This window comes from Brienomyrus brachyistius, chromosome 20 (assembly GCF_023856365.1).
Source record: "Brienomyrus brachyistius isolate T26 chromosome 20, BBRACH_0.4, whole genome shotgun sequence".
NCBI classification, from domain to species: Eukaryota; Metazoa; Chordata; class Actinopteri; order Osteoglossiformes; family Mormyridae; genus Brienomyrus; species Brienomyrus brachyistius.
Window position 1 is genome coordinate 11,450,741 of NC_064552.1, and position 576,716 is coordinate 12,027,456.

At 45.3% G+C, this 576,716-nt stretch overlaps 13 protein-coding genes across 28 annotated transcripts in view; 3 read left to right on the plus strand and 10 right to left on the minus strand.

Annotated features, from left to right (window-relative positions):
- Nucleotides 1-629: 629 nt before the first annotated feature.
- LOC125715598 (cytochrome P450 26B1-like) lies at nucleotides 630-4,714 on the minus strand. Of its 2 annotated transcripts, none has more exons than XM_048987351.1 (7): nucleotides 4,450-4,714; nucleotides 3,780-3,876; nucleotides 3,231-3,455; nucleotides 2,733-3,008; nucleotides 2,352-2,507; nucleotides 1,715-2,173; nucleotides 630-1,036 (listed from the first exon to the last, which is right to left on the minus strand). In XM_048987351.1, exons 2-7 carry the CDS (start codon nucleotides 3,822-3,824, stop codon nucleotides 680-682), a joined length of 1,518 nt encoding a protein of 505 aa, XP_048843308.1. In that variant the 5' UTR covers nucleotides 3,825-3,876; nucleotides 4,450-4,714; the 3' UTR covers nucleotides 630-679. The 2 variants fall into 2 exon arrangements, with proteins under 2 accessions (XP_048843308.1, XP_048843307.1); XM_048987350.1 differs by having other exon boundaries at nucleotides 3,780-4,082.
- Nucleotides 4,715-6,173: 1,459 nt separating this feature from the next.
- On the minus strand, nucleotides 6,174-49,876 carry exoc6 (exocyst complex component 6). Of its 4 annotated transcripts, none has more exons than XM_048987346.1 (23): nucleotides 49,728-49,876; nucleotides 39,448-39,619; nucleotides 37,807-37,854; nucleotides 37,575-37,665; nucleotides 36,702-36,747; nucleotides 33,270-33,474; nucleotides 32,614-32,769; nucleotides 32,328-32,396; nucleotides 27,590-27,673; nucleotides 27,456-27,502; nucleotides 27,172-27,292; nucleotides 25,521-25,592; nucleotides 24,696-24,793; nucleotides 24,080-24,185; nucleotides 23,687-23,796; nucleotides 20,461-20,572; nucleotides 19,831-19,965; nucleotides 19,251-19,430; nucleotides 18,379-18,408; nucleotides 15,542-15,683; nucleotides 12,948-13,021; nucleotides 8,475-8,587; nucleotides 6,174-7,759 (listed from the first exon to the last, which is right to left on the minus strand). In XM_048987346.1, the coding sequence occupies exons 1-23, from the start codon at nucleotides 49,853-49,855 to the stop codon at nucleotides 7,627-7,629; spliced, it is 2,472 nt and encodes an 823-aa protein (XP_048843303.1). In that variant the 5' UTR covers nucleotides 49,856-49,876; the 3' UTR covers nucleotides 6,174-7,626. The 4 variants fall into 4 exon arrangements, with proteins under 4 accessions (XP_048843303.1, XP_048843305.1, XP_048843304.1 ...); XM_048987348.1 differs by lacking the exon at nucleotides 49,728-49,876 and adding an exon at nucleotides 48,827-49,021; XM_048987347.1 differs by lacking the exon at nucleotides 18,379-18,408 and having other exon boundaries at nucleotides 49,728-49,875.
- A 12,571-nt stretch (nucleotides 49,877-62,447) lies between these two features.
- Nucleotides 62,448-66,960, minus strand: hhex (hematopoietically expressed homeobox). The gene is made up of 4 exons (XM_048988063.1): nucleotides 66,447-66,960; nucleotides 64,327-64,505; nucleotides 63,880-63,930; nucleotides 62,448-63,232 (listed from the first exon to the last, which is right to left on the minus strand). The coding sequence occupies exons 1-4, from the start codon at nucleotides 66,802-66,804 to the stop codon at nucleotides 62,999-63,001; spliced, it is 822 nt and encodes a 273-aa protein (XP_048844020.1). The 5' UTR covers nucleotides 66,805-66,960; the 3' UTR covers nucleotides 62,448-62,998.
- Nucleotides 66,961-69,426: 2,466 nt separating this feature from the next.
- kif11 (kinesin family member 11) lies at nucleotides 69,427-78,146 on the minus strand. The gene is made up of 23 exons (XM_048987969.1): nucleotides 77,970-78,146; nucleotides 77,604-77,695; nucleotides 77,373-77,502; nucleotides 77,116-77,213; nucleotides 76,894-76,972; nucleotides 76,478-76,663; nucleotides 75,151-75,275; nucleotides 74,979-75,069; nucleotides 74,648-74,890; nucleotides 74,330-74,425; nucleotides 74,146-74,234; nucleotides 73,941-74,028; nucleotides 73,617-73,805; nucleotides 73,308-73,515; nucleotides 73,059-73,231; nucleotides 72,840-72,965; nucleotides 71,898-72,056; nucleotides 71,670-71,809; nucleotides 71,245-71,524; nucleotides 70,439-70,661; nucleotides 70,029-70,192; nucleotides 69,835-69,945; nucleotides 69,427-69,738 (listed from the first exon to the last, which is right to left on the minus strand). The coding sequence occupies exons 2-23, from the start codon at nucleotides 77,675-77,677 to the stop codon at nucleotides 69,625-69,627; spliced, it is 3,186 nt and encodes a 1,061-aa protein (XP_048843926.1). The 5' UTR covers nucleotides 77,678-77,695; nucleotides 77,970-78,146; the 3' UTR covers nucleotides 69,427-69,624.
- Nucleotides 78,147-78,307: 161 nt separating this feature from the next.
- fh (fumarate hydratase) lies at nucleotides 78,308-89,295 on the plus strand. The gene is made up of 11 exons (XM_048987911.1): nucleotides 78,308-78,346; nucleotides 81,060-81,326; nucleotides 81,656-81,790; nucleotides 81,991-82,101; nucleotides 82,417-82,593; nucleotides 82,777-82,959; nucleotides 83,655-83,820; nucleotides 84,248-84,451; nucleotides 86,396-86,523; nucleotides 88,017-88,170; nucleotides 89,080-89,295. The coding sequence occupies exons 1-11, from the start codon at nucleotides 78,323-78,325 to the stop codon at nucleotides 89,220-89,222; spliced, it is 1,692 nt and encodes a 563-aa protein (XP_048843868.1). The 5' UTR covers nucleotides 78,308-78,322; the 3' UTR covers nucleotides 89,223-89,295.
- A 7,456-nt stretch (nucleotides 89,296-96,751) lies between these two features.
- Nucleotides 96,752-168,220, plus strand: LOC125715920 (regulator of G-protein signaling 7). 2 transcript variants are annotated; one of them, XM_048987993.1, is made up of 18 exons: nucleotides 96,752-96,899; nucleotides 97,772-97,871; nucleotides 127,732-127,828; nucleotides 135,772-135,822; nucleotides 145,536-145,642; nucleotides 146,935-146,986; nucleotides 149,817-149,881; nucleotides 150,093-150,169; nucleotides 150,381-150,462; nucleotides 156,728-156,802; nucleotides 156,957-157,055; nucleotides 157,428-157,489; nucleotides 158,897-159,007; nucleotides 159,791-159,916; nucleotides 161,257-161,443; nucleotides 161,725-161,814; nucleotides 162,898-162,934; nucleotides 163,641-168,220. In XM_048987993.1, exons 2-17 carry the CDS (start codon nucleotides 97,794-97,796, stop codon nucleotides 162,916-162,918), a joined length of 1,380 nt encoding a protein of 459 aa, XP_048843950.1. In that variant the 5' UTR covers nucleotides 96,752-96,899; nucleotides 97,772-97,793; the 3' UTR covers nucleotides 162,919-162,934; nucleotides 163,641-168,220. The 2 variants fall into 2 exon arrangements, with proteins under 2 accessions (XP_048843950.1, XP_048843951.1); XM_048987994.1 differs by lacking the exon at nucleotides 96,752-96,899 and adding an exon at nucleotides 97,313-97,424.
- Nucleotides 168,221-168,535: 315 nt separating this feature from the next.
- Nucleotides 168,536-175,102, plus strand: LOC125715908 (gremlin-2-like). The gene is made up of 2 exons (XM_048987963.1): nucleotides 168,536-168,752; nucleotides 173,787-175,102. Exon 2 carries the CDS (start codon nucleotides 173,788-173,790, stop codon nucleotides 174,286-174,288), a length of 501 nt encoding a protein of 166 aa, XP_048843920.1. The 5' UTR covers nucleotides 168,536-168,752; nucleotide 173,787; the 3' UTR covers nucleotides 174,289-175,102.
- Nucleotides 175,103-175,209: 107 nt separating this feature from the next.
- Nucleotides 175,210-230,425, minus strand: fmn2b (formin 2b). Of its 3 annotated transcripts, none has more exons than XM_048987962.1 (19): nucleotides 230,264-230,425; nucleotides 226,466-228,462; nucleotides 220,796-220,962; nucleotides 216,081-216,231; nucleotides 213,685-213,746; nucleotides 211,778-212,967; nucleotides 211,119-211,263; nucleotides 205,453-205,540; nucleotides 200,917-200,978; nucleotides 197,774-197,865; nucleotides 197,255-197,384; nucleotides 196,818-196,964; nucleotides 196,535-196,594; nucleotides 195,058-195,178; nucleotides 190,246-190,338; nucleotides 186,768-186,819; nucleotides 184,852-185,001; nucleotides 176,900-176,981; nucleotides 175,210-176,732 (listed from the first exon to the last, which is right to left on the minus strand). In XM_048987962.1, exons 2-19 carry the CDS (start codon nucleotides 228,432-228,434, stop codon nucleotides 176,706-176,708), a joined length of 4,788 nt encoding a protein of 1,595 aa, XP_048843919.1. In that variant the 5' UTR covers nucleotides 228,435-228,462; nucleotides 230,264-230,425; the 3' UTR covers nucleotides 175,210-176,705. The 3 variants fall into 3 exon arrangements, with proteins under 3 accessions (XP_048843919.1, XP_048843918.1, XP_048843917.1); XM_048987961.1 differs by having other exon boundaries at nucleotides 226,466-228,465; XM_048987960.1 differs by lacking the exon at nucleotides 230,264-230,425 and having other exon boundaries at nucleotides 211,778-212,351; nucleotides 212,388-212,967; nucleotides 226,466-228,465.
- Nucleotides 230,426-241,064: 10,639 nt separating this feature from the next.
- LOC125716029 (muscarinic acetylcholine receptor M3-like) lies at nucleotides 241,065-318,477 on the minus strand. 6 transcript variants are annotated; one of them, XR_007384245.1, is made up of 4 exons: nucleotides 318,276-318,477; nucleotides 297,254-297,356; nucleotides 294,822-294,894; nucleotides 284,192-284,308 (listed from the first exon to the last, which is right to left on the minus strand). XR_007384245.1 is itself a non-coding variant. In XM_048988245.1 (3 exons), exon 3 carries the CDS (start codon nucleotides 245,091-245,093, stop codon nucleotides 243,318-243,320), a length of 1,776 nt encoding a protein of 591 aa, XP_048844202.1. In that variant the 5' UTR covers nucleotides 245,094-245,112; nucleotides 297,254-297,356; nucleotides 318,276-318,477; the 3' UTR covers nucleotides 241,065-243,317. The 6 variants fall into 6 exon arrangements, 3 of the variants coding, with proteins under 3 accessions (XP_048844202.1, XP_048844204.1, XP_048844203.1); XM_048988245.1 differs by lacking the exons at nucleotides 284,192-284,308; nucleotides 294,822-294,894 and adding an exon at nucleotides 241,065-245,112; XR_007384244.1 differs by lacking the exon at nucleotides 294,822-294,894 and having other exon boundaries at nucleotides 284,170-284,308.
- A 12,715-nt stretch (nucleotides 318,478-331,192) lies between these two features.
- On the minus strand, nucleotides 331,193-369,857 carry LOC125715928 (uncharacterized). The gene is made up of 7 exons (XM_048988011.1): nucleotides 369,765-369,857; nucleotides 344,062-344,251; nucleotides 341,574-341,693; nucleotides 341,138-341,323; nucleotides 340,648-340,727; nucleotides 340,456-340,552; nucleotides 331,193-331,525 (listed from the first exon to the last, which is right to left on the minus strand). Exons 2-7 carry the CDS (start codon nucleotides 344,208-344,210, stop codon nucleotides 331,438-331,440), a joined length of 720 nt encoding a protein of 239 aa, XP_048843968.1. The 5' UTR covers nucleotides 344,211-344,251; nucleotides 369,765-369,857; the 3' UTR covers nucleotides 331,193-331,437.
- A 17,242-nt stretch (nucleotides 369,858-387,099) lies between these two features.
- On the minus strand, nucleotides 387,100-535,827 carry LOC125715355 (ryanodine receptor 2). Of its 4 annotated transcripts, XM_048986730.1 has the most exons (105): nucleotides 535,681-535,827; nucleotides 489,827-489,946; nucleotides 484,891-484,995; nucleotides 478,615-478,629; nucleotides 474,845-474,919; nucleotides 474,307-474,385; nucleotides 473,582-473,694; nucleotides 472,830-472,929; nucleotides 470,574-470,670; nucleotides 466,897-466,971; nucleotides 465,936-466,092; nucleotides 464,728-464,892; nucleotides 464,207-464,328; nucleotides 463,894-464,077; nucleotides 462,332-462,467; nucleotides 461,298-461,393; nucleotides 459,927-460,045; nucleotides 457,589-457,722; nucleotides 457,256-457,497; nucleotides 455,130-455,322; nucleotides 453,566-453,782; nucleotides 453,371-453,475; nucleotides 450,062-450,165; nucleotides 448,854-448,937; nucleotides 448,216-448,375; nucleotides 447,538-447,685; nucleotides 446,368-446,576; nucleotides 445,722-445,896; nucleotides 444,679-444,887; nucleotides 444,188-444,531; nucleotides 443,892-444,009; nucleotides 443,235-443,395; nucleotides 442,918-443,077; nucleotides 442,508-442,594; nucleotides 440,976-441,202; nucleotides 440,016-440,820; nucleotides 438,761-438,961; nucleotides 438,563-438,668; nucleotides 438,307-438,450; nucleotides 437,908-438,181; nucleotides 436,979-437,093; nucleotides 436,599-436,731; nucleotides 436,166-436,269; nucleotides 434,544-434,679; nucleotides 433,832-434,018; nucleotides 432,416-432,527; nucleotides 431,884-432,004; nucleotides 431,299-431,468; nucleotides 430,099-430,319; nucleotides 429,508-429,598; nucleotides 429,044-429,184; nucleotides 428,419-428,582; nucleotides 428,189-428,267; nucleotides 427,756-427,845; nucleotides 427,069-427,206; nucleotides 426,807-426,884; nucleotides 425,363-425,438; nucleotides 424,851-424,877; nucleotides 423,658-423,781; nucleotides 423,455-423,570; nucleotides 423,185-423,246; nucleotides 421,882-422,003; nucleotides 421,205-421,254; nucleotides 420,285-420,345; nucleotides 419,744-419,982; nucleotides 419,509-419,590; nucleotides 418,914-419,044; nucleotides 418,049-418,369; nucleotides 417,185-417,425; nucleotides 416,392-416,479; nucleotides 415,747-415,839; nucleotides 415,438-415,608; nucleotides 414,863-414,922; nucleotides 413,670-413,804; nucleotides 413,337-413,449; nucleotides 411,966-412,062; nucleotides 411,186-411,292; nucleotides 410,894-410,945; nucleotides 410,614-410,664; nucleotides 408,265-408,364; nucleotides 407,597-407,676; nucleotides 406,999-407,075; nucleotides 406,832-406,905; nucleotides 405,292-405,309; nucleotides 402,959-403,039; nucleotides 402,667-402,755; nucleotides 402,448-402,576; nucleotides 402,260-402,364; nucleotides 401,878-401,959; nucleotides 400,068-401,371; nucleotides 399,582-399,649; nucleotides 399,293-399,440; nucleotides 399,097-399,183; nucleotides 398,792-399,016; nucleotides 397,877-398,007; nucleotides 397,573-397,615; nucleotides 397,329-397,462; nucleotides 396,904-396,964; nucleotides 396,652-396,798; nucleotides 396,356-396,490; nucleotides 394,571-394,727; nucleotides 394,269-394,333; nucleotides 390,859-390,959; nucleotides 389,148-389,199; nucleotides 387,100-388,746 (listed from the first exon to the last, which is right to left on the minus strand). In XM_048986730.1, exons 1-105 carry the CDS (start codon nucleotides 535,726-535,728, stop codon nucleotides 388,651-388,653), a joined length of 14,901 nt encoding a protein of 4,966 aa, XP_048842687.1. In that variant the 5' UTR covers nucleotides 535,729-535,827; the 3' UTR covers nucleotides 387,100-388,650. The 4 variants fall into 4 exon arrangements, with proteins under 4 accessions (XP_048842687.1, XP_048842689.1, XP_048842688.1 ...); XM_048986732.1 differs by lacking the exon at nucleotides 424,851-424,877; XM_048986731.1 differs by lacking the exon at nucleotides 405,292-405,309.
- Nucleotides 535,828-536,535: 708 nt separating this feature from the next.
- Nucleotides 536,536-555,388, minus strand: mtr (5-methyltetrahydrofolate-homocysteine methyltransferase). Its single transcript, XM_048986734.1, has 33 exons — nucleotides 555,191-555,388; nucleotides 554,337-554,539; nucleotides 553,803-553,892; nucleotides 552,942-553,011; nucleotides 552,449-552,541; nucleotides 552,117-552,223; nucleotides 551,635-551,694; nucleotides 551,127-551,221; nucleotides 550,480-550,580; nucleotides 550,257-550,318; nucleotides 549,946-550,013; nucleotides 549,291-549,370; nucleotides 548,757-548,869; nucleotides 548,534-548,674; nucleotides 548,216-548,401; nucleotides 547,708-547,887; nucleotides 547,299-547,415; nucleotides 547,071-547,211; nucleotides 546,434-546,523; nucleotides 546,184-546,336; nucleotides 545,797-545,904; nucleotides 545,418-545,518; nucleotides 544,869-544,936; nucleotides 542,676-542,796; nucleotides 542,454-542,535; nucleotides 541,683-541,781; nucleotides 541,494-541,569; nucleotides 541,099-541,254; nucleotides 539,945-540,141; nucleotides 539,199-539,399; nucleotides 538,358-538,550; nucleotides 538,129-538,241; nucleotides 536,536-537,767 (listed from the first exon to the last, which is right to left on the minus strand). Exons 1-33 carry the CDS (start codon nucleotides 555,225-555,227, stop codon nucleotides 537,681-537,683), a joined length of 3,789 nt encoding a protein of 1,262 aa, XP_048842691.1. The 5' UTR covers nucleotides 555,228-555,388; the 3' UTR covers nucleotides 536,536-537,680.
- A 424-nt stretch (nucleotides 555,389-555,812) lies between these two features.
- The window catches only part of LOC125715358 (alpha-actinin-2-like), a 24,082-nt gene continuing 3,178 nt past the window's right edge, over nucleotides 555,813-576,716 (minus strand). Inside the window, exons 2-21 of the mRNA XM_048986735.1 lie at nucleotides 573,781-573,895; nucleotides 573,381-573,500; nucleotides 572,947-573,033; nucleotides 572,508-572,595; nucleotides 571,599-571,677; nucleotides 569,685-569,766; nucleotides 568,508-568,593; nucleotides 567,966-568,058; nucleotides 567,605-567,835; nucleotides 567,051-567,198; nucleotides 565,854-566,004; nucleotides 563,661-563,769; nucleotides 562,699-562,839; nucleotides 562,300-562,482; nucleotides 561,025-561,159; nucleotides 559,870-560,049; nucleotides 559,283-559,429; nucleotides 557,729-557,794; nucleotides 557,119-557,277; nucleotides 555,813-556,567 (exon numbers count right to left, since the gene is read on the minus strand). Coding sequence (XP_048842692.1) covers nucleotides 556,409-556,567; nucleotides 557,119-557,277; nucleotides 557,729-557,794; nucleotides 559,283-559,429; nucleotides 559,870-560,049; nucleotides 561,025-561,159; nucleotides 562,300-562,482; nucleotides 562,699-562,839; nucleotides 563,661-563,769; nucleotides 565,854-566,004; nucleotides 567,051-567,198; nucleotides 567,605-567,835; nucleotides 567,966-568,058; nucleotides 568,508-568,593; nucleotides 569,685-569,766; nucleotides 571,599-571,677; nucleotides 572,508-572,595; nucleotides 572,947-573,033; nucleotides 573,381-573,500; nucleotides 573,781-573,895 — 2,559 coding nt within the window. The 3' untranslated portion in view covers nucleotides 555,813-556,408. The remainder of the gene's footprint in view (nucleotides 556,568-557,118; nucleotides 557,278-557,728; nucleotides 557,795-559,282; nucleotides 559,430-559,869; nucleotides 560,050-561,024; nucleotides 561,160-562,299; nucleotides 562,483-562,698; nucleotides 562,840-563,660; nucleotides 563,770-565,853; nucleotides 566,005-567,050; nucleotides 567,199-567,604; nucleotides 567,836-567,965; nucleotides 568,059-568,507; nucleotides 568,594-569,684; nucleotides 569,767-571,598; nucleotides 571,678-572,507; nucleotides 572,596-572,946; nucleotides 573,034-573,380; nucleotides 573,501-573,780; nucleotides 573,896-576,716) is intronic.

The window sequence follows — 576,716 nt, forward strand, 5'->3', positions numbered from 1 at the left end:
TTTTTGACCATAGAAATGCCACTGGCTGGCTGGTTTTCGTTAATCACCTCATTCTCTATAAACTGGAGACACTGCAGCGCGTTAAAATTCCCAGGAGAGTGACTGCATGCATGCGTCTGAGATTCAGCAGCAACCATGTCTGGCGTCAACAATCACAACACGTGGTTTCTAATACAGTATGTCAACCTTTTGATCCCTGTTGCATGCTGAACATATTTAGTTTCGCATTTGGAGGAACCGGCTGCTTCCATAAGTAAGCAGGTCTACCAATTAAACTTGCCACTGTGTGTATTTATTTATTATTATTATTATTATTATTATTATTATTATTATGAAACAGCACATATTCGTCGGATGCCAACTTTGAGGAAGATTAAGTCACTGAATAAAAAACATGCAATTTGAGCGAGCCTAAGTATCCCATAGATTTCCCATAAAGCTGACGTAATTGATGTACATTGAACATTGAATGTTTTTAGGAGGCCGGCTATTGAACCCGCAGCTACTTATCCGGCAAGAAAATTCATCTGTTGGGTCCCCGAAGCCGCAACTCCGATTAACCAAACACGTGCTTGCCTCTGCTCCAGAAGTCTACAACTCCAATACATATAAATAATTTAGAACGATACTTCGGTTTTTATATTTAATATGTACAAATAATATACAGCACACAGTTTCTCTAGAGGTGGCTCTCTTGGCAGTTTCTGTAATTAAAATAAACATGAAGTCCGTTCACGGGATGAACGACCGGCACAGTTTGCATCTTGGGAAACGTTTCCGTCGCGAGTCTCCAGTCTGCAGTGCGCAGTAGCTCCACCGCCAGGATCTTCAGTATGATTTGAGCCAGTTCCTTTCCGATGCAGCTCCTAATGCCTCCGCCGAAGGGCACGTAATGGAAGCGACCCAACTTGCCCTCGTCCCTCTCCAGTCCAAAGCGGTCTGGGTCAAACAGCTCTGGGTTCTGGTAAACAGCCGCTGTCTCGTGCGTGTCCCGGATGCTGTACATGACACTCCAGCCTTTCGGAATCTGATACCCCTTTAAACAAACCAGTCAATCAATGACGTCATGCGAAGTGAGAACAATACATAAAACTCATAACAATGCTTTTATACATTTAAAACACGAAATTTATTTATGATACCGTTATATTTCTGATTCAATTACATCTAAACCATCTCCAGTACTATTATTTCCTTCAACAGGGGGCGCGTCTAGTGTGATTATAACCTACTACTGACAAACTATATAGAACCGAAAATTATGAGTCAGATTATAACAGGGTGTATTGTTTATAATATGCTTAAACATGGATCATTTAAGAATGGTCATTTAAGCTAAAATTGAACATTTTAAGTGAGATACTGTTCAATTATTAAATGTGTACGTTATTGTAACTATTAATGAATCTAAATTTACTAGCAGCTTATCCTGTCATAGTGATCCGGGGCAGAGTACAGCGTGAACAGCGAACCTGTATATCAAGGGAGGTTTACATAAGGTGCACATTAACACACAGCGACACTCTATCGGCAATATAACATCTGATCTGAAGAGCCAATCTCTGAATTGTGGAGGGAGACTGGGATGCTCATGCAAAGTCACAGTACGCATGTATGCTGAGGCTAAATTTGAACCCACGACCCTGCACGTGCCAGGTGACCAATGCTACCAGTTAAATTTTAAAAACTTAGAAACTTCCAAGGTCAAACTTACGTCTAATTCGAAGGTCTGCAGCGCTGTTCTGTACCCCCCTGACACCGGGGGTAGAAACCGAAGCACCTCCTTGATGACACAGTCCAGGTAACGCAGCCGAGCAAGTTTCTCCATGCTCATGTAAGGCGGCTGGACGGCGGGACTGGGCCAGACCTGCCCAGCTGGCAGCGTGCGATCGCATCCCTCGATTACAGAGTTCGGATGTGAGGACGCGCCCGCATCTCCGCTTTCGCGTTTTCCCGGCGTCTCAGTCTCTGCCGCTGCGTTCTGCTTATCAACGTGCTCATTTTTACCGGGAGGCCGACGGACACAGTTTTGGCAGCAGAAACATCCGTGAGTCTTTATCTCCGATCTGAGTCTTTCCACGACGTTTGGATGTCGTAAGAGCTGAAGGATGAGCGAAGTGGCTGCGCTGGCCGTGGTTGAATGTGCGGCAAATATTAGCTCTACTGCGGTCTCCTGCAGGTTGAAGGTGCGATACAATGAGTGCTTAGAAATTTATCTGCCAGAATAAAATAGAATGATTCGTTAAAACTAAAATAGGTCATTTTATGCACACATATGCTTAGTTTCTCGTTATCTTAGGCCATGCAATTTAAATATCGCCTTACAAACTAACGTGCCCCTTAAGTTTTACCTGAAGCTCTTGAATAGTGATGTTATGGTTGTTCTCGTTGGCACTGCTCAGAATGTAATCAAAGGCATCTTCGTAACCTTCAGATTGTGGGGTCTGAAGTTTGTCCTCGATAATTCTCTTCATATAGGTGTGAAGTATTTCTCGAGCATTAATGCCCTATAAAAAATTAAATATTTGTGAACTCTGCCTTAGGCATCTTCACCTGAGTTAACACAAGAGCTATTATAGTATTACGTCACTTTGTACAGTTTTTTTTTTTTACAAACTGAAAGGCAGCTTATTTATATTTACTAAAAATATCACTTCGTGCACCGTTCAGTGACAATGATTAGGTATAATGTTTTCAGAAAGTAGTGAAATAGTATTTCACCAAACACTTACTTTGCGAAGGCCACTGAATGACACGTCAATCGGGAGAGAAAATAAGTTGTTAATCAATTGTTCGAATATTTTGGAGAGGTAAGTGACTTGGGTCTCCTCCAGGTTGAGACCCAGCAGTACTCGGACGGCGATGCGGAAGGTGAGAGATCGAGCCCCCGCATACACATTCACCGGGCCGGCACCTGAACACCACTTCGCAATTTCACACTTGATGATGTCTTGCAGGCGTGGGATATAAGTCTCCAAAGCTCCGTGGCTGAATACTTTCGCTAAAATCTTAAAAGAAAAATGAATTGTAACATTTTAACGGATGACCTTTTATACAAGCTTTAATAAGTTACTTGTTTGGACCTGGTAAACTCGATTTAAGTTGTGCCTTATGTTTCAAAATTCTGTACAGTATTACCGATTTCGCAGTAGTATTTAGTTTTACCTGTGAGTCAAACTGCAAACAAACAGCAGAGCATGTCGTGTGTCACGTTACACCACCATTCTTACTTTTCTTTTCAGTTTGTGAAGATCTCCAATGGAGTTCACCAGGGTATTGGGTCCAAGGATGATGCGTGTGCTTTGAGGCCACTGTGTACACACTAAGTAATGCTCCCCAAGGAGAATTTTGCGGATATTTTCTGCTCCCGTGACCCGGATAACAGGTTTTCCCAACAGGTGGGTTTTAAATACATTTCCATACTTCTCTCTTCTGGAGATGTGAAAGGTAGACCCCTGTTGTACAAACAAAATGCATGAATGATTTATTCCCGCCTTAAATAGTGACGTCGACAGTCTATTTTTAACTACGTATATAGGTTACCGTGGGATTAAAACCACGTTTCCGCACTGACCACATTTTGTTTAGGAAGATGACATTCCATGAAAAATGCACCAATGACAAAATATGTACGAACTGGAACGGAGAAAATGACTTATGTTGTTATGCCTATACTAGAAACACTAAATGTGAAACATGAGTGATAAGTGAGTGTTTAGCATCCTCGTTTGCAGAGCTACATTATATGGAGCTGTAGGAAATTAGCCCTAAAATTGCACCTGAAATAGCCAGTGGAAAGTTTCTCCCACGAGAGGCCACCCCATGGAGCCCTTGGGCAGGGGCAGTTTGCAGTCTTTGTCCCGCGTGCTGGTCCATCTGATGTTCCATATTTGCCGGGAAAAAGCAAGAAGCAACAGCACAGATAACAGAGATGTGATGGCAGTGCCCAGCACCTGGAAATTAAGCTCCAGCATCTTCAAGATCCAAGAGCGCCTCTAATTCAAAAACGTTCTTCTGGGAACACTTAGTCCACCGACAAAACGTGATTTGGAAGGATTTGTGCCAACTCTTGTTTCAGATGCCTAGAAATATAGTGCACTTTTGAAACAGAATACAGTTCATATTCATTTGAATCGCAAAAAAATCTACTTAAATATAACGATTTCGTATGAAATCTAATTGTAAAAGCAGATTAAACGTAAGGATATTTTTTCCTAATAAAAATTACGAAACATCCCAACATTTCTTCTATGTCGTTTCGCAGGGTATAGTTTACGACTTTGCTCAGGCTACGCCGTTTGCTTCATTACCAAATGTGAACAGACATCCAGTTTCATTAGAAGACAGCACAGCAGTCATTAAAAATCGAGCCATGAAATAAGACAAATCGTCCGATGTGAACACTGAAAAATTACTTCCCTCTAAACGTGAAACTTAGATTAATCTTACCTTGATGCACTTTTAGGCGTACGAAATAAAATGTTCTGCAAAGAGCGCAAATCGTTGCCTGAAAGTATTTCCCCCCCCAAGTGCAATCTTCTTTATGTTTTCTGCTCGCATGGTGCTTTATAGATATTGGCGCACCATACGATCCACCTTCGCAGATGACGTACTTTGTTTTGAATATTTGGAGGTTGATAAATCGACAAGAGTAAAGCCAAGTTTCCCAAAATACACCCTCGGATATGGGGCAGCCAGATGAGCGGCTTTGGGACCTTGTGGTGAAAAAAAAGGTTTGAGAGTTGAATGGCAGCTCACTGAGAAAACAGGTAACCTACCGCAAATCCACATCCGGCCCTGCAGTGGAAATACGATAATGCAATCTTCTGCCACCGTCATCTCCCCCACTTTCATGCTTTTGTCGCCGTTTAGAATCCGCATTTTTATGGACGGTATCACCGTTGTAGAACATTGTAATAATTCCGTCGATAGTGACTATATGAAACCGAAATTGCGACTGAAGTATGATTTACTTTTTTTTTTTAAATAACACGTTTAAGTCTTACCACGACCATTTACTTTATGAGCGACTGAATTGTGAATGGTTCTGCAGTCATGGTAATTTAATAAAGAACAAATACTACATGTGGAAATTAAAAGTTCTAAAACAAATGCACACCTAATAACATCATTGTCTACAATTACTTGAATATATTCATGTAATCGAGGATGGTTCACGGATGTTGATTTATTTTGCTGTATGATGTAAAGTGAACAAGCCCGTTATAGTAATTTTCGATGTGTGATTTGAGGTGCTTGTCTTACCGACACCCAGCATAATGCAGTTAATTCTTAAATGATTTAAACGAGATTATTACCAGTTGATGTAGGTTTCTAATCAGAATGGCCAAGCGTTATACACACAAAGCACACGTTCTGTTTTGGTTGGTTTTAATAACACTTTTAAAAAATGTTCATCAGGCAACCTTCCCTAAAATATATCATCTGAACATTTAGGCCAATATGCTTTTACTTCAAATATTAGCCATGCAAGTTTAAAGTTTAGTGCTTAGTGTTTAATATGGTGGTGTCCATGTTGTCCCCTTATACAGAAGCTGCTAGATCTTGTGCCACCTGGTTGTAATACATTGAAATAAAAAAAAATTATGTTTACAGAAGCAACTTGTCTGATTTTATCGCTTTCCAAAAGGATGCTTTCTGTTCAATCACAAATATAACAATTAAATGAGTTTTTTTTTAGTAAATTGCTATGAAATACAGCGACGACATGCAGGGGATGTGGCACACACTCTTCACTCAGTGGGCTGACCCTATGTGCCTGTGAAGAGGGCTGCCGGTTTCAGCCCAGCCTTGGCGTAAGTCACGTGTCTGCCGGCTCCATGGGTATCGCTGCAGGCGGCTGCCCTTCGCTGCCAGACTTGCTCTCACCCACATATTTATCTGCGTGTCATGCAGTGCAAGATGGGGTAGGCGAAAAGAGAATTTCCCCATGGCGATCAATAAAGTATTATCATTATTAATTATTATTATGCAATGCCCTGTTGAATATGAAATACCTATTATAGATATTTTTGATGTTAACACCACAAGTTCAAACAACCTGTTATATACTGTACAATATTAATCAATATAATCTTACATAGAAAAGCATTTTTACTTTTTTCAATTTGTCTCACCAATATATTCCTAAAAATACTGCATACGTGAAGATATATAATCAGCATCAATTTTTATTTACATTGAATTTCATTTCTTACATTTAAATAACATCTACGTAAAGCAAAAGAGCTATGTATTTATTGCAAACACTCAAATAAGAAAGCGATGTACAGTAGGAAAGCTGCGGCGAGCCGACTCAAGGGAGCACGCGGAAGGTCGTTAGCGCGTGCTTACGCTCGTCCTCTCAGGGCTTGAAATGATTATCACAGTCACCATATTATAACTGCGCATAGGAGGGTTGAAGGGAACACTTAAGTAAAAGGGTATGAGTAACAGGTCGGCTACAGTGAGTTTCAGAGAACTGTGACAGGCTGCCATAGGAAACTACCAGGGCGAAGTTTGCTGCAGGTCTTTCTTCAGGTTCCCTATATTACATTGTTACATCAAACAGGCTCACGTGTTCCTTCCATGCACAAAGGCATCAAGTAATTATGTTGAAAGGACAATTTAGTTTTCCCTTCATCAAACAACTTAGTTATCGATAAACTGAAATGCAGGTACTTTCGGGGGTCAAGAAAACTTCCCATATTATATATATATATATATATATATATATATTTTTTAAGCAACAGAGTAAACATGAGTTCTATTGCATTACATTTTTAAAAACAAATGTGCTGTCTGTACATTTCCCAATACATTATCATCTGTAAAAAGAAAAATGCAAACAATCTTCAGTGCAAAATGCCTATTATAGTAGTACGGACCGAGAAAGACTTAGAGCCCAATTAAGAAATGTTACATCCTCACACCGTTAGCAGGTCTGTGTATGAGACTGAAATGAACCAATTATTGCTTGTTTTTATACTTTAGCACAGCACTCTAAAGCATCTGAACCTAAGAGCTGACAGTTCACCCTGAGACAAAACAAAGTATAAATCAAAGTAGTGTTTTGGGTGCAAGTAATTACCTCAGAATTACTTAAAACCTTTAATTCCACTTCTTAAAAAGCACGTACACGTTTCCTTCGATGAAAGGAAAAGTATGCATAAGGGTATGGGTATACAAGAAGGTCTCTCCATTTTAAATAATAAATCACCAGCATTATGCAAGGTCCCTTGTTGAAAATGTTGACCATTCAGTCGTCATCCTGTTTCCATCCAGTCTAAGGGGAGCGCTGCACACTCGTAAATGTATTTACAGTATATTGCATTATAGAGCATTTTGCAGATACCTTTGAAGATCAGCCCCGCTTTGGGACTTCATGGTCCAGTCACAGGTCTCTGGGCGGTACATTCTCACTGACCCAGAACACCAGCCGCTTGCGGTGTTACAATCATAGCACATTCACGATATACAAAACGTAGTTATCAGCCATTAAAAATACATTAAAAAAAAAAAAAAAAAAAATCACTGCTCATATGTGTAAGGGTCCGTGAAACTGTTCTCGTTTTTTGCCCTGTTCACACGCGGTGTCGATCCAGTCTGGTCTGAAGGAATCTGCCTCTAGGGATGCTGGGACATTCCATTCACCAGGCTTCTCAGCTGCTTCACCACCGTCTCTATCAGCTTCTGCTTGTCACGGTCGTTCTTTCTGAACTGGGAGAAGATGTTGTTCTTTTTGCTTGTGTCCTTCATTCTGTAAGAGCAGGTGACAGAAGGTTCGAGTTGTCGAACTGCGAATCAGCCAGCAGTAATCCCTAACTCCTTTTACAGCTGACAGTAACTGGTTGGCAGTAGTCTTAAGTTCTTAGCAGCATATGCAATAGCCAGAATAGTGCAAAGATTTTCCCTGAAACTCTGCCTTCCCATATGCCTGCTTATTGAGTTAATACTGTCTATAATTTCTTATACACAATTTCACAGAATTACCACATAATTTCACCGAATGCTAAATATGTCATACAAATGAATTTGCTATATGAAAGCAACTTAATGAATATTATCATGATTAACTGAGGGACCAAGTAAGCAATGCACTTTAAAAAAAAAATACGTACCCCCTGTACACTCTGAGAAGCATGTGTGAACAGACAGAAAGGGCAAATACTTTTAAGTGCAAGTATATTTTACCTACATTCATGATTATACAACTGAGACATCAACATACAAGCAATTGGGAACGACGTGAGGAATAAGTCTGTATGCAGAGGGATTGCTGTGTGCTTACATAGGTAACCACACACACACACACACACACACACGCGCGCGCGCACACACACACACACACACACACGCGCGCGCGCACACACACACACACACACACACACACACACACACACACACGCACACGCACACGCACACGCACACGCACACACCAAGACATGCAACAGGATGGGCGTGCAAAGACTCACTTCTCCAGAAGTGCAAGTGCAGTAGAGGGATTGACGCGCAGATACTTCGAGGTTGGCTGTCCGTAGTCCGCTAGATAGGTGGACCAATCCCACACCATGAACAAGTCCAGAAGCTTTCGGGACAGAAGCCGAGATGTCAAATCAGCAGTGGAAACACTTCAGATCTACAGCACACAGAAAGCCGTTTTAATACTCATGGATTACATTTGTCATTTCAGACACTTCAATTCATTTTGTAAAGAGAAAAAGAGTCTATTTTTAGTTCTGCCTCATTATTTGTTGCTAAGTTACTCATCGCCTGCTATTATACAGCTGTGGAATAAGGGAGACCACTCATTATTTTTTAAAAATCTGAATTTTTAAATCCTGGATTTATCCTGGCTCTGCTGGCAAAAGGCTACACACAGCGTGGCAGGCTGCTTCCAGGCTCAAAGTTTCTAAGACAGTGGTACACAAACAAAAGTAAACAAGGTGAAGCAGGAGACATTGGCAATGACCAAACACCAGCCAGGTAGAGGGCAGAAGTAGCTTTCTAATGCCAGAGATGACTGTCAACTTATCTGGCAGTGCCTCATAAATCAGAGGATGACCTCAAGTGACCTTCAAAAAGAACGGGAGACATTAAGTGCTGTGAAGTGCATTGCTAGAGCAGTTCATAACAGGCTCCTAGAGGCAGGACTGAAGACCCATAAAGCGATGAAGAAGCTCTTCATCAGTGAGATGCACGGAAAATCTAGGATGGAGTTTCTTACAGAGGTACATACCCATGAATTGAGAAATGGGCAAAACTGACATTTTTGCTGCGGTCTCAATTTTTTCCGGAGCTATATATTGGTGAGAAACTAATAATAATTCATGACAGACAGAAACACTCAGGCTCCTTGCATGCTCCTGGCCGGCGCCCCACACACACACACACACACGGTCCACGGGCTCCTATTTAAACACAGTGCTGTGTCGCAGGTATTATTAACCGTGGGCCGAGACGGTGGAGGCGCAGGAGAGATAATCCGCTGCGGAGAAAGGGAGGAATGCCCGGCTGACCCCTGGATAACCCACGGCAGAGATTAGCTCAGGTCCCCGTCGGCCAATGGAGACTCTGCTGCCGCGAGTGGCTCTCCTGGCGCTCTGCAGGAAGGTCCCACAGCTCTGACCTTTGGCACCTTTGCCCATTTAAACCCTGGCCTCTGGCTCGACTCTGTTTTCCTTTCAATCCTAAATTGACTGGCGTGGGACTTTGTGATAAATAAACTGTAAAGTGACAAGTGAAATGAGTTCACATGTTTGTGTATGTTAATATGAATTGATAGCGGGAGAGCGGTAAGTAGCTTATGTACTGTACAAACAGCTCAGAGATGGCCGGTTCGTGCCCCAAGTCCTCGTGCCCCAAGCCGGTTGCCCCTAGCAGGTTAGATGGCGTTGAGTGTTTGCGATTCCTGCTGAGCTAAGCAGACCCCTTATCATCTCGCCAATCATCACTGCCGCAGGGAGTGGGATGGATGGGGCTTCTCATGCCAGCACCCCCCCCCCCCCACCCCCGAATTAGAAACGATGCAGTAAACCACCCCCTCTCCGCTACATACCAGCTATCCAGGCTGAAGGACTTTGAAGCATCTGGTTAATGAATTTTTAATGCACCATGGTTTGCTTATTTACTGTTTTTATCTACTCCATTATGGACGCAGTACTGTTACATTATATGTGTCACCGGTTATTGATGAGAGATCCGGAGAAAAATGCAAATGCAAAATGACAGCTGATATTACCGCTTCCCGAAAGGCCTTTCAGACACATTACTGGCGCAGAGGACTTGGTTTCAAAGACCCTCCAACACTGGACGCTCTGTACGCGACAGACAGCGACGCCATGGACGTGTTCCCACGTAAACAGAAAAGGCCAAACCTTAAACACACAGAGCCGACCCGGCTCTGTGGCAAACGTGTAGCGGGGCCCAGTGACCCGGAGAAGGGGAACACGTGGAAGAGAACAAACAGCGAGTTCACCGGGAGTTCTCTCCCTCTGCCGGGAGGCTGTTCCCAGCCTTGGCTCTAATCCTTTCCACCCTGTACTACCCCACAGGAGCACAAGCACCCAGGAGGCGCAGCTACAGAAGCAGCATCGGAACCCAAACTGCAGTCCCTTACCGCTCCCCCTAACTTCCCGAGCTTCTCCGTCAGTCCAGCTTAGAAGCGCCAAAGGCACCATTTAGACACGCTTAACTGGAATCCGGGAAGCAGTTTTTTTTTTTCGTTTTTTTTTTTCCTTGAGCTCAATTATAAATTCTTCCTCAAAGATACGCGTGCAAAAGGAGAATGTATCAGGGACAGGCTCAAAGGGCAAGCGGCAGCTTGCAGGAGATTAGAAGATACGGGATGAACACGGAGGTCCCCTTTTCTTCTCTGCTAACACATAATTTAATTGTGATGAAGGTATCAGCTGTGCCCTGCAAACACACTTGAAGGTAGAGAATGAATTACAATGAACATTCCAAATACCATTAATATATCTGTCACACTGGCATATAATATATATTTAATATCAGATATATCTGGCATTTGGTTTGCACTACCAGCATCCAAACAATTTTTTTTTTCTATGACATATGAATATTGGGGGCTGTAAATCTCAGCGGGACGCAACGGCTCCATGCAGATCCGCAGTAAAACAGCTTGTAGCAGACGCTCGTTTCCATGGTGTCAAAGCAGCTCGACAGACTGGAGGCTACACTTTGCCTTTTGTTTTGCAGGAACCTTGCACATCCCAGCCAAAGTTTTGCAAGAAATAGATGGACGAGACAACAGAGATGAAATGGGAAACTGAGGAAAGGCCACAGAATCCCACTGGGTTTTGAGTACTGAGTGGCAGCTGAGAGTAACAGACTCGCTTAACTAAATGACGCAAAAAAAATAGTAAGACAGAGGATGTGAGCAGAATTCCTCTTCAGAATGGCACCGATCAAACTCTGCCTTCGCTATTAAAACCCAAAATCTCCAGATTACCAAGGAGCGCCGGACAGTCGGCAGCAGGTGTAAACCTGCGGAGCAAAGCATCCCGAGTGTGAGATAATGAGGGTAAGGAAAGCAGGGCTTGCTGACAAAAGGCGAATGGGCGGAAGGGGAAGGGGAACCATTGAGAGGGAAGGCCGGGCCTCCATTAGCGATTCCAACAAGGGCCCGAGAGATTCCCATCTTTCAATTCTGGGTCAGTTCCATCTCAAAGGGAGGCCATTTCCACTGATGTGTCTATTAGCTGCAGACTTTCACCAGGTCACATCCACTTTCATTCTTTGCGAAGCCCCCCCCCGCCCCACCCACACACATTTTGAATGGTACCGCGGCCACCCCGAGTTGCCCCGTGACTGCGGGGGGTGCTGATGTGAGGCCGTCCAAGTGGGGGGTTCCTGGCCCAGGAAAGGGTCATTTATCTCGAAGCAAATTTAAAAACGTCACCCACTCCATTTGAGAAATAACGTGACAAAAAGTGTTGAAAGATAAAGGTTTTATGGAGAGAAAGTGTAGACATAACCTGAACTGTGTAGCATGTACAGAAACCTGCAGGAGGGGCAGAGTCATGTGACAGAGTCATGTGATCAGGAGCTGAGGCTCCTGAACAAGGTGGACAGCTTCTCCCGGGAAGAACGTGAAGGCCATGGATTTGTGGAGAGTTGCATCTGTCATCCGATCTCCTAGACCAAACTAATAACAACAGAACGTTCGTGTTTCGCACCTTTGAAGATGAAGTCGGACGCTGTGAGACTGTCAGGAAGCTAAAACACAGTGTCTTCATACCCACACTGACGCGGAAACATACATAAGCACCTTCAGAGTGAATAGCGATCAGGCTACCAGGCACGATGTCAGTGCGCAGGTTTGGAACAGTGTTGTCTACACACAACTTCAGGAAGCGTCTCGAATTACATGAAGATTGATGGGACACGAATGTGTGGAATCAACACGTCTCAGACTGAAATGTGACGGGTTCGGTGCCTCGCATTAAGCGGGAGGATTAAGGCATTAGAAATGTTAATAAAGTCACATTACTTGGAAACAGGCCACCAATATTTATAGATAAGTTTTTTTTAAATCTTTGTTGGACGGAGTGCAAGCAGCAGCAGAGCTTTTCTCAGGCCATTAGATGAATCTCCTGTGAGCTCCGATGAAGGATTCTAGCTCCCTCCCACCTGTGAAAGCCAGTCACTTGAGGTCGCAATTAGAAGGTGACCAAAAATGTTCGGTTTACGTTTAGGGGACGAAGAGAGACAGAATGTCTGGAAGCAGCGACTGCAAAAGCGTGAGCAAGCCTGGGCTTTTCAGAGAGCCCCGGCGTTAGAGCTGCAGTCCATTAGCCCCCCCCCCAGTCCCAGGGACACAAAGAGCACAGGGATTCTGGGGGCCATGAGCACTTCCCAAACCCACAGAGGACCAACACCCCCGCCTCCCTCAACCGCTGGGGTCGGCCAGCTCAAAGGCTTACCTGTCGGAGGTCAATAAACGCCAGCTGCAGTGTGTCTCCTTGGAATCCCGGCACTGGTTCTGAGCTGGCAAACACTGCAGGGAGAGGCGCACACACACACACACACATACAGTCAGACTGCAGCTGCAATTGCTCTATTCAGGCTGTTGCATATAATACTCATCAGCACTGATCTGGATGCTCCGAGCTTTTCTTGGACGCATCTGCAGGATATCCAATCTTTTTAAAAGCTCATACATTTAATGAGTACAGTCACTCACTGCAAAGCCGGCCAAGATCTCCTTCACTAATGAAGAACTGAGGAATAATAAGCATCAGAAGCAGAGAACAGACAGCCAAAAGAACCAAAAAAAAACATGATGGCTGGATCCTACTTAATGTCAAACAAGCCACACAACTGTGATTTTAAAAGGAAAATTTGATTTGGATAAATATATATATATATATGGACACCCCAGCACTTCCGTTAATGTTTACGACCCCAGCTCAGGCCTGAAAAACAATTATTCATACACAATCTGCACATTTTGATACGGCTAAAATAAAACCGTCACACTTTTAGCCGCTAAAGCAAGTCCCGCACCGTACGTTCGGCAGCTACGATGAAATTCCGCACAGAAGTCGTTAAACCGCGCGTGGGGCTTAGCCCTCCTGCACGTGAGATAAAACGCGGCACGCCAAACCCCCCGGGAAGGGTGAGGTGTGAAAGGTCGCGGGATAACTACACCGCGGCACACACAAATCACTCACCGCGGACAGACACGCATAATCCTTAAAGAAAACACGCTTGGCGCGCCTCCTATCCTGACTCACTGACAGAAATGCAGCTTAAGTTACCTCCAGCGATGAGTGCTACGCGGCGGCATTGTGGAGAGTAACCGTCGGGCTCGCGCTGGGCGGGGGGCGGGCGGGGGTGGGACGCCTCTCATTCAGAGCCGGCCCTGGCTCTTACCTAGCATCCCCCTGAAGGCAGGCAGCCCGCATGACCCATCTTTCACTTACAGTAGGAAGCTGCACGCCAAGTTTGTGTGCAAAGCTAATGGGAAGTGACCCCTCCCAAAACCATATATCCTGGGGAGGGTCAGCAAGAAAAATCAGGGAGGCTGACAGGGTGCTGCGTAAATCAAGACTTAAAGCAGGTTGGTGTCTGAAACACACCCCTGACTGATTTTGTTAATGACAACCCACCCCCCGGCCCACCTCGACACCACCCACCCTTGCAAACTGCAACTTCGGCACAGCACAGTGGAGGTGGGGGGCTTCTCCCTCAGGGAAAACGGGGCTGTGGACGATCTCGTCAACACAGGAGAGCCCTGGGGCCTGGTATGTTCTGAGACAGCGTGGCTCCAGCAACGGAGATCCAAAGCTTGTGGATTACGTTAAACACCCGGTCAATTTCACGCCGGGGCTTATACACATCTCATTAAAGGGTCCTAAGACAGCGGGTTTGGAACTTCACCTTTGTCAAACAGATCTTTTCAAGAATACAAAGCCGATAAGCTTTGAACAGTGACAGCTGGGTTGTAACTGGGATCGCAGATAATCTCCCTCAACACAACGGTGGGATGAAGGAGTAGCGGAAGAAAGCGTCCCGATGAATGGCTGCGGACATGTAACCGCAAGCTCGGGGGTTCGAGTCCGCAGGAAAGCACTACTGTAGTGCCCTTTGAGGAAGGTATATACATGATGGAGAAAAAAAAACTCATAAACTTTAAGTAAAAAATAATAAATAACAATCAGATAAATGATAACAAACGACAAAATGATAGCGGAGGCGAACTTCAGCAAAGCAGTGGGGCGATGTGGCCGGGATGTGGCAACAAGCGGGAGCCGGTCGCCGGCAGCACAGAGACTAATTACAGAAGGCGAAATGCGGCGTTTCCAGGACAAATGCAAGAAAGGGTGCTCAAGTTCACCCCACGGGAACTTCAACACCATCAGATCCCACTCCTCCACCGGCATTTCCAGAAGAACTTCTGACTGCACCGTCTGCCTTAGATCTGTATCAATTTGTTTCATAAAGCTGAAAGCTGTAATTACTTCGTCTAGTGGAAACCCTCTAACAGCCATGCCAGTATTTTTAAATTAAACATGAGTAAGTAGAAATCACTGGGTTCTCTAAGGAAGTGGGTCAGACTCCCCCCCCCCTTCTGAATTAATCCCAGACTGGTAAACCGCAGTCGATAATAATGGTCCAGGTTTTTCATCCAGCACTACTGAACTTTATATAGTCACAAGAAATTCATATATACCACTGTAAATAATGTATAAAATAGTCATATTACCATAGAAATGAATGATGAGCACACCGACGCAGGTCAGCTGACACGGGGGCTCATTGAGATCCTCGTTCCCCATCATTATATCGCAGTATGTTGCGTTTTCTCTCACGCACCCTGATCAGAGGCCTCACAACCGGGCGTAACCCGACACCCCCTCTTGTGAATTATTTAGCCGTGTTTTCCTCTTCACCAACACATAAACACCTTATTGCTCCCGGAATCTAGTCCCTTCTGCCGCTTCCCTCCCCGGTGTCACTGGGCCTGCCCGGCGGGCTGCCCGCAGAGGTTCCCACGCCAGGAACAGGGACTTACGCTCGCACTGTATGACGTCCAGGTTGAACTGCTGGATGGCGCCCATGCTGATCTGCTTCAGCTCGCTGTCCAGCAGCATCTGCATCATGGAGGTGGACAGGTGCTTGCAGGCTGACATGCAGGCTGTCTGCGCCACCTTACCCTGTAGCGACAGAAGGAAACACGCCGAAGCCGCCGACCTGTGAGAGGCGTCGGGCCCCGATCCGCATGATACGCAGACGTCGCACGATAACAGACGATAACCACAGACGGGGGGGAGGGGAGATGGCAGGCCCCACTGCTACTGTGCTCGAGGGGCTGGTGTGCCTTTGTGTTATTAGCACCCAGGTCACATGACATCCACACGGACAGGCAGACGCAAAGCTGAATAGCTTTGCCTGAACACGCCGCTGTGAAATGAGAGGAAGCACTCACACGCACACACACAGACATGCGTTCTTACAGCTAAGGACATGCCAATGGACAGCGGCTGCTGAAATGACACATGCGTTGGTAGTGGATGTGGCTCATCCACTCTGTCCAAGACACATCAGACGGTCACATCCAGTAGTATGCGGTGAGAGACGTGGATGGGTCCATGCGGCATCCCACAAGCCTGCTCAGCTCCCCAGCAAAACAGCAGGCGGGCGCTTAGAAAACGCCTTTGTCCGTGGGCCAAATTAACAGTTTTTAATATATATTTCTTAGATTTTAAAGAAGCTTTTGTGTTGTATAGTGATTTTAATCAGAAATAACCTACATAATGAGCACAGACAGCGACTTTTACGAACTGCCATCTTGAGGTTCTGTAGATGTCATGAGTAACCCCATCCACAAACACCTCCATTCCATGTGCCGGAGGAGAATCTACCCCGTTACTGGTTACATCTGAGGCAGCTAAAGAAAGATAATCAGCAGTCCTGGCCTGAAATGAATGCAGTGACGCATGCATGGATTAGCGAGAGTGAGCGACGCAGCCTGTGCCCAGAACCCACGCGTGTCGAACCGATGGCAGAATGAAGGCCGCCAGTCGGCTCCTAGGTTAATTCCATCACAACAGGCTCTATTCGTCAAGCACAATGAGACAAATATGGGGGGGGGGGGGGGATGGAATGAACGATGACAAGGGGAAACCATCCCGTTACTAATTTCTGCCTCCTAAAAGGGGTTTTCTAACATCTAGGTGATGGTCGGGATAAATGTCAGCCGAAACGAAGGTCAGAAGCCATGAAGGTGAAGGTGAACTCTAGTGTTGCAGATGGGGAGGGGGGTGGGGGGCACAGACAAGCTCCACTATTACAGCCCACATGAGGTGGGCTGAGTCTATAAGGAACCAGACACAGACTTAGTAAGAATCTCCACACGCGTCTCGAGTAAAACTACTCGCCATCTAACGCACACATTCCTGGGCTTCATTCCGTGTAATTAAAGACTCCAGAATTATTGTGTACAATCCGTTCATGAAGAACGCCTTCATGCTAAGCACAACCATTAACCCAATACTTTGAAGGCTTGATGTTCTGTAAATGAAAAGGCTGAGCGTGATTTCAGGAGACCAGTCTAGTCCCAGCCCTAAACCCAACAGTGTAAGTCGCAGTCCACCGTCAACTGCTAACATGTTCCTCCGACTTTACCAAATTCACCAAACAAGAGCCAAAATTATTGTTGTTATCTTAGCGAAACGCTGGTTCACAGGAGAGTGTGGAAACACACGTACTCTACAGTTAAGAATTCACAGGGGGGATATTCCAAAGAAAATCATAATTTATGGATGGAGAGAGAGAGAGAGAGTTCCCTTAAGTCGTTAACTGCTGTGAGGGTTGGCGGAGGGGTGAGATCACATATCAAAAGATTACTGATAGAGAAAATAATAATAATAATCGTGTTTAAAAAAATGGACTGTCAAGAATGACACACTGATTTCATCGGGAATTCCCAAAGGGTCACCCACAGACACTGCTGTCTCCCATCCCCTTTAATGAGTGACAGTGGGCTGGGCACTGGGATTATGGAATTAACACGCAGGTGTCTTAATCGTCATGGGCTGCCTGTTAAGGAGCCTTCATCTTTCACTCAAACGCCTACCAATATGATTTATCACCATAACTGCACTGGGTGGATGAAACGAACCCCTCGAGCTACAAGCTTAGCCGAAGGAGGAGGGACCAAGACACCGTAAAGGCGAATCGACACTGGCTTTTAATGGGAGTGATGGTGGCACATTCCCTGATAAAAAAAAAAAAGGTCATTCTGGGTCGATCCCCCACCAAGAAAGAGGATCGATCTGCTGAGTGACACATTAGCATGCGACTAGCGGTCAGACAAACAATCACTCTGTATCTAGACGAAAACGAATATAGCCAACGTACTCTGACAGAATAACGTGTGGTTACACTTCACAGTCTGGAATGCTTACTTGACAATTAAGCAGTACATCTCTCGCAATTGCCTTTAAGGGTGTTGATTACTCCAAAAGAGTGGATCCGAACGTGGCCCTCTGGGACCCACAGAAGGTCCACATTTTTGCTCCCTCCCAGCTCCCTGCACAAATGTGGACCTTCTGTGGATCCCCGAGGACCGGCTTGGGAAACACAGCCCTAAGAGATAAACACTACAGACTCTCCCTCCCCTAGAAACAGACAGCATCGTCACATTTTCGTGTGGATGATACATTCTGGAGTATCGGAGTTTCACGGCACAAAGACAAGGTGGGGGTGGGGGGGGGGGGGGGGGGACATAAACCTCTCGCCTCCAACCGAATCTGTGGTTACATGTGGAAGAAGCGACAAGCTTGGAGGCGGCTCCACGGGACTGACATGAGCATGCGTTTCCACCTCCGTTCACAGGCGGTTACTCACCGACATCGCGGCATGATCATTGTTGTTATTCTGAGCGGAACCCAAAATTCAAGTATGAACAGGGAAAGAAAGTATAGCAAAAATAAATGGACAGGAAAGGAGGTAGAGACCCAGACATGTCTGGCAAAGAGGTAGAATAAACAGATACATGTAGCACAGGTCACGGAGCGGGCAACACGCAATAGCTAATAACAGGCAAGCCTGACACCCGATTTCACAGCCGGGCAGGAATGGAAGGTTGAGGAAAAGCGGAGGGACTGGGAGATTGGTCAGTGTAGGGGAGACATAGCGGGACATTACTGAAATGCACTGAGATGAGGGTCTAACTGCTGCGATATTAACCTGGCTTCTGGACTGACATTACTGTACCTGGTTTGTCACACGCTGACATTTTGATTATTAAAATTACACTCTGGACAAAAGAAAAAAATTGTCTACAGGAAAAATTGCAAAATGCAGAGTGCTGGCAGCTTTCTGGATGAGTAAATCCATAGATGAGGGTAGATGTGGAACAGGTCTGTTGATCGATCAAGTCTGGTGCTGAATACATCTCATCCACTGTTTCCCAGGATGCTTTATGGGACACGACTTTATACCCCAAAATGAATGGAAAGCACCAGTAATGGGATTTTTCGCGCCATGGCCCCCTTTTACGAGGGAACACTATCAGCTACTGCAATTAGAAAAGACCCCCCCCGACACAGACAGGCAGGCAGGCAGGCAGACAGACAGACAGACGGCGTTTCCTGGACACCCCCTGAGTGCGACAGCCGCCCCGCTCCCTCTCCCACCCTCAGACCCTCAACAGCACGTTCAGGAGCCACAATGCAGACAAGGCTGCATTCTCGCCGCCAATTTGGGCCTGGGCTCACCGGCAGGTGGGTGAAAACTTGGAAGGTGCTGCGGAGGAAGTTGATAAGGTCCATGAGGTATCCACTGGCTCGGCCGTCAGACTCCGCCATGCTCCACTCGTAGTCGGCCAGCTGGATGAACTCGTCTATCTTTTGGTTGAGTTTGGTGTAGATCTCGCCCTCTGCCGAATGCCTGGCATCCTGAAGACCACCACATGGATGAGTCAGCATTCCTGCTGAAACTCAGTCGACTTCCATACATTCATTGAAAGTCACATCAATGTCTGTCATCTTGGCTCTATGACCCATTGATCACACACGGAGAACAAATTTCTTTTATTCTTTAAATGTCTTTAAATCGTTTACGATGTTCTGAGACAGAAAACGAGAGCCGACGGGCAAGAAGCGCAGAAGGTGGCATTTCTGGTCCACCTCCAAAGTCCCATTAATTTGATGGAACACATTTCCTTTGACCAAACTGCCCCCAGTGTAAATTTTCTCAGCAGGTCTTAAGTAAACCGAAATGTGGAAAATATCCGTATGTGCCAAGAGCATATAATTGCAAGGAGGGATTTTATACATCCCTGACCGGCATACATACCTTAAACGTTGAAAGCCCATAAAGTCTTGTGGTGTGGACGGTTTCTGGGGAGACGTTAGTGATGTTTGTGATAAAGTCTTCCAGGTACTTGCATGCTTGTTCCAGGTGGGTGGTGTTTATGATGATCTGAACTAGCTGAAAAGCAATAACAGCTTGTTGGGTCCAACCACTATCCTCTCTGCCACTGAAAAGACACCACCCAGTTCATTCTTACTAGAGTTTAATCAAAGAGCTCATGGTTACACAAGTAAATACTCGAATATACTCCAGCTGTAATAATGATTTGCTGATCTTCTCACCTCTGAAAGGCTTTATAGAGAAATTTTCTTGATATGAAATCATTCCACAAAAAAAGACAAAAATCCCACCAAAAACAGGTATAATATGCTTATATGGATCACGCATGCATCTTACTCCAGAAGGGAGTAAAGGATTTTACATTAGAAAAAGTCAGAGGTGGAGATTTCGGGTCCAGAGCGTACAAATCCAGACCAACATTTTGTTTCAACCAACCAGCTGAGTATGAAGAGTCACAGTCACAGACGACTCAACTGGTTGATTGTAACAAAATCTTGGTCTGGATTTGTAGTCTCTGGACCTGAGATCTCCACCCCTGAAAAGAGTACATACCTCGGTGAGCCCTATGTGGGGCTTCCGGATAAGACTCTGCAGGCCACTGCTCAGAGTTCGTGTCAGGAGGAGGTTGGTGGACTTCCGGAGCATGTCATCAATTTCAGTCGAGCTGAAATGTATTTAACAAATAGCAGAAGCTACCACAACCGTCTCTTCAAAGAAAACCGAGAGGATACTTTACATTTTTAGCGAACGATTAGCCTGCAAACACACTTTCTGAGGCTGAATACAGTTAGGAAATATCATGCGCAACTAAATCAGTCTGAAAACATTTTCTGAGCAGCCACATTCACATTGCGTCACCTACAAAGCCAGCGCCACAACATTTTCCATCATTTCCGTTTCGTTTCAATAAATTAGATTTTATTTTTTCTTTCTCTATGCTGCCACTTTAAACACAGCCCAGAATTTTGCCAAATAATTTACAGCCAAATATTTGTTTTGCTCCACTTACTACCTCCAGGAAAACAAAACAAAACTCAAAATTAACCAACAGAGACCTGAAAAGCAAATTTAAAGATGTTTAAAACATACAGTACAGTGCAACGTTTTTCTGTGAGTGCCAAAAGGCAAATAAGCAAAAACACTTTTTGTAGAAAGTGTGTGTATACTAGAGGATGGGGGAATACAAGAGCTCATTGATGTTTGGGTTTACTTCAGTACAGAAAGGGCCTTGCACTTATGACCACTGTTTGTTAATACAACCCATTTAGGTTTCAATCCCTATGAAAGTGCGATCCTTTGAGGTTTAAAAACGGCAATTCAATTACATAGAAAATGCATGTGGTACAGCTCTGAAACAATTTCAGTGTGAAGAATTTATAACCAAAAGTCTAACTAAAAATAGTATGAATGTATTATATATCTTGCAAAACTCAATGGACTGCATGTATACTTTAAAAGAATTTTACTACCTCCAGTAGAAGGTATCTGTTTATTGAAGCACAGTTTGGGTATATAGATAAAATGCAAAGAAACACATTCAGGACATCTGTTGATGCCCACGGCTCAACTGAGGTCCAGTGTGGCCCATCAGGCAAATCCCTTTATATATATGAAGCTATGCTTAGGTCAGATTCAGTTCTGCTTGTCTTTGCACAGAGCTGCTGGTGATCGTTGATTTAGTAGATAGGAGCTGTGTGTGAGCAATTTATAGGGAGGGAAGGGAGTAGGTAAGTAAACATTCATATGACTGCTCAATAGGCAAGTCGTTACCAAGTGTTTAACCTCACAAAGAAACAATTAGCAAGGTGTGAAGGCAGAACCATTAGCATTCATTAAGGGGGAATGAAGACAAAAAAGTGTCAGACAATCATGAGGATTTAACAAGGCCACAATACCAATCATCCCCTGTGCACACCGCTAAAGGTTTTACCAGCATGCGCACAAAAATATAACTTATAAGCCGAAGAGACTTGACATGCCAGTACACTATCAGCAGAATTCAGACAGTGTCAGTGCTCTAGGACAAGTCAGTGTCTAGAGTAAGACCTAAATACAGTGTCAGTGATTCCAAAGGAGTCGTCTTCTATGGTAAGACCTTCCAAATATGGTGCCGATGATTTCGATTGAGTCGGATTCTATGGTAAGACCTTCCAAATATGGTGCCGATGATTCAGAATGAGTCATCTTCTATGGTACGACTTTTCAAATATGGTGCCGTTGATTCAGAATGAATCGTCTTCTATGGTAGGACCTTCCAAATATGGTGCAGATGATTCCGATTGAGTCGGTTTCTATGGGCACTTTTCCACTGCACCAGGTACAGTACTTTAGGTACTACAAACAAACAAACAAAAAAAAAAAAAAGCACCAAAAGTGCGGTACTTCTTGTGTTGATTTTCCACTGGCATAAAAATTGGTACCAGTGCTAAATGGGAGGATTCAATTTTGCCAAAACATTTTTTTTCTGTCATTGGAAGTTTTGTAATTTTAATGATTGTCCCTTGTCAAGATTAGCTAGCGTATATTTAAAAATTCAGTTTAAAGTTCACTGTCTCCGCTTTTGCGCGAGTTCTGCATTCGCTCTCTGAGCGAATCATAATCATTTTCTTCCACACTGTTTAAATCATTCGCAAACGGGTTTGGGAGAAATTTATTTTGAACTGCTTCTTTTGTTAAGGTTGTCTTTGGGGTTTGTAATTACACCCTTTTCAACGTGGCAGATGAATGTTTTGTTTTTGCAAGGTAGGTCATTTTCATAACCAAATCGACAATGAACACATCTGCAAGTGCCGCCCCAAAGTACGGAAGTACTGAAAGTACCCCAGCTGGTGTGGCAATCGGAAATTCGTGAAAAGGGAAAAGTACTGAGTTTTTAGTACCAAAACTACGGTCCCAAAACCTTGCAGCTAAATATAGAAACAGTCATAAGGCAAATTTATTACAAACATAATATTTATGTTTTTCTTAAAAATGTTACTATGACCATTAGTCTGCACGTCTATTGCACACATATCTGCCGGGAATGCTACATTTAGCGAGACGAAGCTTGCTGAGGGTGTCTGAGTGCTGTTAACTTCGATCTCTATCCTCGAGGACCTGCTCCAGGAAATGTGTATTATGGCAGCAAAAAAAATTTTTGGAAGGAGCTTTCAAAAGTAGTGAAATCATTCACACTGTATTGCTTCGGGAACTCGGCCAAAGCTGACAGGCGTGTTTGCAAACAGATCTTGTCTGGAAAAGTTAGTTCATCCCTGCAACTTTCACAGCTGTGTCTTGACCAAGAGTGTCAAGCCCGTAGAAGGAAAACAGGCCTGATGTGAAAGATGCCGGCTGGAGCAACTGTGTGTTATTACGGACCGCAGCAGTGGGCCCCCCACCAACCTGGAGCTCCCTCCAACCTGGGGGCCCCCACAAACGTGCAGCAACTCAGCTGGACTGACAAGGTCATGTCGACATGTTTCCCGATACCATGTTATGGATGATTTATCTTACTCCAAAAGTCAAACACAAAAATGTTCTCCTCTAAAAGACTTATTTTACACAGAATCACCTTAACACAACAGAAATACACTGTAGGAAAGTAGGTTCAACACATACTTCAACCACAAAGGTATTAAGGGCAGTTAAAGTAAAGAGGTAAAATTTAAATATAAGCAGCACAGGGACACAGGACGAAATTTACACGAAAAATAAAGCAGGTTTACAACAACAACAAACAAACAAACAAATTTATGTTTGTATAGCGCAGTTTCACATTACATCGTGAAATGAAGTTTACCTGCGATGGAGAGACTCTGAGAACTTAAGGCTGGCGTAGATGAATTCCTTCACCTGAGTATAGATCTGAGGCACTGACTGGGACATGGGAAGCTTCTTTGGAAACGGTTGCTAATGGGGGGGGGGGGGTGTGGGGGGGTGGAGAGAGACCCAAATTACATTTAAGGAACCAGAGTGACACAAGTCCTCCAAAATATTAACAGTCCAGAACTGATATACACCCTCATTCATAGCTGCTGCCAACTGCACATCATTTCTGTTCATAGGTTCAACTGAATATCGAATGTGATCCGTCCAGCCTGCTAGCCTTTTACGAAGCCTGAACGGACTCTGGGTTCTACGCTGAAAGAGTGACATCAGCATCCGGCAAAGGCTGAATCTAAGCTCGACGAACCTTTTCAAACTCTGCATCTTGGAAGGGAAACCTACAGACGACAGACTTGTATTCTTCTTCATTTTCCACTGGGATGGGGCTGTAGTTGTCCTGCTCAAATATATCCCTGTCAAAAAGGAAACACTGTCGTGAATTTCTCAACAGCTGGGCAGCTTGTACTTAACGGCTGGCTGACAGGGGATGCACGTTCACGACTGCTGAGGGGAAAAAACGAAAGTGGCTCGAGAAGTTAAAAGCCACTAAATCGAAAATGTGGTGCCATGTTAAAAAAAATGACAGAAGTACTGTATACTTCCAAGAAGCCTCAGCTCCAACCATGGCGAGTGTGTCTCTGTTGAACGTTCTCCAGCAGTTAACTTTCGCCTTGACTTAAAGTGGCCAGACACTGGTTTGCAGACTACAGGAAGAACACTTCAGGGATGGTCGGTGTGAGACCATAATGCACCAGTGATCACACCTCCTGCTGTATGCCGGCTTCTCACTACAATCCCAGCCTTGAGCCTAAAGTGAAGATCGACTTCAAGACAAGCTTCCTGTATTTAGTGGAAGAGGTATGGTTCCTGGAGATGGGGGGGGGGGGGGGGGTGCGATGTAACAGACTCAGAGGTAGAGTAACCTGAACACCAAGGCCCATTTCTTCAGCAACGTTTCGTTGTACTGATCCCTTATTTCAAACAGCAGATCGAAGAGCCTGTTCACGGGAAACCCATAGCCCTAGAGAGAAACCACATGAAAACGGTATTAAACACTATTCAATGACTAACATTTAATCTCTCTTTGGATGCATTACATAAGTCACCTTAATCACCTCACTTATTAGTGGGTTTATAATCAACAAAGAAAGTCAGAAGGGCACAAAGGAGTAGATCTGAGAGCTATGCTGCTGAAGCAGGTCAGGTCAGCAGAGCTAAGCTGACCCCGCCAAATCTGCTACATGGTTTTTAGAAGCCGGCCAGCAGATAAAGGCCGCTGTGAACCAACGCTGGCCTCCACTGAGGGATAAGGAGGACAGCCACTCTTAAACCCCCCCCCCCCCAGTGACGACTCGGCACATGGAAGGTGGACCCGTATTAATTAGACCTTTACACTGAGTGGGGGGTGGGGGTGGGATGTGGACAGTGGAGAGAGGGAAGAGAAAGCGGAAAACCACCGAAGAAGAGAGCAGAGTATCAGGATTCTGCCGAGACGCCGTCTTTCAGCAGATCCCCGGGCTCTATTCTGGCAGCCCACAACAAGCAGTGCATTCAGACACGTAACACCACTGGGGTCTGTGTGGACTTGGCCTCTCGGGTCTGCCTGAACCGCTCAAGGGGCCCCCGACTGTCAGCTATGGGACAACTATCTGAAGGCCGTGGTCATAGGACCACTAGACTATTAGACCCTGATCATTTAAAAGAAAAAAAAAAAAACAGAAATGGTACATTAAATGCTCCATTCTCACCTGCAAAGTGTCCGCAAATATGACTATGAGGTTCTTCAGCTCCAAGACGAGGTCAGGGTCACTGCAGTAGGACTGTTGGAATGAGAGAGAAGACATGCGGCACATTACTGACGATTACATGCACACTGCTGAGATCTCAGAATTCAAGCAAAGTGGCAAGAAGAGAGAGTTCCAAGTGTGATAAATCAGTGTTTCCCAATCCGGTCCTTGGAGACCCACAGACAGTTCACGTTTTTGCTTTGAAGTTTGAGTTGGGAGGTAGCAAAAATGTGGACTGTCTGGCATGGAGCTCAGAGGGAGCAAAAACGTGGACTGGTTGTGGGACTCAGAGGGCTGGATTGGGAAATACTGCTGTAAATACATCTACACACAGGTCAACTAATGAGATGCTCCCTCCCCCTCTCCCTCGCTAACCACTGCCCCCACCCTTCCAATACCCCACACTTGTAAAACAACAATTAGGCTGCTACAGAGGGAGGCCTGGCTCGGGGGTTAGGAGGAGGAGGAGGAGGGTCGACCCTCAGTTATCCAGTCCTTAAAGCGTCGACAGGTCGGCTTTGAGTGGGGGGGCGGGGGGCTCTCACGGCGGTAAGGACAAACACCCCCCTCCGGGACTGTCTAACCAAACCAGCACTGCCCCCGTTCTTGCTGGTGGGCTCACAGTGTATATGGTCACAAAGCATGGCGTTGCTACCAGACCATCCATTAAAAATCCGAACAAAACAGAGGCTGTCCCACCACCCGATTAACCAGGTCCACACGACCCAATTAAGCCTGGCTTGCCACGCCCCTTATTAGTACTGTCCACCTACTTAACGCTATCAGGAACCCCCCTCGCTACCCGTCTGCTGATTTATGGCTGAGGACCTGACCTGAATCAGTGGCTGAGTGCTTGTTGGAGCGGCACGCTCCTGCCCCTCTGTCTCACCCGTGTCTCAGGCAGCGGGTTGGGGTGCGTAAATCACGCAGCCGCCGGCCGTTTGCGGATTCGGGACAAAGGGCAGCGCTGTGCTTTACGAGCGCGGCCCGCAGACAGGAAGCTGACCCGCTCCGTCACCTGGCTTCCTGTCTACAGGCTCTGTCGCTCCCACCCAACCCCGGAGATTCACAGAGACTGTCGTGACCTCGATTGCACCGTTTCCCAGAATCCCAGGCTTTCAGGGCCGAGCTCACATCGATGAAAGGCACGCCCGTCGACCCAGCCATATCGACACGCCGATCCAGAGCTGGAACCTCTCCTGGCGGACCTTTCCGAAGCCGAGTGACTCAAGCCCACTCTAATAGGGGGGTCAGCTGGGCTTAATGAAGACAGACTGCAGCAACAACAGCACATTAACTGCGAATATTCTGAAGTGCTGGACTGAGGGTGCGTTTAGAAGATCCAGTCAGTTGTAAATTGGAGGGGATTATGCGGATGGCCCAGAGTGGGGGCCCACAGCCAGAGACCCCTGGGGGAAACAAAGGGGCTCACTGTCCCTCCCACACTACTAACTTTTCATCACAAAAAGTTACGGCTATGGAGGTGGATCTTTTCCGGGGTTCGCATGAAAAACCCCACTCTGGGAGAAACGGCCGCCTCCGTGCCCCCACCCTGTGCACGGCCTGGCTCCCCCAGGTGTGTGTGTGTGTGTGTGTGGGGAGACGGACTCACAGAATGGGTGCGCAACACGGCGATGATCTTGGACAGGGCCATGTTCCACAGCTCGTCCGTAAAAGCCCGGCTCACCAGCCCCTGTGTGGCGTGCAGGATGTGATCCTCCACCACGAAAAACCTGCGGCGGTCAGAACGAGGGATCAGGACTGGAAACCTATATGGCATCAGTAGAGGTTATATACACACCAGGATGAGGACGCTTTATCAAGAAAATGGGGGCGAAATGCCAATGTTAACCAGCAAACGTCGTCAGATAAATGATGTGATGGAGCACACGTTACCCAACGATCTGATTGAAGTACTTCGTGTAGCCTTCCACGGTCTCGTGCTGGAGGACACACGAGACGCAGGGTTAAGGTAAAGCTCTGAAGGCCCTTCAGATGGCCAACGCAGGGTCTCCCACCTCTTCACTCACCATGTTGGACTGTGGCTGAAGCACCAGTCTTGCCTGTTTCTTCCTTTGTTTCCTGTAGTAGTTTTCAAATGTTTCTCTGTCACCCTATAACGCCCAAAGACAGAGAACATATTAAATGTTGCAAAACCGTAAACAGACAATAATCAAATGAATGACAGATAAACCTGCTCTCCTGGCCCTATTTTAATAACACAAAGGTAAGAATCTATGTGTGTGTGTATTTCTCGTTGCGAGTTTGGCGAATTCTTTCGACTGATCTAAGAACCGGCAAACGTTCTGTGAAATCCACCACGGCCAACTCAAAACGGAGCTAAATCACCTCTGGCTTGTTTCATAACTGAGCAGATCAGCATTGAAATGCCTGGAGGTGAAAAGGTCTGTGGGTTTGTTTGACTTGGAACGAGGCCGCCTGACGTGCAGGGGGAATTTCAACGGGTTCGAGCAAGAATGCGAGAGGACAAGTTCAATTTTTGGACAAGAGGGACAGAACCTGGCAACTGTCAAACATGCCTGATAGGTGGAAGTCTCACACTTAGCGTACAGTGGGCATGGAAAACGGTCAAAGACTTTCAGGAAACGTTCAGTATGTTTACAGCAGAAGATCAGACTGATCTTCAAAACTCCTGAAAGAAGCAGTAACCTTTAGACACAAACTAAGCAAGGTGATACAGTAAGAACTGGGGAAGGCATGATCTTAGTGGGATTTTTCACCTCTCTCAACATGCCGATATGCAGTGACAGAAGTTCAACCAGAAGGAATCGCACCCGGATCCAAGAATAACACGACTCTGAGGCAACAGCAACCTATTATTTGAAACAAAAACCCTCAACTCTTCTAATTAAAGTCACATCGCGCTCCATTGATCACCAAAGAAAAACAGCAGCACCTGAAAGTGAAGGAGTGAGAAGGAGAGGCCCACACTGAAACCACCGAGGTCACTAAGGGGCATACAGATCTACAGCGCGCCCCCATCTGAGTTGCAAATGAGCCAACCTAGCCCAAGTTGACTGACACTTATGGGATTGGTATGTCCCTCAGCAGGGGGGGACCAAAGCTGGTCAGCCTCAGAGAGCATTTCAAACCACAGATGTAGACTGTCATAGAAATCTGTAGAAGACAAGCACAGGCAAGGACTCTGACAGGCACGTTGCTGAGGGCGACGGTTCAGGCTAGTGCCTGGAGGACGTGGGGTTCATCCGCAAGGGTCACGGGGGGGGGTGCCAGAGTGGAGTCTGTCTATAGGGATCGGCTGCAGCAGACATGCCAGCGCAGTCATTTGGGGAGAATGGTTCATCGACCCCACCCAGCAAACATGCCGCAATTTGTGAACGAGATGAATGCGTCAGGCTGGTGTTTTTCTAAATGCTCGGCTTTTACAGAGGTTACAGCCTGGTCAAACGTTTTACGGGCTATATCGCTCATGAGCCTTTCAAAACGCAACACTAACCTGGCACTTAGGATTCCGAACACACGTCACACACAAATGTTTAATTTACAGGAACGCAAAGTAATAATAATAATTTAAATGCCTTTAGAAGCGACGAATATGCCAGGCTTATATAACCCTATGACCTTATATGAACTATGCAGAGAAGCAGATCACGTTTTTAGTAAATTACCATATGTAAACTTAGAGGAAGGACACACCCTCCGAGCTTGAACAGGCGATGTTGCAACAGTTTACCCCAAGACAGGGCCCCGTAGCGAACAGCGTAAATACGAAATGCTAGGCTACGGGTAGAAAAGGAACTAATTCAGGCTGAAATTATTTCTTATAGGACAAATTACTGTATTACTGACATGAAATAATGATTTATTTGCCACAGGTCAGCCACATTTTAGTAGATATGACTATCCTGCTGAGGGCGGGATTCAAACCAGCGACCTTCTGGTCATAGGCACAGAGGTCTAACCCACTGAGCCTCGCACAACCTCTGCAAAGCTGCTCATCATAGTTATGGTGATAATTATTTTGTTGTCATTCATTGGCACATTAACACCATGTAACCATACTACATTAACTTGCAGGCTTTATGCTACTTATCGTTACTGCGATTCCATGGAGTGCAATGCAGAGGCAAAGGACCCCACCAATCGGGCACGCCCGTGTGGGCATGTGCGTGACATGCATGTGGAGAATGTAAACACTGGCCTCTTTAACACTCACCTGCAGTGCTCTAAAAATGTCTACTCATCATGTCATTTTTCTGCCCACTTGCCAAAAATCGCGAGGCAGGAACGGGTGCCATGGGGCACATGGCAGCGGGTGGTTTGGGACTTTCCCTCCCAAAACAGCTAGATGACGACACCAGTTGGCACGACCGAGACGGCGGACATTAATTCGAATGCCGTGTCAATAACACGAACGCGGTATTCTTCTGCCAGACTAAGCAAGCACGCTTGCTTCCCGCAAGTCTTTAAAATACCTAAATGGGAGCAAGGGAATAGTTTGCTTTGACAGCCATCACAATTAGCTGCAGTGAAGTGATAATACAAATATTTTACAGTAAGATCAAGCAGATAATCTACCAGATTAAACAAATTCAGGCCAAGAATAAACTGCACTAATATGGCCCAAAGATATCTGACAAATGTTAAATACATAAACAGGCGATTATTGTGAGAGAACACATATTATTTCTACCATGATCTCCATCACAGTCAAAATCTGCAAGATGGGCAACAGAGAGTTTTATATTTTAAATCAGGAATTGAATCCTGCAAGAGTCCTGCAAGATCTGTAGTATGATGCATTCGTAGGACATTCAATGCACCTTTATAATGCATTCATAGGACATTCAATGCATCTTTATAATGCAATCATAGAACATTCATAAGCAGGATGTAAGCATACCGTAACATTCTAAAATACTTTAACAGCTTTAATATGCATTAATAACAAACACGCTATGATAAATAATAGTATTTTAGGGTGTCACGGTATGGTTCTATACTGCTTAAGAATGTTCTGTGAATGCGGATGAATGCATTATAAAGATGCAGTTAATATACAGCATCATCTTTTATGTTTTATTTCTCTTTTGATTATTCTTAACTTATTACTTTACTACTGGGAGCAATGTAAGAGCCAGATTTCCAAACGTCCTTTTGGATTACAAGGTAAGATTCATTGCTAAATGGATGAATCAGATATGAGTGATCATTCTGTTTTCAGTGCACAATGCTAAATCTAATAGCGTTGCACATGCACAGCCAGGGATGGGCAGTAAATCAGATACATGTCTTTAAAATGTATATTTCAAATAAAATTGAAAATTTTGCAATTTGTATTTTTCTTCATAAAAATGATTATTTAATTTATACCACAATACTTTAAGATTACCATATGTTCAGTGTTTTTCTATTTTGAAAATACAAGATATACTTTCCCCATAATGTATGTTTGACGTAAGACATTTTTTTTGCATAGATAAGGACAAAGTCTAGTTTTTTCCCAGACATTTTAATGAAAGTTCATTGGAGCCAATAGTTGATCACTCGTGTTGAACCAAAAGCTTACAATTGTTAAGATGTTGTTCATTAAAGTGCATATATCGTGTCTGTCATTTTTCATTTTAAATTTCGTCGTGTTGAGAGACTCACATCTGCGAAGCAAGTTTTGTCAATTAAAAATAAGTAACAGATCCAGAGATTTATTATTAGCCTGATCATTACCTGAGTGTCACATAGCTGGGATATATTTAAGACACTTCAGAATATTTGATCTTTTGTTTGGTTTCACACTTGTATTGTCTCTCGTTAAGCAGCAAAAAATGTTGTTCATGCTAAGTCATTTCAGTCAGTATGCATGTGAAGGAACAGGCTGATATAGGAGTATGTGAAATGTATTTTTGGTATTTTTAAAATACAAAATATTGTAATTTATTTTGATACTTTGCTTGGTGTATTTTGATACACTTATAAATAGAGTACTTTGTATTTTGTATCAAAATACATTTCCATGTATCTCTGCCCATGGCTATGAGCTGCCAGCACGTTTATCCTCCAACATTTGTTTCTTTGAGGTCAAGGGGCATCGGAACCACATGAGCCGCACAAAGGCCAATCGAGCTAAGTTTCGGCTAATCCTGGGAGGGTCAGGGGCTCACCGAACAGAAGTATGAGCTGAAAGGTGACCGGCACACCAGGTTCAAGCACAGATACAGGGAAAGCTAAGTGTCATCTTACAGGCCTCTGCGTCCAGTGTCATTCGCCTCGACTTGACCGTCTGCATTTTCCAGTGTTAAAATAGCGTCCTTTGTAACACACATCACAATCACATATTGATACTCCGCAGGAGTTATAGATCGTGACATTTCTGCGGCCTTATTATCCAAGACTAACAAATAAAGATTAGAGCGAAAACAAAAACGGTATGTGCGAGTGCTTGGAGGCTGCATTTAATGGAAATGACTCTCTGTTACACTTCCCCGTACACTATATCCCATTTCAAGCAAATATTTCACAGAGAATTTCAAACTGCTGCTGTACCTCAAGCCAAGACAAGCATGCCTTTGTGCGAAAAGTTCATTCACAGCGAAAAAACGTCGAAAGCCAGCTCGCAAAATTCAACAGACCCCCATTGTGCGACCACGGTCGAAAAACATGAAAAGGCTTCATGGTTAATTATAAGCTTATGCTTATAATTACAATCACCAGGACAGAAGAAAGGCTGAATTTCACTGCGTTTCAGATTTAAACAAAACAAAACAAAACAGAACAAACAAAAAAACTTACCAAGACGGAGTAGATGTGAAGACAGCGGTAAACGGGTGAGAAATCCACTAGGTCGGGAGCTGTTAAAACCTGCAAACATAAAAGGGCATCGGTTCAACCGGAGTAGAAAGTCACGAAAACAAACTAAGTGCACAGCTTTAAGGGCGACTTCAGCGAGGAATGTGTGAGGAAATTCAATCTGACAGCGCAGGAAACAAACGACCCCAGATCTCATCTACTCAGTCTGTAACGACGCGAAGCTGACTGGTCATATGGTTCGGTGACGACGCGGCCGTCGTCGGTGCACCTCGTCGTCGGTGTCTTCCTCTTCGTCGGCCCGCTCCTCGGAGCCGGGTACGCCGGGCCGGATCACCGTCCTGCCGTTGAGCGCGTACAGTGGCTTGGCGAAGCATGCGCTGGCCTGCTTCTGCAGGGCGCTGTTGAAGGTGCGGTGCTGCTGGGCCTGGTGTAGAGCAGGGGGCAGACAGTGAGGCGCGATGCTACTCTTTAATGCCCCCCCAATAGGAACTCCATCACCACAAAATGCTGGAAAACTACAGCAACTTGGAAACCGCCTATATATCCGACCTGCTAAAATGTCTATGGGATAAATTATACTGCTCTTCACTTAGTAGATCTTAGTCATGCTTCATAGGAGTACTGGACCACAAAAGCAGCGGGGATCTTCCAGAAATTAGAAGGAAATTCACCAGCCCACACCAAAGACGCCTCGAACACCACAGGAAGCACTTGATTAATTATTCAAAATAAAGACATTTTATTGGAAGCAAATGTGTCAGAAGTTTTCTGGCAGATTAATGTATTTAATATAAGCTCTTCTCCGGAGACCTGCAATCTCAGCATGGGAACTGGAAGCCATAACATCCCTGTAAAATTAAGCAGATGAGGACTCGAGCTCAATCAGGTTCTCAGTGGTTCGATTTAAATTAGAGCCCCTTTCACCTGTTTCATGGCCGTCTCGCCAATCTTATCCGAGTGTTTCCTGATGCTCTCCAGGAAGTCTTTCAGGTCAGACATGGAAATCTCCTTAATTTCCTCTCGGAGCTTGGGAAGGTTCTCTGCCATGATTTCACAGAAGCGGTACTGGCCAACTCGCGGAATGTAAATGTTTTCAAGCTGCTCCATCGTCTTCAGGGCGGCGTAGTACCTGTGTGGGGAAAGGACAAAAAAAAAAAAAAAAAAAAAGCACAGAGGCAGTGAAGACGAAGGTCGCGTTGCAGCATAATTAATCACAGTCTAATATTTGGGAAGATATGCATCAATATTTGGACTAGGCCGAAGCCTGATGAAACCTCAGCAAAACCACACTCCTCTCGTAACCCTATCCTGCTGAGGAACACACATATAGACGACTTCAGCCCACTGGCCACATCCTCCGATTCGCTCCAGTGAGGGAAACGCCTGCCCTTCCCTGTGCCTCGATCCAACGCGACCCTGGCGCCTCCCCAGACAGTCCTTGGGGCTGCGTTCAGACACCGTCTTGCTAGAGATTTCTCTTGGGTTGCGAATTAAAGGGAGTCGGTTCCTCCTCAGATGAGCCAAGGAGCAGTAAACCCTGAAACACTCTTGATCTCCTCCTCACAAGCTGGGGGATTCAATTCCAGTACTAATGAAAGCCCTTTTCATTCTCGTGAAGACAAACGCGGCAGATTCCAGCTTACCGCCACCGCCGCGCTCGAGTAATAAAAGCGCTGCATGGCTGCACAGGCAGATTGCGGCCTTATCGCTTAGCAAAGTGCATCGCTACGTAAATCTGACACGCAGCCTAAATCCGTAACAGCGCTGCACTGATATGAAAGGTCTCATTCAAATCACCGCAATGAGCTTATCACTGCAGCTGGCCCAACCGAACAAGACGACGGCATTTTCTGGTCTCAGAATTATGATAATCCAGCTCAGATCCTTTCAACTGAACCCTCCTAATTATTAGCTAACCGGAGCACAAGGTTCTGCCCTACGAACATCTATTTCAGTTACATATTCAAGCCTTTGATTGTGAAAGTCACTCAGAGGTCAGGATTTAAACTGCAGAAACTTTGTACGGCATTCCACATTCAATATGTATTCTTTTATTTCGAAATTTGACACAATGGGATAATTCCAAAAAAACATCATTATTAAAAACTCATAAGCATAACTATAGGCATTTGAAACCCAAGCAGTTAGAAACGGGATTGTTCTGGGAACTGGAGTTCAGGTGGCCATTAGGATTTAGGAATTACATAAAGATCTGCACAAGGTGTCAGTGGATTTAATGATTAGACGCGAGACTAAAAGAAAACAGGGGTTCCGATTCCAGTTAAAGCATTATTTTCAAATTTCAAATATTGACTAAATGCATCAGTTTCCTAGGAATGTTAAGTCTGATGCTATATATTTTTTTTTGGTTCAGTAAGAAGTCATTGTAGAACTGTAAGGGGAGAAACACCGGCTTCCCTGAGCATTCCAACATAAAATTCACATACTGACTTTGTCTGTCCCTGCAGCACTCAGAGTACATGACAACACTCAGAGTATATGACAACACTCAGAGTATATGACAACACTCAGAGTATATGACAACACTCAGAGTATATGACAGCAGTCAGAGTATATGACAGCAGTCAGAGTATATGACAGCAGTCAGAGTATATGACAGCAGTCAGAGTATATGACAGCAGTCAGCACTGCTCTCAGCTGACACTCACACATTCCAAGGGAGGCTCAGCCTCCCTGCACTCATATTATTAGTATTATCAGCAGTACTACCATTATCGGTATGGTTGGTAGTGGCTTAATGGTTAGGGAAGTGCACTCGTAATTGAAAGATTGCAGGTTTGAATCCCCGACCAGCAAGGCACCACTGAGGTACCCTGAGGTACTGAGGTACTACGTCACATATGGGTTAAATGCAGAGGACACATTTCGCAGTGGTGTGTCAACGCTGCCAACTAAATTCGAATTATTATAAGCATTACTACTGTTATGAGACACGTCTCCTCACTCTGAACCGCCCAACTTCCTGGACTAGGTCAACATATTCCGGCACTTGTCAGTCTCGGCTCTGAAACTTAGGCTTCCGTGTGTTCGCTTGTATTTGTACATTGTTTACACACATATATATGCATATACACATATACATACATAAATACTAAATATATATACGTACATCTCCTTTCATCATTGTGCTATTATGTTGTGTGATTGTCTGATTCCGTTTATAATTTGCTGCTGTAGCGCTGAAACTTCCCTTTGTGGGATTAATAAAGTTTATCTTAAATATTATACAATCTAACAGGTACCGAGATACATTAAGAGGTTCCCTAGAGTACAACTGCACACAATCCCCGTCATCCGAAAGCCAAGCGATCACCACACTGGGTACAGGAGAGGTCAGAAGCCACCACAAGCTGGTGCAGATTCCCTTCTCTTTATCTATCGACCTCCTTCCTGAACTGGCTGCCTCTCACGGCGGGACCGTAATGAAAAACACAGTCGAATTTCTGTCTGCGATATATATTTCATCTCTTCTACTCCTTCCAGATGCTCTGAGGTATCTTGTATGGGCAGAGAAAGCTGCGTACCGTTTCAAAAACTGACACTTAACGCCGTCTGCGATACGTGTGCAGACGTGTCACGAAATTAAAAAGAGACGATAAAACCTCAACCGCAGTTACACAACGAGGAAGATGAAAGGAGAGTCTGAAAAACAAGCAGCATCCTCTTTAACCAACAGAACCAGCAGGATCTACCCAAGCGAAGAAATAAAGGAGATTCTTATTAATATTAGTAAACAGACCATATAACACATGTACCGCACATTTATGAACACCAGCTCAACACTGGGAAGTTAGTTGGGGTCACCCCATGTGACTCGAGAAAGAATCTGGGCCTGATTAAACCATGTCCGAGCGCAGTCATTAATGTGCAGCGCAGAGCAGGCCAGCAAAGACACACAGATTAATGGAGGAGGGCATTGCGCTGATTGCCTCAATTTGGGTTTGGCCTGTGACAGGTCTCTGGCGTACACTCGTGCTGTGAAGAAGGGCACACACAAGGTCAATTGTCTCGCGTTTGAATAGTAGACTCATTTATAATGCGTTACGATTGATTAAGGAGACATTAATGGACAAGGAAGGGTCATTATTTTCAGGTTCGGTGTACAGTTCATAGGGGTAGCAACCCTGCACAGCTATTCACAGCTATGAAGTTATTCACTTATATCTTTTTATGAATGACTTTAGGCCAACCGGTTTGTACTGTGCAAAATCACAGTGAGCATTCTGTATACAATTATTATAAGCCAGGAAAGGTAAAAACAACAGAATTTAGCATCAATATGCAAATAAACCAAGATCTTTCTAAAAATACTGACGATTATATACAGCAATTTACCTTTTAGACTCCAGCTGCTCCTTCAATTTACTGTACATTTCAAGAACTGCAAATAAAAGGAGACAGTGAATAACATGACTCAATTCACTGCTGGTCAGATGTTCAAAGGTTATTGACATTTTAGTTAAATACTTCCTCATCTGAAAAACCGAGGATCGTGCCTGACAGACATGGCAAACATCAGAAAAACGTGTTTTCCTTTGCCTCCAAAATGATTGCTTAATAACACCCATTTACTAATCATTTCCTAGAGAATATAAGACTTTCCCTTGTGGTAAATGTGGATAAACAAAACTTGAAGGAACTTCACCCTGAAATGATTCATTCCGCTCAGCCGAAGACCTCCTACGTATCCAAATGAAATTAACACACGCGCCCTGAAGCGATATGATGCGCTTTCCATACTGACAGATTCTACCCTCTGACCTTATCCACCACTGTACGCATTCCTGATCATCAGCTCTGCATTGACACGTTAGGGAGGTTTTACTACATCTACCAGGATTGTAGATGAGTCTTGGTTAAACAATGGTACCCCCGTAGCTTCAGTCCAAATCAACAGAATATAGAGTTTACTTTGCGTCACCGAGACAAGCTCTGACGTATACATTTACCACCTTGTATAAGAACTGCATGCTTTCCTATCATTTACTGCTTATGTGTCGCTAAAATACCCTTTAAGTTACGCTAAGCTTTACGTTACGCTAACAGGCTTATGAGAAATTTACATCGGGAAATTGATTATGGGCGAAAGATGAAAACCGAGAAGATCAAAACATCGGTCAGTCCAGGTTACGTGCACAGCAATGAGCCAGCAGTTACACTGGGGGGGCTGCTGGTTTTTGTGCCCGAGGGGGTACACGGCATCCTCACCAGGCATGCACAGCTGCAGCTTCTCCACGGTGGTGACCATGTTCCTCTGCTGAACCCTGCAGCGGATGACCTCCTCCGTTTGGGACGTCACCTGACATGGGGAGAATGAAGGCAGAGGGGTCAAAGTTCAAATCGTTGCAATTAGCGGGCCCACGGGCCCATGCTAAGCAATGCTCCCGTCAAGATCCTTACCAGAGGGAAACGGAGGGAAAATTTCAGTTTCATTTCTTACCTCTTTTCCAGCATCTTGAAGTCGCCGATTGGTGTCGGTCACTTGGCCCTGGAAAAAAAGAAAAAAGGGAAGGTCACGCTGGTTAATGAGCGTAGAGCGCCGTGTTGGGGCTGCTCACCCTTGTGATCAGATCATGCCTCATGAGCAGACAGGGACAGAAAGACGCAAATTCAAATTAAATCTGCAGCGGGAACTTGAACTTTTCCAGCGCGGGGCCTTCCATGCACCGTAATCGCTTCTGACAGCTTTCTCCAACAGATTCTGTGACAAACTTCTCAAATCCGCGCGGGATTTTTGAACCTTGCCCGTCCCTCCGGCTCTGTCAAACAATTCAAATCGACGACCCAATTGACCACTGGCCCTTTTTTGATAACCTCAATGGGCTCTATATGTCTCCCTTTGTGTGGCACAGAACGCCGGCAGCAATTCCTGGTAATTAAACGTTCTCTCTGGCAGAATACGAGCGCCGGGTGGCTGATTAACGGCGAATGCGACGGCCTCTGCCATCTTGGGGCTGCAGGTGCGGGGGGCAGCGTGACCTCGGACTTTCCCACATACTGAGCGACTCATTAGGTCATCGCAATAAGGAAGCGCATTTCGGGTTTATTAAAAATCTCATTCATTTCCAGACAAAAGGCGCCCGGCGACCTCACTGACGCCGAATCTGCTCCCTTGTTATCTGAATATCCTTTATGTAATCCCCGTCTAATTACAACCCCGGGTGAACTAGACCCCGGCACAGTTTAGGGCGAGTATCTCACTCTTGGGAGTGTAAAGGGAGCTAAAGAGGACTGGCAAGGGGGCGCAAACTCCCCTAATTAAGTTCAAAGTCCCTTTTTAATCTTATATTCATGGCTGGCGAGAGAAACAGCTTTTTTTCTGCATTTTTTTGCTGTTTATTTCCACAATGCTTACAAAATAACTCCAGAATGCAATTTCAAACAGGAAAAAGAAATGACAGTGGCCAAAGGACGTTTTTAAAAACTGGACCGAAAAGCCCTGTGGCCCTCAGGAGGGTCCCGGCTAGAGCCACTGTTGCAGAATGGCCTCGCGGCGCGCTGAGGGACGGCGGCACGGACCCCCGTCTGCAAGGCCCTGTAATATAAATGCTAATGGGCAGTAGGTTGCAGCAGGCGCTGAGGTCACGGGGGTGAGGGGTGGGACCCAACGGGGGGCCTGGCGGCCGGAAGAACATGACAGGCCTTCTGCAGAGGGGATTTTTCGCGCCGGGCTTTAAGCTGGGGGGGGGGGGGGGGGAATTAAGAGGCTGGCCTGAGGACAGAGGAATAATGTATACTCCCCAAGAATGATAGGTATGCGGAGCTTTTGGTGGGGGGGGGGGTGGGGTGGGCATGCCGTGCTCCGTCTATGCTGCCATGCCAAATCCCTTGCTGCTCTTCGCCACCTCTTCCCATAACCGGGAATCATCCAGCACCAGGTCGAGCGAATTCGCAGACACCCAGCATGACCCGGAACCATCACGCACACATACCGAGGGCGTCATCACAACCACAACAGCAGCCCAGAGTTGTTTTACTCAATGACAATACCGTGAAGAATCACGTGAATGAAGCTTGTACGGAATGGACACGCCCCCGCCCCCACCCCCCAATGCCCCTCGGCCAATCGCGTAACCCTTACCATCAGCTTCTCGGCATCCGCCCTGACCTTCAGCAGCTCTGTGATGGCGTCGACAAACCCCTGGTGGTGGAAGTTGCACATTTTCTCGATCTCTCGGTCGTGGTTCCGTATGCGAGCATCGAGTTTCTCCATAAACCTCTTGTGTGCATTAGGCTGGTCATCGTACACAGATCTAAAAGACAAGGGGGAGAAACATTATCCGCTGAGAAAAGCTCCTTACCATCTGCGTTCATGCTTTCGAATTGAAACCCTTCCTGGGTTTACGAGGAGGTTTACTTTCAGCTGACAGCAGCTCCGAAGGCGATAAACACGTGTGACGAGTCACGCCACAGGCCAAGGACAGGACACTCCCGGACGCACCGTCATATCATGGAATGTTTTTACAAAATTAAGCTGCTAGTCTCAAGCAGAATGTAGGAGCTGAAAACTGGGTATGTAAAACTGGGGGGGGGGGTGTAGTGGATAGCAGTGTCACCTCACATCTCTGAGATCTGGGTTCGAGTCTCCGTGGCATATTAAAATACTCCTAAGCACAGGCTGAGCAGGGTCCCGTGTAGGGTTCAAAACTTTTATTGGTCACATGCAAGGCATACAGTCAGGATACAACCTGTAGGGAATGTCATAATAAAAATGACGAAAGCAACAAAGACGAGAAGTGCGACAATGTCATAATTTTGTACTAAATAAGGAACAGGAAGTTATAATGAGAATAAAGCACAGAAATGCGCCTGTGTCCTGTGTTCAGGTCATGCTCATTTGACACATTAGCAGGACCTGCAGGTACCCAAACGGTAAAAGCTGAGGGTGATAATCAGGGATTCAGGGGACGGGCCAACAAGCCCCCCCCCCCCCGCCGCAGATGACCTGGCCAAGCCATTACTGCGCTGTTTCTCTGTGGGATATGACTCATCATTGGACCTCTGACTCCAGCCTAACAAAACCACCCACCCAGGCCACTCTCTCCAGGGCAAAAAAAAAAAAAAAGCACTAAAACTTCACCTTTTACCCCGGTACAGCGCACTTACCCCCGAACAAATACGCACGTACATGGAACCACAGGTAATTAGCGCATTCCAGACAACCGTGATGGCATCTGGTACATCTTGTCTTCAGGGATTTTGCTAAATGAGGGCTTGGAACAGCCGACCGCACTAGAAAGATGAGAGCACATCTAAACAGGTAAAGGGGAGAAAAAAAACCCGGCCTCTCCCTTTTGGCTGCCCTGAGCGCTTCCAGCTTGCAGTGAACCAGCTCTGCTCCCTCTTACTTCAGAAAGGGAGCCGTTTTATTAATGACGCGGGATGACCCCAGGGTACCATTTGCGGTCCCCTCCGCAGAACTGGCCTCGTTTCAAGATCCCCAGACAAAAACGCAGACAAACGCTGTCGTTTGAACGTAGGAAAGATGGAATGTAGATCTTAATTCGCCTCCTCCAGGGGATGTAATTTTATGGAACGAAGAAAACTGAGACCTGAGCATCATATAAGATTACATATAGCTCTGCCTTCTTTACTGATTTAAATCGCTTACTGATATTTTTCTTGCAGACTATTCAAAACACATCCTACCTCCAATTATTACTTTTTTTCTGTAAGCATAATAATGCTAAAGACTCAATTACCTAAAATTAAGAAGAAATCCTCAAGCAAAGAAAATGAGCCAAATGCTCAGTGAATGTGTGACAAGTTTAGTCTGCCTCATGTCAAAAATCTAACCCCAGAAGAAATGTGTTCACTACCACAGGGCAGATGCTGGTTTGCCAAAAGAATACTCTAGAAGGAATGTTTAATAGTCCAAAAAAAGGTTTAGTAGTTTAAAAAGAAAACCTAACAGGCCTCAGCCGGCAAAGGGATTTTTTAACCTTAGCATTAAATTCTGCCCTTGGCAGAATCTCTTTTATGGTACAGTGCTTTGATGACCCCACAGAGTCAGTTTTTAAGGGCACAGAACCATCCCTTTCAAAGATTAAGCATAAGAGATAGGAACTAAGATGTTCTTTTACGATTGTGGGTGGGAAAAAAAAAAACATACGAACCCTGTGAACTGTTCTGCGTTTTGACTATATGTTGACTATGACTAAGTTGAAAAACATGTCATTTAATACAGGAGTAACAACGTATTTCAAGAAGTGGTCCACGGTCTCTGTATTACTCAATTAGGACAATTTTTGGCTTCAAAAATTAATCACCAAATATAAAATGACTACACCATCAATAGACATACTGCTAACTCACCCCTTATAAACTGCTACAAACACGACCACATCCTGCTGTGAAACCGTGACCTCAGGGTGCCGTTTCAAGCTATGAAGGTAACCAACTAGAGTCTTAAACATTGACTTTAACTCCCCCTGCTGGCTGATAACAAAAATGCTTCCTAGCGCCTAGGTAGGCAGAAAAGGGATAACACTTAAAGTATAAATTAATTTATACCAGTATCGTTTATGATTTGTTTGTAAACATGCATGTATGTTTTAAGTGTAATACCTAAAACTTTATCCTAAGCAGAACACAGGTGTGCAAACAAGAATTCACACAAAAAGATTAAACATCCATAAATAAATTCAAACATTTTATCTGAAAGTTATTACACTAATTTCTTCATTGCATAGAGCAAAATTTGAGTGAAACATTTTCTAAATCACAACTGCACACAAGGGGGCAGTATACACTGTTAAACTGTAACTCACGAGGTCGCTGTGTGGCCATATGTCGCCATCTAGTGGCCAAACAACAAAATGGCGCTGCAGAAAACCCCTTTTTACAAACTCAATTTCAAAACAAATTTCGACACCAAAAACGTCCCCATTGCTGTAACATAACTAAACCTAGTATCTCATTACTCGATGCAGGCAAAAAAGTGAGATGATGCAATAAGACACGTTCGCCAGAAGAGCCTTAGACACGCAGTGAACCCACAACTCCACCGACCACTGGCCTTGCGACATCACACACAGCCCCAACATTCTCACTCATCGAACAAACGCTATCATTTGCCAACATGTCATTTCAGTTTCCCAATGAACTGCTTATTACGGAAAGTCTACATGACAGCTAGTCAATTAGCAGCCCTCCAGCTGATTTTTATTGCCCCTTTAAATAGTTCTCGCTCGCTAATTAGCAGAAAAATAAGTTTACATTGTCATTATTGCAATGTTTTACTGAGGCGATATGAGAGATGTTACCTCTTATCAGCACTAACTGCAAATCATAATTAACCATCCAAAACATATCAATGTACTCAAGCTGATGTTAGCCTTATCTCCAGCAACCTCCATACTTAAGATCTCTCAGATATCATCCTCTTCAGAACTTGGCGCTATCTTGCAGCTAATCGGGCAGTGCTTGCCTACACAAACATGAATGAAGGCTGCTGTTTGCTTCCATCATTTTCAAACATCCAACAAACTGACACAAAAAAACAGACAAAACACCTAACAGTATCTGAACATAAGAATTAACTAATACCTACTCTACGTATATGAAGTACAACTGACCAAGTATTACATTTCTGGCAAATCCATCAAAGTATCACAAAGTTATCAAACAGAATACATACTGTAAAAGCTATGAAAAAATGTGTTATGTATGCTTCCATGTGATCTTCACAGAAAGATAAAAATCAGCTTGGTCTGTCACCAACTGTGGAAGCTATAAAAAGGCAAACCCACTGGGATGTGTAAGGTCACAGTTTCGTGTTAGCAAGCGACTGCACGGCTGTTGGTCGCCCTGTCCGATAATGAGGCGCTTTCTGTTGGTCTCCTCTGATTCCAGAAAAGAAGGGATGTGGAGCAGCAAAACCTACCACTGTACACACAAACAAGACGCCGAACGCCAGGCCTTCCCTTTGATATAGCCATCTGATGTGCACTATCCTATCACTCTAAGGCTCATCAAACAGAACCTCAAGTAAAGTGGCTTGGAGAGGGTCTTTGAAAAGAAGAACACAGCTACTTCAAATGCAGGTCGAGTACTTTTTGGTGTCATGAAATAAAAGCGCAAACACATCAATGAGAACCAAGAAACTTTGCTGTCAGACCCCACAGACTGCCTGATTGGCCCTTGCACTTGAGTGATTATCATCCACTAGATGCTGTAATTGTACTAATTAGTGGCTTTTTTTCCTCTCTCAAAAATATGTCACCCGGCCGCTTCCGTTGTCACCAGCACTGACCCGCCAGGCCTACTGAGGCCTCCGAACTTGGTTTCACAGATTTTCGAACTCGATAAACCACACAATGTCTCAATTGTGAAGGTGAAAGCAACGTTTGGTATACTATCTTCAGGCCTTACCAACAGGCTGAATCATATCTATAACTGTGCGGTGAGCTTTCCCATGGCAATCGTATTTCAAAACCGTTACACGAAGCAAAACCCATAGGCAGTTTGTGGTGAAGGGGAGTGCGAAGGGGGAGGGACTTCAAAAGCTAAATTTAAAAGCCGACACAAAGTAGGAAAGTAAGCATTAGGGGAAAAAATTAAAATTAATGTGACGTAAAAACAAATGTTTATGGCAGTTCCACTGAGTTGCGCATGGCCTGCTCACAGGCCCAAACGTGTGGCTGTAAGGGAGGTCAGCAGCGTGGGGATCCGCTCCTGAGAGTGACAACGACTGTGGGGAAACTGACACCATTAGGCAAGACAATGACCACTGGAATGTGCCACCTCTCATGCACACAAACCTCAGGGCCACCGCTAGACCTCTGTGATGACAATTTGGGAGGCAGCGGGCCCCGTTTGGAGCAAAGCAAGACCTCAGCTCTCCTCGGCATCCCTCTGACAGTCCGCCGTCACTTTCTCCCTCTCTGCCCCGTGGGAGGTGCCCTGATGGATTTATGTGGAATCAGATAAGGGATGAAGGTACAGGAAGTGGGGTGCGGCCGAAACGCTGAGAAGCAGTTACCCCAGGAGAATGAGGCAATTCTGTTACGGCGACATTAGAGCGCAAAGCCATGCTGTGCAACTCCTGATTATTAATATTTCTACTTGCAAATATCATCTCGAATCAGCTGCCCCCAAACGAGGAAAATTTGTGGCAGGCGGTAAAATGTGAACAGGCCTCTGGGGCACCAGATGTTTTCCTCCCGCTGCGCTGCGGGGCAGCGGATTCGCCCGGGCCCTTACACCAAGGCCGCTCGCACAATGGGGAGGGAGTGGGGTCTAGGGCCACAGGTGCATCCTGTGCATGCTCCAGCATTTCCACCCTGTCACCAAGTCCACAGTGACCAGAGGACCAGCCCCTTGCATGTAACGACAAAGCCGATGGGCTTGTACGGCATCTCCTGGCAGCAGAGTGCTGTCCAACCTCCTGACTGAAGAAGCAGGCTTTAAAAATCAGCCGTGGTCTTTCAACACAACGGAAAATTCAAGCCTAAGACAAACTGAAGACACGCAAAACTCAGGTGTGACCATAATACCAAAGGAATGATAAAATCTAGTAATTTCCACAGTAACATTTTCTGAGTGTCTTCACCACTTTTAAAAATAGGACTAAGACACTTTGCCCTCCCCCCGAGGCAACATAACAAAGGATGTTGAGCTCGCTAACTGTAATCACTGTTAAGAGCAGGCAGGTGACACGTACTGAAACTGTCACTGAAAGGCATCTACTCAAATGATCTACAGCAGAAGGTCATACAATCAGCAAGGGAAATCTGTTTGGCGGGTAAACCGATGTTTCCATTTCAGTCCCCAATCGAGAAAACAAACTGTACCTGTAGGCTCACAGAAAGCTTGCTGCGGTTTTCACACTGGCGCTCATTTAGCTTAATTACCGTGAGCAAATCAATCGGAAACGCCGCTTTGTTAATGCTTGAGAGCACAGGGATTGACACGCATGACCAAAACTGCCCCGTCTGCCTTCATCAACTGAAACGACAAAATCTGCAGTACAGTTTTAAGCTAATGCTTTAAGATTTCAGAGAAGTATTTTTTTTTTTGCTGTTGCCTTGTCACAAGCATGCCCCCCACCCTTCCCCAGGCACCCCCCCCCCCACTCCACTTTGTTTTGCTGAATTCCCGAATCCTGTAAATTGTTCTCAATAATCATATCCTGTTTCCATAAGGAGGGAAGGTCTGGGACCCACGTTTCAGTTAACATTGCTTCCTATAACCAGGGTCAACACACCCTTGTAATGACACCACCGCCGCGACACACGAGGCTGAGCGACATGCATCGTCCCGGCAGCCCTACTGGACATCCTCCGCACACGGGCCCCCGCCTGCTAATCAGCAGTCCAATGTTCGCAATAAGCTTCCTCCTTCCTGTTTTTTTTTCAGACCACGCACCAAAAAGGATGTACCTTCCTGCCAGGCCACTGGGGTTGCCGGGGGGGGTTAGATAAAGGGGAACTGCCCCAAGACCACAGAACAATACACCCCCCCCCCCCCCCCCGCAATCTCCTCACTTAACCTGGACAAGGAGATAGAAGCCTGACTGAAAAACTTACGGGCATGTTCTTAAAGCCAAAAATTATGATCCTACAAGCTACTTGGTTTGCACAAACCTGCAGAGAGGAGCGAGTCCAAAATGAAAAGTCTCATCGTCTAAACATTCCCTGAAACCATTCGAGTCATGTGATCAAAAAAAAAAACAAGCTGCGTTCAACCAAGTAAGTGAAACTGTCAGGGACCCACACCAGTAACTTAAGTTTTTATTTGTTTTTAAAAAGCCACATGGCACATCAGTCATTCTGCCAAATGTGAAATGTGTCACATACCTAAAAAAAATATACTAGCAGCCAAATACGAATAACCATTTGTCAAAACCAAAATTACCCTGCAATTAAAACTAAACGGCTGTCGTTCTGAATTGCACTTTAACTCCCCATATCAGTATTTAACTACATAATAAAAAGATCTTATTTGACACAGCCCTTCACAAGCTACAATTAATATAAAATATGTAGCAATAATAGACTAGTAATTAAATACAAACATCATATTCAAACAACTGAAAAAGTAAATCACGTTTCACAGATAAAAACCAACAAGACTTTGACAGAGTTAAACACAGCAGGTTTAGTAATAATGTTATTTCACAGTGTTATTTTATCTTATCCAAGAGAGAGACAATACTCAGGGAGCCTGGCTTTTCTGTGCAGTTGTCAGCTTGATAAAAACTTCAAAGCATGGAGGTCACAGCAGCCAGTCTGTCCGTTTATTGTTTTCAACATGTGGTTTCCTTGAGCTCCCTGAGAACTTCTGATGCAGCATGAATGATAACAACCTACTGCAACCTACCATTAGCCCGACTAAAACGCGGACGATATTTCTGAAACTGATGCATTGCATGTTTTTCTCTTTGGTGATTTTCAGTAAAACTGCACTGGTCCTTTCCCTTTGACCAGTGTACCGTTTGTAAGATATCTGACCTCAGAAGACAGAATATTCCATCCTATTGGCCAACAGGACAGCATATTTTTAGGATACACATCTTTGACTCATGTTCAAAGGGAAGATGCTCTAGGAAACTTCTGAACAAACCTGCAAGAGAACCTAACTTCAAGGTCAGCGGTTCAATGTTAACCTTCACCTCCAGGACAAAGTTGTGGTCAGGTTTTTAAAAAACCAGCTTTTCCTGACATGCCTCCTGCGAAATGCACATCAACAGAGACCTCACTCTGAAAGTGTGAATCGAACAACCATTTCCCTTTTTTTATTATTATTTCTTGACGTCATTCTGCGTGCAAAGTTTGGTCACTAAAGGCAGGCACCCCAGTAATAAACCTGTTCAGATGCATTACGTACTTCCTCAAAAGCACTTCCATCAAAGAGCCCAGATGCGGCAAGCGGACCAGCCACACTGCATCAATGAGAAGTTAATGTGGGACAAAGGGTGGGTATGCTATTAAAGCACCAGGACATTCATGTTCATAGGCCAACAAAAGCAGTACAAAGAGTCAGCATTTAGTTAAGAACTGGTCGTACTGTTATATAGGTTAATGTTCACTATAACTGTTTTACAGAGGACAAGGTCCCACCGAAATGCATTTAGATGTTGTGTGACCTTAAAACGCCGTCTTTTGAAGGAGGTGTAAAGCCTCAAGCTTTCAGCTAGGGCAAGGTCAGAGCGATGAGGAGCAAAGGAGACAGAGGCAGGCTCCAGTTTGTCCAACTGTGGCGTCTGCAGTTTGCAAAGCCTAATGGATGCCCATCATCGGCCTAATTAAGCACGGCAGTCTTCTGATTGCCATTACAACCAAGGCATACAACATGCGTTCTGTGTGGCACATAGTCTACACGTCTGCTAAGGCTAAATGTTATGTTTGGTACATATCTGAGCCAGTAAAAAAACTTAAAAAACAACAAACAAATTTATTTTTGTATAGCGCATTAAAAAAGACAGCAAGACAGAAATATGTATGTAATTTATCACTTTCTTCTGTTTATGTGGTCATATTTTGACAAGCTAACATAAAAGAGGTATGAACTGTCTACTAACGATGCACAGGACAGCGCCATGCTGCCGAGTATAAGGTGTCAATCACGGCCAGACACTCCAGAGCCTCGGGCGCGGACCCCCCAGATTCACAGAAACAATAAGAGGGCGGCCAGTGTTAAATAATAAACGCCACACGCCTGTCCAAGGGCTCGGCCTGCCTATGTTTCATCCAAAGCACCATCCGGCTCACCCTTGACGCACGCCTGTCTCTCTTCCTTTCGTGTGAAATACAAACAATGGAGAGCCGGGCACGTTAACACGCTAACGGGCGCTAACTGCAGCCTCTCCGCCGGACGGACGCAGCGCCGGCTTCCCCTCCCCGCCACACCCACCGGCCCTTCTGCTCTCCGAAGCCCAGTTACTAGGGGCGATATGTCGCTAAAGCTTAGACTATTTTCACAAGAAAGGCGACAGGATGACAACAATAATAATAACTGCAATAATAATATTATTTAGTGGTCTTTTAAAGGGCTTGTGTAAAGGAGCCAGCGAGGCGCCTGAGGGCATCCCGGGTGACAGCGCGCTGAGGGAGTCGCGCTTCATCATGACCTGTAAATAAAGTCGCGCCGCCCGCAGACTTTAAAACAGCCGCCTTCTCCTGTCGAATAAAACGTCGCGTCAAAGCTGTGAACCCGTTACACGACTGGCGGCATTAAGCGCCGCACTTTACTGTGCGAAACTTGAGGGTATCGTTATTAAATTGGTACACAGGACGCGTATAAGTCAGACAGCTTGCTGGGAAAAAAACACAAGCGATGCTGCGGCAGCCGGACACCCGGCGTCCGTCACTACGCCGCTAGCTTAGCCTAGCCTAGCCTAGCTTAGCTTAGCCTAGCCTAGCCAGCGAACAAAGGCCTAATTGCGGGACCACCCCGAGTCACGACAGGCGACGCGAGCGGCGCAGTACGACCGCTAAATCAGAGCCAGTTTTCCCTACCGAAGCGTGGGGCCGACGCAGGCAGTGTCTGTGCTTTCGATTTCCTGCAAGATGCGTTCGTGCTCCGTGATATACTCCAAGGTTTCGTTCTCCGCCATGTTGATTGTATTATCGGCGGCGACGGAGTGACTGCGGAGATGGGCGCCGTTGCCCTGAGCGGCCGCTAGGGGGCGAGCGCGCGGCGCACGGGAACGACGGCGGAGCGGAGTGCAGGTGCACAGCTGGGGGTTTTGCGGTACCTATTTGAGCTGGAGATGAGCGACAAAGCGGTGCACTTCGCAAAGGTCGGATACGCTAGGATGCGTCTCTGTTTGGGGATCCTCTTTATTGTTCTTTTCCTCCAATATACTAACTTCAGTATAAAGTCAACTGCACATACATTTATCTGTGAAGCAGTTTGTAATGTGAATGTTTTTCTCTGTAATCGCTTAGGGAGAATGTAGAGAAGGATGCAACTTTGAAATAAATTTATATTCCATACATCTACCTAATTCACCTGCAGGTACGAATTAATATTTTCGTTAACAACATAAAGAAATCCCCTGTGTCTTTAAAAACACATTTTTTTAGAGTTTTGTATGATATACATTAAATGAATTCAGTGCAATTCAAATGCGATCCATCCCTGTTGAAACAGCCTACAAATTCATAGGTTTTTTTTTTTTTTTAATCAAGCACTTAAAATAGAAACTTGACTGTCTTTCTTCTGTAAGTTACCAGGAAACGCCTGTAGGTATTGTAGTTTAAATATTAGCCTGTTCGGAAAGATCACAGTCCTTTCATGCCACTTGTCTCATACAGAGAAATAAGTAGTAACCTACTGTCTAGGGCCACTAAATCGAAGGACATTATCGCAGTGTAGACGCCATTGTGGTTAGTTTGAGGTGCCCACTAGCCCTACCTTAATGTCGTTCCTAAAGGCAAATCCACTGATTCAAGTTCAGCAAAGTCATTTCCATAGACTCTCTCCTCAGTGCCTTCCTTGTCAGGGCTGTTCGGTGACAGAGCCTTGGTTCTGTCGCTTGCCATTTCTGCACTGCTGAGTTTGAGGCGTATGACAGGGACCCCACTGACCCACTGAAATCCGGACAACACACCTTCCAGGGTCAGCAGAAAAGGAGCAGCAAAGGCATAAATCCGGCCTTGTGATCTGTGGAACTTTGAATCCAGGGAGACAGACTTTATTGCTTTTTCGTTAAATATTTTCATGAAGCCTGGGGTATTTGCACATATTTGCGTATTTCATTAATGAACGTGCACTTCATAAGTCGGATACTATGATTTAATTCCCTTCTGTGTAGACTATGTTTTTTTCTTTTCAAGATTTGATTTTTATTTTTTTAACAATACGATGTTGGTACGTTGTTATGTTGGATTATAGAAAGATAATGAAAGCCTGCTTGTAGGTCCAAAACATGTTTATACCTCATTTTATTGATTGCCCTGTTTTAAAAAATGACTGTAGCGTACATTCTTCATTAAACAAATCGTCGTTTGATTTCTAACAAAATCTCTAACAATAGCTTTCCTTATTGCTTTGGCAAAAACAAAGAGTCGGCTATGATTGCACACATCAGTAACGGAAATGTGTCTGAAGTACAGGAACAGCAGGCGGGTGGATGGCATTGTAAAGCTGCAGTATTTTCCTGACATTTCTCCCAGAGGTCATTTATCAGGCGGATGCAGTGTCAGCTTGAGGGCTGCATCACAGCAGAAATACTCGGATAACGAAACGCTACAGGAATCGCCTCGACCGTCCCGGAGGGACACCCTCAGTTCCTTTTCACCACCTTTTCATTCTTCCTTCTCTTTAACTGTTTTCTCGCCCTCCACCAGTAGCTTTCCATAATTTATTTTAACCATCAACACCAACATTTTTTTGACCTCATCCTCTGGATAGTGTGTCATTTGGTAAAGTAATATTATACTTAAATATTGTATTATTATTGGTGCAACTGTGTTAAAAAAATGTTTTTGTTTAATATTGATTTTTGCACATTCACTGTTCCGTAACTAAGTTGCGTTTATCTAGGTAGGGTAGTACTTTGTTTGTTTATGTTGAACATTACAAGAATGATAAACTTAATAATGTTTATTTCCTACTGTACCAACCTTGTCTGTAATAACAGAGAAAAGGCACAACCGAGTTTCCCTTCCGTACATCTAGGTGGAATTTTTAAATCCCGATTTATAGATTGTTTATGTTTGAATTTACTTCAGTTGTTTTATCACGCTCCTCGTTTTTCCCGATATTACCCGGTTTCTGTGAGGATTCGCCAAAAGGAATCGACACGGCAAAGTATCACAAGAATATTTCTGATAACTCCGTTTGGCTTCAAAGTCAACCAAGTAAGTACTGGTGGTATTTTCGTTCACATGTGGTTTAGTTGTTTTCCACCAGAGAAAAAAAAACTCAAGTTGTGGTTCGGAATATTGCGGTTCTCCAGCAGAGGGCACGAGCGGGAAACTAGGACAGGCTAAAGGCCTCAGTAATATAATACGAAAATAATCATTTGTTGGCATAAGCGTGTTTCATGCACACCCACGCGCCCAGCTTCGTCTGACTCAGTGATATGCAAAACGGTTCTGTGAAACTGCCTAATTACAAGTATTTGATGCAAATGATCCAGTGTCATGCAAGTCTTTTTTTAAAGCGGTCGACATGTCTACTAAGTGTTCAATTTTGCAAATGGAATTTGCTATTTTTTTTTGTGTGGAAAATCTCCGAATAACTGTGAAATCGGTCATGCTGGGATTGTGTGCATCACTTTCCTACAGTCCACTAATGGTATGATAATTATGTGCTGGTTTGCCTCTACAACAATACATGCAAGACTTCCAACTCCACACATGCTTTTGGATACGTCCCCCCCCCCCCCCCCCCCCCCCCCGCCCCCCCTCCACTTAGAGTCTGAAGGACAGCAAAGCTTCTGAAAGCTCTTTGTGTCACACGGCAGGATCGTCAAGGGACCCAACCCACCCGCCCGATGGATCTTGACTCAGGAAGGACCCTTCATGGGACACACGACGATGGGGCCATGGTGAAGTGGCCCTTTTTCAAGTGGGGGGGGGGGGGGGGGGGGGGCTTGACACTTCAGAACCAGCGTCCAATCTGATAGGAATCCGTAACATTTCACTCTGGCACTAATCACCCAGGATCTAATACAAATATTTGTCCCTAAAAACATTCCCGGCAATCAGGCAAGTGCATGAGCCTCCCCCCCTGCAGAGGCCCTCATCCAGGTAAGGACGCTTTGAAGGATTGCCTCACCTTGGTTCTTCACTATCTACCCAGTCTTTCTCTGCAAATTCATTCTCTTCAGGAAGCATATTTAATATAATATTACTACACCTACTTGTATTCCATCTTAAATTGGTGTGGGAAAGAATTACAAGGCCTAGCTCGACTGCAGGGGTGCGGAACCTGTTCTATGGAGGGCTGCCATGGGATGACCTCTCAGTCAGCCAATAATAAGGCAGTGGGTCTCAATCCGCTGTTATTGGCTAACTGCGAGGTCATCCTGAAAACCCCTACCCACACCGGCCCTCCACGGGACAGGTTCCCCACCCCTGATTTATATGGTAACACTTCACCTGACGGGGCACAAATACTTAGTAATAACTAAATTATTACTAAATTACATATCATGAACAAATTATGAACAAATATAGTCATTACTGGAGATGAAATGCATCAAGATTCATTAATGATGAACAAACATGTGATCAGTATTTAACTTGCGTTGTTCATTACTTGTTCCTTCAGTAGTTCAGAAAGGTTTACAGAATTGACAGATATAGTAACAAATATAGTAACTGCTTGAAATAAAACATGCGTCATTCATTAATGATGAATTCATGTGAGATTAGAATGTAACTCAGACTTAGCTTGTGGTTAATTAATACCATAATATATTATTTGTGTCGCGTCAAGTAAAGTATCACCCTTTAAGGAAGCAAATCTGAATTTTTGTGGACCCAAAGAGAGGCGCTAAGAACCGCTTTTGGTATGTGGCTGCAGTTATTATAGGGCAACACCAGCGTAATACAGAGAGTGAAAAGGGAGACTGATCTCCTAATCTGGCTCATTGTCTGCCCCCCGAAGCTAATGCCATTTCCTCTTTGACCCTCCTTGTTGTGTCAGCTCACGCTCGCCGGCTGCCGCGTTGTGAAACGGCACCGCGATGTTTCTGTGTCATCGTGCTCTTTCAGAAAGGAGAAGTGAAACCCCGCTTTCTGAAATAATGCCAGGCGCCCCCATGGCCGGGGCCCCGAGAAGGCCGACCGAGAGATCTGTCACCTCCCGATAGACTTTGTTTTCATACACGAGAACATATGCAATACTTGATAGTGAATCCCGCGTGCCTATACTGCTGATGAGCGCAAGGCACAAAGACCAGGCCTCGATGCAATCTGAGCGCATGGCTAAGCCCTAAACAAACTACAACTGTGAGGAAGTGATAAACACGGCTTCCTGTAGCAAGCCACCCAAGATAACACTTTCCATGGACAGCAAAATAAGTCAAAGTTCTTACACAGATGAGAGGGTGTGCAGTGACCATGACTACTGTGTGTGGCCAGTCCACTCTCAACCAGCATGGGTAAGTTGCCAACGTTGCCTTAAATGAGGCAAAGCTTGTAACTGAAATCCGGCCATTCACAAAAAAAATCAGACATGGAGCCGACATGAATTATTAATATTTTTTGTGTTTTTGATGCCGATGGCCGCTGATATGTGTTTATTTGCATCAGCTGCTGAAGCGCACAGACAATGAGTGAAAATTAACATTTACTGTAAGTAGCAGACAAAACAGCACCGGTCCAAAACATGTAAGACGGTAAAATCAGCGCATCACTTTCGGCCGATCTTTGCTCTGCTCTCACGTTGCACTTTCGTTACCAGTCACTTCTAGTAGGAGAATGCCCCTCTCCCCCTCCCACCAGTGCCTTTACTGAAACTGCACAGCCTCATGCTGAACTGATTCATTCTGGCAGGAAACTCGTCTACCTGGAGGAAACAGGTGGCATGGCTGGCCCGTGCAAAGTATTACAGTGTTTTTAAGCCTATTACCTCATACTGAAATCTTTGGAGTCCTCATCAGATACGAAGACAGCATGTCAGTGAATAAGACTAAGGTCTGAGTCATCTGAATTCTAATTTACCATCCTAAATATCTACTATCCTTGTCATGACTTGTAGGGCACGGACCGGGGAAGCAGGCAAAAGAGATATAGACGGGGGGGTGGGGGGTTAAAATAAAGGGATTTAATGGGCATACGAAGAGGTATGAGGAACAAAGAGCGTAACGATACAATGACAGAATTAGGGAAACAAACTCACGTGGACTTAAATGCACAAGACTAATGAAAACAAGTCGATGACATGGGTTTATCATACAAGTTAACGAGGGGGGCGTGGCACACGTAAGGATCCGACGAGTAGGTCTTGACAATCCTTTTGTTACCGGACAGACTCCAGCTGACAGATGGATTATGGACGCAATAAGGGAGATGTTTATTTTGCTGTTATAATTGAAAAAATTTATTCATTCATCCTGTAATGTTCTAACTGTTTTTTGGTGCCATTACCAAATAATTTGGATTTTCCCTTCTGTTTAACTGGTAAAAGTTGCGGTGGCAATGGCTTCGATATCAGATTATCGAAGATCAGACAAACTATATCCTGTAACAGACTGTGGTGGTTGAAGCTGCTTTGTCAAGCATGTACATGGGTCCGTGTGATTATTCGGGTGGGCCCAGAATACCCAGTGTACACCGCTGGTGTAACCAAAAACAATTCTGTTTGACCTGAACTGATCTGACTTTGGTCTCTCGGTGCCATTCATTCATAGTTTACCCACAGCGTGACCTTCCACATCTTCTGCCAACACACCAAAAGTCCACTTAGGTTTTGATGACAGCTGTTTTCTTTATTACTGGTTGAAAATGTCGATATTTTTTGTAAAACTTCCACAGTTGTGTAAGACTGAGAAGTGCATGACTTAATTCCCTGTCCCTGGCTATTAATGGACGGCTACATTTCTTGAAGAATCTTTGATATTCCTCATGAAAATGAAGTATTTTTTTGAAAGATGTGGGTAAGTTGCTTATGTTGTCTTATGTAAAACACAGTTAACCTTTTTGTTCCACGTAGGCGGGTGGACACTCAGTTCAGCTTCCATTGCAAGTATGAAGGTTCATGCTTTTCTGCCCGATGGAGTCCAAGCATTAGCAAGTGCCGCCGTTGAGCGCCGCAAAGACGACAGCCAACAGCAGATGTGCAAGAAGTCCACCATGCATGCAAGAGTCAACATTGAAGTAAACCCTCCTGAGTGTATGACGATAAAACAGGCCGCAATAACAGTGCAAACTGTGCTAGAATGATAATGATAACATTAATAACAAGTGAGAAGAAGGAACTGTCAACTGTTGCACAATCATCCCACCATAGATATCTTAGATTACAATCTGGCTAAAACCGAATCCTTGAAGCAAGCCAAGGTGGTGATAGGAAGACCTTCACCATCAGATCCACCTCTTGTCCGTGTCTAAATGGGGATGCTATTGAGTTCCTGCAGGTCTTCCTCTAGAATGTGACACATTTCCTTTACGATTCCTCACGGCTGGCTCATCTTCTACTTCGGGGTCCATCTCGGCTGCCAGGCGGCCCCGCCAAAACGAAATGGAGTGCGGCGCCGCCCACCTCAGTCCTTCGGTTCTCAATTAAGGGTGTTTCCTCGCATTTTCTGCTTTGTTTTCGCAGTCTTTGGCGAGGCAGAAAGGAAGAAAAACAAATTAGCGGCCATTGTTTGCTAGCTCCAGCTCTCCCAATAACATTATTTGTGGAAACATACATGCAAGAATAACTTCCTGAAGAAAAGAGATTAATTGTCTGTCCCATACAAATGTGAGTGAACTGAACTTCTCCAGCCCTGAAGTGGCTGCTAGAAAAAAGCGCTTCCACCTCTCGCCTCATTTTCTCTGACAGTGGTGAAATGCGGGAAACAGGATATGTTCTTGGCATTGGGTTCTTTCTCTTTTGTTCCCCTTCACGGAGTTCTAGGTGTTCCTTATGTGTCCTGTTGGCCCGGCATTGGTCGTTGGAAGATGAGCTTTCCGGCGAGTCCATTTGGCTTCCAGTAGAGGTTGAAATTTTGGATCAGTGAACATGTGTTTGTTTCAGAAGAAAATTGTGTTATTTCCTGAACTTTATGGCCCTTGGTGAATCATAGGGAAATAATGTCACTCATAGATTTATACTAATAAGCATAATTTTTTTGCAGAATTTTTAATGAAACCAAAAGATATCGCAAACTAGATCAAGATCCCAATAGCACAATTATCCACTTAAAGCAAATTAACATGCACAGAAGTATCATATTATGGTCTGTCATTTGTTCAGTGATTTTAACTGCTCTGAAATGCTTCTTGATAACACGTTACATTAACTATACCTTCATAATGCATTCATAATATATTCATACAGCATTCATAAGCAGCATGTTAGTACACCTTAACATGCTGCAAAGCATTATTTTCATACTTTCATTGAACAAGACATGACAGCTGTAATATATACTAATAAGAAACATTATAATCCTATAATCATATAATATTGTATTTAGTTATTCATGTATATTTAAAGCTGTTAAAGTATGTTAGGATGTTAATACATGCTGCTTATGAATGTTCTATGAATGCATCATGAATGCATTATTAAGGTTCAGTTAATGTAAAGCCTTACCAAATAAATTGTTGCTTTTTGTAAAAAAAAGATTGAAAAGTAGATTAAAACCATTAAATGGACCATTAAAAGGTTTACGCTGCAATAAACTCCCAGGATGAGACTTCAGCGATGGCCCCTTGATTGAGAACCTTTCATGTGTCACGCAAATCAGCTTGCAAGTGCTCAGTGTCCCCAAAACCATTATCTCCCACTCTCCTAATAAGTGCCGTTTTATTTGTTTAACCTTGTTGGTGGGGGGGGGGGGGGGGGGGGGGCTTGATTTTTTTTCCTGGTTACTGGGGCATCACTCTTGTTTCAGGTTCTCTGTTTTAGTTTATCCGCCTCCCACAAAACAGGCACCAAAAAAATATGCCTGTATAACCTGAGCGCGTCGAACGCTCTTCAGCACGACAACCGTGCACAGCAGTGTCTCTGTCACTCGCTGCTGTCGCCTGGCTTTTTTTAACACATGGCTGCTTTTTAACGCAAGGCGTCTTGCTGCTTCAGTAATCACACAAACACCGATTTGAATCTGTCTGCACTTGTGTGCATCTTTCGTATCTAAAGGGGAACCTTCACACCAGCTACCCAAATCGATGGACCTGCCATAATTATGATGTCACCTGCCATAAAACTGTGCGAAATCGATAAGGTTCACGCTGGCCAATGGGAGCTGCCGGCTCTGGCCGATGATAACGCTGGCTGTACATTACCGCCGCGTTGGGTATTCACTTTATGATCCGAACACATGGGCCTACAGATAAGACCTTTTCGCTATTTTCATCCAGTTGTTTAGAATTCCACTGCTTCGTTCATCAGATGAGTTCCGTATCACATAAGAATTCCATCTTTGTTTTTATAAAATTATATAATAATTCACAAATCATCCACCTCATCCCCATTGTGTTTTACGCTCATTCTTTTTCCCAACCAAACATCGATTCTATTTATATAGGTCTGTAACTCTTTTGCATGAGTAAGATTATTGGATAACATTTTATATTGACTGCACCATCATGTCTTTGTAACGCATTCATAGAACATTAACTACACCTTCATAATGCATTCATGATGCATTCATAGGACATTCTTAAGTAACATGTAAGTATGCCTTAACATCCTAACATACCTTAACAGCTGTGATATACGTTAATACCAAACATCATATGATCATACGAGTATAATGTTTATTATAATATCTTCTTTGTGATGTTCTACGAATGCATTATAAAGGCATTATGAAGGTGCATTTAATGTGAAACGTTACTGATTATTGTATTGCATATATAAAGATTATGATACATTATCATTCCATGCAAGGCCAGTTTGTGCCTTTCCAGATCTCCCTTTGCCTGTAGCGACAGTGTCTGAGACTAAAGATTAGATATGCTGTCCTTTGTTGATCATTTCCCTCTCTCTGACTTGTTTGCAGCCATTTTTTTTATTTTATTAGTATTAAAAATCTAAATCTGTAACAGTGTTTGGATGTGCAGGGACAAAAAGAACAAAAAAACTACCAGGGTCGAATCAAATAAAATGAAAATGACACAACTGGTGGAGATATCGATTTCTTCCTGCGTGGAGGACTTCTGTATCAGCTTGGGACTTGATCTACTGTTTGTGCAAGGCTTGTTGTCACTAGCCGACGTGCAGGTGTAGGCATCGATTGCATCTGGTCAGAGATGAACCTGCTTCTTCTCAAGGCTGGCAAAGTGCTGCGCAGCCCAGGGACGAGCGCGTCGACTGAATAAGCAACAGCCGACGTCCTCAAAGCTGCTCATTTTTCACCCTCAGCCCACAAAAAAAGTCAAACGTGGAAGGTGAGGTCTAAATGCGGCACTGGCCTGCCTGTTGTACTTTAAAACCACTCAGACCTCAATAGCCTTTGTTCTTAGGTCTGGAGCGAAGAGCCACACAAGTACAGCAGAGTTCCGGAACGATTCTGTAGCAATTAATCAGAGGGGACTTGAAAGACATTAGTTAATGTGTTGTTATAATTGAACGACTGAGGAATGTACCTGCCGTGCTTGTTGACCTTGGATAAACTAGCACCATTATCTCTGTGGCCGGTGATAAATTAATGAAAAGACTGTGTTTGTATTGATACTGTATCTCTTGGCTGTTTTTTGAAACTCCTGTCATTGACTGGAGTGACACAGATGAACCGAACAGCCAAATAAATGAACACAAGTACGTGGACGGCCCCATTACCGCGTACGGCTGAAGCTAGGGGTGGGGCGGGTGCTATAAATCTGTAGCCTGCAGTAACACATTGTTCACTGCACTCATTTTATTAGCTTAAGGGGAACAAAATGTTAAATTATCCGTGGAGCAATTAGTTTGGAACGATGGCAAAGAGTGGTTCATCTGTTCTCTGTTCTGCGTTAAGTTGCTATCTGCCAATAACTGGTCTTCTGTATTGTTCGATGTTGGTGGAAAAAAAAACAATTAAAAGGTTAAGTTCTTTACTTGGTATGTGCACAAGATGTACATTGGAGTGCTTCTCGTCATCTGCCCTTCATAGCTTTGGGGGGGGGGGGGGGGTCACAGTGCAGCACCCCTAGAACTGGGGGTTAAGGGCTTTCTCAAGGGCCCTCAGACATGTGACTATTGTGCCAAGGCTTAGACTCAAACCAGTAATTTTCCAATAACAGGCACAGAGCCTGTCAGTGCCCCTGAATTAGTGACCAAAAAAATGTGGGTACCCCCCAGCCGTGGCTGCCAGTGGTTGGAAAGATTCCCCATGAACAGCAATGTCTCTGCAGTACTGCCCATAGTATATGATGCATCCTGCAATGGAGAGTATGCCATGCAGGCTGATTCTCTGCCCGGTGGTGTCCTACCTTAGTTGGCACAGACTTACCATAACCCTGCCCCGGGGAAGCAGGTGAAAGATCAAGGGATGGATATATCTTGTCAAGGCATATCACTTGTTTTGGAATTCTATACTGAGCAACTAACTATTGAGTGTTTGATCACGTTCTATCAAAAACATCACAGAGCATTTTCATGACTAACTTGTGAAAGTCCCCCAGTTGCCCATAATCTCCGCTCTTTAGCTGCAGCTATTGCTGAGATTAATGGCTGATGCAAACCTTTTTCATGTATGCAATTTTCGCAAACTGGTGCAAACCTTGAGCGTAGTGTGCAGTAACCACAGGCAATATGAAACTGGACCTGCACACAACTAAACCGACTGAACGATTCACTCAATACGACAATCACCATTATTAAGCTCCTTGGCACACATTACTTTTGCTGAAGATTAGTGCGCTTTTTAATACATATATCTTCGGAATAATTTTCTTCCATGGCGCCTGATGCTGTGTATGATTTGCATTGTGGGTAATGAGGCGGATAAAATAGTCGCAGCCAATTTGCACCTTTAAGGCCGTGACAATGTCAACATTTTACCTTTCAATTATAAGGACACATTGAATTCTGACATCATCTCTCCTTTGTTATTTTACTTAGACTGGTAGGAACTAACAGCCAATCCATTAGAGCTGGACTGTTGTCATGGAGACATCTGATTGATATTTACATACATACATTTAGAGCACGCAGAGTGTAATGTACCCCCCCCCCCCCCCCAGAGATCACTTAATGACAGTTGACTGGTTTAAAACAGCGTAACCAAGGCCCAGTGATTGACTGATGGAGCAAAGCTTTTGTTTTCAATTAAACAATTTAGACGACGGTCAACCGGTGGCAACCAGGCCTCGTCCTTACGGCTGAATCAATATTTGCTTAGAAGTTGTCACAGAGACCGCTTCCTCTCTGCAGGCGGAGAGCGAGATTAAAAGCATAATTTCTGAAGCATTAATTCATTAAGGGCAGCATTGTGGAAAGTAGTGGAAATTCTAATGATCTGAGGATTCCATTCGCGACCAAGGAACGAGGGGCCACTGTTTTATTATGCAGTCAGCTGTGCTATTTGCTTTTCAATTAGGCTCAATCCAAACTGAGATACGGCATTTTAAAAGTATTCATCCACTACTTTAAATGATAACGGCCTTTTCTGCTTGAGGATGCAGTTTAGATAACATCACAATAATGATGACTTGTTCAAACACAATAAAAAAAAAGAGATGCATTTTGTCATCTAAAATGTGCCAATCTCTGTCATGATGCTGTACATTTAGATACATAGGACAGAATGTAATGACCAATAAGTGCATGTGGTTTATCCATCCCGAAGCCGTGCTGTAGGACTACATGCGTACCAGTATGATTCACTTAGCTACCTCTTAACTGAAGAAATATGGAGAATATCAAGTTTGAGAAACTGTGGAAATAGACATTACAATCAAATGTATCACATCATTCATTCCCTGGGATTCTTTGTTGAATAAACAATTGAAGGATGGATGTTTAATGAACAAATGAATGAATTGCAAGGGCCTAACTTTGGCTGAAACATTGTGGGGGTTGAGGTCTCCAGCCATTTCGGGGGAAACATGATTATTGGGGGGGGGTTATATTAGCTGGTTTCGAACTATTGGGGGGGGGGGGGGGCTACAACCCACCCCCCTGTAATTTACACCCACGATGAAGATCATTTGTTCATATATTTGGCACTTTCTGTAAATCCCACTGTAGTATTTTTAAAAAGAAGAATCTCATTGCTGAGGTTTTCATTCATATGACAGACTGACATCAGCTGAATTTAAATGTACAGCCTTGTATATCCGTCTATTCCTCTGTGCGGGTTTCCCATTAGAGACCCCAGTTTGAATAGAAAAGGTGTAAACTATTGCCTATATTACATATTATATTACTTGGCGAAACTATAGATAAACTTCAAGACAGGGTGTATAGGTGCTACACGACATTTCTATTCACTGTTTAATTGTGACCGTTTGTGAAAAACCGTCAGCGAATAATACAAATGTATCCACTTCCTGGAACTAACACAAAAATAAAGGCCAAATCGCAAAATTGGAGCAGTGAAAACATGTGATATTGCTTAATACGTCCCATCGAAAACCCCTTCAATCAACTGTGACCCATCAAAAGCCGACGTAACCCAGGTTCTTAAAAAACGAAGTTTCATTTATGTCCGAGGGTGACTGCAGTTGCGGTTCCTGAATGTCCGCAACAGTACGGGTTTCTCCAACAGTGGAAAGCGAGGCATAGCTTCGCTCAGAGCTGGCAGATAGGTCCATATAATAAGCAAACGTTTCATCAAAGCTCCAGTGCAATACTTGTGTGCTTTCTTGCCAGTGTTGGTTTTGCGTTTGCATGACTTGTGAACCATTACACAATACAGGGAAAATCGATACGTGTCCTATTGGTTTTGGAATGGTTTTGCATAATTTAAGGCCGTTGAACTGCATGAGTGAACAGGCAGGTGCATACAACTGAAGGATTAATCACAATGTCAAGCTCCAATCATTACCATTAACTTTTCCAATCATTAACGATGTGCTCGCTGAAAACTTCTCTGTTTGTCTTTCTGCTAAATGATAACCTTTTTGAAGTTGAAACTCCTGATACGAGTCAAAGACAGTTGCGGACTGGGTTCTGTCTAACGCCGATTTAACGGAAATCGCGTGCCTGCAGTAGGATGTCCATAATGAACGCGCGCTGCAAGTGTAACATCACATTATGCTGGAATTCCAAAAACTTCCCATAGAAAAACATTCCAAGCTAAACTACATTACCACCATGTACGATTACGAGCACAGAAAACGAATTCAAATAAAACATCTATACAAATAAATCATGTCATTCCTTTTATTTCGCTAAAATCAATCAATGCTGAAGTGACGGTCGAAAACCATATCGACTATCATTCTTATTAATTTTACCACCAATGCGCATCCGAAAACATACCCAGTGAGATTTATCTAAAACGGTTGCTGGGCGTTAAACGGACAAATACCAAGCATATTCAGTGTGAAACAGTTTAATTTCGCAATTGAGTGAGGGCCCATAGCACTTCTTTATCTTGAAAGAAAAAGGCAATTTCACAATATTACAGGAAGCCTTGCAGCTCCAAAGCGCTCTAAAATGTTCCGCTACCATAACATAAGTTATTAAACGGGAACATTAAACGCACCATTTAAGAGGATGGACATTTGAGTGTCTTTATTTACGGAAAAAAGATATATAGAATTTGACGGAATTTTCAGCAGAGTTTTTCACAAGTTCCTGAAATTTTCACAGAATATGAATTATATAAACACTGCAAGCACAATTCGTGTGGCGAAATAAAAAAAAATTACAGACTTTATGATTCGATTCATTTATTTCTTGCATAAATCCGCGCTGAAAGTTAACTATACAACCCACAGTTTCTTAAACGCTGCGCTAAAGGTATTAATTAATTTATCATCAGAAAAGCATTTTTTCATACAATATGTACAAGCATATATATATATATATATATAAACTCCAGAAACTCAAACGTTCACTGCGGACTGGATGTTTAAGTGTACGGTTCATATTGGGTCGTTTAGGGAGCAGTTTTCTTCAATGTCCAGCTCCTGGTCCGAATCGTCCGACACCTCCGATTCGAGTTCTCCCTGCGATACTGGGGAGGAGGAGCCGTGCGAGCGGCTGCGCGGACCGTCGCCGCTCTTCTGATCCGAAGCCATCGCCAGCTTCGGCCGCGGCTCGCAGCTCCTTTCGCAATTGTCGCACTCTGCCTCCCGTTTACTGCTCTGCGGATTCTCCTGAATAAAAATAAACTAAAAGTCACCGTCGGCGCAAATTTCTGGGAGCGGAATGAAAACCTTTGCGTCAAATTGCACGGGAAGAATTCCCATCGTTAATTTGATACCATTATATATACATATGAATATTAATATTTAATATTATATTAATCTGAGGATATATACGCATATGATAAAAGCAATTTGCACCTAGTGCCCAGCTAACGGGTGGGTCTACACAGCAATAAACAACCTGCAGACTGAACGTGTTCATTTCTGACCAGTGATTCAATTATTACAATGTGCGTTTTTAACAGTAAGACATTTTAACAGGTGCATGAGAATCCATTCACTGGTCTAAGTATGCATTTTAAAATGGTTACACAAACATGGAATTTTCACGGTTTAAACCATTTTAATGTTGAGCATTATGCCATAATTAAATTAGCAGAATTTTGCAAGAGAATATACGAACTTCAAATCATCTAAATTATGTCAATTGTTATAGCTAATACCTTAATATGTGATGTATAAGGACAGTGGCTGTTTATTCATAGGCTACTGAAAATCACAGCCTCGGCAACTGCATGGTATTTGACGTTTGATTTGATGTCGCATGTACGTTAATCACACTTTACACAACATATTTAATTGCAATCTAATCACACCTGTTTGAGACGTCGCCATTTTGCTCTTCGATTCTGGAACCACGTCTTTACCTGTGAGTATCATAAGAAAATATATGTTAAGATATGCCAACGTGCTAATTGGTTTGGAAACGATAGGTATAAAATACTGAAAACCGAATAATAAATTTTTATTTCAGGCATTTCGTTTTATTTTTATGTTCATATTTACAAACTGGCGCCTTTCTTACTCAAACAATTCCCGGAAAACATGAAAAGGTGCTTTCTAATGATAAAACTTTTCAATTGGTATTATTATAAGTATTATTATAATTAAACAATAAGTAAAAATTAAGTATAATAGGCCGAATTCTAAAGTTACAATTTATCTCGCACCGTGAATATAGGTCTAAGACTCAGTTGAACACCAGTTTGTTTATTTGTTTATTTAAGTACAACAAGATGCGTCTTAAAGCTTTTTATTTTTACCTGCCGCTCACTGAGCTGGAGCATCTTGGCCAGTCTTTTTCGTTCTGGCGGCGACAGGTATTTCTGTGTCTCAAACTTCTTTTCCAGTTCAATTGTCTGGTCATTGGAGAATCTTACTTGACCCCCCTTTCGTTTGTGTAGCGGTCGTTGTATGAATGGAGTCCATAAAAGTGGTTTCCCTGAAAGATGAAACGATAAAGAAACGGAGGGAACTGAGAGAAGCATTTTGGTTACACAAAAAGGCTTCAATAGGCTTATTGCAAATATAATTTCATCAAGCAACAATTCCCACAGATGGCAACAGTTGTTAGTAATCAAACTGGATTCTCGCTTTTGTGCTTAGTACGTCCTAAGTGCAAACAGTTAGCCTAAGGGAGTTTTAAAAACTATTTGTTAGACTGAGGCTAACATCCGTTTAGCCTAGGCATGCGAGGAAGGCTGTCAGAGCCAAAAAAACTATGGCAAAATTTCCGTCAATGTGTTTCCTGTTGGTTTATCTTGTAAGTGACTTTAACATCCGTCCTATCCATCATTAAAAATATCCTATCTGAAGGAAACTGCGATTTATTAATTGTTCATACATGCGTCGTGGAAAAACTTTGTCCTTAAGCAAACTGTTACATACGTATAAAAAAAACACTAAAGATACGTCGCTCGGCAGCCAGCTTACAGTTCATGAATACAAATATTTGATGCCCAAAAACACTCTTTTTCCATTTAATATTTTGTCATTTAAACGGAGAGAAATATAAAAATCAGCTAGTCATCTCGGCTTATTTCTGAATTACTTTAAATTTCTTTCGTTAAAAAAATATAACGTAACTTACGCTTGCATCAACCGCTTTAACTCTGTAATTGTACATTTTGTTAGTAGACCTATATAATACCGTGTTTTTTGCATTAAAACAAAATGTCTCTAGCTTATCTAAATTGCTACAAATACCGTGTGTTTCTGTGTATTTTATTTTAAAAGTAATACATTTACTTGTCAGTTGAAATTTCGTTTACTGTGCGGTTTGAAAAATAGGAAGCAACTGGTTATTTTTGCTGCCATAAAGTCACATCCCACTCAGAGGAAATGAACAATATCAGAAAAACGGATCCCGGCTATCAGAAGTCGAGTGTTTCCTGAATATGTCTGTATTGAGGATGTCGATAAAATAATCAGCACCGTGCACGACTCCCGGGGAAGAGTCTGCTTGAGGTAGCCAGGAAAACATTTAACAGCTTCTGAAACCAGATTTACTCCTATCGAGAGCTCAAGATTTCCTGTATGAACGGAAAAGGGTCAGACTTTCTGAATACCGGCCGGTAACCCTAGACCAAGCACGTTACCACTAACATAAGTGAGCGAGTGTACATCCCGTTGGCGGACCTCTGTTGTTTGCACGACAAATAAAGTTTTAAAAGCTCAAGGTCGGCTTAAATTGTCCCATGGGGATAAATAGACCTTTTATATAGAATTGATCACCGAATTATACATGTTTCAATTTTTAATCACACTGACAGTTATTTGCGGGGGATGTAATGTTTGCAGTTCAACGTAAAAGAAATTTCCATTGTTTTTGCCAGCTTGCATTCGTTAAACATGGGGTGATCAAGAATTATGATTAAATACATTTAGGCCTACATGAGATGAAAAGATTGCACGATTTCGTTTTTAAAGTTATCACTCCTTAAAATAATGGGGCCATATGAAATCCCATTTGAAACTTTTTTAATGTAGGCCAATATCGCTTAATTCAAGTTAACCAGTCGATTAGAAGAATTATTTAGGATTATAAGCATACAGTAAATAGCTACATTCAAATGACCGTATCTCGAGGCGAACAATTCAATCGGCTATGGACTATACCTGCACATCAAAAGTAATGTTTTAATGTATATCATGAAGAATTATCACGATAATAATGTGAAATATTAATCGTATAATAAATGCAGTATATGATACATTAGAGTTAATTACTATACTCCTGTTGTAATCGAGGCGCTGGAATTCAGAAAATGCAAATATGTAGGCTACATGTATATGTATTATAGTGATTACATTTTTCATAAAAAATACTCTACAGATTTTTCTTCTTTGACAGTAAATACGGTATGATATGGCTCGTACTTACCTAAAGGGTCGTGTCTAATCAGTGCGTGGGGGTAATCTCCGCGGTGAAAGGGGTAGAGAGAGTTTGCAAGGGCTCCGGAGGGGTACGCAGCCGTCAGCGCCGCGGGGTGCGAGAAGGCTGGATGTATCGGTGTTGGCTCATAGATGGGAGCTCTGTACGGCGACACTAAACTCGTAAACGACGAATTTGGAGACGGCATAGTAGGAGCTGAAACTGCTGCATTTGGCGTCGGAGTCACGCTTCTTCCCAGGATATCGTCAATGTAAAAGGGAGTCGGGTGCACGGGCTGAATTGGAGTCGGCGCGTAAAGAGGAACATTTGCGTTCATCGCCGAAGAGACGGGATGCTGGTATTGCATGGTGTTCCTGCAGTTACAAAGCAACAGCGTAACAGCACGCTATAATCCAGTTGCCCATAAAGTTCTAAGCACCAGAGTAATTAGGGCAAGTAGCTCTCCTCATCGGACAGGACCCGTTTGGTAACGCTTACAGCCTACAAGTGTAGTCGATACGTGAGCAATGAGAGGGAGGAGACCGCCGAATGGTCCGCTTCCTGCAGGAACGCTTGCATTCTGATAGGCTCCCAGGCTAATATGCGGTTTACAAATAGCTCAAGTACAGCAGATCTGTAAATGAATCCTATTCACAATCTGGAGTGTACATGCGTCATTTATACCTCTGAATAAAAACTACAATAGGAAATATGCTTAATTAAAATAAAGTTTAAGATGCCTAAAGCTTACTTTTATTTACAATTCATTTGTTGCTGCCTGACGTGTTATGTGCGGGCAAACATAAAAAAGTGCAACGTGACTTTTACTATGACTTGAGTGTGTGGTAAATTGGGGCAAATTCGAAGATGATCTTTGAATTGAGTATGACAGTTATGCGTAATTTCTTAAGCCATTCTGGTCTAAATTATTAATATTAGTAACAACAACAATAATAAATTGGTAAAATATGGCAATATTAAGATAAATAGGCCTATGTATTTTTTTTGCTATAGCAAATTATTTAAAAAAACACTAGTTTACTACCTTGGTCACAAATAACTATATTAGATGTTTTGCGATAAACACAAAATATTGGCGTAATAATCCTACTTTTAGAAAATACAGCGGACACCGCAAAAACTGCTCAACAATAGAAAATAAACTTTACGGATATGCATACCATACTGCGCCGTCTTCTCCCTTCTGACGTTAATGTTAATTGTTGATTTGTAAAATGGATATTATCTGTAAGGCTAACAGCTAATTAAATATAGACTAATTGGCGCAAATGCGGCAATATAGGTCTATGATTAAATCACTTATCGTCCGAAGAGTATATTGGACTATTGTTCTAAACAGGGTGCTAATTAATTGAATTTGACGTGTTTTTTTTTTCTTTTTTGCTCTTTAGACTAAGTGATATCCAAAGCATAAACAACTACATCGTTAGTATTTTAGCAAAATTCGATAGAAGAAAAAAAAAGACATGTTCGGTTTAATTAGACAAACACGGACTTTTATTAGTGGAAATACATTCGCAAGCATAACGATTTTAAGAATAAACAAGCGCTCCATGCTCGTCTTCAAATGCAAGTTACTAGACTCGTTATCTGCATTGGCTTCGCTTCGACTTTTCATTCTAGTTTTGATAAACCCCACTTTCTAACCCTTTTAAGAAAGATAGACCCGCTGGGACCGATGAAACAATAAATATAGGCGTCAAAGGCTAAATAACTTCATCCGAAAGTGCGCGGCCTAGATTGCTAATATTTAAAGTTCTTCAATCATTACGGTTCATTGATCGGACTGGCCTCCATTGGCGTCTAGACTCTTGCGCACAAAAGGTTGTTAAATATAGAAAGCAAGTTGGTTATCTAGGAGTCTACTACGTTTCAGATAGGTAACCATTGGCGCCATAGCCGGGTATGTCACGGGTCATCCACCTAATCCAAGTCCATGTCACTTACCCAGTTCATAGTATTACCCTTCATTAAACTGAACCCTTCGGAACTAAAACATGTATTTGTGAGAGCTTTATGTTATCACCAACAAACGAGCGGTTTCGTGCATTTCCCAACATTACACTTTTAATAACACATTTTACGTCGATGAAATCCAAGCTCAACTGCTACGGCTGATACTCAGGAAAAAAAACAGCACTTTTGAGAAATACGTTTTTATTCCAATAAAATATGACCTAGACAGTTTATTATGCTCCCTGGTTTTTACCATCCTTATAATTAGTGTAAAAAAATCGAATTGACTCGTTTATCAGCAGACATATCAAAAACGTACATATAAAAAATGCATTTAAAGTTTAAGTTCTCCACGCATTCGCCCTACTGTATACGGTGTTGTACGCTAGAGTGAATACGGCAGTTAATGAGAATATTTAATGAGCATAAATAGAAATTATTCAACTATAGGATATATTATCTTTTCGAATGATTAAAGTGGCAATAAATAATTAGCTAGGTAAACAAAATACGGAAGCGATTAAGTGATTAAACTGAAGTTTGTATAACAAGTCGAACAGAATACACATCAGCGAAGACGTATTTTCCTATGTACAACGGCATTAACGAAGCGGATTGATTTCTCCTCGCAGGCAGGACTTTTAACTCAGAAATTAATTTGCCCAAAACTTAGAATTAAACCTATGTTCCCGTATTAGTCTCCATTTGATAAAACACTGGTTTCCCATGAAACTGATCATTTTTGGTAGACATTTCCACCGCCGTATGCATGCCTATTTAATAAACACAGCGTCGCTCGTCAGTAGTATCGGACGACTGCGAATTTAAGATCCCCATGGGTGTGTTTGAGGGGGACGTACGCCCTCTAGTGGTAGATCTGCTCTGCTCGCATCGTCTTAACCTATATTAAAACTGAAGTCGCAGGTAATGCACCATTTTCCACACTCCAATATTCTCGTGCATATAACGATGCCATGACCGAAAGCAATAACATACAAGAACAGATTTTTTTGTAAAAAAATTTAATGTTTAAATATTCGATTAAAATTCTTTTTTGGAAAGACAAATGACAATTGTTACAAAATGCACCCCCCAACATCAACATAGAGCCCAAGAAAGTGAAATACCATTCAGAACAAGGAAATTAGTATAAACTTAGTGACAGGAAAATCAGACATACAAATCATAAACAAGATTAGTCATACAGCTATTAGTTCTGAACTCTGAGAGGCAGCCTGGATCGCACAGGGGTCAAATTCTTCTCATTTTCTACCTTAGAATGATCAAGGGAGGACTTGTTTTCCTTCTTTCCACCTTTCTTGTGCTTTAATGGGAAAAACAGTTTTAAATCCATGGATTCAAATGATGCAGATTTTACGACATCTAGTACATGACCAATTTCTACAGGCATTCCTCTCACCTTGAAGAAGGGAGCTCTTCCATTTTCATTGCACATGATGTTATCCTCATAATAGGAATGTTCAGTGATGACACTGTCATTACTGACGCAAACCTCTTCTTCCAGGGAGTCCTAAGTCACAAAATGAATTATAAAATTTCTCTTTGGATGACGGCACATAAAACGACGCACGTGAAGATCGAGGCCTTCCATACCTGGTCGACTTGTTCCTCTTTTTCTTCATTGACAGTCTCGCATGTCGAAAGGGCTTCTTGCAGCTCCTGCTGCTCTTTCCGGAAGTGTTCCAGTAGCTCGTGCCGGTTCTTGGTTTTAGCGAGGACTCTGGGGTAATCGTAGTCTCTGCGCTGAGGAGTCCGGCCTGAAAGGCGGCGGGACATTAAACCCGTCGGAGATGGATTCAGGTTCAGACACTGCAGATCCACGCCAACATTTTGTTCCATCCAAATCAGTTGAGTACTCCGTGAATGTGACTCGTTATACTCAACTGGATGAAACAACTTCTTGGACTGGATTTGTATTTTCCTGCACATTCCGCCCCTGAGACCCACCAGCACACCACTGTCCACCTCGGAACCATGGCTTGGGCCATGTAGGGGCAGCCTACCTGTGGGGAAGTCCCTCCTAAGTTCCTCCTTCAGGAAAGTGTTGACTTTGGAGAGTGCCTCCTCTGCGTGGGCGGCCAGCTCAGCCCCGTCACGTTGTAGCACGCCCTCGTCTGAGCCGATCTGCTTTTCCAGATTCGTCAGGGTCTCCTCCACGTTGGCCTGCTGCAGTTGGAGCTGCCCGTTCGCTTGCTGGAGGGCTTGTTGACAGCTGGCCTCAATACTCTTAAAAGGGAGAAGAGGATCAGAGACAGTTTAGCAAGTGAACTTTGACTCTTATGACCAAGTTCCACATGGTTGAATCAAAGCGAGCAAAAACAATGGCGCAGAACATTCCCCTTATATATATATATATACACACACACACATTTCCCAGCTGATAACTTAAGTTGGATCTAAATGCCTAAGCATTTATCTTTCCTGAATTGCTTAACCCATTGCCTTCTTGGTAGAATTCATTAGCTGTCTATAACAATGGGGAAATCTTTGCTTATGGGAGTTACACATAAACAGTCTGAGGGCAGAAGATGAGTGGTTCCCTCTGAACCAATCAGATTGTGGAGGTGGGTCCAAACATCTACAGGTGTTGGGAACAAGACTGATTGGTCCTGCCTCCTCTAGTCACTTGATTCCAGATGGATTCATTACAATGGGTCCAGAGAGAACCAATCATCGTTTTCATTTTCCCTTCAGAACATTTTTGTTCTTGACAGCCTTGCTGTCAACTACTACAACTCCAAATGAGCAAAATCATCACGTCAGCTCAGGATGCACTAGAAAGACCCAGATCCAGTAAAGCGACTCCAACCTCCAGCATGGTTTCAGCGGAGGCTTTGCGAGTTCTGATCATGGACAGCTGGTCCTCAGCATAGGACACCACGCCGTCCATCGCGGCCCCGCACTGCACCGCGGCCGTCTCAGCCAGCCGGCTGACTGAGGTCTTCAGGTAGGAACACTGGCCGGAGCACTCCTCGGTCACCCGACCTCCCTCCTCGGCTGTACGCCGGGCTTCAGAGATCAGCATGTCGGCTGAGGACTCCAGGAGCCCTCGGCAAGAAGTGACAGTCTGCTCCGACTTGGTGCAGCGCCTGCCAGGGATTTCGGGGATATATTTAATAGCTAGGTGACTGGTGATCAAGTGACAACTCTGTCTGAATCTGCATGACCTAAAATACTTCGATAAGTCTATTGATTCGACGACATTTGGGCTCCTTGCCCTCCAAAATTACTTACAGCTGTATGTCTTGCTGCAGGTTACCCATTGGGACCTGCACCGCATCGGACTGTCTCAACAGGGCCTCAAAGTCATTCTGGGTTTCCATTGTCAGCAGGTTTAGCTGATTCTGCAGGCAGGAGATGACCTGGGACATTCCCTGTGGAAAAATGGGCACAAGCTGGTAAAAGGCACGGATCTGCGAAATGCTCGCATTTCAGAGCGTGCATATAAAAGGGAGAACGGACCGTTGAGTGCTTCTCGTTTGCCTTGATGATCTGCTGTTTCAGGCAGTCCTGCTCCGCCTGCAGGGAGCGAAGGCCGTCCGTCGCAGATTCACGCATCTTAGCCAGAGCTGAGGTGTGCTCAGTGAAGAACGAGGCCATGTCATGCTTCATGCTCTCCATCTGAGGACCACCAAGTTACCAAATTGAGATGTTCTTGAATAAGGATTCTCATAATACACAAGATTGGATCTAGGGTTGAACAATACTTGAAAGTTCACATTCCAATGGAGATTTCTGCAATAAATACGGCAATATACTTTAAGACTAGACCTGTTTACATAAAAAAAAAGATAGATGCTCCTCAACTCATGATGGGTCTACATTCCGATTAATTCATCACAAGTTGAAAATATCGTGAGCCAAATATGAGTGGTCAATATCTCATAACAATGTGTTGCATGTTTACACTTACAATTGCTACAGAGACTGGCAGCATCTATGCCACCACGCTTCCATCACATGGCATCAGAACAATTCGCGCGACACGTTGTCGACCCGGACACAGTTCAAAAGTCAAAGTTGGGTCTGATGACTACCGAGTGTGGATCACTACCGCGCCATTATAGAGTCGAGATATCCCAAATCAAACCATCGTAAAGTGAGGAGCATCTGTTTAGCCAACTACGTCGGTGGTGTTGCCACAAGTTTAATTAAGTGCTAACAGACACAAAGCAGTGCTGACAAATCATTTGCTTTTGCTCAATCTCTATAGAATCCAAAATATTTCCAAACAGCAGAAGACCACTGTCTTTTAATGACTGGTTCTCGTTTGCTTTTCTTCTCCTCAACCCAACTGACCGTTGCAGTCCTCACGATGACATAACTACATGTACATACTACATGATTATTTGCGCAGGGCTAATCAGATCTGAAGTGCATTAGTAAATGAATGCTTAGACATACTTTTTCTGCCAAGATGGAATGGCTCTGCAGGGCTTCCTTCAGCGTTTCATTCATCTCCATCACAGCGTTTATTCCAGGTAGGATTATCGCCAAGAGACCTTCTTCCATGTCAGTCTTGTGCTCCTCCTACAGAGAATCACACGATTCAGTCGTAGGGCTATAGGAGTATGTGCACAGGCAGGGATTAGCAGGAGTTAACTCTGATTCAGATGATCGTACCAGAACATGGTGAAGACGATCCTTTGTGTTCTGGCACAGCGACTCTTGCTGTGCCATATCAGCTTGGCACTTGGTCACGCTTTGGCTGACAAGATCCTTGATGCTCTTAAAAGATGAAGCTACGACGGACGAGGCTTCGCCGAAAGCGGTGCGATTCAGGGTCAGCAGGTCCGCTGGCGGGAGGGGAGAGGAGGAGATTTAGCACAATTTCCTCAGCCACCGCGAGTTCAAACGGAAGCGCAAACTCACCGACTGATCCAGAATAGAAGCTCAGCATTCCCTGATGCTTGGCGCTCTGCTCTTCGATGGATTTCTGCATCTGGTTAAAGTCGGCCTGCATCCGGCTGCCGAAGTCTTGCTGCGCATCCACGTTGTGTCGCTCGATGGCTTTCTTGCGGTCCAGTTTCTCGTGCAGACCAGAGACGTCGCTGGTACTGGTTTCAACGGTGGCCAGCAGCTGAAACAAAGGGTTGGGAAGGTGTCCCAGTTCGTTAGACCGTCCCCCCCTATCACACCGAAGTGTCGAGTCGGCCCAAAGCAGAGGCCGTGGTACCTCACCTCGCCCGCAGTGCTGTACAGTTTGCTCTCCGTGTTTTCCAGCTGGGAGACGATGAACTCCTCTTCGCCAAGTTTCATCCTGGTGAGCTGGAGGTCACGGTTTGCTTCATCCAGCTGACTCCTGACCTCTCTCAGGTCCTCTGTGCACTGCTCCAGCTCACGCTTGCCGTCAGAGAACAAGTCTACCACCTGCGATAGTTCAGCATTGTAAGATCATAAGAAACGAATTGGCTCCCTAGAACTTGACACTGATCACAGGCTTAGGGCCCTAGTGGCCTTTTCGGGCATTTGTCGGTTTCCTTTTTCCAGATTGTCGGTACATACCCTTTTCATTTCTTCCTCCAGTGCCAGCATTTTCTCTGTGAACTCTGCGATCAGTTCTTCCTGTTTCAGTATCTTACTGTTCATTGTACTGTAATGAAAAGTGACGTCAGTAATGTTAAGACATTAGCGCAGCATTTAAAGAAGTTTCCCCTTGCCCTCGATTTCGCAAGAGTTCAAAAAAACCACCAAGTATGTTCAGACGTACTCGAAGTTTTCTGCGGACAAATAGACACCGTTCTTCTCCCGAGAAGCAGCCAAGTCTCGTTTCAGACGCTCAATCTCTTCCGTGTACTCCTGTTAAGCCAGTCAACACAAACCGATTAGAACTGCATAGGAATCAATGACCAGGGAAGTCCAGCATCCAGGTACAGCAGGACCACGAGTTCTACCTTGATGAGAGCTCTCTTAGTCAACTTCTGGTTCACTTCGGGCTTGTTCATGATGTTCTTTGCTCTGTTGGCGTACTCCAGCGTACTCAAAGTTTCCTGTGGGGGTATTTAGAAAGAACAGTGTTACACATTTCATTTAGAAAAAAGTACCACTCCATCACTGGCACAAGAAACTAGTTTCAACATTTCCCTCAAAATTTTTCTGCAACTTTAAAAGGTGATGACCAGAGCGAAAGTCCCTTCATGAGAATAAATAAAGCATCTACTTGAGCTGAATTTCAGTTCGCATTTGACGAAAAGTTCCCCCCGTGAACAGACCTCCAAGTTGATGGAAGCTGGAGAAACCGTGGCGATGATTGAGGTCTTTGTTCGACCACCCAGAGAATCCTGGAGGATGCGCGTAAGCTTCGACTCCCTGTACGGCACATGGGGGGTTCTCTCCACCAGTGCCGTGATCACACGGCCCAGCGTCAGCAGGGATTGGTTGATGTTGCCCGCCTCTCGGGCACGCTTGTCCACAGCCCCCGAACGGCCAATGTTCTCGCTGCCAGCGAGGTCGACCTACGCAAGGACGACCCGGAAGGGTTTTGTGGAGCCAAAACATTGAGCCGTCATTAAGCAGACCTGAGGGGGGGAATACGAATCTTACCAAATTCAGCTTGCCGATCTTGACAAGCTCCTCCCCATCAAGAGTGGTCTCCTTCATGTGAATTGTGACGGAGAACACGGAATGAGAGCGGCTGAAAAGAGAGAGGAAACCGTCGTAAGGCTTTCCACAGCGGGTCGAGCGATGAAGGTGGGACGTGGTCTGCGATTCACACCTGGAGTAGGCATTCATCAGAGTAGACGCAGTCTTCCTTTTGGCAGCACCACGCTCCAGGATCTGATAAACCTCATCTTTGTTGTGCACTGTGACTTCCTCAAGGCCCTTTATGATGACCCCTCGCTGAAAAAGGGAAGATAAAGTGTGTCACTGAGGACGACACGCTCCCGTGGCCAACAGGGTGATATGGCACATAAAAAATTAAAATTTCAGGCAGGATCACAATTCATGACCTTAATTCTTTTTCATGCTAGCCTTCAGACTATCTTGCAAGTTACTGAATAATACAGCCAGTTCCCCTATTTTTAAATAAATAGCCCTAAAAGGCAAGCTAACCTAACCTAAGAGAAACACACTCTGCATTCCGACATGCAAACAATTGTTGTTTGCACTGTGTCAGTTTTCCATACATTACTAATGTGGAATTCTATCTAGGGGCCCAACTCTTCCATGTTGACCGCGCCACTACGTTGTTAAATATGGAAGGCGTCACGTGATGCAAATTGCATGCTGGGATGAGGTCATGAAGAGCGAGAGGAAGAAATGCAAGGCACTACCTACTGATTTGCCATGACTGGTTCTATTGGGGTGTCAAAATGGATTTGGCTGACAAAACTGCAGATGTGTGTAAAGAACTGCAACTGATAGAATGTGCGCTATACATAACAATCTCTCCATAAAGGCAGATCGTGGAGACAACAAACCATTCACTAAGATCATCAACATCGCACAGCCATACGAAAAGGTTATAATTTAGTTATCGAACTACTCCAGTAGTGTTAGAAAGTCTTCAAACAGAGACCAAATCTCTACACAAAATTCCAGTATTTTCACCCCCCCCCCCCCCCCATCTGTCTCTCACACACAGGTTTGCATTTATATCTTTGTGCGGACCGGCAATTAATTTCTATGGGGAAAATCCTAATCCCAGCAATTGTAATCTTAACCCCTACCCAGCCCTAATCATAACCATAAGTAAACAAACAAAATACAAGACTTCTGGCATTTTAAGTTTTTTGATTGCAATCACGGATTTTTTTAAATAAAAATTTAATTCCCCTTGTGGGGACTGAAAAAAAAAAAAAAGTTATCCTCACATAAAAAAAGGTTTTTTTTTAAATACATTTCATACCCACAGTGCAATGCACACACACTCCGAATGGCATCTCAAACATACAATATGGACATAATGGGTATTGTCAACAGTGTGGCCCATGATAAACCAAGCATACAGCAGAGCAAGAAATCACTGAGGTTCCACAAGATCTAAAAAAGGGAAAGGCAGGTTAATTTACTACATAAATGAACAAGGATATGGCCCATACCTTATTACGAGGGTCATCAAACATCTGAAGCCTTTCTGTAACATCAGCAGAAGGGCTGAGAAGATCAAAGAGCTCCTCATTATAGATCTCCAGTAAGGACACCTTCACGGAGAACTCCGTTCCGTTATCGGACAGCTTCTCAAAAATCTGATGAAGGGTTCGTGGGATGACGCCTGCCAGTGGATCCTAGGAGGGAATTTTACCAGGATAAATATATAAAAACTAAAAATTACAGTTACAATGTAGTGACAGATAAGACCACAGCAAACAAGAAAAGATTTTGTGGTGACCTAATAACATCTGCAAACAAACCATAAGCTGACCTTAAAGCGCCAAGGTCAATGCACTATTTATTGCTATCAGAGGGAACATTTTGGCAATTTAATGCAAGATTATCTGTGTGGTTCCTCATATACCTCTTCCCATGTAAATTCCTCATTTGGAGACCTTTCACCCTCCATTGTGAAAGTTTTCCCTGTTCCAGTCTGTCCATATCTGCAAATTTAAAAAGGCAAAATAAAATTTCACCGAGACAGTTCAGTACAGTTGCTTAGGTAGTTCTGCTGTTCGGTTAACCGATTGACAACTCCTATAACTTCCCGCCTGGGACCGATAGACTTCTCGACGCTAATACTCACGCAAAAACTGTGCAGTTGTAACCCATAATGACTTCATCCAAAATCGGGCAGACGACACTTCTGTACACCTCGATTTGCTTTGCTGAAGGCCCAAACACCTGCATTACAGTAAAGAACAGAAGTAAACTAATATGACAACCACAAAATAACTGATCCCCTTTTCCAAGCACATTGGGACAAAGTCACTCTTCATCCTCGCTTGACAGAACTCTGGTCTAAACCCTTCGGATACAAGAGGATTTGTGGGCAGAGCTCACCATGTCAAACGTGTAGGTCTTTCTGGCAGACTTGTCGCCTGCCCCTCCAGTGCGCACATTCACTTCCCTCCGGACTTGGTCGCACTCGATCACGGAGTGCGAGGACTTGCGCTCCGCCGTGTTGAACGGTCTGCGAGGCGGTGGCGATGGAGAGATGGAGGAGGTCAGGATGCGCTCAGAGTGAACATAAGGTGCCAAAAGACCCCGAGGTTAAAGTGACCATGCTCTTACCTGCATCTCACGACAACCTGGATGTTTTTCGCCTTTTCCTCCTTTTTGCTAAGGACCGAAGAGTTTGCCGACATTCTGGCCCGTTTTAAGGTCTAGGGGAACGTTAGAAGCAATATAGATCACTACAGAACCAGCAACAATAAAACGCATTCAAACTCGCAGTATAACTATCCAGCAATCAATGAATGATGTCTAAATTATTACCCAAAATAACCACATATAAGGATGACAATATTAGGTGTAAATAGCGATTAATCTGTCAACTAAATAACGGGGAAACCATCGGAAAGTGCCGAGAAGACAGACGGATTAGCTTGGCGCTAACTTTTTTTACGAACTACTCACGAAGCAATTTTAGCGCTTTACCTGTTACCCCTGTTATTCCTCTGTCAGTCGCTGTCTCCTCCGAGTAATACAAGAATATTTTCTGACCAAAAAAAAGCTATTTTTCTAAAGCAAGTGCACCGCAAACACCCTCCAACACGGACACTACACTTATCGGATTGCTTTTCCCTGCTGGACTGCCTCTGGTATTTTGAATGTTGCGATGATGTTTTCTTAGACCAATCAGAGAAGACAACGACCCAACTGCGTGCTTTCATTGGTGAAGACGTAAGAGTCCCTCGAAGGGCACCATGGGAAATCTCGCGAATTTAAATTAGAATAGAAAGAGGAACTGCTGGTGGATGTTGATGTTTCTCGCCTTAGTAACGGATCCAATGGGGCGTATTTATTGTTATGTGGTTAGTTTTTCTTTAACTTTCTACAACTAAAACGCGATTCGTCCCCCGAAAGCTTGGTTCGCCACGGGAATACGTCGTGCTCAATGACACTGAACAATTTCTGAGTTTGTCTTAATATGATATTATTCCGTCCTTTCACAACATAAGAATTTCATATGCTCCAGGCGACTTTATCCAGCATAACTTTATATAATGGCATGTATTTTTTTTCCAATTGCGTATTAGTTTATTTGATTAAAATTTAATCCATGTTACTTAAATATAGAGGCTACATCAAAGGCAGTCGTGGAGGTGAAAGCTGCAGTACTGGAGGAGTTTGGAGAGTTCATTGAGAGACACTTGGATTGGCTCCAAAGATTTCGAATGTTTTGGTAAACCATTCAATGCTGTAGGAGGGGTCAGGAACATTGGTCAGGGTGGGGATGTCTTGATTATCTCTGGGCATACTGAGTGGTGGAAGGAACAGTTTGAGAGCCCCCTCAAGTGAGTGAAGATGTCCTCTCACCGAAAAGCAGTGCTTGAAAGTTTTAGTGGATTAGAGAAGTGTTTCTCAGCCTGGTCTTTGGAGACCCCAAGACAGTCTACATTTTTGCTTCCTCCCGTAGACAGATGACGTTGTTATGGTGGTCAAAACCTCCATGGCAGCAGGGGGGGATGAGTTCCGTAGAGGGATATTGAAAATATTGTTTCAGTGATATGGCTCGCATGCCTCTTTGATATTGCATGGAAGATGGGTAGAGTATATCTGGACTGGCAAACAGGGGTGGTGGTTCCCCTTCTCTGTCTCCCCGGGCTGCAGACCCTGCATGACGCCCTGGCGGCGAAGGTGGCGCAGTTCCAGGACATCATCAAGATTCTGGGAGACTCTGCCCAATGGTTGAACCATAGAAATCAGAACAGCAAGACACCTTTTGTAAATGCAGCATTGGAGAAAGCATTTAACTGTATGCTCCAGCACATACTATGGGAGGCATTGCGGGACTGTGGGTGCCAGAGCTGCTACTGCCTGCTCTTGGGGGGGGGGGGGGGGATTGTGTGGCTCAGTGGGTTAAGCTGCTGTGCCTGTGATCGGAAGCCTAGCAGTTCGAGCCTGTAAAATAGTCACATGTCAGTGGGACCTCAAGCATGGCCCTCAACCCATAGCTCATGCTTGCCGACTATGCACTGTGACCCCCAAGCTTGCTCTCATCCATATATGTGTCTGTATGTCTCAGGGAGAGCAAGATTAGGTAGGCAAAAAGAGAATTTCCCCATGGGGGAACTATTGTATTCTTTGTGCCTGTATGAATGTAAGGTACTTGGAACCAAATCAAAGTTATCTAGAGTGAGTGTTGGTCTCCAATGTTTGTGAATTTCAAAAAACAGGATATGTAGGTTGCAAGGATATTTGGTATGTAGACCTAGAGGTGATGCAAATGATGTTGTGCTTCTGGCTTCATGCTACCTGGACCTCTAGTACGCATTGGAATCGTTCAGTGCTGGGTGTAAATCGGCAAAGATGAGAATAAGCACCACCATATCCTAGGCCATGGTGCTGTCACAGAATGGAGTCTCTATCCTCACCTATGATCCTGAACTGTAGATAATAACCAAAACAATAAGGTTGTGAGGCCACAAGAGCGCTGCTCTGTGCACATACCACTGAGTGGAGGCCCCAGCGCAGACTCGGGACATGTTGGGACACCAGGAAAAGATGATCAACATGAGAAATATTATACATACATACTTTATTTACCTTTACAGTATGTCAGATCATCAATATTTTTTATATTCAGATATTATAGTGATAATGAGGCTGAACGCTGTGGACTGACATATAACATCCATCCATCCACTGTCCAAACCGCTTATCCTACTGGGTCGCAGGGGGTCCAGAGCCTATCCCAGAAGCAATGGGCACGAGGCAGGGAACAACCCAGGATGGGGGGCCAGCCCATCGCAGGGCACACTCACACACCATTCACGCACACATGCACACCTATGGGCAATTTAGTAATTCCAATTAGCCTCAGCATGTTTTTGGACTGTGGAGGGAAACCGGAGTACCCGGAGGAAACCCCACGACGACATGGGGAGAACATGCAAACTCCGCCCACATGTAACCCAGGCGGGGACTCGAACCCGGGACCCAAAGGTGTGAGGCAACAGTGTTAACCACTGCACCCTGACATATAACATATTTGATTTAATAGCATAAAGCGTCTTGGAGGTGGGTATGACATGCTTGATTTAATTTTCTTTTGTAAGCTGCATTTTACACAAGACCATTCAGGGGCACTTCTGGAGGGAGAGGCAGTGCTCCCGTGACATGCATGGTCCCTCTAAATACGAATGCCACTTCAGTACTTGGGTCTGAAACAAATGCATTATTATTTTTACTATTATTATTCATATTTGAAATCAAAAATTTAACAGACGCTTAACGTGGGTGCGCCAGGTGATCGAGTCGCTTCAGTTGGTGGAAAAAAAAGCTTGTGGAAGCAAGACAGTCCAAACAAGAAATTAGATTGAGACTCATATTTGTAAAAACTTATCAGCTTTCAAAATTGTGTTTTGTTTCCTAATGCAGGCAATCTAGTGTAAAAGTAAAACTTGGAGGACATTAAGGTCTAATGTATCCGCCACTCCAACAGAACAACTTGCCCCAGTCTGCTCCCCAGCTGAAATGGTCTAGTAGCGTCACTGACCGGTCCGCCGTATCCTTCTCTTTCAGGACTCAGCACAGAGCAGAGCACCCGGAATCTCTGAAAGGACGTACCGGTCCGCCCGATACGCGTCCCGCCCCCCAACAAGGTTCTTTGGTTGGCTCGCTATAGTTCCGCCCTTCATCGTCGGGTGTTTGACACTGCTAAACAGCGCCATGTATCGCTCTCTCCGAAACCTTCAGCGATTAAATAGCAGCCTCTTAGTATTGCAAAAGAGCGCCAGTATCAGAAAAGGCAGGCCCTGCCTCTCTGCAGCCTTTATTTCGTCTAGAATGGTGAGCTTAATGCAATTTTACTGCGCATTTTCTCCTGCATGGTCATTATAGGCCCTCGGATGACCTTTTCTACTTCTATATACGACTAGTAAGCAGCTGCTACTAAGGCATCGTGTAATTGATGAATCATCGAATGTATATTCTGTCCTGCCAAAGCTGACATGTTTTTATTTGGGACGTGATGTAGCGATAAATGTATATTTTAAGTAACGTTACTCGCCTGTGAGCAAGCGTCGTTGAAATACCATTATAAAATATCGCACTGGCTGTTTAGGTCAAAGTCAATATTATGAGATTAATAATTGCTGTATATCCCGGCCACTTCATAGGCCAGTTCGGAATCATATCGGATCGAGCGGGACACTTTCGGTGAACTGAAAGTTCCCAACGACAAGTACTACGGCGCGCAGACTGTCAGGTCTACGATGAACTTCAAAATCGGCGGTGTTACTGAAAGGATGCCGGTAAGCGTTTGCAATGCATTTTATTTTTTAGGTTTTTCAAATGACAGGTTCCCTATCTTTCAGGATATATGTGCAGCTATAAAACCCAGTGTGGCAACAGGATTTGTTATGCAATTCTATGCATCTCTTCAGTCGCAGTAGTTGTTCTGCACAGAGATGGCACCGACCGTACGCGTGAATTGTTTCCGTGCATCTCTCAGGTTCAGGTTATTAAAGCCTTTGGGATTTTGAAAAGAGCTGCTGCAGAGGTGAACAAGGACTACGGCTTGGACCCAAAGATTGCAGATGCCATTGCGAAGGCTGCAGACGAGGTGCTAGATCTTGATACCAGACTTTGAGATGTTATAGCGACTTCGGGCAGGAAAATGCTGACTGATATTCTGATAGTACCATTAAAACTGTATTGTAGTGAGACCTCTGTAAATGTTGTTGTTTCATAATACATACTGTGTGCGCTACATATATATTCTATATTGTATTACAAATACAGCCGTAAGTTGTCATGGAAAATCATAATTAGAAAAGTGAAATTGGAAAAAATCATTTCAAGGTGAATTTTCCCAGCACATTTTATTTCACTGAATGTACTGTGATATAATACTTCCTTGTATGTTTATCATTCTCAGGTCATAGCTGGGAAACTGGATGAACACTTCCCCCTGGTGGTCTGGCAGACCGGATCAGGCACTCAGACTAACATGAATGTGAATGAAGTCATCAGCAACAGGGCCATTGAGATTCTGGGAGGGAAGCTGGGTAGCAAGGATCCAGTGCACCCTAACGACCATGTCAACAAAAGCCAGGTAAGTCGTGTTAACTCTTATGCCTTCAACCAGAACCTGTACTGGTTTGAGCAGGACACCTTTATCATTACACAGTAGTGGCACGACCGTTTCAGTTTGCTTGTGTCAGGATCGGCAATGCCTTAAATTCAGAGACGCCCTCTCTCGGCAGAACCTGTGATTCAGCAGTGTGTTTCCTCGCAGAGCTCCAACGACACGTTTCCCACAGCCATGCACATTGCGGCTGCCAAGGAGGTCCACGAGGTTCTCCTCCCCGGGCTGCAGACCCTGCACGACGCCCTGGCGCTGAAGGCGGCGCAGTTCCAGGACATCATCAAGATCGGGCGCACCCACACGCAGGACGCCGTACCGCTCTCCCTGGGACAGGTGCTGAGCGCCGTCTTCGGCGTGGTCTAAACAAAACGTAGGGACACGCCTTACTGTGATTTGAGCGGGTTGGCACATCAAGGCAGGCTGCATATGTTCAGTGTTCTGTGTTCAGTGTTCTGTGTTCAGTGTTCAGTGTTCTGTTCTGTGTTAGCTCTGATTTATTCCACATTATTTGGGGTACCGGCAAATGCCACACGGCTAATTTAAGCAGCTGACTGTTAATCTGCATCACATGCACTGCAGATGCATGTGATTAATTACATATAAGCTTCAGTTTCTAGCTAAAACTAAACATACATATTATTATGGAATAAATAGTATAGTGATACTTTGTTCATCGCAACCTTGCTCTCCATGAGACACGCAGGAAGGTTTATAGGTGAGACCAAGCTTGGGGCTCACAGCACAGGATCTGCCAGCGTGTAGCTCCCTTGGAGTTCGGGATTCAAACCAACGACCTTCTGATCAGGGGCACTGAGTCTTAATCTGCTGAGCCATACACTGCCCCCCAAAAATGAATGATTTAAAAAAAAAAAAAAAAAAAAAAAAGATACCAGTAAAAAAAATCTATAGAATGTGGTTTGTTTGAATGAGAAACGTTTAAGAAGATCAAATGTTTGGTTTTTGAAATATTTTGCTTGCAGCTTGTTTCGTTACAATGACTGACAGCTTTCTGTGCCTGTACCATCCAGGAGTTTGGGGGCTATGTCCAGCAGGTGAAGTACAGCATTGAGCGCGTGAAGGCGGCCATGCCAAGGGTGTATGAGCTAGCAGCCGGGGGCACTGCCGTAGGCACCGGCCTGAACACGCGCATCGGCTTCGCTGAGAAAGTCGCAGAGAGGGTCTCTGTTCTCACAGGTACCTCGAGTTCTCTCTATACGGAAAATGTCAAAGCTGGCATCTTCTGTAATGTTTGATGTATGATGTCCAGGTCCGGTTCTCCAGGAATTATAGAAGATATTAATGGATATTAATTAAGTTTTATGGAAAAAAAGAAGCTAAATACACTCCAATCCAAAGCTACTTAAAATTTTCCATCTAGTTACAGAGCTGGATATTTTATTGGTGCAAATTCCTGTTAAGGATACTGGGGCAGGGCCTGTTCTTGGATTTGAAACAGGAACAGGCAGCCTGGTGCAGCGGAATTTATCTTTTTAATCTTTCAGGTGTTTCTAATACTGGTGTTCTGAAGATTTTTGAAATGTTAATCCTTGGCTGGGATAGGATGTGTCCCAGGTTCAGTCCAATCCGGGAACCGCTGACTCCTCCGCGCTCGGTCGTGCAGGTCTGCCTTTCGTGACGGCGGGCAACAAGTTCGAGGCGCTGGCGGCCCACGACGCCCTGGTGGAGCTGAGCGGGGCGCTGAATACAGTGGCCTGCAGCATGATGAAGATCGCCAACGACATCCGCTTCCTGGGCTCGGGACCCCGCTGCGGCCTGGGCGAGCTCATCCTGCCGGAGAATGAGCCGGGCAGCAGCATCATGCCCGGTGGGTGGCCCTCTCATCAGTCGCTCTCCCCCCCCATACCCACACGTCCGGGTAGCGTCACGCTAACTCCGAGCCACACGATGAGATATTTACAGCCGCTCCTCCTTTAGTGACTACCTCAGTTAGCAATCTCCAAATACGACGGATATAAGAACTTTATTTTCTGACCGACGCGCATATTTACAACTTTTCATATGCCTGACAGCATGCACCAGAGTGAGAGAAATGTCGTTAAAAAAATGTTTCATGAAGGCTGTCAAGTGGTCATTTTGCTTTAAGGACCTGGTGGTTGGAATGGAGGAGTGTTTGTCCTCACGTGTGGGGACAATTTGAAGTCCTGGGTTTAGCTGTAAAACTTGGACAGTGAGAGTCAACAGAAGAGGTAATGTGAAGAATGAGAACTACACACGGGGAAGATGGTAGCTGGACGGGAGACCTTCTCAGACCAGAGCCTTGTTTGACCTGCTCCCGCCTCCTCTGCACCTGTCTGTCTCTGGCCAGCATCCCCATTGGCCATCGCTGTCACCTGACAGCCTCATTAAAAACAGAAAAAAAACCGACGATCTTATTTTTGGCCGCGCAGTGAAGGATACCTGATTAAAATAGAAATGGCCTGTTTTTTAAAAAAAACATGCAGATTCAGTCCTGCTGTCTGAGCTCAGAGTGGCTGAAGGCCATTCACAAAACAGAATCTCAGCTTCCAGCCAGATTTAAAGGAACTTTACCTTCTGCTGAGCTGCATCGTGGGTTGAATGGAGTGAATGGAGGTCTTTTTGGTTATAGGGGTCGCTTTGGGTGGCTGTTCATCCACAGCTGTCACTGCCATTTTTGGGGTAGGGTTAGGTTTCACGCAGTGTTTGGTTTTTCCCTTGGCATCTCTCTGAATACACCTTCGAAGTTAGAGGAGGGATATGAATTAATAAAAACTGCGTGAAGGTTTCTTACGCACGTTGTTATTGGCTGTGCTAGTTGATCTTCAAGATTTGCACACCAATGAAATATTTTTTATTATTCTAAGTCACTGTAAGAGAAAGCTGTTACAAATTCTTCAGTGGTTTGTGTTTCAAGCTTCGAAATGCTTCCAGTGTTTGTAAAAGGCCTCGACCTCATCTTGGACAAAAATAGAAGGCGGTGGTGGTGGGGGGGGGTATTTGACGTTTGTCCAAGAGCAAGTTGCTGTGCACGTCCTTTGATCGTGTCCTATGCAGTCACGGTCTGCCATCTATCACAGGCGATTTTAAAGGGATTTACTTAACACTGTGTGGTTATTACACACGGCACCTGAAACCAGGGATTTGGGGGATCGAGCATTCCTCAACTGTTTGGGGTGGGGGGGTGGTACAAAAAGAAAATATTTGTCAAAGAAGAGAGGGAGTAGAGCAAAGTGCATGAGGATGGTATTGCTGTTATATAACCACTGTTGCTCAATCTGTCTGCTACAGGGGCGATTTTTGGATTTCTAAGGTGGGGGACATAAGAGGGTCCATAATTTATACAGGGGGACTAACCTTATCAGTAGCCAATCACATGTTTTGAAATGGTGAGTAACGGAGGAGGGGCACTCCAGGGACCAATCACCTTTCAGCTGAGGCCAGTGTCCCTGGGGCCCTGCCTCTATATACTCCCTTGGTCATGTACTCTGTTAGTTTTCTCTGGTTAATTTATTCTTGGTTGGTGATATTTCAAAGTCTGCCAGTCGCAGTGATTGTAAATGGGTGAAAGGAAGGCCGAGCGTTTAATGCAAACCTTGTGGTTGTGCCCCCTAACTGGCCGTCTCCTGTTTTAAGCGGCCCATTCGTGCATCTTCCAAAGGCTTATCCAGTAGAGGGTCACGGAGAGCCTGGAGCACATCCCAGGAAAAACAGGACACGTGGCTGGGGACTCCCCACGTGGGATGCCGGTGGCCCAGAACACATGAGGCTTTATTCTGCTTGTCGTTTCCAGGGAAGGTGAACCCCACGCAGTGTGAAGCCATGACCATGGTGGCCGCCCAGGTAATGGGCAATCATGTCGCCGTGACGATCGGAGGCAGCAACGGACACTTTGAGCTGAATGTCTTCAAGCCCATGATGGTGAGAATGCATTTTTTTATGATATTGTTAAAGGCGATTTTAACGGGAATCATCTACTTTGGTGTTTCCCAACCCAATCCTTGGGGAACCCCAGACAGTCCACATTTTTGCTTCCTCTCAGCACACCTGTACCAAGTATTCAGTGTTCCTGATTGGCTGGGAGCTGGGAGGGAGCAAAAACGTGGACTGTCCGGGGTTCCCCGAGGACTGGGTTGGGGGAAACACTGATCTACATTACAACTAATACGCATTGACTTTTGTTACATCATTTCTTCATCTACTAATCTGAATGCAGACTCTGCTTTCAGCAATACAGGATCGTTATTTTAACGCCATGCTATCCTAGCAGAATCGCAGATCAGTGTTAAAATGTTTGAGCCCCGTTTTACCTCTGGGTGATTCAAAAATCACACATACATAGTAATGAATATATTAATCTGTATGCATGTAATAATATATTTAATAAATAGCTTATTTTGTGGTTAAATGAACAATTAAATGTTCTGCGCGGCTCAGAATTGCCAGCATGAGAGGTTTATACTCCTGGACCCGTTCGCTTACGCGGTAACCTTACAATATCGTGGCATCTGGGTCCTAATGTCCATAGAAAGAAGAAGAAGGTCAGGCCTTCCAGATCTTCTGCAACGTTTCTTGGGTGTGTGCTGGCTACTCTAGCACCATCCTTTACACAGACAGCCAGGGATTTGTTCCGTTCATTTTCATTATTTGCTTAAATCTAGATATTCGATTTGAGAGAAAGTCACACACACAAGCCGAGCAGTAGAACCGATCACTCTCACGTAGGGTTTATGTGGGAAGTAGAGTTACTTTCCCAAGTTGATTTGTGCTGTTGGACTTCTCATGTATTTTCACACATTTACTTTGAAAGTAAAGGAGCCCATCTCAAAGTTCTCAGTGTAGTGAGGCACGCACCCAAAACCGAATTGCGTAACGTGGTTTTATGCTTTGAGGGCTGATTTCTCTTCAGACTAGTTACTTCTTGGTAACATTTGTGGCCAAAAACCACGGAAAGACACACGCTTCTGTGCTTTCTGAATGTTCTTATTCATTTGTTTAAGATGCAGTAACATTTAACAGATAGTAAGTTAGGAGTAAGGTAAGGATACACGTAGTTTAGTAAATTCCGACTGATGCTCTGTGTGTAATGTAGTTGGTTCCATTTTTTCCCCGTGGTGTTGACAGGTTTTGTTTACCTTGTGTCTGCAGTTTTGCTCTTACATGCAGATTTATTCTCTTATGTAAGAGCTTCCTGCGTTCCACAGTATCGTACACAACAGCTGAATTCAGACCAGCGTGGATGTATTTTTAATACGGCTGCATTTGTGCGTCGTAATTGGCGAGCGGTAAAGATGGAGTCCTGCCAAGGCCTCCAGTTTTGTAAGACCGGTTTTTGCTGCATTGCGGTGGAGGACGGACAGCCCGTCGTGAAGCAATCTGCTGTCCGGGACTCAGTCTGCACTGTGTCCTCTCAGATTAAAAACGTGCTGAACTCCGCCCGTCTGCTGGGTGACGCCTCCGTCTCCTTCACCAAGAACTGCATGGAGGGCATCGAGGCCAACAGAGAGAGAATCAACAAGCTGATGAACGAGTCACTCATGCTGGTCACGGCGCTCAACCCACACATCGGTAAGCCATGCGCGGCCACTAGAGGGCAGGCACGTACAGCTTTCCTCCACCGGCGGCAGGGTGAAATCCACCCAAGGTCAGACTGAACGGAACGGGGAGAGTTTGTGTATTTTAACCATCGTCCTCCATAGGGACAGATTATGCTATTATTTTTTTTAAAAATGGGCACCAGAACGTTTAATTCTTCCTTTGTTTCAAATGTTGCTCCTAATATAGACGTCAAAGGTGATTGGATTCGGAGTGGAGTGTCAACCAAGAGAGCAGAATGGTAGCAGATGTTGTCGGTCAGACTTAATTAGACCTGCAGACCGACATGTACCTGGGACACGTGAACCAGCTGACCTCAGACAGCGTTTCTCCGCGCCCGTGACTGTCGGTTCAAGCCGTGTCAATAATGCAATCAAGCTCGTAGAATAACGAGGGGGGAAAAAAGTTATGGTGTTTCAGCCAATGCAGAAAGGCTGAACCTGAGGCTAAATGATTTCTTAATGCTCGTTTTAATCTCCCCTGATGAAACCCCGTCTGTTTAGTTTAATGGATTACCGTATTCTCTGTAATACAATCAAGGGCTTTTTAATGAGCATTTGAGGGCCCCTTTGCTGTGTCTGTCGATGCAGAGCTATTCTGTGATGGTACTAAACAAATAGAATGTCAGCATATTTCCTGGATGCAATGCTAAGGGTCTTATTTAAAAACAAGCTAGATATCAGACTTTAGGAGCCTCTTTAAATGGATATGCCGTACCCAGGGCCGCTGAGATGAGCCCTCTATCCTTGTACCCTCATCGACTTAAGAATTCCCGTATGTCATAATCAGGCCTGTATTCTGAATCGCATGCAGTCTCGTCGCTGGATGTCTAGACTCTGCAAAGCTAACTGATTACTTTGCCCCGGCAACGTTGCTTCCTAGGTTACGACAAAGCAGCCACGATCGCCAAGACCGCACACAAGGAGGGCTCGACGCTGAAGGCCACGGCCGTCAAGCTTGGGTACCTGACAGAAGAGCAGTTCGACCAGTGGGTCAAGCCTCACGAAATGCTGGGTCCCAAGTAGGGCGCTGCAGTGCACTGGGCTTGGGAAATGCTCACTTCATCTTTGTACAATAAAAGAAACTCTCGGTGCAGAACACTGTGATTCTTTCCCCTCTTCATTAAAGCGATGTGCACATACCGGAAGCTTGAGAAGGTTACGGAAGGTTCCGCCGCTACTTTTTATAAATTTGGCTTTTCGGAAAGGGTTTGTCTCTGATGTACTATAATTTCCACGCTGATATCAAAGTACTGTTAAAAAAAGAGGTGCTTGCAGATTTTTCTGCCCCCGGTACGTTTGCTCAAGAATCCGAAGCTTCTATTTCCAGTGTTTTTTAGGCTAGACATTTTCTTATTGCCTCGCTGTGATGGAGGCCAATTTTGCCTGAATGGGTCTTTCTTCCAAAGTCCTTATATTACCTAGAAGTCCCTACTACCTACGTAATCCGGGACTTCACCTGGGGGTGGAAACCAAGTAATGAGGTTTTAAGATGCCTACTTCAGCCAAAATATCCAGTCCTCTTAACCATTATTTCATACTGCAGTTTTTTTTTTTTTTCCCCACGGATTGCAAAATGGTTTCACAGACAATGCTGTCCATACAACATCTCAGTCCGTGTGTTAAAGTGTGGAAGGGTTAGGGCATTGATTATGGCACTATGTGCTGAGAAAATGCAGTTGCTGGGAGTCTGGCACGAGATGAATAGCATCTTATTTTGACCCAGGCAGATGGAAAGGTGATACACTCCTTCCTCGATGATACCGATGCTGACTTTAAGTAAGTGCTGGTAAGGACTTCGGTGGTGTTACCATGGATACAGATGTCCTTTCAGAATTGAACTGGGCTGTCTAAATAACAAAATTGTACCACTAAGATGACATTCATCTGTTCAAAAATCATATTGGGATGTACGATCGCCCGGAGAATAAAGTTTATATCTGGAAATCGTTTGTCGCAGGGCAGTAATTGAATGACTCTGAACGGCGGTGGTTATAATGCAATTTCTCTAACGAAATGCGTAATTAAAATGAAACCCGTCAAACATGTAGGTTATTATGGTTTAAAAATGTGTGATAATCTGGTGACAAAATTAACTAAAAGCCAATTGGTTACGAATGCAAATTTGGATGTTAGTGGAAAGCCAGCCATTTGGATGCCACGTTTATTATGTTGTATAGAATAAATTAGCTGATTATTGAATCCAATTTCACTAATTTCTTGTAGGTTTAGAGCTGGGCAGCTGCCGTTAAAGGAAAAGCAGTTTGAAACAAATTCATTATTTGAAAGAAAAAAAAGGTATTAGTCACAAATTTTCAGGTTTTACAACATAAAACGTCGGTGTCATTAGCTTCAACTTCGAAGAAACCTGAAATAAAAGGTTGAACCAGTAAGCTTGAAAAATAAAATAAAAACCTGTAAATTCTGAATTTTCCTTTAAAGTTGCGCACACGAGCACATCGCTTCCGCCGAGCGGCATCGGGAACTTTTTTGCCGCAATTGTGTCCGTATTTTGCCTGGTTTCACGGTTGTTGCCGCATCACAAAACCAAACTGCGATTTTAAACACGCCAGTAATTTGTATTTCTCCTTTTAAACCCGCCCCCGACTCCTCTGGATCACACAGCACATATTTATTATCAGGTTTTGCGTGCCCGCGGCTTCAGTGCCATATGGTCCCCCCAGCATCTCCTCGGGCCGCCGTGGGTGTGGCTGACCTTTCGAGGCTTATACTTGTCAATACCGAAGACTGAGCTGGGGATCGGGGCGCAGAGGGGGGCGGATACGGCCTCCGAGGTGACGGGAATCCCTGGAAGGACAAACGCGCGTCCTCGCCAGCGCCGCCGTCTCCGCTTACACCTGTCGCGCCAACCGTACGAGCGCTCAATGTTTCCCGACAAGCTAATGATTTGTCTTTTAATGACTGCCTATTAGGACAGACTTTCTCATTTAGCACGCGTCCCATTCCGGATATATATCAGGGTTAAACGGAAGAGTAAACTGCGGCTCCGCTGAATGTTTTTACATATAAACCCAGCGTGATCTGCATCAAAATATAAACGTAGAAATCAGTACTGGTCCTTGTCGATGTGGCGCCCTGGGCCAGCATCTCCGCCGGTGCCCCCCCATTACGATGGAAAGTGAAATTGGCTCGCAAGTCGACGCCTCCTTAGACAACCACACATGTCGCATATAGGATTGACCGGCCGTGTTAGAAACTGCCGTCGGAAATGAATATTAAATATTATTTTCTCGTTTTTAGAGCAGAAACTATTTGAATAGTGTGCACTGCTTGTTTTTGCCCTCACAATGTACACAAGACAGTGGACTTAAAGTAGATTGCAACAGATATTCAAATATCAAAGAATAGAGATATTGACAGCCAATTAGCTAAGCATATCTGTATTCTATTTCAAAAATCTGATCCTCTAACTGATTATTTATGCGACACGTTTATTACCATAAGACATCTGTTTTATAGGCCTATGTAATATGTCAACACTTGTTAAAGGGAGCGATGAAAATTGGCTTTTAAAAGTCAGGGTTCTGAGTTTTAAGTGCGGATGCACCTGTTGATGTCCAGCTAGAGCCAAGTGAGTTTACTGCCTCCCAGAGTGGATGGAAATCATTAAATATTAAATTGTGGCTCAGCAGCGACAGGAACCCTTACAGATCAAAGCAGGATTTGGGGTTATATTCGTAGAGCCCATTGGTTTGTGTGTGTGTTTTTTGAGTGAGTACACACTGTTTACTGAGAGAACTCAGAGTACCCTGGTGTCGATGAGTGGGATGAGATTTCAAACCCACGGTTGGTGCGATTACCATGCGCCGTCAACCAATCATCGCCTCCCGAAGTCTGGTTTTCCAAATAAACACAGGAGAATGTCGCAGGTTCCACACATGAACTGCATTTAAACCCTCCACTCTAGTGGCGGGATGCAATGACATCGCACAACAAACCTTGCTGTCATGTAAATAATTTCCCCACAAATTATTTTGTTCTTAACAAAAGAACCCGAGTCAACTGCTTTTTGGCTGAATAATCACAGAACTCACTCTCTCAATGAAAGAACCTATAAAGTATGTCAGTAGAGTGCAATATTACATTAAAATGGGCGAGGAATGTTTCATATTGATATTTTATACTGTGTAGCATTTTTAATATTGGAAACTACGTAACATTAAAATGTTACATTGCATAGTATTTGCTATGCTGCGACACGCACGGCTAGATCTATTGTTCCAGTGTTGCCTTTGTTTATCATGCCTGAGGACCTCGTTCCCCATTATAATGCAGACTGATGAAACATAATGTGACAGCCTGTTGTTTTTTTTTTGAGTTTTGTTTGTTTTCTTGTGTTACATTAGTTTAGTAAATTGATTTACATTTATTTACACAATTTTGTCCAAAACAACATAAAAGTGAAAAGAGATTGGGGTCAGTGAACAGAACTAGTCAACATCATGGAACACATGGGGCCTTGTCGAAGTTCTGGTTATTACTCAACTAACCAGGAGATTTGAACCCACAACCATCTGGGTATGGAAACAGATCTCTAAGCTACTTTTCAGCACACCGTGTAATACTGTAATAATATGGAGGGTGAACATTTAAATTTTTAGAATTTCATTGAGGCCGTTGCATGAAATTTCCGCAATGTCCTCCTGACGCATTCATGACCCTCAGAGTTCCACATGTGCCTCCAAGACATTCCCCTGGCTGGAGAAAGACTTTGAGACCCTGCGCATTTTCTACACAGCCACTGTGAGAACATAAATTCCTGCATCAAATGAGAGCCGAACAGGGCTGGGTGGGACGAAGACCAGCTCAGGGAGGGTGACAGCGGGGAAAATGTGTGAGAAATAAATCAAAAACAGTTCAGAACCAGACTGCAAAACTTAGGGGGCTGCCAGAAATGCGATGGCAGAAACAAATTGTTAATGCCCTCCCCTGAAACAAAACAAAGACAAATTTCTGAGTCCTTTTTGGTGGGGAAATATGGGCCAGAGAATGTCATCCCCGCTGTGGGCTGTGGTTTGGACCCACTGTTTCAGAAACCACTGAGGCTTGATAGCAAAACAGAGAATAAGCCACAGAATCCTGAGAAATAATGGGGCTTGTATTACTATGAGTACTGACAATTACTAACATTGTGTAAGATTATGCATTTTGTCCTACTGACGTCTAAAATAATATTGTTCTACAATGTAGGCATTATGGTACGAAGTAGAGCATGTAGATATAGAATCTCCAAATCTCTTATGGACTAATAAATAGCTAAATATATCGTATAACTAATGCTATCTTCAGATGAATCAACATAGTTCTCTGTATTTAATATTTTTTTCTCTCTAACCTTTGCAAGAAGGCAGATGCGACGTCAAATTTTAGTGCAACTTGAATGCTGCCCTGATGAATCACCAGGACTTAAAATCATTTAAATTTGTCACTGGAAGGTATAATTGCTCAGTGTGAGTGTGTGTGTGTGTGTGTGTGTGTGTGGCATCTTTTTACCGGTTATTCATTACGGAATTTCTCCATATCGGAGTTCATTCGGTGTGTGGTGGTATCAAATTTGACTGTGACAGCAACCGCCAGCTCGCTAGCCATATCTGTGCATTGATCCGCCTCAGCGTTCAAGTCCGTCCCTCTGCGTACGCCTGCTTCATCCCTCCCAGCTCTTTCCCTGTCTCTGCCATCCCAGCCAGGAAGTAGAGATATCTAGTTTCTCCTCAAGAGGCCTGGGGATGAGCATCAATGGTCCTTATCTTAAAACAACCCCGAACGGCAGTGCTGACTTAGTGACCCGTTTTTCTTAATCACAGCTCCATCAAATCCCATCTTGTCAACCGAGGATTGATTTTGCGCCTGTTGTATTATTCACACGGCAGAATGAAATTTTCCTTCCTCTGATGAAGGCAAGGACTTCTGAGGTACAGAGGGCCCGTGAAGGGCTTTTCTCACAGTGAGCACTGGAAAAAAAAGCAATCTAGCATGTGTGGCATAATCAAGTAACAGTAAAAGCATCTGACCCTTTTGTCTACTCCCTGGTCTGTACATAAGCTCTCTGAGAGGACACAGAGCGCGATGCTGTAGTTGAAGGAGTCAGAGCAATAAGAGAGAATTTCAATTACAGATTGAGGGCTGCGGATTGTTACCTCAGGCACAGAGGAGATGGAAACTGATGCAGCAGTTTGATACTTCTGTTCACATCGCACCCAAATGCACTAAAAATTTCCACCATGAATCAGTGGCACCGACTGTGTTAGCTGATTAGCTAAGCGTAAGCGTACAGTTAAAAGCAAACCAGGATGCAAACGGCGGCGATGTTAACTGATAACTGATAACATCATATGCTCTCACTAATAATTGTTATGGCGCTCACATTGCCTTTGAATCGATATGTGCTCAGCCATTCTTCCATCTAATCTAATTCTCCATCCAAAATACTCAAGTTGACACTCATGTGGACTGCAAAAATAGTTGTTTTAAAAAACAGCATCAGTTGTTCTTGTAAGGCATCCATCACCGCAAGCTAGACTTTACCCACCGCCAGTACCTGCTCTTCTTAAGCTGGGTTGGGGGATCCAGAGCCCGTCCAAGTAGCTAGGCAGGGAATAACCCAGTAAAAGGCACCAACATCATTCACACACACAGACCCAGGGCAAAGACTCGAACCCAGGTCCCAGAGGTACGATGTAACAATGCTAACTATTGCACAACCGGCCCACCCTACTAGATGTCATAGTTATTAAAATCGATTACCTTTTAGTAAGAATTCTAGTTATAAAATCACATACACAAAGAGTAAGAAGAGATTATTTTATAAAGTTTAAGTGGCTGACTATCATAAAAAAACCCCACCCATCCAATCTATTATAACATTTTAATATAGAATGTTGAATCGCATGTTTCTGTGTGACACAGAATATATTAATCTGAACTCAAACAAAGAATTGCATAAATATGTATAAGACATTAATTATTCCCTTTCTCCGAGACAGCCCATTTTCACAGATTTCATATTAAACTGAAATAAACTGTTATGTGAAATAACATCACGCTGGGTTACAAGTGAAAAACATTCCATAATTATGCTCTGGAAATATCGTAATGAAGTTGATTTTTAGTATATTGGAAATATATGACCCAATTCAAGATCCCAAGTAGCACTGGCCTCTAAAGGCTCCATTTTCCTGTTAAGTTTACGGTTAGATTGTTCCTACATCTGTAGCTAAGTAGATTATAGGCAAAGACTTCAGTAGGTGGTCTTTTAAAAGGACTGTAGTTTTCTGCATGGTAAGCAATCAAGCCGTTGATAATTGTTAATTTATGGCATTCAAAAAGGGGATCAACACAAAATTCGGAAATAGGTTCAAGATGACCAAAGACTTGCCAGGGACACAAGGCAATGGGACACAAGGCAATGGGACACAAGGCAAGAGAACACGCAGAAAGTCCTATCGGCAAGAAACATGGACATGGTCAGGCTATTGGAAGCCTTGGAGACACAAGCAAACACAAAGTCTTTGGTCCGAGGATTGAGCTTGGAGGAACGCCCACTGTTTAAAGCTGCTTGGTTGTGGTGGTGTGACATTTAAAACAGAGAAATGTGTTAGGAAAGTGTTAGCTAGGAGCCAAAAATATCTGCCGAGAAATCCTGTAGAATAATTAAGGGTCTACTGTGCTCCCGATATGTGAAGGGAATCTGTTACTAAAATGACGGCCATTTAATTTTACGTGAAGGGGAAACGGACCTCGTGAGCGCTTGAGTTTAATACTGATTTCAAATAATCATTGTTTTATTATCTGAAAAATCATTGAGAAATTGAGAATAGGTTAACGAAAGTTTTTAAATTTAGGCTGCGATATGGCTGCCCTATCCAGTTGCCAGGATATCGTGATAATTGCTTATCCAGTACAGTGATACAGGAGGGCCTGCAGCCTATTCCAAGCATCGTAGGGCACAAGGCAGGGCGACGCCACACACAAGATGCCAATCCATCACTGGGCATCTACAATATAGACAATTTTGAGATGCCAACTCACCTAATTGCACATCTATGGACTGTGGGAGGAAACAGACACTGCACAAGAACATGTATACTTTCGCGACCCCAAGGTATGGGTGGGGTTCAACCCCCCAGCCCGCAAGGTTTCCTGCAACAGTGCCAATATACCATGTACCTGCCAAAAATACTAATTGAGCAACAGGGTGTGTGTGTGTGTGTGTGTGTGTGTGTGTGAGCAGGAGGGCAACAGGATCAGGTAATAAAGGTTGTGCTTCCTAAGTCAGTTATACGCATGCATAATATATTCTTAGTGGATAAAATAAGGCTAATATATGCCAAACAATTTATACAGATACGCGTTGGCATAATAATATCAATTTACAGAGAGACATCACTCAAAAACCACCGCTGATGCACAGCGCCCAGTTGCCTAGGCACTTACAACCTTTCAATTCCTTGCACGTGATTGGTCAGAGGTCGAGGCGCGCTCACGTGTAAGTTGTGGGTGCCGCGCGTTCCTGCTGCCTAGGCTGGATTTGAAAGAGGGAAGCGGTAGCGGGATAACGCCGAGCGTCAGCTTCTCATCATTTCCAATGAATTATCATCGCATTCCAGCGCCTGCCAGCTGACGACTGCGCCGCATATTTCCCCGTGAAAACAGGATTTTGTTTCCAGGCTGCGTTTCCTTGAGGTAAACCACGATTTGCCCGTTTATTGCATCTATTTGTTTTTTTTTCCCTCTTCCAAAATGTAATGGATTGATCGGGCGCTGCAGAGCTCTCGTACTAGGCTGCCTCCGGTACCGAAACGGCTCTTGTTTCGCTGTGGAAATAGCTACCTGACAGGCGTTTGTTTTTTGCATGCAAAAAAACAACAGTAAAATAAATGCATAAATATACATTTACATCTTACGTCAAGCACGACGTGCATGTTGATCATGAACAAGACCGCGCACCTTAAGCTGAACGCCGGAGATGGGCTGATTTAGGATCGCATTCGGATGCAGGATACCTTCATTACTGTAGGCTCGACGTCAAATATTTGATTGAATCGGCTGACAGTTATAATAAAGCCGCCTGCCATCAGCCGCACGTTTTACACCAGTCCGTCACGGTGATGCTTACATGGAAGCGTGTATTGTGGCTCATTACCTTGCAGGACGAATAGACGGGTGTCTTGCTTTCTCTTTGCATTTCAGAACATTGGTGATCATAACGTAAGCCTTATAGACGCAGATTTTTGTTGTTATTTTTGGTAGCATCCATGCCAATAAGGAATGTTACTGTTGGGTATTTAACGTAATCGTCGCTATTGTAAAACGAGTATGTGTGCAGATATGTTAACCCTGAATAATTATTGTCGTTATCATCATTATTATTCTTGATATGGTTCCAATTAGCCAACGGTTCCCTTTTCCTGAAGTACCAGGCTGCACAGTGCATTGGATGAAAATGTCGGTATTGCCTATTCCGAGACGGCAGCTCGTCTGCGGCTGGGTCCAGCCTGGCTGGCTTTTTGCTAGGGACCGTGCATAAAGACACCGGCTTCACTCATGTCTTTCAGCGGCACTTGATCACCTTGGGTTATGGCGCAGACAAACAATTATGGGCAAAGCAGCAACGGAGTGGCTGACGAGTCTCCCAACATGCTGGTTTACAGGAAGGTAAGTTGCTATGCGTCGCCTTAATGATACGGAGATGCTGGCAAGTCTGACGACAGCCTTCTCTGACCTTTTGCGAAGTCTTTATTTCCATAAAACTGAAATGCATTGGTGAGAGATTGGATTGCATTCTTGTACGAGTGTCGCCACTTGCAATGCACTTGTGGTTGTGGTTTTCTTTTTGTGAATGCATGAAATAGGGCAATAATAAGTCAATAGTTCAGTTTTTTTCCTTAGGTCATGTGGTACACCTTACTGCTGCCTCCAATGCTAAACTTGGGGGAATCATCTTCTAACCATCCAGGAAACCAAATTTTCATCCTGTTTTTTTTTCCGATCAACGGGTGTTCCACATTTTCGTTAATTCCCTTGAAATGGGTTAATTTGCCATTTGAGTTTTTGTAAACTGGGCCATTTCTTTATATTATTGGGACAGGATAATATTGAGTTTGATTTAATCACTTGCTGCTTTTAACCTGCTATTTTATCCTGGTGTTTTAAAGTGGGACTTTCGGTTGTTTTTGGTCTTCACGTGTTCGCCTGTTACTAAGAATAGGACTCCAGAACATTCTGATCACTTTTTTTTTTTTTTTTTTTTTTTGTGGGTTGGGGGGTGCATATGCAGTACTCATGAATCCCCTGGCCTGGGTTCTGCTTTGAGTCCAGCCACGTGAGCATCGTGGCCCGGGTGTGGCCGTCGGACATGCAGAACTCCTTTTGAATAGTGTTAGTTCTTAGCTACATGTGTTTGGAGGAAGGTTTTATCTCACCTGGGAGCCGCACGCTGTGAACTGTGTTCCAAAGTGCAAAGGTAATGATATATTGCTCGGCAAGGACCAGAACTGTTGCCATTTTGACTCGGGAGGTACATTACCTGCGCTGCCTCGTGGTTATATTTCCATGAAAATTAGCTATTAGCTGATAAGCTGTTAAATGAGATCATCAGCCCTGCTTGTGAGTCTTCCATAGCAGGGACACTCAACTACCATGCTGTGCATAATAATTGTATCAACTGGATGAGGAACGCTTAAGAAGTTGTTGCGCTTATCACAAGCAGCCGTTGGCGCAACCGTTCAAAATATCTCCGCAGAGAAAAGGCCAGCAAGCTAACTTAATGCAGTGGTGTTACATGAGCGTATGTCATTGATATGTGACGATGCTATTGGATGATAACGCAAAATACTACTTTTTTTTTAAGACTGGGAAACGTATGGATTGAAGTTGAGATGTTCTGATGTTCTTTAATATTCCTAGATGCCGCAGCTTAAAACAGGTAGCTTGCCTCGTGAATTGATAACCTGTTATTACATTCCCTCCGCAAAATGCTTTGACTCATTGCACATGCTTCATCCAATCTTCTTTCAAAAAGCTATTAATTTAATAAAGTGAATCGCTTGAACCGGGAGAAAATTATGTAATCGATGCCAAATGGAATTGCTGAATTCAGTAAAATTCTTCCTTTTAATTATAAAAGATATACCGGCTCTATCAGAGCATTCAACGCTGTGGATTTTAAAACGTAACATGGAAATAAAATGAGTCGGTACACTCCCTTCCGAATCACACGTCATCCACAAAAATCATGCAACACTCATGAGTCATTCGGGTGAATCCAAGGATCTCTGATGACGGGGCTCACTGTAGAGAGGGAGGGGGACGCACAAGCGCACAGATCTGCCTGAAACGGTGTAACGACTACCGCCCGCCTGCGAGTGGCCGCAGGTTCCCGTCAGCTCCCGCGTCTGCCGTAAGAGCCTCAATCCCTGCCCTATCCATCCCCACCGCAGCTGTACTGTGACCCCGTCCCGCGATTCTCCCCTGGCATGGATGCCACCACACTACCAGGGTGATGTAACAGGCTCTCCCCTCCCAGGCTGAAAATAATTTCTCGATTAGATTTAGAAAAGGACATGAAGGAGGTGAAACATGCTAATCAGCTGAGACTCGAAGCAAACTATCGTTGTATTAAAAGTGCTCGCTGGATGTTCATGGTGCTGTAGAACGAACAGGCGCCATTTCTGTACTTGGATGAACAAAAGCCATCGTGCAGCATGTCCATGAACCAAGCGAAATGTGCTGAATTCTGTGGCTTGCACGTCTCCTCTGACGGTGCTATCGCCACTCTGCCCTGCCTGGCACATCTGTCGTCCAAGCTCTGGCTAATTATGGTCCGTGTGTCACGTTACATGCGTGTATCATATTTGATGTCTTAATGACGGCACTGGCCGTGCGGCTCTGTCACGCGGGCAGTGTGGTTGGCGAGCATGAACCACGCGTGTAAACAATCTTTAGCGTGATCTAATACTGAGAAGAGCTGCTGTTTTCACTTTTGGAGAATTCCCCGGTGGTTAAATGTTTTGCATTTGGTATTTTTAAGTTTTCTCTCTCTCTCTCTCTCTCTCTCTCTCTCTTTCTCTTTTTTTTTTAACAAACCCAAAAGGCATTTGCTGCCTTTTTGAATTAAAAGCTTTGCATGTAACCAGACTTGTGCATAATTTGTCAAAGCCTTAAGTAAGACAGTAAAGGGATATCTGCATCAATAAATATGCTGTGTAAAGGAATCCATTGCTGTCGTCACTGGAGGTACCTGAGTTCTGCAGACAGCACAGACACAGAGTATCGGCCCAGATTGGAATCTCAGTACTTATGCAACAGATGCAAACTCCATCCCCAGGTAGAATATGATGTACAGTCACCTGTTTGTTGTTCGCCTCTCTGCCCCGCCCACTCCCGAGGTCAGAGTAGGGCCTGCAGCCTATCCCAGGGACTATAGGTCTACCTTGGATGGGATGTCAGTGTATATAAGTCATTTATGGAAATCAGGTAATGGATGGGATTGGATAGGAAATGTGTGAATTAATTGGAATACAGTGACATAGTAACAAACACGCAGATGGCTGTAATCTGTAATCTGTGACAGATAGCGGTCCGTATTCTGTGTGAATGAACGTACTATATTGTTTTGTGTGCTACGTTAATCTGATGAGTTTGCACTTCGACCGGGGAATTATCACACACCGTTTTGCATCTCTCAGATTTCCAGGGCCTGTACGTATATCCTGTTACCACACTGCTATTGCTGAACGATGACGTTAGTAAAGAGTAATTAGTCTGTTGTTTATCCATGGGGGATATTTGAGGGAGCATGGTGTGTTAGGGTGTCTCTGAGTTAAACATTATGTGTCGGCTTCAGAATTCACCTTTGCAGCTACTGACTTATGACAGACGCAGTGTCTTCAGATTTTTACTTGATTTATTTTTTTGGAGCAGGATTTTGGATGTTGGTGTAAAAATGCCCAAAGGTGCTTCTGACAGTCTTGATCGATGTCTACTGATGGAGCTTTGGACATGATTGTTGACATGCCTCTTAGCCTAAGTAGCTTTGACTGAAGAAACTAATTACAGTCAAAAGTAGTGAATGAAGTTGTAGGCGGGGCTAACCCTAACAGCCACCTTATAGGGTTGACTAGGGAGTGATTGACAGCACTCTATAGCCCCGCCCCCTCAGTGATTCTATGCTATATTTTTTCCTAGGTAGTATTCATTGTTGCATCATGGATTCTGATGGGCTGCCATCTCCTCCCGGGTGTCCCTGGGCACCTGACATAGGCCCTGGGCTCGTCGCAGTACTTCCCTGGCTGTGCCATTCGGGAGAATAGATGATGTAGACAGTTCCGGAGCATAAGGAGTCTAGAAATTTAGAATGTAGCAGAAGGGCCCTGTCAGTCCTGGAGACAGAGTTGTGCTGTGTCGTTTCATATCTATCAATGATATGCCTGGGAACGGGACAACAAAGCAATCTTTAGTTAGAAGGACAGTGGGCCTGCGGAGCGGCCTGACCTGCCACTGGATTGCACAGGTCTCCTAAGGGAATGCGGTCCGATCGCCAGCTGCAGCCAGTGAATGATCACCTCTGGGCAGTGTGTTGCTCTGGTCGGTCCTGAAACCGGTTTGGTTTTGATGTCGCCTTGCATCTTGACCAGAACGCACACCGTCGGGGCTCCAGCCTTCCGGCTGGGATCTGGACTCAGAAGTACACAGACGCCTATATAAACCGTGCTTGTAAACACGCAGGGATTCTGCAGGAAACATTGCCGTTGATTTTTATTTTTTTTTTGCCTTTTTCTGACTGAACTAATTTGGTCTCGGTGTGGATTCCGTGCTTTCGCCGAGCGCTGATTAGTCATACGTGCGTTTCAGATTGAAATGTGCCAACGGACGCATCTGCACTCCATGTTTAATCTGAAAAAGAGCAGAAGCAGCCTTGTTTTAAGAGGCAAAATATGCGGGGAAACACAATAGGATGTTTTAAAGGGAGGTGTAGCTGTGAAAGACCCGGACGGATATTGTAGTGTGTAATTACGCGGGGTGACCAGGGTTCAGGTTGTCTAAACGTTGTCTTTATGTCTGCAGTTTCATCTAGATATCAGCATCGTTACATTTGTAAATATCAGCAGCGATTCTTGCATTATATAATTCAGCCGTTTGATGATATACTCTCAGAGGATGGTACTCTGTAACAATTACGCCCCTGACCACTTCCCCTTAGTACTGTCAACAAGAAGCATTAACCTCGTTTCACTGACTGCTGACCAGCATCAATGCTGCGTGCCCACCACAGTGGAGGTGTGTGTATAGGGTTTGTTCCTGGTCGGCTCTCCTGCTTGGAATCCTGGAATTTCTGTATGTCTCATTCCCAAAGGGTTTGGCCACATGAAAGTGGGGCAGGCTTATGATTTTTCAAAGATGAAAAATGTAGATATCAAATTTGTCATATTTACAGGGTGACATTCGCTCTGAGAGGATTTGATGGCAAACTCATAACCTGTTCCATTGGTCGCTTTCGACTGGCGTACCCTCGGTGACCTTTGACCTCATGGCGTGTTCCCGCTATCCAGTCCCTGTCATGGTCTTTCATTTACTGGACACTTTTTTTTCCCTTTTGACCTTCCCTCCATGACATGGCTGGTAATGCCGCGTATGTAGGTCAGATGTTGAATTTTTCATGCGAGCCAAAAGCAGCTTCAGCTCCGAGTGGGGCGAGAGGCGAGGCGAGGCGAGGCCGGGCCGGGCAGCAAGCGCCCTCAGTCGGGGTGTCCCGTGGCCCCTCCCCCCAAATGCTTTGATCATGGGGTCCCATCCGCTCGCCGCCGCCCACTCAGAGCCACCCCTGTGATCTTCTGTACCCTGTCTGAGCGATGACGCAGCTCTGTTCCAGAGCGCATAGTGCCGGGAGCCGCAGCCGAGTGGAGTAGTGATTGGGGAGTGGCGACGCCATTGGTCAGACACGCCATTGGTCAGACACGCCATTGGTCAGACACGCCATTGGTCAGACACGCCATTGGTCAGACACGCCATTGGTCAGACACGCCATTGGTCAGACACGCCATTGGTCAGAGACAACTGCTGAGATTAATCTTCCCCAGATGCCTATTAATCTACATCACCTTGGCTCCTTCACTCTCTGCCTCAGTCTAGCCGTCTGACTCCGTCTCTCAGACAGCTCCTCTATCTTTTTCTGGATCTAGTCCCCTTGTCTCTCCTCACCGCTGTCCCAGCTGGGAAAATGTCCTCTTTATTTTCTTCTCCTCGTCAGTGGATAGTGGCTTGTTTTCCGGGTCACTGTAACCATTGAGATATTTGCTCCTCTCATCAGAGATGGTAATATAGATTAATAGGATGGTCTTCCAGTTGACGTGAAACACAAGCTAGCCGAAGTCTATGCAGGCAGCTAATTAAAAGGCTCTGTAGTGGCCTGGATGTCGCGTGGGTCGTTGGCACGGGGAGGGGGGGGGCGGAGTGCCATCACGCCAAACCGCTGGCTGCCATTGGCTGCGTCCTCCCTGTCCCACATGCCGGACTGAACGGCAGTGGCTGATGAACGGCGTGTCAGAAAATGCCGACGTCGGGGAGTTTTACCGGTGGAGATCAGCACGTTTCACTCAGAACCCTGACAAGTTCTAAATTGTAGGTAACGATTGTCACGTCTAAAAACGTCAAGCCCGCTATTTGTAGACGTCCCTCTCGGAGACGTTTTCGCTGTCGGAGCGACCGGCGCTTCTTCCCGAGGTCCATCGCCAACGTCGTGATCTGCAGGTAACTTGGAGGCTCGCTGCCCAGCCGACGCCTCGTGTCGCTACGCGTCACACGGACGGATGTGCATCGCGAGGTGCCCGGGGTTTGTGTTGTGTTTTTCCCCCTTTTGTGACCCATTTCTGCAGGTGCCATCGGTAGCGCCGGTGATTTTTTTGCTCGATGCAGGACCTGGGAGGGAGTACGGACCCAGCAGGGCGGCTGTGTGTCTGCAGGTCTGCACAGACCACAAGCAGACGACACGATTCCTCTTCTCTCCCGCCAGCAGTATGTCAGGGATGCTTATGTGAAGCTGATCAAGGCAAAGGCCTCTAACACATGCACAATAATAGATACCCCAGTCCGAATGTGGGTGGCATGGTGGTTGGGTGGGTAGAGCTGTTCACTCACACCTCCAGGGTTGGGGGCTTGAATCTGCCATCCAAAGACATGCAGTTACGCTAATTGGTGACTTGAAGTTGCCTATTGGGTCTCATTGTGTTTGTCTACCCATTCAGGGGGCACCGGCAGCTGAAAGAGGCTCCGCCCCCCTCCTCCCCCCCCCCCAAGCTCCTGACCAGAATAAGCAATTGGAAGTTAGATGGGTGGGTAATTTCAAATCTTTACAGCTGTATTTTTTCTCAGCTAAGTCTGAAAACATTTTTATTGTGTAGCACGCCTCCTTTTAAGTGTAATGCCACAGCGCTTTATTATAATGACAGGATGTTAATTGTTAAAAGTGACGATTATGTTAAATTACCAGCCAAAATGTGTCACGGCGCTGAATTGTATTGTACACACAGAATAGGGTGATGTGGCGAAAACATTCGCCTTCCGAACGGAAGGAAAACAAAACCGGTGAAATGTCACCCAGTGGGTTTCTGGGACGGCGTGTGCAGGCAGGACGGCGTGGCCGCGATGTGTGACGGAGGCGACCGGGGTCTGCAGGAGTCTGCTGTCGCTCTCCCACGAGGAGCCCCTCCCGCCTGGGCCAGCGAGAACGGCAGCTCTGTCACGGGGAAAACCCTCCGCCCGGATCTCCATCTAGGGCGTCACGTGACGTGGATGAGCGTTGCTCCATTGGACGTCGTCTAACCCCGTGACCTCCAGACGATTTTTAGCCGTTCGTCTGCTTTTATCCAAAGCAATTCACAGTAAAAACGAAGCATTACGATTTACATGGGCTGCCTGGGATTTGAACCCGCGACCTTTGCGTCGTTAGCGCGACGCTCCGCTCGTTGAGCTACGGGGGGCTGTGGCATAGGCTCGCTGAATGAAGCCCCTCTGATTGAAGGAGGAGGAGAGGCTACTTCATGGGAAGTGGGCAGTAGCTGTAGCGGGTAATGGCCTCGCGGGGTAATGACGGACAGCCCCGCCCTTATGGAAAGTGGTGGAGCCCGGCGGTTCCGTGGCAGATGGCTGTCGCCAGCGGCTCTCGCGGTCGGAGCAAACAGCTGCCCGGCTCCCTTGCGCCGCCTCACGTTCACCTCCGACACCAAACGCTTAGTCGGCTTCCCTTCCATTTCCGACTCTTGACAGGACCATTTCAGACATTCTGCCCCATTACAGCTCTTCCACCACAGTGCATTTCCTGTTTTTATTTTTCCTCCCCCTCAGGGGTACCGTAACCTCTGGCACCGGTTCTTTAGAAAGCACGTCAGCCCCCCCGTCCTGCTTTCAGGAAGCGCGTGACTAACGCCTTGGACGCGTAGCTCCTTGGGAGGAAGTTGGCCCGTTTTAAGAGGCATCCACGTAAATCGAAGCGTCTGCCGTTTAATGGACTCAATGCTGGGAATTTGGCTGCGATGATGCCCTCAGATTCGAGGGTTGCTGCTTTCCTGGTGTCACCCAGGCCTGAACTTTCTGACGGCACCCGACTTCAAATCTGAGGCCCGTCTGCTCCGTCCAAACAGCCACCCCTTAGCTCTGTCTTGCCCGCTTGCCTGTTTGATACTCCAGTAATAATCTCCCGAATAATTAATCCCTCTATTGTGGCCACAATACATCTCTTCAAATTAATCCTCCCTTTGAAGTCTCTTGCTGCCTCGGCGCCAATGCCTATTGAGCCGTCTATTGGACCAATTGGGCTTCGCGAAAGATATCGATACGAATGGGCCATTAGCATGTGCTAATAAATCAGCGATGCGCAAAATCATCGGTAAAATGCCGAAACGATCCGACGTCCGTCCCGCGTGAGTTTCCTCGTTCTTTAACGGCCCTCCTTTTTATTATTAATCATGCCGATTCATCTAACGTTCTTTTGTGTTCTCTCTGCTACTCAAGTCGTACCCGAGGGTCACGCTATGTGCTAATTTGCCGCTGCTTATGACACACAGGGAACATTTCCTGTTTGCGTAAGTATTTGCTGTGCCTTTCCAAAAATATCCCACGCAGGGTGATTAGAAAGATTTTTCAATATTTTATATTTGGATTTAGAAGAATCCGGGCCATTTTTGGATAAGAGTCCTTTAGAATTTAGCGATTAATTTTCATTGTTGACACACCACAGCACACAGTGTGCAACAACGAAATGTGTGCTCTGCATTTAACCCACATGTGACGATGTGACATAGCAGGGGGCAGCTAATTCAGTGCCTGGGGAGCAGTACCTTGCTCAGGGTACCTCAGTGGCGTCTTGCTCATCAGGGATTCGAACCTGCAATCTTTCAATTACGTGAGCGCTTCCCTAACCATTAAGCCACCACTGCCCAAGAAGGTATTTATATTGCGGAATGTTGGAGACAGTGTTAATAGGGGAGCCTTTAATCCATGTAAAGAAACGTCGCCTTTCAGTTATATGCAGCAACACATACATTTAAAAATAATCTAATCCATTCGTTCACTGCACAGTTTTTATTTCTTGAATTTTGCTGTTTTATTTTTTTTTTTAATCGCTTAGCAAAAAGCTCTTTTGTGACTTGATCTCGGGTGGCATGGTGGTGCAGTGGTTAGCACTGTTGCCTCACGCCGCTGGGACGTGGGTTCGAGTCTCCGCCTGGGTCACATGTGTGCGCAGTTTGCATGTTCTCCCCATGTCGTCATGGGGTTTCCTCCAGGTGCTCTAGTTTGGAATTTGGGAAATGGATGGACGATTCAATCATTTCAGTGACTGGACCCTTTCTTGGACTCAAACCAATAACCTGTTAGGTTCAAAGCCTGGTCCTTGATTTATATGCGAGCAGATTGGTGGTTTAATTATATTATTGTTGGAAAATGGAATTGGAGGGTATTCTTGATGCTAGTTTGATAATTTGAGTCTAGTTGGTCTATATGGACATACCCCTGACCTGTTAACTGTTCAGAGGTGGCATTAGATGGAGTGGAAAAGATGTCCGAAAAGTACCTCCAAGTCGTCCGAAGACCTCTTTGTGAAAAGGGCAATTTTTGTCCTACTTTCTTTGCATTGGTAAAAGCCCAGAGGAATTAGAGCCTGGTATTGATTTATGTAATAAAGTGTCTCCTAATCTCTTTGGGAGCAGACGTATAATCAATAAGCACTCAGCAAAGGCTGGGAATAATACATAAAGATTGATGTTTGACCAGCAGATCCAGACCAGCTTCTAGTTATGAATGCATCTATAGATTGGATGAATAATTTGATTAAATTTCCGATTTGCACAACTCTGTGTTTGTATTATTCAAATTAAAAACATGCTTATGGGGAAATAAAAAAAAATAATGCATGCAGATGTTCAGAATTGATGAATGCAGAATTCTGCCTGGCGATTTCCATATTAAAGCAGCGAATAGACAATACCGGCTTCCAAAGCCTTGGCACAGCCCGGGGTGTGTATTCATCACGGGGGGGGGGGGGGGCAGCAGCCATATCGTGGCTGGGGTGTTCCAGGCAGGCTTAGCCAAGAACGAGGAGTGCCATGGCCGCGTTTCAGGGGTTCACGTAGGAGGGGAGTGCGGCCCCCGCCCCCCCCCCCCCAAGCAGGTTTTGGAAATGGAGGTGAAAGAGAACGATGCCCTAGGGTATAGGAGTGATTTTGATATTGGGGGGGGGGAGGGGGGAACAACTTTATTATGTAAATTTGAAGGTCTGTTTTTTTTGAGGGGGGATAAAAGTCAAATTAAATTGGGGGGGGGGGGGTACAGGTCCTCCTCCACTCCCCTGGTTCTGTGGCCTGATTTTTTTAAGATATGGATTCCATTGAGGCGGATAGACATGTTAAAAAATGTAAGATTGGCAGAGCATATATATTTATATATATATATATATATATATATAAAACAACAAACTTACGCTGAATTTTTCAGCGCGACGGCATGGCGCGATACTCACCGAATCTGAAGGTCTGCAGCCTGATCTTTTTATTTTTAACTTGCCGCTGCCTTCCCCAGGGCTGTGACTGGCCCGCCGGTGAAAAGTTGTGCCGTCTTCCTGCCTCGATGGAGCGTTTACAGCGGTTTTAAGAGCAGGGCTTGATGGGAATCCGTTCCCACGGCAACGGAACCCGGCAGCGTACCCTTGCCCGAGCCGTGTGTGACAGAATCCATACTATCAGCCCCGCTGAGTCAATGTCACTGTAAATGAAGAGATCCCTGAATAAATCCTCAAAATACATCTAAATATTCGACGCGCTGTTAAGAACCACTAAATATGTCCGGGATGGAAGCTTTAAGACAATCGTAAACTGTGTTAAAGCTGAGCTGGGTTCGCATTGATTTAAACTGGAGAAAAGCTGTTTGATTCCTTGGGTATTGAGGGTGAGGGCAGCAAGCTGTAAAGAGCGAAAGTCCTGCCTTGCATGTTAAGAGGCACTGGATGTGAGGCGGCCTCCTCGATCGGGGCCCTGTTGGCATCTACAGTTCCAGGAGTGATTCCCGCTGTTATATTCGCACGTTCTGCCATCGTGTTGAGGGATTTTACTCATCATTTTGCATGACGCAGGGCAATAAGTGTAGCGCTCTTGTTATTTGGGTTTATGAACGGCTTTGAACCGCATGGGCTGCCTTTGAGGTCGGCATCGTGCGTCACATAAGACGGTGTTTCTCAGTCCAGTCCTCAGGGACCCCCAGACAGTCCACGTTTTGGCTCCCCCCGGGCTACCAGCACACCTGCACCAACTATTTCATGTTCTTCATTGTTTGGATCGGGTGTGTTGGGAGCTGGGAGGGAGCACAAATGTGGGCTGATATAAGACAAAAAAGATATAAGACATTTTAATTTAGTAAATGTGTAATTCACTTCTGAAACAGCTGGAAAACACACCTGGGTTGTTGGTATTTACTAACAAACCTTACCTGTGACCTTAATCCCAGAGTCTGTAGGCCCAGACAGAGACCCATGCGGCCTACCCCGATCCACCCCGGCGGCGTCTGTCCTGACCACCGGGCCATCCTTAACCGGGCCGTCGATTCTCCAATGACGGCTGCGCCCAGGAGCCTGACACTCCTGTGTACACATTTGCATTGTCAATATTTCCCTCCACCGCTCCAGCGGACGGTAATGAATTTCCCCGGCACGCATGCCGTCTCCCTGCAGACGCCAGCGGCTGTGCAAATGGCGTGAGGGAAAGTTCACGGACGGTGCCGTCGGATGCCCCCTCCTCCAGCCCCTCCCGGTTACTGGCGATGGCCCCCGCATGGCTGTGACGGGCCCGGCTAACCGTAGTCGGTCTGCAGTGTTTGTGCCACACTTCTGGATTGTCCGCAGACTCTGGATTTTAAGCCGTCTTCACAGCTCTTCTGAATCGTCACCGGTTGCTATGGGTTACGTGCTGGCGGGGATGGGGGGGGGGGGGGCGGGATGTGTTGCATCGAGAGCGTGCTAGCTGCTTAAGTACTGTGTAAATTAGCATGCGACCTTTAAACCACTGACTGTTTGAGCGCCGGCGAGTGGCTGGCAAAACAGGGCCGTGGGGACCGAATCGCGGGCCGTGCGTGGGGCGGCTCACCGTGAGCTCTGCTGTGACCCGTCAACCTTGCTTGGTTCTGTCCGGCTGCCCGCATGTCATATGGGAGTTTCTCTCTGCCTCAGCAGTACATCGGTGCCAAATTAGCTCTGTTATGCTACACTGCTAGTCCTGTTATGTAGCAATGCCAGCCCTCATATGCTACACTTGTAGCTTTGTGGTGCTATGCTGCTCGCCCCAGTATGCTACACCGCTAGCCTTGTTATGCTAAACTGCTAGCCCAGTTTGGCTACATTGCTAGCTTCACTCTTTTACACTGCCAGCCACAGTATGCTACACTGCTAGCCTCGTCGTGCTAAACCGCTACCCCAGTTATTTTACATAGCTAGCCCCAGTAATCTGCACTACTAACCTATCTTGCTGGCCCATATATGCTATACTGCTGCCCTTGCTGTGTTACACTCTCAGCCTTGTTGTGCAGTGATATTTACTGCAGCTCTGCCACCGACGGCGGACTCCTGTGTGCTGGTACCTCCGACATTAAATGACATTGTTTTGGTTAGGTTATGGTTATGATTGCTTTGATTAATTGGTTTATGGATATGATGTATATGATGTTTTTGTTTGTACAGCATGTTATATCTGAAGTGGAGGGTTTCTGCTCGGAGCCTGATTTGTTGTACGCGATAGTTTTAAAATTGTATACAGTTTTATTTGATTCAGCAGATTGTATCCACAGCACTGTACAGTGTGCAGGGTCAGACAGCCGCTGGAGCAGTTTGTGGATAGGGGCCTCGCTTAAGGGCCCAGTGGTGACATCACTCTGCTGACTCCAGCCATATTTGCCCCCCTCCATTAAAATTGCACTTAAGGTCAAACCTAGGTCATATTAGAAAGCCTAATGTTTAATGTGCGTTATTGTTGGCATTGTAAATCAGGGACATGGATGTGTAGTGTAATTTTAGACTCGAGGAGAAGTGAATCATCTACAGGTGTACAGCAGAGCTTAGTGCAATGCTGTCGTGACCATTACGGGTGTATGAGATGGTTTAGTGCCCTGATGAGCAAGCTTGCCAATTATCAGCTGGTGCTTTTAGGAAAAACAACCATTAACTTGGGCTGCGAACATGGCTGAAGTTTGGTGCCGCATCGAAGTTATGGGGGAATATGAAGAAGCGTTTTGGCCCTGGTTGGCTGGGGTTAGCCGACCGTACCGGGGATAAAAGAAGCCGGGGGGCCGGCAGTGTCACGCTTTGAGGTGGCCGTGGGTGAGCGGATCTGACTTGATCTCACCAGGGTCCAAAAATAGACGGCCGTGGACCCGGCCCTTTGGTGCGGTCAGCAGGAACAAAGGGGAGTTGCCTCCGCCGCCTTGGGATCCGGCCACGTGGGTTTCAGTTGGAGGCTCTTGCCAGGGGGGGGGGGGTGGATCGTTGCCTGGGACACAGGGATGGACGTGCGCAGATGGTCCCAGGCTGCCACTTAGCGACTCGGGCAAATAAAGCGGCCTGATTGAAATGGAAAATGTGTCTCAGGTGGATCGATAGGCGGACGGACCTGCGACGTCGCAGCCCCGGGAGCATGCAAGGTGGAAATGCGATGCCACAATGTGAGTGGGCGCATTTAAACTTGAAAACATTTCCATTTCTCTGCACCGGGGAGGGGTGAATCCCTTCCTGTTGCTGTAATAATGGGTGTAGCAACAATAGTCCATTTGCCAGATGGTTGTGGGTTCGAGGAAAGGTGCCAGTGAATAGGGGACATGAACACAAATGGCTGGGAGTATAAAGCTGTGATTTATCTCAAATCACCGTACGGGGGCATCTGTTATGCGACGAGCCGATGAGGCTCCAGAATGTTCCGTTTCTCGCTAATTCGGCTTGCGGCAGCCAGGCGGCACCTGCATCCCAACACGGTGCCGCTTCCCGAAAGATGGTGGGCGGCCTTTCGGTCGCTCCGACGAGACCAGGTGGGCAGCGATATCCGATATCCGGCTCACCGCAGAATCATCTCCCGTTGGTTAGTCACGGCACCCACTCGGACGCCCACTCCACTGCGGCGGTCGGACTTCACGGCGGACGGCCCCAAGTTCACATGTCAGGCCTCCCCTCCGGTGCCGGTGGGAGGGCGCTGGCCCCCGTCCTGGCCGTTCCCTGGTAGGACGGGCCATTCTGACGACGTAGAGGCAGTGAATTTTGGCAGGTCTGCCCTGTCGGGATTCTAGTTAGCCAGCTGGGGACCGGGGCTTTGGAAGAGCTCAAGACAGGAGGGTGAATTTGAGCAACGCGAAAATAGATTATTGAGACGTACAATAATACAATACGGGCAAAACAGATTAACAGCTTGTCAAAAGAACCCGGAATGAATAATATGACTGCTAGTTGTGTGAATGTAAATTTGTGCTATTCTTAGCCTGGGCCAATATCATGTGTTAAGATGGGGGGGTATTACCATGTACAGGATACAGGGACAAGAAAGATGCAGAAGTGATGTGCTTCCGATACGTCAGCTTTGTCCTTTTTCACAAGTCAATATTCGAAATATTTATTTTCCGCTTTTCTGTGGAGGCGTGGAGGTCTGCGTCGATCGCGGTTGGACTTGCCAGCCTCCGTAACGGTAAAAGTGAGAAGCGCAGAAATGGCATCGCCCGTTAAAGACCGCCTCTCGCCTCCACGCCGATTATTCCACTCCAGGAAGAGGGAATGAAGTAAGAGCAGCGCTCTCTAGAATGCTAAATTATGCAGAGGAACCCTCGAGAAGGGCCGTGCTTTGAAGCCCCATCGCTCTTTGGAGACGGGGGTTGGCGCGGTGGGGCGGAGGCCGTGTGGGGGCGGCGGTAGTGGCGCTTTGTCAGTTAAGGACACCCTGGGCATTTGGCAGGCTGCTTTGACTTTGAGGTGCCACTGGTGTTGGGTGAAACATTTAGGTGGCCCTCTGATCTGCGATACATGCAGCAAAAAGTGAGCGATTAATAAAGACTAAGACAGCCAATGCAGAATGTCTGTGAGCTGCTGTAAACGCATGCCGGCCATAGATGATGTCAAAATATGGGGAGTCAAGCACAAAATCAGCCTTCCTCAATTGCACTGGAGAAACTTTCATGGTGGAGGGGGGCACAGCTTAGCAATTTAAATAAAAAGGTCTGTTTATCGGAGGGGGATAAATGACGCCAAATGAAATACTGAGCGGCGCTTACCAGGCTCTCCTGACTCCTGAACGGAGGCGCGGTGTCCTGGACTGCGACCAGCCAAATGCCGGCATTCTTTTCAAACCCCCCCCGTCGTGAAAAAGGTTAGCGGACGCGTGGTACGTGCCAACGACGGGATCTGAGGCGAGAAGCTCACCTGTGGAGAGGCTTCAAGCTTGGTGTGAGTGTGCATGGGGGTGGGGCGGATCAGGAGGGGGAGGGGTGGAGCGATTACATGCTCCCCTCAGCTGCAGAGGTAACACTGACCCCTCTAGAGTGCTAATTTAACAGTCCAGGAGAAAACAAACCCCCCCCCCCATCTCTCTCGCCCACTTGTCGGTGGGCAGAAAAGGGGGTCCCGCCCCCACAACAACTCCCAGCTCCGCGAAATGTGACCCAATGCCACAATGTGAGACGTGATTGCTTAAAATATGCCGTTTATTTCAGAGCTGAGGGAATGTCTTACAAACCTCCTGTACTTTGCCCCAAATAGGATTTCAAATAGTTTGTAAAAATATCCTGAACTTTTAGAAATGTAAATACTGTATGGTGTCCTACAAAAGGCTATTCACTGGAACTTTCCAGAAATTAATTTAAGTTAGTAGTGTTTTTTGTACTTCAAGGAAGATGTTTCATTTCTGAACAATAATCTGAGCAGAGCAGCATATAGACTGTATATGACTACTGCAGTTGATTTTTTATGAGGTGAACGTGACTCTTTTAATGAAATGGCTCTATTCTGTGGCTGTAAAATGACTTATTGCAGGACATCCTGTTTCCTGTACATGCCTTGTGCTTTATTATTATTATTTTTTTAAATGAATCAATAGGATTTCAGTGGAATTACCAAGACCACCTTGCAGAACATCAGGCAGAGTTGAATGGGCTGTTTTACCCAGCGATAGTCACTTGAAGAAATTAATTCTCCTAGAAGCCCATGAGAAACCTATAAACTCTTATCCTGGTCCAGATCCTGCGAAAACTCAAGAATGACTAAAACAAATGTAGTTCTGACGTTGAAGTAATTGCTAGTGTGAGCCTGTGCAAAATGATGAACCAGCGTGTGAATCTGAATGAAAAACACATGAGAACTTTGGTTCAGACATTGAGGCACGTGTGAGGGCATCCACAACCATTCTGAGTACTGACCTGTTTTGACAGATATGCTATATTCATTGGTTGCCATGCTACATTTCATAGCAGGCATGCTACATCAATTGGTACGTAGCCATACTACTTTTGATAGCAGGCATGCTACATCATTTGGTAGGTAGCCATACTACTTTTAATAGCAGGCATGCTACATCATTCGGTAGGTAGCCATGCCGCTTTTGATAGCATGCATGCTACATCATTTGGTAGCCATGCCGCTTCCGATAGCAAGCATGCTACATCTGATGCCTACGGACTTATGCATTGCCCATGCTTTATCTGTACGTTTTGCTATGATGCATGGGGCTTTCAAGTGCCTCCTTAACTCTCATAAACAGCTCGCACTCTCCTGCCTGTGCTCTCCAATAAAAATGCTTTGCCTTAAAAATGGCGGCATGCTAAGTGATAAAGGCGTAGCTTAACAACATCGCCTCTTGGATTCATCAGTCCATGCGTTTGTGTAGGACTGTTTTACCATAGTTGTTGTTTTGAGAGTGCTGCATTGGGATTTGGCTGGCACAGACTGGGCAGCAACCAGCAAGGCTGCCACGAGCATGAAATCACATTTGTAGATGTGGCCTGGCAGTGTGTCAGATTTCGCCTCCCTCACCCCCACCCAACCAGAGGCTTGGAAGGGGGGACTGCCCTGAAAAACTGCCTGCCGTTGTGGGTTTCCTTGGTGTCATGGGGAGCCAATGGTTTGGTCATGTGATGCGATGAGGGCCATGAGCCTAAGCCTGTCGGGGGATGGGGGAGACTGATTTAATGTTCCTTTCAACTGGAGGAGATAATGGATTCCAGTAAAAGGGGCTTCCTGTTCAGTCACTCACATAATGGTGCTATGTCACAACTCTGACTGCTCATCGACAGAGACGCAGTCGATGTGGAGAGTGGCACATTGACACAAAGCCGAGTTACACGTAGGTAGTGCGTTTTAGCCGCCTTAATCCAGGGAGAGTTGCACATTTACACAGCCAATAGTCCTTTTTTCCATCTTTCTATCGCTTGAACCTTTTTATAGATAGCTTTTTGCCTAAGAAATTTAGGTTAAGTAACACAGCTTGCCCTGGGGATCGTTTTCGCTGCAAGTTTGTGTCCTTTACCGAGTAGATGATTAGGTTTTTACACGGGGGACGCCCTGCTGGGTTTAGCATCAGTTCACAGCACAGTTTGTGGAGTGAATCTTGTGCGCTAACGTGAGTGTAGCGATTTTATTGGTCACGCAACTGTCTGGTGTCCGTTCGCGGAATCCAGTCTCAGCGGGCGGCATTCGTACGGCTGCTAGTCTATGGCAAAAATCATAATCACCATTATTTAAAATGATGACTCATTGACTTTGGAAATATCATGCATTTATTGATTTAAAAAAAGCAGTGGATTTCCTTCAATTATTTTTTTTGTGTGCAATAACAGATCACACTACAGGCTCTTTTTATCTGCAATAACAATGAATATTTATACTCGTATCATAACACTATTGTGCTTTTTGATGCTTATCTGCATTTTAAAATGGTACAATTTTTTTGTTTTTCATTTATTGTATGTTTTTTACTGGAGCGAATGTCCTTTCTTAGATGGTAGTGCTATTTTCACAGGACCTCAGAAACATTCGTTCTCTTTCTTGCTACCCTGTGTGTTCGGAGCGACAATGAACCTTCTTGAATCTCAATACTGTAACAAACAAAAGAAATCAGTTCAGTTAATTCAGGAATTCAGGAACAAACAAAAAGGGATGCACTGGATTTATAACGCAAAAATGGGAACGTCGCTGCGAAACGAAATGCGACACGACAGTCGTTTCACCTTGATTATTTTGTTTTGATAATTGTTGGAAGCCAACATCGTCATCGAAATAAAGAAAAATAGACTCATTTTTCAGACTTAACAGTTGGAACCCCGAGACGGAGTGAACACGGGTGTTAAAGGTGCGTCACTCATGTGGGCCTGGAGTTATCGAAGCATTTCCCTACAGCACTGGCCTGAGAGAAATGTCACCTGCTGAAGGTTGTGTCATGGCTTGTCTTAAAGCGATGTCCTTTTCAGCTTGGCTAAGTTCAGGCCTGCACTGGGACCCTCTGATGCAGCTAAAAAGATTAGCTGACACCATCTTCAGCAAGTGTCAAACGTCCTCGGTGACTCGGGAAGGGATTCCCTTCGGTTTAGCAGCTTTCAGCCCTTTGGAGGGTTTCCTCTTATCAAGCCCCTGCCATAAGTCTTGTTCAGTCCCGCCCGAGGTACGTCTCATGCCCTTCGGAGGTGAAGAAATAGAAATTATGACTTTAATATTGCAGAAAATAAGCCTGCTGCCAAAATATATTCTCACTGACTCCATTTTATTTAAGATCTTCTGGAAAGTTCTATCCGTTCCACAGAGTTTCAAGTAATTAAGCCGCTGTTTTACCAAGGAACACAGCGCCAGTAACAAAGGAATGACAAGTCTTTTTGGCAAAAAAACACGAGTTAGTATGAAGTAATCTGAATAAAACAGTTGTGGGCCAGACTGCCAGTTAGCTTGGGAGAGTGAGAGCTTGGAGTCAAAATGGTGTTTACTAAAACCACACTGCCGAATACTGACCGATCATGACATGTCTCTGCACGCCCTGTATGACTGGACTTGTGAAAATGAATTCAGCCCCTAGCCTCAAAGTCAAGGAAGCCTGCTTGATATGCTGTTCACACTGGCAGCTCAGTGGCAGACATTGTGTCAGTCCATCAATGTCATATGTTACCCATCAGCCCCCAGGGCAGAGCACACTGAGTGACGTGCATGAGGATTGACACTGAACAAGGTCAATTGCGTTACAAAGGCAACCATCTTTCTTTTACAGTCGAAGTTCGCACAGGACATTCTGGTTGTGTTGCGGGTGTGCGTGCCTACAGGGTAAGTGTGAGGTGTGATTAGTTTTAATGCTTTATGTCGATATATTTCGCCGTCCGACAAGAACTTCCTGTTTTCGTCATGCCGGACGGCTCGGATTTAACTAACCACAAGGGGCAGGACTGTAAATATACCGAAGGGAGGAACTGTAGAGGACGGGGTAAATGTCACAATTCAAATGAGCCTGAATGAAAATGAGTGGTATTTAAGAAGCAGAGAGGTGTTTTTTTTAATCTTTATCTTTTTTTTATGTTTATCCGCTGTCTTGAGCGTCATAGGTAATTGTGGTGTTAAGCTGATGACATCACATTTGATATCTTATTCCATTTTTTTTACCTGTTGTTTAAGTTCTGTACTACACGTCATATGACTTCCCAGGCGTGATTCTAGGCTTTTTTTGGGACACGAGGCAAAACAGGGGGCCATAATTCATATGGACAAGGCAACCTTATTAGCCAATGATATATTTTGAGTCGGTGAATGACGGGGGAAGGGGTAGTCTGGGGGCCAATCAGCTTTTAGCTAGTGCCAGTGCCCTTGTGGCCCCGCCCCTGTGACTTCCTGATAGGTTGTGATATTAGATGTGGTTAGATGTGGGTCATCGTCATTGCAGACCACTTTAACGAGGCCGTATCATGACTCCTAACGGCGAATGGAGTTGTGTGTTTTTAAATAAAGCCTGTAATTATCTGGCTTTCGTTCCGTGCGCATATCTGTGGTCTAAAGACGTGGGAGTGGATACTCGTTCGCAGCTTTACCCTGCGGTACGCAGTGAGGACGTCCTGATTTTCACATCGCTCCGTCCACACGTGCGATACTGTCTGCGCGCACTACATGCGCCTGTATTGGCTCCATGAGGCTAACGATCCTCTGATCCCAGATGACTGTGACAGCGTGAAGAGTCTTGCAATACCCAAGGCCTTCTGCTAGCGTGTGTGGCCATTTTTGCACACCACCCCATTCTGGTGCTTTCCTGAAACGGTGACGGCCAGCGCTAGTCCTTCTAGGTGTGAGCGTGCCGCGTGAGATGGGAGGGGGAGGGGGGGGTGTTGGGGCTCGTATTTCTCACGCGGCTCGAGCTGTTGAGGAAGCCCAGCCTTATTACACCTGCCAGGGATTCGCAATGTTGTCTGATGCTGATATAAATATCTACACCAGCTGCAGTATCCATATTGCTTCGGCAGAAGTATCTTCAAAAGCCCGAGAACAGGACGTGGGCTTGACTTGTGTTATCTTTTAACCCGCGTTAGAACATGTCCAGTGTGTATGAAAAGAGCGCTCTTGCGGCCCACATCTCTCTCCTCCGTGACGGACGGCTAAATCGCTCTTGTTGGGATTGGCCGTCACACCTACCCAACAGATGCCGGCCTCCGTGCGTAACCATCGCACCATACTCACGCGATTTCTGCAAACGACTGTCATCTGCTCCTTTTCCCGGCACGGCTGGCGTCCACCTGGCCTAAGATGATCGGGCTCCGTTTACGATAATAATAGATCATTATTGTATTTGTATCGATTGTTTTTGCGCTCTGAAATGCCACTCTTGACAGGACTGTGGGCCAGCCTGCCAGTTACGTCTGGATGATACCATCTCGCATTGAAGTATTCTCTTTCCGCGTGGGTTTCTTTATTTTTGTAAAATTTTTATAACTCCCCTTCTGTAGGGCCCTGCGACTTGTCAGTTAATGCGTCGTGACACGGTTTGTTTTTATTTTTATTTGGGTAGGTCTTCAGACGGCTAAGTCCGACCATCACAGACAAACGTCCACCGCAGGAAAGCGGCAGGCTCCCCTTAAGTGAAGGGGCTGTGAACAGGTGGCAAGACTCTCTGTGGGGGTGCTTATCGAGGCTCCCCGTCATGCCCGTTAGGAGAGGAAGACCTCAGCCCGTTTGGGTTCTTTTTGATTTAGCCAGGGGCAGTTTGGATTGGTCGACATGCCAAGCACCTGTCCTCCAATCACTGAGGAGGGGTTTTTGGAGCGATGATGAGTCTCCTCTCGCAGCTGGTGACGTATCCGCTGAAGCGCCCGCATCCACATGCAAATCGCCGACCGTCTGAGGCCCCTCTCGCTGCTCGCAGGGGAATGTCAGCGCTAAAGTGCTCGCGTCATCAGCCGGCAGCCTGAACCCGGCCGCGGATCATCTGTGCCGTCGGTTCTGATCCCTCCGGTGCCAACCTTTCGTCTTTTTGCGGAAGAAGGAGAGTTAACGAGCTCAGATTCAATCAGAGTGCCTTGGAGAAACTGAAGGTGGGAGGAGATAGAGAGGTAGGGGCCACATCATTGGCTGGTCATGAGTACTTCCCCGTGGCAACGCCAGAGTGGGCGGGGATAGGGAGGTAGGGGCCACGTAATTGGCTGGTCATGAGTACTTCCCCGTGGCAACGCCAGAGTGGGCGGGGATAGGGAGGTAGGGGCCACGTAATTGGCTGGTCATGAGTACTTCCCCGTGGCAACGCCAGAGTGGGCGGGGATAGGGAGGTAGGGGCCACGTTATTGGTCGGTCATGAGCACTTCCCCGTGGCAACGCCAGAGTGGGCGGGGATAGGGAGGTAGGGGCCACGTTATTGGTCGGTCATGAGCACTTCCCCGTGGCAACGCCAGAGTGGGCGGGGATAGGGAGGTAGGGGCCACGTTATTGGTCGGTCATGAGTACTTCCCCGTGGCAACGCCAGAGTGGGCGGGGATAGAGAGGTAGGGGCCACATCATTGGCTGGTCATGAGCATTTCCCTGTGGCAACGCCAGAGTGGGCGGGGATAGGGAGGTAGGGGCCACGTTATTGGGCGGTCATGAGTACTTCCCCGTGGCAACGCCAGAGTGGGCGGGGATAGAGAGGTAGGGGCCACATCATTGGCTGGTCATGAGCATTTCCCTGTGGCAACGCCAGAGTGGGCGGGGATAGGGAGGTAGGAGCCACGTTATTGGTCGGTCATGAGTACTTCCCTGTGGCAACACCAGAGTGGGCGGGGATAGGGAGGTAGGAGCCACGTTATTGGTCGGTCATGAGCACTTCCCCGTGGCAACGCCAGAGTGGGCGGGGATAGGGAGGTAGGGGCCACGTTATTGGTCGGTCATGAGCACTTCCCCGTGGCAACGCCAGAGTGGGCGGGAGTTTGGGTCAGTGTTGCCAGGTGAGGTAGTGGTGAGTTAGTGACTCGATTCTCCTCTGGCAGCTCGGTTGTCCCAGCGTCCCTTTCAGACTCCAGGTGGAGCTGCTACCTTCTCGTCACGCAGAATCACTTGGTGCAATTATGCTCTTTTGCATCATCAACTGGAAGCACGAATTACTGGCAATTTAACAGGTGTTTGGTGTAATTACAGGGAGGAAATGGTGTATGTCGCTTACGGGGTTAGTATTAACCTCGTTAAAGGAGGGTTTTTGGGGTGCAATTAATAGTTACAATCGCCATATGCAAACACAGCTTGCGCACACACGCAGGTATGCATATGTAAACGCGCATGTGTTTACATGTAAATATCTGAGGCTAATTGGCACTGACTGTCACTTTAACACAGTTAAGAAACCTTAGGTTGATCAGGGTATAACAAACGGAACAGTTTTGCATATGTTACGCCGCAATCTGCAATTAATATTGAATATGTAAACATTTTATTTTCGAAATGCACAAACTACATGTTTCTGATTTGAGATTCAGTGCATCCCAGGGCAATGCATGTGCACGTTCAGGTCACACAGAAATTCCTCTACGTAGCTGGGACAACAGACCCAGAGCTTGTAAATAATGCCTCGTTCAGCTTGATTTTCTCTTTGTGCCACTCTTACCACCTTGCTTCCTGCCCGATAATGGTTTTGCCTGCTTTACTGAGGCAGATTAACAGCCGAAAAAGCCATTTCGTGCATTATTTTATCGCAAAATCTGAAAATTCTCTGCCTTATTTGCACATTTAGCTCTTGACTGTTTTTTCCCCCCATTTCTCTGAAGTGTCTTTGGTTTCTGTCTGCTTTTGAAGAGTTTGGGTGAATTTGAGATTCTGCTAAACAGCATTTAATTATGTTAGTGTGATAACAGTGAGATAAATGTCATAAGTAATAGAAGAGTGACAGGGTAATCTAGTTTTGCTTTCCGGAAATCTAGTGATGAATGCTGAGGTGTTGCAGCACAGCTGGGGGTGACCTCCATAGCCCTGAAAGTCTTTGCACTAGATGTGTATTTTTGCCTACTCTCTTTTTCAGAGTCCTTCTGGGTGCACGATTAGGCGTTGCTCTTAACCCCGGCCTTGTTCGGATGCAGCAACCCTTCTGTAAGCCGTGTGAAATATTCCCAGAGAGGCTCCTCGCCAGGCGCCCGCTTACTTGGCAAAACTTCTCGATCTGAGTAACATCATCCTATCCCCGCATCCCCACAGAGATCCCCAGGCTGTTTTCTGCCGCGGCGTGTTTCCCGTGGGCCAGACCGGCTTGTTCGGGGGCCGTGGCGGTGGCTAGGGCGGGGCTGGCTGTCTCCGAATATAATTGTGCGTCATGGAGGGAGTCAGCAGGAGGCACTGTGGTTGGGGAGCTGGACTGGAATATGAGTATGAGAGCAGCTGATGTAATGTTAGGCGAGGCATCGAACCATAACCAGATCAGAGCCAGTCACAGTCATAGCGGCGTCACTTAAATTAAACTGGGATGAAATGGCTGTAGGGTGGATGGAATCAGTGCAAGAAAATTTTACCTGCCATACGGTTCTCCATTTATCCAGCACACCTGGAGCAGTTTGTAAGACCACACAGGGTTCCTGTATAGCTGAGCGATGATAGTACTGTAATATGATTACGGTGTATTTGGTACCTTGACTTGTCGTGCTGAAAGCGATACACGATTTCCCGAGTCAATAGCTGGACATTTTGCACGTCGTAGCTGTAACGTGCTGTATGGAGAGACCTCCAGCTGCCCACCCATCCCTCCGCGAACAGCGATCCTTTTTTGACGGTATCTTCTGCTGTCGTCACACCTGACACCGTGGGCGGGGCCCGGGGCTCCCGGTGTCACCTTGCGCTTGCAGATGTGTGCCCATGTAACCCTCTGCTCCCATGTACGTCACTGGGCTGTGCTATCAGCGAGGCTCTGTATTATAACTGCGTGCTCGAATGAGCTGTACTGAATCCCCTTCGCTACATCCTGCCCAGATTTTATCCCCCCCCCCCCCCAGTATTGGCTCTGCTTTAATCAGTGTACTTCTATCCTGGTATCACACACTGAGTGATATCTATGACCTTTAATGACTCAGTATTAATAACCTCCATTCTTAAATTCACTGCATCACGATCTTATGTTGCTTTTGTTTCTTCAGAAAAACCCGTTCGGCTTTGGGCTTGACCTCCAACGTCACGGGGGTTCTGTATGATCGCAGACTGCAGCAACGGCTTATATTTTTCTAGAAATTTCTAGCCATCGTGGTTCTGTAATGGATTGTCTGGGCACGGCTTGGGGATGTAGCATGAATGCAGATGTATGAAGGTTGCTGCAGGATCTCCCCTAAAGCAGGATGATCCAAGACACCTTATCTATTGGTATTTATAGCCCGTGGAAATCACAGCTGGCCGGTACGGAGTGTGAGTCTTTCTTTCTAACGCGCGCATAGCGTTTCATGGTTCAGAGAGGCGTTCTGCTTCATGCAAAGTATTCTGCGATGTTCTTCGGAGTGAGACACTTGTGTGTTTGGTAGTCATTTAGGGGAGGATGACTCGCGTGTAGATGTGGATTTGGGTTCGCACCCTTGTAAGGGCACTGCAGGTCACCAAGACCGCCGTGAGCCGAGGTGAAACACCAGGCATCAGCGAAGGCGGCAGCGCCGCCACTTACAGCCCAGTCGTCGGGTTTATCCTGGAATGGCGTCGACTGCGTAGACTTGGTGTTGACTCCTTGTCGACTGTGTAGAGTTGGTGTTGACTCCTTGTCGACTACGTAGACTTGGTGTTGACTCCTTGTCGACTGCGTAGAGTTGGCATCAAGTCTTTCTTGATTGCACAGGATTCACACACACGCTGTCTTTCCCGGCGTAACCAATAAGGAATACCTAGATAGCTTAGCGGAAGGAATGTAAAGAGAGCTGTCCATTTTCAGCATTATTTAGATCAGGGCTCTCCAGCTCCGGTCCTGGAGGACTACCATCCAGTAGGTTTTCTATCCTAACCTGGCTTCCGATGAGTCACACCTGTTCCTGATATTTACCCGAGAACAGGTGTGGCTCATCAGAAGGGAGGTAGGATGGAAAACCTACTGGACGGTAGCCCTCCAGGACCGGAGCTGGAGAGCCCTGATTTACATTGATTTAATCAATCGTCCGGCCTGCACATGTGTCTGTTGAGTTTGTATGTTCCCCGCCATCTCACACAGATACTGCGGTTTCCTCCTGCAGTCTAAAGACGTGCAGTTTGGTTGACTGGTCCCTTTAAACGGCCTGTGCTGTGTGCATGTGAGCGCTCTTTGGCGGTCTGGCATACTGTGGTCCCTTTGCAGCTTTAGATAGACTCCCACTGGTTATCCTGTAGTAGATAAGTTGGATGGACGTTGTACAAATGGTTCCAGCATTGCCTGTTTCCCACAATTCTTTGAACAATTCCTGATTCCATGTACTAGCATCTTGTCTTCAGTCTTGGGTGCGGGATCTGCTCTGGGCCGGATGGTATTACCATGGGGGCAGATGTTTAATTACGTCGATATGACATGATGGACGACGTACAGCACTTTGGAGACATTATGTTTGGGTGCAGTTTAATCTTATATATCTGGGATGAATTAGTTGTCTAGAATATGCATGATTTGCAGTCAGAGCTGAAGTTCCAGCCCCCCAGTAGTCACCTTGAGTCAAAGTGACGCGATGGCGGGTGGGACATTAGTGCCGTTTGAGGAGCTTAATTAGACACCCCTCAACATTTCCAGTCGCATTTCTCCCGTGACTAATGCTTTGTTATAAGTAGATTCTTGCTTTAGAGAAAAAAGTAAAACTTAATTGGCTGTGATTTGGCTTTATGAAACGTACGGACATTATGGTAATTTATGACAGTTGCACTTTCCGTAGATTATGACAGCACTTCCGATATGGTGTGAGTTTCAAACTCCCCCCCCCCCCCCAAACCACCGCCACCCTATTAGGCATCACACCCCCCTCTGGTGGTCCTCAGGGATTCTTAAACATCTTCTTAAATGACCTGGTGCGATGCTCGTCAAGGCTCTGCAGGCATCAGGAGCATCTGCTATTATTTATGTATCTCCTTCCTTCAAGACAGGAGATGGAGGCTTTGGGATGTGCATCAGCAGCCGGATAAATGGGGCACATCACCCGGCCCCCCACCCCTGCCCCCCCACGGATGCAGGATAGGTGTGATTGTACAGTTAGGGCGTTGGTTTTCCCTCCGAGCCACGAGTAGAGCAATGAATGGCACGAGGTCGTATCCGTAGGAGATCTTGGTGGGAAGGAAGGAGAAATAATAATAATCGATACTTTTATTGATCCCCGTAGGGAAATTGTCTTTACGCCTCCCACAACTTGCTCTTTTTTCATAGAGGAAGTTGTCTGCGAAGGGCTGCCTCCCGTAGCGGCGCCCAGGGAGCTGGGGGTTAAGGGCCTTGCTCAAGGACCCACAGTCTGAGGCGGGGTTTGAACCTGCGACCTTCTGATTACAGGCACACAGGCTTAGCCCACAGAGCCACACGCTGCTCCCTCAGGACAGTGCGAGTCTGTGTGCCTGCAGAATTGTGATTGGGAATCTCTGAATTAAAGCGTGGGGAGGATACATTACATCTGTTTAGCAGGGATTTGAACCAGCAACCTCCCGGTCAATAGCACAGCACCCTCACCTGCCACACAGCAGTTTTGAGCGGTGAGTGGGCTTTGTATGAACGTATGACGGGCCGCAAGGTTTTAGGCTCGTAACGTTTAACCGGCGTGCGTGTTTAACGTTACCTTGAAACAGGTGGTGAGGCTGGGCCACTCAGCCAGTGATCTGGAAATTTGCCTCACTGAAGAAGTCAGCTTCGAGGGGGAGGGGGGCACACTGTGATGGACAGCGCCACCTACCTACTCCTCGTCTAATTAAAATGGGGGCCCTCAAGGCCATGTTTTAAATGCACAGTATTTCCCATGTTAGATGAAAGTAAATTAGTCCTTGGCTTCCCTGTGGGGGAAACAACAGCAAAGGCTTTTAATGTTTAGAGCGAATGCTCATTTCTCCAAAGTGGGCGGAGTCTTAGGTTACCCAGGTAATAGAAAAAGGCCTCATTAATACCTATCAGGGAGCAGATTGGAATCAAGCAAAGGCCATTGGGGACTGTAACGGCATGTACGGGAAGTTCAGCTACACACCATGATTAAATGCGCGTCTTCTACTAGCTGTATTCACACACTTTTATTTCTTTGTGGGAAGTAAAAAACAACCTGTCAGATGATTTTCCATCCAACAATCCATTTTCCAAACCGCTTATCCTACTGGGTCGCGGGGGGTCCGGAGCCTATCCCGGAAGCAATGGGCACGAGGCAGGGAACAACCCAGGATGGGGGGGCCAGCCCATCGCAGGGCACACTCACACACCATTCACTCACACATGCACACCTACGGGCAATTTAGCAACTCCAATTAGCCTCAGCATGTTTTTGGACTGTGGGGGGAAACCGGAGTACCCGGAGGAAACCCCACGACAACATGGGGAGAACATGCAAACTCCACACACATGACCCAAGTGGAGACTCGAACCCGGGTCCCAGAGGTGTGAGGCAACAGTGCTAACCACTGCACCATCATGCCCCTTTCCGATGATTTTATTAAAGCACAACAAAAAAACAGTAAAGTCGTAGTTGCGGCTTGGTTTGGACTGGGCTGGGCGGTTCTCTTGCTGGACTGAGCGATTCTCCTTCAACACTCTGGGATCTGGGTGTGTGTGTTTGTGTGTTCGTTTGTGTGTGCGTTTGTGTGTGCGTTTGTGTTTTCTCTTAGGTTCACTTTTCCTGGCTGTCATATGGTGACATGCATGAACAACGTTAAATGTCGTGTAATTGTGTCGCGTTTGGGTCGCGATGCCGTCCGGTTTTTATGTCTTAGCAGTGGAATAGAGGATCTTTTCGGCGTAATGACCTGACCTGCAGTCGCGCCCCATAACATGACTGCGCCGGATAGCTAACGGACCCGGAATGCATGCTGGGACGGACTTTCATGTTGCTTCTGTTATTTAAGCTTTATAAAAGCTACTCCTTAGACCAAACATTGGAGACTGCTTACTCCTGTCATTTTCGGCACCTGTGGACCAGGCTGGAGCTGTGTCCGCGTCTGCGTGGGTCCTGGTGCCCGTTCTGCTACTGGCCCGTACCACCCCATGGGGGGGGGGGGGGGGGGGGGGTTAAAATTAGACGAGCTCCAGTTAACCTGCTGATTCTCTTTAATATTTAATATTCGACACTGCTCTCTATTATTAAGCTCTCAAGGTTATTTGTCAGCCATTTCCAGCTCATGTATTTCAGACAAGATCGTTAATATTTAAAAACTTTTAAAACAATGGAGCCCCGCCCGCCCCGGACAGTTAAGGCAGGCATCCTTCACCAGGGGGCGTAGGTCAGTCGGACACCATGGGGGTTTGGTGGCAGCAGAGAGTACGAGTGATCCTCAGCTGCGGACAAGCTGTGGTGTGTGTAAACATGCCAGTTGAAGCCTAACCCGCCGGTTAGACAGCCGGCAACTGGGTAATGTCACAACAGCGTCACCGAGCGTGTGCCCACAGCCGTGACCCCCCCCCCCCCCCCCCATTACGGATTTATTAGCGGTTTGAGCTGACAGCCTAGCATTCACGCTGCTCGACGCCCCTTAGAAGCAGTTAAACGTTTACCATAAACTCAGTCCTAGGATTAATGCTAATGCATATAATCATTTTTAATTACTAACATCAGGCAGTTCTCGTTCTCACTCTGCGCTGGAATAGGTCTGGCCTGGCGGGAGGTACATTTATTTCTTTCTTCCCGCAAGATTTGCTTATTAGAATAATAACAGAATGTGCGTGTCACCGGAGGGGGGTGACTGTTTGGGCGGTGGGGGCCTTCAGTGGGCTTCTTCTGTCTTCTGGTCCCTCTAGCTTCTCCCAGGATGATCATACCTACTGTCCATCCCCCCCCCAACCCCGCCCTGAGCTAAGGCTCCGGACTTCTGGCAGATCGAGACAGGTCGGGTCGGGGGGCTCAATCAAACGCTGCCCCCCCCAGGAGTGTGGCTACTGCAGGCTCATAGCCTCCCTGCTGCCTTACTGCTCCCCCAATCAAAAAAGGTGTTATTCACTCACACCTGTATGCCATTTCCTCTCTTCCTTCCTTCCTTCCTTCCTTCCTCATCAGTTTGCTTTGTTCCTGTGACTTTATGGGTTAATGGTACCCTCTTATTCCGAATGCAGTTCCCCCAGCCCTTTTTGCTGATGGTGACCCCCACTCCACCCCGGATTATTGCTAGAGCTTGATTGCTTGGCTCCACATTCTTGTGTTTTCCTGAGTCCCCATGCGTGTCAGCGGTCCAAAGAACTCGGCTTCCACTCGCGTTTCCACGGAGATGGGAAAGACGGGTCTTGGAAACCCAGCGGCGAGTGGGATTGTCGGCTGGGTTAACTCACTGCACCATAGTGAGCTTTATTAAACCTATAAACCAATCGGCTAATGGTCTTCAGTCCTCTCAGTTGGGTGAAACATGCTGACTAAGCAGACCCTGTAATTAACCCTGCTTCTGCCCCCCCAGATGGAGAACATCATCGCACGGATGCAAGATGAGAGGAATGGCATCCCCATCCGCACAGTGAAAAGTTTTTTATCGAAGATCCCAAGTGTCTTTTCAGGTAAGGCGTCTTTATTGGTCGAGTGAAGTGAATGACCCTTGGTTAGTTGGGGGGGTCTACCGGCCGTGAGATTTTCCCTGCTCAGTACGAAGAATGTATCAAGGACCTAGTTGCTTGTTTTATTTGACGATACGCTAAGCGTACGCTGCATGTTCAGCGTTATAAAGATGTGGCATCACAAAGAGAACAGCAGTCACCGTGGTAACTGCTACGCCGACTATACCTACTCAAACATGCTTACATCATGCAACAAGCTTGCCTTTATTTATTTTAATTTGTTACTGTTGAAATGGCGGGCAGATTAATCCTGGTTAATCCCACAAAAAAGGTTGACAATAATATGAAAAGTGTAGTATTTATATTATGTAAAATATTTGTTGATAATGGCAAGAAATAGCCAACAGGGTCCCCACGAAAACAGCAGGTAGAAGGTCCATCTGTGTAGGGGATGTGCTGGGGATTCCAGGAGTCACTGGGTGATGAGTGTTGATGCACAAGTGATTCATGGGTCAGTAGTTGGGTTGTGCGTCTTCGTTTAAGGACTTTCCTCCTGCCCTGCATTTCTTCATGTTTCCAGCACATTCCAGGTAAGCGTTACTGTGTCCTGTATATCACTGTAAGGGGCCACAGTATTGCAGTTCAATGGCCTGGACTGCAGATGATGTCAGCCAGTGAAGGGTGAGAATCTGTTCAGGTAGCAGCTGATTGGATGCCCTGAAGACGGCATCACCAAGCGGTTTGCAAATCCTACTATGAATCACATGTGTTGCCTTGAATACTTTATCTGATGGAGAACATCTGGCTCATTAGGAAACATAAATAGTGGAAAACATAAACAGGAAGCTCAAAATCTTGGTAGAAATGCTTCTTTTGACGATTCAGTCCTCTGGTTAGTTGGTGCTGAAAGGTCAGACACTTTTGGCATTTCGGTTCGGGGTGCCTTTGGTGATATGGGCTCTCGTCCATGGAGGTGCGTTCTTGTGACCGAGGTTGTGTGTTTGGAGGGGGGAGGGTGCGAACTCTCTCATTCTCACAAGCCGCTTCCCCTGGAAGGCATTTTGTAAACCTGAGATCATATCTCCAGTATGTTCCCTGACTCACTGAGAGAGCCGAAAGGTTTAGAGTTAATATCTGGATTTTTTTTCTAATCCGTTGATTGCCGCTCTTGACCTTCGCGATAATCCTACGAATTTCGTAAAACTTGCGCCGTTTATGTGGCACAAAGTAGAGCAAAAACAAACAAAAACATTTACTGTATTGTATGTATAAATTATCTGCAGCTGGGATGCTATCTTTTATTATTTTAATTATACGAATAACATTTATTAAGGTACACTATCAAAATGTAACTGCATGTATTGTCTCCGCGTTGTTCTTTATGAATGTGCATCGTAATTACTCGTTAGATATTCTTGGAATAGCGTTGAGTATTATACTTTGCGATTATAGTGACGTGTGGGGGCTGTGACTGGTGTAAATACAGGGTGATTGCGAGGCGTTTACTGTCATGGGTACGTACAAAGTAAATCATTCTGTACAGATTCACAGGAGGGAAGGACTGGGGAGATAACCGGGCCGCAGCTAAGCGCAGAAAACTGAATCACGTGATACTGCAGTCGGTCTGTAGGCAAATCACGTGCGTTTCCAGAGAGGATGGAAATCAGAACCCTCTTACCCTTGAGCGAGCAGCCCAGTGACGAAGCGAATGGATGGCATGGTGACCCAGTGGAGTCCGAGGTGGATGAATGTTTGAGGGTGTGATTATGACTCTCAAAGGCAATGGATGATGATGATGATGATGATGATGGTGTCAATGATGGAACGAAATCCAAACACACAGGACGCTGAAGCTGAGATAGAAGAGACATGGAATCCAAACGATTCTCGCTCCAAACTATGAAGCCACTCTATTATTCTGCCCTCTCCTTCCATTTTTCTATTTAAACCGCTTCCTCTTAAATCTGAGGGATTCTTAAAGGGACATGTTCCCTATTACATGCAGAACTGGTCTAGTGAATAGCGGAGAGCGCCCCCTAGCTTTACATGGGTTCATGCTATAACACACCACCTACTGGCCCCCAGTTATTTCATGCTTTTAATATGTGCCGTGTCACACAAGACCTCAGAAATTGAGTCAGATTTAGTTTTTCCGTTTGTATACAATTCCGGCATTTCGTAGAGACCTGGCTCAGATCACCAGCTGCTCTATGAGATGATCCATGAAGGATGAGAGAAGCAGCCCCTCCTCTCCCGTGCCACAAGCGGCCACCAAAATGAAGAAAGCCCTAAATACTGGGACCGCATTGTGGGAGACGACCGCAGAGAAATGGAGGGAACGAGGAGAGGAGATGAAGGAAGACGGGAACTGGGAGGAGGGAATGAAGAGAGGGGGAAGCGGAAGTGAAGGAGGATGGGGACTGGGTGGACATGTTCCGCATTATTCAGTGTTTGTTTCCCTTAACCAGAAAGGAGATGATTCAGCCTAAAGAACAGGAATTCCATATTTGCAAGAATGACGTCCCCCTCCACAGTGGTATCACCCATTCTTCTTCCTTTCATTTGTTTTTTTTTTCTGGACTGTACCATTTCTCCAATATTTGGTCCCTGAGTCCTGGTACTTTGGAGGCACTGGTGAAGAGGCCTAATGCGTAAGGTGCTTAATTAGTCAGAACACACTGCTGTCTGTCTTCTCACTCCTCCCTTTAAAGACGTCTGACGCGTGTAAATCTCCTTACCAACCTCGTGGATCCATACTGACCTTGATCCCATCTAGCCGTCTCACTTTCCAGTAGCCTGCCTGTTCATGGCCCAAGCAAACCCGAGATTAGAACTGAAAACAATCCTTCTGTGTGCAGACGGGCTCGGGGAGTCCCGGCTTGTACACACGGAGTTCCCTGCTCGTTTCGGATAAAGGCTGCTGTAGATCCCAGTGTGCTGCTGTACAAATCAAAGTCCTCTTAACTATTGAATAAAGGCTTATTTTTAAAAACGGGGCTGGTGTTTGCAGAGTTTTACTCCTCCTGGAAGTGGCCTGTATTTAAGCATTTGGTCCAGAAGAATATAAAGAAGTCTTCTCTGAATGGGTCCTCGTCATTCTTTAAAATATCATGTTTAATCTGCATAACCGAGTCCATCTTTGGAACCATATGAAGCAAGAGCCCCGTCGCAGAGGAGAGCAGCTGTGCAGGCGCGTCGCATTTTAATGAAGTGATCGCCAGATGCGGCTCCACGTGACGAGGAGCCGGGCCGTATCGATTCTGGGAAAAATCCGTGATGGGGTGAGCGCTTTGCCGGCCTGGCCCTTCTCCGCGTGCCGGTGCCTGTGACTCGTGTGGTTTCACGCTGCTCGACCGGTTGCGTAATGAAGCGCGTTACGTAAGCGCGTCGAAAGCCGACGGGGCAGCGCTCGCCTCTGAGGCGGCCATCTTTGCGGCTAATTCACATAACTCGGGGCGGATGGAGCTGATCCGCGGAGATGAGAGCTGGAGGCTCTGCTAGTTGCTGGTGAGCGAAGCTGAAAGACCAGATTCAGATCGTCCCACTTTGGGGGGGGGGGGGGGGTGTGGGAGGGAGAGCAACAGTCGCTGGGGAAACCAACCGACGCACAGTCACTGATATCAGCCTGAAATGTCAGGACCCAACAGTACCCACATTTTCACTCGGGCATCACAGTGGACAGCCCTCATGTTGCGGCCAATCCTGAGCAACTTTACATCTTAATTAAGCCCTTGGCTAAAGATATTAAAGTTAACGTCTCAATTTCCATTTATTAGTCTTAAGGTAAACGGCGAATTATTGCAGTGCTTCTTTCTGACTTGACTTACGCGTCATCCTTTTGGTAGCTGAATTTTTTTTTTTTAACATAACAATCAGAGCTGTAACAATTAATGCCGCCTGCTTCTTTGCAGCGAAAGCGGCGTGAAAATCCTCACTATGGGGTATCAGTGTTATGCGTGTGCCAGTCCGCTCTCGACTTGACCCAGTTTGCGTGACGGCACTGCCAGCTGGATTGGAGATGTGGGTTCCTGCCAGATTAATGAGCGGCGCTGTCCAGGGTGCTGAGCGAGCGAGCCGGTGCGCGAATTAGCCGCAGAACTTTCCGTGACGAGGCCCCTGCTGCAGCCGCTATGTCCAAGGGCGCAGTGAAGGTCAGAGAGGCGCGGTGTTCAAATGCAGCGCTACCAAACTGGGGGGGGCTCACTCACTCGCATGCACACACACAGGTGCTCACACACACACGTAGACACACACACGCACACAGTTGCTCACACACACAGGCAGGCACACACGCACATGCACACATGCACATGCGCACATGCACAGGCACGCACACAGGTGCTCACACACACACACACACACACACAGGTGCTCACACACACACACACACACATTTGTATTCGTATCTTTGTGGAGACTCTCCGTTAATTTCTATGAGAAAAACCATGATCCCAACATGACGGCCCCCATACCCACCCTAACATTAACCATAAGCAGGCAAACAAAATACAGGAATTTTTTTTATCGCGGATTTTTCAAAAATTTTGTTAAAAAACGGGTTTCGTCACACTGTGGGGACATTTGGTTCCCACAAAATAAGGTATATCTGGATCACACACACACACACACATCCGCGTACCGTGTATAACTGTGGAGTTTGCTGTAAGGGGCTCCCAGGCTCGGCGGTCCTCCTGTAGTTCTGGAGATTAAGACTTCCAGCCTGATAAGATGAGGCACCGTGAGGTAGGAGAACTTTATCGATCCCTGTCTGGGGAATTTTGGTTTTGTCCAGTAGCACAGAAGTAAATACAGCAAAGGATAACACAAGTAAAAAGACAGTAAATACGTTAAGAAACATCGGCAATGAAATAAACGTAATAAATTTAAAGAATAAGTTGGAAAAATGAAGCAAAGCATCACACTTGTATTTGGATGCTGAGCCGCAGCCCTTCTGCGGGATTGGGGGGGGTTCTGTTGAGTTCTAGATCAGTGATATTCCGACCCCCCCCCCCACCCCACACACACACACATACACACATACACACACACACACATTGAACCCATATAAACTCACAGCTCCATTTCTCAACCCCCCCGCAGTTTAAATACCCCCGGTTTAGATTGTGTTAAAGGAGGGTGGCAGTGAGTCCCTCAGCCTCCACGCTGCCTGGATTACTGTGGGTGATGCTACTAGCCAGTATAACCGTGATTTGCTGTAATGACCTCAGAAGAGGCCAGTGTCGCCCCCTGCTGTTCCAGCTGTGTGTCTGCCTTTGCTTTTCCCCTAGTCTCCCCTATCGCTGCTGCCGTCGTTTGTGTTCGAGTGTCGTCTCAGTTACTTCAAAGTTCTGTTTTTCATTAGCACTCTAAGTAGGAGACCTGGACGCCGTGCTGCTCGCGCTTATCCTCTGGGAACCTCTGAAGCGACCCGGCGCTTGTGTTCTTTAGCGCGGTGACTGGATTGCTTCAGTAACGTGTGAACAGATTTACATGTATTTTTATTTGTCAGATTCTGTCGTCCAGAGTGGCGTGCAGGCGAGGCGAACAGCACGTCGCAAACGTACCGTTAAGAAGTCCTTTAGGCATCAAGTGCATCAAGGCTGAGCCTCAAATGAATGAGTGTAAGCAGTTTTGAAACAAGAGCCACACATCGACCAACAAAGCAAGAATCCAATAAGACGGCAGTTGAAATCAACGGAAAGTGCAGCGTTAAGGTTTCTGGTTTCTATTGGATGTTAGTTGAACCATAGAATGTCGATAGTAAGTTATATACAGCACTGTGCAAAAGGCCTAAGGCGAAAGAAAATTCTTGAAATGATCATCGTGTTGGGGTAAAACTGATATTATGTCTGTTAAAGTGTGTCAGCTTCAGCCATTTCCAAACCTCTCCTAGAGTCACCCCAGTATTTGCAGTAACCATCCAGTACACTCGTGTGTTTCATATAGAGCACCTTGTATAGCTAATCAATGCCTTATTGACTTTTTCAAGCTAATTAATTAATTAGGAGAGCTTTTGGTGACATTTAATGAATGAATGGAACGGCTGAGGTGCCCCCGAGGAGAGGTTTGGGAACTGAAGCGGTTCATCTAGCCGTCCAACAAGATATCAGTAACTTTCTGGAGAATAAAAGAAATTCATGTTAGTTTTTATTTTGTTACTCTTAATTTACAAATGTTGTAATGTTAAATTGTGTTTCTTTTGTGAGCAGATATACACTTACTGCCCATATAAATAGCTTTAAGCATTTCCTTTGACTGCCTAAGACTTTTGCACAGTACTGTATTAAGCTAAAATTATCCACTCGCAGTGGTTTTAAATGCCCTTTCTCATTCACCCCCTCTGTACTTGTTAAACGATTCTCCGGGTGAATTACAGAATTCCCAGATCAGATTCCCAGATTTTGCGTTATTGCTCATGGGACTGGCATCACATGTAGCGTGTCGCCTGCCTGGCGTCCCCTGAGACGCTGGGGGCTCTCCCTCCTGCGCTGCATCAGTGCTCATGAAAGATGGATTTCGCTTATTGCTTCCTTCTGTATTTCCCTAATTTATTTATTTATTTTTAATACTCAGCAGACCCAGAGAAAGTATCTTGTGGGCCGCTGAGTCATTCCGAAAGTGGGTCACCGGAGTTCAGTGGCGCCGCGTCGCTTGACGGTGTTAACGATGCGGGTTTTTTTGGACAGGCAGGTGCCTCAGGCACCCTCGCGAGGACCTCGGGAGCCGCTCCTCCCGCTCTTCCGGCTTTACTCCTAGGGAAAATTATTCGAAACGGCGGCAAATTGTCAGGAAGAGGGACTGTAGGAAAAACGAGTTCCTCAGCTCTATACCCCCCCTCCTCCGCCCCCCCAGCCTGTCCCATCCCCGAAGCGGGTGGAGAAGAAGTGATAATTAAGAGTATAAATTTAGCCGGCGGAAACAGCTGGTGTCGCCCGGTGCGTGACGGCACTCTGATGCGTGGGCGGCAGGTAGCGGTGGGCCTGGCGCCTCTTACTGTGCCCCTCCCCCTCCTGGGGAGCCCCGACCCCCTCCAACACGCTCCAGAGCGTCTTCCGGCCTCCCCTGGGGGGGGTGCGTTTCTGGCTGCGAACGGTGCCTCCTATTTGCCGTCTTCCGCTTCTTGACGGACTGTAACCTCCGGGTGAATGAAGAAACTAAAGGTCGCTGAGAAAAAAAAATATATATATCTGAAATGATCAGTTTTCAAAAGTAAAGTGAAGCTTTATTTGTTTCGGTATATTTTTCATTATGTCAGTTTCCGAATTTACCATCATGCTCCTCTTTGTAAAACGTATGCAGTCACAGCTGAGAATGGCGTCCTGGCACAAGGTCAGACATTTATCGGGCACTCGCAACATTTCTTGGGACTTGCTGAAGGGGCCAAGAGAGATGTTGCTACTTTGCCAAGCAAGAGATTGGAACCCGCAACCTTCCCATCACAGGCATAGAGGCCTAAACTGACTGAATCACACAGTGCCCCTTAAAGATATTCCACGATTGTATTTATTTGGAGCATTAGCTGAGAAGTTCCGTCTGATCCAGGATCCGGACATGCTGTCCTTCTGTAAAATTCTTCATTTGTTGTGGAACGCAAGCCTTCCACACTGAGCTCTGATCTCGCTGTCGGTCTGAATGGCGGCTGTGGAGACGAACAGCCGTGGCCCCGACGGGATTCGGGCGCCGCTGCGGTCGGTTTGACGCTCGGCCCCCCACCGCTGCCACCACCCTGCTGCTATCCTTCATCATCTTCCCCGGCGCATCGGCCTTGTGCAAAGCAGCGTCTGATCCCAAAGTGTCAGGCCCTATATCAGCGGACAGGACATTCTAGCCGGGGCCCTTTAATGAACGTTCCGGCATTCGCAGAGCGGGAGTGCGTCTGCATCTGTGTGCGTACACTTCTGAAGATGTTTATTTGTTACTTTAATATTTAATATTTTGTCTTCCAGGGTCAGATATAGTGCAGTGGATGATCAAAAACCTGAACATCGAGGACCAAGGTAGGACACCCTCTGATCATGACTGATGCATGGTTTTGGGGGAGGCAGTTTTTCAGATACTAAATTTACTGATTAGTCATCTTGGAGATGCTACACTGCTAAGATTAGTCATCCTGGACACCTGCATTAGTAACATTTGTGAGCTTGCCGTACGTGGGGTATGGCCGCCAGTGTCGAAGAGAACCTTCATGCAGGTCCAGCAGATCTAGTTTTCTGGTTCTACAGTACGGGTTACTTTGGTTACTGCGGTGTCGTGATTGACTGACTGAGCAGAGGTAGCAGTCGCTGTGTCATGGCCGTTGTTAAGCGACCTGTCCCTGGTCCTCCCTCTGTACCAGGTGCAGTCGCCGAGCTCACTGTCGGCCTTCTGGGGGTGGTGGGGGGGGGTGGTGCTCTCCATTCTGAGATAGGCCTCCTGAGGTCCTGTGGCTACTCTGGAGGGAATTGGGGGTGGAGTGAGGGAGCCCCCCCCCTTTGTGCTCTGCCTGGGGGGCCGTTGGCATAGCAGGGGCCCCAGGGATATCAGGCCCTGCTTCAGCGAGAGGGACAGGAATGACCTTTTCCCTGCGAATGGTACTGTGACCTCTGTACCATGTCACCCTGGCAAGGAGGAAGCTGGAATGACAGTCTTTATATTGGGGTCCCCAAAGCCCCACCCTCATGTAAAAAATAAGGGCGGGGCCCTGGTGTTTATAAACAATGGCTTCGCAAATGGGACTCGGGTACGAGGAGGTTGGGGGACTGGCCCTCCGTCCTAAGGCCCTCGCAGGCGGATTGTTGTTCCATCGCCCAATTAGCTAAACGCGAGCCGCATGCCATCGTAATGACTCAGTGTCGTCCCTGACGGGAAGCTCGCGAAAGAGAAAAGGCCCGCGATGACATATTTAATAAATGAGCAAAAAACACTGTAAAATTTAAGGCAGAGTGTGCTGGGGTGAGACATTCCAGTGAGGTTATGTTTATTTTTTTAGTTTTGTTTACAGATACTACATTTCATATATTATGTAATTCGGCTAATTACTCTGCGCTTGTATCTTGCCTAAAGAAGATCTGCAGTGAGATCAGAGCCTTAAAACCTCCGTAGGATGTACAAACGGTCCTCGGCACAAAGGCACGTTTCTCGATCCTAAGGTGGAACATGATCTCACCGCTAGCTGCCATTACGGCCAGCACATTTATCTGACACGCACATTCTCTCCTGCCTCCAGAGACACAGCCTTTCATGCCTGCTGCTGTTTTCATTGAGGCGATATTTTAGAATTTTTTTTTTGTCAGGGTATTTTTGCAGTGCTTCTTATGTCTGTTGAACTTTTTTAAACAATTAAAAAAAAAAAAAACTTTGTGAAAGTGTCATACCACGGCAGGTATTTTTATCTGCTCTTCCTCGCTGACTGGAGCGCGGTCTCAGGTCCCGTAACGCCCGGAATTAATAGAGGCGACTCCCTGGGAGAGGTAATGAGGGTCAGTGTGAGGGTTGTTACGGTGCCGGTGTCCCTCTTCTGCCTGGTCAGCTGTCACGGTGTTTGCCTTGCTGCCTGATGGGTAAAGCCGGCTGGTCCCGCCCCCTGTGGCTTTCAAGGTTCCGCCCACTCCAGACTTAATGCGTTCAGGAGGGTGTTGTGATTGGCAGCCGGCTCCGGGCTCTCGGAATCCCCCCTCCGTCAGTCTGTGGTTCCTGTTCCTCCCCCTTGGGATCCTAACCTGCCCCCTGCCTCCCTCCACCCCATATACATTAATACGGTAGAGGTAAGGGGCGCGTTGCCGCACCCACCAGACCACAAATCTCCTCAGGGATGAGAACCTGAGTGTAGCCATGTGGCAGGCGATACCTCAGCACCACACTAGTCCAAATGGACCAGTGTGAGTTTTTTTCCAGTGGCTGGAGTGCCAATCCTGGCACCAGTCCCCAAGTTGGAAGACCTCCTTATAGGGCTGCATGTAGATTAACGTCATACCCAATTGCAGCTTAAGGGCTTTGCTCAAGGGCCCAATGGAGTATAATGCGGTAGAATCATTCATTCATAGGATTCGAACCAGCAACCTTCTGATTGCTGGCACAGATCCCTAGCCTCAAAGCCACCACTCCACCCATAAGATAGAGACACGATTAAAGGTACATTCCACCCAAAGAAGATATAAATGCAGTCTTGATAATTAGGTGACAGTACACTGCATCACCTGCAGAGGCGCTGTGGAGACTCATGGTGACTTGATGAGTGTGAATGTGACTGTCGCATCTCCCTGCGATGTGCTGCACTTGGCCAGCAGCCTGGCTCCTGCTACCTCCGGCAAGGTGCTCCACCTGGCCAGCTCCGGCGAAGCCCATAAGTGTTTCGGTGAATCCATAAGCGGGGCGGATTAAAGGCATCGGCTGCAGGGCGCTGCGGGATTGGCTGGGGCAGCTGGGTGTCGGGGGGAGGCCGGTTTTTAATGGGTTCCGGATGAGGTCCCGGCTTCACGCCCCCACCTCAGCGGAGCGTGATGGCACCCTCCAGATGCCAGGGTGGTAATAAGGATGCCCATGGTGTGCTTGATTGCGCTGGCTGACGATGTCCGCTGCTGCCCTTGGCGTGGTCTCATTCACACACACACACACACACACACATAGACATGTGCCCATCACCATTTTTTCATGGCGTAGCAGGAAGTTGAGCTCCGCAGGGTGGGCGGAGCCTTGGGACACCTAGGTCTGCCGTGGTACGTCTAGCCTTCGCCTTTCTCCTCCTACCATCTTCAACCCATTTTTTAAATTATTTTGTCACCCTTTGCAACTGTCTCTCTCTGCCCCCTGTCTATATCCCCCCGTCTCTCTGCCCCCTGTCTATATCCCCCCGTCTCTCTGCCCCCTGTCTATATCCCCCCGTCTCTCTCTGCCCCCTGTCTATATCCCCCCATCTCTCTGCCCCCTGTCTATATCCCCCCGTCTCTCTGCCCCCTGTCTATATCCCCCCGTCTCTCTGCCCCCTGTCTATATCCCCCCGTCTCTCTCTGCCCCCTGTCTATATCCCCCCGTCTCTCTCTGCCCCCTGTCTATATCCCCCCGTCTCTCTCTGCCCCCTGTCTATATCCCCCCGTCTCTCTCTGCCCCCTGTCTATATCCCCCCGTCTCTCTCTGCCCCCTGTCTATATCCCCCCGTCTCTCTGCCCCCTGTCTATATACCCCCGTCTCTCTGCCCCCTGTCTATATCCCCCCGTCTCTCTGCCCCCTGTCTATATCCCCCCGTCTCTCTCTGCCCCCTGTCTATATCCCCCCGTCTCTCTGCCCCCTGTCTATATCCCCCCGTCTCTCTCTGCCCCCTGTCTATATCCCCCCGTCTCTCTCTGCCCCCTGTCTATATCCCCCCGTCTCTCTGCCCCCTGTCTATATCCCCCCGTCTCTCTGCCCCCTGTCTATATCCCCCCGTCTCTCTGCCCCCTGTCTATATCCCCCCGTCTCTCTCTGCCCCCTGTCTATATCCCCCCGTCTCTCTCTGCCCCCTGTCTATATCCCCCCGTCTCTCTGCCCCCTGTCTATATCCCCCCGTCTCTCTCTGCCCCCTGTCTATATCCCCCCGTCTCTCTGCCCCCTGTCTATATCCCCCCGTCTCTCTCTGCCCCCTGTCTATATCCCCCCGTCTCTCTCTGCCCCCTGTCTATATCCCCCCGTCTCTCTGCCCCCTGTCTATATCCCCCCGTCTCTCTCTGCCCCCTGTCTATATCCCCCCGTCTCTCTGCCCCCTGTCTATATCCCCCCGTCTCTCTCTGCCCCCTGTCTATATCCCCCCGTCTCTCTGCCCCCTGTCTATATCCCCCCGTCTCTCTGCCCCCTGTCTATATCCCCCCGTCTCTCTCTGCCCCCTGTCTATATCCCCCCGTCTCTCTCTGCCCCCTGTCTATATCCCCCCGTCTCTCTGCCCCCTGTCTATATCCCCCCGTCTCTCTCTGCCCCCTGTCTATATCCCCCCGTCTCTCTCTGCCCCCTGTCTATATCCCCCCGTCTCTCTCTGCCCCCTGTCTATATCCCCCCGTCTCTCTCTGCCCCCTGTCTATATCCCCCCGTCTCTCTCTGCCCCCTGTCTATATCCCCCCGTCTCTCTGCCCCCTGTCTATATCCCCCCGTCTCTCTCTGCCCCCTGTCTATATCCCCCCGTCTCTCTGCCCCCTGTCTATATACCCCCGTCTCTCTGCCCCCTGTCTATATCCCCCCGTCTCTCTGCCCCCTGTCTATATCCCCCCGTCTCTCTCTGCCCCCTGTCTATATCCCCCCGTCTCTCTGCCCCCTGTCTATATCCCCCCGTCTCTCTCTGCCCCCTGTCTATATCCCCCCGTCTCTCTCTGCCCCCTGTCTATATCCCCCCGTCTCTCTGCCCCCTGTCTATATCCCCCCGTCTCTCTGCCCCCTGTCTATATCCCCCCGTCTCTCTGCCCCCTGTCTATATCCCCCCGTCTCTCTGCCCCCTGTCTATATCCCCCCGTCTCTCTGCCCCCTGTCTATATCCCCCCGTCTCTCTGCCCCCTGTCTATATCCCCCCGTCTCTCTCTGCCCCCTGTCTATATCCCCCCGTCTCTCTCTGCCCCCTGTCTATATCCCCCCGTCTCTCTGCCCCCTGTCTATATCCCCCCGTCTCTCTGCCCCCTGTCTATATCCCCCCGTCTCTCTGCCCCCTGTCTATATCCCCCCGTCTCTCTGCCCCCTGTCTATATCCCCCCGTCTCTCTCTGCCCCCTGTCTATATCCCCCCGTCTCTCTCTGCCCCCTGTCTATATCCCCCCGTCTCTCTGCCCCCTGTCTATATACCCCCGTCTCTCTGCCCCCTGTCTATATCCCCCCGTCTCTCTCTGCCCCCTGTCTATATCCCCCCGTCTCTCTGCCCCCTGTCTATATCCCCCCGTCTCTCTCTGCCCCCTGTCTATATCCCCCCGTCTCTCTCTGCCCCCTGTCTATATCCCCCCCCGTCTCTCTGCCCCCTGTCTATATCCCCCCGTCTCTCTCTGCCCCCTGTCTATATCCCCCCGTCTCTCTGCCCCCTGTCTATATCCCCCCGTCTCTCTCTGCCCCCTGTCTATATCCCCCCGTCTCTCTCTGCCCCCTGTCTATATCCCCCCCCGTCTCTCTGCCCCCTGTCTATATCCCCCCGTCTCTCTGCCCCCTGTCTATATCCCCCCGTCTCTCTGCCCCCTGTCTATATCCCCCCATCTCTCTGCCCCCTGTCTATATCCCCCCGTCTCTCTCTGCCCCCTGTCTATATCCCCCCGTCTCTCTCTGCCCCCTGTCTATATCCCCCCATCTCTCTGCCCCCTGTCTATATCCCCCCGTCTCTCTCTGCCCCCTGTCTATATCCCCCCCCGTCTCTCTCTGCCCCCTGTCTATATCCCCCCGTCTCTCTCTGCCCCCTGTCTATATCCCCCCGTCTCTCTCTGCCCCCTGTCTATATCCCCCCGTCTCTCTCTGCCCCCTGTCTATATCCCCCCCCGTCTCTCTCTGCCCCCTGTCTATATCCCCCCGTCTCTCTCTGCCCCCTGTCTATATCCCCCCCCGTCTCTCTCTGCCCCCTGTCTATATCCCCCCGTCTCTCTCTGCCCCCTGTCTATATCCCCCCCCGTCTCTCTCTGCCCCCTGTCTATATCCCCCCGTCTCTCTCTGCCCCCTGTCTATATCCCCCCGTCTCTCTCTGCCCCCTGTCTATATCCCCCCGTCTCTCTCTGCCCCCTGTCTATATCCCCCCGTCTCTCTCTGCCCCCTGTCTATATCCCCCCGTCTCTCTCTGCCCCCTGTCTATATCCCCCCGTCTCTCTGCCCCCTGTCTATATCCCCCCGTCTCTCTGCCCCCTGTCTATATCTCCCCGTCTCTCTGCCCCCTGTCTATATCCCCCCGTCTCTCTCTGCCCCCTGTCTATATCCCCCCGTCTCTCTGCCCCCTGTCTATATCCCCCCGTCTCTCTCTGCCCCCTGTCTATATCCCCCCGTCTCTCTCTGCCCCCTGTCTATATCCCCCCGTCTCTCTCTGCCCCCTGTCTATATCCCCCCCCGTCTCTCTCTGCCCCCTGTCTATATCCCCCCATCTCTCTGCCCCCTGTCTATATCCCCCCGTCTCTCTCTGCCCCCTGTCTATATCCCCCCCCGTCTCTCTCTGCCCCCTGTCTATATCCCCCCGTCTCTCTGCCCCCTGTCTATATCCCCCCGTCTCTCTCTGCCCCCTGTCTATATCCCCCCGTCTCTCTCTGCCCCCTGTCTATATCCCCCCCCGTCTCTCTCTGCCCCCTGTCTATATACCCCCGTCTCTCTGCCCCCTGTCTATATACCCCCGTCTCTCTGCCCCCTGTCTATATACCCCCGTCTCTCTGCCCCCTGTCTATATACCCCCGTCTCTCTGCCCCCTGTCTATATCCCCCCGTCTCTCTCTGCCCCCTGTCTATATCCCCCCGTCTCTCTCTGCCCCCTGTCTATATCCCCCCGTCTCTCTCTGCCCCCTGTCTATATCCCCCCGTCTCTCTGCCCCCTGTCTATATCCCCCCGTCTCTCTGCCCCCTGTCTATATCTCCCCGTCTCTCTGCCCCCTGTCTATATCCCCCCGTCTCTCTGCCCCCTGTCTATATCCCCCCGTCTCTCTCTGCCCCCTGTCTATATCCCCCCGTCTCTCTGCCCCCTGTCTATATCCCCCCGTCTCTCTCTGCCCCCTGTCTATATCCCCCCGTCTCTCTCTGCCCCCTGTCTATATCCCCCCGTCTCTCTCTGCCCCCTGTCTATATCCCCCCCCGTCTCTCTCTGCCCCCTGTCTATATACCCCCGTCTCTCTGCCCCCTGTCTATATACCCCCGTCTCTCTGCCCCCTGTCTATATACCCCCGTCTCTCTGCCCCCTGTCTATATCCCCCCGTCTCTCTCTGCCCCCTGTCTATATCCCCCCGTCTCTCTCTGCCCCCTGTCTATATCCCCCCGTCTCTCTCTGCCCCCTGTCTATATCCCCCCATCTCTCTGCCCCCTGTCTATATCCCCCCGTCTCTCTGCCCCCTGTCTATATCCCCCCGTCTCTCTGCCCCCTGTCTATATCCCCCCGTCTCTCTGCCCCCTGTCTATATCCCCCCGTCTCTCTGCCCCCTGTCTATATCCCCCCGTCTCTCTGCCCCCTGTCTATATCCCCCCGTCTCTCTGCCCCCTGTCTATATCCCCCCGTCTCTCTGCCCCCTGTCTATATCCCCCCGTCTCTCTCTGCCCCCTGTCTATATCCCCCCGTCTCTCTGCCCCCTGTCTATATCCCCCCGTCTCTCTCTGCCCCCTGTCTATATCCCCCCGTCTCTCTCTGCCCCCTGTCTATATCCCCCCGTCTCTCTCTGCCCCCTGTCTATATCCCCCCGTCTCTCTGCCCCCTGTCTATATCCCCCCGTCTCTCTGCCCCCTGTCTATATCCCCCCGTCTCTCTCTGCCCCCTGTCTATATCCCCCCGTCTCTCTGCCCCCTGTCTATATCCCCCCGTCTCTCTCTGCCCCCTGTCTATATCCCCCCGTCTCTCTGCCCCCTGTCTATATCCCCCCGTCTCTCTGCCCCCTGTCTATATCCCCCCATCTCTCTGCCCCCTGTCTATATCCCCCCGTCTCTCTCTGCCCCCTGTCTATATCCCCCCGTCTCTCTCTGCCCCCTGTCTATATCCCCCCGTCTCTCTCTGCCCCCTGTCTATATCCCCCCGTCTCTCTCTGCCCCCTGTCTATATCCCCCCATCTCTCTGCCCCCTGTCTATATCCCCCCGTCTCTCTGCCCCCTGTCTATATACCCCCGTCTCTCTGCCCCCTGTCTATATCCCCCCGTCTCTCTGCCCCCTGTCTATATCCCCCCGTCTCTCTCTGCCCCATATCTGTATATCCTCCCCCTCTCCCTTTGGCCCCCCCTGTTCTCCTCCTCCTCCCGCCCCCCCACACCCTGCTCCCTGCCTGCTGGCCTGTGTCTCCTGTCTCCAGGCTGTGGTCTCACCCTTGCTTCCCAGGGGACCCCTGTTCTCCTGGCGACCTTCCCGATTGGCTGTTGAGAGCAGCAGGTGTCACACTGCATGTGCTTACCTTGGCGTTCCCCCGTCGCCACGCTAATGAGGCATCTCCCTCTTCGGCGATGGCGACTCGCGCGGCTTCTGTCCAAAGCGCCCAGTCCGATCTGCGGCTGGGAACGTGGCCGACGGCGTGATTATGTTGCCGGGCACATGCGAGAGTATGGGAAGAGCCGTTAAATAATTCATGCCGCCTGACATCAGCGGTATTTCGTCAAGTCCCAGCGAGCTCAGTCCTGATCTGGTTCACTGTCTGATTCCCAGATTCAGCTCACGGGTTTCAGAACTCATCAGCAGAGCCTGTGATTTCTCAAATCATTCATATAACAATGTCATAATTTGAACTAATCAAATTAAAATCAGTATTTAGACCTGAATGGTGATTAAGTAACTTTTAATTGAGCTTTTTCTGAATAAAAGCCGCAAAGTAATGCTCTTGCTCCTGTAAGGCAGGCAGAAGGCAGAGCGGTTCGGCGTATAAATAATCACAGTTATGTAACGTACCGTATGTTTAGTTCGTGTTTCAGAACTTTCTCGAAGGAGAAAAGCGGTGGAGCTCAGATTGTGTGAAGTATGAAACATACACAAAGAAAAATCAGTATAAATGAATACCCCCCCCCCCCCAGGATTGGGGGAAAGGCCGTACACTTGAATGGCAGAGCAGTCGGCACTCTGCACGCGGCGTGAGATGAACATGCTTGGCCTGCACCACCTTCCCTTACCGGAGGGGAGGCTGCAGCGAGGTGATTAAGAGAGCTAGCTCCCGTTTCCACATTCTATTACCGTCCTCAGTGCTTCCCAGATCCTGTCTGGGCCTCGGCACCCCCCCCTGCCGCTTGCTTATCTGAAGGGAAGAGATCAAATTTGTCGGATTTAAGTTGCAATCTCTCAGATTTGCGGCAGAGTGGGGGGGGGCTCTAGAGACCGTCCACCATCTCACAGTCTTTTGGCCCGAACCAACTCTTCACAGGAGGTGCTGAACAGTGTCCAAGGCAGTTAGGGCCATACCAAATTTGTCAGTGTGGGTGGGGGAGACATAGTACTGTACCAAACCCGTCAGGATCATATTACGTTGGGGCCAAATCTGTGCAGTTCAGGGTAGATGGGCAGTACAGTAACTGTCTGAATTGCAAGTAAAGACTGTAAAGTGTAAGTAATTTAAAGACTTTATAGTGTAAGTAAAGACTGCAAAGTGTAAGTATAGAATGAGCGTCATATGTTTAGGGAAAAAATTGGCATCACTGTCATAATTATGGATATGAAATCTAAAGGTTTTTGCTTCAAATCCCAAGTGTAGTAGTTATGCAGTTGTACCTTTGATGGTAGTGTCTATTTCTGGTAACATCTAGTTGGATTAAAGGAATATATAGTATTATGGTCTCACAGAGGATGTCTGTGTGTGTCTTGACGGTCTGTGTTTGTGGCGGCAGGCTTTTCCCCTGCAGTCATTTACATGCTCTGATTAAAATGAAATTAAAAAAACACAAGCTTCCATTTTGTTTCTTTCCGCATCTAATTGTCCGTGTTTTCGTTTCCCGAATGTGTAGCCAGCTAATGGGACTGACATCGTTACCCTGACATCGTTAAGTTAGCGCTCTGAAATATTTATGCCGGCTGGTTTATTAATGTACAATCCGGCCCCCCATGGAAGGACAAGCAGGATAACATGGGGGAGGGCGGCACTGTCCTTATTCCTCCAGTGGAGGCGCTGCACCTCGGCACTCTGATGGCGGCCCACGGCTACTTCTTCCCCATATCGGACCACGTGCTCACGCTGAAGGACGACGGGACCTTCTACCGGTTTCAGGTGAGGTTCGAGACTTGCTAGTGCCCATTCGCCGCGGATGCTTACTGAGCCTTAATAATGAAGCAGTTTAGGAGGCCAGCGGCTAGCAATATGGTTTAAAATGTAGATGTGGGCGTAGAAGGTTGTTGGATCTAGTCCCCAGTCATTTTGTTTAATCAGCAACAAATATAATTGCGTTAAACATATAGTCATGGGGTCCAGAAGGTTGTTGGGTCTAGCCCCCCCCGTCGCTTTGTTTACTCCGCAGCAGGCTGTATTGTGGTTAAACACATAGACATGTGTCCATAAGGTTGTTAGGTCTAGTCTCCAGTTGCTTTGTAAAGCTTACTATTGTATTAGTAATTAGCCTTGATTTCTCCTGTATGATGTTCAGTTGTATAAAAGCTGTAAAACTGGGTCTGGTGGGAATGATGCTGACTGATTGGATGGACTGAAGATGTTCTCAATTATCCATCTTTCTGAGCTTCTTACGTTCACATACTGACCTGCAGCCTAAGGGAGTGTGGCTAAATTCTATTCCCCAGAAGGGTGTAGAGTGGCAAACGGACGCGCTGGGAAAGTCTGGCTCTTGGCTAAAGATCAGCCTGGGCTGTGATTGATAAGGGCTGTGTGCAGGGGGGCTGGGGGGTAGGGGGTGGTCATTAAGCTGGCGAGTCGTCAGGGTACTCCAGGTAGCTAGGCCCCCCAGGCATGATGAGAGTTGGGCGCGCTTTGGCTGACACTCTTTTTAATGGGCATCCAGAGCAGGGTGCAAAACGTCAGACTGCGTTAGTGTGAAACAGAGCCCCCCCCCCCCCAGAAGGAACGTGACCTCATCCCTTATGGGTGACCTGAGCAGCTCCATACTGAGGCTAAACTCCACCTCTGTGCGCATTAACCAGCCTCAGACAGTATGGATTTCGGGAGCAGGCTGTGCCCCCCCCCCCCCCGCACACCGGTCTCCACGACGACAGCAGCCCCTGAGTACCACACCAATTTCCAGCTCCGATTCTCAGCACAATCTGAGGGGTTACATTCAGTAATTTCATTTTACTCATAAATGCCAGCTATATATTTATACATAATATATATAATTACGTCTCTGAATGGCCGTCTTCTGATCCATCGGCCACTGGGGGCCCGGCATCACGCTTCAGCCCACCTGGTAAAGCTTTAAACACCCGAACGTCAGTGCAAATATCCGATTGGCTGTTACTGCCGGCAAAGTGCTCAGCCTGTACTTGTGTGGGTTTGAGGTTCTGTGAAACGCTCATTGAGTGTAATGAGCCCTTTTTGCCGTGTTTCCCTCACAGACTCCGTACTTCTGGCCCTCAAACTGCTGGGAACCTGAAAACACTGACTACGGTGAGTAAGACCTGCACGGGAGAGGCTATGGCCTGGTGGGGGCGCTCTGGCGCTCACTGCGTGTTTCACCTTAAGAGATGAGGGGTTTGTTGCAGTAGCTCTGGATCGCCTCCTTTGAGTCCCCAAGGCAGTAGTTTTGCGTAAAGGCAATCGGGCACGAGGGACGTGGCTCGAAAGTGCCACCTGCAGCACGCGGTCATCCTGCTCTGCGGGACGATTTGAGCTTAAGGAAAGACTATTGGCACGGCCTGTAGTACCCGCCCCCCTCAGCAAGCGATCGCTATTCTGATTGGCTCAGCTGTGTGAGGTAGATCCTCCTACCGCATGCAGATTGGGTCAAGATTACTGACCCCGCCCACACTAAAAAACAGCCTTTGCTACAGCTGCTATTTAGATTTAGTGGAATTCAGAGGGTGTTTGGCATATTACGCTGAGCCGTTAATCACTCCTGTGGTAAAGGGGGCGGGGCGCTCTGATGCTGTTGTTGCTCCTCACCTACCCGTGTACATATAAGGAGTCACAGCTGCCATGCCTCCCTACGCCACCTGCTAACGTCGAGTGTCTCTCCATCCCGCTGGATCTGCTCACTGCGCTGCACTGCACTGCACTTTCCAGTTAATCGATACGGAAATGGAAGATGTCGCTTTTTATTTTATTGCCTCTCTTGGTCCTGCTCTCCCTAACATCGCTACTCACTTTAGAGACTGACTGTAGGGCCTCAATGATCCCCCCCCCCCACCTCCACATCAGCTAGGGACAAGTCTGTGCCTTTCAGCGATTGGCCATGTGTTTTTCCTTGGACCAATCTCTTGTCAGCCTTTGAGATCTTTAATGAATGCATTCAGAAAGGTGAAAGAACATGCAGTCAAGCATGTTAATGCATTTTACATCAGCCTGAAATGTATTGAATCATATAGCTGTATCGTGTAGAGCCGGTAATATTCAACAGAACAGGGCTTTTCATGCGATGTAACTGCCTGATTATATCTTGAGTGTCTCCCCAGGGTGGCCATCGGGGGCACTGTTTCAGCTAGACCTATACATCAAAGCAGCCAGTGGGAGAGAAAAAAAAAACTCTTTCAAGCCCTGAACAATAACTGGCCTTTTACATTAGAGGACGGCTTGATGCAATCTGCAGCAATGCCTGAGTTTGCCCGCTCGGTCCCGCACTGCGGCCGCACGTGGGAATGCCGCTTTGAGGCTAGCAAACCGGCCGGTCGGCGCCCCCTGGAGACCAGGAGTCACCTCTACAAGAGGACCTGTGTTTCTTGTGTCCCGCTAAATAAACCCAAGTGGAGGAGCTACATTCTGGGGTTTACCAGCCTCAGCCTGCCGGAGATGATCTTCCCCAGCCCTGAGACTGCAACTTCAATGTTCACCTCCATAGGCGTAACTTCTGGTCTTGTAGGAGGAGTGATGGTTGTCCTCAGCAACTTGAGTCATGGCTTTTGTCTAGGAGGGCCTGGTAGTTGGCGAGGGAGCCTCACGTCCGTAGGGTGGGGCGGGGGATTTAAAACCTGCCCCCGCTTTGTGTGTGTGCGGTTTGGATCCTCTACCCGTGTCTTTGCTGGTTTCCTACTGGTAGCTCTAAATTGGCCATAAAGGCCCCCATCAGTGTGATGGTGCGTTTTATTGCATTTGTGCGTGCGTGCCCCGTGATGGACTGGCATTCCGTGCTGGGTGTTCCCCTGCCTCATACGCTGTGCCTGCAGCTCTCCATATCCCTCGTCCCGGATAAATGGATACGGATGACGGATGGAATCGCTTACGTGTGTGTTATTCAGCCGTCGGTCTCCCTTCGGCGCGGCGGTACGGGCGACAGATCCCGTTACAGGGCGGCTTTCCCCCGATGGCAGGCGATCACGGCCCCGGTGTCGTGTTTTGTTCAGTGGGCTGCGAGAAGCTGCCCTGTCAAGAGCTGTTCGCCCAACGCGGCGAGTTGCGCAACTTTCCGTTTTTACCCTCCCACCGTCACCCAGCGCTACTTTTATCGTCTCTCAAACCCAGCCTCCGAAAGCGAGGCCCGTTTTCCCCCCCTTCCTTCTCTGCCAAGGCTCATTACCAGCCAGCCAGTCACAGTGTCCTTCAGGCTATTTTGGGCACTGCCGTTCCCGGCCGCTGGTGCTCCTCTCCGCCACCAGTAGGCGGAGCCCCGTCGACTGGATGTTGTTTCTCGGCTCTTGTACGCCCGGGGAGGGGGGAGGATCAGACGGATCGATCAGCGGGGCCGGACTCGGCGGCGGGATCGGGTAATCCCCCGACGCTGACTCACTGGGCCTCACCCTGCTTTTAAAACCGTTCCTGCTCACCTTTCATGGACGACCCAACCCGGCACAGGGGCCTAAGGCACTAACCAAAGAATTAGCCGGAAAGAATATTTGAACAAACATCTAGCTTCGTCAGTATTGTACAATATGAACAATAATTCTGGAGGACAGGACGCCCCCATTCTGGGAGGTGAGCTGTATATAATGTTAAAATAACAACAGAATATTGTCACTTTAACGTATTTCACTTTTGCATCCATGTATAAATGAATGTATTTAATTTAAAAAATCCATCCGTCAGGCTGCTGTGGTCCCTTTAATCCTGCAGCAGCATATCTGTAGTGCCTTTTACAGTCACACCTCTGCTGTTCCTAGTGAATCGTAACCCCTTTTACTGTGAGAGCTGTTTACCTCCCAGACAGGAGGGGGCGCTGTGCCAAAGTGAGCCGCTTCAGGAGGAATGCCTCGCAGCCTTGCTGGCGTACCAAACGCCCCCACCCGGCCTCCCTGCCAGCCACACGCCCCTCCTCTCACCCGGTACCTCTTTTCTCTTCCTCCCTCAGCGGTTTACCTCTGCAAGAGGACAATGCAGAACAAAGCCAGGCTGGAGCTCGCAGACTACGAGGCTGTAAGCTCCCCTCTCGACGCCACCCCTCCCCTCTCTGTTAGCTATATCTCTTCTAACATGTCACTGATGGACACATACATATATACTTTGTACCTTAATGGTTTCTCTATAACAATATGCACCGTTCTTTAATGTCATCCATGTACGTCTGGGCTGTTGCTATTATGAGGTGTCGCTCTTAACTTTGTTTATGTTCTTGTTTTCGCTTCAGGAGAGCTTAGCGAGGCTACAGAGGGCGTTCGCACGGAAATGGGAGTTCATATTCATGCAGGCAGAAGCACAAGCAAAGTAAGTGGGGTTCGCGTGTGGAGCCGCCCTGCTGGCCACCCGGGAATCACCCCACATGTAATCCACCCCATGTCACTGGCTTGGCTTCCTCGCTCGCTCTCCGCCCTTTTCCTGAGCGTAAACTAGCTGTAGACAGTATTGTAGCTGCTGATGATGTGGTGACGGCTTGGCAGGCATGGTAAGAATGTCCCCGTTTCTCCGTGTCGTCCAGAGTCGATAAGAAGAGGGACAAGATTGAGCGTAAAATCCTCGACAGCCAGGAGAGGGCCTTCTGGGACGTGCACAGACCAGTGGTGAGTGATGGCTACCTGCCTGGCTAATTCGTCAAAGGAGCTGGCACAGTCGTGAAGTTGGCTGAGCCCCCACCGAAGGGAATTGCAGGGTGGGGGTCGGGTGCTTTGTGCTTTTGGAGGTGGGGCTCAGCAAACTGTTCATAGGACCCGGGGATGTGGTCTGTGCTGTGGTCCTGGGGTGGACAGCTGTGTGAGGGATAAAGTGAGCGTGTGTGTGTGTGTTTACGTACACTATATCGACAAAAGTATTGGGACACCTGGTCATTACACCTACAGCCACCACTCTTCTGGGAAGGCTTTCCACAAGATTTTGGAGTGTGTCTGTGGGAGTATTTGTGAGGTCAGGCACTGATGTTGGATGTGAAGGCCTGGCTCGCAACCTCTGTTTTAGTTCATTCCAAAAGTGTTCATTGGGGTTGAGGTCAGGGCTCTGTGCAGGCCAGTCAAGTTCTTCCACACCAAACTCACCCAACCATGTCTTTATGGACCTTGTTTTGTGCACTGGGGCACAGTCATGCTGGATCAGAAAAGGACCTTCCGCAGACTGTTCCCACAATGTTTGAAGCATAATGTCTTGATATGCTGAAGGATTAAGAATTCTCTTCACTGGAATTAAGGGGTCCAGCCCACCTCCTTAAAAACAACCCCACACCATTATCCCTCCCCCACCAAACTTTACAGCTGGCACAATGCAGTCAGACAGGTAACGTTCTCCTGGCATCTGCCGAACCCAAACTCGTCCATCAGACTGCCAGACAGAGAAGTGTGATTCCTCACTCTACAGAACACATTTCCACTGCTCCAGAGTCCAGTGGCGGCGTGCTTTACACCACTGCAACTGACACTTGCCATTGCACTTTGTCATGTGAGGCTTGCATGCAGCTGCTCGGCCATGGAAGCCCCCACTCCATGAAGCCCCCAGTGCGCAGTTTTCATGCTGGTGTTAATGCCAGAGGAAGTTTGTAACTCTGCAGTTATTGAGTCAACGGAGCGTTGGCCACTTTTACACACTATGTGCCTCAGCACTCAGCGATCCCGCTCTGCTACATTACATGGTCTGTCACTTTGTTGCTGAATTTCTGTTGTTCCTAAACACTTCCATAATGCAGTGATACCACTTACAGGGGAAAATTTCACTAATTGACTTATTGCAAAGGTGGCATCCTATGACAGCACCACACTTGAGTTCCCTGAGCTCTTCAGAATGACCTAATCTTTCACAAATATTTGTGAGCCTGATTGCATGGCGAAGTGCTTGATTTTATACACCTGTGGCAACGAAACACCCGAATTCAGTGATTAAGAGGCGTGTCCCAATACGTTTGTCCATGTAGTGCGTGTATGTGATTGTGTGTATGTATATATGTATGTGTATGTGCATGATCCTGTGTTCGCTCAGCCACCTCGCAGTCGCCACGCCCCCTTTTGGCCAAACCCTTATACTTTTTGAACTGCGCAGCCGCATATTGATTTATCCCTCCAGCTGTGCTACACATTATCAGTTTCCGCTACGCCGATCCGCCCTTCACAGCCAGGCGGGGAAAGGCGCCACTCGTCTGCATATGGACCCGGAGCGTTTCGGGGGATGGCACGGAAGGGGAGCGGGGGCTATGTGCTTCCAGTTACTGGGGAAAGTTGAGCTCCGTCTTAGCAACAGAACATTTGATTTCTAATTTGTCCATTGAGGCATTAAGGCCAAAGCCTTAAGTGATGCTTAATGACCAATCAATGGATCAGGTCTGGTCCCCTTCTCCCCCCCCCGACTCTGGGGTAATTGGTACAATCCTTCAGTGTCTGAAGCTGTGGGCTGCCTACACATTGCATACATTCATCATTCCTCAGCTCCCTTATGACGTTCTGGAAGTTTCCTTTTTTGTCCTAGTTTTAGCAGCGAGCCAGAAACCCCGCAATCATACACGACCGGCTCACGGCGGGAAAATATCTGGATGATTCATATGCATAGATTGAACCACCGCACCGCTCCACCCCCTACCCCATAACCCGGGCGATCCACACAGCGGCTGTGCGCTAAGGGGGGGGGGTCTGTTTTCCGTTGCGTTCTGTGTCCTTGTCAGTCTCCCAGCCGTCCTCGTTCATTAGCTCGTTAGTGCTCGGAGGGGGGCAGTGTTTTGGATGGCCAAAGGCATTCCAAGTTGGCACCGCCCAGTCGGTGATGTCTCACCAGCTTGTATGGTCCGTCGAATAACCGTGAGATTACCTTTGCTGATCTGCATGCGATTGAAGATTATGCAAGTCCCAGCCTGTTTTTATGTGATACCCGGGTCTCTCTTTAGCATCAGAAATGCTGTGGCAGCTAGTGGTGTGTGATTCTGTAGTTTGGGACCCTGTGCCTTTGATCAGAAGGTCACTGGTTCAAATCCGTTGGGCCCTTCACCCATGATTGCTTCAGTAACCGTCTGGCAAATAAGTGTTGCTTTGGATGAAAGCATCTACTAAGTGGCAAGTAAACGGTTCTACACCCCCATGGCAGAAGGGGGCCCCTTGATTTCTCAGGCCACAGAACGGAGGGAAGGTCTCTCTCTCTCTCTCCTCCTCTTTGTACCAGTGTATCTGGGCCCCTTTCGGCCCCACTGTGAAGCGTTTTTGTTGGTCCTTCACCTGGAGAACTTTAGGAGTGTTTTAACTTCCATGGCTTAAGTCCAACAAAGCAGAGGCAGAAAGTTCAGGTCCATGAAGTACAAATTCCAGGCCAAGGTTTTGTTTCACCCAACCAGTTGAGTTTTCTGTGATTGTGACACTTTATCCTCAACTGGCTGGTTGGAACAATATCTTGGTCTGGATTTGAACATTCTGGACCTGAACTTTCCACCTCTGTTATAGAGAAGGTTGGGTGAAGTGGTCTGAATTGATGTCATCCAGAAGGGCGAATGGCCCAATCCAACAGGTACTGTACCGTAACACACTTGTGTGACCTTCCCTGGTCTTCCAGGATACCTGTCCTACAGTGTTAGCATGCTGCTCCAGGCCTCTCAGTGAACTTCCATCATTTAATCTGGACTCGTTTTGCTCGACGTCGATCAAAATATATTGCAGCTTCCCTACGTCACGTTTACATTCCTCTGCGGCTAATATTCCGCTACCCCAAGTATATACATGAATCTATGAATATATGAATATATCAGTCTGTAGATACAAACCAAATACGTGGCCGCCGTTTGAAGTTGGATCTCGTTATAACCCACGAGCTGCTGTATTTCAGAGCTGGGAAGTAGACGATGCCAGTCTTAGGGCTATGCACCCACACCTCGTTCTGGGCAGCTGAAATACGTGTGTTTTTGTATCACCTGGTGTCTCTGTGAAGTTGCACAGTTAACATTATTAAAATTCGTATGTGGATGTTATGGAAATGAGGGTTTTGCAGCCAGAACATTACAGATTATACATAATCAGTTTGTGTGGGGTTGAGAGTTGGGTCTTCTTGGTTGTCTGTGGTTACTTATCCTTAGTGTTTAAAAGTGACCCGTCTATTGATTGGAGGAATCCTCTTTGCAGTCTCCTGAAACGTCTTTGTGTCTTCAAACTGATTGGTTATTCCCCCCCCCAAATTTCTCACTCATTAATGTTTTTAACATTGTTATTTCTCCCCGGTGTAAAACAGCAGAATTAAAAGCTTGTACCTCTGTGCAATTAAATCTGAATAATCCGCCAAGTCTTATGAGGATCACTGCATGAGCATGCAGGAAACTTACCATTTATGTCTGCTAATGTGGAAAAGTGTGGAGATTTTATTTTTATGATGATTATTTTTTTTGCTCAGCTCTGTTTAATTAACTTTCCACATAATGAAAATACTGAGGATGTATCTGTTTGTAATGAATATTTTATCGCAGAACTTCCAGTTGCACCTAACGGATCTTCCACCCGAATGGTTATATTAAGAAACATATTAAGAAAAAATGTCTGCTAGTTTCTACCTGGATCCAGCACATAGAATAACCAACATGTACTGCAATAGGAATGGCTATAACGTCTAATAAAATAGAAAATAAGTCAAAGAAGCATTTTCTTCTTGTGATTTACTCAGTGATGACAGGATTACTTACTATCTAGGATTACATTTACTCATTTAGCAGACGTTTTTATCCAAAGCAGGTTCCTGGAGCGATTGGGGTTATGGGCCTCACTCATGCTGTAATCACTCTGCCAACCCTTGGGTTTGAACCACCGACCTTCTCATAGGCACAGTGGCCTGTGCCACACAGCGCCCCGTAGGTTTACTGAACAGAAGGCTCCTACAGAATCAGTGTAGTGACCTAGTTGGTCTGACCCTTTTGAAAGCCGCCTCTCTGTATGGACAACAGCGCTGTTCCGTCCTACGTTATGGTTGGACTATTCAAATTGTGGTCCTCAAGACTTGATTTTTTAAACCTTCCTACCTGTGAGCCAGGTGTGAAGCCTCTGTGCCCAAACGGAATCAGTAATTATTAAATTAAGTACGCGGGAGAGCTGAAAACACGGCCTGGATTTGGAAGGTCCAGGTTTGAAGAGACCTGCTCATTGGTTCATCATGGGGGCAAATATGAAAGTTATCATCTCTGCGCTAGAGGTCTGGAGAGGCATGTTGCACACTCTGGGACCAGCCTGGATGTTTACTGTACTTTGCTCTAGGGCTGTCTTTCTCAACCCTCAGACAGTCCACATTTTCGCTCCCTCCCAGCTTCCAACTATGTAGACAGTCCACAGGCAGCTAGGAGAGAGCAAAAATGTAGACTGTTTGAGGATCCCCGAGGACTTGGTTGAGAAACGCAGCCCGAGGGCATATCAGTAAGGCTCATCCAGTGACACAAACCGGTGACCATCTGGCTACAATCCTTTGCACTTAACCGGGTGGTGGTTGGTGCAGTGGCCAGATCCAGTGCATATCCAGTGAAATATCAGGAAGGACAGGGTCTATGTGTACACAGGAACACACATGACAGCGAGATGTACAGGAGCTACAGGTGGGCTAAAGAAAAAGACGGTGATGCATTGGCAATGAATATACAGCAGACTTTAAATAAATACTCAGAATGCACTATACTGAACAGCAGGAGAGAACGGGATAAATTAGACAGCGTCCACAAAGGGCCTCACTGTATTACACTTAGTACCAAATGCGAGTGAATTTCATTTTCAGTGACTAGATCAAAGGCTTCTCAGCGTAGTTTGCTTGGGATAACATCGCTGCACACATTCATCCTGAGCATAAATCAGGTGCCGTGGCAACCGTGATGTTTATTTGCATTTATATGCTCCTGAGATCCAGGAGGGGAAAAAAGGTTTTTTCTTTTTTTAATATTGATTAAAATTTTGATTAGACGCAAAGAGGAAGTTGGCAAGGTGACACCCCCACAAATGTGATGTCATCTTAAAGCCGTAGCTGTGCCCGTCGAGGAGCAGCAGAACTTAATAAAGTACGCGTAGTGTGAGAGATATCAGCGGAAATGTACTGTCCTCTACAGAGGACAATAATGAATTTCTGGATTTCAGATTAATGTCAGTCAGTAAAAAGATCAGTAAGGCAGCGCTTCTAAACAGAAATAACCCTATCGGACTTTAACATTAAGGTATGTGCTGCTATGCACGGTCTGTTAGACTGCATCATGAGAGTGTCTGATCTAACAGGCATGACAGCGGTAACCCCCTGAGTACAGCGCAGCACAGTACTGAACCCGTGGTAATGTTTGCTCTGTTATGCCGGCTAATTTTTATTTGGAAATTGTCTGAAGGTTATAACCCTCAGCTGCTTCCTGTCGTGTTCCATCCCCCGTCGAATCTCCCAGCGTGTCCTTACCGGGGTGAGATGTGCGCTGCGCATGAGCGCTCTCTCGTAATTACCCCCCCGCTGCTCTCACGCACACCTTGGCCTCGCCACGCGCAGCTACAGCAAAGCCCATCTCTCCCCGCTCTACTCAGGTGGTTACTGGGTTCATGCCTGTTACATCGATCCCTCCCATAATGCAGTGCTGAATAGGCGGCCCAATGTTATTGCGTGAGCTTCCAAATTGTACTACAAGTGTGACATGTTCTGAAGAACACAGTGAAATTCTTATGCTACCGTTGCAGGGTAGGATGTTAGGGGATAAGACAAGCAACAGTGCAAGACCAGACGAAACAAGTGTAATATAAGAACGAGTAAACAAACAAGTAATAAATATGTGCATGTTGAGAGGAAATTCTCGAAACTTCAAAGAGCGAAACTAGCTTAATGTGCCTTTCTGATGTTTAATTCTGGTGTTAATGACGCTTTCTCCTCTCACCTCAGCCTGGCTGCGTAAACACAACAGAAGCTGACATCAAGAAGTCCTCGAGAATGAAACAGCCGCACAAAACAAGAAAGGTGGGCTGTCCGTTGCCGTTGGGGGGGCTGAGAGTCTAATTTTGCCTCAGGGAGCTGGGGGGGGGACAGATACACGGGTGCGGGATGTGGAGAGTCGTGAGTATGGCTTCTCAGCCAACTCACCGTGCTGCCTTTGTCTGGAACCACCACGCAGTCGGTGTATGGGCTCCAGAATGACGTGCGCAGCCACAGCCCCACCCACACTCCCGCGCCGGAGGTCAAGCAGCCGACAGAGGAGGAGCTGCACGACAAGGTAGGCGCGCGACGCGCTTCTGCGGGCCACAGACATGAGTCACGAGTCGCCAGCCTCCCGCTACCACCATTCTGCTACCACCATCCCGCTCAGGGGCTGTTGTCCATGGCCCATCCATGCTGATCACTCCCCCGCAGTGTTTCCCGGCCCGGTTCTTGCGGACTTACAGATGGTCCACGTTTTTGACCACCCCCCCCTCCTAGACAGTGCTCATTTTTGCTAGGGAGCAGGGAGGGAGCAAAAACACGAACTGTCTGCCAGTCACCGAGGACCGGGTTTGGAAACACCGCCTTAAACTAATAGTTTGTGCTGGGGGCCCCGGCGTGCCGCTAGGAAAGTGGCCTGACTCCACTGCCTCGTCTCGCCTTTCAGATTCACTTCTGGCAAGTGCAGCTGGACAGGCATCGATTGAAAATGTCCAAAGTTGCGGAGAGGTAAGTCTCCCACCCCCATTAATGTGCGGCGACACCGTTAACTATCGCAGGCCGGCTCTTTGAGGGGCTCGTTTGGCCGCAGTTGTGCTTTCACACCTCTCCATCCTCAGCAAAACTCTCGACTTCAGTGATTTTAGATACGTCTGCTAATAAATCCCACGGGGTGTTTAGAGACATACAGGAAGTGATTTGCTAATTCCCCACCTTATACAATTCCTCCATACATCTCTGTAAATATACATGGATATTCACCACCAAAACATGGCTTTAACAAGGAGTAGGCCGTGATTATGAGTACGGCCTGAACACAGGCCCTGGGGGGGGGGGGGGGAAGGAGCTTGTTCATTGCCAGCAGATCAATTCCCTTTGACGTTGTTTCTGCCAGAACTTTGAGAGGTGCGAGTTAACATTTTTTTTTTTAAAACAAGGAGCATTTCATGTTTTACTGGTGGTGAAACATCTGCAAAAAAAATGGAGCGACCCGTGTGGGGATTCGCAGAAGGGGGAGGCCTGGGGTGGTGGGGGCTTTCCATTTGGGAGGATGGCTTCGTCTGTAACCGTGTGGAAATTAAATTCGGCTCGCCAGCGTGTGGGAGCCTGATGAAGTTGTCCGGATCCCTGATGGGCCTTCGGCGGTATGAGCCTAGGAAAGCTCCTAGGGGTGCGTGGGAGTGAACCCCAGGACGCACGTGCAAGGCATTGTGGGAACCTCAGGCCGTCAAAATGCTAAATCCTTGCAGCATGGCAGGGCTGGCTTCGGCTGTAGACCGAATAAGCAGTCACTTAAGTCCCCTGAATTACCTGTGTTGTGGAGGGAGCCAAACGACCATCGTAGTGTGGACTCTTAAGTAAAGCTTTGCCTTGGGCACCTGAACATGTAGACCTGGCCCTGCAACATGACATGGGACCGCTGGAAATCGCCGCTCTCTGCATTAAAAACGAAACATCCATGCTGGATTTACATCTTCTAGGAGTGAATGTGCGTTCGAAACGCGGGTCCCCTTTGCGTAGCGGTAGGCCGCCGCGGTGCCGATATGGCAATGTGGCGGATGCTAGATGCAGAGGGGTCAGCCCTGGATAAAGTTTTCCTGCCCTGGCTGATGAGCTGCTAAGGGGACAAGTGGTTTGCTTGCATGAGCAGGAACAGTGTGGACTGATAACATGAAATATTGGTATTGAAGTAAGTCAGGCAAATCCATACTGGTCAAGAAGGGGGCACTGCGACATTTAAATCCAAAATAAATTCGCTCCCGTAGAAAGTACAATCTGTATGAGGCCTGTGGTCACCCTTTCTGTAGATTTTCCCCACACTTTGTAAACGTTTAGCATTCTTTAGTCTGGTAGCGACATATCCATCACGTGTGTTTTTTTTTTTTCCCTTCTTTCGACCGTTTTTGTCCCTCTTAGCTTGTTAAGCTACACTGAGCAGTACATCGAGTACGACCCCTTTCTGACGCCACCGGAACCCTCTAACCCCTGGATCTCAGATGACACGACGTTATGGGAGCTGGAAGCCAGGTGAGGATGCTCTGCGGTCCCGATTTGATAAATAATTATTAATCATTGTTAATGATTAAACCTGCTGTCAACTGATGCTTTTGTAGTGTCAGTCTGACATAATTAATGGCTCGTCAGCTAGCAGGAAAAAAAAAAACTATATTGCTGATCTTCTGGTGTATCTGCTGATCTCTCTGACGGTGGTGATGTTTGGGCCTGACGATGTCATTTTTTATTACATTAAGCCACCTGGCATGCAAGATAAACCAGAGGTCGAAAAAAAAAGATCTCAACCAATATTTTGATGCTTCAAAGAGTAGCTTTGTCCGAGTGACTGCATTGAGAGCCTCAGATTACAGTTCAGACGAAGGTCCATAAACCTTTTGTTTGTTCTTCTTTGGCTCAGTCAGACGTTTCTGGTCACTTAGACTCTATTGCCTTTAAAGCACATGTTCGATAATCATAGGAACATCTTAAACTGCTATAGTGAATGTAGGAGAGAAGCTTGGGTGGACGGTCCTGTTTGTATAGTTCGGGGAGAGTCGTTCAGATGCTCGTTCGCTCATCGCTGCTTCCATCAGTGCGGAAGGGTGGAAATAATGTTCAAATAAAGAGCCCAAAATGCATTTTTCTTTAAATGCCGGCTGACAGGGGCCAGAGTCCACTGTTAAATGGGGTAAATATCATCTCGTGGGCAAAGCCCCAGCATTGAAGCGCAAATAGCAGTAGGCCTAATCGGGGGGGGGGGGGGGTGGTCCACAGTCCTTTGTGGTGTTCATGCCCGACGCCATTTACCATCTGCAGCAAAGAGCCAAGTCAGCAGAGAGTGAAAAGATGGACCTTTGGGATCAACGAGGTGCTGAAGGACCCGGTGGGACGGGAGCAGTTCCTCAAGTTCCTAGAGTCGGAATTCAGCTCGGAGAACCTGAGGCAAGTCCTGGGCGGGACTTGGTGCTGCGGCTCAGAGCTGTGCTTAGGCTTTCCGTCAAAAAAAATAGACGTTTCTGTGGAGGAACACACTGTGAAAACCATTACACAAATGGCTTACATAAACATTTTGTTAGAATAAATATGTACTCTGCAAATCAGCATTAGCTATTGAATATTTTTTAATATGCAGAATCTAGTCAGTTGTATAATCAGATTAATATTTTGTTTATATGAAGTATATTTAAGAATGTTTATTTTATATACATATTTTATATTCGGATTGTTAACTTTAAATTACAGTGGAATGTATATTGTTAAAAATGAACAGTCAGCCTTAACCTGGACTTGTGCATTTTGTCGTAACAGAAAACGGTCCCGATTTTACGCTTCCAGAGTTTTTATCTTCTTTGTATCATTCAGTCAAGTACATTGGGTCTTTGTTCCGGTCTTTCTAATTTCACTCAACAGCCTTCTGCTGCCACTAGAGGCTTGACCAGTTGGGATGGTTTCGTATTGATTTTTTGCACTTGATTGATGACGGAGAAAAACTGTGACTCTCGCTTAGAGGGAAAATTCTCTTAATAATAAAATCAATAGAATGTACAAAGTGAAATTAAACACCATGTCACACAATCATGTATTACAGCATAACATGCATATTCGGATTGGACTGAATGTTGCCAACTCCGTGGCTCCCTCTTATGGCCGTAATGCATAATGTTGTGTTGTCAGTGTTAATCTATATAGTCAGTTTGAAAACTGGATTTCTGAAGACTAAGCTTGATATGAGCATATTTTCATCAGGCTGTCTTGTGTTATTCTTATGAATCGTTGACTCAATAAAACGTCACAAATTTTGACTGTAACGGTTAAATCTGAAGGAGACATGTCCAAATTGCATTTCATGCATGCAGTTCGATTAGTCGGTGTGATTACCTTATCAAGGTCATCAACACAAGCACTTTGCCAGCTCCTATAAACCAGGTGGTGTGTGACACTTCTTTCCATACAAGACACTGAGATGCAATTTGCTTTAGAAACTGTAAATTATACTGGACCTTTTTACGGACTTTACAGACTCGATAAACCAGCAACGAGAGATAAACATTCTGCCGATACGGGTGATTGTTGTAGTGGATAGGATAGTGTGTTTCTCTGTAATTGGTAATGCTGGCAGATTTTTAGAAAGAATTAAAAAAAAGACACCCAGAGTGTTTGTTTTGTCGTCGATGCAGCTCATCGATTTTGAATAAACAGAAAACATGTGGAGACCATCCTCACTGAACGCTGGTTTCCACACACTCTCATTGACTCGGGGGGGGGGGTACATGTCATACCAGGTTCTGGCTGGCCGTCCAGGACTTGAAGCGAAGGCCCATTCGGGAGGTCCCCACCCGGGTCGAGGAGATCTGGCAGGAGTTCCTTGCGCCTGGAGCTCCCAGCGCCATCAACGTGGACTCCAAGAGCTATGACAAGACCACGCAGAACGTGAAGGACCCTGGACGTTACACCTTCGAAGATGCTCAGGTGAGACAGGCTGGTGGACGGTGAGGAGTAAGAAGGGAGGCGTGGCCCTAGAATCCATTGTAACTGCTTCTCCTATTCAGGGTTGCGGTGTCTGTACCTGTCCTAAAGGCTACAGATGGAGTGCCAACCCATCGCAGCTCATGGATCATGTTATACATGTTATACAGATTGCTTGTCTCAGCTCAGTTTTCCTACTGTCGCTTGGCTGGCCATTAGTCCAGGTCCTCTGCATACACGATCCTCGCCGGCGTCTCACGTGCCGCCACTGTTCTCTCTTATAGGAGCACATTTACAAACTGATGAAGAGCGATTCCTATAGTCGCTTCATCCGGTCCAGTGCCTACCAGGAGCTGTTACAGGCTAAGAAAAAGGTAAAACCACGGAGGGGCGCTGCTTGCTGTGGTCGATGCTGGGTGTTGAATTGCAGACTGGAATGGGGGGGAGGGGGGAGGAATTAAGCATCAAGATGCATATGATGAATCCTCACCATCTGCTGCAAGATACAGGGGTTCCACTGGGACCTCGCGTCCTTACGCTAACCTGCCAGCTACACAGCCCATCTCCAGTTTTCATTTAAATGTATGCAGTCAGTGCTGTGAAGTTTCTCCTTGTTTATCCTTAGTGGCTGCAATTAATTGGCGCGGTCTCGGTCATCATGTGCAGATGTGCCTGAATTAGTGTTCCGTTATACATTTTAGTTACAAGAAATTAAATTCAATGCATTTAAAATGTAATAAGTTTTATTTAATTTAATATGTTACTTTTTCCTTTTACCTCAAAGCAGTGCCTTGGTTGTTTATGGGCTGGTATTTGAGCCCATCTTAGCCCTCGTTTGAACCTCTTCAGTTTTTTTTTTTTTTTTTTTGCGGGCAGTCCTCTATTTTTCCTTTTCCATCTTGCTATTTTTTTCTTGCCTTTCTTTTTTATTGTTGTTTTTGTGTAGTGTCGTTTTATTATTTCCCTAAATTGGAAAACTGTCAGAACCGCAGAAGCTCTTTTGAGAAACTCACTTGCATTTCTGTAAGCGGCTGAGTCTGGCAGAGATGGTCACATGGACCCTGGCCTGTGCTGGTACAGCGAGTGCGGAACGCCCCCACCAACGTTTTCGCTTTATCTCAACTGTAGTGCTAGAGGTCCCCCTCAGTCCTATTCTTGGCCCTATCATGCAATCTGTTTCATACTCTCCAGCTGGCTCCTCCCCGTGTCTGATTCTGCTCTGTTAACCTAGAACCTGCCCATTGCTCAGGAATGTCTTCGCTTTGACGTTTTCTTTTCTTTGAGCCAGTTTAGAGATGAGTGTTGCTGGACAGAGGAAGGGCCCTGTTCCCTTGTGATGTGCCTCTTATTGTTACAGGACTGAATGCGTTAATGCCGTGCCTCCAGACTTAGGTGCGTGTGGATATTAGCGCAAATCTCTGCACGCTTCCTCATGTCTGCTTTCTTCTTGTCCACAGAAAAGTAAGAACTTGTTTTGAAGGAGCTTGCTTCCAGGTAAAGTTCATGCTCATTGGTTTCCCTTGCTGCTCCGTGTGTGCTTGTGATTAGTTTTATTGCAAGATTAACTGCGGTGGGAATTTTATACATCTCAAATTACACAGAATATTTCAGAATGACTGAGTAGCCAAAGGATATGTTTATAGTCTCTTCAGGGTCTGAGGTAAACTATCGACTGTACTGGCATATACACACTATACACATTTCCTTGTGCTGTACATACCCTGATCATTTGTAAGTTAATTAGATCATGTGACTCTTTTTCAGTGGAGTACATGAAGCTCTAAGCACGCAGTATTTATTTTTTCATTAATTACATCTGTGGCTGACTTGAATCTGTATAAATGGTTGGCTCCCTCTCAGCTCCCAGCCACAGTCCACATTTTTGCTCCCTCTCGGGTCCCTTACCTGGAGCTGGGAGGGAGCAAAAATGGGGACCGTCTGAGGGTCCCTCAGGACTGGACTGGGAAACGCTCCCTTAGATGATACTAACTTCACTGATCTCAGTCATACAGCTCATGCTAGGTATAGAGCCAAGAAGCTTCTTTCTTGTGTGGATGAAGGCCAACTCTGAATAGTTTTAAATGTGAGGAGTGGATGATTAACTTTTGTTCCTTGCATTGTGCTACATTTCCAAAAGGCACCCTTACATGCTGTTAGATGTATTACACATCAGAAGTGTAATTTTCTTTTTCTCTTATAGGGAAGATCACTTACTTCAAAGAGGCTAACAAGTCTTGTGCAATCATGCTAAAACACAGTCATCGTTTAGCTTGGAAGAGGACCATCGTTTCTACATTGTTGTAGTCTACAGTTTATTCTGAGGAACCACTTGCTGGTGGGCCAATTGTTGCATGTCCAAGGAACTCATTTTTTAAATATTTCCCCTCTGTGAGAAAAAGGCATTCTGGACTTCGAGGAGAAGATGAGAAGATGCATATAATGCCTTCAGAAAATAATTATTTCCCTAGTTACATATCAGCTGGATCTGTGTGTGTCTGCAAGCTGAAAAAGGTGGGAAAGAATTGTGTTTTCAAACTTGGAGGAAAAAAAAAATCTAAAGTTGAGAGGGAGAGAGGCCTCTGCGTAGGAGTGTGTCCTGAATCACTGACGATCTGTCACGGTGTTGAAACATTACAGTGATGCATATATTGTATTTTAATTGGCTTTTATTACACTGTCAGAGATTAGCGATTTGTCACACGTGTAACGTCTCATTCTGATGAAGAAAAACGCTGTGTCTTTGTCCTAGGTGTGTCTGTAACTTTGTTACTGTTTCTTGCATTATTTGGGACACATTATTATAACTCCATTCCCACAAAAGTTGGGATGCTGTGTGAAATGCGACTAAAAACAGTATGCAACGATTTGTAAATAATATAAACCCATATCTGATTGAAAATGGAATCATAGACCAACACATCAGATGTTGAAACAGAAATTTGTTTTATGACAAATATATGCTCAATTTGAATTTGATGCCAGCAACACGTTTCAAAAAAGTTGAGAGAGGGACAACAAACGACTGGAAAAATTGTGTAACGCTAAAACAAAACACCTGCTTGAATATCAACTAATTAATTGACAACAGCTCAGTAAGATGCTTTTGAATAAAAAGTCTCTCTACAGTGAAGATGGAGAGAGGTTCACCCCTCTGTAAAAGACTCGTCAGCTAGATATGTGGGCAAATAGTGCAACAATTTAAAAATAATGTTCCTCAATGCAGTATTTCAAAGAATTTGGGAATTTCATCATCTACAGTGTACAGTATCATTAAAAGGTTCTGCGAATCCGAAGAAATCTCTGTATGGATGGGACAAGGCTATAAACCAATACTGGATTGCAGTGATCTTCTGGTCCTTAGGCGGCACTGCATTAAAAACAGACACGATTCTGTAGTGGAAATCACTGCATGGGCTCAGGAACACTTCCGAAAACCACTGCCTGTGAAGACAGTTTGTCGCCGCATCTACAAATGCAGGATGAAATTCCACCATGCAAAGAAACCATAGCTAAACATGACCCAGAAACGCTGCCGACTTCTCTGGGCCCGGTCTCGTTTAAGATGGACTGAGGCAAAATGGAAAACTGTACTGTGGTCTGACAAATCATAATTTCACATTCTTGTTGGAAATCATGGACGGCGCGCCCTCCAGGCTAAAGAGGAGAGGGACCGTCCAGCTTTTTATTAGAAGACAGTTTAACAGCCAGCATCCGTGATGGTGTGGGGATGCATTAGTACCTTTGGTAAGGCACCATTAATGCTGAATGACATATACAGGTTTTGGAGCAACACATGCTGCCAGTCAGACAACGTCTTTCTCAGAGAAGGCCATGAACATTTCAGCAAGACAATGGCGAACCACATTCTGCACGTATTATAGCAGCATGGCTCCGTAGTAGAAGTGTCTGGGGGCGAGACTGGCCTGCCTGCAGTCCAGATCTGTCACCCGCTGAAAACATTTGCCGCATCATGAAACAAAAAATATGACAAGGGAGCCCCTGAACGGTTGAGCAGTTGAAATCCTATATCAGGCAATAATGGGACAACATTTTACTTTCAAAACTCCAGCAACTGGTCTCCTCAGCTCCCAAACGTTTATAGAGTGTTGTTAAGAGGTGATGCAACACAGTGGCAAAAATATTTTTCTCGCATCGAATTCAAATTGAGCATATCTTTGTCATACAACAATAAAATGTCTGTTTCAACATTTGAAATGTCTGTGTTCTATTATGAATTTAAAATGGGCTTATATGATTTGCAAATCATTTCATCCTGTTTTTTTTTTCTACATTTTACACAGCATCCCAAACTTTTTAGAAATGGGGTTGTAAACCATATTTAAAAACACGTTTTACATAAAAATGTATTAAAGTTGGCCCTTTATCTGTTTATGTGGGTACATTTTTATTTCTTAGTTATGAACTTTTCTGTCTGGACTCGGCATTTTTTGTGGTCTGCAGCTTCCATTTCACTCTGAAAGGAGATTTACAGTTGGTTTATTTAATGATTTCTCTGCACTAATTCATACTGAGCTTGAAAAAACAAAACTGTATTTTTTCTTTTATAGTATAGAAAACCCAACGTCTGTGGAGTATTGTTTCCCAGAATTTTGACTTTGATGTCGTATGTATATATATATATTTTTTAAACTTTTGGAAGTGGATGCAAATTAGCGTTAACAATAATTCAGATAGCCCTGATGTAAAATAAGCCATAACCCTTTTGGCTAGGCGTGTTCATTCCTGTCCTTGTGACTGAGAAATCTGAGGGGAGCAAAGGTCAGACGCAGCTCTGATACCATATTGACAGTTCCGCTTCTGGTCTGGTGCGGCCTGTCTGACGTGGGCAGGCCTTGGCTGTGTAGTTATTGCATGGTGTATTCAGTTCATATATGGTTTCTCGCCATATCTGTTTACTACAGAATGAAAAGGCATAATTGTGGAAACATTCCAAAAGCATGCTATTTTCTATATATATTATATATATAAAAAATCATGTTATATGGATACAGGAAATGAGTTCTTCTTACAGCAACCCCACTCTGTTAATGGATTAAGCGAAGCAGGACACTGTCTTGGTCCCTCAGTGTTGAGTAGCAGACCGTGTGAGGCCACTTCGTTGCTTAGGAAGCGAATGCCCCTCGAGATCTGGCTGGATACTGAAACAGTATCTCAGTTCACAGTGTGGCTTTTTCCCCTCATTCAACACCGACCTCAATAACATTTGAGCACAGGATATGCAAAAAACCGTAGAAAATCTGCTAATGCGGCGAAATTTTTCAAATTCTGAAAAAGAAAACAAATAGCGTTGTGGCATTTTCGGCCTCCCTCGAGCGAGACACGGGGACATGGGAGCCGTAAGCATTTCAAACCAAACACCGAGACCTTTGTTGGGAGAAACCTCATCTGCTGACCATAGGAAGTGCTTTGGTGTGGTTAGCTGGGAGGAGGATGCTCGTGTTCGCTGGATCCAGAACTGAGGATGATGGAGTAGGGTGTTCCTGATGTTTTCCCGGCTGGTGTTGGCGGTTCAGCACTGCTCGGAAACACAATCCTGGGTGTGAGCGGCTGCACGGTGCATAACCTGCCCGTAGCCTAGCTGAGCTTTTGGGCTGTCTCCATGTATATCTTCTGCCCTCAGTCGATCACATTCGAGTTGTCCAAAGAGTCCCCCCCCTGCCAGGTCAGAGGACCATGCTGGCAAAGTTCCCATTGCTGAACGATGCCCCCCGCCTGAGAATGTACGACGACAGTGACACGTTTCCCTCTGTTACACTACAAGGGAGAATCACTGTTCAGCACTGCAAATAAACACCGACCTGAAGCACCACGACCAAAATGCGTTTTGTAACGTCTTTTTGGAGTAACAACTTTACCTGTACGTTTGTTACACACTCTAAGTGCTTAGGGGTATATAGATAAACTGTGAATGGAGTGGGACAGGATGCAGTGTGAATATGATTTAAAATCACTGGCAATAAGGTGGCAGTAGCCATCGTAGTATATTTTAATGTAATTGTTAGTCTAATTACCAACTGCAGCCACTAGATGGTGCCAGGTCTTGTCACAAGGGGCGGCGCAGCATCCTGGGATGTGACCTCTTAACATCAGAGGTCTGAACTCTCATTTAGCAGCTGGTATAGAGTTCCGCTGATACAAATGTAAATATGTACATTTTCCTGTTTGATAATGAAACATAGAACCTAATGCAGATACAGAATACAGTGTATAAAATCTGAGAACTAGTGCGGAAGTTACCCTACGAGCAATAGACTCAGCTCTGACGGTTTAGTTCTGTTAGTATAATGTAATAGTGTTACTGGGGCAGAAATTCTCACTAGAACAGCCCTAAAGAAACTGCATAACAACTATAAAGCTCCATATAAAATGGTATTTTGTGTGTGTGTGTGGCATCTTTCTAAATTCTGTATATCTCAGAAATGCCTGTGTACTGTACCAGTGTTAGGGTTCATTTTATTTTATCTTTTTTTTTTTTTTACCTTTCATGTTGAAGGAGTTTTACAACTTGCTCACGCCGGATGGGATGCAGCATTTGCAGGGTGTGTGTTCTGGTCTCGGGTGGGTTCTGGCGTCCGGGTCGGCAGGAAGCTCCCACCGACATCAGGGGCCTTCGAAGAGAGTCTGTAATTTACCATTTAGGCTACACTTAGCGGGAATAATGTCACACAAATTGTTAACTGTGGCCAGCTTTGACTGCTTATAAACCATACACCAAATGTAGAAAATGAAGTCTTTTAATAAAAACCGGTAAAGAAATTGCTCCAAGGTGGTTGTTTTTCCTGTAAGGCGGCGCGTCGCAGTTGTCAAAGCCTCCAGCCTTCGATGTACGCGGGGGTATGATTTGGCTGAAAGTGACCTGCAGGGGAAGAGCGCTGGCGTCAGGAAGCCACGCGGGGGAAAGTGGTTAGAGAAGCTCCTTTGGAGAAGGACTGGCTGGGTAAGAGAGTGTCGGGTGGGGGGAACGGAGGGAGGGAGAGAGAGCACGAGGGGTGGGAAGGGGGAGTGGAGCAGAGGGGATTGAGGTGGGGGGGCTTGGTGTGATTTGTTTAGTGATCAGAGCCAATAGAAACCCCAGACAGCGATAATATCCACATGTTGGTGACTGAGAGGGGCCAGAAGGGAGAGGCGAGACGTGCCGGGCAGAGCGCAGACACTGGGACGTCGGGCCCAGCTTGCATGGGCGTCAGAGCCGTACCCAGCCACAGGACCGCTCGTGCCGGCCAGCAGCCTCGCACCCCCGCCGGAGCACAGCTTCCGGCGCTCACCTGCGCTGCAGAACCCCGGAAAGCAGGTAAGTGGTGGCCGACCTCCCAGTCACGCCGCCCGGCACCGGGCACCGCCGTCTCCATCCTCGCGTGCCGTCGTCGATTCTCTTACCTGCAGCGTGTCTGAAGGTTGGGATGATTTATACAAGAAATAGTCTTAAAAAGGCTTTGGAGTTTCACGCCAAGTGCTTCGCACACTGGGAAGATAAGGATACTTATGTAACCGTTGAGTGGAAGAATAAACCTGTAATTGTACACCTAACCGCACATGAATAGCAAGGGCCAGCTGGCTCAGATGTTAACTTAAGCAGATTAACATGTGATGCTAATCTTTGAAATATTAAAACATTTAAGTTGAAGCTGTATGTATTATTGCAGGATATCAATGATTTGCAGTGGGTAGGGGGGCTACCATGGGACTTATAAACTAAACAAAAAGTAAACATCTAAAAGTAACCTAATCAGGATTGGCTCTCAGCCTGCATATATTGTTTGGACTTCAAACAGCGACGTACCACACAGGGGAATGTCACGCAAGACCACGTCTGAGGTGGCGACATTTGAATAGGCTGAATGAGGCAGGTTAAGATCTGATTATTTGTTTCGCTGTTTTGTGTTTGGGGCTGGTGACCGCACCACCTTGCACAGTTAGCCTGCTTGTGTTAAAGAGGATTGCATGCGATACCATGCAGTGAGGCAAACACCAGACAAGCTTAATTTTATGAAACAAACACTGTATTTGGGACTCTAGGACGGTGTGTGCCTGTGCACTTCACATTAAGTGATAATTACAAAGAAAGAAGTACTGAAATCGTACACTCATGTTTCTGACCCAGCAACAGAACTGCAGTTTGACATAAAGGCTGATGTTACAAGATAATCTTATTGGGCCAGTTAAGTATTAGACAGTCGTGTGAATGCCTTTTTAGAATGGTTATAGGCAATTGTGCTTCAAGAGAAGAACTGCGGTTTGAAAGGAGCTGGGGGGAAAAAAAATACGTTAAATTCTAAGTGTAAAATTACTACACGTTTTTCAGATGCATAAACCGTACTTAGCTTTTTGCTCCATGGGTCATACTCAGGAGCTATAGGAGCGAGTGTGTGGTGGGTTTCGGTGTTTTCCTACGGGTACAGTGATATCCCCATTGCTGGTAGCCCCACTAATGAAGGACTTCATCCGCTGTGAACGAGCTGAACTCTGCTGTCTGAAGCTGGGGGGGGGGGAGCTTTTCAAATAGACTGGAGCATGCCTAAATACTGGTGGGGAGCTTGGGGTCGGTTTATCGTGACCAGTTATAGCAGAGGGTGTTTCATTAAGATTTTTCCAGCGCAGTCACACATAAAAGTCAGCATGAACAGTCGCTCCGCAGCCCCGCAGCCAAACGATCGCGGTTCCCTTTAGCATGCGTGTTTGAGCAGGACCGACACCGGCTGGGCTGTTGACGCACACCTCTCTCCGTGAATGTCCATAAGGCACTGTACGTAAACCCAGCATCTCCCACCACAAAAAGGCTAATGGGTGCTAGTACTGCAGCTGCACTTCTGTTATTGTACCTCCAGGGTTCAGGGCTTAGCAGACAACAGGACGCTAACTAAAGCCTCAGCAGTATCTCCGCAAGGCGCCTGTCCCACCCCCAACCGTCACTTTCACCATATGAACGCATCTACAGCTCCCTTCACACGCCGCAGCATTTCCTCACATCCACTGTGAAACGGGTATAGCGACAAGACAGAGGGAGCAGGTGGAGCCATGACACACTGGGAATTCCCGACACTACTCCACTGAGGTAGCCAATCAAACTAGACTGGTGATCAGAAGATTGCTGCTTCAACCAAAAGGTTAAAGTAATCATGGCAAAATGTCACGTTAAACCAGCATTAGAGGGAAACCATCACTGCATCCTTATATCAAGGGGTAATTTGATGGTCTGAATTTGTGCTTTGATGCATTCATAGGCTTTCACAGTTGGTCACTGGATCCAGTTCTCTCAATGGTAGCAGGGAATACAAGTGTCAATGGTCAGTGTGCAGTCATGATGCTTATCTGTACAAGTGCACCGTCCCTGAGGGGGAAGCTGCAGTCAGTCAGCCGGTCGCTCAACTCACGCCACGGCCTTGTCATTCTGTGACCAGGTGTCGGATTTTATGCTCCACGCCTTGGGCTTGCCTGGTGGGGGCCAATGTCAGTGCAGGCCAGAGCGCAGTACAATGGCCCACTGCTCAGGCTTAGCACCATTGGGGGATTGGGGGGGGGGCAGGCCCGTAAAATCACAGAGGATTTGAAGCGTTACTGAGAACGCCAAGCCAACCACAGCCAGACGCGCAAAAAAACAAACAGAAACCAAAGAAAAGCCCTGAGGCTTGTTATTTATTTCATACCACATGTGGGAGCTACGGAGTAGAGAATCTCTTTTGAAACAGAAGGGGTAGGCCCACATTAGGGTTATCTCTCAGCTGGTGGCAATTACGGGGTGGGGGGTGGGGGGCTGTGGTTGCAAGCCAATGTCCAAACAGCTCCAGGGTCTCTCATTATAACCACATTGTGCGGGTTCTCTTAAATACCTTGAAATTCTGTTTTCTCAGCGAATGAGCTGGAAGATGTACATTTCGGGAGAAGGCAAGTATGCGTTTTCCATTTTCAGAATAAAAAAAATCCAATTTGAGGTTAATTTATAAAATGGGTTTATGATCATCTGTCCCAGTTTCCGTGGTTATGAGCGCCATGCGACGCTTGGCAGCATCGCCGACACCTCAAAGCGGGATGCGCAGTCTGGGGTAGGGGTTCCTTCAGGCCCGTTGTTCTGGCACCTGTTGAGAGACACACGGACACACAGCATGCCCTGCACCGCTGCCAAGCGCCCGATACGCCTGCGAGGGCCCTGCAGCTCTCTGAAGAGGGCACCTCAGAAGCTGCAGCGGAGCGCTAATCTCCAAATGCTTTACAGTTCTGTGCCCACATTGCCGCTGGCCGCCTTGTCCCTCGATTAACTTTATAGAGGGTTTCTTCAGGCTGAAGTCTAAACAGCCCTGACTCAGCCAAAGCATGTGGGCAGCGCAAACCGCGAGACATCCCACGCTAAAGACGAAACACCCTCAGCACGACACGGTATGGAAAGCGTATTGTGGAGGTACAAATCCCAATTACAGAATTCCACAGTATCAGGGAAAATGTAGTTAAGCAACTTATTATCAATGTCAATGGAATTTGAATTCCATCTGTAAGCACTGTGACGGCTGCATCCTTTATGAACCGATTCCGGTCCCTGCAACAGTCCAACGGCAGAGGAGCCTATGAGGGCTTCATCATGCAGCCTAGGATTTGCAAATCAGTCTGTGGCCACCGGTCTCTGTGCTATTATGTAGTGTAATGTAAGGGGGGTGGGGTGGTACAAAGGTCATGGAGAGAAAGCTGAAGAAGCCTCATTTCATGAAACATGGCTGTAGACTGGACCCCAAAACATTCATCAAAATAAACTGGAACTGAGCGACTCAGGCATTTCAGTTTACAAGCAGACATTAAGCGCAGTACCATGACTCAGTATATAGTTCAGTGGTTAGATCTCTAATTCGAATTGACTAAAATGGATGTTTTAATTCCACAGACTATATTCTTAACAGCAAAAAAAAAAAAAAAAACTGATTATGATGCAAGATGGACACCAGACAAACTTCTGAAGACAGCATGCTGAAACTTCTTGGCACACTAATTTTCAAGCAATAACCAGTGAGTGTCTTTCCACACTCGACATCTGCTGCAAAGATGTCAGCCTGACTGACAGACCTAAGTTCTTTCAGTTCGGCTAATAATTATTTTGGTATAGAATCATCACTCCCGCTGAGCATGACAAAGTGACAAATTAAAGTTAATCTGTCTCTTCCTGTCCTTATAGGAAACCATTTGAAATGAAGGAATACTCTAAGGGGACTGGTGACCCCCGCAGGCATGTTCCTGCGGTTTTTTTAAGAGGTGTGTGTGGGGGGGGGGGGGGGGTTTGTTGGTATCATAATTTTAAAGTTTAACATTCGAACTGTTGAAAGAAGGTCCTGTCTTAGGGGCGCAGTCCTAGGCAAGACGAGAGTCTTGTCGGGTTTTCAAAATTGAATTAAAAAAATCGAGTGGGTCAAATATGTTTACATATCTATAACATGCCTCACATCTAGACTAAGCAAAACCTTAAGGTCTCTGGCAGTGTTTTGTATTGCCGTTGATTAACAGCGATGTTTATTTTCAGTATTTTTATAACTGACAAAACAGCAAATGAAAGTAATGAGTCAATTAAGGAAATTTGGACTAAAGATGACGGATTCATTTCCTGCCTTCTTTACAAGAACACAAACAGTCCTTAAAATTAATGCCTCTTATAGCTTATACACCCATGCATCACATTCATTTCAACCCACTCGAGCTTATGCTGGCTTAACGTTTGGTAGATTTATTACTTGAATGAAGGCAAAAACAAACTTTAAAAAGGTGGAACAAGGGAGGTTCCATGCATCTTGAAAGTTGCCATCACAGTAAAGTAGACATTTCCCATGGGACTTGGGGGGGGGGTACAAAAGATGATTTAAGAATTTGCTGGAAGGGACGTGGTTCCCAGTTCTTGCCAGTAATGTAGACTTATCACGATATAACTGCATGCTAACAAGGCACTCGCTACAGATTTACTTTCTCTTGAAAGGTGAAAACACCTCATAGCCTAAAGCTGGGTCTCCGGAATCCTTGTCTACTTGCACTACAAGTGTGTAAATACAAAGAATTGGAAAGGGCAGATGTATGTGCATGGTATACAACAGAGTATCATGACATCAAAAGGGGAAAACAAAAGCAAGTCTACAAAAAATCTGAAGTATCGCTCATTAGACTTAAAAGTGGAGAGTTTCAAGGTAATGCCTTACAATATGAAACAGGTGTGCAATTCTATTATAAGAACATTTTGAATAATATTACATTCCATCCACATTTAGACATTAAGGGATACTATGAGGAAAAGGCACAGCACATTGCTACGTTTAAGATGAGTGCTAACTGCCCTCCCTGCTTCCCTCCCCCTTCCCGGAAGGATGTACTGGAGTCTCGTGTTATCGGTGCTGCTCCTCGGAGTCCTGGGATCTGCCGTGGAGTCCAGAAAGAACAGACCACAGGGCTCCATCCCCTCACCCTACAAAGGCGGCAGCAACACGTCAGTCCAGCGTGGGCGCAAGCAGGAGGTGCTGGCGTCCAGCCAGGAGGCCCTGGTGGTGACAGAACGGAAGTACCTGAGGAGGGACTGGTGCAAGACCCAGCCGCTTCGGCAGACCGTGGCCGAGGAGGGCTGCCGGAGCCGCACGGTCATCAACCGCTTCTGCTACGGCCAGTGCAACTCCTTCTACATCCCGCGGCACATCAGGAAGGAGCAAGAAGCTTTCCAGTCCTGCGCCTTCTGCCGACCGCACAAGTTCACCACGCTGACGGTGGAGCTGGACTGCCCTGACCTGCAGCCCTCGTTCCGGCACCGGAAAATCCAGCGGGTCAAACAGTGCCGGTGCATCTCAGTCCACGTGGCAGAGTCTGGCAAGCAGTGATGCCCGGAAACCCGGATGAAGGGGCTGCGCAGACTGTTTTACTTATTTCTTCGTAAAGGAGAGATTTTACCAGGGGTAGTAATGCAAAGGGGACACACCTCTTAAAAAAGACACAAAGCAAATTGAAGTTTAAGGTGCCTTGGTGCACCAGTACCTTAGAATGAGTAGCTAGTCCACAAATACCAAGATTCCTTTGATTTTGGGTGAGGGGGGAGCGTGGGGGGAGACAAACCTAACTATATAGATATATAAAAATATATATATTTATCACATTTCATGGTTTGTAAATACCTCAAGTCACATGGGGCATAGGTATGCAAAACCTAAACTGGCCGACTGAAGTATCAAGCGGATAAATGCAAACTGACGACTGTCGTTGAGAGCTGCAGACGGCAGCCCTATGTGGATGGAGCAGCTGAGAATCTGGCTTCAGTACAGATGGGAAGGTCTTTAAAAGCTTTCTGGGGGGGGGGGGGGGCAGCTTCAGATGGGGAGGGAGTGCCAGAGACGCCATGGAGACAGAGTGCCAAACTCATAGCGAACGTCAAGTGAGCCCAGCGGTGATAAGAGCAGGTGTCTTGGTCCTGGCTGAAGGGACTCCTCAAATGACCTGGAACAATGCGGACATCGTGTGGTGGCAGCTGGGGTGTGGGGCGGGTGGGGGAGGGGGCGGTAGTAAGCGGAATCCATGGGAACAGGAATCACATTGCTTATATCAAGAATGGGTAAAGGAGACGCATACGAGGAAAAGGTGAACACCTAATAAAGTGTATATATCTAGAGAAAATGAATTCTATTAAATCTATTTCATATAGAGGTGTGTGTATGTCTTACTATTGTGGGGAAAATAAACAAACAGGAAGTGCAACATAATAGGAAACCAGGGAAGATGTGAGTGGGAGTAATCAAATAAAAGCTGAGTTTATTTATCCATTTATTTTATATAAATTACATTTTTCCCAAAACAAAAATTCTAATTAGAAACACTTATTGCACATGGGGATAAACTTTAAAGGACTCCAGGATTATTCAGTGGTAATCACATCGGGCACAGAACCAGCATGCTGGGATAGAAGTAAAAATTAACAAAAATATGTTACATAAAGATTTGAACACTACTTTACATAGATAAAAACATAGAATAGCATCTTTAAATAAGTAACCCAAGTCAAGCATCGAACCTCAATGCAGTCTGAGACCTCTGAGGGTGAGAGAGAACATGACACTGGAGTGAGAGACACTAATCCAGTCCAAACCTTGCAGGCCATGCTCACTGATCATCCATGCAGACCGTTACATTGCTCTAGGGACACCCTAACAACGTTCTCGGTGATGTGCGCACCCAGGCTATCCTGAGACTCACTCACACAGAGTTACACTGAGCTCCACCCTTTGGGGGCAATCAATCAGTTAGCTGGTGCCCCACTCAGTTGTGGCTACTCGTTTTGACACCAAAGCCGCAACTGGTTGTGGGGAACCCGAGGGAACACTGGACATCTGAAGAAAAAGCCCAAATCAGTACGGTAATATAGCTTAGATATAGACTCGTCAGATAAGACCCTCCAAGAAAAGCGAGTTGGCACGCTGTAGCTGGACTGCCAAGCAGATTTTCTTCCCCCTCTTTTTTTATTACTTGTTGGAAGATGGTAAGAACACTGGCGACTGGGTACTTAATGTCTAAAAACCCCTGGCTTAAGGTGGTCTAGAGGGTTGCCAGCTATTGTTACAAACATCTGACCACCGCACTAAAAACACTACTACCTCCACCGTGACTGAAATGGCAAAAACACTGCCCATTAAACAATTAGTCTCAGCAGATTAAAGCGACTCCGTTTCCTCCAACTTCTCCATTACAACGTGCAGCGAGGTCAGTTCTCTTTATACATATTTACACATTAACACATTTCCACGCACACGCACAGACACGCACCCACGCACATACACACATTTAAATTTCTGTATTGGCTAAAGCCCATCTGCAGTTTTCTATTGCTTAAAAATGCACTTACAGGACCCTATAGCAAGGACTGATGATATGTACCAGCCATGGCCAACTGAAGGTGGCACACGAATGCCACAGTGCGGGGAAGAGGAGGGTGTGCTGTGAGGTCCATCAACCATTATCGAATAAGCTCCACTGGAGGTCTGCTGCTACTGCTCTCCTGGAGCTCAGGTGGACCGAGATCTTACTGGAAACTTCTTCCCCTCAATCCCGTTTGGGCCGTATGCATTTAGGGTGAAGTGGTGGACTCAGCCAGTATGGCTACAGTATCCGTAGTGCTGGTTTGGGAGAGGGGGGACATAAGAGGAGAGTAAGAAAATTTAAAATCTAGACTTAATTCTCAACACGTTTGTTTTTGTGTTGTTATTCTGTGCCATCATCTCCTGGAAATGAAGTATCTGGGCTCTCCGGTGGTTCAGATCTTCATGCCAAGTTTTGCTTTCTGTAAAACAGAAAAGTAGATCAAATAAATCACGTCACTGTTTATTTAATGGCCAAACAGGGCCACGTGCTCGTGCTGAGAGCGGCAGTAGAGCAGTGTGCATGGTGACTCCTGATGGAAGCGGGACTTTCATCGGCGCCATGCTGCCAGACGCCAGGCATACTTACTATCCCAGAAGCATGCTTCGGTTTGACGCTGTATGACGCTTTCTCCTTCGCCTGCCTGAAACACTCCTCTGCCACTTTCAACCTGAAATATGAAAACGGATATTAAGAAACGATGACCATGTAAGAGCTTGCCCTCAGAGAGGCTCCCCAGAAACTGGTGTCATCAGATGCAAAATGGTGCCTTTCTGAAAAGGTGAAACGAGCGCATCGCAGAGCCGCCCCCAGTACCAGAGATCACTGCTTCTGCAGAGGTGAGCCACCGAGCTCCAACAAAACAGACTAATCTCAAACTAATGAACCACACCATACCAGTGCGCTAGTAAGTGAATGTCTTCCCCTGGCTTGCATTCAAACATGTGCGGGTCACAAGCACAAGTGAACTTCTTTTAAACCCAACTATGCGGACCCTGATCCAGGACATCCTGTTCAGGCGGGGTGGGGTGGGGGGGGGGTCACAAACCACTTGCTTGAGTTTCTCCTGCTGCAAACAATGCAAGTCAATCAGTCCAGTTCAGTCCAGTCCAGATCCAGTCCTCCTTTGGTGTTGTCAACCTGAGGCCTACCTCTGGGCCCCGCAGAACAGACCATTCCAAAAGAGTGAGCTGACAGCGCTCACTACCATTTCCTCATTAGTGCAAAGGAAATGCCAAACGTTTTATTTTCTCCCTCTATGTTATTAGTGCCATTATTGTTAATTAAGGGTCAAATTGCTGTTATTGATGTTGTAATCAAGATCCAAACTCAAACATGAATCTGAATAATTGCAGGTGGATATTTAGGGGATGTGAGGGTGATGGAGGGGGTGGGGGAGGTTCAGCAAAAAATATCAAATGGGGGGTCAACACATACGAACCAAAAAAGAAAAATAAAGATTGCTGGAATAAATCCAGCAACTAGTAAGAATAGCTGTTGTCCCTCAATGAAATGTTGTTATCTAAAATATCTTAACTGTAAATATTTCAAAACCAGTTAATGCAAAGACTATAAAATGCAAACATCAAACACCACGTCACAGCTTAAATAATGGTGGCAAGTAAATAAGAAGTGTCATCTGGCTGGGTGTCAGCTACAGAATCATACAGTAACTCAGTTCTGACTTTAAAACGGCAGTAATGCTTTTCAATACTATTAAACCTACAGAGCATCTCCTGAAACCTAGATGTGGGACACTGAAGTGCTCTTATAATCTCCAAGGCTCAGCCCCTCCAAACATCCCTCCTGCAATATAATGAGGTTCAGCTACGAGTTACAATGACCGTTAGAGACACAAAACCGTAATGAATATTCTACTGACACCCAAATAGACAGGAGCTATTCAATTACATTTGATCATTTTGCAATTTCATACTTTCAATGAACATGGTTAAGTTTGAAATGAAGGTCAGACTTAAGGAACTGCAGTGTAAGTTCAGGACAAGTAACAGTGTATTAGTGTAAGAATAAAAATTGCTTTGTCATGCTTCTCCGGGATGGTAGAACTACATGTTCTTTTTAATTGGATTTCAGAAGTCAAGAAAGTGTGACTGGCTGCTTCATTACACCTACATCAACTTGCTGCTACGTAAATGTGTCACACAGCTCATTCAAAAGCAGGGGTGCTTTAACGTTCGAAACACGTACAGCACTCAGTCACTGGCTAAACATCCCAAGACGTTACAACAGCTTTCAAACTTTGATAAAAGGACCACGGCCTGAAAAGACACACCCAGAAGTGTCTCTCAAACATCATTAATTCTTTAGTAGAAAGGTTCAAAACACAAGCTTCTGGAAAAAGTTAGATTATATCTGGCCACCCTCTGTAACAGTGATGATATCACACATTAGCCAAACAAAGCTAAAATGTCCCGAAAACTATGCCTGGCCCGTGCTCCTAATAGGCCAGCGCCCCTTCTGGTTCTGGTGACTGGTGCACTCTGAGCTTAGAAAGGCAACAAACATTACATTTACATTAAATTTATGCGTTCAGCTGATTCTCTTGTCAAAAGTGACATACAAGTGGGACAGATTACAAGCATTACACAACATCCTGCTAGGAGGCAACAGTAAGGCTATTGCTCAATTTTGGTGGTTTCCCTTTAAAAACAAACAAACAAGGTTTGTTCATTCAGCTTTTTTGGTCAATGGGGAATTTCCACTTGAACCAGAGTTCCCCATTACATTCTTCTCATCCCATAATTACCGGAAAACGGTTCCCCTGTTTAAGGACTGTGACGCGACGGAACAAATCCACAAACACGCAAGACGACGGATGGCATTCAGGTCAATGTCACATCATGAACACACCTCCTACCTAAAACAAAAACAGAGCCCTTTGTTCGTATTCCGACGACATTTACCATTGTAATAACTTCCGCAGAACAACATCTCTAGTGAAAAGTACCCTTTTAAGCAATTATTCAAAAGGTTTTGTTCCTATCCTGAAAATGCCTGTATAAATCAGTAATATGCTTCAAAGAGCTCCTTTGATGTCATCACATGAGCTGATTATAATTTCTTCCATATAAAATGTACCTTAAGCCCAAAGCATTGTATAATTATGATTTACACTACTAATCGACAGCCCACTTTTTTCCACGTATGGGCTAAAAGTTGCTGACAACATAACAGCGCATCAAAGGAAATCATCGAACACGCCGAACAAGAGGAACACATACTTGCATTTACCGGAGAAATAAGGGATATAAAGCATCCATTTAATATAGAGTGGCTTTATAAATATGTCAGAGCTGATAAGCATCAACGCAAGATGCTTGTGCGCTATGATCGGCTTTGTAAGAGTGCATAACGTCAACCTGATACTTTAATAACAGACCTTAAGGGAAGAACCCAAGTCCTCCAGAAGTAGTTTTCACTTTCCCATTAAAGCTGCTTCTCCTGGCTACTTCCCAGCACCACTGGCCTTAAGTGTAACAGCTAGAGACTGAATTATGCATAGATTAAGGACTGATTTGCACAACTTAGCATTTTGGTGCTAAGTGGCTTGGCTGAACTGACCTTTGTGACCCAGGAGACGATGAGGGCATCTTGCAATGGCTTGTTATACCTGGAATGCCTAAGTCTGAACATGGCATACGGAAACAATCTCCGGATACGCACACTAAATGTTGCCCCATCAGAAGAGAAAGCCACTAGGGCTATCCTCCTTCAAGGTCTCACCACAGCCCCCAATTGGACCTGACAACTCCCTACTCCATGGTTACTCAGTCTTGTTCACTTGGTCATGACAAAGGCCATTTCTTACCACGCCCACGCAGACTTGTCTGCTGTCACTGAAGATGTTTACTTTCTGGCCAACACACTACTGACACCCTTAGAGATGTGACAGGGGAGCCGTTCATTTCGGGTTTAACTTCCTTGACCCTCCCAGCTACTGAAAACATCCAAAGAATCAGTTCCTCTTCATCAAAATGCCATAACTGGTCCCAGAAGAGCTTAGTGTCTAAACTGCAGAAAGCGGCTGATGTTTTGTCCCAGTCAGGAAGGCAGCGTATAAATGAAACTGGTGTCCAGTGTGGAAAGATGGATATAAAGAAAGCTTTATAACACCAGCATGTAATTACACACTGAACTCATCTCAGGTCAGGGATTTAGAAATGATCAGGAAATACAGAAATTGAAGCTGACGATTTTAGTCACATAAGATCATTCCACCACTTGGAACACAGCTAACGTTCCCATATTTTAAACTGACCTGCAGCGCATTAGGCAATGCGGCCATGGAAGACTTTCCAACCGTTTCTGAAGGCAAACTAAATTAAGATGATTGATCTAGTTGTTAAGGGTCCACTCCCTTCAAACCAAGCACAGCTGAAGTGTTTACGTGGGAGAGAATTATGGGGTGCCCAGGCAGAGAATAGACTCTCAGTAGTAGACTCTAGCATCCGAGCTGTCAGAGACACAGACAGACACACACACACACACACACACACACACACACACACACACACAGCGAGCCACACAAAAATGGCTAATCAACTGAGAGAGATCCCACTTCACCCACCATTGGACACCCGGAAACCCACTCTTGGTTGCCGTGCTCATGAGGGTCAGAGGTCTATGCCCCCACTGAAAACCTGCGTGAGAATTGTTGCCACAGGTCCAAATATGGCATACTTTTTGATAGGGTCATGGTCCATCCCAGAACTTTCACTTGCAAGTAATTACTTTCTTTGAGAGAGAGAGAGAGAGAGAGGGAGTGTAATGGTGACAATTACACAGCTGTGAAGACCTAATTGAACAATTTGTTTTTTGGTTTCCAGGGTAAAAATAAAGAGGCCCACAGCAGAGGACATTTCCAAATAACTTCAGCCTGGTAATACAAATTAAATGGCAGAACACTTACGCAAAAGAGCTAGTGTCATGAGTATGTTTAAAATTCATTGCTTTCACTATGGATAAGATCTTGAATGGGAGAACTGGGGCAGTCCTGGAACAGACATTAAGTTCCCTTTATTGATGAGCATAACCATGACAACACAATGAATTACACATAATAGTATACCCTAAAACACACAGTAAGTGGGATGGCAAGTAGAGAGGTTAATTTAGGTATACTCATACCAAAGGAACATTTCAGAAGACAGTACCTCTTTTACTGTCTGCCCATTATCCAATGTCTAGTGAAGGCCAAAGCACAACCCTTAGGTCTGAGCTATTTGAGGTGGTGCTCTCATTAATAATTTACTCAGTGCAAGTGAAGCCCTGCACTGTGGAAAGCAAATGGTCACTAATGTGAGGGGGTTTTGTGAGGAGAAACAGAGTTACTCATTTGTAAAATGTCACAGATTAAATTAAATGGAATTCCTCGTTGGCACAGCTGAAGGTCTTGCTTAAGGATTTCATGCAATGTGGGAAATTTTAATATCCCATGCAGTACTGGAGAGCACTACAATTTGCTGTAGTCTTATCACACACTGAACAGAACCCTTCTTCCTTGCAGGATCATGCGATCCTGGTGGAAAAAATGGTGGGAGATCTGTGCTTGTGTATCCCGTACTACAGCACACATTGCTCAGTGATGACTGCACACAGAAAGTTCATAAACAAAGATTTTTAAAAGCTCTGCTGTGGAGTACTAACTATGTGACACTACACAAAGCTAGAGAGTATATGAGATGTCCCTTAAGAGTCAGTAACTGAAAAAGGCAACCCCCCAATGAGGTGTACGAAGTGTCCCCTCTGTGGTGCCCTCGGGAGGAAAGGGGGGGGGGGAGGGGGTTCCCTGACACACTCAGACCCAGAAGGCTGCCATCACACTTGAAAGGTGACATATCTGGATGCCAAAAGAGCAGAAAACTTTGAAGCATCTCCAAGAGCCTGTCGGCCTACTACTGGCAAACACTTTAGTATCGTTGAAAGCAGTGAGCGGATAGCCAATCCCCATCTTCCTCACTTCAATAACTGTACCCAGGTATGTATTCCTGTCAGACAGATCAGAGTCTCCTGGCTCCATCCAGACTGGGTTGTGGGACAACTTTACGGCTCGGAGGAAGGGCTGACTGTTCGTGACAAATTAGCACATTGCAACAGCATGGGGGAAATTCCTTGAGGTTTTTAAGGTACCACTGGATGGGAAGGCAAACACGCTGGAAGCAGATCTCCTGATTAAGGGGTAAAGCAAATGTCAGCAGAAACACAAAACCCTGACGTCTAGCTCTGGGGGCCAATCTGCTTGCTGAGAGCCATTTTGATAAAAAATGGTTTTGGTTTGTGGTGGCCTGTAATGTACTGTTCACAGTGCTTATGGCAGGCGGTTCAGGTGCAAAAGACGCTGCCTGTATCTCATGCGTTTTAGATATTTCATAGAGGAACAACATACCTGCCTGGGGTAGAGCCTGTTTTTTATTTTTTTGCAAAACACATACTTCAAGACAATTTTACTGTAATCTCTAGTGTGTTTAAATCTCCAAACAATTTTTTTGAGAGATTCATTAGTAGTGTAAATGGCAATATCAGAAACAAATTTGTATTCGTATTGAATTTTTATTGTTAATTGTGGAATAATTATAGCAAAAGATCAGCATTCATGCAGTTGCACCCCATGTTGGAGCGACTGGACACTAAGACCATATGCATAGTCGTATGACAAATTTAACCACACTTTACCCACAACATGCTCTGGAAGTCAAGCCATGGGGCATGCTAAAAGGTTAAAGAAACAAAATGCATTTTTGCATTTCAGTGTAGATTCATGGCAGATATTCATGCCAGAACAGCGCGTTTCAAAAGAATATATAAATATATAAAACATTCTTATTTCCAGTTATCAGCACCGGCTAATTTGTATTTGTTGACATTTGTTGTGTTATCAGAAAACCTCATCACACCACTGGAAGCTAGCTTTTCCAGTCAAGCGTTCTTTTTATTATTCGGGTTAAAAAAATAGACGTGGTTCATTTCACTAGCTCTCGACTTTTCAGTGAATTTTAATGAGCCAGATATAATCTAATATTAAACAGATGGCAGATGTTAGGAGAAACCTGTGTGCAGATGAAGTCAACCCCAGGGACGACAGTAATAATGGAGAGAATGCACCTCAAGTTTGTACTGACAAAAGGAATGTCACACTGCCACTTTTGTGCTCAAAACAAGGACGCACAGAACTTTGTCAAAGTCGAGCATTAAGGTGCCTATTCATACAGCTGCAGACTTATAATAATAAACTCTAAGTCGATGAGGACAGAGAAGAAAATAGAATATCTGCATCCTAAAAGCATAATCTGTTAATAGTCCAGAAACCTTCATTACTTTCAGCAAGCACAGAAGGATTAAAGGAAGATGCTCTATTTACTCTTGGTCTACTGACATGTGTGAGCCCAGCATGGAACTGATTTGTAGTACAGCAACTCATCTCAGGAGTTTCAACAATACAGCGTTCCTTAGTCACTCAGTGAGCACCCTGTAGCTGAGTTGATCTCTTCTTTGGAAGGAGCCTACTAGACTTGCATGGCACCTCAACAGCTAGCTCACAGGCAAATGCATCACCAGAGGTGGAAATTTCAGGTCCAGAAAGTACAAATCCAGACCAGGATTTTGTTTCAACCAACCAGTGCAGTACTCTGTAACTGTGACTCTTTATGCTCAACTCATTGGTTGAAGCTAAATCACGGTCCGGATTTGTACTTTCTGGATCTGAAATTTCCACCTCCGAGCATCACACTCTACTATTGGCAGAACTCACTACAAACAGCTGGTCTGGCAACACAGAGAAGGCAGAACATATTCAAAGTGATGCCACATTACGTCAAGACTCCTGTCCAAGCACCCTGTATGCTGGAATCAGCCGTCAAACAGAAGCAGAACATCCTTACAATGTTCATCGAACAAAATGTCTCACAGGGGCCATGGGTTCACAGATGCTGTGCTGAGCATGATGGATAAACTACCCTCCCGGGACTAAACACTGAACCCACAGAGGGAAAAAACGTCACATGTTCCATTTTGCCCAGGGAGCAGCACACACAAGGGACGTTACACTTCAGCAGTTTTTGCCTTAAACGATCATGACACTGTTGCTGAAATATGGGCACGTTTAAAGTTCAGGAACATACAATTCAGCAGAAAGGGCATTTTTGTGCTTTGAACCAGACTATACAGTAAGAAATATTAGCATAGAAGAACAGATAAAAGGATCATGGACCAGCTTGGATAAATTATCGTTTCCCAAGTGTGTCTAACTAGGGAATGATTGTGGTTGACTGATTGTGGTTGACTGATTACTTGTCACTTTCTTTATAAGAATCAACATTATTTTAGACCACCAAGCTGCCAGACCAGGCTAGTTTTTATTCCCTCTGGAAATGTTTTGCCACAGTATCAAATATATATATAAAAAAATTAACTATTAAAAATTCATTGTATGGGTGACCATTTTATACAGCAATTATCACAAACCAATTCAATGACTGAATAAAGCAAAGGTTTACAGTAAGGAGAAGAAAACATGGCCATACCTTTCTTGCAGGATCACTTTGTTCTCCTTCTTCCACATGTCTTTGAAATCAGTGGAGAACTCATGCCACACAGAGAAGAAAGTGTTGGGGGAAACCTCTTTCTCTCCCATCTTAGGTTTGACTGAGAAGAACACGGTTAAATCCAAGAATCTGGAGACAGAGTGGGGCAGGAAGGTGAAAATACATTGTTAACACAAAAGAAGAACTGACAAAAACTGTTGAAATGTATTTACTATTAGGGATGGGTGGTAGAGCATAAAATTTCTTTCATGGTATAATTTAAAAGAATGGCGGTAACAGTATATATCGGAGTAATTTTGTTTTTCTTAAAATTTCAATATAAATTCTTCTAAAGGGGTAAAGCACTGGTATGGTAGTTATTACTGTTCTCTGAATTGTATTCCTAGGACATTTCATATTGTATTTTAGCTGTTACACTGGTATTTTAAGAACTTTCATTATGCTAAACAAAACTACAATCTTATGAAAAATACAAACCTGTTCTCAACCATTTTTCATGAAACTAATAAAACCAAGCTGCACAAATTGAAAATTAAAACTGACTTTAAGTATAGCAGGACGTGTGTCGCTTTGATCTGATGGAAAAGATTGCTTGTATTTACACCCCATGAAACCACCATCGCCTGACATAATTTGTAGATTATCGCTTTCTTCTTGCTGTCTGACTTCTAAAATCTGGAACAATTCCATATAATGGAAGTTCCACTGGTCTTTTTAACCAGCTCCTCCTCTTCATTGTGCACAGCTCTATCAGCCATGAAGAAGAAGCCGGCTCTACCAGTCAGCATGGAATTGTCAAAATCAATACCTTAGGGTGAATTCATACCGGCGTACCATATATACTGTTTATACCATTCACCCTTACTTGCTATAAATTAAAATGTTTTGGTCTGGAAGTAGGACCTTAAGCAGAAAGATCATACAAAAGTAATGGCAGTTGCTAAAGTATAACATGCACTAAGAGTGAAAATGGCAGCTTGACAAAGAAAGATTGTTTGCTAAAATTTCTGGATGAAGACGCAAAATTAGAGCCATACTTTCTGGCTATGGTTATAGCATTCTTTCCTAATGTGATTAAATTGCTTTAAATGTTTTGTCTACATGTCAAATCCTATAAATGTAAAAACGGTACATTACTTTGAGATACATCACTCCATGTTTGCACCTTTAAAGCTTTAACCTTACATTTCAATAATCCTAACGACAGACTACTTGTTAAAGGAAATTTAAGCCCACTCAGGTTTATCAAACACACTCCAAATGAGACAAAGAAAGACATCACGCATGTATTACATGAGCTTTGAATTAGGGCTAGCATAAAAAAAGCATTACTGCAGACTTAGCAGGTAGGCTAAAATCAATGGATGGCAAAAAGCTGGAAAGTTATATAAAGCAGAATTATAGTTTGCCAATCTATTTATTTTATTTTTTCTCTCTACTCTGAAATTCTAGAAATATTAATGTATTAATGACCACCAACTGCTCCCTGAACTCACTGTTTATAATCCCAGTTCAACCAGTGTCCATGTTAACACTGGAGACATTGCTGTCTGGATAAACACAGGGCCTGTTGCTTTCATCCCATTATTGGGTCCTCGTAGCAAGCCGGCGAGACCTGAACACTCAGAGTGGCTTCCTCTGTATCCCACAGGACAGCTGCTGAGAGTGTTGGCATAGGCATCGTGTGGCACATATGCAGAAATGACAAATTGGCCCAAAATTACAAGGGCTAAGTCCCATATATAAGTGTGTGTGTGTGTGTGCGCGCACGCAGCTCAGTTGTGCGGCTGTCTGTGTCACTCAGTGTAAGGCCAAAAGGCAAATGCTCTCTCCTAGCAAAATAAAAACACAGCAACAGCAAAGACAGTGTTCCCCACGGCATAAACACTCCTTACATTTTGTGTGTTTCTGTGAGCTTCTCGTCTTGGTCGTCTAGTTCAGTCTTTGCTGTGAATGCGGAAAAGGAGAGAGCAAGAGAAAGAGAGATAATAGCAGTAAATAATGATAGTGCATCATTACTCTTGGGAAGACCACTTAGGAATACTATCAGGCATGCCGTAATTCAGCGCTATACCTCCACTGTTTGCCAGGATTAGGGGTATATAAAAGGATCATTTCAAGTGGCGACTGGAAAGTTGGCCGCTCCCCCATTAAACTGTTTACAGAGCCTTTTACAGATAAACTGTTTACATTCCCCCCCTGGCCCCCCACAGCACACAACTCCAAGGTGATAAATCTCAGCAGGCTGCAGGTATAAACGTTTCATAATCGGACCCGATTAGCTGCCGAATTTGCCCCAGGCTGATCCCGGACGGGCATCCTGACTGAGCGTGCCTGGGACGTTCTCCGTGTCCAGAGCGGCCAGGTTCCGAGACAAGACGGCCCATTGTGTGGCAGGAGGAAGTCTGACAATCCCCAATCCCATCTGCCAGCTGGAGCACATATTTATGCTCTGTATTTCAGCAAGCCGTGTAATCATACTGATATGGCACAAGAGATACCGGAAGAACCATCTCATTTCCTCTCTGGAAAGGGGGGAAGGAATGAACTCTGAGCATTCTTAACATTGCTTTCAAATCACATATGTCGGAAAATTCCACATTTATTTCATTGGACGACACCTTTATCCAAAATGACTTGAATTTCTCATGCTTCCCTGGAACACTACACTAAGCGTCTTGTTACAAAAACCCCCACAGAAATCCAAAAACCGACTGTAGACCTAATGCAGAGGCAGGTACGCCTGTGTTAAAATGAACATAATCCACACCAATCGCTTGCCATTAAATGTCGATTAAGGACACCAACACCCACTGGCTCCTGTCAATGGAACATCACCAAATCATCGCGAATAGGAAAGATCAAATCAATAAAGGATGAGCGCACTTGTCAGCTGTCAACCCTAACCACATTCACGGCTTTGGGGGAAGGTTGACAAGTTCCATGGTCTCACCTTCCAAAAACAATAATAAAAATCTATGGAATTATAAATGGTCAGACTTCAACTCTGAATTGATTATTAAAAGGTAGAACTCTGTATCATGAATAAAATGTTTTTGTGAATTACATGTGAATTTAAACAATTTATCAGGATAGGGAGACGCACACTGGAGCACTTGCCTGAGTCCCCCCCCCCCACCAAGACAAGGCAACGCAGTTATTCAACACCGCCTCCCAGACACTCAGGAATTGGGGAGACAGGAGATCAATGCTCTGATCTTCAGGGCTCCTTTCAGGGAAGATCGAATCGTTGCACATAATTGAAGCCAGAAGCCACATCTGAGCACTCCTGACGTGTCAAATGCAAAGATCTACTGTTCCAAAAGCTAAATCTGCCCATTGATCTTTTTACATGTGGTACCTATTGTTTGTAGATAATCCATCATCAGCAAAACACAGTTTAGCCTACAACGGCAGTGTATTCCTAATTAAGGGTAACAGAAATGTTACCACTTCCACACAGTGGTACAAATAGGGTACAGTGCCATGTAATTTTACAGACATATGCAACCGTTCAGGCTGCTTCCCTTACAAAGTGACTGCTTTAATGCACGTATGTAACGCATATATAATGCAAAAGCTACATGTTGGATGCCATTACTTAAATCTTGGTTAGTGGTACCCTGGAGGCAGAATCTGGACACTGGATTTAGTCAACAAATAAAATTTTGATCACCACTCAGATACTCCTTTCACTCTTTGCATAAAGATTGCCCCCCACCCTGATACAGACTATTTCCCATTTGTGGCCTGGTGTTGAATCAGTACCAGGAGTAAAGTAGTCATCTGGCTCTCCCTCTCTTCCTGGAATGATGTATACATGTTATGCTCAAGTCTCTGACATACATTCAAGAACAGATTAAAGACAAGCAGGTCATATATATATATATATATATATATTTTTTTTTTTGGCCGGGGGTGGCACAATTACATTTTTGTTTCAAACCATAGACGGTGCTGGGGGGGGGGGGCGGGGGGAGAGAGAATCTTAGGGAATTACATCTCTGCCTTGGACTGATCAAAGAGTCATTAAAAATGGAATGATGCACGTCGACGTTAAGAAAATGTCTGACGAACATGGAATGGACCTTGCAGGGCTGGTTTCACTTTTCACAGGCAGTGGGTTTGGTTTCACCCAGGGATTAAGTAAGACTCATTAACATGCATGTAACAAGGCCTATTACTATGAAATGCAGTGTCCCGTCCCCCCAAAAAAAAAATCATCATGAACCTGTCCCCCCCCAGGACAGATGGTGGAATGGCAGGATCAAACACCGGTCTGCCTCCCCACCGGCAGAATGGCGCGGTTGCCAACACATCCTTTCGCTTGCGTTCAAAGACACCGAAGACAAAAGAGCGCACATGTGTAAGATATTAGGATGCTATTTGAATACAGAGTGTTCGGCCGTCGCGGTGCTTCAAGGCGGACACAGACACCCGCTCTTTTCAAGTTGTTTAATCAGTCAGAAACAGTAAAAAAAAATACTTAGAAAACAAACAAAAACGGGACAGAAAAGGATGCGCATTAAATTTATCACTGCTGCTCATTCCTCTTCCAATGAAATCACTGTAGTTTTATAGGACAGCCGGATAAACAGCTATAGAGCTTAAACAGATCTCATGCAAGCAGTGTTTAGTTTACTTCTCACCATAGGGGGCGAGGGGAGGCAAGGTAAGGTGTACTGGAATTAGGGGGCGGGTGATGCTGTGTTCACAGGGCTAACTTACCAGCAGCTGCCTGGGTAAAGGCAGGGGCTTCCTCAGCGCACATGGGGCAAAAGGTCAGCACACATGGCATACTGACAAATTAGCGTGTGGCTGCGGTTAGCTGCGCCGTGTTTGCGGGCCACCGGGATGAGAAAAGCAGACCTCCCTGTAAAGGGACCTACAGCCTGACACTCAGATCCGGTTCTCCTACACAGTTTCATGAATCATGTGTAGAGGATAACCCTCTGCATCTTCTAGGAGACCAGGCCTGCTGCACACAGATTTCATGCGAGTTACTCGGCCACAGCCCCAGCAGCTGCAATCCACTGACTGCCTCACACATTTAGTGCACATGCATCCCACCCGAGCACACTAAAGCTGAGCTAACGACAGCTCGTAACCAAGGCAATGAGAGCGATAAAACAATCCTAATGCACGCCAGGGATCCAGCCCAGGAGCTCCATATAGCCATGACATTTCATAGCCTTAAACTAGATGAGAGAAAGCAAATGGTTGGGCTTTGAGGATTATTCTAACAGCAACACCCTTCCTAGCGATTGGCCAGCCCTGAATGAGAATAACAGCTAAGTTGCCTTTGTGACAAAGTTATCAGTATCTCACTCTCAGTGCAAACTCCTCCCCTGACGACGGCTTAATCCACCTTACCTTGGTGCAGGAAGGTATCCATGTTGTCCTTGAAGGGCTGCAGGTACTGCTCAGAGGACTCGCGGCACACCTTGCCTGTCTCCACATTACATGCTGAAACAGAAGGTAGAAGCTTTCAGCCGCATATTTCAGTATGTGTGTTAATGTTCAAACAAACCCAGTCACTGTGACAAGCAGATTCCTCCAGATGACCTTCCATCATTCCCTACATCTAAAATCAATCAGCTGTTGTGCTATCTCCCCCATTTCCACCACATATAGAGAAGATGCCATAGTCCACAGAGCATTTTGCCAGTCAGATTCACCCCATAAATCCCGAGTGACCCTGAAAAAGTACAAGCAGGACAATCTCTTTTTAATAAATAAAAGCTTGTCTGATTGCAAACAAAAAAACCTCCTCAAGCTCAGTTTTCAGCCCTTTAAGGGAAGCGATGAACCACACACAGGTTAGCATCTGACTTAACTTTAGCCTTTTGGGATTAAGTTTCTGCATTTTGAGCAGAGCAAGTGTGCTTCCGGTGTATAAATATTCTGTTGGTGCAGTTGCTCTCCTTCAGTAAGTCTCCATTTAATTTGCTGGTTTGGATTTTTTTAAATTTATTTTTATTATTTTTTTTTTTACATTTTGCCCAAACTAAAAAGTTTCGCTCAGTTTCTTTGAGCTTCAACCAACGACGCTGAAAGCAGAAACATTCAGTTCAGACAGACAAAGGAGAACATTTGGATAAACATTCATTCATTCTGCTCGTCCTATGAAGGGTGGGTTGGTGGGGCCGGGAGACAATCCTGGAAACAACAAGCTCAAGGCTGGAAATAACGCGGATGGGGCATCAACTCATCGCGGGGCACATGCAGCATTCACACACACCTATGGACAATTTGGCAACGCCAATTCACCATAGCATGTTTTTGGACTTGGGTGGGTGGGGAGCTGGAAAACCTGGAGGAAAGCGCACGATAACATGGCAACATCAAGCAATAACTGCAGTTTGCACAAAACAAACAGACCAACATGCAATACAACTCATAACAAAAAAAAAAAAAAAACACGTTTTTAGCATTTGACACCTGTTTAAAGAAGTGCTCTTAAATATGTATTAGGAGAGAGAGGTAAGGCACAAATATGCATGTTCCACGAGTCACCTGTGCAGCTGTCAGCTAATGCAGGCCTGCAGAATCTCTGTGAAAGTCCACAAGTCATGCATGGTCAATGCCGATGACGAATTAGGAACTTGCATGCCAAACACACAAAATCTGAATACCATCTGGCCCATTTAGAGGAATGTCTTGACCCGGGTCCAAGAGGAGCTCAGAGCTGTGGTTACCTAGTTAACCTGACTGTCAACGAGTTTAGCATCTGCCGCAACAGCTCAGGCTGTGGACGTGCAAATGCCTTGTCGAGGATGTACTGGTGCCACCGCATTAAACCGAATAAACCCACAAGGTATGAGGTGAACTGTCAGGTGACAGAATCCAGGGTTTTTAATGGTCTCAAAAATTACTGTCAGACGAACCTGTCTGCAGAACAGCCCATATAGAGGTATTCTTCACAGAAAGGAAAAACATGTTTTTCAGGTTTAAAAAAAAATAATAAAAAAACAAGTAAAATGGATTCAGCATCGATACCTGCAATGTCATATTTCATTACAATTAGGAAAATGCATAGCAAATTATTTAGACAGATGGGGGAAACGTTCACTGTCAAACTAGAGAAATGTGTTACCCTCTGCCTTTTACAACAAAATCAGAAATCATTTATGAAATCCCTCCCAGATAAACCATTTATGTTAAAAGTGCCAAGAAAGATAGCAAAAAACGGGGCATGGCTCATTGTTTATGAGTTTGAGTACTCAGTTTTGCCATAGCACTGAATAAAATGACAAGCAAAACAAAAAAGGTAGCAGGTAATTTCTTCATTGCCTAAAATTAGCAGTTTTCCAGCTATTAGCAAGATGAACGGTAAGACCAGATCATTAAATAAAATCCCAGCACTCTTCCAAGCATGCAGTTATTTGGTAAGGCAAAATGGGGCAAAACGTGATCACTTTAGCGTAATTATGGCACGAATTTTCCAATTTAACAAGCCTGCGGTTGCTGCAGCATGTTAAAATCTTTAAACTGACTACAGGCGAAACACACGAATCCATAATTCACACAATGGTTCAATTTTCTACAAAAAGCCCTGCGTAATTAAACAATGCTGACAGACCATGCTGCAACTGAAGCTTACATCTCACTCTAACATTACACCGCCATGTAAACCCATGGCTGTAATGATATTCAGGCTCCGAGCTATGGGGTCTATGGGGGAATGTCCACAACCAGGCAGGGTGTTTTGTCAAATTCTTTGCATCGCTCGACTAACAGTAATAGCGGCTAGGGGTGCCGGGGTTTCCTGAGACTGGATCTTGTTTGGATTTCGGAAGGACAGTAAAACATGACTCATGGATTGAAAGGGGTCTGCCTGTTGCACCCATCTGGTTCCAATTTTGGGGGCAAGACCGGCGACCAGATGCTGGTTGTTAGCCCTGAGCTACTGCGCTGCTCCGTTCTCCCCTCGCTGAGCACGGTCAACGTCTCCCTACCGCTCATGCACGTGGCTCCCGGTCTCTGATAAAACGGCACCACCCCCAAAATGGTACATTCGCCCTGGTATATTTGGTGACATTCTGATGGGCAGCACTGACATGGATTATGCACGACATGTACGCACATTGCAGCCAGTATATTACGGTGGCCTGAATTACAGAGGGACATTCATCTTGTTCGCAAGCTGCTCATTGACCACAGAAAAAGACCACAGGTATGAAACATAAGGAAACAGACACATCAGGTAATACCTAAACCAGTTGCCCTTGGTGAAGAATGGGCCTCGAGTAATGCCCACTTTACACCAATCAGATTCAAACATGAAACCACCCCCCCCACCCGTCTAGCCATCACTGCTGGAATGAAATCACACGGGAAGCAAAAGCACAGCAGACAGGTGGTGTGTGTGTGTGTGTGTGTGGGGATCAAACATCAAGCAGGCCACCTGCTTTGACCCCTACTGCTCTCACTCAGAGGGGGGGCACTGCGAGAATCCCAACATACTGGTGGTACTGAGGAGCGATAATCTGGACCAGGCCAGGAGTAGCTGGGATCAATGCATATGGTCCCTCTCAAGGTAACGCCTAAATGCTTGACATGCTGTTAGAATACGTGTCTGCCATAATTCACTCTTTAACACCGTCTTCATACCCAGACACAGAGATTCCTGAAGTGCGACGCTCTTTGAAAACCAATTCATCCCTTCAATTGTGTTTTGGTACCCCGATATTGGATTTTATGGGGGGCTGATGGGGAAATAACACAAGAAGTTAAATTGCTTCACAGATGTTCTTTTCCAAATGTTTTGAAAACCATTTCACCTCAAGTTTGATTTTAAAAGTCCTACCTATAGTAATACATATATAGCATCTAAACAAGCAGCAATCTCTAGTAAGTAATTACTTTATATACTAATGAAGGCCATGTCCTGAACCTTGCAGCTCTCAACATCACAGGAGCTCAGACCACATGATGTACTTCCTGCCTCTCCTTACAACAGCCCCTGTATTATACACCACTTTATTTTTATGTTTATCACTGGACTTATCACACTTGGGTATTTTATCTAGCTAATCAATATAAAATACATTTACTCTGGACCGGCTGCTGTCTCTGAAGTTAAAGGAAAAGTTGTGTTTATGTAGACAAGATCCCTGAGCTAACCAGAACGACAATGAAACACAACCCATTATCAGATGTTATCAATCATTACGAACTGAACTAGTAAACTAGTGAATTAGTGAAGAAATGAAGATTAGTGAACAACTGCTTGGACTAACTGGCAAAATTATCTATAGCGTAGAAAATATCATACAACTACAATTCTAAACCTTTAGTGTTTTCCCATCCTCTCCATGTCGCTTAAAAAACCCATGAATTTAGAAGCCAGATCTCATGGTCTTTTAACTCATCCAAGAGTGCAAGTTCTGAAATGATATATTACATATTAATCAGAACAAACATACAATGCCCAACAGGCAGATAAACGTGCACTAAAAACCAACCTTATTAAAGAGTTGAAAGGCAATTCTTTAAGATGAGAGTGGTGTAACTGCCAAAACACGGCTTACCCTAAGTGCCAAACAGTTGAATCTTTCAGCCCAGTAACCTAAGGATACGTGTTAATTAGCAATTGGATGAGATGGCAAAAATAATAATTTTCATAATTGAGTGCTCCTATCCAAAACAAACCCTTCTACGTCAAGTGTAATTATAGCATACATTAGTATAAAAAAGCTTTGGCAACAAAAGTAAAAGCAAATTGGGCTACAATTTAAAAAGATGACATCCCTGCATCATCAGGCATATACATTAGTATAAATATAATTCATAGTAATAATAATAATCAGTAGATTCTTTGGCTTGTGTAAGGGGTTCAGTCTCAGTTGACAGCCACAGTCTGGGACTTTGAGGAATGATAGCAACGCATTATAGTAAAAAGTTGACTGCAGAGCTTGTAATCCCATAGAAGGACTGTGAGCTGGATAAAATCTCTGCTCATCACTCAATGCTGGGGGGCAGCTACAAAACCCCAAAAAAATCCTGCATCAGAATAAAGATGTTCTGCCCCTTCGTGATGGATGGTAAATTATCCTAAACTGAACCACCACATGGCTGATGAGTTTGCTGCCCCCCAAACCCTCATAAGCAAGACCTCCATGCTTTTAACATATGGGTCAAATTCTCAAGATGTGAGGGGATGTCAAAGGGGACTCAACGTACCGTTGAGGTCCTTCCTTAGCTTTCGCAGGTCTTTTTGGAAGTCCTCAAACTTCATCTGCGAGGCCTGGAAGAGGTCCTGCGGTTCGGGAATAGGGTAGACACAGGTCTCCCTACCCGCATCCTGCAAGTCAAAATGAAACAGCCTGAGGACACAGAAACAGAACATGCTGACCCACCCTGAGACCTGCTACGATATAACAGCAGTAAGCCCCCCACCCTCCTTCCCCAAAAAGGACAGCGGACTAACGCAGAATGCAGCAGTCTGGCAGGCTTGGGTGGGGTCGCCATGTCCTCTGCTGACACTCGCATGCCACGGCAACAGGGGAAAAGCAACGGAAATGTTTCATGCCACGAGTCTGAATCAAAACTTGCTGTGGAAAGCGAAGCAGGGGACGAGAGCCAGAACAGGTTGTGTGACCTTGTTTAAATTAAATACAGAAGTCATCTGCAGTACAGTAATTCATTTTGAAATGTGCGTAGAAAACACAGAGGAAAAGAGGGCCTCGAAAAACAGAGGATGTCCCGAGGCACTTATTAATACCGCAACAATACATAAGCAGACATTAATATCAAAACCTCCTCCATGTGCCTTCATACCGCTGTAATCTTAGAACAGTTATGATATCAATAAAATGGCTTTCATACAAGTTCAACCTTAAGCCCATTAGAACACTTTAGAAAATGAGTTCCCCGCCGCGCTTATCGCGATGGCTGTTCTTTCACGTCCTCACCCCCCACCCCCATAACCGTGCCAAGCAGGAACCAGGCCAAATGAGGGAGAACCACTAGCTTTTTAACCCCATTAACATCAGGAACCTAGACCAGGGTGTTAGTAAAGTGGTTTAAAAAGGTCACACTTAAATGATTAGTTACTGTAGTGATAACTAATCACACTACATACTATTAAAACTCAGATAAAAATCAGTAAAAAAAAAATTTAAGCAATAAAATGCATAAATGCCAACCAGACTTAGAAGCGTTATGGAAATTAAGAGTAGCGTGACTGGTTGTTTCCCTGGGGTTCAAAGATTACATAGCTATAGACTGGCAAAATATTAAAGGGCTGAAGACTGTATATGGAACAGTGGCGCTAATCTCAGAGAAAGAACTAGATTTAAGTATCTGACACTCGTACATTTACTGAAAAACAGTGTTTTAAAGGAAAACATATCATCTCTGGGGAAAATAAAGATGTGCAGTCCCAATACGGACAAGAAGGAAACCTTTGTAGGGGTCACAAAAAAAGAGAGATGGCGAAAACAATACATTCTGGTACGGCAAGACAATGGAAAAAACCACATTATAGAATGGAGAGAGTATCGCATAGCTGAATTATACAGCGCATACAGTAGGGCCCCTCTAGCTCTGAGGTTCGACTGTCTGCATATGCCATCAAACTGGGCTTTTACCACTGCAAACCAGAAGGGTGACACTGATATTGACAGAGTTTGAAATAGATTTTGATTGTTAAACATACCTCATCAAAGTGCCTTAAATAGTAAGAAACTATGTAAGACAAGAGACTCTTCACGTTATCCTGAAAAAGAAAAGAAAATCAGCAGCTTGCATGTGAGGCAGGGTTTGAATCAATGTCTTCCTCAAACTCATTGTAGCTATGCACGTTTACCAATACGAATAAACACAAACCAGCCTGAAATGCGCAATATTAAAGGCCTTTTTCATTTCACCATTACTTCAGTGTGAGTGAACGACAGCATAACCACAACAGCTAGGCAGGAAGAAACGGGTTGTATCCTCACACTGCTTTTGACATCCTTCAGTTTGGGCAGAATGTCCAGGGCAAAGCCATCGGCCTGCCCTCGGGTCCGATTCCCACCATTCATGAAGTTCCCAAAGGCAAGCACCAGGCCCAGCACCTGCATGACCCCAGTGCCGCTTCGCAGAGTCTGGAGGGTGGCAGAGGGTAGGGGCAAAGTCAAAGTCAACCCCTGCCTGGTTTAGCTTAATTCAAACCAGCAGGGTAATGAGCTGGAGCTAAAGTAAAATGGTACATATGAGGCTGGTCCAGAATGCATTTCAAGGTCGTGTGTCAATCATGTCTCTCACATACTAAGGAGCAGAGGCTGTTTTATTAAAAGCGGCCTCACCTGAGAAAAGCACTCAACACCATCGACCTGGCATCAGAGTGCACAGCTGAACAAAAAGCAGCATAGAGGGGGAAGAAAGAAAAACTCACCGTACAGACTTTCTGAAGGGTCTCCAGCTTGCGGAGGATTGAGGATATGCACTCAGTGAAGGTGGACTGAAAGAGGATGCAGAACACTCTTCCGGAAAAATTGGGGATTTGTGACAACTGGAAGAGGAACCTATAAGTGAAAAATGCACATTAGCAGGTGTGTGCTTAACAGGGACTTCATATTATAAAGACTCGCATAAAAACACAGCCATTACAGATTCAAGTGCACTGTCAAAAGACAAAAGAAATCTGAACGATTTCACAGAACTAATGTATTCCAATCTTCTGCTATGGGGAACAGAACGGCAAACTGAGGTAAAAATATCAGTAGGGGACCTTCTTAAAGATCAAGACAATCTTATTAACACACACAGTCTGTTCCTGTCTTGGAAGAAGCGCTACTTCAAGTCAACAGCAGTTAGCGGAAATAAGAAATGTGGGAATTTAAATCACTATTACAGTGAGAAAACAAAAGAGGCTTCATCAGGCTGAGCACCAGTGAGGGTTTGTGCTTCTTACTGTTCAGGTTTGTCCAGTGGTTTGGCGCTGTCCTTCTCTTTAGATGACTTGATGTGCTTTTCAATTTTCTCCAGCTCTTCCGACTGAGCTCTCTGAAAATATGTCATACATGCCAGGAATTATCTTCCTGCTCCAAGTGCACCCCCTGACTGATGCTTTAGGTAATCTGTGAAGAATAATGAACTGTTTTCTCTCTAAAGTGAGATGAAGCGAGGGTAAGGCCTTTGGTCAAAAGCAACAAACTTTTACACAGCAGTTTGAAGGTAAATATTCTCCTTAAAAGAATGAAACCAATAAAAACTATAACCATTAATGCACGACAAAGAAAACCTCACCATCTAAAACACTTCTCCACTAATCCGCGTTGTAAAAGAACAAAAAATCTGGTTCAAAATGCCACAATTGCAGAAATGTTCAGTAAAGAAATTCTGAATGTCTCATCTTTGCAATATCAGAGCAGGGTGCCACGCATTCCATCCACTTACAAGAGGAAAATGCTACTGCCTAAAATGAAAGTGACAAAAACGCGCAAAAATCGGAATGAGAAAAACGACTCCGGAGGAGCAGCAGGCAGGATTTAACGGATTCTTATTTTTTTTTGTGATTTATAACTAAAATGGCAAGATGGTAGCATTTAAAACTTCTAAAGCAGTTTTTCCATTTTTATTAAAATAATTTTATGGTAGTCTCCATAAAGATACAGTGGCTCACTTCCAAAACTGAGCGCCAGGCAGCTACACATTTACCAGGGGGGGGCGGCACACACACTATAGATTCTGACTGATAAAATAATCGCGAAGCCCTCCTGTAAGGTTTTTCCGGTACATGCGGATTACAAAAGGCATCACTCACACACTACAGTTGCATCTGTTCAATCAGGTGCATGGTTCCTATGGCTCTACAAAATGTGCCCACAACGCAGAACAATGAATTCAGGCACACATTCATCCAGCACAAAATTATAGGAAATGGTCCGAGTTGTTCAAACACGTCATTTGTAACATGTCAAATCTCAATGCGGGCAATCAGATTTAGAATGGTTCAGGGTTACTGTCAAGATAATGCATATGACACAATACACAAAAAAAATGACAGCTTTACAGAATTTGCTCAGGGATCGCAAAGATTCCACAAATGTGTGTATACAGAGGAAATGGGGGTGGGCAGGCACAACAAAACCAGACGTCTTGGAATTTATTTTGAATTTCCTCGAAGTAAAAATGTCAGAGGAGCAAAAAATGAAAACGGCAATCATAAGCAATAGTAAAATCAATTGTAACTCATTTAAAAATGAAGTAAGACGTGCCTTTGATATCTTGGCAGAAAAAAATGTAAATGAACATAAACTTGAGAGCATTTGGACTCGTTAGACCCGATCAAAAAAAAGAAAACGGGGGGAAAAAGAAAAATCAAACAAAAGGAGACCAAGTTAACTTCAAGGCCCAGTACATGCATAGTTTTGCAATACTTCAAACGAGGGCATCAAACAGAGTGATTAGTATTCTGTTCACTTTGCCATCTGTCTACAAGAGCAGGCTCTGCTTCTAATTTGCAGAGTGTTTTAAAGTGTAAATAGTTTTAATACAAAGCAGATTCCTCTGTCTGCGAGCAGAATTATGAATGAGAGCAATAAATGAGACACTAAGATTTTATCACAAGATAAATAAATCGATAAGAATCTGGCTGTGGAGTATCAGTAATGACATTATTGGGGTAGATACACATCAAACTAGAAAACAGGCTACCCTGGGAACACATTAAAAAACAGGAAGACGAAAAGTTATTGTGAGGTGACCCTAAATCTCACGTGCAGCTGCCTGTGGAGGAGTTTACCTCTAGCAACGGCATTTTCTACAGGACAGTCCATTTGAGCATCTCTCAGGTGTCTAACTGCCAAACCGACTGACAAGACAAAAAAATGTCCCAGCATCTCATTCCAATTCTGGCCAGAGAAACACCGATGACAGTGGAGGCAGCTTGGTCCCCAAGTGGTTACATGACTGGCAGGTCTGATGCCACAAGAGCCCCTCACCTCCCACGCACTGCCATCAGCCCACTGTCCCCAGGGGCGCTCTGGCCTCATGCTGGCAATGTGGGCCACGACACACTGCGGTTACGAATTAGGGTACGGAGACAGGATGGAGTCGCAAAAAGTCCCGAAAAGCTAAACAAAGCTAGACTGACTCAGCAACGCTTCAGACGCACAAGGGAAATAATAGGCTTTGATCCCACAGTTACGATATATGTGCTTGGACTTAAGCATGTCTTTGGAAACTTTTTCATAGACGTCATTATGAATATGGCCCTCATTAATTCTGCTTGTTATGTCGATAGCTATAAAAATTCGAAATATTTCATTATATCTAGAAGGAATACAATTGAAAAACAAGCCATTCCGCTTACGTAAGGCATTTTCCTATAGAGAGACTTCCATAAAACAACACACACTAATGACACACTGATTACATTTCTAACTATTCTAACAATGAAGATGTGTGTTATTTAAGCTATGAAAACAGCACAGATTATGCTAAAGAATAATGTGGGGGGCAGAGACTGAATAACAGATACGTCACTTACTGTTTGTACAAAGACATGACAGCCTAAGAGGAAAAAGCACTAGCTCACCTAACCCATACAACAGACTGCCATCCGCAAAATGAGTCATCTCTTGGGGGGGGGGGGGGGGGCACAACAACACGCCTCTGAATGAGTACTAATGGTAAATGACACCATGTCCGACCCCACCAGCAGTCGACATTCCACTTCTAGGGTTTTCATATTTTGGAATTAATGTGAACCCCCCCCCTGCAGTCTCCTTTAGACTTGTGCCAACCAGCACCCGTGTTCTGGCCCTCCAACGAGCTCCAAACACGCACCAAGTGCACATAAACGCCAGAGACAAAGGTGCTGTAAATTAGGCATGGCTCAAATTAAAGACAGGAGATTAAAAGAGTATATTAAACCGACCATGCTGACACAGTTTAATCACTAAAGGCTGTCTCGTGTTCCTGTAACTGCTGTTTGTGAGTAAACAGAAAATTCCCCATTACTGCGTGAACGTATGTCAGGTGTGGCCTGTGAAATCGACAAACAAGCCCCTGACCCCCGACAAGAACCCAGATTACCAAATGGACACTTACATTTTCATAGAGGGCCTGCAGGGTCTCCAGGTCAACAACGGTGTTGTCCAAGTTGAGGACCGCTGTTTGGGATCATAAGGAGATCAGACATAGACATGTTAGAGAGCTGTGTGGCCTGAGATGCATGGAAGGAAACATGAGAAAATGGCATTAGCCGCCCGCCTTGCAAGAAGTGCTCGTCATGCAGCTTGGAAGAAGTTTGAGGGGCTTGGATGGGCCTTGATTTCTGACTTGATGTTTCCCAAAAAGGCACCATGTCCCACGACAGAGGGCGACTCGGCAGGCCAGATGCCAGAGTCACTAAAGACCTATCTGCCATGATCAGATCCCAACTAAGGCTAAAGTAAAAGATCATGAGCTTAAAACTATGGAAATGTAGAAAATGGGTACCAGCACAACAGAAGTTTGTCCCTGGCTCAAACCAGGGACCCTTGATCAGGGACTGAAGGCCAACAGCTTTACACACGATCTAAGCACATTTCTTTCCTATTCCCACAGAAGTCACTGCCACCCACTAATATGGGCCCCCCAAGCACCCCCTACCAAGCATGACGTGACTAAGCAGCTTAACAGGGCTACAATGAGTCTAGAAGCAATTAACTAAATTTTGCCTCTCTTATCAATATACTACATATCACAACTGTCAGATAGTCTGATTATGTCTATTGCGTTTTCTGTAACTGTCTGACTCAATAATGGATATGTTGAGCCTGGAGCCTATCCCAAGGAGCACAGCTTATGAGAAGGACAGGATGGAATGCCAGTCACAGGATGATAGCATTCACACATGCAGGCCCACACAGTAAGGGCAATTTGAAGAATCAAACACACTTATATCTTACATCTTAAGATTGCTGGAAGAAAAAGAGCAAAACGGGAAGAAAGAAATGTGCAGAAATAATGACCTACTGAAACTCCAAATACGCTGCAAAGTTTTTCAAAGACAGTGGTGCAAGGGAGCATTCAGAAACCTTAAGTGTAACAACTCATACTGTAGGCCACAAAGATAATAAACTTCACTTTATTGGCATTTCAGATTCAGTAGACAGGTCACTACTTCATTAGTGTTCTGCACTACAGTAAGAGCTGGAAAAAAAAAATCTAAATCTGTTACTTTGTAAGTGAATAAACTAAAAAAAAACTGGTTAAACTTAAACACAAATGAAGCAAGCTAGACGTGCTTCATTCGCTTGTTTCCAAGAGCGGTTTAGAAAATTAGTTTGACACACACAAACAGAAAAAGGAAACTCCCCCACATGCATTGCAACAGGTAACAAGCATAGTACTACTGGCTGTAGTAAGGTCTGCAAATACACTATAATCTAAGAGGCTTATTCCTTCTCTTCTCAGTAATTACAAATGGCTGCCTTAGGGACACAATCATTAGGGCCCATTAAGGATCATCACTGTATAATCTGTTTATATTCATGGCTTGCCCGGCCCTCAGTTAGCCTGTGCCGCTTCAGACCCGCAGTCGCATCGGCACCTGAAGGGGCCTAACGTAACCTTAGACCAGCAATACCTCTGGCAGCACACAAGCGGAAACACTTGCCTACCACATTCTAATCAGTGTGAAAGCCACACGCCACATGTCCTGAAAGGGGGGGGGGCGGGGGATTGAGGTCTGTCCGGGAACAAAGCACTCATGTTTAAAATTCCTGATGTCGCCTTTTTGTCTGGGCACAGGAATCTGGCGCCCAAAACTGTAATCCTTTAAAAGTAAATGTTTAAACACAAACAGCACAGAAGTTGTCGATTGTTTAATCAGCGATATAGTATTACATTGCCATATTTAGCACAGCTTGTGCGAATGGTACTGGAGGGTTGAACTACCTCTTTTGCACTGTTTTGGTGCTATTAAACATGGCCTTGAGTTGAGTTGGAAATGAGCTGAACAAGTCAGGCCACAAGAGGGAGCATGCGAAAGAAAAACAAAAACCTGACACTGCCAAGGGCTAGTAATTAAACTTTACCTTCACAAAGGTTTTTGGTTAAAAGTACCTAAGACACACAAAGCAGACTATATTCTATGTGAGCATTTCAAATTTTATGCAATAATAGAGCCATACTATTTCAGTTTAGTAATTACTACTGCACACCTTGCACAACAGGGTGTCGGACTCAATTTTGTGACTACAACCCTATATTTTCAAAGTGGGCTATAATCAAACCTGCATTTGGCTAAAGATAGGCAGAGGTCAGTATTACTTTGAGAGAAACACTAATGCAAACTCTGATACGGCTAAACCAGGGGTGGCGAACTTGATCCAGGGAGAGCCACTCTGGCTATAGGTTTCAGGGATGACCTCTCAAATCAGCAAATACGAGTGGGTCTCCAGGACTGGAGTTGAGAATAACTGCCATATTGTTGGAGACCAAGAGACAAGGTGTCTGTCACATCACTTACTGCATAGTAGCATATAACAGATGTTTAATGTACAACCCACTGACAGCACAATTACACATTAAGTTTTTAGAAACGCATTCCATCAAAATCTGTTGAGTAAATAGAGCAAATATAGCAATGGCAGTCTCAACTGCAAAACTACATTTGCCGCAAGGCAGATGAAAGTGAAAATATCGATTTTAATTTAAATTGGAATATTTTTCCCTACTCATACCTTTCTAAATCAGGCAATAATTCAGTATACACATTTACTTGCTTATCGGGGTAACTTGTCGGATTTAAGGTACCGCATTTTAAATGGACTTCATGTTTGTTCGCTTAGTCTGGGTAAAATGTAAGCGAACAAACATGAAGTCCATTTAAAATGTGGTACCTTAAATCCGACAAGTTACCCCGATAAGCAAGTAACCCCGCTTTATAATACAGGCCACAGCACGGATTTGAGGAAGAGTCTTCATTTGGTTCTCAATTACTCAAAGTGTAAAATATTCCTGAAGGACGGAAGGGTAGCAAATCATTGTTGCCAGACTTCCCTGTGATCTACCTGATCCAATACAGAAACTCTTGGCACCACAAGGGACAACTCACTATTAGGGGTGGGTATTGTTAGGATTTGATCAATATTACTACTTCAATGCTGCTTATCGTTTCGGTACTTTATTGGTTCTCTTATTGGTTCTTTTAGTTATTTTGTTAGAAAAAACATTCAGTCATGAACAGCATGGATAGTACACTTTTATTAGCACCTGAAAAATATATCCTAACCTCTAATAGCTCAGTTACAAAATGCAAAAAAATATATTGTGTATATAACACACCAAATAACAGCAGTAAAACTTTATTTGGACAAATTGTGGACAAAGTTTGACTGTGCGTGAAGCAGCCGAAAACTGTGCATTTTTGCATAGTTCCCTCCCTGGCATGAAAGGATTTAATTGCAGTTGCTGCAACAAACGATATTGTTATCACTTAAGTCAAGCCACACTTTTGATCACTTAACTCTCTCCGCCAATACCATACTGGAAAAACACCTCACATCTGCAAGAGCAGACAGGTGAAGGGAAACTGGCCTTGAAGTCATTGTGAGTTTGCAGGTGTTTACTTACAGATAGTGCTCTCATTTCATTAATCTGCTAAAATTCTCCTACTATTATTTGGTCAGTACTGATAACAAAACCAATAACCCCGGACTTGCAGTACTCAGGTTTTTAGTCATTTAGAACCGGTTGCCGTTTGGAACCGGCTATTGGTACCCATCCCCACTCACTATGTTCAGATGCACAGATCTCATAACCCGACACTTATTCAGCCCTGGCTCTCATTCTTAGACAATGAATATTATTCAGAGACCTACAGCGTCCGATCTATTCTGATCACCAGACTGCCCAATTATACAGATAAACATTATAAATGGTGCAGGGCAGGCCAAAACAAACACCACAGTTAAATCAAATACTTTTAAGGGGAGACTTCTGCAAGGAGACATTTATAAAGTGCAAATGATCCTTCCAAACCTAGACACGATATTGGTGTTCATAATTCAGAAGAATGTGATGGGGGTGAAGGAAAAAAGAAAAAGTGAGATAATAGAAGAAAATGTAGTCAGCACCACCCACTTTCTGAGTTCTGAGTCCAAAACAATGGCAAAACAATGCTTAGACAGACAATTAAATAAACTGGAGATAGATCCATGCAGAGGCAAATTCCTGAAGCTATGAGGAAGGCAGCAGAATTCACACTTTTTACCCACAGACACACAAGCTTCTGGTATACCCACAGACTCATTCTCTGAATGGGAAACAAGGCCAGACCTAATAAAAATTAGGGGCTAATTCTTCAAGAAGATGAGAGAACAGGCCCCAGGAAGCTTTAAAATGAAAGACAAAGACTTTTGGCCTTTTCACTTTTATAATAAAACTAACCCCAGTCCCCAAATGACTCCAATTTTATTTTGCTCAGATCTGGCAGGAGATGTTCTAAAGCACAATACCCTCCAGAGAGCCCTTAAAGCAAAGAAAAATACGCATATAAGGTACTTCCTGTGCTCCAGGCTGCTCCGTTTCAATTAATGTTGGATGGCACTGTTCAAACTTTTGAGGGAGATTAATCAACATTGGCCAGATACTGACCGTGCTGAATGTCCTTCATATCCAAATGCAAGCTGGACATCAAAATCCCCACCGCTTGGGATCTCTTGTTGTTCAAAAGCTTCACAACCTGCAAAACACAGACAAAGCCATGAGACCACCATTCAAAGGTTTTTGGTTGTTAAAATATACCTTACCCACAATGCAAAACCAGAGGCACGGTATTACCACAGACTGCTATATGCCCCCCATCACAGTAGGTGGCCGTTCACAAGCCTCCTCTGCTCCTCAGCAAGATTACACGTAATGACAGCAAATTGATTTTTAAAAGACTGACGCGCCATTTCGTCAGCAGCATGCTCTTTGACATTTATGGATTTCCCACCCTCCGAAGTGTTTATTCAAAGCAGATGTGCTCCAGTCACCTGCTCTTCTCACAGCTCTGTGGGCACTGATTATATGACTAACTTTTAAAACTGACGCGTCCTGACGCAGACAGAAGATATCACTTTGTGAACACAAGTGTCACATGTGATAATCACAGACCCACAGTTGGCCACATATCCCTCTCCATCCACACACAGACGCATATACACAAAAGGAATGCCACTTGGGTCTTGGGTTTCAATTAATGGAACCACTACTTTCTCGTAACCCAGAGAGAATGGCTCTGCTGTCTATTCTCATTACGCTAAATGCTTTTTCAGGCATTGCCTTCAATCCACCTTCTGAACAAGCCAGACAGTGTACATGGCATACATTCTGCGGTTTGACCATGAAAGAAACATCAGGAAATAAGCCGCACGAAATCTTTGTTTTGACCTTTACAGGTCCCAAGGCGATGAGGAGCTTTTTTTGTATGGGAAACGTGCACAAAAAAAGGGGAGGGGGGTTCAGGAAAATGATAATTAAAAAGGGGAAGGAGGGCGGGTTTGTATATGATTAGAAATTAATAGCATCCATTTTCAGCAGGCAGCTGCGGCACTGACTACCAGTCTGATTAAATAATTAGCTTGACTAGGCTTTTACATCTTGGCCAAAATGTCTGCTTTGTGAGGGGAAAGCCAGGTCACCACCTCATAGAACTGGAGTTCCATTTTTAAATTTTACCTCAACCCAAGGAACAAAAGGCAATTCTTAGGGACCATGTTTTCAGATTTTAATCAAAATTCTGGACAATGGTCAGTCTAAGTGAGCGCTTTGGCTGGCACCTGTGCCTGGAAACATTTCACAAATCTAAGCAAAAGAACATGGCATAAAACACTGGGCATAAAGCGTTACTCAGAATGTAAACAGACAACCCAAGGTTTCACCTAGTTTTCCCCGAATATCACACAGGAGAGTCAACTTCAGCAAAACCAAATAAACCAAATGCCCTGCAAAGGTATGTGGCGACGAATAAAAAATAAATGCAACTATGACCCATAATATTGGCAAATGCCAGGACGGAGATGCGCATTCTGGGGAAGACATTTATTTTAAAACACACACACACACACACACACACACACACACACACACACACACACACATAGCACAACAACTTGCCAAACATTTACATGCAACAAGAAACCCAATGATGCTGTAAAACTGACAGGAGGACTAAATATGACTTCTGAGAATGCTGAGCAGCATTTCAGGAAACCAAGAAAAGCAACTCAAAACAACAAGAACACAAAGCAAAATCAAGTTTTTGTCAGAAAATTTGCCTCTCTCATGCATTCATGGTAGAACAGGCCTTTTTTGTGCCAATAAAACAGTTTTAATCAAAACTGGTGGGAGAGGAAAATGTCCCCAAATGTTCATGTCCAGAGCTCAGAAAATCCCTATGCTGCCAAAACCTCAACCACAAACATTAGGCAAAAGACAGATCTAGTATCATGTAATCTTCCATTTCTTTCAGTGTTTTCTTTAATAGAGCGGTATAAATCCAGGGTAGCTGCATTATGCAGGAAACGTTTGCCAGAGAGACCGATTTGTGCCAGAAAGTGTTATACAAACGTACTAACTATTTGGAAGTCCATCATCTGTGGAAATTCACTTGGCGTGAGATGGGAAGAGAATTCCATCAATTCTTATTTTCATTAACATCTAAATCAATGGAAAAAAATTACACTTTACCTCAAATCGTTTTTCCTTCTAGTGAATGCCTCTGCGATTCTCTGCTCGAGAACATTTTAAAATATTTCATTGCTGGTGCTTTTTGCAACAGCCACATGCATATCGTAATAAGATTTCCTCATTATGTATTTAAATAGCTGGGAGAGTTCACCAAGGCAATTCTGACCAATCCTTATAAAAGGATAAAACTAGAGGCAGGCATTCAAGCTAACATTCAGTTCCTGGAAAGAGTACATTACCAACCATCTCAGGCCAAACACAAAATGTATTTCATAACTTCAAAAGTGAGATTCCACAACGGGAGTTCAACCATTAAGGCAACTGGATTTCCAGAACGCTGCTCTGCCATCTATATTGCTTCCAGATTTGTTTTTTAAAATGTACTTTCAACTTTTAATATCTAGGTCAAATGGATAAATTCAGCAGTACAAGAAAGTTAAAGCTTTTCACGTAAGTATAAAAACAGGAGACCACACGTGTCAAACAGATTAAGAGCAAGGCCTGATTAAGCTTGTGAACATTTTAGATTGAAAGACTAAGTTGCTTGCGGAGACAGTCTAATAAAATGAAAATGGCTTCTTGTTTTATAAACCAGACATGGTAATAAACATGTTTTGTTCGAGAAGTAGACGCAGTAGTAGTAGTAGTAGCAGCAGCAGCAGCAGCAAAGTAATTACTTTGGCGGTTTAGGGGCAGCCAAGGTGGCTGGAACATTTTATACCGCTTTTATAGTATTAAAACACAAATACCACAAAATAACCTCTGACTGATCCAATACCAGCCCAATACCGATAGAGGTTACCAGCAAAAAAAATTTAAAATGCTAGATCGGTAATCAGGAGGCGGGAAGCAGAAAGCCGAGCCAATTTGAGAATTTGAGGACTAAATTGTGAAAATACTTGTAGCCCTAGAGGGACATACTGTAAACACAATGAGGGTCACATGATGGCTACTCGTTCAGTAACGTGCGTCTGAGCTGCCATGTTGGCTGAGTAGAAAAGCATTACTGCACATTACGCTGAAGAAGAAAAAAAAAAAAAACTACTGAAGAATTAGATTTTTCTTAAATCTCAAAACAGTAAAACATAAAATAGAAGTCTTCAGAATTGCATTCTTCCTAAAGTTTGGTTACTTGGTACTTAAAAGTTTTACCTGTGCTCACTGGTACTTTTTGTACTGGAAACTTCTATGCACTTTGACTAGAAATGGTTAGTTGAGGAATACAGTGATACTTTCTATGACTTTTCTTTATTACATCTGACAACAGATTGCACAATTTATACTTTAAGAAATATTTCTGTTCATTTTTATGAAAGTTCGTACTGAACAAAACAAAGAAGCAGATTTATGTAAATCATGTCGGCCGTGGATTTCTTCCCGCAGCATAGTGCATAGCTTTTGTCTAAGCAACATGACCACTACATTTTCCTATTCTTAAAATACCCAAACAATGCTGCTACAACACTAAATGCAGATAGTTTGCCATATTAATTGTAATATATTGATACTAAGCATTAAGTGTGACATTTGTAGTTCATAGAGGGGGAAAAATATTATAACGGTATTTGTGTTAGATACTCAAACTTTTTATATCAAAATTGGGATAAAAATAAAAAAATATATATCGTGCCATCTTTACCAGAGACCAAAAGGTACCTGGAATCATTAGCAGCTTAATTATATTAGTCAAAAGACAGTAAACTTTTATATAGATGTCCATATAGAAACCAATACAGAATATATAGAAACCAATGGACAAATGTTAACACACATCCAGTACTTCACCTGAAATGCTGAAAAGACACTGTATAGCACTGGAAACTGGAAAGCAATTTCAGTGGCACACAAAAATGAGCCAGTCTCACCCCATGCTATGGCAAAGAGACATTGCCAAAGACACTTTACATCAAAGCACAATAGCACTGTGAAAACCACAATTCAAACTGAGTCAAGTGTAGATTCCAACGCAGCTACTTCATTCCTGTTTTTAGACTAACAAATGTACTTGTACATTGTTTTGGAAAGACTAATCACAAATAATAGAATGGTGACAAGACTGAGTTAGGATATGAACACTACAAAAGTTAATCCAGCATTGTAATTTTAAAACCAGCAAACCATGACCGTAACTACTGGGTGATCGTTTAAGCAGCACCTTGCTACCAGTTAACGAATTTACCATTCCACTAAGAATTAATGTCATAGGGAAGCGCAATAATTTACAAAGGGAGCCACCAAAGATCCCTTTTGAGGATTTTGTCTCAAGGAAGAAACCACCCAACCCAAAACAGAGAAAATGACCAAGTGCAGTTTGCAAAAATGAGAGGAAATTAGAGAAGCCCAGGCTAGACAATACTTGGTCATTTACACACAGTTTGCAATGACTCCAGCTCCTTGAAAATATATCCTACTTTGTCAGAGCAATATGTATTTTGATTCACTCTGACATGGTAGAAATCCTGCATTCAGATCCATACATGCTCAACTCACATGTGAAGGGCTTATGATGACATGGTGTCATTAATAAGTGGTTGCCAAGGTACTAAACACCTAATCCAACAATTATTGGAATAATTACCATCACTACATGAAACGTATCTGTATGGGCAAACCGTTCAGGTGGAGGAGGGTTCTATCCACAGTCACTTTTTAAACAGAAAAGTTCTCATTTACGTTCACACATAAAAGAAAAGGCTACAGGTCTCAGAAAGAATTTATACAGGAATATCAGGTGAGTCCCACCCCCCAGACTGCATGTACTTGCAATTTCACTGGCTCCAAGGATGCCATTTTTAGAACTGAAGAGGAACAGACCTCAAGTCACATGACAACTGCCCACATGGCTGTGTGTAATCCTTGGCTGAGGGCTACAGAAAATGTTCCTCTACGTTAAGCATTGCAGTAACATTCTTCAAATCAAAGGCATGGGGAAAGGCTGATCCAAAGTGTCAGCTGGCCAGACTTTCACACACATTTACAATGATGACTATCCAATTCCAGGCAGCTTAATCATGTGTTACGCTGGTGAACAGTTCTCATGCTTCTTGTTTATTACAAAACAGCACTTATGTGGATGTTCCAAATGTTTCTAAAACTTTTGAAAAACCTTCATGTACAGCTCCCCAATCACAGGGCAACATCTCTTTTTGCTGGCCACACAAGATTTCCCCATTGCAAGCAATCCATAGAACACACAAGGAAAGGGTCAGTTCTCTCACAGCTGGGATCCTGTGTACTTTTATAATGGATAAAAAAATGTCCTTTTAAACTATTATTCATTTCACCTTACAGTAGCAATCAGAGAAAATCAAATCAAAATAAGAATTACATTACATAATTATAATAATGAGAATAATAAATTATTTAAAATGCTACAGTCCTTGGGAGAACAGGATGAACTATTTCACCTACATATGTAATTCAAGTTTATGCCCAGCAGGGGCACTGGTATCACAGAGTTGAGGGCCTTTCTTCCATAGTTTATACACGCAAAGACTTCTAAGAGACATGAAAACCTGTTTGATAGACACACGTTCAAAATGTACCATACAAAAGGCAGCAGGTATGACAATGACAATGAAACTCACTTGTTTAGTCTTGGACTTGGTTATAGTATCTGACAATGGCTTTTTCTTTTCCTTCACAGCCGTTTTGGAGAAAAGTTCAACAAACTCGTTGAAATCCAGAGATGGTTCCTCAACCTTCTCCCACACCAAAAGCCCGGTAGGTTCCCTTAGGTCACACCGGAAAAGAATAAGGATGACAATGAGAATTCACAGTGTGAAATGTGCGTCAGGGGAGGGAGAAGTCAGTGCACCGCTAGACTGAAACTGCAACAGCTTTGAAATGAATCCATTCTGGAATAAGCAAACTCTCTACTCCGTCAAATCCACTGCAACATGCCACCGATAGCGGCCTGCGTAAGGCAATGCAGCTTTATAATTTGCGATAAAGCCTGGACAGGTTGGGTCAGGTCAGGTCATCTTTTACAATGTTGGACTGCTGTTCTGCATGGCACCCAGATCAGTTCAGCTGTGACTTATTTCTGTTAAAACTTACGGCTTGGTCTGAATTTCTAATTCACAACATATTTTTCATTCTATTTGTATAGCCATGGAGACTGTTTCTTAGCTGAAAATGTCAAATTTTCCACTATTGGGGGGGGGGGGGGGGGGATAAATACCATTCCAGAACACACTGACACACAGCTACGACAAGATTAAGACCAGTAAAACCAGCATATTACTTTCTCTCATGCAGCTGTATCCTGGTCCAGTATAGCGGTTTCATAGGTCGTGGAGGTTCAACAACATCTTTCCGAGGCCTCTTCTCCTGTGCCATGCCTAGGGCATAAAGACCGAGCGGTAGAGGAGGAGGAAGAGATCCTAATCCAAACTGTGGAGGAGGGGCACCTATAGCTGGCGGAGGCGGTGGATGAACACCATCAGGCAGTGGGGGTGGTGGAGGACATGGCCCAGTTCCCAGTGAAGGCAGGGGGGGAGGGGGTGGTATGGGGCATCCAGGTAAGGGAGGTGGCGGTGGAGGTACAGCTGATCCTGAGAGAGATGATACAGGTAGGCCGGGAAGGGGAGGCGGAGGGGGAGGCACAGGTAGGCCGGGAAGGGGAGGCGGAGGGGGAGGCACAGGTAGGCCGGGAAGGGGAGGCGGAGGGGGAGGCACAGGTAGGCCGGGAAGGGGAGGCGGAGGAGGTGGCGGCACTGGTAGTCCGGGAAGGGGAGGCGGAGGAGGTGGCACTGGTAGTCCGGGAAGGGGAGGCGGAGGAGGTGGCACTGGTAGTCCGGGAAGGGGAGGCGGAGGAGGTGGCACTGGTAATCCGGGAAGGGGAGGCGGAGGAGGTGGCACTGGTAGTCCGGGAAGGGGAGGCGGAGGAGGTGGCACTGGTAGTCCGGGAAGGGGAGGTGGAGGAGGAGGTACTGGTAGTCCGGGAAGGGGTACTGGCAAAGGCTGAATCCCCATCTGTTGCTGGCATTTACAAACAAAACCCTGATCTGCTTTGGGGGGTATGGAGATGAATGGCTCAGATAGATGCTCTGGCTCAAGGCTGGGGGAGGGTGGGGAGTGCTGGGAAAACTCCCCCACTTTCACATCAAGCCTCGAAGATTTAGAAGGTGATCGCTCCGGCAAAGGCACTTTGAATCTAAAGCTCTCATCCACAGGTGACGTCTGCACAGACTTGGCCTCCAGGCAGCTCAGGGCCATGCCCTCAGTCTGCAGGTCCACATCGCAGAAGCCTTTCATTTCAAAATCTTCACTTCCACATTCTTGGTCCTTTGTGCTCACATCCTTCTCCAGTGAGGGGTACTGTTTCTCCAACTCTGCAATTTTAGTCCTCAGATCCTCAATGGTCTGTTCTAACTGCTGAATTACATTAACATGCTCCTCCTTAAGCTTCACGGTCTTCAGGACAGATTCCTCCTGTGGATGGAACAAAACAAAATTGTAATCCCACTTCTGAGCAGTTTTAGTTTCAGCTCTTTAAAAAGACATAGGCTGGATTAATGATGATTGTGAAGGCTTCAAAACAAAAATTTAAAGCTACATGCAATATAATTCATGGGAAAAAATAAACCAGAATGAAATAGCCAGAAGATCATAGGCAGTTTCAGGGCATCAGGCAATAGCTGCACTGACATGCTTTGCATGAACGAAGAAGTGCCTTAAAACTGAAAGTGATAATTTAAACCCTACCATAAACATATCCACTTTTTATATCAGGGAAAAGGTGAAACTACAAAATATTCCAATATACCTGTGCAGCTAATCATGTCAGACTTTTAAACTTAAAATGTATTTCAAAGATAAAGATAAAATGGAGGAAATAAATGCATTACTTTCATAGCACAGCATGACGTGCAGTAAGAAAACCTGACAAAAGCTGGGAAGATGCTACCCTCTAGTGGGGAAAAAAGGCTTTCACTCATTTTATACAAGGTATTTCAGACAGCGTTATGAACCGACACTGCAGAATAGCAATGTTCACCCAGCAAAGACAACACAAAAAAAAATTAACAAGGAATACACTCTAAGCCAAAAAAAAAAGTATAGATTGCACGTGTTGACTTGCATTAACTTCGAGGAAAAGTACAGGTGTGCATGTACTGAACAAGCCACAACCATTGAGGTATAGGTTACCTGTAGTTCTCGAATCTCCTCTCTCTGCTGCTTCTTCAGCCCTATGATGATGGCTTGATGCTCTGAGAGGATAAGATGACAATGACATACTGAAGAGTTACCTGGGATATAGTCTTAGGGACTACAATTCACATCTGTTCAATAGACATACACATGACATTTCACAGATGCGAAGATAACAAATGTTTGCTGTTGAAACGTAAATTGTACCATGCTGGTGTTGGTGCCACAAAATAACACACAAAAAGTACTCCATATAATTACAGTAAACAGAAAGTGCAAGTTTGACATTTTGTTGGGGGTTTGTTAGCATTTTAAAACATGGTTCTCTTGGCAAAAAAAAAAAAAGAGAAAAATATGGGATTTCAGAAAATCAGGGAAAACAACATTTGATTAAAACGAGATGTAAAACACCTTAAAGTTTTGTCGGATGAGATAAATCCTTACTAGAGGTACTTCAACTAATTTTAATGTTTCACATGGATGAAATGAGTATGTTGCAAACTGTTTGCTAAAGGAATAACAGATTCACAATGCGGAAATTTCCTAATATCACTCTCAGTGGCTGTCCAGCAGTTGCTGATCTGAGACCGGATTTTTGCCAGACCTGTGTTCTTCTGAAGGAAGCCTCCTAAAACAACTTCTTTGTAATCTTAGCTATTGTATACAACTAAGATAGAGTGTATATAAAATTTCTTCTGTAATGACATACAAATAGTACTCCATGTAAGTTTTGTGTAAATACACAGTGTTCTGTAAATACATTTCCGCATTTCAAAGTCTTTCTCGGTTATGTCATTTATTGAACTGGACTTCAGAATAATACAGATAAAGGTTATAATTTACAAATTATTTAAAATGTCAGTAATATGCTGACTTTTCAGACCCGTGCTGCCCATCTGCCATAACTCACCAAAACACTCTGTCCCCCATGCTTGCTCTGACTGAATCTGCCAACAGTCCTTTACAGCAGCTGCAGCCCTCTATGTGACCAGATTTAAAATGGTTTTCATATCGCTCTGAAATTTTCCAATCATCTCTAAAGAATGACACTACAACACAGATTGGAACTGCCATATTGGATTGCTCACTAATAACTTCCTAACTGTTAATTTGCAGTGGTGGCTAATAAACTGACTGACCATGGGGGGGGGTGTCACAGGTTGTTTGACAAAATTGGTCTCAAGTCAGTGATTTTTATTCAAGTCTTGTGTGCGTGCAGTGAAGTAAACAACTGTTGTAGTTCATTTCAAGTAGTTCCTGTTAGCAAAATGTTAGCAATATATTAATTTCAACAACACAAATCAGAATTTGGCAAAATATACCATTAAATGATCTCTCATACAACAAAACATGAACGTTTTTTAAAACTCGTTTTAATTAAAGATTATTTTAGCTGATTTTATAAAATTCATTCATCTTCCTCATAAGATTTTTGCTAAGAGAACTGCATGTTTGAAAATGCTAACAAACAGCCTTCAAGGTGATGACATCACTTGCGCTCTCCGTAGCCTCTGATGCTTAACATTGTTTGGCAAGTTTGGGGGCTATCCTTCGCAAAGGAGAATTTAGAACATATATTTGTATTTCCCTTCACAGGAAACAAAGCACACCAGAAAACAACTTCTGATCCAAGATTAACATATGGACCAAAACCAGCTCATTAAACACTGCCATCAAGCAGAGAGTCAAGAACAGGAACAGGCCATGGACCATCTTTCAGACGTTTTGTGGCTTCCAAAATCAGTCAAACAGCTTGTTTGTTCCAAAGGAAAGTGATGAGAAAGTTCAGGAGGAGGCAAGTGCTTGGAATCTAAATAAGTCTCAGTGATTCAAGCCATGTTGCTAGGCGACATACTACCCAAGCTGGATGGGACACAGAGCAGCCCTTCCCACCCAACTGGCAACAGAGGTTATAGACAGGGGGGGGGACTTCATATTGATATTAAAATTCAAAAACATTTCTACTTAATACAAAAACTGAACATTCTAATGGGATGTCAAACAAATATATCCAGATTAGTCTTACCTTCGTCATCCTCTAGTGATATTGCATGGAGTAAAAAAAAGGAACAATCCATTTTAAATGTAACAACTCCCAGTCTGAGCTCACGAGATTAAAGAAAAATACCCTAAAAACTTAACAGCAAAGAAATCACAATAGCAGGTCCAGGCAACAAAGCTGACCCGTAAAACTGCATTAACCTCGAATTACAAGTCTATTTTAACTTGCTTTTGTCTTTTTCCCAAAACACACAAATCTACAAGCTCACTCAGGCAAAAGCTACAGGCTTTTAACTGACCACTAAGAGCAATAAAAAAAAACTAAAAAAAAAAACTAATGAAGCTTGTCTGCTCAGGTAGGAGCCTCTGGGCTGGTGGATGAACAGCCTTACCTGCCTCTGTGTACTTGAGCCCAGGACGCTCCTCTCCTCCTGGTTTGGGTGGGGGCCAGAGGGCCTGGATACGGCCTGGGACGCGCCCCTCAAAGTGCTCTGCAGAGTGTGGGGGCTGACTGACTGCCGCCCAGGTATACAACTGGTCTTGCTGTGGTAAGACAGGGTATGCTTGTGAGAAGGGGGTGGGGTAGGGCCGGGTGATACAGTCAATATCTTGATTTACCATCATATTAAATTTAAATAAGAAAATAAATTTTTTTTTTTTTAAAATTTTTTACAAAGTGTCAATAAGAAAATTGCTTGATAGCATATATCAACCTATCAGATCACAGAAACGAACACAGTTCCAACAATCATATGCACAACAAACTCACTGCAAGGCTGGTAGAGTTAGAGGAGCATGCTACCTGCTACTGTTTTGGTAATATCATAGAAGCAGTGAGCATCCCCCACAGAGGAAACGTCAACAGTGTGACCATATTTTGGTTTTCAAAAAAAGAGGAGACAGGGGGGCAGGACAGAGAGAGATATTGTAGATATTGTAGAAGGTAAACAGAAGTCAGTGGTCTGGTAGTACTTTGGCAATTTAAAATCTGACATGCAACAAACTAAATTCTTCCAAAAGCTTGTGTCAACTGTAGCTGGAAGTACTGTATTACAACCTTTTCAACACTTGAAGCATTGCCATCCGATTGAAGATACAGAAAGCAGGCACTGATAGTCACAGACACCAGCAAATAGGGTTTAAGATAAGATAAGAAGATAAGAAAAAACTTTATCCCGAGGGAAATTCTTTTGTCATATACATGCTCAGTGCAACAAGAGGAATAAAGGTAAAATACCTTATAATAAATAATAAAGGTTAATAATAATATAATAATAAAGGAATAAAGGTTCTTAAAGAGTTTAAAGGGAACAGAAGTAATAGTAATAGAAGTAATAGTGCAAATAACTATGACTAATACTTTGTATTATAACTATATAAATACTCATACTCTTTACAAATGTAACTGTTTCCACTTTCAATTTGAAGAAATATAGGACAAATCGTTCTGTACTGGTTCAAAATGGGACAGGTTGCCACTTTACCAATGCCAAACCCTTCCCTTGAACAAACAGTGAGGCAGAGAAAAAGAAAACTAGCATCAAACCATACCATTTGCATTTTATAGTGCTATGCTCTACATAAAAAACCTATTTATTAAAACTTAGATTTGTCATCGTTTTTCATTAATCTCATTCTGTTCATGAGGAATCCTAAGGGAACTTTAAGAAAAAGTGGATCCTTAAAGAAATGAAATTATGACTTGAATTATATCATGGTAATGATCAATACTGACTGATAGGATAGAAAAAAATTGTGATATTTAACTATATAGCCTAGGTCTAGGGTGGGGTTACTTTTCAGATAACAGGGGGAACCCGGTCACTGTTCTACTAATTGCGCTACAACTTTGACATATACATGGACTCATCACAGACTAGCACAACAATGAATAGAAAAAACCAAACAATCACCGATAATCATTACTGAGCAACTCTATAATCAAGGTAACTTCAAATGTCTGACAGAGAAAGTTTCCTAAGTCCTATACGCTGACATTTTTAAGGTTTATAGTAACTTGTGCAGGGGTACAACAGCAGACCCAGACTGAATGACACTAGCTTGCATTAGTCACTGCATCTCAGAAGAAGCTGACCTCAAACAAGCGGCATTTTCTCCGAACAGCCTGCACAAGTGTTAGCCATGCCATGTCCAGATGCCTCTCTCTCTGGTCATTCCTTCCTTGTCGACCAACCAGCAGAGCCCTAAGGACCTCCAGCACATGGGCCAGATGGGCATGGTCTCCATCAGTGTCCCCCAAGGTCCTGGGCACTCCCTTCCGACGCTCCATGACTTTCAATGTTTAAATGATCCTGACTCCTATTAGCTAGACAAATTGCTGATTACAATCAGATCTAGATTGTGGCAAATACGATGACACTGGTTAGACAAATTAATCCTCATGATGCTCTCCTTAAAGAAAATGAAGGCAAAGTATTTTCTAATCCAAAAGGTGCAGTTCTTTTTCAATCCAAAAGGTGGCTACAGCTTTCTGAAACGCTTTCTGGATCCATCCTTGCTGTTGAGAAGTCTGCAGTAGGCAAGGTATGCTAATATATCCTTTATCTTTACAGATGTCCCAGTGGTCATAAAAGGATGCCTTTCCCCTACTTTTCCAATCTCTTCTGCTGACAGGACTTTTTGCCTTGTAATTCTATACTGCTTTCACATTCTTCAAAGGTTAATTTCTGTGTTTGCCGCATCCATGTAGAAAAACAGCCGAATAAGAGAAAAGCTTCTGCCAATTTCTTGCAAACTCGGTTCTGCGTCCCTTTCAGTGTCATGAAGTCCAAGGCTCCTTTTTCCCAAGTCCCTGAGGCACACTGCTGCCTATGCGGCTTCCAAAAGATGGCCTGCCTGCAGTCAGATCAGGTTCCCCAATGACAAAGCTGCTCGCTTAGGTCTCCCTGAGCGGGTGGGGCAAGAGAGGGCAGGCTGTTATTGACAAATCAGCCCCAGGAAGATGCCTGCCATCGTTTAGCAGCAACTACCACTGGCCTCTGGGTCCAAGATCTCATACTGGCGGATGAGGAGAATAATTCATAGGATTACATGCTGCTAAGTCATGCCTCCCTCGCAATGTCTAACCAACCACCTAGCAGTTGCTGACTCGGGTACCTTCTACATACTAGTCATTTATAATAGTCCCCCGATGAGCCAGCATAATATGCAGAGACAGGTCTGAAAAATACCAGAGCATCTGCCTCATTAATACATTGCCATTTCTGTTGTTCTGCAACATATATACCCTTCACATCTCTACATCTTTAAACCAAACCAGTGGCAAAGCTACACTGCAACAACACCTAGCGAGGAGCTATACAACTAAATATCTTACAATACTCACCATTAAACATGCAGCATTGTGGATTCTAATAAAGAGAAACAATGACATAAAACCTAAAACAAGGTTAATATGTTCGGTGACCCCAGCAGACCCCATACGCTAATGGAATTTCCATAACTAGCTCCAGCTCCAGTGAATTATTGAAGAAAACTACATGGTTACAGCACTAAATAAGCATCTCTAAAAATGAAACATTTTGAATGACCTGGAAAAAAAAAATCCAACGTAAACCTGTCATTTCCACTCCACTACATGGCTAAATTAGTCAAGGGGGATACACAAGCTCACACAGACATATTTAAACTGTGTTCTGCATACATGAATATTAAAGAGGAGGTCAAATCACTTTGACAAGTGACTAGTGTAATTTAATATTACAAATCAAACCGATGTCTAACTATATTGCAAGCTGGACCACATCATAACAGACCCCCCCTTCAATCCCTAGCTGGAGCTGCCTAGAAAGAGCATAAAAATAGGAGACTGGCTTGTTGCCCTAAAAAGCTGCACAGTGTGGGCTTGCTTATGCAGCCTGTATGTGCACGGCACCATGCATATTTCACCCAGAGCAGAGAAAGGGAGCACAGAACCATGAATCATCGAAGCAGTCATGTGATGCTCTGGTGAGGAAACCTAATGAAGACAATAAATACTGTGACAGTAGGGGGATGCAGCCATTCATCAATAAAGAAACAGCATTTGAACCAAGACTTCCTGTTAACCGCAACCGGAATGAAGAGTGAACTTTGCGCATACTGCGATTAATGCACTAGTGCCAATTAAGATAAACTTGTACAAAAAAGAATGGTATACAAGCACTTGATGGGGTGACTTAAAATATTAATAGCATAAGAACATTTAACTTGTTTTTCATTTAGATTTCAGGTGTATTGAAGAAAACAGAATAAATGCATCATATCTAGCCAGAATACATCTACAAAAAGGGTGTTTCTCAATACCAAGAAAAAAAAGATTGCACTTCTGGTGTTGGCAAGAGTGATGCAAGGAATCATAGGATTGTTCTCATTTGGCAAGGATGCGACCAACGCATCCATGATGTTTGGGGCGGGGCAACAGCGACATCCAGGGACTTTTACCGTTGTCTGTACTTCTGTTCTTAATATCGCAACTGGTCTTCAGCAATCGAAGATGACATAAAATGGGTATACGAGAACACAAGTACGCTGAAGTACGCATATTGAGAAACACGTAATGGTACACTCTAGTGCTGCATGTTTGCACCGACAAGAACAAAACCATTACTGCCAGTCTCACAGAACAATGGCCAACCATAATATTGCACCTCCAGTTTGCCTCATGAGAAGCCAGAAGCTAGCATCAATACAGACCTTTAAAATAGGTACATATTCTAAGACACATCTAAATCACCCTCATCCCAAATCTACTCATAAAAATCTCAAAATAGAACATTCAGCACTAGGTCCCTGGTGAGTCAGACAGATGCGACGGTTGGGCTGCAAGCGACAGGTGAGAAGCGAAGTAGTCTCTTGAGCAGTGTGAATACATATAAATACGGGAATGAACAGCAAAAACTAAAACCGGGATAAGTTTACTTATCACTTCCTTGCGACCAGAACATTTCTGGCAGCTGCGGCACAAGGTGACATTCTTAAAATTCCTGCTCTACTTCTGAGAAAAACAGATAAGAATTTTAAAGACTTTTACGTAACTTTGCATAACCACATATACCATGCAGTTACATACATATAAAATAATGCAAGCAAGAGTGCAGGGGCTCACATTGAACTTAGGTGCAATCTGCGAGGCACTCTCGCCATACTGCTCGCGAAAGCATTCACTGAAGGGCAACAAAAGACCCATTGCCAGTATGCGTGAGCACAGCTTCTCTGCCTCTTCAGGCTGTGCGTCCTCCTGCTGCTGGAAGAACTTCTCCAGCAGGGTGCGCCCTACAGCAGAGAGAAAAAAAACCTGAATTAAATTTCCACAAAACATTTGGTACACTAGGGCTGGGAGATGACCCAAAAAAATTAATAACATGCAACACACACACATGCACCTGGTGCTTACATTTGTTTAGCAGAAAGAAAAATGTGAAAGCATGAAAAAATCATTTATATGAAACTCACTAAACAGCTGCAGTGTAAACTTACAGGCTGGGTGGGGATTTGCTGATTTTTTTTTTTTATCCTCCGTGAAAAATAAAGGATAATCGATGAAGGGCCTGATTTAATTATGATTTTAAAGCATGTCACAGACCCAGAGCATACATATATCTGGCAGATGATGAAAGCCAAATAAAACTGTTACCTTGATTTGTGTGCAGCCTAGGCCTACTTGCCCAACAATGGTGATCATTGCCAGTTAATCAGTCAGAAATCGAGTTACTTGTCTGATATCGCAATTACCGATATCATTGTACTTCCCAGCCCTACTTATACACTACAGTACATGTCCACAACACCAGTATTTCTGAACTGAATCAGCTGAATTCCCCACCTGACAAGAGCTGTAAGTTTTACAGCCACCAAAACCAGGTTGAATACATAAAAATCAAGTTTGTGCCATTAAAACGTCACAAACGACAAGTTGCATTCCTTATTTGTGTTTTGATGCAAAAACAGACTAAGCAGCATAGCAGTTCAAGACCTGATTTAAATCTTTACAATAGGCATATAAAATGGCAGAAACTCAAGGGCTTCATACTAAAATTCCACACTTTTATGGCACCAACCACACCGCTTAGATATTATTGATAATCAAAAAATGCCTTCTCAAAAATTTCAATACCTAAGGAGAGAAATCTCCTCAGTGTCAGTGAGCCAACAAACACACAAGACCTAATAATGCTGACGACTGGTAATGTTGTGCAAACATGTCATAGACATATGCAGGAAAAACATTACACCATGCCCAGAAGGTTCAAGGGGGGGTTCAAGTGTATGCATGTGTTAGGACCCACTCTCAGTGACATAGTTGACAGGTCTGAGTGTGTGCAAAATCGCTAAGAGAAAAATTTGGCAAACCATGACTGACTTATAGCTTAAAACATGCAAATATCAATGACCTGTAAACATTTTATGACCGCTTATTAACCCTTAATGGGCTCATAGGCTGCTCAGCCAGTCAGGTGAAACTAAACCACATTCTGAACTGTACAAAGTGGTTCTACTTCTTAAAGGAACAATAGCTCAGTAAGACAAACCTCGTTATTCTTCAAATAACTTCCTTATTACCAATCAGGATAAAATCAGATTATATTAGCCTACATTTCAACATATATTAATAAATCGATATCTGTTTTTGCAAATGCACAAGCAAACAGATCTGTTTTTAAAGTACATATTTATGCTACTGCTTTTCCATGATTTGTGTTTGACGGTAAGTGAAATGCTGACAGTTAAAAAAAAAAAAAAAAAAAAAAAAACCACACACACTTATAATTACATAACCCACTCTGCATTTGTGCCATCTGTCTAGAGAAAGTGTAGGACCTGAATTTATTCAGTATTAATGCATTCATTCATCAGAATTTATGTTTTTGCACAACTCCTCAGTGTGCTTGTCTGTGCTACTGATTTAAAGTTTTTTTTTTACCCTGCCAACACCAGACCTACCACATACAGCCCAGAACAAAACCAGAATGGCAGGAAGGGTACATAGGGCTACTAAAAAGGGTGTCTAGATTGCCAAATTTGCAAAGCTGGTAGCCCAGTGGACTACCATATGCATTAATTTGTACATCCCTACGTTTTATGTTAGGAAATGCCAAGGAGCTGAAAATTCAAACTACAGACATGTACTGTAATTTGTAATGCAATTTTGCGCTATTGGAATTAACTTTATAAAATTTGTATTGCAGGGGGTGACATGGTGGTGCAGTGGTTAGCACTGTTGCCTCACACCTCTGGGACCCGGGTTCAAGTCTTCGCCTGGGTCACATGTGTGTGGAGTTTGCATGTTCTCCCCATGTTGTCGTGGGGTTTCCTCCGGGTACTCCGGTTTCCCCCCACAGTCCAAAAACATGCTGAGGCTGATTGGACTTGCTAAATTGCCCGCAGGTGTGCATGTGTGACTGAATGGTGTGTGAGTGTGCCCTGCGATGGGCTGGCCCCCCATCCTGGGTTTTTCCCTGCCTCGTTCCCATTGCTTCCGGGATAGGCTCCGGACCCCCCGCGATGCAGTGGGATAAGCGGTTTGGAAAATGGATGGATGGAAATTTGTATTGCAAGAAGTATTGCAGGAACTGGTATCACAATCAAGTTATCTGTAGTGGTACTGAAAATATTTGAAGAAAAAAATATTTACCAATTTTAAAGACACAAATGACCCACACAAATCAGTCAGTCTACCGACAAACAAAATGCATAGATTTCAGAAATCTTCCCTCCTAGAACCCTGGGTGCATTTTGATGCATGTACTAGGACAGCTGCAGTAGCATAAATATGCATATATACAGCGTTAACCCCATATTTGCACTCAAGTCTGAGTGAGATGCTGCAGTGTTACCATCCATGCCAAAGCTGCAAGAAGTGATACATTTCTAAAATTAGGTGGAAATGAGATAAATTGATGGTCTAGCTAAATGATGATTTTTTCCCCCATTCAGTATCTCTCTCTCTCTACTTCTGTTTCATGTATCACAACACAACCCTGTAAAGCGCTTTGGGACAACTCTGTTGAAAGGCGCTACATAAAAATAAACTGAATTGAATTGAAACGATTTGCACGTCAAATCCCTTATCGTCTGGAGCCCATCTGTACAAAATATGACAGGTCACCAGAGTGCAAACACAGATATAAAGTGCAGATACAGTAGTCTCAACATCATTTGCAGTATTTGGGTTATTAGTTTGAAAGCAATTAAAGAATTTATAGGGGATGCAAATTCATAAGAAGAGAATGAGAATTCCTTTAATGTGGATAATTCAGAATCAGCATATCACTGCTTGCTTAAGAGGTTGCGGTGGGAACCCAAGCTTAAAGAGACAGTACATTATGATCTGTCTTCACTGACTGATATACAAAAGAGCGAGGAAGAACTGGCCCACACACTACACAGCCACAAAGGGAGGTGAAATTTAAAAGGAAACATAACGAAAGGTCTCCCATGTATTATTGTTCTGCAGACTTTTCAAAGAGAAACAAATTACTTACTGTGGTGCCTCACTTGCAAATTTAATCTGCTTTCATGAACTCAAACCAAGAAAACAATAGGCCTTATTTACTCAAGGCTAGTAGAGAGAATAAGAGACCATTATTTAATGCACACCATACAACTTCAGCCTTAAAGCTAACTCAAACATGCTTTTTTGTTAAATAGCTCTGAAAGGATGCATCAAATATCTTGAAATTGACTGAAACCTCCAAATAAACATTCAGATGTTATCTACAATAACAAAAAAGATGTGTGTCTGTATTTCCTAAAAAAAAAAGAAGCAGCTACCTGACAAAGTCAGAAAAGATATTTATATGATTTTAGTCAATATTAGCTCATTCTCAGCTACATAAAATATATTGCATGCACTGGCTAGGGACAGCAGGAAGTGCAAGTTAAAAAACGAGACCAGTTGATCATGCATTCATAACCATCTCTCAGAAAGTAGATTTTCTAACATGGTGGTTAAATTAACCTAAATTGGTCCAGTAAACCTCCAATACCTGTGAATGTGTTGCCAAAACTGGCAACTGAAAGCTTCAGTTTTCTTAAAGAGAATTCAATGATGGATGATTCATAAAAACAACAATCCAGTTCTAACCATGGTCATATTCAAAACAAAATGGAAAATGGCTGACTTTTCCATACAGCAGAGGATTTAAAATATTACATAAATATATGGTTGCTGATTGCATTCAGATTAGGGGAGCTACAGTAAAACCCTGAGTTCCTTTAAATCAGAGCTAGATAAGATTTTAGCAACTCTGAGCTATTAGTTAAATTCTCCCCAAACGAGCTTAATGGGCCAATTGCAAATTTCTTATACTGTATTCTTAAGGTCAGACTGTCCATATGAGGAAGTGATATTTGGACACACATAAAAACAACCCAAAAATTCTCAAGATTACTATTATTAGCAAGTGGCAGTCTTACCGCAGCACTGTCTGTACATACACACACTGATGCACAGTCTCCATAACAAAACTGGTTAAAGTGACGCGATGGCCCAGCTGATTTCCCGCCACCATCGATTCCCTTCTAGCCCCACTCAGAATCAATGGCATATCTAACCTTCCTCTTCCTCAAAACTAAAGCATACATCAGCATGTATCTTTTTAAATCAATGAGCAAATTATAAACTCAATCACAAACTGACTAACTGGAAGTACTCCACCCCACAAGATCGCTGATGTCTGAAATTCACAAACTCAAGTTTGTCTGGTCATGCTGTGGGTGACTGACATCTCAGATTGATACTGAAGAGTGGCACATTCAACACTGACAGCAAATCAATGCAGCCCCCACACCCAGAATGTCAGATAAGAGACTGATCTGAAAACGGTACAGAAAATGCATGCCAATGGTCTTCCTACAGGAAGGGGGCTGGGGGATATTCCTGAGAGCCTGCAGCAGCAGCACTGCATTGCTGCAGAAGAGCCGCACAGGCTAAAAACAAACACAGCACCATGTGCAGTAAACCGGTGGAACTGGGGGAAAATTCAAGCTGAACAACTGCCGCATCTGATCGCAGCACTAAATCAGGCTTTTACAAATGAAATACTGGAAAACACGTAAATGCAAATGACAATCCAAACATTCATTTTAAATTTTTTTTTTACTATATAAATAAAATACCGCAGATACATACTGTAATTGTTACACATACATCAGAGCTAATTTCTACTTATAAAAGTTGTGATGTTATGTGGTGTACCTGTTTTCGCCTGAAGTGTTTGGACATACATAAATAAGAGAGGTTTCATATGTTTACAAAAAAACAGCCTCTTGCCTCAATGATAGCGCTTTACTGCCCCAATGAAAGCATATTTCAATCTAATGAATGAACTTTTGCATAAATAATAAAATGCCCTAATTATCTGGGTACTTTCCAGGAAATGTGAGGGGAAATCAGCTATGTTAAGAAAAATAATGAAGGGAAATTAACACCAAAATGTTACACTTCTGGACAGACTTTCCATTTCTACCACAGTACAAGCAGCCATTGTTGGGTCTGCAGCGTACATTTATGCACACTACATAAAAGACAAACTAATGCACGGCAAATCAGACACAAAAATGACAGCCCCCCACCCCCTTGTCCGCGCCAAAGTCAGTAAGATGTGCAATCAGTTCTCCACTCTTTCACCAACGTAGGAAACAAACAGTTCAGTTCACCCAAAAATGGTATTTCTAATAAAAATTATTAGGGTACACCACAAGGCCAGAAGCACCATTAATTGTACAGACAAGTCACGTGATGAAAGGTAAACAAGAGCTAACACATGTTACTCACCTGAGAAGACATCCTGGAAGCTACATGTGGAGGATTGCACACAGGATGACCTCCGTGTAGCACACAGGGGCTGACTTCCACTTCTCAGCCTCTCCTCAGAGCCCCCATACTCTAGGAAGTCGGTGGATCCAGCTTTACCGACCCGGATTTTACTCAGTTCCTCTGTCCAGTCTGCCGATCGGCTCAGCAGGCCTGTGATACTGTGAGAGCGCTGCCTCTTTAATCGCCGCCTCTCGGTCCGGCAGCCGAGCTCATGCCCCCGTCGATGAAAAAGGGGGCTCTGGGATGGCGAGTGAGCCGGGGAGTGGTTCGGGGAGCTGAGCTGCCGGGTGGTGGTCTTGATGTAGGAAGGATGAATAGGGGGGTAGGGCTTGACCGAGGGGGTAGTCACAGTTGACTTAAGGAGACGAGTTGCCAGAGGGCTCTCTGGGGGCCATGGGGAGGACAGGCTGCTTTTCCGTCGATGTGTAGGTGGGGGTGCCACGGGCTCTGCTTTTACGTCCTCTGGCTCATCAGGCATCGGCAACTCCTCACCTACCAGACTCCCATTCATGAAGCTCAGCCCATACTCGAGATTCCCAGTAACATTACTAATGCCTCCGTTTAAATGGGGAGCTAGATCCAATCCGTCCTCCACTGGCTCTTCTGCACTTTCAAAAGAGCCAGTGAGGTCAGGGAAGCTGGTGGCGCTGGTCGTCTTGGCAACAGGGCTCCCCACTTTCCCTTGCTCCTCGGTTGTGGGGGGCTGAGCTTCATCCCTCAATAGCCCTGGCCCCTTTGTCCCCACCACAGCACAAAGAGCTTCCCCATATTCGGGGCTTACCCCATTCAGCTCCGACCCGGCTCCGGTCACATTGTTCTTCTCAGCTGTTTTATCCAGCGAAAAAATGGGCCTGGCAACCAGGCCATTCTCCTGGTCACCAGCAGCCACGAGGGCAGCGGGAGGCTCCGGGACAGATGGGGCAGCTGCTTCATCGTTAGCTGCTTGTTTACACTCCACTTTCCAGCTCAGATCCTCGGCAGTTGAAATGTTGACCCCCTGCTGCAGCCTAATCGCCTGCTGGATATCAGCGAGCAAATCCTCTTGCTCCGCCGCCGAATGGAAGCTGTAGATGTCTGTGTCGGAGCCCGAACTGGCTCTTTGTCCATTCTGGATCTCTACGGTGTTCTGCTGACATGCAGCGGTGAGGTTTAAGCGGTCAGCCTCAGTATCCGAGTGCCCCAACTCGTCAGCCGAAAGGCTGACATCGGGGGTTTTCGTCTGAACCGATACGGCGCTGTCCAGCTCATCCTGCTGCAGGGCCTGGGAACTCAAAACATCCTCTCTGGAACCTCCTGTGGACCCTTTCGCCTTAGACAGGTTCTTGCGAATCCGAATATTGGAAAATACAGAGGTTTTGGACTCCGACTTGCCTTTCTTTTTGCCAGGGTCCGCCCCCTTGCCGTGCTTGCCCTGCGATTTCTTGCCATGGAATCCTTTCTTTGTGTACTCCGCCTCATTGAGCCCCACAGCATCGTCAACCCCATCAAAGGCTTCCCCTGATGCTTTCTTAAGCTTCCCGTCCTGGTTCCCCATGATGTTCAGCGGGCACGCCTCCGCAGTCAGGCCATGCTCACGAGCCGCTCTGGATGCGTCTGGCGGCCTGGGCAGGCTCTGTGATGAGACGGCTGCTGCTGCTGACGACAACGACGACGCGGAAGCAAATGCCTGCTCTCGCTCTCCCCCCTCTGCTGGCTCTGCTACATTGCATAATGGACTGCTGGCGGAGAGTCCCACTGGGGCATGCTCAGTGCAGCACTCCTGCACTCTGCAGTCTGAATCGTCCCATTGCAGCAATGGTGGCTGCTGCTGCTCCCCCCGCCCGCTCAGGGTCAATATGCTGATCTGTCGCCCCTCTGTGAAAGGGGTCCTGACAAAGATTTCCCTTAGTGCTGGGACCTGAGACTCCACAGTCTGGATGACTTGCATGGTGAACTGCTGAGGTCGGGTTTTAGCCCTGCTAAAAATAAAACGTTAGGGATATTTCTGAAAACAAATCCATTTACAAAACAGATGCACGATTAATCTCATGCCGCAGCAGTTTAACAAATCTTTGGATTTATAAATACAAACAAAAAACACACGAGCTACAATGATTTACTCAGCACATAATTAATACTTAAATCCCCAAATTAGGTATCCCCAATAAAGAACTATAACATCTAGCTAAAAGAGTAGCAACAAATCAGTACCACTTGCAGTCACTTTGCAATGCATACTTTTAATTGCATCCCTGGGGGGGGGGATAGGGTTACATACAGAGGGTACATCCTCTTTTGCCACATGCTGCTAAGCTACCATGTATTCCCTGTGGATTACAAATGCCATGGCTATTTGCCTACATGATGCAGTCAGAATGATTTTATACATTGGGCTCAATCAAAACAAATAGTACTAAAGGATCTGCAATGATTTATAAGATGTTTCAAAATAAAAATTGAGAAAACACCTTACTGAGTTAATTCCACTAATCTGAGTTTTTATGCATATGCAACTATTGTAAATGATTCGTTAAAACAGACGCCTAGGGAAAATGCACCTACAAGAGGGAAAACTGCACAAACTATTGAGACTAAATTAAAGGGGAAGGGGATAACATGGTGATGTAATCTACAGGGTCCATTTTACTTCATCGCCATCGACATGCATTACACTAAAAACACAATATCCACCAACCTTCAAGCTACTAACACGGTCACATGACAACTAAAATTAAAGGAGAAGGCCAAGGAAGCAAAGCCGCGCATATGATACGTATAAACCAGCCGCGTTTACCCGTTAAGAGAAGCTTTGTATTAAAATTAAGTGACAGCGATTTCATTTATTGAGCACACAGACGACGCATTTAAAAGTAGGTAGATTTATTAACGCGTAACACATGAGAATGAGTCTCGGACCATTTTCGATGATTTGCCGGCATTTACTCTGACTCTGGTGGTACCTGAAGCGAGGTTTAACACCATTTCCATAATAGAACCATACGAAGCATGCAAGTTCTTCATAGAAAATTAAACCATTCACTCAAGCTGTCAGGTCGACCGCGTCCATAATAGCTTAAAATTAAAACACAAAACCGCCATTAAAATACATTTCGCCGAAATATTTCATACATTAATTTAACTCGATTTCCGTATAAATTAGTTCTTAACCATACGCTTTTGCACCTTCAGCCACTGAACATACCTGCCCCATATCAAATTAAACTAATATTTAAGACCATCATCAGCCGAGTCAGGTGTACAGGAGATGATATACATCTTAAATTCCTAAATTAGGTATCCCCAATAAAGTACTATAACATCTAGCTAACAGAACAGCAACAATTCAGTACCACTTGCAGTTGTTATATATACGTCCTGTCACATCGCATTTAAAAAGTTGAATGTTATAATTGAAAGTTCCGTTTTCTAACAAATTACAGCCTTATATCTCAATACATGTACTTCCAGCGCAAATACACAAAAAAAAAACTTGCGTAAGCATGTTCTGACCACGGCCTTAATATGCTATTTTAAAATCAAATGATTTAAATGCTTAACCAAGTACTTAATTTAATCCGTGGGGGAAGTATTGTTTTCTCTAAACTTCATAATTAAAATTATTGAGGCAAAAATACTTTCTCCATATGATTATTAAGATTTATAAGCCGAGGGTAAGATCACATAATTACATTCCTCTGAAGTAAATCGAGTCAGTAACTAACATTAGTTACTTAATTAGAACATAGTCGGCGTTTACAGACCCGTCGCGCGAGGTACCTTTAGATTGGAGTTTTATCGTTGAGCGCCATTAAGGACTCATCTTTTCAAAGTCACGAACTTTAAAATTTGAGGTACTTAAACTGTACAACTATCGTCACTGTAAATGAATATCAAGCACCGAGAATTCAGTCGAAGTTCAGAGGGCGTCTATTCCACTTCACCATACCACCGCACCAGCGCTACGACTCATTACCCTCGCGCCTTTGGTCTCTGGACACGCCCCTTCAGCGACCCGCCAAAACGCTCGATTGTACCACGTGGTTACGGCGCACGAAAGCCCCGCTGGAAGCCCCCTTCAGCGATCTTGGGAAGTCGGTTCGCCCATACATGAACCACAGTGAGCTCAATTCACCACCGCCAGTGCGAAGTTTATTAACACTAGAACTGCCAAATCTACGCAAATTTGCGTAAATTCCCTGGGCCTAACACCTACTAGCATCCCTGCTGAGAGTTTCTTGGGCCATTGTCCTCCTGCTTTTGTTGTGCAAACACACCCATTACCTGTGAGGCCTGGCGCATTTGCATTTTTTACTCAGAGTAGCTCAAATCCAAGGCAGGCTAAACCTCTGTGTGTGACATGGAAACCTTCACAAAAGTCTGCCATATCTATACCAAATATCCCACATGCTGACTGACCTGCAAATATGAAAGACACACATTCACAAAATATATGGAAGCACAAGTCTGTTTTATTTATAAAAAAAATTGAGTGTTTCAAACTTTGCAGTGTTTGCAGACCCAGTGACCATCATCCCTGCATTTGGCGCAAGTGAATTTGTAACACTTTGCACTGGTAAACCTGCTGCGGTTTCTGTTGCAGTTCTCCTGTACCTGACACTGAGTTGTCCATACAAGTCCTGACACAGCAGCAGCCTTCCTCTGTCCCCATAGCCTTTTGTGGCATAAATTGGCAATGGAGTTCCTTGGCTAGATGACTCAAAAATAATCTTTTTTTTTGTCTACATGCCTTGTACAGAACGTAGGAATTTGCCACCACCAGGTCCAGCATGTTGTAAAATACAGCTACTGGCCACCTGCATGTTGCTGCTCTTACGGAATACATGCGCGCCATTTGGTCCAACACATTTACACCACACTATAACAGCAGAGAGAGAGAGAGTCATGAGTGTATTTGCTTTTTTTCTACCTTCTTTCTATATAGGCCTGTATAGTACATATCAGAAAACATTGTAGCACTGATGTAAAATTATACACACATTCACATACCTTCATGTGGTTATAGTCTGTTATCGTGTTGGGTTTCCTCTTTCTGCCTTCACAGATCGCCACATCTTGGTCCAAGGAACTCAGAACACACACAATCTTGTTTTTTTAGGTGCATAAATTGTCAAGGAGACACTGCCACTTCTAAGCACTGACGCGGAGAATTCCTCTTGCTGTGCAGTGTCCTTTGAAATTGGAGGAAGTTCATACCAAACTTTATTCCCTGTGCTCAGTAGTGTTGTTTTGCGCTGAAGCAGTCTGTGTGACAGTGCCAGTGAGGTGAAGAAATTGTCCGTTGTGACATTTCTCCCGTCATCCAGAAATGGCTCCATCAGACTCATGACCATGTTCTCTGCCAGCCTCTCCCTTTTCTGGTGACTGGGGTCCTTTCCCAAGTTAGGGGACACGTTGCAGACGTATTTGGTCTCCAAATCCGTGGCCATCCAGAACTTGATCCCAAATTTGTCTGGCTTGGATGCGATATACCAAGTGACATGGAATGGATCCACATCTACTCCACGTTGTCTTTCCACCGGTGTCCCTCAGGGCTCGGTTCTTGGCCCTCTCCTATTCTCCCTCTACACTAAATCTCTTGGCGAAGTTATATCCTCACATGGCTTCTCCTACCACTGCTATGCCGATGACACTCAACTCATCCTCTCCTTCCCTCCCTCAGACACTCATGTCTCCACTAAGATCTCTACATGCTTGGCAGACATCTCATCTTGGATGACCACTCACCAGCTAAAACTCAAAACTAGTAAAACTGAGTTGCTTTACATCCCGGCTGACTCATCCCCCCTCCAGGACCTTGCGATCTCCTTTGACAACTCCCTGATCCGTCCTTCGGTTTCTGCTAGAAACCTTGGAGTTACCATAGATGATCGGTTGTCATTTTCCTCACATATCGCCAGTCTTTCTTGCTCTTGTCGGTTTCTCCTCTTTAACATCAGGAGGATACGTCCATTTCTTTCCACCCAGGCTACCCAGATACTCGTCCAGTCCCTCGTCATCTCACGCCTTGACTACTGCAACTCGCTTCTAGCGGGTTTACCACTGAGCGCCATCCGTCCCCTCCAACTGATTCAGAATGCAGCTGCTCGTCTTGTTTTCATCCTTCCCAAGTTCTCCCACACCACTCCTTTGCTGCGCTCCCTCCACTGGCTTCCTGTAGCTGCACGCATCAGATTCAAAACACTGATGCTCGCATACAAAGCCAAAAATTCTCTGGCACCATCCTACCTAAAGGACCTCATCACACCCCGCTCTGCACCACGATCTCTCCGATCCTCCAGCACTGCTCGACTGGTCCCACCTCCCCTCAAGGCACAAGGAAGACACGCATCTCGGCTCTTCTCTGTCCTGGCACCTAATTGATGGAATGAACTCCCCCTAGATGTCCGAACAGCTGAATCCTTGAATGTCTTCAAGCGACGACTCAAAACTTTTCTTTTTCAGAAATACCTGACGTAGAACTTCTATATTCTTACTCGACTCTTTTTCTGGTGTGTGTTTTAAAAAAATTAAAATAAAAATTCTGCACTACTCAATGGCGTTCTCAGAGATAGTATTCGTAGCTGGGGTCCTTATTGAGCTAGCATCGGAAATTCATTGCAGAGTCTCAAAGCACTTATGTAAGTCGCTCTGGCTAAGGGCGTCTGCCAAATCCTGTAAATGTAAATGTAAATATACTGCATGGACAATGAACCTTGGTCGAGAACAGCTGTACATCTATGTTCATGTGTTCTCCTGGAGTGAAACTTTCAGCACAGTTCTTGGTGAAGGCTGGCAGAGAACGTGGTCATGAGTCTGATGGAGTCATTTCTGGATGACGGGAGAAATGTCACAATGGACAATTTCTTCACCTCACTGTCACTGTCACACAGACTGCTTCACTTTACTGGGCATGGTGAATAACGTTTGCCGTGAACTTCCTCCATTGGCAAAGGACACTGCACAGGGAGAGGAATTCTCCACGTCAGTGTTTAGAATGGCGCGCATGTATTCAGTACGAGCAGCAACAAGCAAGTGGCCAGTAGCTGTGTTTTACAACATGCTGGACTTGGTGGCGGTGAATGCCTACGTTCTGTACAAAGCATCTACAGGGTGGAAAGGAAAAAGAAGATTGTTTCCGATTCTTCTAGCCAAGGAACTCCATTGCCAAATACAGGGATGATGGTCACTGGGTTTTCAAACGCTGCAAACACAGACTTTGAAAGATAGACAGACTGTGTGGGACAGTAACCACTGAGACAAAAGGCAGAAAGATGACGAAGAGATGAACCTGGAACTGAGGCACGGATACATCAATTTTTACATGAACAGCCAAACATGCAAAGCTGGAGAGATCACACAAAAACAAAATTCACTTTTGGTGTTATAATTCAGTGATGGCCAATGAAAATGAAATGACATTTTATTCTGTATGTGTATGAGCATGTCAAAAACCATGGACCATGACTTCACTCAGCTTATGACATTTATATACAAACATGCATTGGAGACTGAAGTGTTAGCATGTTTTCATTTTATTCATTTCATTCTATTAGCAACTTTTCATTCTATTTTCACTCAATTTGTTTTATAAATAACACAGACTTGTGTTTCCATATATTTTGTGAATGTGCGTCTTTCATATTTGCAGGTCAGTCAGCGTGTGGGATATTTGGTATAGATATGGCAGACTTTTGTGAAGGTTTCCATGTCACACACAGAGGTTTAGCCTGCCTTGGATTTGAGCTACTCTGAGTAAAAAATGCAAATGCGCCAGGCCTCACAGGTAATGGGTGTGTTTGCACAACAAAAGCAGGAGGAGGATGGGGCTGAAGACCTGCGAAAATCACAGCAGGGGTGACAAACACCTTGGGACTCTCAGCAGAGAATAAAAACTCGGTAAATCTAGTGTTAAAAGGGCAAACCACGCTAAAAAGCTGCACATGCAAGCCTTAGTTTGTTTGGTAACGCTTTATATTAAGTGCACCTTCATAATGCATTCATTATGCATTTATAGAACATTCAGTGCACCTTCATAATGCATTCATAGAACATTCATAAGCAGCATGCACGTTAACATCCTAACATCCCTTAACAGCTTTAATATATATTAATATCAAACATTACAGGATTATATAATTATAATGTTTGTTGTTATTATATCCATCCATCCATTTTCCAAACCGCTTATCCTACTGGGTCGCGGGGGGCCCGGAGCCTATCCCGGAAGCAATGGGCACGAGGCAGGGAACAACCCAGGATGGGGGGGCCAGCCCATCGCAGGGCACACTCACACACTCACACATGCACACCTAAGGGCAATTTAGCAAGTCCAATTATCCTCAGCATGTCTTTGGACTGTGGGGGGAAACCAGAGTGTTATATGTTTGTTATTAATGTATATTACAGCTGTTAAGGCATATAAGGATGTAAAGGTATGCATACATGACGTTTATGAATGATTTCTGAATACTTAATACATTATGAAGGTGCACTGAACGTTTTTTGAATGCAATATAAAAGCGTTATGAAGGTGCAGTTAATGTAAAGCCATTTTATTTGAAATTTATTTAAAATTTATTTTTGATTTCGGATTTTTTTAACAGTATTTTATTCAATTTCAGTTGCACTGTTAAGAAGATGCTACGTTTTGCACAGTTTAGAAAGATAAAGGAATATTTTTGAACAAATTTGTATGCAGCTCATTCTGTTAAAAAATCGTGAGAAAATTGTATCGTGAACTCAGAATCGAATCGTGAGTTGAGTGTATCGTTACATCCATAGTGCTTAAGTTCAAATTATGCTGAGAATATGTATTATTGATTCATATAAAAATATTGCAGTCCTGTGTATATCACCTTGCTTGATTGACATAGGTCCATGCCAGGGTAATACGGGTCAAGCAAGCAGGGAGATGACAGAGCGGGGAAATCAGGATCAGGCAGACGGAGATCCAAAACCACAGGGTTTATTAACGAAGAACATTCAGACATGGGAAACTACAAGAATGACTGGACTGGGGAAACGGACTAAATGCACAAGACTGAAGGCAGGAAACGCAGAACGGCTGGTGAAAGTAGGGATTCCACACGGGGTTAATGAGGGGGCGTGGCACACTCGAGGATCGTACAATTGAAATGCCACTGCAATGTTATTGTTTATTCTCACGACCAAAGTTACAGCCATGTATTACTCTGGTTTACAGAATATCTAGTTTGTACACCTTAATGAGGACTCTCACCTTACATCTAAGGGGGACATATGCTTCCTTTCAACATTGATACCTTTCCTTGAAATGATGAAATAGAACATTTCAGCAGTCTCACTGTAAACCACAGGGCTACAAGACAATCTAGGTAAATTGCAGTACACTGTCCCAGTGATCCATTTCATTTTGGTGGCAAGATAGTTCAAATGTGCAGCATTTACATATGATATTGTGTGAAAATGAGCAAAAAGAGAAGCTGCATAAAAGGTCTATTATACAGACATTGCTCGGCCAGCTGACACAAAAGTGTTTCTGTAAATCAAACACAAGCACAGAATTCCTTCTGTGGAAACAATGCAGCTCATTGTTTCAATACAAAGATGGTGGTTCATTTTAATGATACCAGAATATGGCGTTACTGCACTCAGAGTTGGTAATTAAACACAAGCAAGTAATACAGCTGTAAATAGTGAAGCCACATTTTGTATGCTGTCTGATCTGTTCCAATTTCTGCTGACATTAGGCACTTGACAATAGCAATTCATTAGATTTGATGTATCACTGATATTACAGACAAAGGCTTTTACATTGTTTATGGAGATTAACTCACCTCAACAGTGCTAATGTGTAGCACCCAGCTGTAAAATGCACAAGATCCATTTCATGGTAGAATGCTTGCCACATATCAGCTTTTGGGGTGATGGGATCAGTTATTTAGGCAATTAATATTCTGGGTAATGATCGTCATGGTCTTTGTGATCTTTATAAGCACTCTCACTGTTCCAATAAACAGCATGCGTTTTCATTGACCACAATGAGTCTGCACTTCTGCTCTGGACATTGGTGTTTGCAGTTATCCAGATGGAGAATTCTCTTTTACTTTACAACAGAAATATTACTTGTCATGTTGCTCAAATAAAAAGCTAATTTCCTTCACACAGACAAAAATTGGCGTGGAAATGCTACAATGTGCAATTGTTTAACATTGAAAACAAGTCATAAAAAGGCTGAAAAGCATGCAGTGCGTGTTGATGGCAGGAGAGAAATGAGTCACCTGATTGAATAAAGATGAGAGCACCTCTGGTCAGAGCATGTGGGACGGGGATGGTGCAGGGGGCGGCATTATGTTGATCATTTGATTCTCCCTCCAGAGACGGATAGTCCTTCCCTTCCTACAGTAACCAAAATTCTGTTTCTAAATGAAAAAGTTGATTGATATAACATTTTATATACCTATGAAGTATTTTTTTAGAAGAGTGGCTGTCGATAGCTTGGCTCCAATAGTTATAAAACAGTACTCAATTTAACCTGAAGATGGCAGCATCCTTCTCAAGATGCATTTAAAAATAATCATTTTAAGCTGCTTTTCAAATGGAGTTCGGTGGTCCCTAATTTGGATGCTCATAAGTTCTTGTTGAGAATGCTTAGTTATCGAACGAAATAGGATGTTTCCAGTTTCCTAACAGAAAGAACAGATGAATGTGTTTGTTTTACAGTCTATTTAACGTTAGTGCTATGCTAAGTTGCAGGTGTACGGTGCCCAACTAAACAACACTGTATATTGAATCGTAAAACAAATACTTTTAGCCCTGGATTCTGATTTCCAGAACCTGTGGACAATTCCACGATATAATTCTCTTGCTGTTGAGTGTTTACTCACTTGTTGTTCATAGTGTAAATGAGGTATTGAAAGAAATATTCCAAATCCTAATACTGACTGCATATTGTTCAAAACAAATGAAGATAAATATATGTATGAAGTAACAAGAAAAATCCAGCAATGTGCATTTCCCGAGGAAACGGCAGGCGTGATTGCTCTATTGGATGTTGCTATTTAAATCAAGCTCTATTGGATGTTGCTATTTAAAATACGTAGAAGCCAAGGTATATGATTTTTTTTTTGATACGGTGTTCTACAACTAACTTTTCTGCTATGCTATTCAAAGTCGTTCTTGAAGTGCTGCTGGCTGGTTGCTATAGTAGCATGGCTATGATGTTGCTAGGCGGGTGCTATGTTATCTGTTGTGGTGCTAGGCTGTTGCTATGCTATTCGATGTGGTTGCTAAGGTAATGAGGGTGGCTGTTAGGCTGTTGCTACGGTGTTGCTAGGTGGTGGCCATGGTGTTGGTGTGCTATTTAAGGTTCTTGCTAAGGTGTTGTTAGGCAGTTTCTATGGCGTCACTAAAGTAGTTATGGTGGATGCTAGAGTGTTGGTGTGCTACCCAGGGTAGTTCCTAAGGTGATGCTAGGTGGTTGCTATGGTGTTGGTATGCTATTTAAGGTTGTTGCTAAGGTGTTGTTAGGCAGTTTCTATGGCGTCACTAAAGTAGTTAAGGTGGATGCTAGAGTGTTGGTGTGCTACCCAGGGTAGTTCCTAAGGTGTTGCTAGGTGGTTGCTATGGTGTTTCTAAGAGTTAAAAGAGGATGTGAGAGTGTTGCTGTGGTGTCACTTCGGCTATTCAAAGTGGTTGCTAAGGTGTCGCTAAGTGGTCCCTACGGAGTTGCTATGGTTTTGCAATGGTACTTTATGCGGTACAGTAACCGCGGCTCGTCAATCACACTAAGAAACCTTGATAATGGGCAAGAGTTAAACAGGGATCAACAACTTTGAAAATTCCCAAAATGCAATAAAAACAAAGAAATAGGATGTATGCAGCTTCTTGGACCGGCAGCACTGACCAAAAATTTAATCTGAAGACTGAATCCTGTCCCGAAAAATTATATGGTTTTACAGTGACGTGTCAGAGGAAAGGAAAGAAAAACAGTGTCATGTCACGATTATCTTGATTGTTCCTCCAAAAAGAACGAGCCACCTTGGGCTCATGACGTCCATCCACATCCATGGGCGAGTCGGTCCTCCTCCGGGAGGGAAATGAACACTTAATGCCATAGAAGTCTGATAAGCTGGGGTTTGAATTGAGGTACACAATGAGCTGCAGTATCATTAAGCTGTGTTGCCCCTGTGGTTCAGTTACGCCTCGGTAAATCTTTGTTGTTACAGTACAAACGATGTTGTAAAATAGTCAAATTCCGCACACTGTACTGCAGTTAGCACAACTGCTCCAGAATTTCATGATACGTGGATCGTGATTATTAAGTATTTTGCATTTTCAAGGTCTAAAGTTGGCTTGAATCCTTATTAAACAAAATATTTGTTTTGTGTGGTATGCAACCAACAAAGGGAGGGAACTAATTCAAAAATTGTAAAATTGAAATGATATTGTATTACGAAAGTGTAATGTAATATATAGTTTTATAAACAGTTACACAGAAAATATAAAATATAGTACTGCTGTCGCTTTGAATAAATGATAAACTTTGACGTTAGTGCTGCTAATGCTGTTCAATGCCGACACCTAGTGGTTATTTGTAGGAAATACCAATTTCATGCCACGCAGTCACAGTACAAGATATCTGGAGATCTCACTGTAAGAACAGAGGCCATATTGTGTCTGTCAACAGATTTGTAATAAAATGAACCACAATGAAATCGCTCCGTATACACGTGTGCTACAGATTCATGGCACTTTAAAACTAATTTGAAACTAAATAACTGCTGAAAAGATTTAGGTCAAAATCTGCATATTATATGTAAGTCTACAGAAGTGGTCTTGTAAAGGAAGGTACAATGAAAAATAAAAGGTACACAATATCTCTATATTTATTGCTGTTTTAAAGCTATCCATAGACCATATACACAAACAAACTGTATTTAAAAATGGAACCATTTGTGGCTCTTCTGTGTAACAAGTGATATTGAAAGAAAAGAATCCCACCAAGCGGGATGGACTAAAAACTATGTAGCGGGGGTTATGAGGAGGATAATCATCGCTACAAAGATTCACCGCCATTTTGGATAAAAATACATGCATAAAAACAATGTAGAGTCACTTACTTCACAGTTTGAGATATGATATCCCACCAGGCAGAGGGGAAGAAGTCTATTCAGACACAGACACGGCCACACACACACACACATACACACACACAGTTAGACTTAAAACACAAGTCCTTAACATGAAAGTGGTTTAAATAAATCAATGAATTTGGGAATTTGAACCTTCTGGACATTGATCTTACTTCCTGGTCTAAAAAACACAGCATTTAGATATGAAACACATTTGTCCTTTAAAAGGTCAGTTTTATTGAGGATTGAAAGGCCCGTCAATATTGAGAACAATTATTTCTACATTTCATGTATTTCATAAATACATGAGCTTTGGAAGGGTTAGATATTGGTGAGCCTAACTCAGTGACGGAGGTTTCTGTCAGAAGATCTAAAAAAGTAATTTATACACCATCACAGAATTTAAAAGATGCCTTTTTTTAGTAAATTAAATAAGGCTTATTACACATAATATCGGTATACGTAGAATTACATTTAGCATGCAGTGTTAATCCTCAGGTTGTCTCACATCTCTGGGATTGTGAGTCTGAATCCAGCCTCAGCGATCTACTGTATGTGGGGGAGCTTGCGTCCTCACGTTTGCACGTTTGTCACCTCTGACCCCCCCCCTAAGGAAGAATTGACAACTCTGCGCTGCCTTTTAATGTGTTTGCCTGCAGGTGTGAGTGTGTGTGCAGGTGTGAGTGTGTGTGCACCCACAGTACGCCTCGTGCTTGCTAAGATGTTGTACTGCTGCAACCCCGATTGTCTGAGAACGCACAAAAAAATCGAGCTCATATTTTTTATTGTTGGAGCGTCAATCCACAGCTATTGTTGAATGTTAAACCATGTTTGCTAGGTGTTTATTCTGGTAATCCCAGTTTTGTCTCCATTGAGAGCAATTAAAAATGTAAATTGCTCTTGAAGGAGATCATCTTGCCTCACCATCCCTATTTTGCATGCAATTAACTTGTGTCTGATTCTCTATTCATCCATCCATCTTCCAAGCTGCTTATCCTACTGGGTCACAGGGGGTCCGGAGCCTATCCCGGAAGCTAGGGAACAACCCAGGATGGGGGACCAACCCATTGCAGGGCACACTCACACACCATTCACTCACACATGCACTCCTATGGGCAATTTAGTAACTCCAATTAGCCTCAGCATGTTTTTGGACTGTGGGGGGAAACCGGAGTACCCGGAGGAAACCCCACGACGACATGGGGAGAACATGCAAACTCCACACACATGTAACCCAGGCAGAGACTCGAATCCGGGTCCCAGAGGTGTGAGGAAACAGTGCTAACCACTGCACCACCATGCCGCCCCGTTCTCTATTCATTTACATGAAATTTTTTACTGTCGCTACATTTCACATGAAGACGATCAACCTTCAGAATTAGACATCTTGCATTTTTATTTCTCTCAGGAAAATAAAAGGTTGCAATTAAATTGGAAGTGACACACTGTGCAAAAAGGTCAGGTAACATTCCGCTTACAGTGCCAGTCAAAAGTCTGGCCACCAGCTTTTAATGCACTTACTCCTATTTTGGCTGCTATTCACCTTCTGGTAAAAAGCCGTGCAGCAATTGAGTAACACAAATTGCCATGACCAAAAGAAATAGCTCCCTGTTACTTCGATGGCAGCACTGCAGAGCCTTGGCATTCTTTGAACCAGATGTAGCCACGAGTTCTGGGTACAAGTTGGCTACCTGCTCTTACTCTTCGATCCAACTCACCCAAATCCAGCTCTACAGGGTTAAGATCAGGGGGATTGTGGGGGCCAGGTCACCTGTCCCAGCACTATGTCCCTTTCCCTGTTTACAAGATAATACATATCACATGACCTCGAGGTGGGCTTAGGGTCATTATCTCCTTGAAAAACAAATGATTCTCAGTAGGTGTGTCCAGACGCTTGACTGGTACTGTATGTTTATACCAAAACAGAGGTGGAAGTATACACCACACAGCAGATAAGAGGAGTTCCGGCCTCACAAAACAAAGCATTAGTATTACACAATCATGTTTGCTTTTTAATTTGCTCTCCACATCATCCTGCTGTGTTAATTAGTCTTTATTCTTCTTCTGTTCGATGAAGAGATAATTTTGCTTGTTATTCTACTGAAGCATCACGTTCAGGTCGAGTGCCTTTGCCTAAGGATACAGAAGCAGGACTGAGCTGCTTCTGAGATTTGATCCAGGTCCTTAAATCCCATCCACACACTGTTGCCGTACTGACTGTACTGACCCTGGGAGAATCCTGATATTCGCACGCAGTGTATTACTGCTTTACACAGGGCTGTTGTGTTATACGAAATGCACGAAACGGCAGAATTCCTAGGGATGCGGCTCCTCTGTACTAATTTCCTCTTTCTGGAAACCGATGAAAATGATACCAATCAGGCTACTGGAGCTCAAACTGGATTTTGTGAAAATGAGTGCAATCAAGCACATAATCCGAGTTAATCGCAGCTTTGGAATGAAATAGATCCATATATATAATTATAGCCTGTATGCAAAGATGTGGTCGATGGTTTAAAGTACTTTAGTATAATAGGGGAACTTTTAAAATACTGTTAAGCAGAAACAGGATAGAAGTCTTGCATTACGTTACGTAATAGTTAACAGATTTTATTGGGATTGACCTAAACTTGTCCAAAAAACAGAGGATTTCATGTATTTTGACATTGTAGAAACATGGCAACAAGCATTACAAGTGCCTGCTCATCCTGATTCTGTGTGCATGTTGGTGACCTCCAGTTCTCACATACTCGTAGGTAGCGCTGACGTGAAACATTTAGGAAGACAAACATTTCTCCACAAGGGGTCACTGTTGTCCTGATTATTATTTCGGCCTCAGGTCTGACTGTAATATGGTAATATAAAAATGATTATGAGGAGGATATTTAGAAGGCTTTGGTGACAGATACATAGTGTACAACAGTCATATCTTGTTAGAATTTTGAAAAAGCAATAAAAATGTTTTGTTCTGTACTTTTGCCAAATTATCAGATAATAATCAGTATAAGTCCGTCAAGTCATACTCAAATAATGTACCACTATCATTTATACAGTAGAAACGTAAAACTGTATTTACATAAACACCAATCAGAGTATTTCAACTTGCCTAGAATGTAAATAACATCTCATACAGAATAATTAAGCAGCTTTTACATCAACTCTGCGTTCACAACGTTGCCTTACTGGGAGTCACAAGAGAGACCACCACAATCACTGCATCTGCAAGATGAGCACTTCACAGAAAATCCAAATACAAAAAACGGATCGACAATGATACTGGCAAAACATAAAGCTGCAGGCTTCAGGTGTCGCACCGACACACGCAGTTCATGTGGGTAATACTGGGAGACAATAAAACGTAGTATCCAAAAACTGGATCCTGTCTTAACAATACTTAATAATACTGTTTCTTTTTTTAAATAGTTACATTTCTGTTAATTTGACACGCTGTGTGCCGCAGTACACCAATACTGGGGCAAATAAAAGTTACCGTTCTACTGTGAAATAATGACAATCCCATATCGTTGTAACTCAAAGCCCTTTTGCTGTAAAAATATATAAGCTCCATTTCGATCCCCTCCAGCGTGACCTCCTACAGAAACAGGAATTCAGCAACTGTAGTGAAGGCTTTTTTTCCCCCCTTCCTGTGGTGTCCCGACAACGGATGTAGGGAAGTCTCACAGAGTCCTACTTGCCGGTGCACTGTCGGGGAGCCGTCATTAGGAATTCCCCGGCAACTTGTTCCGCAAGGCGACGGACTGCCACTGCTGAAACTGCTGCTTGTTCTGCCTTCTGTTGTCCCACCGGCAGAGCAGGATCATCCTGAACGTGGTCCGGAAGGTCTTATTGCACAGTGCGTAGCACATGGGGTTGACTGTGCTATTGACGTAGCAGAGCCAGTAGCCCAATGCCCACAGTGCCTCGGGGATGCAGTCGTTACAGAAGGTGTTCACTAGCACCATGATATTGTAGGGCGTCCATGTGATGATAAAGGCAAACAAGATGGCGCTCAAGGTCTGCGCTGCCTTTTTCTCCTTGACGAGGGACATCTTCTTGCGCTTGGAGATCTGCATCCTTGCTTTGGAGGCAAACCGCTTGGCCAGGGCAGCATCCTTGAAGGAGAGGGGTACCGCCGGGGACTTGCCGGCAAGGGATGCGGGCTCTGCTTTAGCCGTTTCTGCTGAGGACACGGATTGCGCTTGTGGTTTTGAGAAACGTTGGTGGTAGCCATTGTCTTCTTGGTTGCCCCCATCCTTGGTCGGGGAACCCTGCCTGCTCCCTGCCTTTACCTTGGGAGGGACTTTCTCAGACACCTGGAGCTCTTCTGGTGACATGAGCTGTGAGGTCATGGCTGCCTTCATGCCGGGCAGATTGAGAACGATGGAGTAGATGGCACGGCTCTCGGGAATCTCCTCCTCATCCGAGTCGGACTGGTCCATGGACATTGCCGCATCGTTGTTGTTCCAGCTGTCACTGCTGCTTTGATCCTGCTCCCCCTCACTCCCGGGCTTTGGTGCAGGCCAGAGGCGGAAGCGTCCCATAATCCTCTTGACCGAGCCCTTCTTGGTCGGCCGGCTCAACTCATAGCTGCTGCAGCTTCTGGAGCTCCCCGTCTGATGGGCTACGCTAGTCTGTTCACCCTGGTTGCCTGAGCCCCGCAGGCCCGCCAGCTCCTTGGAGCGATTCTCTGTCTCCTTGTAGATCCGCCAGTAGAGCACAGTCATGATAGTGACCGGCAAGTAGAAGGCTGCCATGGCTGTGCAGAAGGTGATGATGGGTTCGGAGAGGAACTGGATGTAGCACTTGCCAGGGGGGACAGTCCGCTCTCCGACAAAATACTGCCAGAATAAGATGGCAGGTGCCCAGAGCACGAACGAGATGGACCAGGCCAGGACAATCATCGCCACGGCCCTCTTGGTTGTTCTTTTGGCGCGATACGTCAGCGGTCGCGTTACAGAGAAGTACCTGTCAAAGCTGATCACCAGCAAGTTCATGACTGAGGCGTTGCTGGCTACGTAGTCAATTGCAAGCCACAAGTCACATGCCCAGTTGCCTAATGCCCACTGATCCATGATGAGATAAGTGGTGTAGAGGTTCATCGAAATCACGCCGATGATGAGGTCGGCGAACGCAAGGCTGAGCAGATAGTAGTTATTTACTGTCTTCAGCTGCCTGTTGACCTTAAATGACAGCAGTACAAGGATGTTGCCAATGATGGTCACTAAAGACAAGAGCCCAGTGAAGAAGACAATTAGGATGACCTGCCAAAGAGTGTGTCCCCCCAGAGGGTCGTATGCGATGGTGGGCATGACAGTTGCATTGTACAAGCCTGTCAGGTTGTCTTTCTCTTGGTAGAAAGAGTCATTTTCATCCACGTTCTGATGCGTCAGCCATGGGTCTCCCTGAGGGATGATAGTCTCTTGGTAAAGCCCCATCGTTGAGGAACTTCTAGATGAGAATATGCTGGTTTCTGTGGTGCTGTGGTTCAGATTCATCGTGGCATCCAGACATATTCTGCAAAAGTAAAAGAAAGGGAGTTTACTCATTTCGGTAGAGTTACATGTTGAAGATTAATTCTGTAGTTGACACGGCTGTTCAAGGCCACAGCTGGCTAATGTAAGGCTTGATAACACACGACATCACAAACTTTCTGATGTGTATTGTAGTTTGCATCCTGTACTTTGGTGTCACACAAAAGAATGCTGGGAGTTTTACTTTGCTTTTACTTTGAAGATTCCTGACATAAACCCACACAGAGTGTAAGTACAGACCGACAGAAGTAGCATTAGCGGACAAACAGCTACATCATATAAACATATTTTATTTATTTTATTATTCATCGTGAAGATCTCTGTGAACAGGAGATTAACATGAATTTTTTTACACCTCAAAATGACACTTAATGTACTGTCTAGCTTTTACTGCAAAACTAACGAAAGTAGAGAGAAAAGGAAAATATTATTTCTTTGTGAAAGATATATTGGAAATTCCTCTTTGCCACGATTAGCTAGGGATTTCTTAGAATGACTTGTTAATATTCACCTTGGTATTAACATACACAGTTTCAGCCAATGGTATTATACTCAAAACGTGCTATTTTTAAAAGGTGAGTCATTTTCTTTGTTCTGATCAAAATGTTGACATTTGTTGAAACTTGCTGTCAGCTAGCATTCTGGTCTCTGTTCAATATGTAGGTCGCAGGTTTCTATGATACACGTCTGCATAAATAACATTTTACCAGTTTCCATCCGTACTCCTTGCCTCTGTAAATGACACTTTTTATGAGTCGAGGTGAGCGCAAACCCCTGGAAGAGTGACAGACCACCCATTGGGGCCATCAGCTGACACGCGATGTCAGACAGGACCGCGAGGCCGCCCTCTGCTGGCGGGATTAAGAAGACACCCAACAGATGGGGACGCTCCATGAGTTTCTGTGATGTTTGAGCAACAGAACTAGAGAGAACCTACTGCAAGGTGTTACGGGTGAATCGTGTCCAATCTTACATTCGGTCTAAGTCTTGTTCCTCCTGGCAATTTTAGCTGTGTGATATTCATCATTACGTATAATGCATTTGACTAATTATTAACTATTATGCTTTCAATTGTACGTATCTAGGTTATAATTATCGATACTAAGCTGGAAAACTGATTAGTTAAATATCGAAGGCTGGAGAGAGCACAGTAATTTCCAGTTGCACTTTATGTCTGGATTGTGTCTGTATTGGTATTTAATTAAAATATCCTTTTCTTAATCTCACTGAAGAGCGTTTTGTTCGTGGAGTAAACCTTTGGCTGGGTTTCTCAGAGCCAACTTTCCTTTGACACCCGACGTCCATCTGGGCTACTTCGTGATGATGTGTTCAAATCCCGCGTTTAAAAACTAGCACTGTCTCCATAGTTCCTGCAGCCTCTTTCCTTGCACAGAGGAAGGTATGTGTTCTTCTGGAGTGACCAGAAAAGGTGTAAAAGGGGTACTGGGTCAGAAGATGTTTAATCAAAGGAGGCTGAAACGGACCGTTATCTTCACCACTGATGCTAACAGTCTGGCTCGGGAAATCGGAAAATGTGACAGACCAAAAATATGCCATTACAGCCACTTGCTTGTCAATTGCTATCAAATGGAGTGTGGAAGTCTCCTCCATGATGCTGGCATGGCCGCTGTAATCGCTCTGAGACCGACATTACATCGAACGTTGGTGTTAGTGCTGCCCCCCGCTGTTCCCAGGATGCAATTACAAGGGTCTGCGGGATGGCTTTCAAATATCAAAGCTCCGGATTCTGGGGCCACCCACTGCCAAAGCCCAGACTGGTACTGCCGTCTGATTGGTGTAATACATTGCTAAGGTGACATCACGGTCTAGCAAAATAACCAAATCTGCAGCAATGCAGTATAATTACAAAGTGGCATAAAGTGTGTAAATATAAGGCTACTGTATCAGCTAATGTAAAAGCTAAGTATTATGGGATGGTGTGTAGGCCCCTGAGCGAGGCCCTGAATCCCAGTTGCTCAAATGTACATCGCTTCGGATAAGAGTGCGCTACATGAAATACTGCAAGATAAATAAATGTCAAATGACCTTGCCTCTCGATGGCAAGCAGTTCTGCTTGATGTTGTGTGTTTTTACAAGCAAGCAAGAATGAATATAAACACTGAGCAACCAAATTTGTATGGGGAGAAAGAGTCAAAGTGATTCCTTGAATCCATCCAAGGCAGCTATATTGTTATAAGTAGTGGTATACAATGTGTTAATAACCGGGTGATTATAAGTGGCTGTAAGAAATGCATTAGTTAATGCAGAAATGCATTAGGAACAAATAAGGGCTCCTTGAACATGGTGACATATGAATGCATCAGGACTGGACGATTCATGGAGCTGTTCCATAAAGGACCATCCCACGCGTCTCTCTGCTGAGAGACCCATGGCTTCAGCTGGCATGGAATCCGCGACGACATTCGGCATGCAGCACGACTCTCATACCTAGCAGCCTTTCAAAGTGATTGCCGCACCAGCGGTGTGGTGGGGGGGGGGGCGTGCATTTCCTTCACTGTCGTCTGACCATATATGGGAAGAACCTTCAGCGACTCGGCAGTGAGGTCATTTATGTTTCTAACCGATCCGACACGTGTCACATGACATTGGTGTGGAACAGAGCGTTAGCGGTTTATGGTGGAATCAGAACGCCGGACGTTCTTGCCAGGTTTGATCACGCACCATCATTTCCCTCCAGAACCTGACGAAAGCGAAGGTCTGCGAGCTCGTGATATCTACAGGCTATGCTGGTGCCTACAGCTTTCAAACAAACGTCAGTTTTTCAGCATGTGAATTGGGATGTGTATTTGCACATTTAAACAACAGACCAAAAAACACCCAAAATTTTGGACCAAATTTATAAGAATGGATATTCTGCCACTGATTCATCCCAACACTTTTCGTGTGCAAACCTGCATGAAGCGTGCACACATATTCTCCTAAAACTGCGAAAAATGGATTACGTTGTTGCCAACAAAGTAAAAGATTCAGTTAATATTTCACAGTGTTCCACAATATTCCAGTCGATTCCACATTCAGCGTAAGATGGAGGCAAGGAATTAAAGTATGGGATTTAAACGTGATACAACTGATATGAAAATCACGAATGATGACGCTGGATCAAAGGGTTCCAAGTAAATCAGTTTCCCAGCAGGTTACGGTAAATATCTCTGTTTTTCCCTGAAATGTACAGTAGCTGAGTTTTACTTTAACTGCATGAATAATGCATGCCGCTGTCAAGCCCCAGGATTGTTGTATGGCGAAACTTCACACGTGCTTTTTAAAATTTCAGGCCTAGAGAAGTTCAAGGTATTAAGCTAATTAATGTCCACAATTTGATTCTGCCTATGACCACTCCATTCAACAAAAACACTAAATGCTAAGCACTCATGCTGCATGCGCGCATTACCTCGGAAAATTTGCGGTCTTTTTTGCCTTCCGTTTTACTAACATCTAGACTTTATACCTTTATTTGCTGTTATATTTTCTAGTGTAAATTGGTCCATTACATTGCTCAGGTTTGTGACCATATAGAAAGATTAAACTGAAAACTTAAACTGTTCACCCATTAAATGTACAGCTGCAACCATTCCATGGAGGCCTGCACATTTTCATATTTCGTTAAGACATTTCCTTCCTCTCCTTCAGCATCCAGGCTATGGTATTGCCACATAGGTTTCATGTTCCCGTAGAACAAAATTAACCAAAAGAAAGTTGATCCTGATTAATTACAGTTTTATAAAGTGGTATTGAAATTGGCCACTGAAACTAACTCAGATCGGAACAATCATAATTCCCTCCCCCCAAAACCGCGGTGATGGTATCTCCTAGGATTTTTCTGCAGCCAGTATGAGCAGCCCAAGGAGCTCAAAGGAGACCCACATAAATCGAAGGGCCCTCTTGATGCTGACAGAAACTATCCCACAATAGCACCAGCTAGCATGCGTTTCCCGGTATATTCCAACACAAAACGGACCTTTCAAACTACAAACACAGAATCCCTAACCTTAATAATAATTAAAAAAAACTAGTTTCCAACCCCATTTGTGATTAAATCACTGTTTTCCAGGGACATCCCTAGAAATTTTGGGCACCACGACAATGCGAGATTATGCTGGTCTATGCTGTTGTTTTCAGCAGGGGGGCAGCTTATCTGTACAGGAGAGGGGAGCAAGGTATCCCCCCCCTGTTAATAAAGGACATAGGCTAGCTTCCTCATATTCACAGAAACGTTCCATGTCTTCTGTCATGCCTGACGCATACTGACTTGGTCCCACTCCGCATCCTGCAAAGGAAACTGCCTGCATGCTGGTTGCGGAAAGGACCGGCATCACGGACATCTGGATTGGTGATGGAGAACCTCCATTCGTTTCCATTTACAGTGGGGCAAAAAAGTATTTGGTCAGCCACCGATTGTGCAAGTTCTCCCACTGAAAATGATGGCAGAGGTCAGTAATTTTCATCATAGGTACACTTCAACTGTGAGAGACAGAATGTGAAAAAAAAATCCATGAATTCACATGGTAGGATTTTTAAAGAATTTATTTGTAAATTAGGGTGGAAAATAAGTATTTGGTCAATTCAAACAAGGAAAATCTCTGGCTCTCACAGACCTGTAACATCTTCTTTAAGAAGCTTTTCTGTCCTCCACTCGTTACCTGTCTTAATGGCACCTGTTCGAACTCATTATCTGTATAAAAGACACCTGTCCACAGCCTCAAACAGTCAGACTCCAAACTCCACTATGGCCAAGACCAAAGAGCTTTCGAAGGACACCAGGAAAAGAATTGTAGACCTGCACCAGACTGGGAAGAGTGAATCTACAATAGGCAAGCAGCTTGGTGTGAAAAAATCAACTGTGGGAGCAATTATCAGAAAATGGAAGACATACAAGACCACTGATAATCTCCCTCGATCTGGGGCTCCACGCAAGATCTCATCCCGTGGGGTCAAAATGATCATGAGAACGGTGAGCAAAAATCCCAGAACCACACGGGGGGACCTGGTGAATGACCTGCAGAGAGCTGGGACCAAAGTAACAAAGGTCACCATCAGTAACACACTACAACGGCAGGGAATCAAATCCTGCAGTGCCAGACGTGTTCCGCTGCTGAAGCCAGTGCATGTCCAGGCCCGTCTGAAGTTTGCCAGAGAGCACATGGATGATACAGCAGAGGATTGGGAGAATGTCATGTGGTCAGATGAAACCAAAGTAGAACTTTTTGGTCTAAACTCAACTCGTCGTGTTTGGAGGAAGAAGAATACTGAGTTGCATCCCAAGAACACCATACCTACTGTGAAGCATGGGGGGGGAAACATCATGCTTTGGGGCTGTTTTTCTGCTAAGGGGACAGGACGACTGATCCGTGTTCAGGATAGAATGAATGTGGCCATGTATCGTGAGATCTTGAGCCAAAACCTCCTTCCATCAGTGAGAGCTTTGAAGATGAAACGTGGCTGGGTCTTCCAACATGACAATGATCCCAAACACACTGCCCGGGCAACAAAGGAGTGGCTCCGTAAGAAGCATTTGAAAGTCCTGGAGTGGCCTAGCCAGTCTCCAGACCTCAACCCCATAGAAAATCTGTGGAGGGAGTTGAAAGTCCGTGTTGCTCGGCGACAGCCCCAAAACATCACTGCTCTCGAGAAGATCTGCATGGAGGAATGGGCCAAAATACCAGCTACTGTGTGTGCAAACCTGGTAAAGACCTATAGTAATCGTCTGACCTCTGTTATTGCCAACAAAGGTTATGTTACAAAGTATTGAGTTGAATTTTTGTTATTGACCAAATACTTATTTTCCACCCTAATTTACAAATAAATTCTTTAAAAATCCTACCATGTGAATTCATGGATTTTTTTTTCACATTCTGTCTCTCACAGTTGAAGTGTACCTATGATGAAAATTACTGACCTCTGCCATCATTTTCAGTGGGAGAACTTGCACAATCGGTGGCTGACCAAATACTTTTTTGCCCCACTGTATCTTGGCAACCTGAACAGCCCCGAAGATGATTGTACTTCACTAGAAGCTCTTATGGGAAAATCCGCATGAATCAGTAAAGTCAACAGCATTAAATGACTCTCGTCTCCGTATAAGAATTTGCAGCTCATTTGCACGCTTGCTTTCGAAACTCTTATATTATTTAAGTGTATTGTCTAAATGTTTTCTGCAAGCACTGTTAAGGACTGTGTAATAGTTTTACCCTCTGATAATGCACAATTATGATTATAATGCGTTACACCGATGCTGGATGGGAATTAGCCTGATCGCTATCAGTCGCTTTACCTTAAATGACAATGAGCTGGAGACAGAGGCAACTCAATCGAATGGCGAACAGGCAATACCGGCCACACATTTCTGCGCACACTGAGATTTTCTACATTTACATGTTACTTGCTTAACATATACTAAAAAAAAATTCTCAAAATCCCTTTGCTAACAAATACATTTACAGTATGTCCACCATTTGAAGACACTTCTTGGCAAGAAAATGTCATATCTTTGATTCATCAAAATAACCTCCTGTAGCAGTTATAACAGAAAATATAATGAGAAAACGGAGGTATTCTTTCTGCAAGGGACATTAAATGCTGCTCTGCTGCATGGGATGAAACAGTTAACTAGTGTATTTAAAGTTAATAGACAGGCTAGAGTTTGACTCCGCCATCACCACACTGCCAGTTAACAGGACGTCACACATGCACTGTTTCAAACTCTATCCATGTTATAGTGGAAACTTGTTATATTTGACTTATATTTTCATTTATAGTTGTTTACTCAAGTGCTTCACAAGAATAACAAGAATAAAAATGTGCAGTTTATGAAATAAATGGAAAAGTGGTGAAAACCAGCGGTGTGCAAAAACTTTTGACTGGTAATGTACAGGCAAAGAGAATCAAAGCAGAAGTAAGAGGTGCCCTTCAGTAGCCTTCTCCGTTCGTGGACTGAGATGATGCCCAATCCATGTAGTTATTCTTGCGCACACCGTAAGTCTCGCGAACAGAAAATAAACAAAACGTCTTCGACTCGAAGGTGATTAATGCATCAGCTGCTCGACAACTGCGGCGCAGTGAAGAGCGCATTTAATGGCTTGAGCTGTATATCGCGCCGGGTGCTTGCGAGGTAATGGCGCATGAATGCTAATGGCTACAGAGTGACGGATGTGCTAGGCTAATGGCGCTATCAGGATGCTAGCAGGCGTCCGCTGTGAGGGATGTATGAGGGGAGCAATGCCAGACCTCCTGCCTTCCTTCGTAGGCGTAAGAGTCACGAAAGAATGCTCAGCTTACGGGAAAAAAACCGCGCTCAGCGCTACGACAACTAGCCCCTAAATGAGACGCGGTTCCAGGTAGGCCCTCGGCCAACAGCTGCTGATTATGACAACATTCCTGGAATGCCGTGGATCACATTCCTCGCCCCTTGAATGAATCATTAGCCAGGTGCTTCAAGAATATTCCACTGAGGACGAATCTCAAGCAAGGTCACAGTCCACCAGCGCTGTAGGTCAACGTTACACGTTTAGAATGTCTTTCATAAAAACATCTTCACGCAACGACAGCAGGACCTTCTAAGCAACGTGACTCATCCGACACACTTCGCTCCTCGTCATACGTTTCCAGTCTGTCTATAAAAATATGCGCGAAATGTTGCAGTGTTCATGCGCCTCCCCTCAGAAGCTTTACGCCGCTGCTGAATGACAGCCCGTAGAGAACATTCCCCGGAGCCACCGCACCTCCATCATCAGCACCAGCATTACTGACGTGGCCCATATTTCACAAATGAAATCATGATGCACTGCTTCAGAAAACTGCATTGTTTAGGGCTTGGCATTCAGCAACACTTCAGGTTTCTTCTTATGCCTCATTGTGGTCGGAGTGGCCGTGTTTCAAAATTAGTATCATTATCAGAAAGCATCGTTTTACACATTTATTGTAACACTTTCCCAGTACAATGGTCTGTAAACACCTATTAATAAAGCTTGTTGGGTTTAAGTGAATTACCTTGAATGTAACTGAATTGCTTTTATACTACTGACCAGTTCGATATCTAATTCTCAGCAGGGATTATTAATGAAAAAAAAAAACAAGCCCACTAGTCTCACTGAAACACCTAATGCAGCTATTTACTCTAAACATCTTATCCTGACACTTAACGCGCAAGAAATTTGCCCAGAAAGACAGAGTTTCTCGGTATGTAATTGCAACATAACAGCCACCAGTGCAAAAGCCATTAAGAGTTTCTGCACGCAATGTCCAGCGAGATCGGCAGAAATAGGTGCATGATTTTATGAAAAATGACCGGCTGGATACAGAAAATAGACAGAAATGAGGGTAAAAACTCACAGAATAGAGCGGATTCCTCTGTACAGTAATGAACACTTTTCACAGCCTGCCGTTTGCAGATATATACACAGTGGTCAAGCTGGAGTAACTCACCATAAAATTTCTCTGAGCAGATTACCACCAATAAAATTTATGAGTGGGGGGGGGAGGGGAGATTAAATTATATTTCGACTACAGTTCACCAGTTAAGTATCACTGATATAGTCAATAGACTGACCTTTACTGTATGTGGGCGAAACTACACTGAATGACGTGGGGGGGGGGGGGGGGCATCCATGTACTTGCCATTACAACCTGAGGCCTGTATATATCTAGACAAACAGTACCAGTCAAAAGTTTGGACACACCGAGCTGCCTGCAAAGGAGAGTGATAGTGTTGCCTGACCAAAGGAAATAGATGGTAGAAATGGCGTAGGAGGAGTTTGGCCAGAGGGTGAAGGAAAAGCGGCCAATGAGAGCTCAGCATATATGTGGGGCCTCCTTCAGGACAGCTGGGAAAGCATCCCAGGAGGCACCTCATGGAACTGGTGTAGAAGGGAAATTGCCAGCACCTGGAGCAATTGAGGTTGAGGCCCATGCTTAAGGGGGCACTCCTGAGTTCATTCTGTGGGATTTAAACTGGCAACCTTCTGAATTCCAATTCTGAGAGCTGCCCCCCCCCCCCTTTTGGAAATAGTTTTTTTTTTATTACTTTTTTGGTCAGTGCATAATTCCATATATTATTTTATAGTTTTGATGTCTTTATAATTATTCAAAAATGTAGAAAATAGTACAAATAAACCTCTCTATGGGTAGGTGTCCAAACTTTTGACTGGCACTGTATATGTATAGATAAAAACTTAGTGTCACGGAAATCACTCTCTAATAGAAAGGGACTTGTGCGCTTTGTGTCCCTGGGTGACCTAGTCACTGTTAAGCAAACTGAGAGTGTTACCAATTGGCTTGGCCCCGCACTGGCAGAGCACGGCATTGTGTAAACGGAGAGAGGTCACGTCTCAGCCGTGAAGTACGAGGCGAGTCCCCGCTATTACTCCCGAACGTCTACCAATATGGTCACGCAGCTCGCGCCCGCTGTCAGAAAGACAGACTCCGAAGCTGGGCTCGCAGTCCCGAGCGCACAATGCCGGAAAGGTCGGCAGACGAGAACCTAGGACCAGAACTGATGCGCTTTGTCACGCGGCAAGGCCAGCTATGCTTTCACACACATGCAACATTTCATACAACTCTGACAGATCTCAGGTGCCAAGGAGGGAATGGAACGCGTTATTCTCCCTAACGCAACCGCGATTTACACCCTGTGCCTGACATTTTCAATTCATAATACCGTTGCTGAAGAAACAGGTGCCCCCCCCCCACCCCCCCAACGTTCATGTCCTGTAACAAGACTCTGTGCACGTGAGAAGCTGAATGATTCGCTGCTCTATCGTGGACAGGGCCGCAATGAAAAACTAATCTCTGTGTAACGAAGGTCTGGTAATACAGTACGCAGAGGGCAAGGTCTGTTCACCGCTGAGGGGGACTGGCGGCCACGGCAACAGATGATAACCTCCACGGTACTCTAACTGTGCAAATTTCACAACAAAGCCCACCTCATTACACAGTGATCGGTGCGCATGTATCATCACCGGGTGGCCGCTGTTCTCACCGCTAAAGTGTGACTTACCAATTTGACATTTATTTCTTAGCAGGGGACTAAAATTTAGCGTGGGTGAGGGTCGGACAGATTCTAGCCATAACAGATGAGAGCGAAGAACTCGCCCCGCCCCTCCCCCACAGCCCAGGCCAAGCAGAGAGCAACCAATGTCAAAGAGAGCGATTCCGAAGCCGGGCACATGATGTGCTCACATCGAGCCTGGGGATGAGATGCGGTTGCCATGGCAGATTGGATTTTTGATAAAGGCCGGGCATCCCGACTGCTAGCGGGGACACATCAGAACAGCAGCGGGGAGCCGATTTCATAGGAATCAGCTGCTACTGCTCACTTTATAAAAGAACCGGCTGACGGAATAAAAGTGAAAAGGTGTTTTACACATACGCATACACAAATATATATTTCAACCCCATTCATTCTCCTCTCATGTTCAAGTATAGTACATATGCTTGAGTCCGTATGTAACCATCCATCCATCCATCCACCCAGACCTCTTTTTAAGCAAAGTGCAGTGTTTCCTAGCCCAGTTCTCGGGAGTCCACAGTTGTTCCATGTTTTTGCTCCCTCCAAGCTCCCTACCAGACAGTCCACATTTTTGAGCTGGGAGGGAGCAAAAACGTGGACTGTCTGCGGGTCCCCGCAGACCGGATTGCGGAACACTGGCATAGTGGAACGCGTGTATAAGGTAAGCATGCTGCGTCTAGGTGGAGGGCCCCAGACAGACACTATTCCTGACGAACACACACACTTCTCACAGATGCGAGCACACACATCTCCTCATTTCCTTTCGTTTCATACTTCTGTTTTATTTCTTGTACATTAATCACTACAGAACTGTCTCCAGAGTTAGTCATTTCCAGCAAAAATGCAAAAATTATAAATATACATCCAAGCAGATAGACTAGCTCTGTGTTATTATCTTGTGGAGTATGCGGGCATTATATGGTAAGATGCCTTAAAGCACTTCACGGATGGTGTTATTAGATGGAGAGCCATGCAAATTGGGACGTTTAGTAGTCAAATTTATTCAATAGACTGCTCTCTGTGCTCATGTCTGTCCAATCTAACCAATCCACAGAGTTTCATGATTCACATTAATTTTCTGTTATTACAGTTTAATACTAATGAGTCCTGTACAAAGGGAAAGTAATTACACACCGTTTTTTTTTTTTTTCTTTAAAACTTCATAGTTCGTAACAGAGACTTTTTGCGCTTTTAAAATTAGGATGAAATGATCACAGTGAAGTGAGTAATGTCCCACCATCTTCCAAAACACCTACATCCACTTGCAATTTCCTCCCTTGTGTTGATTCTTACTGCAGATAAAATGAGCTTCAGACGCAGAAAACAGCCCCCCCACCACAAATTCCTTCAAATCAATCCCACAGTACATATTCCCGTTCTGCTTCACAAACGGAATCCAATCTCTCCCTCTGACTGGCATGCTAGCCGGCCAGCAGATAGAAGATTAGCGCAGTCCCTATGCTGGAGATTTTTGTCTAAAGGGGAATTCTACTGAAAAGTGCATTTATGGTGATTACACAGCCAAGGGAAATTAAATTACAGCGCATGCATCTGGAACAGAGAATTTTTAATTGCACACACCATTGGAAGATGTATGGAAATGCTAACTTTACTTTCCAAGAAAATAAATGAGATTTGGTGCTGCAAGAGTAAACAAGAGGAAAAAGGGATATTATGGATTTTTCTGTAGAATTCCTGCTTAATGGGTTTGATTATTCAAATTGATATTGGTTATTTAGCTTATGGGAATGACTGCCTGCTCTGTTCTGATTTGCTATGAAGGACGAGCTGGTTTAGCAACATAACGTTTGGACTTCAGATTTAAATGAACATGCCTGCTGAATAATGTATGGGCAACAAAATGAGTTTTTCCTTTTAGCTTAGCCAATAAAATCATATTTCATTACATTAATTAAAATGGTAATTATTGAATGTATAATTGGCCACAGTATGTATACACTTTAATTGCTATTGCATAGATCTCACAGGCATTGATAATGAAAGTCCAATCTTGGTTCTGATTTAAGTACAACGTCTTGTTCCAACAAAGCACTTAAAGCACATGATTGCTCTAATTGATTCTTTAATTGAACATATTAAGCCTTCTGTCAGTGTCTGCAAAATAACTCAGAAATTCACAAGTTGGAGGGGTAGGAATATTAACCCCCACAACCAGTAATTTCCAGTGACAAGCACTCACAACCACTGGTGGATCAGATAGAGCTCAATGGAGCTCAGACTGGAAACTTTGAGATTGTTTTTTTCCTGCTGGCTTTCTGCCCAAACCAGTCTACAAACAAAGGAAGTAATTCCTGCACAATCGTCCCCCAAAAGCACAATCACATAGCTAATTTAAGCATCTGATGGCAACACAGATACACCCGGAGCACATACAGTAAGGATAAAGGAAGACAGATCAGACATGTATAATTACAGAGTTCCTCTGTTTCAGGTGCTGTAGAAAGTTAGCAATCTCGCTGCAGATCAGAATTAGATTTCCATTGAAAATGCAACAGGAATGATCGTGTGAGCTGCATTCGAGCCCCTGTCTGCAGAACCTCAGTAACGGAGTGTTGTTTAATATACATTCAGGGCCACTTTATTGGGTTCCCCGGTCAAGTACCAGCCGAAAAAACCCCCTTTGGCCTATAGAACCCGAATTCTGCAAGGCATGGATCCAAAGAGGTGCTGGAAACCTCCCTCTTGCACTTGTACCCCTCCTGTTAGTGCTGACGAGTCTGGCCGGTCTCCTACGACCTGTCCGACTGACAAGAAGTCCTTAACATAACCGCCGCTGACTGGACATTTCGTTTTTCTCTATCGCCGAATTCTCGGTAAACTTCGGACACTGCAGTGTGCAAAAATCCCAGGGTAGTGGCTGTTTCTGGGCCGGAACATCTGTCACCCAGCGATCGTAATTTCAAAACTGCTCCGACCAGGCCTATTGTCCTTCATAATGCTTCGTCAAACAGTAGGAGAACCTCTCGACCCTGCCTCCAGACTTTATGTAACGAGTCACGTGATTCCCTACTCGCAGGAGTAGCCCGTCGGCATAAACCAGCATGTGTATCTAACAAAGTGACCGCTGGGTGTATATTCTGCCTGGCGTGAGAAGGGCAGTCTCGAGGTCCTTGCTATTTTCGAATGCATCTGACGGCGTGCTGCTCTGCTTTGGCATTTCTCTGAAGAAAGCCTATTCAAAGCTTAGAACTCTAGAATTGCTTCTAGAAGAAACCAATTGTAGAACTCTAACAAGAAACTAAACTATAGCTTCCCGACTGGCTGTACTATAATTTAGTTTTACCTATTATTATACTTGATTTGTTTTAAAACTTCAAAGGGAGATAAATCGGAATGGAAACGTAAGCAGGAATTAATGTTTAAAAGTAGGGGTTTCGTTAGACCTGTTTTAGGGGGTTCAACCCAAAAGCCTCATAGACAGCATTAAGCTATCTGGACATCTCCGTCTTTGATGTGAAGTCATCTCAACAGCTTTTGATGAACAACAGAAAATGAGGGTTTAAAGACGCCTCTCTGAGCCCTACTGTATATTGATGAATAGCGGCACAGACACCAGCTTCTCCGTCCTCGTTAGTCAGCCGCTGTTTAGTCTGGACTATATTGCGAGCCGCCGACGGGATTTAATTTAGCTTCGCGAATTGTGCTCACTATTTCTACTTCTCCATTCTATTTCCCCTTTTCGCTTGCACTTAATTGCATTGAAGCCCGGAGCACTGAGTCACTTGGCTAACAAGCAGGGCAGGTATGGCTGCTGGTTAAAAAAAGAAGCCACATTTTTATACGAAAACGTCAACAAAATTATACAAAACAGCTGTTTTTAGAAGCCCAGTACGACCCATGGCTTAACAAACAAGACCGTAAAACCAAAAATGTATCTCTCTTTCCTCGCATTGTCCACAGAATATTAACTCAGATTTGCACAGCCATTTGACTCTCTGCAGTCAGTGCCGGTCTGATTATTGTATTACTTTAATTTCGCATCGAAGCATGTACAGTACAGTCAGAACCACTTCACCGTCCGACCTTGCAGAAAAAGATGGCTATGTCACTTTGTGTTATAAAGTGCGGTTTTAACATATTCATTATAAATTAATTTGGTCGCGTTTTAGAAGACTACATTTTTAGAGGACCCTTTTTGGCTGAATCTCCGCAGCGGAAATTAATGGTGGAGAAAACGGGACGCAAGTGGACTTCTTGCACGCACACTGCCTCCAACTGGCAGGTACGGACACGGCCGTATTCACAGCGTCACACAGCGCCGCAGTCGCTGCCCTTTCCCTGTGACATTTTGCACTCCACGCCGCAAACCGAAGAGACTGGCAGACGCCTACGGGCATGGATCAGATGGCACGGTACCTTTTTATGCAGGCGCACCAGCTAAAAACAAATAAAAATAAACAGCTTCGGTATAATACCGCGCCCATTAAAATACAACTTTAATGATGGAACAAACTGCAATTGCGTGTGAAGCGAATCCTCGCCTGGATGCTTAAGAAAAACGGCGGGGAATATATGAGCGGGGATCATTAATATGCATTAGCTGAAGCACAGCCAATCCGACGCGATGACTAAAACTCATACTACAAACACACTGACGAACTACTAGCACATCAATCTTAAATAAAATGAGCAGGAACAGCATGCAGACTGTGGTGTGGCTCTATAGCCGCTTGTGTCCAGTTTCTTTGGTCCCCACAAGGGGAAACTGGATTTTATAAAAATTTATGACTGCAATCATCCAACCCATCGCAGGTCACAAGGCAGGAAACAACCCAGGATGGGGCACCAACCCATCGCAGGTCACAAGGCAGGAAACAACCCAGGATGGGGCACCAACCCATCGCTGGGCACAAGGCAGGGAACAACCCAGGATGGGACGCCAACCCATTGCAAGGCACGAGGCAGGGAACAACCCAGGATGGGGCGCCAACCCATCGCAAGGCACAAGGCAGGGAATAACCCAAGATGGGGTACCAACCCATCACAGGGCACAAGGCAGGGAACAACCCAGGATGGGGCGCCAACCCATCACAGGGCACAAGGCAGGGAACAACCCAGGATGGGGCGCCAACTCATCGCAAGGCACAAGGCAGGGAATAAAAGTTAAGGAGATAAGAGAACATGGTATGAATGTTATGTGCTACGGTCAGTATGAATTTGTTTCCAACAGGCTGACTGGCTGATAAAATTGACCTCTTGTGTACTTATTGCTGCATGATTTTCACATGTTTCATACTGAAAGGTTAAAGTTTAACCACAAAATTAGCCACCAACAGCTGAATTCCTATAAGCAGTATATGTATATGTACGGTAAACGGAATTCTGCCTCGCTCAGCCTGCGTCCCGCATTTCTACAGCTGCCCCGACGTGACGGGAACGCGAGACACCCTCGGTGTCATGAACCAAGGAATCGCTACCATCCACATGCATCTTAGCACAACCCTGAACACGTCAACAGAAAACAAATCTCATTTCTCATTCGCCTTTCCAAGCATCGTTTCGCTGCCATGACAGACTGTGCCAGGCAGGTGACTGAAAGCAACACGGCGAGGGAAAGTCAAATGAGGCTTAAATCAAAGTCTATTCTTTGATTACACTGTTCGTGGATGGCAACTGGCCAGTATCACTGAGTCACAGCAGTGACACACAGTTAAAGAATCTCATTAGGTGCTTGTGGGCCCCCTGCCTCGATGGGGCTTCTGTAGGGTCAGCTGGGTGGAATCAGGAGAGCAGTAATCACAGGGAGTGGATCCTGACCCATCAGACCAAGCGTCTGCGGGTTCTTGTACTCGCTGTGCGATTTGAGTTTAAAGCTTTTTACTTTAACACGCTTGGCTTTTCCAGTAACAAAGTAACTAGTTTGACTAAAGGTCATCCAGCGGCTCACTCTTACCCTTGAAGCAGACCTTTACCCCACTAGCGTCCAGTCCAAGCCCTGCTGATGAATACCCTGGCTGTTACTGCAGTCCATCTTACTTTCCAGTCTAGCGGCTCTCCGCCCCGTCTTGTTTTCCAAGGTTGATTCGGTCTCTCCGGGCCCATTCAGTGCTCCCACTGTGGCATCAATGACATTTAAATTATCAGAAGGATAATTGTAAGGATAAATGTTTGTGGAACCTGCATCTTGTGTTCATGCAGGTCATCTCAAGATGCTCTGGTTTCCACCGGCAACGAGAAAACATCCAGTTAGGTGAAACCACCCTTAGCGTGTGCCATCCCACCTAGGGTGCCTCCCAGCTTAGCTCTGATATTCCTGACACAGGCTCCAGGCTCACCACGGCCCCACTTTGGATAAGCGCTTACAGAAAGCGGATAGATGTGCTGTTTGGTTTAGCCAAAAACATACTGTAATCATGCACAGAGGCTATAGATAAAAGTGACGACGTCCATATTTTCATGTTCACAGCATCTTCTTATCCCTGAAATAATGCAAGGCACAGATTATTAAATTACACAGACTAAATCTGAGCGTAATTAAATCAGGCCCGATGAAGTGATAAAGTTAATCCAACTTTTGAACTTCCACTGGGATTTATCCTGGAGGACAAGGACCAGGAACGTCTTACCATAAAAGGATTGGCCAATGCGAAGGATTTATTACATTATCAGGATATTGAACTTCAGGCTTGGATACACTGCAGATAAAGTCTGCCGCCTAGAAATGGAAAAGCATTTCTGCTTAGCTAAAGGCAGTCTTCCTCTAAGAACTGGCAATACAAGTGCCCAGATTTCCTGTCTGAGTGTTTGGGCAGACCTAGAGGATACGCAGCCAAACAGAAGGCCGGGCCTTCCTACCTGGAATTACTGTATGTGGCTCATAACCATTTGCTTTGATGGCCGCTCTTCCTCGTGTTCATTTCCGGCAGATAATTCGGCGAGCAGACGACACGAAACGACTGTCAGCTGCTTCCATGCTGGGCTCAGAGCTCGCACCTGGAGCAGTGCCGAGCACATCACATTAAATTCAATTCAAAAAACTTTATTTGTCCCCGAAGGGGCGATTAAAGGCACACAGGGCAGTTGAATAAATGACACAATGATGTAAAGTGCAACAGTATTTAGAAGATTCTGTGCAAAATTGTAGTCAATCAGGTAGATGAGAACTGAATGAATATGTAAAAGGGAGGGATTGTTGTTGGGCATGGGGGGGGGGGCAAATGCAGAATGAGTAACGGGTTCTGCACTTGACCCCCCCCCCCCATGCCCATTAACAATCCCCCCCCTTTACATATGAGCAAGGCTTATTGCGATGGCCACTGTGCCACACAGCAGATGCTCTTAGAAAACTTCTTCCAATCAGATTTTGAGGGTACGAGGGGCAGCTTGCCACCTGGGACGTGAACCAACAACTCTGAAGTCCATTTCATTGAAGCCTAATGCAATAGTCTGCACCGATGGTTATTCTATTGATAGGAGCAGAAAACATTATTCCTTTGCTGAGAGAATGTTACCAAAGTGTGCTACCCAAGATGCCCTCTTCTGCTGGGCCAGGTAACAATGCAGTCATTCAAATATTCTTTTGTAGTTTTACTTCCTCCGGTCATTTGAGCAGAATGGAATTAAGGGTGATTTAACAAAATGACTATATGCCTTGTAAAAAACGGATTTGTTGTTCATTTCATCTGTAGAAACTTTTCCAACAATTTCCGAAAAAACAGTCTTTCATTTTTGTGTGCGTTTTTCATTAACCTACGGAATCAAAATTAACTCATGCTTTCATATTTATGCAATTTAAATGAGCTTGTAACACTGATAGAAACGAAACATTGTACACTTCAGTAATGCGGTATACAACGTGGTTTATTTCTTGTTTGCAGCAAAACATAATTTATACTTCAGAGTCTTCGTCACTGCCACAGTATAAACTGTTGGTTTATAACACACAACGAGATACGAAGCTTACAGGGAGCCAGGCTGCCCAGTGAAGCGAGGGTGGCTTTAATTCTGCTTTTTCAGGTGAGAAGTACAAAAGACCCAGAAAACCCCCCCCAGGCATAAAACCAAGCTTGCTTAGGTCTCCCGTGCGCCAACAGGGTGGGAATGTCCCTGATTAAAATGCCGATTTTTCAGACAGCCTCCTGAGTTATATTAAGAACTGTGACAGACAAACATCATTCACATTTATTTATGTAAGAGAGCGATGTCCGAGTGAGGAAAGGTTGGGGCCTTGCTCAAGGGCCCAACAGTGGTACGATTACATCGCAGTCACATGAGATTCGAACCCAAGGCCTTCCGTACCAAAGCACACACTTAACCTTCTTAGCTATACACCGCCCAAACAGATCCTGTTTTCTTATGCCCTCTGAAATTTGGTAGAGATCATTTTTTGGCTGTAACAGACCCACAGTTTGTGCCCCTTTTCCATCCACTGTCACTTTCGAACAAACAGGTAATCGGGCATGTAATGAAAAAGCCATATATGTGCGGGCGGTTTACCATCATATCAATTTGTTGATTGGAACCTGTGAAGCCCCATTCTGGGCCTCCATTAAGATAATATTCATGGAGGCTTTCACCTTCATTGTGGGCGTGATTAATGTTCTGGGAGGGAAGCTCACTTTATACATTCGACCTGGTGCAATTATTACAGCTACAGGCAAGTGCCCAGTACCATCTAATCTGTCTAACGGCATCGCACTGGCAGTGGCGTAACGGTGAAGAAGTGGGAGTTAAAAACCTTAAAAAATAAAACATGCAGCTTATCACTTGATAGCAGATAGTAAACCTTGGACACAGATAGCGGCTATACCAAGGGTTTGAGAGAACACAGTTTAATGGGCAGCTGAAAGATGCTGGAAATGTGCTGTGATCCAGTAATGGTTCGTAACTTACGCAGAGGATGACTGCCATACTTTGCAGACCCTGCACCAGATCCAGTACCAGGCCTGCTAAATAATTGCCCTTTTCTGCTTTATTATTATTATTTCCCTTTTTGCAGTTTTCATTTATATCGACTGTAGTTATTTTGTGTCAAATCCTACACCATTAACAAGTCCATCCATCCATCCATCCATCCATCCATTTTCCAAACCACTTATCCTCCTGGGTCGCGGGGGGTCCGGAGCCTATCCCGGAAGCAATGGGCACGAGGCAGGGAACAACCCAGGATCTGGGGGCCAGCCCACCGCAGGGCACACTCACACACCATTCACTCTCACATGCACACCTACAGGCAATTTAGCAACTCCAATCAGCCTCAGCATGTTTTTGGACTGTGGGGGGAAACCGGAGTACCCGGAGGAAACCCCACGACGACATGGGGAGAACATGCAAACTCCGCACACATGTGACCCAGGCGGAGACTTGAACCTGGGTCCCAGAGGTGTGAGGCAACAGTGCTAACCACTGCACCACCATGCTAACCACTGCACCACCATGCCGCCCCAGTGCCGAAGTCAAAAGAATAAAAAAAACATCAACAATTTAAGATACAAGAAAAGCAGCCCCGCCGAGAAAAACCGCAACCTGGATAACAGGTTAGGGAGCGTGTACATCTTAAAAATACAAGTGTGTGGATATACTAACAGGGGATCCTAGCAGACGATCCCTACGCTTCATAAGGATGGCTTAGGCAGCACAGAGAGGCCCGGGCAGCTGGACAGCTCCTCCGGGGGCTCAATTCTGTCGCGTAACGGCGCTTTCCGGAGATTATTGTTTGTGGTTCTCCATCTGCCGCCGGATCTGCCGAGGAATCACAGTCTTCCAGTCGGCTGTCGCATTCCTCGGCTGTTCCGGGGGATTACCATCCATCCCACAACACGTCGCTAACAGCGGCTTCCAAGAATGAAGGACGTGCCATTTATTTGGGGCTCTCTGCCTATCAGACACTGCACTTTTCTTCATTAAGGACCATCGCGCGTCAAGCCAGAACAGACACGGAAGAGTTAAGGAGATGCTTCAGAAGAAATGTTTTGGTTAATTGTTTTAAAAGCTCTAATTTGAGATGTAATGATAGACTTCCTTCATCTTAACAATGCTTAATTAATTCGGTGAAAGGTAGACAGCTCATTTCGATTCAAATTTATGTTCAGGTCTGCTCCATGTATCCAGCATAAATAAACTGATACCATTTAATTCAATGTGCCCTTAAAAATCGATTCATAGATCATAATTCGTTCTAATATAATTTTATGAGTATTTATTTTATGAGTATAAATATATATTGAATTATGAGCACCCATTACAATTATTATTATTATATAAGGTTTTATGCTGACTATACTTGTACTTGTTTTTGATCGTTTTAGATTTTTGAGGCTGTTTTCTGAGTGTAAATATTTAGTTTGTGTATATTTATACATACAGCCTAGGTTCATTATAGCTACCCTTATCTAGGATGAACAGACAGATGAAACAATTAGCACTGCAAGGGAATGATCTTAACAGTGCAAACAGTCTGTATTAGTGCAATTGAAAATCTCTGGGAATGACGGCGCACCACCTCTGGAATACTGACGTGGTGACCTGAGCATAGTTCCCATTCACTGAAATGTGCCTCCGTTTGTGTTATTCCAATGCAGACAAATGACCATCATAACCAGCTGAAAGTATCTTCCTTAATGCTAATCAGCCGTTACCGAAGGCGTGGGCTCAATATCACAATTCACTGTGGGCTCATTATACTGCATAGCGCTACAAATGAGGTCCCGCTGTGAAAGAATACGCTTGGGTTTATCCAGGACCAAAGGGCTGAAGCTCATCGCTGAAACACCAGAGACGAGTGAATGACGAGAAGAGCTCCTGTCAATCATGATGACTGACATCTCGGTCAAGGGCAACTGGCGAACCAATGACAGAGGTTTGAGGAGGCCAAGCCCCATAACACTGACCCCGCCCATTCTCTCAGTTTATAGCTGTAAAAGAATATAAAATAAATTCAGTTGCTTGGGAGGTCCTGGTGCCAAAAGGGAATGTTTTAGCCAAAAGCTTAATGCACCTCTATCAAAAATGTGAGGCATTGATATAAAAGATACTGTCAAAAGGGGCAAATTATTCAAATTAAATGTTAGGCTCAATTATTTTTAATTGGGAAAAAGCTAAATTCTGCGAGAAGGAGGTGCTGGGAAAATGACAATTCAGACCTTCAAGTCTGCCTCGTATCAGAAAACAGGACTCCTTCCAAAGAAGTACATTCATTCAGCAAAACCAGGAACAGTTTTCGCATGCCAGGCGGAAAGATCCGGAAGGGCTCCGTGCGTTTCTGTGATGCTGTAGCTCCCTGATCGGGATCAAAAAACAAGCGAGGCACTGCTACAAAGTCGAGGAGCGAATCCCTTGAATTGGTGGACACTGATTTTCCAGAAAGCCCCGAGCCAGCCAGGCTACACAAGAGTGCCCCCAGCAAGTCACTGACGGGCAGCGGAGGAGGGGTAGAGTTACCATCCGTGGCACACGCCAACTTGCTGGCGGGTGAACAGGGTTACACACTGCTGTCAGCACACCTGTTTCCATTAAGCCCTATTCGGAAGAAGTCAGTCAAAAAAAAAAAATATATATATATATATATATATATATATATTTGTCACCGTGGCAACAAAGGCCAGTCTGTACAAACCTTCCCCAAAGTAGGTTAGGTCAAGATTATCAGCACTTTTTCAGTTTTGGGCTACATTATTTTGTTAATGAAAATTAAAGATCTTCTACACAAGGACGATCAGTCATGAAAGTCTCCCGTACTGATATTAATTTTAAACAGTACTCTAATTGCGCTGTATTCAGTGGTTAGCACTGTTGCCTCACACCTCTGGGACCCGGGTTTGAGTCTCCGCCTGGGTCACATGTGTGCGGAGTTTGCATGTTCTCCCCATGTCGTCGTGGGGTTTCCTCCGAGTACTCCGGTTTCCCCCCGACAGTCCAAAAACATGCTGAGGCTAATTGGAGTTGCTAAATTGCCCACAGGAGTGCCTGTGTGTCTGAATGGTGTGTGAGTGTGCCCTGCGATGGGTTCCCAGGTGAGTTCCCTGCTTCGTGCCCATTGCTTCCAGGATAAGCTCTGGACCCCCCGTGACCCAGTAGGATAAGCGGTTTGGAAAATGGATGGATGGATGGATAATCGCGTTGCATATTTTCCCAACGCAAATAATGAAATGTTCTGATGTAGGATTAACTCAAAAAAACTCTGAAAGGTATTTCATTTAGAACCGCTTCAAATACATATAATACAACTGATCCACATATTTTCTAATTAAAACTGACGTAATTCATTTCAATTATGGTTAAGTGACATACAGCGTCTGTGCCAAATGACTTAGGGGTCTAGAACACACTTATGTCACTGCAAACTTAACTGGTTAGGCCTTTTGCATGGCCTTTTACATGCAGTTCAATATGGCCTTTTACATGCAGAGAGGATTTAAAACATCATAATGAAGAGTTAAACAGGAGGAAGATGATAAGTATCACAGTAGGACAAATAAATGTAAATGTAACCTAATATCCTCTCAGAAAACCTGGCACCTGATAAATTGCCAGTGGTATGATTAAGTGCTCAAATGCTCTGGTATGATTAAGTGTGGGGTTACTCAAATTAAGTTAAGAAATTATAGAAGAACCGTGTTTAACTAACTGAAGATAACATTTGTAACATTTCTGCGGGGTGAAAAACAAAAACAGGAGATTTCGCCAGTCAAAGTACTCAGGATGTTAAAAAAAAATATTATAATAGGATTAAGCTACAGCTTAAATTTGTACAGCATTTCACTACCAAACACACGGTTGTATATATACAGTAGATGAAATGGCTGAAGCTGTTAATTAAAAATGAACTTAGAGCTCAGGTGTTATTGTGACCGGGGGGGGGGGGGGGGGGGGGTTGGGTGGATCCTGAGGTGCACAGGCAGTATAAGACACACACACCTAGTGGGCTGTAAGCTTCCGGGTACCGTGACAGGTCGGCTGTGCTGATGTAGCGTGTTTCTGAAAATCAAATACGGAAAAACAAAATAGGAAATATGATTCATGAGGGACAAGGATGTCAGACGGCTTCAAAGGTCAGGTGGAGTACGCATACAGTAATATTCTTTCATACTGGCTTATCCAGTACCGGGTCTGGAGCCAAACCCAGGCAGCATAGGGGACAAGGCTGAGAAACAATTGCAGGGCACATAGGTTCCAGACCCGCTGTGACCCTGAACAAGACAACAGTTACAGAGGATGGATGGATGGATATATTCTTAAATTACAGAAGGTTTATGCCTGTGATACCTTGTTTTTCATGCGTATGGCACTACCATTTGTCGTGCTTTATGAGTGACATTACTCAGAGCCAATGAAATCGGGGGGGGGGGGGCAGCGTGAAGGTCAATCCAATTCCAGGGGGAGGAGTGAAAAGTTTTAGGCCCAGCCTTGATTTGAATTGTATGTGAGGTTTTTAACATTTAAAATAAGTAAACATTGGTAACTCATTACCTAACAATGTGAGGTATCCTCTACTTAACACCACATATTGTATATATGGGGTATAAGTGAAAAGTCAGGACACAATGTAATAGTGTGCAGATCTGTAAACCTCTAGAGCTCTGAATTCTGACACTGTGTCCATTTTCGTTGAAGTACGACATGGAGCCCCTACAGTGCATTTATTTTCGAAGCAGCTAATTCTCACCTAAGCCTCTCACACCGGCTTCGGCCGAGCTGATAATTTCCATTCCTATTTCAGCCACAAGACAGAGAGCTACCGCTGATATATGTGACTTGTTCACCAAGTTGTACGGGTCAGGAACTGGACACGAGAGAAGAGTTCAGTACCCAGTGAGTAAGGTCACCTTTTTTGGGTCCTGTGACACCATTTCGTAGATCCGCCGCCATTTACAAGAACTTTAAACATCTGAGCATGTATTTCCCAGTTCCCCACAACACCACCTCAGAATCCTACTGAAAAATACCACAGTATACAGTATGTGCTGGACCCAGATCAAGAATTATGGCACCGGTTCACAAAAATGAGTAATAATTGTTGCACAAAATAAACAACACACATAATGATTGAAATGTTCTAAGTTAAGCCTCTGGGAACGTCGTTTAATTTTGTTTTATTTCAATCTTTCATACACAAAGTATAAAGCACATTTTTTCCCCCTGTAAAACGTAAGGCTCAGAATGTATGCATTTCTCTAATAAATCTACTGTGTGACCTTAAGGACACACAAAAACTGAGGCATAGAAATAGGAGATTAAAATCGGGTCAGAGGCGCAGCGGGTAGTGCTGGGATCTCTCCACCCAAGGTTATTGGCCTGTGTCCCACCCACAGCTCTGCGCGTGTGTGAAGTCTGCATGTACTGACTTTCTATCAAATGCTGGCAGCCTTGTGGCCAGGCCTTTTAGCTAAGTAACATGCACATTAAGGAATATGTTTGAGCAGAGAAAGAACTTTAAGTTTACATATAATGTCTTGTGTGATCAGACCATGAAAGTGAAGCACGGGGCTGGCTAATTGCTCTGTGAAATTCCCCTGGAAGTATTTCAGGTGCTATTTCATTTACATTTTAGTAAGAAATCAGACCCATCACCTGCTGTCAGACCTCTGCCAGTACTGTAATAAAGCAAATGGATTTTTATATACTATGGGCAACACTCTGGCGACAGGAATGGTTGATTTCTTTTATCGTGTCACCCGTTTCTTGTCTGCGTGCCAGAAGCCGCATCTGGAATCCTCCATGCTGATCAGCGCACCGTGGTTTTCCGGGCGCCCGTCATCGCGGACATCGATTTATGAGAAATCCGTCTCCACGTTTGTTCTGGCTGACTGTAAACGTTGGTGTTTTTTTTCCTTCTTTTAAATCACTCTCCTTGGAAAAGGTTTCGTGTTTTTTTGTTGTTTAATAGCAGGGACCTGAAAATCGCGTTCCATTAGCATGAATCGAGGTGCACGCGGGCTAAAAATAAGTGTCTGCGATGCCCACGATGAACACGTTCGACCCATGGTGCATGAGCCCGTTCTGCGGCGCACTCTCCTCCCGGGTTCGTCACGGATCTGGACGCCACACCTCTGAACGAGGGCTTCTCCCCCACCCCCCCCTTCACAAATTGGCAAGCAAGCGTGAGGAAAAGAGCTAAAAATGTAAGGGGTGGGAATGAGGACATAAAAATAACAGCGAGTGTCTGCCAGCAGTCCCTCTCCCGTCCTGTTTGTCGGTGACATAATCATGGCGAATTTCCACACTGTTGCACCTGTCGAGTAACAGAGCTTCGTCGCGACGGACTGATGATTTGATTTCTGGCGTCCCCATTATGCACCGACGTCTACAATGGACCGGACAGTTAAGCCGTGCACACCATCCATAAAATCCAAGACTGTCATTTCCATGTCTGTGGGTGATGTCGTCCATCTTAACCAACTCCTTGCTCAGTAATAAATGTCATCGATGATCCTGAATGAGGTTTGGGGGAGGGGTGGAGGACCAGAAAATGACCCCCCCACATTCAAGCGATGGGAAAATGGTGGTCCTGCGAGACACGTACCTCGATGGTTCATTTGTTCAAATGAGGTAATTAGAGGAGTTCCGAAACATCGCAGTTGCTTCGGCAACGGTATCCCGCCAAAGTACGCCGGTAATTAAAATGTCACTGTGCAGACTGGCCCAGATGAGTCCAATTAGACACGCTGATTTTAAAACACTGTTTATGTCACGAACTCTGCAAAATAGAAGGATATTCTCCTATCCCTGCTAATTGGGAATGCTGCGCAAGAACCTGGAAATTCCCCAAAACCATAAAGTTATTTTCGTTCAGAAAAAATCAAGAGCTGAAGAGTCACATTAATGATTGTGATACAACTTTCAAAGGTGGGTTTCTTCAGGTAGGAACATTGTTACAATAAACCAGCAGACCCCCCCCCCAGACTCCTAGCAACCAAAGGCTTAAGGTTTCATCAATGCCTCAACCCCAGGGGTCCAGGGCGACAGGTAGCTGCAGAGGAAACGAGGTCAAAACGTGACGGCAAACGCGTCGATTAATCTTTCCATTCTGACGCATTATCTCGGCTGAGGCTGTCATGGATTAAAAAATATGTGGTCTGATGGATCTCTCGAAACATAAATAATAATAGAAAATGTTTTTTTTTTTTCATTTTCTGCTTTGGGAAGTTTTCCGGAGCAAAAGTTTAAGAACAAGTTTAAAGAATTGCGTAAGAGCAAAACAGACTATTTGAAATTCACAGCACATATAACGCAGGGTACACCGCCGAACCTCGGGCATTTGCAAAACAATGCCAGCGGCCCTCGGACTCAGACAATAGGCACCGTAAGTCTGAATTAGACACTGTAATAATACAGATACTGCGCTGGCTGCGAAGAACTCGCGCTCAGCTATTTCACACACATTTACATAACGAGTCCAAAATTTACTCAGCTGCTGCTCAAGCTTAGATTACTCATGGCTTCCCACAACTGGACCTATGCAGGAGGATAAATCCGTAACTAAATAGCGGCACATCCCATCCCATGCTTTTAAAAGCTGCTTTTTAATACGGTAGAAGTAAGATTGTTTACCTACAGTAGCAACCGAATATTAACAAAGCAAAACGAGCCCAGCAACTGGCCACCTGATAATAGACGACGCGGCAGCAAAATGACACCGAGAACATCTTTTAATTATTTTTTTATCAAATATCCATTACATGCTGAAACAACACGCCCACAAACTCCACCGCTAATGGGCAAAGTGCAAATATCATCAGTCCGCAAAAATGTATAGTGGGCACCGCTGTGTTAGCTAAATGAACAGTAATTATAACAGGCATAAAAGATCGTTTGCATGTGCACCTGAATTCGTCTGTGCGGAAAAACAAGCCGTTAAAGCTAAATCTGATCACTTATCCGTTTGAGACATCATATTTCATGTGTTTATGAACCTTTCTGAAACAGGCGGTAACAGAGGCGCGGTTCACAGGTCACGGACCGGCACGTGTGCGACTCTCACCACCCCCTGACAGACTTCCTCGGAACATCTGACCTTAAACCAGAGGTCAGAGGTTAGCGCGGCTCAGGCTAAATGACAAAGCTAAATAACAAAAACTGTCACGTTGAAAGGGCAAGTCAGAGGCGACAGGCAACAAAGCGTCTTAGGAGGAAAAAAATCACCTGCTACTGCCAGTTATATTAGCCACTATACAATATTTATTTTTTTGTAGAAGCTGAAATTTGGTTTTACTTGTTTCCTTGATATTTGATCTCCAGATAAAAATGTGAACAAAAATCAGCATGGTAATGGCAACCAGTGGTGGAAAGTTCCGGTCCAGAAAGTACAAATCCAGACCAAGAATTTGTTTCAACCATCTAACTGTATATAAATAGTCACAGGGTACTTAACTGGCTGGTTGGTCGTAACTTTCCACCTTTGATGAAATGCCCTTTATCTGCATCTTAACGGAAACTTCCAGATTGCTGTCTGTGGTCATACATAACCTACACCATGGGTACTTGTGGGGGGCAGGGGGGTCAAGAAAAATGGCAGCATTATGTAGCATCCCACCATTGTCGCTATGGTCCTTGTCGTCGGTAGACTGAACGCAGCTCAGTTTTCACTCAGAGAAAAAAAGAGTTTTCACTCACAGTAACTCATTTCGGTTGAAAAGCTGAGAGGATAAACATCTTCAAGTTAACTAAGAACGTGTTTTAAAAGCCTGTATTACAGCCGTGTAATTATTTCAAACCCGCCACCAGCGAAAGGACATCCCATAAATTAAAACAATGCCTCTCTGACAACAAAATCATTTTCATCACGGCCAGGCGCCTGGAGTTTCAACACAGATGTATTTCTAAGTTACGCGACGGAGAGAAAGTATGCGGCAGCCACAAGCAGACTCAGAATCCGAGAGTCGTCCGTGCGGTGCGTACATCCAGAAGGTAAATCCGATAAGTCCCACGCGCTGTGCGAGGAGCAGGAAATCAATCTCTTTGCGGAAAGTGAATTAGGGGCGGAAAGTTCATTTCAAGTCAGTCTCATGCATCTGTCCATTAATTATGACAGCCTGGATCATTTCCTGTTCCTTGGAAACCGAGACGCTCAAATTCCCATCCCAAATGTCGTACGTTCTAAGGATACCTCCCATTACGCTGTCGTCTTGCCATCTGTTTCCAGAAAAGTTATTTTGAATGTTTAATTTGGAAGATATGCAGATAAAACCTTAACAAACATCCAAGAATTCATTTATTTCATGTTTGTTTTTTCTTCTTATTTACGGCTTTCTTGTTTTATTTGCCTCTTTGAACTGAAGACAAATAGATGGAGACGCATGTCATTGAAGCCTAAATAACTGTGAGGTAAAGTCAGAGATTTACAATCGAGTCCACTAAGTATGTGAAATATAACCTGGGGAATCCGCCTCTTGCAGTAGAGACAGATACTATCTCCATGACTGTAACAGTGACGTCAAATGATTTTTCCGGTATATTACATTAATACCCACCCTGTTCTTCTGCACAGTGCTGGACAGACCTAGCTCCCCCCATCCTTGCATCTACAGGTTCACTCTGAATCGACTGTACCAGTGGGAGAACCTTGTGGGTTCCGGCTTGAAACCCAAGCCCACTTTGGTCATCCCCATTTCAGCGGAGGCTCCCAGGGAGGCAGCGGTGAACAGGAGTGAGTGGGACGCCTCAAAGATGTTCACGCGCCAAATGGATCCAGCCTCCAAACTTGTACTCAGGGGGCGTAGCTAGAATTTCTGGACCCTTTGACAGACTGACGCCTTGGACTGTCCACTCAGGTTGGCACTTTCACATTGAAGCGATGTGTATCCCACATATTGGGTTCATTAGGCCAGCAGGCTCTCCATGGTAGTTTTTTTGGGCCCCATGTGAAGTGCTAGGACCCCTGAATCTGCCAGGGCATCCATCCCTATCCAGTGCTCTTACTTGAACCAGCTACAGCACATACAGTAGGTTCTCTGAAGTGCTCCACTTCTTGAGTGAAGATGAAATACTCCAGTCCCAAGACGAGGTCACAGGTCAAGACATCAAACGACGGCACAGGCGTCCTGCTGTGTGGAAAGTTTTATGCCTTTTCAACAGTTGGGTCAGACATCTTGGATTGGACTTGGATTGCTGCATACGAGATCTTCATCAATGCTGCTTAGTTAACCACTCCAGTGTACGACGTCAATTGCTCCCAAAGGTGTCTATGACTAGAATCCAGAGCCTGCGAGAGCATGCCCAGATCCCTTTGCTTCTGAGCACCTAATAGTCTGCTTCCACAAGGGCTGCATATTATTACTCTAGTGAATCTGCGATATTCATGTCCTATTCGTGTGTCATTTTATATTTGCAGTAAGACCTTGTGAACAATGTGGTCTGTCCTTTTCCAGAACATTCTTGGCAACACTATACTTAAGGCCATATTTTTAATAATTTCTAAACATATTTATAATGCATTATATAAAAGTATAATAAATATGGTTATAAATATTTATCAAAAGGCATAACATTATAACCATGCTTATTATGCATCATGAATGCTTTATGAAGCTCTCATCTATAATGCACTATAGATACCTTCATGATGCATTATAATGGTTGCTATATGCATTAAGGATGCTTTGTACTGCATTTACTGCATGTAATGCTTTATGAATGCATTATTATTTGTTACGAATGTGTTTATAAATCACTAAAATCATGGCCTTAATTAAAGTGTTACCACATTTTTCCTGGGTCTTCAGGCCTTCCAGAACCATGGTCTCCGCTGGGATGATTGAGTTCATTCATCTTTGTCACTGGGCCTAATAATCTGTTTCGCTGCAGAAACAGTGTATGCTGCATGATCTTGGGGGGAGTGGTGGGGGGGGGTGTGGCTTACAAGGCTCAAGACCTGAATGTTTTAGCAAAACCTGTTTTTTTTTTCTTTCTTTTAAATCACTTCGACCATCACCATCATCGTGTGATGCTACGTGGTTATCTTTGGGCTAAGCCCCTGGTATCCACTAATCTTAGTACGACCCCCGCTTCTGCTAACCGCTACACCGCCACACACGAGCCACTCCTTCCCATAATGCTATACTTCTGGGGCACAGTGGTGGTTTGGTCACAGCGCTCTGTTGTGGGTTACAACACCAGGGCCTTTCCACGACTCACACGGCACCTCTGTCTGTTAAATATTTCTTCTGGCACGTCTCTCAGTTTATATTTCGGCAAAATGAGTCCAGAGCCCCCGGGGCTCCAAGGGCGTTAACAGAGGCCGTCTGCCACTGGGTTTGTAATCCCAGTTGCTCATGATGAAGTGAGCCTCGACACGCCCCTCCGGCTGTTCAGGGGAACAAACTCAGGGGGAACAAAAACCTTGCACCCTCGTTTTCATCAGGATCATTATTACGTGAACACCATCTTCACTGCGCACCTGTGAACACCATAACACTGTCCAAATGAAAGCAAAGTTAAGAGACTTATATCTGAAAGGAGGGGGGAACTGAATAAACAAAATCTACCTTTACTTTTGGTCAGTATTTTCATTGTAACGTCTAAAAAGAAATGGCATTCGATTTGCGTTTCAAAGTGTTCATGCGTTTTCTTCACCTTTGGTGACTTATTGATAAATTGCGTTGTATTGTTAATGCACATTTCGTTCGCCGGCACTGCTCCCAGAGCACAAGGCCACGAATGGAATTTGCTCCCTCTCTCAACAGAGAAAAACATTTGCAGTAGAGCAGGATGGTACGGGGGGGAGGGCAGGGAGCAAAGAGGGAGAGGAGTGGAGTCGTGGCACCTCCATTCAATTATTTCAGCAACACGCAGAAATTCACCAACAGAAGTGCAGGGCGCAGAACAAGGTCCGAGACTATCTCAAGATGCACAGACACTAAGGGTAGAATTGCATCATTAGGTAATATATCAGCATCTGTCCAATGTATAAATCTTTGCCAATATTGCAACTTTATTAATATTCAAATTTAGCAACACTAAGCTAAACTACTGAAATAATGCAGATGATTGCACTGGACGATCCCGGGCTTAGAGCTTAGCCGGTTATTGGCATCAATGATATTACACAAAAAGATGCATCAGTTATTGATGCTGATTAAAATTTCCACATCGGTGCACCACTAGCTAAGGCTCATTTACAGATTCCAGTAGCGGAGCACTATGCCGCCCGGAGAGGAACTGCACACGCCGAGTCGAGCCGCGGGTCAGAGCCAAAGCTCTGGATCTGCGAGGCCAGTGCACAACATCTGCGAGCTCCACGCAGCAGAAGGTAAATATCCAAACAGTGCTGAATAGCTTGATCTCATTACCAATGTGTCCTATGTTCGTTGTCGCAGACAACAGACATAAAATGAAATAAAGTACCATGGTCAGCAAGTAAAGCAGGTTTAGGATCTGAAGCCAGGCCGGACACAGGGTAGATTTCTCTCTCCTCTGGATGAGATAAATCCTGGATTTGCAGGAACTTCTGCCGCAGAAGAGCTTAAGGCAAATATCTCCTCTCCCACAGACTCTTCTCCTGTCCAACAATATGAGGAGAACTGCCTGTCAGCCCAGTTAGGCGGGATTGTAAAGCAGCTCTGATTACAAATGACCATATTAAGGAAGCATTACAAATCGACTTTGGGGGGATTATTTAAAAACTTAATTTTCTTAATGACAGAGCTGGGTTTTCCCCATTCAGTTCCTTCACATTTAATTAAACATTAAGGCTGTGTTTCAAAACCTGGTCCTTGGGGAGTCCCAGGCGATCCACATGTTCGCTCCCTCGTAGCTCCTGGTAAAAACGTGGGCTGTCTGGTGGACCCCAGGAACTGGGTTGAGAAACTGCATTATGAAACCACAACTGGGTGGTGCTTAGCTCAGCTGTTTTAGAGTCTGTGCTCCTGTTCAGACGATCGTGAGTTTGAATCTTGCAACCAGCACATTAATCATATCCTGATTGTAGATATATGATCCATTTTTCTTAACTGTCATGTGCAAATAGCACAAACGTTTCCTTTAGAGTATAAGCTCCAACAAATATAAGACAATATACTAAAAATAAATCGTCACTGTGGACAAGCACAGTGTACATACAGAAAGGTCCTTCTGCTCTGTGGAATCCAGAGCAATCAGTCTGAGTATTACGAGACAGTATAGGCAAACTATTAATTTTACTGACAGATGACAAAAACAAAAACAGAATATCATATACAGTCATGGTCAAAAATATTGGCATCCCTGCATTTATGTCAGAATATGCACGGCTTCTCCCAGAAAATTGTTGCAATTACAAATGTTTTGGCATTTGTCATATTTATTCCTCTTGTCGGCACGGAGAGAACACAAAAGAGCAGAGGGGAAAAAACGAATCAGACATTCCACACAAAACGTCAAAAATAGCCTGGACAAAATTATTGGCACCTTATCAGAATCGTCAGAAATAATTGTATTACAAGCGTGTGATGCTGCTTTCGCTCACCTCTAGCAATTAACAGGTGCTGGCAATATGGAGAATTCCCACTTGCGACCAGTTAAAATGCAGAAATGTTGATTTAATCTTGTTTTTGAGTGTCTGTGTACCACACTGAGCATGGAGAAAAGAAAGAAAGGCAAAGAAATGTCAGAGGATTTGAGAACCAAAATTACAGAAAAGCAAAGACAATCCCAAGGCTACAAGTCCATCTCCAGAGATCTTAATATTCCTGTATCCACTGTGCGCAACATTGTAAAGAAGTTTACAGCCCATGGCGCTGTAGCTAATCTCTCGAAAGAGAAAGATTGATGAAATGTTACAACGAAGAATTGTTCGATGGTGGATAAAGAACCTCGATCAACTTCCAAACAAATTCAAGCTGACCTACAGGCACAGGGTACAGCAGCGTCAGCTCCCAGGAGGACGCCACTGCTGGTACAGAAACATAATAAAGCCAGATTGGAGTTTGCTAAAACTTACCTGTGGAAGCCACAGTCCTTCTGCGATAACGTCCTCTGGACAGATGAGACAAAAAAAAGAGCTTTTCGGTAACGCACATCATTCAACCGTTTGCCGAAAACAAAAGTAAGCCTTCAAAGAAAAGAACACGGTCTCTAGAGTCAAACGTGGAGGAGGTTCACTGATGTTTTGGGGTTGCTTTGCTGCTTCAGGCACTGGTAGTCTTGACTGTTTGCATGGTATTACGAAATCTGAAGACTACCAAACAATTCTGGGGTGCAATATAGGGCCCAGTGTGAAAAAGCTGGATTTCGGTCGGAGGTCATGGGTCTTACAGCAGGACAAAGACCCAAAGCAGACTTCAGAAAGCACCCAGAAATGGTTTAAGACGAAGAGCTGGAGAGTTGAGAAGTGGCCAGCAATGAGTCCAGATCTAACGCCCATAGAGCACCTGTGGAGAGATCTAAGAACAGCAGTTGGGAGAAGAAACCCGTCACATCTGAGAGACCTGGAGCAGCTAGCAAAGGAAAAGTGGTCCTAAATTCCAGTAGAGAGATGCAAAAGACTCATTCATTGTTACACAAAGCGATTAAAATCACTGATTTCTTCCAAAGGGTGTGCTAGCAAGTATTAAGTTGAGGGTGCCAATAATTTTGTCCAAACCATTTTTGATATATTTCTCATATTTGTTTTTCTTTTCCACTGCTTTATTGTGTTTTTCCAGTGCCAATAAGAGAAATGAATATGACAATATCAAAGCAATTGTAATTTCAGCAATTTTCTGGGAGAAGTGCTGCGTTTTCTGACATAAATGCAGGGGTGCCAATATTCTTGGCCATGACTCTACTTTCTGTTCGAAGTCAGTGTCCGCGCATGCTATTACAATGCCGGAGTAAAACATACTTCAGGTCTACACATGGCCGCTAATCGAGGTGCAGTTGCAAACGCAATAAACATTAGCTATGGCAATGACACAGGTTTGATGGGGTTAACTTTTAAAGCAAATTAAGTCAACCGCTAATTACTATGCATAAAAGGAAATATCATTCAAAATAACAGCCCAATTACAGGCCAATTAAGATGTAAGTAGGGGCGGTAATTAAAAGGAGCCCTCCAAATTGAGTTTCAGGCTGAGCTCTCTGCCTGACTTGAATTCCATTTCTCTCACGGCCCATCCCTACAGGGAGACGTTTCACTTCACCTCTGCTCCCCTCTGTCTTAATGAGCATCCTTCCCTTAACCTATCAACTTTCCCAGCACCAAATATATATTTCTAGGGGTCTAAACACCAGTGGTGTGGCGTCTGTTCTTTTCTTGGTTGGCTTTTGCTCTGTTGGCTGAGGATGCCATGTGACTGAAGTTCCTACAAGAACCCAGCTTCCAGATGTCAAGCAGGAAGAAATTCAGGGGAACCTCCGCTTCTTCAGGTCGGTCTGTCCCTGGGCAGGCAATTTAGAGCCTCGATGGCGTGTCTGTGACCCACTAAGTGAGAATTGCAGGGCTTACAGAGACCCAGAGGGAAGGCCAAGCTGACAGGGCAGAGAGGGAGGTCTTAACCGGAAAGGCACAGGGAGATGGACACAAGGAAGTGAAGAATGGAGTGCAGGATGGGAGCTTTGGGTGCCCAGGGGTGATTCTAAAACTTTTTAATGTGGAGGGAATAACAGAGGCCAACGTTCATATAGAGGAGGCCAACCTGTTCATTAGCCAATGGTAGGTCTTGAATCTGTGAGTGACAGGGGAAGGGATACTCCAGGGGCCAATCAGATTTCAGCTGGGCCAGTGCCTCTGTGGCTCCACCCCTGTACAGTAGGTCCCCAGTATCGATTGGTTCTCTACAGGCACATTCACACCAAAGTTCGGGTACCGGGTCTCGGGGCTGCCACTTCCGTGTGTCACTTTCACACCGTACAATATAACTTGGACCTTTATGTTAAATCAGCAATGGAGACACAAAAAGCTCATAGGTTAAACTTCACACACAATTCGAAACTACATCACCACCCCAAAACAATGGAGAATGAACAACTTATTTTGTTAAATTATTTGTTAGCTGTTTGTTAGTTATTGGGGGGGAGGGAGTGATTGTGACCAAAGTGGGACACATTTTATTCATACAAACTGCAACATGTTTTTGGTTGTTCATTATTAAATCTGGATGGGAGATTGATTTTTTTTTGTTTCACAAAGTAAAAAAATAGGGCAACGAATTCTGCTAATTAGTACTGGCCAGTTTCACCACCAGCACTGGTGATATTGGGCAAAAGTATATTGGTTATCGATCAAATTTTCTGATATAGAAATATGGAGATGCAAGCAAAAAAAATATATATTCATTAAATTAACTGAAGTATAAAAACAATTCCATCTGCTCAATTTTTGCTCCGCTAATTAAAAAGCAGGTTAGCGCCGGTGCTTGTGATCAAACCAATTCATCACGCCATCACTGTAAACGCCTCCCTAGTAGTTTGTGGAAGTTCCGAGTCTAGAGTAGATATTAAAAAAAGGACTCAAACTACAACTGGGCCGAGTTCGCGCAGTGTGAATACGTCAAATGCCTCTGGTTCCAGAAGAAGGTTCCTGCGATGTGAAAATGCCTGAACTCAACACTGTCTCAGCCTCAGTGGGAAAAACATAGTTCATTCACACTTAGCAGGAGTAGATTATGGAAATGGGCCTTTTAACGGTGAGGTGCCTTTCTCACCTCTGATTTGTCTCTAATAGACACTGCATACCACCTTTTTGTTGTTGTTAATTTAGGATGTGTTTCGGGAGGTTCATGAGGATTTTTGGTTGTCATAACAACTTGGCACAATGAACTTCAATCGGGTTTGAATCTTCTGCTCAACCATCTTAGTGAGCTGGTGCTGAACCAATAAAAATGGAGGTACACTATAGGGGAGTGGCTTCTGCCAGCATATAAGCAGTCAGTACACCTCAGATATATAAGCTCTGGAAGAAATTAAGAGATCACAGCATTTTTAGTTTCACTTATTTCTCAATTTATGGATGGAGTTCTGTGTAAAATATACATTTTTTTTGCAAACTCCATCCTGGTTCTTCCCTGCATCTCACTGATGAAGAGCTTCTTCATCGCTTTATGGGTCTTCAGTCCTGCCTCTAGGAGCCTGTTACGAATTGTCCTAGCAATGCACTTCACAGCACTTAATGGCTCCCATTCTTTTCGAAGGTCACTTCATGTCATCCTCCAATTCACGAGGCACTATTGGGAAAGTTGACAGTCATCTCTGGCATTAGAAAGCATCTTCCGCCCTTTACCTGGCTGGTTTGTGGTCACTGCCAGTGTCTCCCGCTTCACGTCGTTCCTGTCTACTACTACTTCGGAAATTTTGAGCCAGGAAGCAGCCCGTCACTCAGTATAACCTTCTGCCAGCAGAACCAGGATTTATCCAAGATTTAACAACACAGATTCTTAAAAAAACATGGAGCGGCCACTTCATTTTTTCAAGAGCTGTATATAAGAAAACACAAACGCTGCACTGTAAAAGTAGTTAAACTAGATGCACTAAGGATCCCACTTAACAAATATGGGCCACCGTACAGAACAGTGCTGGTTCATGTCTGTTTCACTGGTGCCATAACGTACCACTGGAACACAAAGACTAGCTAGATGGAGAGGGGAGGTGCGCTACGAGGGGACGACCTTTGCACCGTTTATAATGGTGTGTTACCCCTTATTTTTGGTGCAAGTCTTGCATGTCACTCCCTTAATGTTACAGACCTCCATCTCATACCACTGGCTCCGATCCAGTGATGTAACATCAACAGCCTGGCAAAGTCGGGATGTGAAAGATGGCAGCCCTGACTAAAACAGTGACTTAATTTCAGAGGGACTCTTCACCTGCCGCCGGGCAAACCCGCCGTCGTGAACTTCACTGGAGACAGGTTATTTGACTTAGGCTCTCGATCTGAGGGAGTCAGCCGATACGAAAGCGGCATTATTCGCAACGCAAATACCAAAGAGCACTTTCAATAAGATCCCGTGAAGGTTGAAAGATCAGCTTGTGTACTTTCTCTTAAAAGATATTACAATGGCTGTTGGGTCGATTCCGATTTTCCAGTTCGACGGCCAAATAATAAAACGTTATCAGTTAGGCATTAGCCAACCCCAGTACATTCTCTTATCATCTCCGTAGCCTTCCCTCTGTGGCTGGGTTATTGAAAACGAGTATCATTCATGATGGAGACCCAAAAAGCCATTAATACGCGCAATGAAAGCTAACCATCAGGCACAATATTTTTTCGCAACAATTGTAACAATAGAAAACTCTTGCCCAGAGGAATAACTAAACTTCTCCACCCCCCAAAAACCATATTAAATACTTAATCTATACTAACATGACAGATGTGGCACAAATATGTAGAGAATGAGTAGTGGCAGTGGAGAATGTACTGTGCTACAAGCAAATATTCACAATAATTTAGGTTTTAAATAAAATGAGAGAACACAGACCCCTCAAAGAAGATAATCTGTACCCATATGGGGCTTCTCAGGGCAAACCTCAGAATACATTGCCTCAATGCCTTTCTTTGAAAAAAAAAAATTTTTCACAGAAAATATTTTTAGATGGTAGAAATCAGCATTGAACAAATATGATTCCTGAGAATTCCTGGTATCTTCCAGACTGAACAGATGCTGTGTCCGATATAATTACAAAAGTTACAATTTCCGTAAATTGGAAAACAAATACTAAACGTTCCCTTATTTTCATTTATCAAATAAAAAGTTCCGATACACCATCCAGAATAACCAACACACAAGTACAAGTCTAGCTGGTTAAAGAACATAAATATGCACCAAATTCTGCTCGACCAGATTGACCTGGACAAGTTCTTCAAAAGTAACTGCAATCCATGTTCCCTTAAAAAACGTAAACATGTCAAAACTGCAACAGAACCTGGTGATTATGATGAGCCAGTGGCAGCTCTAACTGCGATTCAACGTTTTTTAACATTTAAGAGCTCGATACATCTGCTGGCTTCCATCCACAGTAAAATCCGTACAACCCAAGGAGGACATTTAGGAAGACAGAGCTCGCTACTCACACACACGGTTGGAACTGCAAGTCGGACATGAAGAAGATCCAAGCGTCGCTGCCCTAAGGCGTATGTGAATTAAGTGGCTGCTTAGAGCCCAGTGGCCACTAGGGGGCCCCTATTTGATCACCCTGTTAGACCAGATGGGAAGATGACCAATGACAACTAGGCCCTGGATCCAAAGGAAGTGTTTCCTTCTAGAGACGACATAATGTATGAACCAAGGCCTACTCAGGCTTCTCTCTAGCTTTTCAAAAGTATTAGCGACCGCGGCTAACTATACTGTAGCTTCCCTAGCCACGCATAAAACGTATTAAACACAAAATCATTCTCACACTGAAAGTGGGGCTGCTTCTACAGGTGCAGAAAGGTCAAACTATGGCTGCGGTGCTGTGTCTGTAGACAAGCAGCCTGGCATTGTCCAGCAAAGTGTCCATTGGCAGAATGCATTTTCAGTGCATGTTTTTTCTTCCTAATTTCCCCAATGCACCCTTTAGGTCTTAATTAATCTAGAGCAGGGATGTTTAAATCACGGTCTTCAAGGTCTGAGCGCTGCCGATTTCCCAGCCTTCCTTTTCCTGTGAGCCGGGTGTGAAGCCTCTGTAGCCAATCAGAATCAGTAATTATTAAACTAACTACCTGGGGGAACTGAAAACACGGCCTGGAATTTGAAATCAAGGTCCGGATCTGAAGAGCCCTAACCTAGAGGACCACATATAGCATCAATAGATTGGAATCAAATCTATACTCTTTGGATTGAAATGTTATATTATGCACCCTTCGGCTCCAAAGCACCCTCTGACGCGCGGCAGCCCGCTGTATGGTGAGTGCTGTCTGTGTGTATCAGCATGAGTCAGGTTGTTAAGCAAACGACTGTGGCTTTTTGAGCCCTGTCTCTCAGGGATGCCAACAGGTGCTTCATCATACAACTGTGGAATGATTGTGTAAGAGAGCAACATTGTTGTAGAATAAGACACAGTGCATTGGATTAAGGGCGTGGTTCTACTTTCTGAATTCCTGATCCTCCGCAATAGAAAAGCAGCTTATAAAGCTAAAAAAAAAATGTACGGAAAAATACAAACAAACAAATATTTATTTATGCCATGAATTTATTCATTTATGTTGGTTTTTTTATACATAGGACTACAGGACATCTATTTAAGTCACGTTTCATCCTCCATACGTGTCTTTTCTCTTCAGATTCTGCATGCGCTGAGCAACTCGTTTGCATAAGCTTCAGCTTTCAGGCTGGAGGAGATACAAATATATAGTTAAAATAGTATTTAGCGCGTAATACGTCCTTAAAAAGGCTGGGTCTTACAGGCAAGGCATCTGCCAGTGATTCATCAGTAGTCTCCTCTCGTTTGTCCAAGTTATGTGGTATTAGAATGTTTGAAAACCTTTGGAAAGTAAACCTCGTAACCAAACCATATTTGGTGTAACACACACACACACACAAAAAATAATTGCCGTGGACAGGACTGCGAGTATGGTCTTTCCCAGCCAGGGACAGATTACGGACTGGGCCAGCGGGGCCGCTGCCCAGGGGCCCTTGGGGTGCAGGGGGCCTGTGGGGCCCCTAGCCCAAAACAATTTGCAACGCTTATCAACAATGTATTTTCGTTTGTCTATTTTAGAGGGCCTACATTCTTTGATCCTCTGCCTACAAGGGCCTCTGACCCTATAGGGAGGGCGTTTGGCTGCCAAGGGCCCTTGAATTGTGGTGGTTGTGGTGGTGGTGGTGCTGGTGGTGGGGGGGGGGCCCTCGCGAACGTTTTGCCCAGGGGCCCACACAACCCATAATCTGTCCCTGTTCCCAGCGTGGCAAAATGGTTGAGAAATTAACTGGTTGAGAAATAAATTCTCCACATTCGCATTTGACTAGCAACATCCGAGCCTACAATGGGAGCACAATAGTAATGCCTACCTACAGTGCTTTTTATCACAAGGGACTGACTGTATCAAAATCGGGACACATGCCCTAAAATGCTCAGCACAACTTTGCTTCCATTTGAAACAGGACTCCTGCCTTCTAACATAAGGTAACAAAGTCTGCGCCCTCAGAAAATCTCGCCGAACTCCAGGGAAAAGAAATGTTTCCATTATTCTTGTGCCCTCAAGGTGCACAAATGGGGGAAAAAAAACATGCTGCAAGAAGAACCAGAAACAGGCGAATTTGCACCCAACCCACGTAAAATTGCTACTTCACTGTTTTCACGTGGTAAATGTTTAGGGTTCGGATAATCTTGGGCGGCAAGAAAGAGGCATAACAGAGATGGCCTCGATACAGTGAATTGCCAGATCTGAGGCTGGTGAAGGAGGAAGAGAAAGTGTAATGCAAGCCCTCATTAAAATCATTTTGGTTCGCTCTGCTGGAATTACCTTGTTGCACTCAACTCTTCACCAGCCTGCAGTGATTCAATCACCGTTAAAAGTTGTCAACTGGGTGTCATTCGCACGTCAATTCCCCCCCCCCTCCAGCCTGCCTTTGTCACACCCTTGCCAAAGTGTGCAGAGGACAGTCAGTACAGGATTAACATTATCGTGAGGATGTTGCCAGGCGTCCATTTTAAAATTGATGACTGCGGAAAGCCCACACCTGGCACGAGGACACTGAAATGTTCAATTGAGCAGGAGTGTCTGAATTACTGCCTGTTTTTAATAAGGTCTCCGAACGTTGGTGGGGGGGGGAAGCATAACAAATCTCAACATGTGCCGTCATAAAAATATGTCCGGATGAAATATGCGTGGCGTGTTTCCGCTTATTTGTTTTACTTCTGGCTGCAGCACAAATCAATGTAATGGACACCAGGCAAGACCATTGTGGTAGGAAATTAATAAACCACCATATTTGGCGATGCCAACATAATCGCATGAAAAGACGGTGCCGGGACACTCGGAAATGACCCTTTCGGGAAACAGCCAGGCTGAGGATATCCTGAGGGAAGGTGCTTCGCATCGTGAGGCCGGGCTAATTCGTCAGAGAGCCCCAGGAATCCAGTCCAGTCCCAACACATCTTTCGCACTGACCCAGCTCCAGTGTTTGTTCCCATGTAATGGGAACCGTTATGGCGTCCTTCCCCTGGCATACAGGAACCGACCCATACCTGAGCCGTACCGCAAAGAGAGACTAGTTACAGTGCGGCCTTTTTTTCTATTGTTTTATGCTGTGTGCTAATTTTCGCCAGTACGTCTGTGAGAATGGATATTTAAGCATCAAACGCTAGGAGAATTAGCATAAGCTTGTGTAAATTTGCATTACGAATCCATTCCATTCAGCCATTCTACGGTACTTCTTTAAGTAGGAAGTTGGACATTTTCATGTTCCGAGTTATAAGGAATGCATTGATATACTGTGATGTGCGATACCGCAAATATTGAATAATGTACAGAATATGCCGTTTTTTTTCCTCCCTGTATTTTGGCCAATCAGGTGGTGGTGACGTAACCAGCTCAGTTTGGTCACACTTTCGACCCTGATAGTAAGTAGGGCCGTGTCATCATGGGCACGTTTCACTGTATGGTATGTTCCTGGTGGCAGCGGAAAAGCACCATTAGACATCCTGATGAAATACCATTTTATCCAACTTATATGTAGAGTTTAACTCAAATCGTATCAGTTTTTACTGACGGATTTTAATCCAAGAAATCCTTGTCAAGTTCCTCACCGAAGGGCACAACAGATTCTCCCAAAATGTAAATCTGTCACCATCTAGTCACAAAATGCAACTTGATGATCGTCCCATTAGCTGCTACCGCAGAAAGTGAAATTCTACGTGCGGCTAAATGGACACATCAACACCAAGGGGCACTGAGAAGAGGTGACGCCTGTGGAGGGCTTATGCACTTTCCTCCTCCTGAGTCCCCCAAACACAGCAGAAGCCCACAGATTTAGACGTCCTATTCTTTCATGCTGGGATTTAAATCTCTCCAAAGGCCCATTTTTAGCTATGGTATTAGACAGGATATTCGATATACACACTGACATTCACGCTCTTAACATCTTCTGTGGCACCAGGGACAAAAAACAGATGCGGTGTTTCGGCGAAAAAACAGGCCTGGTGAACAAATCAGGAAGGTTAAACAGGATCGAGCCTAATCAAAGTAGCATGTCTAATAAGAAGGTCATTTACTTTTACTAATGTAAAATGCCTGTAGAAGACTCAGTCGAACATCTTAATGCTACTTAATGATATGTAATTATCCAATTTGCTTGGATTCGAGGGAACACCGTTTATTTTTTTAATGGTTAAAGAGACACAGAAGGCCAACGGCTATCCAACAATAATGGATTTTCTTTAAAGCAGAAAATCTGTCATTTCTGCTATACCTCAAAAATCTATATTTTCCAGTGAAATCATGCAGTTCCATCATGACGTTTGTTTTAGTTTCTAATGTATTCTAATGGAATCAGTAGCATAAAACATAAAAAAATATATATGCAAGATTTTATTTGGATTTATTAATTCATGATTCCATAGTAGAGTCACCACAAATTTGGTGTCTTTACTGGGAAACGCAAAGCGGAAGAGACCCTGAATGGGATGGCTGTCTATCGCAGGGCACAGAATAGGGACTATTTAGAGTTGGGGTGAAACGGTTCACCGAGAAAACCGAACACCGATTTTTGACAAATCAATTATATTGAAAACATGTAACTACCTATAGGGACTTTAGAATTTCCCATTGGAGTCACAGATTGATGTAATCTCTCGTGCTATAAGTCAAAACATTATTCAAATGTCAAAACAATAAAGTCATACATAAAAGACAGACAGGACTGTGGTCTCGTCTCTCAAGTAATCGCTCACATCATTGCTTAGACACGCCCCGGTCAGCCAATCAGTCACTGCATATGAAAGTGAGCACGATGGACCGTCTGAAAGATCCACCTGCAAAACTTAAAATCTGCTGCATGTACATTTGCTCTGGACAAAATCTGAACCGAAATTCACCGAACCGTGACCTGCGAACTGAAACACCAACCGAACCGTGAAAACCTTGCAGCGTCAGTTTTGAGTAACTGATTCCCCTAAAGCACATGTCTTTGGACTGCCGGAAGATATCCATCTGAACGGTGAGAGAACAGAGATTCAGACCTATGGTAAGAGGCCGTGGTCATACCCAGACAGCCGCCACGCTGCCCTGACAATAAACGTTGTTTCCTGCCAGATATTTAGACTGTTGCAGACTTCCGTCATAGCACCTTGGACATTAATCATAAAGTTCTAAAATGAGAGGTTCTAACCCTGATGTGGAGAATTGTCTAGTGGCACACAACCTGTCTGGGTCTGTAAATACTTTCAAAAGTCCTATTGAACCATATAACCTTCCTGAAGTGCAATGACCACGATGGCCTGCAACAGATGCAGCAACCACCATCACGATCGTCGGCCATCATCACGATCGTCGACTGCCTTCCAAGGTACGGCAGCGAAGGAGGCCGCAAACGTGGAGGACACCGTGTCCAGCTGCTGTCAGGTTACCGAGGTGAAGTCTTACCTCACTCTGCATGGCAACATTATTCAAATTTCCCTTGAAGCAGCCGATGGTCAGAATACGCATCAACACATTCGACTTTAAAGTGTATTTTTTTTTTGTAATGGCTGATTTCAAAAACTATATTTTCCTCACTCGTCCTAATTAATATGTTGCGGCGAGAATTACAGTCCGGTTTTAGAATAATGATATCAGGTTCATAATGAGCTCGCCTGGATATATATAAGGTGTCAGTAAATGAGAGTTTTAAATCACCGTGGCGACGAGAGGCCGCTGAGAATCACTGATGTCGCTACTGGAAACACAGGGAGCATCACTGCCGTTTAGGAGACAGAGAGGGAGGGGTTTTCTTCCCCATTCATTTCCAAACAGCTGCAGCTGACAGCATCGCCCCCCTCCCCCTTGCCACCGCCCTGGGATGCACATTAACATTCTTGCACCTTTCACGCCAGACCCCTCCAGGCACACCTGACATTTACCCCTCCTTTATGTGCCACTGGAGAATGCCAGTCTCTCTGCATAAACTGCTTGCTGAATACAGTCACTGTACAGGTTTACCAGGTCCCACTCTTTACTAATAGAGCACTACTGGAAGTGATAAAGTGCAACTGGGTTCCACTCATTATAATTATGATCCCACTGCACTCAAGTCATTACATGAAGAGACTTAGTTTACCTCTTACAAAGTTCACTGTTGGGTGCTTATTGAGACATACTCATGAGATAACGGACGTTTTTTGACTAGTCGTTTAAAGCTGGACTTTAAGAACTGAAATGTGTGGCACCCAAGAGGGCGTTGATTTTTCAGACAGTGAGCCTGAAACTAACAGTGAACAGGTGCTAAAATTTTTTTTTAAAAATCGCAAAACCTTATCCATCTATGAAGTGTCATTTGAAAGGAAATTTAAAAACCAACAGGGGAGCTGAAATAAAAAAGGCCATTTAGCAAATTTTATAGAATTTTGACTCACGGGGAAAAATGGTTAATATAAGTGGATGGATGGATGGATAAAATATTAAAAACTACAAAAGGCAAAATGTCTGATTTTCGGTAGGATGAAAAACTGGACAAGCATATTTACATAATTCATAATAATTGTGAGTCATTATTGCCGTTGGCTGTGGAAGATAAGACTGTTTACATCAATTGGAATGATTACCAGTTTAATATAAAGGCTAAATTTGTCATACATCGTCACACATTTCAGTTAAGATTTTATGGCCTAGAGTCCTAGAAAACTTTGAGTTCCACATTCAAAGACCATTTGTTAATCTGCGCTGAAAATACATATCTGTGCTCATCTACGAACTAGAAAGAACAAAATATTGTATCCTTTGACAAATCTCTGTCCTTTAACCAAAAACAGTTGCGGGGATACAAATGTAGAACTGACCTTCAAAATGATCATAAAATATGATTGTCACATAATTATTGAAAAAAAATCACATATTTTACTTTTCCATAGCACATTATGATATATATATTTTCAAATATACTTCAACTTAATGTACAGATTAATTTCTATTAATTACACAAATAATTTGATAACCAATGTCTATACACCATCAGTACATCACACAGTGCAGTCGTACTGTAAATGAAGTAAGTAAATTGGAAAATAATGATAAAAAAAAACACAATGTCGAAGGCCGGCTGGTCCACTTGCATTGCTGATTCTGGCATAGATTAGCATAGCCTGTAAAGATTTGGTGTGATCACTAATACAGGCTATACTAATTAAAGCCAGAATCATCAATTCGGTCTTCAGATTTTTTTCCTGGAATGGTTCCTTCAATTGAGATACTGCAAATAAAGGCTGCGTTAATATTTCACCAGAAGGGAGGGGGGGTGCAGAAGCAGTAATAACTTTCACCTTTTAGAAAGAGGGAAAGAAACCTGATTTTCCATTTTAGAAAACGGGGGGAAAAAAATGCACTTAATAGATCAATAGTGATGTTACCAAAACAAATTCTTCCGCCCTCCAGCTCGAGTCCTTGCTTAGTCTCCTTGAGAAGAAACTGCGAGAGGAAGATTGAAAGTGTCCCTTCAGTCCAAGAGCCGGGACATTTCACTCACGGCAGGGCTTTTCCGAAGCACCTCCGCACGCACAATAAACGGTCCTGACCTCTAACAAAGAGCGCTGAATGACAGGATAGCAGATTAAGCTGATATACACCTTCTCTTCATGTCCCTTTGTGTGTGTGTCTGTGTGTGTGGTTCCTGGTATACCTTACCTTGTGGGGACCAAATGTCCCCACAACATGATGAATACCCGCTTTACCTTTTTTTTTTTTTACCAGTTTCTTGGTCCCCAATAAGGGAAACTCAATTTAATAAAAATCTGTGACTGCAATGAAAAAAAAATAAAAATGCAAAAACTCCTGTATGGTTATGATTAGGGCTGGGTGGGGGTTAGGGTTGTCATAGTAAGTATTAGCATTTTTTCCATAGAAATGAATGATTACATGACTGTGTGTGTGTGTCCCTACATACATACACATTTGTGTATCTAGATACATACGTACATGCGTGTACATGCCTGCATGTGTTTACATATGTACGTATGCACGTGTGTGTGCGTGCGTGTGACCCCGTGTGTCTCCATACGAGCGTGCATGCGTCTCCATACGAGCGTGCATGTGTCTCCATATGAGCGTGCATGTGTCTCACTGGCGTTTCTCCAAAGCTCATGAAACGCCTTTCCAGAGCTTCAATGTGCCACATTGTTAATAATAGATGCAAGATCCACTGGAGATCCTCTGAAGGCCCAAGAGGGCGTCGCTAAGCCCCCAGAGATCAGTGTGTGCCGTGACGTGCTCAGGGCCACAGGACAATCCCGCAGGTGCCGGCCGCACTTCAATCCCCACAGCGCCGGTCTGGGAGACTCCACCGAGACACAGAAAAAGCACCACGCAGCTCCATAAATCTCCCCCTGCCTGGGCAGGTGGTCAAGGAAAGAGCATGAATACCAGTGGAGAGCTAGAGCGAAATGAATGGACGAAGTTTAAAATAGTTTCTGCTGATAGGCCAAACCTTAACATCGAACAGGTCCTTAATTTATGCTGGCCTGCAACCAGTATGACACTGTCTTCATCCGCAAGGTCCCTAAGTCGAGCCAAAGCTGGGACGATCGGGCGCACTGGCAGGGCATGGTCACAAACTGTCAGACGATATTTTGAGGTATAAACAGCGATAATCTCATTTCCGCTCCTTTCCTGAATGCCGTGAATGCTTTCTGCGAAGTTGTTCATGCATTTGATACATATCTTTAATATATATATTTTTTCTCCCGCAGCCTGAAAAAGAAAGACAGCATAATGCATCACTGCATTTTGGAGCAGAACCAAGTTATTTGGGAATATTCCGAAATCCATTTGGCTTCGGATCAACTAATCTTCATTGGCCAGTTGCTCCAGAGCGGTGAATAACAGATAAAAAAAAAAAAAGATATATACTCCATGATGGGAAATGTTTTCTTAGCAGATTTCGGTACAGGACAGTTCTTTAATGCAATACGATGACAATCTAATTTTAATAGCTAGCCATTTTATCACTATTGTAAAGGGAATTAAAAAAGGACACGCATGAAGACAACATGTTTGTGCAAGTTGGATTTCCATCCATCCATCCATCCATCCATCCATCCATCCATCTGAACAAGATGTAAGTCCACTACAGGGAACACAAACTTTTGCCACCGGGTCTACAAGTTTACAGCAGTTTTTAAGATGCTAACTGGAGAACCGTGTCATTTCTGAGTGAAAACACACGCAGTAATTGCACCGCATGCCTGACAGACACGCAGAAATGGAACGTGCTAGAAATGAGCCAGAGAAATGACATCGTTCTGGGAGGACGCGAGAAAGATGTTAATATGGGGGCCACACTGGACGGCCGCGCTCCCGAAGCGCTGCGTGGACAAATCATGACAAGGAAAATTACAGTGTCTTCAAGCAAATTTAAAATTCAGAACGGAGGCGGACCATGGTGAGAAAAGAAAAGTCTTAGTCAGTGGAATCTGTGCGAGAATCTGAAAGAGGCAGAGAGACTGAAGTACACAGAGAATGACTGTACTCCTACGATAAGGCCCTTCTCTGGGATTCGGAACACCGTGTACCTTATCCCGTGACCCATAACATCTGGCCAGTTTTCGGCACCCTGTTGCATCCTTGTGTCGTATTTTCCGTCTCTGAAGCATATTAAATCAGGCATCGAAATCTTCTTCGGGAAATAAGTCTCAAAAGGCAACGACGCGTGGAATCAGCCTTCTGCTAACGAGGCACACATGTCCAGCTATGGGGCTGTCGCAATGCTCAGTGTTCATAGTATGCCAGATAAGGGCATAATCCCAGCCTACTAGCCAAGAATGCCTTCCCTCATGTCCGCTGCCGAGCCCTGTAACTAACCTCCATTATAGTCAACAAATGGCTGTTTTCCCTTCAGTTTCCACTTCATACTGCAGTAAATGAGACTAAAGGAGAACAATAGCGCCATGCTGGGTTTGGGTACAAATATTTTTCGCATCAGAGCTTACATGTAAGCCCATGAATGGAATCCAGCTGCTCCTAGTTGGATCCATAGCCTAGAAATGACGTTTATGCGGGCGGCGCTGAGGAGGAGGGCGGATGTTGGGGAAGACCTGAAGAAGCAGGGATGGCTGCATCTCAACCAGGACTGCTGGTCTGCCTCTAACTAAGCTCTGATTCCTTCAGATTTTGGACGTTTTAGGTCTGGGGCCTTTCAATGTGAAACTCTTAAAGGGACCTTGACCCCATTTGGGTTTCCATTTTGTTTTTGACATTTATTTTTCTACTGGCTCCTTGTGGCAAACTGCTGTCATATACCTGCCAGAATAGAATTACATCACTCTCGTCAGATGTAAAATACCCTTCTATTGACGGAGAAGGGAATACCGGTAAAAGCATGTGATCGTACGGGTGGATAGGCATGGAAAATAACCGAAAGAAAAAAAAAAACGTAACAAATCACAGCCCAGAGAAATTGAGTTGATATATAGTTTAAAATGAAAGTAGCCTTGATTAAAGAAAACATTTTTCTTTATGGCACTGGAGTCAAATTCATTTCTTGGAGCGAATCTACAAGCTGAGTCACTAACATCCAAGCGCATTGTACATTATACCCAACGCTTGTTGGCTATTCATTATATTTGGTCTAATTAGGAGCAGTGTGGAAAGCAGGAGATAAGTGAAACGTGTTTGATGTAGCAGTCTAGAACGTTATTCCGTTCTGGTGAGCTGAAGCTCATTAAAATGCTAATTTTTTTTCTTCCACTTTTGGGCAATTTCCACCTTTGTGGAGTTCCAATGGAATGCAAACTACAGCGCCATGCGATTAAAGGTAAGAGTGTTTTGAACTCCATTCAGGGTATTCATAGCATGCTAACAGTGGGGATAAAGCGTGTTAAAACAGTCAAAGGGAGGTTTATTGGATGCTTATGACTACATTACCCTTATATGTACCTACTGATGTCTGATATGGTGGTCGTTTTAAATGAGGGCTACACAAGCTCCCAAAGCATCCAGAAAATCTGAGGATGTCACACAATGATTCTCTACACCATTGTTTCCCAATCCGGACCTTGTGGACCCATAGACAGTCCATGTTTTTGCTTCCTCCCAGCTCTGGGTAGCAAAAATGTGGACTGTCCGTGACTGGGAAACACTGCCCTATACTTCTCTGAATGCAAAATTCAAACTATATTACTTATCACACAACTGAATTGCCTCTGTTCATGGGACTAGATTTAAATTATATGGATTTAAACAATAATTTACAGGTATTAAATTGTGAATGGTGTTTGACTATTAAAACATGCATGTTTATGGTGTAATTTACATGTTGCCTGTTATGGTAGAGCATCACATAATTGTACAGCTTTTAGAAGACAGACACGCACCCCGGCACTACACACACCCTCGATCCCATAATTTCCCAACACAAGACTCAATTTTTAATGTACCTCCAGGAAATATAGACAGATTGGGTACAGTGCGAAATTTACTAGGGCAGTCAAGCGACACATCAATCTCAGTTTCTTGTACAGGCAACATTAACGATAGACTCCATAACCGGGGGGGGGGGGCTCATTTACAGCTGCAGCCCTGGAGAGGAGCAAGAGATTTTATGTCTGGGATTATTTTTCTTCAATTTTTTTTTTCATCATTTATCTTAAACACAGAGAATGAGAGAAAACCACGGAGAGAGGGGAGATGACAGAGAAGAGAGACGCTCAGTACGTACATTTCTCGACGTTCTCTGTGATGCTCTGCAGAAGCGCGGCACATTCCAAGCACATTCCTGGGGATTGCGGTATCTGGGAGAAGTCGACGACGGTGACAGCAATGCGAGTTTTAGAAACTCTGAGGCAATAAATTGAAAGTATCACGCCTCTTTGTTCCTCACAAAGCAAAACGCCTTCGGAGTTTCGGAGACACTGGCCCCTAATCTTTACTATTAATCTCTCCCCTGAATTCGTAACATCAAAGGTCTTGCCTGTGCAAAAATTTCAGAATGTTCCTCACCAAAGAGTAGAAATATTTACAGGACTGAGTCCCTAACATGCCTTGAAACAGTCAGACTGAGTAGCCCTCAATAAGCGCAACTAAATATGTTCATTTGAGGTACAAAGAAATACATATGTCCACTTTAAGCTGAAGGCTCCCCACATTACATGCAAATGGTCAAATCAGCTGTAAATGTCTATTTTTTTTTAAAGGCAGCACGAGTATCAGCTGAATTAATGTTACATTTACACAGGGCTTTTAAAGACACCCAAAGCACTTTACAAAACCAATGAGGAGCCACTTGAACACCACCACTGTGTAGCCCCCACCTGGATGATGCGACGGCAGCACACAGTAGCTAAGGTGGTGGTGGTGGTGGTGGTGGTGGTGGTGGTGGGCAGGAGAGAATTCACCAGTTAGATATAAGGGATGTTCAAGAGGCTAGATTCGAAATGGCCACAGTGGGTACTTTTAGCCCGGATATCGGGGAACACCCCCCACCCAGGGATCTCAGAGAGTCGGGACGTCGGCTTTACGTCTCATCCCAAGAGCGCCACCACCTTACACTGAGCCGGTATGGAGAGCCACGCGTACCACAGGATTGGCTAACCTGTTGGCCGCATCAGCTCTTTCATTCGTTCAGGCAAATAGGGCAGCCCCTCCCCCCCCACCCCCACCCACCCCGCATGCCTGACATGGAACCTGTATTCTGCCAATTTAGCGAGCGACGCACACATAGCAACGAAGAGCGGCCTTCACAGGCGGCCCACTGTCGCATTGATTTTTGTCTCACTTCAGATCCAAAGGTCAGCCAGCTCAACGTGTAATTTGTAATACCTTCACATAAATGGCAGCTCTATAATGGAAAGTGATCATGTCAAGGCGCTCCGTGAAATATCTTTACCGAAGCCATTTGTTTAGTCATTTATATGCGCGCTCATTCAACCAGTGTATATTTTCAAATGTATTTTTTTTTTTTTTAATGAAAACGAATCTCCCTCGTAATAAATGTGCAGGAAAGACAGAAAGCATTTCCCCTTTTTAACAGCGACTCCGAAGGAGGGTAACCGCGGCACAGCATTGCACTTTTATTAACAATAGGAACGGGTTCATCCCCACATCAATTCAGTGTCTAATTACGGAGCTTTTAACCATTTAAAGGCAGGGAAATGGAAACCGCAGGCTCCCTCTTATGAAAGCAACACATGAAATGAGAAGTTGCAGTGCAGGCCATAGTGTGACTATGGTTATGTAACCAAGGGGACCGTGGCTCCATTTAACAGCATCGCTGGAGCACAATGGGAATCGCCAGTCATTATTATCACTAAGTGTTTTAATAACCTCTGGGAATATCAGCAAGCATCACTAATATTCATTATGCAGATAAGTCTTTGACCAGAGGGTAGGTGGACAACCTTGACCACTATACTAGTACCGAAAACGGAAGAGTTGTTGTTTGTTTATGCCGTAGGGATGCGAAAGGAACAATTTAAATTCAGACCAAGTGCCAGCAAAGTAGTGTCGTTATAAATGAACTGCCAATCAGCTCTGCTATTAATGCTATGGTATGGTAAATAATGGTAAGTAAAAATTTATGTGAAACAATGAAAACAATGTTGAAATACGTTGAGACTAACTTCTGTGTCCTAATCTACCAATCCAACAAACTGTCCCAGTCACTCCAGTGTTCATATACCTAAACATACGCTATTTGTGTGCAATGTAATTGCAAAATGTAAATCCTTCGCTGTTCCCGTTTATCTACAACCTTAAATGTAACATGCAGGCAGTCACCAGGCTATGAACGAGATCCATTCCCTAAGTCTGTATTCAAGTCGAGTTTATAGGTAAATCAGAAAGATGATAATGTGGTATATAATAATAATAATAATAATAATAATAATGCAGAAATAATAAAAGTAACTATGTATCATACTGTAGCTCCAGCTGTCAAACTGCTGAAGCCGCGCAATGTGTTCATGAGCATCACAAAGTAGTGTCTGCATTCGTTATTACAAACCTGTGCATTTAACTTGAACGTTTTATACGGTAGACTTCATGGTAATCCGAGTTGCAGTGGTAAGTACAAGTTCTTAGCCCGGGGACTGCCTGCAAAATAACTCGATGATTCAGTTATAGTGCCGACGCAAGCGAATCTGGGGAACATACCAGGTTTGAGAAGATCTGGGAGTCACCTCTCAGTGGAGTGATGTTCTGCATTCCAGCAGTCGACCAAGGCACGCTCTTCTGGAGTTGTCATTGTGTCAGAGAACTGAGAAGCAAGAGGCAACACTCAGACTTAATATCTGTACATCGCCAGTAGTTGAATTCTAATATGCTAACCCACATCCTGTTTTTTTTTTTTTTTTCCAAAAAACTCAATCACTTATAGCGCCAAAACAAACGTAGCGTCGCACGCCAAGTTCCGAGAGCCGGCCTCCACCTTAATGAAGTGCTATTCGTGGCCCCGGCAGCCACCTGGAGGAATCCCCTCTGTTTTTTCAGCAGCTGTAGCCGCGATTTTTCAGTGCTATTTATGGGCGTCACAGCCACGGTAATTCAAGACCTTGCGGGATTTTTCCATGTGTCACACGTCACAGACAGCGGTGAGATTCTGGGACTTCAGAGTGGTGATGTGAGCGACAGGTGACTCAAAATATGGCTGCATTTGTTTGCATCTAGTCCAAAAAAAAAAATGACAAAGGTCGCAAATTTGCTTGATATTGTTTAATTAACTGAACGTCACATTTAGTCCATGAACTGTCTCATGCTAAAGGGTGTAAAACGCATTGAAAGCGATTATACTTACTAAGAAATTAGTGTATTTTACTCTGGTGGTGTTTTGATGTTTGATGGCATTTATGTCTAAATGATTTCATTACTAATTGATTGGCTTCTCATTATGTTGTTGCTGCATGAGAGACACCGTGGGATGATGGTGTGGGAAGGTGTCTTTATATCATACATGCATAAGATCAAACGTGTTAAGTGCACAGTCACGCAGCCGTCGGATACTAGCCGATAAAATCACAGCTTTTTTCTAAAAGTACATTTTTATTTCGCCAGACCTTCCTTCCTGTGCCACACTCGCCATCTGCAACATATTTACGACAGCGCAAATCTGTGTTTGTAATTAATCAGCTCAGCCCTCGCTACACCAACAATCGAATCCGACGAGATCTAGGCAGAGCCGGTTCATGCTGTGATGGGACCTGCCGCGATTTCGCAATCAGAAGCATGGCATGCCGGGGGGGGGGGGGGGGGGGGGGGCGAGATTAAATGCCGCGGCTGGAAATAACAGGGCTGCAGGTCAGCATGATTGGCTGCGTGGTGCTGAGCACAGGTATGCCAACTCCCACCAGACATAAACAAGCACATGAAATTAAATAAAAACAGAAAGGCAGATGGACAAATTTAATCCTTAATGGTGAAAAAGCCCCAAACATCCAAATCTTCCCGTTTCTCGAGGTACCCCTGAAAAGAATGCAACCGTTGACCTTAAAATTCAATTTTTTTTTAACTACCAAACCTATCGGTTGCTACATTTGAGAACTGATCTCATCATTTAGCAACTCCTTGATGATAGAATGTTTATATAGAAACCCATCTTCATTCATGTGTGCAGGCTGCCGTTATCTTACACGTGAAGTCAGAAAACAGGGTGGTATGTGGCTCATTAAGCTAGAACACTGTCCCCGCGACCAAAAGGTTGTTGGTTCAAGTCCCACAGCAAGCCACAAATCACTGTGGAGCCCAAGGGTGAGACCCCAATTGTTCCAGGGACTGGCTGACCTTGCTTTCCAAATTAAATAGTGCTCTGGATGAAAGCATCTGATAAACTAGAAGAAAGTTTAGACTGCAGCTCATTTCCAGGGGGAAACCATTATTTTGCATACAAACATTCCATAAATTCATAGACATAATATATACAATGTTGCTTTAGTAAGATCATTCCACTCGGAATGCCGCTGAAGTTTACGCCTGTGAGTTTTCTCTCCGTCAAGCACTTGCAAATTCCGCAGCCCACCCGTTACCCCCTTCTATCTTACGTTTAGACCAATTTATGAATCCCTGAGGGGAAATAAAGGAAAGAAAGCACAGGGCACCTGATATCTCCAGGCGGTCTCCCCCTGAAGCGCTAAGCGAGGCCCCCAGGTCGCGGGTTCCGCGATCAGAGGAGCGTGTCGCTATAATGACCCCGTTCACGGCCCGCTGTGACCCCGGCATGCGGTGGCAACAGCCCAATATCTAACGCTGCAACATTAAGAAAATCCCAGAGAAAGCGCTGGTTTGTGGGTCCCCACAACATCTGGCCGCTCAGCTTCCGTAGGCTTCTCTACTTGTACTGCTTTATGAATCTGTAAATATCCTTTTAAAGAGCACTTTTCCTGGTCATTATGTTACTCTCCTGAAATGCATTCCACTACACAGCACGGCGCGTAAATGCACATTAAATGAAATGCGTCGTGTCACTTGACATCTGAACGGCGACCACAGTGAAAAGACCATTACCTCAACCCCCATGGTCATTGGCTTTATGGCTTTATGGCTAAATGCAGTTAAATGTGAGACATTACATAAACTGAAAACACCGTGCTGGTGTAGTAAACACAGAAAGAAGGCGTCCTTGCTATTGATTTTCTCAAAATAAACACGCGGTAAATTGTTACTAACGGCGTCAGTAGCTAACATCATAACATCTAAACAAAAAAAACCTTACTTTACAAGGTTATTACGAAGAGTAAATCTTAACTTTACAGGTAAATATATGAATATATTTACTGGAAACAAAAAACATAGCGTGACAGATGATAATTGAATATTTATTGACTCAATCTGATAGATGAGAGCAGAACAAAGGAAAAAACTGACATTGTTCTTCTCTTTCAACCTGAAGAAGGAATTTTCTCTCATGTGGGGAAAAAAAAAACGTTTCCCATTTATCTACTGCAGGTTTCTGTAATGTTCCCAGCAATGGGAAGGAGTCCCACACAAGTCTTGGACTTACTGGGACAGGCACCGGAGCAGTTTGGTACTCTGAGTAAAAATATCATATTCTTACTATCTCTTCTTGCTTGTGGATCCCCTTGCAATTAAAAATGATTCTGTAATGGACAACCACTGCTGACACAATGTTATGACAAAAAAAAAAAAAAAAAAAAGAATTATTAAGCATGGAAATATTTTGCAACAATCTTTACCCAATATGGGGGGATGCATAAGTGTGGTCGTTGTAAACAGATTGCAGTCAGGGTTGTGTGTTCAGTTATTCCTATAAGGAATTTCCCCAGCCCGCATCAAAGACGCACCATTTGCCACCAAACATCTTTGCGGTACGTTTCATTTTGGCTTCCGGGATGATCACTGGTCATCCAACTGGTGCAGCCCAAAATAATACGAGGCGTAAATTTCACGCTAAATAAGGTGACCACCAATAATATAAGCAGACGTAGAACGGAATTTCAAAATGAAAGAATTTCAAATTCCCGAGTCCCGGTTAGAAGTCTCTAGATTTGTAACTTAACGTCCACGTAAGGCATGTTTTTAAAAAGGGTAAAACAACATGCGAGTTTCCCAGCATATACAAATTTTTTGTTTCATTCGCATTTGAACGTCAGAGAGATTTAAATTAATTCTACAAAAGCAGAAACTGAAGATCAATAAAAATGTTCTTTTGAAAATCCCCCCTTGAGCTTAAATAACGTCAGTCTGTTTGAGTCCATCTATCCATCAAGATTTATTTTTTATGGTCTACGAATCCTGTAAGGGACGTATGAACTTGGTTTACATTCTACAGGTCTCATAAATCAGTCTAGCGCAAAGATTATTTTCTCGCTTATTGGTAAAATTCTGATCAATACTGTTTTACATTTAGAGGTTTTTTTAAAACAGTACTTTACTGTGAAAATACCTGCACCTCCTCAACACATTTTGTTCAGTCTTGCGATCATAACATTTTTGACAGCTGACTGAATTCATTCTGCTTACTTTCCTCTTTCTTAACGCAGCCATAATTCCTAAAATGCGAACGGTAGCAGAGTGATAAATTGATGCTCTGCTTCATTTTATGCCATTAATATGCAATTCATATAAATATGGAAATAATTTCTGTATATTTTCCCTCCGACTCCAGTTTGCCTCACACTGTCAGCTGGTGTTTTTTTTTAAATAGCATATTTGAAATGATTCACAATCCCATTAAAAAGCAAATGCAAAACCGAATTTATAGGACTTAATGCATGCTTCCAATAAACGCCTTTGCCATCTCGTCCATTTCTGTAATGGATTTGTTTCTATAAATCGTAACCATGCCAGCATCCACAAACATACAATTACATTAAATGATTCGACATGGGGGCGGCATGGTGGTGCAGTGGTTAGCACTGTTGCCTCACACCTCTGGGACGTGGGTTCGAGTCTCCACCTGGGTCACGTGTGTGGAGTTTGCATGTTCTCCCCATGTCGTCATGGGGTTTCCTCCAGGTACTCCGGTTTCCCCCCCACAGTCCAAAAACATGCTGAGGCTGATTGGACTTGCTAAATTGCCCGTAGGTGTGCATGTGTGAGTGAATGGTGTGTGAGTGTGCCCTGCGATGGGCTGGCCCCCCATCCTGGGTTGTTCCCTGCCTCGTGCCCATTGCTTCCGGGATAGGCTCCGGACCCCCCGTGACCCAGTAGGATAAGCGGTTTGTAAAAGGGATGGATGGATGATTCGACACGGTTAGCCTCTTAACACTTACGTTTTACATACAGCAGCCTAGAGATTAACCCACTAACACAGCAGGAGATCGTACCAGATTTGTCCTGGTTAAGTATCTTATTCAATTGCTCTAGTGCAGTAGCCCTTTCTAGGAGCTACAGCTAACAGGCCGCAAGGCTACATCCTTAACCCCAGTCTGAATTCCATACGTTTCATTTAACTCACAGCAGAAGTTAAAGAACTTTACTCGATTATAGAGGAAGCAACTGACCCTTTTTTTCCCAAAATGCAAAGATATATTTCAAGACACAATTGGCACATTCAGGATGTCTGACATTTTCCATTTCTTGCCATCCTGATGAGGTGTGAGATATTTCCAATATCAGGATAGTATCAAAGATTTTCTTCCGTTTCCTGTGGCAAAAGATCTGACGTTAAATTTAAACACCTACTCCGTAATATTGTTATAGCCACATCATCACTGATCTGAACCTCATGACTGGTTAATTTATATGAGAACATTACTACAGGCCTATTTCATTATGGGACATATAGGATATTAATAGAACATAGATTGTGATATATAGATGATGTTAATTGCACTAATCATGTATTATTAAGAAAGGTCTTTCTGTGCAAGTATAAATGGAAAATGGCTAAATATTTCAGGCCTAAAAATTTCCTATGTCCTAACACTGTATATTGCAGTGGTCAAAACTGCACACAACTTAGTCCTCCGAACAATTTTATTTCGCTCCAAGCGTTTACTCAAGAATAGAGCGCTTTCAGTGTAGAAACCGTGTTGAAAGAGAGATGCACTGGACATGCAATTCAACAGTTATGAAGAAACTTTAAAAATCTCAAGTCATTTTAAGCACTGAGCAGCTCATTCACAGGGTGCAGTGAGATTCGCAAACGTATTACTCCGGGAACTGGTTTGAGTTCACCGAAGTGGAAAAATAAAGCCTGAAATATTTAAGCATTTACATTTCTCCCCTTCAACAACTGAAAGATTTAGATTATTCATGTGTTTTTCAAAATTAATTTTACCAGAACATCCAGAAGCCTCATTCGCAGTGCTTGAGTTTCCACGGTGAAGTGCGAACTGTAGCGGTTCATCCGAGAACACTGACAGGTTACACAACAAAGTGATTCTGAAAGGACTATGAAATTTTGATACCAAGCTACAAATAAAATGAACGTGTTTAAAAATATATTAATCTGTCGTGGGCTGGCTCAGTGTGGTTGGACACTAGCTAGAGAGAAATCGAATTGAGTTTACGTAAAAGCTAAGAAATGTATAAAAGGCTGGCTGTGGACACGAGAAAATGTAGGCAAGAAGTCTTTCGTAATCAATAGAAGCCCAGGTAGAATAGCCATGATCATGTGACTTCGATGCCCTGCTGTTTCTCAAAAGCTACAGTTACAGTGTCCGACGCCGAGAATGTCCTGCAGGACTGTACAAACCCTCAGTGTTGAATTAGCAATTCCAATTATGCTAATCATGTGGACTGACATCCCCTCCAGCGTGTACCCCTGCCTCGCGCTCTGTGCTGCTTGGGATAGACTCCAGACTCCCCAGTGGCCCTGAAACGAATAAGCAGCTGGAAGATGGACAGATTTGGACTTGATCACTAAAACAGAGGTTTTGCATAGCTACCAATCAGCTCAGAGCCAGCAATTATAAATCAGACGGCTTTTCAGACCATTGGACTGCAAGCATTGCATACATGATAGCTATCAGTAAATAAAAGCGCAAATCTATCCATTCATTATTTTGTTCTATATTACTAATCGCTAAACAAGACTGAGATCTGTTTTTTCTTGGCCCCAGAGCCTGGAACTCGTTCATTGTTCTTTCTTTCTCATTTCCCTTAAATTCATCTGCACTTCATAAACATGCTTTAGTTCTTCCTCCTCTCTTACGAGTATCTTAATATCTGAACCAGAATTAACCAGAACTTTAAAACTGCAACTTACTCGAGACAGCTTTCTTCTAATAGAGATATCGGTGCTCTCAACTCTGGAAGAGCCCAAGTAGGTCAAGTTGTGCAGCAGCCTTTCAAATATTATCGCTGTGATAAATGTGTAAATGGTGTCAAGCATTAATATACACAGACAGACATTACTCAATGGCTCCATGCGGAAAACTTGATGCTGAGACGGTCTAAGCTTCTCTCAGATCAGACTCTTTCAAAGAGGGGTATTCACCAGAGTCTCACAGACCAATTTAGCATTTTGAGGACTGAAGTTGCATTTATAGTACACAAAAAGCCCATGAGTATATCGCCATTCTAAAACTAAAAGCATGACATTTCAAAATGTGCTAAGAAATTGCAAGGATTTTTGTAGTGGTCTGTATTTTTCCCCCATTAAGTGCTTGCACGGGTGAGTCTTTTTACTAATCAGAAAAGTACTACCTCCCTACAATATGCAACTGAACAGCTCCTTCCACATCCGCCATCCACCCAGTAGTAACTGGGGACAGTCAACTTCTTGCAAAGTTGAAATCGCTAAAATGTTAAATCGTTCATATTTGCATACATGGGGGACTCTGTGGCATGGCAAAAATCATTTCTACATCAATGAATGCAAATGTGCAGATTAATAAACAGTGTTCTCAGTGGAACTGGTTAAATAAACTGCGATGATATCCCCATGGGGGGAGGGTAAGGGGGTTAAAATAGTTTAGTCGTCTCGTAAATCACCAGGCAACTGGTGAAATTAAGTTAGACATTAGATTTAAGCCTAGCTTCAGATAGAGCTTTTGCAGACGCTATAAATTAGATTTAAAAGTGATCGAAAACCGTTGCCGGCGCATTTTGAATCCTATGAACTCTCCCCAAAGAGCAACGTGTAAAGGTGGCATGCTTATTTGCGAACGTTCCCCAGAGTAATTATTACTTCCCAGCAAGTCAGCTAGCCTCGGATCTGCACCAACCTTTCTAACCTTTGACCTGACGCGGGGAGGGGTCGTCCTGACCCCGGACCGGGATGCAAGGTAATGGCAGCATTCGAAACCCTCTGCAGATGTTCTTCGCCTGGCTGGTCAATTCAACGGTGACGCACAAGAGCAAGTGACGCTGATGGAAAGGGCCTCGTCACACGGTCTGGCTGGAAAGCATGACCCAGCCAGAGGCTCCTCTGTTTTCTGGACATGTGCAATAGCACCAAATGCCCTACATGTGCATATTTATACCTGCAGCATTATGGCAGGTTGGTATACTTAGATATTACCCTGGAGGTTCTGTCACTTAGGTGCCCATTACAGGAACAGACTGCAATTATTTAGCCATTTATGCTGATTTCAGCTGATCCAATCTGATTATACCACCACCATGCCCCTGGATCAGGGCTGAATCATAAACTAAACGTGCCACATTATAGGTCTTCCGAGTGGTTGCTGGTTCAAGTCCTGAATCGACTTCTTGTTCTGACACCCCTACAATGGATCCGCCCGCTTATACGCTTTCGAGACGGATTCGTCACAAGACCAAGGGCTGACATTGAGGCTCTGACACTTTCAATTAGACTTGCTCATGTCGCGGTCCCTGCGTCGTTTCCCCGGCCCGCGCCATGTGACCACCCTGAAGGGAATCTCAGTAGACGCACATTAGTGACAGTTCCTCTTTGCTCTTCCCCCCCTAAGGACATTCAGACAGCCAGGCTATATACAGCACAGCCTGGAGGTTAAAACAATTTCTGCAGTGTCAGTGTTGGACTGAGCTGCGTTGGACCTGGTCACAATTATGGGTTGACCTCATCGGACATCCCGAGTCTCTGGGTTCTGAGTCTGACCAGTGGGAAACAAATCTGCAAAACTCATTCCCACCCCCCACTCCCAACTTGCAGGTGAAAGGTATTTAAAATGCTTAAATCATATATTAGATGATGGTGTGTCTATTAGTATGACAATATCTGCAAAACGATACATATTTCAAACCTGAACGCTACTGAATCTGATTTCAGCTGAGATTTATGGGACCGACAGGAGAAACTGATCAGAGGTGGACCTCAGTGTTCTGACAGAGACTTGATGCTGCAGCTGATATACAATATGAGATGGGGCTAGCCCATTTCAGGCATCATGGGTAATATTATTTTAATGCGCTATTTATTAATGCTTCAAATCATTAGCTTTGTAAGTAGCCGAGTAGTCTAAAGTGTTTTAATTATTTAATGTACCATACTTGGACTGTTTCATTATTGAATAATATTACCGTACTAGCGAAGGAAAGAACTGAAACCAGGCATATCATGCTTAGGGACTAAATCGTACGAAAATGAGGCACTTGTGGATGATCCAGCTTTAACGAAACGCACAGGTGCCTGAGAAGATTCATTGTAGATCCTTCTGGCAATTAATTTCATTGTTTCAAAACTGCTCATCAAACGTGGACTTTTTGAAACATACACTTTCTTTGGCGACTTCGGTTCAAGGGTTAGCTCAGTACCGCCAGACTGAAAAAAACAGGAAGCTGGTCATGTCAAATGTGTGATGGATTGTTAGACTGCAAGGGATGTTCCTCAGCAGCTCTCTCAGTCCAAACCCCTGAGGGAGACCTGGATAAGCATGAGAGCTCCAGGCTCTAAATGAAGAAGACTGAGGTCTGGATTTATAAGACGATCAAAGAGAATGAGCGACGTAAGCCCTTTGAGCCATGCACAGCAGGACGCTGATAATGTCGATCGACGCACAGACGCAGCCGGCCAACTGAAAAACGCCATCGCCTTGTTCTCTAATCTGACGGCGGGATGCAAAAAAAGGGCGTCTCAATTTTTTTCTGGAAGGGGAAACTCAGGTTCCTGCTGGGCTGTGTGCTTTAGCGTCCACGCTGCTTATTGTCTATCGAAGGCCGATGTCTGAGAGCCAGACAAATCTTGATGCGTTACGCGGATTTCCCATGCGGGGTAAACGTAGCGCTTCTGTGAGAAATGCACGATGGAGCCGTTCTCATTGTTGTGTTACGAGTGGAAAAACCTTGACTAACCGTAGCAACTAGAAAACCTGTATAACCCATCTACCTCGAGTAAAGATTGGACTACATGTGGCATAAATAATATAAACTGTTTGCACAGCAAGTGTTTAGTCCAAAAGGGGAGGAGGGGGTAGACAGACAGACAGAAATATGGACAGACAGAATGACCGTCGAGCAAGCAGGATAAGGACAGCACACCCTGTCCCACGCTGAAGCCTGGAGGACAAAGCATTAACGAGAAGCTCGATTAGAAAGACCAGAGAGAAGCTCACCTACAGACAGGCAGCCAGCGGAGAGACACACACAACTCTCTGTTACCTGCTGTGCCCCGTAGGGATACTACATGCTGAAAAAGGTTATCAAAGGTGATTCCACATCACATCTAAGAGCGCCATCCCCACCCACTGCCTCTCCAAGGGCTCCCTATGGTTGTTGGTTCCAGTACTGTGAGGCAGCCTAGGACTGGGAACCCAAAGACTGGCCAGAGATTTTCTGACGCATTACTCTACCAAGGACCACCAGCACAGCTCCGAACCCTCAAATAGTGTCACGGTTATCAGCCATAATACTTGAAGTCTCAGCTGCCTTCCATTATAGGGCATGTTTTACACGCGAATTGGACAAAGTTACACATTCATTAGCCACACTTAATCATCTTCACCTTTTGAGATGTTCTGGGATCTGCCGGACATCTATACATTTTCTATACCTGCTTGTCCAATGCAGGGTTGTGGATCCTATCCTGGAAGCTACAGACATATACTCCAGAAACGGGTGCCAACCCACTGCAGGGCACACATGCCATTCTATGGGCACTGTTGGTCCAATTCACCTTAGCATGTTTGTGGACTGTGAGAGGAAACCTCATGAAAACATATAAACTCCACCCACTTTGACCTGGTGGCCGGAGACTCAAACCCCGGTCCCAGAAGTGTGAGGCAACAGTGTGCCACAATGCCTCCCCAATCTGCCAAACATGCATTAAAAAAAAGTGTAAATAAGGACGAATGTTAAAATTGAAATATGTAATATTTCATAACATACGCAAGACATCGGGACAATAATGAGATTTTCACATTTGTACATGTCAATCCATCCATCTTCCAATCACATATCCTGGATAGGAGCTCAGAGGCGTTGGTATATCTTAACTCAATAATGCTCAAAAATGAAGTGATTTTTGTCAATTCATGACTGACGGCTCACTAAATGAAGATTATTACAGACCTTAAAGCCCACAAATAAATACACAATGGGTGGATGTGAGCTTAGGGTGATTGAGTACAGTGCGCTGTGTTCTTCAGCTGGAAGTGTATGCAGAAACTCTACATCAGAGTTAAAACCTACCCCTGTAACTGAACAACTTAATGCTTCACATTTATCTTCTGTTTTTGTATTTACATATAGCACCATAGAGGGGGCCCAAACAAAATAGTATTTCAATGCAGCGTGTACTCGTACATGGATGTGTTGGCAATAAAGAATTCTTGAGTCTTAAGTCTCTTGAACTTCAAAGATGCATCTTGGGCAAAGCTGGACCATTCAAATCATTTTTGATTGAAATGAAACATAACTGCCCACAATACAATGCGTGAGAAATCTTTGGAAAAAACGTTTGACCTCACATGCAGTAGATGCAGGTTAGCTGTTGTGCTGCCTGGTGTAACACTGCTCACATTGATCTTGGCATTATGAAACAAAACCACAAGAATGTTTTCTTTGTTCCACAAAGGGAAACAAACTCCATACCCTTAGCATAGAACCCAGGATAAGGTATTATGATCTGCATGGAGGATGGTGTGAAACTTCAGAGGGCAGACAAAAAGCTGAAGTCCAGGTATGATACTGTTACCTTTCAGAGAACAAAATACTGTAGGTGTACTGCAGGTTTCCCCAATGAAGTGTGATCGACAGACTACATGTTATATCTCCTCAAAACTAAAACATGCATAAAATTACATTATGGCAGCAGAAAACACAAGACATCTAGGGGGTAAATGATGTGGTGATTTCGACATTCGTCATTAGAGGAAACCCCCGACCCTCTCTCCACCCCCACACAAACGCTACATATTCATCAAGACTAACTCATAGAAAGTGTGGATCTCAGCTCACTTTGGGTCGCGCTCACGTCAGTGACTGCACTGTTAATATCAGAAAATCAATAGCAGCAACCTACAGAAAATGAGTAATAGACCATTTCTGGCTTTGAACAAGAGACCAAGAAGAATGTGCGGTATTGGTGATTTATAAAGCAAACATTCTGCAGAATTCTTATATGGCATTATGCATTTCACCATACTTGTTCCACCAAACAAGAAAAAAGGGTCAAATGGGAAGAGAGATATAGAGTGGATGCACACTATTCTGTATGGTCAAAAGTTGGTGGACACCAGCTTCTTCAGTATCTCATTCTGAATCCAGGGGTATTAATGTTGAGCTGGTCTCCCCGTTGTTACTATAATGGCCTATTAGGTAATGGAACGTTGCCACAGGGATTTTCTGCCATTCAGGTTGGGTATTGATGTTGGGTGATCAGGTCCCTCTCTGCGAGCTGGCGTGGCCAAACACTTCGCAGCTGAACTCGCTCCCACATGTTTCCACGTCACTTGCGGTTGACTGGGGCAGCGCTAGCAGGGCAGAAATCTGTCAAACTGACTTCGGCATCCAGTAACGGAGCCAAGCAGAAGGTCAGCAACCTCTTCTGTACAACCACACATTCCGCTGCCGGTGGTTTCTGCTACGTGCCTAATTATACACCTGTGTCAGCAGTGGTTGTGCCGTAATTAGCCAATTCCGCTAATTATAACGAGAATAAAAGGGGTATCCACATACTTTTGGCGATGTAGCATGCAAGGTTTCATTTCATCATGAGGACGTTCATAAATCTAAAATTAAATTTACTTTTGCATGGAAAAAAAAGCAAGTACACCACTCTTATTTAGTGCAATGTGAGACGAAATCCCATGAACCCCCCACTGCTGAAATCTACACCTGCTAGGATTATGACTCGACTCATCTGAATGCACATGTGACCTCACTGAGAGAGTGACTGGCCGAGATACTAACTGCTACGACTAACAAACACAGCCCACTTAACTCGCTATTGGGCTTATGGTGAGTCCAGCACCCCGTCTGAAGAACAGAATGACTCAACAGCCTGTAAGATTCATGGATACTGGTTTCAGAAATGGTCCTTGAAAAAAAAAAACTAAACCCTATGATCCTACGTTTCAAATAAACTCAAATCCCCACAACAATACAGGCAAGTTTTCAGTTCTAAATCCATCAGGATGTGTGTTAACATTACGAGACAAATCTATATCTTTAATTATGGATGGTGGATAGATATTCCTCTTCAAATTAAAGACGTTTCTTTCATTTGTGGCTCCCAAAGCAGTGAATGTGTGGTCTACATGCTGTTTGTGTATGTATTGGGCAGAATGATTAATACAACTTGTTCCCCCCCCCCCCAACAAAGGAGAGAGAGGAGCCAAACTTGGGGAGGCCTGGAGATGAAAACAGTAGATACAGGCGGTTTGCAAAGTTCTACATAAGCACAACCGGACAGCGTCCAGTAAACATGGCTGAGGGACATGTACCGTTCCATCGACCCCCCCAGTACCTTGGGCAGAACTTACTCCACCAAACCCCAAAAGGGCTGGCCAGTGATCAGAAGCAGTTGTCAGGTGACACCATAGTCAGCGTCTGTGTTACCGCAGCCCCTGAAATTGCACCCAACTTCAACAAATTCACACTGTTAAACAGGGCCGGCCGAAATATACCCGTGCATTTCGGGAAGGGTAACTGCTAGAACTAACTGATTAGTTTTCAATAATAAAAAATACACAGAAAAGAATAGGGAGGAGCTATAACACGTTACAGTGAATCAAGTTCTAATTCCACAAAGAAGCACGTCAAAAAACTGTAGAAAAAGCCAGACACTTCTCAACTGGGCACATTAATTACTTACACCGTCTCAAAGCTATGAAACCACTAGTTAGTCATAGGATAAATATTTCACGCTTCACAGAGGGCCTGATTTAATGCACTTGGCATTTCTTCTTACCTGAGCGAATAACAGTGTCACTATCCAGACATTGATTCCCATAGATTTAACTACATGGTTGCCGTTAACGATGTACTGACCAGCAACCAGCATAAATGACAATGTGGGATTTAAATAGGGACACTAGGAAAAAGAATTAATGAACACACCATCTCCGATTAAACAAGGGGTTATGTTATTTTAAGCAGGGATGTGTGGTATGACGGGTCGCATATCTTCATCCATCCATCTTCTGTAACAGCTTGTACTGTTCAGGGTTAGGTGGGCGCAGAGCCTATCCAGGAGGCTAGGGGCACAAGGCAGGGAACAACCCAGGATGGGGCATGAAACCATCACAGGGCACACTCACACACCATTCACACCTGCATACCCACGGGCAATTTGGTAACTCCAATTAACCTCAGTGTATTTTTAGACTGTGGGGGGGTAAGTGGAATAGCTGAAGGAAACCCAACAACGACATGGGGAGAACATGCAAACAACACATACATGGCGCTATAGCGGAGAGTCGAACCCTATGTGGAGACAGTACTGACCACCATGTCACCCCCTCGCATCGTCACAGTGAATGAACCCTTACTGCCTTACTGGGTCTGGGTGTGAACCCTTTTAGGGAACGTTTACATTTTTGGGATACAAGGGCTGGCATCCATCAGAATCCAGAGTGTGGAGAGCTGCATGGGGATGGAACATTTTCAGAAACTTTCCATTCCGTGGGAAGTTAAGTTGAGAAATTTTGGAAATATTCCAAGTTTGAAACTTTCCATGGGAATTAACGGGAAAAATCCCAGAGTGTGGATATCATCCCCAAGGGACAAGGGGAGGATGTCTTTATTTTATTCAGGATTCCTGGTCTCAAACTGGTCCACCTCAAACTTCTCTCCCCTACCCTTACATGATCCTTCAGTAAGGTGTCACTGAATGGATAATGTCTCCATGGTGCCTTAATCCATTGTATACACACTAACTTCAAGTGATGACCTTTTCAAGAAGTTTCAGATTCACTTCATCCCTTGACAAAACTACTCTGTGAAAGTAAATTGTAATATAAAAACCAATCACAGCAATGCAGGCTCAGTCTGAAATCACATTCTTGCCATTCATTGCAAGAGGTTGTCCTTGTGACAGCCGAATATCACAGTATTTGATCGCTTAGCATTATTTCTCAGACTTAAACAGCTCCAGACCAATCCAGAAGGTCGAGCTAAACAGCTATCAAAGCAGACATGCAAACTGCCCCAGTCGGTTCTTCAAATTCTTCCTCTCTGCAATTGCAATTACAATTACAATTACGACAAGGAAACAAGTGCAAATCGTACCACAAATCCTGTAATGGATATGCAGTTGTGAAAATAATGATTCTCAGTAATAACATACTTTCACTTCCCTTACCTTTACAGTTAATTTACCATTTCGAAATATTAAAACATTAGCAAAAAATTTGAACTCTTGGCAACACTTTACTCGAAGAGGCACAAATGTAGCAGACTACACTCTTAGTTAATATATTAATTAACCAGAAACTAAGTGTTAGTTACATATTGATCTCATTAGGGCTCTGCATAGCACCTGCCCTGGTGTCTGCGTGTGCATTCATGGGTCTTGTTAGGTACCCCAGTCACGGTGGGGGGGCTGCCTATATATGTCCCTGACATCTGCCTGTATTATGCTGCTGCACAATCAGCGGATTATGCCAAAGACGAACAACTAGAGAAAATAGTTATTTATTTTGTCCACTGTTTTCCTGATCCTACGGATTTGCAGTGATATTATACGGCTGCAGCAAAGACAAAATACGCCAGACTTCATATTTCAGTTCAGAGTGAGTATACCAAAAATAGCATGTTTCTGGATGGCAGTAACCTCAACTGATGGAAATATAAACTAGCACAGATACAGGATATTTAGATAAAATAGCCTAGTGTCTGGGCTGGTGCCAGTCTGGCCCTGTCCCATGTGTTTTGTCCCCATTTGGCCATCGGGTGTCGCTGTACATGCAGATCCCTCTTCTGTCTTTTAGCCCTAAATCCCCAGTGTGTTTCCTTACTTCCCAAATCACTGCATAGCTCAAAGGGTCAAGTGAGTGGCTCAGAAATGGATACCCCTCCAGTCACGGGTTTGCGACTGGCCTAAGGCCTGCTGTAACTTTTTAATTTATTGGGCTTTATTTTATCCTTAGCTTTTGCTATTTTTTCCTTGTTTCTGCTTTGTGTTCCTGTTTATAGTCGACCTTGCCCATACCTTGCAGAGTTACGTTCTGCTAATGTTCAAAGACTCCTTGTCTAGTTAGTCATTAGTGTTTGGTAATTTTTCTTAATTTCTTGTGCTCGTTACTTGTAACTTATTCCACCTGTTCCTTGTTGTCCCATACCTGTAGTGATTGGTTGATCTGGTTATGGTCCACACCTACCCTTTGTTTGCCTTGTTGTCTGTATGTATTAAAGTGCCAGCCCTCATCCAGTTGTTCAGTTAGTCGTTATATTAACGCCATTTTTTGCTAAATAATAAAGTTACCAATATAGTTTAAATAGTAAATGCAGACAATGTAGCAAATGGTAGCATGAAGGGAACGGACCAAGAAATGTTATGCGGTGTAAGCGCGCTAGAACATGATGCGCATACACAGACTTGCGAAGTACAAATCGGGCAGGTGGCGCGGATCAGGTAGCATCAGCCCCCTCTGCTGTCGCAGCATCTCTCGCTAGAATACATCCAGATTTCAAGGGTATTAACTTTAAGGCATGCAAACACGGACCGCTGTCGTTAAGTGAAAAGGGATGAAGCGGAGGAGACCGAGAGTACAGGGAAAGAATAGATGATAGAGACAAGAGAGAAGAGGGAGCCACCAAAAGAAAGACTAAGGACAGCGATGCAGCTAAAAGGGATGACAAATAATAGAAGGAGAAAGAGACAATAAACTACAGCGATGTGTTTAGTTCAGAGAATCCTTTAAATTGTAGGAAAACAACGAAAGCAATCCGAGGCAAGTAAAGGTGGAAAGTTAAGTTCACAAGTAGAATCCTCCCACCAAAGTGTATAAATCCCTGATATGTGAAGCATTTAAGTGAGGAATCCCACACCCCCATTTTGAAAAATTAAGGCGCTGGATCCCATGTTTCTTCATCATTAATCAATCTAACGGTACACGTATAGCGTTACGTCATGCTCACGTTTTCAGACTCTCACGCTCACGCAAGAAATCTTACGCCAGATCTACGTCATTCCATTATAAACCTAAAATTTGCTACATTTAAAGTGTTGGGGCCGTTTGCAAACGCTGCAGACTGTTTGCAAGGTAATAAAACTGTTACATACATATAAATGTGTGTGCAGACTTGTCTCCAATCGGAAATCTCATGCCAGCTAACTGACCAAAATTAGCAACCCTGCGTTACTATATTTGTTCATGATTCGTACTTGAATAGGGAGTTACTAAATTACTTGAGCCCTGAGTATTACAACACAATTTTACATCTAACTTTACAGATGTCTTTCATATCAGACAGCGTTATACAGGATCAGTGGATTCAGTGCAGTATACAGCAGTATGAGCGGTACATTCTGTTGCCTGCAGACAAACTGAGTATGTTTTTAAACATTGCAATTTGTCCAGAACAGCTTCTTCCATTTTACAAGGGGAAAGATTCAAATTCAAGGGAAAATCGTAAACTTTGTAACCCATTTAAATGACATGAATTTTAATATTTTATGATTGGGGGGAAATATCCCTTGTTTTAGCGCATTCTTTTATTCTATAGCATATTGCACTTTTTTATGGCACCAGCTGAGCTCGACAAAGCCACCCTTAATACGGAACGGCGCGCGGCTACGCGATGCCCCGGGATTTAGAAATGCTCGATTTATTTATTTAAACAGCGGAACCGAGAAGTGGAAATACGTGGCACTTATCCGCAAACGACCCATCGGTCCTTTCTGGATATTTGAGAAATACGAACTTGGAGGCATGACATCACTGCGAAGTGCGGAAGACGCGCAGTTACTGCGAAAGTAACGCAAAGTCGCTTAAGACAAACTCTTCATTGATAATGGGCGGATTTCCCATACACCAAAACGCCCTTATTGTTTCCCCAACACTAGCATCGCTAAATATGTTAGGTCTGCATAAACGGGAGGGATTAAGACGACAAAAGCCTAAGAAAACAGCAATGGTATATTCACGAGATGGTACCTACTTAACAGGGTATTCTATCAGCACACGCAAGCCCTGATGTATGAGGAGTTGAACTTCTCTTGAAAACTGTGACACAATCCCCTGAAAGTCTGCAAGTAAGTAAACAAATCCTGCCGTAATATATTTGCATGTTCAGACTAAACATCATTACCGTAGGATTACTGCTCTGTGCACTATACACCACAGTGTCCTACAGCTCAAGGGCCCCCCTCCCATGGGTCCTCTTCCAGTCACTATAACCCTCTGCTGATTAACAGTAGGGGATCAGTGACCTGTTAGTAGCAGGAGGCAACACCAGTCACCAGCCTGTCACTGAGAATCATTTACTAGTTACACCATGCGGGCTCAGGTAGATCTGCGCATTGTTCGAACGTTTTACGCATTTTACACCAGAAATGCAGATTCATAAGGTTAAGTCACCTGAGAAGCTATAAATATTCATTAGGATAACATGGCATGAAATATGTGAACACAGCACCAGGATAACTTCGTCTTTATTGAGTGTTATTTCCCATTGATAGAATTCTTTGGCCAGTACCTTTTTCATTAGCGCACCACAATAAAGACTCCATATATTAAATATAAACCTTGGCATCGGTGCCTTAGCATTAATGAGCATTAAGGGAGTGGCAGATTAAAAGCTAGTGTCTTGGAAAGGCTATAGTCTTGATTGATGAGCACCAAGCTTGTCAGAATATCGAAACGCAACACGCTCCTTGGGTGCATCGCAGCTCCCTGCAGGACCGTGTGTGTGTGTATTTATTTTTCGAGACCGGTATAGTTTAACATAGATCACGTTATTAATGCCTTATTAATGCGTCAACTAATTGAGGCACTTTTTGCACTAACACTGCATGCTAAACACCATCAACGCCAAATGAGTTTCTAATACGTTGTATTTTTCAGTGTAATGATTATGCAATCATAAAAACTATCTTGGCTACAGCAGGAGAAAGAAGTGTCGCGGTAATTCGAGCTATACGGCGTTCAAGAAGTCCCGACAGAGGACTGAATCTCTGTAATTGTATCCCATCAGTCAGCCTGCCAGGTTACTGCGTGCAGCCTGGCACTGTAAGGAGCTATAGCCTATACCAGTCTGAATGCTACAGGTACGGCAACATCCAGACGTATCCCTAGGATGATTAAGCATTAATCAAAAGATGAAGAGGCAGTAAATTACAAGATCGACATGATTTTCATACATCAGCACGTCCACCATCTCTCCCTCTTCTTCTGGTATAACGTTTACCCTCCCCTGTATCTAATACAGTCAGAATGAGCATATGTATAAAATGCCACAGAAGGCACTCCAAAGGAGACATGCAGTTTTTCAGTGTGTGAGGTTTATCCTCTATCCCATTGGTATCGACCTAAGACAATACACAAAAACGATCGTTTATGTGCTACCAAGGTGTGTAAATGCAGCCTCTACAGCGAAGCCCTTATATTTTGGTGACAGCTTGAGCCGGTGATCTCCCAACAAATCGCTCCTTCAAGGCTGTGCTTTCACTATAGGCTGCCGACCCCACGTCAGCTGTTGGTGTCGGTGAGGGACCAGGCACGGGGCGCTTTCCCGCCAGCTCTCCAAACGCACCCGGGTGCCGTCTGTCTGTAAAAAGGAGCCGCATGCGCACGGCGCGCATCGGGGTTTTCTGCCGTGACACTGTGGCAAACGGGGGTTAACGGCGACTTTCAGGCGAGGGAGAGCTGTGACTGCGGGAGCACATCTGGAGCTAAAACCGTGAAAACTGGCTCTGCAGGAATCGGCAGCTCTACTAAAGGTGCCGCAAAAACTCTCAAACGTGAACTCAAACGCAGCTTGAGGGACACAAGGGGAGCTGGCGCTGAGCTGTCACGGGTAATCGAAAAAACAAACAAACACACACAGACAAAAACAAAGCCAAGAAGCATATTGATGACCTATACATTAATTCCTTACTTAAAAAATAATCATTTACCAGCAAATAAAACCCCACTGTTTTAAAGGAGCTGTTACTATTCTCCAAAAGCTGTCCGTTACATACCAGGCAGCTGTTGTACAAATACCAGATGGCAGAGAAGCAAACAAATAAGGCAATAGATTGTTTTAAAATATGGATGAAACAGTTTTAACGGTGATGGAAATGCTATTTCTGGATGCGCCTGCAAATAGGAAAAAAAATCTTTTACAAAAAAAGGATTTGCTACCAAGAGATAAAAACTGAAGTTTTCTCAAAGGCCAACCGAAAACAGTATATCCCTACCAATTACAGCGACTTCAATGCGCAACATTTTGGACCGAATTCCTCATATTCAAATATGTAGGTCTCGAAACGGGTTAACATTTTCCGAGGAAAAACAAAAAGTTGTATACAGATTAACGTATCTTTTTTCAATGATATAACATGCTATTCCCGCAACAGAAACAAGCAGTAAATTAACTATATTTGCGCTAGTTTTTACATCACAATACAGTTACATCCGTTACACGATACACTTCACTGAAAACTCAGAAATTATTTATATAATCATTGTATCATTTAGTCAATAATAATAATAATAATAAATAAATAAATAAATAAATCAGTCGTCATTTTTACTCCGACCGTCCATTGAAACCGGCGTTATGGTCTTTATGGTCATTATCAAAGACAAACATGGTTGTTTTCAAGGAATAAACCCTTTACGATTATACAGTGTGTCGTTAATCCAAATGCTGCGTGACACCCCCCCCCCGGACGCCCATTATTACTGGGGTGCCCTTGCAAACTGGGCAGATCTGCAGACGTACGGCTCTGGGAAACGGATCGCCAGCAATGCCGCACTTTGCAAACATGCTCGGAGTGCAGCACAAGCTATAAGCAGCTTCCGTTTGCAAAAGTGACCAAGCAATAACAAACAGCCGCTGAATCACACCCGGCATCGTCGATTTTAATAGATAACTGCGTCTTTTTACGACTCAATGGAATATTGTAGTAGACATTCGTTTGCTTAACGCTACGCGCGCACTTGTTACTTCAAACTGTTCAATACGTAAGATTTCATACCAGTTCGTATTAATTGACCTGCTCGTATGTTTTAAAAGAAGAGGACAGTGTTACTTAAAAAAAACTTCAACAAAGCTCGAATTTTTAAAATATTTTACAATGAACTGCATTCTAGGCGCAATTGCGGTGGAAAGATTGTCGCGACTCAAGCCATCCCGTTCATGAAAAAGTTATCTGTTGCGCTGCCTTTCCTTCTCATATTTGACAGAGAAAAATCGTGCTTACCTTCGAGAGGTCGCAGATGTCTTACTGCATGGAGCCAGCGGCCAAAGCACTAACGAGGGACAACTTGATGTTTAATTTAAGTTAAATCCATTAGGCGCTTCAGATCCGTACCAACCGGCACAACTTCGGTGCTGAGAGCGGCTTAGAAAAGTGCGCCGTTCCCTTCGGTACCGGACCCGATGGCTTCGCGATCGGCGCTCTGCCCCCTTGCAATTATTAATTAAAGCACCAGCGGAATTTTCAGTCGCGCCTGGGAATCGCTTCTGCGGGTGCCTTCACCTGATTGGCCAGTGTGACGGTGACGTTGAGGGCAAGTGCCACACCCCTTACACGTCAGATGCAAGGATGCAAGGGGGTTATCTGCGTTTCTCGCATCCATGCACTGTAGCAATAGGGAACACGGTAAGTAATGAGTTATGGCAAAGAGCCTTTCTGTCACGGTGGTGCTGAGGATGGCCACGGACATCATGATCATATGACTTTCTTTCCTTTTGCAATTTGTTTGCTTTTCTTTACGGAGTAAATGTTCCCTACATTATATTCAAGTGATTCTCTCCCTGTATCTTGTAAATAAATTCTACAGCTACAAATGTCAATCCATCCATCCATCATCTATACTTGCTTGTCTAATGCAGGGTTGTAGGGCTCCAGACCCTATTCCAGAAGCTATGGGCGCAAGGTAGCCATTTACACCTGCGGGCAATTTGGCAGCTCCACTTCGCCTTAGCGAGTTCTTGTACTGTGGGAAGAAACCCCATGGCACGAGGAGAAAGTGCAAACGGCACACCAGGGGCGTGCATACCCTGACAGATTCGGGGGGGGGGGGGGGGGGGGCAGCACTTTACAGGGGGGACTTGAATCTGTCAGGGGGGCCTGAATGTCTCCACTGACACTGAACCGGGGCAGAGACTCAAGCCCTGGTCTCAGAGATGTGAGAAAGGTGTATCAAATAATAATTATTTCCTCTCTCTACACAAGTGTGTCAGACTGAAATGGGAGGAAGCTCCCTGAGCTGTATGGTAATTGTCAGAGCTTGCCGACTGTGCTGTCATCGGCGCGAACTGTACCGCTAGTCAGTGTGCTGCATAAAACCGTCTGAAAATTCATACTGCGAACCAAATGACATAAAAATATTTTTCGGCAGTAACTAGCAGATGCCTAATGTATGTCTTTAGAACGTCCGGGAGCCGTTTGAAATAAATGTGTACGTCCTTTAAAATAAATAGGGAGCAATTCACAAGTAAAGGAGTTTCACTTCTTTCACAGTCGTCAGATGAGCTGCACGAGGGAATGATGTCTTAAGAGGCACCATCAAAAATCAGTCTCAGGTCCTCGAGCAAATGCAGAAAATGCCACATTTGGATCGTGCAATAAAATTCTGGCATGAAGGGCGACAGGTGGGAATGTCCATGTTTATTCACCAAGCCCATTGGCAGAAAAGTGCGAAGATTTTTCTTCGGGCGATGTACGTGTCTGCACGCGGACAGTTGCTGTTAAGCATAGCGATTAAGGGTGTGTTGGGCTAGATAGGCGGAACGTGAAGGCAGATAATCTGCAGTGTGCATTACCATTAAACGCGTCAGTTTCTTGCTCGTATAGTTCTGGGTGAAATATCAGTAGGTCATGCTGAAGAGATGTGAGCTGTTCAGATTGAACATCAGCTCTAAAAAAGCGTGGCGTGAAAAAATGGCACTGAGACATGGCAGGATCATGTTGTCTGCCATCCAGCGCTGTGAAGTTCGTGTTATTGTCAAAAAATGCTTGCAAAGTCACGTTGTACATATCTATTTAATACTTACTGTATGTGTTAGACATTAGCTCTGTTCTGTGTTAGACCTTGCTCTAGGAAATAGACCTCAACAGCAATCCGAACCAATAGCTAGTGATATATTGGCTTAATCGTAACACAAATTCAGGCAGATGAACGTTCACGGTTCGCTATTAAAGTTAAACAATGAAAGGTACTAAAAGTGAACAATGGACACGAAGGGGCTGCATTTCCGCCGTAAAACATTGTAGCCCTTCTCCTCCTCAGCCTCGTGGCTTTATACACACAACGCTCATACCTCAGCAAATCTCAACAACCGGACTCAAAACACCCAGGTTTATTTTTCACCCCCCGAAAGACTAACCTCTGTAATTTGTACGGCATCACAGCAGGGCCTGCTGTGAGACATCATCACAGCTGCTGCCGAGGTAAACCATCATCATGGTCTAAACCCTGGTTCACCAAATCCCTTTGAACGTTCTGTTTATCTTAACAGGCTGCTATTAAGTATAGTCAACATATTTGATTTTTTACATTTTTTTTGCCAATACAAACACATCGAACTATCTCCAGAAAACCTCTCCAAAAATAATTCTGTAATTAGACAACAAATCCTAGTCAATGAAATCAGCCAAATGAAGTCAGATTCTTTAAAGGATTTACTGCAGCAAATGACCAACGTGCAACCTTATTACCAGCACTGAGTCAAAGCCCAAAACAAATGTTAGCAACCTCGGCTATTACTACCATGGCAACATGACGCGTTTCTAAGGTAGCATTGTGGATAAAGATGCACAATTAGTAGTGGTAAGCAAACTTACATGGTTTGTGGATCATGCTGAATGAAAGCTAACAATAAATAGTGGACGTTCAGTTTATTTGCAATGTTTAATTAAGTTGCGCTGCTTTTAATTACACTAAATTAATGACTTTCAACCTTGCAGGCATACAGTAAATGACGGTCTGAAACCCTCCGTTACAGGACAGGCTTGTTTTGAATGTCATCAAGGTTTTTCAGGCCCTGCAATCTTGACTCTGACCGTTTCTTTTCTGCAGTGACTTGCCAAGCACCTCCCAGCACATTAACACCGTTATCCAGATCCCGCTTCACTCTCCTGGCACGATGCCTTGGCAAGATTTCATAGGTACGGACATCAGAGAACTGCAATCGTACTTCCCAGCAACTAAACCAGCAAATATTGTGTTGTTTCCACAGCTTCACCCATATTTTTTGAAGAAATTCATATCCATCCGTCCATACATCCATCCATCCATCCATCCATCCATCCGTCCATCCATCCATCCATCCATCCTCCAACTGCGTTTCCAATTTGGGGTTGCAGTGAGTATAGAGTGTCTTCTAGTATGCATATGGGAGGAAACCAGTCTATCATATCCAGAGTACCAGTCCATCATAGGGAGAAATTTATATCAGGTAATCAGTACAGAACAGTTAGAGTAAAACTGAGAAACTCAGTCTCTCCTCAGCGTTTGGCCTGCACTGTACACTGAAATGAAGTACTTACATAGCAGAGAAACAAATAACTGTCCGCACTACCTAAACCCTGGGAGTCTGAAATTATTTCTCAAGTTGTAAAATCAGATAATTAAAACTTCAGTTTCATTTAAAATACATAAATGTAACCTGACACAAATGTTTTGTACATTTAAAGAAATCTGTGGCGTTTGCGTTATACACCAATTAGTGCTTGAGAGTGGGGGGAGCGCACTGCCCTCTAGAGGGAAAAGGCAGTACATTTTCATTGCTTTGTTTACCCAGACAGAATACACAGCGCGCGCATAGGACGCTTATAACCCAGCTCAAAGAATTTCATTCCGTACATTGTGCCATAATATCGCCATAAAACAATACAATTGTTGCAAAAGAATTCAAACTGTGAAAAAACGTCAGTCTCATTATTGATCAGACAGTTTATGGTTTAAAACACAGTAACACTTGAAAATCGGGGAATCAATTCAATACTAACAATGTAAATGAAAAATTGACATGGAAGGAAGAACAATAATTATGTATTTGGAAATGTTATTTTTATTATGACGGATTATGGTGGCCGTACGTTGACTCGGTAGGGAGTGCCGTCGTTTCACGCGTCACGGATGGGGGAATAAATGCTGTTCCCTCTCAGTATGTATGCAGCGCGCATGTTGTTCCCATGTCGCATGAGCTTTCACTGGGTGCTGCAGTTTCCTGATAGTTAAATGAACTGGCATCTCCAGATTGCACGGTTTGTGATCGTTCGTGCGTATGTCCTGCCATACACCGCTATCACATTCAAGGGGTCCCGTGACTAGTGACCCATACTCCAGATTACAAATCCCATACTTAAATATAATTCAAAATGAAGGTTGTTTTATTTGATAATCCCAAAATATTTTCTTCTACAACATGCAATCGTTAAAAATGCTTACCCATTAACCTTGAATCGAAATTTTAGAAAATGAATAAATTACGTGATTCATTCTGTTATCCATCTTCTAGCGCTTTGTCCTGGAAAAGGTCATGCAGAGATGGAATCTATCCAAGACAGCATAGGGCACGAGGCAGGGGACACCGCGAGCCAGACAGGGCCCATACAATCAGAAACTACGGACAATTTAGAGAAGCCAGTTCGCCGAAGCGCTTGTCTTCCGATCAGAGAAAATGCACTCAGCACGAGGAGATCACACGAGGACACAAATGCACACACGAAGAGGATGATTTTCAATCCCGCGACCCTGGATGTGAGAAGGAACAGTGTTACCCACGGTCACCGTGCCACATCTAAGGCAAATCTATGCAAGCATTACTTGTTATAATTTAAAACCTTAAATCAGCAGAATATTAATACTTCCTACTGTGACAGCGTTATTGTAAGATAAGGATATGATGGAATCTGTCTTAGAGTAAAACAATGGCTTATCCTAAGTACAACTGACAAGGTTATACCTATCCAATCAATGGAATGGAAATTGAACTTGAGAAATTGAGCGTGATTTTACTATAAACCTCAGGTAATAATCCACGGCAATCACACTTCAACTCAGCAACTATTACACCCATCTAACCAAATACAGCCTTGGGAGAAATTAAGAGACCACAGAAAAAATGTTCTGTTTCTCTCATTTCTCAATTTATGGCTGTGCTCCTGTGTAAAATATAATTTTTTTTTTTTGCAAACTCCCATCTGGCTCTTACCTGCTTCCCACTGATGAAGAGCTTCTTCATCGTTTTATGGGCCTTCAGTCCTGCCTCTAGGAGCCTGTTATGAACTGCCCTAGCAATGCACATCATAGCACTTAATGTCTCCCATTCTTTGTGAAGGTCACTTGAGGTCATCCTCCGATTTATGAGGCACTGCTGGATAAGTTCACGGTCATCTCTGGCATTAGAAAGCTGCTTCTGTCCTCTAATTGGCTGATTCTTGGCCATCGCCAGTGTCTCCTGCTTCACCTTGTTCTTGCGTATCGTCTTAGAAACTTCGAGCCCAGAAGCAGCCTGCCTCGCAGTGTAGCCTTCTGTCAGGATTAAACCAGGATTTAACAACACAGACTTAAAAAAAAAAATATGGAGTGGCATCTTAATTTTTCCAGAGCAGTATCTAAGAAAAATTGACGAAGAGTTATAGTTAGAATTGGAATGGAATGGAAAAAATTAAAGAAAGTAAATCGTCTACTGTAGAGATGTTTGTGGACTATTTGGTACGAGGTCAAATTCGTAATGAATCAAATACGTTTCAGGCTAGGGCAGTATTAAGGAACAGGAGTAATTTAAGAAAAGTCCATTGTAGGCTTATGTAAAACGGTACAATATAAACCTTAGGAACATTCTCCTTCTGTAGATTTTGGCAGTGGTCTTTTATATTTCATTGGCATGGAACACTGGAAATATCCAATTATGGCCAATTGTGAGGGAAATGGAAGGCACAGAAGCTGACCAGTGACACTGATGCACTGCATTAAGGGCATTTTCCTGGGATTTGCTCATTCCTCTACACTGCAAAAATAATTAGAGTGATTGCATGTGTCTCCTTTTTAGCATAAGATTCAACAAGGCTATGGCTATGAATGCCATGCCTAAAAGACTCTATGAACACATTCAGAACACATTATAATTCATAAAGCATTATAACCATGGCTATAAATATTAATTAAAGGGCATAACACATCATAGCCTTGTTTATTATGCATTATGAATGCTTATGAAGCTCTAATCTATAATGTATAATGGATACCTATATAATGCAGTACAAAGCATCCTTAATGCTTATACCGACCATTATAATGAATTATTAAGAATTATATTATATCTATATTGCATTAGAGATGACAGCTTCATTGCAGCTTATGAAGTATTATATTCAACACTTTAATACTTCATTCCTGTCAATAGAAGATGCTGTAATGCTTTATTCTTATACCAACCATTATAATGCATTATGAAGGAATCTGTAATGCATTATAGACATCAGTTTTAAGTAAAGGGTTACTTTTTTACATTTAATTACATTGAATAAAACCTGTATGTATCTTTATTTCAAACTTTCAAAATGCATCACTCACACACGCGACATCAGATGCACGCAGAACCCTACTGAGATGAGAACTGAAAATGCTGCACTTCCCAAGCCAATCACATCTAAGGTAAATGTTCTCTCTCTATACCATGACTAAGAGTGAATTAGATTATGATTCATACACATTGTACCTGTCAAGGAAAGTTTAAAGCACCACTGACAGGAAAAAAAAAGAAGAAAACAGGCGGTGAAAAGGTGGACCCTGAAAGCTCCCTCGTCCCCTCAGCACATGTGACGGTTCCCACGACACCTCTTTGCTCACTCTTGACGGCGGCACACCGCCAGTACTCTCCTCTAGGATCCTGAGACAGAAGGACCCTCCGGCTAACAGCCGAAGGGATCTTCTCGTCACTGTTGTCATAGTGACAGCCCTTGTCACGAAAGAGCCCGTCGAGAGCACAGGTGAGGCCCGATCCCCTCCGCTCAGTCTCCTCGCCGGATTCCACAGGAGGTTCTCGAGGCGAGCTGCTGACGCGACGCTAACGGCCGACACAATCGCTGCTGTACTCTTTCATCTACGGCTCCTCTTATTAGTGCGCGTGGGAGACCGCGTTCGTACGGCACCCAGCTGACGGACATAATGCTTAGAAAAAGTCAACAGCAGAACACAAATTGTTCACAACGAGACATAATTCAGTATTCTAGGCCAAATAGGAGTTAAAGGAAATTGCCCTACTGTGGTTTATTTACTCCAATAGAGAAATCGGAAATTTTCATCTTAGCGTCCATGAGGGACAGGCAGATGTATTTACAGGTGAGAGAGTGTTCTGGGACCAAAACACATAACCAGCCAGCATTCATTGGGCCATTTAGATTAAGGGTTTTGCACAAGGGATTCAAACCTATGACCCTCCACATATCCCTGACCCACTGAGCTACACACCACTGCAATTAATTATTCATTTAATTATATGAATCATATTTAATGATCTCATTTCATAAATCATTATCAGCAAAGAGACGCATGTCACAGACTCGACTAATATTATTCTTTGCCTTTGAACAAAATACCAACTGGACCATATTTTTCAGTTGTATTTCAATTCCGCCACAATTGTTTTCGAAAGGAGACAATAAATGTTTGTTTTTCAATGGTTGGGAGGTGCACTTAATTTGCTTTGTGTGCTTTCATGAACTATATGCTTTTAATTAGCTCTGCATTTGAATCAAAAGAAAATGCAGATCCGTTTGTGCCTTGCTAGATTGCCCTGCATCCCTGAATGGGTAGCTGAACTGAGGATTAATTAATCTCTGTTCTGCACTGGATTATAAAATGGCTTTCTGTCTGTTAGACTTTGGGCCAGGACTGGCAAAAAGACAAACACTTAATTGCCTTGTTGGTTAATATACAGGATTTCTTCACAAAAGGAATAAGATATATACTTTTGCAAAGTGCTGGTTTCTGATGACTTCGTTTGCATTATTGTTCACCTGTGCATTATCTTTGTTCCTAGTATTTCCAAGCACTGCATTTTCACGCTTCCCTGCCCTGCTAATGGTCAATGCAGCCATTACAGTTGAAGTTGAAATAAGTAAATAAATAAGCAAAAAAAAACACAGTTTTGCTATTTATCACTTCTAAGTTTTATCTACAACACCGTGACCCTCTTATTTATTGCACGGCCTTGGAAAATGTAAATACAGATGTCTTTAATTAGGCAACTGCAAGCCACATTCACTGTCAGCATTTTTAGGTTTTGAAATGGGTTCTTCGCACTTACTGATGTATTCTGGGAAACAGAAAAGGGAGTCGTGATAATTCTCGTCCATGCCTGCCGGTGCCGACTTCCATAGTCATTATTCCGCTTTCTGTACAGTTAGACATAACTCCCCTTTAATTGTCTGCCTGTTAAGCTCCCACTCTGCAGTTAGACTTTTGCCTTGAGACTGAAACATTACAACTACATTATAACTACAAAGTAACAAAGCATTCACATATATTGGCCTGATTAACTGAAACTAAGTTAAAAGTTTTAACATCTTATTAATGCAGTTGCATTTGGGAAAATTGACCCCCTGTATTAGACAAACAGCATAATTGGTAACACTTTACTTATAGCAGTCATTGTACTGCATTATACATACCTTCATAATGCATTATAATGCAGTCACAAAGTGCTATAAACATAGCTGTAGCTATTTATCAAAAGGTATAACAACAGTATAGTCATGGGTGTTATGCATTCTGAATGCTCTATGAAGGTCTTACCTATAATGAAGTGTAAAGTCATTCATAATGCAGCACAAATCATCTTTAATCCTTATACTGACCATTATAATGCATTATGAAGGTACATGGCTATAATGTGCTATGCCTTTTGAGAAATATTTAGAGCCGTGTCCATAATGCTTAAAAATGCATTATAATGCATTATGAAGGTATCTATAATGCATTATAAAAGAGGGCTTCATAGAAATCGTTACCGCATAACTATCTGAATTGGTTTGAACCAAATACCTTATTGTGGTTTGGCCATATAAAATGGCAGCAATAAAATGACCCATTTTAATGCATCATCCCTCTAGGTTTCCTTATATCATTTACAAAATGGTTTCCCGTAATCTGGCCGCACCATTTCCTCATGCAGAGCAGAGGTATGCAGTACAGTACACAAAGAAAATACTCTGGCAAGCTACTGAATTGCAATGGTATTTTTTGATTGGCTGGTCTCACCTCTTCTAGTTGCTTGGACTAACCTTCTCTACAATTTGAATGGTTATCTTTCTGGACCAAACATTGTTTCTTCTGCCCTTAGAACATTTTTGTGAAAGCAATCCTCCCATGAGCAATTAATGAATAGGCTTGCAAAGGCTGCTAGGGGCCCAACTAGATGGACAATAGGGACCTGGAGTGATCGGGGGGGGGGGGGGGGGGTCCTATTGGCTAGTTTTAAAAATGTTTTTTTTTTTATGATCCTTTATTGGACATTTATTTGTTTGTGAGTAGGTGACTGGTTAAAACGTATCTCCATATTGGGGCTTGTTTTATGCCGTGGCGTATCTCCTGCTACAGTATGTGTACAGCGGCTGCGTATGACTGACATGCTAGTGTAAGCTTGCCAGGGTTTCGTTCTTATGATGTGATTGTTCTCGTTTGATACAGTGTTACATTTCACTTTGTAGGACTTGTTACAGTATAGGTGAAGTACTAACATTTAATAGTTTTATAGTTAATTGTATCGTTTTGGGGAGTGGGGCAGAAGAGGGGCTTAGAGGCCCCTGAACTCGTTAATCTGCCACTGGTAGTAGTAGTACCTGTATATATATTCTATAGTATAGTAGTATTAGTAGTAGGGGGGGTGGAAGTTATATCGCGACGATTTCCTCCAGGTACTCTGCTCGTCTCCCTCAGTCAAAAAGCACACAGTCAGGTGTCCTGGCATCACTAAATTGTCCACACTGTGTGTGTGAGTGCTCGTGCGAGCAGCCCGCAGTGGACTGGCATCTGGTCCAGAGTGCCCCCCTGCCTTGTGGACCGTGCTGCCTGCGATACGCTGCTCACCACAAATCTGTATTAGACAACCGGCTGTGAGATGGATGGATTTTCTGTATCTACTCTATACCGTTTATATTCAAGGCACTCATATCGTACGTTTTCAAAAAACAGCATTGTAAGACAGGTCACACTTTATTTAAAAACAAGACAGAACAAGCTACTAAATGTCACAAATATAAAGTGATACAGCCATTGCAGTTTGACAGAATTTAAGATAAGGAGCAAAAGCTTTCAAAGCCCCTTGTAAGTCAAACTTTTAAAATAACCTAAGGAAGCTGTTCTGAACCTTGCAGCACCTTGTTCAGCAGCTATTTCACTTGAGCTTAAATATTGATTTGTCGCAAAAGGGAAAATTGCATTTGAAACTGTAACCATGAAAAGAAATGAAAATTACAACTCTATGGTCTGTGCAGAAAGTCCATTTAGCAGTATGGGGAAACACTGGTAGGGGGTATTACAGGTGTGCGCTGTTCCCTTAAGGATAAATCGTTTAGTATGTTGTTACATTTTCAAAGAATGGGGCATTCTCTTAATATAATAAGATAAAATAAGATGAAACTTTCTTCATCCCAAAGGGAATGGTGCCAAGGTGTCGCTCTCACTGTGCAAAAAATAACAAGCAAAATATAAAGAATATAAAGATTAAAAGGACAAAAACACGATGTAAGTAAGAAGGTGAGTAACCAAAGTGGGATTGTGCATCTACAAACAAGTGCACACAAGATACCCTATATAGCATGTGCCAAATGGGATGGGATCTCAGTCCAGGGCTGATGGGAAAAGCAGCGGCAGTCCAGTGCTCCCAGTACTTAAACTTTTGCTGTGATCTTCCCCTGCTTACAGATACCATCATCACAGGTGCTTAGTGCATCTGTTGTTTTGGTTTAAATGCTGCATTTCTGTCATTCTTACCAAACTCTACCCACAGAACGCAAACAGCCGATGAATACACAGGCTTGCACCGTCCTCAGTAAATCATCGGCGGTATAAAAGACGCTTCTGGGAACCGGAAGACAGCGATCCCGGCTGAGGGTCTGTTCGGGGCTGGGTCTGGGCCCGCAGCATCCCGTGCGTCGCTTGATCCTTCACGTTCCCCAGCCGAAAAAAGCTGCGGATCTGATCTGAGGACAGTGCCGCGCTTGGGTGTTGACTTTTCACAAGCAATTTGCGACGTGAAATTCACTTAACTGCACCCCAGCTAAGCAAATAAATTATGTCCAGAAATAAAGCACTTAGAAGCCGGACAGGCTTCCGGTCTGAATGAGCAAACGAACAACAACAGCCTTAAGATGACAGTTATATTCTCCTGCTCCCCGTTCTGTCTCCCCCCTTCAAAATTTGACAAGTGGCCCATTAATCAAATATTAATTGCTGTCATGGCTGTGTACATTAAGGCTTACATGGCCACACAAAAGACAGCCCTTATTAATCATTTGTTACGTCCGACGAGATTTCAATAACATCTCCATCCACGTAATCGTTTTTATCCCAGAAACGGGAAGGAAAGCTCTGTGCGTGCCCGCATGTTGGGAATTTCGTGTTTTGGATACGTCTGCCAAGTAAAACCAGAATTGATAAGTATAAGTACTCAGTAAACTGTTGACGAAGTCAGTAAAAGGGCTACGGATATTAAATATTTGAGATGGACGATCTAGCGAGTGTCTTCAATGTCCAAAAGTAAAACAATTCATCTCACACCAAGGTCTTCAAATACTCATGAGAAGATTACTACTGTATATGACTGGACAATCCTTAGAGTGATTGGCGGCTCAGGGGCTCAACAGGGAGACCACACTGTCAACCACAGGATTTGAACCAGTGACAGGAATGATATTGGAATCCAGTGAGCACACGCGACCTCGTCAGACAATCTCAAGCATGCGTAGCCTTGTAGAGCTATCAGAACCCTGGATGGTTATTTTCTGAGAACTTTTATTCTCGTTTCAGCAAAGAAGATGCTCACTCAGGCCGTATTTGGACCTTGTTGTTCAATAATAGAATAATCTGATCAGAAAGTCCCTCACCTTTTGATCAGCGTTTGTCCTGTTCAAGATCCCACTTAGAAATGATGGGTTTCCTGACAAAATGTCTCCTTGCCCCTTCCTGACTTTTTAAGTGCTGCACCCCAGGATTCTGCCAGAGTGTCCATGCCCTTCCAAAGCCGCTGGTTCTGTTACAGTCAAGTGGTATGCATGTTTATAAGGAACACAAGTTACAAACAGTGACAAGCGTACTAACATCAATGAGGCATCACAGTGCTGTAAAACAAACCGCTGGTGATACACTTGTGCTGCGTTTGGGTGGTAAACCAGGCAATGTCAATGAACAGCCCCATTTGGGGTCCTCTTGGACTCTGGCTGTATTAGCCAATTAGCACGTTTTAACCAAGCATTCTGAGTCCCTGGAATGCAAAGGTTTCACCATCTTCATCTGCGATTTCTGATCTTGACAGACGTCCACGAAACTGCCTACCTCTCTGACGACAGGCCTGGTGAAAACGGCGTGGGCTTTCCGGACACTTGCTCACCATTTGTCACTCCTAAATTCTGAATTTCTTTTTTTGCACATTTACTATAAATCACTTGCGTGCCCCCCCTGCCCCCACTCCATAATTACAGTTATAATTACATAGTTAAAATCAGACCCCCAAAAAAATGCATCAAGAGAATAATATACTAATCTACAAACAGAAAAACTCTGAGCTACATGATGAATACATGAATAGATTAAAAAATATAAATAGATATTTAGTTACTTAAGAGCTGACTGCCAGTAAACTGTACCAGAATAAAAGCAGTAGTGAACAACAGTGAACGCTGTTTTTTAATGTGTTAACACACCAGTTCTGCTCAGTACATTATGGATGTGTTTATAAATGACTAAGACTTGGCCATAAGTGAAGCCTTTTCATATAACCTTACAAAAACAAGGGTATAATTCAGGCTTTTATTAGTTACGTTTTATTGATTTGCATTAAATTATCTGTAGGTAATTATACCTTGATTGTCATCACTGCATTCTTGATGCTTCAAATGCCCCCGCCCCCGCGCCCCCCCCCCCCCCCCCCGCCCCGCCCCCCCCGCCATGTTCAGCACCCCATGGATTATTGGCATCCTTGACAACTCTACTGTGCTAACCAAAATACTGTATATATATATCTTAGTATTGTACAACCTATTATTTTTCAATGATTAAACAAACATATGAATTATTATTAACGACAGCATCAATAACACAACAACAATAATAATAATAATTATATGGCAGAACGGTGACACAGTGCTTAGCATCAATGCCTCGCACCTCGAGAAATGTGGTTTGAGGTTATCCCCGTGGCTCCATGTGTGTGGAAGTTGCATGGACTCCCTGTGTCGTCGTGGGGTTTCCTCCAGATTCTCCGGTGTCACCCCCCCTGTCCAAAAACATACTGAGGTTAATCAGAGTTACCAAATTGCCCATGGGTGTGCCTGTGTGAGCGAAAGGTGTGTTGCCTACCTTGTTGCCATAATTGGACAAGTGGTTACAGAAAATGAAGGTTGTGTTCTGTGCCTTTGCGATTCAGACCCACCAAACCCACCAAGACTCAGCAGGGTTTGTTTCTCCCGGGCAGATTTCCCCAGCTGCTGGATTCTCACCACTGGCTTCACCCTCTCTGGTACGTCTGTTACTCCATTCAAAGCTGTTTGCAGCAATAACTTCTTTACTTTTGATGCTGTTCTGTGAAAAGGGCTCGGGGGGGCTCCCATGGAAGGCTAGACGAGATTAATACTGAGTTGGGGTGCGAAGCAAGAGCAATTCCATTGGAGACCTTTCCATAATTAGTTTTGCTCACTTAATTTCCATGTTTTAGCCGCCCATGTCCAACTAGCTCTAGCTTAGTATAATGAGCAAAATTACAAAGCAGCAGTTAAAGTCAAATAACAGATATTAGCCATCACCGCCAGTGACGATCAGATCCGAACCATTACTGCCTGAAGGTCAGAAGGTCTCGGGATGTAATTCATTCCAGGCTATTTGAAATTCACTCATCATGAGATGTATGCATAGAAATGACCTGAATGAATCCAGAGGGTTGGATTCTCATGTCAGCGTCTTTGGAAACATCTAATGGGTGAAAACATACCGGGCAATGGGGGGGGCAGCCCTTGTCATGCTAACAGATGGTGAGGGAACACCCAGTTCACCCAGAGATGGAGGTGTCCCGCTTGGAAGGAGCGACACCTCTCACCAACATTCAGGGTCTTCGTTCAGTGCACAGTTGCCTTTGGCATTAGTGCTTATCTTTTCCAAAATCTCTTGTCATTTTCTTCTAAAAAAAAGATCAAAACTCACAGCAGGCCCATAGCCAGAGGGAGGGGGGGAAAGGGATGGGCGTTTCCCCTCAGAAGATTTCATCATTCGGGGGGGGGGGGGTCTCCCATCCATGCGTCTGAAGTAAATTTCAAGGTTGAAATGTGAGATTTTACTACATGGCTTGCAGTCTAAGTGAGGCACCATTGAGGATTATGATGTAAAAGATAAGGGCTTAACGAAGAAAAAAAAAAAAACTCACAAGGGAATGAAGACTAATACTGTCCTGTTTTGACAGGAAGTAACCAACGACGGAAGTTCCACTGCCAAGAACCACTCTCAGTTTATCTCCACAACCCCCTACAAAGACTTCTAGAATTTGCTCCCTGCTCTTTAAGGACATGGTCTATCTCTAGTGTGGATATAAGTTCCTTGTGACCTTACTGCCAGGCTAGAGAAAGGACAGCCTTATATGGGGATAGATGTTTTCTAATATTCTGTGGGAACATCACCATAGTTTGCACTGATTCTACATCAAAGGTTGGCCTGATGCTTTTGTCTTAGTCCCAAGAGTAAATGGTGTGATTCTGTTTTTCTGGCTGCCAGGGTGTTTTTACGAGCTAATGCAGAACATTACAAAGTGTCTTTTAAAGCGAACAAAAGTGTGTACTATAATTATTAAGACTTACATTAAACATTGAGCTGAAATTGTTATAGTATGAAGTCGAGAAGAGTGCATCCAAAGCCACCTGTTTGCAACTGTAGAGACGCGCGCGGGATCATTCTTCCCACGTTTGTATTTCAGTGATATCTGTGAAACAATGAATCACCTGTTACCATTTCAGTAGCGTTTTTGAGCATCATACCACTGACGGTGTGAATTTTAAACATGCTGCATTCTGGTGGGTGACATAATAGGATAACAGGACATTCTGCTAAGTGCCACATACCTCTCAGATACAGAATCCAGTCTCAGGCATCTGGGCCTTAAGTACACGTCTGTTTGCGGGAGTTTATTCCCCGCTTCCTCGCACTTTCTGAAGGCATACCATTGATGAAGGATATGACGACCCTACACGACCCCTGGCACAGCCTGGCACCTCTCTCCTGCGGGGACCCCGATTCCCTGCGCCTCTCCCCCGGATTGGTTCCACATCACCGCATCGCACTAATTGGATGAGTGCTTGTCGGAAATGGATGAATGAACCCCTGCACATAGCTGATCATCATCTCCTCACTCAGCTGAGCAGTTCAGACCGATATTAGCATGGAGAGTCGGCTTCAGTGCTGTACACAGATACGAGCTCCGCGAATTCCATTTCATATTGTTATGATTTACAAGAATCATGGGAAATTTCGCAACAAGCCTATATGTGCTTTGAGGATCTGGAAGAAACACCGTGTGCCGCCCAGTACTTACTGTAGGAGATGCTACATTTAAATTCATATCAAACTTATTTAGCAGAAGCTTTTATCCAAACCAATGTGCAAATGAGAAGGCAGGCGCAAGGGGCCAATGGCGAAATAACTGTCTTTGAAGGGTGACCTTGCAGTTGCAGGCATAAAGCCCTAATTCACTGAACACACACAGTTGGTGTATGAAGGTGACAAGACTTATGTCCGCAAGCTTGGCACAAAGTCAAGGTTGTTTAGAGCATATATCAGCCTCTGGTGTTGTATCTGCTCTCCTGCTTGGGATTTTTATAGACAGGATATCATACCGCAGCAGTGGCTAGAAAACCGTCTCGTATGGGGGGGCTAGAGGTGACATTCCTGCTATTTGCAGGTGTTGCTCCTCTAGACTCATCAGTCCGGGAACCTCTTTCATGCTTTACAGCAGTGTGAGAGGCTGGAGAGTCTGCTCTTAGTGAAGCAGTATAAATGCCTCAAGATCTCGTTCACCGGGAAGGGTAAGAGGAACATCCGAGTGACGGGTGGATCGACGGTGGTGATAGTGATGATTTACAAAGGGGGATGGTTTTTTTGCTTAATTAGAGGGATAAGAGATAACGAGATGAGTACGACCAGAAGCAGCTATGTGAAGTCACACGTCCTATCATCTGAGAAATAGCACGCAATTTTAATCAGATTTCAGAATTTCCACGCCTCACATCCAGGTGTCCTCAAATGCTGATTTTATTGGTCGGGTTGCTGTTGATAAACAGCACACAGCCCTCAATAAGGCAGCAAGCCTCTTTCAATCGGGACCTTTATATGGGCAGTGAATAACTAAAAAAACAAACTGCAGTGTTACTCTGGATTTGTGTCCAAGCTGAGTGTGAGTTTAGCTGTGGATATTTATCTGAGTCCCGATGAAAGAGGGACACCCACACCAACGGTAACGGAAGCTGGGAAAAAAAATCATGTTATTGGGCCTTTTGAAGAAATTGCTGAACTTACATTTTATTTATTTAACAGATACACCATATGAACAAAAGTATTGGGACACCGGGCCATTACACCTACAGTAAAGTTTATGACATCACATTGTAAATCCATAGGCAGCACCAATATGGAGCTGGTCCCCCTTCTGCAGCTGTAGCAGCTGCCACTCTTCTGGGACGGCTTTCCGCAAGGTTCTGGAGTGTGTCTGTGGGAATGTCTGCCCATTCATCTAGAAGAACATTTGTGAGGTCAGGCACTGATGTTGGACATGAAGGCCTGGCTCTCAGTCTCCATTCTAGTTCATCTCAAAGTTGTTTTATGGGGTTGAGGTCAGGGCTCTGTGCAGACCAGTCAAGTTCTTCCACTTTAAACTCACCAAACTATGTGTTTATGGACCTTGTTTTACGCACTGGAGCACAGTCATGCTGGAACAGAAAAGGACCTTCCTCAAGCTAAGTCGGAAGCATAGAATTGTCCAAAATGCCTTAGTATGCTGAAGCATTAAGAGTTCCCTTCATTGGAACTAAGTGGCCCAGCCCACCCCCTGAAAAACACCCCCACACCATTATCCCTCCCCCACCAAACTTTACAGTTGGCACAGTGCAGTCAGGCAGGTAACGTTCTCCTGGCATCTGCCAAACGCAGAAGCGTGATCCCTCACTCCACAGAACACGTTTCCACTGCTCCAGAGTCCAGTGGTGGCTTGTTGTACGCCACTGCATCTGACAGTTTTGTGCAGCTGCTCATCCATGAAATGAAACATCAGAATTCAATGATTAAGAGGTGTAACCCTACACTTTTGTCCATAAATGGGCAACATGGGGCAGCGTGTGGCCTGAGCAAGGCCCTTAACCCCCAGCTCCCTGGGTGCCGCTAAGGACAATTTCCCCACGGGGATTAATAAAGTATCGATTATTATTATTATATGGTTTATTTTTGGCCAAAGCAATATACATTTTTTGAGAAAGCAGGATCACCTACTTTCTGGAGAACAATTGGGGATTAAGGATCTTATCAAATACCCAAGCATCATCCTGCTGGCCCTGAGATTTGAATCAGTAACCTTTTGATCACGACCTTTTGATCTCTTGGTCCGTCTTCATTCGAAGGCATTCCGGGGACTCTGGATAATTACACTGGAGATATTTAAGCTACTCGGCTAGCGATGAGCAAGGCTCATGCAATGTCAAGCTGAGATACGACTGGCCGCCGGCTCAGCCTCGCCGCCAAGCCATTGAGCGGCTCCCACTGACACAGCGAACGCAAGCGCGGTGATTGTCCCTGCTAAGCCTCAGCTTCCCAGATGGGAAATCCAGAGGTGATACTGGGCAGGACAGCATAATGCAAGACTCTTCAGATCGCATCCTAAAACGTGCGGAGAAGCCTCTTCTGTTCCGGAGTTACACAGCTTAAGATCGAACTGATGGGTTTCTCTAAAAAAAGCTTTATATGCTCTTTCAAGAAAAGAGGACAAATCCATGGCATTAGGGTTGAGTTACTGATTGTCTGTCTGTAACCGTTCCCCTGCCAATGTATTAACGTTACCATTTAACCCGGGACAATTGAAATTTTCGGTAATCGTGGCTAAAGCGCAGCATTAGTGATTTAGCTTGAGGATCTGATGCTCCAACACCGTATTAGTTGGCAATTACCTTATTCTCGGTTTCCAATATTTTGAGTATTACTCCTCATTAAAATAAATGAATCCAGGATTGATCCCTTTGCATTTCTTCAATCTGTGACAGTCACCATGACAATAATCCTGTGCGCTTCAATACTGAAGATCTAGTACATTTGAGGTAACCGTGAGTTTATATAGGGTGATATTTTTGTCTGTTCTTTGGGGGGGGGGGCTTACACATTCAGGGCAATGGGTTCGAATCTCACCTCTGCTCTTTTTGTGTGTCCAAAGACATGTGGTTTGGCTAAACGGTGTCTGTGATGGACAGACAACCCATGCTGAGTGGGACCCTGCCTCGTGCTCTACGCTGCCGGGGATAGGCTCCCGGACTGTGGCCGTGATCAAGATAAGAAATCAAAATATGGATGGATGGATGTTATTTAATGTACTTATTGTCTTGATTTATTTGGCGTTACGGTCTGCAGGAAATACACGGCAAAAAAATTGATTTTGCTATGTACACATGAAAAAGAAAAGCTTGAGTTTTTAAGCTTGTTTTGACTTAGTGCACGTTTCCCACGTGCGACCGGAGACCTCCATCTGAAAGCTGAAAACAACCTCGCGTGAATGCATCATTCTTCCCAAGCATTTTTACCCTAAAAGGACACGTCAGCTTGCTGGCAAGCGCCCGGCAGCGTTTGCCACAGAAACCATCCCCGGGCTCCAGCAGTGCGGAGTGGCCGAATGCGGCTTCAACAGGTGACAGGACGTCTCTCATTTTCCCTGCCACTTCAGGGCTGGGAAGCGAAATTTGATGTAGCGATCTCTGACCTCTCAGTCGGCAAGATCTAAGGTGTCCTTTAACAAAGACGGCACCATAGCCCACAGGTGGGCGAAGCCAATGTTTTTTTTCTTCAAAATCTCATCATTTCCCATTTTAGAACTGGACAGGCTTAATGAAAATGAGCTAATTTGCGAGTTTCGAACAGAAATTGTGGTCGTTGTTGACTTCCTTGTTTGGGGAGGTGAGGAATTCTTGATTGAATGGGGGGGGGGGGGGGGGCATGATGAGAGCAGGCTACAGCACGTCCAGTCACTGCTCCAGGTGGTCGTCCGCAGGCAGAGGCGGGCCGTTCCAAACAAAAACAGCTGAGGTCTTGTTTGAAAACGGATTAACGCGTCAGACCACCCGCATCCTTGTTTAGAAAGTAACGAAGACGGCCAAAGTTAGCAATGCTCCCTGTCTTCTAAAATCTCACAACTCGAGAACTTCCCCCAAATCCCAGCAAGTGATGGGATTACGGAATCGAGAAACACTTACTGTGAGCAAGTGTCTCAAGACGGTTGGGAGAAAATGGAGAAGAGGGAAATGATGGTTTGGATCTGAAAAGCGCTCGGCCTTACTGTCGGGCTGCCATAGGGCCTTCGCCTGTTTCAAAATGAGGGCAGGCTTTCACACCGTGGTTTCCATGGAAATAGACTGTGCAATATGCGATAATGACCAGGCAAGTCCAAAATAATCTAATTAGTGTAACATGCTTTTTAGGTGACGCCATTATTGTCTGATAAAAAGGTCACGATAATACATCAAGAAAAAGAAAGATTATTAAATTAGTTGATAATTAGCCTTTTATTCTCCTTTTTTTCTACAGTGCTGGTGTAGATTTTGCTGTGTTGATCTGTCTAAAATTATGTTTTATTTAACTGCTTCAAAAAGCATGGTTTAATTCCCTCATTATTGAAAAATAGGCCCCTTTTACTGATCAAAGTTTATTGACTGAAAGTATGTTCCCTGCCATGTTGTTTTGTTTTGTTCTATGATTGTGTAACTGCGAAATTATTACCAGTGAAAACAACACGCTAAGCAAAGGACATCCAACTGAAAACACGTTTAATCACTCTGCCAGAATTACTGGAAAATGTAACTGGAAAGGACTGAGATATCAGTACTCCGGCACTGACAAAACCCTGAAGAGAATTATCAGACATTAATTATCCTGTTTCCTGTCAAGATGCTTCTGCGCTTCAACTTCAGACAAACATATTAAACACTGCATTAGTGACACAGTTTTCCCCAGTCCGCCTTCAACATAATCCTTAATCTGCGTTTTAATTAATTTTTTTTCAGCTGTTTTGCAAAGCAGTTCACCCGCAGCTAGAAAATTACTGACTTCATTTGGGGTGACTACAGTGTTGGACAGTGCAGTTACCTCAGCACTGACCCAGGAAACTGCCCACCGGTTATAGGCATTAACCACTCAACCATTTGCTGAATGAAATCTGCATTAAGAAATCTGACAAATTCTCACCAAATTTTATCCATCTTTGACTGCACACCTGTAAGGTATAAAATTAAAGTGATGTGTCATCACCACAGACCTTTAAAGGTAGTGTTTTGTCTATTTTATATCTTATTACAGCCTCTCCCTGTGTTTTGTTCTGACACACCTATCGTAAGGCGAAAGTATCATAAGGCGAGAATGCATTTTAATACAGTACCTAACCGAACAAAATCATAGCCTAGTCTAGCCCACCTTAAACATGTTTAGAATACTTACATTGGCCTACTGTTAGGCAAAATCATGAACACAAAGCCTGTTTTAGAATCAGAGCTGGGTAATTCAGGTCCAGAGAGTAAAAGTCCAGACTGGGATATTGTTTCAACCAACCAGTTGACTACTCGGTGTTACATCACAAATGCGGATTGGATTGTGATTTGCTACCACACCTGCCTTGCTTTGCGATTAGAATTTTTAAACTTAAGTAAAATAAATTCAGTTATTAGATTAATCATTTCTGACCTCGATAAGTGTTCACAATGTCAGCTGGTTAATTTAAAGCTGTTGGAACAGAAAAAGTGCATCGCTATATTAATAAGGGGCATATTTGCCTTCTCCACGCGTCCCTGTCCAGGAGAAGTGCTTAGAAAATAGGTAGACAGGTATTTGCTTTTAAAATTGCGATTCCATATTTTAAGAATCACATAGAATCACAGAATAATTAGCAGAAAGTCTACACTCCGATTTCACACACAGTCTTTTACTTGGTCACATTGTTGTGACCTTGGAAGGAGGATCAAAGGAATGCTTTGGTGAAAAGACGGAGATAAAATATAAATGTGGCTGCAGACCCACGTGGAACATAGGAGCTGAATTCTGGGACGGGAATTGGTGTCACATCATAGTTAAGCTTCGACCACGTTAAACGCTAACCCAGATAAAACAAAAAAAAAATTAAATGACAACATATAATGGCTTTTAATTTATAGGTCTGGTTGTGCTAAAGGTCCACACAGATTGAAATGCCAGGTACAATGAAATAGGAGAACAGCGATGGGCTAACACACCGTTTTGACGAAACAGGAAGTGACAATAAGCATTGGACTGGCACAATACAATTTGTTCTGGTGTGGAAATCCATCAGCGGATCTCTATCAGTTTGAGGGCTTTAGTACCGCAGTTTCATTCCGAGCATATTCCAGCGTCACATTTGTGAATCAATCAAACTATCCGCTGTTACCAGATTGAGGGTGTGTTATAAAATTACTACAAAGTAATCTTGCAGCTGAAAGAGCCGCCGGCTAATTCTACTTTGCTCCAAAACATTCTCGCCGCTGTAATTCTGTTCCTCAGACACCCACTTATTTGATACCAGACGTTTTTGCATGTAAAGTTGCTGATATTTAATTTAATGTTGCATTTTGAGGACGGTAACCGGGAACTGCGGTACAACTTTCCAAAAACTTTGCGGAAATAGCCAGCCTCACATCGGAATTTCAGTGAATCAAGTATGTCAGATGGAAGAATGTTTGCTAGATGCTTGAGGTTAAAATACTAAAATGAAGTCCATCTGCCTACCCACCCAAACACTATGAGCCATTTAGAGCAATTCATTGTTGCATGTTTTTGACCTACAGGAAGAAAATGCATTACCCCACAAAACCGGAGCAAAACATACAAACTCTATATACACAGATGACATTAATGACCAATTAATTAAAATATGAACATTAAAAAGTTTCAGCACCAAAAAGACCATGTGATCACCTTTGGGTGGTGGAAGGATTTTCCCTTTTCCAGTGATCCACAGCTGGCTGTTTCTTGACGCTGGAGTTTTTGGTAGATTCTCCCTTAGCAAACAGTTCTGCGGGGGAAGGCCGGACCAATTAAGATCCATCTTGTGAAAGGAACCACAAAAAACGAAAGTATCTAGCACAGAATAAGGTTCCTGGGACCCACCTCTGGAGCCAGTCCTATGGGTTGTGTCCTCAGTGAGTACCTGGAGGCCAGGCCACCCACAGAACCTGGTAGGGTTTAACCTGAAAGGTCATATGGAGGTCATATGGAGCCACCTTATGTCCTCGCCTCCCTCAAGGTGAAGCACAGAGTTCAGGCATGGCGCTGTTTTGGTGACAAGCTTGACTAGAAAGGACCCAAACAGATCAGATCTTGCACATTGGCTCCAGGAACATGGAATGTTACTCATCTGCCTGGGAAGAACCCTGAGCTAGTATGAGGAATAGCAAGGTGTGGGTTACATAGGGTTAGGGTTAGGGTTATCGTCACATAGGCGAGTGTGGGGAGACTCACAAGTCTGTGCAGCTGATGATTTTACTGATGAATAAAAGATGCTAAAATGGTCGGAGGTCTCCATGTCGCAGAGAGTGCCTGCATCTTGGGATTGAGAGGAATCAGCTGAAGTGGTTAGGGAATCTGATAAGTATGTCACCTGGTTGGTGCACCGGGAGCTGTTTTGGGGACGTTCCGCTGGAGGGAGGCCTGAGGGCAGACCTTGCACACCGTGGAAGGATTAAATCTCTCAGATGGCTTTGAGACATTTGGGGAGCCCCCAGAGCGAGCCTTGGAAAGAGAGCACTGGTCTGGCCTGCTTGGCACGCTGCCACTGTGACCCTCACTGGGAGAAATGGTATAAAGACATTTGCAGTGTTGCTTGGAGCACATATCTACAGGATAGCCAGTGAAGCCAAAGAGAAGGTCGGTGAGAGGATTAGTTAGGCAAGGTGCTCCCGGAAAATACAGAAGATGATGAAAAGCAAAATAAATGGTGGGATGTTTTTATAGATGTGCATGGAAGGATTAAAAAAAGAAATTTACTAAGCTGCCTGGGTTTTAACACAGAAGTCAGTCTTCAGGTGAATTCTCACCACGTTCTTCTCAAAGCAGCTGTCTCCAGAAGAGCCTGCGGGATTGTCTGTGTCCGTTTCATCTCATCACACCAAAGCAGAGCATTCTCCCCAGGCTGCACCACCAGCTGAATTCCACTTCTGAAATGAACACAGAACGGTGAGATATCTGGGCTTCCGCCGCTGAAATGCGGTGAGAGCGTTTACGTTTATTTAACAGACGCTTTTATCAAAAACAACATAAATTTTTTTTTGTTGAGAAGGCAGGGTCAGCCTGTCTCTAAAGCAAATAAGAATTAAGGGCGTCACTGAAGATCAGGATGTTGGGGGAAACGTTCTAATTGGTGACTAAGTCTGTTTTTTTTGTTCTTCATTTCCTACATTTAACCGATGCTCCCCAGGTTACGAAGGGGGGTTACGTTGCGATAAAACTAAATCTTGAGGCGAATATGCATTTTAATACTGCACACCTAACCTAGCAAACACCATAGTCTAGCCTAGCCTGCCTTAAACATGCTTAGAACACTTACATTAGCCTACTGTTGGACAAAATTGTTAACACAAAGTCTTTTTTATACTAAAGACTTGAATATCTCACGTGATTTATTGAATAATGTGCTGGAAGTGAACGACATTTGCCCATTGAAAAGCTGAAATATCACAGCACAGACCATCGTAACCCGGGGAACGTCTGTTTACAGATGCATGTTTCATCAATGGGATCTATGTTCTAGCACCTGTTGGTTTCAAGGACAGTTTAACTAAATACACAAGGTGATGGGAGACTTAAAGGATTAAAGCTGTAGATATTCATGCAGATATAAACACCAGCACTAGCTGTTCTACACAGAGCGGCTGCTCTATATGCGACATGCAGGAGCTGCAGGAGCTGCAGGAGCCGGCTGCCACCCAGCACACTGCAAACTTCTCCTTTTCTTCACAAGTGAGCCTACCCAGCTTTCGCAAAGATGTCTAATTTTATCATCGCATGCAAAGCATCATATTCATTATTATCTTTTATTTTTTTTTAAAGGTGTGGATTTACTTAACCTGTTGGGGGTGGGGGGGCGATGTTTGGCTCCTTTGGTGATGTTTGACTCTTTGGGTGAATCTCAATGCCCAGCAGAGGTGGGATTTCAGGTCCAGAGAGTAAAAATCCAGACCAAGATTTTGTTTCAACCAACCAGTTGAGTATAAAGAGTCACAGTCACAGATACTCAAAATAGCCACCCTTTGCTCTGATTACTGCTTTGCACACTTGCTAAACACCTCTGGGAACTCCTTCAAGACTGTTGGAAAACCATTTCAGGTGACTATCTCTTGAAGCTCATTGAGAGAATGCCAAGAGTGTGCAAAGCAGTAATCAGAGCAAAGGGTGGCTATTTTGAAGAAACTAGAATATAAAACATGTTTTCAGTTATGTCACCTTTTTTTGTTAAGTACATAACTCCACATGTGTTCATTCATAGTTTTGATGCCTTCAGTGAGAATCTACCAATGTAAACGGTCATGAAAATAAAGACAACACATTGAATGAGAAGGTGTGTCCAAACTTTTGGCCTGTACTGTATCTGACAGGAACGACGGGAATGTTACTCCGATTAAGGTGTAACCACAGCGACAGCACGCAATGAATCATGGGATTGTTCTCATTTGACAATGATGCACCCGATGCATCCGTGTTATTTGGGGGCAGAGCAAGACCAACATCGGGGATTTTTACTGTCCTCTGATCTTGTGAGCTTAGTTTGGAACTGGTCTTCGGGAATGGAAGACGACGTAAAGCGGGTACAGGAGAACATAAGTACGGTGAAGTATGCATACTGAGCCACAGCCTTTACCTATGACCGGAAGCTTGCTAGTTCGAATCTCGGTGCTAGCAGGCTAATGCTGCCATTGGGTCCTTGAGCAAAACCCTTCACCCCTGATAGCTCCAGGGACACGCCACACCAGCTCAACCTGCACTCTGATCCTAAGCATCGCTCTCATGTTCATGTGTGCATCTCAACGCAGAGCATGATTCCGATGTGCCTTCGCAAATGGCAAATGCATCATCATTTACCAGTAAACTTGCCCACTGAATTTATTGCAGTTGTATCGGACGGCTAATTGCCGTAAAGCAATGCAGGGCTTTAAGGTAATATATAGGGCTACACAACCAAAAGGTGGAGTTTTTAATCAAAGATTATTAACAAACTCCCTCTGGCGATTCATACCATATGCCGATGAAGGCTGTATACAGATATAAATAAATCAAAATCCCTTCTTTTGCACAACATGCAGCTGGACAGAGTAAGACGGAGGTCTTCTCCTTATGCTGCGACACAGAGCTGGATAGATGAGTGACGGAGTAGAGTGTGCAGACCCTCTGATGTCATGTGGTGTCGCCTGTCATTCTGGGGACAAACAAATACCGGGGAGCCTTCATGTGGTGATATCGAATTATAACCAGCAGGCCGCTGGCTGCAGGGACTCTGTAAACAAAGCCTATTTAAAACCAAGCACTTACGGCTTCATTATGTGCTCCCCGGCTCGCACCGGGCAGCCTGCGCGGGAAACAGGATCCAAAACACAGGCGCGTTCGGGCAGGTAGAAGGGCGTCCTGATGTCGGGTCCTCCGGAGGCCCGGAACGGAGTGGCGAGGAGCCGGAAGGACATAGTGACATCGCAAGTCTCACGCCTGGCCAAAGAATAGAAGGCTAGAAATAGAAAATGAGGACCGTAAAAATAGTACGAACAGACTCTCCATGCGTTGATCCATCAAAGCTTGTTGTATTAATGGCCAACCAGCTCACAGACAGTATACAGACCCCCTGAATGAGGAGCATATAGTGTCTACTGTATTTCAACCAGGTTTTTTCAAGTCTTTCTTGTAACTCCAGTACTTGCGTTCTGACTTTCAGTTGACTGCCACTTGTGTGCTTCCTGCTAGTTATCTTGTAATATTGGGGTTTAATGAAGGTGATAAACTTAGCAAACACTGGCAGCCGGAAAAAAAAAAAAAATCGTCTTTGGATGTAATATAAAAGTCTGGTGTGATGTTAGAAACTGGCTTGCGCTTTTTATTGTCAAGCAGCGACGACAGAATACTTTGCGTTGATGTGCCTCCGCGCCGGTAGCCAGGTTGCAGTCGATAGCAACGATTAACCAGCCGTGTGCCAGCCCTTTCAATAATAATGAAAATACATCGCCGCATGCACGCTTTGTGGCTCGCATTATAAGAATCGCCCACAAAAATCCATCTTACTGATCTGCCAGCATAGCAAACCGCGCCGACGAGGGCACCTGCATCCTCTGTTATCGCCGAATCAGCATTTTATGACCATATTTGTACAATACGATAGCCTAAATCATTTCAACTTTGCAATTCACGAATGTGATTGCTTAAACTATACACAATACAGATAATTCTTAATGAGAAATGTGCTTATTATAAAAAGTTTCATTTCCGTGTCCGATAAATATCACAAGTGATGTTTTTGCCTTCTCTCTAATAGTTTTATATAGATATAAAAATCATCCCAGATAGCACCACGCGTGTTGGGGATTCTCCATCACACTTTGCTAACCCGCCTTTCAGTGACCATCTAGTTCCTGTACTAGATCTATAATCATCTGCTGCCCTGACTAGTGATAATACAGTCCTAATCACACGAGTGTCACAGAAGCATAAATTTTCATTGGCTGTATAGTGGCAGAGACAGCAATTCTATAATTAAACCCCTGCTGGCAAATGAACATATATTGATCTACCATAGGATCGGGTCAAGTTAGACAGCAGATGATTACAGTCTTCTGGGCTCTTTTCTAAGCCAAAAATAATAGCAAAGCCATTTCTCTTTCCAGTTCACTTTTTATCTTGTGCCTCATCCATTTCACTCATTCTCATCCTTAACTACTCTGCTAATTGGCAATTAATATACTGTCAATCAGGCCGACAGCGGGGGGGGGCTTGATTTTCCCCTCCCATTTAAGGCCTGTCTGCTGTTCTGCAGTTTTAACATTTGTGGGTAATTATTTATGTCAGAGCTTGTGTGACAGGCAGTCGCTCAGATTTGATATCATAGTTATTATTTATTGGTAGAAACAGCTACCAGTCAAAAGTGTCCGCATACCACAGGTTTTTACCAGCCTTCCATTTATTTCATAAACTGCAGATTTTTTTATTCTTGTTAAGCACTGGAAAGTTGAGTGAGCAACTATAAATGAAAATATAAGTCAAATAAAACAAGTTTCCTTTATAACATGGATAGAGTATGTAACAATGCATGTCTGACGTCCTGTTAACCGGTTGTGTGGTGATGGCGGAGTCAGATTCTAGGCTCTCCTTTAAACTTTAAATGCACTAGTCAACTGTTTCATCCCATCTTCAGATTTAATGTTCCTTGTAGGAAAAAATGGCCCAAATTTTCTCTGCTGTTATAACTGCCAGAGGAGGTTACTTAGATGAATCAAAGATATGACATTCTCTTGCTAATAAAGGTACTGAAATGGTGAACATACTGTAAATTTATTTGTTAGCAAAGAATATTGAGTGTATTTTTAGTGGATGTTAAGCGAATAACATGCAAATGTAGAAAATCTCAGTGTGTGCATTAACGTTTGACAGGTAGTGCACGTCCCGCCTGAAGCGTTCTGCAAGCCGGGTTCCTGAGCTATTTGACTAAAAAGCTTCGTCAAGGTGGGAATTCCAGCACCTTTGTTCTCAGCCAATCAGATTCCCTTCTGTTGTGGGCGATCTGGGAACTCGCCTTCTATTGGCTATTTTTTTTGTTTCAGGGTTAAAACAGCCAATACATCACTCAGCACTTAAACAGCTCGGACCGCATCGAAGTCAAGAGCGAAGTTGCCTTTCAAGGAGCTTATTAATGCTGCATTATATTCAGAGGTTCTATTCAGAGCGACATTCCTATGAAAAGCAGTGTGCTTGTCCACAGCAGCAGAGTAACCCCTGGATGGTAATACTATAGTTAATGCTGCTAGAAAATTAACATGTATTGAAGCATCACAGGCCTGGTTCAATGCTCCACATTCCACGCGACAACAGAACTGGCCGTCCCATGACAATAGCATTAATAATACTTCTCCCCTCCACACTGAGGTTGGCACAAAATCTATAATTAAAGATTTTTTATTAAAAGAATGCAGCTGCAGCTTCCCCTGGGACTACAATAAAGTTCATAATTATTCCGAGCTTGTATGCTAAGCAATTTGCAGCATTTTATAATTTCACATTTTCTCATTCATACTGCAGGATGTTGACTGGTGCAATTTAGATACCGAGTTTGCAAAGCGGCCACCTAGAATTTAGAGGGAATCTTCTGGAAATGAAGTGACTGTCTGCCTCGCCACTGATAACTACATCTCCAGACCCTGTGTCCTTCAAGTTCTCATACCCCAAACCAAAAAAAAAAAAGAAGGAAAATAACGTTTTGTCTTCACTGGTGGAGAAAAAATGCTCATTCGGTTATTTAAACCTAAGAGGAGTTTCTTCAAAGGGCATTAATCTGTCACCTGACAGCACCTCACTTCTCGATGGTTCCTCTTGGAGAAAAGGTACGGGATTATCCTGCTTGCTGTTCCACTCAACAGTCTGCTGTATGTTGTACCTTGCAATGAAGTGGCACTCTTATGATGTAGAAATAGCCATTCCACCACTGTGGCATTATTTAAAATGATGAAAGGACAGCCATCAAATCAGAGCTAATTCTTAGCAGGTCTGTATGTGACAGTCAATCCTAGAAATGGATTGGTGTGGTTTATTCTGGTGGAAGGTCATCTAAGAAATATGACACACACACACACACACACACACACACACACACAGACTGTTCCGGACTTACAGCTAAGTTCCGTTTTGAACTATCGTACAGCACTAGGTAACATAATACTGCCAGGCACATGGCTAAAATGAAATTAATTTTTATAAACATTTACTTTATTTTTTAAAAAAAAAGTCTTTGGTTGTATCTGCGAATCATCATTGCGTAGGTTGCAAGTCAAGGGCAATTGGTGACGGAAAAACCTCATGAAAAATGATTTTTCATTTCACATAACTAAACGACAATCACAATTGCAGCTACAATTCATATCACAGATTCATGTTATGCTGAACGCCAGATCATCAATACCTAAACATACGAGTTTTCGAAGCAAAATGAGGCAACAAAGCCAAACGCAAAAGGCCCAAAGAGTCTGTTCCTGAACTGCAAAATTATTCAATGTGTCACGGGGTCTGAAAACTCATGAGCGTTTTGTCAAACGGGCACAAATTGAATCGGCAAAGAGGAACAGCGGTCACACTCACACCGACAGCGATAGACAGACACTTAATAGCACAGCTGTTAAACAGCAGAAAAGAACAATTCAACAATTATCGCAGATACAAATCTGTACCTCTGTGACCCATCTGAGCACAAATTGTACGTCGCGAGTTTCACAAAGCCGGAATTTATGCAGGAATGGCATTTGGGAACTGCTCATTTCAAAAGGCCAGTGTGCAAAGGCACATAACCAGGTGGAAGGATCGCACAGCCTGGACAATGGCCCGGTGAGTCATCTTACGGCCTGTTTTTCTACATGCAGATTGGTTTATGTTTGGAGAAAACCGAGTGATGTGGAGGTTCCGAAATGGTATGGACAGGAACCATCAGGTCTGACGATTGCTCTATATGAACAGATAACAACCAAGGAATAGGAGACCATTTTATAGGACCAGCTGCACTCTATGGTGGAAACGTTATTCCGTCGTGCTGTTCCCTTGTTCCAAGATGATAATGTCCCCTTGCACACCGTGAAACACATTAAAGAGAGGCTTCATAAACACCAGGCTGAAACACCTAGCACAACCTCGTTGAACTGCAAAAAGCAAAGCATGATTCTACCAACGTTAGCTCTCAATAGCTGAAGGCTTCTTATAAAGGAATGTTCCAGTATCCCAATGCAAACTGTCCAGGATTTGTATGACAGCCTTCCAAGAGGAATTGTTTCTAAAAAGCTGTTCTGAAAGAGTAGCTCTATTCCCTATTGGAACATTACATGTCTGTTTGGTGTTTCTGAAATGCAGGCTATTTGGACACAAGAATGATGTCATTGTAATGCCAGTCTTTTGTCTTTGTGTTATGATTTTCATCATCGAAGGTAATTGTAACAGGCTAACAAGATTATCTAGTCTTCATGTACAGATTGCCGGCAGTTTCTGCTATTTGTAAACAGTATATTTTTGTTGTCTTTTGTACTTTGAAAATCGCATATTTAAATAAAATAGGATTGGTAGCACGCCAGTTTTGGGTAGTATTTTGAGTCTACTCACAATACGATTTGCTAAAAAAAATTAAGTATGGTTAAATTGATATTTTGTATGTTTGCAATGTCTTGGTTTTATCAAAGGGGTCTTGAAGATTATACATCCTGAAATATTTTATAGCAATGGAATACATCACAAGAGAGAATGTGCAGGTGACCATATCATATTAATCTGCCTGATTAATAATCTCAGTGTGGCTTCGTTATGGTACTCATGCTGCTGTCTTTTATTGTCACTTTTCTGTCCCACACTTGCTTATACACTCTACTGGTCTCCTGCCCCCTTCTGGAGTGAACCAATAGGAGGTCTGGATACAAAGGAGCCCCTTGCCTGTGCTCCTGCCTGTATCTACCTGTGTTCCTGCCTGTGTGCCGACATGTACCGGCATGTGTTCCTGCTTGTATTCCTACATGTACCTGCTTGGTTCCTGCCTGTGTGCCGACATGTACCGGCATGTGTTCCTGCTTGTATTCCTACATGTACCTGCTTGGTTCCTGCCTGTGTGCCGACATGTACCGGCATGTGTTTCTGCTTGTATTCCTACATGTACCTGCTTGGTTCCTGCCTGTGTGCCGACATGTACCGGCATGTGTTCCTGCTTGTATTCCTACATGTACCTGCTTGGTTCCTGCCTGTGTGCCGACATGTACCGGCATGTGTTCCTGCTTGTATTCCTACATGTACCTGCTTGGTTCCTGCCTGTGTGCCGACATGTACCGGCATGTGTTCCTGCTTGTATTCCTACATGTACCTGCTTGGTTCCTGCCTGTGTGCCGACATGTACCGGCATGTGTTCCTGCTTGTATTCCTACATGTACCTGCTTGGTTCCTGCCTGTGTGCCGACATGTACCGGCATGTGTTCCTGCCTGTATTCCTACATGTACCTGCTTGGTTCTTGTCTGTGTGACGACATGTACCGGCATGTGTTCCTGCCTGTATTCCTACATGTACCTGCTTGGTTCTTGTCTGTGTTCCCACCTTTACCTCTTTGTGTTCTTGCCTGTACTGCCCCACCTGCTTCCTTTCTGCTAATGCCACCACACCTACCCATCCGCCAACATCACAGCTGCAGCAAGAGAAACCAAACCAACACTTAATAATTATAGAACTGGCCCCTACACAGAGACACCAGCAAAAGGCTGATCAGCAGCTGTATTCAAGCGCCTGTCATTTACACTTCAATGCATTTGCATAATATTCTTTCACAGATGATTCATAAAAAGGAAACTCTGAAGATGCACAACCCACAACAGCTTAAGGCAAGAGCTGAAGCGACAGACGGCAGCTGGGAAAGCAGGGGATTGACAATGAAAACAGTCCTGAAGCCAGGAACCGGAAAAAGAGATCTCAGGTACAACAGGAAGTGAGCTCACATGGAAGTCTGGCTAGAGGACGATGGCAGGAGAGGTGTCCCGGATACAGATTTCCAGGTGACGTTCTTTTGACGTCTTGCTTATGTCGGTTTATTACCCGTAACGAATCTACGAGGGGCCTCTGAATGGGTTTGCTATTGCACACTACAGCATCATCCTGCGAATTACGCAGGACCCTTTGCTGCCGCAAGATCTTACGCAGTTTGTTGTATTTGTGTTACATACTCCAGCGACCAACTCAAAATGCCCCGGGCGTGCAGTCTAGTCCATTTGCAAAAAAAAAAAAGATACGATCATTCACTGGGGTCTCTGCCTGCTGAACGTGGAAAAATAAACCAAACAAACAATAGGATTCTGTGGGATGATGGAGAAGCATAAGCAGAGATAGACAAGAATAATTTACATTTTCTGAGTGCAGGGATCCTTGAATGTTCATGAATTAGGGAGAGGGCAGCCTGGTACTCATCCACTCAACACAGAGGGTAGGTTTGTGGAGTGTGTGTGAATTATTCAAGCTTAGCTCACTTAAATCATTTACATCGGGCAAGGGAGAGCAGTTCAAATACTTATATAAAATCGCCCCATAAGATCAATACCTGGATCAGCATTTTTCTCCTTGTTTAGATGTTTTTTTTCCTCCAGTGTTGTGCTAATGAGATTTTGACACGACTCATAATTATTCAATAGAGAGTTGCACATAATTGCTAAAATATATAAAAGTCATAAATATTCTGCACCTTTCAGGGAAATGGAAAGAGTAGTTAATTCATTACCACCACTCAATGCGGGGATCCATTGAAATGGCATCAATCACGCAGAGAGAAGCCCTGCTTGTTTTGTCCCACTTTCTCTGAAAATCAGACTGATCGGTTCATTCGAGTCATATTTGTCGCTTTGCATGCCTGTGTATGTAGGACTGTGTTTATGTTGCCAGCTAAGAATCCCTTTGTTCCCTGTGAGGAATGCTACCTGAATTTAAAAACACCCGTCTTCATCCGGCTCCGGCTATATGTGACCCCAGCAGGTTACGAAATTTTCAAAATTAGCACAATGGAAGTAATTCTTTTAGAGCTTGGTTTCCACAATGCAGTATTCAGGAAAAACAGGCAGACCACTCAGCATGTAAACACTGAAGCAGGTGGGTAAATAAACTAGAGAATTAGGTAAACATGTCGTTCACAGGAAGGGCAAACATTTCCCCGTCCAAAGGCAATGATATGCATATTTATTAATTCATGAGTATAGATACTATCAAGGAATGAGGAAGTAGATATGGACACTAATAGCAAAAAATGAACAGTGTGTGATATACTGTAGAGTAGCAGTCAACAGTGTGGACACGCCAAGCCTCCGACGAAGGAGAGTGATAGAGTTGCATCACATGACCTGGCCACCGAGGGCTAAACACAGCAGAAATGGTTTTTGGAGGAGTGACGGAAAAGCGGGCAGTGAGTGTTTAGCATATGTGGGATCTCCTTCAGGACAGCTGGGAAAGCATCCCAGGAGGCACCTCAAGAAATGGGCATAGAGGAGACCGTAGGTTGAGCTAGTGCCTGTAGCAATTGGGGTTAAGGGCCTTGCTGAAGGGCCCAATGGTGGGATCACCCACGGGATTTGAACCAGCAACCTTCTGAGTCTCAACTCACAGAGCTGCCCCCCCCCCACCAAAAAAATGGTTTAATACTTTGTTGGTCATAATTCCTTAAATATTATTTTATAGTCTTGATGTCTATATAATTATTCTAAAATGGAGTGAATAGTACATATAAACCTTTCCATAAGTAGGTGTGTCCATACTGTTGACTGGTACTGTAAGCACCCTGTTTATTATTGTCACGTTAATGCATCGCATTTAACATGGAAACTTGTAGTGCTCCTATATTACATAATATACGTGTGTCATTGCACTGGTCATTAGCAAACTTCAAATGACTTGGAACTTGAAATATATTACGACTGGAGCTTCAGGGAGGAAGTGAAGAGCGAGGAAATACAAGGAAAGAAACCTCCGCACTGCCCGAGAGATCCGGGAAGAGAAGTCAGGGTAGGGAAATGAACCGTAAATACCTCTCATGCACACATATCCAACCCTAACAGACAATTATATGGCAGGGTGGGTACCAACAGTGCAGAGCGAAAAGTTAAGTAGAGACCCCTCTCCCCATATTAAATTAGAATTTCATTATGTCACCATCAGAGATTAAACAAAAAAACGTGTTGTGCCAATAGTTGGGATTTCCTGAATCTCCGGAGTGTTCCGGCAGGTGGGAATGAACGGCTTGGGAAAACATGTTTATCTTTTATGCGACGTTAAGCCATCGGGGCCCCCCCTGTGCATCGGCGTGCAGAATTCAAAATGTTTTCTCCTCTGACACCTGGTCAGCAGATGTTTCAAGGCTCCCATTCTTCCCGCTGAAAAGAATCCCGGCCCTTTGAGCCGGACATTCTTACCGTTTTCTGGGTGCTCCGGTAATCGCGCGGAACACTGCAAGGGATGGGCGGTGCACGAGTGAGCTGTTTGTTATTCCTATGGCGAGAAATGGGAGCGTTTCTCCCAGAAGCCCCCCAGCGTAGGGCCCCTCCGAAAGGTCACCGTGACCTTTCACCCCTTGTGTGAAATCCAGCTATGAGGAAATAATGGGCGACCAGATGTGAAAACCTCCATGATCCACCAGGCTCCAGGGCACCAGGCTGTCAAAAGAGCTATGGCAGCCACCAGCCACATCTCAGACACCATTACTGTACGTTATGTAAATTGTATGAGATGCATTTCGAGTGCCTTTGAAGCAGGGATTTGTATTCCATGAGAATCAGACCGTCATTTCTGCCAATTTGACATGTCCAGTTCAGGATGGAGAACTGCAAAATAACGTATCTCAGAAACCATTGGAGGGCTTATTTCCCAGTAAGGAGATATTTCACATTTTTCAGATTTTTTCCTTCAAAAACACCAAATCCAGACATAATCTCTCCTTTACGCAAGTTCTTTCCAAGTTCAGAATGTTTAGTGTGGATTAGTTTATCATAAACATCTGCACAGAAAAACATGTCCCATCATTTTAGAATATTATCGATTTTTGCCTGTGAATTAATCAGACAGCCATCAGTTAATGGAGAAATTTCTTTCTGCTTCCTCTTGTAATTTCAGATTGCAGAATATTGTTCATTTTTTCTAAACCATTATATCTTATTATATGCAATAGACTCAAGTGTAAAAACATAATGTGATCAGAATGCTATTAAAACCCATAACACATATTCACCATGTAAGCCCACTTAAAAAAAATAGTATTTTAAAGTAAAACAAACCCTCAGGGAGATGATTTAAGTCAGTTTAATAAATGGAGATGAAAAAGCTCGGCTGAAACACCAGAGCGGTCAGATTACTTGGCTTGTCTGTGAAAATTATTTGTACAGTTTTATAGATAATTACAGGAAGATAGCAGAAATTAAAGCAAATAATGGTTTTACATTGTTATTTCAGTTAATGACATTTTAATATTGTTGTTTACTTGCTTATCTTCATGTCAGTCGAGGAAGTCTTGACTACCGCAGTCAAGCCTGCTATGGTGAATAAGACACCGAAACGGAATCCCCTAAAATGTCATTAAATCCATCTCTGCTGAATGGATGCCATTATTTGTCATAGTTAGGGACTGAGTCGTCTAATTAGTGCTGTAGAAAGGACCGCCATCAAAGCCGTCTTACTGGGGTTTTAATGGTAGGGGCTGAGTTAGGGATTCTCTTCCAAGCCGCTGCTCCACAGAAAGATCTGGAATCATGATCGAAAGGCACGAGGGTGGGAATGATTAAGAAGCCTGGTCTGAAAGACTGCTTGTGGACATGGTGCCGCCAGGCAGCGGCCTTCTCCACCACCGCGTCTCCAAGGATGGGAAAACGCGTGACGTTTTAGGCATTAATTCCCAGAAGCTGCAGATGGCATGGGAAACACAGCTACAGTGGAGTGACATCATCAAAAAGCGCCCCTTTACCCGATATCAGATTAGCTACTTTGTTGCATTGGTTTAAATGTAATGAGACACAAATGGGCAGTTAAAGTGTTAACTTGTTAGTTTATATAACTGTTGAGTCAAAAAAAAATCTATAGCAAGGTTTTTAGAAAAAAAACATGCCATGGAAAGAAAAAAAAAGTTGCCGTGTTTGTGCTGTTAAATACCCAGACAGCTTTCCAAAGGTTTAACGATATTTAGAAACACAGAAAGACTCAGGACTTTAACTGAATACCTTCTCATCAGCAGTGATTGGGCTCCTTCTAGAACATCTGAGTTAGGCTTAAAGTCTAGAGCGGTAAATCAACCCAGTCCGTGAAAACAAAGACCTTCAGCATTACAGGCGACTACCCACAGATCACACCGTAGAGAGAAGCATTATGGGTACCAAAGCCGCCCCATCACAGCAGAGCGTTTACGTTTTGAGATTCTGAAAGAGGAGTTAGAGTGGAAGCGCTGTGGTAAATGAATTACCCGACTGACAGTCTCCTCCTCGTCCAGACGACGTTCAGGCAGGACGCCGCTGATTCACTGTGTCGGAGACGCCAGCAAGCTTCTCCTAGTCTTATTGAGAAGGTCTTCTGGTGTTCTTCTGAGACGGTTTGGGAGAAAGCACTTATTTATTTATTGTCCTGTCTGCGCTTTGATGGTGGCAAGTGTGCCCTTTGGGAGACGGAGAGGTCATCCACAGGGAGACATTTTGTGGTTCCCTTCAGAGGAGACAACAGCATTTCCACACCAAATTATTTATCGATATATTTTTTTTTGCTGCTTTTGAGAAAGTCTGTACAGATAAATAACAAAAAAAAACCTTTCCGTTCCTCTTAATGATTGTTTGCTACATGAACTCATATCATAGCCTCATGCTGAAAAGTACTTCTGTAAAAGCAGGCAAGCAAAGGAACTGTTCTTCTGCTTCTTGGAAGCTGTAAGATGTAACAGGCAATCGCTGGCTCCCTACCGTCGGTGATCTGAGCAGTCTTCTGACCCAGAGGGTGTTGGATCGTCCCTCAGTTTAGTTTGAGGTAGTAACGTTTAACTTTGCTTACCAGGGTGGCTGAGATACGTTATCTACTGCCTTCCCGCTATCGCTTCACAGGTGAGACCTGAAAGGTCAATATCTGTGATTGACAGTGTATAACTTCCGCCTGGAAAAATACTTTGATTGCATAAAATAATCTAAAATTGAATTTGCTCAAACCATTTATCCACCGCAGGATGTGAGTGGGCCTCACAGGACACAGACGTCCTGGATGTGATGGCAATCAGTCACAGGCACAATAATCCCAACGCAGACGCACTGAGATACCTAAATGTTATATCTTTGAACCTCGTGCATAAACCCATCTATCCATCCATACATTTTACTGTATGTAACCACTTATCCAACTCCAGGTTCACGCATAAAACCAAAGAATCCTAAACTCACAGTCAAAACCGTACAGTTGCAAGAGCACAGCACTACCCACTGAGCTACCATTTGCTTGGATTTGGACCCACACATGACTACAGTGCTGCCACCTGCTTTGGATGCTAAGAGCTACTGTTCTTATGACATCGACAAAGAGACCCTTGCGAAACAGCGCTCCCAGAAGGCTCTTAGAAATTCACATCAGACCAATCTCACCAAACTTCTGCTATGCCCTAAACATTAAACATTAAGAGGCCTGTCACAGTCAAAATCATAAAACTACTGTTTTATCACATGCCTGACTCTTAAAAACACATCCGTTTACAACACTTTACATGTGCTTGAGCCTCTTCACAGGATACAACAGAATTTAAAATCTGGGTAAAGGCTATAGTTTGCATCCGTGGGATTTATTTAGTATTTATTTGAACCCTGCGGTATTAAATTAACAAGAAGAAGACCAGTTGAAGATTGCACAATTGACTGTGCATCGCATCACTAGAATCTGGCAACAGAAGCAATGAAAAGATTCATTTTTTGTATTATATACAGCAGCTAATTTTCCGACAGAAAAGTGCAAATAATGTCAGTAAAGTAAATACAGACTCCGTCTGGAAAGTTATGATCTCTTTGCCGATCATGTAAGTCTCACTTTAGCCACGGAAATCTACCCAACAGCTGGACGGATTACATCCCTCAGAAAAAGGAAATTATTGTTTTTATTCACCATCGAGTCTAAGACGACGATCTTTCCATTCACATGAGCAGGACTTACATTATAATAAGCTCAGGTGTTTCAGGAAAGTGAAAATATCGTGATCTTGCGCTACTTAAAAATAACAAATATCGATCCACACTACTGTGCAGCTATATTAATTTCCATTATATTATAGCATTCTCAAGCCACACCTTTACAGCCTTACATGTTCACACACACCAAGTTAAGTTCCTGGGAAAAGGTAAAACATTTCATATTAATATGCACTTGTAGTTTCCGGTGTCTGATGCCACCCTGAGGTCATCAAGGCTAAACAACCTTGCGATTCCCCTCAAAGTCAGAGCACATCCAAAGGGCCCCAGATGCCTCGTTTTAGCCGATCAGTGTGAGCCACGAAACAGAGTGTGTGTGGGGGGGGGGGGGGGGGTGGGGGGAGGGAGGCAATTATCAACAAGCCAGGAGGGTTTAAATTGGCCTGGTGTTTCCATTCAGCGGCTGTAGGAGCACGAATAAAAACTCCATCAGCGAGTGTGCTGGGGTGGATGTTTCGCTCCAGATTGAGGAATTTCTAGTGACGGCGCTGGGCTCAAGATAAAAAGAAGCGGCCAGGGAGCATCAGGCCTGGAACCTTCCGTAGCCAAACCTTCCAGAATGATCTATAACGTTATAAAACAACAGAATAACCCCAAAACATGTCAAGTACTCAGTACCGGTTCAAGCTCACCTGGCGCCCCCTGTCTGAGGCAAAGTGAAATCGGCTTGAAAGCCAGTACCCCTTCAGAAGATGGTGCCCTAGATGACCGCTTATGTCGCCTCTAGGACCGGCCGGTACTTCAAGTACACAAACATCATACTGTACATGTATACACTGATATGATTCTATTGTACAAGTGGCTCGCTTTGCTGTCACAAGTGCATTCCTGACTCTGTGAAATAGCCGACGCCGATGTGGACCGGACAGCCTGTCGGTCATTTAAGGCGCTAAGTGCCTGTCACACTTCTCCACAGCCTCCGCGTCCCCGAAACAGCAATTACGCCGGGTATTAAATTATAGAAGCCGCTGCAATCAAATCCTCATCTTTCCTGACTGCAAGATTCATCTCCCCGGCTACCGGCGGCCCAGTTTAGAGAGCGTTTTGATTCAGATTTATGGCGGTATAAATAAATTTGGTTCTCGGAAGGCGGGGTCCATTAATCTTTGGGGAAACAGGCAGATCACGATGGAAAATAGCAATGCATGCTGCCCCTACGCATAGCCAAAGTATGGAGGAGTCTATTAACACTGTGTTACTCTGATGGGGTCTTGTGTACTTCGATTCTATAAATAACACATCAAAAGCTTCTCCTCTCCATCTGCGGCTCTGTTTTCTGAGCTTTTGGCCTTTTCTTTTCTCTGACCATTGGCTTCAGTTCTTGTTTGCTGTGGTCAGGGCTGCCAGCTCTCACGCATCTGCTGTGACACTCATGCTTTCAAACCCTCAAATTTTTATGATGTTGTTTCACAAATGTGCAAAGCCACATACGGGGGCGGGGGCCCACTGGCCCAAATTGAAAGCGCGTTGGTCCCAAGAGCGCCCCCGGCTTGTCACTCAACAATTCTAGACATTGGTTAATTATAAGGTTGGGCCCTCTTCATAAATTAAAATAGTGTAGAACTGCCCCTGCAAATAGTTAAAAACTGATGAATTATGCATTTATTTTTTTCTCTAAAGAAACTGAATGGTGATGGCTGTACTTATGAAAACTTCTAATATTTTTATTATTGATAATGTGAAAAAAAGCCCTTCTGAAACAACGAAGGAAAGAAACAAAATTCTCCAAAGGCAAACAAACAAATAAAGTGAGTCACAGGCGTGATTCTCGCGCGAGCGTCACATCTGTGTTACTTAATGACCGACCTCCATCCGTTAAAATGAAGCACTGTCGTTTCAGCTACTGTACAGTGTTAACTGTAGCCAGTGGCTGCTTTCGGTTCTAAGATGGAGGTGTGCGTTTCCCTCCCCGCTGTTCCCCGCGTGGGGGTGGGTCACCAGACTGCCGCCACACAGCAGCGGTCTCTTGCCAGGCGAAAGCGACACCCTTTGTATTCCAGCCAAATGTGGGCTGATCTTTGGAAGTTGCGAAGCCCAGACCAATGAACCTGGAGGTAAATTAGAGCACGTTCACGCGACCAACACCAACAAAGGTGGCAATGGCTTCCATCAGCTCACGTCAGTCCGACTCCGACGGAACATCTGACAATATGTGAGACGAGGTGGGTGAGATAACTATGACAATCACTAACACAGACTCCGAACCAATAAGTACCCAGTGGGAGCCAGAATCATACTTAATACCTGCCAAGGCATAATGATCCCACCCACCTGACGGTGATGGAACCTCATTCCCCTTATTTGTACGTTGGGGGCAAACTGGTCGGCCATCTCTGCTTTTTTTCATTATGAGCCAGTTCCGCACAGTATGGTTATCATCACCAAGATGTATTAAGTTTTACGTATAAATTATATGGACAAATCTATCAGGCTTTGTCAACAGCGAACGGTGTGTTCCTTTAAGAAGAAGAACCTGTAAATTCAAATCAACATTACAAACAGAATAAAGAATTTGGAGCTTAGTATAACATTTTACCTTTTGATTAATTCAAGAACAACACAACAGTGCTGGTCTGAAAAACCTGATAATCCTCGCCAGTGTGTCAGAGATATTATACTGCCATGCAGTCAGACTAATCTCATTCTTAAAAACACTTAAAATGCACTCTGTTTCAGGGCCGTTTCCCAGATGGCTGACATTTGGAAAATATAAAGCATAAGGGTAAGAAATGAAATGTGTAATATTTGCAAGCCAATTAGCCTCATTAGAATGCATTTTACTTCCATTCTTTCCTTTCATGGGAACGACAAAGCCACCAGTGAGGCCCCAATTAAAGCAATATTTGCCAATTAGAATTTTAATCTCCTCAGATGCCAATAATGTTAATATAATTTCATGTCAGGAAAATTTAATTTAAGCTGTCAGTTAGAGGACTCCGGTTCCCTGGTGAAATATAGAGTTTTGTCGAATGCTAGATTCAGATGGATGACCAGGGTAAAGTCTTCTGTGTAATTAAAAGACACACAGAACACACATAGATTGACGGTACATCGCTCAGCCTCTTAACAGGTATAGAAATACACTCAGTGCCCACTTCATTACAAAACTCTTTTCTCACCACTGTTATTTTTGTACTTGAGGTCTTCGGTTTAGCTTTAACAAGTCCTGCCATTCTCCTCGGCCATCTCTGATTAACGAGGTGTTTTTGACCACAGAGCTGCCATTGAGTGGATGTTTTTTTTTTTGGTGTTTTTCGCACCATTCTCTGCAAACCATAGACACCGAAGAGCAGGAAAATCCCAGCACGGTGGCTGTTTCTGCGATGCCGGAAGAACAGAATCTGCCGTCGACAGTTATACCGCGTTCAAGACCGCTGAGATCACACGTATCGTCCATATTAAACTCTGCCAAACCGTAGCTGAACCTCTTGACTGTCTGTGTGCTGCATGTTTTGAATCACAGCCTCGTGACTTTGGTGTTTTGATCATGCATTATTCAGTGTTATTGATATATTCAATCCGGGTCTGATCTTGCTGCATTGTAACTATTATTGCTCCGTTTTATGAACTGTGCCTAAGATGTGACCAGTAACTGTGTCATACTTCAAAGGACCATTTATGTTTTTGCCATGGGCAAGTCCAGCAGGACGAAAATGAAAGTGCAGAAGCTGATCGATCACAACCCAAGAACCATTTCTCCATCCTTCGCTCTACAGATAAACCTCTGCGCAGAAGAAGTCGACACAGCCAGTGTTGAGGATGCTGAATCTCAACTGAAGACCTATTACTTCAGGCTGCTGCTGTGGCTGTACTTGTCTTTTCGATCTACGGCGTCGTCCATTAATGACTCGATGCATGTTCTGACCACCCATCTTCTCTGCCTTCCTTCCCATACGGTTGGGTTGGGCACCATCTGAGCTGGAGTCCTGGTTCAGTCCCATGGAGGGGGTGACATTGTCATGGGCTTTGACCATGACCACAGTTTACACCTTGCTGTTAGCAAGCAAGTCTCTTTCTTTATAATGCATGCGGGGGGGGGCTTGTTACCTGCCTTATTACTTGCCTTTACTTTTTTCATTTCTTTGTCTTTCGTTTTCCTCGTTTTTCAATTATTCGGTATGAATGATGTAAGACTGCATTACAACGCACCCATGTAAAGCACCTCAGGGCGACTATATAATAATAAGTTTAATTGAATATTCCCTCTGTCTTCCCTCCCCTTAAACTATTATTAAATTACAGTATACAGGATTTGTTTGCACTGTGTACTTTGCCTCACACTCTGTCTGTAGCACTGTATTGCCTATCCTGTCCTGAATGTTGCGCTAAGGGTTTGGGTGGAATTGCATTTCACTTCACCGTGTGTCGCAGTGACGACAGTAAAACTCCACTTACTTGAGTTATCCTCCAGTGGGCATATTGATTCAGACATTCCTATTTGTACCATCTCCATTGTGACAAAGGTATGATGGTTCTTCAGCTCCCAGTACTGGAGCATAAAAGCCCCTTTTTCATCCTGAGACCATTTTCTGCTAACCGATTGCTCTCCCACACATCTTTGCTTTACCCCCCCCACCCCCACCCCACTATCATCCCTTATTGAAGGTTTCAGCGTTTGAAAGGCTGATCTATCGCTGTGTGTGTGAGAACACACAGAGCGACTCTGAAATACCACCTATAATCTTTTCTCCCGCCGCTGTGAATCCTCACAGCATGAAGACCTCACATCCTCCCTTCCACAGCCAGCTGAGAAGCTCCTCTATCCAGGCTGCAGTCACACAAGGTGTGTCATCTGAGACTTCAATAACCCAGCTAGCTTGTGATTATGTCTCAGAAAACGCAACAGGGACTGATGCTGAGTGCCCTATAAGGGCATATGCCTTTTCAGAAATCTCCCACCGTCCATGATAATATCCTAGGCCACTCTGAACTCACATGACGAATGCCCTCCTGAGGCGATTGCTTAAATCATCACGTGTGAACATCTCAGCCACTTTTGCTGTAGTATCAAAATTCACAATTAATGAGCTATAATCGATGTCATACCTCTCAGCTGGCTTACAGCTCCCGCTGCCCTGAGTAATAATCTTTCCCTTGCAGTCCAGCTTTTTAGTAAACGCTACAAGGGGCTCTGACATCTACTGCCACTTTGTTAAATAAAAGGAAGGTTGAGACTAACACAGCAGACACACCTTACATTTGACTTCGTATAGAAGATGCAGTTACTGTTCCTTGATCGGTCAGTCAATCAATCAATCAGCACAGTAAGGCCCAGTCACTATTAAGGGGCTGAGCCGATCATTTACCAATGGAAACAAAGCAGTCTCCTACTGTAACACACCTCAGTGGACAGTGAGAGCAGCTGAGAAGATCATCGGTGAGCCCCTACCCCTCGCAAAAGACATCTTCCAGACCCGCTGCTACAACAGAGCCGTAAAGATCGTAAAGGGTCCTTCTCACCCGTTACACGGACTCTTCTCTCCCTCACCGTCCGGAAAACGGTATCGGAGCTTCTGCTCTACCAGGCTGTGCAACAGCTTCATACCACAAGCCATCAGAACTCTGAACGCACACTAATATCTGGACTGTCTCCCTTCAAATAACTCTAAACTGCACATACAAACTACGTCTAAATTGCAACTGCACTTTACTTATGAAGTTTACATCTCTGCACTATTTATTATCTCTGCACTATTTACTTACTGTCTGTTTGCACCTTGCAGGCCCTGTTACAGTGATGTTAAGTGTACTATATATATATGTTACTATATGTTACACTGGGGCCATGGAGAAACGTTGTTTCACCACTCTTTGTACATGTATGAAGCTGCTGATGACAGTTAAGTAACCTTGAACCTCGATCATTTGCACTTTGCTTTTCGGAGTTTGATTTAGTTAAACTCAAACAAAGCAAGCTAAATAACCCATTAAAGGTGCCAAAGCCATGTACCTCCCATACAAATCAAACCATGATGTTTTGGTTCGAAACCGGATCAATATGGAGTCTTTGTCATGTGGATTAAAATCGTATCTAAAAGCTCGATCTATTCGTGACCAGCAGGATATGAGAAAGCAACAAGCTGTATGGGACAGAATTCACTGTGCCCCTTGGTCAAAACCTGCACAGTGGTCAAACCTGCATATACTGGGTGATGAAATGACAGAGCTGAGCTCTCCATCCATCCATCTTTCAAACCGCTTATCCTACCGGGTCGCGGGGGGTCCGGAGCCTATCCCGGAAGCAATGGGCACGAGGCAGGGAACAACCCAGGATGGGGGGCTAGCCCATCGCAGGGCACACTCACATACCAGTCACTCACACATGCACACCTACGGGCAATTTAGTAACTCCAATTAGCCTCAGCATGTTTTTTGGAAACCCGGAGGAAACCTGACAGAGATCTCATTTTTTCTATATGTTTTTCTACTAAACAAGTTTGAAGCAAAGTTTATGCAATTTAAAGCAGGCAGAGCTAAGCATGACACGCACAAGCTACAACGGTTCCTTTGTGGCGAAAGACTGTTCTTTACAGCATCTAATTTGCAGTCTGTACTATCGCAGATCCTGAACTCTGCATATCTGATTGCCAGGCATCTTCTCAAGTTTACGAAGGCTAGGCTGCAGTCTGAACACTCAGCCAGAACAGAACATTTATCTCCGACAATATCTGCTTTTTTTCTTTAAAAGCTTCCTGTTAACATTCAAGATTCAATCAGGGATTTATGATTTAATATCCAGCAAAAAGCTTCATCATAGGTCAAAGGCATGAAATCCCTTAAGGGGCTCAGGTCGCTTATATTGCTGTTGTTCACATTAAGCGCGGCGATTCAGAGTCGTTATTCCTCACAGAAGGTCAGTCGGCCTTGTCACTTTTCATAGCGGTTATTCTGCCTGCAGCACAATGCCCTTTCTTCATTCTTTGAAATGTCTTCCTACATTCTGTTATGTATGAGACCTGCTTCAAAACAGCTTGACAGTAGACGGGAATAACTGAGAGTCTGAAGCCCCCAAAATAGATGTTTGTTAAACTGTCAGAAGGCCTAATAATCACTGCAACTATGATATTGTGCATCAGTTGACTTCATAGTGTGTGTGTGTGTGTACTGTATGCATGTGAATTATGTTTATATTACATTGTGAGGACCAAGTGTTCCCCACGATGTAATAATAACCTGTTATTTTGATATTGTGGGAACCTGTGAATGCAATCAAAAAACTTAGTTTGGTTACTGAAGATTAAGGTTAGGACTGGGTAGGGATTAAGGTCATCCTGTAGGTAAATCCTCCTAGAAATGAATGGCGAGTCCCCACAAAGACATAATCACAAACCTACAGTATATATAATTACATACACATATTCTCTCTCTCTCTCTCACACACACACACACACACACACACACACACACACACACACACACACACACACACACACACACACACACTTTCCAAGTTCTCCTGTCTAGGATATCGAAGTTATTAAAATGGGCAGCTGGACAAGGTATGATTGTATTCATGTGGACAGATGGGATCAGGAGAGACATTCAGCATTAATCGTCACACCGCTGTCACCTGCAGGTTAGATGTGTGCTGCTTCAATCGTGTCCCTCCGTTCCAGGAAAATGTCAGGAAAATATCAGTTGTATTGTACAGCTTTATTTGTGCGATTCTAGAAGGTTCACAAGAGACACTTTGTGTCCTGTAGAAATAACCTTATTGTGAGGAAGGTGCCGTTTCAAATCTTTGCATTTAGCATGAAATTGGAACCCCCCCCCCCCACAATGGTGAGACCTTTAAAGGGGAATAGCCATGTTGATACACACATTTGCAGGGCGGTGTGCTGCTCAGTGTGTTAGGGCATGAAGGTCGCGGAATCAAACCCCAGGGCCTAGAGTGACGTTGCCATAGGGTCCCAGATCAAGACCCTTAACTACACTCTGCCAGACCCTACACTGTGACCCCCCCCGAGTTCACCCCCACCTGTATGTGTGTCTCTTAGAGAGCAAGATGGGGTAGTCAAACAGAGACTGATTTAAGTATCACTATTCTATTATTAATGTTTGCCATCTGCTTGGGTCCATTCAGTCCAGGGTTCCAAATAGACAGTGTAGCTACATTTCGGTAAGTGAACTCAAGCGAAGCTGCAGGACTTCAGAGTTGTAGGAGGCTCGGCCTAAGATTGCTCTACTCTTCAATAAATAGAGTTGCTTCAGATTAAAAGCCACGCACAAACTGCTTCTCATAACAGTGTTTCCATGAATGGAGCCTCATGCCTGAAAGCTCTATAACAGTAGTCTGCAGATCCCTGTAAGTCACTCCATGTTTTTGCTTTATCCCATTACTCGCACACCAGATAGTTGCCTTTCAATCAGTTATTTAGCACAATCTAAGTTCGAAAACTGTGCACAGGCTGGGGCTGAGGAGTGGATTTCGAGAACCGCTGTGCCACTGTGCACTGCTGCCGTGTGTTTGGGCAGTCGGACAGTTTAAATGATCTTATCACATCGCACTTCGTGTTGGCTCTATCTCGCCAAGCATCTTCAATATCCGTCACTGCTAACACGCATCATAGTTCCTGCCTTTCTCCTTTATCGCTTTTTTTTTTCTTTTCCTTGGCCTGTTGTTACCACGGACAGCCGAGCTTTTCATCGGTTGAAATCCAGAAAAATTGAGAAGTTATTTGCATCATCAGAAGAAGAACTTCTTAAAGGAGGAAGCCCAGAAAAATATTCAGTTTCTCTTGTATGTTTTTTATCTTTTCATTTGCCTGGCAGATGCTGTTTGGACTGACTGGTCACACTGGTCAGAGCCACTCCAGCTTTAAGACACATCCCAGTGACCAACTTCACTGCCCAGTTAGAACAAAAAGCAAACCACAGGAAGACAGTCTTAACTCTCCGCCGGGCAGTGCCAGTTACAGCTCGTGTGAACCCCTAGACAAGCTTAACCACTGGTGAAGGTATCTGGGACTGGAGATCACTAAGTCAGCACCCCAGCAGAAGATGGCGCTCTAGACGGCCATCAGTTGCCTAATGGGTTGACCGGCACTGCTGGTAGAGCAGTGGACACGTGTGAGACTGACCTTCAGCAATCCGTTACCCTCAGCAATCATGGTCACGTGTTTGTCCCAGAGGGCAGTTGAATACAAAACTTGCTGAGCAACATGGGGCACGAACGCATAGCCAATCAGGAATGGGAGGGCCATGGCGGCAGGGGGGTCAGCACTGCGTGACGACTGACGCGCGTGTCCATGTGCCTTTTGTGTCGAGCAACAGACTGACTGCCGGTCATGGGCTGATGAGACGACTCCGTATTTGAAAGGCTTTACTCTCCTGGTCTACCATCCGCCTGGAACCGCTTATCCAGAGTGGGGTTCTGGGGAACTTGGAGCAGCTCCCAGGAAGGTGAGGACACTGAACAGGGGCTCTTTAATGGTTGTGTTCCATTTGAACCGGCAACTCAGAATTTCCTAGTTCCAAGTTAGAGTTTCAGAAGGTCAGAGGAGCCTCTAGAACCTGTAGTTACATACTGTTTATTAGCACTTATGTCTTATCTGTGTCTCATTAAATCATTCGTACACACAGCACTGTCCCACTGCTATCTGTGGACATGTTACTACAGCGTATGTGCAAAATACCTCATAATGTGTTGTTATCCACTGGCTTCGCTAATAATGGCTAACAATCAAACTGGCTAGATCTGGTATTGCTAAGTGGCCTCCCATCTTGTTGCACTGGGACGTGGGTAACACTGGTGTGACATTTCCAGCTCCCACCTCAGAGGTAAATGGAATACAGCATAATTCACAGACATAGCCAGCAAGCACTGTCAGGACCCACTGGGCGAATGAAATACATGCAGATAGCCCCCCAGCACCCGACGACAACTGTACCAAAGGCAGCAGGAAGGGGCCCTCTGACAACTGAAATAGCCCAGGGGCCTCTGGTCAAGTTGATGTGCCCCCACAGTGTATGTGGCCCTGTGTCAGTGATTGGAAGGTCACTGGATCAAATCCGGTGGACGCAAGGGTGTAGATCTGAGTATGGATGGTAGGGAAGTACTGTGCGTGTTTGGGTGGTCAGGAATGATTTGGTCCCAATCAAGGTTGAAACCAAAATTATGCCCTTGTGTGGTCAGCTGAATGAGGTCACCAGTGCCCCCCCCCCATCCAGCACCCCAACTGCTCCAGGGGTGCTGGATGCTGAGGGGTGCTAGATGACCCCCCCCCCCCCCACCTGCAAGCTTGCTCTCACCTACGTGCGTGTCTGTGTCTCATGGAGAGCAAGATGGGGTAGACAAAAAGACAATTTTCCCACAGGGATGAAGAAAGCATCTCTGTGTCATAAGCAAAAATAATCACGATTCACGTTAATCTACAAAGACTGTCACCAAAAACAATCAGGTAAGTCCTGTGTGATCTGACGTGGCATATTCATATTCAAAACTCAAGATGTACTTGATATCTGGATGGCCAGGCTTGTTTAGAATGAAAGTACATGAACGGTACATGAACTTGTACCCAATTTGTGAAAAGCACCTTCCTTCCCTTGGTGTTCTTAGCGAGGTGAGAATGGTTTCAATTATTCTCCACAGCATACATTTACCGAGCCTCCGAGGACTGAATAAACATAGCAGAGCTCTGGCGATCTCTGAAGTATCACACGTTTAAAATTGTCCAAACCGCACACCCGGCCTTATTCCATACAAATAGCTTCTCATAAGGTCTCCTTAGTGTAATTTCTTAGACCACTTGCTGTCTGCGATAATCACACAGCCAGCACATTCCTCTGTGAATAAGGAAGGCGGGATGCGCAGGAGCCAGTGCACCAATCACATCTCGCCACTCCGGCGAGTCCTTGGGCCAAAAATGAGAGGAAGCAAAGCCAATTGGCAGATCAGCGATGATGTGGGCCAGTGATTGGATGTCGGTGCCTTAGCAGACAATGAATACTGCCACCTGGCCATCGTATCTGAGCGCCCGTGCGTGGAACTGACCGAAACATCTGTAAAGATTTCATTCAAGCCGAACTGAAAATGAACAAATCTGTAGGGCAGAATATTTTACCAAAGCTCGTTCTCGGTATCATAAGTCTAACAAAGGTTTCCTGCAACTGCTCTGAAGTTTCAGAAACTCCTTGATCACAGATCAGACCCCTTCACTAGCAGTGGCACTGGATATAACCACTGTAAACTGTACAGACATACAGAATCGGGTAGCTCTGAAAAACACACAATATCATCAGATGTACAGCACCACTGCGTTGCAGCTGCGACACGTGAATTAAGGGGGAGCCAGAGAGCCAAGTCATCAGCTGAGCTGGACGGGTTCTCGGTCTGAAGGGACTGGATATTAGCATTTTTATCAGCTGGAAATCCACACTGCTTATTTGCCCCGTCTCAGATATCAGGGATCTACCAGCTATCTGGCCAACAGGCTAGGATGGGGCTATTCAAACCGCGCCCCTCCAGGTCTGAGCCCTGCTGATTTCCCAGCCTTCCTTTACCTGCGAGCCGGGTGTGAATCCTCTGTGGCCAATCACAATCAGTGATTATTAAACTAACTACCCGGGAGAATTGAAAACACGGCCTGCATTAGGAATCGAAGTCCAGATTTGAAGAGAGCTGGCCTAGGAACGGAATTCGTCTGCCGGCGAATTCAAGAGGTAAACAGCAGGACCCAGGGTTCCTGGACAGGGTTCGGGGTTTCCCTGACGCATGAGCATCGCGGGTGCTGGAAAAGGGGTGTTTGTTTTGCCCATTTCAGGAGGCTTTTTTCCCCCCATTGCGGCAGATTCCTCAGACTGGTGCATTATGGTCATTCATCAACACCGCAACTGGAGAACAGCCCGACTGGAATGAACAGGACGACGCTACTGCCAGCTCGACCTATTATGTGACTGCGGTGGGTGGACAGATTCCCCGTCTGGCCAAAAGGGAATGAAAGGGAACCCTGACAGGATATTCAGATTGGACAGGTTATCTAACCAGTTCTACCTCGCAATTTATCACTGTTTCCCTCTTAGACACAACCCCAATATAAATAGGGTTTGAAATAGTGTCTTTAATCCACATTCATACAATGTGAATCTCTAATTGTCCACTTTAAGCCACACAATCAAGCAACCTCATTTCCCAGTGCCAAAAAGGGCTTTCTGTACAGCGCTCAGCGTTTGCATTCAAATAAGGAAAACAGCTGCATCATTTAAAATTCTGTTAATTTCTGTGCCATGAAACAAACGAGTCTTTGCGGCTTGACGCAAATCAATTTTCAACTGCTTGTAATGGATTCCCTCCGTTCCTATTATCCACGGATATATTTCGGCAGCAATGCCCTACATTTGCGTTTGCATTATGAACTACAGAGTAACTCGTAATAGAAGACAATTACAGCCACAGAACAATGGGCACACACTGTCTTTTCGTCACACCGGCCTGTCGTCGTTCCGTTGGGTTCCACCAGCCTGCTGTAGATTCCGCAGTCCCTGTAGAACCCGGTGCGTTCCTCCACGGCCTACAGGGTGCCTCTCTCTGACACAAAAGCTTTAGGCGTGGAGGGTTTAATTTCATTTCATATCTGCGCCTGTGGTCTCCCGGGGCAACGATTCATTTTGAGCGGCCCAGGTGTTCAGACGAAGCGGAGCAGAGAAACAGGATTGTGGGAGATGAAACGACGGAAACACCGATGTGATCACAAGACTACGCAACAAATAAGAGTAACAATAGTGACAAACAAAGAACACTAACAACAATAGCAACAAAGTGACAACTACTAAGCTTAATATAAGCTTGTTTTTTTCCCTCCCATAAAAGTTTTTGAACTTTTATTTTTAATTGGAAGAGCAGTTTTCTTCCCGATTACCAATTTTATTTTATATCACCATGGTTATTACAACCAGACAATTATTCTCCAGCCTTTAACTATCGCCTAGCCAGACACGTCTCGGTTAGTCACTAAAACTGATAACCAACAAGTTTGACATTTATCCTCTTTGTGTAGATAAGAGCAGTTGATGACACGCCCGCTGATCTAAGTCATAATACCTCGTTTTGCATTCCTGGGTCTTTATTCGAATACTTTCCAGTTTCTAAATAGCTAAACAGAATTTAAAAGGCGAATACTGAAGCTGAAAGCTACAAAGATACTCGTAAAAGAACACGTCAAAGAACGGCAAGTCGGCGGAAAGTTTTCCTGGTAATTCCAGAGTAATTCCCTGCCAGTTATATACCCCAGCAGCCTTATCTCAGTCTGCCACCAGCGCGGCGGCTCTGGATCCACGCGCGCGGTAATTACGATTCTGCCCACCGGTGTCGCGCGGACCCGCTCCCGCGGCGTGTCGTTTCCGCCGCCTGGGCCCCGGTCTGGAGCAGCTCTTCACCGGTCCCGCTCCATTAGTGCTGCACGGTCAGCTGAGCTCCGATGACTGGGGGTGGGGGGAAATTAGAATCCGGGGCACTGGGGGGTCATTTTTCACCAGGCTCTCTGGGAAGGCAGATAACCGGCTCGCATCCTAACCGAAAACCACACTTTGACTGACATATTAATGTACAATATATATGAGCCCAGAATATGCACTCCAGAGTCTCAATTTTAGACAGTTAAACTGCACATTTTCCAAATACTAGATATTACAATTATCTTCTGTAACTCAAACCTTTAGTATTGGTAAGGTTTCATTATTTTTGGAAACTGGCAATGCCCAAAAAATATAATTCTGTTGTTTCGACCACATGGTGTCAGGTGAATAATTATTAACACTAACATGAGGCCTGATTTTTTTTTTCCACATAATTCTGTTTAACTCCGGTGTGGCTGAATATGCTTTTTGGCTCCTTCTATACGCTTTACCTGTTATTTGGAAGTATGGCTTTCTAGTCACGGCACCTGTCGTGATTTCACGCCTGTAGCATGTTCCTCCGTGTAATAAACTGGCCCCATCTCCTTCACACGCGTCTCCCACGTCAGACTTAGACACCTCATTTTGAGTACTTTACCCGTTTTAGACACCAACCGATTCTGTTACGTGACGTCTGCTAATACTGGATTTTGTCTTTCATGTTTCATCGCGCTTCCTTTTCAGATATCGAATATAACATCCAAATAGTATTCATATATCCTATAAACTGTTTCATTTTCGGTATGTTCTTTTGTTTTCAGTGCATACTGTATTCTTCTCAATTATCTCAAAAAGGGCGTCTGTTCACACTGTAGCCTTGCCGCACCTGCGATCAAACCCTTTAATTTTAATGTTAGATTAGTCCTCCAGCGTTCTGCATTTTTAAAGTAGGAACCGCTTCTGCCCCGTCTTTCAACTTCTCAGTGGTCTAATGGACTCGCCTTTAAAAGCCCCACAGCTTGTTTTCGACGCACCGGCTTTTAAGCGCGACTAGAAACAGTAAGAACACTAAGCGCTGCCATTTCGCTGGTTTTAATTAAAACATCACCCGAGCTACAGAAAAAAACATCAATCAAATATTTTGCAATATTAATGATGTATTTAATAACGGGATATGATTAATTGTGTTCTCTGTTACGAGAAAGTATTCAGATCAAGCAGGCGGTTGCGTCTGGCAGATGGTAACTTCATGCTGTGTTCCTGAAATAAATTCAATTTCGGTAATGCAATAACCACACGTTTGTCAGGGTTGACACTATGCATAAGCAACAGCTAAATCAAGGTGAGTTAAAGCGAAGTTTATTTATCTGATCTGCTATAGAAAATTAATGTGTAATGCACCCCATTCTCCCGTGTATTTACTTATTCATAGGTCACGTAGCTCCTGTTCGTATAGGGAAGACTTTAAAAAAATATATAAATATAAAAAAACATTAGTCAATGGCATCACGCTCCGTAACTCTGGAAAAAAAAATATTAGTATTAAATGTGTCTAGTGAAGAATTTTGAAAAGTGAGGTATTTATATTGAAGGAATGCAAAAAAAGAGAAAATAAGCTATCAATTACATGGATTAAAGCCAGCGGGGAACACACAAACTGAAGGGTAAGAACAGCCCTCTTTTCAGAGTCGGATAATGGATTAATGGACTCGACGTAATTCATCAATTCAGCGGGACACCGAGGCAGATGCTGGGGATAAAGCTAACTTCCCGTGGACCAAAGAACCACGGAAGATTCTCCTGGTGACTCAGGGCGAGGCCTGGCGGTGAAAAATTACTCATATTTACCATTACAGTGCTCAGCATCTATCAGGAGACCTCGCGCCACTGGAGGGCGAATCCAGTTAATTACAGTTGCAGGGACATGTGGTTTTGAGAAGTGGAAGTCTTTGGTGGTATAGAAAGAAAATGCGCCCCCTGTAGGAGAAGCAGGCAAGTCTGGGATTTCTGGGCAACGTTTCTGAGTCACAGGCTGAGTGGTTGGGCAAGTAAAGAACAAAACCAGGAACTCAATTTTTCCTTGTTAATAGCTTGAACGTGAACCACTTGGAAGGCAAACAAGGAGTCCCGGTGAATCTCTGTCTGTGTGCCTTGATTTACATACCAAGTAATTATTTCCTGTCTGCCTGCCAAGACTCACACCTGTAGAAACCCCACGTTGAGCGCAGGGAATAACGGGGCAGATGAAGCGTTCAGGACGCCTTTCACGTCAATGCTGCACTCAAGTCAAACGCAGGATGGAACGAGTGACTGATATGCATGACAACAGCTCAGTAATACCTTCGTAAAGCGGAAATCAATACAACAGACATCTTAGCAAGAGTTTCCAAAAGCTGAAATGGGACTTTTGAACGGTTGCGAATTAGTAGTAGAATAAAATATTCTGTGCGCCAGGTTTTCTCGATTTATTTAGAAAGAAATGCTACTTGAGCATCGAACTCATTTCATGGGTAAGACTCAGTAAGCTGACAGGCAAGATATATATATAAAACTTTAATACTTCAGCCTGCGACACTTGTTGCCAGATTTTGAGGATTACGTGGTGTGCACATTTTACGCAATCTTGCACACCCCAAATATAAAAAAAAAAAAAAACTGCAAGCTGGTTAAGATGTTCAATTTGAAATTGCAGTATTCAGCACATTCCACACATCACTTCGACTCCTGATCAAGCAATGCATCCCAAGGAAGACCATTTCCTTGGCTGTGAATGAGCGTGCCATCGGCTTATCTCAAACCACCAGGCTTCTGACATGCAAGCCAGACTAGCCACTGGCTGCTAGCCCTGGCTATTACTCGAATTCCTTTTGTCGCGGTGCAATTTGCTTGTAAATGTGTATGACAATCTGCTAAAAAAAACACTGAAATGGTTCACAAAGTCCCAGAACCCCTCAGCTGCCTTCCACGATCTCACGAGTGCTTCAAGCTTCAAATGAACTCCGGCATCCATCCACCGCGCCACAATAAATGGTGGTATCTCTGTGTCTGCACGGTCCAGCTCTCCTGAAGGTTGTCTTGGTGTGACAGCGCGTGACAGCGAAGGGGGAGCTAATCCATCACGCCAAGGCACCACGTGACCCAACACTGGTTTTTTTCAAGCTTCTTTGGACGACATCCGACTCGGCGAAATTCATTCCATGGGTGGGTGGCCCATAATCGTACAGGCTGTCATTGTGGGAGAGTCCATGAAGCGCCGAGGCACACTGGCGGCCGCGGGGGTCAAGTTTCCCCTCATAAATCATTTCAGAACGATTCGTTTGCTATTTTGTCTGCTTGTACGCTAAACTCTCCCTGTGTGGCACTTGACTTTTATGTGACATTACTGCTGCAGCCAGTCTCTGAGAAGTAGCTTCATTCCACTTGTAGCAAAATAATCACGTATGCAGCTGAAATATTCAGCCATGCCATGCATTAATAATCATGAAAAGGGCAATGTCCTCTGTGTGCTACAATTAACAGCCAGGTAATTTCCTCTTAATTGACAGACCAGAACATAAAATCCATCAAGAAATACACGTTGACACAAGGCTTTTTACATTCTGTTGTGGTGCCAAAGACTGATACCAAAAATATGTATTAACAAAGACCTGCTTGCAAATTTGCAAACTATTAAAGAAATAATTATTATATTATTATATTACAATAATAATTATTGTGACCAAACTGATTTGGAACTCTGCAGAAGGATTTGTTTTTTTTTTTATGAAACTGTCAAATCACTCGTCAAAGCCCGTCTGTCTCATAAGATCAACATGCAAACATAAGCACCTTTCCTGACTGCATCCACCCCTCCTCATTTCACCCGTCATTCAAAACAAGCAACAATTACGCTACATCCCACTATAAAAGAAAACTTTTCCTTCATCTCCACCTGGGGCTCTTGCTGTTTCCATGGCAATGGTCGAAGTCACCGAAGTAACACTGAAAAGAACCTGAGAGATGCAAACTGACACACGTGTGGATACGAAGGAGCGATAGATATTGCGGCAATGTGATTTTCCGGATAAAATCACACGGAGAAATGATCTTATTGGACATCATACAGGGTAGCATGCAGCATAACACGATATTCCACAGCTAGCCTGCCAGCTAAACTGTCACGAACGACGCTGAACAGGCAATAGTTTTACCGGCGCGTGGCAATTGTATTACGGAAATAATGTTTTTCTAAGAGACATTTAAAAAAAACTGCAAAGGCAGAGGGTCTTTGCATTGTCCTGGTAAATAGCTGTATAAGCAAGGGTTACATCGGAATCAGAGAGGAAGGGGAGTCAGGTGTAGAGGAGCGGGGGCTCTTGAATAAGCCGCTTTGTATTTTAGTTTATTAGTTATTACACGAATTTATGATTGCAATCTTAAAGGTGAAATATGTTCATGAGCCTGCATGTTGTGTTACCACTTAAAAGCAACACAAAATCAATTTAAAAAATGCGATCAACACGGTTTTAAAAAAATTTGATAAGTGTATTGCATATGTTGCATGGTTATAAAGTTCTCGAATTTTTAGAAACATGTAAATGAAATTTAAAATTGCATCAAGGCTTATCACTACAAATAATAATCTTGTTTATTCATTCGTAATGTTTCCATGCAAATGCATTAAAATACGGAGTCATTCATGGATTGCTTCTTACATACGTCGTACCTTTAGCAAAGCCTAGCTAGTAATCGAAGTTTTGGCTGCAGTACATTAAGCAAAATAAGTCGAAATACAAAAACATGGGATAGTAATCAAAGTGGCGAGTAGAAATATCTCATCCACTTGAGAAATGAATGACTGGTCAAAGTTAGTCATGAGAATTAACATGAAAATTAACAGCTGACATAAAAAGCATGATTTTTTGCGCAAGACCGACTTTAAGTATCGCTAAATAAAGACATTAAGAAAAAATGTTAACACTGAAAGAGGCGGAGCTGTACCCCAACTATATTTAAACCCTGAGCATATGAATGCCTGTTTAAAACACTGCAGTAAACCCTAGTCTCTTATTTAGGTGACTCTTAAACACAGACCATATTGGAGGAAGAAGCATTTTAACGCTCAAATTGACCAGAGTGATCTGACGGTTTCATTTCATCCTCGATCAAAATCTCAAAGTGAAAAGTAAGAAAACCAGAAATAAAACATCTTAATCGTTTTCAAGCAGGGGATGATGAACGATGATTTTCAGGGAGCATTACAGGCTGACATCAAAATGGCAAATTTAAATGTTCGGACATCAATGCACCACCTGACCTTAATTGTCATTTTTGAAAATGTACTGTTTATGCAAGACACACACAGACACACACGCACAAACACACAGGTCTGCAATTATACCTTTGTGGGGACTCTTCGTTCCTTACTATGGGGAAAACTTCAATAACAACATGATGACCCTAACCCTACCCGGCCCTAACCTTAAACATAACCAGTAACCAAACAAAATACAAGACTTTTGGCATTTTCAGTTTTTCAGCACATATGTGCATTCACAGATCTTTGTGACGACCTGAGAAATGCTCCCCACGACATGAAAATAACAGGTTTTTAATTACATTTTGGGGAACACAGCATAATATAAACATACCCCCCCCCCCCCCCACACACACACACATATATGTACATATATTGCTAGAGAATATATATTATATTCTCTAGCAACATGGGACAGCTTTTCTTTCCTGTGTTTGCTTTCGCGTGATGTTCAACCCCCCCTGCCTAATTCCCAGGTCACATGGTTCACTTCTACACAGAGACGGATGTGTTTTTAGCCATTTACACTACAAACTTCGCCATGGACTTTGTCCCCCTTGTCCCATCAGAATAATGCAAAATGGACACTCTATAGTACCACTGGCCACATATTAATTTCAAAACAGCATGTAATCTAAGGTAATCTACACTAGATGATCAATCCATCCATCTTCTAGACTCCTTTCCTAGAAGCCTACACTAGGCAGCATGTGTCATGAGGCTGAGGTATGCTAAATGCTGGACCTCAAACATTATATCTTAAATGATAGTTGCCCTGTAGAGTTCATATTAACAAGATGAACAGCAGAACACCTCCTCATTCAGTACAGCTCAAAACCAAACTCTGAGACACCAACTCAAATACTTATGAAACTCGAGATATTAATTAACAATAGGGCTTGTTACTGGGTTCTAGAGAAAATATATACTGTATAGTGCATCCTGTTGCAGGTTATACCCATACATTTCAGTCTTTGCTTCTATATATGTTCAGGGAAGCACAAAATAAGGGTAAACTGGCTGCCACAATACTACACTAATATCCCGCTGCCTCATGCAAGCAGCAGAAGACAGTACATTTGTTGAGACAGGCAGACTGAAATTTGATTAAGTATGGAGAGGCCTGACATGGAATGGGCTATTACTCACCAGGCACTGCTGTCGAGTCTGTTCCAGCACCCCGGACCGCAGATGATGTGGGGGGGGGGGGGATTCGCATCAGCATGTGTGTGAAAACAGTCCGTGACGTTTCTGCAGTGTGTCTGGGCTTGAGGCCCCGTGACAGGAATGTCAGGAGTCTCATGTGTAATATGTCCATGTGAAAAAGGCAGCAGATTTTGTTGGACTTGAGTGTCGACGGTTTACTGGAGTCCCCTTCCCAACTCTTTGCCAGGTTTGACTGGATCTTCTGCATTGGTATCCCCCCCCCCCCCCCCCCCCCCCCAAAAAGAATGCCCAGGGTGCCAATGGGTAACCTAAAGCAATTACAACCTCTGCAACCTGTTTTTATGATTATTCTGACCCCCATTATGACGTGAAACCACCACTTAGCTTGATTTAGCATTGTACTTCAAACTATCCAAGAGCTTGATCTGTCACCCTAAGACCCTAAATTAGGGTATCTAAAGGCACGGTTAGGGTTAGAAAAGCTGTGTCGTTTTCAGACGTCAAGACCTGTTTTTACGATTGTTCCGGACAACCGTATAACGGGAAATCACAATTTAGCTAATTTTAATATCATGTTTCATACTTTCCAACAACCTGTCGTGTCACCCCAGGTCCCCAAATTATGGTTAACTTACTGTGCCTAGGGTTAGCGCAGGAAAGGTTGTGGCATTTACATACGTCAAAAGGTGATTTTTATGATAGTTCTGGGCCCCTGTATAACGGGAAACAATCAAAGTTTATCTGGATTATATAGCACGCTTCATACTGTCCAACAGCTTCTTTTGTCACCCTAAGTCCTCAAATTAAAGTTAGCCAACAGAAACTATTGTTAGGGTTAGAAAGGTTATAGATTTTTCAGGCATTAAAACCTGTTTTCATGACTGTTCAGTGCTCCCTTATAACAGGTAACCAGAGTTTACCTTGATTTATTAGCATATTTCATACTTTCCAACAGCCTATTTTACAGGGGAGACCAATGTTATCCGCAAAGAGTCAGTGTGTATGCAGGTTTTTGGGATAATGTTTAGGTCAGCTGTCCAAACCCAGGTGTGAGGACTCAGCCAATCAGTCCTCTAATTAATAATCTAATTAAGGAGTTGCAGCGAAAACCCGCACATAGAACGGCCCTTTCTGGCTAAGACTGACCACCCCTGACCTATGGTGTAACCATAAATGCCCAGATTAGGCAACTGAAATTAGGGCTAGAAAGGTTAGGGTGCTTTCAGAGATCAAGACCTGTTTCAAAGTCACACCTGACTTTGCCTGACAGCCAAACGCTACCTAAAGGTAAGGACACTGTTTTCATTACAGACACAGGCAGAGAGATCCTTCACAGATACTTTTAATGCATCGAGTTCGTCTTGAGTCTGGCATGTCGTTAAAGTCTGAAAACTTCAAAGATAAAACGTCCCTTCATTCAGGAAGATTTCAGTTGCCAGTGGCAGACGTCACCTTGAATATAACAGTATAGTGTTGAGTGTTGTGATATCCCCCTTATCCCCCATCCTCTGTTTTATATATATATATATATATATATATATAAATTATTTTTTATACTCCTTCTCTTGGATGTCCCATGTGTTTGTCTGTGTAGTCGTCTGTGTGTCTGCCCCCCAAATAGTCCACATTTTTGCTACCAGGAGCTGGGAGAGAGCGAAAATATGGACAGTCTGGCAAGAAGTTGAGAGGGAGCAATAACATGGACGGTCTGGTGGTCTCCAAGGACCAGATTAAGAAACACTGTCCTACGATGGACAGGGATCCCCTCCAGGGTGTTCCCCTGCCCTGTGCACTGTGCTTCTAGTGACAAGTTCTTCTAGAGCAATGTTCCCCAACCCAGTCCTCAGGGAACTCCGGCAGTCCACGTTTTTGCTCCCTCCCAGCTCCCAGCCAATCAGGAACACCGAATACCTGGTACAGGTGCGCTGGGAGTTGAGTGGAAGCAAAAACGTGGACTGTCTGGGGTTCCATAAGGAACCCCAGTGTCTGTTTCAGAGATTGGTTCTAGGTTCTCAGTGACCCTGGGTCACCATTTGGAAGATGGATTTAAAAATTACCAGCAGAACCAACTTAGAACAAATGCTGCATGTGGAAAACCTAGCACATATTTTGAACCAGGATTCAGCTGTGGAGGGTCTCTTCAATGTAAACTGCAAAAAATCTCACTATTAATAGCTTCACTCTTAACTTAATTTTCCCATGCGCATAGAAAATATGCCAGAGTTTAAGCAAAGAATCGATTACAATGCAGTTAATGGTTGACGGTAAGCACAGCATTCTTAAATTATTCAGAATCGTATTCAGAGTTCCTACATTCAGTAAATAGTTTTCAAATCTGATAAATTAATGTTTGGCAGCAGTTAAATATAAAATGATTTATTATGATGATCTGGGTACAATCCAGCTGAAATTATTAGCAATAAATAATGAGCAGGCATTGGCCATGAAACACCTACTTAAAAAGGCTGATGTGGAAATTAGGTTTTATTTTCACCAGTGACCCGAGAAAAGCAGGGAACAAGAAATACATGTAATTAAAACAAGGACAATAACTGCATTTATTTTCTGATTCATGTTAGCTGTAGTTTTCGCTTGGCTGTTGCAACACGCAGAAATAACGTGAAGTCTGTTGTTAAATCTGTGCCGAAATCGCTCCTTCAGAAGATCCTAGCTGATGTACTATGCATCATGCTGACACTGTCCGCTTCTGTTAAGCAAACACGCATCACTTGTGCAAACACGTCGTAGATCTTAAGACATTCAGTGAAAGACAAAATACCGCTTATAGTGATGTAAATACTGCTAATGATTGCATCTTGTATCATATCTGGGTATGTTTTTTGCTATCCATCGATTATTTATTATGGGAATGCAAATTTATAATAGTTATTTCATTTTCACTGCTCCAAAACGATTGATTAACTATTATATTATGATTTTACTTAGTTGGCAATAAAAAAAGACAGCAGTTTTTGATCTTTGAACAAGAACTTAAAAATAATAAGGCAACTTTTAATCCATATATTATTCATGTAGCAATGAACTCCAAATATTCCTGCTTAAAAAGCTGAAAAGGAGAGCTGCAAACGATCCCGAGTAAAGGCACATGAAGGCTGCATACGATAGTCGGCGTTGCTGATTGTCCAGAGCTGAGAAGGAACCACTTCGCGATGATCAGTCGCATGTAGTTCCGTGCTGGAGACTGGACTAAGTGAAGATCACAGAGCAGAAGACAAGAACCTTGTGCACCTGTGTGACAAATCACTCGCCGAACTCCACAAGCATCACAGAAAGCACATCCGCTAAACGCGAGCGGACCGTAAACTTCGCGACGTTGCTGGGCCTCCCGCTATTTCATTAAGACCCACGTCCCACCAGGAATCAGGCTGCGGCTCAAGTACAGTCAGTCTCAGAAGCCCCCAGCTAAGGAGCTAAGGCGCAGATAAAACGTGGAGCCGCCGTCGCTCCCTGCCTTCAGATAGGGGCCCGGCACCTACGCTGAGCGGCAATCAGAGCCACAAAAAAGAAATTCTGACTTCCAGTTCCCTAGAATTTCAATAGAATTTCTCCCTGTGAAGAATTGTAAACTGGACAGATGGGATTAAATTTAAATCATCTAGTCGACTGTGGAGAGGATGTTAAGGAAAAGGGAGCCGGAGACTGACAATACAGGCTGGGGAGGCAGCAAATGGGGCGAAGTGATGGAGCCCCCCCCGCGTGGATCTGAGTAACTAATCAATCCGTGGAGCTTCTCATCTGGCTCAACAGCAGCCCCCGCTCAATGGCCATCGTGGTAAAGATAAAAGGCTTAAGACCACCACAGGCCACCGTCTCCAAAATAAATCCTATTTAAAATGTTCCTTGAGCAAGGTTTACTATGCAAGCGTTACAGGTGCCCTCAGTAATATGCGTGTTACGGGGCTGCTAATTTTAAATGTATTGCTATTCTATTTTTACACATAAGTATGTAAGACAGCAAGTGAAGTATTTTTTTTTTTGTCACAGAAGCAGGAAAATATATGTACTTGGAATCAGATTCCCTAAAACCTGATACGCTCTGCTGCCGCGGATAAACCTTGGCTGAAGATTCAAATCCAAAGACTGCATGGTAAGATAAACCGGAACTTCTGACTGCCCGTCTCACGGCGGCAAAACCAGGTACTTACCTCATTTGCAGCACTCTGAGATGAGATTCGACAGCGTTTCACAGCGAGCTCAATTCCGCAACAGGTCCCTCAATGGGTTCAGCAGGAAATCGAAGACATTAGGCCCCCAAGACAAACATATACCCACTTTGGTATCCATGGCGATTCTGGAGGGAGCTGAACACACAGGAAGAAGTTAGCTTAACGCCTCAGTTGTGGCGGGGTGATAAATTCAGCCGAGAAGGGATGGACATCTCCAGGAGATGCTGTAGGACCTGACAGGTTGACTGAGATAAGGAACTCTTCTTGTTATCTCCTTCCAGTGCAGGTTATGGTTCCACTTCAAAAGCCATGGTGAAATTGAAGAGGTAATGTATCCAGGAGGGAAATTAGGTGTTTTTTTTAACAGACTATGAAGGAAAGGCAGTGCAGGTAGTAAGAATGGTGTTTAAAGAGGAGCTCATTTCAGTGTCATGGATATGGGATCAAAGGCATGGAAGATAAACACAGATGAATGCAAACTTCATCTCGCCATCAAAACCATCACGCAAGAAAAATAGCCATGAGGTTCGTGAAGCTACACAGAAGATGCAAACTGCCCTCACGCTGATGAATTGACAGATAATTCAGTTCTGTTAGCTTCACAGATGATTTACTCATTCGATGCGATTCTCGGCACTGATGCCGACCATACAGTACAGATGACTGATCACGTGGCACAGGAGAGGGAACGCTGAGGTACACGCATGTTGATTGGTCACAGGCCGGGGGAAGATGGATCACAGCTGCTGCGCGCCAATGAGAAGAGAGGTTTTGCAGACGAAGGGATAGACGAAGTGAGCGGCAGTGCAGATCCGACGGCCTGCTAGCACGACCAGTGAGAAAGCAGAACCGGATCCAATCCACTTTGCGTTTACAGAATCAGAACGAAAATACAGGCATCAGCAAGCATGCTAATATGGCAGCCCTGTAAACCGCACTTTAAACAAAGGCCAAAAACACCCTGACTGGAAATCAAAATTGAGCTACAGGTATGTCCAAAATCGGGTCTCTTGTGCTCAGTTGTGTACTGAGACAAAATGTTTTCAACTTGATTTTGAATAAGCACACGGCCACTTACTGTACCTGCCGACTACACATACGGGTGGACAGTGAAAACACTTAGAGTCTCTTTTTCTGAGTTTGACTGTCAGCATAGTTACTTCGTTCTGTCTTTGGGGGGCGCTGTGGTGTATAGGTGCCTTTCATCCATCTATCTGTCTTCCATCTGCTTATCCTGGACAAAGTCACTAAGGGAGTCCAATCCAAGCCGCACCAAGAAAGGAGTACCAAGCATCAAGTGTAGTCAGGCATGTGATACATGCCCAGCCTGCATTTTCACACTGTATCTGTTTATGGGTTCCTGGGGCAGCTGAAGATATCTACTATATTCTTTTACATTTCCTTAATTTATTTTACACTGAGATTCCCTTTCAGCGGACTTATTCCTATCACGACACTAAGAATGTTCGTTTTTGGTTCGTATTACTGTGACTTAAACGCTATTGGCTCTAAGTACACATGTGACTTTCGCACAGGAAGAACTCTACTGAAGCGTTTGCCAAGAGATGCAATGTTAAGAGATTTAGACAGAAGTAAATGTAAAATGAGCTTCAATAAGAAAAACAGCTTATAAAGCTGGTGAAATTAATATCAAGGCCTCACTTCAATAAGTTTGGTGTTAAGGGACAAAGGCAAAATCTATAGCATGAAATACTTTATGCAGGATTGCTTTCTGAAAGTGCCAGTTGTTTCTTAAGGACGTGGATAGATTGATTTAGAAGAATCTTTATAATTTATATTTTAAAATGCTTATAAACACTGGTCGCTGCCCCTTTTCTGGGAAGACGATGAAAATCCCTGGTCATTTCTGTTTGACAGCTGAAAGACCAGCATGTAAATAAAACCTTATCTTACAGAATCCCTCGGGGTCCCGCTGGAATTACTTTCATTTGCTTTTTAAAAGCAATGTGCATTCACAAGATAAACGGCAACAATGATGGCAAACATATGCTTCTGCTTATGGAATATTAATCAGATGTAAATATCCAGGCATTTAAAAAAAAAAAAAGAAGAAAAAGATTCAGTTGTTTTTAACGTCTGGACATGCCACATGACATTTTTGTTTGCAATTTTATCCAGATACTACATGAATCAGTAATAGACTCACCTGGCAGCAACAGAACGTTTACCATTATTGTGGCTTCATAATTGTTTTTTATATATCTACTTTAGAATCAGTTGCTTCCATCTCACTGGCCATCTGAACATCTCTTCCGGAAAACAGACAAGAGGTAGAATTTCTCCTGACAGCTTAGGTGCAGTTACTTGCTAATAAAGCATCAGAGGCCAGCAAGTGATCGAATCACATCGACTCGTCCTTATCGTGGCAGATTAGCGCGTCGTGCCTGACGTCTCCTTTGTTCAGAGAGGCCCACGGCAGCTGTATCAGGAGTAGATCGCAATCAGCGAAGGCCTGGGAACCGATTCCGGGTTCCATTTTCCAGCGGAGAGGTGTAGCTTCTCCCCAGCCGGCGCTGAATAGGATAAAAGACAATCGCCCAATTCCTGCTTACGCAGCCGTGACCTTCTGTCACTCTGAAGCACTTTTTAGCCCCTGCATCGCTCTACATATTTATTTATGGATTTCTCTGGTCGACTGCGTGGCGTCCAAATGCTAATTTGCAGGTGTACCAACTCATGTAATTGGTCAATGACTGAAAATACTTCAGTTCAGTACCGCCCCCCCCCGACGCAGCATAGGTTCCCCTTTAGGTACGTTCATAACCTGTAGGTGGCGCAATGGTTAAGGACATGAACGGTTTACGTTCTGGCAGGGCCTCTGCAGCAGTATGTTGGTACGGTTTGATTTTTTTTTTGTAGATTGTGACAGAATTCTAGAATAATATCCTTGGCGGGAAGAAGCGTCCATGCATAACGGAAGACAGCAGGCGGTGCTGGGTTAGGGAGCATTTTTTTGAGGGTAGTCTCCACACAGGCACAGTGGCTCCGCCCACGCGATCTGTATTCCCACAAGTCCTGATGCTGCTGTGGATTATGGGAAATGATAGCATCTGATGACATCTGTTAAAAAAAAAACTGCTGAGGCAGATATTTTACTGAGATATTTACTGAAGTGAAGAACGTATCACTATTTACAATAAATTGCCAAGAGATTTATGGTTTAAATATACCCATGTATGTTATAGTCTTATAAAGTTAACCCATCCATTTGAACAATAAACCTTCAATCCTCCTCTGTTCTTTTCACTAAATGTCACAGCTCCCCCTGGTGCCACAGGAATGCCAGTGACCTATTCAGTGCTTAATGTGAGCATGGCTACATACTCGGAGCTCCCAGTCAGCCGCCCCCCACCCTCACCCTCACCCCCACCCCCACGCTCTTGGTCACACAGCACATGCTACGAAACCAAAGGAGGAATTAAACAAACAATAAATAATGATTATTGGGACCGAGGGCTCAGGCACGTAGGCACAGACCTAATTACACGGCACGATGGGAGAGATCTTTCCCTTTCTTCCTAAGCCCTTTTACAGACATCTCTGAGCAGCAGCTCTCCGGCGCAGAATGGGAGAGGACCCTCACGGGGACTCCCTTGTGGAGTCGCGGAGGGGCAGGCGAGCACGTACGCCGCGGCAGCTCTCTCTGCCACCCACAGTCCTTTGCTGATACGTCTGTGCCGAGAGGCACAGGGATCTGCCCAGTGATTGTTTTCAAAGACGACCTGATAAATAACCTTTCAGTGAAAACGTTTCTCTCTCACAAAGAATAAAGGCAGAAAGCAGGGGGTTAATTTTCTCCTTTATGTGCCTCAGAGTCTCATTACCCGACACCTGCTTAATACTCTCAGCATGATTTTACCAAATAACAATAAAAGAGTGGAGTAAGCTGCTCGTATCTGAAGGCTTGCAGGGCTTGTTTGCACTCCGCAATAAACGTTCTCGATAGCTCTCAGAAATCCTCCTTTCCCGAAATATAATGGATCCCCTCAATTCACTACAAGTACGCAAAATAATTGCTGAAAAACTGTATCATGATAAAGAGCAGGCTATGAGCTAAATGAAACTTCCCATGGAAGCGAGTAAATATGACCCCCCCCCCCCCCCCTCCCCCAGCCACACACTCACCCAAATGTGGGGCCCCTTTTTTAACCGCAATTAAATTCTCATCAGCAAATCAATACTTAGTGTGACCCCTATTTTAACTTTGGGATCCGTTGCAATCAGGACAAATTTGCCCGTGGCTGATTCCACATCAGAGTTCAAACCTCACAGCTCCTCTAGTTCATGAAATCCTCCTTTCCACTTAAAAATGTACGTCCGTACTCCACTAAAGTGTAATATTTGCAGCATTAGTTATTTAATAAGTGATTATTGTTTTGGTTAAACTGTTTAGATGCTTAGACTGTGATAAAAACCTTCCAGAAGAGTTAAGCTTAAGCTTCCTTGTTTGCATTTTTGTTCAGAAACGGTCTGATGTGGCTGAGACACGAAGAACTAACAAGCGTGTCTCTCGACGGTGAAGGCAGTGAAACTCTGACGGGTTGATATGAAAGAGACTGCTGGAATACAAGATGTTAGGTTTTTTAAGGGTGCAAGGACCCCGAACAGACACTCTTCTTGATGTTACAAAAAGAGAGCGAGGAAATGGAAACCTGAGGCAGACTGTTGTGTGTGAACAGTTTCGACGCAGCCTGGCAGAGGACGGCATAAACCCAGGTCTTCTCGTCACCGGCTCCCGCACCCAAGGCTCTGCCCTGACCGACAGCGCAGTCATTGTCACAGATGACCTTCACTTTGGCGGCACATTAGATCGATTTTAAACGAGCCGCCGAGACGTCTTATCGCCATCGGCAGCTGACGGAAATCGTAACGCACATTGCTCGGTTTAAATTGCCGGGGGGCGTACGAAATTTAATGCTTTATTTAGTCTGCATGCCAGGATTTAGGATTAATCTGGATGTAACGATGAACGTGGCGTATATGAAGACAAAGGCTGTTGCGGGTACTTGCTCCACACTGCAGTATGAAATGCACAGTGTCTGCCTGCTGTATGGTTCTCGCTGTGAGGGACTCCGGGCTGACAGCCAGTGTCTGGTCTATGGGGCTCGAGCTACCTCTGCCTGTGTGGATCTTGGCGGTCCTGGGGGAAGGGGGGGGTTGAGTTGGAGCTGTGCGTGCACTCTAATGGGAGCAGGGGCCTCGGGTGGGAATGGGGGTGAGTTCCATGCCCCTCCTCAATTAGTAAACTGCAGCTGGGGCACGGTGTCAGGTTGCCATTCTGGTTCTTTGGCCCACGCTTTGCAAATCAGCCCTGTAATAAACTCGACTGCAGGCACTCAGGCCTCTAATCTATCAGCCGACACTGAGAAGGTTCCTGTGGTCACCCCGGTTGGGGGAATAATTACTATTTATTATTACTGTGCTGAAACCTTTGAAGGAAATTGCCTTCAAAAGGTCATCCTCGGGATGGTCGTCCATCTCCTGCCCTTAATCAAAGCTGGTTAAGCGGATCAGAAGATGCTGGTCAGGTCTCTGAGCATCATGGACGGCTTTGCTGCCTTCATGTGCAATTAGTTCGGCCGTGTTGTGGTCATAGCCAAACTGGTATTGCGGAGCCCTGCTTCCCCCATTCCTGAGAGTGCTGTCACGGGGTTACTTAGGTTAGTAAGTTCAGACACAGACCCATAAGACTGCGGTCCCTGAAAATACCGCTGTTGTACTCTGTGAGCAAAGAACCTGAATTGCCTCAGTAAAATATGAAGCTTCTTAGATGGGTTAAAAAACACATTTATCTCTTTATCGACGATTTATGAAGAATTAAAGAATTGAAATTATGCCCCCCCCCACAACCCAGCCCAAGATGATTAGTTGCGAGATAAATGGATTAAAATTATGTCTCCTTGTTAAAGGTCTCTTCTAAATTCAAATTCTTCAATATCACCAAAGTCATATAATGTTCAAAAGGCTTCTGGGGAATTAATAAGCTTCCATCTTCACTTGAAAGGAAATGTACTACAAATTGTCATAAAATGGCTGTTTAATTTTCTGCTCAAAATGAATTGTTAGCCTAGGTGCAAAGATGTGGGTTTGCGTCGATGAAACACCAGTGAGATCGATCAGCACATTCCAGCCCTTAAGAATTCTGTGAAGAGACTGAATCGAACGCTAATTTATAAAATCAACTGATTCAGAGGAAAACTATGAGGGGCATCCATACTGTAGGGAACTGATGACTGCTGGCGACCCCAGCATGTTTGGCTTTTATCACCTCCTCTTGACCGAAAGAATCGCCTTTCCTTGGTCCTCTGAAGAGCTGCCCTCCCCTTGGAGATCCCGCTGATTTAGTCGCAGAGTGAGATTAATTTCACGCTCGGAGTCCACCTCTTAAGGCAGTTCTGTCTGTCCCTGATTAGAACTTGTTGCTGTTGCCAAGACAACTGTCATCAGATTAGAAGCCAAAAAAGTGAATCCAAAACAGCTTGTGTTTCACTATCACAGCCAAGGTGAGGGTGTGACATTTTACCTGGGGATATCTTCTTCTGGGATGGGGGGGGGGAGCACAAATGTAATAATAATGGCTTGTGTTTGGGGTGTAAGATGACTACTCCGCCAAGAAGGTCCTCCTTGCCACACTTCAATAAATAATCTCATTTATTTTCAAAATCATGCAAATCCAAGTTATCTTAATTTCTCTTTACAGTTTACACACAATAATATAATGCAAACTCCTCATGGTTACACTACTTAGTGACATTTCCCATGGTATTTTAAGCATTGTTATCAAAATTCTTTACATGAGTAAAACACCACTTATCTAAACTGGCTGCTTCCCAATTCCTGTTATTGCAGTGAGTTCACATTTTAGTATAACATGTAAGAAAGCGTGTTCGCCGCCGATGACAGGAGGATGACAATGCACTATGGCTTAATGACCGATGTGTGCAGGAAAACAAACAAACGGAGAACAGCGAACACAAAAAACCCAACAGGGAAGCAAAGCGTCCTTAAAAAAACATCCCCTATTTCCAGACACGGCTAGCGGTACCGGCTGCTTCAATTCTGCTTTAATATACTGAAGGTTTTACTTGCAAAGGTCGCCGTTCGATTTGGAAACAACCAACAACAAAAATGGCCAATCTACAGACAGCAAAGTTACAATGGTGCCCTGTGATATCCCTGAATGTGTATTGCTTCGGTGTCAGTCAAAATGAGTCGAGAACGTATCCTTACCTACATTATTTAAAACATGGTGATGGATGAAGCCTACGACCAAAACTGTATATAGAATGCGTTTCTGCCTGATGATATTGGCCTGGAATTTACAATAAAGCCCACAACACTTTAATACTATAGATATAAGTATTCTTAAATCTAAAAAAACATTTTGTGTGACACTGACCAACTTGCGTCTTTAAACGTTTTTTTTTTCTCATTAAACTTGCATAATAAACATGCAATCAATTTTTTTTTGTCAAAGATTGTTTTTTTTTTTTTGTTAAACTTGTATACAAAGATTAACTCTGTTACTGTATTGCATAAGAGCATTACCAAAAATCAAAGAAATAAAGTAAAGCAAAGGAACCGGTGAGAGGTGAAGGAGCTTGATATAACTACCCAACGCTTGTCCTGAGGTGCACAAACACTCGCGCACGCACTTGCACACGGACGGCACAGACGGCACGTGAGACGCGGACGACACATCGGCCAATGAGCGGATCAGTGACGTGCTCATGCACTCGACTTCTCTTGCTTGCATAGCTCAACCCAGGCTTGGTAAGGCACTATTTCCTAATTGCTGCCCACTCCATCCACACGAATTACATCATCCTTGATGAAGAAATCAAGAGGCTTAGGATGAGCAGGATATTTGCCTTTTTTTTATACATGTGCTCTCAAAAGAAACATTTCCCATGAGTCTCCAGGAACAGTTCATATCAATGTCAGTTTTTTTTTCCCTTTTTCAAACTTTTCTTGTTTTTTCTTTCTCTTTTTTTGCTTTTCAATGAGTTTTTAAAGCAAATGTATTAGATGAAGCATTGAGTCATCAAAGCACAGCCTCTGTGCTCCAAAAGCACTCAGGGAACGATATACAGTGTATCATATATGTACAAAGTCTGAAAAGCATTCCAAATAAATAAAGTAGTCCTTAAGTAATTGGTCATTATGACTGCAGTGTAAGAAAGTTCAGTTGAGCTGGTCTTCGTACTGTTTGCGGAAACAGTCTCCGGCCGGGAAGAATTCCCAGCAACGCTCTTGATACATCTTCCACACATATGACTCCTGATGGACAGAATGGCCAATGGGTTTGCGTTAGATTTCATTGGCGGGTACCGAGGATCCCCAGTACAGGGTTCCAGCAACCTGAAGGCGAACCGTTAGTAAAATCCATTCGGCACGCTCCATGCACAATTCTACGCACAATTCTGGCATTTGCTTACCCGTCACTGACAATTGTCATTTTCCGAAATAACGAGGAATATTGGTTACAATTTTTAAGTAGGTTAAAAGCACAAATAACCCAAAAACTACTGCAGAAGTTACACCGGTAAGTTGAGCACCATGACAGGCAGCATGCTGCACGCTCTGGAGCAAACAAACAAGCGTCACGGATATTAATAGTCGTGCAGAACGATCTGTGAAGCGTTGTCATGCGAGGTACGTGCAGCGAAAGGAGATATTACCTGGCCTGTGTGCTCCGTTTCATCTTTGTTAATGAGATACATAACAAAAAATCTGCAAAGAGAGTAACAAGTCAACAAACCAGCAGGATCACGTTTCCTGGTGGATAAAACTCAGCCCACGAGGCTGATGTCACGTGAGCACATGGGAAAGATTTCGGAACGGTACGAACAGTAAGTGACAGATGCAAAAACAAGAGCTACTAAACGACAAGTAGAAATTAAACAAGTGTATGCAAACATCATCTCCGTAACAACGACAAATAGTCTGTTTAAATGAATCATTCCAGACAATCAATATGCAAGTAACATGAAACGGTAAACAAACGAATGCAGGAGGGAGTCTGTGAAATGAGCTCACATATCACCGAAACACTAAAATCAGTTTTCAAGTAGGGGGATCATCAAGACACGGATAGGGGCGGCTGCTCACGTCCCTCTGAAGTTCTGAGGATTATCACAGTGATCTGAATGGGGACCCAGGGGAGATGCATATTTATGAGTCGTGTTAGGTATCTGGAATTACGACTGCGGCCCATTAAATAAACAAGCCCTCTGAAGGTCACAGCAGGCACTAAGGGATTAATATTCTACACTTGAACATGTTTGATGATAATCAAACATAAAAAATTTAACTGGTACTGACGAAAATATCTTCAAAAATATATGTGAGCTATTCAGATTCCGCAGAAAAGATGCAGGCTGCGATTTCGCATAAATTGCACTTGATCTCATAGATTTACTGGATGCACTGGATACTTTATTTCCTGATTATCCTTCTAATTTAGCTGTTTATAATTCAGTGTCACCCCCTTGCACATCCACATTCGCCAGGAGACCCTGAACGCCAGGTGTCTGATCTTCAGACACATGCTGTTGACAAGGTGACTGCACTTGTCAAGACTCTAGGGGGTGCTAATGTGGCGGCTTACTTAAAAAAACATTTAACGGCATTCATCCGCCTCTGCAATTTTGTCAGTTGATTAGATGTGCATAAGACATAACTGATAAGTGATATAAAATTCCCCTCTAATGTCTGTTTAATTCATGTCAGGGTGGTACATTAATAAATGCTGCCCACTAAAATAAACTCATTTGGTTCTTGTTAAATCTACTCGGCATAAAATTACTCCATATCTATTCAGGTCTCACCTTGCAAACGTTAAATATTATTTCATCCTTCTAGCAGCTACAGGGGTAGGGAACCTGATCCATGGAGAGCCGGTGTGGTTGCGGGTTTTTGGGATGGCCTCTCAATCAGCCAATAATAAAGCAGCGATTCTCAACTCCAGTCCTTGGAATCCACTGTTATTGGCTGATTGAGAGGCCATCCCAAGAACCCCCACCCACACCGGATCTCCATGGATCAGGTTCCCTACCCCTGTTCTAGCAGCTGTGGCCATCACCCCTTAAGTAGCTTTACGCTACTGACTTCTTCGAGTAACACTTTGCTTGCAAGGGCGCAGAGACGTACTACTCAAGTACAAATCATGAACAAATGTATTAACTGCATGAAATACATGAATTGTTATGACAGATTTATGATGGTAACTAACACTTAGTTTCTGGTGAATTAATACATTAAAAGTGTGCTACCTCATTACTGCTGCCCCTTCAGGTAAAGGGTTATCCTTTTCCCTATCTATCACACCACTCAGCAGTGCGAGAAATGGTCTGTGTGTCACTGACCCCTCCTTCTCAAACCCCAACTCACAGATAGTTGGCCAAGTTGTGCTCCTGCAGCGTATGGGTCTCAAAGCCATGGGGTACTGTGTCAAAGTAGTCATTGCCGATGCCGCAGATGAAGCATTTGGTCTACAAAGAGAAAGAAAGCTTGTGATGTGGTTAGCCTTTCCAGACAGCCTCAGGCTACAGCTCACAGTTAACCTTTTGCTACAGCATACTGTTAGCGTCATGCTCCGGCTCACTATTAGCTTCGCCCTACAGCTCACGGTCAACCTTTTGCTACAGCTCACTATTAGCTTCGCCCTACAGCTCACAGTCAACCTTTTGCTACAGCATACTGTTAGCGTCATGCTCCGGTTCACTATTAGCTTCGCCCTACAGCTCACGGTCAACCTTTTGCTACAGCTCACTATTAGCTTCGCCCTACAGCTCACAGTCAACCTTTTGCTACAGCATACTGTTAGCGTCATGCTCCGGTTCACTATTAGCTTCGCCCTACAGCTCACGGTCAACCTTTTGCTACAGCTCACTATTAGCTTCGCCCTACAGCTCACAGTCAACCTTTTGCTACAGCATACTGTTAGCGTCATGCTCCGGTTCACTATTAGCTTCGCCCTACAGCTCGCAGTCAACCTTTTGCTACAGCTTACTGTTAGCGTCATGCTCCGGCTCACTGTTAGCTTCGTTCATCAACTCACAGTTAACCTTTTGCTACAGCTTACTGTTAGCGTCATGCTCCGGCTCACTGTTAGCTTCACCCTACAGCTCACAGTTTTTGCTACTTACTGTTAGCATGTCACTATAGCTCTCAGCCTCATGCGACCGCTAACAGTCAACCTTATGCTACTGCTTACTGCTAGCCTCTCACTACAGCTCACTGTTAGCCTCTTGCTACAGGTTCCTGCTATTCTCCTGATGCAGTTCCCTGCTGCACCACATCCCCAGTGCAAACATCCTGCAGCAGACCAGTGCATGAAAATAATCGGCTCTTCTCCATATGGATGCACATATGCAAAAACACATGCAAACTGTTAAACTAGCAGTTACAGTCAGATTTTCAAATTTCTGCTATTATTCAAATCTAAACTAATTTACTCAGTCCAATAACTGGTATAGATAAAACGTAAAATATACACATCTAGGAGCTGGAGTGTTTTATAAGTTTATTTAGTTGGTTGTTCCGCTACTACTTTATAATGGTGGGATATGGTTGGCAGCTGTTCTGGGTCAGCACTTGTGAATCGTAGGGAAGAGTAAAGGTCTGGCTGCGGCGGCTCAGAGAGAAGTGGCAGGACACAGAAGCTGCTCGAAGTGATACATGGAGATCCTGCATCTTCTCCTTTGTAACAGCATCCGAAGGACAGTGATGGTGACCATCTCCCTGACTCGAGAGGGGTGCTGAAGGCCAGATGGGTGTCTGCATTCTGAATCAGGGCGTACAATTCAGAGGTACTTTTGGAAGCTTTCCACCTTTTCCCTCCAGCAGCTCAGGCAGAAGAGCATTGCCCTAACAATACAAAGCTCATAGGTTCAAATCCCACGGAGGACACCTGAACTGTAGCATTTCGTTCTACTGCAAGTCAGTTTGCATTAAAGAGTATGATACGCAAATAAATGTAAATGATATCTCTTGTATGAGTGAAGATAACTCCCAAACAGCAGCAGTAGAGGGCTCTGGGATTTAATGGTGAGAAGCGGACTCAGTCATCTTCTTCTCCAGCTTATGTGTCGTAATGAGTGGCAGCTCTGCTTCACGCACGTGCGATGCCAAAACCACGTAGGCCGTGATCTATACGCCACCAGTAACATGGATCTATAAGTCACGACAGAAGAGAACATCGGTGCTTGCTTTGAACACCAGTCTTCCCCGCAATTTTGGCCCCAATGGATTTCACACGTGCATGTTTCGCCTCGTTAGTCACGTCAATCCCCCCACCACGACTGTGATCTCAGGTGTGCTTCTGAGATATCCATCAGGTTGCTCAAAGCGGGCCGGCAAGGTCCCATGATCGACCCTGCAAATCGATAATCTCCAATCACTATGCCTGCCTGCTGTTTGGATTGTCACTATAACCCTTCCAGAAGCGTCGATTCTGCTTTCTGCTGGCTGGGCTGTTCTCAATGCGAAATGCTGTGCATCACTAACATCACCCTTAAGTCCAAGTGACCTTTACACATATAATCTAGCAAACAGTTAATCCTAATTATAGTCCTGTTTGTCTGACAGTCCAGAGACTGAGGAAGAGGCTGAGCTGATTTTATGTGTGACTGGCCTTGATATCTGTGTCAGTGCTGTCCTCCCTGTCAGGCTAATCTCATTTTTATGCTACAGCCAAAATAGGACACTATAATTACCAAACATCTTTATATCACCGTTAAAAAGCAACAAAGGGCCTAATAATACATAATTCTAATAATACATTTGTTTCTTGGGATTAATTCCAGGACCTCCCACGGATAACAAAATCTGTGGATGCTCAAGTCCCTTATATACAACAGCGTTGTATTTGCATATTACTATAGACGCAATCATCGTATTAGCAACAATGTAACATTTTCTTTCATTTAACAGTTACAGATTACTTATAAAGCATTTATTAAGTAGTGAACAAATGAGGCAAACATTGTTCAAACTACGAGTGCTGGACAGAGACTGAGAATCTGAAATGGCAGGAGGCTACAGAGGGGATGCCTACACATCACTTCATTTGTGTGGATTCAATGTAGTGCTTGGTACGCAACGCCTACAGAGGGGATGCCTACACATCACTTCATTTGTGTGGATTCAATGCAGGGCTTGATACGCGAAGGCTACAGCGGGGATGCCTACACATCACTTCATTTGTGTGGATTCAATGCAGTGCTTGATACGCAAAGGCTACAGCGGGGATGCCTACACATCACTTCATTTGTGTGGATTCAATGCAGTGCTTGATACGCGACGTCTACAGTGGGAATGCCTACACATCACTACATCAAACATCAAAGTAACATTATCTATTTATAATGTTTACTTGATCTTATCTTCTGCTACTGGCATGTATTGCCTTACTGGATTTTCCCGGCTTCCCTTGCCCTGCATCTAGGGCCCACAAACTGCACTGTTCCCCAAACAAGTGACAATAAAATGTGAGTCTTGAAACACCACCCTTCCAGAACCAGGTGGGTTGTATTCCTGTATATTCCCAGTAAATAAACATGGGTTTTATTTTCTCTCAGCAACCATGAACAGTGCCCAGACCCCCAACACCTCACTCGAAATCCCACTGCGGGTGGCCATTAGCGTGACGAAGCACCAAGACAGGTTTTTAATGCATTCTGATGCACAATTACGCCTTTTTGGTCTATCTGCTGCTCGCATTAAAACTCTGGTCTCATGTCTTTATAACCACCCCTTCGCACTCTCATGCAGTCCTCCTGCTTCCACGACGTGCTCACCTCCATGTCTTCCTTCACTTGCTCTTGCTGGTCTCGTAGCTCACCAAAAGCATCAATTATCAAACCTAGGAAAAACAAATAAATAAAAAAATAAAATGTTCATGGTCAGACCGAAATCCATCCCTAAGCTGTGAAAGCTGGGAGTTTTCTATGAAAAAAAAAACCCATCAGGTATTCTGTTACATGTCACAAATCATACACTGAAAATCTCAAGCAGCGTGACGTTTTCAGAGGCAAAGGTCACGAAGAACGGAATGATTCAGAGCCATTCAGGCTCAAACGGGCTCAGCGGTGAGTTTCACCTTGAATGATGGCCAGCAGGATGACGATGACGAAGAAGAAGAATGTGATGTCAAAGATGATCCTGTAGATCTCGTACTCGTCCCCTGCCGGGTCTTCTATCTGGTCACCGATACCGCCGCCGGCTCGCACCCCCACATACATGTGGAACATGTAGCACTGGGAGCCGTAGAAGGACAAGGTCAGCACCCCCCTCCCAGGCCAATCTGCCGTGGCATGCAGAAACGCAGGCTAGAGTCCAAGGGGATTCCAGCTCTATTGAAACAAACGTTTTGCTCGACTGCCCACTGAAACAAGTGGAACGGTGTTGATCTGAGATTTCCTTTTAAACTCGACCCTCTTTTTTAAACTCGACCCTCTTTGACCACCGTCAAATGCTCCATAAACGTCTGCATCCTTGTTTCTCTGTTCGCTTATTATGTTCAGCGGGGGTCAAAAGAAACACAGAATGTTGCTTAAGGAGGGGGTGTCAAAGCTTGGTGCCCCGTAATTGGTTTTGCTTTGTCTTGACTTTACTTAATCTGTCCTCCACACAATGTGCCTGCGTCACAAAACTAGCAAGTCAAACTCCCCCTGGTGTCTGTCCATGCAGCTGTTTGACTGTAAAAGCTCATTTCCATAAAAGTAGTGGAGCATTCGTCAATCCGAGGGATTTACTTCCTGGCGAACTGAAGGTCTTAGCCTGAGCTAAGCTGACAATGCTCTTTCTCAAAGGCACCCTCTCGTTCCTTTTAAATCCCCCGACTCCCCCCGAACCCCCACAACGGCCACATCCTTAATAGGAAAGGGGAGCTGGAAATCCGATGTGGTGGATGGCTGAATCTGAAAGGATTAAGGAAGTGGCCGCCGTCCACGATGCTGGAGTCTCCAGGTCCCATATAAGGCTTTCACTGGAAATGACTCCCACTGTTAAAACACGAGTTGCTTCTCCAGATTAGCTATATACATTTTTCCGTTATGGTCGTCTCTTTTTGTTTTTCATTTCAGGCAACTAATATATCTAGCAATGTTACATTTTATCTGCCGTACAGTTATACATTTCCTGTAAAAATGAGGCATACAAAGGGGCGGGGCTACAAGGACACTGGCCTCAGCTGATTGGCTCCCAAAGTGTGCCCGCCCCTGTCATTCATTGAATAAAAACATATTATTGGCTAATGGTAAGGTTGGCCTTTCTGTATGAATTATGGCCCGTTATGCCCTCACTTAAAACAAAAATCCAAGAACTACACCTGCTGCCAAGGCTTCAGGTTAAACTCTTCTGAAGAGCTAAGAAGAGCAAAGCACAGCAACGTGACACCTCCCAAGTCCACGATCTTCACTAAAGCAGACTCCTCTTAACGTAAGGTTACAAAGTACCATGTTTTACGTCACAGACATTTTCACCCTTAATTCGCATATATTTGCAGAGAGAACAGCAGAAGCCGATTACTTTGTGTACCCTTCATTTTGTTTCAATTAACACATGGCGAAAGTAATGGCATGGGTAATTTACAAGCCTGGATGGGGGGGGGCTCGGCAATTAGTGAACACGTCAGGGCAAAGCTGATTAATTAATACCACATTTAACGAACGCCAATCATTAGGAGTTCACCGTACCTGCGTTTCCATCAAGATGAGGCGAATAATGCCGTGTGTCATTTTTATTCGAGCGTGAAAAGCTTAACGAGGCGACGACAACAACCAAGCGCATCCTCTGATTATTAGCACTCATTAGCGTCGCTAATCAAACTACAAAAAAAGGGGGAAGGGCAGAAAAAAACCGAAAGGGCGCAGCGAACACTCACAGTCAGCATGTCATCACACTTCATGTCCGGGGACTCCCCGTCTTCGCTCTTGTTGTAGAACTTCCGGAAGAAATTAAAAGCTACCACTGTGTACAGGTAGACCACCACCGCTAGCAAGCCCACCGTAAGCACCAGCTGGAAAGCAAAAAAGGTTGGTGAGCTTCGGCTGAAGCTTGTGAGCTTCCATTCAGGTCCCTTCCAGTAGCTCTCTATGTCACAGAACTTCACCCTGGGGATCCCACAAAGACCACTAACTTCTACTCCCCAGATAGGCTCCAGGGGGCGCTCCATCGTACCTGCTTGCCGTTGTGCGTGACAGAGGACAGGATGGTACGCAGGGTCTTGAAACCCATGGCGATGTCCAGGAGGTGAGCGGCAAAGAAGAAGTTGTTGTAGTGTCCTAAGATGGACATGGTCATGTACCAGGCCAGGTAGAGGAAGGACTGCAAACAACACCGATTTAAAAAGGTTATTTCGTCGGTCAGATAAAGGCACCAGTCCAAGGCGATGCTTATATTTACAAGGAAGAGTAAAGACGGCTGACATACGTTGTCTGTGAAGACCACGCCCAGTTTCCAGATCTGATACTTGACATCAATGGAGTTTAACCTGTCAAAAAGGAGAATCCACTTAAAGTGATTGAGAGCATGTTGTCTGATTAAAATGCAACGAAATCCCTGGCAGGGATACAAAACAGAGGCACAGGTTGAGTTATGAACTGAATAACAAGATACAAATGCAGGCATTAGTGTCTCTAGAGTTTCCCGTAGCGTTTACTTTTAAATTGTTGGATATCACTGCCCTCTTCTGTCAGGGAATGGATATAACCTCACAATGAAGCCTGTGTTCCCAAATTCAACGGTAGCTTCACGGACAAACTTAATTAAATATGGCTTGTCAGTTCACGGGGCCATTGACTGGGGCTAAGACGAGTCAACACCAGTGCAAAGCAGAGCCTATAGGTTTGACTCACACAGCTGCCAGTGAGCTGTCCTTCTTTGGTTTTCTCTTCTCATGGGCAACGCTGAAATCCAGAGCAGCTTTATCCATGCCCAGGAGCTCACTGATGCGATCGTGCCCGTAAAACTCGCCGTACTTGTCCATCACCTACAAGGGGGGATGTTACCACAATGAGCTGTATTTAGACCTCAAACAGGCACACGTTGTTTCATTCGAATACATTGTTAATCACTCCATACTCAGACACCATTACCCACCTTTCTTTTAACAAATTTGTCCCAGTAGTTATTCGGGAAGGATCTGAAAATTGGAGGGGAGAAAAAAATGACAAATAGCTGTTCCATTTTCCTTAATTTTAATGTGGGTAATGCCTTTAGAAGCATCTATTAACGTATCAAACTTTACCCTCATGAAGAGGAACTCAAGCACCTCTCTGACATTATCTCATGCACCTCGACACTTGGAGGGCAATTAATCCATATTGGGCCCAGTTTGACCCTAATTTCCATGCAACCCCCTACCTTCTTGTGTTAATTAAAAGAGGTGTTACAGTGGACTCACTGTGTGTTAATTACGAGTCTGTCCCATTGCCCTTTGATGTCATCTTCCGAAGGCTGCTCCGTTATATACAACCCATCAAACTCCAGCTTCCTCGCCACCTCCTTCTCCCGTTTGAAGATCACCAAAGGGACCTGGTGCAGGAGACCGGCCGACAGACACCTTCACTATTTCCTCTTACGTAACAGATCTCTTTTCAGCCCCGAATCCATCACTAGTCATACCAGCTCCTTCCTTCCATTGGGGACTGAAGCATCAACTTCCACTTAAAACCCCCTGAATTCACAATCCCACATCACTAGGGAAACACGCCGCATCAGATTTTTACTGTTTCTTAAATGAGAATGTAACTTTGTAACATATTACTGGATTTATGGTTATTGTATGTTTTTATGCATTTGGAAGTTCTATATAGAAACCAATTTTGAATGTATTTCATCGTATATACTAATATGGTGCTTATGGTAGTGGCACTGGTTTCTTGATGTATGTTATATAGATGCTATTAATATATATATATATATATATATATATATATATATATATATATATATATATATATATATATATATATATATATAGTGCTCACAGTAATCCAGTAACAAAAGTCCAGTGACAAGCAGCGTTTAACATTACAATGACCGTACTGGGGAAACAAACTTAAACGCGGACTTAAATACATTGAGCTAACGACAACAACAGGAACCACCTGGTGAACACGGGGAATCCACACGAAGTTAACGAGCACTGTATTTATGAGCAATTTGTCCAGATGGGCCCACAAAATCTAACTGCGAAATGATGGTGCCTGAATCCGTGACTCCCAGCTCTGTTCATATCGCTCAGTTAGCAGCAAGGATTATCTGCCTTGTAAAAGCAGGTGTGCGTACATGTGCTAGAAGGTCTCTCAGGGCTTACTTTCAGGCAGTAGTAGCCGATGATACAGAAGAAGGATATGACTGTGTGCAAGACAGCCAGGATGCGTAGCGTGGGCTCCATATAGCCACTGCTCTCTTCCAGGACGAAATGCACTGTCACAGGCCGTTGGGGCGCGTTGTCCACTGGCGTCCACCTGACCCTGGGGTCCGGCGTTTCACTGCACACCACCTCTTTCTCCTCGATCACGGCCGAGGACGTGGACACCTGAGGCGATGCCGCAACGTTTTCAGACTGCGAACTGCAGAACACGCGGGAAGGGCGGGCCCAAGCAGACATGACCTTACCTTGTAGAAGAGAAGGATGAAGTTGATGGCGAAGGCTACAAAAAGAGCCAGCATCCTCATGTTGTAGAAATTCCGAGCGAAATAATTCTGGAGAGAAAACAGACGAGTTAACACAGGTGCTGGTGTCTCAGATGTAAATATAGATTTGGAAAAGAGAGAGAGAGAGCAGAGTGTTAAAGGAAGCCGAGGCTCCTACAAGCAGCTTCCTTTGGTATGCAATGATCTTCTTCCAGAATGCAGACTCCTGAAGATCTGGCTCATCGGACTTGGAGGCGTTGAGCTTCCGGATCTTCGGCTTCGGCTTGCCACTTTTGACTTTGTCACGCTTCTCCTCGTTTTCTCCCCTGGAAAGAGTTAATGCAGCGTTGGAAAGTACAGTGGCAACTCTATACCGAAAGATCTAGCTAGTTTAAGTGACTGTGGATGTATAGAAGATGAGTCAAAATGGCCTGCGGAGATCCCAGGAAGCTACGGGCGATACGCACTCCGCCTTTTCAGGTTCGCTCTTGCTCTCCTCTTTTTCTTTCTTCTCTTCCTCTGGAGGTTCCTTCTCCTGGGAACAAAAATAGTTATGGATGAGCATAATTACGCCAGGTGACCACCATTTATAAAGATGATTCACAGAATTGTGTAAATAATGAACAGCCAGTCTTCTGAGGTTTTAATGTACATGCTGAGAAGTAATTCGTGCACCAAAGCTGAGACAGCCTGGTGCGCTGCTGTGTAGCTATAATTAAAGCCTTCACACTGATCTGCTCTTACACACACGCCCCTAACCCTTACGAAAACCATAACTATGTACAGAAATAAGGCGTCTGTACAAGCACTTTACATTTAAAAACAGCTAAACTGATTATCTGAAAATACATGCATTCCACAGAGGCTGGTTTCATAAATAATCTTAACAGGTACATCCGTAGTTCCAGTGTCGGCACAGTATCAAATAAGGCAATATGCTGTAGTTCCAATACCTCCCGCTTTTGTGGTTCTGGTGAAGGTGGGGGAACTGCAGGAGTAGGAGGGGTCAGGATTTCAGTGAGGCTGGCGTTTGGATTATGAGGCATCAGCTTGTACTGTCCACCCTCCCTCCTCAAATCTAACCCAAAAATGTCTGACAGCAGTTCCGAATCATCACTAGCCACTGCCAGATCCGCCAAGTCCTCTTGGGCCGAGGATCTGTCCGCGGGTCTCTTCTCGCCCTCCTCCCCTTCTCCCCGGACCTCATCCTGCGTAGGGTCCGGCATGTTGGCCAGGAGGTCTGCCACCTTCATTGACTTGGCCCCCTCCACCAAACTGCCCCCCAGGAATGTACTGTACATGATGCGGAAGAAGCCCCGTGACACACTGAAGGAGAAGTGGAAGAGGCCCATCAGCACGCTCCAGTAAAAGGAGATGAGCGTCATCACCATGTCCTTCATCGTCATCTTCTTAACCTTCTTCACCTGTTTCTTAAGGCTCTTCATGGAAAGCACCTTCATCAGCAGCATCACATTGTAGCGCAGAGCAAACAGCGCAGTCCTTACGGTGGTGACCGAAAAGAAGCCCATGTCTGGGTTCTCCTCCTCGGGCTTCTCCTTCTCGCTCTCCTCCTTGCTGGCGGACCTCTCGCCAGCATCGGACATCTGTGCAGCCAGCTGCATCTCGAAGATGGTGTCTTCGCAGAAGTTCACGAAGAGCTCCATCTTCTCCTTTTCCCCGCCTTCGTTAACGACGTCAAAGATGAACTGTCTCTTGGACTCCTTGACCTGCGGCTTCTCCCACTGCGTGCGGCTGGACTCGCTGATCTCAAAGTAGACGCGCTCGATGCGTTTGGCGCTCCCCATGATCTCGATGCGACCCAAGTAGGGCTGGAAGTAGTTCAGAACGCTCTCTGCCAGCTCCAGGAAGGTCTGAAGCCGCGTGTCATGTGGCATGTGCTCTGATAGATTTGTTAGCAAGACAGCCACATTGAAACCAATATCTTTAGCAGGCTCATGAAACCTCTCCACAAACTCCTCATAGTCCAGCAGTTCATTCTCATCCGTCTCAGCACAGGAGAGCAGGAACTCGGTCTCTGACTGGGTGTAGTGTTTGTGGCTCTCCATGGCTTTGTGGAAGTCCCTCTTTGAGATGACCCCTTTTCCGTCTGGGTCGTATTCTTTGAAGGCATCTGATGACGTCAGGTCTTTCAGCTTGAGGAACATGTCGAAGAACTTCAGAATCATTTCCACGTTGTTTGAGGACTCCACTAGCATGTCGACCATCTGCTTACCAATAGTTCCATTCACAACATTTCCTGTGAATAAAGAAAATAACCCGTATAAGGTTTATCACTAACGTTTTCATATCTGCATGCCACTAAGAAACACTTTTTAAAATCATGCTATAACAAGCACAGTGTTCAATAAACATTATGATTTTCTGTATCCTTTTGCTAGGCAGCTTTGGAATAGCAGCCAGGGCCATGTGGTTAGAGAAGTTGACATCAACCAACAAGTTTATTTAGTGTATTTTTAACAGGTCAGTTTCCGCATACAGTGAAAAAGTAGAGGTGGGACCAATTCAAAGCATGTGGTAGATGTAGACCTGAATCGCTAAGCTAAGTGAGAAGAAAACCAGATAAGCCAACTGAGATTGAGGGACACATTGGACGAATCATTACAGATCATCCCAGGCATCTGACACCCCCTCCTTAGTTGGTCATTGGTTAGTGAATCAGCAGATTAATGAGTTAAATGTAAATGTCACCCCCTCTCATTCATTTTGCTTTTATCCAGGCTTGCAAACGCAGACCGAAGTCACCTTCCAGCATGGACAGCAACATCACAACCATATCCTTCTGAAGGTCCATCAACTCCTTCAGCAACTCAATCTGGCTGGAATCCTTAAAAAAGTACAACATTACAGCGAATTACGAAGTGAAACAGTTTCCACACGCTTTTCTGCAATTTACTCAGTAACACATTACATGAGGGCGCACAAGTTACTTAATAACTCACTTACTACTCAAGTACTACTACTCAACACATATAGTAACTGCATGAAACACATGAAACCGTTAACTCATTGATGATGAATGAACATGGGATCAGTACATACATTAAGCAAGAGTGTACTACTACATTATCTGTGTCCCCACAAGTAAAGTATTATTATCTATTCAAAGAAGATTATAAACACAGACCTGTGACAACTTCATCTGCATGTGAGCAAATACATGGAGAAATCCAACCACTGCATCCCACAGTCGACTATGAGCCAGACTCTGCTGGTTCCCAGTACAGGGACCCTAGAATGACAGCAGCATCTATCAGTAGCACATATGCATCAGAAAACACTATACTGGTCTACATTCCACTGTGTCATCTTTACCTGTATATACTCCGTAAGAGTATTGAAGACTTGCTTGGCGACATTGATCGCTTTGGAGAAATTCCGCTGTCCCTGCTCATCAATAACATCTTTTCCAGAATAATACCAGTAGAAATCACTAATGGACTCCTGCGGAAGAAAGTTTAATGAAACATTTTGTCGTCGTACCGACACGACATCAATAACGCCTGGCTGAACACATCCCTACGTCGATCTTACCTGGACTCTGAGAAGATAATCGACAGTGGAGATGATGATATTGACTGTTGTGTTATTCCCAGTCTGTGTCCTTAGGTAATTCTGAAAATCTACAGCAATAAACAAGAACTATTAATAGTCAATGAATAAATAAGTGCGACTGCAACACAAAGGAAATAACACAAGACGCGAGACAAGCATCGTCGTTCCAAGAAGTAAAAAATGAAAAGTTTAAGGTGACATTCGTATCAGCTGAATCTGAGCGATGAAGCGTGTAGCATCTTTCCAAGCACCCCTGGACGTCCGGACACACCTGAGTTGTGGCCCTCACACAGGAGCTGCAGGAACCGAAACAGGTCGCAGGTGAACTCGTCGTCTTGCATGACTTTCTCCCCTGCACAGTGCAAAGGACACGACAGCAGCCTGTGAGTGTCACCGGCCGGCCCTGCACTCAAAATCTTTGCTTATACTTGCAGTTCATATACGGAGCTCTATCGGAGGTGTATGGGCCATACACCTGATAGTTCATACAGTGTAGAATGATACCATGGATGAAAATGATGAGGGTGGACTACAGGAAGGAGGCGATGACCAACAGCATTTTATATGTGTGCATTTCATGCTTGCAACAAGCCCCTTCCTCCTTGGTATCGCAGTGAGGTTCTTTTAAGTCGTTAGCCTAGCTGCGAAAGATAAGACGTTTCGACGTCACGGCAACCATCGCTTTTTTTTGGGCTTCTGACGACTGGGTGTTTTCTCGTTTGCGCGTTCGGGCTCCTCCAGGGTGTTGTTGGGTACACTGAGGTCACACTGTGATAAAATGCTGCTGTTAACCATTGGGGGTGGGGGGGGGGGGGGAGGAGTGACAGATATGGCGGAATGCGGAGAAATGGCACGGTGATGAGAAGGCGATCTGGCCAAGATTCCATGGTGCATAACGCTCTGCCACATGATGGAAAACAAAAGATATGGGGAACCACGTGGAGAGGAAACACACAATTTGGCCTCAAACAGGCTTGAAAGTGCTTGGTATCAGGAAGATGCCATCTGCGGTTGTAATGCCCTGCCTTGCTCTAAACCACAGATCCACAGCCTTACAGAGCAAAAAAATAAATAAAAATCAGCATTCAACCACTTAACACTTTCTAACAGCGACTGCTGCCACACAGTACATGATGCAGGCTATCGTACACGTTAGCCATCGCCGTGTAGAGCATGCACAGATAGGTCAAATTTAGGACAGGACAATGATTGTTTTTTTTTCTTTTTTACCCCAAACACAGCTGGGTTTAGAAGGCCTGGGCACTCTCTACATAAGAACACCACCTCCCATTGAGGTACAAAACAGGGGGGGAAATAAACAAAACGTCCACACAAGATGGAGATTGTGTGCCACTAGCATGCTAACGCTAACTGTCAGTGCACTTTCAGGCTTATTTCTAATGCAATGATAAACCAGATCAGAAGTCTGATTCATAAGTTATGTATGTATGTATGGAAAACACTATGTATGCTAAACATGCTTTATTCTGTCAGTTCAGATTACTATTTTTTTAATAAAGGACTTAAAATGAACTGAACATAGGATAGAAAGATGACTACAACTATATGTAACTATAACTATTTCTAATATTCGGGCAATAAAGGGTACAGTGTTCATTAATTATAATAATAATAATACTTCATTAATCCCCATGGGGAAATATTCTTCTAGCCTCCCCCAACTTGCGCTCTGTAGGTGAGAGCAAGCTGGCGGTGAAGGGCAGTCACCCAGAGCCGCGCCCAGGGAGCTGGGGGGTTAAGGGCCTCGCTGAAGGACCCGCAGATGTGCCGCGGCCGGGCTTGAACCAGCAACCTTCTGATCACAGGTACAGAAGCTTAGCCCACTGACCCACATGCTGCCCCCCCATGGTAGAAAATAATAATTCATAATTTCTGATTTGCTGAGTTTGCTGAGAATCACAATGTGATTCATTACACTGTACAGCAAAGAAAATTCTGCGCTGATTCAGCTTGTTCTGGTCCGTTATCCCTGTGCTTGATAGTCGCTATTTAGTCTTTTCAAGAGTATCTGAACATGAGACTTCAAACAAAAACATGAATGGAAAATACGATATCATTGGAAACACAACACTGATCATCAACCGGATCACTGAAATAGACAAGTCAAGACACGTCATAACAAAACTAAACAGAAAAACGACAAAAGTACAACACTGACTACGTCACAGAACACAGGATCGAACAGCTGGAGTCCTCGGAAGACACGGGTGTCGAGAAACCTCCACTTTCACAGATCAGGGCAGCCAATAAGCCACGTTTGAATGCACCACAGACTACAGAGAGGAGTAACATCACAAGATCTTCGACACATCCAACGACTGCAAAGAATGGGTCACTCCAAACAGCTCACTGCTCTTACATCTAGAGTGCCAGACACTGTACAAATCCTGAGAGTGAGGCAAAAACAGCTTGATTGGCCACGGTGCTACTGCATTGGCTTTGTACAAACAGACCAGGTTGTATCGTGCTAAGGCAAGGGGGGTGGGAGCGGAGGGGAAGTTGGGGGGGGGAGGGGGGGGACGGCTCAGGACCTGAACAGAGCTGACACAAAGCTAACGGGAGAACGGTAGAGTTCATAATTACCACGCTCATGAGTGATGACTGAAAAGGGGAAGACAATACATTAAATCAAAAAGAAAGGAAAAAAAAAAAGAAAGGAAAAAAGTAAGAAGATTACAAAGATGTTCAGTATTCAGTTTTTTTTTCCTCTAGCACAGAAATTTGAGGGGAATATATAGTGTAGAGATAAAGTGAGAGAGCAGATCGGCGCTCAGAATTCATCCAAGGATATTATGACAAAAATGGAGGTTTTTCCGTCGACGCGTAGAAACGAGAAGATTAATTCGCCAATAGAGTGAATGCGTGATAATGTTGAAAGAGGTCAATAATTTTATACAATTCAATATATTGCTTATTTCAGTCTGGTGGAAAGAAAGCAGTGCAATGAATGGGGGGGGGATCCCTGCAGTTCTCAGTCCAATTTCACTGCGGTAATGAAGAATAGCAACGATGCCACTCGACACTGCAGACATGCTTTAGAAAACAGGGGACCCAGGCATCGCACCAGGAGTCCCCTGTGAGCAGACGGTAAAGCAGGTATGATGCACGGGTCTCCGCCCCCTTGCACTGCACAGTAGGTGCAGCAGGGCGGCGCTCTGTGCGTCTGCCACGAGAGCCAAATCGCAATCCCTTACGGGCCAGCAACACCTCCGTTCCCAAACACGCTGGGGGCGCCATGCTGCTGCACTCAGTCCGCCATTAGTGAACATTTTTGTCATAGTACCCTTTTCGCCAGAGATATAACCCATTCAAGAGACGTTACAACCATGATGTGCTGTCAGTTTCACCCAATTCTTACAATACAAGTGTTTTGTTTGGACAAATAACCTATTCATAGTTACTTATTGTTTCATAATTTAGAAATTTCAATTTGAATGTTGCGAAAACAAACCCACTGACATAAAAGATTGAACAGTTTTTGCCAGGATAACGTTTTTCACACTGATACACATACATAAGGGGTAAAAACTAAAAAATGTTTACGGAGACATGACTGACACATACATCAGAAAGTAAAAGTGAGTATGGATGTAGACGATGTGCACATTGTTTAAGGATTATTGTATCACCACAATAATGTGCAGTATAACTAATGGCACACAACAGTGCAATGGGGATACAAGACAAGAAAGTAAATTTTGATGGTCTGGCATAGCACTTACAAAGCGAAAAATTTAATCTGAGCTACATCTATCATCTCATCTAATTTTTCCACCACTTTCCCGGGTGACGGTTGCAATAACGATTATTAAACGTAAACTTCCGTTACAAAATGTTACTCTTAAACCTAGGAATTGTAAATGTATTAGCAGCATTAAATTCAAATTTCTTTATTCTTTACTATTCAAATTCCTTCATTTATTATTCGTTTAAAGTGGTAGTTTGGAGGGCGGATTAGACCTTCCTTCCTCCAGACCCGTCCATACATTTGCACCTCGGCCACGACGTTAGAGAGCTGCCCGACCCAAGAAACTCAGGACGTGTTCGGAGGTGGGTAGGCCGCTGCTTCCGGCGAACACACTCTCTGTCGCCCACGTCCGTTTGCACGGCAGAGCGCGTGTACCTGAGCCCTCCTCAGTCACCATGCCCAGTCCCTCTGCTTTGTTCTGCCTTTCGAAAGCATTGAGGTCGAGCACGCTGAAAGGCAAAGGGGAGGTGAGGGTTAATAAGCTGCGGGGGGGGCCGACCGTGGTATGGTTGCTCGGAGCGGGAACGCGGGAGACAGCGCACCTGCAGGACAGCATGAGGCCCGCCAGGCTCTGAAAGAATCCCACGTCCTTCTTGTCCTTCAGGTAATCCAGCATTTTCTGTCAAGGTGACAACAAGAGAGCGAATCGAGCATGTGGGGTTTTGGAGGACAAATTGCTAAGCTGAAGACTGAAGCTGACCATGGCTGAAGACCCTGGGTGATGAGGGGTGACTGTGTAATGGGAGCATTGGTTCTAGCTGGACTTCTATATCGGTGTTTCTTAATATGGGGACCCACAGTCAGTCCATGTTTTTGCTCCCTCCCAGCTCCCTGCCAGACAGTCTGTTATGAACTAGACTAGAAGACGAGGAATGGGGACTGAGGGAAACAAACTTATACACGGACTTAAATACATAAGACTAATGGAAAAACAACTCGGGGATTCCGCACAAGGTTAACAAGGGGGCGGGGCACACGGAAGGAGCAGACGATCGGGTCATGACACAGCCCACATTTTTGCTCCCTACCGATAGCTGGGATGGAGTAAAAACATGAACCGTCTATGAATCCCCGAGGACCAGATTGGGAAACACTGTTCTAGATGCTTCTCCCTCTTGTGACTGTGTGTGACATCCATACCTGCTGGACGGTGGAGTTCCCTCCGTTCAGGATAGCGATGCCCAGCTTCAGCGTGGACGCCACCATAGGCCCCATCTCACCTTGGAATAAGGCCGAGAAACACAGGAACAAGGAGAGATTATTGAATAGGTCTAACGCAATTGTAGAGCTCACTACAAGCACAGAGCCACCCATTCATAATCACTTGGAACTTCATAATTTTACAGTTTTCAACGTGAATGTTGTGGAAATAAAGCCATAGTGTTGGGTGATTATTCGCCCTCCGTAGCTGTGCGTTTAAAAATATATAAATGCACAGCTAGTCGCCCATTATTCCTTCCTTAATGCAGCAGCACTGTCGGTCTGCATATGTTGCACATAAATGCAGGAGAGACAAACCTGCGTCTGCTCCATGGCCTCCCCCCTACCATGTTTATTGGTAGAGCAGCACAAATAAATGTGTTTCATTTATATGGCCTCCATGACATTGTTTATTTATAAAAACAGCACAAACATGTTTTTTTAATTTATTTATAGAGTTCATTGTGCTATTTCCTTAGGGAGACAGAACTAACATTCGCCTATGTGATTCCCAGCACGCGGTTTATTACGGGGACCTTCGGTGAGTGTGGGTTCATTTCGTAGATCCTCCCCTTGGGAGCTGACAGGGCAGTACTGTGGTAAGTTACCTTTGCTGGCACTGATGGTTTGCAAGACCATCTCAGCAGCTCCGCGGTCATGCAGCCTGGCCTGCTGGTACAGCAGCTTCTGCTTCTCCATCTCCTTCTCCTGCACAGACCAAGCAGGAAAGCAAACGGTCAGAGTGCGTCTCCTAGCTGACTGGCCCTGGCAACCTGGGATGCACGTGCACCTGGGGGGGGGGGGGGGGTTCAAGTGCAGGATTTCCCAACGTGTTACATTCCACGCACCTGCTGTTGCAGCGGTCTGTGCATCGCATGGCGCAACCAACACATAGACCTTGCATTATTTACCGGCAGCTCAAACAGCAGATCTCATGAGATCTCGCTGTTTTTCCTCTTCGTTAATTAATACCATCAAATATTCAACACAGTTCACTAGTAGACTTACCACTCCTGGGTTATGACGCTTACTGAGTTCATTATACGTGTTCATTGTCATGGGGACATCTCCCATTGACGTCAATGGGCAAGTCCGTCTAGTCTCTAATTCTTGCCTAGTAAGTTGTATCTGTAGCAGAGGTGGACATTTCAGGTCCATAAAGTAAAAATCAAAACCAGGATTTTGTTCCAACTAACCAGCTGAGTGCTCTGTGACTTTGACTCTTTATATTCAACTGGTTGGTTGAAACAAAATCCTGGTTTGGGTTTTTTTTTGCTTTCTGGACCTGAAATTGCCACCTCTGGTCTATAGAAGTTATTGGGCCAAGACTTGTTACTATGGCAACAGTATATCACTTAGAACATGGTGTAACGAAAACAAAAAAAATTTACCTAGTTATGAGGAGGCCTCGGTGGGGGATCATCAAGGACTGAATGGCTAAACCTACTTCTCAATTTGTTGGTTTCCAATGGGTAAAATAGACTGATTGACAACGCAAGATGATTGGTAGCCATTGGTTGATAACATGATAATCCCACCCACTTGGGTTTTACATGCAGCCCTTGAGTTTGGAAACCTGTAGGGATCCAATCAGAAGCACAACAAAAAAAAAAACAAGCCAGCTGGGTGCAAGTGTGCTACAGTCTGTAGGACCTGGGAAATTCAGTACAGAGACCTGTACAAAGAAGGGAGTCTATCAGACGGCATGGTGGGTCAGAGGTCAGTTCTCTGGGACAGCACATTGGCATTTCTGGAGCAAGGACGGCTGGCCAAGGCGCAACAGCAACACAGAGGCGGAACTCACACCACCTTCGCCACCTCGTTCTCTCCCTCCCACAGGGCGGGGGTGGAGGAGAGGGGGATGACAAAAAAAGGAATGACGGATGAGCTTTCAAAAAACGTGAAGGTCAGAATGGGTCACTTTGCCCTCGAAGCATCAAAAAAGATAGATGACATAGTTCAGACGAAAAAAGAATTTGTAAGAATGCCACACAATGTGGAAAAAAAAATAAAAAAAAGTAACGGAATGCTGTTACCACGCTACTGGAAATTTTTGTGCTTAAATCTGTGATTATATCGCACTGTGGAAACTATCACTTCATATTGCATTTGAGAGATAATATTCTTAACCAATCAGCAACCTGGACTCTGAGGTAAAGGAAGTGATGAAAGCACTTCTTCCTTGCTAGATGTAGCCATGCTAATATCTGAGCAAATCACACTGATGTTGCTACCTCGACCTCGCTAGTTGCTGAATAGCGGAGAGATGCTTGTATTACTTACTGTATCCTTGTCGATCTTCCAAAATTTTGGCAGAGATTAAACATTTAGACTGACTTGCAGCTGACAGGAGGTTAGAAAACTTTTACCTTCTCCGTTAAACAGCTAACAGAAGAGCATGGTTGAGTTTCCCCTAACAGCTATGACCTAAACAGCAGCGCATGGTCCTTGTTGACAGTGTCCGGCCTCATCAGTTTCGAGGAAGTTACTATTTATTCTGTGGTCCTTACAGTCCAGGTGGGTGTTACACAGTGGTGATGCCCCCTTGATTCTGGAAAATGTTTTGGGTATCTTGAAAAGTGCTATATAAATGCAACTTTCATTCATTCATTCAATCATTCATTCGTTCATAATGTAGGACTTATTACGGCACAGAGTAATGAATGAATTCTAATTGGGGTATACAAGATCACCATTGCAGCACTGATTACAGGTACTATCTCTCGACGGACAACTGCTTCACACTGCCACTTCATACAGTACAATGCAACATCAATTAGCATCAACTTGGAGATAAAAGACCAAATTAACACATGCTGTCTGTCAGCCAGTCATAAGCTGCTGCAAGCCTGGAGATAAATAACAGGGACAGAGCTGCATTCTTAGGAAGCCTTCCATTAAAATGCTTTCGAAACTGACAGAGGTAAACGGGTCAGAAAGTGCAGGAGGTCACCTACTTCGAAACTTTTCACCTCTTCACCATCCTCATCCTCTTCGTCATGGCAACTCTGGGGAAGTTGGGAGTTCAGAGATCAGGGCCACAATTAACACAAATATTGCAGCACAAATTAGCATTTTTATGACATTTTACAGAAGCCATCTCGTCATTTGAACTTCTTCACGACAGATTCAAGTGAACTGTCCTCCGTTTCATTTAACAGTTTATCAGTCCAATATGTCGTGATGTAAAGAATTCTGAGATAAAGCCGGAAACTCGGGCACTTAAACGCTCCTTACCTTTGCCATGATGTCAGCATAGGCCATGTAGAGACTGTCGTCGTCCAGCTGACTGTTAAAAGGATAACAAACAACAGGCCAAATGAGAATTCGCCAAGAAATTAAGGCTGCTTGCCATCCAAAAAATTTATACTAAACAGATGTTTAAACTAAAATGTATCCTTTTTAAAGGCGAAATTTAATATTTAGGTAGGACAAATGAAGGCGTGACAGATTTACAAAATCCTGCCTGTCTGAAAGCTCCCATTCCTGTAGCTTATCATTTCCCAAATACGTCCGGCTGCACACTCACCACTTCTCTGTCAAGGCAGTGCGGCTGAACAGCTGGATAAGCTGGTGCAGAGGATCGATTCGTTTGAGACCCTCGTCCTCCTCCGCCGGCTCCTCATCTCCCGGTTTCTAAAACACAGGCATCCTCTGAGCCCCTGCCAGCAAATTCCTGTGAGAATTTTCCTACTGCCCGGCCCACTCCATCTGCCAAAGCGAATGAATTCTAAAGCACCACTCTCTCGCTGAGCACTGTGACGGCACGTCTCCATTAAAGTACGGGCTTCAACACAGCCACCCCAACAATGTAGAGTAGTGCATCCCATTGCTTGAGGAAAAATGTAATTGACAAATGTAATTGTGAGCTGGAGTCCTGGTTCGGTCCCATGGAAGGGTGACATCGTGGATTCGACTTCGGAATTGTGACATCATGGGTAGAGCCTTCAATTTGCCAAATCACACAGGTTGGCGCGGAGAACCGACTTATCGATGGACTTTGGCTTTGATCTTGATCTTTTTCTATAATATTAGCAAACCTGGAGGGGGGGGGCAGACAACTGACCTTGGATCCCCAGAGGTTTTTTTTCTCTCTACATGGGAGTTTTTTGGTTCTTCTCCTCCATTTATGTATTTTTCTGTATAAACGGTGCAGTAATGCATTACTGCATACTCGTGTAAAGCACCTTGTTGGGGAACTGCTGTGTTGGCGACTCTGTTGTGAAAGGCGCTATATAAACTGACCTGAATAGAAAAAACACACAGGAAGCAGGACATCTCTCAGCCAGCTGGCGTCAGAGCCACTCACCGCCAAATCCTCTATTAACTTATCCTCAAAGTAATGCTCCTCTGCTTCTATCCAGGACTTTGCGTAACCCTGCAGGAACAGGTTGACAGCCCGGTGCCTGCAGGTGAAATAAGTCACGGGTGATTGCTACAGCAGGGCAAAAGCCCAGCCTCCCAGCGGAGACGAGGAGGTATGAGCGTCTTAACCAAGCTAACCGTGAATTTACCCTCCTGCGTATTCTGACATCTCTACGTATGATCAACACAAACAGCAGAAAATCTACGGAATTCATTACTCTGGGATGATGTTTATAACACATTCCCACAAACTCATGATCTCCGTAATACTTTTGTACATGTAAAGACCCTCATACTGTCCAGGTAGCTACATGGATGAGAACATGAATGTCTTAAAATGACCTTTGCTGAGAAAATGCACCTTAGTTTTCCTGCATTATGGACCTTGTAACATATTGCCATATACTACAGTATGAAATATTTCCTTTACCGCAATGCCAATAATATCACACTATACTAACTCTGGTGTTGCCAATGGTTGTGTTATATATGTTTTCAGCTCTCCTGGTACGCACTGACTGACAGCCAAATAGGAAGAACATGCTAAAATGTGTGTATTGCTGAGTCAAACAGCACATTAAATACTGTAGATTATTACAGCTAATTAGTATTGATGGGAGGCGCGGTGGTGCAGCGATTGGCACTGTCACCTTACACCTCGGGAACCCGGGTTCAAGTCTCTGCCTGGGTTCTGTGTGTGGAGTTTGCATGTTCTCCCCATGTCGCCGTGAGGTTTCCTCCGGGTACTCCGGTTTCCCCCCACAGTCCAAAGACATGCTGAGGCTAATTAGAGTTACCAGATTGTCCCTGGAAGCACACGTGTGAGTGAATGGCGTGTGAGTGTGTCCTGTGATGGGTCGGCTCCCCATCCTGGGTAGCTCCCTGCCCTGCACCTGTAGCTTCTGGAATAGGTTCTTGAACCCCCCCCATAACCCTACATAGGACAAGTGGTTCTACAATATGGATGGTGGGGTAGTATTGATGGAACCAAATAAATATTTTGCTTTACTGCAGCGATTCTGGAAAACGGCAAAGTAAAAACATCCTTGCATCCGCTTTCTGACACGGGGGCCAGGAACCTGGATTCACTCTGGAAGGGATGCCGGTCCATCACAGCCGCATATTCGCACACACACACGCAACTGAGCGTCTCCGTTTAGCCTAAATGAGGCAACAGTGCCACCCACTGAGCCGCGTCGCTGCCCACGTCCATGAACAGACCATGTTATTACACCCGTTATGCCGGGCTGATGGCTTGGCTGGGAAGCCAGCACACACATGTCTGTGCACAGGCCAGGCCTGGGCGCCTTCAGACCTGGGCAGGTTGTAGAGGGGGGCCATCCTGAAGCAGGCCACCACGGCCCTCTTCCTCTGCTTCGATAGCAGCTTGTGCCACACGGCCTTCTTGCTTCTCTGCGGATGCTCAACCTGAGGAAGACCAACAGCAGTCTCATATGACATCACTTCCTTTAACTACGCTGCTCATCCTGAGGCTAAAAGGCGTACATTTAATACCATATTAAAAGGGACATAATGCATCTCTGGTTGAAAAATCAGCTCATGCATAAAACATCACTGGCTCTTCAGAAGAACAAATCTTCAAGAATTATTGATGCTGTGAGATCCTAGTGCTCTCCTGTGCAACTACCTGGTCCAGATGAAAGAGCACATGGGAGATGTCCAGAACCCTCTCTACGGTCTTCTCGGGGTCTGTGGTGTCCTCGTTTCGGTTGGGTAGGTCTTTATACAAAGCCATCTGCCACCGAATAGCCGGGTCTTCCAGCTGGAATACGAGGCAAGACAATACTAAAGTAACAGCCTGTCTTAATGGGTACGCTGTGGTTAACTAAAGATTCTTGGTTTTCCATGTAGGCTCCTCAGTCCTGTGCTCCACTAAACTTAAATTCGTTCTCATGTGCATCTGTGATTGCACAGATTGCCGATTATGTCTTGAGTGATGGCCAGGGGGAGTTTAAGCCGAACACTACCCATGGCGCATTAGTTCATAACTACTAGGGGAAGTTACTTGAGGTATGAGTGTCTTAGGAGCCATTGCGGCAGTGGATCAAAATGCAAAGCTGTTTTCTTTTGGGAAGGTCACAAGAGGCATCTGACCAAACAGGCTTCAAGGTCAATGCCTTTCAGGTTTTACTATATAACAATAGCACAACGGTCTAATACAGGCCATGAGTATTGAAGCTACAAGCACATATATTTGGGGTTGCCTAAAAGAAGAGAGGAGTGAGGATCTCACACGTTCCTCTCTGAACCTTTGACAGTGTGAGTTCCATCTAGTTCCAGACTGCACCAGAACATGCAGGTCCATCCTAAGCCTAAGAACAGTTTTTGTAGGCACCTTGTGTTTCTGGAGGACGATGGCTATGTCCACTGTGCCCCAACCCGGAGATCGAGACCTTACCCTGCTGGTTCTACACCCACTTCATCATAAGGTTCAGTTTCTAAATCAGTAGGTGACCCAGAGTTAACTTGGGCAGAATAGTTAGTGGGAGACGACATGCAGAGAGACGAGGATTCAGAAGCAGCCAAAGATATCTGTCCTTACTTTGTTAAATGTTACAGCCATGCTGCATTTTAAGAAGGGACACCGATTCGCCTATGTCATCGATTCCCTTCTGCTTTGTATTCTAAGGTCATCTTGTTATCACCAAAGTGAAAAGGTCACACATCCTACTTTTAGCACATCCAGGATAAACAGCACAAGGGGCGAGAATCTGTGCACAAAGGCAAACCGATTAGGGTGGAACATTTGGGATGCTGAGGGGAAGCCAGTGTTGATAACGTCACAGAATCTGTGATGCGGGCCAAAGCATGCTCGCTCACCTTGCCCTGCAGGTGGAGGTTATTGCGAATAATCTCCCGAACCTCGTCCTCGGTGTCTTTCTGTGGGGAACATGAATAAATCCATTACATTGTTTCCTTTGCTAGCGATGATCCATATATACCATGATTAGCTGTTTTAAAAACAACAAAAAGTGAAACATATTAACTAAAGGGTATGTAGCCCTACTATGTTCACAAACACTAACTCCTCTACTTACGAACGAGATACGTTCCGAATGGCCATTCGTAACTTGAAACGTTCGTAAGTCGTTATCCATCATTTTAAGGATATACGCAAGTACAAAGAACTGGGACGCTGGGAGTTCGCATGCTATTGATCTTATGGACAGGAAACGAGAGCCCTATGAACACGATTTGGACTTACAGTCCTCTTCGTTCGTATGTATGAAAGTTCGTAAGTTAAAAGTTCGGAAGTAGAGAAGCGTCTGTATTGAGAATTACTAATCATTTTGTGACTTTATTCTAGCTCCTATACTGTGGCGGGGGGGGGGGGGGGGGGGGGGGGGGTTGGTATATACGAGCACTAATTGGTCGGTTCCTCAACTGTTCTGTACCTGAGTGAAGCGGTTCTTGGCCAACGCGATTAGCTCTTGGTCGCCAGGGGCACAGATGTTCAGGCCAACTGGAAGCATCCTCTTCAGGGCAGCCACGATGAGCGATGTCTGCATGGAGTATCGGTCTCCCTTCTTCTTCATCTTCTTCCTCTCCTGGTCGGACACGGCTCCCTGTTTCATACGTGACGTCAGATAATACTCATACACGTCTGTGCAAGCTCACCTGTTTCTCACCGTCAGCAATGATAAATGATAGTACTGACCAAGATAAATACAGCTAAAGTAATTTCCAATTGTGTGAAAACTGACCTTCGACATTTTCGACTTGGTATCAGTGATCAAAAAGGACATGTTGTTGATCTCATTCTGGACCACGAAGTTCTGCTCCTCACGTTTGAAGTTCTGCAGTTACAGGATACAGGTTATTACAGCCATTACAGGCCTATGCAACATCTTTTTCCATTACTCTTCACTACTTCTACTAAAAATATTAGAATAAAACACCTTAAAAGACCAATGTTTAATATTTCCAGTACTGCATGTCACTGATCATCCATCCATCATCTGTTTGCTAATCCAGGCTGGGGTCATGTGGGACCCTGGGCCCTATTCCAGGTAGCACAGGGCATAAGGTAGGGGTGAGCATTGGATGGGATGCCTGTCCATCACGGGGCACACACACACACACACACACACACACACACACACACACACTGTGGGGAACCCCACACTGTGGGGAATGGGGAAAGGCAGAGGGAGATCATGCAGACTTCAAGCACATAAAATAGAGGTAGAATCTATATTCCCAATCTAGTTAACCACTGAGCCACCATGCTGCCCAAACAACAATCAGTGCCAGTTATAATAAATTGAAACTGTACTGCAATCTGTAAAGGAACTAACTGAAACTGACATTAGCATGGCAATTATGAGCATCAGCAATGCTTAGCTTACATGAGACTTGGCCCAAAATATGAAAACTTCGGCCACCATCCGGAACAGCTCCTCCGCCTCTGGGTTCGGTTCTTTGAGCCATTTCGCTCTGAAACAAATTCACAATCGTTCGGAGCGGCAATTAATAATATCAGAGGTCAAGAATGAAATAAGGCTTTGAAAACCACAGTCGGGAGGATTACCATGTACTCTGAGTCACCGATTGGTTTAACCTACTTCCCATTAGTTATGCTGTTTGATTTCATTGGGCGACTGACGGCCCGACCTTGATTTGCAAAAAATCTATTTCGCCTATGAATATATACAGACCACCATGTCTGTGAATATATATCCACCCATCCGTGAATCCATCTTTCAATGGCTTATCCATTACTGGGTTACTGGGAGGGTGTGGCTGGAGCTGATGTTAGAGAGCACAGAGCACCACTAAACACGCCATAAAACTGCACTCTAAGCAGTATGTGCTGACAGTAAGTCAGGGCCCCGAACAGGTTTATGAGCAGATGCATAGAAACTTGATTTACACCCGGAGCATGAGGTGAATCCGGATCCGATGTGATATTAGCTCCACCAAAGCTATTGAGAAAGGAGGTTCAGCAAAGACCTATGGACCCTTCTGCCGTTAATAGACTGCAGTGCATCGCACAAGCCCTTCCATGAGAAGTTAGATCGACGGGCAGATAAAATGCTTCAGGGATAGATACGGAAGGTGGACATGGAGGTAACAGGAAAAGAAAAAGCCGTATAATCCAGCCTGCTCACGTTTGACCGCAGAACCGACCAGCAAGAGTACCTGTTGTAGTCGACGAAGCGGATGAGGAGCGGGTAGAAGGCGTAGAGGTCGCGCACCAGGATGGTGAACTCATCCAGGATGAGCAGCTCGGCCTCCGACATCTCGCCGCGGCCCTCGGCCTTCATGCTCTCCTCGTCCAGCAGCACAGTGGCCGCCTTCTTCTTCAGCTTCTCCATCAGGGGCAGGAAATGGGTCTTGAGGAGCTGCGGCTTGGCCTTGCTGATGATGGGCTGGGAGAACACTGCGAGGGAAGGAAGGGGATGCATCAGGAATGCGGAGGACTTCTCCTCCTCAGCCAAGACATTTCCCTAGTGGAGATAAGTGGCAGTCAAGTTCATTCCAAAATGTGTAGCAAGTGATGTGTAAAAATCTTACAAAAGTTGCTCAGGGGAGATTTACATACACAAAAATGTCCTATGGGCAGAAAAAAAGAGTTAGATTCAGAGAGATAACCAATTAGATTGTAGAGGAGGTTAGTCCAAGCGCCTAGACGAGGCGGGACCAACCAATCAGATGTCTTGGTCCCGCCTCCTTTAGTTGATTGACACACCTCCTACACAAACAGATTAGTTATCTTTCTAAACCAATCAGAAAGGTTTATTCTGCCCATAGAGCATTTTTGTGTGAATGAAACTGCCACAAGCACAAAATCCCCATAGGCTACATAATAAAACAATAAGATCACCCCTCCAGGACACAACATGAAAAAGGACTTGAGGGTGGAGTTTTCTGCATGATGCACCTATTAATTAGGCTCCACCTGAAAACAGTTTCTCTCCCCATCCTCGTGTCTGGCGTCTTCCCACATTGGTGCAAGAGCGCCAATAAAATCTAGGGGGGAGGGGGCAGAGACAGACAGCGCACCTGCCAGCCGCTTCATCCAGGCCCCCTCGTCGATGCCCAGGTTGTTGTAGATGATCTTGAGGATGTTGCCCAACAGCGTGTTCATGTGGTCGGAGGTGAGCGAGGTGCAGCAGTGCTCGGCCGTTTCGGGGCTGCCCTCGGGGCCATACTCCCACCAGTGCGACATGTAGCTGCACAGCATGGGCAGCACCACCTCCATGACATGGGGCATCTGCGTGTAGCGGACGCCTGACTCGGCCAGCTCCATGATTTCCTCCAACAGCTTCTCCAGAGAGGGGATGAGTGGAGTCACTTCCTCCACCTGGGCTGGGAGGCCTAGAGCTATTGACGTGGGTGGGTGGGGGAGGGTATGAATGATTAAGAGACCACTCTATATTTTTTTTAATATCTGCATTCTTAAATCCTGATTTAATCCTGGTTCTGCTAGCAGAAGACTACACTGTGAGGCAGGCTGCTTCTAGGCTCTAAGTTTCTAAGACAGCAGTGCACAAGAACAAGGTGAAGCAGGAGACACTGGGAACAACCAAAAACCAGCCAGGAAGAGTGCAGAAGCAACTTTCTAATGCCAGATATGACCGTCAACTTATCCAGGAGTGCCTCATAAATCAGAGGATGACCTCAAGTGACCATCAAAAAGAATGGGAGACATTAAGTGGTGTAAAGTGCTCTGTTAGGACAGTAAGAACTGCTAGGACTCATGAAGACCCATAAAGCAAGGAAGAAGCCCTTATCAGCAGGGAAGAGCCAGGATGGAGTTTACAAAAATGTATATTTTTCCCATAAACTGAGAAATAAGTGACACAAAAACACCGCTGTAGTCTCCTGTACATTTACTCGTAGTCAGGGTGGCGCCCGAGTGCCTTACCTGCCCTGTCACGGGAGCCCTTTGTGTTGTAGATGGAGTAGGTATTGTAGTTATTCAGGTAGGGCTCCAGGAAGGACACGGGGAAAGCCCCAGAGAAGGCTGCCAGACACTCACCCAGCGCTGGTCTTTGCCTGAAACCAAAGGGCCATCAAGCCCAATTGGGTCAATGCAGCCTGGGCTGAACCAATTAAAAGGCTTCATCGCCAAATGGTTTCCATTCCATAAAAAATTCTAATTTTAAGAATCAGACAAAACACAGTATTAGTTATCAACCACTTAATCACAAACAATGATTTGGCATCAAGTCTTTGGAGTCCATTAATAGTGTTTTCTCAAGTTCCCTAAGACGAAAGAAGCCATTTTGATGACAAAGGAGACGAAGATAATGGTTGTTAAAGCTTGGACTTCTTCGGTATGCTTGAATACAATGTTGAAAACATTGTTCGAGAGCCACATCAAGCTTCCAAACGAGGAATCTTACAAGGACAGAAACTTTCATCATGCTGCCAAATTTCACCATAATAGGTCAAGAAGCTGTAAAGCCAATAACTTAATGCGGACACATCCTACTTTGGCTGAAACACATAGCAAGTACCTTTCCACATAGATGCTTTTGCTAGTGCCAAGCGAATACAGGCTATTGAGGATCCTGTAGCAAGACACCTGAACATCATCCACTGCAGGGAACAAAAAAGAAACATCCCATTACACACGAGACCCACCAATTCTAAAATTGCACGGTGTTCCAGAGATAAACGCAAACTAAGAGTAAACCCAACTCGGGAACTCAAAGCCGGTACTCTGCAGTAGGGTGTGACTGGAGCACTTACGTATCAGGTCTTCGCCGAACAGGTTCTGCCCTATGTGCTCGAAGAGGGATGACAGGACGGGTAGCAGGGCGACGGTGGTGTAGTTGATGATCTGGGTGACTCCCTTGGGCTGGCTGCGCGTATGGGTGAACTGGCCCTGCTTCAGGTTCTCGATGGTCTTCTCTAGGTCCTCGGCAGCGTCGTCGAAGAAGGCCCGGAGAGCCGCCTTCACCATATCCAAGCCTGTTTTCATCACAGTCCTGGGCAGCCCAACCCAACAAGCCAGTAAGTGTGTTCTGCTCTACCGGATTCGCAATCCTGATACCGATAACCCTACTTCTTTCCTGTTCCAGGCCAAATTTCTCAACCCTATTTCTTCAGCATGTTATAATGCAGTGTTTATTAGCAATCCTGTGGACTCAAATGAACAACTCCAGTTGATGGTGCCAATAATTGTCCGGCACATGTCAAATCAAAGTACATAAAGATGATCTGGCAGCTAGATGCCAGGATTCCCCCAATTCCACTCAAGATTCACAACTAAGGTTGCAGCACCACCTACCGTGCGTCCAGAGTTTGGCCTAGAATGTGAAGGCAATTCACAATAGAGGTAGCATCGTTTCCTGAAACAACAGAAAGGTGGAGGGTTATACAACCGCAAAGCAGGCTACAGGACGCACCTTTTCTTTGCCAACTTATTTGTATCCTGGCATGTGCAACTTAAACCCCTTTACGTAAGTAATACACAGAGAACCACACTCATGCACAGCTGCAGAAAGTTGGGTAATAGATGATAATGCTAATGGACATGCTAGTTTCATCTTAAAGAACAAAAACAAACAAATAAAAACCCAGGCAAAGGCAGATCCTATGGACGAGCCACACTTTTGTGAGCCAGTTTAAGGGTAATTAATGGGTAGGTAAGAATATTTACACAATATTTACAAATGAGATCAATGAAAGATTTAACTCTTAAATAGTTATTTTCCCTAAAATATGAATTGATTCAAGAACTGTGAATATAGCTACCAACAAATCATAACACGGTAGACGTTAAAAAGTTTACCCAATTCTTTTTAAATATTCCGTTCACTTAGAGGACTGTCAAATGTCTGACTTGAATACTACTTTTTTATACTCATTTAACCAGTTAGAGCATCCTAAAATATAACGAAAAAATGAAAAATGTGGAGGAAATGTACAAAAAAAGTGGGAAGCACAAGTAGGACCAACATTGAAGCCTAACGTCACTCTACAAAGCGGTTTCCTGCAGAAACACCCGCTTCAGTCCGTGCCGGTGTGCATCGTCACTAGGGACGCTCTTCCCGCACATGCCCAGAGGACCGCAGGATGCTTCTGCTCACCCTGTGCCGACATGCAGGCTGAGCATGCAGGCAAGGCCTCGGGCAGAAGCGATAGAGCGGGGACTGGCACGGGCATAGCCGAGAAGCCGGCACACGCACACGCCCAAGCCATCCTTACCGAACAGCGATATCCTATGTCTGACAAGAACTCCGAGTTTGCAGAACAGGCTGAAGGAGAGAGGGAGAGGGAAAGAGGGGAAAACGGAGACAAAGGAGGGAAGAAAGAAAGCTGAGGATGAGTGAACCGAGTGGAACACGATGACAGCAGGATGGTTACGGCATGTTAACAGGACCGGAAGGTGCAGCCGAGCTCGGCCTGCACATCGCCGGACAGGGTGACACACGGTCTGGATGTCAAACTCGGTTAGTGGTACGACACTCACAGGTAAGGGGATTCTGGTAAGATCCCTCATAGGCACTCCGCTTGCTGGACAGCCATGTGTAAACGCACCGTTTCTCAAAATTAAATATAAAAATATAAAAGCCTGGACACTGAACAAATAAGATCCTATCGTATTTCTTAATGATGCATTGCCATTTCTTTAATGTTTTTAGCATTTATGAACATTTTACTGGTATTAGTTTAAAGCGAAATCCACTTTAACGAAGTTCACTTTTAAAAATACATAGTCCTGACCCAAGATAGTGTAGATGATTTTTAAGGACACATCGTAACTGATTTCCCTGTTTCTCCTAACAGTGAACAGAACCAGGACAATCGTCAGCCTCCTCCTTATAGGAATTACTTCTGACGCAAAAGGAAGAGGCGGCTCCTGAAGGCTGGCATCTGCTCACCTGGTGACCATCTCCTTCTCCTTGTTAGAAGCATGTCCCCCACTACTAAGGGGCCGGATGGCGGTGGACAGGAAGTACAGACGGTGATTTTTGAAGTACTGGTCAACCAGGGGTAGGACCACCTGTGGCAACAGAACATGAGGTTTCACCCAGTTAAATATACATTACATATACTTTATTTAATTAAAAACATGCTATTTTTTTTTTTAAGTATTACATCTATATCTTTGCAAAACTGCATCAGATTAAAATGAAACTAATGCATTTTCCCATGCATAGATATCTTTAATACCTGATAAACTCTCTGTGGCCATTATATTAGGGCCACCTGCTGATTTACATAAAATTCTCCTCCTAACAGCAAACCGCGGCTGACACTGAATATATACGGCATGCAGACGGGATCGAGAGCTTCAGTTACTGTTGCTGATTGCATTAAGACGTGCGTGATTTCAAAGTGATTTTAAGTGTGGTATAATTGCTGGCATCTCAGAAACAGCCACTATCTTAGGATTTTCATACGTGGTAGTGTCTAGAGTTTACAGAGGATGGTGGAAAAATGCAAAACCATCCAATCAGCGGCAAATATGTAGCCAAACACACCGTGTCAGTCATGGAGGTCAGTGGAAAACGGTCGGACCCCTACAGAAAGAAAGTCACGAGCGCCGAAGTAACAACTCAGTATAACAGTGGTGTGCAGAAAGGCATCAGAAAGCCAACGTACAGCACAGCCTTACAGCACAAACTATGTTTCTATTCTTGCAAGCCGAAAGAAAAATCCAGACTATATCCATCCATCCATTTTCCAAACCGCTTATCCTACTGGGTCGCAGGGGGTCCGGAGCCTATCCCGGAAGCAATGGGCACGAAGCAGGGAACAACCCAGGATGGGGGGCCAGCCCATCGCAGGGCACACTCACACACCATTCACTCACAAATGCACTCCTACGGGCAATTTATCAAGTCCAATTAGCCTCAGCATGTTTTTTGGACTGTGGGGGGAAACCGGAGTACCCGGAGGAAACCCCACAACGACACGGGGAGAGCATGCAAACTCCACACACATGTGACCCAGGTGGAGACTCGAACCCGGGTACCAGAGGTGTGAGGCAACAGTGCTAACCACTGCACCACCATGCCGCCCAATCCAGACTATATTTCCTTAAAAAAAAAGATGGTTATTTAAACTACTTTAAGAATATGATGTCTACAATGAAGTACATTTGTGTGCATTTTTTTTTTTTAGAAAGGAAAACAATTTATGGTGCAATTTCTGAAGAGCAAATAGGATCAAGAGCCAGACCTTCCCAAAAAACATCTGCTGCTCGTGAGAAATCTTCTCCCCTTTAGGGCGAGTGCCCACATCTGTGGAGAGGAGGGACGTTTAAGGGTTAAGCACACATACATACACACACAGGCAGTCAACACAGCTGCCAAAAGGAGTCTTACATAACAAACCAAAAAATGACAATCATTCAGCTCCCAGTCAAGGATGGAAGTTCGGGTAAAATGCCGCAAACAGAGAGGTTACACCGAGTCTTGTTCACTGCTGTCATTCAGTGTCGACCCTCACCGAACTCCATCATCTGTTCTTGCGCCTCCTCCACATACTTGATAAGCTGCTGCAGGAAGGTGTAGGCGAAGCGCTTCTCGATGGAGGGCGTGTCCAGCTCCTGCTCCTTCATGGCTCTGCCAATCAAGCGGGACGACACAATTGACCCGACCGCGAACCGCAGATGACCAATAAGCATCCTCGCTTCACGCAAGAGGCTTTACCTTGAGACGGTGTAGCCGTTGATCTGAAAGAACTTGAGGATGTCCTGCGCCTTTTCCCTGTCCTTTGCTTTTTCTTTGGCGGTAAGCGTGTCATAAGGAACCAGTAATGGGTGGCTTCCTCCCCCTAGTGTGCAAACCAAATTAGATCACATAAAGCAAAGTTTGCCCTTTTTTGAATTTTTCAGGACTCTCAGTGGCTAATACCCCAAATTCGGCAGTTGATATCCCCCCCCCGAAGATTACACAGTGATTTTATCAGTTATGTCTAGGGAGCAATGGACAGCTTCCGGTCCATGAGAGGCACCGTCCACGATGATTGTGCTGTTTTTGTCTTCAACGGAGCAGTTGACAAGACAACCGTGCCAGAGTCAAGCACTCAAAGTGCGAAAATGGCAAAGGCGGCAGTGAGACTGAAGTGCCCTCCCACCCAGGGGAACAGGTGGAGTGCCTCTCAATCATCCGGCCAAGGTGGCTCTTAAAGAGAACGTCCAATCAGCGAGACGAGCCCCCAGCCGCCACGCGCTAAGGCGATCGAGGGCAGTTGCGGAACGCGCGTTGAACTGCTCCTCGCGCACCACAGAAGCTGAGATCTGAGTGTGCAGGATGTACAGTTCAGATGTGATGCACACGACAGGATGGACGGCAAACGGAATCACTTCGAAAACCAAGGATAACACCAGACTGATCAGCAAAAGGGCATGAAAACACAAATTCAAAAATCAGTGAGAGCTTTGTGTTTATAAAAGTTTCTCAGCTTAACACGAATGCACCACCCTTCACTGTTACTCATTATATTTGAATTTTGCAGGTGCTTTTATACAAAAGCGAAAACCGGGTCACACAGTTCCTGGACCAGTTGGGGGGCTAACAGCCTTGCTCAGGGCGGTAAAATCACTCTGCCAACCACTGGATCCGAACCAGTGACCTTCTGATCACGGCTACAGTGTCTTGACTCACTGAGCCACACGCTGCCCCCGGATCTATGCAGACCCATTCGTCTACAGAATGAATGACGGTAAAGAAACTGATTGATTCAAATTGAAAATAGTGAGCTGTGGTTCCTTGAGGTTTTTATAAACACAATCACACAGCCGCGCGGGTGAACTGAAGCGGTCAGAGCCCCCAGCTAAGGTCGACTCCATCTACAAGCGTGTCGGCAAGAAACACACCGTGAGAAAGCGAAAGGGCTTTACCTTCATCTGTACACAATAAATTCTTGTCTATGAGATGGGAACATTGAACACGGGAGACAGAGAAGACAAATTGACAGGAATCAATGGGCGTCAAGACAAGGGCAGTTCTCTGAATGGCTCAGAAGGCATGGCGTTACCCTCACCCTCCCACACCCCCCCACACAGGCTCGGAGTGTAGAAGACATCTACTGACAGCTGAATAGACCACACGGTTTACGTGTGGGAATACTTGGAAGAGTGTCTATTTTCTCATTGGCTTGCAACAGAAGGGCAACAACGTAAGTGTTACTGTAAGTGACAGGTACATCTTGCATGGGAATGACATGCTAACAAGGTAGTGGAGTCACAACACAACTATGCTTGGGCACTTTGCAGACACCAAAGTCTTGGACATTGTCGGAAAATGGGTAGTGGGACCCCCACACAAGGGAAGGGGGCACCATAGAGGGAGCAACAAGACCATGTTCACATGGAAACCTGCCTTCTATGAGCAAGATAATGCTGACTACTACCTTTGGATTCCAGCTCCATCTTCTTCTTCTTAGCCCAAATATTATGATAGTTCTCTGCAAGCAGCTCCGCCATGGACTGGAAAACAAGACTGGGTTGTACATTTATACCAACGACTACAGTTGGATATTTTGCCAAAGCAGTTCAGTTTAAGCATCCATCCATCCATCCATCCATCCATCATGTGCCGCTTATCCGGGGTTGGGTCGCAGGGGCAGCAGTCTAAGCAGGGATGCCCAGACCTCCCTCTCCCCAGCCACCTCCTCCAGCTCCACCGGGGGGATACCAAGGCGTTCCCAGGCCAGCCGAGAGATGTATTCTCTGCAGAGTGTCCTGGGTCTGCCCCGGGACCTCCCGGTTGGACATGCCCGAAACACCTCCCCAGGGAGCTGTAGAGGGGGCGTCCTAGACAGATGCTCAAAACACCTCAACTGGTTCCTTTAGACGCTGGAGGAGCAGCAGCTCTACTTTGAACCCCTCCTGAATGTCCGAGCTCCTCACCCTGTCTCTAAGGCTGAGCCCAGCCACCCTGTGGAGGAAACTCATTTCTGCCGCTTACATCTGCAGTCTCGTTCTTTCAGTCACCATGTGATCATAGCTGAGGGTAGGAACGTCGATCAGTAAATTGATAGCTTTGCCTTCTGGCTCATTTCTCTCCTTACCATGACAGACCAGTACAGCATCTGCATTACTGCATTAACTCCCATGAACCCTCCAGTATCCTTGTGAGGGTGAAGAGCTGGTCCAGTGTTCTGCGACCAGGATGGAGTCTTTACCCACGTGAGCGTTAAAGTCCCCCAGCAGAACAATGCAGTCCCTAGAGGGGGGCGCCTTCCAGCACCCCCTCGAAGGTCTCCTAGAAGGCCGGATCCTCTGAGCTGGTGTTTGCCGAGTACGCACAGACAAGAGTCAAAGACCATCCCCCGACTCAAAGTGGAATGGAGTTGACTGTTTCATTCGCCAAGGTAAGGCTATAAGTAAACTCATCCCTGCCCAGCACCTCTCATCAGGGGCAACTCCAGAGTGGAACAGAGTCCATCCCTTCTCCAGGAGTTTGGCTCCAGAGCCCAAGCTGTTCATCAAGGTCAGTCCGACTATATCTAGTCGGTTTCTCTCTCACACCAGCTCAGACTCCTTTCACGCCAGAGAGATTACATTCCATGTGTCTAAAGCCAGATTTGGTAGCCGGCGATTGGTCTGCCGAGACCCCTGCCTTCGACTGCCCCCCGATTTACACTGCGCCCGACCCCCACAGCCCCTCCTGTAGGTGGTAGGCCCTCAGGAAACAGTTTCAGTAGATATCTCAAAAGGTCCAACTGAAGAACTCCTCTTAGTAGACTATGAATCCACAAACGTAAACCGTATCATGCTTGAAAATCTGATTAGCAGCACTCACACCCGTACATGAGGAATTGGGAGGGGAGGGGGCACCTGACTGATACTCACATGCAGGTCCCTGGACAGGGTCACATTACTCATGTCAATGGGCCGCGGGGTGAACCCATGTGTCCCTTCAATAGACAGCTGAACGGGAGAGACCACATCAGAACCAGTTACTTTCGCACAGAAGCTACCAAGACGAACAGGTACACAGCGCTAGCTGTTAACCAAAAGGCTATTCAGTCGATGATGCTACCAGGAGCCCCACACCAGTAACAAAGGGTGCCCACTGCACACCCATGCACACTGAGGCGAACGGCAGCGCCACCTGGCTGGACTGAGAGACGCGGCGTGCCCGGTTGTGCAGGCCCACTGTCTCGCCCTCCCTCATGCGCTCGATGCTCCACCCCCAGGCGAGCATTGTCTTCAGGGATTCCTTGATGGGCCACCGGTATACCTCCTTATCCTGAGGTGATATGCAGACAAGGCCACAGAGGTGTGAGACGACATTCAGTCCAAGCAAACCCATTAAAGGGTTTCCTGTTATACATTTATGTTTTACACAGTGCAAATACACGTATTTATGCTTCTGTAGTTGCCTAGCGAATCTCTCTGGATCAAAAAATAAATAGCATAAATATACTGAACCGGTTAACAAACTTTACATAAACTAATTAAAACATCCCCAGTTTTACATGTGCCCAGTATATACAGAATAAAAGAAGAGCAGAACAGGGTCCTTCAAGCATATCAGCCATCAGCAGGTAGGTCACATAGCAGGAAGTGGCAGCATTAACAGGAAGTGGCGGCATTAACAGGAAGTGGCGGCATTAACAGGAAGTGGCGGCATTAACAGGAAGTGGCGGCATTAACAGGAAGTGGTGGCATTAACCGGAAGTGGCTACATTAACCGGAAGTGGCTACATTAACCGGAAGTGGAGGCATTAACAGGAAGTGGAGGCATTAACAGGAAGTGGAGGCATTAACAGGAAGTGCTGCCGTGAAATCGCATTACCTTCTCTGACAATGCTTTGTAGGGCTTGAGCAGAGGATGCACCTTGGAAGCCTCACACAGCTGCTCCCCGTGAACCCAGCCGTTGGCAAACTGCAACACAGGACACGCGATTAAAATTAGCAATTAGCATTCAGGCTACAAAAACCAGACCAGATCAGAATTCCCTTTATTGGCCAGGTACAGCTGCACACACTAGGAATCTGTTCTGATAGCATTGTCGCATACATTCACAGACAACACAGAACATAAGTTCTAAGTCATGTACTTTAGCAGTACGCAAAGCAGAATATGTATTTATTTCACAACAACCTGTACAAATGTATCTATTTGGAAAAAAAAACACTTTTTGAGTCAAGGTGTTAAGGTTTGCTTTTGAAAGTTATAATTAAATACCAGGCTTCATTACACAAAAATACAAGGTTAGACTCATCACCTTCTCCATGGACCATCTTTCATGGGAGTGTTCAGCATATTTGTTGATGAAGCAGTCTAGCTTCTCCGGGACAGTGACACTATAATGCAAGGTGGGAGGAGGTGGGGGTGAACGGGGGGGGGGGGGGGTACACAGTCAGGTATTGAGTTCTGCTTTACAGTTCCTCCACAAAGCCTGATGGACTCATCTAGCTCTAGCCCTGTTTTTCAAAAGGGCTTCAGTTCCCTTACTTGGACGTGTCCGCAGGCTGGGGGTTGAAGTTGCCCTCGGAATCCATGGATGACTGTTTTTCCATCATGGCCACGTAGTTGGACTCCATGTAGTCTGGGGGCAGAGCCCCCGCTACAGCACTCAAGCAGGGCAGGGCCAGTTTAAAGAGCTCTTGGTCATACCTCTGTGTGGCGGGAGAGGGCGGGACGAGGCATATGAGTGACAGGCATTCCATCAAATCGGTATTAACTTTAGATAATCATCTTATCCAAGTCATTTACTCATACATATTCAGTGAAATCATGTTGCATGGAGAAACATCTTATAGAATTTTCAATTTATCATAAAGGATGCTTGCTAACAGGAAATATATAGTGTATTTAAATGCAGCTTTTACCATTAACAGACTGTAAATTTCATACCCAGGTTACAATCAAAAGTTATGGTTCTGCATTTTAGGTGTGTTCTCCTTAGCTTAAATCGGCAGTAATTTTACTTTATAACCACTAGAGGGCACAAGGACATAAATTTTCGTTAAAGAGGACGCAATGGTACAGAATCACAAATGGCACATTTGTAGCTTACAGACGCCGAATAAATAAGCGAGTGAAGCCTGGTTTGAACGTTCTTGAGTGTTGTCTCTACCTTTTGGGACAAAGCATCGAATATTCCCCAGAAGAGCTTCCGGGACAGGTGCAACTCCTCATCCGAGGCGGCTCCGAAACTCCCCCACCCTCCGGACAGGCAGTAGTATTTCCAGCAGCGCTCATAGTGGTTGGTCAGTAGCTGGAATGGAAACGGCCAGTCAGTGCGATTCTGGGAGACAGCCCTCCCCTTCCCGCCCCACTCCGATTAGAGTAGCACCCCCATTAGTGCTGACACAGACCCATTTTTAGGTGTGGATGAGTCATGTGCACCTGCCGGCCGTGACACTTAGGTCAAAGAGAAGTCTCACTTTCTCTACAAGCACAGCAGGTGGGGCGGGGTCCTGGTCTCACATGGATGATGTCACAGAGCCAGGCCCAGAGCTGAGTACGCGAGTGAAGTGGCGGGGCGCCGCGCTTGACTCCAGCGGAGGACGAGAGCTTCTCTCTTTCTAATTCGCTCACCTTCAGGGGCATCTTGGCGTGCTCGTTCAGAAGGGGGACGTCAAACACGAGCCGTCGGAGAAGATGCTGCATCATGGACGGCCTCAGCTTTCTGTGGGAATGGAGACGAAGACGACAGAAACACAGATAGGCGCAGCTCTGAACGACAGCGGCTGCGGACATCACTGCGGCATCGAAGCACAAGGAGAGTCTTTTCAGTTTCTCTCCCTCCTTCCATAACGACTAGTTCCTAATTTCCAGGGGAACCCAGGAACCACATAGTCAACGTGATATGATGCATCACCGGAGTAAATTCATGATCCATTCTGATATAAGATAGTATCTTGAACATCACAGACCCAAATCCTACCATGTGATCAAAAACATTCATACAAGAAGTTTAACTACAAATCCTTAATCACCTATTAGTAAAATGAATTAAAATTGACAGTTACCCATATTGTTCATTTTCAGTTCACATCCTTCCGCTTACTTGACTTACATATGAACCGAAATGCGTGATCCCATGTGCACACGCTCCTATTAAAACGTCAAATCTATAAGTAGACCAGAAGCCATTTCCAGGTATTGTGCAGTAGGCGGCGCTCTCACCCGCACATGGACAGCAGGCACTCTTCGATGGCGTCGCGCTGTGCCTTGGTGAGACAGCAGCCCTTGGACAGGCGATACACGGTGTGCAGCAGCGAGTCGATGAGCGAGGCGTACGGCTCCGTGCCAGCGAACAGAGGTGCGCACTTGGTCAGCAGGGGCAGCACGGCGGTGCACAGGTAGCGGTTGAGTGCCAGGGCCATGTCGGTCGCGCTGAGGGCCGCCTGTGGAGGTGGGGAGAGGGGCTGCTGAGTTGGGGACCATCTGACGGCACCGGGCTCCTGGGCAGCTTCTAAAAGACCTTGAGTTCCATCCCCTACTATAATTATTAATCGTCCCACGATGGCCTTACAGTATTACAATTTTTTTATACAACAGACGCTTTTATCCAATAGGACATTTTTCTTTTTCTTTTCTTTCAAAAAAGCAGGGTCAGACAGTCCTTGGAGCACTTGAGATTAAGGGTTTTACTCTGGGTCCAGACAGTGAAATTGCACTACCGATCTTGGGATCTGAACCAGTGACCTTACGATCACAGGTGTAGCGTTATAATCAGAATGCGTTATCCGACTTTAAACACTGGGTGTTGGGTAGTATAAGGGCACTAGGCAACACAACACAGGTTATGAACACACGCTTACGGCGGGGAAGGTGACAGGTTTGAACCCCAAAAGGAGCTGCTGTACCTTTGAGGAAGATTCAAGATTCAAGAGTTTATTGGTGAATGCGCAGTAAATAGTCAGTTAAACTGTATAATGACAATCTTTCTTTGTGTGCCCTTCTGGCTACAGGTAGACACAAAACAGAAAACTCCAAACCAAATTAAGGTACATTGTGTTTCATTTCCAGTCATACAAATGGATGCTGTGAAACTGTAGACTCAGCAAAAAGCTTCTGGCCGGGCGCTGAAGTAAACATAATAATAATCTAAACAACACATCGAGATGTGAGCCGCTAAAATACGATTAAAGAAGCACAGCTCGGTGACCTTTCTGCTGATAATACAACATCGGGGAGGGGGGTGGAGGGGTAGGAACTAATGCTCTTTCTAAGTAGTGACCCGGCTGTTGAAAAAGATAAGCTGGGCTCTGAGGAGGAATTTCAACCGGTATTTCTGGTAGTGAAATCAGCCGCCGTGCGGCGGGACCCACCGAACATGCTGGCGCTTACCGATGCAGTGCGGCGATGCAGCGGCGGACTCACCGTGTCCAGAGAGGCCGCCGCCCGCAGGTCCGGCAAGAACCCCACTTCCAGCAGGTGCAGCAGGAAGTTCTGGTCCTCGATCCCGTACACGCGGTCCAGGAACAGGACCATGGCGGCTTTGTGGTCCGGGCAGAAGCCGGCCGACATGTCTGGCTCCACCACCGTTCCGTCTGCGCATATGTCCAGCCGTATGCGCACAGAAACAGACACACGCGAGGCAGAGTGAATGAGGCTGAACTGAAATCAATAGACAAACCCACAAACTGGCTAAAATACAAATAGCACGTCTTCATCATAATGCCGTTTCATGGATTTGTCTGAAATACCCTCTCATGCAAAACAAAAGCAGACCCTGCTGCAAAACGAGTCTAAGCAACAACTAAAGCATGTTCTGGCTATTATCTTGGCTCATTAGTTGAAGTCGGCTAAAGAGCTCCTTTAAAATGTCCCCCTCAAGGGATGACAGATAGCATAGCATATTTCTGAGTGTTTGTCAACAGAAGATAATGAGGGAGGCCTTCGGTCAATACTCTCGATTTTGGGGGGTTATCGGTGGAGCCATAGTGATTCCGATCGGAGACTGACCTTTGGCAAGAGTGGGCATAGGGAACGGAATGCTGATCACGCCCTCGAGATCCTCGATGGGAATTAAGGAGCGCAGGATGGCCCGGATCCGGATGGCCTCACCCTTCCCAGCGTGGATGAGCTGGAAAGCATGGGACAGTCAGGCTTATCGTCAGCGAGCTCAAACTGCATCTGGAGCCTCGAGATGACCCAGCCACGAGGCGTTTGTCCTGCACCAGGGTCAAAACATCCGGGTCTAACAGCTGAGCAGACCGCTGAACCCAGGTCTCGTCCTGACTCGGATGAACTCGGGACAACACTTGAGTCAACTGGTTCAGACAGGACGAACCATCGGAGGCAGGGGCGGAGCTGAAAATCCCCAGCACTACTTAGATGCAGCCACATTAAGCTCAAGTGGCCAGTTTAAATCGGGAAGCTTCAGCTCTCAGCCCGTGAGCGGTTTCCTCACACAGGGGCGGATGGCTACACGTGTTCGCCGGGTGACGCTTTTATGGAGGGGGTTTGGAGGGGGGGGGTCTGGCCGGTGACTCACGTGCATCTCAGGGGCACAGCGCCCCAGGAGGTCGATGAGTGCTGCGTAGAAGGTCATGATGGCGTTGCCCATGTGGATGGTGTCATCCTCCTCGTCTTCCAGCATGTCGCTGCTGAGTAGAAATGGGGGAAAAAATCGTTTCTGCGTGGACACCTGAGTCACCTACACTGCTAACTGAAGAAGGAGCCTCCATGTGTGGACAAAGAAGTACATCCACACCACAGGGAAGAGGCCTACTCAGAATCATAGCTGACAAAACACAATGGATGATGATCCCAGAAACCAGGTAACGCAGGGATGGCAAGACAGCCTTTCAAACGCTTATCGTCAGGAAACGACTATACATACATACATACATACCGTATATATTCACACAGATGTACAGCTCAGTTGACGCATTGGGACGGTGGCCCATTTCGTGTGACTTCGCAGGCGGAAGCGGGGACACTTACACAACACCTGGCGTGCAGCACAGTCCGTCCGACAGATCGGGAACAGCGGAGAATAATGAGGAACTACTTTGGGACGCAACACGGACGGTGAGCCCAAGCCTGGTCCCCTCCAGCCCAAAAGTTGTCAAATAGGTGTCTCGCATCTTCGACATCTTAAGGTTCATGAAGTGCACCACCTCTGATCTGGCTGACTCTGTTTAGATGCCAGGGATACCCCGACTCTTCATTTGAACTTATCTTTAACCGCATCATTACCAAGCTGAAATGAACTGAAATGCAGCTGCTCGGCCATGGAAGCCCATTCCATGAAGCTCCCAGTGCGCAGTTTTCATGCTGAGGTTAATGCCAGAGGAAGTTTGTAACTCTGCAGTTATTGAGTCAACAGAACGTTGGCCACTTTTACACACTATGTGCCTCAGCACTCTGCGATCCCGCTCTGTTACTTTACATGGTCTGTCACTTTGTTGCTGAATTTCTGTTGTTCCTAAACACTTCCACAATGCAGTGATACCACTCGCAGCTGACTGTGGAATATCTAGCAGGGGAAAATTTCACTAACTGGCTTATTGCAAAGGTGGCGTCCTAACAGTACTGTGCTTGAATTCATTGAGCTCTTCAGAACGACCCATTCTTTCACAAATGTTTGTAAACCTGACTGCATGCCGAGGTGTTTTTATACCTTTTGCAAGGGTCTTAATGAAACTCCGGAATTCAATGATTGAGAGGTGTGTCCCAATACTTTTTGTCCATATAGTGCATGTTTACTTCTCATGACTTCCTGTCCTATTCCATGTAACTTCCAGCAGACCACGGGAAGCACTGTTTCAGATACTCAATCATCTGCTCCACGGTCTTGTCAAACCAGCTTCCATGATGTCCCTTTTTCTCTTGTTGTTTCAGTAGATCATTCTTCCCATGCCACACAAAAAGGCCACGATGAAACCTTCATCAGAGATCCACTTACAGGGTTCTGCTGGACTCGGAGGTGGGAGAGGGGCCATCCCGGGTCGGGTCCTCCGAGATCTTAATGGCCTCCTCCATGGCAGCCAGGAGGCCGTTGCCGCCCTCTCCACGCAGGGCGGGGCCAAAGCACTCCGGCCTACGGATCAGCAGCCTCACCACCACGTTGGCGTTCTCCTCCACACTTTCACCTGCAGAGCCCCCAAGACAGCCATCAAACTCATCTCTCAGCCTCTGCAAGCAAACGTCATCTGACACACAGGTCCTGCAACACAATTATGACCATGACAAAGATTTATAGAGCAATAATTCCCAACCTGGTCCTCGGGGATCCACAGACGGTCCATGTTTTTGCTCCTACCCAGCTCCCTGCCAAACAGTCAAAATTTTGCTGGGAAGGAGCAAAAATGTGGACCGTCTGTGGATCACCGAGGGCCAGATTGGGAGTCTAAGAGTTGTGTCTTTTTCACTGGTCACTGGTTCAGATCCCAACTTTTCCTGACTGTACCGGGGGTTGGAGACAATAAAAACTGTTGAGTTGTTTTTATAATACATAGAAGGCAACTTTATTGCATCAGTTTGGAGACACCAAAATAATTTCACACCCTCTTTCCCTTTTCCATATCCAGATTTGAAAAACACAAATCAAAGTCTATACTTTTCCATAGTAGACCAAAATGGTAGTAAATCAGAGAAGACCACAGTAGGGAGCATACCATTGCAGAACACGGCGAATCTGAGGAAGTCTAAGTAGCGCTCTCCTTCCACGGGGTTCCAGCCAATGTCTGGGTATCCCTTAGACACCAGCATCATGCAGCTCTGGAGCCCACAGCCTGCCAGGTACTGCACCACCTACACACAGGGAGGGAAGGCAGGAGTCACCGGAGTACAGTGGACCAATCGCAGGAAACCTATCGGAGGCAGACCAATCGCAGGAAACCTATCGGAGGCAGACCAATCGCAGGAAACCTATCGGAGGCAGACCAATCGCAGGAAACCTATCGGAGGCAGACCAATCGCAGGAAACCTATCGGAGGCAGACCAATCGCAGGAAACCTATCGGAGGCAGACCAATCGAAGGAAAACCTATCGGAGGCAGACCAATCGAAGGAAACCTATCGGAGGCAGACCAATCGAAGGAAACCTATCGGAGGCAGACCAATCGAAGGAAACCTATCGGAGGCAGACCAATCGAAGGAAACCTATCGGAGGCAGACCAATCGAAGGAAACCTATCGGAGGCAGACCAATCACAGGAAACCTATCGGAGGCAGACCAATCACAGGAAACCTATCGCAGGCAGACCAATCACAGGAAACCTATCGCAGGCAGACCAATCACAGGAAGCCTATCGCAGGCAGAGCAATCACAGGAAACCTATCGCAGGCAGACCAGTCGCCAGAGCTGCCATATTGGAATACTGTTTATGTGCTTCATTTACTTGTTTCCATCATGCGCATGACTTTGCACTTTGCCTGTTTTGAGCTGTATGTTCATTCATCTGTGCCCTATATGCTGCTGCATGTACAAGAATTTCCCCTTGGGAGCAATAAAGTTTCATCGTGATCTTACTGATTGCGGTAGAATGTCGTCCTGGGCCTGAACGAATGCAGCTCTGCTTCTCTGACCACAGATGCTCTGAGGTTCCGGAGGGGGAGGCCAGGACTCAGACTTGGCGGAGTCGGCTCTACACCCGCTCCACCGTCCATTTGCCGGCGATGTTTGAAAAACACATTTATTCCTGTGACCCGCCACATCCCAGATATTGCTTCAGGGGTTACACAGCCCAGGGGGGAATTCGAGAAACATTGCAGCCCCTAGCAGGCTGGGAAGCAGGGTGTCCGGCGGGCAGGTCAGGGTTACTCTAAACACTGAGCGGTGCTCAGCCAGCGATCGGTCCAGGAAACCTGCCGAAATCCCCCTCAAAACCCAACATTAATCAAAACAACTGAAGTTCAGAAAAATTCGATATGTTATTTGTAGCGCTTGGAAGAAGCTTGTGGGGTCTGTAGACACAGAACCTAAAAAAAATACCTTGAGTGTTAAGTAAGAAAGAGCAGACTCATTAATTAAAGAAAAAAACACAAATATATAAAAGACAAATCACCTCATTACAGAAAGATAACCCCATTGATGTTGGCTTTACACTAACGTGCCGCTCGTCCCTGCACACGGTCATAACACAGCCCTCTTCTCGGTCTTCTTAGCTAGCCAGCTGTTTCAGTCTAATCGTGAACACCCAGGTGTACCTTCGCTCTTCCCTGCCCTGAATATAAAGCTTTTATTATTCTTTTTTTTATTTCAGAAGCGAGAAGAGGGATAAAAAGAACGACTCTTACTTTTTCCAGGTCTGGCTCCCTGAGGGCCAGGGCCAGCTCGTTGTTATCCATCACAGACGCGGCTGCCACATCCAGAGGAGTGGAGCCTCGCATGGAGGGTGACGCTGAAGGGGAACAAGCCACGGAAAACGGCCGTAATCAGGACGGGTCCTGCGGCACGGAAAAGCACCACCCGGGAAGCTGGCGCTGTGCTAAGCTAATCCCGGAGGAACTAGCGATCCTTTTTTTTTTTTTTTTTTTTTTTTTTTAGAAAAAATGGGTTATCAGGTTATACACAACAGCTCCAGCGAACTCGTGACGACTTTTTAACCGCTAAAAGAAAGTTCGTGAACCGTAAAGAAGGCGTACGGGAGCCGCTGCATGCCCCGTGGCAGCATGCGCCCCCCCCCCCGGCTAGCAGCGCGATTCGACAGCGAGCCGCTGGCGCCCTTACCGAGTCCGACGCTGCTGTTTTCCAGCAAGTAACTGAGGTGATCGAACATGGCTTTTTGGTTTTGTCTACTGATGCGACAGAAGTAGCAAAGAAAACGACAGCAGTTGGCCACCATCTTAGGAAATGTGATTTCCTTAACAAAAGTAATAAAAGAGTCAACAGTAGATTACTGGTTACGTTGCATTAGTTTCCATTCATGTATCAGAGAAAATAAGCTGCAATCACTACTCAAAAAATACGTTAAATCAAACTTTGCAAATACACATCAAGATACTGTTACACTAGATTTACATGCACAGCCATCCTACAAACATTTAAAAAATCTGATAAAACTACCGGACAAATCAGATAAGGAGAAAAAGCTTTAAAGACTTGTTTACCTTTGAGTCTCCTCCTCCTAGCACATTGACCATCACCTCCATGACAGTTTCATGCATTCCTAGTGCCCTCATCAAATTCGGGTGCTGGTAGAAAACTTTATTGTTCATAATATCACTGCGGACAACAACAGAAAGTCATGTCTTCACACAGGCAGACACCGACGTGTGCCTCACTTATTCTGTAATCATACCTCCGTAGGGGACTGTTTATTTATTTGCCTAACTGATGCTTTTATTCAATGGACACAGGATTTTCCACAGATTTTACTGAACCATTTCAGGCTCAAGTATTTCTGCTCAAGGGCGCAGCAGCAAGGGATCTTCTGGGACTGGAGAAAACAACCTTTGTGTTATGAGTCTTTGTTATGTCCTTAACCACTGAGTTACCTGCTGCCCTGCATATACCCTATTTAAATAACCTAATTACAGAAAAGTGCATTAAAGTTATAATGTACACATTGTGTGCGATGGGTAGATAACAATGTTGATTCATAGAAAGATTCTATACAGTGATGCGGCCCCTTCCAGTTCCAATGCTTTTGGTAGCATGACTGTACAACAATACAGTCAGGGTTGCCAAATTTTGTCAGCTGGCTGGCGTGGGATGTTCAATTCAAGACAAGTCTGCCCACGGACTTATATGTGTGTAAAAGTTATATTACCTAGTAAATAGTCTGTAGGGCTTGCAGACTACCCCAATGCTTTTGATATAGCTAAGTTTAGTTTTATAATGGAATATTAAAGATTTGCAGTAAGATTTCTCGCGTGAGCGTGTTAGTCTGAAAGCGTGAGTATCACGCCGGCTGCCTGGGAACTGGCAACCATGATACATTGGCGGTAAATGTTTTCGTGCCCTTGTTCAATGAGGGGATGAGAGAATGGTGTTACGGCGTTGGAGCACATGGTGGCAGGAGGGTGAGCCATCTTACCCCAGCCCTCGGATCATGAGCTTCTCTTCCTCCTTGCCCATGCGCACGCTCAGCAAGGAGCGGATCTGCCCCAGAGATGCCAGCAGGTTGATGGTGTCCTCCACGGACACAGAGTTAATGGTGTAGGTCTTGGGCAGGGCGCGCACCTGGCCCCCGATGCCGTCGTACTGCCGGTGGAGGAGCACAAACATGGCCCTCACCAACTCCGGGTCCTCGATCACCGACTCCTGGGCCCAGCGCACCATGGTCTCGGAAATGAGCTGCTGCAGCGTGCCTGGGGGAAGATAAAGGTATCAGTGTCCCAAAGATCAAACGGGGTTTGTAGGACGAGAACTTTGAAGCAAGGATCTGGATGGAGGGAGGGGGGCAGCGAACAGCTGCGGCCTGAAGATCGCTTACTGGGTTTCTTTGATTTTTTTTTATTCGGTATCTCGGCCATTTTTTTCTTCAAGTAAGCCACCTTCTCCACCAGGGACATTAGCCGGCCTCTGATGGTGAAGTCCCCGTCGGCCTCATTCGCCTTGTCGTCGTCGATTTCGATGCCTGCGCACGACGGACAGAGCGGTTCACATCGTCTGCAAATTCTCAGCCACGCAAGGGCAACATCGCAGAGGATGCGACTTGCAGAAAGCGTCAGCCGAAGCCTTGGCTTTACCACAGTGCGTCATCAGGTCTTCGTGGAAGTCCAGCAACTGTTCTCTGATGTCCTCTGGACAGGGGCAGTCCTGCTTCTCGTCCTTAAAATTCAGCAGCATGTTGATCTGACAGGGAGTGGTAGACGGGGACAAAGGTGAGGCGTGTGACCTGTCAGAAGCAGACAGCTCCAAAAGAGATAAGGGGACGCCTCTCTGACCTGCTCCTGCGGAGGCGAGCGAAACTCCTTGGTCTTCTTTGCCGTCAGGGCGGCGGACATGTTGAGGGCCTGCATCACCTCGTTGTACCGGAAGCGCTGGTTGTCCTGGAGGTTGGCGACGAAGTCGTCGGAGAAGGCCACCACCGCCTCGATCCGGTGCCTCACCTGGCAGTCGCACAGGTACTGCAGCAGGTGACACATCTGTACCGGGGACAGGAGGAACACTTGAGGTGGCGACTCGAGGCAGGCGCGGGCCGTCGGCACGGCAACCACCTGCGAGTGCACTGGGGGAGTCAAGGTCACGCCAGGCTAATTGGCCGAGCATTAAATTCAGCTGTCGGGAAAACGTCTCCCAGCACCAAGGTCGTGAGATGTCAGGGTGCCGTTAAACACGAATCCATCGTCATTAACTATAATTAAACTATCAATCCGAAGACGGTGCCGAGGTGTAAAATAGCTTCTCAGACTTAAATGTCAAATGGGAACAATGCACAAGCGCAAGTGATTATTTTGATTCCTTAATAAATGGTTTTCAGTTCCAATCAAATACAGAGCAAGGTGCATGTGAATTAAGACAGTGGCCACATTGTCTAATTTCCATGACAAAACAAGAGAAGATAAAAACAAAGGCTGCAACTGTCAATCAATCTTTAAACCTCTTAACCCCAGGACACTAGCACTGCAAACTGGGGAACACCCAGGATAGGACGCTAGTCGACGTTTTTGAGCAGGGGTCCCCAAATCCAACCCTGGAGGGCTGGAGGGCTTGAGACTGCAGGGTTGGAGCGCTGCTCATTTAACACACCTGATTCAACTTCTCTGCTAATTACCACACAGTTCTTGAGTTGAATCAGGTGCGACGGACAGGGAGAGAACTAAGCTGTGCAGGGCCAGGGCTCTCCAGCACTGGACCCCTGATATAGAGGCACCAGCTCATCTAAGCACATGTCATTGGACGGTGGGGCAACATCAGAGTATCTCCACAAAAACAGCAAGAGCACGAAAACTCTCCAACCCGAGTATGGGCCAGTAAGCTATCAAAAATGAAAAACCAACTCTTACTTCTTACTGTAAGATCTATTTTAAATAATTTATATAAATTACTACCTGCTACAACATATCGATGGACCATTTTTAAGCTTGACAACATATGGTGTAAATGGTATTTACGCTTATAAACATTCTCAGCACATTTTGTTAAGCGGGTCGCAGGGTGGCAGAGATTAAAAGGGAAAATCAGACAGCGGCGAGTCACCTGCAGCTTGACGGGCTCTGGAAGTTTCATCTGGAGCAGCCCTTCTTTGGGGACCTTTCCTGTCCTTCCAGTCTCCTCCCCGCCGGTGCCCTCTATCCTGAGCTCGCCCTTGAAGCTCTCACAGTCTGGGGCGTCGCCCCCCTCGTGGCCGGAGTCCTCGGAGAAGACGCTGGGCTCGATGAGCTGCAGGATGTTTTTCAGGTCCCCGTTGTGGAAGACGCCCATGATGAGCAAGGTGTAGAAGAGCTTGATGAGGGGCACGAAGAGGAACTCGGTGCTCCCGCCAATGGGGTCGCGGGCATGGAGGCTGCCTTCCTGAACGGCCTCGGTCAGCATCTCGATGGTCTTGGTCTTGAGGATCTCCAGGGGGAACTCGGGGCTGTACTGGAAGAAGTCTCCGCCTCCGCGGACAAAGCTGGGCGAGAAGAAATACATGCGCGGACGCAGGGAGGTGCTGAGGCCGATTCCCGGCAGGCCGTGCTTCTTCTTCTCGTCTGGAAAGAGCGTGATGCTCTTGGTCTCGTCCGTCATGGGCACGATGTACTCGTTGTTCATCATCAGGCGCGCGGTGGCGTAGGTGCTGAGGTGGATGTCGATGAGGAGGTCGTAGTAGCCCGCCCGCAGCAGGCCTGGCATGTACTTGTTCTCGATGGCGTAGAGTAGCTGGGCCTCGTCCACGTGGCTGCAGAGGGCGTGTGCCACGCGGTTGTTCCCGAGGGCGCACACGGCCGAGTAGAGCCGCAGAGTGTGGAAGTGGAACTTCAGCAGGTCCTTCTGCTCTGTCAGCTCCAGGATGTCCACGGACCTGGAGAACAAAGATTCCCAGAATGATATGACTTCTACCATGATTTTGATCCCAGGGCCTGGACACCCTCAGAAACCCAAAACAATGTTGGTTGGTGTCAAACATTCGTCTGGGAATACCATTCCCATGATAGCCTCACATGCTAAGGACCTGACCTGTTCTCCTCCGGGATGTGCAGGGACATGAACTGCAGAGGCTCGGAGCACTGCACCAGCCACCCGTGGCGGTCGTTGACTCGGGACGCCTCCACCTTCAGGAAGTGGTTGGGCATGCGGCTCCACAGGACCGGGGTGAGGAACTCTACGTGCAGCCGGGGCGGGCACTGCGGGGTGGCGTTTTTCCTCTCGCTCTTGAAGAGGCCCGCTGAGAGAGGCATCACGTTCTGGCAGGAAAATAACGAGTTCGGCACGATCGGCGGGAGATCCATCATTGGCTCTTCGCTACAGTGCGGTTGACGTCATGGCACTAGTGTGGATCTGACTAACAAACCACAGAATGTACTCTATGGGAATTTGACCAGACCTACGAAATATTAATCCTGCAGTCAGGTTCAATGGGCTATTATTAAAATAACGCCAATACTACTGATCTATGGGCAGTCCTTGACTGACGTAAGTCAGGGCCGTAGCCAGACACAAATTTCAGGGGGAAGGTTACACTTAGCAGCTTTCATCGACCCGGGGGTAAATTTTCGGGGTGGTGGAGAGTTGCTATGTGGCTACGTGCCTGATGTAAGCAATCCATTCCACAAACCTTTACATGAGTCAGATTTTACAGATGTTAGATTTACCTTCCCATAACATTTATCATATAGGATACGCACAAACACGCACACACAGGATTGTAATGATATCTTCATGGGGACTTTCCTTTCATTTCTATGGGGGAAACTCCAATCACAACATGACGACCCTAACCCCTACCCAGCCCTAACCTTAACCATAAGTAACCAAACAAAATATAAGACTTTTGGCATTTTTACTTTTTTGGGTCTTTGTAGGGACATGCTTACAGGTTCAAAATATCTAAGCCAGCAGTACGTAAGAAAAAGAGATACTGGAAATGACCAGAAATCAGCCAGGTAAAGGGCAGAAGTGACTTTTTAATGCCAGAGATGACTATTAACTTTTTCATAAATCGTGGGCAGACATCAAGTGACCTTCAAAAGGAATGGGAAATATTAAGTGCAGGTGTGAAGTTCACTGCTAGGACAGTTTGTATCAGGCTCCTTGAAGCACGACTAAAGTCCCACAAAGCATGGAAGAAGCCCTTCATGAAGGAGAAACAGGGAGGAACCATTATGGGGAGCACCCATAAATTCTGAAATAATTAAAACAAAAAATTGCGCTGTGGTCTCTTAATTTTTTCCACGGCTGTATATACACATAACATTTCAAAGACACTTCCAAATCGAATTTGACACCAGTGTTTCACAAATGTCTTACTCAAACATTTGTAGTTTAGCGGTTCCCACAAAGAGACGGCTAACATGAATCCAGCGTGACAGTAGAGTAACGAAAAGCCATAGTGCAAGTGCTTCATCCTTAAGTACGGGTACGGTGTCACCACACAGTGCCTCATCGCAGCAGGTGTGGCCCCAGCCAGGGCCCCTCGGGAAGCAGTGCACTGTCACACGCCACTCGCTGCCCTATTTGTGTCTACCGCCTCATCACGGCCACCCACTTACCTTGATGCGGCCCAGTTCAAACTGAAACACGTTGGGGCTGGTGGCTTGAGCGAATACCGCAGGGAACAGCTTGGTGCTGGGCTCCACCTGCCGATACCCAGAAGCCGGGGCAATGAGTTAAAAATAGAGGGCAGAGATAATGTGGCACACAGTTAAGCAAAACATATATCATAACATGGGCAGCCATGGTTTACTAATTCCAAAAAAGTAGGGCTATTATCATGAAGACAACAATTCTGTAAACTTCTCTATCTGGGTTATTGAACCTACTGAACTTCTTGATCTGACATATCTCAAAATTTTACAGTTTATTAATTGGTACAATGTTTATCGATGTACATCGACTGAAAAGTAACAACTGCAACAGGGCCTTTCCCGGAACTTGAACCCAGGTAGCCTGGTCTAGTTACCTGGTAGTAGGTGCTGAGGTCTTTTCCATTGGAGGTGAAGGTCAGGAGTCCATTGGCAGTGTCCACAAGACAGCCAATCTCTAGGCCGTTGTTGTTACGACCCTGCCCTGGACTGGTGCTCTCTCCTGCCCACACCATATAACAGTTGCTACGCTTGATGCTGGTATTTAGAGAGAAGTGCAAGCAGATAGGTTGAGTATGTCCATGGGTCAGTCAAACTTAGCTCTTCCCAGTTAGCATCTCAGGGGAAAGTCTGTGCCTGAGATGGAAAGTGGGTGATTTCACAAGGCAGCCATGAGATTTTAGGTGCGACTGACCTCTCATGGACCTTGCCCTTCTCGTCCCCCAGAGTGACAGTCACCGTGCGGACCTTCTCTAGGTCGAAGGCCGTGTCGTACTGGTGGAAGTCGGAAGTCACCCAGCCGACCCACACACTTGAGGGTTCCTGGCCGGGAAAGATCCTCACAGAATAATAGTACTGAGGAGAGATACAGATGAAAAGCCATCAACAGAATTGCAAGGAGATGTTCAGTACTGACAGCTTTGAACTGTCAATAGGATAGTTTGGTGCATGACATTACCACAGTAAAACACCCACTCAGTTCAACTGCCATTCAAAATCTCATATTGCATATTCAACATGCTAACCAGTAAAGAGATTCATGACAGTAAAAACACTACTGGCTCTGCACAGTAAGTTCAAATGCCCTAAATATCACATATTATGCATTAAGTAGAGGCAAGGTTTGCTTAAACTGTGGCCATTGTACTTAGTATAAAAGACTATAAACATATTAAAACTATTCACCATTATCTACTTCATGAATTATTTCTACCTGCGTAGCACAGGAATAGAACAGAAAATGCATACTTAATGATCGCATTTCAAAGAACTGATCGTAAGTCAATGAGAGTCCTGTCTGGGCCGCTATTCAGTCCAAAATGCAATGGATCGTATTGACAGATGCCCTCACCGTAGATGTCTGCATGAGGTATTCATAGTCGTCCCTCTCATCAGCTAGCACCTCCTCTGAAAGGCGGGCAGATGAGTGGCTGGTGCTGAAATCCGGCTTGGTTCTCTTAAGCATGAACCTGTAATAAAGATGAAGGGGCAGGCGACCTTGTAGCTCAATAGGCAAAGCAAGAAGAGTCAAGTAGAACTGTATTTGTTATAATGGAAAACTTTCTATATAGTGAAAGGTTACAATACCTAAAGTTAGTTCACAGATCTTTTGATAGGAAGTACTTTTATGCACGCTATGATACTAACCTCTGCTTAAGCTTAGATGGCTTCTCTTGGTTATAATCCTTGTGGTTGTTGAACTCATCTTTATCTCTCTCTGAGCCATTGGGGCCCAAGTGGCCATGAGCAGTTTTCATAAGGACCTCAAAGTCTGAGACAGTTTCGAAGTCATCCAGGTCCTTCTTGGGCGAGAAGAAGCTGCCATTAGAAGGCAGTGTGGCCCCCGGCGACTTTGAGAATCCCTCGGCACACTCGACCGGCATGCTCAAGCGATAGAACACGATGTCAGTGTTGCTGTTCTGCGACCCGAAGGACCTCTGCGTGACCTTCAGACAGGGAGAACCATCGATGGTTCCGTCGATCCGGGCAACCTTTTCAAGACAAAATGTAAAATTAAAGGGCTTACACCTCAAGCTGATGTCCATGCAGGCATGTTCCAGAAGGTACTTCAACTGTTTCTGTGGTAATACATGACCAGCATTGCGTTGGGGGAAAAGGCTATGAGTCCATCGCCTCACCTCAATATGCTCGTGATTTTGTGGTACCGGAATGAACTGGGGTAGCCTCTTGCTCAGCCACATAGTCAGATCCCTGTTCATGTTGACGGCGAAAGGTTCGAATCCCTCCTGCAGGCCGCAGATAGTGAAGTACTTCAGCGTGCTGACATCCTTGCCGAAGTTCATCCGGCCCACCTGACATACGCCCAGGCTGCACACGGGGATGAAGCCTGTGGCGAAAGGGGAGCGATATACTCACATACCAGTGTAATTTGTTTTATACTGTAACGAAAAACGGTCCGAAAAATGAGAGGGTCACATGTTTTCCAAGGCTGCAACAACCAAAACTTCAATGTTATTAGCGAAATCATTTTGCACAAAATGACGGATTTGAGCTGCTGTTACACTAAATGACAGTCAGTAGGTGGCACTCATGTCAAGATGATCTATAGTGAGAACACGGTTGTTACGGATACTACACATAACTCAAAGTCAACTGCAGAGTCATTACGTCTATTATAAAAATAAATTTGTACTCCGCTGTTATCCTTCACTTCTGTAATATACCATCAGCAGCATTCAATGGCTCTGAACATACTACATGACCAGCTCAAAACAATTTCTTGTCCTTGACAGGGAGGCAGTGACCCTCCCCCCGTCATGCTTTCAGCTCACTCAGTCTCATACACTCGTGGTCTTACAGTCATTAATGACATGCATTTGCTGATTCATTCGTTCAAACAAACAGTACAATCATTAGCCTCTCTGGTCACATATACAATAAAAAGGAACGTTACCTTTTCAATTGAAATGTTTAATTAATGTAGCTTTCACACGGCATGACATTCATACTCATCCTTTGGACGTATTAATTTTTCAGAACACGTTACCTGAATTTACCCTGCCCCCGTTTTCCCATTGAAACACTGTCTTTCTTATTGGAATAATAAAAATTCCAAGTCATCCACACAAGTGGCACATGTTGAAAGTGTTTAACCAGCTAGATGGGCGGGGAAAGGAAACAAGTTTGCTGGAGTTACTTATTGGCCGACCAAAACACCAACCTTCGCAAACTTCGAAGTCCTTGAACGCCAGCTCTGACCCGGAGTCATCGAGGAGCACCTCTCCGTTGAGCGTGAACATCATGGTGTGCTCGTTCATGTCCACCATGCAGCCCACCACGTCGCCGAGCTGCCAGGAGCGGCCAAAGTGCTCGTTGCCTTGATGCCACCGCTGAGCCTGCGATGTGGAGCCGAACATCTCAGCCCTCATCTCACTCCTATTTTCTACAAGACTGGGAGCACCTCCATTACACAGAAACAGCCGTGAAACATTTTAATCTTCTATACAGCAAGCATCATTTTTCCAAGGCCTATATAGTTTTTTTCCGATACATTTTCTTCCCTAAAAAAAAAAAAACATTCATCTCCACTCCGAGCCCTGACAGCAATTGCAGTATGAATCATTGAATGTGTAAATGGCTGCTCGCTGCAGGATCTTCCGGCCTTTCACGCGGATTTGAGTGTTTCCCAGCTCACTTCTGCAGTGCCTTCTTGGACCTGCTAACAACCGGCTTGATGACAAGGAGCAGCATATATTCGGTGAGGTTGAGAATGCCGTTCCCCCATCCCCCACAATGACGCACCTTGGCAAAACCCCTCATTTGATTCATGGCTCAGCAACTGAGTCATACAAAGGTCCCTCACTCACTTTGAAGCCGTCGAAGACGAAGGCCTGGTCATCGGAGCCCAGCTCCCAGTCCGGTAGGCAGTCGGGCCGGGCCCAGCCCACCCTCATCTCCCCCGCCGTCACCATCTCAAACTCGAAGTACCACTTCCCGGCATTCACGCTGTAGGTCTTCTCGGCGCGGAAGATCCGGAACCGTTCTGCCGTCATGTTGCTGATGTCCGACCTGGCGGCTGGAATGCAGAAAGGAGAACAGCGCAAAAGACAAACATGTCAACGCTGGTCATGAGTCTGATTGGACGACGGCACCAGATGGCCACAGCAACGGCGTTTGCTTCCATTAAAACCACTCAGGTGTGTGCAGCCCCCTGTTTACCACAAAGTGGTACTATGCTAGAGGGGGCAAAGACATCTTGAGTGGGACCCCGCAGACAACAAACCCACATCTGGGTGGCCCCCTTGATGAAGATATGCTTTATATGATGACTCGGAGGAGAGAGAAAACCAGAAAAGGCCAATGGGAATTAATTTAATTCTGCATGCTGTATGGTACAATAATGTCACTCGAGGCACAACGAGAAAGCGGTGGCAGGGACCAGGAAACTCGATGGGGATCCAGTTCCGACATCCAAACTGAGGAAAGTTTCCCAGCAGGAAAGGTTTTTCCCACCGCTGAACCGGAAATTACACGGAACATTTCCGAAAACAATACAGGGCACCATTTTCCCGGGTTGATATCAGATCAACGTGGTCCTCAGTCTCATGCCTTTGCAGCTGTGCACAGATGCATCCTGCCTGGGACATATGCAGTACATGGGCGGGGTCACAGGAGCACTGGCCCTAGCTGATTGGTCCCTGGAGTCCCCTGTCACTCGACAATTCAAAACATAGCACTGGCTATTGATAAGGTTGACCCTTCTGTATAAATAATGGTCCCCCTTATATCACCTTCTTAAAAAATCCTAGAATCTCCCCTGCATTCTGCTGCAATAAAGCCATACATGCTATCAAGCTACAAAAAAACATGCTGTCTCATCATATATCAGACTTTTAAAACATTAGGAATAGATACGTACAAAAAAGTATTGCTTAAAATATATTGGACAAGGTTTTATTGACGTAGTCAATAGTTTTTAATGCAATTAATTTAAGGAGTCTTCACATAACAGCTGAAAGGAATGTGCCAGAATTTACCATGATCTTGGTCGGGGGCCTCCAGGTTGTACCCATATCCCAGCAGGGTGCGGACTGCCTCCCTCAGACTGTCTTTGTTGGACTTTTTGGTCCGTTCATCCAGCAGGGCATACGGAACGAGACGAGGATTTCTTCTGTTCTTCACATCCTGGTACGAGACACATGGAACGCGTGAGAACGGGACAGATGGTCACAAAGCACGAAGCGTGCTTCGGGATTCTCCAGACTCACGGTCGCGTAACCCGCTCTTCATCCGTTAAACCCTCCCAAATTAAAAAAAAGCGAAACACTGAGAACTTCCGACAACTTTTCACGGCTTGTGAGCCTCTGGCGCATATATAGCGAGTTCTTCATCACTCAGCAAGAATAACCCAGACAAGAAGAATGTTGTAACTCCCTGTCCATATACCTTGCAGGAGTCAGAGGTTTAATAATAAGAAACAGGTTTCTTCAGTCTCCAATAAGGGCACCAGGGAACGAGGCAAAATGAATGGCCCAACCCAAAGTTCTTGACAGGGCACCAGTCCAACCAACCTTGGTGCCCATATATTTCCCCTGCAGCCACTGCATTAAAAATGAAGAACCAGACCCATGCTGGATGCCCCCATTCATTCATTTCTGCACCCCTCCCCCCTGCCACCATTCCATCCCAAAAAAATCCAAGCTGTCAGGTCACACCTGCTGGATGCCATAGGTCCAGCCTTGCCGGATTCTGTCCCGGGCCCAAACGTTGTGTGCGTTCTCTGCCAGCTTGTCCACCATGGCTTCCTGGGAGGAGGACAGCTTGATGTGGCTCAGATCCATGGGAGCAGGCTTGTACCCACTCGACAGCTCATATCTGCACAGAGAGAGGTCCGGGATCACACCTTGCATCATGACCCGTCGTCTCGTATCAAGGAGAAAGTGATCATGGCAAGAGACAAGTGCACTTCATTGCTGAAACCACAGATACAGTAATATGTACAGGAATTAGGTCTGAGGTGACCCAAAACAGTATTCCCACTTAATTCCTCATGAATTAGCCCTCCTTCCTGCCAGTGGCAAAATTATGCATCATGAATTATGCAACTGTGCCAGAATTCAAAAACTTTAAAAAGATTCCCATCAAATTTGTGCCTTAGACCAGCATTTCTCAATCCAATCTTTGGGGACCCACAGTCGGTCCACGTTTTTGCTCCCTCCCATCTCCCTTCCAGACAGTCCACGTTTTTGCTTCCTCTCAGCTCCCAGCAAAAAACGAGAACTGTTAGTGGGTCCCTGAGGACCGGATTGGGAAACACTGCCTTAGACCAACTTGAAGAGCTACTTGGTTTTACTTGGTAGAAAGCTTCAGGCTCTTCACTTTGTCTTCTGCGCGCTCATCAGCCACTCCCACATGACATCCAAGGGCAAGCAGCGTTCTTCAGAGGAAGAAAACAAAGGAGCTAGTCCAAAGACGTCTTTGCAGCCAGAATGCCTGCAGCTCATCCTTGCACGGGTATTATTACTGATAATTACTGCTGATTATTTTACCTGCTTTTGACTTTCATCAAGGGTGATGTAGAGTATATAGGTACAAAGTAGCGAAAATGTGTGTGAAACAAGCACCACACAAAGGAAGGAATCAAGGCAGTCAATACAGGTGCTCAGTAGGTATATATTCAGAAAGTAAAAAGGCTAACTGTCCCTAGGCCTTGGAAATGACGGACAGCTTGTTACACCAATGGGAATCCAGAGATAAGAACAGGCATTATGATTCAAGTATAGAATCAGTCCGAATACTTGTTAGCTAGTTATGGTTTGGCATTTTTATACCAAGACAAATATCCTTCTGAGAGTCCAGATGATATAAGACTCAACATTTGCAAACATATTTGTGGAGATCATATGCTGAGGACTCATCTGTCACACAGTTACCTCAGAATATGATTTAATTAAGAGACCGACTTTCAGTCCGAAGTTCAAATCAAGAATACAGGATATGAACCGAGTCGTGCCACTCTGACCTAGATGGCCTGTTTTGACAAGGCTGTCCCTGAAATTCTGAAATTAATTAGAAATTACCAGCTATCCCTTATGGTCTGTAATTCCACCTCATACTCAAAATACTGTTACAAACAAGTATTTGCATATAATGACATTTAGACTATCAGTGTCTGGGGTTTCAAGAAGTACCTGGTTCATATAAATTAATCAGGGATTTTTTTTTCACTCAAAAAACACTTCATACAGAGATAAGGGATCCTGACTCAGTTCAAATCTGTAACATAAAAAATCTGATCTCCTTTTAATTGTGTTACACATAACCGAATACTACTGACACTGTGTTCAGCACAGCGAAGACCTTCAGAGTCTAATTACATCGATCCAGAGAAAAGATGATATCAACAAATGCTGTGATCACCTAAAAGCCTTAATTTTATGAATTCTTACAAGGTTAATTAAAAAATAGCTTCACAGGTTTTCCAGCCATTTGCAGGAGCTCGTTTCTCTTGTGGAATGTTCTTTGTCCAATAAGTAATGAACTGCCTGCAATAACACTTACTTCAGCGTCTCCAGAGACATCTGTAAGTTATAGCTGCGCTCCTGTTCCGGAAGCTTGGAGAACTCCACCAGGCATGGGTGCTGTCGTTTGTTGTCGTCTCGAATCTACAGCACAAGGACAACAACTCATAGATGTGTCTCATATATATTCCTCCTTCTGACCTATAGTCAAATATATGATTATTGGAGAAATTGTAAAAAAAAATGTCTTTGTGGGTATCTTACTAAGTTTCCCAACCAGTCCTCTGGGACCCACAAATGGTCCGCATTTTTCCTCCCTCCGAGCTCCCTGCCAATCAGTCCACACCAGAACATGGACTGTCTGTGGGTTCCTGAGGACCGGATTGGGAAAAATTGATGTAAGCATCGGACCTAGTCACTGTGCTTGCCAACGTGCCCCTGATTTGGCTCAAAACCGTACAGACCTGGCAACACCATCGCCCCCCCTCTGCCTGAAGGCCATTTCGGGAACACAAAGCAGACAGGAGCAACACCCGAAGAGCCCAGTGTCCTGCTGGAGGCTGAGCATGGCAGTAAGGCATGTTTAATTAGCGCTGATGCCCATGGTGTCCTCCAAGGCGTGCTCAGAAGGGCAAGTAGCCAGTGCTAACCGACAGCTTTCAACCAGGGGAGGGGCAGGGGAATGCTGGTCGCCAGTAGTGTGTGTGTGTGTGTGTGTGTGTGTTTGTGTGTGTGTGTGCGTGTGAGTATGTGCTTTTAATTCCGTAAATTCCAAACGCTGTTCCCTTCCCACTTTCTCAAGGTCTTCTGAGTGAATTACACCCACTAATGTGCTCCTGAAAAACCTCGCCTGCACCAAAATCACGTCCTAAAACACACATATTACAATGGGAAACATAGGGTTAGGGGAATGTGACTCTGAAACTTAGTAACTTATGCAAAGGAAAAAGTGAGTTAAATAATAAAATCAGTGATACCAGTGCCCAATGATGTAATTAAATGCATTTTAAATAAGAAAGAATAACAACACATTAATACATTATATCATAAACATCTCCTATGGGTCTTATGAGTTTCAGGAGAATTGGCTAATAGCCACTTCGACCGAACGTGCCGAACTCGCCAACTTGATTACTGAGAGGCGGGAGTAGTGAGCCACAGCCACTATGTGGCCGGGCATGGAAACTGCACAAATACAGCTGATTACAGTATTCGGAGGGGCACCGCCTCCTCTACAATCTGATTGATTATCTCTATGAATAGTTTTTTTTGTACTGTCCTCAGAAAAATTTTTGCGTAAGTAAAACCTCCACAAGTCACACGAAAGCCCCAACCTAGGCACCAAGATGAAATAAGCATGAAGGATAACCTGGGTTTCTTCAGCTCCTGATAGGTGATTGATTGTCATGGCAACACACAAGAGCACGCAAACCCCATCCCGGGTCACCGTTCCGACACACGGTGTTCACATCTGAGCAGCACTTAGGTGGTGTTTTGTTTTCAAATACTACAAACACAACTATGCAGTAAAGCCAGACATTTCATGCTGAGGTGGATATGAAGGTCGTGGTTTCATAGCGAGTTAGGAGGCTGCGTCTCTGATCAGATGGTTGCTGGTTCAAATCCCAGGCTCAGCAGAGTGATGTCACCGTTGGGCTTTTGAGTGAGGCCCGTAACCCCCAATTGCTCCAGGCTCTATCTGGCTCTGCTTTCTCAAAAATGTATGTCGCTTTGATTATATAAATAAAATGCGAAACTAAATCTAGGCATCTGCACAGAAACCCATCTGAAAGCTAAAACAAAGCTATTCGCACGTCGTGCTGAACACGTCCCACGTCCTGCCGACTGGCAGGACGCTCTCTCTCACTCTCTCTCTCTCTCCATCGAGCCCCCATCCGTCTTTGAGCCTAACTAGAGCATGCCGGGCACATATTCGGCACCGCCCGGATATCTCGCAGGTATTCTGAAAAGCAGGGAAGAGCAAAGCGGCCTGGCGGAGCCTCCGAATCATCGCATGATGCGTGGCTGGTGCAGAGCACTGCCCATCAGTGGTGGTAAGGAGCAGGGCAGAGGCACTGACTTGTGGGTGAAAAGTATGGGGGTGGTTTTACAGGACCAGATACACAGAAGCACAATAGGTACATAGCAAATATATTTCATACATATTAAATTATAATTTCCTTTGTACATGCATGAAACTTTTTTTTTAATTTTCTGTCTTCTTGCTTGTTTTATTATTATTTAGCAGTCTCTTCTATCTAAAGTGACATATATTTTTTTGACAGTCCGCAAAGCAATTGGGGGTTAAGGGCTTCGCTCAAGGGCCCAAGTGGCGACACCACTCTGCTGACTCTGGGATTTGACCCGGCGACCTTCCGGTCACAGGTACAGCATGCTAATCCACCAGGTCACACACATCAGACGGGAAACTCTCCCAGGAGGTCAGCAGCAGCATCCGCGGCCGGTCAGCGGGCAGCAGGGGGAGGACAGAGTAAACGGTTGGGGTGACGCAGCCGAGCAGCTCCTGGTACGAGCATGTGGCTCGTCAGCACCCAGGTGATGTGGAAACCAAAATAACACTCAGGGAACAGCAGCAGCTGGAACGAATGAGAGCACAAATGTTCCCAAATGGTCCCTGGAAGCACAGGGCACAATGCAGGGCTCACTGTAGATGGTCACCCCACCGCTGGGTGACCACTCGCGCTCAGGCGCACACTATGAACAATTCAGAGACTCCAGTTCACCTGCATGTTTTTGGAGTGTGGGAGGAAGTCCACAGGAACATTGGGACAGCATGCAAACTCCACACGCGCACGCCGAGAGAGACAGGAAATGCAATCGACAAACCTGGAGGTGCGAGGCCGGAGCGCTCCCCACTGAGACGCCCACTCATGCAACATGCAAAATATAATCTCAGGAACCTACAGCACATCACAAAGGGGAGCGGACCGCTCTGAACTGCTATAACGGGCGAAAAAAAACCAGAGAAACAGCCCACTCAGTAAGCAAGACTCGCAAGGCTAGTAAATCTCGACCAAAAAAAAAAAGCTCTACAAATCAAACCAAAGTCACGAACAGCTTAACGATGAGGGGCAATATCAGAAATCACTGTAGATGTCTTCTAGCATTGAGTTAATCAATTTCACATATTTGTAACATCTGCCGAGCAACACGGCACAGTCCTGAATGATGACCTATGATCACGGGAACAAAACCACCATCTGGACAGCGGGTTCACTGTCGAAAGAAAATTTTTATTTATAATCACTGTAACCTGCAAAAATGTGTCACGAAGAACTGAGAGAGGAAAGCTGTCGACCGTCTAAGGTGTGAGATGTTTGTCACTCACTGTTCCGAAGGTCCAGCCAAGCTCGATCTTGTTCATGACCCAGAGCTCGTGAATGTTCTCTGCAAGCTTCTCCCGGATCCGCTCCAGGTGAGGAGGTAAGACGATCTGAAAATTTATGCCGGATCAGGTGGATGTTGGAGCGGCAGAGCGTGGGGGCTCGGTCAGCTCCAAGCTCCTGTCACCCAAAAGTGGTACCTGGCTGGTGTCCACAGGAGTGGGCGTGAAAGCCGCCTGCGTCAGGGTCACCGTGGGCCCCAGCAGATCTCGCGTGCCGCTGTGGTCCTGCTTGTACTCCTGGCTGTGCTCCACCCTCAGCTTCTCCCTGGGCAGCACGGCCTCGAAGCACGGCGCGTACCCAGGGGGTGGGAGGAACTTGAACTCCCCGTGACGGCCCCCCAGCAGGAAGCGCACTCTGCAGGGTGAGGAGACCACGGCTATAAACAAAACCTCACTGCGATCTGAGTCTATAACCATCTGGGTTCTAGGTCCAGTGCTTTTATCTTTATACCAATTAGTGTGCAAACCAACCAAATTCAAGAATACAGACCCTGCAAGTGCTGCCTTTTTTGTTAATTTTTCAATATTGAGGGATAAGCCCTGACAACATGCATTACTATTATGATTACTAATTTATAAGCTGTGTATTGCAAAAACAGTAAATTTATTTCTTATACCTTTTAAACAGTCAAGGCAAAGGTATCCACCCCTTGCTGAACTAATGCTTCCATATTTGGTCATTCTTGACGTCCACACTAACATTACCGTATACTGTGTCGTCTAGTGTAAACCGTCAACTCCCGCAAAAACGCTCTATGTAAACCTGCACTGTGTCAGGGTCTCATAGCAGAACCCAGGCACGTGGGAAACAAGCCTAGCCGGGCCTCTGTCGCGTCCCACAATTCCCCCGCGGAGTTTGTTTGGGAATTCCAGAAAGGTTCTTGAGTCAGCTGTGCAAACATTAGCTGGGGGGTGAAAGGGTGGGGATGCGCTAAACATGACCAGCGTGTCAATGTAGGGTGACCTGACGGACATTATAAAGCTTTAAAATCAAGCAACAGAGAGACAATTTCCTACGTCAATTCCTCCAAAGTCATTTAATTTTAACACGTTTCATTTAATAAAAAAAAACCTAAATCAAAATGCAAGAATTAAATATTGTAGGATCTAAAGCCAAAAATCGCTATTAAAAAGCAAGCTTGTTCAAAATTAAACTAAAAGAAATTATAGAAGTAAAAACTGAATCACAAAATGAGAACTAAAATGTCTCGCTAAGGATCTCCGTCAGGCTAATCCCATTAGCCGGCAGCCAATGGCACCAAAGGGTGCATCTTTTGGAGACGAGCCAAAACTTCACGAAATCTGCCTCCATCCACACGGCCTGGGCCCTTCGGTCCTCCTCCGCAATCTCATAACGAGATTAGCCCCGCTTTAATACATTAACCACGGCGCAAGAATCAGTCTGATGCCTCGCCCCTTATTGAGCCTCCAGAATACATCTGTGTCAGAAGATGTCTTTCCGCAGTCAGCAGAGTGGGGAAGAGCAGTGTAATATGAAATCAATAGTAAAGCAGTTAACGTAACGTTTTAGGGAACCGGCGCGATTGCATTATGACAAAGTACAGCGCATTCATCACACGGCGTCTGCCTCACACTAAAAAAAAATAACCCTAGCCAGCAAGACACAGATAATTGAAAAATTACTGGCTGGTGATAAGAGTGAGACTAAGCACCGTGGGCGACGCACTGGACTGGCACTCACTTGACCCCGGCCGAGAAGCTGACGACAGGGAAGAACAGGCCGTCTGAGTTGAAGTTCTCGTACATGCCCTGGACGGGCTGCCCGTTGATGCGGAAGGAGATGCTGGGCGCACTGAGGTCCAGACAGCAGCTGACCACGTCGTCCGCCCGAAGGAGATGCTGATTGGGCGAGCTCACCGTCCGGGCGACGCAGCCTGTCCGGGAAAAAGAGGGCACATCGGCCTGTACGGAAATCTACCACCAGGGGCCTCCAGATCGAAAGATACCCCAGTCAGCAATTTATGGTGCTTGAGAATTCGGTTTACACAATAAAATAAAACAAACCAAGTCATATATTTATGAGTAACTATGTCATGCTGTGGATCTATATCCCGTCGCAGCCTATGGAAGAGAAAAATCGATATTCCCGTCTACGGCATTCCGCTGCGTGGCTTACATGGCTTCAATCACTCATTTATACCATCACTCGGCAACAGGTGTTCCAAGATCCCTACTACTGGCACAACAAGAGCAGCATGGTCGACCTCCGCAGCAGACATACAGCCGTTTTTCATGAAATACAACAGAGGCAAGACATGTTTCCTGCTTCTCACGCAGGCTTTTCAGAGACACCACACCTCTTCCCAAAATCGCCTTCGCTTTTCACAAGCAATTGTACCCTTCTCACCAAAAATAACCAGATTCCTTTTTGTCCGATTACCGCATAGCAACACAAGGGTGCAGTGTGTCCCAAAGTTCTCCATGTGCCCTTACAAAAGGCTTCTTTGACCAAGACAGGCAGGTACGCCATTCTTTCCTGCATTAATGAACAAGCAGCCTTTTAGAAAAAACAATAAAGACTGTTTAATAAAATTCTCCGGATCCAAACTAATTTTATCCTGAAAATCAGGTAAAAAAAGCTATTACAGTAACAAAAGATAGATTGCCCAGTGGTCAACATGTAGACAAGGGTTTCAATTCTGACTTTAACACATACAGCGAGCTTTTACATTTATGCTGGACTCTCATCTCTGGAGGGGCCTGTTTTACCAGTACATTTAATTAAACAGATTTGGGGCACAGCAGATGTGTTTCAATTCTACTCAGCTGCCATTCCTTCCATCCTTCCATCCATCCATCCTTCCATCCATCCATCCATCCATCCCCTGAAACCGCTTATCCTATTCAGGGTCAAGGGGGTCCGGAGCCTATCCCAGAGGCTACGAGCACAAGGCATAGAACAAGGCAAGATGGGGCACAAACCCAACACAGCCAGATATTATTATGAATACTAAATAAATACATTTTAAACTCGTTTTAGGTTTAAATGAGGTGTTTAAAGAAAAATCTGGAAATGTGTTGGAAAAAATTTGAGTGAGGCGTACGAAAATGTAGAAAAACCGTGGATCTTAGCAGCTATGACTATCTGTACATCCAGTTAATAGCTTCCGTAAGCAAGTCTTCAAATCAAAAGGGTCCTGCCAGGTGAATACATGAAATAATTGTGTCCATTTTAAATTTTGTGTGAGTATAAAACTGCAAACAGTGCAGGGTCACAGATCTGAAGTCACGTCCGATTCAGTATGCTGTGGACCAACCTACGGCTGCAGGGTCTGGCACTACCAGCCGATCGGAGCGAGTTTAACACCACTTTCGTTACAGTTTCGAAAGTTTTAAGGTTACCACTCTACTGACAGCCAAATGTGGGATGCAATCATCTGTAGGAGTAACCAGACCATGAGGTCCTCCTGTGCAAATCCTTGATAAAATCTCGAGGCTGACATCCCGTCTTGAGTTCAGCGGGGAATCAGGGGTAATTAGGGAGGAGCATTTTCCGTGAGGCATATGAAATCGTTCGGGAAAAGCACGATACTTGGCAGCGACAAGGATCTGTAGACAGGGGTGCATTTTCCTAACTGCTGGAGGCAAGTCTATTTGGAAGAGCGCAGATCGCTCACCTCTACGCTAAGCAGGACAATGACTTGGCTGCACGCTCCTGCATTAGAGGGTGAGTGATTCAGATAGTAATCACCTCCCTGACTGCCTGTCTCCTGTACTGCACTCCGGGATCAAAACAAAAATTACAGTAATGGACCGCAGCCTCAGGAGAGACAAGGAGCAACCAGGAAGCTGCAGAAGCTGCCTCACCTGACCATAGATGAAGACCGTCGAAGCCGTAGGAGTAGAGATCGTCCCCTACGCCGTTGCCTCCCCAGCCCTCTCCACCCCCGGGGTAGGGGGAGTAGCCGTCGGTCGTCGCCCAGCCCACGCGGAGGTGGGTGGCCTCAGCCGTGACGAACGGCGCCACGTGGTCCACGATGAGCTCATAATACCACTTCCGGTACTGGGCAGAACCTTCGCTGATGCCCAGGAAGATGTTTGGCCTCATGCTGCAGGCGATCGATAGGCGATATGTACCATGAGGGGACCAGGAAGTCCGGGAAGAAAACTGACACATGGAAAGAGAGAGCGGGAATGTACCTGCTGACATGGTTGACGAGCCGCGTCTGGAGGAGCAGGTCCCGGCCAGGGAGCAGGTTGTCACAGATGAGGTGCTGGTTGGAGCGCACCGCCACCCCGTGGCACACGCACAGAGAGCAGAGTACGTCCAGGACCTGTCAGTGACGTAGACTGATCACTGTCTCAGCTTCCCCACGCCTCTCCCTTAACCTATCGTCTTATTGGCCCATGGATCCAGGGCTTGTCCAACCCATTTCGGGGTCCTAAGCAAAATCTGATTAACCTAGTTGTCATTTTCCTTCCCATTCTGATAGGCTGATAAAATGGTGGAGGGGCTGGTGGCCATTGGGCCCTAAGCAGCCATTTAGTTTATACTGTATATGCTTCAGGAAGGAAGTCAGGCAGACATCTGCATCCCCAACAGAAACATACAGCCTACTGGTGCTGTACCATGTTCTCATGCAGCTGGGTGCCGGAGGATAGATAACAGAATCCACTGATACACTGATAGCCTAAATATATGGTTGAATAAATACCCAAAAGAGAAGTAAATACATCATAATTAACACTCACACGCACTCATACAAAGACCTTGCTAGGCAGCTTAGGTTACATTAGTCTGTCGCGTAATTTTAAAAGGACAACATTTAAATAAATGGCACGAAGAATGATGCAGACAGGAACAAAATAGGCAATTAAATCATGGCGGCCTGGGTATGCAGTAGCAATTCAAATTAATCAAATCATGAACAACTGGCCATTCAGAATGAGAATAATATGGCAAGCGAATGAAGTCTGCTGTCCCGGCTGCGACTCGCCATCAAAGCAGAACCGCCTCTGCGTGACCCTGAAGTCAAGAGTTGTCAGTTAAAGAGAAACAGCCCCCCCCCCCCCCCCCCCCCCCCCCACCACCACCCGCGTCCCACATGATGCTGAGCAGCAGCGACTGGAAAAAGCCAGAGGCTGTCAGGCAAGAGCCCCTCACTCACACGAGCCCCCCCACACAACGCAGGGGGTGGCAATAAAATGATCTAGAGGTGTCCCATGCGCGAACATCGTGTTGACATCTGGATCGAAGGACGAAGAAGCCCAGAGCTTGAGAAGGTGAGACTGACTTGGACCAACAACTGCAGTGGCATGTGCTAACCCAGAGGAGCCGGCGATCCAGGCCCAGGAATGTGGATGTCAAACCTCAAAGGTCAAAGGGTCAGGAGACCAAAGGATCAGAGTGTTGGTCCCGGCCACCCTACGGAGTGACCAGCTCTATCGGATGCCTGGAGAATGAGAATATTCCTACCTTCCTACACAAACCAGCCTGACCATAAAGGCGCCATGCGACCGCTGCCATTGCAAGCAGGTGCAGCGTCAACCTTCTCAGCATCATGTGACTTTGATCGCAGACCACCAGGTGCTCCAGTACTTGTGCCTCCGTTCTCTTTTATGCATCATTTTCCAGATGTATGGTTTAATCTCTCTCTCATGTATACTTTACCCCATGCTAACAAAATTGGCATTTTGTATTTGGAACAATTAATATACTTGATTTATTTGATTATTAATTGGTTTAGATGGTGTTTTCAGCTGTGCTAGATCAGAGCTGTTATGGGGTAAGCTCGATACAGCCATCAGAGTTTACCGATCAATTTTATTTCCCTCTGGTTTGATATAGGATTCCATGGGGGCTAAACTCCCTTCCTCTCCATCTTGAGGCGACCTTGCAGTGACAGGTGGTTTGTGGATTTTATGACTGTTTGCCCTGCAAAATGCCACACAGCGCAGTGCAGACCTTATCAGTCATCCGGAAGACACCAGCACACAGCTTCCGCAGCTAAATCGCGCGTCACTTGTGATACGTAACTACGCAACTTCTCACGATAGCATCAAAATCATGAACGCTGACAATGCTGATGACAATGCTGACAATCATGAATTCTTAATGCTGATGATCTTTCACTCAGCCCAACAGAATAATCAACATGCCTGCAAATTATTGCTGCCATTTGCGAAATTTATATATATGGCACGTTATGTGATGCTAAGCCAAGAAAAATTTCGAAGTATTGAATAAATCGGTTCAATTGAATATTACAATGTAGATCTGATCCTGCTCCACAGAGCTCAGTTATTACTGCATATGTATACTTTCAAATCAATCTGTGATATAATAGTATTGAGAGGCTATTTGAAAGTAAACTGAGCAGAAAAACTGGAGCTCTTAAAAATAAAAAAGGCACATTCGTGGAAGAGTGATACATGTAGGTGCCTGAATGCCGCTCTGTCGTAGTTCCATTAAATCTCGACTCGTCTGGATTAGCGCTCTGATCAAGACGCACACGGTGACGAGCAGTCACTTTCAGACCTTGTGGTTCCTCCCATGTTTGTCCAGGAGGGAGATGATGGACTTGATGTGTCCTTCCTTGATGATGTTGAGAGCTTCTGGGCTTTCCACCAGGACACAGTGCAGAACCTCCAAAATGCCTAAAATTAGAGCAAACGGATTAACTCCTGCTCAGGTACAGTATAAAAAGGGAAATGAAATGGAGGGGGTGTTATCAAAGGAAAACAATGAAGCGATTTAACTCAGCTTGGCTCACAAAGCTCTGAGTGCATCACACATGCCTGGCTTCCGGCAGATTCGGACCTGCAGCTTCTTCACATGAGAAACCGGCGTGGAAAATGCCGGAAATGCCGCGGGACATTCCTGTCACAACCGGGGAGCGCGGGCGCCCCAGAAACGCCAGCATCCGTCGGTAGCGAGTGGGACGGGAAGCCGGTGTGACTCACCTTCGCCGAAAAGAGCTTAGGTGGGCTTTTTAAGGCTGGTGACTCATCTTGCGGGCCTCATCAAAAACTCCCAAAATGGATACTCCCTCACCCACGAGGCCTAATCGTGTCAGGTGCACACCGAATAGCAACGGCAAAGCGGGGGCTCTGGTACGTGTCATGCTGTGGGGGGTGGGCATTCACTAAATCCTTGCAGGGGTGTAGTGACAGTTAACAGCTTTGCAAGGCATAGCTCAGGGAAACGTATCCCCCAGCAAGGCCATGGTTAAAAAGAGGGGGGGGGGGTGGCATCGTGCACTGGAGAGATCTGCTGCACCCCACGACCCCGCAAAATGAGAGCAGGGCGGAGAGCCCTGGAGATGGCTGATGGGTCAACGTTGGGCTCCTGGCTTTAGCCGCATGCTAACCTCTTCTCAGTGCACCACCCCCCACGTTCTCCGACTTCCCGGCAGACTAGAAGAGGACAGACACCCAAAATCTCCTCGCCTCCCATGGGATCGCTTCCGACTGCGAAGAATCCCCCAGCTTCCCGTGTGAGAAGTAACCCCCCAGTCCCCTGACACGACGCCCCCGACTGCCCGTCGAAATGAGGAGCGGGTGAATTGGGGGGGGGGGGGGGGGGGGGTAGATTGGAAAGGTTCCTGAGCTTCCGGCTCTATCCCACTGGTCCCACGCCTCCAGCACGTGGGAAACTGTTCCACTTCTCCTTTCTGCTATTGTGGTGAAACCATGACAACAGCGCCATCCCATAATGCCTGCTGGAGACGGACGTCCGAGCGTGCCCAGCTTCCGTTTCAGTATTTGTGAAGAGTAAAAATCCTGTTTTTAAATTATTGCTTGTAATATTGCTTGTATGTGATCTAAGAACAGCCGACTGTCAGGCACCTGTCACAGCCATTTAGTCCCCAACAAACCTTTCCCCGGCCCATAATGTTTTTCAACGTACCAGATGAGGCCTCCAGTCGCTCCAGCCTACTGATGAGCCAGTCCAGGGAGCCGGAGAACTGGGCACAGTTCTTCCGGTTACCCCTTATCAAGGCGGCTGAAAAGAGGAAGGGAAAAGATGCTGTGAGCAACACGATTCCCGGTTCTGAACGTGGGGGCTTTAGATCCTGTTCCTGAGGGCTGATAAGGGTCACAGCTGGGTCAAGTACGAAACTTGGCCATTTAAACGCGGTATTGTGCAATCTCTACTCTGGTAATCGGGGGCCTTTGCAGGGGCGGGGCCAGGGGGACCTAGCTGATAGCTGATTGGCCCCTAGGGTGCCCCTTCCCTTGTCACTCACAGACTCAGAATATATCATTGGTTGGCTCCTATGTATTAATAATGGCCCCTCTGATGCCGCCACCTAGAATCACTGCTAGTTATAATGTAAACAAGCATTTTTATTTGACTTCACAGCTTATAGGAAAAGCTAGTCTGCAGTTCTGTTGAGGCCACGGGCTTCAGCAGTTTAATTCAGAGCTTCTCCCAAGTCTATCCCAGCTGGGCCTCCATATCTCTGTCCTCTCTCGTCTAAGAAGCAGGGACTAAGGAGCAATCACTAAGAGCAATATTAATGAAGAACATCCATTTAGCACGAAACATCCATTTTAGAGTCGTCCGCCAAACACGGCGATATAAATCTCTTCGTTTGACTCCCATGCAGAAAATTTAAAAAAAAACAACAGTGCGATTAAATCCAGCACAAGCTTCAAAAGAATACTGAGGTACACATGTGGAGATGCCTCATCTCCATGTGACTCTGCTGCAGTAGTCTTTGAGCTTCCTTGAGCTTCAGCAGAGCCATCGACGCAACTCCCAGCTGATGTGCATTCTGGCTAATTCCAGGCAACGGCTATGGAAACCACTGCATCTGTCAATGCTTCAGCAGCATGGCAGGTGACGGGGGGTGCTGTCACCGGGAGACAGCCCGTAAAGGCCGGGCTTCGTAGCAGTGGTGCTACGGTAACCGCCGATGCTGGACCAGTCGCTCTTACCCAGAAGCTCGTATAACGAGTTCAAGATGGACTTCCAGGCCACTCCGGCTTCCCTCCCAGCTACGTCGGCAAAATGAGCAGCGCTGCTGTACACGTGCAGGCGGTCGATGCACTCCAGTACCAAGTTAATCATGCCCTAGGAGGAGAGAGATAAGCCCTTTTTTACATGTTCCTCCAAGTGCCCATGCATGTGACCTGACCATGCCAAGTCTCCAAAGCTACCATGAAATGGCACCAACATGCAAACAAATTATTTGGAAAGCAAACCAGAAAAAAAAAGCTTCTACTGACGTCAGACAAACAGAATTACCTGATTTTTGTTACGTTACTGCAATTCGGATCAAAAGTGAGTTTTCTGGTCATATAGAATGAAAAGACCTTTTTGAGAGGTGGTTTTGTGCAGAATAAGACAAGACCATGAAGAAAAGGACATAATCCCAGCTGTAGCTAGCGGTGGACCTGTGATGTAGGACTTTTGTTCTTCCAAAGCCCTTGATAATCATGGCATCATAGACTCTATCAAAATTTTAGACGAAAATCTGGTTGTCTCTACCACGAGGTTAAGAATGAGGCAACCAGAGGCTGGACCTTCGAGCAGGACAATGTTCCAAATCCACACAAGAAGGGTTTCCATGACCAGGGAATCATGGTCTCAGATGGCACCTCATCCAGCATTGAAAGGGAAGATTCAGTTTTGCTGTCATGGCAAAACGAGGGTATATTTAATGCAGCCAATAATTGTTGCATGTGTGTTTGGAGAAAAATGTTTTTCTATGAGTCTATTTTCTATATTAAGAAAGGTTAGATTTTTTTTGCCATAATTTACTAAGGGTGCCAATAACTGTAGAAGGCACTGTACGTATTCCAGTTATATAGCATATGCCTTTATCCAAAACAACGTACGATTGGAAAAACAGGGTCAACTAGGGATTAAGGGCCTTGCTCAAGGGCCCGACGATAAAATAACCCCAAGGGGATTTGAACCGGCGACCTTCTGATCACAGACACAGAGACCTATTTTTAGAAGCATTTGACTTCAAAGTTACTTGTCTAGGTTTACATGATTCTTTCAGAATACAGCAGCCATTTTCTCAGGCATGCATTTTTAGCACCTGGCTTATTTTAGATGTAATCGGACACAGCTTTATTTGGGGACAGCGAATAGTGATGCAGACGGGCTCTCGAGAGCAGACCTTCTTTCAGCTCTACATTCCCACCTTTTGACATTCAAAGATTTCAAAGGATAGTAAAGAGGTCACCTATTGTGGAAACTGTTCTTTCGCAATGAGGTTTGGCAAGACAGTCAATTACGATGAGCGATGGAGATGAGGAAGGGCTCAACGGAAGGAGACAGATTGGTGCACTAAATACTGATGGCAGTAACATTGAATGTTTTGGTGTTATTTGCTGAAAAATTGTTAATCTATCAATCTAATCAACTATGGTCTACAACAAAAGTAATATGAAAGTCCCTCCTCCATAGTCCTGCTAAGATTATGTCTTCCATGCTTGTGGAAAACATGTCCTGGGCCAACATTTGCCAAGCAAGGGGGCACGTTTACCTCTTCCTGGAAGAGATTCTGTCTGTTCTTCAATGCCCGCAATCTGTTCTGCTTGTCCTCGTGCTCCAGGTGCTCGTCGGGCGGCTGGAAGTAGCCAATCAGATCCTGCAGGCTCAAGCTGACCGACTCAATTGGTAGGTCTAGCGTGGAGGTCTTCCCTTTTTTACTCAGGGCATCGAGTCCCCTGGAATACCGAGAGAAGAGAGGCCATGAAGAAGGTACCATGGCTGCCGGAGACTTTCTGGGTCTCTGGAGGTTGGAGGAGATGCTGGAAAAGTGCCGGCCCAGACGTGGCTCAGTGTGGGACTGGTACCTGATGAAGCGGTTGAAGAGGAAGACGGTGCTGCGGATGACCCGCGCAGTGCGGGATTCCTCGTGCTGTGAGCGCGACAGGGTCAGTCCATCGTCCATATGGCCCTCATGATGCATGATGGCCTAGAAAGGTCAACCACCACCAGGTCTGACACCTCTGAGCCCAGGGAGCATCTTCTAACCACCACCCTCCACCAAACACAACCACCACCTACCTACACCTCACCAGCAGCCTCGCGCCAACCAAAATGTCACCACTAACCAACAGTTTTATGGCTGCCTTCCTTAGATCTAGCTCAAGGGCATCTTGTCGGAAAGAAGACATTAAGAAAACACAATGCTAACGATGTCAAAACTGAGAGGTTTTTTTCACCCCTCTGCAGAACTTTTAACTATTTAAATGTGGCATAATGTCACAAGAAAGTGACGAATGGGGTCCTTGGATGAGGTTATAACATGGCCCCATTCCAGCAGTACTTCATTACATTATCGGCACCTTCTACAATTGCGGGCTTCGTCTACCTTGCGCTGCACGCCGCCCATCCTGGCGCATTTGGCATCGACGGCCTGGTAGGTCAGCCACAGGCAGGTGTCCACGTGCTGAACGTAGCACACGGAGTCGCCGTACTTGATGTCAGGGACGCCCATGCCGTCGACCTCTTTCCTGGCCCCGAAGTCCAGCTTCTCCTGCGGGGGGGGGGGGGGGGGGGGGGGGGTTTGGGAAAAGGGCGGCTCGATTTACGAGGAAGCGGCCTAATTCGGCCCGACAGGACTGACAGAACGTGGCTGCTGGCGTGTTGAGGGGACTGGAAACAGGTGTTGGATCAAATCTGGTATGTATGTACTCATTAATCTGTATACTTTTAGCACGACATGTTTCTTAAGTGTCATGAATTGTTGCTAGGAGCCTTAAGATCGCAGAAGTTAAGACATGTATAGCCAAGACTAGCTATTTAGCTAACTTAAATACAGACGCTCCTCTACTTACGAATGAGTTACGTTCCGAACGGCCGTACGTAACTTGAAATGTCCGTAAGTCGTTATTCAACATCATTTTAAGGGTATATGCAAGTACAAAGAACTAGGATGCTGGGAGTACGCACGCTACATTGCTGCGTGGCCGGAGTAGAGGCCAGAAGTCCTACTTGGTGGAATTGGTGCACAGAAAGAAAAAACTGACGTTGCGGACAGGAAAAGGGAGCCCAATGAACACAATTTGGACTTACAGTGCTCTTCATTCGTACGTCTGAAAGTTCATAAGTTGAAAGTTCGTAAGTAGAGGAATGTCTGTACCTCGGTGTTTAACTTTTACATGGCAAATGTGTGTTTCATTTGTGGTATAACGGTTAACATAATTCACGCACAAAATGACTACGCATTTGCATTGTGAGGACGAGAAATTACGATGCGTATCACTTTATACAGCTAGTGTGTACTTGCATACCAGACGATCGCGCAGCACTCCAGCACTAAAATGAGAGGAGACATTTCGAGAAAAGGAAACCCGGTCAAAAAGAGCTCATTAAGTTTGAGAATCGGCTACGAGCAGAATCGCTCGTTGATGCATGTTGATGTACATCCGGGGACCCACAGAAATATGTAGTTTAACTGGTGAATCACTGCTGTTTGGTGAGGGTGGGCGGGGGGGGGGGGGGGGTAACAGATGTATGTACGGGACCAGTCTATGGCAACTGCAGCAGGGGCCAAAAATCGGAAGGGGTGGGGCAAACCTTAGAGGAGCGAAAGCAGAAGGCCGTGGACTTGACGTCGGCCTTCTCCTTGTCCATAAGCAGCAGGCCCCGGTCGTCTGTCAGGCTGAGGTATTTTCCCGTGGTGACGTGCCTCAGCCGGAATGGCTGCCCCCAGCGGATATGGCTGCCACTCCACCTGGAATGTGGTGGAGGAAACACCTGAGCCTACTCCCTGGACCAGTCCACTGTCCCAAACGTGGAATGGGTGGTGGTGCCCAAGTGCAGTAAGTTTCCTACTTTGTTGTTTCTAACGAGATGGAAGTTGGCTGTAAGTAGGGGTGCTGCTGGAGATTCTGGGCCCCGGGTAAGCATATCATATCTGGCCCCCAACCTAGACCAATCAGATTATGTTCCAAATTTTTTTTATCTTCCTGACTTTCATCGATCAACATGCTGAATCAAAGCCAAATAGGTAAATAATGACAGAGTGGGATGTTAACCCGGAAAGGGTTGCGGCTCCAAATTTTGACGCCTGAACCCCCCAACAATTTACTTGATTTATTCATCTCAGCAGAGGCTGCCGTTTGTGAGTCCCGCTTTTGTTTGGCGCTGAACTCAAAGTGTCAGTTTGATAAAACACTGCCGGCTCCGACAGGCTGAATACTTTTAATAGCATGGATATAAACCGCACCAAAACAGAACGCTGCCTAGTAAGTCTTCATGCAAAGCGAAGACGCTCTGAAGTCTCTCTTTATTTGCCCAAATGTTATATACTGGGCTTAATGGGAATCCTCACTGGTAGGCAAATGAACGCGGGCGAGAGTCTCCGAAACGGGAAACTAATTTTAAAAACATACATTATCAACGTATACAAATTCGTCCATGTTGTATGACTGACCTCAACGGTGACCTCTGAGATCTCTGAGCCACTCCAGTGTGTGATCAAGGCCCAAGGGGCTCGCTACCTAACCGCCGCCCCTTCCCGCGGTACGGGACTTACGCGACTCGCAGCGTCTCCAGCCTCCAGAGGGAGCGCGCGTGGATGGACACGGCCCCGCCTTCGTAGTGCACTGTCCTGCAGGAGGACAGAGAAGTGGTGATGCAGGTGTGGACAGAGGTCTCCACGCACCCAAACTGCAGGTCTCCAGGACAAACATGCACAATGTATTATTCATAAGTAACTATAACTAATCCAGGAGGGAGGTGTCCTGCTTCTGTCTGTCTTCAGCACTCGGGGGTGACAAAAAGTCCCATATTGCGCTATATTTTGTCTTGCCTTGTCTTCCCTTTTACTGCACCACTGTTTGATCCCTTATTTGCATTCCTGTGGGTACTAAGCCCCCCCCCCCCCCAATTCACCTATCACCTACCCTGCAACTGCAGCACAACAATTTCTCAGAACGTCACCTTCGTCAATTATTTTGTCTCGTCATTTTCCAGCAGTACTACAAAGTTTTGTGACCCTTTGAAATTTTCTCTCTTTCTGCAATAAAGAAAGAGAACCGAATTAAACAAATGACACAGAACACTACACTTGTTCCTTTATTTTTCAAGGAAATTGATCCGATGTTATGCTTTCTGCTTGTGGAGAAGTATACTGCCGGGTCAGAGAACAGGGTCAGTCTCTGTCCAGAAGCCTTACAGCACTTGGGGTTAAGGGCCTTGTTCATGGGCCCATTGGTGATAGGATCTGAACCCACAACCTTCTAGAGGCAAGCACAGACCTCTAACCCCTGAGAAGCACTCTGTCCAATGTTAGATATGAATTAGTGCTTGATGACGCAGGATCTGTGTGAATCTCCTCTATCCAGGCTGTAGGAAGCTAGTTTGCCATTTGCCACTTGTTCAAAGATGCAACGCTGTTCGGGTCGACTCTGCCAGATCCCGGGGACAGCGAGACCCCCCCGACTGCCCCACCCTCCCTCGGTGGCTGGTGTAGAGATGAGTCACGTTTCCTGGTCACAGGAATGTGCAGAGGACAGGCCTGTGTGACCTCCAGTGCTGAGAGCTATGTGCTGCCTCAGGGATCAGCTACATGTGTGAATGGCAGGTCTCTTCCTCAGCCTGACAGACACTCTCAAATGGGGGGGACGCACACACATATGCACGCACACACTCACACACTCACACACACAAGCACACAAATTTTGGGTAAACATATCTTTATGGGGACCGCTCATTCATTTCTATGGGAAAAATACTAACACTAACTATGACAACCCTAACCCCTACCCAGCCCTAATCATAACCATAAGTAACCAAGTAAAATACAGGAGTTTTTGCATTTATATTTTTTTAATTGCAGTCACATATTTTTTATCAAATTGAGTTTTCCCTTATGGGGACCAAGAAACTGGTCCCCATAAGGGAAAAAAACGGGTATTCATCATGTTGTGGGGACATTCTGTCCCCATAAGGTAAAGTATACCCACTCGCATTCGCACACACACACACACACACACACACACACACACACACACACACACACACATGCATGTCAACACAATGCCAAAATAACAGGTTTTTATCACATTGTGGAGACTTCGGTCCTCTCAATATAAAATACACACAACCCATAAACACACACACACACACACAAACACGCAGGTTGTGACATCAGCTCTTGCATAATAGAACCAGGTCAGAGAGGTCAGAGAGTTAAAAGCAAGCCAGACCTCTGCTTCTCTTTTCAGAGAAAAGATTTCAAAAGATTTGCTTTCATTAAATAAAAAAAAAAAGGAAAGGAAACCTTTTAAGGGAGATGCTGTGACAGCCATCTGGCCTGATCCGAGCCGCAGTCAGCAGCAGTAAAACACTGCTGGTACGTATTTGTGTATATTTATTGGTATATGGTGGTAATGTTACCGTAATGGCTGTTATATCCTCTCTAACAGCAAATCACTGGGCCATAGCTCGAGGAAGCCAGAGATGCTAAACCAGGCAGCACATTCACCAAGCTGAATTATGAGCTCCAAATCACATTTGCTAATGTTAAGATGATTTTTATATCTCCTTACTCCACACTATGGTCAAATAAATTACTTTATTATGCAATTGTTTACTCACTGTTACAAAGGAGGGCCGGGGTAGCGGTGAGTGGTTCTGTGGGCTAATACCTGTACCGGATGGTTGCTGGTTCAAATCCCAGGGCTAAGTGATTTCTCCTCTGGGCCCTTTTGCGAGGCCTTCAACCCTCAATTGCTCAATTGCATGTCGTATTGCATAAAAGCTTTTTGCAAGCAAACATAACACAAAAACAGAATTTCCCCATGAAGATGAATGAAGTATCAGCATTCTATGACCCTTCTGTGTTCCATGACACTTATTCAGTGCCAGGTGACAGCGAGCCGGCAGCCTCTCAAGGAACACAGGTCATGTGACAGGGGGTACCCTGGATGGGGCAGCAACTCATGTCACGCCTTTACGCTGTGAATAACCTTTGTCAAAATATGCTGTCCCAAATACATGGCCAGATGAAACAGTTATGCTTTAAAAACACTCCCACGTTCAAAGATCAGCTTTAAAGTAACCCGGAGCCAACCAGACCTAGAGTTGTCGCGAATTACGCTCTGCGTGAGAAACGCCTTCTTTTCCTTGTGAAAAACAGAACATTTTTAACGCCGGCTTCTCTAAGGTCACAACGTCGATGTGAGGCAGACCGGAACAGTCCAAAGTGTTGGCAGCGAATCCAGCCACATGGTTCGGAAATGGCACCGGTATTCAAGGAAACGGTGTCCTTTGTGAGGTAACGAGGCCGGGTAGCTGTGGGACAGACAGCGCGCAGCAAAGAAAGGCCTTTTGGGGTGCGGGGATGAAGAGGGAGCCAAATTGGCGGGTGGGGGTCGAGTCTATTTGGACCGGGGCATACAGAATTCGTTCCGGTTACTCTGACACCAGGAAAAACTCCAACACATGCTAAACTCATACAGATCTCAGAGGACCTAATTGGAACTAATCCCTCGTCACATGCAGATTAGCGTTCAGAAACAATAATGGCCTGCAGCAAACCAAGGTCAAGCACAACTTTCTGGCAAATCGGGCAGAGTCAAAGAAAGCTTAGCCAGATATCACTGTGGCAAAGTGCTTATGATGTGGCCTCAAAACCTGTTTGTCTTCATAGATGGTGCAATGTCTCATCATGTGACAGGAAGAGGAAGTGACTCTCGTTGTCGTTCATCATGGTTTTCTCGCTCAAAGAGGGTGATCTTGTAACGTAATTTACAATCCATGCATCCATCCATCCATTCATCCTGGTCAGGCTCATTGAGTCTTGCTTTACTCTGTCTCCGTTACTGATTTCTTCGCTAAGTTATCTTCTCGATTGCTTTTGCCTGTGCCAAAAAAGCAATGTGTTCGCGATGTGAGCCACCATATCCCTCATCTTAATACTGTCATTTTTCTATTAGTCGATATGAATGAAACACATCCTTTGTTCCACATCCTTTGTGCACGTTTTCCCACATCTCTAAAAGATCAATCTCTGTACTCTGCATATTTATCTCCCATTTACAGACAAACCAAAAATAGATGTTTCGTTTGTTTCCTTTAAGAATGACACTCACGCTCTCCAGCAGTGTACTTTGTCAGCCTGTCACTAACACATCAAGCAGAAGATGGCGCTAATAAGGCGGGACCTCCAAGGCTGCCAGCCAATGGGAGACCACACTGCCTGCTCACCTGCGCTGCTCCTCTCCGTGCTCCCCAGATGGGACTGTCAGGCACTCGTCCATGTGGCCGTGCAGCAGTCTTAGCACGTCACCACCGATCAGGTAGCCTGTGGGGGGAAAAGGAGAAGGATGTCTGTTAGCCAGATCCACAATCAGGATTTGATCCTGCAAGGAGGAATAACAACGCTAACAACAAGAGACCAACAACAATAATAACTAGATGCTGTAGGAACGACAACAGTGTACAGCAGGTGCAATTTCAGTAACCATGATTTCACTTACCTGCAGTTTACTGCAGCCCGGAAAGAAATTGGAAAATTCCAGAAATAAACAGTTCATAAGTTTCAAACTGCGAGCCAAGTGAGTATAAGTTACAGCATGGTGAAATCGGCCCGCCCAGTCATCCCCCTTTGTCCCTATACCGGCGTGTCCCCTCAGACCTCTCACCCAGTCTGCCTATACTGTTCTCGCTGATCACACTCATTGTCATGTTACTGCAGCTTCTGAGTTATAAAAATGTATAAAAAGCATCATTCTCTTTGCTCCGTCATCCCCTGATACAAGATATTTATTCATGGCTCTCTTGTGAATTAGGCTAAAATGTCAGAATCCCTTTCATTTGAGAGAAAGAGAATAGTACTGTACAGTATTGTGTAGTAACGTAAAATGCACTTTATTATTACTGTATTTAATGCTGGTAATGTCTTACTGTGTGTAATTCACCCCTGGTTACTGAGGGCCTAATGTATTTCCCAGACATCCCCATCACGCTCACCCTTCCCTAATCCCTAATCCTCCCACAACCCCCAACACCAACTATCTCTAGGCCCCGCCCCAACATCTTTATTAAAAGCCTAACTCTGTAATTCACTTCACCAGATCAGTGTTTCGTGTGCCACCTCATGCAGGGAATACACTAATAATTCATCCACAAACACTGCCCTGAACTGAAGATATATGAACAGATGACGATAATGTTGAATTATTCTTTCTTGTAATATAAATACTGTTTTTACACATTCCTCTGGTAACAATGCAAAATGACAAGCCTTCTGCTTCATAGTCACATGTAACATAACAACACAGTATAGTTTCCTAACCTTGTTATGCTTCCATACTGCAATTATGCAGCCTTATCCAATCTACTGTGCCTGGTGTTACACTTATTGGTTCCTGAACAGTTTAATGAGTCTTTAAATTCAATTCCCAGCCCAAGAAGATGAGGTATAAAAGACACACAGTGTGTGGTGTAAAGGACCATTGAGGTTTATCTTTCACTTCCATTCTTCCTTCATTCCTTTTATGCTTCATTTTTTCCTTCATTACTTTCTTCCCTCCTTTCTTCCTTTATTCCTTCCTTCCTCCCTTAATTCTTTCCTTCACGCCTTTTATCCTTCCGTCCTTTATTTCTTCTGTCCTTCCATCTTTCTTTCCTTTATTCCTTCCTCCCGCCTTTAATTCCTTCCTTCCTTTCATGTCTTCCCTCCTTTGTGATGTCTTATGTTGGGGTAAATCCTGCTAACCGCCTTGTGCAACTGCACAAATCATACAAAGTTTACATGACCTCCTTGCTACTGTAAAATCTCTGCACTATTTACTTACTGTCTGTTTGCACCTTGCAGGCCCTGTTACTGTGATGTTAAGTGTACTATATATATGTTACTATATGTTGCACTGGGGCCATGGAGAAACGTTGTTTCATCACTCTTTGTACATGTATGAAGCTGCTGATGACAGTTAAGTAACCTTGAACCTTTTCTCCTTCCCTCCTTTATTCCTTCCCTCCATCTTTTCTTCCTTCTTTATTTTTTCCTTTTTCATTCCTCCTTTCCCTCCTTTCTTCATGCCTTTTATCCTTTCCTTCCCTCCTTCCTTCATGCATTTTATCCTTCCCTCCTTCCTTAATGCATTTTATCCTTCCCTCCTTTATTACATCCTTCCATATTTCCTTCCTTTATTCTCCCCTCCCTCCCTTAATTCCTTCCTTTTTCCTTCATGCCTTTTATCCTTTATTCCTTCCCTCCATCTTTTCTTCCTTCCTTCTTGCCTTTTATTCTTCCCTCCTTCATTCCTTTTATCATTAATTTCATGTCTTTCCTTCCTTCGTGTATTTTTTCCTTCCTTCCTTCAGGCAGTTCCTTCCCTCCTTCATTCCTACACCAACAGGCTTGGCCAAATCATCCTGAGCTTTTCATGTTGGCCTGCGCCAAACCTCCCGCCCTCTCCACCGTGGCTCCGCCCACTTTCCCAGACGCCCAGCCCTTACCCTGAGCGACTTCACTCCCGGAGCAGATGGGCGCCACACTCCAAAGGGTCTGCTGGAAGGCAGCGTCCACATGAAGACTTCCGTTGCCGTAGGACAAGTGCTGATGAATGGGGAAGGAGGTGGGGGGGGCACGTGTCATGAATGTGCAAAGAGATAAAGGAAGCAGCCATCAGTCTTTACCATGCAGAGCAGCAAATGAGTCTCTAGACTGCGATTTCACACTCAATACGCCATTCGGCTGTGATTGTCTACAAGCTCACGCCCATTACGTCTCCCTGTTCTATAGTTTCAATTACGCTCAAACAATTCCTATCGAGTGCAATGTTGCTATACAGATATATTTAACATTTTATTTACTTAGCAGATGCTTTTACCCAAAGCGACACACATTTTCTGAGAAAGCAGGATGAGAAAATCACTGGAGAAATTGGAGGTTAAGGACCTCGCTCAAGAGCCCAAGGATGAAATCACTTTCAAGGGGATTTGAACCGGTGACCTTCTGGTCACAAGCGCAGCGCCCCCACATTATATCCCTGTGAGTCCCTCCCCCTTTCAGAACAGCAAGGTCCCACATGTGCATGACTTACCTAACACTAGGGGGTGGTGCCTATCTCCGTAACTGGCAGATAGCCAATAGGGCTGCGGTTCATGTTTTAGGTGTTTCCTCATCACCCCCGCCCCCCCCCCGCCCCCCCCCCCGGTATTTCTTTACCAACCGTCCCCCATCCTCCTCCCTCAAAGCCCACACTCACCAGGTACCGTTCAGACGAGACGCTGACCAGGATCAGGTCGTCTCCCACTCGCACCTTTTCACCCTCTGACCTCTGCTTGGAGGCGGGGTGGATGGTCCACCAGCATGCCTCTCCTACATATGTATGGGGCAGCGGGTTGGGGGCAAGGGATCAGGTTAGAGACCAGCCTGTATAGAATGATGAGCAGCCCTGACACGCAGCGGGCAGGATTATCCTGAGCTGTCAATCAAAAACAAGTTCAACCTACTTCCTCCTGGTTGGTTTATGTGCTCCTGGTGGGTCAAACAAAAGGTCTCAAAGCCTCTTTCCTCTCCTCACGACCGATGTCTACGTTTTTTTTTCCCATTTACTTAGCATCTACGCCTAGGGGGCGCTATTTACCGAGAATCTGAACGAAAGTGAATATCTGTAGTTGAACAGTACAAAAGCAAAGATATCAAGTGCGCCACATGTCCACCTACACTGGCACTGAGACCAGGCCCCGAGGGAAAGCATGGCTCCTTGGTGTCGGGTTACCCCAGGGTATCACGAGGTGGGGTTGGCTTTCAGTGTTTTTGGAAGCTCAATGATGACACACGAGTTCAAGATGGGCGCTTTTACGGACAAGCGTCCGTCGTAAATGCAGGGAACGTGCGACGGTACCACATGACGGTACCGCCGCAGCACTTGTGAAGGTGTCGTTATATTCTCGGTGACGTCATTGTAACAGTGGGGGAATATCCTACCTGTGGTGTCTTCCTGCAGTCCGACATCGAACGCCAATTTGTCGGTCGAAGAGCGCGAAGTGGATAAACAGCAAAGGTACTGGAAATGAGGCAGGTGGGGGGGGCACATCTTGTTATTTGCCAAACAGGAGCCATGCAGCACTTTTACCTCCTAAGCATATAAAATGTCTCCTGGAGAGGTCCAGCCAGTGGACAGTTCATTCACATTAGGCACTGCATTTGACTTCTCCAGAGGTGGACAGTTCATGTCCAAAAAGGAAAAATCCAGACCAGTATTATGTTCCAACCAATCAGTTGAGTCCTCTGCGACTGTGACTCTGTGTACTCAACTGCTTGGCTGAAGCAAAAGTTTGATCCGGATTTTTACTTTCTGGACCTGAACTGTCCACCTCTGGAGAAGTCGAACACACTGCCTAATGTGAACGCTGAAAATAGAGGACCTTGATATTGCAATTCAGACGAGCAGTCAGCAGACAGCCCTAATTTAAAGAGACAGGGCACGGAAGGTCCACAGGCAGGGATAGAAGGGGGTGCTCACCATCCCGCTGTAGGAGTGTCGGAGCAGCACAGCGTGGCCGTATAGGAGGGTGCGGTGACCCCCTCCCTGGGCAGTCTGGGAAAAAATTGGAGCAGGCAGATAAACTTGGAGGAGCTATTTTTTTAGCTAATTCGTAAAGTGGGGGGTATTGCAGGGAGATGTAAAGTCTGTTTACAAGCACATTCATTCACGCTACCTGTGCCTTATTACCAATAGTATAAGATGGAGCTCCCTTTCGCCTCCCTTCCTGAAAACATACGCCACACCCTGACGCTGGATCTTACACTCCAGAGTAGCTCTGTCCACATCCCCGTTTTCTGTTCCCATGTGCCGTCGTCCCCAAAACAGCTGCTATCCTCGATCTCCCCCACTTTGTTAAAACCCGTCTCCCCTCATAAAGAGGCATGAAGACCCCCATGTCTTCCACCCATTTCTCTGTCGCCCAGTTCTGTTGACGGCTCCTGCCCAGAACAAGTCTCACAAAATGCACGGCCCATTTTCAGACCGAGAACTTCTCCGTTACGCAAAAATACGGTGAATGGCGCTTCAGATCTGGGGCGGCGGGCTCGTTCAGCTGCTGGCCAGACTGCAGGAGGACAGAAATTTGGAAACAGCCCCAGTGAGACATGGGAGCGACCCAACAGCATAAGATGGAAAAATTTATAGGTGGAAGATTTATAGGAGGGCAAAACAAAGAGAGTGGTCCTGAGCAGAACCTGCAAGCTAGATGTACTTCAAAAAACATTGGAAATTTACTGCCATAATTTAATAGACTTTATTATCATTTTTGCATAAAATAAATATCAGTATCAGTAAAAAAGCATCCTTAATAAGATTCCTTTAGAAAGTCAAAGCTTTGCTGTGACTCCGGAATAGGCTTAAGAATCTCACCCATAGCCAACATCTCGTGCCGGAGCAACTTTTGGCAGCTTTAAGCACATAAAAATGCTTTTGTAGTCATCTAAGAGGCCACTTATATAAACAGGAAGTGAGCTCTGTCCATCTCAGAGACTGCACACATAAACAGGAAGTCAGCTCTGTCCATCTCAGTGACTGCACCCATAGACAGGAAGTCAGCTCTGTCCATCTCAGAGACTGCACGCATAAACAGGAAGTCAGCTCTGTCCATCTCAGTGACTGCACCCATAGACAGGAAGTGAGCTCTGTCCATCTCAGAGACTGCACGCATAAACAGGAAGTCAGCTCTGTCCATCTCAGTGACTGCACCCATAGACAGGAAGTCAGCTCTGTCCATCTCAGAGACTGCACGCATAAACAGGAAGTCAGCTCTGTCCATCTCAGAGACTGCATCCATAAACAGGAAGTCAGCTCTGTCCATCTCAGTGACTGCACCCATAGACAGGAAGTCAGCTCTGTCCATCTCAGTGACTGCACGCATAAACAGGAAGTCAGCTCTGTCCATCTCAGAGACTGCACCCATAGACAGGAAGTCAGCTCTGTCCATCTCAGAGACTGCACGCATAAACAGGAAGTCAGCTCTGTCCATCTCAGAGACTGCACGCATAAACAGGAAGTCAGCTCTGTCCATCTCAGTGACTGCACCCATAGACAGGAAGTCAGCTCTGTCCATCTCAGTGACTGCACGCATAAACAGGAAGTCAGCTCTGTCCATCTCAGAGACTGCACGCATAAACAGGAAGTCAGCTCTGTCCCATCCCATAGGCTACACATGTACAGGAAGTCAACAAGCATGAACAGTCAACTCTGCCTCATTCTCACTGCACATAGCCAGCCGGTGACAAGTGGACCTCTTTTTTGATAAGCTGAATTCATATTTTTAGAGTGTCCTCACACCCTTTCATTTTTTTGTAAAGTTTAAAAATAAAATCGCAACCACGTTCTCGACCTTGTTCAGCTAATTCAGCAAACCAGGCTGTTTCAGATGGCCTGGCCCCTCTCTCTGGCCCAGGCCTGGTCCGGAGGAGAGGCAGCTAAAAAAATAAAATAAAATTGCCTCGCACCCTCCCGGGTAGCTGCAGTCGATTTCACCTTGTCCACAGGCAGCAGCCAAGTGGCTTCACCAAATTACTGCTAAACTAACATCTATTAGGCAGGTGTCAGGGCACGTTAATTTACGGCCCTGCGTCCCCTTTAATTTACGATGGGCAGGTACCGCATTCTTCTGCGCAGTCTGTACTAATCGCAGATGTAATTCAACAAGACAGCCATGTTGCGTCTTCCGTCCTCCCCTTATGAGTCACCGTGGCGGATGAGGAGAAGAATTTGCCCGAATCGTCTCAGTCATTCAACATAAGCAGAAAACGGACTCATAAGCTACTGCGCAAAAATGAGACGCTCTGGAAATCGTGCTGCTGCTCTGATCTGTCTCAGGTGATTTTTCCCCTGATAGAACCAGAGAGGGGACACATCAGACGTGCCGCCTATAAAACGTAGCTTTGGAGGGGATACGGCAGCATTTCCCGATGTGGTCCATGGGGACCACAGACAGTCCATGTTTTCGCTCCCTCCCAGTTCCCTGCCGGGATCCAGTTTCAGCACCAAGGACTCAACTGAAACTCCAATGGCTTGAACCAATGTGAAGAAGGAATGCTGTATAAAAGACGAGGGAGGTCAACTCACATTTCACTTAGCTGGCTTTCCTGGACTGGGTTTATAGAACATGATGGTGAGATTACTGGGAACACTTAACTTTAAGGCGTGCTCCTTAGCTATTAATAAACTTACAGATGATCTGATAATACATTACAGAGATAGAAAGAATCATTCACAAGTCAGATCAAATTTGTAAATGTATTATAATCAAGTTTTGCTCCTAGTACTTACAAAACAGCTTGTAAATCACTTGCAAATATAAAACAGTGGGCTAGTAAGCATGATCATTTATAATTCTGCATTTATAACCTTTTTTAGGAAAGACTTTAAGAGGAGTAAATACTTAGTAAAGGAGTGAAATTTCTTCGTACGACATTTCTAAACTTGATTATAAGAGAATATTTTTATTTTATGATGTATTATCAAATAGTCAACGGTTTATTAATAGTTAAGTAGCAGACCTTAAACTAAGCCGTTACCACGTTACTTTACTGAGGGCTCACTTCTATTGGAATGCTTGCAAAGTCATTCAGGATGGGAGGAGGGAAAGGGGACTTTAACTGGGTGCGAGGAATTAACACATGAGCCGTTTTGGGGTCAGTGAAAGGGCTGTTGGTAGCGAAAGCAAGAAGCCATCAGGTCTGCGGGGAAGGTCACATGGTCTTGTGTGAGGTCAGGAAGATATAGTACTTTTTGTGTCATTGATAATTAGGCACAGGTAAATGAAGGGGGCTTGTCGCCTGATATCTACCCCCACCCCCCACACATACATACAGAAAATCTTACAACAACATATTGTATATTGTGGAAAAACACCACACGACACCACACAACACCACACAAACCACAGCCGGGATCAGAAACCACCAAACCCCGCCCACTGACTGATGATTGGCTGATGCTGTCACCGCCCAGTTCACTGCTACTTATAAAAACACACAAGGCCTGCTATAATTAACTGTCCACAAGGAGAGCATCTCCCAACTCTCAGGTTGGTCTGCAAAGCACACAGTGCCCCATCCAATTTACCGGGCCGTCGATCCCGGCTGTCAGTCGCCGGTAGCTGTGATTTGGGTAAATACTGTTTGTGACACCCAGGCAACCAAATCAGACGAGGAGGGAGGGAGTGAGGGGTTAGGGAGAGCAAGTGTCAGACAGATTACAAGCGAGTAGCGCAACAGAAATGTGACGCTTACCTTCATCATGAATTTCTGTGGGCATGAGAAACAGAACAAACAGAGACAGCCGAGTCAAACAAACAGCAATGAATCTTCCAGCCACTCGTCCCGTAGGGGGCAGCGTGGAGCAACATCACCCAAGTCAACATCACGGATGGGGCCTCAAGTGCTGATGTGAGATGCTAATTAATGCAGAGCTGGCCTCCTAACACAAAATCTCTCAAATCCAGGGAAAAGCGCCCAATCACCAGGTAAGAATAGCCTATTAACTGAAGACAGCTGTTACAGTCGGCTCTAATTGTTTATTACTATAATTGCAGGCGTTAATGCGTTTAATTGCTTCATGGTTGGTACAGTAACAGACTCCCCAGTGTTCTTACACCTTCCAACAGCAAAGACGGTCTTTGGTAACATAGTATTTCGTCCACTCAGCTTTATTCTAAAATCCATGAACGCTGGAAAGCGACTGAAACACATATATTGTTTATCTAATACAATCCATCCTTCAAAACTTCTCTCTCTTGAAATATCCAAAGTAAAAGTTCTACATGTGGATTTCCTGATTTGAACAAAATCCCAAGGATGAAGACCAGCTTCCGCACAGTCCTGAGGCCAGCATCCCAAACAAGGAGCTGAACGTTCCTTCAGAAACATTCATCACCAGGGTCCATTATATTGTCCATCCATGCATCCATGCATCCATCCATCCGCTCGCTATTGGAAAGACCAGGGAGGTCAACCCACAGCTCAGTTAGCTGGCTTTCCTGGACTGGGTTTATAAAATGTGATGGTGAGATTACTGGGAACATCCATCCATACATCCATTCATCCATCCATCCATCCATCCATCCCACTCGTCTAGTAAGAGGCCACTATGTATACTGTATAATGTTAAATAATATAAGGCATAAACATTGACAGGTAAGGAGAGGTGAGTAACACTCCAGTGTTACCGGCTTTCTTTAATGGCACATTACTTCTGCTGGCTTCATCTTATCCTGCTCCTCAGGATTCTCTTCATGTCCTCATGTTCCTTCTAATTCCACGTCACTCTTTGCACTGTGTCCGTTGCACCTTGTGTTTTGCACTGAATGCGTATCTGTCTGTGCACTCCGTGCTCACTGCAGAATGCACTAGAATTTCCCTCTGGGATCAATAATATTCATTCCAAATCTAGTTCTAATTTGAATAAATACTTCAGAGATGTAATATAAATGAGTGTATGAGCTGCTCCTCCGCAGCGCATGGAAGCTAAATGATGTGTCTCTGCAGAGCAGCAGTGAAACTCGGCCGTTGCGTGTAAGTCTGGTCTCATTCTCCTAACCTTGGCTGACATTTACTTTCAGCTCCTCCGCTCCCACTTTGCTATGTGGGACATTGCAGGTGTGTTAAAATAACGCACCCTCTGACGTAAGGCAGGAGGTCCCAGGCAGCAGCACCCCACCCCGGCCCGGCCCAATCCGAAGGTCACGCGTGGAGACCAGGGACGGCCCAGATGCTTTTAATTCATACCTCCAGGTGGACGTTCCCTGTCCGAGTCCCGCTTTTGGGTAGAAAGCACAGGATCACAGCTTTTTTTAAAACCTCTTTGATTCGTACTTGCCTTACAAAAACCAAGATCTGTGAATGGTGAAATCCTCTGAACGTAAAACGCGACGGGGATGTGAAAGATCCCAAGTCGACAGCTTCCGCGGAAATCCGTGATGTGATTCCGGACAGATACCGTGGACCAGCCCTCTGTGGCGCATAACGCCACCTGATCCAGGTCTCACCTGCAGAATCCACCCCACACACATGTCTGCAGGAGCAGCTGTACGATGTTCCAGCAAGCATGACAGCTATTGCTTTTTGACAATAAAGGTTCTGCCCTTCCACATGGGGGCAGTGTATACTCTCCTTTTCTCATAACAGACCTACACATTCATTGTATAGAGCTACAAAGAATTCTATCTTTTATTGTAATTTTCTTTACACCGTTAGCGGTGCAGCGTATATACAACAATATAGCACGCTTTTTGGTCACGAGAGAATACAAAGCTTGCCATGAAACTGTAACATTGCATCTGACTCAGGCTTTGTAATAACTAGTGCATTTTTATTACATTATTTATGAATAACGCTTCTGTGTAATTACAGAACCTTAACGCATTTTTCATGGATACAATAGAGGGTTTCTGAATGCAGGTGCATTGTGTGTGCGTGTGACTGCCGCTGCAGTCTGCGCGCGCGTCAGTCTGCACACACACCGCATGTCTGCGATTGCAGTGGGACAGTCGATCCTGGCCCAGGAGTGCAGACGTAGTTGAAATGTTGCCATAGGCTGGGCTCCATCATGACGGTAAACCAATCTGATTAATTCAGTATGACCCAGACTTAATGAAGACAGGGATCTCTGAAGAGGAACACTGAGCAAAACAGTTTCAAAGTCCTCTCACCAAATGGGCTTTAAAATCCCTTTCAGTCGAAATAAACAGAAAACCTGAAAGGAACATTCACAGAAGACTTACACCCTCCTTCGTTCCTGCAGCTAAGTTAAAAGTGAAGACCAGACATACATCAACACCAGCCTGGAACGTGTGGTCGCTTTGGACCCTTGAGCACTGTTGGACCCTGGGTTGGCGATATGTATTACTCCATCTTTTTAATCGTGCCAGGCTCTGTTAATTAACAAGCATTCCAAAATGAGTAGAAATGTTCCTTTTATGGCTGTGCTAATACTATCACCTGAAGCATCAGTATTTCACCTACGCAACCAATTCGTCTGATCTTCCAGTGTGGGTCCCCTAGAACACATTGTAAATGTTACTGGTGTCTTCTTTTAATTCAGAATTGTGTCGTGTGCATTTCCGAGCACGAGTTCAGCCCTCTGCCCCTCTGTCTGAGTGTTATTATAACTTTGTAACAAGACATTTTGCATGTGAAAGACCAATTGACGTTGAGCTGTAATTAGCCGCTATATTGCGCATTTATGGCTTATTAATTCGTCTAATAAATTTTTAATTTGCTTTTCGAAAACGTAATGGACAGCGCCGCTCTTAGTCCGTGCACCGCTCATCGCTGGAGGCCGCCGACGGGAGCGGGCCGACGGTTAAAATGCGATTGCCGCTGCGTTCCCAGTGCGAGGGCTGTGGTGATTAAGGTCATGGGCGAGGCTGTCTTCCGGTGGAACACATCATTCGTCGATGGATTCGAGTCGCTGCAGATCTAGAGCTTGTTTCCTGTTCCAAGTCCTTGGCAACTTCAGACCACGGCCGCGATCTGCTCATCGGAACAAAGAGGGAGCCCTTATCTGCTTACGCAATTGGAGGCTTGAGAGAGCATTAAGCTCTTCATACTGTCGGAGGCCTGGGGCAGAGTGCGGACGAGGAGACGAAGGCATGCAGATCCAAAATAGGCAATCCTCCACGGTGTTCCCGCTCTTCCTGGAAGTGGATGCCCCAGGCTTACTCATCCTGTCGTTTCAGAACCAACTACTCCACCCGTAACAGAACCCTCGCCACTCACTTGACGAAGCCCCACGTTCAACTGCCCCCCTCTCTGACCCCCTCTACCCCCTTCCAGCGCCCCCTACAGGTCAGCCTATTTGTCGACAGTCCATCTGATGCCTAGAATTCAGCCATTTAACTTATCTCATTGTTTGAGGCTATCTGCATTGCTGCATGTGGGATTACATGCACTTTGTCCCACCCCAAAGACCCCCCGCCACTGCTGTGCGAATCTGTCATACTCATACAGATATCTGCAGAGATCGAACAAGCGATTTCTGTTGTGCAATGCTAAATCTGATTACAGGGCCAATGAAACAGCCCTTAATCTCAGTAATCTCCCGGATCATTCATCCTGCACGTGCATCCAATGCGATACATTCTTTCCAGCACCCTGAAGCAACCAGAACAATGACGCCCCCCCCCCAGTTCCAGGCAACGCCTTCTGCCCTCTTCTTCCTTTATATCCGGTACTGATTACACTATATTAAGGTTATCTAACTGAACAGAAATGAAAGCATGGCTGCTGCCATGCATGGTGTTGTGTGAACATTTTCACCATTTTCACTCATCATTTCCATTTTTACTTTTTTTGCCTCCCTGTTCAGCTTCCCACGGATGTGCTCGGCCTACTGATGAAGTGTGGAGCACTTGCACGTCATACGTGCTGCCTTTCACTCTCTCTCTCTCTCTCTCTCTCTTTCCCTCTCTCTCTTTGCCCTCCTCCTCTCGCTCTCTCTCCCTCTCTCTCTCTCCCTCTCCCAACCATATCCCCGCCTCCCACCCTCTCTCTCCCTCTGGGTGACTGACCATCATTAGGTTGCCGTGCAAACACCCCTACTCTGCCCTCCGCGGGCTCCGAACAGGCTCCGCTCGCCCCTCTCCGTGCTGCTCCCCCCCCCACACACACACACACACACACACACTTGTCTGGGATCCAGGAAGGGAAATTAATTACTAAAGGCTTTCCCCAGCTATAAAATGCAAGTCATAGAACTGAACGGTGGGGGTCTCCCCTGTGACAGGGTACCAGTAGCACTGCAGTACAGAGAGAGCAGACGCATGGTGGTTTGACGCGTGTGTGGTGTGTGTGTATGTTTGCTTGTTTGGTTGTTCGCTGAGAATACAGGGAGACACAGATAGGGGGAGCCATAGCCAGGGACAAGGATCGGCCTTCGTCTCTTAACAGAGGCTTTCTGGACCTCTCTGCCTGAACAGAGGCTGAATGATAACCTAGCAGAGACAAAGAGGTCTCAGGCAGGTTTGTCTTTGTGCTAACTCTACCGCTATTATTTTGAAAACAATAACTGCTGCCTCTTAATAACCGCACACAAACTCTTCTTCTGCTTCTGCTCCCTTCTCATCTTGGCTTCCCGCCATAATTGCTTCATCCATTTTTTTTTTTTATTAAATCCATTTTACTAATTCAAATTGCAGCAAGTCATACGCCAAATGCATGGTGTTAAAGAACACTGACGACAGCTGCTGGTCGGAAAGTTTAAATTTGCAAATTGCTACTTAAACTGGGGTGGTGTCATGTGGAAGCAAGTGGACTGGAAGCAAGCTGACCATTCAGTCAGGATGAGACACCGAATGGACTGTACCATTCAGTCAGTCTCAGCAAGACGAAACACCGAACGGACTATACCATTCAGTCAGTCCCCGCAGGATGAGACACCGAATGGACTGTACCATTCAGTCAGTCTCAGCAAGACGAAACACCGAATGGACTATACCATTCAGTCAGTCTCAGCAAGACGAAACACCGAACGGACTATACCATTCAGTCAGTCCCCGCAGAATGAGACACCGAATGGACTATACCATTCAGTCAGTCTCAGCAAGACGAAACACCGAATGAAGTATACCATTCAGTCAGCCTCTCCAAGACAAAATACGAAGTGGACTAGACCATTCAGTCAGCCTCCACAGGATGAAACACTGAATGGACTGTACTATTCAGTCAGCCTCTACAAGACGACACACTGGGTGGACTGGACCATCCAGTCAGCCTCCGCAAGATGAAACCATGACTGGAATGAGCCACGCAGTCAACCTCTACAAGGTGAAACACAAAGTAGACTGGACCATTCAGTCAACTTCTACAAGATGAAACACAAAATGGACTAGACCATTCAGTCAGCTTCTACAAGACGAAGCAGAGAGTGGAGTGGACTGGACCATTCAGTCAGCTTCTACAAGATGAAACACAAAATGGACTAGACCATTCAGTCAGCTTCTACAAGATGAAACACAAAATGGACTAGACCATTCAGTCAGCTTCTACAAGATGAAACACAAAATGGACTGGACCATTCAGTCAGCTTCTACAAGATGAAACACAAAATGGACTAGACCATTCAGTCAGCTTCTACAAGATGAAACACAAAATGGACTAGACCATTCAGTCAACTTCTACACGATGAAACACAAAATGGACTAGACCATTCAGTCAGCTTCTACAAGATGAAACACAAAATGGACTAGACCATTCAGTCAGCTTCTACATGACGAAGCGGAGAGTGGAGTGGACTGGACCATTCTATCAGCCTCTGTAAGATGAAACATTGAGTGCACTGAACCACTAAATCGACCTCTACAAGATGAAACAGCGAGTGGACTGGACCATTCAGTCACATGCCACGGCACAAATCTCTGTCCGCCGTGCCTTTGCGCTATCATTACTAACTCCTTAACGCCATACTCTGGGGCAAGCATGACAGCCCCGTCAGCATACCCCGCTGCTCTGGAGAAGATGTCCATTCCTCTGCCCCTGATCAGGTGGCAGGACGCCCGTTTGATTACTTGCCCCTTCAGCTTTCTCCTCCGTGTTGGCCAGCATCTCCTGCAGGGCCCGGACGGACAGCGACTGCTCCAGCACGAAGGTGCAGATGGACAGGTCTGGAGGAACATTCTGGAAGACATGAAACCAAGCAAAATAACACTATGGTGTCATGTGACTATCAAGTCAAATCATTTACTGGTACAGTAATACCCACAAGTGTCCTTCTCTTAAACATTATCATTAAATACATATTAAGAGTTTAAGCCCATTGGATGAAACCTCACAAACAATAATGAGAAAAGGCCATCTCTTTTGACTCAAATGTGACGGCATAATTATCACTTAACACTTTTAGCATGTTTTGCTATATCTTACCAAGTCATAAACACACACAAAATAGAGGACAGGTTCAAAAACAATAAATACATTCTAATTAATTAACAATTAACAAAAAACAGCTCACTTAGCATACAGCAAAATGAATGACAGTTGACAGGATAAACATGGCTGGTCTCAATCAATAATATGTATTGTTCTCTGGGAATATCGTGATTAATGTAATTTCAAGATTTGGGTGCTGGAATAAAAGTTCTAATGAGAACAATGTGTGTTTCCCCTGAATCCCAGTATTGTGCCAAATTAATTTATTCTGGCTGAGATAGCACAAAAGCCAAAATTTGGCTGACAAAATGCCCTAGAGCACACTTGATGTTAGGCGATAACCTTTTCCCTGTTCAGCGGGAAATGGTGGCCAGAAGTCCGAGTCCCTCGTTTAAAGCCGCAGTCCCACTTGCACATTCTGCTGGATTGGCCACATAGCAACATCGCAACCAAAAAAGGCAGAGACCAAATAATCAGCAGTGGGCACAGGTAACCGAAATAGTTATCTTCAATTATCGTTATCCCACTTACTGTACTCCAAAGTTTAATTTGATAATGCTAAACCAATAAATCACTAAGAAAATCTTGCTGCAGCTAACGATAAGCACTAACAGCTAACATGTATTCTGTCAATTTAGCTTTGGTTTGGTTTTGAGCTCTGAAACACTTTAAAATATACCTGGAGAACTGAAATTCTAACCATTTTAGTAATTTAGTTAGGCAGGGTTGGAGTGATTACCCGGGGTTATTGAAGGCTTACCAAACTGCGAATCTGTAACAAATTTTCTTTCCATTATATTCTGTTTGCATGATATCGGCGTTTTGAGTCTGATTCCACCACTGGCTCATGCTGACATTTTGCCCTCAGTGAAGCCACTTGGGTCTACAAACATGGTGCTGTTTACCCGGAACTAGAAAGGAGCTTTATTGGTCTATAGCTCTGTCAATCAGAATCTGGAAAGTAAAGGAAAATAACCAGGGGCCAAAGCAGGATTTCCTGCTTAGCCAGATAAGCTTAGCTTGTCGTATTTAAGACAGTCTGAGCTAAATATACGTGAATGTACAAAGAAGAAGTCCATTTAACCTAGGGTATCTGAAATCTGATGTTATGCAACTAAGTAAGAAATCCAGCTTCATGATACAGGCCTCAGTTTTCTGCTTAGTTCTGGGTACCCCAGTTTAAATAGACTTTATCTTTGTTCACTTACATTTAGCCCAGACTACTTTAAATACGACAAGTTATCGACAAATCACATCTTGTGTTTACACGTAATCAGTCAACTGCGTGCCATATAGACTGTTGCAGACACACTGATAGCAGACTGGAACAAATATCTGTGTTTGTAGGGTTTACTAATGTTTTTGATTGTTAAACTTTATTTACTTTACCTGCGAACAAAATGTTTGCAGTTTTATAGTTAGCGGAACTAACTTTAGCAAAAGCTAATTGGTCCACTAACTGTTTTCAAAGTTAGTGGAAATGTTAATATGCTAACAAAAGAGTTAGCTTCCCGAATTAGCAGTTAGCGGATTAGCAGAACCCTGTCCACACTGCTTATAACGTAACTTTTTCCAAAGAAACAGAGCAAGGCAGCAGTCAATTAACTGGCCTTGCTGTGTTATGTGCTTTGCTTTACAATCATTATATGTGCCTTTGTACTGATTATATCAAAAACTTAAGTTTTTCTGTGTTTTTTTCGACTTACTGTACTGTATGTCCTATTGAGTAACATCCGATCGTACTCACATCCGAGATCCTATAGGAGCCTTAATAAAAATATATCAGGTGACGTCCGAAGCAGACGTAGTGGATATTAGCAGATGTATTTTACCGCTTGTACGGCACACAGCAGGAACCAAAGCAAATCGATTGCGCTACCAGCCGCGTAATAGTATACTGCAAGGGTTACCAACCTTTTTGAGACTGATAGTCATGGGTACTGAGCCATACGAAGGGCTACCAGTTTGAAACGCCCTCCTAAACTTATCTAAGCTTCATGTATAATAAACATGTTTTAAATGTTTTTTTTTTTTAGATATTGTCATCAATATCTAAATATCTCAAATCTATGTAAATGTAAATGTCATTAAAGAACAATAGCAACAGGATAAAATTAAAATTTAGACACTGCTCACTGGTGAGTTGGGCTATTTTTAGAACAGGTCCGCGGGCGACTCATGTGGTCCTTGGAGGCATCCTGGAGCCCGCGGGCACCATGTTGGTGACCCCTGGTATACTGTATGTAGCTAACGTATAATACTGTACATATATGTAGTTGATAGCAATGATAAATGGATATACAGTCAAACCTTGGATTGCGAGTAACTTGGTTTGCGAGTGTTTCGCAAGAGGAGCAAATTTGTTTTATAAATTTTAACTTGATAAACGAGTGAGGTCTTGCAATACGAGTATTACGTATACGCTTTGTCTGCAGAGTGTCACATGATCACAACTGAGCCAATGGTTCTTCTCTCTCGCTGCGAGATTATGGGTAATCGTCTCCCATGCTCGGTCTCAGTCATGGTGCCTCACTCGTGTAGTCAAAATTTAGTAGAAAAGCACCACCCGAATAAGGGCATAGCAGTGCGAGCGATGAATCTGCTTAACGACAATGCAATGCCCACATTTCCGCGAAATTGAAATGGAAGCAATAGCGGCTGTCATTGGATAGGTTCCTTGTTAAAGTCGCACAAAAATATTCCAGTGAACCAACAGACAGCAGTGATTCCTTTACTTATAGTGAAAGTCGTCCTACAAAATAACCCTCCTCTTCTCCCCTCTCTCGTCATCCACAATTCTTTTCAAAGGTAAAGTGCAGGTTAATTTGTTTTATGTATTTTTACTTTATATTTTGTATTAATAATTTTTAGATGAATATTTTTGGGTTGTGGAATGAACCATCTGAGTTTCCATTATTTCTAATAGGAAAATTCACTTTGTTATATGAGTGCTTTGGATTACGAGCACGTTTCCGGAACGAATTATGCTTGCAATCCCAGGTCTTACTGTATACTGCTTATTGTTATTATGCTAATGTGTATTTTTTTCTATTTACTGTTACTAAGAAAAAAGCAAACAGCTCATACCGTGGGACAGAGTGGTGGCTCTAAGGCGAGGAATCTGTGCCAGCACTCAGGAGGTTGCTGGTTCGAATCCTATGAATGCCAGAAGTGATTCTACCCCATTAGGGCTTTGAGCAAGGCTCTTAGTCTGCAATTGCTTTATCTTTGGTATGTCTGCCTACGTCCAGCCCAGCAAACAGGTCCTTTCAGGGTTGGTGGCAGGACTGGCACTCCAGCCACCAGTAAAAAACTTCACACTGTTCAATTCCATTTGGACTAGTGTGGTGCTGAGATATCACCTGCGACATGGCTGTACTCAGGTTCTCATCCCTGAGGTGGTTCATCGCGTGGTGGGTTCAGCAACATGCTGTATCAGCATGTGCTCCTTATCTCTTCGACGTACCGTGTCTTATATCTTATGTTGTACAGTATATTTGACCTCTTCCCTGTAATGATCAAGATACATCCACATTGACTTACGGCCTGACTTCCACAACGTAATCCGGACATAAATCGATGGATACCTGAATTGTTTGGCTTTGTATTTTATCGTTTTGAGAATATTGTTACCTTTGCATGTGGTCTTCCCTTAAGATAGAGAAGAACCCAGGGACTACAGGCGAAAACTAGCCTTCTGTTCAAAGAAAACTAGCCTTGTGGGAGACCTGGAACCCCAGAGCCCAAGTCCCAGGTCTCTGATCTGCAGCACCTGCCTCCACCACCATGGCTAGATGTCACCGCGATTTTCGGAGGCATGCCGTTCTAGGGAGGTTTCATGGGGAGTAACACCCCACCGCTCATCCCACAGAGAGCAGGCTGTGGTGGGTACAAGGGTCGTTGGGGAATAGCAATGCCAGCATCAGAGCCTTTCATCTCACTGACTCCCCCGGGAAGAGAAAGAGGAGCCCACACCCCCACCCAGTCAGAAGAGTGAGAAGCACTCGTCTCAGTGGGAGGTGGACTCAAGGTTAAGGGCTCGCTACAGACATCAGGGGCAGCATGCATTGTGTGTGCTGTGTCAACACCCAGCAGGTGAACAACTGCCTCTGAGTTACTGAGCTCAGGGAGTAACCACTTTGCAGCAGGTCATGTTATATGAAGAAGCAAGTTCTCTAAATGACCATGGTTTGTGAATGACCATGTCCTGTGAATGACCATGGTCTGTGACCATGGTCTGTGAATAACTATGCCCTGTGAATGACCATGGTCTGTGAGTATTTGAACCCTTAGGTACTAACCCTATGCCACTTGTATATTATTAAATCATTATGTTGGTCTGAACATCCATGGCTGACCATGTAACTAAAAGAGGTCTAAGTGTGGCCACATCCTTCTCCTCCCTCCTCAAGATGACCGTGACCAATCTTGTTCTGCTAGAAGACACATCCCAAGTAGTCCTGAATCATCATTTCTGAGCTGTGACCATGCCCACACCCAACCATGCTGTGCTGTCACATGACAGAGACCTGCCCCCCCACCCCACAGGGAGTGTGAACTTCGTGGGGCTCAGTCTTACCTTGGAGTTGGAGGTGGACTCGAGGAAGCAGAGTCTGTTCCCGAAGCCCTCGGCGGCCAGGCATAGCTTCTGCTGCTCCTTGTGGATGGTGGTGGAGCACTGCAGTACCACCTCGTCGTCCTGCAGGGGGTGCAGAAGAGGCCAGGATGATTTAAAAAAAAGAAAAAACAACCAAAACGTTCCCACCATTCCTGCCAAAGGCACGGCAAGGATCTAATTCAACATCACCCCCTCGCCCCTCACGTCAACTAAACCAGAAGCCGCTAATTTCCACACAAACATCCAGCCAGGTCAGCTGGGCATTCTTCTCAGCGGACAACATACCGGATACAAGCATTCCGTCATTTCATATTAAACAAAACAAACCAGAATGTATGGCACAGGGACACCGCAAAGCGTTTTGAGGACCCGTAATTCAGCATGAGGCCTGACCCAACTGTCAGAACACGGCAGCAGCTCATAGCGGGGGCTAAAGGCTCCCTTTTCAACTGACTCACTGGCAAAGAAACATGGGGGGGGGGGGGTGCCGTATGAGAGGTCTTCAGGATCACCACGATCAGCCTGTAGGCCTGGAAACGGGCAAGCGATTCCGGCCAGCGGAGAGACATGTGACAAAAGAACCCCACGGCTCTCTGGAGGATGAAAACCTCGTTGTACCAGCTTACAGCAGCTTGATAAACGGCCTGGATTCACGCTCCCTTCATTCAGCTGGTGATCTGGCCCAATGTGACTTACTAAGTGTGAAAAATATAATCATGTCCAAAAAAAAAACGTGAAATGGAACCTCCCTTGCCTTAAAATAAATACAGGTTAGAGATAACTGTGGTGGAAATTAGTCATATTCTGAGGGAGGGCCTCATCAAAGATGAGCAGAAGCTCGTTTAACTGGACTCTAATAGGAGCAGAAACAGTGTAAGGGAGAGAGGAAGCCGTAACAGACAGCCAAGTATACGGATTCGTCATACAACGGCACACAGCTTCACTGATCATTAACGACACTAGGGATCGATTGCTATACTGCTTGGTCAATAACACTGACCAATATTAAGGTTTCACAAATGCATTGGAAAGAAACAGCTGATAAACACTAATGTCTGTTTACACATTTATGATGCGAAAATGTGGTCTCTCACTGGAGAAAATGTCGAGAAGCTATGCTTCCTGTATTATAACTTACCACTCCCTCTCAGCCTGGGTCCATTAGTAAGGGAAAGGACTGTTATCCACAGAATGAAAACAGCGACACTATACGTGTTACACAAAAACCTTAGGTCTAAATGTGATATTTAAAAAAACATTTTCAGCTCAATTTTATCTTGTTTGAGAATTCAGAATTGCGAGGGTTTATGTTATAAATTCACATGTTTAAAGTTATATGGTGACTAACATGTGACATATTTTATCCATATTGGTTCAACATTTTGTGAGTTTCTGCTATTTATTTGAATTTCAGGAAATGACAATCATATCCAGTAAAGCACTGCTTACTAAAAGGACTGGTGTCTGTTTTAGTTTTAACCATATAAAAACATTAAGACAAATACTATTAGTTAACATAATCTCTATCAGGAATGGAGATTAAACTTTCACTTGCATCAGGCCCTAAAAGCCACTACTGTGCTGAAGCCAGAACCTGGATCTAACGCTGGTTTATTTAACGTTTTTTCTCTCGCGCCTTTAACCACTGCGCCAGAATTCATGTGAGACTGAAGAGTGATGAAACAACATTCTGTCGCACGGTGATAACAGTGATATCGGCAACAAAAGCATTGCCTAAAAAAGGTAGGCGTCTCTTCAAATATTTAATAAAACTTCTCACATACTCAAACGTTGCGATATGGAGGTTTGTATAGAGTCATGCCAGAATTTTTCCCAAAGACCCTTCGGCAGTTATTGTCCTGGGACTGAAATTAACGCTGAGATTACAAACGACGCGAGCCAAGTCTCAGGCACAAGTCCAGCTAAATAAATCCAATTCGGCACAAGATGTCTGCCAAAACAACAGCCATTTCAGTTCCATCACTCTCTCCTGATAGGGCTGGGCTAGGAAAAGAGGGTAAAATGAAATATATCCAAGTAAGCTCCGTAGCTGCACTAAGACAGAGATGCCCGTTGTCATAAACGAGGAAATAGACCAAGCAGAAAAAAAAAGGAGAAGATTCGTTTTGGTTCCACTTTCTTACAGTAATCAGGGACCTATTCAGGGGCGGGGCCAAAGAGCACTGGGCCCTGCTGAAAGCTGATTGGTCCCCAGAGTGCCACCTCCGTCTGTCAGTCACCAATTCAAAATGCATCCTTCGCTAATAAGGATTTCCCCTCTGTATGAATTAAAGCCCCTCGTATGTGCCTCGCCTTAAAATATCCAAGAATCTCCCCTGATAGAAAACCACTCTGTGTGTGAGAGAGACATGGTGCTGGAATGACGCAGGTGTGCTTGCGTGTACTTGAAAGCCAGAAGGCCGTAAGAACCACAGCTGACATTTCTGATACAGGACAGTGAACTTTGCAGACACAGGTCCTACACAACATTGATATTAAACCATGGTTACAGGCTATGGGGATCAATGGACAAGATTACATTCACAGGTTCTAACTCTACCTATTAGAATGTTATCTGTATGGTAACAGCAGCGATGGGGGTTTCAGGGGATTTTTCGTTAATATCAAGGCGGATTCTGAAATAAGAGATGAACCCCAGCTAGTGTGTCCATTACAGATAATATGATCCTTCTACCAGATAAACCCGCTTCCCAGTCAGGCTGAACTGTGTTTCCTGAATACACACAGGCAGCTGTTAGGAGGGCTACAAGCATGCTGCTGAACAACTATAGTGTGTATTTCAACTCAAGACTGAACAACCTTTAAAGGTTACATATCTGACTGTCAATGAAGATAAGCATTCTTTAATAATTAGTAAACACCAGTTTCTAAGTTTGGGTGGTTCACGCACTCTTGCCAAAGACACAGCAACGATGAAAAATAATAGCAAATTATGTCAGGATCCATCCCTGCCTTGTCCGGTTCTGTCTTGTTTTCTCCATGTGGCCAGCAGGTGTCACTAGCCATCCTGTTCCTTCCTCAGTCTTATAGCCCTTAAGTTCCTAGTGTGTTCTGCTGCTTGCCGGGCTGCCTTGTGGCTAAATGGGTTGAATGTGCAGCAGAGGACTGCCTCCCATGCAGTCATGGTTTCAAGACTGCCAGGAGACCAGCCTCAACTCTGTTGGATATTTTGAGTTTTTTCCCCTTGGTTATTTTCTAATGGAATTGTAGTACAGGTCTTTCTTTTGTATGGTCATTCCTGCCTGTGTCTGCCTGGTCTTGTTGTAATATTTTGTTTCACTTGTATTCCTAATGTTAAACTCCTTTTCATCCTGTTAATTACCCTCACCTGTTCCTTGTTGCCCTCATCTCTTCTGCTTGTGTAATTAGTTGACTCACACTTTTCCCTCGTCATAGCCTTGGTTGTGTAAGTTCTTGGCCTTGCCCTTGTTCCTCAGTTGATCATTGTGTATGCCAATGCGTAGATCCCCGTGTTGTTTCTGTATTGCTGTGTTTTGCTCCTGGTTTTGCCATCTGCGTTTGTGATTGTTATTATGGGTGTTTGTAGCTATCGTTGCCCTGTCTTTGCTGCTGATCTGTTATGGTTGTTCCTCAGTTGGTCCTGCCTTAGTTTTGTCATTTACCTGTTTTGTTTTGACCCTTTGTGTTCCTTTGTGTATGTGTTTGTTTTAGTTTGTAAAGTCCTTTGCTTATTTGACCATTTATTCCTACAATAGAATAACACACTGTTATAGACTGGGTATGCTTCAGTTTTTATACATCCATACTGTGTTATTTGTAGATTTATTTCCAAGGCAGAACCTGTCAGGTACTCCTAATTCAATATTCAAAGCTGAACCTCACAAACGTGACCAGGCACCTATTAATGCACCCATTGACTGTTTATTATCAACCATGGCAGAAACCTTGCAAATTGATCCTCAAAAGTCATCCTATATTTACATTCAGGAGCTAAGGCACGGTACTTTAAAGGAGGTTGCCCTGGATTTGTCGGGTGGACCTAAAAAAAAAAAAATCAACGAATCTTAATGCATTACAGCAACCTCACAGTGAGCAAGACAAGGTGGCCTACACTGAACCGCCTTGAACGAGCAAAGCAAGGAAGATCTGGCGCAGGGGATCAGGGATGTTGTTGCGATCCGAGGGCTAAGAAGCAGAGCGAATCAAACAGAGAGAGGAGATGGGGATTAAAAGACATATCGCAGAAATTTACGGCATGCAGAACTAAGATAATGTCACAAAGAAATAAGTCTTATCTGTAATCTTTATTATTACGTTTGCTCTGGGAAAACAAAAAAAAATAATAATTAATTTAAATTGAATTTAACGGAGTGAGAAAAAACTTATAAAGAGCTGGTCAGGCTCCTCTTTTTCCTGCCGCTGATCTGCGTATTAAAGATGAGCCGTCAGCCAAGAAGCGTAATCGGTGAGTGGAGAATGTTTCGCTCTCCCGGGGGACGGAGCTGCTAGACCGGATTTCTCTGCCTGCGAGCGCTGTAGACACCGCGGCTCGGACGCCACTACGGAGGCAGACAAAATATGGACATTTGAATCCAGAAAAATTGCGGACTTAAGGTCCGGAGGAGGAAATTGGGTTAAATCGCAGAAATCTATGGTACTGAAGATGCAGTGACGGTCATTTTCTTCACAATCCTCACCATTACGCCCTGGTGTTACCCCGTCTCATGTGGGGATTCCTTTTCAATAAAGATCCATCCATCTTTCTATACCCGCGGGGAATAACCCAGGACGTGACGTCAACCCATCGCAAGGGACCTTAACATGTTTTTAGAAGGGGGAGGTGAGCAGGGGACCAAAAAGACCTAGGATGATGATATGGAGGAAACGTGCAAACTTCACACACATAGACCTGGAGCCAAGATGTGAGCTCTGGTCCCAGAGGTGTGAGGCAGCAGGACTAACCTCGGCGCCACTGTGCTACCCCAAAATGAACGATTCCTGTTTAAATTCAGTTACTCAAATACAGCTGGCTTTTTTCACCATTCAGCTTAAATGTTTATTTTTCTCCCCCTCCCTTTTTTCCTAATGGCACCACAGCCGTTCTGCTGCCACATTTTGGCCCTGACACCTTTTGGCTGGCAGCCTAGTCCTTTAGCAGCACAGGGCACCTGCGGGCGCTAACTGACAATGCAATTAATGGTTTGGAGTCCTGCTTCTGAGTCACCCGTTTACATCTCTCCCCAGTGCGCTCCTGCGGGGGCCATCCACAGCGCTATGGAAATGCTTTCTGTTCCACTTGTTTTCCCGTGGCTCCCACGCGTAAGCCCTGCTTCTCCAGCCCCGTGCCCTTTGCGATGATGACCGCGGCAAGCAGACTTAAACTTTGCCAGGTCACATGCTCACCGAGCATCACTTAGAGGGATATTAGCGAAATAAACCTGTAACCCAGACTGAATGCCCTACACTTCGTGCTCATACGAGGACCCATGCAGTAGTCAAACCCAAATATTTCCGTGAGCGTTACCAGGAGACCAAATTTTTCCAATCCGGAAAAATCCTTACCCATAATTCTGCACTGCTCTGTATGCAGTTAAGCCTCTTTTTTAAATGCCTACTCATCTCTGTTAGGGATTTCCTCAGTAGAGCAGAAGTATATCGTAAAAATTGCATTATTTACCATTATAAATATTGTCTCTATACTTTAGTGGAGATCTCTAGTCTATCCCTTTCCACAAGACTTCCGAGTGATATGCCTTCCTACCATAATAATATAGAATTTGCTTCAAATGACAGCTGTTACCAAACACTGGAACACTAAGTGCTGTCCTAAAATCTTAAATCATTCCTCAGCACAGATGTACCATTTGTTCTCCATAGAGACTGTGAGCCATCACACTGAGTCCAGTAAAAAAAAGAAATCACTAATACCGTGTGTGATTAACGATCAATAGGTCTTACATTTGCCCTATGTCAATAGCTATATCGTTTCAAATGTACAGAATGGCATGCACCCAGTGTGGCCCCCCTTCGGAAATTAGCGTCTATAATTTTTTGCTATCATTCTGAGAATCAATCACTCATTACTCTGCACAGGGACTCCCTACTGCCCAAATGGAGCACCCAAGAATCCTTCACTAATCCTTCACAGTGCTGAGCTTATATCTTTCACTTGCAGGAGGTAGACGTCTTTGACAGATGGAATACAACCCAACACACCATGTAACCATCCTACCAGACTATAACGCTGCAATCATAACGTACAAGAATGCAACCGAGAGAAGCTCTTGCTGGCAATAAAAAAAAAATTATGTGCATTAAACCAAAATGACAGAATCAGTCTTGCTGTTAAATGTAGAGGGAAATGAAAAGTTGGCCCAGTATTGAGTAATCACACTGAGTTCTTATTTGGCATGCTGTCAGTTAAATGTTTTGAAATAGCCCAAACCTTACACCACCTTAATGCAGTTGATACGAGACAAAAAGGACACAGACTCCGGCCCAATTGGTGATGCTGTGGATGCTGATGGATCAGAATTGACCAACTGGAAGGTTGTTTCTGTTCATTCAGAAACGAGAAAGTGGGAGACACTAAATCCCGACTTAAAAAGCGCTCGGAAACCTCTTCAGATGAGGAAGGAAAGGCACACGCACAACAGTGACCTCCAGCCGAAAGCACAAGAGGTGTTAAAAGACAACGGGAACCATCTCCTTGCTTTACCGTATCTGGCAGATTAAGTTGGATCACAAACCTTTTGTCTCCTAGGAATGTTTGCATTGCTGCCATCCTGAATCCACCACTGGCTTGTTAACAGAGCGCACTCTCTCATGACACAATATGAATGGTGTACACAGGAATTATGGGATGGACTGAGGGAATGTTTCAGATCTTATGATTTTGCCTAAGTCCTTTTGAAGCAGTACATGTGCCGAAAATGTATTCCATGCAGCTCAAACTGCCGCACAGATACTGAACATCATCTTTTGGAGACAGACTAATATCCACCAGAAATTGCAAATCTTAAATGACATTTTGTTCCACAGCAGCTGAACCAAGTCTCCTTCTGATTCGCCTTGTGGTGAGGTTGTGTTTCCTTCTCTTTGTTTACTATGCATTGATTGGTTGTAGGCTCTAGACCTCTGATGCGAATATAAGGGGGTATTGGCCAGTTATTATGCAGCCTTATGTCGAGTTATGCCTGCTGTCCATATGTGGCTCATAATACAGTATGCATACAGTAATGTGTACGTGACAGACAGCTACAATATCGGAAGACGCCCAAACTAACTTGTGTCTGGTAGTTCTGTTCGCAAATGCTCACGTGAATCTGTATTTGTTAATAATTCAATTAAATTAAAACATTATTATTCAGAAGTATGTATGTATGTATTATTATAGACACCCACTGATGGGAGATCAGGACGGTTTTAATCAAATTCTCTGGCACATTAATAATTAATGCCACGACACTATGTGAAGCTTACTGGAGATGTGCGTGATGAAGGTTGGGACTCGGGCTGTTTTCAGGGGCCACGCTGAAAACCCACCGGAGGTTTACGTGCGTCCAAAGAGCGACAAATGAAAGTTCACGGCTTTGTGATCAGCATATTGTACCGGGGGTCTCGGCTCAGCGTCAGCAGAGTGCTGCCAATGGCAGAAGACCAAGTATCGCTCGATGGGAGTCACTCATGCTTGGGGACTGAGAGCATAAGACAAAACAACTCTTTGGCTTCTGATTCAGACTGGCACTTAGTGTCAGATAACTCAACGCATCTGCGGAAGGAGAAATAAATACTGAATTTTACATTCCTGGAGGTGTTCCAAGACTGCAAAAAAAAAATCTTAAATCAAAGATATCCGCTGCAATTTGAGCTATGTTTAGACCAAACTCATCCCGCTGTGAATCCTACTGTGACGGGTTCTCTGTAGATCCCCATTAGATCTGAAAGGCTGTACGTCCACCTGCAATTCCCCAGCTAATTCAAAGCACAGGGAAAATGCGAATGCATGAGCTGACATGCTCACAATCCCTTCACACATAATAATGCAAATGTGTGCGACCGGCGTCTTCATTTCCTACCGGGACGCTGGCCGTGCTGATGTTTGCTTTCATCTCACACTGTCACCATTAAGAAACAAACCTATGAATGAATGAACCAAGAAAACATACCCCTGACCCATTCACCCACTCTCTCCATCTTCCACACGTCGTAGCTCCATAGTTTCATCTGCTTGCCTCAGTTTTATTCCATTCTGCATGTTAACATGCAGCACACCACCATCTTCCCAAACCACTCATATCTTGGAGGGTCGAAGAAAGCAAGGAGTCAGGTCCCAAGGCAGGGAGGCCCTTCACAAGATGCTAGTCCATTATAGGGCACACCAGTAGGGCTGGCAGTAGGGGTGCTGAGGGTGCTTCAGCCCCCTCTGGTGGTTGGTGGTACTGCAGTGTCAGAATACTGCATGGCTAAGTGTGCATGCATATAGCTTCGTCAAAAAAAAACATAGTGTTATGTTAATTATCTTGCGATGGCTCTGCAATTTGCTTTGCAGAAACGAGGTCACTGGGGACAGGGTGCAAATAGAGGCGTCACAGTAACGCAAATATGCACACAGAAAGTATTCCGACCGAAGAAAGCAAATGTCAGTATGAAGCGAAGCGAATTCCCAGACATTTCAGCCATTTTAGGTCCAAAAAAAGAAGACGAGCCCAGGAAAAAGAGAACATATGGTCACCAAATCAACTGGTCGTTCCGACTTTCAGCACCCTTAGCTCAAAATGTCTTCCCACACATATGGGACACACACACATACATATTACCGATAATCGACCTAAACCACGTAAAAAAAAAACACAGAAATACAGAGGACACACTTCACACAAAATCTAGAGGAGCAAGTTCATCATGCATCCCTCCACTGCTGAACATCCGCATGACTAGAGAACTCATTTCCACATTGAGTGCAGGCCTTCTTATGGCACAAAGCAGGCAAATATCGCCTGCTGGGTTTCAGCTGTAAAAATCTGTTGTAGCTTTTGAAACTTAAGGTTTCAGCGGCTCAGATGCATAAACCGCACAAAACAAAGTAGAGTTTGAGAATCCACGTCAGGGCACAAGCTGCTGACCACATTAAAAGACTGTAGACTGCAAGTAAGCTCTCATTTAATTTCACTCAGCCTCCGGTAGCACATATCGATTTAGTTTCTATTATATATGTAAATGCCTTTTCCATTCCTGCAAACTGACAGCATGCACTCCCCAGAATACAAAAAGAGCGCAAACCACTTATAAACAGCTGTCGCCAACATGAACCCGGGCTGTAACTGAGGAAACTCGACGGAGCAGGAAAATATGAATGTTAACAGCGGTTAAAAAACATTACATCCCTTTTCAGCGCAGGTTTGCACGGGATTCTTGGACAAATCGACCGCAGACGAACCATGTCGCAGGCAGATATTTATAATTTATCCCGGGTGACCCTATGACTCTTAAAGACGTGTCTGAGCTGTGGCAACATAGAGTGACAACAGAAATCGCGCAATCACGCTTTTAAATCGATCTTCACGTTGCCATGCTTTACGTGCGTTATTAATGGGAAGCCGCCCGAGTTAATCCCGCACTCGAGCCCCATCCTGATCACTGCAACGCTGCTCAGACACGCCGTGGTCCCCCTAGTTTGGGGACCGAGCCATCCCCTGGTGCTGTATCCAGCCTAAGTCACAAGTGGTAGGGAATGTTTGTGAGACCCAAATGCTCAGTTTCACAGGCGCATAAAACGGCATCCTGGCGATCTAAGCACCCTTACAGCGATACTCACTCACACAGCCTACATGCGCCCCATCTAGCTAGATAGTAAAAAAAAAAAAACAGCCCCCAATCCCCACCACTGCGCAGTTAAAATCCATAGAAAAACGTCGAGAGATATAAATCATTATTAAACAGCCTATTGAAAAGAAAATCAACAGTGCTAAGGAAACGAATTAGAAAACGTACAAAGTTCTTCATTGCAGGAGTCCAAAGCACTGCAAAGCAATCAATCCATAAGCAGCAAAATCACTTCCAGCGACACAAAATATGGGAGATAAACACGTACATATATAAGAAGCTTTTTTGAAATGATGGTGTATGCTTGCATTATGGGCTACAGTATGGCGTACAAAGCAGTAAGGCACATACCATTAACTTGATAAATGGATTCCGTCTAAATAAACTAAGAAATATCCCTTCAGCCTGCTTCGTAGTTAAGTCGCAGCAAACTATGTCATTTTGGGGGGAGCAAAAAAAATCAACGATTTATTGGTATTTTTAGTCCTCTGACAATAAAAAAAAACTTTAAGGGCAAAGTTTGTCAAAACAATAGGCTATATGGTCATGTGCGTAAATCATGGGTGGTTGTAACCCCCACCCCCCCAATAATCAAAACTAGCCAATACAATCCCCTGGACTGGCTTACCCCCCCAGTGCTCAACCCAAAGTTATATTCTTGGCTATGGTAATAATATAGTAATAAAACAAAAATACGCATTGTGTCATTTTAATAACGTGCTATTGCTGTTGGTATTGATCATTACGACAAATGAGATAGTGGTTATTTAAAGCCATCAGCGACGAAATGAAACTGAAACGCAGCTACTTGGTATCTGATCCGGACGACCCGCTAACTTGGCTAAGCTACGTGATTTTTAAATAAGACTAAATACCAGCCGCTTCTGGGAAATCTGCTGCAATCAGTCCTTCGCCGACGCTGAATATCAAATAACAATAAAACAAAATTAAAACATGGCTGGATAAACTAATCAACAATCTCAAAGTGTCCTCAGTGACATTACGGAGGCATGTCATTAAGCTCATTGTCATTAAGCTAACGATTAACTTTAAGTCTATACATTAACACGTTATAGATATTTCAACTACTTTTAAAACGTTTTAGGTATCTACCCGCTTTATACCTACTATTATATAGGCTAAGTATTCCCACCGAATGAGTACATTATAAATAATCATTTATTATGTCAAGGGAGAAATCGCAAATTACTTTAGTTGAGAGGTATCCTGTTACTCTAAGCATTTAATTTTCCATTCACAATTCACAAATCAAGCTAAAACATTTACATTCGGCGATTCATTCTGCTACATTAATCATAATCATCATAACCAGTGTCCCATATGCCTAGTTTTAACTAAAAATGGTCGCAAACATTAAAACTGCACTTCGAGATGGAAAAACAAAGGGACAGTAAACGTTGGCAGGCAGAGTGAAGCTGCTTTTCATCCCAAATCATGGGGTCTTGCTCACAGGCAAAATAATTTGTTCTATCGACCAATGCTGCCTATGGAGACGCGCTATCGAGCCTTTCTGCGCATGTGCAGTTCCACCATTTTGGGATTAGAGTTGGGTTTTGGGGTTAGGATTAGGGTTAAGGTTAGGGTTTTAGGGGGTTTTGGGGGGTTATGGTTATCGATTAGCGCTACGGTAGCCTAACTCGACAAAATAGCTGAACTCGTCAAAACAATGGCCGTCTGTATTATTTCCCTACTACAACATGCCAAAAATTCAGCTGGAACTATATCCTCTAGCTATCTGCCAATAAACTAATGAGGTTCATCGTATATCAAGAAAATAAGGCTTAATAGCCATAAATAGTGTACCGTTAAGATTATTATAAATAATCTAGTGTAGAAATGGGTGATAACTTGTTACTGGGAGAGGTTTCTCGGTGGATATCCCTAAATAAACAGAATAAGAATCAAGAAGGGATATTTGGTAATAATTAAATAATTATTAGAGTAAGTCGCTGTTCTAATAGTAGTTAATCGTGTAAACTATTCGCAGAATGTGGACATGACGGTATATTGGAAATGATTCCCCAGGACTGTCAAATAGGCGGCTCAGGGTTATTTAACGGAGCGATCAAATGGCTTTAGCAGCCTAATTCATGTGTGGGAGTCTACGGGGAGGTGCAGCCTCTGCAGCAGACCCGCACAAACATACCGACGGCATGCCGGCTCCGCGGGGCGCCGATGAGGGAAGCGTACTTCCGACGAGGTGGTGTTACTACAGAAGACGAGGCGAAGGAAGGACTTACAGAAAAATAATGCATTCTTTAAAAGGCGTTCCTATATCGTGCCCCCCTACGTCTCTACTTATGACACACATCGTTTGATTGAAAGGTTTAAAAAACACTGTCCCTCGAGTCACCCGGCCGCGGTGGGAATCGGCAGCCAGGGAGTCAGGGGGCGCAGCTCCTGTGAGCCCCCCACCCCCGCCACCTCTGGAGCCGGACACTCTCGCCTTCTCCTCCCCACAGCTGTAGCCATGGAGAAGCGTAGCGCAGCCCTTCCCACGGCTCCCATCACGCTACAGCGGAAAAACCTCTCGGCGTCGATCTACGAGAGAGAGGCGCGATTGCCGCAGTGGAGCGGAGGCAAGCAGGCGGCTCGGAGCGGGACTCCCCCGAGAGAGAGCCCGCGATGCCTGCTGAATCATCCGCAGCCTATTAGCAAAGCGGCTGTCTGATATATTACACCACGCATCCTCATAGCCCCTTGCAGAAGTGTGTGTGTGTGTGTTGGGAAGATGGGGAGGGGGGCTTCAGCCTCAGGGATAGATCAGAACATATTGTGGGATCCTCAAGATTTTTTTTCTTCCCCGAGTCAGTTCCTCCCCAGCTCTGCTGTATGGGGATTGATGTCTGGTGTGATGTGATGAATATCACAGGAAAAGCAGTACGAAGGGGCTACTGTCTAACAGCAAGATAACCTGCTTCACACATTGCATTTCAAGTGTCGCAATTAGAAAAAAATAGTTAATTATTCATCCAAATGCCGCAGCAGAACCATAGCCATGTTAAAGAAGACTGTGTAGAGGCTGACTGCAAGCCTGCAGTTTCTCCTTTTCCAACTTCTATAATGATTTAAACCATTTTACGTGCTCAGAGTTCTCACAGTGAGAGAAAAGCGTTTCGTATCATTTGTAAGCATGCAAATGTTTTCACGCAGTGGGGGATCGTTTATATATATAAAGGCTTTGCGTTTAAAATTAATTAGTGACTGACGTGGCAATGTTTCCCTACAGTATAGAGTCGATTGCAGGCGAAGACGAGCAGCATCGTTTCCTCTCGGTGTTAATGAAGCATCTGCTGTGAAAGTTGTCCGTTATCCTCCAAAGACTCTAACGCCGAATCTTACATTAAAATGGAAAAGCCTCGGCGGAATTAAAAATGGAAGCAGACGTTAGGGGCCACACTGCATAAGGAGAGAGGAAACACGCCATCCGCCCGGCTATCGATGAAAATCGCGACGTTGCTGCAGCCTGTCCGCCGACGCTTCTGAGTCCTGATATCTACAGGCTATGGTGCTTATCGCTGACATTAACCTACCCCAGACTCCGGGTGCGCACAAGAGTTTATGCATATAGCATGGGCAGATACGGTCTGAGTTGCCGGTTTGCGGGTGGGGTCCTGTGCCGGGGACACGGCTCTCGCGTCTCCGGGCTGCGGTGATGCAGGCATCGCATGCAGGCTTAGGGTTAGGCATCGGGGTTAGGTGTAGTACCCTTACGCGCCGATGGAGTGCGCTGTGCAGAAAACACCGCCACTGCCGACTTCATGCAACCTGTAGATTAATCAAACGCACACGATCGACCGTGCACTTACATTGGCTACTTTAAAGTATATCTCAAAATACAGTTTTAAAACTTTTTGCCTTCGCAGAAGAGCAATGTGTTAAAATAGCTGACAGCTGGGAGAAAATAGCTTCCTGAGATACTCCAGCAGATAGCTGAGGGCTGTGGCATTGCTAGATCTCAGTAGGTCCACATCTTCATTCCTGCTTGCTCCATTTCCCAGTGGAATCCCCCCCCCGCCCCCCAGCTCCGCAACACCAGATTACTAATCTTCTCACATACATATCCGTCTTGGTCTGTTATCACTACATTTTTGGTTTTATTGCTATGGTTTGCATGTCGCTGCCCAAATTACATATACGGTTCGTCATTAGACTAATAATAATAAAAAAAGACCTTGATCCAGGTTACATATTAATGTTTTAGGCGGCATTTACATAAGTGCTGCAAAGCCTGCTGCATTAATTTCGTACTTAATGACCTTCATGGTTTAGTCCAGGTAACTTTTTAGTGAATCTAAAAAAGAGACACGTCCCGGATTTAAAAGACCTCCATTCATTAGTCTTTATTTCTAAACTCTGCCAGCTTCGATAATCAACCAATACAGCAATCATTAGGGAGTACTGAGCTGCACTGAATCTGAGTGAAGACGTCGCTAAAGTCACAACAAATCGCAAGGTGTGTGCAGGGGCGTACACTCTCACAAAAAAAATTTGTACCTTTACTTGTCACTGGGGCTGTACCCGCAAGGGTTTGCCGATTGTACCCTTAGCTGTAGGTAATTGTGCCTTTTGAGGGGTAGAAACACACTCTGAGGAACATTTCTGTACCATTGATAGGACAGTAATGCTGTTTGTACCGTTGGGATGTTCCTCAGAGTCTATTTCTGTATCTTAAAAGGTACAATTACAAAGGTACAGCACCAGTGACAAGCAAAGGTACAAATTTTCATCCTTTTTGTTTCTGAGAGTGTAGGAAGCGAGGGAAATGTGTAAACCCCAGTATTTAATTTGTCTTCATTTGCCACACCCCAAATAAGCAGACCCAAGTTGTACCCCCTCAATACCAAGTACACCTTTGGTGTTCTTGTGATAAACATCACCACAGCAATTTGTGTCAGACTTTTAAACCTCAGTTATAGCACCAGACGGTATATTTTGCTAACTGAAACACCAAGATATCACAACCATTGCGAATATCGACCATGAACTCAAACCCTGGCTGTGTATCATGTCATACCTCCACAGGCATCTTTCTGACACACTTTTAGAAGGTGACACGCCACCTTCTGATGTTTGATACACGTTAAACAGTGGTGAGGCGAAGGGGCACCGGGATCTGAGCTGGCTATGATTGCTGTGAAGCCGGTGAGAAACGGCCTACAGCAGCTGGTGGGCAGCTGTGCATTATAATCTAACACGCTGGGGCTTCAAAGCCTGATGTGCTGGGGGAGGGGCGGAGCTACACCTTCTACAATGGGGTGGCCAGACTAGAGCAAATGATTGTACTGGTGTGGCGATGGGGAAGTATGTTAAGAGTCTTTCCTCACTGTACGTTTTGCAGATTGTGAATTATTGTGTATTATTCATTAATCATGTCAGAATCCAAACCAAAATCCCTCTTAGTGGCCAAGTTTGTTTCCATACAAGGAATTTCCCTTGGTGGTGCTTTTACAAGACTGAATATTCAAAGTCTTGAAAAGTCATGTATAGGGAAGTAAAAACAGTACATTAGTATTTGGGTAATATAATAATTATACTGTGAGTGAATGGTGTGTGAGTGTGCCTTGTGATGGGTTGGTGCCCCATCCTGGGTTGTTCCCGGCCTTGTGCCCGTAGTTTCTGGGATAGGCTCCGGATCCCCTGTGACCCTGAATAGGACAACAGAATGAAATGATCCATGATGGATGGATGGATGGATGGATAGGCACTCTTTCCGGTCAGCTGTGGGCTTTCGCCCATTTATAAAAGACGCATGTTATTTGTACCCACATGTCGGCAGACAACATCTGGCACCCGGGTGCATAACACAGGCAGACGCTGTTTATAAAGAGGCGAATAGACGCTGTGTGACCATCATCAGCCAGGTGCAAACAGACACTCCGTGTCACATAGACACTCCTACTGTCATTTACGATTCAATCTGTGTGACGGGGCTGGGATTCTGGACTTTCACATGATCTGAACCATATCTTTACTGATATAGAGAAAGGTAGAGTGCCCCCTGTGGTGGTACCCAGATCTTCTTGGGGATTCAGAATATGTTTGAGTCCAATAATATTACTGTAGAGTACTGCTTTAAGGATGCCCTGAGATTATTTTTGGGGATATAGAAAGGTTGGACACTGCAGGCAAGCTATGCTACAGCGAGCGGGTTAGGAGGGTTTGATCCTGTAACAGGAATCAGCTATTTAAAGTCTGCCGCCCGAATCCTGTGCTCTTTGGTGTTAGTCTGATTTGCGGCAGACAGGCACAGTCAAAGGTGCACCCACACTATGAGGGTGTAGGCAGGGGTCAGCTTAAAACACGGCGTCTTCTCTTTGCTGTGAGAACCCTCCAGCCCTGAGCCTCGTCTGTACAATAAGCACGCCAGAAAGGCTGTCTCCAGAAGATTCCCCACAGGCCTAGTCACAGCTGGCCAGACACAAACACACAGCGTACACACACACACACACACATATACAGTTATACAGTACATATGAGGACACCCTACACACACAGACATGCACACACACACACACACACACACACACACACACAGAGTTGATATGATACTTTAGGCAAAGCTCATGTTTTGCCTCATTAGCTTTGATGGATTTCCTTATACCCTAGACTTTAAGCTCCCTGTAACCAGCAATTTACTCTCTCTCTCTGTCACACACGCGCGCGCACACACACACACACACACACACACACAGAGTGTGTGGCTCAGCAGGTTAGGACCCTTTGATCGGAAGGTCGCTGATTCTAATCCAAGAGTCAGCAGAGTGATTTCACCGTCGGCACTTGAGCGGGGCCCTTAACCCAGGGCAAAAACAATAGCCGCTTTGAATAAAAGCATCTTCTAAATAATTAAAATGTAAATTTAAGTCACTGCCTCTTCCAATCACGTGTGACAAACCTTAGGTGGCTCTACCTCATTGCAGCCCCACCTCAGTCACCTCTTCCCCTTAGATGGACATCGTTTCACACCCGGGTCATGTGCTTGGGGCCAACCAATCATTATTTAGGGCTCACTAAGACTGAGTGCAAGTAGGAAACCCCTGTCTGCACATAAACGGGGATTAGCGCTTAGCATTGCATGTTACATTGCACAGCTAATGGCAGCGATGGTGCCCATGATGTCATACAGACAGCAAAACACGGTAACGACGTTAACCAAGCAAACGAACAAAAACAACCTTCACTGGCAAATAAACAAAAGCAAACGAATAGAGAAAAGAATAATCTTGCCAAAATAAACAACTTACATCCACGTTTATGCCAAAGTAACCCCAAGTCCTGAGAAACGGACCAATTAACTACAATTCAGTTCTGCTGTGCGCATTTGTATATGTGCTTAAATATTAATTGGCTTTGCCCAAGTGACAAGAAGGGATAAATTACCCATAAAGGAAGGAAATAGCGATCAAACGTGAAAATAATTTTTACCTTTTAAAAAGTGTTTGTCTTTAAGCCGATTGCTATATTAAATCAGCTTTATGACTGCTAATAACTTTACAACAATATAAATTTGATTCCATACATAGAAACTCTGAGTTTATCAATAGTACAACAGACAAAATGGAATAACTGGATGCCTTATAAAAGGTGTGTACAGGCAGATTTGTGAGATACATGAGATTTATATATTGAGAATTATGACAGATCCGGACAGGTCTCGCTAAAAATCATGGAAATGGTTTTGTTGGACCAGTCCGGTCCATTAGCAGTTGGAGAAGCCCCAGTTGGGGTTACTGGAAAAAAGAGAAAATTAGCAGTAAGCGAAACACAAGAGGCCCAGCGTGAAATATCAGTGACAGATGGTCCATCTTCGTCTCCTCCCGACGTCAGCAGAGCAAGGCGCCCGCCAAGTACCCACCGGCGGAAAAAATAAAGTCAGTCACACTGCACTCGCGGCCTGCCGCAAAGGCCCCGCCCCCTCGCCACTCAGGAGGGCAGCGCGGTAAGGAGCGTGCCCACGAGCTGCCACATCGGGGGGGTTAAACATCACCCCCCCCCCCTCGCTGGCAGCCCTTAGATAGAGTCCAAAGGGAGTCTGGCATCTACATCAGCCTTCATGCACCCCCCCACCCCACTGATAAGGCAGCAGGAGACTCAGAGGTGCTAAGAGACAGACAGCAGACCGACATCAACATCCAGGACGTGTCTGTCCTTTATTCCCCTCAAAGAAATGGGGTTAGGGTTAAAAAATTAGGGAATATTTTTTCAGATACTTTCTCTAGCTCTTTCGCATCCTTCTGTTTTTATATCTTATATTTCAGTACTTGACATTCTTGTTTTTTAATTTATTTAACTTAATGTTATCTCTCTTCCCCTAATACTCATTTGTGCCTCAGAGCGTCGTGGGGAATCGCACGCATTGAGCTTCGTTGTAACTTGTCAGGATGACAATAAAGGCATTCTAATTCTAATCTTTCAAAAAGTGGAAATGAAAACTCCAAATGAACAGACTGTGCTTGAAAAAGGAAAAAAAAAATGCCCCAATATAGCAGAAGGTCGCGATATTGTGTATATGATGTACAGCTGGGTTACTGCTTGCCAGAGGTTTCCTGGGTAAATATAGCACAGTTAACGCCATCATCTCAAGAGGGGTCATGAGGCCAGGGGGCGGCCAGATAAGAGCCATGAACAGGGTGTTCGGTTCCTGCACAATCACACGCAGCCAGACAGAGCAACACACAGCCACACATCCACACACAGCAAGACAGGCACAGCCACACACAGCCACACACAGCAAGACAGGCACAGCCACACACAGCCACACACAGCAAGACAGGCACAGTCACACATCCACGCACAGCAAGACAGGCAAAGTCACACACAGCAAGACAGGCACAGTCACACATCCACACACAGCAAGACAGGCACAGCCACACACAGCAAGACAGGCACAGTCACACATCCACACACAGCAAGACAGGCACAGCCACACACAGCAAGACAGGCACAGCCACACACAGCCACACACAGCAAGACAGGCACAGTCACACATCCACGCACAGCAAGACAGGCACAGTCACACACAGCAAGACAGGCACAGTCACACACAGCAAGACAGGCACAGTCACACATCCACACACAGCAAGACAGGCACAGCCACACACAGCAAGACAGGCACAGCCACACACAGCAAGACAGGCACAGTCACACACAGCAAGACAGGCACAGTCACACATCCACACACAGCAAGACAGGCACAGCCACACACAGCAAGACAGGCACAGCCACACACAGCCACACAGACACCTTCATATAGTAGTGACAGCACCCTCCCTCTCCTCCTGTGAGATTTTGGTCTGTTTTTTGTCTTTCTAGGGGCTGTTTGTAACCCAGAATGTGGAGACAGATACGGCTTAGCGGTGACCTCAGCAGCGTCCGCGTGAAGGTGGCCGCAATGAGGACGGGTCACCGTGGGGTGCAGGGGACCATCGAAAGACACGCAGGACTGAATGCAGGCCACTCGCCACCTTCACTCTTACATCTCCTCTAACCGCAGCATGGTAATAAGTGAAGGGAAAGTGTCAGGCGGCATTCTAGGAATAAGTCACAAAGCATTAGAAGGGCAATAATTCATACAAGCCAATGATATGTTTTGAATCGGCGAGTGACAGGGAAGGGGGCACTCTGAGAGCCAATCATCTTTCAGCCACAGCCACTGTGGCCCCGCCCCCGGTATACACCTTAGGAAAAAAGTGTAAACTAAAAAGTCACAGGAATGATAAGGGAGAAGGACATCAGAATCACATAAAAATAAAGGAGCAACCCAGCAGAAGACAGGAACAGAGAGTACAAACACAACGTAACCATTGCGTTGCTATGGAGGACCATCGGGTGCATCTGTCCAAGGGCCCTGCTGATTCCTGAGTCTCACAATCGCGTTTTCAAAACCCTTCAACACGAAGAGAATCGAACGATCCTTTAAACCTTTTTTTTTGTTCAACCGCACACAATGATACCTGGAATGAAGGACAGAAGGAGGGCACGTCCCCTGACTTTGTCCTCGCAGACGAGCATTTTTCTTCCCGGGTGAAAAGTGCATCCGTAACTCAGGGAGAAGCGGAGAATTCCCGGTGCTGCCCACTCGCGGCTCTTATCAACTGACCACAGACGCTGCCCTATCTGCAGCGTAATTAGCCTGACCGACCACAAACCCCACCATGGCCACACCGATCTGCTCGGCAAACGGCGGCTATTCACAGAGATCACTGTTCAGCTTAACCTCACCAAGACACACAGAATACACACACACACAGACACCTTCATGTCGAAGGTGTTAGCCCATCCTGTGGTCTGTATGGATCCCAATGCCCCAGTGCAGTGACGGGGACACTGTGCTGTAAAAATGGCCCCGTCCTTCAGGTGAGACGGAAAACCGAGGTCCTGACTCTTCGAGGTCATAAAAGATCCCTGGGCATCTTTCGAAAGAGTAGGCGTGGTACCCCGATGTCCCTGATGTCATCGGCCAATCATATGTTTTGAACTGGTGAGTGACAGGGAGAGAGGCACTCTGGCGGCCAATCAGCTTTCAGATGGGTCCCTGTGACCCTATGCTTGGTGAATAGGATTTACAGCATCGTTCTGCAACCCTGTACGGTAGAACATCATTTTGTCCAACATGGCTTCCATCCTCACCCTAACCGATCATGTGAAATGAGATGCATGGACGATTCTTAATAATAAAATAAGAACACTGTCTTTAGGGCACAGCAGTATATCGCCTTCTGGAGCTCTATAGAGCTATGAATACCACTGGTTTCCCATTTAGTTGGCCAGTAGGCATTTAAAGGTCTAGTGCTCCTAGGGTCCCACAGCTTCTCAACCCCCACAGCACTGCCGTCCCGCACACGTGCATGGGCGTCCCCCACGCAGACCGACAGAAGCACCATCGCCCTTGGAGTCGGCGCACAAGGCCTACAATCGAAGCGACATTGCGGGGGAGCCCTTGGCTAGACAGAATTTCCATTGGATTTTAAAAAACCATATCAGCTTACAGACTGTGGTAACGGTCAAATAAATTAAAATATTCAGGGCCAAAGGGAAAAAAATTATGCAAAAGAATCAGAAGACAGAGAAGCGAAGGAAGCACTCATTAAACTTTGAAACAGTGAATTAAATATTTACCAACACAGGAATGCATAAAATGCAATTATATAAATGCTAAATGTTTATATATTATATCATGGGATGTCGCTATTTATGAACATAAATTAATGCCATGCATGATGACATTTGACATTAATTAGCGCTTCAGAAGATAACGAAGGCAGTCTGTGGGACGTGGTCTGCATTACTGCGTTTCCGTGGCTCGTTAGCGGGCGTGCAGACGACCCTCGCGGCCTTTCCGCACACGTGTGGTTCACCGCAGCAGGGTGGTAAAGGAGCCCCGGCAGACAGACAAAAGGCAAAGTGTCTGAGCCGTGGGGGGGCTTTGACTCCGCGTCCTTGAGCGGCTCACGTAAGCTGTGCCATTTCAGTAAAATGCCCGGCTGTATGGACTCCAATCGGCTGGGGACTTTCAGGCAGCGAGCAGCCCGCAGAGTTTACCGCTGCCGTTTGTGCTGCCAGCGCCTTCCCTCGCTCGCTCGACGGTCAATGGCGTCTACGCTCGCGTGGGAAACCTGGGCAGTTCAGACGAGCACGGCTGCCCGCGGCTTTAATTGCATCTGTGTACCGTTCATGGGCATAAACCCGTGACGTGATACACAAGGCCATAAAAACGGCACTAAGAAGTGTGACCAAACAGTCTGAGCAGCCAGGGAGACAGAACCCGGGCCCGTTGGGCCGGTTACGGGGGACGGACAGGGGCTTGCAAGTCCAGAGCAACTCGTTCAGCAGTGGGGGGCATGCAGCACTTTGGGAGGGGGGTTAGGGTGGGTAAGAAAGCAATGTGTATCTTTCTATATATAGTAATTTATCTGGTAATGCTTGACATTATAGGTACCTTGATAGTGCATTCATCAAGCATTTACAGCAGCATGTAAGTACACTTTAACATCATAACATACCTTAATAGCTTTAATATACATAACAAATATTATATGACCATACAATTATAATGTTTATTATCATAAAATGTTTGCTCTTAATGTATATTAAAGCTGTTAAGGTATATTAGGATGTTAAGGTGTACTTACTGTACATGCTGATTATGAAAGTCCTATGAATGTATTATGAAGCTGCAGTTAATGTGAAGCGTTAATGTTATTTATCTGTTTAATTTTAGCAAATGAAGTTTCATTTCAATATCAATTTCGATTCACTTTCAATGTCAATTCAACTTCAGTATCAATTCAGTTCAATTCAAGTGAGTGACCTAGAAGGTAAGTGCCTGACAGATTACAGCATTCACACCAAATTTAGCCCCTCTGCAGGAATGCTCCCGTATCCAAACTGGAAGAGGGGGAGGGGTGGCACCCTCGCCTAGTGTGCTTGCTCAGGCCCAAAAGTGCCACTCCCGTCCCGTCCGACTGCGAGGCATCGCCCAGCTGCTGACAGGGTCACGGGCTGTGCGGCTCGTATGCGATCTGTCCTCAAGTCACTGACGGACAGGAGGCATGCTGCTTCTCCTCACGTCTTAAACATGAGTGCCGTACCGCAGATTACCAAGGGGTTATTCTGGCAGCTAATGGATCAATTTACTTCCTTCCAGGGATGACAGCACCACAAGCAGAGGGTTCGTTCGGGTCGCCGGCCACTTTTCTTCTCTTTCCTTCGCGGCCTCATGTCCGCCTCCATCCCGCTGTCCTCTCCGGTAGAATCGTCTGGCACGTTGTGAGAGATGCATGCCGGCCGGCCGGATCCGTCCAAGGTAGAGAGTTTAATAAACACCAGCCCTGAGCGCTCACCGGTACAATTCAGCCAGGAGACCCCGGCCAGGCTGAAGGACGGGGCACTAGGAGAGACCCCGAGCATAAAGGGAGGAGCTGGTGAAATGTGACGGGCCCTCGGCGCCCAAACACCAACCCTGACGCGACCCGAGTGGGAGCCAGCGGCCGAGGACAGGGGCAGGACGCCAGAGAGACGTGAACCGGCCAGCACAGCCGAGCTGGCAGGTAAGGGGGGGCTGGCAGCCATTGGGGCAGGGGTGATGGGAAGACGAGTTTATAACGGCCTGATCGAAGCACAGGAACGGGCTCTTTGTGAACCCGGTAGGGGGGGGGCGATGGATGCCCCGCCTCCAAATGTTTGCTGTCATAGAAAGACATGGGGGCTTTTTGGCAGCGCAGTCAGAGCTGCAATGCAGATGATAGCAGCTCAAGCTCCGTTTCAAAAGCACCGAACCCAGTGGCTCTCTCTCTCTCTCTCTCTCTCACACACACACACACACACACACACACACACACACACACACACACACACACACGTACACATACAAACTTAACTGAAGCAGACCTCCCAGAAACACCCCCCCCCACTATGAAGGGCATCCAAAAACAAGCTGCCCTTGCCCCCCTTTCCCTGTGCTACTCGACCAGGCCCGTCAGGGGGGGTGAGACTAAGGTCCTGTATTCAGGTCGCCCTCCCATAAGGCAAGGAGCCTGAGGGTGAGGACACCCCCACTGCATCGCCACAAGTCTGTCAGCCTGAGCATTATGGGATGCCTTTCTGTTTGGGCAGCATATCTCATGTATCCTGGGTGATTTCAGGCTGATGATCATATAGATATCAGACAGAAAATACCATCAGTATACACCCTCCCCCCACACACACTCTCAGGGAAACGAGCCAATAAATCAATGAGCCAGTAATCTCTGAGGGGAAATCGAGCACCAAATACAGCTCGGCCTTCACCACACAATTAACCGATAATGGGCAGTGATCGCAGTTCAGTTAGGGGCGTATTAAGGGGGGGGCGGGGCCACTGCCCCAGCTGAAAGCTGATTGGCCCCTAGTGTGCCCCCTCTCCCGTCACTCACCAGTTCAAATAATGTCATTGGCTAATGAAAAGGTTGATCCCGCTGTATGAATTATGTCCTCTCTTACGCACTCTCCACCTTAAAAACCCTACAATTGCCCCTTAATCCAGTAGCCTTCATGTGTCTCTCCCAAACTGCCCATAGTTATTTGTTAACAGCACTCCTAGTCTGCATTATCACACAGACACTGGATTACATTTTAGGGTTGCATCTCTTGTCATTCATCTAGTAACTGCACAGCTTTATCTCTGATGTTCCTGCTGATTAAAGCTTAAGTTCCCAATGGGGATTAATAAAATCATCCATCCATCCATCCATCCATTCATCCATTTCATTCTGCAAGCCAGAGTTGGCCCACCCATGTATCAGTTGATCGTGGTGTGGTAACGGCCTACGATTTCCAAAAACAACCACCATAAAGGCAGAAATTCAGCTGTTCTGAGATCAAATTCTCGTGGGACAGGCGCCAAAGGGTCAGTGGTGTGGCGTGATGTGGTGTCACGTGCTGTGGTGTGGCGTGATGTGGTGTCACGTGCTGTGGTGTGGTGTAGCGTGATGTGGTGTGATGTGCTGTGGCGTAGCGTGGCGTAGCGTGATGTGGTGTGGCGTAGCGTGATGTGGTGTGATGTGCTGTGGCGTAGCGTGATGTGGTGTGACGTGGTGTGGTGTGGCGTAGCGTGGTGTGGCGTAGCGTGATGTGGTGTGATGTGCTGTGGCGTAGCGTGATGTGGTGTGACGTGGTGTGGTGTGGCGTAGCGTGGTGTGGTGTAACGTGGTGTGGTGTGATGTGGTGTGGCGTGATGTGGTGTCACGTGCTGTGGTGTGATGTGGTGTCACGTGCTGTGGTGTAGCGTGATGTGGTGTGATGTGCTGTGGCGTAGCGTGGCGTGGCGTAGCGTGATGTGGTGTGGCGTAGCGTGATGTGGTGTGGCGTAGCGTGATGTGGTGTGATGTGCTGTGGCGTAGCGTGATGTGCTGTGGTGTGGTGTGACGTGGTGTGGTGTGGTGTGGCGTAGCGTGGTGTGGTGTGATGTGCTGTGGCGTAGCGTGATGTGGTGTGACGTGGTGTAGCGTAGCGTGGTGTGGTGTAACGTGGTGTGGTGTGATGTGGTGTGGTGTGACGTGGTGTGGCGTAGCGTGATGTGGTGTGGTGTGGCGTGCATGGAGGGCAGCTTGGGGACTTAAAGGCAGGCAGCTGCTCTCCGGAACCCCAAGATGATTCCAGCCCGGAGACCGACAGCCGCTTCACAACCTGTGAATTTTCACCAGGGGAATGAAACTCGGTGCGTAGGAGTTATCGTGGGGGGGGGGAGGGGGGAGCAAAAGCGAAAGTCTATTGTCAGCTAATGCGTTTCCAGATGACGACAACAGTTCGATTCAAGCTGAATACTAACACATTGTGTTGCTATGGTGTGAGGGTGCTTAGCAACACTTAGCGACGTACCACTGCCGTAGTATTTTATGAGAAACATTGCAGCTGTTATAAGGCTGTCGTAGCTATTCTGCCTCGTATTTGACTGTTTCCTTACATATATTTTTCTAAAAGGACATTCCCAGTAAAGAGTAGGGGCCTTGGACTGGAGATTCGGATGGAAAACTGAAGGATGGAATTCTGCTGGGCTAAAGCTAACTGCCGACCAAAAATGTCTGACTTGCGTTCTATTGCAGGACTGTAATGTCATGTAGTAAAGGTGCCCCAGGCCTTGGACTCAGACAGGCACTTGGTGACTCTAATCCAGCTTCCTCTCCACTATGACTTCAGCTTCAGGCAAATTATTCTGACAATCCGCTCCCCTTCACCCCTGTCTTTCGCCCGCAGCTAATCACATTACCGGGACATACGCTGGGCACAGCACTCATTTTCCCTCTGCTCCATGTCTCTCCGATTCTCCGTCTCCAGTCGCTGAAACGCATCGGCAGAGTCGGCACTCTGCTGAATTTTCAGCTCCGTGTCAGCGCCACTGATGGCCGACGTAACACCTCAAACCGAACCCCATCCTGGAGCTCGCTTACCGGGTTTTTGCACCGCGCAAAATGTCCAGATCGTTCAGCGGATCTCAGACATGCAAGAGTCTGCCGGATTCCACCGTCAAATATCTGTTAAGCGTCACCGGGGTAGAAAAGTTGTTTTTTTTTTTTCTCATGGAAAAAGATGCTTGTTGCATAAGACCCTTCGATTTGTGTGGCGCTTGCTCATGGCAGCTCTCAAAAATCTCTATGTTTATTCAGGAGAGAAACCAAGCTGTTACATTCAAACTAACACGCTATTTGATAGGCAGCGATTTCGTAGTCAAATCAAAACGGGCCAAAATCGGCGCCGTCTCAGTCAGGCAAAGATATTCCTGAGAGATTCTGAGAGATTCAAGGCGGGTTGGCCAGTTGAGACGGCAGTCACTGATCACAACAGACCAAAAATTCCAGCGATCCGGCCATATTTGTGTGGGAGGAAGATGGCAAGACGGCCACATGTAACATGCAGCATAAGATCAAACTGCAAACATGATGAATAACCTGAAGGAGAGCCATCAGCCCAGACACAACACACTTTGAAGATCAAAGGACAAGATTCCCAAAATACAAAGAAAGAAAAGCTGTGGACTAGGGCCTGGTATCACAAAGCTGAATATCTTGCATAGCCGGGTAACTTTAAATTGGCTCTTGCACAACCAGTTTAAGGTATTCTGGGGCGAATGCAAGTGAACGGAAATAAACTCCATTTAAACTGGGGTATCTTAAAAAACAAGAAATCTTGTCCCTAATCTTAATACCATCACAGAACCTTGCGCCCATAATCAGAAGGTCTTCGGTTCAAATCCCATGGCTGTCAGAGTGATTATACTGTGGTAGCGAACTTGATCAAGGCCCTTAACCCCAACTGCACCAGAAACTGACCCTCCTCTCCGATACTCTTTTGCACGTTGCCTTTGCACAAAAGCGATCCGCTAAATGCGTAAAAGCCATCAAAATACGACTGAAAACCAAGCCCACTGCCACCAGGAATTGAGCCGTACCCAAGCCGAACTGCGAAGAGACGGTTTTCCATTGTAAATTAGGCCAGCCGTATCCAAGCCGTATCCAGGATGTAGCCTCGCTGACATGACCCTGCTTACTAACTGGGCCGAGAGCGTCAGCACCATCTGATTGGCGGAAACGCATGGAGGTACCAGTGTTCTGAGTCAATACGCATGGATTATCTGAAGAAAGAAAGGGTATATATTCTATGTTATTCATCATTAGTAGCATCACACATCGTGATGCATTGATGCATCCCTGATAAATTTCCAACCTCCTACTTTATTTTACATCACAGTCGCCGTTACCAAGCCGACTAGGGGTGCCACCTCAGTCCTATAAAAATTCCTGCACACCCAGTCATTATTGATCCCGAAGTTTAGGTCTGTTTGACGGAGAAATTATAATCCTATATGGCAGTGTGACCTCAAACATTTCAAATACACAGATGATTGATTATTTACTGTATAATGTAATAACTTACTCTATTAGTTGCTATGTTAGTTGCCTAATATCTTACACCTTCATTTTTTACATAATTTTTTTTACATATTTTGTAACAAGTAGCCTGTACTTGTATATCTAAGCCACCCAAAAAAACTGCATAAATTTTCAATGATATTTACACTAATACAGTTTCCAGCAATCACTGGTTTTACGTCATTCTGCCCCCATTCTTCGTTTTCCTTAATGCTTTTTTGACTGGATTTGCACGTTGTAACCGGTCACTGTCCTCCTCGTCCCTCTTGCCACCGATTTTCAGTGTATCGTAACTTCGGTTTATTTTTTTTTACTAGTCCCTGAACAAGGCTGCAGTGCGTGACGCTGCACACTGCACCACCAACGCTGCGCGTCTGTAGGCCGTGCCTTGTCGACTGCCTGAAGATACAGTAAGTTCTTTGAACGTATTTCCCTGACTAAAAAGACACAGTACTCTGTCTTTCTATCAATCGGCTATAGATCTGACTGAATATGAGAGACTCATTAACGCACATACCAAAGGCTCAGATTCCAGGACACATATAAATTCGTTTTTTTCCTGGTGGTCCGGAAAAATCCTGGATGGGTGACAGCTGACCCTTCTGCAGTGGAAAACCAAAGTGAGCTGGATCCATACTGTAACTAGTCTCTTCTCACGGTACGGCTCGGGTACGGCCTGATTCCAGTATGCCAGTTGAAATCGCCCTTCATGACACCAGTACAATAAGAAACTGCTTTGCGCTGGAGGTTCCCCGTGATAAATGACTGGGGTTCCTGATGTATAATCAGATCAAGTGCGTATAAATAGTAATTCATTTGATCGATAACGACCACTGGTTGGTTTTTTGGGTGTGGATGATATGAATATTGTGGGAGTACCGTGTGTGTTTAGGGGGGCGGGGGGGGGGGTTAAGGCTGATTTGGCTATGCTGAAACCAAACCTCCTCCCTTGATATGGGTTAGTGGCTGCAGGGACTCTCATTAAGTCAGAAGTGGGTGTTCAGTGCATATCGACCACCAGCATCGAGAATCGTATCTGCCCTTGACAATACTTATGACTGGCCCCAGGAATAACACGGGATTAAGGCTACAACAGAGTTTGTGTGTGTGCTAGTCACAAACAAACTGATGGGAAAAAACACAGCTGAGTGTGTGTGTGTGTGCGCGTGTGTGTGTGTAGGCATGCACTGGGCCCTGCAATGGGGGTAAAGCACAGCCCCCCCCCCCATCTGTGTCTGTGCGTGATCTAGCGCCCTGGTTGCCGAGAGCATTAGCCTTTGTGTGTCATCTTCCTGTGTGTAGGGAGAACTGGCGAGCGCAAGTGTCTGTGTGTGTGTCTGCGTGGGTGCATGCATGTGTGTGTGACTGCGCTTTTGGCACAGATAGATCTAAGATGGAAAGCACAGCCTCCTCAGTGAACCTCATCAAACGGTAATAATATTGCTGTCCGATCAAAACCACGGACGTCCTCTTTTTGCTGATTGTGACCTTTAACTACAGATGGAATACGCCCATTCTGCTCTGTCTACTGATAGCGTTTGACGTGTCATTCACCGATGAGAAGACGTTTCATGACGCCTATTTAACTAGCGTTTATGTTTGTACTAGTTAACATTTGCATGATTTTGGTTAACATTTGCAACATTTGCGTGATGGTGGTTTGAATAGATTACTTCCTAACGTCCCTCATTTTAACAACATAACGTTGAAAGCTAGATAACTAGCTAACCAAGATCATTGTTAATTGTGAATATGAAGCAGATCAGTGGCCTGTGCTATGAAGTGAGTTAAATATTTCATTATCAACAAGATACAAGCTGGGGTTACTACGACGCGGGGTTACTGTTTACTATTTAGTACGCCTCCTCAGTTCTTCGTTTGTTGCGTTTCAAATGTATTAAATGTAAGAAAATACAAGAATGTAAATTCCTTGATCCATGTGTATCTCATAAATGCCTTCCCAACTATGGATTTGGATACTTTATGCTGATGTTTCATTCGTGAATATAAAAATGATACTATTTGAAACCAATATTCTGTTTGTCATTCCCATTCTAAATGAACAACCAAGATTATAAAATATATATCTAGAAAGAAAGTGTATTAAAACATGTTAAAACACGAGGAATTTACAAAATACAGGAACCTGAATGGTTGAACAAGGAAATGCAACTCTACAAACAAGTACTTAAGAACATGTACCACATCACTTCCCCAGATTTAAATCTTTGCACCAGCCCATCTCAGGTAGAGACAAATTTAGGTTCATGAAACCATTCCAAGACTAGGATTACACAATGTGGATCAATCGTCGATGTGGAATGCGCAGAAAATTCAAATTTCGTCATTCTTGGGCATTTTCCATGCGATTTTTACGAAATAAAAAATAAAAAAAAATTCGGGTCGGAGGCATTTAGGTGGGTCGGGCGGGGACGAGAACCAATTTTTTTTAAGTGGCCTTATCGGGGTAACTTTACGGATTTAAGGTACCAGAGTTTAAATGGGCTTCATATTCGTTCACTTATATTTTGTCCAGAATACCTTAAATCCGTTTATTTAAAACATTAAACCGTTCGCTGACAGCTGTGTGAGGATAGGTTTATCTTTGTGGTGCCTCTTTACACTGTTTTAGGTTTGTTTTGTAAAGCATTTTGAGAAATAATGGATTTTTGGAGGTACGTGTTTTCCTAACAGACAGCGATGACGTATTTTTAAACCAGCACGTCCCTGGCAGTCAACACTGGTCACTCCAGTCTAGAGTTAAAACGGCATGAAAATTTAATATCACAAATACAGTCACTAAAATTATCACGGTTGTCGGTATTATCAGGCTATTGCTAGAATGTGCTGAAAATGTTCAAAAAGTACTGATACACAAACTGAAATAATTTCACCAAGTTTTATAGTGAAAGCCACAAATAAAATTAGCAGTCTATGCACTTGTAGTTGGCATAAACATTAAAATAATAACTTGGCCAATATCTAATGCAAACATATGAAAATCATATCAAACGCGCATTAATCTTAAAAACCATATCCTGAGCACCTGCTTCTGAGAGAATGCTGCTAACTTTCATTGATGCTGGACAGTATTAAACATGATTTTTCAAACCGCGGTAATCAACCACGGTTTTAAAGATAATAAAAATTTGGAACGGTAATACAAAACGTCTGGAATTTTACCGTAAAACTCGTAACAGTTTCATCCCTACCCCAGACTGCTCAAACACCAGCTATCGGCACAGCAATCTTGAACAGAACTGAAGGCTGAAGCAGGGACTCGAAACACGACCCCCCCCCCCCCCCCCCCCCCTCCTTCCAACGGGATACTAACTCATACCGACGGTTCACGGGTGCTTTCACATTAACCCAAACTGTGGAGGGGGGTTGTCTGCTGGCCTCCCTCACCCCAGCCACAATATGTATATATAAATACATATTTTATATATAAAATATATCCATACATCGATCTATCCATCCACCCATCTTCCAACCACTTCTCCAGTCCAGGGTTGTGGTGAGCCTGGAGCCTTTCCCAGAATGCACTGGGCACGAAGCCGAGGGCGCCCTGCCTTGTAAACATATCTGCCAGGGTATACGTGTGGTGGAGGAGGGAATGAGGCTGAGGTTTCCCTGCAAAGTGCCCTTATCGGCTTCTCTTATTGCCCAAACCACAAGCCGCACTTTGGTTTATTTGACTTTATTTTTTTATTTTTTTCTGGCCCCCACCCTGACAGATCTGTCATTCGGTCCCCGATCCCCGCGTGGCACAGCTTTTCGTCCGTACCAAGTACGTCCTGGTGGCAGATTATAAAAAAAATATATGTGAATATTCAAGCAGAATTTGTGCAGAACTCATGATCAGATTACGTCCTTCAGAGCATGGGGGGGCTTGCCCGGAATAATTGGATCTGTGCGGCTGGAGTGACTCAGGTTCCTGATCTTCTGAGGGAAGATCTCAGCGGCATTAAGCCACTGGGATGCCGAGGCGTGTTTGACAAGCTTAAGGGGGACACGCCAAAAAGGGGACCATCTCTGCCAATGTTTAACATCAAGAGGGACACGCTTCCCGCAGTGAAGTATGTTTCAATTAGCCCCCCACAAAACAGCGGCTTGTAGCAGCCGAATGTCACATGTGGCCTGACGGTCCTTTAAGAGACGCCCCACATGTATGGAAGGTCACCACCAAGCAGGTAATCTGTGCAAGAAAGCAGGTAATAAATATGCATGGTTCCCTGCAGTTGCTCTCACGCCTTCCCTCATATCGGGGAGGGGGGGGGGGGGGGGCACAGCTGCTCATCCTCACTGGAGGAATATTAAGAGGCTTGCCACGTTAGAAGAAGAAAAATAAGCAGAAAATGGTGACTTCAGCTGTGGGTTTTGGAGGATTGAGAGACCAGAGGTCCCTAGTGGAAGAGGAACCCTCAGCCATGTTCACCGGGCTTTGCCAAACCAGGGCTGGGGTCTCCCTCTTACCCACCCTGACAGAGAGGGCTCCTGTTTTGGCAAGACTACCAGTGCCAAAAAATAAAAATAATATATATATTCCAGCATTTCACAGCTTCACCCGAGCGGTGGAGGTGACATCACGTCCGCGGCCGGTAGTGGAGCGCTTAGAAGATCTCTTCCTGGGTCCAAAAAAGGAGACAGGATTCCAGGTTCCTTCAGCTGACATGAGGCTTCCTCAATAACCCATCCATCTATCTTCCAACCGCTTACCCTGGACAGGGTCGCCTAGTGCCTGGACTCTGTCCCAGGCAGCATAAGGCATCAGCTTGGGGTACACCCTGGATGGGATTCCAGTCCATCGCAGGGCAGGTACTCACACCCACTCACACACATAATCATACGCTGCAGGCGATTCAGAGATGCCAGAATGGAACATCTTTGGGTTTGTGGGAGGAAAGTGGTGTACCTGAAGGAATCCCACATGACACATGAGTCCAAAATGCAGCTCCTTCATGCGACAGAGCAGCAACACATGCATTAATAAGTAGCCAGCGTTTGCTCCCAGCCAGTCCGGGAGGTTATTAAATACCCCCTAGTAGGAGACGCTGTGGGGGAGTGACGAGGAAAGAGGCTGCGGATCAATGCCGGGGCGGTGCATCCTCCATGGGGCGGGTCGCTCCAGACACCAGCATCGCCACGGCTCTGCGGCTTTTGCAGCGTTCGCAAAAAAAAAAAAAAAAGAGCCTTAGAAATCACAGCGAAAAGCCCCCCAGGCCTGCAGGATGACCGGAGAGCCGGGAAAGACCGGGAAAGATCTTTTAAAAGCCCTCAACCCTGCCAGATGACTGCAACCATTTTGCTGTTGCATTTGTGGCAACGGACACAGATAAGAACAGGGAGAGCTACTACTCCAGAGTGAATGGCAGAGGTTCAGATTCCACCGTGTGTGTGGCATCATCCCATTTCCTTGGAGGATCTGTCGGACTGTAGGAAGGTCTACTTCAGACAGGAAACGCCATTTCAGACGTTCCAGGAGCTGACTGAGATTCTCACGTCCATTTAGGTGGGAGATAAACCTCACCCACTCATCCTAAGCGGCGCAGGTGTTGAGCTGTGATTCGTCAGTCTAACAGCCCCCTCCTCCATCACCTGACCGAAACAGCCCCCATATAAACGATCCCAGAACCACGTCTCGTTTCAGACCACAGGGACAGAGAAGATCCAGCGTGGCAGAGGGGCAAGCGGCGGGGCGTGGCCTGGCCGGAATTAATCACGCCCCCGGCCATCGGTGCCCCACAGTGGCATCACGGGCGAGCCACCAACCGAACCAGGACTTACGGCCGCCCACCAGCGGGCAGGAGAGACGTGCGATTCCCTCTACAGGGGGCGCTGTGTCTGAGCAGACAGCTATGGGGAGGAAAAAATTCAGGGGAGCAGCGAATAAATAGAGCTGGGGAGGAGCCAGATCTTTTTTGTTTATATAATGTGTTTTTTTCCAAATAAATAAATAAATACACTTTAAAAATGGCCGCCTGTTCCGCCGCCCCATTGCGGCTGTGTGGCATCAGCGTCGCGTCTCCTCGTCTCTTCAAAAGCTGGCCCGGGCCCAAGACCGCTACCCACCGGTTCACCCGCACGCCAGTGGGCGGGGAAACTCCGGGCCGTTAACCAATCGGCAGGAGGCCTCCACGCTAGCTGTGCGCATGGACCGAGAAAGCCCTCGAAACAACACTGTGGAGGGGGGGAGGTTGCATTTTCTTTTAAAGCATCATTTCTAAAACTGTTGTTGATTTTGTTGGGGAAGTAGGCTAGTTAGCGGTTAGCTGAACAGAACACCCCCCGCCTTTCAGGGGGAAAAAAAAATGAAAATCGATGTTCAGTCGAGCCCCTACTGCAGGAAGCGAGCGCCTTTGCTTTAACCACCGTCTGCTGGGGGGGGTGGTCTCTGGAGGGGTCTGGTATCAGCACAGCTTGGGGGGGCTGTTCTTATGGTCGCCGTGCACTGCGCAGTATGCAGGGAGGGGAGAAGTAGAGCCACCACTGAAGCGAGAAGAGGACGGCATGCAGGAACACACAGGACTCGCTTTCAGCCAGCTCCCGCTTATGTTTGCAGGACAGAAAAAAATGTATGTTTTTTTCCCAAGGATGGACCACGTGAGCGCACCACCCTGCATGCAGTGGGCTTGTGAACACGGTAGACGGTACGGCCAGCGCACACCGCGAGGTGGGCCGCCCATCTTCCCGGAAATGCCATTTCTCACGAGACAGCGAGGACGTTCCCGGGAATCCAGCGGGCCGCCTTCTTAGCTAAGCTGCTCAGGCCGTTGCCGTGGCGATCCCGCTCCCTCCTTCGCGCTTAAAGCCCCCGGCCACCGTTACCCACGGCCACCGCCGCCCTCAGAGTGAGCCGTTTACTGTCATAACTCCACTGTATTTCAGCTGGAACGGACCAACAATCACACTGCGTCTCCTACCGGGAGCTGGGAGGAAGCAAAAACGTGAACTGTCAGAGGTAGCAGTGAGGAAGCAAAAACGTGAACTGTCAGAGGGAGCAGTGAGGAAGCAAAAACGTGAACTGTCAGAGGGGTCCTCAAGGACTGGGTTGGGAAACACTGCTCTACACCATGCCCATCACATACTTCCTTCTCGATACTTCTTCTCCTTCCTCATCTTCTTCTCCCACTCCTTCCATCCTGATCTCCTGCCTTCTTATGTCGAATTCCGTTCATCCAAGTCCTGTCCCGCTTGTCCTTCACCTGTTATTCTTCCACTCTCCCTGCCATCCTGGTTCTCTCTGTCCAGGCACTCTCTTCCCCACGTTGTCCTCCATTTTCCTTTGCCGACAATCCTACATCCCTTGTGTTACTTTACTATCCAACTTACCCTTTTTCTTAGACAACGGAGTTGGCTACTGATCACTGAAAGTCATCCCTTCCCTACTGATGCACTTCAGTGTCAATCACTCACTTCTATGGGGAAAATCCTAATCCCAATCACGACACCCTAAATCCCTACCCAGCCCTAACCTTGACCACAAGTAACCAAAGAAATCTCTTCCATAAATCCATTTAGCAATTCCAGGCAGAAAAAGCAAGCGAGCAAAACAAACAAATAAATAAGAGAGGTGGTGCCTGCAGACAGGCACAGACCCTGGAGAGATTTCCCATGCGTGTGGCCTGGGCCTGCGTGGGCTGGCCGGATCACACACATTCCCGGGAAAGAAAAAAAAAAACAGAGGGATCTGGCGTTACGCAACCAGCGGAGGTAAAAATAAAGTGCTGAAGGCAGCCAGTTCAGCAAGTTGGAAAACACAGGAGCCCCCCCACACAAACTATGCGTCGCCGGGGGCAACGGAGCGGTCCATCTGAGGCTGAATGGGGGTCCGCGACCTCGCACATCTTTCTGGTAAAGCGAGCAGAGTAGAGCAGCATGACTGCGCGGCGTCAATCGCTCTCCGGGACGGATCGGCAGCCGGCAGCATGGAGTAATCGCACCCGCTGCGGGTTTGGGAGCTCCATTGTGGTAAGAGATAGGGCTCATGGAAAGCGATCGATCCCTTCTCCCTGACGTCCTAGGGGTGACATCATCGACTCTGGTATGCCAAGCTACAGGCCAGCCATTTTTACCCCCCCCCCCCACCAGCACCCAGTGTCAGGGAAAAGAAGCAGCTACGGAATGAGGTGGACCTTCAAAAGCTCATGATGAGCATCCATGCAGAGGAACCGCCACGTACGACATGGGGGCGGAGCACTGTGTGGGACTGATGCTGCTGTCATGTGCTGCTAATGCCGGTCAACCCAACTGGCATCTCAGTCCCAAGGAAGGGTGACACTGCGGATGTAACTTCCCAACTGTGGGGGGGGGGGGGGGCAGCCAGCTGACCTTAGACCCCCAGAAGGGTCTTTTTCTCCTTACTTGGGAGTTTTCGTTCCTCTCTTCCACTGTCATCTGTCTTTCCTTCTTTCATTTCTTTGTCTTCCCTAGTCCCTGTTTTTGTATTATTCTGTACAAATGATGCAGGAATGTACCAAAACACATCCATGCGGTGAAAGGCGCTATATAAAAATAAATTGAATCATATTGAACCCATAAGGCGACACAGGTGGCTGAATAGGACGCCATCTGCTGAGTGGGCGCTGACATAGCAAGTCTATTCCACTTTGCCTTGGTCAGGGGCATCGGTGGTGAAGCTCGTCTTGGGTGCCACGTGAGCTTCGATCTATACTGGCAGTGTCCCATTCAGCACACATAAGGTGAAGCATGCTGAGATACACGCAGGCCCCAGGTTACGAACGAGAACCATTTCCTAAGTCGAATTTGTAGGTAAGCGGAAAAAACACCTACAAAAATACCAGTTGGACTCTGATTAGGTGATAGACTTCCTCGTGTTTGATGTAAACATTAGTTGGCACTGAAGCAGTGCATTGTGGTCGATATACTTCCATACAGTATTTGCTAAAGTGTGGATAAAGTGCACATGCTGCACTTGGCATATTTGAAGAATGGGACACCCTTGCAGACTTGCAATAAGTGTGGTAATGTGTGAGAGTGGACCAAGTGGGAGAAATGGGACAGAGCCCCTGTGTGCCGCCCACTCTATTAACTTTCCCTGAAGCCACTCCCCCCCCCCACCATGTGCTCTTCTGTGGATCTTCTCCCATCAGGGGGCTCTGAGTGCACCAGTGAATGGCACGTATCTGGCAGCGATAATGGCTAAACTGGCAGCTAGGAGGTAATCCCCCTCCCCCGCCCCACCGATCTCCTTGCACTCTTACAGGTTCTGGGACGCGATCAAAAGGAACAGCAATTCAGTTCATGTGCGGCAGCATCCCACACCTCTTCCGATGCCCCTCTATCCAATTTTTCAAACAATTAGCTTTCGGAGGAAGATGAAGCCTCACACCAAAAACATAATTTGCTGGTTCAGTGCAGCGGAGACTATTTTCCCCTCCTCCTGCCACCCGCCCCGGCAGAACCCGTACCTCCAGACAGCTACGCCTCATCCACTCTGCGCTCGGCTACCGCTGTCTGTCTGCACGCCAGAACATCCCTTACATAAGATCAGTGTGATTCCTGATGACACACACTCCCCAGGAAGGAGCACAGCATGCACTGGGATCCCACCACCATGGAGACCTACTGCGGTCTATCCCATAGCATAGCGCATCCCCGCATTTAACACACCTGATTCGCCTCCTTGTGCTAATTACCACACAGCTCTGGAGCTGAATCATTTATGGTGGAACAGGGAAAGAACTAAGCTACCCAGGACTCCAGCCCCCCAGGACTGCAGTTTGACACCCCTGATATAGAGCTCAAAGATCCGCCGTCCAGATCCTGCCCCTGATATTTTCCTACTTACTGGATTTACTTACACTGTACTACCTGGACTTTCACTGGAGGTTCGGCCCAGCTGCACTTATGTCTATTTGACTCCTTGACAGTCATATGTTTGTAATGTGCTATTTGCCTCACTTGCACATCACTTCGGACAAAAGCATCCGCTAAATAATTAAATGCAAACATAAATGCACTGCATGGCCCACACCCTGCAAAACACCGTACATGCATTTCCGCTACAATAAAACCAAAACGTTCTCTTAAAACCCTGAGTATCACAGTAAAAATAATGGATAATTGGGGCTTGGGCAGGCCACTCAAACTCTCACCAAATCTTTACCAAAGTTAAATAATCAAGCAATTTTTGAATGTTACAGCTTTCCGGTTAAACACCTGAAATGCTCCTGCAGGGTTGCCAACTTCGGTCAGCTCGCTGGAGTAAGATATTCAATTTGAGACAAATCTTTACAATCATTCACATGTGTGTAACAGTTATATTGCCTTGTAAAAAGTCTGTGGGGTTTGCAAACTACCCCAATACTTTTTATGTAGCTAATTTTAGGTCTATAACGGAAAAATATAAGATTTGCATTAGAGTCTGAAAGTGCCAAATGCCTGAGAGTCGGCAGCCCTGCTTTCTGGGTACCTTCTTTACTAATATTTACGACAATGGGGTAAATTTGGTGAAAATTGGTTTCACCAGTTTCAGCACTTCCAAAACAAGCATCTTTCCTCAATGTACCAATTGCGAACGCGCAAACAGAGAGTCAGAGATCAGTTTAAAAGGACATGCAGGCCCGTGCTCCGAAATGAGCTCCTCAGTATTACACGCTCCCGCACCGACACCGCAGGTTTCAGGTTCCTCCGGGGCGCCGTCAGCGTCCCGAGCTCAACGGCCGACGGCTCCCGACCGCGCTCCGAAAGCCGACGATGACCGATGATGACGTTTGCCGGCTGCCGAGCGACGGCTCGATAACCGCAAACGAGGGGCTCAGACACGGGGGGTAGCTAATACTGCATGCGAAATTTACACTAACATTTAGACAAAAATAAACCCGATGTAACTAAAAAAGTTCTATTCTTTTCTGTTCGCTTTTGTTCTACATTTCTATCCATCAAAATGATGGACCGCGTTTGCCTTATTGAACCAGTGCGACATTTTTACGTCTAAGTTTTACGAATTATTTTCCTCCGTAACAGGGATGCGTAATATTAATCAAAACTGGAAAGCTCTTTCGATGCAAATAATGCTTTAAGAGACTGAACTGATGATTAGGCTAATCACAGATCTGACGACTGACAGGGCATAACTACAACCAGGCATTTTCAAAATCAATATCTCCACCGTGAGATGAAGCACATTCCCAGTGCAGGCAGTACCCTGCGCTCACTTTTACCAACAACCTAAACGTATCGATGAAGCAAGAAATTCATCAGCTCTTATGAAGAATAGTGATAGCGCTTCAAATACAAAATCTACTGGTTTTGATCCTTTGCGAACCTTTTTTTCCACTTTTTTACGAAGATCGGTATCTCTCTCAGGCTGCTGCATAGCCGAAATACCCCAGACTGACGATACTCTCACAGCAAACATCTCCTTGTTCGAAAACTGAAACGCCCTGAATTTGACATAGTTTGACACGCTGATCACAGCTATCTTATACTGGAAGGCACATTGAAACCTTTATTCTGGTAAAAACTCATCTTGTACCATTTTAACCCATGTCCTAGACCAGTATTTACTAAAGGTGGCTGATTAACCAAACCCCAAACTGTATTAAGTCCATAACAGGGAGGTTTCAAGCTGTGAAACTTTACTTTTTCCTTTTTCTTGAAGGAAGGTTGGCATCAGAGCTAAAAAAACTCAGGGCTCAGCTTAAAATACTCAAAAGTGATTGGACCTAACGACGCGCATGGTCCATAACATACCATAAGTCCTACAATAGCCACACCTTCAAACGTGGGCACAATTTTTGGCTCCAAAACCTCGACGATACTTCTCACGCACACTGCAGGAGTTCAACTGCCTTTCTCCGCAAAGCCAGGTTCACACCTAAGGTCACAGCTAAGGTCACATGCATTCAAGCTTTTGAGCAAAGCCTGTTCGCTGGCATCGAAAAGGGCAGAAATACGGCAAAGAAGCTTCTCAAATCATATTATCTATCTAATTAACAAGAAAAACGAATAAATGACTCACTGAGCAACAACCTAAGCAGAAGACAGTCAAAGGCTTTTGAAGAGCTCAAGGCGTGACACTGTGCTGAGATTTCCTCACCTTTGGCCACTCCCATTGTTCGCTGACCTCTACCTCAAACGGGGGCTGAACATCCCAGGGCTGTGGAAGGACCGAACTCCCAAGACATGCTGGATATAGGAGCCACTTCATCATGGACAACCAGTGTGGAATTCCAGGAGAAGGACCTTCACAGTGCAACAGATTCCAGATCTGATCCCCGAACAAGACAACCACGAGGCTTCCCTTCCTGGCGAAGAAACCCCCGATGAAAAACTAGGGGTCACCTGACAAGCTTTGTGGGGCTCCACACCGGTGAGATTTACGAAGCAAAACGAAAACCACCTATGGGTGGGCCATATTCAAATATCACCGAAATAAATCGTTCGCCGGGGAGGGAATCAAGAAAACAAAAAACAAGCAAAACAAAGGATTCACTGGACACCCAGAACGGCCCCAATACACTCCCTGCCTTCTAAAACTCTCCTACATGTTGATGGTTTTCCTGGCAGCCCAGAAATAACAATACATTACCCAGGTAAGGCAGGTTGTTTTTTTGGGGGGCGGCACTGAAAAGGTCACCTTTTGCGCTGCCCCTCTGTTTGCATGTCTGTCTCCCTTCAATCGATGAGAAAGGTCAAGTTCAAAGCCTGTTGTCCTTCAAAGGAGTGAACGGCAGAGTTCCTCCACTGTCTCCCTGCCAGCTTTGGGGTGGGGGGGGGTGTTCTCCCCTGACGGCGGCTCTGACGCTTCATGCCCAATTGGATAATTAACTTGTTACTCATTTTCGGGCACAACGTGGACACCCCGACTCGGGGCCTCAGGAGATGAAGGAGGGTTGGGTTTAGGGCCTAGAAGGCAATGACTGATAGACCCCTGCTGCATCGCAGTTTCAGCAAACAGTGCGTTGCCCAACATCAATTATGGATCATGTGATCATCTGCAACACAGCCCGGCAGGGCGTTCATGCTGACACTTGTGTTTTGTGACTTTTAATTATTCATGCGAGAATTATGAACGGGTGCTCTGAAAAGGCATGGGGGAGAAAACGAGCGTGTCGGTGGATGGCCGTAGAATGTAAACATGTATAATGGAAACAGGGCTCCACAAGGGGGATCCCGGACTAACGGGGGCCAGCACGGACGAGCTCAGATCTAAACAGAAGATGCGAGAATTCTTTCTTTGGAATCACCATGAGATTGTGAGATCTTAGGAGAGGCCTGAGCCAGCTGAGTGCTGTAGAGTTGAAGCAAAGCCAGGAATCGGTAGGTACAGAAAACAGAGCAAGACAAAGTCTGTTCCCCATGCTTCTGGCTGGAAGTGTGATACTCTGCACCATAAAATTAGCTTCTTCATTATTATACAGCTACATCACTCTGTTATTTTGGTTTTAGCACACTAGCTAAGCCCGCTGTCCGATGTGGTTTGTGGGATGCTGTAAAGGGTCCCTACCGGCATCCTGTCGTCCCCGGACAAGCAGCCTCTGAGATCCCACTGCTGCTCGCCAGTGATTCACACTGATAGCGAGACTCAATACGTTTCAGCCTGAATTAAGGTGTGGCACCTGCACCCACAGGGGAATTTATACTGAGAGACTCTCCGTTCTGATTGGCTCCTCTTCGGTCCTTAGTGGTTAGGCCCTGTTGAAGGTGTGATGCTCCGGAGGGAAACTGCTGTTAGACCGAAAGGTAGGGCGTCAGATTGTACACCCACTAAATCACTCAGGCACATGTGCAACATTACCTATAGAATAAATTTATTACCATATTCATACGTTTACTTATTTATTTTATATAGAAATTGTTGAATGTAGCATTGGGTATTGTCTTTCTTTATCTTTTGTATAGCAACATACTGTGCAGTCTGTAATTACAAACAATTTCCTCCGGGATAACAAAAGTATTCCGATTCCGATGCTGATCCAAGCTGAATTGCAATAATAAGATTTTCAGCTGAATTAACGTATGTGATCTGTATGTCATAAGCTGTTAGCTGGGCGGAAGTTACCGGCAGGCAGCGAAACGTAACACTGGTGAGTGACAGGTCAATTGTCAGTCCACTCTGCCCCTTTTCCCTCGTCACACTCATTTCAGCCAACAAGAAACAGGAAATTCCCCTCAAACCCCTAAATAACCCCAACCCCACTGGCTGGCTGTCAGCGGTACCCTAAACGTTTGAACGGAGAGTCGTATCCAAGGTGGTGGCCGGTCCTCGGCCTGGCGCCCCTCCCAAGGGAGCGTGTGCCCGTCTTGGGTGGCTAAGTTTCATGCCGATGCCAATGAGTCCCCCCCACCCCGGGTGTTTTGCTCAGGATACGAGTAAAATAAAGGTTTCCAATCAAGCAGGTAGGGCCAAACCTTACAGCGGATTCCAGGTAAAATACTTAAGAGGCAGAATTAATATTTCTCGTGCATCATATATATTATGTGTCATGCGTAATACAACACACACACAAAACATACGGCCCTCTTTGTCCTTCTCTGCTTTGGTAAAGTAATTCAAACACAAATGTCAAAGTTTCAACAGTAGTACTTCAGTGGGACTTTAACCTGCATTTAACCTGCAAGCGGAATTGCTACCGGACTACCTGCTCCAGATCTCCTGTCCTGTTACCCTGCATGACACTATTGCCCTGAGTTTGCCCGTAGGACGCTGGGAGTTGCTATGTCACCCTTATTTAACCTGTACGACCCAGTGGTGCCCCAATTTTGCCTGTAGGACCCTGCAGCACACTGATAGGTGCCCATGCCACCTGCCTGCTGCACAAGCCAGGGTCCAAGGCCGAGCCACTGAGTGACGCCTTTGTCTGCAGGGTGATGGGGGGGGGGGGGGGGGGGGGGGGGCGGGGGTGGTTTGCCACTGCTGCAGTGCTGCGCATCTGCACCATTTCAAGGCCGGGCTTCCCACAAGCGAGGACAAGCTAGCCCCCTTATTTACCCATCCATCGACAGATAAACACAGTCCACACTCGGCAAGGAGCTGGCAAGCGTGTTCCTTATATAATGTGAAAAAATCGGCACTGTGTGTTATTCAGAGCGAGCAGAGAAAGACAAAAGCGGAGTTACATGATCGGAGAGCTTGGGGGGGGGGGGGGGGGGGCGCTGTCTGAGTGCGGGGGATTGCCTGGAGTCCAACTGCGCGCCTTCATGCGTGTGCGCCGCATTCGGAGGCGATCACAGCAGCTGGGGTTTCCCAGTCCTTCAGCGCTGAACCCCGGAGTGCAGGGTACGGATTAATACCCAAAAATTCAACCAGGTACAAACAGCACCTCTGCCAGGCCGGTGAGCACAACGACAGAAGCCCCCTCCTCTCAGCGGAACAGACACCGCCGAGAAAGACTCGCCCGACAGGCGGACTGATGCAGTACTACCGTCACAGTCAATCCTCACACCCAGCCCTCCACACACACACACCCCCAGCCCAGAAAAGCCGTACGAGCGCGTTATGTAAGACAACGCTAGTGGGCCGTCTGCCGCAAAGACCCCTACTCCCCATGCAGAGAAAAGATGAGGGGGGCAGTTTGCAAAGACAATCATCACGGCAAATAATATCATCTAGAAATTAATTAACACAGGATTTTTTTGAGGAAACACGGACAGTGGGGGGACTCTATCCACAGCGACAGATCTACGCCCTGCGACAGGCCCAGGGACCCACCAGAGCCCCCCCCCCCACTGTAATTAGAAAGTAAATCAGACAGCCACAGCAGCAAACCACGGCGGACTCTATTAGCCAGGACAGGCCGAGAGTCCCAATTCGATTAGACGGGGGCTTCTGCAGCACAAACCCCTACATCCCTCGTGGGGGGGGCACCATGATGAAGAGGGGGTGAGGCAGGCTTTTTTTTCCCAGTACAAATAGCACATTGCTGCGATCCCCTTCCGGCCCGTTCGGTTTGATAAAGACGCTCGGGGGGCCTTGCCTCCCCCCCCAGGCTAGTACTGCAACACCTCCCTGTAGTATCTGTGCTGGGGGGGGGGGCAGCATGAGACAGCACTGATGACATGGGGGGGGGGGTGGTCAAAGGTCAGACATCAACACCCAGATTGTGTCTCAGGACCTCAGAACACACTAACCCCCCCCCCCCCCCAAATGAATTCTGCATGTCGCTGATAGATGGGAAATAAGACTCGCTCTAGACACCGTTTATGTAACTGGAAAGGATCTCATCAAACATTGATGTGGTGGAGGGAGCACTTATCCGAAGAAGACAATCGCAGGGATCCTGCGGGTGCCTCACACTCCGAAAGCAGCACCCCACCCCCCCCCACACACACACACACACACACACCTCCCCCTCCCTGTGGAAAATGGCATTCACAACCAAACCATCATCAAAGTATTCCTCAATAAATAAATTAATTCATTCGTTAATTAAAATTAAAAAACACATTTTAAAAGCAGACCTGATAAATTATTCCTACATCATCTTAAGATGTTTAGCGAGGGCGGATCTCAGCACCGCTCAGTACACAACCTTTCCCATTTATCCAAGTTTAACGCGACATTATCATCAAATCTAACGGGAAGTGCTTCGATTCATTAACACGTCTCCCTGTCCCACATGACAGCGAGAAAGGGTGACACGATGACAGAAAGCATTGCAAATACGCATGTCCATCCGGCTGCTGACCATCTTTCGTTATTACTTCAGGGTGATCTATTTGTTGTGATTGTCTCGGGCTTATTATGCCAGGTCGCCTGTGACAAACTGCAGACGTGCAGCGTGATGAGAATGGGAAATCGCCTCCGCTCCGGCTGAATTTTTCACACAGCTCTATTTCGTATAAAGTTTCTACATTTTTCCCTCCCTGCAACTTTAAACGTGCATGTCTGAATTTTTGCTAAGTGTTTTTTAAAGTGGGATGGCGGGATATACGGACATTTTACTTGGATTAGAAAAAAAATGCACGCAACATGCGCGGCATCTGAAGCGGATTTTTCTCTTTTTTGTGATGTTGCTCAAGGTCAGATATAACAGCGGCAGATCAGAGAAGTGCCAAGCCAAAGACCCCCGAGTGTCCCACCGCCCGCACTAAACCCAGGCAACCTGTGGCGAGCGCACATATGTTATATAATTATGCAAATGGACCAACACTGTGTTGTACCGTTATCCCTACCGGGAATGACTGACAAGTGATTATTCTTTCTGTTTGAATCTCCTGGCAAGCAACTTATGGCTTATTCGGTGATTCATGAACCACCTACTGACTGGACTGCTCACTCCTCATTATAAATAAATTATGAATAAATATTACAGCCGCATTATAAAACGCACCTTCACAGCCCGTCTATTCTCCGACAGTAGGCTATAAATTGTAATCGGATACAAATGCACGATTTGGCATTCCGTTTCTTAACCGACTTGTACATGTACATCTGATTTTAAAACATTAACAAAAGGATAAATCTTGCAGTCCTCAAAGCCAAACCACCCGGAGACCCCAATCTGTGTGTAATAACCTCCCCCGCAGAGATGACAGCCAAGAGGACCAGTCGCCCGCCGATTTACATTGAAATTCTGCATTAGAAGTAATGCTGCAATAAGAGGGAGGGGGGTCTATGGTAAAATGGCCACTGCAATTTCTGACCACTTTTACCTGGAATCAGCGTTAAAACTACACCCGCCGTAATAAACTACACAACAACCTGTACACCGAAATTGCAAAAAAACGCAAATACCATCGCTTGCTTATTGCAAACATCATATGCTATAACAGATCTGAAGAGATCTTAAGCACTGACAGTAGATTCAGGTAAGTCGACTAGGACAGTTTTTGTATAGCAAGGTTGATCGCACAGCTGATCGCAAGCAATGCATTGATATAACGCACAGAAAATTACAGCGTGGAGAGCAAACGGATAAGTATGACCCCGCCTTCAAAATGCACCTCAGCTACTATGACAGGAAAACGCTTGGGATGGGTGGGGTAAGTTATCGTTAAGTAATGCCGGTTATTGATCGACTCCATCTTGACAGGAGGAGGGCTGGCGGTACATGGCGTTCTGCACTTGACCGACTAGCGGACTTGTTTCCTGGGCTTTGCGGGGATGACGGAGCATCGCCGGCTGTTATCTGCAGTGCTGGAGCTCCGCATGCACGGGGACGGGAGTGGGGATGCGGCCAGCAGGAGTTTCCAGCTGCCTGTCAGCGGCACTGCTGGTCCACACATCACTACCGGTGACAGTCATGCCTTGGAGTGGCAAACCCCAAGCCATCACCATCACGGTCATTATCCACTTCTCCGTCTCTTTCCAGTATTGGGATCTCGGGGACCATAGACGCTGCAGGTTTTTATTTTTACGACCCCCTCCCACACTATAACGTAGTGTCACGGTCGGGAACAAAAAGGTGTCTCTTGGTCAAATTAATCACCGTGCACGTTGGGAAGCGATGCAATTTCACGCTTTTTAAAAATCACCATCGACAAACGCGCCCGGGCGTCCGGCGGCATTTAGGAAGACAAACTCCGGGATGCAGGAGCGTGCGGCTCCGCAGACCAGCGGGATCTGACTGGGCAGGAAAGGAGGGAAGAAATGAAATCGTTCATACTTACAGTTCGCAGGAACTGGATCTCATCTTCGCCTTCCCCCCCTTCGGCCATCGTTACCCGCGGTTAGATGAGCTGCACGGAGAGTTGTGCAGGAGGAGACGGCAGGTTGAGCGCTATAGCCCTGTTAGTGGCCGTCTGCAAGGCGAGCTCATTGGGCAGCCGGCATACCCAAAGGGAGGAGCCGGCCAGGTACACGGCGGAGTCCTGAGCCGAGCTCGGCGCGCCCCCTATCGTACAGCCACTGCACTGCACGGCTCCGGACCTCCGCTCTCCTCACCACGGTTTAGGTCTGGGTAATGTACTTAAAGTGCCCGTTTGCTCGGTGTAGGAGAAAATAAAGGCTTTATAGTTGTTGGCATGTAACGACATAAAGTTTATAAGGTTAAGTTAAGCGTATGTTGAAAGGATTATAATCTTTACTGTGCTACTTTCTGCACTGAAAGGCTGCGATGGTGGTCTTTTTATTCTCAGGCAAATGTCTGAGTTTGTATTATTAAATGTGTCATCCACAGACAAACATACTGTACTTACACACACACACACACACACACACACACACACACAAACAGGAGAGATATCATAAACAACCATTGTCTTTTTCAATCTGATTACCAGTCCTTGACTTCTTTCAGTTACCTTATCTACAAGGGGCATGGATTTACTGAGCAGAAATTTATAAAGCAGAATATGACTTGTAATTGTCAAAGCTATTATGCAGACCTGTTTTATGGGTATTCATACGAGACCCTAACCCCTAACCCGATAATCATTTTGAACTCCACAGGCACAGATGTATTTTATTCAGGATGTGGTCAAAGTAAGCAAAGCACAGACATAATCAGAGTCACACGGCACAGGCTCATGGAACAAACAGTCGCTCAGGGTGACTTTATTTGGGTTGCCTGTACGCAGTCACATGGCACAGCGGCGCTGCTGCAGACTGGAGACGGCCGCCGAGATTCCCGTAAGGAAAGAGAGGCACGCGGATCCAGCGGAACCAGAGCCGCCGTACGGCTCGGCGGGCAGCCAGCCCATGCATGCCAGGTGACCCGCCCCGTTTGCTTCAGTGTGCCGAAAATACAAATCAATAAGTCTCAGGTCTGTTGTGTAAGCAGCCAGAGTGCCAAGGGGGGGGGGGTGGCGGAGGAACAGCGCCCTGCATTTCAACCCGTCGCTGTGGCTACACAGTTACGGAGGCACCTGGCCACGTTGCTGAATCAGGGAATCGGGCCGTTTCTCAAAACGGAAGGAAACTCGCTCCTCGTTAGAACATTCCGGACTAACAGGGAGGTCACCCTTGGTGAATGTGACACAGCGACCACAGGACAATTAGCCCCCCCTTCTAAGACACCCTTTCCCTTCCCATTTAGATGGCAGTACAGCCAATTAAACCAGAAGTGATTTCCTGATACTTAAGTCTTGCACGGCCTCTCCTTTCTGGTCGTTCACCTCTGTTTAATTTAATAAACTCTCAGCTGTTACATCTTTATTCTCAGGCGACACCTGCTTAATGTTCGCTCTCATTATTTACTTTGTGCTGATATTCCCTTTGATTGATTAATTGGTGCCGTTATACAGCTGCTGCCGATGTAATAAATTTTAATAAGTGGTTTTGAGACATTTTAAAAGCTGGAACTGAATGTTACACATTTTAAAACGTCACCATTGGCAACAGTATTTGCAAAGTATACAGTGTAACAACGCGCAAACCAGAATCAGGAAACGTACATTTAGTCAAACTGCAGTCATGGGTTTTTGTTTAAAACTATTCCCAGACATTGTAGTAGAAATATGTCATTTCTGCATTAAAAAGCATGATAAATCTAAATTAAAAAAATGCAGCTAATTATAAAAAGTTAAATAAAATCAGAATTACTCTATAAGATAGACATAAGCACAGAAAGGTGCTTAAAAAGCTGAAAATCGAAACGCTTTAGTGTTTGACATGTAAACAACATCAGAGCAGCAATTGAGGATGAACGGAGGGGGTGTGTCCGAGCACGTCAGTCAATGCTGTACCCCAGGATTGGTCCAAGCCACCTTTCCACTTCACCAATGGGCATCTCTTTTCTAGAAGCATAATCCTCGACCTGGGAGGAAGCGACACAGACAGACGACATCAACAATCACTGACTATCGCGCTCCAATTACGGCCTGCTTATATAAAGGTGTATAAATGCAGTCCATTTAGAATTCAGTACCCAAGGTAGAGACACCCCTCTGCCCCCTTCACCGGGCACGCTGAAACTTGTGAACGTACTTCCAGGTGATATCTAATGATGATTAACACTACTGACGCACCTGAACGTCCGACCCCGAGAGATAAGCAGTGATGTCACACTTGGCTGGCTTGCGCCGTACCATCTGCCGCCCGCATCAGCAGACCCGCGCGGCCTCCCTGGCAAGCCGACTCGCCCCTCACACCATCACAGAGAGTGCGGGGGTCCCTACCTGCTCCTTGGTGATCTTGCCAACGGCGAAATAGGTCGATTTGGGGTTGGAGAAGTAGAGGCCAGAGACGGCAGCGGCAGGCATCATGGCGAGCGACTCCGTTAAGCCGATACCTTAAAGACAGGCATGGGCACAGTGGGTATGGCGCGGGAAAACGGGAGACACGGCCGGAGGGCGCGTGCCCGCCAAATGACGCAGCAAGAGGGGCGGCTGACACCGATCAATTCACCAGTCTTTTCCTCTATGGAGGCCAGGCTCCACATGGTGACCTTCTCTGTGTGGTCCGGCTGGCTGGGGTAGCCCGGTGCCGGCCGGATCCCCTGGTACCGAACCCGGTGCAGGTCAGCTGCCTCCAGGTCCTCCTCTGCCGTGTAGCCCCAGAATTCCCTGCGCACGCGGGCATGAAGCTCCTCGGCGAATGCCTGGGGGGGGGGAGCAGAGCGAGCACTCTATAAACAGCCAGGCATCCGGGACAAGGTACGGCTGCTCTACACACCATATGCAGCTTTAACAAAACACGGGATCTGGGTGGGCTGAGGGAAGTATGCGAGTCTGGAGACCAAACTTCACATCTGAACAGGCTTGATGGTCTCCTAACCAGCTAAGCCACGAACTGACCTTAAATGAAGTGGTTATGTGCTCTTGATACTATCAAGCAAGGTCATAAATCTTAAGTTTTCCGAGTCTCCGTCTTTGTTATGCCATATATGTACAGCTTCCTAATTTGCTGGACAATCTGGATAAGCCGTGCATGGTGTAAGAGTCGTTAAGCTTTCATTCAGCAGCAGCTGGGGGACAGTTTCTCGCGTGTGGCCAAAGTCACCCCAGCCTGCAACAACAAAGTTGTGCATCATCGTGCAAACAGATAACAATCATCTCAAAGAGATCAGGGGCACAAAACATGTAACTAGAACAGCACAAGTAGCTAGTTTTAATATCCATAGTCTAAAGGATGCAGTAACATTTGAAAAAGTAAAAGCGATATTGACAGATATATGTAAAATGGGAGTATCGTTTAAGATGAGATCAGCCCCTAACAGCGAGGACAGCAGGTGTGACTGCAGCCATACTTCGGCCAGACGGTCTGCCAGGGCTTTGACCATGATGCTGTTGTAGACGTCCCCCTTCTTCTCAAAGTCGCGGCTCAGGTCCTCAGCCCCGAAACAGGCTACGGCGAACAAGCCGATGTAGTCAGGGATGCCGCTCTCCCGGGGCGCCACAAAGTCCGAAAGGCACATGTAGGGATCGGTGCTGGCGGAGTCCTTCTCTGCCTAGAGACGAAAAAATCCCACCATTTTCAGTGCCCATAACAGCCTTCGTCCTCGGCAGAGGACTCATCATAACCGAGCCCACCATTACTGTGTCTTCAGCTGATGACTCATGTTTTGATTACAAGGGGTTAACGCCAACCTCTTCAATGTCTGGTTATCGAGTAGACTGTCTTCTAACAGAGAACTGCGAGCATATTCAAACCAGAGGTTCTCGACTCTGGCAGCCGGCAAAGTGAATGAGGATTTTATGCCTGTTTTATAGCTCAACAGAGAGACCGTTTAATTTTTTTCAATTAGCTGAATGATTAGTTGAATCTGGTGCTTAACTGATTAGCAAGATTGAAAACCCCATACGCAATGCAGACCACAGCAACCTACTGGAGGTGAGAACAAGCTTATAAGCGGGGATGTCCAACCACGGTCCACAGAGGCTTCCATGGGAAGCGCTAAGTGAAGTGAGGTAAGGCTTTTGGGACCAGGGTTAAGCGCCCCCTTGTGAGAGTAAAAGGAACTGCAGAAAAAAAGCCATTGAGAGGGAGGGTCACCTGCTGGCGCAGACCGTGGAACTTGGCGACGGGCTGCATGCTGCGAGGCCTGGTGTCCTGAGCGTACACGTGGATATCGTCACCCACGCTCTGCGCGGGCCAGAATCCAACCAGGCCGCGGGCCTGCAGGCCCTGGCTGTCAATCAGCTCCTTAAGGAGCTTCTGGGCGTCATCGAACACCTTCCTGGCCTCTTCCCCTGTGACGTCAGTTTCATATCAGTGGTTGCATAATGAATCGATTAGCGAACCAGTCAATTTGTGGATATCGACAGAGTTTACTTATCTCCTAGGAACTTAATGAGAACCACGTGACGATGCAAAGGCATTAAGTTAGAGGAGACTAAAGCTGAAAGCACAGTCTCTGCCCAGGACAAAAAAACATACGGCATATAAAACGTGTTGGAAAACCAGTAGATGCCCGGCATCCTGGGAATATCCCTGCTTTGTGTCCCAAGCTGCCTGGGACAGGCTCCAGCAACCTGCCCCCCCCCCGCCCCCCCCCCCACCCCAGGCCGTGACCAGGCTGAGTGCTTAGAAAATGGATGGGTAGCTGAAACGAGAACATTGTTTTCCAAAAATAACAGCCGAAAAGACCTCCGACTCGCGGAGATGGCGGACACAGCTTGTCCAAGTGGAGACGGAACCTGCCCCCCCCCCTCCCCCACCCCCGCCAGCAGCATGGAATGACTCAGAAACTGGGAAACCATATCCACCCCTTGCCCCCCTCTCTTCTCTGAGTGATATCTGCAGTAAGCAAGAACACTCAGATGCACATATCTAGTACAGAAAAAGAAGCCCCCCCCCCCCCCCGCTTGGAGGTGTATGCACCACCAGGCGTATTTAACCAAGTCGCTCCGACCATCAAAACATGCACAGTAGGGAAGCACAACAAAATACCCCAGACCCGGCGCGTCCCTTAACGGAGTTGTGACTTCGGACAAATTGTCCGCATTAAGGTTCGCTTGCGGAGATGTACGTCTCCAAGACACGCAAATTACCTGCCTGTTCAGCTCACGCGGGAACAGAATCTTTATACGAGTGACTGCAAACACTGGTTTATTAGACCAGCTGGAGAATCAGCTTTATCTTCAAGAATGTAAATAATAAAAAAAATAAGGAACCATGTGGATGCACAGGGCAGTGATCACACATACCTACGGTTTTGTCTTTGAAGATTTTGGGGTACCCCCTGTTGGGGTACTTGCCCCGGAGTTGCCACACGTCGAAGAAAGGCTTCCAGTCGATGTAGCCGAGCAGCCTGTGCAGGTCGTAGGCTTCGAACACGTGGGTGCCGATTAAACTCGGACGCACTAGGGGGCAGGGCAAAAAATCACCAAGGAGACATCGGTGTGACCTCAGCGATTGGTCAGACCCCCATAAAATGCCCAGTCATGAAAGGAAGTGACACACCTACGGAAAAATCCGTTTTTACTACACGACGGCGCTGCCACGCTAATCCCCTGCCTCTTGGCATTCTTCGGTCTGATTAAACTAGTGGCAGCGTCCCGCTATCGCAGCACGGCCGCCGTTACAGACCTGCCCCACGCACCTGGTCTTGGTTGTGCCAGCCAATCCACACGCAGGCCCTTGTCGCGGGCCTGGCCCAGGGACAGGAAACGACGGTCCTGTCAACGGTGGAACAGCTCAATTTAACGGAAAAAAAAAAGAGGAAGACAAAAAAAAAGTGAGCCATAAAAATTCCCAGGGCGTTTCTCCGCCCAGTGGACGTCCTCCACACCTTCAACGTGTCGTAGTGCTCCTGTCTGATCTCTTCGTATTCCTCCTCCACCTCCTTGAAAAAGTCCTCCCTCAAGTTTTCATCCAAGAGCTGAGAACACTTCAAGAGAAAACCGGGAAGAGAGCTAAGCGTGGCGGGAAGGGCACGCTAATGACCTCCGAAGACGGGCCGCAATTGGCCGCAGCACACGTGTGACAGCTCGCAGACTCTCCCGTCCCAGTCATGCCCAAATTAAAAACATTTTGTTATTACAATCCTCGACTCTCCTGGCAGATTCTGTTCCACAGAATGGCACGCAACCGATATCTACTCAAAACACCCCCCCCCCCCCGTCCAGAGCAGTTACTATATGTGGAGGTTCTAATACTGAGCACCCCCGGGCATAAAAGGAAATGCAGCATTCCTCAGATTTTACTGGGGAGGCTGGGGGGGAACAAGACCTCAAACCAGAACGGGCAGTCTTATCTATACGACTCGTCAAACAGCATGCAATTTAACCCGAGATACATTCTGATTACCACCTCATTATGGGATGCCATCTGATAATTATCGAGCTCCCAGATCTGTCCCATTGTCTGTGTACAGCAAACAGGCCCCTCCCATCTAATAAAATAAAATAAAAATAAAATAGTGTTGCTCTTTGTTCTCCCTTCACCTTGACAGCAAAGTGTCCAGCAACATTGACTTGTTTACTCTTCTGGAACTTGATGAAAACTTTAGAATTTCTTTTTTCATTCAAAAACAGAAGAGGTTCAGAAAGAGTGAACTTACCACCACCACACTCCTGGAGGCGTCCAGCACGTGGACAACTGGGGCACTGTAGCGGGGGGCAATCTTAACTGCGGTGTGAGTCCTGTCACAAAACGGGGGGGTGTGGGGGGGTGGTGGTAAGGGATTAGCGATCCATTCTGCCAGGGGACAGAACTCAACACGCACCTTTGAAAGCTATGGGTGCACAATATTTGACTGCCTAGAATCCGCGGCCACACCTACTTAGATGTGGTGGCCCCTCCAATCAGCAATGGGGTCTTCATCCCGAGGCGTTCCATCTCCATGGCAACGTAGATCATCTCATCCAATGAGGGCGTGATCAAGCCAGACAGCCCAATGATGTCTTTGATAGAAAAGAACCCCCCTGATTAGTCTCAACGGCAGCAGCGTTCCGGTTTTCTAAGGGGGCGTGGCTTATAGGGAGGAAGCATGTTCTGGACAGAATTTTGAGATCCTCCTGTAAGAAATTACAATTAATACAACCATGTTATGTGCGTGAACTATTTTGGTCCTCAACTTCCAGGTCAGAGGCTGCGGTTTTTCCGTTTACGTGCTCTGTGACTGTGACTCTTCATACTCAGCTGGTTGGTTGAAACAAAACCTTTGTCCAGATTTGTACTTTCTGCACCTGAACTTTCCTGCTCTGTGGGTAACTGATTACTTTTGTGAGTTACTTCCCCAACACTGCCTGCTCCACGGCTTCGCAGAAGCTAAAATGGGGAACACTGATCCACTGCAGATCCTCGGCCTGATGTATGAAGCGACTCTCACACCAGCTGATTAGAACAGCAATTAAAATAAGTTAAAAAAATAAAATAAAAAAAACGCTCACTGGAATGTTCATTAGCCTCCTAAACTCCCTACTGGATTTTAAGGAGGAGCTGGCAAGATGTGCCACTTTGAGTTTTAGCCCTTGAAAGTCTCAAATTCTCCACCTCTACAAACGATCTCCAGATTGCTCCTCTGCCGGCAGCCATGTCTGTGAGGCGTTGAGAGCCCTTGGATTGTGTCAGTATCAGACAACATGCAGGTATACCCACTTGTAAGGCAGGCCAAACACATTTTAACTGCATTTATACCTGATAAATTAAGGCTGAGAGATCTGATGGCTTACTGATGCATCTTATCAGCTTACAGCACTGTGCAAAAGTCTTAGGCAGTCAAAGGAATTTATCTGGGCAGTGAGTGTATATTGGCTCAGAATAAGAAACACACTTTAACATTAGAACGTGCAAATTAACAGTAACACAATAAAACGACAAGAATTTGTTTTGTATTCTCCAAAAAGTTACTTATATCTTGCTGGATGACTCGACGAACACCACTTCAGTTCCCAAACCTCTCCTCAGGGGCTGTATTAGTTAAATTTCACCACCGGCTCCATTAATTAATGAACTTGATTAGTTAAAAAAAAAAGTAAATGAGATATTGATTAGCTAAACAATGCTGAGTCAAAAAATAATCTGAGTATTGGATGGTTACTGCAAATACTGGGGTGACTATAAGAGAGGTTTGGAATGGCTACGCTGACACACTTCGACAGACAAAATGTCGTAGTTTTACATCAACATGAACATCATTTAAGCATCATTTTCTTTGACCGCCTAAGACCTTTGCACTGCACTGTATGTATACACATCAAATCACTGCAGGTACCTTCACGATAATACCCCTATACCAGAAAACCGCCTCCTTCTACAATTCATAAATCTCCAACCGAAATCTGTGTTCATACTGACATGTTAGAGGCAGTGGGTAGGCCACGTTTAAAGGACCAGGTCAAAACCAGACAGTGTACGACAGCAGAAGTGCTCCCCCAGCTGGACAAATGTAGAAATGCAACTGCTCGGCAATTATCACACGTGGTAATTGCCTTAAGAAGCAATTATTGTCATGGGGTAACCATGCATCTTAGAGAACACAAAACAGACCAGAGTAACATGCTGAAGGGAAAACAGAACAGAATTACTGAGGTGAGTAAAGCAGAGACAATAAACTGACATCTACCAACCAAGAGGAAGGTTGTTTACTAGTCGCTTAACTGAGTCTGGAATTTCACCCATGTGAGTACACTTATATTTGCTCGTGGAAAACCAGCAAATACTCACATTTCATCGAAATGAGTTATGAGCAAAACCAGGTGTCTCAGGCTCTGATTTATCTCGTGACAAATTCTTAGTTCAACTATACTCTGTTTAAAAAAAAAAAAAAAAAAACATTATAATTTACCTACCTACTACATATACCTATAGAGATTATCAAAAAACTAATCAAAAAAGCCCCCTTTTCTCAGAATCATTGTCTGTGTAGTTACTGCATTTCGCCTGTGTGGGGCAGTACTGGTGTGTTGCTTAAGACATGAGATCTGCTGCCAGACCTTCACGGGGACAGCAGGCGAGGGGGGCGACGACCTACCTGCTTTTTTGTCGAGGGCCTCTCTCAGGATTTTATCACATGGTGTCATAACCCCGAGATCGATCACTCTGAATGGGGGGAGGTATGGAAATGTAAGGGATGCATCTCTGTGTAACTTTACAGACCCGAAGAGCAAAACATTTCAATTAAACGCAGACTCCCATGCAACATCCATTCTACCAGGAAGTCTATTAGTAGCATGGAAACCCACAAGGCGACTACAGAGTATTACTCTTTCAATTGGAATGATTGATGCTACTATTTATTTTCCAATTATTCCCCCACCAAAAGCAATTCAGGCACACACCACACTCAGAAGACCACCCCCCGCCCGCCACGCTTTCCTTGAAGCATAAAGCAATTTACAGATTCGCCCGCTTAAATGTAACGTCGTCCTCGCTTCATCGTGCCGCTCTCTCCGTCACAAGCCTGTCACGGATGCTTACACTTCAGATGGAGGATTTCCGCGACACGTGGGCCACCATTCAGGCACCCCACCGCGGTAAATGAGGGACCGAACAGGCCCGTGACCGAGGCAGGTGGGCTCACCGGAAATTATTGCATCCCAGGACCACGGAGACGATGTTCTTGCCGATGTCGTGCACGTCGCCCTTGACGGTGGCCAACAAGATGGTGCCCTGATAGGGATCCTGTACGACAGCCATGCGGAGAACACGTGTGAGGCAGCCAGGCATTATAGGACGCGAAACCACGAGGGGTTAAATCCTGGCGTACGGATTATTTAGATTCTCCGGTGGTGCCGGTGAACGCTTCCACCACGTTTGCTTTCAGAGGAGAATAAACAGCTTCTGACGCCTGTGGCTCTAAAACGGCGGAAATATAAACACGCCCTTTGGCGCCCGGCTGCTTCCTGAGCTGGATTGGGAAACACCCCCGTCAGGGCGCCACGGGTGGGATCCCGACTCACGATTTCCTCCGCAGATCCTGTGGCAGCCATCATGGCCTCCCTCTCTTTCTCCATGAAGGGAATGAGGTGGCCCACTGCTTTCTTCATCACGCGGGCAGACTTGATGACCTGCCGCGGGAAACAGCGGGTTAGGGGCCGTGAAAAGGCCCCCCCCCCCCCATCGCATGGCACACATACTACATACACAGCAACGTGTTTACTGAAGGTGCTCAACTCTGCTAAGCTGAAAAATCACTAAAACGATATGTATCACTGTTTCTGGATGCTGTGACCAAATCGGCTTTGTTTTCATGTTTAGTCGTGGACGTTTCACTTAGACCCATTCACACATGTGAATTTAAACACCCATGAGTTTAATTTCCACCCCCCACTCCCACCCCTGCCCACCTGCGGCAGGAACATCTTGCCTGCCCCAAACAGGTCTCCAACCATCTTCATCCCGTTCATCAGGGGTCCCTCGATGACATGCAGGGGTCGTGGGTAGCGATCTGCCTGTGCACGGGCTTCCTCTGTGTCCTCCAGTACGTACTTCTCGATGCCCTGACCCCAGGAACAAAAGAAATAAACTGTAGGAGCCCCTGAACACAGCCATTGGGTCTGGGAAGTCAACCCAGATCGTGATAAGCTGGATCCTGACCTTGATCAGCGCATACTCCAGCCGTTCCTCCACGCTGCCCTCTCTCCACTCGTCTGTCTGGATCACCTTCTTCCCCCCCTTGGCATTGTTCTGCGAAAATGGGATACCCCGTGCCGTTATTTCCTACCGTCATACCTCCTACACGTTTCACCCCCAATATACAATATACGATGGTATTAAAAAGGTCAATCATGTAGGCTACTGTAAACTGTCGGAATCAGAGACAGATCTTAAACAAGATCATCAGCTGGGAAGCAGAACGCTAGGAAAACAAGGAGACAGTTTCTTGTTGAAGAGATAAAAGGATCACGCTTTGTTTTTGTGGCGTTAACTGACACGTACGCGATATTCATTGACTTTTTTTAACGTAAGTGAGGCTCCAATCACTGCTAACACTGCACAGCACGATAAATCACCCCAGTACGGCATCAGTTTCATATGTAGAAGAGCATCGGAATTTTTATACAGTATTAAAAAATAATACTTTTGGGATATATAAATACTGGGGTACACCGTGATAATATCATAGCACTCAAGCCTAGTCGGAACCCCAACAAATCCAGTCCTGATGTGGTCAGAACAGAATAGGCGCTTCTCCAGGTAATTCAATAGCACCAACGCGCCACACGGTAAGTACCTGGGCATAGAGTAGGAGTTTTTCTGTGGCTTCGGGGTCTCTGTTCCAAATGAGGTTCTCACACATCTGCAGCAGCTCCTTGTCAATGTCATCGTAGACCGGGAGGTTGCCCGCATTCACGATGCCCATGTCCATGCCATCCTGGGGCGGGACACAGGATCACAGAGATCTTTTCTGAACACGGCGCAGGAGCAAAGCGGACGTCGCGTTTGCTCTCCAACCACGTACCTTGATGGCATGGTAGAGGAACACGCCATGCATAGCTTCTCTGATGGCCTCCATTCCACGGAAGGAGAAGGAGAGGTTAGACAAGCCCCCGCTGACCCGGGCACCTGGGAGAGTTTCCTGTGGGAAGCAAAAGTACTTCCAGGTGAAAGGTCACACGTTTCTCAGACGCTGCTCCAAAAAGACTTAAACTGGTCCATTATGGGGGGGGAAGCTATTTTCCGTGTTATAACCAAGCTGAACCCTAAACACTAGTCTGTATGCCCATGGCTGAGTTCCACACGCATCCACAAAAACGCCTCATCACGGCTGCTGAGATGATGCCACGTCCAATTCATCTAATCTAGCATAATAACTCGGCTAATTGAATTTCTTGGACACGGACCACACAGTAATAAAAAACCAGCACTACCTTGATGAGTCTGGTGGCCTTGATGAAGTCGATGGCGTAGGTGTTGTGCTCTTCCATGCCAGTGCCGATGGTGAGGACGTTGGGGTCGAAGATGATGTCATTGGGGTTGAAGCCCACTTTGCTGACCAGGAGGTGGTAGGCTCTGGTACACACTAGCACCTTGCGCTCCGTGTCCGTTGCCTGCGAAGGCAAAGGTAGTCGCGATCACCTCCACCGTGAGCCGAGGCAAAACACCATGACAGTGTGTGGATACAAGACCGCGGGTTTTCACCACTCAGAGTGAATTCAGCTGTGCGCAGATCCCACCGTGGGGCACCTGATGTTTCTTTTGCAGCGTACACTCTAGCGACCTATACGTGAGCCAAGGACGGTGATCACCATGGCAACGATACAGCAAGCGTTCCAGCTTCCATTCAGGATCTGCTACCCGTGATCCCGAGGGACCCACTAGTAAGGGCGTGAGCAGCTCTGCATCCCACACGAGAGATCACAGGGTGGCGAGACTAACCTGGCCCTCCTCGTCGAAAGCCATGACGACCACGGCGGCCCCGTGGCGACGCACACTCCTGGCCCTCTGCAGAAACTCCTCCTCGCCCTCCTTCAGACTGATGCTGTTCACGATGCACTTGCCCTGGCAACATTTCAGGCCGGCCTCGATCACGGCGAAGTTGGACGAGTCGATGCACAGGGGAACCTGAGGAGCATCGAGAAGACGCCTCAGTGCGGAGATAAGGATATCTGGCCACACGCGTGGCTTTCCCTCAAAATGAAGCTCCCACTATCCGACCCAAAAGATGAGAGGATGATAGTGGGCGTCCTCGCTTACCCGGGCGATGTCCGGTTCAGATGCGATGAGGTTACAGAACCGCGCCATAGCCACAGGACCGTCCAGCATCCCCTCGTCCATGTTGATGTCCAGAACTTGGGCGCCCATCTCAACCTGAGTCTTGGCTATGCTCAGGGCTTCCTGACGGCGACGGTCAAATGGGCAGACGTGAGATGAGAGCAGGAAATACACCAGCAAAAGCAACACCAGTAAACATGCCCACCTCATATTTTCCCGTCATGATCAGTCTGGCAAACTTCCGGGACCCCGCCACATTGCAGCGCTCCCCAATGTTCACAAAGTTGGTGTAGGGGCCAATACGAAACGGTTCCAGACCTTCATGGAGAGGGACCGCAAAAAAAAAAAAAATACGACGTTTTGAACGTGATACTTCAGAAGTTTTATGGTGTGAAACTGATGTGTCACAATAGAAGAAAATGTCAAATTTAGCTGAGCTTAGTGAAACTTGACACCATATCTCATGGAAGTGAGTAATTCTGCTTAAAAATACTCTATAAAATTCTATAAAAACTATCTATCTAGTTCAGGGTAAAAAGTTTTTACCATGACCAGGAAAAGTGGTTGGAAGACAGGTGGAGAGTCTGAATCTTAACTGACTGATGCTCTGTGGACCATTAAGTAGGAGATACACCAATGCAGTAACTAAGAGGATCTACAGAGTGGGGAAGCCTCAGCCTAGGGCTCGAGGGAGCTGCTATTTCAGGAAAGCAGATTTCAAAAGCGGCTGACGTCCAACCTGACAGGAGCATGTAGTCTCCGAAGATGTTCTCAGGTGGCACACGTGGTTGACAGTGCCGCACTGCATCAGCAATGGCTCTGGGGGGGGTAGGAGGCAGGTTTAAACCCACGGAAATGGATGCATAAGGCCACGGGAAGGAGAGATGAGGCTTTGACTGGCCGCAAGGGCGTGATGTCCGATCGCTTCACAAATGGACAAGGAGCCGTGAAACTCACGTCCATTTTCACGGCTCTACGTGAAGGGATCGTCAACCTGCCCATAAAATGGACAAATACGGCCAACCTGATCCGTCCGCTTTGACAGAAAAAAAAAACTACGCGGGCTGCTGTATTTAAACTGTATTTTTGATTGTTTTTTTCTGTCTACGTCATGGTTAAACGTATATAAAACGTCAGTCATATTCACATTTCTATTCTATTTATTAGTTAAACCATCGAGACTGTAATTTCAACTCAGTGTGTGACCCATTGATCATACAGCTGAAGATGCCGATAAAGATTCTTTGTCGTCAGACCCGCCTTTCGCCTTTTAACGTCTCTTTTCCCACGGTGCCCGCAATGACCCCACCTACCAAACCCACCACACCGCTCTCCGTAACAGTACGCTTAGAGCTCGGCCAATCCATCTGAGCGGAAGCGAGCGCGTTCCTTACCGGATGTGAGCGGGAGTTGTTCCGCAACAACCCCCGACGATGTTCACCAGCCCGTCTTTCGCAAATTCCTGTGCGTAACACAAACGACCTCATGTAAACACACATGAATTCATTCACAAGCTCAGTCAATCAACAGAGATCAGCTAACATTATTATTACTGTAATAAGGGCTTTGAGACGAATTACGTGCCCTTGACGTTACAGACTGGGATTAAATATTTACTGAACAGCACAAAACCGACGAAGAGCCCTGGGATCCTTCACTGATTTCAATGCGCTTCTTAATCATCTGACTTCCTGCTCAATCTCACCTTTATATGAGTGGCCGTTACTTCTGGGGTTTCATCATAGCCTCCAAATGTGTTTGGAAGACCTAATTACAGAAGGAACCACCAATATTACCACATACATTTTGAGATATATTGCACATATAAAGACACGCATCTAGGCACATCGTATGTATAAACACATAAGTACATAAGCAGAGACCTATTTACACACGCAGACAGGCCACCAAAGTGCCCTGAGACTCACCCGCGTTGGGGTAGCAAACGACAAAGGCGGTGGTGCTTTTCCCAATGGCTTCGATGAAGGGCCTCATCTCGGTGGCCCCCAGCGCACAGTTCAGCCCGATGCTGGAGAGAGATCAGGGGCAGGGACAGGGACAGGGACAGAGACAGGGACAGAGACAGGGACAGAACAGAAATATTGCAGTAATAAATACCCTAATGCTATTTCAACATGAATCCACTCTAGCCACCATTAAAGCTGAAGCTTAAATATGATTCTCTTATTTTTCTTCATTGCTGCATTGATGCCATTAACATTTTCTCTGCCTATGAAATTAAACTTTAAACTTCAGGTTTACTACTAGGTACTTATCATTAAGTCCTTGTGTATCGAGGACTAAACTTTCCGACAGATGCTGAAATACGCTTAACCATAGCATCTACCGTACAACTTAGATGGCTCTCCGGCTATTTAACTGCCTACGTTATCTGATTATAAACTAAGTGCTAAATATTTACTAGGAGCGGAGTGAGAGGAAGTGCTTTGTATTAGGTAGGTTAATGACAATGAATAAATTGCCCTAGTAAAACATAAACTCAGCGTAATCGCTGACTGTACGAAAGTCGCTCCCCAACCTGCAGGGTTTGCAGTGCTGGCTGCTCCACACTCACCAGAGCGGGTTGCAGTGGGACACGCTGATGACGAAAGCCTCCCCAGTCTGTCCCGAGAGCGTGCGGCCGCTCTTATCCACGATGGTCCCGGAAACCTGGCAGGCGGGGAACGGGGGTCCCGAGAGGTGGAGGGTTACGGACTCGACATAAATCGACACGTGACATCCATACTGTAAATCGACACGTGGCAAAATAAACACAACAAATGCTATCTGCTTTTGTTAATTGCTCAGACACTATCCACTAATTATTTTTCTTAACTTTTATGTATCTCATTAGTATTCCTTAATATTCGGTTTTCCAGGATTCTATTTGTTTAGGGATTATTTGTTCGTGCTGCGTATGCCGTCTCTGCAACCCTGTCTGTTTGGCAGTATATGCATGTCTGTCTGTGCATTATGCACTTTGCTGTTGTGTGCACCAGAATTTGTCCGTGGGGATGCAGAAAGTTTATCAGACCTGATCTGATCTGATCCGAATATTAACAACAGTTGAAGTCGGGACTTACGATGATAGGTCTGCGTTCGTATTGCTTTTCGAAGAGCTGGTCGATTGCAAACAGGGCTGCCTTTTGAAAAGTAAGAGTGAGGAACGTTAGCTGCTTGCTATGCAACAAAAACAAAACGTAAACGGACACATTTCACTCCCTTAGGGGAGTGTGAGGCTCAGCAGATGTGCCACTGACCGGAAGGTCATTGGTTCAAATCCCAGGGTCGGCAGAGTGATTTCACCACTGGGCCCCTGAGTAAGGCTCTTAAGCCCCCCCATTTCTCCAGAAAATGACTGATCCTGCTTTCAAATGTATGTCGCTTTGGATGAAAGCATTTGATAAAATAATTGGGACTACTAGTGTCCGTGCGGCATCAGTCCTGCTTTTCCCCTGTAATTTCAGTTGACTGGAGGATGAACGGTCTAAGAGAAGGTCACTGACGTCCATTAAAAGAAGTGGGGCTCCGGCCACCGATTCTAACCAGGGTAGAGGAGGGTTACCTTGGCATTAGCAGTGTCAAAGATGGTCTCCACCAGCAGAAGGTCCACGCCTCCGTCCAGCAGGCCGCGGACCTGCTCGGAGTAGGCGTCTGCCAGCTCGTCGAAAGCTGAGAGAGACAAACACGTGACAGGGGCGTGGCCCCAGCTGAAAGTTGATTGGCCCCCCAGAGTGGACCCTCCCCTGTCGATCACTGCTGCAAAGCATATCATTGGCTAATGACAAGGTCTGCACTCCAATATGAATTACAGCCCCTCTTATGCCCCCCCCCCACCTTAAAAGTATCCTAGCATCGACCCAGAACAGGGAGCTGAGGACAGCGAAAGGCACATACTGATGTTCCTAAAATCCGGCCTTTCCACCGAAGGGGACACCGACAGGGTCTTGTTGGTGGGTCCGACTGCCCCGGCCACATACCGCTTGACGCCTATCAAATAAAAAGTCACCATTACAAAGTTACGCTGTACCTAGAGTACCACGGCGACGTCACAGAAAATACCAATGTTTGAAGAGAGGGATCAGTCAGTCACAATGTAACACTGAGGACCATCGGGGAGCCAACAGCCTGACCTCTAATTTTTCTTCAAATGCAGACACTTTTCTCTTAAAACTACACGTTAAAGGTTTTATATTTTTACCAGTCACACCTGGATGGTTGTCATAGCCTCCATCCTCTAACCTCTCCTCAACGTCTCAATTTTACTAAAACCACAAAGCTTTAACTTTGAAAATAACTGCAATGCCACAGTTCACGTTAGTCTGCCCAAATCTGTTTGAACTGGTAATTAGTTACCCCTGGGGCTGGGATGAAGCTGAACCTGACAAACCTGTCTGCGCTGTGACATCATCCGCTGCCTTTCTGGCCACCTGAGCAGATGTTTTGTTCAGTCGGTACGCCTGTGGCACAAATCACATATTAGCAAGTAAAACAGCATGTTCTGTTTGCGGCTTTGCGCCCGTTAGGAGGTGACTCAATGCCCCGCCCACAGCTGCAAAAATAATCACCCAACGGAACTCCGATATCACGTGACCATTGACTTCAAACAAACGTCTGGACAAAACGAAATCGAACACGTCGACCAGAACAATCTGTCACATACTTAAAACGACGTTGCCCCCTTGTTCGTTCTGTGTCACGCCACAACTGTAGGGGGCGCAGAATGTTTTCGATGCAGCAGAGCGCAAATAAAAGTATTGTGACATGTGCGTGAGTCATTTTAATATAGGAGACGACAGCTCTTATAAAATGGACGCCGCTCTCTTTATTAGCAAGCGTTACTGCTTTAAATCTAGCAATGGCACAGACAGGCAGGCCAACAATTTAAACTACACTCACAGTTGCACACTAATGAAATGCACGCATTCCATGCCAAACATTATACGGGTAGAGCATTTGAATTTTCACTATTTAAAGATACGTGAAGTGTGGTAAAAAGCATGCTGGTAACGGCATAATTAGTGTTGCTGACCAACAGCGTGGCACCATACTATATCAACCAATCGTGGACAGTGGGTGGGATCAGAATAATCGAAGAGGTTGGCCTTGGGGGACACTGCACAGGGGGTGTGTCAAAACATTGATTCTGCAATTCCATTTGAAGATATGGCCACCTAATGGTCACCTTAAGAATTACTGAAGATATGCAAATGCTGCAATCCCAGAGCCCCCTGATTTGCGGCTCTCTTACCAGATTCTCCAATCCATAGTCAGCCTGAGCAATGCTTGTGCTGCTGAATGTGTTGGTCTCGATGACATCAGCTCCAGCCAGCAAATACTCCTTCAGACAGACATGCCAGAAAAGACACTTGTTAGTCTTTTAAAAGATAAACACTGTCCTGCACACATGTGCCTACCGTGCTGCAAGAGGGATTGGAAGAAGCACATGTAAATAAGGATTATTTCTGCGGCATAAGAACTGCAGAAAAATTATTAGAGCTGCAACAAAAAAAATGTAGCGTAACTGTAAAAACATTTTTAATAAATGTGTGAATTATAAATGAACCCATTTGCAGAGATGAAAGGATTGCCATGATCTTTTCATGTATTTTAATTGTATTTTATGGAACCCCTTAGGGTGATCATTTTGCTAAGATTTTAACATGAGTATTAAACTAATTGCTATTCTACAGATTATTTTTTTTATTTTAAGTGGACATCAGGCACTGCAGGGCCTGGACTCCAGCATCTGGGCAGTGGAGCTGCGGCATTAACGGTACGGCACCTTGTGGATCTTGTAGATGACGCTGGGCTGAGTGATACTCAGTAGGTCGTTGTTGCCCCTCAGGCTCTTGGGATGATCCTGAAACTCCGCCCCTCTGAAGTCCTGCTCATTCAAGTTCCGCTGCTGCACCATGGTGCCCATCCCACCATCGAGGACCATAACTCTCTTCCGGAGCACCTCCCTGAGCTCATCTTCCAGGCCACCTGTTTCACATTTTTCGTCTTATCTCGCTCCAGCAAACCAACCCGCTGTCGCCATTTGTCAGCATGTCGCGTATCTCCACACATGACGGCACCACTTAAAGCGATCATCATTATTAATCAAAATATCTCACGAAATTGTCGCAACCCATTTCTGGCAAGACAACTATCTAGTCCTGAGCTGTATGTAATTTCAAGATTCAAACAAAGGCAACACGCGTCGTCTCTCACGAGCAATTCTCCTTAACAAGCAAGTTAACTAAACCAGTGCCAATGTTAACTGTCACTACGCCTATATTGAAGATATTTGGTAGACAAATAGTAAAAGAATATGGCAGCAAATCCAAATGTTACTTAGCAGTTAATGATGGCAAAGTTCAGAACTACACAGCAAATATAATGTTACTGCAACACGCGGTTTGCAGCCGACTAACAACCTAAATAATATTTTGCGAGCTAAACAAACACGCAATTATAGTTCGCTAGCATGGCATGCATATAGTTTTTTCTTTTATTTTACAATTTTGGCATGTTATTCCGCTACCTGACTAGGCAATACGTGACAGTCAAGTCCAGTCTCAGGTTGGCTAAGCGACAGCACGCGGAAGAGAGGAAACCCCGGCGCGAACAGCACGCGTTGTGCACAGTTCATACCCGGTCCGGATGAATACTCGTGTATGGTTGGGGCCATCCCGCAAATCCGTGATCCGACTGAAACTTTTCAGGCTGTCGCCTTGGGGCCGCACGGTAAGCGGGTAATCCCACCTTTCTGGTTCGTGGACGCGCAACTTTCTCGGACGGCCTTCAGGGATCGTGCGCGAGCTGCACGCAACCGGCGACCGCAGAGCGCATGCGCCGAGTCGCACATGTGTCGCTCGGAAGGGGTGACTGTGTCGGCACTATGGATTTGACCATTTATCAACGCTAGATAATAATCTGATTGTGTGTACATGCTGGATCATAGTTTTCATCCTTGTTCGCCCAGGTCATACAATGTCTGGGGTTGTTTTGCTAAAAATAAAACCTCTGCACTTGAACAGACGCCACGTTGTCAGTCTTTACGAAGCAGCACCCGGTGACTCACTGCGTCACGCCCCTTCTGTTGCTTTTAGACAAGGGCTTTCCGTGTATCGTAAATCAGGAAATTTCAGTGATTGCTTTTATGGTACCACGCAAAAGCTAGAAATGCTTGCTGTTAGTCGCATTATTGAACGAATAATATTTAAACGGTCACGTGTATAAAGCCAGTAAATGATCAAATAAAACAATGAAACGATTAAATTTCTTAACTGGGTTTATTTTACGTTCGAGTCTGTGGAAAAGTACAAACAGTTCGTTCAAATTTTATAATGTGTTTTAACATTAACACATTAACTATTGATTGACGGGTTCTGGTTCATTCTTCCACAGTACATAGTATCCCAAAAACGGTAGGGGAGCAGAATAAAAGCCACGGGGGACAGCCTGTGTTTTCCCTTTTGGACGAAGTCTATCATGGTTTGTGTAAATGACGACATAGGCACGAGCGTAAATTGTTGTTTCTGCTGTTTTCTGTGCTGCACCAAATTCTTTCTTTAAAGTTATTCACTTAATGTTTTGGGCAAAGGCCTAATCTCCAATTTGAAAGTAGGTTCCAGTTAATAGTTTTTGCATCTTTGTGCTTCTACGGCACGTGATCCCTTTGGATTTAAACGTTTTTTAACATTGCGTTTAAAGACTAAGAACTATGAGGTACCACACGTTAATATATTATCCATACTGCATAACATGTTGTTTCTTTTGATGTCTGCAGCTCGGGATTGACAGGGAGAGGAGAGAAAAAAGCGAGTCGTGGAAAGGGGATTTAAGAAGCTTGCATGAGACAGGCGGCCACTAGAGGTCACTTTCGCCATACAGGGCGGTGGAGAAGGCCGTGTAGTCCAGCGCTCCCGGTGCCTTATCGGGCCCGTTGTAGGGGGGCATTCTCATGATGCAGTACTCGGCCTGGTCCGGCGGCAGCTCGCGGCGCAACTCCTCTACCAGGATGTATGGCTGTTGGGGGAACAAAGGTGCTGTAATTATGGCAGTCAGAGAAGGATCAGCTGAGCACTTTTTTCCTGCTGCTTATCAGTGTTCTGGTAGCAACTATTTTCCATTCACTCACAGACATAAGGGGTTAGCAGCGAACGAGGACACACTGCCCCCTTAGGTCGTCTGAGTGTGTGAGAGTGTATTTGGGGGGGGGGCAAAGCTCAGTTCAGGCATATGCAAAGTAGGCAGCTGCCTTGGGACTGATCAGCTTAAGAGACCCGAGATAAAGTCATGAAACATACAAACACACATAGATATATACAATATATATGTACATGATTTATAAATAAGAAAGATAACACAAAATTAAGGCAATGGACAATTTTGATGACACAACTAAGCTACTAATGGACCACTGACTGGTTGTCTCTTACATGACATGCTTATATGAATGAGAAGCATGTTGACAGGAGGGGGCCCAGATAGTAATCTGTCTGCCTAGTGTTCTGTGATGTCTTAATCCGGTCCTGGGAGTGTGAGCGGGGAGGCGGGGCCGAGGAACGGCTCGCAACCTTATCAGCGGCCAGGATCTTGAAGGAGGCCACGACCTGATCGGCCGTGTCGGTCTCGCCCGTCTCCCGGGTCATGAAGTCGACGAAGGACTGGAAGGACACCATGCCGGTCTGGTTGGGGTCCACCAACGTCATGATGCGTGCAAACTCCGCCTCCCCCTGCCAAGAATTTTATCCTCAACAAAGAGACGTCTCAGAGGACTAGAAAGCTCTCCCTTAACTTTTTGCCGTTCATCAACACTAAGGGAATACCTTAAAGTCGCACTCCGGTACACGAGGGATCTTCAGCAGTAATATAACTAAAATAATAGTCAAATGAGTTTGCACCTGTATATCTGTGGAGTGATGTATGCACATATTGGGACAGCCCGGTTGACTACACACCCTAGCTATTCCAAATGCCATGCACTGACTGGCACCAGCAGCTAGATATCGCATGTCCTAAAAAGTAAGATGGTCTTCTTGCATCAACTGCTGATGCAACTTTTTCTATATTTGTGTCAGTGAAAATCAGGTAATCTAAAAACAGTTTAAATGTCTGCGGCGCCCCCTGTTGGGTTGTGTTGCCTCTGTGTCAGATTCCACATGAAGGCACTTGTAATATTCATACCAGAGCATAGCCCATGGAGATCAAGCAGGCTCTGAAGTCATCTGTCTCCATCCCTCCTTTCTTCTTCTGTGGGACGTAGTCGGAGGAGGGGGCACGACATCGGGGGAGCGGACAGTGACCGGGGCGACATCATAGGCAGAGAAGAGAGAGAGGCCGCTGAAACAGACAGACAGACACACACACACATGGACACACAGGCCAGGGATGACACACACAGGACAGACAGACAGGGAAAATGGGGACACGCACACAAGAGAGACGACAAGTAGGACAGATGGACAGAGAGCAGAGAATCGTTTTAGTGTGTTTACTTTTGCCAGCTGACATTTCTTTGAGGGAATCCTCAATGTCTTCATAGCACTCTGTAAACGATCGATTCAGATTCCCGTTCTGCTGATTGTATCAACGGCAATTTGGAGACCAAACAAGGACGGAAAAAAACATCCAAAAATGATGAGAAAATCCATCATTCCGCAAGGAAAAGCAAGCAGTCGGCTAGTTCAGGAACCGACGCTCCCGTTTGGGATGAACGCGGCGAGAGCCGGGGGAACAGAAAGGGCTTCAGTTATCATCTGAGTCACGGGTCTGATGTCATCACGGGCTCCAGGCACGGGCGTCATGCGCACCTTCGGAGAGGGGAAGCCCGTGTGTCGACCACGGCAGAAAGGGGGCCAGGCGGCACGGCGAGGTACCTGCTCACCGCTTCCGGCGCGGGCCGGAACCCACAGGCACGCCATGGACACCTCAGAGAGCTGCGGAAGTTTGTTCATGCTGCATGGTATCCACAGGCAAGGAGGGAAGGGGAAGGGGCAACGGTCACTGGGGTTAGTGAAGTTAGCTGGGGAAATGCAGAGCAGAGGACACGCGGTGGTGTTTACTCAGCTTAGAGATCAGGAGCTGGCTCTGATTAGCAGGTAAACAAAGGTAGCGTGTGTGGATTTGTCATTTACTGGGTCATCAGATACTAGTATCATCAGGAATGGCAGCAAGTTGTCTATCTGGAGCTCTCTGACCACAGAGTGGAGCTGAATCGACGAGCAAAATTTCCAAAACTCACTCACAGTCCTTTTTTTGTTGCTGTTGAGATGGGACCTAAAGTCACGCTTTCTCATCATATGCTACAGTATTGGGAACCAGAACTCACGCTCCTCATGTAATCCAAAGAAGAACTTTTGGTAAATTTCCAAAACTCACTTTTCAAAAGTCCTCAGAAATGGTCTGGAAATATATCCAGTGGACTGGGTGAGTTCTAGAAATTTGCTCTTCGATTGTTCACTTATTCAGCAAGTTAAACTGTTCATAGCATTTTACTCCAGCTTACGTGGCCTCTGATTTTCATTTTAACTTCCTTTCAGTTTCTTTGCTTCAGTATATATCGAGTAAACATCTAGGTGTGGAATTAATTAATTTTCAAATGGTTAATTATTAAACTATTAATTTTTGGGCTGCTCTAAAAGCATCACCATCCTGTCGACGTGGCACATGCGTGTCAATAATCAGGGGTATACTGCCAAGGCAAACTCTGCAGGAAGCCCTCAGGCAGGAACACTGTACCCGGTCGAAGTGGCTGAAGGAGGAGCGGAACTCTTTCATCTGGGTCTGGCTGATGCCCTTGGCGTCGCGGGTCAGTATCTGCGTCTCAATCTCGTTGATGGTCCGGGCGATGGTGGTAAGCAGCAGCTCCCAGCCCACTCGGATATGCTGCCACCATGAGGGGAGACGGGGAAGTGCGCTCAGAGGCGGCATACCGCTATGTCACAGGCATGGCTCAGGACCGGCGGTGCCAAACCAGATTACAGGGCATACCCTCACCACAGTCACTCTCCCATAAGAGAAATATGAGATGCACACTGACATTTAAAAAAAACTGTTTATACCAGCAGACAATCTGGTAATTCCAGTTTTGAACTGTAGGGGGGAAACCGGAGAACCCCGAGGAAACAGAGAGAACATGCAAGCTCCACACATATGTAGTCATGGCAGAGACTTGAACATTGGAACATTGGTACCAGAGGTGTGAGGCAACAGTGCTAACCACTATGCTGAGTCATGAATGATTATATATTACATTATGCATAGTCCTGCCAGCCCGAGTGGAATGTAACCGAGGTGTGTGCAGAGCACTCGGCGCAGGCCGATACCTCCATGGTGTAGTTGGTGTGCTTGTTGTCGAAGATGAGCGACTCCTGGATCAGCTGGTGGTCCTCCTCCAGCTTGTCGATGTTGGGCTTGTAGTTGATGATGGCTTGCTCATACTGCTTAAGCTGCGTCATCTGGTCCTCCAGCGTGCCACTCACCTCCACGGAGCAGTGGCTGATCTCCTGCAGGGTGCCAAGCGGGTCCGTGTCTTCGGTTAAACCCGCTCGGTAATTCACACTCTTTTTCTCGGTGGTATTATTATTATTCATTTTTTTGTTTACCCAAAGACAGCAAGAAGGATGAGTGTCTCACTAAATCAAACACGTCAAGATGGATGTAATTACAGTATTACAATTAGCAATGGCCAGATGAAGCTTTATGAGCATGCATTGAGTCCTTTTTTTGAACAGAGAGCACCATCTAGTGGTGTCAGGAAATACAGCACATGGTTCATGAAGCTTCATTTGCCCATCACTAATTACAATATACTGTACATCGTAGTTAGGCAATCGTATCCTCAAAAGGCCAGGTTTTCAGGTTAACTTTTAGGTCAGCTGTTCAAACCCAGGTCACTTTTAGGTCAGCCAATCGGCCCCCTGATTAGTAATCTAATTGGGTACGCAAAAACCCACAAAGCCAGTGGCCCTTTCTGGATAAGATTGCCTACCTCAGTTGTACACTGATGTCTCTCAGCTGATGGGTCATGACCCAAAAGTAGGTTGTGGGACCATTTCCATTGGGACACGGAGTGTGCGGTTAAAAGCAAATTATTTTGAACATTGTTTCTACTGTTGGACTTTTATGTTTTTTAAGCAGACAAAGGCATTCTGTTACTCTTACTGTACTGTGTCCTATTTGCTATTACTGCAATATTTTGTTGATTTTATTGAATTCAGGTTGTGACTTATTGACCAGGGATGTGCAAACGGATGGTCTGGGGGTGCCTGAGTGCCCGTTCATTTTGCCTCCCTGAGGTTCTGAGTATCCCTTTTTGCAGCCTGGTCAAAATTTGTTTTGGTTTGACTTGACCCTCAAAAAGTCTCCGCACGATCCTGTCAAAGACCAAAGAAATATGCAGGTCCTGAGGCTAAACTAGCTGAGCACCACTGCGCGCAATGTTTTAATTCTGTTACTGGCATATGTTAGCAGTGTCTGACCTCCATCCTGGTCTGGATCCAGGGTCCGATGAGGTTAGACTGGGCAGCAAACTGCCTTCGGAGGCGTTCGTTGGAGTGCTGGCGGGAAAGCTCTTCCTGAAGGGAGCCGTCTCTCTGAGGGACCAGCTTCTTTACCTGCTCGGGCACACGTGCACAGGCGTCACACACCCACTCCCTCTGCTGGCTAGCCTTGGTAGCGCACCCTTATCACCCACACGTCTGAAGGTCGAAGGGAAGTACAGTGCTTTTCGGGTTATTTCTAAGCAACCTTCAACTCTTTCATGCTCTGCGTTTCTTATTTTGCCAAATTGTTAACAGTATGCAGTTCAATATAACATCTTTGTACGATCAATTAAAAACTTAATTACTTTATGTTAAGTAAATGATATATTTAGACATCTGAGACCATGACCAGGATAAGCAGCAGAAAGATGGATGGATGCATATTTGGATATCCAGTTGAGCTTGTATGCTCAGCAGGTACTGGCAGCCTAGGAAGACATGTGACCTTGGATTCCCAGGGTTCTTTACTTTACTGGTCCAACTGAAGAGGTTTTTGTTCCTTTACCCCACTGTCCTCTGGGTCTCCGGCTTGCACAGTCGACTGTATATGTTTATAAACAGTGTACACATGTAAAACGCATCGGTGCAGCTACGTACGGAAGCACATGGTGTTAATCCTAAAAAAACATCTATCAAAAAATTTGCGCCGTTCTGCTCAATACAAAACCAGCCTCAGTGGTCACAACGATTCAGTACCACCATGCAGATAAAGGAGGAAAGGAAAGAAAACAGGAGTGAAGATAATACTGTGTCCTCATAACAACATACTTAACATAACGTTCCTGGGGTACTTCTCACTGGAAGGTAACCTTGAAAAATTCTTTGCTATAAAAATAATCACCGTTATGTGTAGATAAAGGTTAAAAACATTAAGCAGTGTTAGCTATGTCAATCCTTCATAATCAAGCAACTTACAGTATATATCAACAATAACAACTATTACAATATATGATTCTTTTTTTCCCTTACAATATCATGCCATATCTGACTACGTCTGTATCTATCATTTGAAACCATAAGAGGAACCAGAAACCTGGAAGCGTGTCTGATATACAGAAGTTTCTCAGCACCAAATGCTGCATTGCCCTGTTATCCTGCTTAAATAATACACATCAATCTTCCAGCCATCTCCATGACAACGGATTGCCCTTTACATCACGTCTCCTGCCTCGTGAAGTGATTGAGTCAGTCATGTCTGAGATGAAAGACTACCTTGTCCCACTTGATGCAAATCTCCTCAGGTGTGATGTTGCTGTAGGGGTTGGACAAGTTGCCAGTGATTCCGTAGCTCTGGGCAATCTTCTGAACCTCGTTGTAGATCCCGAAGATGGCCTGCCTCTCGGTCTCCGCTTCTGGAAGTGTGGCTTTGAACTGGTCATGGGCGGAGATGAGACTCTGCGGGAGTCGGGAAAGGAGTGACCAGAATGAGAGACTTGCGTGGCGTAGCGTTTCACTTAGGTACGCCGATGTCACAGTGATGTCACACCGATATAACAGTGATGTCACAGTGATGTCACACCGATGTCACAGTGATGTCACACCGATGTCACAGTGAAGTCACACCAATGTCACAGTGATGTCACATCGATGTCACAGGGAGCAGCGGGCCACCTGAATCTCCTCGATGGTGTGTACGATGAACATGTCCTGCAGGTCCTCCATAGCTCCCTCCATCCAGTTGTTAAACGGCGCCGCCCTCTTGGCAAACTCCAGGTGTAGCTGATCAATGGTCTCAAGCAATTTCTCTGTCCTCTGAAAAAGGCAAACAAAAATAAAATGGAGCTATAACAATTTAATAACATCCATCTGTCCCCAGGGCACACACACATTCATACATAATCATACACTACAGGCAAACTATTTATGTCACATTATATGAAAGATAATGACAGGTTCACATCCAGAGATGATTCCATAAGAGGGCGCTGTTTCCCACATTACATTTATGACAACAGGACATAAAGGATAACACAGGACAGTAAGTGCTGTTTCTGAATCTTTTATTATAATAAAGGGTTCACATTCGTTCATGCTACATATTCCCCACCCTCGCAACGCTGCAGTGTTCTAACTGGTGAAAGTTAACTATCTGTTTCAGGAGAACAGAGTGGGGACTCAGAGGGCAGCACTGTAGTCTCACACCTGTCACATGACTCCCGCTCCTGGCTCTGTACGCGTGACCTTGCATGTTGCCGTGTGTGTTTTTCTCATTCTTTTTGTGAGTCTCCTCCTGGCACTATAGTTTCCTGCCATAGATCAGACTTCATTTACATGGATTGGTTTTTACAGGGTGCATGATTGCGTGTGTGTGTCCTCTGATGAACTGGCATCCCCCCCCCCCCATAACCTGGTTGTCATTTGTCATCCTTCTTCCCATCCTGACAGGCTGATCAGATGGGCTGCCCCCTGGTGGCCGCTGGGCTCTAAGCAGGCACTTAGTTTGCTTATACCTTGGGTAGATGCATGTCTGAGGGTCATTAACATGCCCTCAGTACTCAACTGTGAAACCCAGCACATACTGTGTGTGTCCTCTTCTGCGATGTCCTTCATGTGGTCCATGCCCACTAACCTACCTCCAAAGCCTCCCTCCTCTTCTGGGTTAGGGTCCCCAGCTGGTCCCACTGGTCACAGATCTTCTGGCAGCGCTCATTGATAGCCGCTGCGGCGTGGTAGTCCAGCTCACTGGTGCGACGTGGGGAGGCATGAAGGATAGATCAGGTCCTTTAATTTACCAGAATAAGCCAGACATGAACATAACCAGCTGCACCAGCTGTAGCCTAATGCACACACCATTAACACCACAGTGTCCCCCCCCCTCATTTGTTTCACTGCTCAGCTTATATTAAAAGGAAAACATCAGGAAAAAAGCTAAAAAAATCAAGCTTTTATTGTTTGGACTCGCAGAGGCATGAAAACATTAAACAGTGTGATTCAATCGTGTTCAATCAAAAAAACTATATTTCCAGTCATTAGTCTGTTGGTTCTCAAAAACACTTATAAACTACCAGAAGTTTAACTTTCTCTAAAAAGCTGAACGGGGCAGTTCATGCTAACTGTGGCTCTGCCTTGTCAAAAAAGACACATGCCAAAGCTACTGGAGGAATTCGGGTCAGAAACATGGATGAGCAACCCAATGTGGATGAGTTTCAGACTGAGCATGTGCAGCAGGTGTCCAGCGACTGGGCCACTGCAGAGTCCAGTGGCCAGTACTGATTCTATATTTGTTTTAGCTCTTAGCAGAAGGATCTACTACAATAATGCCTTAGAGCTTAGATTCTAGCAGCTCCCAGGGACAGAACAGCTGAAGGCCAGCTAGTTTACTGCTCCCACTATAAGTCAGATAGTAACTGATAGCCATTGTGAAATATCGCATGTGGTTGGGGCTCCTGAGTGGGAAAACCGCTCTGAAGCCCCCCCCAGTGCCATTCAGCTGAATCATAGGTCAAAGACATTTACCTCATCTCACACCGAACAGCTACTGGGATGCTGTCCCATCACCTGCCTGTAGACGAATTGCCAGTTTTGTTAAGTAATCCTCCCCAGGTCATAAATGCTGAACTCCCCGGTGCCCAGGGGTCATAATAGCAAGTGTATCGGTGACCTTTGACATACTGAACACTGTTCTCTAAATTTAAAGGCACAGAGCACAGTTTAACTGAACATAAAGCTAAACGTATAACTAAAACTGAGATGTTATTATCAGAGCTATCTTTCCGAAATACCCCCCACCCCCCCCCACCCCCGAAAGCCAATCGACTCCCTAGGTGGACAGCGGAACTGAGGGGCATCTAAACCTGGGAACTTTGACACGGGCGGTATGGGGGCAAAGCCCGCCGGCCGGTCAGCGTTCCTGGACAGAAAGGTCCTGAAATAGAATGGGTCGAACAGTACAACCACCAGACTGGGGGCTATGCAGGGGGGTTGGCACCCACTCTGTGCCCCCTGGGAGTGGGCAGGACAATCACTGCTGTCGCTGAATGAAAGTGGCAGGTGCTTCAGCTCCTCATATATTTAGATCCCCAGACGCCACGAGCCCCGGGGGAGGGAGGGGGGGGGGGATCATTGTCCCCCAAGCACCAAATCCAACATAATTCCAATTATTTGCCTCCCTGCAACTCGATAGTGTTTCACACCAATGCTTACATTTTAACTTTTCCCTTTCGAGTTTGCTTTTTATAAAAGAAGTCTTACGTCTTTACTGTACCAGTCCAAAGCGTTGCTCCAATACCCCAATCACCATGCTGATTCTTTTCATCAAGTACTCGTGTTTAATGGAAGTAAAGACATAATTAACCTTATAGAGCTCTGTAGATCTCCCAGCGGTGCAATTATTCTCCAAAACCATTTGCTAGTTGAGGACGTTATCCCCACGGACACTCCGCTGGCGTGATGCTAGCTTTAGAAAGTGTCTTTTCCGGTTTAATTACTTTCCGCTAATGAGACCGTTCTGTAAATGAATTAGTCCTCTCCCATTCGCTAGCCGGCATTCCATCTCACCCCTCAAAAACTGCATCACGGCCCAAAATAGACGGAGCTCCCCGTCTGTCGACAAGCCTTCGTCCAGGAAGCGGAAAGCTATTGATAAGAAAGCCAAAGTTTTTCCAAGATCTGTTTTGGGCAGCAGTGTCTGCCGAGTGGGGTCCCCACAAGCCTCTCTTCCAGAAACAGGGACTAACGCTCCAGCGAGAGATATGGGAGGAATCCTTGGATGCATGCAGGCGGGGGGTGGGGGGGGGGGTGAGGTGCACCAGCGCAGCGGAACATACTTTAGCTCTTGAGCGATGGCGGCTATCTGCTCCACTCGGTCCTGGTGGGCTGCCAGGTCGCTCTCGAAGGCCTCGTACCTCCTGAGCAAAGCTCGCACCTGCGTCAGCGATGCAGACTCGTAGTCCTTCTGAGACAGTTGCTGATCCTTACCTACAGCGATTAAAAACGCAGCCAAGGGCCCAGAATTACCCTGCATGCGATGTGCAGGCTTTTACGCTAACCCGATTTACACTCGGACATTTTAACACGAAGGGACTCTCAATTTACAAAAGATAGACTCGAAATCAGTAAAAGAGAATCAGGTGTCACTAGGTAAACAGTACTTATAATTAACTGGACTTGATTAGTTCTGCTAGACATATTAATCATATAAACCTAATTAGACATCGTTTTGTCGCATGAAGACAAAACATGGTCCAGATTTCACGTTTATCATTCACAGCGAAGACTCACCTATTATTGTTGGCAAGCTAATTTCAGAGTGTGTCTGAAGTGAATTTGAAACACTGTAGTCAGGTAATGCTATGAACATTAGGGCGTCAGGACATTTTGAAGGAGATTAAAGCTAAGGTAAAGTTGCTAGTGCAGCAGTTCCCAACCCAGTCCTCAGGGACCCATAGACAGTCCATGTTTTTGCTCCCCCCCCAGCTTCCTGCCAGACAGTCCATGTTTTTGCTCCCCCCCAGCTTCCTGCCAGACAGTCCATGTTTTTGCTCCCTCCCAGCTTCCTGCCAGACACTCCATGTTTTTGCTCCCTCCCAGCTCCCTGCCAGACAGTCCATGTTTTTGCTCCCTCCCAGCTCCCTGCCAGACAGTCCATGTTTTTGCTCCCTCCCTGAAACAAAAACGCAGACCATCTGTGGGTCTCCAAGGGCCAGTTTGGGAAAACCCCGGTTTAAAGACAAGAGTCATTTCCCTGTCAATAACAGTAAAACAGGCATGCTGGTGCAAATATGGACGGCCTGCCAGGGAGCTGGGAGGGAGCAAAAACGTGCACCATTTGTGGGTCACCATGGGCCGGATTAGGAAATGCTGTCCTAGTGTAAAGACAGACTTACGCTCTTCGGACATGAAAGGTGCGGGTAGCATGGCCAGAATGCAGGACTTCATGCGTGCAAGATCGCAGACAAAAGTAGAGAAGACCCCATCAGTGTGGCCAGTCTCTGTGCCTGCGTGCGGCACCGGCGGGTCCTCACCCAGTGCCCAGGTCTCATGTGTGGCGGCCTTCTGCCTGAACTTCTCAGCCAGGTGGTCGAGGCGCTCGAGCCGCCGGATCTCGCTCAGCAACCACTCCTCGTAGCCCTTCTCCGCCTGCTCCAGGCCCTGCCAGGCGCTGGTGATGTCCTGCCCAGTGCAGATGAGCCGCCAGAAGAGGCACAACGGTGATCGGAAACGTAACTAGCTGCTTAATAAAGAGCCGCTTCAAGTTGTTACCATCTGAGATATATCATATAATTTGAAAATGATATATGTCTGTCGCGTTAAAGAGGAATTATTACTCTGCATTATTCCACGCTTTCTTTCTGAGACCTGATTCCTTTTCATTACTTTTTAATGATGCATCCTTCATCCTGAATATCATTATGTGAATCACTGGCAGGGAAAAAGCAATAACTCAACTGCAACACAAATATGCAACAGTGGTCCTCTTACATCGAGGTGAAATTATGTGCTGTTTAGAAACAGGACGTGAGGACATCTCAGCTCCTCCCACCACTAGGGGGGCGATGGAGATCACCAATGCACTTACCGATACCATTTTGCCCTCAGAGGGCATGAAGGAGGGCCGGTTGCTGATGCGCAGCTTGGTCTGCAGGGTGTTGAAGTTGATCTCCAGCTGACACTTCTCCTGCACCTTGGGCGGCTTGTGCATGCGGCGGTAGTCGCGGAAGTCCTCCAGCTTCCTCTGCATGGCCTGCATGGTCTTCTCTGGAGTCCGGTTCTCCAACCAGGGGGTTGTGCGATGAATCCACTCCAGCAGCTTTTTGGGGGGGGGGGGGGGTCACAGCAGACAAGGTGGGGAGGAGGACACCGGGGTTGATCGCTGCATCTGTGTAGAACGGCGGCTTGAGCCAATGTCTGACAGGAAGTTACATGACCCAGCCTGGTACCTCGCTAGCCAGCTTCTCATACTCCTCCATCAGCTTCTCATTGTCCTGGTTCACCCCAAGCACTTTGCAGATCCTATTGGCTGCTGTCTCAGCCTGTGGGTGGTGGAAAAGTTCAGCTTTCTTAAGGGACATCAACAAGACATGGAGGAATATTCCCCATTTTGCCTTTTGTACTGTGTAAGTAAAGTTTTAGGTATAAGTCATAAGTGTTGCTATGTTGGTATTAGTCTAACAGTGCAAAATTAAAAATCTTACAGTGGTGAACTGCACAGAAACCTTATACAAGGTTACGGTGACAGTAATTGTTATTAGCAATGTGCTAATGGGGAACATTAGCTGGTAACACAGCCTATGACTTATGCTAAGCACTGGTCCTGGGGTGGTTCTCCAGGAAGGCAGCGTTCATATCAAGGGGAAGACAGATGAAGGAGTTTTGGGGATATGAAACGGAATGGGGGTTTGTGGGGCGGAATGGTCCAGAACGAGCAAGTTGAAATGTTAGCTTCTAGTCAGGTTTGGGGAAGAGGGGAGGGGGACCCTACCTGCTCAGCTCCGGCGAAAGCGTGGTAGAAGCAGGACACGTAGGTCATGATAGCTCTTTCATCGGGCTTGGGGGTGTTGACAATGTCTGAGGTGGGGAGGGGGTGGGTAAGGAAAAGGAGGAGAAGGTGGTGAGGAGAAGGGAGAGAGTGAGAGGAGCGAGGGAGAGAGAGATGAAGAGAGAGGGAGAGAGCGATGAAGAGAGAGGGAGAGAGAAAGAGCTGCAGAGGGAGCAGGACAATGGCAGCTTTTTGGAGGAAAATTAAAGTACGGTGATGGAGACTCTGCGTCGTACCTTCTCAAGCTCAGTAAGAAGCTAGACTAACACTGTCACCGCTCCCTTCCTAACATTACCTCTTTACTTTTAGAAAATTCAGATTTAAAACTACTCGTGTTAGAGCCGGGGATAATTCTGCTATTTTTAAAGGTGGGAGGTCTAGGAGGGGCCATAATTTATATGGTGAGACCACCTGTATCATTGGCTAATGATGTGCTTTGAATTGATGAGTGACAGCGGCAGCCGGGACTCCAGGGCCAATCAACTTCCAGCTGAGATCATCACCCGCCCCCGGGCCCCGCCCCATACATAGCCCTGGTTAGAGTTCATTATCAGAGGCTGGGAATAGAGCATAATATCTTCATTCAGCTTGAGGAGTTAGGGCCAATCCAACTGAAGAATGAGAATCAAAAATGGGAAATAAAATGGGGGGGTTGACAGAGCGAAAGCGTGTCATCAGGGTGCCCTCACCTTCCGGGGCCCCGCAAATGCATGATAGTAACACGATACATAGGTTAGTACCGCCCTTTCACCGGGTGTGGCTGTGTGTGCTACATCTGTGTGGAGAGAACAAGGTCATCCTTTCACTTTACCCACCCGCCCCCATGCAGCCACCCATGTGCCCCCCCCCCCCCCCATGTGAGGGGGGCATTTTATGAACTCATAAATTACCCAGGCACTTTGGTACGAGCCAGCAGGCCGTGAAACGTAGGCTATCTGTCAGAGTGTCTGTTAATACATTCTGTACCTCTGCTGCCAAAGTCTGCCAATACTGTCTGACTGCAATATTCTATTTTTATTCAAGAACAACCAGGACACCAAAGCCAGCTCAAGGAGAAACACTACAACCCATTCAGATTCATTTAGATATAATATTTAGGTTCTGAGAACATCCGAGTCACCTTCAGCATCCAGCATTTTGGGGATATCCAGGTGCTTCTCAGCGATTTCCAAAGCCAGGTTCAGGTTACCAACAGGATCATCCTGCATGGGGAATAATGTGCTTGTTCATCTCAATATGAAAACATCATCACAATATACAGAGGATTGCTACAGCTCTTCGACACTTCAGTGTATAATATTAATATACATTTCATTAAAAAATAAATTCAATTTTCATAGTCGGTTCTCATTAAACATCAATATTTTATTAACTTTTTTACTGCCAAGACATTCTTTTGTTTTAACACGTATGAACAGAAGAAATGTGGACATGTCTTAGTACCCATAATGCATCTGGGACGTTAGCAGGTGTTAGCAGTTTCTTGGATTGCAATGTGAGGCAGCATGCTAGCAGTCAATCAGTCACGATGTTCTTGGCAAAGCAACGTCCATCGCTCAACTCTGTTCAGGGCACTGGGCGCAGAGCAAATTGTAAAGGCACGTGTCACCTGACAGCTTCCAATCGGACGACTGGGGCACCACCGCTGAATGATTAGCATTAGCTCAAGGTAGCATTCCTGAACTGCAGTTGCCCCACATGGCTGGATCAAGATGGTTATGGATGTCTGATGTGGTCAGATTCCAGCCGAGGGCATGACAGACCCAGAGGGACGACAGAAAGAGGCTTATTCCCAGGAGGGAATAGAAGCCCACTCCCCTGGCGTCAATTGTGAGTTCCATAGAGCCCCAACCCAAAGGACATTGACAGCTTGGAGTAACCCTCCCCCCTCCCCAAGTCACTGAAGTGTAATGTTGACAATTTGTCCATCATCCCCCCCCCACCCAGGTTTACACACGGAGGGCAGGGTTAAGACAACAGAGCTGTGAGGGGGTAGTATAACTGCCCATCATATCAGCAGTAATCCCGTGTCTCTCCTAGAATAGTCCCCCCCCCCGCTAACGGCACAGCAAATAAAGCCTCAAGCTGTCTGTGAGCTCCTGTTAGACAGGAATGCCTTTGAGATCACCGGGGGGGGGGGGGATAAATCTTTCAGGAACACAGAGAAAGGGATTTTTGTTTTGACTGGTAAACAGCGTTGCTAACCTGTAGGTCAAGGCCCACTTAAAATCACATGGAACAGCAATGTTCAGGATATACGGCATATCGCATGTAACCATACACATTGTGGTGAAGTGCTTCGTTTATTTTTTTTTTTTGATTATATTTACTTCATTTGTTTTAGTATTGATTACAGCATCCGTAGCACAGACAAATGCACCACAGTAAAGGTTAGAGCGTGTAGTTATACACGCTAGTGTAGCGCAAGCTAAAACCCCGGGTTCCTGTAAATCAGACCTAGATAAGATTTTCTCGTTTGTAAATTTCTTATGTTCTTATGTACAAGCATGAAACCGACAGATGAATATAGTGCCTTTCACGTTTTTATTCCTCTGTTAAGGAAAAGAGTTGCTGTCTTGGTGAAACATATGCCTTCATGTGATCATAAGTCACTAGTGGGCCAAAATGAAAATAAAAATCCATCATACATCTAATTCGGGAGGAAAATCAGAGCAGTTATGGGTGAAAAAAAACACCAAAAGCCAGTTCTGGGAGCAGGATCTCTCTTTATGTCACAGAAAGGCTTTATTTTTTAAACACCTCCTATGATGACGGGGTTAATGACTAGCCTGCATCTCCAGATAACATAATCAGCCAGACCACTGGGGGTCACTGTTGCATGCAGGGGGAATGAAGCAGAAGCGGTTTGGCCAACCAAGATTACCCCCCCTCGTTGATAAGTGACATTTTTGTGAAGTGAGAAGCTCCGCCCTACGGTTAGCCCGAGTGACCACAGCAGAGCTACCACTACCATGCATGACAACCGCCCCCCCCCCCCCCCGCCCCCCCATATCATCACAACAGCACCAGGGACCTTATTCAGCTTGGTGAAGTCTATGAGGTCAGGCCGGTGTCTGTGGATCAGGGCGCAGAATGCCAGGCCGTCTTTCCAGCTTGGTGTTCCGGAAGGGATGGAGTCGGAGAGAGAGTCAAGTTAAGACTGCTGACCAGTGTGTGTGTGTGTAGATTATATTTATATTACGTTGTGGGGACCAAATGGCCCCCCCCAAAATGTGAAAAAAATGGTCATTTTGACATTGTGGAGATCATTTTTCAGGTCCTCAGAAAGACCTGTGAATGCAATCAAAAAAGTATAAATGCCAAACGTCTTGTATTTTGTTTGGTTATTTATGGTTAAGGCTAGGGCTGGGTAGGGGTTAAGGTCTTTGTGTGGGGATTAGAGTTTTCCCCATAGAAATGAATGGAGAGTCCTCACAAAGCTATAATTACAAACCTGTGTGTGTGTGTGTGTGGGTGTGTGTTTGTTTCATAGTCTGGTTACTGAGTAAATGTCTGACTGATCCGGACCACGCACACATTCCCGCTTGCATTCAGACACATAATATCTGCACCTGAGGTCAGACAATGAATATCGGTTCCGGCATGCCTCCCTCGGCAAATCAATACAAGCTGATTGGATGGGGAAGGTAACAGTAAATCAGAGCCCATCATTGCTGTGCAGTTAACGCAGGACATACTATTTACGGTGTCTGAATAATGGCGCTTGCGTAAGCATTATCTCGCTAACTGCGCTTTATAACCTGAGCATGAGACCTTCAGATCCCTCTCAGCTCACCAAGGGCATCAGTCATCGACAATCATTACCAATTTAACGAAAAAGATACAATGAAGCAAAATGAGATTTTTGAGCCCAACCTGGGCCATCGTTTGTGCTAAAGTCAAGCGAGCTTCTGAACAGAGACCGAGCCTCCTTGGAGCTCACCTGATGTGGAAGTTTTGGACATTGACATTCCTGTAGGGGGCAGTCTTCCTCTGGCACCATAGAAGAAGCCCTTCTTTGGCAGAGGTTTCTGCATAAAAGGTTGCAGTCAATTACAATGTGGTTGAAAAAAACAATTGTGCTACAATAGTTGTTATTAACATAATAGAAAATAATGCTATTCATATGCTGAGAGCAAATCACACAGATTAATGTAGAGTATGAATCACAAGATGATATCTCAAGACGTTCCCAACCCAGAACCTTAGGGGCTACCTTATCCATGTTTCCTTTCAACCTGAGCACCTTCTACAACTAATCATTTCCTTAGCTGACGAAATCTGTGGTCAACTTCCATAGACAGATTTCCTAATAAACAGAGTTGGGAATCATCTGCACGCAACGGCCCAAAACTTTAAATGAGACACTTTGGGTGTCTTGCCTTCAACTGAGATATCCTGAATGGCGAAGCGGAGGATGATGGTCCAAATCATTCCCAGCGTCATCTTGACATTCCCATCCACAATTTCTACAGAAACACATAAGCAACGTCATGTTCTTCCCCCTATTGATGCGTAGCGATCATCACCCATCTATCTAAGACTTTCAGCCATTTTTGTCTATGTAGCAACTGATCATGTGTTTTCCCCTAATGTTCTTCAAACAAATTAGTAGAGTAATGTCTCTATAAAAACAAAATTAAAAGTGTCCTTAGCTATTTTGTTTCCTTCATGAGTCATGACATACACATGACTGTCAGGTGTTTCAGTCTACAGACCTTTGCAATAAATACTTCTAATAAGGTTTATCCAAAGCCTATGAATCATAAATTTGCCTACAAGTGTCACCAGAAAGGATTTCAAAGTGATCTGTTACCTTCAGCCCCAATGGAGACAAGTTTCACGCCTTTGCTGGTGATGTAGTCTAGAGCTTTGTTGACGTTGGCTATTTTGTGGAAGCGCATCTTCCCTCTGTCAGGTTTGGGGAGCCTTTCACCTGAAAGTTAAGCGATAATCTCAGCAACTTCTGTTATACTTGTGCGCAGGACACGAGTGGCACTTGGCTCGTAATGTGCCGCATGTTCCAGTGCATGGGATTTGCCTGATGTCTGCCAGACTAGAGCAACAGGTGAGCGTGCTCAGCATGCATCCCGACCTGCTGGCAAACATCCATGCTTAAACTGGAGGTGGTGAGCATTACGGGCCGCGACGGGATCGTCCACAACTGCTCGGCCTTTGACCTTTCGAGAAAGACAAAGGCGGTAAGCATGCCATACCCGAAATGACTTCCAGGAGCAGCATGAGTTTGAGGCCATTCCTGAAGTCCTCCTCGATGTTCTCGATCTGTGTCCCCGCTTTCCTCAGATGGGAGTTGCACCAGGCCGTAAATGTCTACAAACAGGGAGAATCGCAGCGATTTTCAAGGCTGCGGAAGCCTTTCAAATATGCACTGCATTTGGTATCTTTAAAAAACATTACGTTTTCGAAACAAACATAAAACATCCTTCTCAATCCTCATTGAACTGACTGTACATGTTTGTGACCATCAAATGGACAAGCAAAAAAAAAAAATAGGGATGAATGTACAGATGATAAACTACACACCTGAACGACATGAACACTGAGGATTTAATGGATTCTGAAGTGTTGCTGCGCACGATATTCCTTGCAGTGGCTGGACATTATAAATATGCGCTTTATATAATTGGCTTTTATGATAAATTATTCAGTCAGGCCTACAGCTGTTAACAAGCACACAATGTGCGTCACATGACCACAAGGACATCGGTCTCCTTCCGCCGGTCTGCATAGCGATGTGTGTTGTAAAGGGTTCTCAAATGCATGGGTGCTTATATATAAACTTGCCATCCCGCCAGTGCACGAAGTTCCTCCTCAACCCAAACCCAAATCCACCTCAATCCAACTTTCCTGGATGGCCATTAAAACTCTTCTACATTTCACTCCCTAAAGGCAACATTTAATACGACTGTTCTTCATACGCCATTATCCCATAGCAGGAAGAAGGCTGGGAATAGTGGGAACAAAGACCTATGTAAATCGTAAAGGGGAAGCACACCCCATAGAAGATGGTACTGCTGGATGATCAGCGAATCAAAGCTGGCCTTAAAAAAAAAAAATGAAGGCAAATAATTCAATACTATGCAGAACACTGTAAAGAGCAACAGCGTAAGTTTGGTTTCAGCATCGATAGGAACCAAATCAGCCTGAACCGCCAAAACACACACACAGTACTCCCAACATATTGGTAGGGACACGTCCCTATCACCCACACCCAAATCTACCCCCTTGGTAAATAGATGTTTTGTAGGGACCTGCGTTTTCTAAACTAAGGGTTAGGGTTAAACATTCTGACACATTACCATTCGAAGGACGACCGGGAATCAAACCTATATTCACCTGGATCACCATTAGGAGGATATCTGACTATTCACCCATTTTTTAAAACCTCCTAACGCATGTCAACATCTCCAGGCAGCACCCACCCACCCCCCTCCAGAATCATCACTTAAATCAGCTCATTTTACAGCTATTATGAGGCTGCACATAAATTGACATGTTTCATCATGGGGCCCAGTGACATGGCTGGTCTCTGATTTACGATAATATCAGTCGCTAAGACAGGCGCCAATGTGCCACCATGCAGTGTGATGTGTCAAAATAAATGTCAATTTAAAACCTAGAGTCCCTCTCAAAGACCAATAAAGGATGGTGCAGCGGCTGGCAATTCAGTCTGAATGCTACATTGTATATATAAATATATAAGATAAGACAGCTTTATTGCCATTATACTGCGGTACAATGAAATTTTGTTGACATCTCTTCTCCTGCAGTAATTTTTAAACAATGACAACAGAATAACAATGGAAAACACTGATTTAAGACTGAACAGCAAAATGGGAAATTCCAAAATAAAGTGCAGACGACGGACAGAGCAGTGACATCACGAAGAAGGCCTTATTCATGTCGATGGGCATCAGTAGCTAATGTTATGTTTTAAATTGGTGAGTGACAGGGGAGGGTGCATTCCAGGGGCCAATCAGCTTTCGGCTCTGCCACTCTGGCCCCGCCCCTTGAAATCTTTTCTCATATTCAGCAACTGTGGTTCAAGTGACTTGATTTGATATTACAACAGGTTCATATAGTTCACAGGAGGGATAGACCATAAATATTGGTAGTATACTGGATCCAGGTATCAATACATAGGATACGCCAGTGTTTCCCAACCCAGTCCTCGGGGGAACCCCGGACATTCCACATTTTTGCTCCCTCCCAGCTCCCAGCCAATCAGGAACACCAAATACCTGGTACAGGGAGCTGAGAGGAAGCAAAAACGTGGACTGTCCGATGTTCCCCGAGGACTGGGTTGGTAAACACTGGGATACGCTATGCACGAAATAGTGTGACGCCTTAGCAATTGATCCTTTACAAATAATCAAGTTATTTTCTAGCCATTTACTATTAGCCATCAAAACAATACATTTCCTTTCAAGCCCTAAGTTTTAAACACAACATTCAACTCATGCATTCAGGAGCTATAAGCCGAAAGTGTATCACAGCAGAGAAAAACAACCTATTTCTGCTCTGCCAAAGTGCACCTGGCTGACCTGTAATTATTTCCCTAGCATTGCAGTTCAGCTTCATTGTGTGTCACAGGCCTGTCATGTCATAATAGAAAAAAACCTGATGCAACACTGCCCCCTGTTGTGCCTTACAGGCAAATGGCACATTTAAATGGATGAAACCATTGCTGAACTAAGAAAAAATTATAGCCAGTTAAATGTTTAATGGCACACAGTTACGATATCTAAAAAGGTAATTATATTAAGTACGGAGAAAATATATAACATTATATGTTTGAGAACCAGATATGAGAATTGATCAATGTCCACTGGCAGAAATGACATAGCAGTGAGGTACCAAAAGAATGAAACGTGGATAATCTGATTTCCCTAAGGAATTTGATCTTGTAAATGTTTTTTCTTATCACCAGTGAGAAAGCGGCACTGTTGGCCAGCATGGTGCACCTTAGCAATTACACATCTAAACATGACCAAGTGTCCATCGCAGCCCCGCACCTGCCATGGCTGCGACCTCGAAGATGACTGACCAATGAAACAACCATAGCTCTCAGTGCCCAGCGTGTTGGCATGGGGGGGTGGGGTCACCTCCAAGCCGGCAGCCGTGGGCACAT

Coding starts and splice junctions, on each gene's coding strand:
- LOC125715598 (XM_048987350.1), bottom strand. CDS start 3,974: ATGCTGGAGCTTAATTTCCAGGTGCTGGGCACTGCCATCACATCTCTG. Junction 3,009..3,230: donor TTCACAAACTGAAAAGAAAA/GTAAGAATGGTG, acceptor TTTTCTTTTAAG/ATTTTAGCGAAAGTATTCAG. Junction 2,174..2,351: donor TCACTATTCAAGAGCTTCAG/GTAAAACTTAAG, acceptor TTCAACCTGCAG/GAGACCGCAGTAGAGCTAAT.
- exoc6 (XM_048987346.1), bottom strand. CDS start 49,855: ATGGCAAGCGACAGAACCAAGGCTCTGTCACCGAACAGCCCTGACAAG. Junction 25,593..27,171: donor CCGTGTTGCGCACCCATTCT/GTGAGTCCGTCT, acceptor TCATTCCAACAG/TCCTACTGCAGTGACCCTGA. Junction 18,409..19,250: donor AAGTTTTCACCCACCTGCCG/GTGAGCCCAGGC, acceptor GGTTCCGCTCAG/AATAACAACAATGATCATGC.
- hhex (XM_048988063.1), bottom strand. CDS start 66,804: ATGCAATACCAGCATCCCGTCTCTTCGGCGATGAACGCAAATGTTCCT. Junction 64,506..66,446: donor GATTAGACACGACCCTTTAG/GTAAGTACGAGC, acceptor TTCATCTTTCAG/GGAAACCACTTTTATGGACT. Junction 63,233..63,879: donor AATGGCGACGTCTCAAACAG/GTGTGATTAGAT, acceptor ATTTTTATTCAG/GAGAATCCGCAGAGCAGTAA.
- kif11 (XM_048987969.1), bottom strand. CDS start 77,677: ATGTCGGCAAACTCTTCGGTCCTTAGCAAAAAGGAGGAAAAGGCGAAA. Junction 77,214..77,372: donor AGACCTACACGTTTGACATG/GTGAGCTCTGCC, acceptor ACTGTAATGCAG/GTGTTTGGGCCTTCAGCAAA. Junction 74,426..74,647: donor CAGCTTCCATCAACTTGGAG/GTCTGTTCACGG, acceptor ATACCCCCACAG/GAAACTTTGAGTACGCTGGA.
- fh (XM_048987911.1), top strand. CDS start 78,323: ATGGGGCGTATTTATTGTTATGTG. Junction 78,347..81,059: donor GGCGTATTTATTGTTATGTG/GTTAGTTTTTCT, acceptor CTTCTCTTTCAG/GACTCAGCACAGAGCAGAGC. Junction 81,791..81,990: donor GTGTTACTGAAAGGATGCCG/GTAAGCGTTTGC, acceptor TGCATCTCTCAG/GTTCAGGTTATTAAAGCCTT.
- LOC125715920 (XM_048987993.1), top strand. CDS start 97,794: ATGGCGCAGACAAACAATTATGGGCAAAGCAGCAACGGAGTGGCTGAC. Junction 97,872..127,731: donor ACATGCTGGTTTACAGGAAG/GTAAGTTGCTAT, acceptor CTGCCCCCCCAG/ATGGAGAACATCATCGCACG. Junction 156,803..156,956: donor AGCCGCACAAAACAAGAAAG/GTGGGCTGTCCG, acceptor ACCACCACGCAG/TCGGTGTATGGGCTCCAGAA.
- LOC125715908 (XM_048987963.1), top strand. CDS start 173,788: ATGTACTGGAGTCTCGTGTTATCGGTGCTGCTCCTCGGAGTCCTGGGA.
- fmn2b (XM_048987962.1), bottom strand. CDS start 228,434: ATGCAAGTCATCCAGACTGTGGAGTCTCAGGTCCCAGCACTAAGGGAA. Junction 185,002..186,767: donor CTCACAGAAACACACAAAAT/GTAAGGAGTGTT, acceptor CTCTGTCTCCAG/ATTCTTGGATTTAACCGTGT. Junction 176,733..176,899: donor CGAAGCATGCTTCTGGGATA/GTAAGTATGCCT, acceptor TCTGTTTTACAG/AAAGCAAAACTTGGCATGAA.
- LOC125716029 (XM_048988245.1), bottom strand. CDS start 245,093: ATGAATCTGAACCACAGCACCACAGAAACCAGCATATTCTCATCTAGA.
- LOC125715928 (XM_048988011.1), bottom strand. CDS start 344,210: ATGTCCTTCCGGCTCCTCGCCACTCCGTTCCGGGCCTCCGGAGGACCC. Junction 340,553..340,647: donor CCATAGGACTGGCTCCAGAG/GTGGGTCCCAGG, acceptor CTTCCCCCGCAG/AACTGTTTGCTAAGGGAGAA. Junction 331,526..340,455: donor AATCCTTCCACCACCCAAAG/GTGATCACATGG, acceptor GTTTTTGGACAG/GGGGGGTGACACCGGAGAAT.
- LOC125715355 (XM_048986730.1), bottom strand. CDS start 535,728: ATGGCCGAAGGGGGGGAAGGCGAAGATGAGATCCAGTTCCTGCGAACT. Junction 434,680..436,165: donor GGGAGCCAGACCTGGAAAAA/GTAAGAGTCGTT, acceptor CCCTGTGTGTAG/GTGGTGCAGTACCTGGCAGG. Junction 407,076..407,596: donor GGAACTCCACCGTCCAGCAG/GTATGGATGTCA, acceptor TCACCTTGACAG/AAAATGCTGGATTACCTGAA.
- mtr (XM_048986734.1), bottom strand. CDS start 555,227: ATGGCCCCAACCATACACGAGTATTCATCCGGACCGG. Junction 548,675..548,756: donor TCATGACGGGAAAATATGAG/GTGGGCATGTTT, acceptor CGTCGCCGTCAG/GAAGCCCTGAGCATAGCCAA. Junction 547,212..547,298: donor TCCTCTACCATGCCATCAAG/GTACGTGGTTGG, acceptor GTCCCGCCCCAG/GATGGCATGGACATGGGCAT.